A 530,472-nucleotide genomic window follows, 5' to 3' on the forward strand; every position below is an offset into this window, starting at 1 on the left:
CATGGATTCCCGATCCCCTTGCTGTATCTTCCCTCCCTCCCCAGCCCTCAAGTAGGGAAAGATTTCCTCAGACATATGAGGATACTTTGACAGAAAAAATTTCCAATTACTTTTCTAATTAGCACCTAAACATCCATCCATTTGTGTTATTACAATTAAAATTAAATTTTTATAAAACATTTTACAGGGTTAAAAAAAAGTCTGTTATTTTTCATATAGTAAATTTTTGATAATTCATAAGTATACAATTACCTATCAAGGGCTTGTTCTTATTTTCAAATACAGAGTCTGTATGCTTTTGTACATATTCAGTAGCTATTGCATCGGGTCAGGCACATGACAGGGGAAATGTGGTACCGATCTCTGATATAAGAAATAAGGAACAGGTTGAGCGATGTTCCCAATCCCTCTGCAGACCATCAGTTATCAACTGGTAAAGGCTGGGAATTGATGAGGTGGGCTTGAGCAGCAGCATCAACTCTTCAAGTATTTTACAAGCATCTGAGACCATTGACCATGGACTGTCCTCCAGAGAATTAAAGCTAACTTGTGGCCAGGCACAATGGCTCATGCCTGTAATCCCAGCACTTTGGGAGGCCGAGGGGGGTGGATCACTTGAGGTCAGGAGTTCATGACCAGCCTGGCCACCATGGTGAAACCCCACTCTACTAAAAACACAAAAGTTAGCAAGGCATGGTGGCGGGTGCCTGGAATCCCAGCTACTGGGGAAGTTGATGCAGGAGAATTGCTTGAATCCAGGAGGCAGAGGTTTCAGTGAGCCGAGATCATGCCATTGCACTCCAGCCTGGGTGACAGAGTAAGACTCTATCTCAAAAAAAAAAAAAAAAAGCTAACTTGTTTCTTATGTTTGTCTGATACTCCTAACTATTCCCATTACCAATTCACCTTGGTTGTCATAAACTTACTACTCAGATTCAAATCTCATTTGTGAGCTGATACAGTTTGGATATTGTCCCCTCCAAATCTCAGGTTGAATTATAATCTCCAGTGTTGGAGGTGGGGTCTGGTGGGAGGTTTTTGGGTCATGGGGGTGGATCCCTTATGGCTTGGTGCTGTCCTTGTGACAGTGAGTTCCAGAGAGATTGGTTAAGTGTGTGGCATCTCCTCCCTACTCTCTCTCTTGCTCCTGCTCTGGCTATGTGACCCACCCGCTCCCTCTTTTTCTTCCACCATGAGTAAAAGCTCCCTGAGACAGCCCAGAAGACAAGCAGATGACAGCACCATGCTTCCTGTAAAGCCTGCAGAACCATGAGCCAATTAAACCTCTTTTCTTATAAATTACCCAGTCTCAGGTATTTTTTTTATAGCAAGCCAAGAACAACCTAACACCAGAGCTGAGGCGAATCCAAATCTGCCACTTCAATCAATATCTCAGTCATTCTATTTTGGTGAGCAGGAATATAATGCAGATAAGCCAGAGACTGATGTGGCAAGCAAAACACAAAACTCTAGCAACTGAAATGACACAGCAGGGAAGCAAGCAGAGAACAGCAGCAAAGAGTGCAGGAAGGAATGGAGCAGGAGGAGCTGGAATGAAGACTCTAAATTCAGTTGCTGGGAAGGACAGTGAAATGATGAAGAAAAGCACATATTGGGGGGCAGGGTGGGGAAGAGGACAGGAAAGGAAATGTTGAAGGTAGGCAGATGAGGTCACAGAAGCTGGTCATTCATTCACTTGCTAACCTAGTCACTGACCAAATGAGTGCTTATTTAGAATAAAGTGTGGAAGGTTGCCGTGGGACATGACATACAGGGAACAGAAGGGAAAAGAATGTCATGGGTGACTGGTGACTATCCGGGCCAGTGGCACGGGGGTAAGAATTTATCAAGATAGTTGTAGGTAAAGAAAGGCAGGTTTAATAAAGAAAGTATAAAAATATGTTGCAAGAAGGCAACAGGTAGGCCAGCAGAAGAGGAGCTGACTGCCAGGAAACAAAGTCTTGCAGGGCTGGGGATTTTATAGAACTGTGCTTCTGCTGTGTGCTGAAGAGGGCTACGAGCAGTACTGATAACACCAGGGTTACAGGGAGCTCACTTACCCGTGCCTGGTGAGAAGGTGGGTAGAGGACGATTGAGTTATATTCATAGGAGGACTGGTCCTGGTGAAGAAAGGCAAGCCTACATAACTTATCTGCTTCCTCTTTCTGCTTTCCCTCGGTCCCACCAGCCTGACTCCTTTTCCCTAATTAGGACCCCAAAAAGAACAAAGGGATAAGCTGGTTCAAAGAATTATAAGCTCTTTAGACTGGGAAAGTGATTCTGGAGATAACCTCACTCAATTTGTTGATTGCACACACTAGGGAGCTGATGCACAGGTGTGCCCCTCTAGGCAGGATGTAGATAGGAGAGATGGAGCTGTTAGGAGAGGGAGCAATACTGCAGGGCAGGCGGGAATCACAGATGGAAGCAGCACCTGGAATCCAGACCTGTGGGCACTCTGCTGAGCTTCCCAGCCAGGGGATGGGAAGGACCAGGGCAGAGAGGGCCACAAGCCCAGTAAGGCCTTCTATAACCTGGAAGATAGGCAGCCCAAAAGTCGATGGAAGGCACACACCAATGCCATTCCCTAGTGTTTCCACAGGTGAAGGAAAATCGACTCTGTGGATCCTTTACCTACACTGTTTCGGCAGCAGGAAAAGCCCTGACTTTTCTACTCCTCCAAGAGAGCCCAAATCTCAAGGCATGCTAAAGGAACAAGCGAGGAAAATGAGAGGACAGCGAGGAGGAAGGGAAGGAGCAAAGGGAACACTCAAGTGTCTAATTCTTTGCATCTGTAATTAGCTTATTTAATCACCTAATTATGAAATGAAATTGTGCTTTGCCAGTAATTTCGAATTTCGGGACTTAAATGGGAAAAGGTGATATCTTTGCGCCATCTAGTGTTGTGTCTTGAAATGACACACTTCTTGACGTCTCAGCCCAGAGGAGCTGCAGGCAGCCTTACATAACCAGAAATAGCAAGATTAGCCTCTCCTGTTACATAACCGTGAGAAGTGTTTCAAAGCAGAAGATTATGCATTCCTAGCACCAAATGAATCTTCTCGATAGTTAGTAAGATAATCCCTAAATCTAGGGCAAGGCAGCAATTATGATCCTATTATCATCTGGAAGTTCAGGTATAGAAGAGAACTCTAGCAGGGTGCAGTGGCTCATACCTGTGATCCCAGACCTTTGAAAGGCTGAGATGGGAGGATCCCTTGAGCCCAGGAATTCAAGACCACCCTATGCATAGTAAGACCCTATCTCTATAAAAATAAAAAATAAAAATAATTAGCCAGGCATGGTTGTGCATCCCATCTACTCAGGGAGACTGAGCCAGGAGCATCGTTTGAGCCCAGGAGGTCAAGGCTGCAGCGAGCCATGCTCACGCCATTGCACTCCAGGCTGGGCAACAGAGCAAGACCCTATTTCAAAAATAAAAACAAAAAACTTTACTCTTAGTACAATGAGAACTAACATGGCTGAGAATGTAACCTTCTAGAGGTTAACTTTAACAGCAACATGAGATCATTGACAATTACATTATGGACTTAGAAGCTGATGTACAACTAGAGGAAGGAAGGAAAGGAGAGAGAGAAGGAAGGATATTAAATCATGGAATTATATCTGGTGAAAATAAATGAATCATTAAGTAAAATACACTGTCATAGGGCTATTTGATTATAAGAAGCATATTGATCAAATGTATTAAATAGGAAAGTAAAATTATCACTGAAAGTTACTAATTATAACGATCACTCTGTATTTACTATATGCTAGAAGTAGACGCACATTATTCCATTTAATCCTCACAATAGTCCCCTAAGGTAGACACGACCATTATTCAGATATGAAACCTGGGGCTTAAGGAGCTGAATAACCTTGCTCAAGGTCACAGATAGTCACCAAGAGGCAGAACTATGGTGTGAAGCTCGATCTTTCTGATTACAAAACGCTGCTTTTCATTGCTGTGTAATGCTGCCTCTTTCTGTCAGAAATGCTTTAAATTCTTGACCAACTGTAAACCTAAAAGCTGCAGGCCCTCTTTTGGTTTGTAACCTTGAATCTATTTCCTGACATTTTCATTAGAAGAGCGTGATCTATCCAGAGGTAACCATTTAATGCTGCAAAAAGTACAACCTGGCTGAAATGGTCATTTAAAACTCGGAACACACTGGAATCCTGAGGCAAAGGAAGAAAAGTGTGACTTCATGCAGCATTTCCAGATTCCAGGACGCAGAGACCTCCATCTAAGGACCAAGCACCGCTGGCACACGGACCGCGTGAGAAGCAGGTCCCTGCCGATGAGTCTTTCCTGCAGAAACCTCGGCTCCCTGACTTGGTTAAGCAGCAGCCGAACCGCAGCCTCAGCACCAACGTGAGAGGTGCCGAGCCCTCTCCTTCCTTAGCTACTGAGCTGGTTCTTAAGAAGCTTGTTCCTGCTAGTACCTGTCAAGAGCTTCCCAAAACATAAACCAGACGTTGGGGAAAATGTTCTCTCTAGTTGTATTTGGCTTTTCCACAAGCACTCTTTAAACTCAAGCGGCTGAAGTGCTCCCGGCTGAGGAGGATGCTGTTCTGTGCAAACGCCGAGCCATTGATCATGTTCCGGGTTGTCCAACTCTTCAGTTTGAGACAAAAACAAACACGCTTTTACACTAAATAGGCATGAAGGAGGTGGCCAGTGTGGCATTTTTCAGCTCTCCAAAGTATCCCAGGATAGTTTGATTTAGGGCTAACGTGTGTTTTATTGCCACAGTAGTTAAGCTTGCTACCAGAACTCTAATGCAGGGAAATGTTAATTATGTTAATCTACTTCTTTTGGAATTTATAGCTGAATTTATTATGAATTTACTAATAAATTAGTAAATTCAAGTCAGCACAAAAACAAAAGTTTATGTCCTTAATACTCCAGAGCTTATATGGGGGAAGTTGGGGGATGTCGGTGGATATAATTTGCACGTCCAAAAGCTGAAAGTGCAACAGGAGAGGCAGTGCAGTGGCCAGCTTCCCGGGAGCGTTCTTATTGGCATACTGGTGTTTCACTGCACCAGCTGAAGTCAAGAAGGTTTCGGTTTTTATGTTTGTTTGTTTGTTTGTTTGAGACGAAGTCTCGCTCTGTCTCCAGGCTGGAGTGCTGTGGCGCAATCTCGTCTCACTGCAACCTCTGCCTCCCGGATTCAAGCGATTTTCCTGCTTCAGCCTCCTGAGTAGCTGGGACTACAGGTGCCCACCACCACGCCAAGCTAATTTTTGTATTTTTAGTAGAGACGGGGTTTCACCATGTTGGCCAGGATGATCTTGAACTCCTGACCTCGTGATCCACCCGCCTCAGTCTCCCAAAGTGCTGGGATTACAAGCGTGAGCCACCACACTCAGCCTAATTTTTGTATTTTTTTTAGTAGAGACGGGGTTTCACCATGTTGCCCAGGATGGTCTCAATCTCTTAACCTCATGATCTGCCCACCTCGGCCTCCCAAAGTGCTGGGATTACAGGTGTGAGCCACCGCGCCTGGCCCAAGATGGCTTCTTGAAGTGCCCCTGACAGGGTGGCTGTGCGAGAGTCCAGAGACACCGAGTCCCTCTCAGGGCAGAGCACAAGCTGCAGACACCACGTAAGCCAGCCAGAGAGAAAAAAGAGAAGTAACCCAATTTTTAAAAGGAGGAAAGTATTTGAAGATATTTCACAAAGAAAGACATACCAATGATCACATGGAAACATGTTCAATATTAGTCATCAAGGAAATGTACATTAAATCACAATCGACCAGAATGGCTAAACTCTAAAGACCGACAATAACAAGTATGGGCAAAGATGTAGAGTGATTGGAAGGCGCCTACATTTTTGACGGGAGTAAGAAAGGGCATGATTACTTAGCAAAAGGCCTGGCATTCTCTTATACAACTAAAGACGTTCCTACCAGCAATTCCAGTCCTAGGTGTTTACCTAAGAAAATGAAAACCTTTGTTACAAAAAGACTTTCCCAGGAATGTTCACAACAACAACTTTCCTTATAATACACGAAACCTAGAAATAAGACAGGTGATCACTGACAGGAGAGTGGATAACTATAGAATTATACAGGGGAATACTACACAGCAATAGAAAGAAATAAACTGCTGATACAAACGGTAGCATGAACGACTCTCAAAAACATTATGCTGAGTGGAGCCAGGCGCGGTGGCTCACACCTGCAATCCCAGAACTTTGGGAGGCCAAGGTGGGTAGATCGCCTGAGGTCAGGAGTTTGAGACCAGCTTGGCCAGCATGGTGAAACCCCGTCTCTACTGAAAATATAAAAGTTAGCTGGGTGTGGTGGCAGGTGCCTATAATCCCAGCTACTTGGGAGGCTGAGGCAGGAGAATTGCTTGAACCCAGGAGGCAGAGGTTGCAGTGAGCTGAGATCACACCACTGCACTCCAGCCTGGGTGACAGGGGGAGACTCTGTCTAAGAAAAAACAAACAAACAAACAAACAAATACCATTATACTGAGTGAAAGAAGCCACGTAATATATTATTCTATCTATTGGAAATTCCAGAAATAGGCAAAAACTTACCTGTGGTAAAAAAGATATCAGAACAGCAGATGCTTCTGGGAGAAGGTGTCTGGGGAATACTGGCAGGGAATGAGCTAGAGAACTTCCTGGACCAAAGCAATAACGTTTCTATCTCTTCTTTTTTTTTTTTTTTTTGGAGACAGGGTCTCACTCTGTTGTCCATGCTGGAATGCAGTGGTGTGGTCACAGTTCACTGCAGCCTCAACCTCCTGGGTCAAGTGATCCTTCTGCCTCAGTCTCCCAAGTAGCTAGGACCACAAGCATGCACAACCACACCCAGCTAATTTTTGCATTTTTTTGTAGAGACAGGGTTTTGCCATGTTGCCCAGGCTGCGTTCTATATTTTAATGATGTGTTCATTTATCCACATTGATCAAGTGAAAACTTAAGATTTATGCATTTTCATTGCATGTAAATATTATCTAAAAAACACTTTAAACAAATATCCAACTCTACTTAACGATGTGCCTTGGGAAGACTAGGAGTGAAGTATATAGATGTCTGAAATTTACTTTCAAATGCATCAAACAACAAGACGGATTAAGAGAGGGATGGATAGATGGATGATTATGTGGTAAAGCAAATACAGTAAAACGTTAATTGTGCACTTAATCTTAGCCAAACGGCCGAGAAGCGATAAACGTTAATTGTGGAAGCTAAGGAATGGTATGTGGGTGTTCCCTGTACAATTTTTTCAGCTCTTCTATATGGTTGAACTGTTGGAAAATGGTGAATATAAAGAATCTCAGTGAATGTTCTGAAAGAAAGTCAATTTCTTTGTAATTGGATATGTAACTTAGAATGTCATTAATAGAATTTGAAGGACCAAACTCGAAGTTTAAAATAGAGGTGAGATTTTTAAAAAGGAATCGTGAAGTTTATCACCTCATTTATTCTGAGAAGCAGTTTATTATTTCAAGGTTTCACTGACAACCATAAACACTTGCGCAGATCCATGATGGTACCTCCCAGCTGTGAAATACACATATATGAACACACACATACACACAGAATTGATACCATGATGGTACCTCCCACCTGTGAAATATACATATATGAACATACACATGCACACAGAATTCGTACCATGATGGTACCTCCCAGCTGTGAAATACACATATATGAACATACACATGCACACAGAATTCATACCATGACGGTACCCCCCACCTGTGAAATACACATATATGAACATACACATGCACACAGAATTCGTACCATGATGGTACCGCCCACCTGTGAAATACACATATATGAAAATACACATGCACACAGAATTCGTACCATGATGGTACCGCCCACCTGTGAAATACACATATATGAACATACACATGCACACAGAATTCGTACCATGATGGTACCGCCCACCTGTGAAATACACATACATGAACATACACATGCACACAGAATTCGTACCATGATGGTACCTCCCACCTGTGAAATATACATATATGAACATACACATGCACACAGAATTCGTACCATGATGGTACCTCCCACCTGTGAAATACACATATATGAACATACACATGCACACAGAATTCATACCATGATGGTTCCGCCCACCTGTGAAATACACATATATGAACGTACACATGCACACAGAATTCATACCATGATGGTTCCGCCCACCTGTGAAATACACATATATGAACGTACACATGCACACAGAATTCATACTAACATTGCCAAAGTCCAGAACAACATATTTTAATAACTCTTCCGTGTACATCTGCATCTTCTTTCTTCCACAAGATGCTGATTTTCAAGGATGCAGATGATAGAATATTCAATGATTATTTATGTTCTTTATCCCGCATCATGCACAGTGTGCTGACTGTGAATATTTGGGTGTATATGCATATGAATGTCTGCCACATGTGATGTCAGAGGTAGAGACTACTTTACCACTTTCACATTTGGTAAACTCATAGGAAAGATGGCAAAAGGGGCCGGGCGCAGTGGCTCACGCCTGTAATCCCAGCACTTTGGGAGGCTGACGCAGGTGGATCACTTTCATGCGCGTCCGTGTGAAGAGACCACCAAACAGGCTTTGTGTGAGCAACAAGGCTGTTTATTTCACCTGGGTGCAGGCGGGCTGAGTCCGAAAAGAGAGTCAGCGAAGGGAGATAGGGGTGGGGCCATTTTATAGGATTTGGGTAGGTAAAGGAAAAAGGGGGGTTGTTCTCTGACAGGTAGGAGTGGGGGTCACAAGGTGCTCAGTAGGGGAGCTTTTGAGCCAGGATGAGCCAGGAGAAGGAATTTCACAAGACAATATCATCAGTTAAGGCAGGAACAGGCCATTTTCACTTCTTTTGTGGTGGAATGTCATCAGTTAAGGCAGGAACCGGCCATCTGGATGTGTACGTGCAGGTCACAGGGGATATGATGCCTTAGCTTGGGCTCAGAGGCCTGACATTCCTGTCTTCTTATATTAATAAGAAAAATAAAACGAAATAGTGGTAAAGTGTTGGGACTGGAAAATTTTGGGGGATGGTATGGAGAAATAATGGGCAATGTTTCTCAGGGCTGCTTTGAGCGGGATTAGGGGCGGCGTGGGAACTTAGAGTGGGAGAGATTAAGCTGAAGGAAGATTTTGTGGTAAGGGGTGATATTGTGGGGTTGTTAGAAGAAACATTTATCGTGTAGAATTATTGGTGATGGCCTGGATATGGTTTTGTATGAATTGAAAAACTAAACGGAATAAAAGAAGGAGAAAAACAGGTATTAAAGGTCTAAGAATTGGGAGGACCTAGGACATCTAATTAGAGAGTGCCTAAGGAGGTTCAGCATAGCCTTGCCAGCAAAGATTATTTATTTACTTTAAGAGTTAAGAGTGGCGGTTTGGGGATAGCACCAGGAGATATCAGCTGTGATGGCTTGGAGAAACAGTGTAAACCGGCAATGTAATCAAGAGCAGGGCATGTATGAGTAGTTGAGAACAGTGAATAGCTGTATGACTAGAGAGAAGATAGTAAGGATGACAAGTTTTATGGGGCACAGTCCAAGTTGGTCTGGTGTCTGGAATGAGACTGGGGCCTAATAAAAAGGAGCATCCATACAGGAGCTTAAATGGGCTGTACCCTGTAGCATTCCGAGGACAGGCCTGATATCTGAGAAGGGAAAGTGGTAAAAGTATTGTCCAATCCTTTTTAAGTTGGTAGCTGAGCTTGGTGAGGTGTGTTTTTAAAAGACCTTTAGTCTGTTCTACTTTTCCTGAATACTGAGGACCGTAAGGGATATAAAGGTTTCACTGGATACTAAGAGCCTGAAAAACTGTTTGGCTGATTTGACTAATAAAGGCCGGTCTGCTATCGGACTATATAGAGGTGGGAAGGCCAAACTGAGGAATTATGTCTGACAGAAGGGAAGAAATGACCACAGTGACCTTCTCAGACCCTGTGGGAAAGGCCTCTACCCATCCAGTGAAAGTGTCTACCTAGACTAAGAGGTATTTTAGTTATCTGACTCGGGGCATGTTGAGTAAAGCTAATTTGCCAGTCCTGGGCGGGGGCAAATCCTCAAGCTTGATGTGTAGGGAAGGGAGGGGGCCTGAATAGTCCCTGAGGAGTAGTAGAATAGCAGATGGAACACTGAGAAGTTATTTCTTTGAGGATAGATTTCCATGATGGAAAGGAAATGAGAGGTTCTAAGAGGCGGGCTAGTGGCTTGTACTATAGCATAGTCTGCCTTTGCTGGTGTGTGGCGATTAGGCCTGGTGGAACTGCCATCAATAAACTAAGTGTGATCAGGGTGAGGAACAGGAAAGAAGGAAATATGGGGAAATGGGGTGAATGTCAGGTGGATCAGAGAGATACAGTCAGGAGGGTCAGGTGTGGCATCAGGAATGATGTGGGAGGCCAGATTGAGGTCTGGGCCAGGAACAATGGTAATTGTGGGAGACTCAACAAAGAGTGAGTACAGCTGAAGGAGGCAGGCGAGCAGAAAGTATATGCATCAGGTGTGAGGAAGAAAACAGATTTTGGAAGTTATGAGAACTGTAGAGAGTGAGTTGAGCATAGTTTGTGATTTTTAGGGCCCCTGAAAGTATTAGGGTGGTGGTGGCTGCCGCACGCAAACGTGAGGGCTAGGCAAAACAGTAAGGTCAAGTTGTTTGGATAAAAAGGCTACAGGGCGCGGTCCCGGTTCTTGTGTAAGAATTCTGACTGCACAGCCCTACACTTCGGCTGTGGGTAATGAAAAGGGTTAGGATGAGTCAGGGAGAGCTAGGATGGGGGCAGTCTCTAAAGCTGTCTTCAAGGAACAGAAAGAGGAGTGCTGAAAGGATTTAGGGTCTATGGGGTCAGCTAGGTTTCCTTTAGTGAGTTTATATAATGGTTTTGTTAGGATGGCAAAACCAGGTATCTAAAGTCGAAAGTATCTACCCATGCCCAGGAAGGAAAGGAGTTGTTGTTTTGTAGAAGGTGCTAGGGTTTGAGAGATCAGTCAAACATGATCAGCAGGGAGAGCATGTGTGTTTTTATGAGAATTATGCTGAGATACATAACAGATGAGGAAGAAATTTAGGCTTGACTGAAGTAATGGGGTCTGTCTGTGAAGCTTTGTGGCAGTATAGCCCAGGTAATTTGCTGAGCCTGATGGGTGTCAGGGTCAGTCTAAGTGAAGGCAAAGAGAGGCTGGGATGAAGGGTGCAAGGAATAGTAAAGAAAGCATGTTTGAGATCCAGAACAGAATAATGGATTGTGGAGGGATGTATTGAGGATAGGAGAGTATATGGGTTTGGCACCACAGGGTGGATAGGCAAAACAATTTGGTTCATAAGGCACAGATCCTGAACTAACCTGTAAGGCTTGTCTGGTTTTAGGACAGGTAAAATGGGGGAATGGTAAGGGGAGTTTATAGGCTTTAAAAGGCCATGATGTAGCAGGCGAGTGATAACAGACTTTAATCCTTTTAAAGCATGCTGTGGGATGGGATATTGGCATTGAGCAGGGTAAGGGTGATTAGGTTTTAATGAGATGGTAAGGGGTGCACGATTGGTCGCCAAGGAGGGAGTAGAGGTGTCCTATACTTGTGGGCTAAGGTGGGAGATACAAGGGGAGGATGTGAAGGAGGCTTTGAACTGGGAGAAAAGGCGGCAATGAGGTGTGGCTATAGCCTAGGAATAGTCAGGGAAGCAGATAATTTAGTTGAAGTGTCTTGGCCTAATAAGGGAACTGGGCAGGTGGGGATAACTAAAAAGGAGTGCTTAAAAGAGTATTGTCTAAGTTGGCACCAGAGTTGGGGAGTTTTAAGAGGTTTAGAAGCCTGGCCGTCAATACCCACAACACTTATGGAGGCAAGGGAAACGGGCCCTTGAAAAGAAGGTAATGTGGAGTGGGTAGCCTCCGTATTGATTAAGAAGGGGACGGACTTACCTTCCACTGCGAGAGTTACCCAAAGCCCAGCGTCCATGATGGTTTAGGGGTCTTCCGAGGCGATCAGGCAGTGTCAGCCTTCAGCTGCTAAGCCAAGAAGATCTGGGAAGGAGTCAGAGAGCCTTGAGCCAGAGTTCCAGGGGCTCTGGGAGTGGCTGCCAGGTGAGTTGAACAGTCTGATTTTCGGTAGGGTCCTGCACAGATGGGACGTGGCTTAGGAAGAATCCCAGGCTGCAGGCAATCCTTGGCCTGGTGGCCAGATTGTCGGCACTTGTAGCAAGCTCTTGGGGGAGGAGGTTCTGGAGGAATGCCTGGCCACTGTGGTTCAGGCGTTTGGAAGTTTTTGTGGGCTAGAGATGTGGCTGGGGTTTGTCTCACAGTGGAGGCAAGGAATTGCAACTTAGAAATACATTGTTACTTGGCTGCCTCTACTCTATTATTGTACACCTTGAGGGCGAGGTTAATTAAGTCCTGTTGTGGGGTTTGAGGGCCAGAATTTAATTTTTGGAGTTTTATTTAATGTCAGGAGCAGATTGGGTAATAAAATGTATGTTGAGAATAATACGGCCTTTTGACTTTTTAGGGTCTAGAGCTGTAAAGCATCTTAGGGTTGCTGCCGAATGAGCCATGAACTGGGCTGAGTTTTTCATATTTGATGAAAGAGCCTAAACGCTAACTGATTTGGGAGAGGTCGGATAAAGAAAAAGGAGCATTAACCTTGACTATGCCTTTAGCTCCAGCCACCTCTTTAAGAGGAAATTGCTGGGCAAGTGGGGGAGGGCTAGTCGTGGAATGAAACTGTAAGCTGGACCGGGTGTGAGGAGGGGAGGTGATAGAAGGATTATAGGGTGGAGGAGCAGAGGCTGAGGAAGAATTGGGACGTAGCTCAGCCTGGCGAGGAGGGGACAGGTCAGATGGGTCTGTAGAAAAGTAAGGTTAGAAAGACTCAGCAACGCTTGGGGTTGGGACTGAGGGGACAGATGGGAGGGAAAGAAGGAAGATATGGGACGAGTTGCATTGGGAACAGAGACTGGGGAGGGACCGATGTGTAAAAGAATGCCTGGACGTCAGGCACCTCAGACCGTTTGCCCATTTTACGACAAGAATTATCTAGATCTAGTAGGGTAGAAAAAATGAAAGTGCCATTTTCCGGCTATTTGGAACTACTGTCAAGTTTGTATTGGGGTCAAGTGGCATTGTAGAAGAAAATAAGGCATTTAGGTTTTAGGTTGGGTGTGAGTTGAAGAGGTTTTAAGTTCTTGAGAACACAGGCTAAGGGAGAAGGAGGAATTGAGGGTGGAAGGTTGCCTATAGTGAAGGAGGCAAGTTTAAAGAGAAGGGTAGAGACACGGAGAAGGAGGTGGGGAGCAGCCCTGGCTGCAATGTGGGTGACCAGCCAAAGCAGGCGCCCCCACAATTGACTTGCCACCAAGGGAACGTGGGTGAATGACCAAGGCAGGCGTCCCTGCGGAGATCAGACACCAATGGAACGTGGGTGAATAATCAGAGAGGCGTCCCTGCAATGATTAAACACAAAGGGAAGGCTGCCTTCCTGAGTCCATGACCAGCGCCAGAGTTTTGGGTCCACGGATAAAATATGTCTCCTTTGTCTTTACCAGTAAATGAAAGGAATTGAAATTGAGAGAAGAGAGAGATTGAAGTGTGGTGCCAAGATTGAAAGGAGAAAGAGGTTGAGGGATAGTGAGGGAGGTTGGAGAAGACAGTGAAAAGAGGCCGCTTACCGGATTTAAAATTGGTGAGATGTTCCTTGGGCTGGTTGGTCTGAGGACCAGAGGTCATAGGTGGATTTTTCTCATGGAACAAAGAGCAGGAGGACAGGAGATTGATCTCCCAAGGGAGGTCCCCCAATCTGAGTCACGGCACCAAATTTCATGTGTGTCCGTGTGAAGAGACCACCAAACAGGCTTTGTGTGAGCAACAAGGCTGTTTATTTCACCTGGGTGCAGGCGGGCTGAGTCCGAAAAGAGAGCGAAGGGAGATAGGGGTGGGGCCGTTTTATAGGATTTGGGTAGATAAAGGAAAAAGAGGGGTTGTTCTCCGGCAGGCAGGAGTGGGGGTCACAAGGTGCTCAGTAGGGGAGCTTTTGAGCCAGGATGAGCCAGGAGAAGGAATTTCACAAGATAAAATCATCAGTTAAGGCAGAAACAGGCCATTTTCATTTATTTTGTGGTGGAACGTCATCAGTTAAGGCAGGAACCGGCCATCTGGATGTGTACGTGCAGGTCACAGGGGATATGATGGCTTAGCTTGGGCTCAGAGGCCTGACAGTCACGATGTCGGGAGTTCAAGACCAGCCTGGCCAACATGGTGAAACCCCATCTCTACTAAAAATACAAAAATTAACCAGGTGGGGTGTCATGTAGCTGTAGTCCCAGCTACTGGAGAGGCTGAGGCAAGAGAATCGCTTGAACCTGGGAGGCAGAGGTTGCAGTGAGCCGAGATCACGCTACTGCACTCCAGCCTGGGCAACAGAGCGAGACTCCGGCTCAAAAAAAAAAAAAAAAAAAAAGATGTCAAAAGCATTGAAAAGTCCACTCTTCCTTTAGGAGACAGAGGCTAAGAACAGCTCCTTCCCTACCACTCTTAGACCCTACTACGTGGAAATAAGGGACAATATGCCATCTGTCTTCTGGACTGCTCCCATCATCCTGTATGGGGAAAAGAAAGATCAGACTGTTACTGTGTCTGTGTAGAAAGAAGTAGACATAAGAGACTCCATTTTCTTCTGTACTAAGAAAAATTCTTTTGCCTTGAGATGCTGTTAATCTGTAACCTTACCCCCAACCCTGTGCAGAAACATGTGCTGTGTCGACTCAAGGTTTAATGGATTTAGGGCTATGCAGGACGTGCTTTGTTAAACAAATGCTTGAAGGCAGCATGCTTGTTAAAAGTCATCACCACTCCCTAATCTCAAGTACGCAGGGACACAAAACACTGCGGAAGGCCACATGGACCTCTGCCTAGGAAAGTCAGGTATTGTCCAAGGTTTCTCCCCGTGTGGCAGTCTGAAATATGGCCTCGTGGGAAGGGAAAGACCTGACCGTCCCCAAGCCCGACACCCATAAAGGGTCTGTGCTGAGGAGGATTAGTAAAAGAGGAAGGAATACCTCTTTGCAGTTGAGACAAGAGGAAGGCATCTGTCTCCTGCTCGTCCCTGGGCAATGGAATGTCTCGGTGTAAAACCCGATTGTATATTCCATCTACTGAGATAGGAGAAAACCGCCTTAGGGCTGGAGGTGGGACATGCTGCTCTTTAATGCACCGAGATGTTCATGTAAGTGCACATCAAAGCACAGCACATTTTTCTTAGCCTTGTTTATGACACAGAGACATTTGTTCATGTTTTCCTGCTGACCCTCTCCCCACTATTACCCTATTGTCCTGCCACATCCTCCTCTCCGAGATGGTAGAGATAATGATCAATAAATACTGAGGGAACTCAGAGACTGGTGCTGGCAGGGGTCCTCCCTAGGCTGAGCGCCGGTCCCCTGGGCCCACTTTTCTTTCTCTATACTTTGTCTCTGTGTCTGTTTCTTTTCTCAGTCCCTCGTCCCACCCGACAAGAAACGCCCACAGGTGTGGAGAGGCAGACCAACCCTTCAATCCTGTCTTGACCTCATTGGCCTGAGGCTTTCCATACAAATGGAGACAACAGCATCGTCACCACCAACTTAAAGACCTAGGTTTGTATATGATCGCAATAATAATCTATTATCAATGCAAATGTATTCCTCACTTTCTGCAACCAAAAGACAGTGCGGCCAGGAGGAGTGCTCTCTATTACGCGCTGGTGTCTTGGGAGTTATCAGTCCGTTAGCCAACAGATTCTGGAGAAACCAGACCCCGGGGGTGGTGGAGGAGGTGGGAATGCAATATCAGGAAAGTCCCACCCACCGGGTGTCCTCCCCTCCTCTTCCTGTCTTCCCTGCAGCCTGCTTCCCAGAGCGGCAGAAGACGACGAGGCGTGACTGCAAATTGCTCTCCACAGTGTCTGAGGAATATTCCAGCAGTCTATTCAAATACATTTGCATGCAATGATTACATTTACTTTCCTTTTCAACCCATAACTTTTATTTTGAAAATATTAACAGATCATAATTATCAGAGCTTACTTGTCAGTTGTAAATGATCCCAGGTGTATGTCTTGTGGTAGAATTCGAAACAACCGGTGTCCCCAAATATGGGCAAGTGAATTGTATGACCAAAGTTAAGTTATACATTAGTTTTTTAAGGCTCACAATGTATATTTCCAATGAAACTATGCCAAAACAGTAGTTACATTAAAAATGTGCATGGAGGCCAGGCACGGTGGCTCATGCCTGTAATCCCAGCACTTTGGGAGGCCGAGGCAGGTGGATCACCTGAGGTCGGGAGCTCGAGACCAGCCTGACCAACATGGAGAAACCCCATCTCTACAAAAAATACAAAATTAGCCGGGCGTGGTGGCCCATGCCTGCCTGTAATCCCAGCTACTCGGGAGGCTGAGGCAGGAGAATCACTTGAACCTGGGAGGTGGAGGTTGCAGTGAGCCAAGATCACACCACTGCCCTCCAGCCTGGGCAACAGAAGTAAAACTCCATCTCAAAAAACAAAAAACACCTGTGGACTGAACAATTTTAGCTTATGACCAGTAATGCAAATATACGGCTTTCTAATGCACTGTTGGGAATCATTCTGACACCACAAAGCTTACTTTAGAATATTGTTTTCCAGTACTGTATAAGGTGTGAAGAAAACCTGTCATCTGTATCTTGAAAGAGAATAAGGATTGGGAAAAAGAGGCCATTTCAACTCGGTAGCTGCTAATTGGTCTGAACTAGTTGAGGGAGTGTCAGGAGAGCTGAGATGCTGGAAGCATGGACGAGCACACGCATATCCACCAGGGGCTTTTTTTTACCTTTTGGAAATGGATGCACTTCCCAGAATTCATTCATTTAGCTATGTTTCACTACAAATAAAGCAGTTCTTTAAAACAAAAACTAGTGGCTAAAATATTGCAAGGAAAAAAGAGTTTTTATATAAATTTTACTATCCTAGTAATCTTCGATATCTTCCTTGATATAAGAATGATAAGAATATGATGTCTCAGGCTCATTTTGTACATTTCCTGCCCTAGACCTGAAATTATCCATTTCTCTTAGAAGCCTGGTTTCTTTTGCTGGGAAATAGTATATAAAAATCACAATCTGGGACTAAGAGTACTCATTCCTTCTGTCTCTAGGCAGAGTTTATACTAGTATTTTTTTTTTTCCAGACGGCATCTTGCTCTCTAGTCGCCCAGGCTGGAGTACAGTGGTGGGATGTTGGCTCATTGCAACCTCCACCTCCCAGGTTCAAGCGATTCTCCTGCCTTAGCTTCCCAGAGTAGCTGGGATTACAGGCGCCTGCCAGGACCGGCTAATTTTTGTCTTTTAGTAGAGACAGGGTTTCACCATGTTGGCCAGGCTGGTCTCGAACTCCTGATTCCAGGTGATCCACTCGCCTCGGCCTCCCAAAGTCCTGGGATTACAGGTGTGAGCCACCGCACCCAGCCTATACTAGTATTTCTTTTTCTTTCTTTCTTTCTTTTTTTTTTTTTTTTTTTTTTGAGACAGAGTCTTGCTCTGTCACCAGGCTGGAGTGCAGTGGCGTGACCTGGGCTCACTTCAACCTCTGCCTCCCGGGTTCAAGCGATTCTCCTGCCTCAGCCTCCTGAGTAGCTGGGATTACAGGCATCTGCCACCATGCCCGGCTAATTTTTGTATTTTTAGTAGAGACGGGATTTCACCATGTTGGCCAGGATAGTCTGGATCTCTTGACCTTGTGATCTGCCTACCTTGGCCTCCCAATGTGCTGGGATTACAGGCTTGAGCCACTGTGCCCAGCCTACACTAGTACTTCTGATGCAAATTCAGAACTACATAGTTTTACTTTACGCTTCCATATTAAATCTATATTTTCTTTCTTCCACAAGAAAATGCTGGTTTACAAGGATACAAGGGATGATAGAATTGGAATATCCACTAATTACTTATTTGCTTTACCCCACATTCTTTGCAGTAGACGCAGTCTTAAAATAACAATACTAATGCAGGCACACTTTGTTTCATTGCGCTTCATTTTATTGTGCTTTGCAGATATTGCGCTTTTTACAGATTGAAGGTTTGTGGCAATTCTGTGTCAAGCAAATCTGTCGGCATCATTTTTTTTTTAACAGCACATGCTCACTTCATATCTCTATCACATTTTGGTAATTCTCATTATATTTCAAACTTTTTATTATTTCATTTATATATTGTTTATTAAATCTGTTATACGTCACAGTATTTACTATATATTATGTTTTATTATTACATCTGTTATGGTGATCTATGATTAGTGATCTTTGATGTTACTATTGAAATTGTTTTGGGGTGCCACAAACCACACTCAAATAAGGTGGAAAACTTAATTGATAAATGTGTGTTTTCTGATACAAAACACAACAAACCTGGCTAGGCACAGTGGTTCATGCCTGTTATCCCAGCACTTTGGGAGTCTGAGGGAGGTGGGTCACTTGAGCCCAGGAGTTTGAGACCAGCCTGGGCAACATTGTGAAATCTACAAAACAAAACAAAACAAAACAAAACAAAAACAAAAACAAAAATAAACGAAAACAAAAATTAGGCCAGTGGCACGTGCTTGTAGTCCCGGCTACTCAGGAGGCTGAGGTGGGAGAATCTCTTCAGCCTGAGAGGTTAAGGCTGCAGTGAGACGAGGTCACACAATTGCACTCCAGCCTGGGCGACAGAGCGAGACTCCGTCTCAAAAAAAAAAAAAAAAAAAAAAAAAAAAAAAGAAAGCAAGCCTGGGTGACAGAGTGACATTCTGTCTCAAAAAACAAAACAAAAAAACAACAAACCGGACAAAAACAGTAGCCTGTATGACAAAAGACTAATTTTTTTAATATTCAAAAACTTCTTATGAATAAAAATATATACATAAAAATAGTAGAAAAACAAGACAAAAGACAAAAAGACAGAAGCAGGCATTTTGGTGAAAAGAAAATACAAATGAACAAAAATAACATTAAAAATTAAAGTTATAATATATAACAAAAATTAAAAATATAAAAATGTTCAGCTGCAAAGATTTAAAATCAACAAACAGTAAGATATTCTTTTCCATTTATCAGACTGTCAAAGTTTAACTCTCCTTGAGAATATATGAAAGCAGCTATTCTCAAGAACTATTCGGTGGAGTAACATACATCAGGAATGAAATTCGGTAATCTGTGTAACATTTTCTATGAAAATCCAACAATAAGTATCATAACATTAAAAGCATATGCTTATTTTTAAAAACATACATTTTTTAAGTCTCTTAAAACCTTGATACAAAGTCCATGTCAATGGTATCTCTTCGGCCAATCTCCCTTTTGAATGTGTTGGTGGTATGTCCTGGGACGTGCAGCCACCTGGCTGTCACGGTGTCTGAGTGCCACCAGATGGGGATTTTACAGACAAAGTCAGGTGCTGTTTCCCAGCCTGGGCCTATGGATACTCCTTGGGAAACACTACGTTGCTCATGGAATGCAGCTCTGGACATGCTGACAGCTGTTGTACATTTGTTTGTACTTAGAGGTACTGCCTGTCTGGTTTTCTTTTTCTTTTTTTTTTTTGAGACGGAGTCTCGCTCTGCAGCCCAGCCTGGAGTGCAGTGACGCGAACTGGGCTCACTGCAAGCTCTGTCTCCCGGGTTCACGCCATTCTCCTGCCTCAGCCTCCCGAGTAGCTGGGTCTACAGGCGCTCACCACCACGCCTGGCTAATTTTTTGTATTTTTAGTAGAGACAGGGTTTCATCTTGTTAGCCAGGATGGTCTCGATCTCCTGACCTCGTGATCCGCCCGCCTCAGCTTCCCAAAGTGCTGGGATTACAGGCGTGAGCCACCGCGCCCGGCCCCTTGTAACCATTTTTCAGTGCACAATTCAGTGGCATTAGTCACATTCGTATTGTGGCACCATCAGTCTCCAGATGGTGCAACGCTCCGTATCTTCAGAACTATTTTCTTACCCTAAACTGAACTCTGTGCCCAATAAACAGTAACTCCCTGCTACCCTCTGCTTCCTAGCCCCTAGGAACCATTATTCTACTTTTTATCTCTATAAATTTGACTATTCTAATCAAATGGAATCATACAATATCTATCCTTTTGAGTGTGGCTTATTGCATTCAGCATAATGTTTTTAAGTTTCATCCATGTTATAGTGAAGGAAATGGCAGAATTGTATTCCCTTTTAAGGCTGAATAATATTCCACCATAGGTATATACCACATCCTGCTTATGCGTCTACCCATCGACGGCCATGTTTCCCCCTTTCTGTATTGGCAGTAACGCTGCTATGAACATTGGTGTGCACGTACCTGTTCAAGTCTCTGCTTTTGATTCTCATGGGTATACTCCTAGCAGTGGAATTGTAGGATTATATACTAATTCTATGTTTAATTTTTCTGAGGACTCAACATAATGTTTTTCACAGTGCCGTCTCCATTTTACATTCCTATCAGCAACACACAAGGGTTGCAGTAGATCCACATCCTTAACAACACTTATTTTGTTTTATTATTGTTATTATTGTTGCTTTGGGAGTTTTTTTTTTTTTTTTACAAGTCAAGCTCCCAGGCCCAACAATGCCCTCAAATTCTACAAGCAGCTCAGCCTTGTTACAGTACCACAGAGTCACAAAAGCTTGACTCACATTAACCCAAATGGGTATCCACTTGGGAAGGACAGCCTGGTTCCACAAATGGGACACCATCCTAGCTTGCCCCTAAGGAGGATACTGCTCCCTACGTCGAAGACAAGCGCAACCCAATGCTGAAACTACCGCCCCAGTAAAGCCCGCAGGCTGCCTTTCTTAAGGCACTGACAAATTGGACACAGGCTATTTATCACTTTTCTTCCTCTGATATTAGAGAATCTATTACACTTCCTGAGCTTGCCACTTGCCTAGTCCTTGATCCTAGTATGCACCTTGCTCTCTGCCAAAACATACACCTGTACAATCCCATGTCTAAAGGCAAATCATATCATAGTCACCACTGTTTGTGCTATTCTTAAATATTAATGAAAATGTTTGCTTCCCCCAGGAGGCACCTTCCTCGTATCAGTTCACTCTCTGACCCACAGAACAGAGAACCTCCCCCTGTCCATCTCCTTCTGCCTTCCACCCCCAGCTATCCACCCCCAGCTATCCACCTCCCGCCATCCACCTCCCGCCATCCACCTCCCGCCATCCACCCCCCGCCATCCACCCCCCGCCATCCACCCCCCGCCATCCACCTCCCGCCATCCACCTCCCGCCATCCACCTCCCACCTCCCGCCATCCACCTCCCACCTCCCGCCATCCACCTCCCACCTCCCGCCATCCACCCCCAGCCATCCACCCCCAGCCATCCACCTCCCGCCATCCACCCCCAGCCATCCACCCCCAGCCATCCACCTCCCGCCATCCACCCCCAGCCATCCACCCCCAGCCATCCACCTCCCGCCATCCACCTCCCGCCATCCACCCCCCGCCATCCACCCCCCGCCATCCACCCCCAGCCATCCACCTCCCGCCATCCACCTCCCGCCATCCACCTCCCGCCATCCACCTCCCACCTCCCACCATCCACCCCCAGCCATCCACCCCCAGCCATCCACCTCCCGCCATCCACCTCCCGCCATCCACCTCCCGCCATCCACCCCCCGCCATCCACCCCCAGCCATCCACCTCCCGCCATCCACCTCCCGCCATCCACCTCCCACCTCCCGCCATCCACCCCCAGCCATCCACCCCCAGCCATCCACCTCCCGCCATCCACCCCCAGCCATCCACCCCCAGCCATCCACCTCCCGCCATCCACCTCCCGCCATCCACCTCCCGCCATCCACCTCCCGCCATCCACCCCCCGCCATCCACCCCCCGCCATCCACCCCCCGCCATCCACCCCCAGCCATCCACCTCCCGCCATCCACCTCCCACCTCCCGCCATCCACCTCCCACCTCCCGCCATCCACCTCCCACCTCCCGCCATCCACCTCCCACCTCCCGCCATCCACCCCCAGCCATCCACCCCCAGCCATCCACCTCCCGCCATCCACCCCCAGCCATCCACCCCCAGCCATCCACCTCCCGCCATCCACTCCCAGCCATCCACCCCCAGCCATCCACCTCCCGCCATCCACCTCCCGCCATCCACCCCCCGCCATCCACCCCCCGCCATCCACCCCCAGCCATCCACCTCCCGCCATCCACCTCCCGCCATCCACCTCCCACCTCCCGCCATCCACCCCCAGCCATCCACCCCCAGCCATCCACCTCCCGCCATCCACCCCCAGCCATCCACCCCCAGCCATCCACCTCCCGCCATCCACCCCCAGCCATCCACCTCCCGCCATCCACCTCCCGCCATCCACCTCCCGCCATCCACCCCCAGCCATCCACCTCCCGCCACCCACCTCCCGCCACCCACCTCCCGCCATCCACCTCCAGCCACCCACCTCCCGCCATCCACCTCCAGCCACCCACCTCCCGCCACCCACCTCCCACCACCCACCTCCCGCCATCCACCTCCCGCTATCCACCTTCAGTCATCCACCTTCAGTCATCCACCCCCAACCACCCACCTCCAGCTATCCACCTCCCGCCATCCACCTCCAGCCATCCACCTTCAGTCATTCACCTTCAGTCATCCACCTCCAGCCACCCACCTCCAGCCATCCACACCCAGATATCCACCTCCCGCCATCCACCTCCAGCTATCCACCTCCCACCATCCACCACAACCTCCTGCCCTGCGTGTTTGACCGTGACCACCACAGCTACTCCTTTCCTTTGGTTACAAATGCCATTAGTCTTTACTTGTCTCTTACTAAGTGATTAATTCATATTTTCCCCCAACATAACTGCTAGACCTGCCATCTTGACCCAAGAAATACACCAAGGTGTTACGGTCATAAAAATATAACTCATACTTTGAACATATGTTACAACTCCACCAAGATATTGTTAGAGACCCTGGGGATTTCAGGTCTGCGTTCTTGACAATTATGAATAGGGAACTTGGTTATGAGCCAGCCTTCAGGGGCTCTATATACTTTTCCCTGTTTTTCTCTTTTTGACTCTCATAATAAGTTGTTTTCTATGCTGTCTAAGACAACTTATGCCCTACTCTCTGGAAATCTCTATTATTTGGGCTACTCAAGTACCTCCCCCAACACACCCACCAAAAAAAAACTAGGCTTAAAACTGAGATCAAGGCATCAAGGAGTCAACTGTAATACAGCTTTTTAAAAATCTGTCCTGACCCAGTTGTGAGAAGCTGGTCAGAGGCTGGTCAGCTCCCCTCATCGAGGAGGTGATTAAGTCCACAACTGAACCACTTCCCTTACAGGGCTCTCACGCTGCAGGCCACTACACAGCCACCCGAATCACCTTAGGGCCAGTTACCATAGCACAAGGGACAGCCCCTATCCCCCAGAGCCCTCTGAAAGTATTCAAATAGCCAACCCACAGGAAACCCACAGAATCTAGCCAGCTCCACCCAGCTTGCCATACGCACACTGCTTCCCACATCTCCAGGTTGCCGTTAACCCGGCCTAGGCTCAATCCCCTGCGTGGCCCTGCCTGGCAGCCTTCTCTATTTGGAACTGTAAGTAACAAATAATTCTGCTTTTCACCTATCTGGGAGTCATTGTTTTTTGCCCTGTCATCAAAACAATCTTTAAATCATATAAAAGAGTTGAGTATTTGTATCATAAAAGGGTTTTTAACAGGAGCAAATGCTTTTTCTGCATCATATGAGATGATCATGTGTTTTTGTTTTTATTTATTATTATTATTATTGGTAGCATTTTTTTTGAGGCAGAGTCTTGCTCTGTTGCCCAGGCTGGAGTGCAGTGGCACGATCTCAGCTCACTGCAACCTCCACCTCCCGGGTTCAAGCAATTCTCCTGCCTCAGCCTCCCAAGTAGCTGGGACTACAGGCACCCACCAACACACCAGGCTAATTTTTGTATTTTTAGTAGAAACGGGGTTTCACCATGTTGGCCAGGCTGGTCTCAAACACCTGACCTCAGGTGATCCACCCGAGTTGGCCTCTCAAAATGCTGGGATTACAGGCGTGAGCCACCGTGCTGGGCCGATCATGTGGCTTTCTTTCTCATTCTGTCAATGTGGAATATTACCTCGATTAATCTTTGTTTGTTGAACCATCAAGGCATTCCGGGAATAAATCCCACTTGGTCATGATGTATAGTCTGTTAAATATGTTGCTAGCATTTTGTTAAAGATATTTATATCGGTATTTATAAGGGATACTGGCCTATAATTTTCTTTTCTTGTGGTGACTTTGGCTTTGGTAGTAGGGTGATGCTGGCCTCATCAAATAAGTTAGAAGTGTTCCTTTGTCTCCCATTTTTTGGAAAGGTTTGACAAAGGTTGGTGCTAATTTTTCAAACGTGTGGTAGAATTCATCAGTAAGCCATCTAGTTCAGAGATCTTGTTGTTGGAATGCTTTGGTTACTGATTCAAACTCCTTACTAGTTATAGGTCTATTCAGATTTTCTATGGCTTCATGTTTCGGTCTTGGTAGGTTGTGTGTTTCTAAGGATTTGGCCATTTCACTGACATTATCCAATTTGTTGGCATATGGTTCTTCACAGTACTCTTATAATACATTTTTAAAAAATAGAATCCGTTTTAATGCCTCTTTTTCCTTTCTGGTTAGAATTATTCTGGTTAGAATTATCTGGTTAGCTATATTATCAGCAGTTTCTTTGTGGTTATCGTGGGAATTGCATGCAACATTTTAAAGGCATACCAATTTAATTTGAATTGATACCAATTTAACTTTAATTGCACACAAGTGGACTTATAAATATCTCCACCTCCTGTGACTTTATGCTATTTATGTCCAGAGTACGTCTTTATACAACATGTACTCAACTAACATAGATTTATAATTATTTTTATGCATTTATCTTTTAAATTCTCCAGAAAAGAAAAAAGTGAAGTTACAAACCAAAATTATAATAAAACGTTTCTTTTTTAACCATGTGCCTAAGCTTACTGAAGATCTTTATGTCTTTATATGGCTTTGAATTACCATCTAGAATGATTTTATTTTAATCTAAAGGATCCCTAGTCTTTAGCATGTCTTGTAGGGCAGATCTAGTGATAATGAACTCCCTCCACTTTTCCTTATCTGGGAATGTCTTAATTTCTCCTTCATTTTTGAAAGACAGTTTTGCCAGATATAGAATTCATGATTGACAGATTTTTTTTTTTCTTTCAGCACTTTAAATATATCACCTCACTGCATTCTGGCCTCAAAGGTTTTTACTAACAAATCCACCAATAATTTTACTGAGGATCTTTTGTATGTTGTGAGTAACTTCTCTCTTGCCGCTTTCAAGATTATGTGTGTCTTAGACTTTTATTTTGATTATAATGTGTCTCAGTGTGAGTCTCTTTAGGTTCATCTTACCTAAAGTTCATTGGGCTTCTTGGATTTTTAGACTCGTGTATTTCATCACATCTGTGAAATTTGGGACCATACTTCTTCACACCACCTCCTTGCCCCGTTCTGTGTCTCTTCTTTTTCTGAAACTCCCCTAATGCCTATAGTGGCCTGCTTGCCAGTGTTTCATAAGGCCATGAGACTCTATTCCCTTTTGTTTATTCTTTTTTTTCTTTCCTGTTTTGCTCCTCAGACTCAATAATTTTAATTGTCTTGCCTTTAAATTTACTGATTCTTTCTTCTGCTTTCTGAAATCTGCAGTTGAAATCCCTCTAGTAAATTTTTCAATTCAGTTGTATTTTTCAGCTGCATAATATATATATATATATAAAAATATATATATATATATAATTTCAACTTCTCTGCTGACTTTTTTTTTTTTTTGAGACAGAGTTTTGCTCTGTCACCCAGGCTGGAGTGTAGCGGTGCGATCTCGGCTCGCTGCAACCTCTGCCTCCCAGGTTCAAGTGATTCTCCCACCTCAGCCTCCCAAGTAGCTGGGATTACAGGTGCGTGCCACTATGCCCAGCTAATTTTTGTATTTTTAGTAGAGACAGGGTTTCACCATTTTGGCCAGGCTGGTATCAAAGTCCTGACCTCAAGTGATCAGCCCACCTCGGCCTCCCAAAGTGCTGGGATTATAGGCATGGGCCACTGCTGTGGTCTCTGCTGACATTCTTATTTTGTCCGTTCATTGTAGTCCTCATTTTCTTTGGTTCTTTGTGTTTTTCTTTAGGTCTTTGAGCATATTCAAGACAGCTATTTTAAAGTCTTTGTCTAGTAGGTCCAATATACATGCTTTCTAGGGATATTATCTGGAGATTTACATTTTCCTTTGATTGGACCATGTTTTACTGCTTCTTTGTGTACCCTATGATTTTTTGTTGGCACTTAAATACTTGAATAAACAGCCACCTCTCTCAGCTTTTGCAGAGAGGCAAAAAGAGATAACCAGAAGCTGAGCTGCTGCCTCCTCTAGAACATGACCATGCTGAGCCAAGGACGGAGTGGGGCAGGGGTAACGAAAAATGCCATACAATTTCCTACATTTTTAAGGTGAATTTTTTATTAGGTATTTACGTGGTTGTTGTAGACCTTTGTTTTCCAGAGCTACTCTAAGATTTGTTCAGCAATTTTCTGGTCATTTTATGATAGTTCCATGGGGAAATGAGGAATTGAAACTTCCTAGTCTGCCATTTTGCTGATGTCAATCCTTTGAGGAAGTTTTGACTAGTTAAGACTATCACTTTGAAAAACCAAAAGCAAACAATAGATCAAGCAAAATTAGCAACACACTTAGACCAAAGCTAATTTCGGTAATGTCCATAAAACCTCTTACAAATCCATAATAAAAATATAAAAATCAAGTAAATGACATAAACAGCTAATTTAAAGAAAAAGAAATGCTACTTTTTTTTGATGACTTTAAAGTATACACTCACCTCTTAAACAGTCCTATTTCTAGATAAAGAATAAGACTAGGCATTCTATACATGCTGTAAACTATATTAGAGGTTTCTTTTTGAGTTTTGGATTTACCTATTTTATCAACAAATATTTATGATAGTAAGGCTTCCCTCTCCCCAGTTCTTTCCACTTTTACTTCCTACTTTTTAGGGACCAGCTCTCATATTCTTATTATAAGATCATCCCATGATACAGATAAAGGTTACTCTTAGGTGAAAAGCAAGAGGCATGTTCAAAAGCAACAGCATCCCTTCCAACTCTGGGCTTTCTTTTAATTTCTCCTGTTGATTTAAAATTTGCATTATAAAATGGAGGTCAATTTGCATGATCATAAACTCTCCAATAACCAATTCAATCGGATTATGGTAAGTTATGGCTTGCTTTTGATACTTCAGACTTCCTTCTGTGATCACTTAGAAGTTTTGTCAGACATTTGTGTTTCCATTTATTAGAAGCCTAGTGGATTTAATTAGGATATTTTAAATGGAGGATGATAGTGAAGTTGTATCTATAATTTTACTTTTGATTTTAATAAATAAATATTGAATTCAGGGCCTAGGGACTGAACAGCCGTGTCATAACATTGTTAATAAAGGAGAGACCCCATTCACCTAAATCCATTTCATAGATTTATAAGAAACAACAAGATGTTACCACTTTTCTATTTTTGCTTGTGTTGCGTGGGTTTTTGGTGTCATATCCAAAAAAATCACTGGCCAAGGCCAATGTCAAGAAGCTTTTTCCTCTGTGTTTCTTCTAAGAGTTTTACAGTTTCACATCTCATGTTTAGGTATTTAAACTAATTTGAGTGGATTTTTTGTGTATGGTGTAAGACAGGGTTCAATTTTATTCTTTTGCATATGGATACTGAGCTTTCCAACACCATTTACTGGAGAGACTATCCTGTCCTCTGTTGTGTGTTCTTGGCAGCCCTGTCAAAGAACTTGACCATCTATGCATGGGTTTATTTATGGGCTCTCTAGTCTGTTCCATTAGTCTGTTTTTAAGCCAGTACCATACTGTCTCGATTACTGTAGCCTTGTCACATACTTTGAAATCAGGACATTTTATGCCTTCAGCTTTGTTCTTGCTCAAGATTGCTTTGGCTATTTGGGGTCTTTTGTGGTTTCAAATACATTTTAGGAAAATTTTCTATTTCTATAAAAATGCCATTGAGATTTTGATAGAGATTATGTTTGAATGTGTAGGCCACTTTGAGTAGTATGGACATTTTAATAATATTAATTCTTCTAATCCATGAACACAGGATGTCTTTACATTTACTTGTGTCTGTTTTAATGTCTTCCATCAATGTTTTATAGTTTTCAGTGTTCAAGTCTTTCACTTCTTTAAGTTTTTTCTTAAGTATTTTATTCTTTTCAATGCTATTGCCTTCACAATAGCTAAAACATGGAAGCAACCTATATGCCCATTGATGGATGAATGGATAAAGAAAATATGGCATACACATACAATGGAATATTATTCTACCTTACAAAAGGAAGTTCTGCCATTTGTGACGACATGGATGAACCCAGAGAATGTTACGCTGAGTGAAATAAGCCAGATGCAGAAGGACAGAAGGATGCTACATGATATCATTTATATGATGAATCTGGAATAGTCAAACTCATAGAAGGAGGGAGTGACATGGTGGCTGTCAGGGGCTGGGAGGAGGCATAAACAGAGAGGTATTAGTCAAAGGGCACCAAGTCCAGCTTATACAATATGAGTAAGCCCTAGAGATCTACTGTACAGTTTAGTGCCTATAGTTAACAATGCTGTATTATATATTTAAAAATTTGCCAAAAAGGTAATTTCATGTTGTGATATATCACAAAAATAATAATAAATGAATAGAATAAAGGGAAACTTTTGGAAGTGATGGATATGTTTATGGTATGGATTGTGGTGATGGTTTCACAGAAGTATACTTGTCTTCAAGCTCATCAAGTTATATATATTAAATATTCACAGCTTTTTGTATATCGATCATACCTCGATAGAGTGGCTTAAAATGAAGGAATAAAACAGTGCATATCTCATGACATTAAAAAAAAAGTATCACTTTCAACTACCTTGTAAAATTACAAAAAATACAATAAATAAATAAAAGTTTAGGTTAGGCTGGGCGCGGTGGCTCACGCCTGTAATCCCAGCACTTTGAGAGGCCGAGGTGAGTGGATCACAAGATCAGGAGATCGAGACCACCTTGGCTAACATGGTGAAACCCCGTTTCTACTAAAAATACAAAAATTGGCCAGGTGTGGTGGCAGGGACCTGTAGTGCCAGCTACTCAGGAGGCTGAGGCAGGAATTGTTTGAACCGGGAAGGCAGAGGTTGCAGTGAGCTGAGATCGTGCCAGTGCACTCCAGCCTGAGAGACAGAGTGAGACTCCACCTCAAAAAAAAAAAAAAAAAAAAAAAAAAAGTTTAGATTAAACCAGAAGCTCTCTGTGGCAAACATTGGTTTCTTTTTCAGAGGGGAAATTCAACTTCAATACTGCTCAGTGGACATGAGCGAGAGTAGGGAGAGGGACATTTGTTATTTTCTCTCTTAAAGTTGTTGCTGGGGTCTTTGGTTGAGCCTAGTTCAAACTAGCGAAAGCTCAGTGAGCAGAAATAGAAGTGACACTGGTAAGAGGAACTGTATCTTCACTTTAGAGAAAGGATTCAGAAAGAAAAGAAATGCTTCCTAGAATTTCAGCCAATACAGATCAGAACCATGTCCTTTCTGAATGGGGGCTGTGAAGGGACCAGTTGAGTGCAGTTCACAATGACTGTCTATCTGGTGCTCTCAGGGAATTTAACCATTTGTTTAGGTTCATAATATATTCATCGCATTACATACCCATGAGAAGTTTGAATGATGAAAAGGTCTAGCCTTACTTTGGCTTCCTGCCAACCCAGAGAACATTGGTTGGTCCAATCTCCTTGTTCCTATTCTTAAAAAGTAAACTGATACTAATGGCACAATATATGTTATTTGGGTGATGAATACCCTAAAGACCCTGACTCCATCACTATGCAATCTACGCATGGAACAAAATGGCACTAGTACTCCCATAAATCTATACAAATAAAAAAGTAAACTGAGGCACAATACAGTTTTACAGTGCTTCTGAACCAGCAATGATTCATGAACCAGAAGTGGTTGGGGAGCTCCACCAAGGGAACACAAGAGAAGGCTTTTTCAGGACAGAGACAGAAGTAGAGCAAAGACAGCGCTTGACTGTTTACAGTTATACAGCTACCTTATTTGGTCTATCTCATTGGAAAGTCCTTAGTTATATAAGTTTGTTGGCTGCTTCTGATTGGTTGTGTTTACGTTTTCTTTAATATAGGCATTTACAAGATATAGTGCTCAAGTTATTATGTTTGCGTATGTCACTTATGTTTGCAGATCAAGCAAGGTCGAGGTCGCTTATGAGCCCTTGCTGGTTTGGTATGTTCATGGATTCTTCTGGCCTGGTCTCCATTTTAATGTACTTTAACACCATGAATAAAGGTTTACTTCTGAGACTCTAAGAGCCCGTTTAAATTAAACCTATGCATGATATTGCCTCAAATACCCAACAGCTCACTCATAATTGGATATTCATTGCTGGCACAAATGTTAAGTATTACTGAGCAATTAGTTCTCTCTATATTTGGCCCTCACAGAGTGTAATTATTGTATTGTTCAGTACTAATCTGCCTTTTCACATACATGCATTGAGAGGAGAGTCTTCTGTTTGCCCCACAATTTCAATTCTCTATATTTGTGGTTAGAAACTGCGGTGACACAATCCTCATGTCTAAATTCATTCATTCGGGAGATTGTAAAGATGGTTCCGTAAAGCCTCAGTATTGTAGGTGCTGATAATGATGATAATGAAAATGATAAACTTTCCCTTATAAATCTTATAATGAATTGACTAGACTGCCTACAGACTATACACTATCTTTGTCTATAGGTAAAATGGTTGTAATTGGCCGGGCGCAGTGGCTCACGCCTGTAATCACAGCACTTTGGGAGGCCAAGGTGGGTGGATCACGAGGTAAGGAGATCGAGACCATCCTGGCTAACACGGTGAAACCTCGTCTCTACCAAAAATACAAAAAATTAGCCGGGCGTCGTGGCACGTGCCTGTAGTCCCAGCTAGCTACTCTGGAGGCTGAGGCAGGAGAATTACTTGAACCCGGTAGGCGGAGCTTGCAGTGAGCTGAGATCGCGCCACTGAATTACAGCCTGGGTGACAGAGCAAGACTCTGTCTCAGGAAAAAAAAGATTAAAAAAAATAAAAACGGCTGTTTTATTAAGAATTGTTATTAGGAACGGGCAGAGAAGAACAGTGTCTGTGTAGTTCAGCATGTGAGTGGTAATTTGCTAATTATATCTGGCTTGTCACTCCGGTCTCTGTAACTTGCTGTGTTTTGTCAAGTGATTCTTCCAGAAATTTTGTGTATATTATCTTACTAAACTCTCATTAAAGAGGCCCCTCAAATGGAAGAAGGGAACTTAGAGTTTTTAGAATGTGAATAAATTTAAGGGACTTTGGCTTCTAGAATTCTGTAGATCTCTGTTTTGCTGGGAATATACAGCTTCCCATTATTCTGAGATTGGCTGATCTGTAATGCTGTGAAATATCAGTGTTTACTAAATTTGTTATTTTACATTTATGGGCATACATTTTTTTTTAATTCTCTCTCTCTCTTTTTTTGAGACAGGGTCTCCCTCTGTTACCCAGGCTGGAGTGCAGTGGCGCACTCATGACTCAATGCAAACTTGAATTTGCCTGGACTCAAGTGATCCTCCCACCTCAGCCTCCCAAGTAGCTGAGACTATAGGCATGCACCAACATGCCCAGCTAATTTTTGTAATTTTTGTAGAGATGGAGTTTTACCACGTTGCCCAGGTTGGTCTTGAACTCCTAGGCTCAAGCAATCTCCTAAAGTGTTGGGATTACAGGCATGATCCACTGCTCCCAGCCTTAATTCTTTTAAAAAGGGGAAAAATGAGGTTTTTCACTATTGCTCCAATCACCATCATAGCTAAATAAGTTAATGCACATAGTTAAGAAATGTACAGTAGAGAGAAAACAATCTGTGTTGTATTTAGAAACTAGCAAGAATTAAGGACTAATAATATCTGAATATGAACTGGTATTAAGCCCAAACTACTGCATCAGGAGACCATCAATAAAATTTATTTATCGAGAGCCATTCATTAGTCAACCAAAGTCGTGGGAAATTTAATCTGTATAAGGAGTCATAAGGCATAAGGGATAGGTATGAAGGATTGTTGAGATGATGTGTTTTATTTCGCTAATAATGCATATGACACCATTCCAATTTTTTTAAATTTAAAACAACAATCATTTATTTGCTTGCTTCTCAAGCCTGGGTAATCGTGTTTGGCAATGAGACCTTGTTGCATGCTTGCTAATATCCCACTGGTCAAAGCTAGTCAAATGGCCAAGCCTAGAGTCAGCGTGGGAGAAGGCCACACAAGGGTTTGAATTCTGAGGACGAGTCTCTTTCATTGAAGGCCAAAGAAACAGTCTACCTCAGAGGGTTGCTGGGGAGCTATAATGCAAAGAATAAACCTCACCCTGCCTTCAAGGCGCTCACAGAGAAGAAATCTTTTGAATATTAGTGAAGTTTTCCTGGACATCCCAATGGATAGATGTGAGGGACAGTCACGTACTCAGGACATCTGTTTGCTTATGGTGTTATGTTACAGATGTCACAAATGAAAATCAGAGACATGTAGCCCTGAGCCCAGTAACTATAAAGCGGTCTAGCTGAAGCTGGAGCCCACAAGAGGGCACTTTGCACCATGATGCACGCTTGTTTCTTGCCATCAGCTCTGCAATGAGTTCAAGCTAATGCCATGTCCCAGCCGTCCAGTTGTTTTATGACTTGTGTGATTGAAGCATATGGTGGCTTGTGGCATGTTCTTAGGCAAACCACTCACCTCCCTAGGTTTCGTTTTCCTAATTTCTCAAACAAGGGAGTTAGATTAGGTGGTCTATAGTTCCTTCCAATTGTGATATTTCACTATATAACAATATAGTTATAATAGATCATAGCACATCTGTAATGAAAAAAAGTGAGTTCATTTCTTAACAAGTACATTTACTTAACTAGTTGGAGTCATTAAAGCAAATTAAGAACGAAATTCTTAGTTAATCTGAACTTTTCTGGGCATACTGATCTGTTCCCTAACGCGTCTGACCGTGGAAAAGTGGATCAGCAGGAGTGGGACTGGCTCTCAGCTTTGCCATGTTTGGCTCTTTCTCTGCTGTGAAACTCAGTTTCTTCCTGGATCAAGAGGTTAATTTCTGCCGGTGTTATTTTACAGTGTTGCAAAGAGATAAAAGCCAGACGAAAGAAGGGAAAGTACTTCAGCTTTGATTAGGGATTTTTTTTTCTGTCCCTGTGACCATACACTACTCAATTCTGACAGCTTCGCATGAGTCTAGCAGAAAATTGAGGGATTCACTGTTATTCCTTAACTTGCAGAGGTCCAGACCCGCCCACATCAAATGGTGAGGTCCCCACTTTCAACTTTAGCTGTTGCTAAATCTGTGACCCTTTCAATGAAATCCAAGGATCTCAGCTTAAAAAAAGTTAAAATAAAATAAAAACTAGGTGTTTTTCAGAGGCGGTTTGAAACGCCTCTCTGAGGTTGTCAGAGATTGTTTTTGTTTTCTCCCTTTGCCCTTCTTGGAATGCACCAAACATAAAAGCATTTTTTTTCAAGCTTTACTTTCACTTTCGAGAGTGCCGTCTATTTGCCACACACTTCCCTGATGAAATGTCTGGATTTGGACTAAAGAAAAAAGGAAAGGCTAGCAGTCATCCAAGTAAGTGAAGGTGTTCATTTCACGTTCTTACTGGGCAGGGTCTCTCTTGCTGAGTAGAGTTTGCTAGCAGAATGCATGTGGTTTTAGCCTTCTTTGGTCTTTCTTTGATCTGGTGCTTGAAATCTAGTCAGAATTATTCAGGAAGGAAAGTGGAAGAAAAGGGATATGATATGGGCATGGGAGAAGGGTATAACTCAGAACACAAGTAATAGCACCAATATCTAGTTAATGTGATAATGTATTTATGCAGTATTTAATTTTTTTCTCTGTAGCATTCTGTACCTGGAAAAAACACATTAGGGAAGCTATGGAAATCATTTTGCAACAGTCTTTTTAGCAAATCACATCTTTGCCTTAAAGAAACAAAACTCCAAGAGGTTAAAAGAGCGTATCCCCTTTTGTTAGTTTTATTGGCTGGAGGGGAGACAGGAGCTGGCATTGTATGACAATGTCTTAGATAGGAGAGAACATTCAGGTATGCCTAGGAGTAAGTAAATGGCTTTCTTTCACCTAATGAAGGATAATGGAAGAAGTGGAGAAGTGGAAAGTTGTTAAGGTGTATGGGAAGATCAGAAACTGGTATCGGCAATTGTGGGGTACTCGGGTAAAAATGGAGTTGGCTTCAGCAAGTTGATTCCCAGGTTTACAGATGATTACGTGCTGGTATGTGTCTTCATATGGGCGTGCCTGTGTATGAACCTACTACAAAGGTTGCAAAGTTTACAAATCAAACTATGGATAGTGGTTAACTCCAGGTAGTCTGCCTCCAGACCCCATGTCCTAACCATCAGGCAATATTGTCTCTCACTTGGACAAAGAATGTGAATTCCATGTGCCCTCACAAAATATTTCCAAAATTCTAAGGCTGAGTGAGTCTCTTTTTAATTTTTTTTCATTTTCTTTATTTCTGCTAGATCTCATTCAACAGCAACGTTTTCTTCACTCTCATTTCATCCTTTAACTGCATTTTTGCTTGTTTTACTGAAGCATGTCCTAGAATAACCTTTTCATACAGATCGTATGGCTATAAACTTACTGAATTTTTGCATATCTCAAAATACTTATACCTTTTTATTTAGTTATTCAGATGGATGTGAAATTTCCCTATCTTATTTTATTTTATTTTATTTCATTTTATTTCATTTATCGATTTAGAGACAAGGTCTCGCTGTGTTGCCCAGGCTGAAGTACAGTGGCATGATCGTGGCTCACTGCAGCCTTGACCTCCCTGGCTCAAGCAATTCTCACACCTCAGTGTCACGAGTAGCTGGGACCACAGGTGTGAACCACTATGGCCAGCTAATTTAAAAAAAAATTTTGGTGGAGATGAGGTTTCCCTGTGTTGCCCAGGCTGGTCCCAAACTCCTAGGCTCAAGGGATCCTCCAGCCTCAGCTTCCTAAAGTGATGGGATTACAGGCATGAGCCACAGGTAATTTTCTTGGCCTGGTCAAAGGTAATTTTCTTGTTTTTTAGAGGTAAGGTCTTGCTCTGTTGCCCAGGCTGGAGTGCAGTGGTGTGATCATGATTCATTGCAGCCTTAACCTCCTGGGCTCAAGCGATCCTCCTGCCTCAGCCTCCCAAGTAGCTGGAACTACAGGCTTGTGCCACCACACTTGGCTACTTTCTAAAATATTTTTGTAGATACGGGGTCTCACTATGTTGCCCAGGCTGGTGTTGAGCTCCTGATCTCCTTCTGCCTACACCTTCTAAAGTGCCGGGATTGTGGGGATGAGCCACTATGCTTTGCCTGGATATGAAATTTTAAATTCAAAATAATTTTCTCTAAATGTTTGGAAAGCTTATCTCTATTGTTTTCCAGTGGTTCATGTTACTGATGAAAAGTTTTTTATTAATCAAGATCTCTTTTCTTTGGAAATGAAGGTTTTAGGATTTTTGTGTGCATGGTTGCAATTCTGAAATTTCATAGGAGTCTCTCCAAGTTTGTTCCTCTTTCACTCCTCCTGCCTAGCATTTGGTGAGTTTTGCCCACTGATGAAATGTCTTCAGATGGGGCAAGTCCTTAAGTCATTCAGGGATATGCTTTGTAATGGATTAGTCCTTCTCAGCAATTCTGACCTATAGCAGGAGCCCTACCAGAGGGGTACATCTCACCTAAGCAAGGAGAATGTATTGTAGGGACCTTACCTATGAGTTGGTAAATAGAGATAGGAAGTTCTGAAGGAACTGGAAGAGAGGTTTGGGACACTCTCAGAGAGGGGGCAGGTGGGGAGCTGGTCCCCAGCATTTGAGAGGTATCATTGCCAGCCCTGCATCCTTCACGTGCCTGGGCAAGTCAGCAAATGCATCCTTGCTGGCCTAGCTGTGGCATTCCTCATGGCCTGTGGATATAAAGAATGTGCACAGCTTTACAATGATTAGTGCCAGAGTTGTAAAGGCCATGAGATGGGAATATTAGTTTATGGAAGCCAGTTTTTTTTGTTGTTTTTTCTGTTTCTGAGAACTAAATTAGAATATTAGTAAAATCGCTATTTTTAAGTATATTAGAACAATTCTATATACTCACATTAGTTCTGTTTTCCTAGGATTAGTCACCTAAGGTGATTTTATTACCTGACACTTACCTGGAATAATTTTCATGTCATGACTTTTAGATCTTGTGGAATATCTATTTAGATATCATTACCACTGCTTCATCTCCATACCTTGTGGGTGTATTTGATTTTTTAAAATATCTGAAATTTGGTTGTTGATCACACCACAGAGTATCACACTGGGTACACATCCCACCAAAATAAAGTGTGACAATGTATGGAGTTGAGTGGCTTTCCTGAGCTGACTAAATGCCCATGGAAAGCTATTGTATGAGTGCATTCTCACATTGCTCTACAGAAATACCTGAGACTGGTCATTTATAAAGAAAGAGGTTCAATTGGCTGATGGTTCTGCAAGTGGTGCAGGCAGCATAGCAGCCTCTGCTTCTGGAGGAGCCTCAAGGAGCTTTCACCCACCACAGAAGGCAAAGCCAGAGCTGGCACCTTCACATAGCCGGAGCAGGAAGAAGAGAGAAGGGGAAGGTGCCACACACTTTTATTTTTTTATTATTTATTTTGGGGGGAGTGGGGGCGAAGTCTCACTTTGTCACCCAGGCTGGAGTGCATGTGGTGGGATCTCGGCTCACTGCAGCCTCCGCTTCCCTAGTTCAAGCGATTCTCCTGCCTCGGCCTTCCCAGTAGCTGGGATTACAGGCACCCACCACCACACCCAGCTAATTTTTGTATTTAGTAGAGACACGGTTACACCATGTTGGCCAGGCTGGTCTCAAACTCCTGACCTCAGGTGATCTGCCCACCTTGGCCTCCCAAGTGCTGGGGTTACAGGCGTGAGCCACTGCGCCCAACCACCACACACTTTTAAACGACCGAATCTCATAAGAATTCACTCACTCACTATCGGGAGAACAGCACCGAGGGGGTGGTGCTGAACCATCTGTGAGAACTCTGCCCCATGAGCCAGTCACCTCCCACCAGCCCCCACCTCCAACACTGGGAATTACAATTCAACGTGTGGTGTGGGTGGAGACGCAGAGGCAAACCATATCGGCTATGTATTCAACATATATTTATTTCTTCAGAGCCAACAAAGTGCCAGGTCTTGTTCTAGGCACAGACAACACCGTATGGAATAAGAACTATGTCCTCTACTATTATAGCTTCACATTCTAGTGAGAAGCAATAATTAATAATAAATAATACACAATATTGGATAATTTCCATCAACCATAGCAACGGAAAAGGCAATCTAGAAGAAGAGCAAGATGGGAGGTTTCGCTCACTGAACTTCAAGACTTGTTGTAAAGCTAAAGTAATCCGAACAATGTGGTATTGGCCTAAGAACTAACAAATATTTCAGTGGAAGAGAGTAGACAGCCCAGAAATAGACCCTCGCTTAAAACATTTACTCGGTTTCTAAGGAAAGCACAGAACAATCCGGTGGGGGAAAGAAGTCTCTTTAAAAAATGGTCTGACTGGACCAGGCGTGGTGGCTCACCCCTATAATCCCAGCACTTTGGGAGGCCGAGGTGGATGGATTACCTGAGGTCAGGAGTTCAAGACCAGCCTGGCCAACATGGTGAAACCCTGTCTCTACTACAAATATAAAAATTAGCCAGGCATGGTGGCGCGTGCCTGTAGTCCCAGCTACTCGGGAGCCTGAGGCAGGAGAATCACTTGAACCCAGGAGGTGGAGACTGCAGTGAGCCAAGATGGCACCACTGCACTCCAGCCTGGGTGACAGAGTGAGACTCCATCTCAAAAAAAAAACAAAAAACAAGATCTGACTGACTGGATATACACACAAAAAACCATGACTCCTACTTCATGCATACACAACAATTAACTTAGGAGAGGTCACACACCTTCACATAGAAGCTAACACCATAAAGCTTTTTAGAGGAGAGTATCTAAGTAATGGGAGTAGGAAAATTTCTTAGAGGAGACACAGAAATGATAAAAATAAAAGAGAAGATGATAAACTAGATTTCATCATAATTAAGAAGACATCAGTAAGAAAATAAATAGGCAACTCACACACTGGGAATAAATATTTACAAAATAGGAATCTGACGAAGGACTGACACTCAGATACATAAAAAATTCCTACAACACAATAATAAACAGGAAACAATCTAATAGATGAGCAAAATATTTGAACATATAAGGGAAGATAAATGAACAATAAGCACATGAAAATTGTTAAATATCGTTAGTCGGCAGGGAAATGCAAATGAAAACCATAATTAGCTATCACTATATGTTCAGCAGAATGATTAAAAATAATAATAAAAATAGGTACCAAATGTTGTCAGGAAAGTTGGTGGTGCAACACTTTCCCAAAGGATCTGGCAGTTTCCTGTAAAACCAAATGGCCTCACCAAATGGCCCAGGCATTCCAATCCTAGTTATTTACCCCAAAGAAATAGAACACAGTCATGTGGCACTTAATCATGGGGATATGTTCTGAGAAATGCATCGTGAGGGGACTTCATCCTTGTGGGAACGTCACAGGGAGTGCTTACACAGAACTAGGTAGTACAGCCTGTGGCGCCCAGCCTGCAAAACCAGACAGCCGGCGTGTGACTGCACTGAATACTGGAGGCAATTGTAACACAATGGGAAGTACTTGTGTATCTAAACATAGAAAAGGTAAGTGAAAATGTGGTACAAAAGGTTACAAATGGCACTTCCATAGGGCACTTACCACGAGTGGAGCTTGCAGTACTGGGAGTGGCTCTGGGTGAGTCTGTGAGTGAGAAGGGAAGTGGATGTGGAGGCCTCGGACATGACTGTGCACCACTGCAGACTTTATGAACACTGCACACTTAGGTTATACTAAACCTATTTAAAAATTTTACTTTCTTCAGTAATAATTAACTTATTATAACTGTTTTACTTTATAAGAGTTTTAATTTTTCAAAACTTTTTGACTCGTGTAATAATGCTTGGTTTAAAACAAGCACATTGTACACCTATACAAAAATATTTTCTTTGTATTCTTATTTTATAAGCTTTTTTCTATTTTTAATTTTCTTCTTTTTTTTTAACTTTTTAAACGTTTTTGTTAAAAACGAAGACACAAACACACACATTAGCCTAGGCCTGCTCAGAGTCAGGATCATTAATGTCACTGCCTTCCACCACGTCGTGTCCCACTGGAAGCTCTTTAGGGGCCACAACACGCACGGACCTGTCATCTCTTATGACAACAGTGCCTTCTTCTGGAATCCCTCTTGAAGGACCTGCCTGAGGCTGTTTTACAGTTAACTTAAAAAAAAATTAGTAGAAGGAGTACACTCTAAAATTATGATAAAAAGAATAGTATAGTAAATACATAAATCAGTAACATTCATTTATTATCATTATCAACTATTAGGTACTGTAAATAATTATGTGTGCTATATTTTATATAACTAGTAGTGCAGTAGGTTTGTTTACACCAGCATCACTACAAACATGTGAGGAATGCATTGCACCATGATATTATGACGGCTAGATTAGTAGGTGATAAGAATTTTTCAGTTCCATTATGATCTGCAGTGACTATTTATTTATATGATTGTAAAATTGTGATTGAGGCTGGGCACATTGGCTCATGCCTGTAATCCCAGCATTTTAGGAGGCCAAGGCTGGAGGATCACTTGATGTCAAAAGTTTGAGACCAGCCTGGGCAACATAGCAAGACCCTATCTCTCTATAAAATTTAAAAAATAATAAAAAATTAGCCGGGTGTGGTACATGCCTGTAGTCCCAGCTACTTGGGAGGCTGAGGTGGAAGGAACCCTTGAGCCCGAGAGTTGGAAGCTGCAGTGAGCCATGATAGTACCACTGTACTCCAGCCTGGGTGACAGAGTGAGACCCTGTCTCTAAAAATAAATAAATAAATACAAATAATTTTTAAAATTGTAAATAATATTTACTGACTTTAGATTTGCTGAATTAATGTAGGCCAAGGACCTCATATGTAATCATAGTTTCAGGGTAAAATGCTAACATTTCACATCTTGACAATGTCAAGCAATGTTATAGCTGACAGTTTTAGGAAATGTAAGAAAGGAAGAAATGTGAAGAAAAATGTATTTATTTATTTAAAATAAAATAAAAATTAACTGGCTGGGCACGGTGGCTCACGCCTGTAATCCCAGCACTTTGGGAGGCTGAAGTGGGCAGATCATGAAGTCAAGAGATCGAGACCATCCTGGCCAACATGGTGAAACCTCGTCTCTACTAAAAATATAAAAATTAGCCAGGTGTGGTGGCGGGTGCCTGTAATCCCAGCTACTCGGGAGGCTGAGGCAGGAGAATCACTTGAACCCAGAAGGTGAAGGTTGCAGTGAGCCGAGATTGCACCATTGCACTCCAGCCTGGTGACAGAGCCAGATTCCATCTCAAAAACAAAACAGAACAAAATAAAACGAAACAAAAACAAACAAAATTAACTAAAGAAAAGTTGTGAATAGAATGAGAGAAAAATATAATTAAATTCCTTATCTTTATAGTGAAATGAGTAAATGAAGAAATAGAAGATCAAGAATATTAAGTTTATGGAGGTAATCATGAGAATTACAGATAGAACCTATCAAAAGAGAGACATTGCAGCTGCAACTGGCATTAAGGTGAAGGATAGGAAGGAAGTTTGGATGTTTTATTTTTTACCTTTCTGTACTGTTTGACATTTTTCCGTTTGATGTATGACTTGTATAATATGTACTTGTATGGCATAAAACTATGAGTAATAACATCATACATGGTCATATTTTGGTGATATATTTTACAAGGAATATACCAATGCATTTGAAAGCCATCTGCTATTAATGTTGCTCATACTTTTTAATGTTTCTTTTCTACAGCAGAATCATGAGACAGACTTTGCCTTGTATCTACTTTTGGGGGGGCCTTTTGCCCTTTGGGATGCTGTGTGCATCCTCCACCACCAAGTGCACTGTTAGCCATGAAGTTGCTGACTGCAGCCACCTGAAGTTGACTCAGGTACCCGATGATCTACCCACAAACATAACAGTGTTGAACCTTACCCATAATCAACTCAGAAGATTACCAGCCGCCAACTTCACAAGGTATAGCCAGCTAACTAGCTTGGATGTAGGATTTAACACCATCTCAAAACTGGAGCCAGAATTGTGCCAGAAACTTCCCATGTTAAAAGTTTTGAACCTCCAGCACAATGAGCTATCTCAACTTTCTGATAAAACCTTTGCCTTCTGCACGAATTTGACTGAACTCCATCTCATGTCCAACTCAATCCAGAAAATTAAAAATAATCCCTTTGTCAAGCAGAAGGTAAGTTGAAAATGTCTATTGTTACTAATGTTTTTAAGTCAGTTACCCATCCTTAGACTTACTATCTAAATATCAAGGAAATAAAGAGGAAGAAATTTGATCTAATCCAATTTGCCACAAATATTGCCATTATAATAGAAAATGCTTCCAAAAGAGAAAATATACTCTTAAATCAGTTTCATCCTTAATTTTCAATGTTTGCCTCTCTCGCTTTCTCCCATTAGAAATAGAACTTAGACGCAAGAGATAGAAGTAATGAACAGAGAAGAATCAGAATATCCCCTAAGAACATGGAAACTAAACTTTCAATGCTGCTGATTTAGCATGTGAAGTCGTGACAAAAGTCTTGAGTCCAAATTCTGACTTAAATAAAATTAACAAATTGATACAATGATCAAGTGAATTGTTCAACTAAAAATTACCTACTCCTGGTTTCAGAAATCTCCTCAGTGGCTATTTCAATGACTTTTTCAATAGTGGTGTCACTTTTTCAATGATTCCTTTTTCTTTTCAAAACTTTGCTCGAATTTTAGTTTTTTTTCTTTTCTTTTTAGTTGATGTTTAATAATTGCACATATTTATGAGATAGAGAATGATTTTTCAGTATGTGTATATAATGTGTAATGATTAAATCAGGGTAATTATCATATCCATCATCTCAAATGTTTCTCATTTGTGTTGTGAACATTCAAAATACGCTCTTCTAGCTTTTAAAAAATACACAATAAATCGTAGTTAACCATATTCACCCTACAATGCTTTAGAGCACCAGAAAAAAAAAAACGCATGTTATTGTTTCTAAATCTGAGGCAATTATTAAGTGCTTTTCTTTAACCAAAGCGATTTTCAAGTTACTTCATTTTATGGCCTTATAAAAAATTGAACATTGCTCTTCCTCAGATGCCAAGAATAATGTACAAATGTAAATATGCTGTGAAACATAAAGTGATTTGCTCCCTAGCTATTTTAAATCTTTTCTTGGGTCTTCTTAGAGTCTAATGTGGATGAAATATCTTTGAATACAAAGGCCTCAAAATCTGGCTAGAGAAATCATTGCAAAATGTTATTTTTGTAAAGACTTAAATTAAAAAACCTGCTTCTCGTTAACAGCGATTACATTAGACTTTGCCTTAACTGGTATCGCTTTCCCTTACCTTTTGCCTGAATTTGAAGCATACATATTCAAAAATAGCAAAGGGTGATAAAAACATCCCACAGTACTGATAAAGCAAACAAAACTTAATATTCTGTACTAGTCATGACTCAAAATTTATATAATATGACCCTTTCTCAGTATAAAAATCTATTTAAAATTTCATAGATGGCAAAATTCTCATGCTTTTTAAGAAAACATTCTGTTCTTTTTTCTGATACTTATTTTCAAGGTTAAAGCATGACACTGTGTGTTTGATAAGCCATGTGAAAATTTCTTGCATCATAAGTAAAAGGTTATGATAAATAAGTTCATAAATTAGCAATGTTCCTTATATCATAAATAAGCTTAAGTCTTTTTTATTTTGGTAAGAGAAATAAAATGATTCTTGAAGTAAGAAATAAAATCCTTCCTACAATGGTTGCAAGGGTGACCATCACAAAGATTATAACGTAACAAAGATTAATCAGATCAAAGATTTTTTATTATGCTTACTGTTAGTATTCTACAGAATAATAGAGAGGTGTTGATTTTGCTGTTGAAGTATTTTTCAGATGTACTTACATTTAAAAGAACTGTTTTTGACAGCAAGACTCTAACATATGCATATTATTTTTTCCCTTCAGAATTTAATCACATTAGATCTGTCTCATAATGGCTTGTCATCTACAAAATTAGGAACTCAGGTTCAGCTGGAAAATCTCCAAGAGCTTCTATTATCAAACAATAAAATTCAAGCGCTAAAAAGTGAAGAACTGGATATCTTTGCCAATTCATCTTTAAAAAAATTAGAGTTGTCATCGAATCAAATTAAAGAGGTAAGAAGTAAGGTAAAATTATTTTGCATTCTGCCTTTAAGGTGGATAGTCCCTATCTGTGTCACATACACAGGAATGTAATGCTCTCTAGCCTCTGCCTGTCTTCCAGCAATCCTTCCCACCTACTGCTTGGGGGCATTGGTGTCATCCTCCTGAGAGCTCAGGCAGCCCCAGGAGAGGTCGGGAGACGGGACTCTGCCGCCCTGCAGCACTGGGTGGAACCCCTGTGCCGTGACCTTGCGAACATCCTTAACATCTCTGAGTCTGTGTCCTCACTTATAAAGTGGAAATAGTGCTCTCTCACACAAACTCTCTGACAGAGTTATTAATTAAAGAGTACGATGGTCAAGAGCCCCAGGTTCACAGTCGGGTTAGCTGGCTTGGTCTCTGGGCTTTGTCTTTTAACAATCATGTTATCAGGCAAGTTATTCAAGTTCTCCCTCTCTAGCCTCCCAGCTTTCAAATGGGCGTGATAATGACTCTGCTTCATAGGACTGTGTGGTAAAGAATTTAGGACCGTGTCTGGCGTAGGCAGTGCTCAGGAAATGATCAGCAGCAGTATGTGGTTATAAAAACCTTCCTATAATGAAGTCAGCTTAAATAACTGACAGGACTGTCTCTTTTTGGAATCATGATCTTCAAGCTAATCATTTTCTGTCACGGGAGAGCAACAACTATCTGGACCGGTGGCACAGGGGTAAAAGAATTTACCAAGACAGTTGCAGGTGGAGAAAGGCACATTTATTCGTGAAAGTAGGAAACTACATTGCGAGAAGGCAACGGGCATATCAGCAAGAGAAGCTGACTGCAAAGAAACAAAGGCTTGCTGGGGATTTTACAGGGTCTTGTTTATGCTGTGTGCTGAAGAGGGCTTTGAGCTGCACTGACAGCGCCCAGGTTGCAGTGGGCTAACTCGCAGGGGCCTGGTGATAGCTGGGCACAGGAAGATTGTCAGTTATTTGCACAGGAGGGCTACGTGTCCTGGATCATGAAGACAGACTAATAATTTACCTGCTCTTTTGCTTTCTCTCGGTCCCGCCAACTGACTACTTTTCCCTAAATAGGACTCTGCATTTTCACATACAGGTTTGTCTGTATTTTACACTCATTTTGTTCCAGGCTATAAGACTACTGGAAATCCTTAATTACAACTCTATTTTTTTTTTCAGACATAAAAATAAATGGCGTACAAATTTATCCTAAGATATTAAGATGTTTTGTGCAAGCTCTTCATTTTATTTTTTAAACTGCATTTTTCTATGATTAAGACATTTATTGTAGTAATCTTATTAAATATATGAATAAATGAGAAAATAATAATAAGGGGTGATTTTAAAAAATCACTCAAATGTCCATAGTCAGAAACAACCACTGTTAGCATTTGGGTATATTTATCCCTGGCTTTTCTCCAAATAATTATAAGGAAAAACGATAGCTTAAATTCTTACTGTACTGAAATTCACACTGTTAAGGCACTTAACTGTGTGTCAAGTGCTGTGATAAATTTTTAAAAATATTTTATGTATATAGTATTTTTAATCAATATTTTATTTTATTTTATTTTATTTTATTTTTTGAGACTGAGTTTCACTCTTTGTTGCCCAGGCTGGAGTGCAGTGGCACAATCTGGACTCACTGCAACCTCCGACTCCCGGGTTCAAGCGATTCTCCTGTCTCAGCCTCCCGAGTAGCTGGGATTACAAGTGCCTGCCACCACCCCTGGCTAATTTTTGGATTTTTAGTAGAGACAGGATTTCACCGTGTTGGCCAGGCTGGTCTCGAACTCCTGACTTCATGATCCACCTCCACCTCGGCCTCCCAAAGTGCTGGGATTACAGGCGTGAGCCACCGCGCCCAGCCTGGAGGGGGCTCTGATTTGTAATGTGTCACTTGGGGGACAGTAGGGCTAATGCAAAAAAAGAGAGAAGTATAGAAGAAAGGGTGCTTTATCATAAACAAATGAGTTAAAATGCAAAGCAGAAAATTATGAAATTAAGTATGATAAATCTGCATGATAGCATTATTTTACAGGCATTAAAATTAAGCTTTGGAATGCTTCTTAATTGTATGGGAGATGTTCATAATATGATATTAAATCTAAAGAGCAGGAGACATCAATCTTAGCTACTCAGGAGGCTGAGGCAAGAGAATCGCTTGAACCCAGGAGGCAAGGGTTGCAGGGAGCTGAGATCGCACCACTGCACTCCACCCTGGGGGACAGAGCGAAACTCTGTCTCAAAAAAAAAAAAAAAGAAAAAGAAATCAGAGCCCTTTACTCCTCTGGCGGTTTCGACTGCCTGCCGGAACTGGCCTCCATTCTCTCTGGATTCCTCCTCTCCCACCTGCTGTTCTCTTGTCCCCGAAGTGAGTCCCAGAACAGCCAAGGCTCTGGTAAGGGTGTAGGACGGAGCAGAAGGGAGCTGGAAAAACACGATAGTAAAAGAAAGTCAGGAGAAAATCCGGGTGGAAAGACGAGAGGGAGAGCTAGAGCTCAGAGTTCCAGAAAGGAAAGTGTGCCGTCACCGCCTCATCATAAAAGCCATCCACAACTTCCTTCCATGAGGCTCACTGAGAACAGCGGCACCAAGACACAACCAGGAACTGCCCCAGGAGTGACTTCACGAGCAGTTTATTCATTGCAATTGTTCTCATGGTGATAAAGAAAAAGTACCAGGAGATGGATCCTGGACTGGAAGGTCAGAGAAGCCTCCCTGAAAAGGTGGCATCTAAGCTGAGGCTGTGAATGCTGAGCAGAAGTTAGCCCGTGGCCAGGGGAGGTCAGAGGCTGGAGTAAGAGGTGGGCGCTGCAGGAACCGAGTAAGGAAGGACTCGTGCATTACAGGAAGGGGGAGAAATGCTCTGCCCATGGGATGTGGTGAAGGGTGAGCGGAGATGGAGTAAAGAACTGCATCTGGCCGGGTGCAGCGGCTCAGGCCTATAATCCCAGCACTTTGGGAGGCTGAGGCGGGCGGATCATGAGGTCAGGAGTTCAAGACCAGCCTGGCCTACACGGTGAAACCCCGACTCTACTAAAAATACAAAACTTAGCTGGACGTGGTGGCGCATGCCTGTAATCCCAGCTACTCGGGAGGCTGAGGCAGGAGAATTGCTTGAACTGAGGAGGTGGAGTTTGCAGTGAGCTGAGATTGCACTGCTGTACTCCAGCCTGGGCGACAGAGCGAGACTCCGTCTCAAAAAAAAAAAAAAAAAAAAAAAAAAAGGCTTTCAACAGCATTACAGAGTCTGTGTTCTTTTGATTGTTAACCTCTTTTTTTTTCCTACCTTTAGTTTTCTCCAGGGTGTTTTCACGCAATTGGAAGATTATTTGGCCTCTTTCTGAACAATGTCCAGCTGGGTCCCAGCCTTACAGAGAAGCTATGTTTGGAATTAGCAAACACAAGCATTCGGAATCTGTCTCTGAGTAACAGCCAGCTGTCCACCACCAGCAATACAACTTTCTTGGGACTAAAGTGGACAAATCTCACTATGCTCGATCTTTCCTACAACAACTTAAATGTGGTTGGTAACGATTCCTTTGCTTGGCTTCCACAACTAGAATATTTCTTCCTAGAGTATAATAATATACAGCATTTGTTTTCTCACTCTTTGCACGGGCTTTTCAATGTGAGGTACCTGAATTTGAAACGGTCTTTTACTAAACAAAGTATTTCCCTTGCCTCACTCCCCAAGATTGATGATTTTTCTTTTCAGTGGCTAAAATGTTTGGAGCACCTTAACATGGAAGATAATGATATTCCAGGCATAAAAAGCAATATGTTCACAGGATTGATAAACCTGAAATACTTAAGTCTATCCAACTCCTTTACAAGTTTGCGAACTTTGACAAATGAAACATTTGTATCACTTGCTCATTCTCCCTTACACATACTCAACCTAACCAAGAATAAAATCTCAAAAATAGAGAGTGATGCTTTCTCTTGGTTGGGCCACCTAGAAGTACTTGACCTGGGCCTTAATGAAATTGGGCAAGAACTCACAGGCCAGGAATGGAGAGGTCTAGAAAATATTTTCGAAATCTATCTTTCCTACAACAAGTACCTGCAGCTGACTAGGAACTCCTTTGCCTTGGTCCCAAGCCTTCAACGACTGATGCTCCGAAGGGTGGCCCTTAAAAATGTGGATAGCTCTCCTTCACCATTCCAGCCTCTTCGTAACTTGACCATTCTGGATCTAAGCAACAACAACATAGCCAACATAAATGATGACATGTTGGAGGGTCTTGAGAAACTAGAAATTCTCGATTTGCAGCATAACAACTTAGCACGGCTCTGGAAACACGCAAACCCTGGTGGTCCCATTTATTTCCTAAAGGGTCTGTCTCACCTCCACATCCTTAACTTGGAGTCCAACGGCTTTGACGAGATCCCAGTTGAGGTCTTCAAGGATTTATTTGAACTAAAGATCATCGATTTAGGATTGAATAATTTAAACACACTTCCAGCATCTGTCTTTAATAATCAGGTGTCTCTAAAGTCATTGAACCTTCAGAAGAATCTCATAACATCCGTTGAGAAGAAGGTTTTCGGGCCAGCTTTCAGGAACCTGACTGAGTTAGATATGCGCTTTAATCCCTTTGATTGCACGTGTGAAAGTATTGCCTGGTTTGTTAATTGGATTAACGAGACCCATACCAACATCCCTGAGCTGTCAAGCCACTACCTTTGCAACACTCCACCTCACTATCATGGGTTCCCAGTGAGACTTTTTGATACATCATCTTGCAAAGACAGTGCCCCCTTTGAACTCTTTTTCATGATCAATACCAGTATCCTGTTGATTTTTATCTTTATTGTACTTCTCATCCACTTTGAGGGCTGGAGGATATCTTTTTATTGGAATGTTTCAGTACATCGAGTTCTTGGTTTCAAAGAAATAGACAGACAGACAGAACAGTTTGAATATGCAGCATATATAATTCATGCCTATAAAGATAAGGATTGGGTCTGGGAACATTTCTCTTCAATGGAAAAGGAAGACCAATCTCTCAAATTTTGTCTGGAAGAAAGGGACTTTGAGGCGGGTGTTTTTGAACTAGAAGCAATTGTTAACAGCATCAAAAGAAGCAGAAAAATTATTTTTGTTATAACACACCATCTATTAAAAGACCCATTATGCAAAAGGTAGGTAAACATTGTGAAATTTTAAGTGTGTACTTGCTTTTCAATTAAATTTCTTTTTTTTTTTTTGAGATGGAGTCCTGCTCTGTTGCCCAGGCTGGAGTGCAGTGGTGTGATCTCAGCTTACTGCAGCCTCCACCTCCTGGGTTCAAGTAATTCTCCTGCCTCAGCCTCTCAAGTAGTTGGGATTACAGGCACGCGCCACCAAGCCTGGCTAATTTTTGTATTTTTATTAGAGATGGGGTTTCACCGTGTTGGCCAGGCTTATCTTGAACTCCTGGCCTCAGGTGAGCTTCAATTAAACTTTTAAATATTACCAATATTACTCACAACTCAAAGAATTTTTAAAATAAAATTAAGAAAAAAAAAACCTGAGTTTCAGTAACAGTTTAAACTCTACAGAGTATTTTTAAATAGTATTGCTTCTGGCTGTTAAAAACCGTATATTAATTCTTCAATACATTTTTTTACTTAGATTCAAGGTACATCATGCAGTTCAACAAGCTATTGAACAAAATCTGGATTCCATTATATTGGTTTTCCTTGAGGAGATTCCAGATTATAAACTGAACCATGCACTCTGTTTGCGAAGAGGAATGTTTAAATCTCACTGCATCTTGAACTGGCCAGTTCAGAAAGAACGGATAGGTGCCTTTCGTCATAAATTGCAAGTAGCACTTGGATCCAAAAACTCTGTACATTAAATTTATTTAAATATTCAATTAGCAAAGGAGAAACTTTCTCAATTTAAAAAGTTCTATGGCAAATTTAAGTTTTCCATAAAGGTGTTATAATTTGTTTATTCATATTTGTAAATGATTATATTCTATCACAATTACATCTCTTCTAGGAAAATGTGTCTCCTTATTTCAGGCCTATTTTTGACAATTGACTTAATTTTACCCAAAATAAAACATATAAGCACGTAAGAACATTGTCTACTGATTAATATACAATCAGCCACTGAGCCTATGACAGCTTAAGGAGTTTGAAAACATTCCTCATTTTAAGAAAAGTTAGAGGTATATGAGGGTTTGTGATGATCTTTTTGTATTTTGGATGCACTTAGAATGAAAGATAATTGTTTCAATGGGTATAATGCTATTTCCTTTGTAAAAGAGTAAAATATATACCCATATTTTTAACAAGTTTAATTACAGTATTTTTTCAATGGAAAAACTTTGTATTTTAGTAAGTACTTGTCTCAGTGTTGACTTTGTTAAATGTTAAATATTTTTTAATATACATACCCAAGGGCAGAAAACATTTGCAATTCATTTTTATTAGTTAATGAGATGATTATTTGAATGAATATTGACTTGTATTTTCCTGAGATTATGAGTTTCTGCTGTGGGAGGGTGGAAACAATTCTCTTACTAAAAGTATTGTAGGCAGGCTTGCTTTCTGAAGGCTAATCACTATTTGGCTTTGTGGAAACAGAACTTTCCTCCCATGGTCACAGACTCAGGAGATGGCGTTGGCAAAATCACTTGGTCCCACTGGGATTCTTTGACTCCTGATCTTGAAAATTATGATAATAAATGCATCTTAGATATTCCTATGTAATTAGTGATGATGATCGCTGTATAATATATTCAAAGGAATGTATTATTTTACCATAAAATAATGTGCTACGCATAAGGTAGTCCTTATCTAGAAAGACTATTTTTATTTTTGTTTTTTTGTTTGTTTGTTTTTTATTTGTTTGTTTTTGAGACAGAGTCTGGCTCTGTCGCCCAGGCTGGAGTTCAGTGGTCCAACCTCGGCCCACCGCAACCTCCACCTCTGAGTTCAAGCTATTCTCCTGCCTCAGCCACCCGAGTAGCTGGGATTACAGGCACATGCCACCATGCCTGGCTAATTTTTGTATTTTTAGTAGAGATGGGGTTTCACCATGTTGGCCAGGCTGGTCTTGAACTCCTGACCTCAAGTGATCCTCTCGCCTTGGCCTCCCAAAGTGCTAGGATTACAGGTGTGAGCCACCGCGCCCCGCCTTTTTATTTTGTTTTACAATACAACAAAAAATTTTTAGTTTTACAATAAAAGAGAATCTGATTATTGGAAATAGACCTGAATAGCTTTTTGAAATATTTATAGTTCTAGTATTTAAAGAGAAACCTGAAATTATAAAGCTGAGTTAATTTCTATACCTGAAATGTTCATTTGTCTGCTGAATTCAGGGAGCATTTGAGATGTCACATTTTGGAACTTTGATTTAAATAGTTCAGTATTCCCAAGGCTGAGTTCCATGACCCTGGAATGAGAAATATCCACTGTACCTCTGGTTCTGAAGAGTCTATAGTCGGCCAACACTGTGAATGTGTGGAGGACTAATTGTCACTTTCATGTTATTTGCCACCCTGACAGCTGAGACACTGCTTTTCAGCATTTTAGTTAAGATTTGCTTTTTAACTGTGCAATAATCATTTTATTTTGGCATTATAAAATAAAAATCACAACTTCTGCTTTTCTTATATGCTTTGTGTGTTATCACACAAATATTCTCAAATATTCATAAGATATTTTAAATAAATCATTGTGAATTAGTCAATATATCAAGTTGCTTAATATGTCATATATCAATGCTATTTAATATATAATATCTATATTTAATATATTGATATGTTACTGGTGGAGAGTGTCCAGGTTCTTGGTGCTTTGAACAAGGAATTGGACAAAATGCACAAAGAATGAGGCGACAAAAGCAGAGGTTTATTGAAAACGAAAGCACACCCCGCAGGGTGGGAGCGGCCCGAGCAAGCAGCTCAAAAGCCGGGTTACAGGATTTTCTGGGGTTTAAATACTCTCTAGAGGTTTCCATTGGTTACTTGGTTTATGCCCTATGTAAATGAAGAGGCTAAAGTGAAATTACAAAGTTATTTACTTGTTGTGCACCCTACGCAAATGAATAGCTGTCACAGCTGAGGTAGAGTTACAGTGATTTACTTGGTGGTAGAATGTTGGGATTTTTCCATTTGATTGAGTTCTAGGAAGCCTTTAGTTTCCCTGCCTGCAGACCCCATTCTCCTGCCTCAGATATATCAATGACATATTCAATACATCATTAAGTTGCTTAATATTTAAGAGGTTAAGATGCACAGGTAATGACCTCTAAATGAATGCCAATAAAAATAGTAAAAGGTGTAAACTCTGACTCCTATCTGACCTAGGTAGGAAGTAACATCCAGAACTTCTGCAGGCTGTCCTGTGTAATTGTTCTCCGGAGGAACCCTTGTCCCTGGGGTTTGAGAGAAGGGGATCGAGGAAAAGGATGTTTGTCTGAGCTCTTGTTTGATTTGCCCAAGTGACTTGACTTGTTTGAATCCTCTCAGGGTGCCATCATGTAATCTGTCCACTCCAACTTCTTCCTGTTTTTCACATTGCAAAACAAAACCCAACTGAATCGACACTGAGTTTAAAATAAATCTTGGTATTTAGGTTGTACCTAAAAATGATAACTTTTAGACTGTAATCAGAGGTAGATGCTATCAATTTGTTAGTGAGGAGGGGAGGAGTTTTCGATGCCACTTAGTTTACAATGTCTAATTGTTCAAATATACATCTAGGTTGTAAAGGAGACTCAACGGTAAGTTATAGTGACCATTGAAAAATGTAAAGGGGCTTCAAATCAAGAACTTAGAAGGAATTTCTTGCAATCTATTGAGACACAAAGCAGATGAGTGGTTGTCTGGGCCTAGGAACAGGAATGGGGAGTGGCTGCAAATAGGTGGAAGAGACCTTTTTTGGGTGATGAAAGTGCTCTATAATTGGGTTATGGTAATAATTGTACAACTATGTAAATTTACTGAAAGTCATTGAGTTGGACACTTAAAACAGGTGAATTTTATGATATGTAAATTATATATTCACAAAGCCATTAAAAATTGTATTTTTTGAGCAGCTACAGGTGCCTAGCCCTGTGTTAACTACTATGGTGAACAGTAGGATGGGATTTAGAGGTGTGGGCAATACAAGCTGGGTGGAAAGGGATTTCCAAAGATGGACCTGGGCAGGGAGGACTCCACAGAGGAGACCCAGCCCCTTCCAAGGTGGGTGAGATTTCAATGAGTGGAGAAGAAGATGGCAGAATGAACAGCAAGAGAGAAGTTCATGAGGGAGACATGAACTTGGTGTCGGGAGATAGTGGGGTGCCGAAGGGGATGGAACCAGGCTGCAGAGAGCATGGCAGAGATGTTTAGATGCAATGTTTTGAAATTGTGACTTTATGGGTTTAAACTGCCAAACCCAGACATCATGATGAAATTCCCTCCTGGGATCTATGCCTTAGATTTAGGTGTCAGCCAGTTAAACAGAGGAACATAGACTATAACTTCACAGTCCAAAGCCAGGCTGGCTCTCACATAACAAAAGGGGCTTTAAGCACTTTTTTCCCCTATAAACATATACATCTGTGTTAAAATAACAAAGGACAATCACTCATTAGTTACTAATTACACTAGGTGACATATTAGCCACTCTTGGCTCTTGCAACTCTCTAGCCTTGCTCCACTGTCCTGTTTATGGGAGAAAACAGTTGTGCCATGTGGCTATTTTCACAAACCATTCTTTATTCTTTGTGTGCATTGGGCAAGAGTCATCAGACTTTTCAATGGTGGAACTCTTCCACTTTTGTTTGAGGACTTCTGGGTAGACAGGGTTGGCTTATTTAGCTTCCTTTTCTCTTAGGTCAGTTCCCCAGGAAACAGGTTTTGGGATGGAGGTTTGCATGAAGGAAGTTTCAGGGGTGCTCTGATTTATAAGTGAGTGAAATAAGCTGGATCGGGAAGAGAGAGAATAATTAACTCTGATGCAATTCACAATTGCAGCTGAGTTCTTAGCCAGCCCCATGGGGAGCTCTGGAGCTGGAATGACCCTAGAGAATTGGGAGAAATCTAGGCAAAGGGGCTGGACCCCTCTCCATGCCCTCACATCAACCAGTCACAGACACAGGCAGCCCCAGGGAGGAAGTGTGACCTTAAGTAAAATGTTTTGCCAAAAGAAATTCAAGGGCAGGTGCAGTGGCTCAAACCTGTAATCCCAGCACTTTGGGAGGTGGAGGCAGGCAGATCACCTGGGGTTGGGAGTTAGAGACCAGCCTCACCAACATGGAGAAACCCCGTTCTAATAAAAATACAAAATTAGCCGGGCGTGGTGGCGTGTGCCTGTAATCCTAGCTACTTGGGAGGCTGAGGCAGGAGAATGCAGTGAGCCGAGATTGTGCCACTGCACTCCAGCCTGGGCAACAAGAGCAAAACTCTGTCAAAAAAAAAAAAAAGAGAGAAAGAGATAAAGGAAAGGAAGAAAGAAAGAAAGGAAGAAAGAAAGAAAAAAAAGAAAGGAAGATGAAAGAAAGAAAGAAAAGAAAGAAAAATTCAAGGAGAAGGCCACAGTTGTGAACCGTCAGAAGCGAACTCACTGTGCAGCTGGAGGAATAAGTGCCTGGATCCTGAGAGCAGAGCTCCCTGTAAAATGGCCTTTGCAAAAATTGTTAACAGTGAGAAAGTTATGATATTGAAGGGATCTGACCTAATCAACTCCATCTTGCTTCTAGTCTTGTTTATTTCTGGGTGCAGGCAAACTAACTTTGGGAAGAACTTAGTTCATAGTTTAACTTCGAAACAAAGATGGTAACTTCCCTTTCCCAAAACAAACCTCCTTCTTGCCAGGGAACCAGACTGCCTTTGTAGGACCAACAAATTAGCCACAAGGTTTATAACTTCCTTAATTACTCCTGCAGACAACATCACTATTTTAGAATGTAAGATTGGCCTTTCAAGATGTCTTTTCAAGTTTTTGCATTTCCGATAAATAACGGCTCGACCCACCTGCCAACAAGTTCTGTAGCTCCACCTAGGAACCAGCTCAGTGTAAGAGGACAGCTTTGGCTCCCTATGAGTTCATCTCCCACCCAACCAGTCAGCACTTCCCATTCCCCAGCCCCTACCCACCAAACTATCCTTAAAAAACCCTAGTCTCAAGGCCAGGTGTGGTGGCTCATGCCTGTAATCCCAGCACTTTGGGAGGCTGAGGCGGGTGGATCACTTGAGGTCAGGAGTTCGAGACCAGCCTGCCCAACATGGTGAAACCCTGTCTCTACTAAAAACACAAAAAAATTAGCTTGGTGTGGTGGTGGGCTCCTGTAATCCCAGCTACTCAGGAGGCTGAGGCAGGAGAATCGCTTGAACCCAGGAGACGGAGGTTGTAGTGAGCCGAGATTGTGCCACTGCACTCCAGCCTGGGCAACAGAGCAAGACTCCGTCTCAGAAAACAAAAACAAAAAAAAACCCTAGTCTACCAATTTTCGGGGAGACTGATTTGAGTAATAAAACACCAGTCTTCTGTTCAGCTGGGTCTGTATGAATTAAACTTTTCTCTATTGCAAATCCCCTGTCTTGATAAATTAGCTCTGTCTGGGCAGCAGAGAGATACTTGTTGGTGGTTACACCTGTTTCACTACAACACCCACCACGCCTTTTCAGGTACTTAAGAATTAAAAGGGCAGGTGCAATGGCTCATTGTAATTCCAGCATTTTGGGAGGCCAAGGTGAGAGGATTGCTTGAGGCCAGAAGTTTGAGACCAGCCTGGGCAACACAGCAAGACTCTGTCTCTACAAAAAATTTAGAAATTAGTTTGACGAGGTGGTATGAGCCTGTAGTTGCAGCAACTTGGGAAGCTAAGCTGGGAGAATTGCCCGAGGCCAGGAGTTTGAGGCTACAGTGAGCTATGATCATGCCACTGCACTCCAGCCTGGGTAACAGAATGAGACCCTATAACCACCCAATGGGTGTATCTTGCCTGCTGCCCAGATAGAGCTGACTGGAAAATTTAAAGAACAATTTGATGAGGGCGGGCGGTGGCACAGAGAATGGGGAATGCTGATTGGTTGGACGAGAGAGAAAATCATGCGGAGTTGAAGCTGTCCTTTTGGACTGAGTCGGCTCTTGGGTGGGAGCCACAAGACCAAGTGAGCCCGTTTATGGATCTGCGTGGTGCCAGGAGATCCATCAACTGCAGGGTCTGAAAAATACCTCAAACATCAATGTTAGGTTGTATAACGCTGTGTTATTCATAGGAGCAATTGAGGAGGCTAGCGATCTTGTGGCCTCTGGCCGCGTGATTCCAGAGCCGTCACTTCTAATCTTGTGGCTGACTTGTTAGTTTTACAAAGGCAGTCTGGTCCCCAGGCAAGAAGGGGGTTTATCTTAGGAAAGGGCTACCGTCCTTGTCTAAAGTCAGTTCGGCCTATGCCCAGGAGTGAACAAGGGCAGCCTGGAGGTCAGAAGCAAGATGGAGTCGGTTAGGTCAGGTCTCTCTCACTGTCGTAGCTTTCTCTCTGCTATAATTTTTGCAAAGGTGGTTTCAAGGCTCTGCCTCTAAAATTGAAACAAGAATTAAAATATACAGAGCTCGGCTGGTTTGGGCACTAATGCAAGCTTCCAAAGCTTCAAACATTTTTTTCTTTTTTAAATAAGGTCTCCTTCAAAAATTCTGAGAAATAAATGACTTCATGAAGAGCCAATGTTTTGTGTTTTTTTAAACAAACAAGGATGTTTTCACAGTGTTAATGTCCTCCAGTCAAAGACAACGAACACACCCGCAGTTAAAGAAGTTGGGGTTGCGTCGTTGCAGTGAGGAAGGAAACACACCATGGGGTATCTGAGTAAGAAGGGGGTTGAAAAATCCTATTATATAGGATTTGGGCTTAGGATGGGTAAATTCAGGAAGAGGAGACTAGAACAGGGATAAAGCTGTAAAAGAAACAGCGATCACTGGCCAGATGTGGTGGTTCATGCCTGTAATCCCAGCACTTTGGGAGGCCAAGGTGGGTGGATCACTTGAGGTCAGGAGTTGGAGACCAGCCTGGCCAACATAGTAAAAACCCATCTCTACTAAAAATAAAAAATTAGCCGGGCGTAGTGGCACGTGCCTGTAATCCCAGCTACTCGGGAGGCTGAGGCAGGAGAATCGCTTGAACCTGGGAGGTGGAGGTTGCAGTGAGCCGAGATCACGCCATTGCGCTCCAGCTTGGGCAACAAGAGCAGAAATCCGTCTCAAAAAAAAAAAGAAAGAAAGAAAGAAAAAAAAGAAAAGAAAGAAAGAAACAGCAATCACTGAGCTGAGAGAGGAGTGTTTACGGTATTTTGAGGGTGGCACAGTGACCTTATTTTTGTCTGGACTCAGACAAAATTATGACGTGGTGGTGCTTCGTGTCGCTTTCTAGTACAGAGCAGTCTTGCGGAGGCTGGTATGTGGTGAGTGTGTCTGTGTCCCACGGGAGAGGAGCGCACCAGCCCCGTGGGTGGCCGGCTGCTCCCGCACCCGCCCCGTGGGTGCCCGGCTGCTCCTGCGCATCAAGGCCCGCTCCCTTGTTTTCCTTCCCAACTCCCTTCACGTGGAGATCTTCTTGGCTCCTTGCAGAGATCTCTCTCTCTCTCTCTCTCTTTTTTTTTTTTTTTTTTTATCTGAGTGAGTACTTGGTAGAAAGGGACAGAAGCTCAAAGTTGTTTAGGCAAAAAGGAGGCACGTTTGTGGGACAGCCCAACCCGGAAGGGGAGCTGGAAAGGGGCTCTGACATCACCACGCGGTGTGTGCCTCTCTCTGCATGACGGCGGCATCGGTTTGCACGGTTTGCCCAGGATCTCCGAGGCTGCCATTTCCCATCAACAAGGCACTAGACCTCTTTCCTAGTGTGGTTTCCAAAACCTCAGGACAGGCCTCTGCGTGGTCTAGCTGGGGATAGATGTCCACGTTTGTGGCCATGGGAGTAGGGTGCCGGGGTTGGCAGCACCCACTAGAACCACATGGAGAGAATGGCAGGAGGAATGGCCCCCACAAAACAAGTCAATGCTATTTCCCAAAGAGGGGAGCCAGGCAGCAAAGCAGGGTATGTCCACCCTATGAGCCATGAGGAGCTGGTCTGCTGGACAAGCTGGACTCGTAAAGTCCTATCAGAAACCTCCCTTGTTCTTTCTTCCTCAAAACTCTCTTTTTTTTTCATCCTGCCATTTGGCTGAAGCCTCTGGCTTATTAGAGGGCTTATCAGACACACTTAGATAGCACAAAGCATGGCCCAGCATCCTGGTGCAAAACTCCCGTCCTGTAGTAATAAAGCACAAACCCTTTCCCAGTTGGAGATTTCCTCTTCTCTGTCCGAGGCCCACTGCAGCCTGCTGGACGCCCGCATCCGGGACTGGCGTGGTGTTGACTTCCTTTGGCTCCACACTCCCCCTGCTCTTTCACCTGCTACCTGGGGCTCTGAGCATCTCCAGGATCTGAGGGGTTCAGCACGCAGAAGGAGAGAGATAAAAGACAGAGAAGCCTTTACTTGGTGGGCACAGGTACCATCTGGCCCGGGGCCTTTGGCAGCATAATGCTGAGGTGCTGCCTCTTTCTTTCCTGAATGCTTTTGTCATTTCTTCAGAAATCCAGCTTCTTCCCTTGCAGCAGAACTCACAGGCTCTGGTTAGCCACTCCCAGCACAGGTTCATCCATGCTGCTAGGATGGAATAAAATGAATCCAAAGCTTTCCATTGGCCTGTCCCAATCCAGGTTCCAAATTCTCTCCTGCTATGGCTTCATACATCTAAGGCATTGACTGGTGTTCCTCACTAGTGTTGTAAGATAACATCTCGTGAAAGGGGTCCCTGCCAAAGGGATGTGGGAAAGATGGTATACTACCTTCTCCTCTCAGAAATACTCAATGCGTACCAGCATATTGAAAAACTAAGATGCCGGCTATAAAGAAAGCTATTTAACCTTCATTACTGAGTCAGTTGCCAAACCAACTTGATTATAGAACGCTTCTAGTGGTAACTGTTATCAGCATCGTGACAAAGGCATGTTCTGCATAGCACAATTTTGGGAACACTCTAGGTAAACTTAATTATTCTAGTTCTAGCACCTCCTAAGAAATTCTCCTTTTCATACCTTGCCCACCTTAGATGTCACAGTTTGTTTTTTATTGCCTTCTCCTCCACTTTTGCACCCATTTTTTTTTTTTGAGATAGCATCTTGCTCTGTTGCTCAGGCTGGAGTGCAATGGCATGATCTCGGCTCACTGCAATCTTGACCTCCTGGACTCAAGTGATCCTCCCACCTCAGCCTCCCCAGTAGCCAGGACTACAGGTGTACACCACTACACCCGGCTAATTTTTTTGATTTTTAGTAGAGATGAGTTCTCACTATATTGCCCAGGCTGGTCTTGAACTCCTGGCCTCAAGCGATCTTCCCACCTCAGCCTCCCAAAGTGCTGGGATTACAGGTGTGAGCCACTTAACCCACCCTGCACTCATTTTTTTTAAAGCTTCAGTTAAATGCCATTCCTGCTGGTCAATGGCTTTAGCCAGAATTTTGGCAGCACTTTCTTCCCCTCCTTTTCAAGCCTCAGATGTGGATGCCCCAGATTTTGGATGGGCCAGCGCATGAGGTGGGGAAGCTCAAATACCAGACCAAGGAAGTGAGTTAGTGGAAATGAGGAGCCATAAAGATGCTTTTATGGTGGAAGGAGCATGGGTTGAAGAGCTGGGTTTTAGGAAGAGTGAGATAGTGGGATCGATTAGGAACAGACTGAAGTTCTTGAGATGCCCCTATTTACATAGGACAAGTTCAGATTGAGGCAGAAAAATAGGGTCTGGAGGCAGGGAATATAAGCCCAATTCAGACTTCAGCTGTGACAGGAAATATCCTCTCCACAGAGCCTATGTTGTAAATGACTTTGTAACTTTACTTCAAACTCTCCATTTACATAGGGCATACCCCAAGTAACCAGTGGAATCCTCTAGCGGGTATTTAAACTCCCAAAAATTATGTAACAGGGCCTTTGAGCCCCTATGCTCAGGCCGCTCCCACACTGTGGCGTGTACTTTCTTTCTTTCTTTTTTTTTTGAGACGGAGCTTCACTCTTGTTGCTCAGGCTGGAGTGCAGTGGCGCGATCTCGGCTGACTGCAACCTCTGCCTCCCGGGTTCAAGCGATTCTCTTGCCTCAGCCTCCTTAGTAGCTGGGATTACAGGCGCCTACCACCATGCCCAGCTAATTTTTTGTATTTTTAGTAGAGACGGGGTTTCACTATGTTGGCCAGGCTGGTCTCGAACTCCTGATCTCAGGCGATCCACCCACCTCAGCCTCCCAAAGTGCTGGGATTACAGGCATGAGGCACTGCGCCCGGCTCCGTGCTTTCATTTTCAATAAAACCCTTCATTCCTTCCTTGCTTTGTTTGTGTGTTTTTTCCAATTCTTTGTTCAAGACGCGAAGAACCTGGACACCCTCCACCATTAACATATTGAACTAGTGTGACCTTCAAGACCCTTCGCAGCTGGGTCGAGTTTATCTCCCTGCTTGATTTTGTTTGGTTTTGTTTTACCACATCTCCTATGCTTGGTGCCATCACCCCTGACTGCTCTGTGTCCTCGCCCATCACGGTCGTGGCTCTTTGCTCCTCCCTCTGCAAGCAGCGGCCCCTCCTCTCCTCTCCAGTGGGACAGAGCCAACTCTGTGAGAATCCGTCCTTCATAGCGCTGCCCTTTCCGTCTTGCAGGATGAATCGCTTCATTACTCAGGTGTCCATCATACTTTATCCATGCCCTTAGTCTAAAAGCATACTGTGTTGCAGACACTGTTATAGGATCGGACTCTGTCCTGAGCCCTTGGAATAGGATAGAACTTTGAACACAGAGAGCTCCATCATACTCATCTTGGTATCCCCACTATCTAGAAGGGTGACTGGACCATCGTAATTTGTCAAAGAAGAAGCTGTTGGAAAAGTAAATGTTAGATTGAAGTTGTGGCAGGAGGTAAAGAAAGGGAATAGGCACATGAGATTGTGTGGAAATACACTTTTACCACCAGCAAATTTCATCTCCAGTAGCTCTGTTTCTGAGAATGAAAACAAACAAGAGAAACAGGATGCTCCGGCGTTCCCTCCAGCCTCCTCCAGCTCTGCAATCCCTACTCCAAGAACATGCCAGCACTCCAGGAAGAACGGTGTGGGGTTCTAGGTCCCCACTTAAAACCTTAGTTTATATTCTAAGTTTTTTTTGTGATCTTGTTCTCTTTTTTTTCTTGCTTCATGTGTGACCATTCCCTCATACTTACATAGTGCCTGACACAGAGTAGGAATTCACAAACGTTTGCCAATGGAATAATTAAAGGATTATTGAATGAATACACTCTGAACAACATTGTAGCTCTCTATGACAGCAGGGAGAAATCCTCTCAGTTCTCCAAGTGTGCCTCACCCTTTCAAATTTCTATCCATTTGTGGGGTTCTGTTTTCACTGCTCTGTTCTCTCCTTTCCTTGGCTACATCTTGCAGTTGCAGGGTTAGATCTGGTGTCCACTTCTCCTAGAAGCCTTCCTAAACACACCTTGGGATGACTGTTAGCGAGGCCTTTACCCTGTGCGAAGGGCCTTGGTTAGGAAGGACGTAATCTTGTGAACAGAGTGAGTGCCCGTAAGTGTGCGACCTGGAGATCCACCGTGCCAGTGCAAGGATCTGCACACCTCCTGGGGGGAGGCGGGGCTTTGCCTTGGCCACCATGTGACTTTGAAGGGAGTTCTCAGTTGCGGCCTCTTTTCCAGTCTGCTACTTTGCTGAAAATCGCCCTTCTTCAGAGCAAGGGAGTTTAAAGAGCTGTTCTTCTTCAGGTTGTTTTGGTTTCAAGCAATTTCCACTGGGACGAGCACTGGGTCCAGTGAGCTCGTCCTTCCTCAGAGAAACCCTATTACGTACCCAGTGATGAGAAACAGAAGGCCCCTGCAGACTGCCTCGATCACAGTTCAACCCCACTCCTGGCAGCTTAGTGATTCTGCAGCTTCCTCCCATGTCATCCATCTCTGCTGGCTCATGTGTCATGGTCTGGCCTTAAAGTATGTGGTCCTAATATCAGATCCCAGCTTAGAAGAGAGGGGAGGAAACGGCACTGCCCCTCGCCTCACCCTCCCTCCTTAGGGAGCCCCTGGTGATTTCTGAGCAAAATTGTAGAGTGTATAAACTGGGAGGGTGTATTGAAGGGATGGCTCAGGACTGTGGTTAGAAAATTGACCTTCTTTTTAATCTTGGCACAGTGGATTTTGAGTATTGTACTTTCAAATAACTTCCAGGAGGTGTCATAAGGTGTGCTCCAAACTTTAAGGAGAGTCTCCCCAGTTCCATGCTCTGTTGTTCATCTTCCTCCTCTCCCTCTTCTCTCTCTTTTTATCTACCTTCAATCTCCTTTCCCTCCACTTCTGCTCTCCCTGAATTGTGCCCCAGTCTAGAGACATGCTTAGCAGGAGAACACAAACTCTGGGGGAATGGATATGTCTAAAGTCTGTGTGCATCGCTGTTCTTCTTGTGTTTTATGAGCCTCTTACCAAAGCACTCTATGATATAACATTGGCATGTCATCCAGAAATACAAAGGCTGGCTTTGAGAAGGTCTCTCGCCGTCTCTTGAATGATAGCATTTGAAATGGTGAAGGAAGTGCTCCGTGCATGCATTCCATTAACAGAGCATAGAGGTGCTGTAAATCGGTAGCTGCCCTTTTAGTCTAATAACAATGGACAGTCAGACTCTTCACTGGAGCTCCCAACTACAGCAGACACTGCCAGTCACCTGCCCAACAGACACCCACACCTCGCACCCTTTCTTGGTTTAGGGGTGCTAATTTTGTTCGGGGGCAACATATTCGGGGAAAGGGATCCCTTCTAGCCCTAGAAAAATAGCATTATTTCTCTCTCTCTTCCTCTTTCTTTTCTTTCCTTTATTGTTATTATTATTATTATTTTTAGACAGGGTGTCACTCTGTTACCCAGGCTGGAAGAGTGCAGTGACATGATCTCAGCTCACTGCAGCCTCCACCTCTTGGGCTTAAGTGATCCTCCTACCTCAGCCTCTGGAAGAGCTGGGAAGACAGGCGTAAGCCACCATGCCCAGCTAATTTTTTTATATTTGGGCTGGACTTGAACTCCCGGGCTCGACCCATCTGTCAGCCTCGGCCTCCCAAAGTGCTGGGATTAAGGCGGGAGCCACCCTGCTCCGTCTATTTCTCTTTCTGATGGTTAGTTCAGCTGTGGACTTTTGACCTGGTTATAGCCAATGGGACTCAATTGGAGGGGCTTCTGGAAAGCAGTTTGTTCTTTAATGAGAGAGGGTGACCTGAGCCGCCTTCTTACCTGGGATGTAGCTATTTATTTATTTATTTTTGAGACAGAGTCTCGCTCTGTCACCCAGGTGTGCAATGGTGAGATCTCGGCTCACTGCACCCTCCGCTTCCCGAGTTCAAGCGATTCTCTTGCCTCAGCCTCCCGAGTAGCTGGGATTACAGGCATGTGCCACCATGCCCGGCTAATTTTTGTATTTTTAGTAGAGATGGGGTTTCACCATGTTGTCTAGGCTGGTCTCAAACTCCTGACCTCGTGATCCGCCCACCTTGGCCTCCCAAAGTGCTGGGATTACAGGGGTGAGCCACCGCGCCCTGCCAGATATAGCTATTTAAAGAAAGATGGCTGGTGCTGAGGGTGACACCTTGGAAACACCAGGAAACAAGCCATACACCCTGACAATGTGTGACTGAAAGAGAATGAGCTTGAGTGTCTCTGACGTGGGTAATTCACCGCAGCAATCCCAGAAGCAGTGAATTGTGGGCTTCCTACCCTGTGAGCTACTTAAGCATCTTGAATGCTCAAGCTAAGGCCAGCGAGGGATTTCCCTGTTCTCTGCAGCTGAATGTGCCTCACCTGCCTCCGTGGTCTGGTCCTCCGCCTGCATCTGCTATAGTACTCGGGGAACGGGGTCATGGTCCATCAGGAATCGCTGTGATGTAACACTGCCTTTGATCACTTTAAAATTGTTCTTATTGTTATTTTATTTTATTTTTTGAGACAGTTTCCCTCCTGTCCCCCAGGCTGGAGTGCAATGGCATGATCTCGGCTGACTGCAACCTCCGCCTCCCAGGTTCAGGCTTCTCCTGCCTCAGCCTCCCAAGTAGCTGGGATTCCAGGTGTCTGCCACCACATCCAGCCTAAAACTGTTCTTATTGTTATTTTAATAGTTTTCCCTCAGTAGAATCCTGAGCCCGCAATCAAATAGCAAGAAAATTTGCCCGAGGCTTTTTTTTTTAATTATTATACTTTAAGTTTTAGGGTACGTGTGCACAACGTGCAGGTTAGTTACATATGTATACATGTGCCATGTTGGTGTGCTGCACCCATTAACTTGTTATTTAACATTAGGTATATATCCTAATGCTATCCCTCCCCCCTCCACCACCCCACAACAGTCCCCGGTGTGTGATGTTCCCCTTCCTGTGTCCATGTGTTCTCATTGTTCAATTCCCACCTATGAGTGAGAACATGCAGTGTTTGGTTTTCTGTCCTTGCGATAGTTTGCTGAGAATGATGGTTTCCAGCTTCATCCATGTCCCTACAAAGGACATGAACTGAGGCTTTCATTTATTGTGTTTATCACTGAAAACAAATACATATTTGTTGCAAACAAATTTTGTTCACATTATACAAAAAGGAATAAACTTGGAAGCAAATGTAGCTATAATTTCCTTCTAGATATTTTTCTCTAGTTATTCAATGTAACCTGGGGTCATATATAACAAAAACTAACATCTACTGAGAATTTGCCAAGTGCTGTGCTCTGTTCCAGTACTTCACATGTGTTAGTTAATGTAACTCTTACAAGGCACCATTCAGATAATTACAGCCGAGGAAACTATAGAACAGAGAGAAGTCTTGGTGTTGTTTAGTGGCAAAGACAGACCATGAGCCTACATAGTTCAGACCCACAGTCCATTAGTCTGCAATGCCTCCCTCTAGTGCTTAGTAAATGCTTGTTGAATCAACAAATGTTTCTCATTGTTCAGAAGTTTGACATTTTTATAATAAAAATTGACAGTATTTTCTTTGTAAAATACCGATGTCATGCTAATTGAGGCGATTTAACTTCTTAAACAGATTAATCAGGTTGTTTTAACTTTCAGGTTTCCAAAACACATCTTTTCATAGCAACATGGTCATAATTTCCTAATGCTTTCTCCATGATGTAGCCAAGTGTTATTATACACATCAGAAAGACAGTTAATGAAATTGTTAATCAATGTAAGCAGAATAATTTTATCACATAAAGCACTACTCTGACATTTCTTTTCTTTTTGAGATGGAGTTTCACTCTTGTTGCCTAGGTTGGAGTGCAATGGCGTGATCTCCGCTCACTGCAACCTCCGCCTCCCAGGTTCAAGCAATTCTCTGGCCTCAGCCTCCCAAGTAGCTGGGATTACTGGCATGTGCCACCACGCCCTGCTAATTTTGTATTTTTAGTAGAGACAGGGTTTCTACATGTTGGTCAGGCTGGTCTTCAACTCCCAACCTCAGGCAATCCGCCCGCCTCGGCCTCCCGAAGTGCTGAGATTACAGGCATGAGCCATCACGCCTGGCCTTACCCTACATTTCTAATTGTCTATATAAAATCATTAGAAAGAAAGATTAACTATTTACTGTATTTACTTTCATTGCCTGATCCTGCTTGAGCCAGACCACATCACCTGAGGCCCATGTTCTAAGAATGACATGCTGCTGGTAATTAACAGAGAAGCCTGGCCGCATCTACAAAAGGCTGTTGATGGATGAACAATGGGTACAAAGGACTGGACAAGTTGCTAAGAATGGCTTATCACGTTTGCAATTATGGGTCATTTTCAAAGGAAGGCCCTCCAAAGAAAAGGACCCACTATTCTTTCAGTGTGCCTTCTTCATGGGGCTGGCTGGTCAGAATGCTACACCTACTACCGTAACCAAGGATGATACTTCTTCCCCACCACCACCATCTCCTTTTTATGATTCTTGCATTCTCCCTATAGATTTAAAACAATTACGATGACCATTTCAATTTGTAGCCAGTTTTTTAGAGTGAATTTACCCACTAAAGACTTTCATAGAGGTACAAGCAAGATACTATGATCTTGAAGTACCCCAAAATTAATTAATACCCCAATCATGGATCTTTCCTAGGATTGCCATAACAAAGTGCTGGGTGGCTTAAAACAACAGAATTTTTTTTTTTCTCACAGTTCTGGAAATGGGAAGTCCTCACTGAGGTGTTTGTGGGGCCCTGTAGGGGAGGAGTCATCCCTGCCTCTTCTTAGCGTCTGGTAGTGGCCATCAGCCTGGAGCACCCTTCGGCTTGCAGCTGCTTCACTCCAGCCTCTGCCTCTGTCATCCTGTGGTGCTCCCCCTGTGTGTCTGTGCCCACATCTCCCTCTTCTTAAGAGTATACGCATCGTACTGGACAAGGACCCATCCTACTGACCTCAGCTTAACTTGATTACATCTGTGAAGATCCTATTTCCAAATAAGATCACATTCACAAGAACTGGGGGTGGGACTTCAACACATCTTCTGGGGGCACACAACTCAAATGTGCCCACAGCTGGGACACATGCAGACACACCTTAGAGACAGAATGCTTTCAAGGCCAGGATCTGGAAGGGTATGCAGCTGTTCTCTAGCTTTATTTATTATTATTATTATTATTATTATTATTATTATTATTATTATTATTTGAGACGGAGTTTCGCTCTTCTTGCCCAGGCTGGAGTGCAATGGCACGATCTTGACTCACCGCAACATCCGCTTCCTGGGTCCAAGCGATTCCCCTGCCTCAGCCTCCCAAGTAGCTGGGATTACAGGGACCCGGCACCACACCCAGCTAATTTTTGTATTTGTAGTAGAGATGGGGTTTCTCCATGTTGGTCAGGCGGGTCTTGACCTCCCGACTTCAAGTGATCTGCCTGCCTCAGCCTCCCAAAGTGCTTGTCCATAGAAGAGAAGTGGTTATTGAGGGAAACATGGAAAGATCTAGAACCAGAGAGCCCAAGACAGCGGCATGAATGCACCACTGTTCAGGAACAGTTGCTCCTGAAGGAGAAGGGTGCTGGACTCTAATGGTTAATGCCCCCTGTATGTGAACCATATGATTCCTTCCCTTTGCTTTGATTCCACACTCACCTAACAACCATTGGAATTAATTTGGTCCTAAAGGGATTCCTCTTATGGGGAAAGAGCAGAGGATGGAACACTGCATCAGTGCTTTTTTTTTTTTTTTTTTTTTGAGACGGAGTCTCGCATTGTCACCCAGGCTGGAGTGCAGTGGCGAGATCTTGGCTCACTGCAAGCTCCACCTCCCAGGTTCACGCCATTCTCCTGCCTCAGCCTCCCGAGTAGCTGGGACTACAGGCGCCCACCACCACACCCGGCTAATTTTTTGTATTTTTAGTAGAGACAGGGTTTCACCGTGTTAGCCAGGATAGTCTCGATCTCCTGACCTCCTCCGCCCGCTCGGCCTCCCAAAGTGCTGGGATTACAGGCGTGAGCCACCGCACCCGGCCGCATCAGTGCTTTGTGAGTCAGATTAGTGGGGCTCCACACAGAGACACTGGTCAGCTGTGAAGGTGCTGGGCCCATCAGATTTCTGAGTCTGAAATATCAGGAATCCTGAGTTCTGGCAGCAAACAAGTGCTACCCCCAAGGATCTAGGTGAGCTGACTCGAACTTTGCTCCACAATGGCCCTCCCTTGCTGTTATTTCAAGTTCCATATGTTCAGATTCAATGGAGCGACTAGCCCCTTACTCACTGAAAGCACATACTCTAGAAATAACTTCTATTTGCATTGAAAGTGACCTGATATATTAAGGATTTAATTACTCCATGAATCAGAATAAGATCCTTGTAAGATGAACAAAATCTGTGGGAAACTGCTTTGCAGTCCTGAATGAGTGCTACATGAAAACAGTCCAGTGTTCGGAGGGAACGTCCAGACTTCTGAGGCTACCTGGTGAGTGCTGCAGAAGGGGAACAAGGGAGCACGAGAAAAGTTCATGGTTCAACAGCAGCCTGTTCCTGGTGTCTCTGCGTTGTGACGGAGTTGGCACTGCTTCCCTGGTTTGCCCCCAACCCTCTCCCTCTTGTTACCATTGCTGCTCTCAGAGGTGTCTGTTCTTAATTCCCTTTTTCTCTCATTTTGATTCTTCGCTGTGTGCTGGTGCTTCACACGCTGACGACTGCGTGCTCTCGCCTCTCCGAACATCCAAGGGCCTTTAAAATCTCACCCTAGTCACCCATGTCTCTTACTTCCCTTAGGCACACAAATGCTCTGCTGTCCCCAAGCGAATGTTGACCACGATGGCTGCCATCACCTGTGCTTGTCTTCCAGGGCACTCACGGGACACTCAGCATATGACGTGAAGCAGATTATTCCATGCTCTGGGAAGAGAACCGCTCTTTCTTTGCATGTCTGTGCTTAATGCAATCTTGAAGCAGACAAGTGCCCAGTACATGTTGGTGGCAGTTAGATGTAGAAAAGGGATCATGACAGAAGACTTGTTAACTGCCTCCAAATAACGCAAAACTTAGCATTACCTGGAAGTTTACCGTGGCTCAGACTCCAGTTTGATAACTTACAAAAGATTCAAGTATATAAGCATGAATGTCAGTTTATTCACTGCCAGACTTAATTCATCTCTTTTCCCTACCCCACATCAGGAAATGTATCTCCTGAGATCCTCTCCTGAATATTAATGGACAAACTCCATCAATATCTCATTACTATTTTTTTGACACAGGGTCTCACTCTACTGCCCAGGCTGGAATGCAGTGGTGCGATCACGGCTCACTCCAGGCCCAAGCGATCACCTCAGCCTCCCGAGTACCTGGGACTACAGGCATGCGCCACCAGGCCCGGCATTTTTTTTTTTTTTAAATATTTGTAGAGATGGGGTCTCCCTATGTTGTTGCCCAGGCTGGCCTGGAACTCCTGGGCTCAAGCCATCCTCCCACCTCCCAATCCCGGTGCTGGGATTACAGGTATGAGCCACCGAGCCTGGCTGCAGTATCTTATTTTTTAACTCTGTTCAACACTGACCCCACACCCCTTTAGATGCTCGCACCTATACGCTCTACCTTTCACACATATTTTTCAGATTAAGCAAAATACAATTTATTCCACTGAATAGAAAACGTTGCCTTCCATATCTGTCTTTGAATTTGTAGTCGTTCCGATTATAATTTGAGTTCTCAAACATTTGAATTACACAGTCTCTTGGTTCACTCCGACAGGTGTTTAAACAGGTGTGCGTAGGTCTTTCTACTTCAGCTCTCAGAGCCGGTCTTGTTTGCAGGTTAGTGGGTGGCGCACCTCGCGGTTGCTCCCACCCCACCCTTAGTAACAGGGTTTGAGTAGGACCCTGGGGTGGGGGAGTGGATGCTGCTGTTTCAAGCTCGTTCGCCCAAATACATCTTTCTACCCACCTTCCCTATCGTCAGAGAGGTGGCCTGACCCCAGCACGTGCAAGCTTGTCAGGCTGGGTAAGTTCCAGAACCTTCTGGAGCCAGGATTCTCTTTCCCAGCCCTGGGCCCTGAGCTCGGCGGATGGGATCTGCGAGGCTCGGGGCGCAGGGGAAATGGGGGCGTGTTCCTTTAAGGCGGAACCAGGCGGGGAGTGGGACGTCCCCCGCGGGCACAGCCCGAGCCGCACCTGGGGCCCAATTAGCCTGGAGCGCGGCCGGGTGTGTTGAACGTAGCAACCGCGGGCGGCGGGCGGCGGGCGGCGGGCGTCTGGGGCGGGCGGCGGCCGCGCTTCCCGGGGCTCCTGGCCCTTCGGCCCTCGGGGGTCTCACGGCGCTGGGACGAGGCGGGGCTGCTCTCCGCAGCCGGGGCGCTCGGCGGACGGACCCGGGCCGGGGAAGGGCGACCCCAGCGGCGCGGAGCTGAGCGTCCTCGGGGAGGAGAGGGAGCCAGGGGCCTCCGGGGCTCCGGGTGCGGGGACCTCAGGCTCCTCGCCCCGGCCCGGGCCGCCTCGGCCGGATCTCCGCGGTCTGAACTCTCGGGCGGCGGCGAGGACGGCGTGTCCACTGTCGAGGCATGAAGGCTGCTGTGCTGGACCTTGGGTCTCTCTTGGCCAAACTCTTCGAGACCTCGACGGCGCCCCCCGCAGGCCCCTCCTCCAGACCCTCGGGAGGTGCTGCCGCTGCAGGGTCGGGGGGCTCCAGGGCGGGCACCCCGTTGGGTACCGCCCCGACCCTCCTCCGCGCCCTGGCTCCGGACTCCCCCTCCGCCTCGCGGCGGTCGCCCGCCCCGCTGCTCTCCTCCCCCTACTCCCGGGGCTCCGCCGCCAGCCGCGCCGCGGGAGCAGTGGGGACCCTGCTCTCTTGGCCCAGTAGCCCTAGAGCGGGTAAAGCCCCGCCCCAGCCCCCCACTCCCTCCGGCGGGGGCTGCTCCCCTGCTCGCCTGGTGGTCCCAGCGCGGCCGCCCTCGGGCCCCGGCGGGGTCTGGGCCGCGCTCCCCAGGAACCCGCTCCAGCCTGGCCCCGGAGAGCGAGAGCTCGGCGCCTGCGTGGCCCCCGGGGCTGGCCCCAGAACCCTGTTCCTTACGCTGCCTGACATCGGCGAGGAGGGGGCCTCGGACGGCGACTCCGGGGATGGCGAAGCGTGAGTAGCAGCGTGGTCCGGGCGCGTGTACCTTTTGCCGGGACCCCCGACCCCTCCGCCTGCCGCACTCACCTTCGCAGGTGCACTTCAGGAAATGAAATATTTGTAGTAACTTTCATAACCCCCTGGGCACCCTCCTTGCACGTTTCCTGGGTTTTTACTCCTTGGCTTTGCGGGCTTTCAGACATAAGCTGTGACATGCTTTGTCCAGCTTTCTCAGAGTGAATCCTAAGGGGCCTTGAAGGAAGGGACAGAATTTTGTTTCTCTTCTACCAGAAGCATTGCTACTTAGAGTGTTTGTTTGGTTTTCTTAAGGACTTTTTGAAGTCCCTTTCTTTGTCTCAGAATATAGCAGGTGTGCAGGGAAACCGAATACACACGTCTGCAGCAAGTGTTTTAAGAAGTGGTGAGACCTGGTGCTTTCCTAATGTCTAAGGACCAGTCCCTAGTCTTATCCTAAGTGGGATGGGTCTCCTTTGTGTGACATCTAGTTAATTTACATATGCATGACATCATCTGACACAAATGGAGTTGTAATGGCCAGGACACGTCTGATTATTACCCTAGAGCTCCTGAGAGCTTTCCACAGTGCCCTGAGTCACTGCAGAAACGTTGACTTCATGGGAACATTTTCACTGGGAATCGGAGGCCGATTCCCTCAACACACACACACCCACACAACACCCCTTTCACTTCCAAGAGTCGTGATAAAAACATTGCTCTTTTAAAATGTGTTTTAGAACTAGGATGAATTTTAATTTTTAGAGTGGAGCATATCGTTAGCTATTCTTGAGTGGGTAAATTTTCATCCTGAATGCTGCAAAGAAATAGTGAAATGGTCAAAGACAGATGAGCCAATTCACAGACTGAGGTTTCTGCATTGTAATCTAGTGAGGCCATTCCCTACTCCCTCCAAAAAATCCTGAGTAATTTTTGCATTCATACTGATCCTGACTCACTCACAATTTAAATAATTACAGTTTCACAAAATTGAATGATATTCATGTCAATATGAAAACAAGCGGCCGGGCACGGTGGCTCACGCCTGTAATCCCAGCACTTTGGGAGGCCGAGGCGGGCGGATCATGAGGTCAGGAGATCGAGACCATCCTGGCTAACACGATGAAACCCCGTCTCTACTAAAAATACAAAAAATTAGCCGGGCGTGGTGGTACGTGCCTGTAGTCCCAGCTACTCGGAAGGCTGAGGCAAGAGGATGATGGCGTGAACCCGGGAGGCGGAGCTTGCAGTGAGCCAAGATCGCACCATTGCGCTCCAACCTGGGCGACAGAGAGAGAGACTCCGTCTCAAAAAAACAACAACAAAAAAGAAAATAAGCAGTTAAGCAAAAAGTTGTTCCCACTCATTAAAAAATACTATATTATGACATATGTTTATCAACTGATAGTTTTCCCTATCAGTTAATTGCTTTTGGAAAACTCACTGGAATACATATGCCTGAGGAATTAGATCTTTGTTATTGGCAACTGGTCCTTAACATTTATGCAATTAATGTTTTATGAGCAAACAGATCTACACACTGACCTTAAACTCTAGTCTTAGTGCTTTTAACAAATAGGCACTGAAATATGCAGCATGGCCAGTGAAACTGGTGTTAGTTTCAATTCTTGAACATATTAGCTCATGTTTATATTGTGCAAATATTTGGAATAGATACTTTTTGAATAACACTGCATTTGGCATTATTTACATAAGAGATTATTCTGAATTAACAAATGCATTCAATTTTATGGACAGTGAAGAAATTGAATTTTTAAATTATTATTACTTTTTGAGATGAGGTCTCCTTCTGTCACCCAGGTTGGAGTGCAGTGGTATGATCACTGTTCATTGCAGCCTCAACCTCCCAGGCTCAAGCGATCTGATTCTCCCGTCTCAGACTCTCGAGTAGCTGGGACTACAGGTGTGAGCTACTATGCCTGGCCAATTTTAAAAATGTTTCTGTGGAGACGGGGTCTCCCTATGTTGCCCAGGCTGGTCTTGAACTCCTGGCCTCAAGCAATCTTCCCACCTGGGCATTGCTGGGATTACAGGCATGAGCCACTGCATCTGGCCATGAAATTGAATTTTAGGTAAGTGCCATGAGAAGTAATATACACAGCTAGGTGCTTTGCAGAATCCTCCTGAGTTTGTGTGTTCCTACTGTCTGCAGCAGCAGGTAGAGGCACACACAGGCAGGAAGCAGACTGGCCCTCTGAGCATACCATTTTTCCTTTCAGATCCACGACTACTCACATTCCCTTCCTCTCATCATACCCCACTCCTTTTTCAATCACTAAAACATAAGAGACAAAGGGGAAGGAAGAAAGTATTAAGACGGCTTTTCTTTCAATACTGCAGACTTTGCACCTTGAAGGATTCTTTTTCCCTCCTGGATTTCTGTGGTAGTGATTTATAACACCGAATAAACAAACATAAGACAATGAATTTAAATTTGCTCCTACCATCTCATCTGTCACTTGGCAGATAGCTGCTGCTGTTAGCCTGTGTGGTTAATATTAAAATCAGGAATTTAAATTTCAAAAGCCTGGAAACTTGGAAAGGGAGAAATGGGTAATGTCAGAGAAAAAGTTTAAAGAGTGATGAGAATGTGAATACATATAAAGGAAACCGTAAACCTGTCTGCAAGAAATGCGGATCTAATTTTAAAGCTGTGGCCCTGAGTTCTAAAGGAAAACCCTATTAGCAGTTTGTACTTTTTTGACAATAACGCATACATTTTACATTTGCCTGATTCTGTACTTGGCTTTAAAAAAAAAAAACAAAAAACTAAAAGTAGTGAAATTAACTTGAGTAGGAAAATATGCAAACTCTCCTGCAATTTAGAGGCTTTTTTCCAAGCAAAGATGCTGAATAGCAGCAGGGGTTTTTAATCTCTGACCCAAGAATTCCGTAAGTGAAAGGCCCATGGAACAGAGGCTGCCCCTTTTGCTCCACAGGGCGTACTGACTGCACATCTGAGCCAGAGGCAGAGGATACTGATCTCTCTGTCTTCACCTCACTTTCCTGCATCCCTGGATACGTGATCCAACACCTTTGATCTTCACCTTGGCTTCCCTGTCCATTTCATGTATATATTATGCCTCAGTGTTTTTCAGTCTCACTCATCCCTCTTCATTACCTCTTTTCATACTTCTGGTTTGAACCACACAATACACCTTGTAAAGGTCTTATTCTCAATCTCTGGTTTTTTTTTTTTTTTGAGACGGAGTCTTGCTCTGTCGCCCAGGCTGGAGTGCAGTGGCGCGATCTCGGCTCACTGCAAGCTCCGCCTCCTGGGTTCACGCCATTCTCCTGCCTCAGCCTCCCGAGTAGCTGGGACTGCAGGTGCCTGCCACCACGCCCGGCTAATTTTTTGTATTTTTAGTAGAGAAGGGGTTTCACCATGTTAGCCAGGATGGTCTCGATCTCCTGACCTTGTAATTTGCCCGCCTCGGCCTCCCGAAGTGCTGGGATTACAGGCTTGAGCCACCGCGCCCGGCCGGTCTTATTCTCTTATTTGTTCTGCAAATGTAAGAATTCCTAGCAATACGTAAGGTGGATAGATAGATAATTGCTGTGTATGAATGTTGGTAGAGTGTAAACTTCTAGTCAGGAAGTATTTATAGCTTGTATAAGTCATAGTTATTAGCAAGCATATATTCACTCTTTTTTTTTTTGAGTGATTGAGTTCCATTGTTAAAATCACATTACTGTGGAAACATTGCAGTGGCTGCTTGAAGGGCCTGTCAGCATGGCTGGCAGTAAAGTGACTAGAGGGACTTATCTCGATTCCTCTGACACTGAGGCAGCCTCCAGTGTGATGAAGCCTGTAGACCCGGAAACCAGACGAGGTGGATTCCACCTCAAACCGATTGCTAGCTGAGTAATTCTGGGCAGGTCATTCATTTCTTCCCTAGCTGTAGTTTTTCTTTCTTGATAATATGGAGGTGATAATACTTTCTGCATAGAAGTGCTCCAGAAATTAATTGAAATAATAAGTAATATATGGAGAAATGCTAAAAAAGTGTTATCTATGATTACTACCTGCTTCTTGGCACAGAAATGAAAATTGAGAGCCATGTTTTATTGAAAGAAACATTCTAGGTGAAGAAAAAACAGAGAAAAATGATTCATTATATTTACCATGTGGCTGTAATAAATGGTGTCTTTTAGTTCAGTTATTTGGGAGAACAAATTATAGTACATGCCAATCTTTCATCATTACCTTCCCTGCATGACTTACAGAAGATAAGGGTTAGTTTAATTAACATTACCACTGAGTGCTGTGTAACACCCAGAAGGAAATGCATTTACCACTCTGGGATCAAACTTTTAATCTGCAGAATAATCAGTAGCATCACAAATCATACATTTGTGTAGCCCTTGTCTTTTCCTCCACTGAAACCCTGTGATTTATATTCACATCTTATGTCCATTATCAGACTATAAACTCTTTGTCCTGTGACACTTAAGGGAACACATGCCCATAAAAGACATTTAGCAAATATTTATTGAATGGATGAAGAAAATATTTTCTTCCTCATATAATCCACTGTCATGGGTTTCTAATCTTACAACAACCCAGGGGCAGTTTAAATGTCTTTCTTGAAGAATAATTATTGTCTTAGGTCTTTTTGTTTCATCGTCTTGAGTTTTTCCAAAGTTAGTAATGCTTGCTGCTGGGACTTAGCATTTCCTCAGGGATGAACGGTGGCTCAGTGTACAATTGTCATATAAGCGTTACTTTCTTTTTTTTTTTTTATTATACTTTAAGTTTTAGGGTACATGTGCACATTGTGCAGGTTAGTTACATATGTATACATGTGCCATGCTGGTGCGCTGCACCCACTAACTCGTCATCTAGCATTAGGTATATCTCCCAATGCTATCCCTCCCCCCTCCCCCAACCCCACCACAGTCCCCAGAGTGTGATATTCCCCTTCCTGTGTCCATGTGATCTCATTGTTCAATTCCCACCTATGAGTGAGAATATGCGGTGTTTGGTTTTTTGTTCTTGCGATAGTTTACTGAGAATGATGATTTCCAATTTCATCCATGTCCCTACAAAGGACATGAACTCATCATTTTTTATGGCTGCATAGTATTTCATGGTGTATATGTGCCACATTTTCTTAATCCAGTCTATCATTGTTGGACATTTGGGTTGGTTCCAAGTCTTTGCTATTGTGAATAATGCCGCAATAAACCTATGTGTGCATGTGTCTTTATAGCAGCATGATTTATAGTCCTTTGGGTATATACCCAGTAATGGGATGGCTGGGTCAAATGGTATTTCTAGTTCTAGATCCCTGAGGAATCGCCACACTGACTTCCACAATGGTTGAACTAGTTTACAGTCCCACCAACAGTGTAAAAGTGTTCCTATTTCTCCACATCCTCTCCAGCACCTGTTGTTTCCTGACTTTTTAATGATTGCCATTCTAACTGGTGTGAGATGGTATCTCATTGTGGTTTTGATTTGCATTTCTCTGATGGCCAGTGATGATGAGCATTTTTTCATGTGTTTTTTGGCTGCATAAATGTCTTCTTTTGAGAAGTGTCTGTTCATGTCCTTCACCCACTTTTTGATGGGGTTGTTTGTTTTTTTCTTGTAAATTTGTTGGAGTTCATTGTAGATTCCGGATGTTAGTCCTTTGTCAGATGAGTAGGTTGCGAAAATTTTCTCCCATTTTGTAGGTTGCCTGTTCACTCTGATGGTAGTTTCTTTTGCTGTGCAGAAGCTCTTTAGTTTAATTAGATCCCTTTTGTCAATTTTGTCTTTTGTTGCCATTGCTTTTGGTGTTTTGGACATGAAGTCCTTGCCCATGCCAATGTCCTGAATGGTAATACCTAGGTTTTCTTCTAGGGTTTTTATGGTTTTAGGTCTAACGTTTAAGTCTTTAATCCATCTTGAATTGATTTTTGTATAAGGTGTAAGGAAGGGATCCACTTTCAGCTTTCTACATATGGCTAGCCAGTTTTCCCAGCACCATTTATTAAATAGGGAATCCTTTCCCCATTGCTTGTTTTTCTCAGGTTTGTCAAAGATCAGATAGTTGTAGATATGCGGCATTATTTCTGAGGGCTCTGTTCTGTTCCATTGATCTAGATCTCTGTTTTGGTACCAGTACCATGCTGTTTTGGTTACTGTAGCCTTGTAGTATAGTTTGAAGTCAGGTAGTGTGATGCCTCCAGCTTTGTTCTTTTGGCTTAGGATTGCCTTGGCGATGTGGGCTCTTTTTTGCTTCCATATGAACTTTAAAGTAGTTTTTTCCAATTCTGTGAAGAAAGTCATTGGTAGCTTTATGGGGATGGCATTGAATCTGTAAATTACCTTGGGCAGTATGGCCATTTTCATGATATTGATTCTTCCTACCCATGAGCATGGAATGTTCTTCCATTTGTTTGTATCCTCTTTTATTTCCTTGAGCAGTGGTTTGTAGTTCTCCTTGAAGAGGTCCTTCACATCCCTTGTAAGTTGGATTCCTAGGTATTTTATTCTCTTTGAAGCAATTGTGAATGGGAGTTCACTCATGATTTGGCTCTCTGTTTGTCTGTTATTGGTGTATAAGAATGCTTGTGATTTTTGTACGTTGATTTTGTATCCTGAGACTTCGCTGAAGTTGCTTATCAGCTTAAGGAGATTTTGGGCTGAGACAGTGGGGTTTTCTAGATATACAATCATGTCGTCTGCAAACAGGGACAATTTGACTTCCTCTTTTCCTAATTGAATACCCTTTATTTCCTTCTCCTGCCTAATTGCCCTGGCCAGAACTTCCAACACTATGTTGACTAGGAGTGGTGAGAGAGGGCATCCCTGTCTTCTGCCAGTTTTCAAAGGGAATGCTTCCAGTTTTTGCCCATTCAGTATGATATTGGCTGTGGGTTTGTCATAGATAGCTCTTATTATTTTGAAATACGTCCCATGAATACCTAATTTATTGAAAGTTTTTAGCATGAAGGGTTGTTGAATTTTGTCAAAGGCTTTTTCTGCATCTGTTGAGATAATCATGTGGTTTTTGTCTTTGGTTCTGTTTATATGCTGGATTACATTTATTGATTTGCATATATTGAACCAGCCTTGCATCCCAGAGATGAAGCCCACTTGATCATGGTGGATAAGCTTTTTGATGTGCTGCTGGATTCGTTTTGCCAGTATTTTATTGAGGATTTTTGCATCAATGTTCATCAAGGATATTGGTCTAAAATTCTCTTTTTTGGTTGTGTCTCTGCCCGGCTTTGGTATCAGAATGATGCTGGCCTCATAAAATGAGTTAGGGAGGATTCCCTCTTTTTCTATTGATTGGAATAGTTTCAGAAGGCATGGTACCAGTTCCTCCTTGTACCTCTGATAGAATTCGGCTGTGAATCCATCTGGTCCTGGACTCTTTTTGGTTGGTAAACTATTGATTATTGCCACAATTTCAGCTCCTTTTATTGGTCTATTCAGAGATTCAACTTCTTCCTGGTTTAGTCTTGGGAGAGTGTATGTGTCGAGGAATTTATCCATTTCTTCTAGATTTTCTAGTTTATTTGCGTAGAGGTGTTTGTACTATTCTCTGATGGTAGTTTGTATTTCTGTGGGATCAGTGGTGATATCCCCTTTATCATTTTTTATTGTGTCTATTTGATTCTTCTCTCTTTTTTTATTAGTCTTGCTAGGGGTCTATCAATTTTGTTGATCCTTTCAAAAAACCAGCTCCTGGATTCATTAATTTTTTGAAGGGTTTTTTGTGTCTCTATTTCCTTCACTTCTGCTCTGATTTTAGTTATTTCTTGCCTTCTGCTAGCTTTTGAATGTGTTTGCTCTTGCTTTTCTAGTTCTTTTAATTGTGATGTTAGGGTGTCAATTTTGGATCTTTCCTGCTTTCTCTTCTGGGCATTTAGTGCTATAAATTTCCCTCTGCACACTGCTTCGAATGCGTCCCAGAGTTTCTAGTATGTTGTGTCTTTGTTCTCGTTGGTTTCAAAGAACATCTTTATTTCTGCCTTCATTTCGTTATGTATCCAGTAGTCATTCAGGAGCAGGTTGTTCAGTTTCCATGTAGTTGAGCGGTTTTGAGTGAGATTCTTAATCCTGAGTTCTAGTTTGATTGCACTGTGATCTGAGAGATAGTTTGTTATAATCTCTGTTCTTTTACATTTGCTGAGGAGAGCTTTACTTCCAAGTATGTGGTCAATTTTGGAATAGGTGTGGTGTGGTGCTGAAAAAAATGTATATTCTGTTGATTTGGGGTGGAGAGTTCTGTATATGTCTAATAGGTCCACTTGGTGCAGAGCTGAGTTCAATTCCTGGGTATCCTTGTTGACTTTCTGTCTCGTTGATCTGTCTAATGTTGACAGTGGGGTGTTAAAGTCTCCCATTATTATTGTGTGGGAGTCTAAGTCTCTTTGTAGGTCACTCAGGACTTGCTTTATGAATCTGGGTGCTCCTGTATTGGGTGCATATATATTTAGGATAGTTAGCTCTTCTTGTTGAATTGATCCCTTTACCATTATGTAATGGCCTTCTTTGTCTCTTTTGATCTTTGTTGGTTTAAAGTCTGTTTTATCAGAGACTAGGATTGCAACCCCTGCCTTTTTTTGTTTTCCATTGGCTTGGTAGATCTTCCTCCATCCTTTTATTTTGAGCCTATGTGTGTCTCTGCACGTGAGATGGGTTTCCTGAATACAGCACACTGATGGGTCTTGACTCTTTATCCAATTTGCCAGTCTGTGTCTTTTAATTGGAGCATTTAGTCCATTTACATTTAAAGTTAATATTGTTATGTGTGAATTTGATCCTGTCATTATGATGTTAGCTGGTGATTTTGCTCGTTAGTTGATGCAGTTTCTTCCTAGTCTCGATGGTCTTTACATTTTGGCATGACTTTGCAGCGGCTGGTACCGGTTGTTCCTTTCCCTGTTTAGCGCTTCCTTCAGGAGCTCTTTTAGGGCAGGCCTGGTGGTGACAAAATCTCTCAGCATTTGCTTGTCTGTAAAGTATTTTATTTCTCCTTCACTTATGAAGCTTAGTTTGGCTGGATATGAAATTCTGGGTTGAAAATTCTTTTCTTTAAGAATGTTGAATATTGGCCCCCACTCTCTTCTGGCTTGTAGGGTTTCTGCCGAGAGATCCGCTGTTAGTCTGATAGGCTTCCCTTTGAGGTTGACCCGACCTTTCTCTCTGGCTGCCCTTAACATTTTTTCCTTCATTTCAACTTTGGTGAATCTGACAATTATGTGTCTTGGAGTTGCTCTTCTCGAGGAGTATCTTTTTGGTGTTCTCTGTATTTCCTGAATCTGAACGTTGGCCTGCCTTGCTAGATTGGGGAAGTTCTCCTGGATAATATCCTGCAGAGTGTTTTCCAACTTGGTTCCATTCTCCCCATCACTTTCAGGTACACCAATCAGACGTAGATTTGGTCTTTTCACATAGTCCCATATTTCTTGGAGGCTTTGCTCATTTCTTTTTATTCTTTTTTCTCTAAACTTCCCTTCTCGCTTCATTTCATTCATTTCATCTTCCATTGCTGATACCCTTTCTTCCAGTTGATCGCATCGGCTCCTGAGGCGTCTGCATTCTTCACGTAGTTCTCGAGCCTTGGTTTTCAGCTCCATCAGCTCCTTTAAGCACTTCTCTGTATTGGTTATTCTAGTTATGCATTCTTCTAAATTTTTTTCAAAGTTTTCAACTTCTTTGCCTTTGGTTTGAATGTCCTCCCGTAGCTCAGAATAATTTGATCTTCTGAAGCCGCCTTCTCTCAGCTCGTCAAAGTCATTCTCCATCCAGCTTTGTTCCATTGCTGGTGAGGAACTGCGTTCCTTTGGAGGAGGAGAGGCGCTCTGCGTTTTAGAGTTTCCAGTTTTTCTGTTCTGTTTTTTCCCCATCTTTGTGGTTTTATCTACTTTTGGTCTTTGATGATGGTGATGTACAGATGGGTTTTTGGTGTGGATGTCCTTTCTGTTTGTTAGTTTCCCTTCTAACAGACAGGACCCTCAGCTGCAGGTCTGTTGGAATACCCTGCCGTGTGAGGTGTCAGTGTGCCCCTGCTGGGGGGTGCCTCCCAGTTAGGCTGCTCGGGGGTCGGGGTCAGGGACCCACTTGAGGAGGTAGTCTGCCCGTTCTCAGATCTCCAGCTGCGTGCTGGGAGAACCACTGCTCTCTTCAAAGCTGTCAGACAGGGACATTTAAGTCTGCAGAGGTTACTGCTGTCTTTTTGTTTGTCTGTGCCCTGCCCCCAGAGGTGGAGCCTACAGAGGCAGGCAGGCCTCCTTGAGCTGTGGTGGGCTCCACCCAGTTCGAGCTTCCCGGCTGCTTTGTTTACCTAAGTAAGCCTGGGCAATGGCGGGCGCCCCTCCCCCAGCCTCGCTGCCACCTTGCAGTTTGATCTCAGACTGCTGTGCTAGCAATCAGCGAGACTCCGTGGGCGTGGGATCCTGTGAGCCATGTGCGGGATATAATCTCCTGGCGCGCCGTTTTTTAAGCCGGTCCGAAAAGCGCAATATTTGGGTGGGAGTGACCTGATTTTTCAGGTGCGTCCGTCACCCCTTTCTTTGACTCCGCAAGGGAACTCCCTGACCCCTTGCGCTTCCCAAGTGAGGCAATGCCTCGCCCTGCTTCGGCTCGCGCACGGTGCGCGCACCCACTGACCTGCGCCCACTGTCTGGCACTCCCTAGTGAGATGCACCCGGTACCTCAGATGGAAATGCAGAAATCACCCGTCTTCTGTGTCACTCACGCTGGGAGCTGTAGACCGGAGCTGTTCCTATTTGGCCATCTTGGCTCCTCCCTCATGACCGTTACTTTCTATTACAGTCATATGACCATTACTGTCATTAAAGATAATAATGAATTCAACTTGGTTTTCCATATCGAGTATTTGCTTATACCCGAGAAAACAATTTTGTTCTGTCTTATGCGTAGGCTTTTGCTTTAAATTATCCTCTTTCTTTGTTGTTATATTTAAATTTTTTTTTTTTAATTTGAGACAGAGTCTCACTCTGTCACCAGGCTGGCTGGAGGGCAGCGGCACGATCTCGGCTCACTGCAACCTCTGCGTCCTGGGTTAAAGTGATTCTCCTGCCTCAGACTTCTGAGTAGCTGGGATATATTTAAATCTTGAAAATTGTATTTGAGTTAGCAGTTATATGTTTTTTTGCTGTGTGTTTAAAGAACACATGTTGAGTGTTTTCTAAGTTCTTATCCAACAAGCATGGCCCTTGTGCCAAGCTCATAATGATAGTCCTATGGGATTTGAACCCTTCAGCATTGCGTAATCATAACAGCTCATGTAAATTAGTATAGTTTTTAGAGCACAGATTGAAGTCAGATCGAATTTGATTCAAATCTCATTTTGTAACTTTTCTTAGAATGCTAATTAAGCATTCACATTGGCTACCTAACCTCTTTAAGCTTTACCTTCTCATTCATAAAATGGGAATTAATAATAATGCCTATTCAAAGAGACATTGTAAGGATTAAGAGATCATCTATACAAACTTGTCCCTGTGGTGGCTGGTACATAAGCACTTAATAAATATCTATTACATGATATTCACTATTCTAAAGATATTCTTACTACCCACAGCATCTTTTGTACAAAATACAGTTTATTGCTATGATCTGCAGTGTAGGCTAATGTATTCTTTAATTAATTGTCAACCTGTATTTAATGAATATCTATTCCATCTAAGATCCACATGGAGCTAGATTTTTGAGTAATTAGGGAAAGAACTGGAAATGGATCTTATGAAAAAGCAGGAAAAATAAGATAAATGATCCAAGAGTGGTTTCAGACACACTGCTGTGAGCACACAGCTAAGAGAGAAGAGGAGGCGCGGAGATGATGCTGAACGAGGGGCGATGTCAGGGGTCTGAGTTCTAAAGAATGTCCAAAAGTGGGGCACATGGACACCTGGGGCTTGGGAGGGCACTGTCGGAGACCAAAGCAGTGTGAGCAAAGCCGTGGAGGCCCAGAGCCACATGGCGTGAGGCTTTCCATTTGTTAGGAGCACAGCTGTTGTGAAAAGCGTTAAAACTAGGGAGAGCCTGGATACTGGGCTCTCTTTAGTAAACACTGGAAAAGCCAGGATTTAGGTAGAGAAGTGGCAGGAGCAGGCTGCACTTTAGGAGGGTTGAGCTAATGTGCAGGGAGCTAGTAGGAAGCTCTAGGAATAAACGCCTGAGAGGTATGGAGCCTAGGAATGAACACAGTGAAAAGAAAGATATTGAACTGACAAATCTCCCAAGACCGGCAACACATAGGTGAGGCTGAGGAAGCAAGAGGAAGGGCTGAAGATGATGTCAGGTGGCTGGGAGGAGAGTGCCACTCATAAAGGGGGACCACAGAAGATGCGGGTTTGTCATGCAGATGAGGAGTTCACTCTGGGATACACACCTTGAGTTGAGGTCTAGGGAAACATCTAGAGAAGGGCCAGGCACGGGGCTGGACATTCATGGTGGAATATGGCAGGAAGTTAAGGACTGGAAGTATAAACAGGCAACTTTGCACGTACAGGAGTTGGTGAACACACACAGTGATCACAAACTATACAACAGATGACATCACACACCACGCAAGATGGGAGTGCTCTTTACTGTTGCTGTGGGAGTTTCAAGACCCTCTGAAATGAGGAGCGTCTCCTTTCTCTGCTGGAACAGTGCTTCTCAATGTGTGTGCCATTAGCTACCTGCTTGCAGTTACCAGGTAGCTACTTGTTCCCTGTCCATGAAGCGGTAAGTGCAGAAAGGGAGAATAAGCATTTAGAAATTTTATAGCAGTTGGCAGAGGAGCTTTATGTCTGTTGACTCTAATAATTAAACATTTGGATTCACATTTTGAGGATTTTTATCATTTTATTTTTTGATTTTTATTATGTTTTAAAAGTATTTACATACAATAAATTGGAAAAATGATCTGACACTACAGATAGTTTGAAGAACACTGAGGTAGACTTTATTAAGATACCTTTAGACCACACTCAGCAAAACATTTCAGGACACCAAGAAAAAACAAAACAGCCAATGATGACATTATCTTTTACTGTCCTTAAAATACCGGGCTAAGCAATATTCAGATAGTATCCTCTGATTGAAGATGAGATTCTTTAAATTGTTCAGACGATCTGGAGTTGAGGGTGTGCCCGGTTCACGGTGTCTTTGAGCGCTGCGGTCATCGGATGCAGCCTCCAGCCAAGCACCCACTGCCTGGGAGGAGGGAGCTTCCCATTCTTATTCCTGCTTTAATCCAAGCTTGTAAGTTTCAGTTTTGTTTTGTTTTCTTTTGACATAAAAACAATGAGGAGTAGAGTCTATTGCTTTCTCTCAAAATAAACCTTTGGATCATTCAATGTGAGGAGGGCCAAAGGTAAGTGAAAATGCTAGGGAAAAAAATATCAGTTAACATTTACAAATACCATTCCACATATCCTTCACGTACAGGGGACACTCTTCCCTCATGGGTGCAGTCTGGATATTTGTTTCATTTCACGCAGTCAAACCACGCACCTTTTTGGATATGCAGAATTTTACAATTCATAGGCAAAAATTTCAAAAATTACCTCACATTTAATGGTCTCACGAATAGTGTTACACAGACACACATTTAACAGGACATGATTTTCTAGACACCATGTACTACGTAGTACTCGTCAAGCAAATGGATAAATACTATTTATTATGTATTGAAAAAAGAGTTGCCCCTTTTTGAGAGGTAGAAATAATGAAGATGCCATCTTCTGAAAAGCACAGAAACAAAATAAAGGCTTTGTCATGATTAATGATTATGGAACTTTGCAATGATTAAATATCATTCAGAAGCAGATGGTCTTTGGCAGTGACTAGAAAAACAGCCAAGCTAAGACTTTCCCTTCTGTTGTTTAATAAAGAGGTTATTAAGGCAAAGTTGAACTAAATAAAATGTTCTTCTCAAATGCATGTATACCTATATAATCTTAGAATCATTGCCTTCTTTATAACCATAACTTGAAATTATTTTTAAATATTGTGGAACTTCTATATAATGTCAGTCATGAGGATGAGGACACAACTCACCTTGGAAGCTCCTGTTCATATCAGGCTTTTAAAGTTAATAATTCTATTTCAGAGAATGTCGCTCTTTGTATAGAAAGGTAAAGTGGGGATGTATTGTAAAATGCAACATTTAATTCAATTCCCTAGTATCAAACAGTGTGAAGACTTGGAAACCATCCCTGTAGAGATGCAGGACTCTTCATAATCCAGTTGAACTAAGAGCCTACATCAAATAAAATGAACCCCTTCCCTCAAATAGAAGTTTTCTTGCTAAATTAATGCAAAAAATTGAATCCTAAGGAACTACAGTTTGAATATATGAAGCGCAGTTTAAAGAAGCAGGTGATAAATTCCCAAGGGAAGGTCTACCTCAGACCTCTGTTTTACTTGTTTTAACATTTTTATAAGCATGTTTCACAGATGAATGTGATCATTGATCAACTACTTACTATTCCATAAAGCCAGGGTTCTTAGCATTTGAAGTAACGGCTGGTATTTCAGGGTCTACTAGACACCAAATACAGCATGCATGTTTTATGGACATTATCACAAATCCCCAAAGCATACATACAAGGCAGGAATTTTATTTTCATTTTACACATGAAGAAATTGAGGCTCAGAATAAGAAATTGTCTAATTCCACCTAGCTGCTATGTGATAAATGTAAGATTGAATTCCTGGAAATCAATCTATATCTTCCACACATAGGTATAACCAGGTATTTTTAATGAATTAAGATAGTAATGAGGATTAAAATCTACTTCCAAAGTAATTCATGGTATTTCCACCAGAACAAAATAACTCCAAAGAATTATACTCTTTCCAATAAAAATTTAAAAATCACGTTAGTAAGACCGGGCGCGGTGGCTCACACCTGTAATCCCAGCACTTTGGGAGGCCGAGGCAGGTGGATCACGAGATTAGGAGTTTGAGACCAGCCTGGCCAATATGGTGAAACCCTGTCTCTACTAAAAAAACACAAAAATTAGCCAGGCATGGTGGTGCGTGCCTGTAGTCCCAGCTACTCAGGAGGCTGAGGCAGGAGAATCGCTGGAACCAGGGAGGTGGAGCTTGCAGTGAGCCAAGATTGCGCCACTGCACTCCAGCCTGGGCGACAGAGCAAGACTCCATCTCAAAAAAAAAAAAAAAAAGTTAGTAATCTAAAAGTATCTTTCTCAAAATAATATTCTTTTTTTTTTTTTTTTTTCTTTTGAGACGGAGTCTCCCTCTGTTGTCCAGGCTGGAGTGCAGTGGCGCTATCTCGGCTCGCTGCAAGCTCCGCCTCCCGGATTCACGCCATTCTCCTGCCCCAGCCTCCCTAATATTCCTATTAGTACTGATAAAGAGACCATAATAATCCATTTCAAAGTACAAATAAATGTCTTTTGTAATAAAGGCATGACTTATTAAAAATAAAGCATTCATTTTTTCAACTCTTTTCCAGTTTTTTATAATTATGTTTCTTGTAAATTATTTTATGTATGATGATACCAAATATATTTTATTCATACTAGAACGGCAGTAATGAGCAAGCATTGTCTTACTAGAAAAAATGGAGAAGCAATTAGAGATGGCATTGCCAGGGAAAGGCTGTTCCTGCACGTCAGCATTTTCTTAATTAGATGTTTCACTTAAGGGTTTGGAAGAAGCCTTATAATTAAATATTGACAACTGTAATCCTTGCCAGGCACTAATGTTCATGTTTATCTAGTGAGTATATTTGTTTAACATTTAACATTTTGGATCTTTTTTGACTGATTTCTAACATAAATGATACAATCTTGAGGATCTATAAAATATAGTTAAAATATATTTTTAAAATGTATTTTTAAAGATGTATTAAAGTGACAATTTAAAACTTAGTCATTAACTTCAATTCTTTACAGTGAAATTTCTTTAGTAGAGCATGTCAGAATTACATTGAGAAGATCATGGGATCCTATGGAAGATGTACGGAGACATTGATGGCAATTGATATTCTGACGCACACAAACTTACTATGACGGCCCTGACAGCCGCTGCACACGTTGACCCCACCTAACGTGGGACTGAAAACGATGAGTGTGGTGCTGCCATCCTACACCCAGCAGTTGTCTGTCTTCATTCTCTCTTCTGACCCTGTTGAAGTTCTGCTTCTGCTCTTTTGTCTCTGTCTTGCTTTTGTGGTGGAGTTTAACCTTGGACTTGATGAATACATTTGGCTCTTGATATAATCCTCATAGCTCCTGAGAATCTGACTCAAGCGCCCCTGTGATTTATCTGCCTGAATTCTCTGTTAACTGTGCCGACCAACCCAGATCCAGCCCCATGAACTTACCAAGACAGTGACTTCCTGGCTGGCACCATGCTAGGCCTGCCAGGGAGATCAGAATAGCCAATACCTGTCTTCCTTTCACTAGTTTCTCACTTGTCTCAATTATGTCTTTATATTAAGTGAGAAAATTGCTGACAACATATAGATAAAGATGTTATGAAGAAGTCTGAAAGAAGCTATTCGTAAAGAAACCATGAGATGAATGTAGACAGTAGGCTGTTCTAAAAGATAACTGGCCTGCTGTCTTTAAAACTGTCAGTGTCAGGTCTGGGGAAAGGCGGAAGAACCATTTTCTTTCTATATGAAAATAGACTAAAGACATGTAAGAACAATTTAAAGTATGGAATTTGATTGGATGCTAGTTTAAAAATATAGCTATAGAAGACACTTGGGGAAATTAGATTTGAATATTAAAGAGAATATTGGAGTGAGTACTAGTTTTAAGAAACTGTCATTGATTTCCTTAGATATGATAACAGTTTGAGGATTATGTAGGAGAACATCCTTTTAGGAAATGTATGGTAAGGTAGGGATCAGTAGAGTGTCATGATATTTGCAACTTCCTTTCAAATGGTCCGGAATAAAATATGTTTCTGGATTTAATATGGTAAAATATTAACCATGGTTGAATCCAGGTGATAGGTATTTTATTTTTTGGTATAAATCTTTCAACTCTTCCATGTTTTTAAAAAAATGTTATAGTAAGAAGTTGGAAAAACTATTGTATATAAGAATCATTATTATTCTGACCTCAACAGAAATGTTAAATATTTACTTTTCATGGGAATTGTTCATAAATAATGTAAATATTTAGAGGATGAATATCTAAATGATGAAACAAAAGATCGTAAGTAAATTCTTGCCTCCTTTTTTGGAGACTAAGTGGTTCCTTAACATTTGTGAACCCTAATGTTCCAAATTTCATATTTCCACCTTTCTTGAAAGCATCTGGTAATGGTGACTTTCTTTTATAGAATTTCAAGCCTTCAGAGAAGAATCTAAAGTTCTGAAGAAGGAAAAATGGAAATTATGATAGAGCCTAGAAGGAAAGAAATGAATATGTTTAATTTTGTTACAAGGGAATAAGAAATGGTGGGGAAGAGAAGACGGAGGAGATACTTTCATTCATAGGCCATGCCTCTGCATTCAAACACTGGTCATTCTGATGTGGAGTCCAGTGTTAATCCAAGGAACCAGGACAATTTGAAAAGGAAATGTCACATTACTGAGTTTTCAAAGGATGTCCAAATCTTATTTTTGCAAAATATGGCTGTTTGTATAGTTTATTTTTGGCAAAGTATGGTTGTTAGTTTATGTAGTTTATACAGTTAAAAGATTTCTCTAGTCATTGCAAGTTTTCTTGTCTGTACCTTTATGAGATGGGTGAATTTTCGTCTCATGGACATGTGCTGATGTTGGGAGACAGTTCTCCCTGGGCCTTTTGTTCCTGTATGTTCTTGCTGGATATGCAGAAATGCAAGGCCCTTCATGGCTCTTTATTAATAAGGGCCATTTTCCAGGGTTGCATTTTCAATGAGCAGCCTGAAGAGATGAGGGAGAAAGAGCACGTGAGCCACTGGCTGCTATGGAGCAGCTGGTTTGCAAGCTCGGTGTTTTTTGTGACACGACCCACTGCAGGATCAAGGACCAAACACTTTCCCTCTGGGAAGTGGGGTCCAGGAAACAGACATGAATTCTGATACTGTGGCTGCTGCTTTTGCAGCAAGTAAGAAAGTCTTTCATCTCTGGTCTAGGATTCTTATGTTTCCTCTAAGCATCCACAAAATTGTGACAAACTAATGTGCTGGCTTTTCAGCAGAGTAAAATGAAATCCCAGACCCTTCACGGTCCTTGATAGCCAGCATAGAATAGTTAAGCAGCAAATATTTATGTGACAATCACTTTCTTAAAAAAAATAAAACACTTTTTGTACAAAGCAGTGACAGTAGCTGAAATTGCTAAACAAAATTCTATTCTAAAAATTTGCCATCTTAACTAGATAGCTAAAATTTTCTAATGTGTGAAAGAAGGGGCTACACACTCACACAGACAATGAGAAACTTGGTAGTGGGTGGCCACTTTGTTTCTAGGTCATCCACTAGAGGTACATCCCCAAAGAGGTGTATCCTTGGTCAGAAAAGGATGGACTTACGATAAGATACCAAGATACATCTACAGAATAATCCTGTGAGTAGGAAATGCAAAGGCACTATATTCCTCCAGAGTGGAGGCAGAGGGTGGGTTGGCTTTCGGTTTCTTGCCATTTTTGTTTTTTGGGTTAATTTTTCTTTCTTTTTTTTTTATTATACTTTAAGTTTTAGGGTACATGTGTACAACGTGCAGCTTTGTTACATATGTATACATGTGCCATGTTGCTGTGCTGCACCCATTAACTCGTCATTTACATTAGGTATATCTCCTAATGCTATCCCTCCCCGCTCCCCCCCACCCCACAACAGGCCCCGGTGTGTGATGTTCCCCTTCCTGTGTCCATGTGTTCTCATTGTTCAGTTCCCACCTATGAGTGAGAACATGTGGTGTTTGGGTTTCTGTCCTTGTGACAGTTTGCTCAGAATGATGGTTTTCAGCGTCATCCATGTCCCTACAAAGGACATGACCTCATCCTTTTTTATGGCTGCATAGTATTCCATGGTGTATATGTGCCACATTGTCTTAATCCAGTCTATCATTGTTGCACATTTGGGTTGGTTCCAAGTCTTTGCTATTGTGAATAGTGCCACAATAAACATACGTGTGCACGTGTCTTTATAGCAGCATGATTTATAATCCTTTGGGTATATACCCAGTAATGGGATGGCTGGGTCAAATGGTATTTCTAGTTCTAGATCCTTGAGGAATTGCCACACTGTCTTCCACAATGGTTGAACTAGTTTACAGTCCCACCAACAGTGTAAAAGTGTTCCTATTTCTCCACATCCTCTCCAGCACCTGTTGTTTCCTGACTTTTTAATGATCGCCATTCTAACTGGTGTGAGACGGTATCTCGTTGTGGTTTTGATTTGCATTTTTCTGATGGCCAGTGATGATGAGCATTTTTTCATGTGTCTTTTGGCTGCATAAATGTCTTCTTTTGAGAAGTGTCTGTTCATATCCTTTGCCCACTTGTTGATGGGCTTGTCATTTTTATGGAACACAGTGTGGTCATGTGTCCACAGCCATACAAGTCAATGACTGGACTATTGGAAATCCTTGCTGTTGGCATCTCACAAACCTTTTCCTTTCTCTCAGTACTTTTTCTCTAAGTAATGATGCAGTTCAGGCCCTCAGCTTGTTGTTTTGTGATATGTGCCAGCCACCTGCTTCTCGAACCATATCTTTCTCGTTGGATGAACACAGAGCCAGGATGCCTGCTACACCCACATCCCCTGCGGAGGTCTCTTGATGATAGCCACTGCTGAGGGAAGCAGCCCTAGGCAGCCCCACAAACACAGTAATGACGCTGCCTCTCGGGAGCTGATCAGAGCACGCTGGGAAGCCTGAGGAAGATAGTCCGTCCGTCAGCCAGCCAGCAATCAGTGACATGGTACAGGGGTAGCTCTATCCAAGCAGGGATGTCAATGCAGTGAAATAGGTTTCTCACGAGAATTTGCACACGAGGTAAAGGGAGAGTCAACAGCACAGGCTTGTTGTCAGGTTTAAGTGAGATCATTCCCATAAGGCACTCAGCAGAGCGCTTGGCTGAAATATGGGGCTTAATAAATGTTGGGGAATTAACACTACTATTATTGTGAATAGCTGAAGCTGAAGGATACTGAGAGAAGGCAAAGAACAGAGAGGCCGTGGGCAAGCTGGGGCCATGAATACCCAACCGTTTGGAAGGGAGGCCAAAAAGAAATACGAGGTAGGGATGAGATGTTGAAGAAGCAACGTAGAGGAGTGGAATCACACGAACGAGTGTGGCACCCTCTCTGTGTCCTGCAGACTCGCACTGGCAAGAGCGCGAGGTAACAGCCTGTTCTCCAGCTGCCCGGAGGCTGGATGACCTTCACAGGCCCCAAATTCTAACCTCTAGAGCCTGCCATCTCCTTCCTCCCTTATATTCCTGTTTGGGTGGTGTTTCCCAGACTCCTGTGGGATCTGGACGCTTGTTTCCAATATTTGAAAATTATTTCCACAAAATGAAATCCTTTCATTAGTATCATATCACTTGCCCTGTCCATACTACTCATTACTAGGGGTACCTCGAGTAAGCCTCGCGCCTTGTTACCAAAAAGGATACCTTGACATACTTGCCCTTTCCAACTCACATCTTCCCGAGATGCCCCTTTCTTGCTGGCTAGATAGAATTTATTCACTCTCTCAGCTTCTCTACCATATGGTGGTGTGACGGTCAATTTTATGTGTCAACTTGACTGAGCTAAGGGACACCCAGATAGCTGATAAAACGTTGTTTTTGGATGAGTCTGTGAGTGTGTCTCCAGAAGAGATTAACATTTTCATCAGTAGACGCAGTGGAATCTACCCTCACCAATGAGAGTGGGCATCATCTAATCCCTTAAGGGGCCAAATAGAACAAAAAGGCAGAGGAAGGGCGAATTCTCTTCTTCTTGATCTCGGACATCCAACTCTTCTGCCCTCAGACATTGAAGGGTCTGGTGTTTGGGTCTTTAGACTCCAGGACTCCACCCTCGAATTCTCAAGTCTTTGACCTTGGACTGGGGGAAGTCACGCCATCGTCACCCCATTGACCCCCCTGGTTCTCAGATCTTCACACTCGGGCTGGATCACACCACTGGCTTTCCTGGTTCTTCAGCTCGCAGATGGCAGATGATGCGACTTCTTAGCCTCTGTGATTGCGTGAGCCTGTTCCCCTAATAAATCTCCTGGTGTATGTCTCTGTATCTTATTGGTTCTGTTTCTCTGGAGAACCCCAATACAGGGGGAGGAAGAGACACTTGCTCTTTATAAATGGGCGGTGTATCACAATTCTGTGGTGATTTTGAGCTAATTTTCTGCTTTGGAACCACTGAAGAGGCTTATTGAAGACTGGAATGGAATGGAATTTTGTAATGGTAGAGCTGTCGCGTATGCCAATTACAAGTGTTGCGGGCAGGACAGTTACTTCACAGGCAGAAGTAGTGTCTGTGTGATTCTCTGAGAAGCCCTGCCTTCCTGCCAGGCAGAAGGTGCTGGAGCTGACTGCACGGGCCAACAGGAGCAACTGTACACCTCTCGCCAACTCCACCCTGAGTAGCATCACACTGGGAGTTTGAAATCAGCCAAGGAGGAACTATTTTCACCCTGCATGCCCACAAATCTCAACTCAGAGCTTCGGTTTCTTCCGGAGAGTTAGTCTACCAGCACACTGCTGCTAGGAAGTATAAGAAGTAGGTTTACTTCACAGTAAACATCCTTCCAGTCTACCTGGATTCCACAGGTAGATTGAAACAAGGGGATGCTTTTGACAAAAGGCTTTGTGATGACTGCTTCTGTCACAGGAATGCTCAGAAGAGATGTCAAGAGGCTGGCCTCTCCAAAGTCTCACAGCTGGAGTGTGGGTACCAGGTTCTGTCTAGTGGCTTTCAACGTTTGTTTTCTGTCTTACAGCATCCATCAGAGGATGACATGTCCATGCGAGAAGCAGTTTCATGAGTGTTTGTTAATGTGATCACTGCAGTTATATTCCTTACTCTTCAGACAAGCAAGAATAAGGGAATGTGTGTGAAAGAGGTAGTCTGAAATATTCTGGTGGTTTTTGTTTTGTTTTGGAGATAGAGTTATGCTCTTGTCACCCAGGCTGGAGTGCAGTGGCACGATCTCTGCTCCCTGCAACCTCTGCCTTCCAAGTTCAAGCAATTCTCCTGCCTCAGCCTCTCAAGTAGCTGGAACTACAGGCCTGAGCCACCATTCCCAGCTAATTTTTTTGTATTTTTAGTAGAGACAGGGTTTCACCATGTTGGCCAGGCTGGTCTCAAAGTCCTGACTTCAGTTGATCCTCCCCACTCACCTTCCCAAAGTGTTGGGATTACAGGCATGAGCCACCATGCCCGGCCTTTTTTTTTTTTTTTTTTTTGATACGGAGTTTCACTTTTGTTGCCCAGGCTGGAGTGCAATGGTACGATTTCAGCTCACTGCAACCTCCGCCTCCTGAGTTCAAGCAATTCTCCTGCCTCAGCCTCCCGAGTAGTTGTGGTGACAGGTGCATGCCACCATGCCCCACTAATTTTTGTATTTTTAGTAGAGATGGCTTCACCATGTTAGCCAGGCTGGTCTCGAAATCCCAGCCTCAGGTGATCCACCCACCTCTGCCTCCCAAAATTCTGAGATTACCGGCATGAGTCACTGCGCCTGGCCAATATTCTGTTTTTTAATGCAAGTCATTGATAAAATTAGTCCTACATTTTTGTGGTCACAGCTTACGACTGATACTGAGGTTAAGGACCATGAGTTTAGATGATACAAGAGTGAAGGGAAATTGTGCTCTGCAGGGACTCATGTTGCAATTTTCTGTCTTTGGGAGCCACTCAGCTAAATATTATAAAAAAAAAAACCAAAAAGAGCAACGGAACCTTCCCTGGAACACCTTAGCTCACGATGCTTTCTTTCTTCCTTATAAGGACATGTCTTATATGTATTTTTGTTTATTATGGGGAAGGGCTGAGCTCTGCTTAATGGAAATATGTCTAGTATATTTCAGAGCTCATGGTTTTTTGAAATTCAAGGTCCATATTAAATTCAGTTTATTTAGAATTAGAGTGTTCACCTTTATTATTTAATGTACTTCAGTTGTTGGTTTGGTTAATTTTCACACTTTAATATTCACACTTTGAGCTTAGCATTGTATGTCTGTGTGTGTACATATATGTATGTGTGTATGGATGGATGGATGTCTGTGTGTATGTGCATGTGTGTATGGTGTATGCATCTGTATAGGGGTGTGTGTGTATGGGTGTGTATGTGTGTGTGTCTGGGTATGCGTCTTATGTGTTTCTGTGTGTGTGCATCTCTGTGTCTATGAGTATCTGTGTATGTGTGTCTTTTTTGGTGTGTGTGTGTCCACGTATGAGCCTGTATCTGTATGTGTGCCTGCATCTCTGTGTGTGTATGAATGTGTGTCTGTGTGTGTATCTGTCACTTTGTGTCCATGTATGTGTATGGGTGTGTGTCTCTCTGTGTCTGTGTATGAGTGTGTATGTGCCTCTGTGTGTCTGTGTGTGTCTGTGCATGTGTGTATGTGTCTCTGTGTCTGTGTATGAGTGTGCATGTGTGTGTGTGTCTATGTGTGTGTGCTCCGAATACACTTCTAATCTGTACCTTCCTGTCCCTGTTGAGAAGCCTCTGTTTTTGCTCCACACTGACCAATATGGCCAATATTGGTCAAGGATTGACCAAAGGAGAGAGCAAGGATGCAGCTCTCCTTTCCCCATAAGGAATTCATGAACTGTAATTGCATTAAATCACGAGGAAAAACTGTGTATTTCACTAAAGATCCCCTTGAAAGATGAATGTGATTCATATCACACACCGTACAATATCTCACTTCAAAAGTTCTCTTGATTCCGCTTCCAGCAAGGGTGGACTGGATTGTTTCAGACCAACCACCAGCTGAGAGCAACTAGAGAAGCTGAACACTAGGTTAAAGACCACGCAGGAATTAGGGTGACCAGCAAATAGAGCAGCACCGGGGACTGAAACCCAGTTTTAGATCTTCTCAATTGCTGATTGGATTAAGGTGACCTGGGACTGAGAGAGCCCCCAGCACAGTCTGCTATACCAAGCAAATACAATCCTCTTTGAACTTAAGCTGCAAGCAACGACTCTGTATTGTTTACCAGACACCAGTTAAATAGAAGAAGAAAGAAATGTTAAAAATAAATGTACACGTCAAGTGTTTGCATGTGCAAATATTCCAACTAAAAGGAAGCTGATGTATCTTGTATTAGACCAAGTAGACTCCCAAGTAAATAGGAAGCATTGGTAGAAGTACCAAGGGCCAGTTCATGAAGATTAAAGGCCACTCTGTGAGAAGATATAAGAATTCTTAATTTATAGGCACCAATAACATCGTTTCAAAAAATATGTAAAGATGCACCCATTTGACTAACTTGCAGCAGCTAATGTCTGCTGCCAAGGTTTCCTCTCCAGATGCAAGAAAAAAGTGTTTTTTGCCATTCCTGTCCATCAGCCTGTGGTAGCCAAGATTGAATGGAAGAGTATAGGAAATACAGAACACAGATAGGAGGTAACTGTTACAACCCAGACATAAACTTGTAAACGGTGCAAAACCTGTTTTACTCCAAAAAGGAATCTAAAATTGGACTTTATGAAATCTCTCTCTCTCTCTCTCTCTCTCTCTCTCTATATATATATATATATATATAATCTATATCGACAGAACTAAAAGGAGAAATCCAAAATTGTAGTGGAAGATTGTAACAGTAATTGTGTATAATTGTTTGAGACAGAGTCTTACTCTGTCATCCAGACTGGAGTGCACGGGCATGATCTCAGCTCACTGCAGCCTCTACCTGCTCGGGGTCAGGTGATCCTCCCACCTCAGCCTCCCCAGTAGCCACCATGCCTGGCATTTTTTTTTTGTATTTCTGTAGATATGGGGTTTTGCCATGTTGCCCAGGCTGGTCTCAAACTCCTGGACTCAAGCGATCCACCCACCTCAAGTTCCCAAAGTGCTGGGACTACAGGCATGAGCCACCGTGCCTGGCCAATTATGTATAATTTTTTGGAGTCAATTTGTTTCAGAAAAAATACCACCAATTTACCTTAGAAAGATTCAAACAATACAGTAATTCCTCTCATAGATATGAGATGGATTGAAAAGCTACAGTAAATAGTATGTTACTGATGCAAAGGTAGACAAATAGGCCAGGAGAGTACAGTAGACAAGCCAGAAACACCTATTTGTACATGGATGTTTGGTTGCTGCAAAGTTGGTGTTGCAGATATTGGTGAAAAGATGGTTGCTATGAACTGAATGTCTGTGCCTTTCCCCCAAGTTCCTATGTTAAGCCCCTAACTCCTAGTGTGTTGGTATTTGGGGAGTAACTAGGTTTAGATTAGGTCTTGAGGAAAGGCCCCTTGTGACAGGGTTAGTGTCCTTATAAGAAGAGGAAGGGCAGGCGCAGTGGCTCACGCCTGTAATCCCAGCACTTTGGGAGACTGAGGTGGGTGGATCACTTGAGGTCAAGAGTTCGAGACCAGACTGGCTGACATGGTGAAACCCCATCTCTACTAAAAATACAAAAATTAGCCAGGTGTGGGGGCACATGCCTGTAATCCCATTTACTCGGGAGGCTGAGGCAGGAAAATCGCTTGAACCCATGAGGCAGAGGTTGCAGTGAGCTGAGATCATGCCACTGCACTCCAGTCTGGGTGACAGAGCAAGACTCCAACTCAAAAAAAAAAAGAGGAAGACAGTTTCTCACTCTCCCACTCTCCATGTACACACAAAGAAGAAGGCATTTGAGCACACAGGGAGTTGGCAGCCTTCAGCAAGCCAGGACAACACCCTCACAAGAACCAAACCAGCTGGCACCTTGATCTTGGACTTCCAGGCTCCATAACTGTGACAAATAAATGTCTGTTGATTACGCTGCCCAGTCTGTGGTGTCTTGCCATAGCAGCCTGAGCTGAATGAGGCAATGGTCTTTTCAATAAATAGTGCGGAACCAACTGTATATCCTTACAGAAGTGGAAGACACCTGATACCTCAAGTCACACTACACATACAAAACAATTTCATGTGGACTGTAGATCTGAATATGAAAGGTAAAACAATGAAACTTCTAGGAGAGGACATAGATGCCGATTTTCATGCATCTCATCCTCGAGGATAGGTAAGGACCTCTGCTAACAGACAAAATAATTGCTAACCAAAAAGTAAAAGTTACACTGCATTAAAATTAAGAACTTCTGTTAATCAAAACAGACCATTTACTGGAAGGTTTTAAATGACCCCAAACAAGCTTTGTAAGGCCAGCTAGCCCTTTAACTGTAGTTAATTGTTGGGAAAAAATTCTTTTGTATTTCTTTTTGAATGGGTTTAGCTTCTGTTCTAGCTTTCTTATTATCTCCATAAAAGATTGGAACACAAAACACAAAATAGCTCCATATTAAAGCTTAGCAACACAGATAACACGTCATTTCCACAGCAGAGGCTTGGTGATGCTAATCATTTGACAAATTACCTTGGTACGAGATTTTCCAGTTTATGTCACTTTTAATGAAGGGCAGATTTTTAAAGACCTGTTTTCTATATCTGAAAAGTAAGCCATCAGTATTGTCATGAGACAAAATTACAGCAAATTTAGTTCAAAAATCTCAGTGAAATCAATGAAATTGATTTAAAAGCTACAGTAAATAAGACTGTGTTATTGATGCAGAGATAAACAGTGGGCCATGGGAGCCCAGTAGAAAAGCCAGAAACAGACCTATTTGTCTATGGGATTGTTGCAAAGTTGGTGTTGCCGACATTGGTGAAAAGATGATTGTTATGGGCTGAATGTCTGTGTCTTCTAAACCAAAAAATATCTAAGACAGGTCTCAACCGATTTAGAAATTTTGCCAAGGTTAAGAATGTGCCAGGGAGACAGGTCTGTGCCTTTTTCCAAAGATGGTTTTGAGGGCTTCAGTATTTAAAGGGGAAAAGCAGGCTGGAGGGGATAGGAGGGTATGGTCTCACTACTGAATCCACTTGTTCCAAGACAAAAGGAGCAGGGAGGGGAATGGCCAATTCGGTGCTTGTCCAGGCTTAGTACATCTGCTCTTTATGCAAGATAAGGTGAACATAGGCTAGCCACCTGTGAAGATATTGAACCTTTTATCTGTAGCTCTCTGCCTGTCAACAAAAGGAAAGATAGTTTCTTGCATGACTCAACTTTCAGCTTAAGTGTTTCCTTTTGGCATCCTGAACTGGGGTCCCAAGTTTCTGTTTTGCTTTCACAGTCTTTCCCTAAATTCATGTTCATGTTAAGCCCTGAACCCCCAGTGTGATGGTATTTGGAGATGGATTTTTTAAAAGAGACATTGACGCTGTGCTCTGAGACGAGCTCTGCCTATAGAGCTGGCCTGCACTCAGCACTGCTTAGGAATGTGAGTAAAGGCTTCTGACTCAACACTGCCCCCTCCTCCCTAGGCATTCACTGGTGGGTAAAGGTTAGACAGGAGTCATGTATTGTCTCGACTTCTTTCCACCCTACACACTACATTCTGCAAGCTGGGAGGTGATTTTTTAAAAAATGTGATAAATATGCATGAGACAGAATTTATTTTAACAATTTTAAGTGTACCATTTAGTGGCATTAAGTACCACATTCACAGTGTTGTGCAGTCACCACCGCCATCCATCTCCAGAAGTTTTTCATCATCTCAAACAAACTCACTACCTGTTACCAGTAACTCCCCGTTCCTTCCTCTCCTCAGCACCTGGCAACCACCATTCTGCTTTCTGTCTGTATGAATTTGACTACTTTAGGGACCTTATATATATAAGTGGAATCATACAATATTTGGGCTTTTGTGTCTGGCTTATTTCACTTAGCGTAAAGATTTTAAGGTTCATCCATGTTATAGCATGAATCAGATTTTCATTCCCTTTTAAGACAATATTTAATTGTATGTATTAATATATACTACCTTTTGTTTATCCATTCTTCTGTTGATGGACATTTGGGTTGCTTCCCTCTTCAGCTGTGTGAACAATGCTGCTATGAACATTTTTTAGAGATGGGGTCCTGCTCTGTCACTCAGGCTGGAGTACAGTGGCGTGATCATAGCTCACTGCAACCCTGACCTCCTGGGCTCAGGTGATCCTCCTGCCTCAGCCTCCCAGAGTACCAGGGAGGACAGGCATGTGCCACCACACCTACCTACTTTTTAAATTTTCTGTAGAGACAGGATCTCCCTGTATTGCCCAAGGTGGTCTCGAACTCCTGGCTCAAGTGATCAGCCCACCTCAGCCTCCCAAAGTGTTGGGATTACAGGTATGAGCCACTGCACCTGGCCTGTGTCCCTGCTTTTAATTCTTTCAGTGTATACCAAGAAGTGGGATTGCTGGATCCTATGGTAATTTTGTGTTTCACTTTTGAGGAATCACAAACGATTTTTTTATACTAGCTGCACCATTTTACGTTTCCACCGGTGATGCACGAGGATTCCCATTCCTCTACATCTTCACCAAAACTTACTTTCTTTATCTCTTTTTAAACAGCCACTCTAATGAGTTTAAAATGGAGGACTGATCTTTTTTACATTTTTTGGCAAGGGCTTCCAGACAGCATCGTGCGATGCTGTTGAAGATAGACACATCCCAGCCTCAGAGATTAAACCTGAGCAATTATGATCTTTATTTTCTTCTTTTGCAACATTTTAGACTGGTATTTTCCTGGGTCTGAAATAGGAAGAAAGCTGCATGTGAAGCATGTTCATGGCTGACTCTGTACTAGGTGCCGCAGCAAGGACAGGAAGAGCCTTTTGCTTTTTTAGGTGCATGAGAAAGACAGCGAGAACACAGTCATCCTGAGAGTGTCTGGCAGCCTGAGTTCTCCTTTCAGCTTTGGTCAGCTGAGAGCCCTGGATCACCAAGTAAAGAGGAACCTCTGTGCTCTCCCAAATGTCTTCGTTAGTCAGACCTAGGTTTTCCCTGGGTATCCTGCATTGCCCTAGAATCTGACAGTTTTGTTGTTTTACATTTAGAAAGGGTGTTCTGCTGGTGTTCCCACCCAAAGATGGAATAGGATTTACTTACAATTAAAGCTGTTGAGGGAAAGCCTAGCAGCCTCGTGTGCTGCAGGTTTGCAGGAATCTGGATTCTGGTCCCTGGCCTTCACCAAGCAGCAGCAGGCCTGCCCTTCTGAGACCTCGCTTTTTCTTCTCTGGAATACGAAGGCTTTCATTAGTTCCTCTACTCCTTCAAACATTGATTAAAGGTGTGCTGAGGCTAGGGTGACACAATTCAATATGACGCAGTTCCTGGGCTCAAGCAGTTTTTTAGGTGGGAATGCGTTGGGAGGACAGAATGTATAACAGATGAATCAGGGCGGTGGCTCTCGAAGTGCCATCCTGGGCCGCAGTACCAGCAGCACGTGGGATCCTGAGAAATCCACATTCGCACTGCAGACTTGCTGCACCAGAGACCGGGGTGGGGCCCAGCAACCTGGGTTTTTACGAGCTCTCTGGTGATCCTGCTGCATGTTACAATTTGAGAACCACTGAATTCAATTCTGACCTGACAAACTGCAGTGCAGACATAAGACAGCGGGCACCACCCCTTTGCCTCTACTCTCACGTTTTTTACTTTAGATTGTGTATTAAACATAAAATGCATGCAATCTCCCAATTCTAGTGTTCTGAAATTCCATCTGTATGTCTTGAAATTTAGTAAGAGATTTATGAAGACATTGTGTTGTAATGTCATATACATATGAGTGGTGGTAGAGGTAATAATCAGTTCTCATTATCCCTGGTAGTCATGGTCTGTGAAGTCACCGGAAACCATGATGTAGTGAATACTGAACCATAGCTGCAGAGGAAATACAGGGTTCGCGTCCTGTGAGTCTCCAGTCTCAACATTTTTGTCAACTGATCGATACCTGAGCTTGTCTAATGTGTGTTCGTGTTGAAAGACACCTCATTTAATATATAGTAGCGACTTGCTAACATTGAACTCACCGACAGCGCTGTCTATACCTCGTGCCTGAAAGCTGATCAACATACGTATTTCCTTCTCAAGGCACACCACAGCCTTCTGGCGCTTAGGAACACTCGGCAGCTTTAGCACAGCACTCCAAGACCACTTTACACAGCCAGATCACCCACAACAAGCACAACAATTTGGAAGACCTGTGACAGCACTGAATAGACCCACAAAAGTGCACACTTGTTGACAGCGTGAGAGCTGAAACAAGGCAGGGTCGCCTTGTGTGACCGCAGCGGGGAGCACGCAGTTGAAGGGACTCAGGTGTGTCATTGTTCTGCACATGTGCGGAGGGGCATGGAGGCACCACGCGTGTGGAGTTGGGGCTTACAGATGTATTTTAGCAAGTAGGTGAATTTGCAGAGGGTGAACCAGAGAATAATAAGGATCAATTGCATCTTAATATTTCAGTTACATAAAATCTAATGTACAACAGTGGTCTAGCAATTACTACGAAGTCTTTGTTTTCTGCTGTGCTGTTTAAAAGAGTAAATCAAACATTGAAAAACACATTTTAGGAAAATTTGGCCTTATTGATGTTGCAGTTTGCCCAATTGAACTCTTCATAGAATATGTTTGGATAGTTATTTTTATGTTGAAAGACTGTTTAATTATCAGAATTTTTGTAAAACAGTTTTTAGATTATTCTTTTTTCACTTTATACTAAGTATAGTAAACAAATGTGTAAAAGTAAAAAAATTGGATATTAAAGAATGTCATTGGACCCATTTGTTCAATATATTAGGTTGAAACAATGAAATTTCTGTTTCTCTGGTTCAAAGTAGTATAATATGGACAATTTCATATGATTCTGCCTAATAATTACTCTCCGTGATAAATTTTAGCACTTACTTTAAAAAGTTGGGTTTCAGAACTTAGGTATTTCATTTTGAATAATGTACTAATTCTATATTTTTCTATAATTTTCTATAAGCTTGTGGACCTTATTGATTACCTAGGACTTTCTATGCTTTTTATACTCTTCATATTAAAAGTCTAAGTATTTTTCATCCTTTTTTGGATACAACATTTATAGCAATTTCAAAATGTCCTGATAATCTGTGCCATGTATAGGAGCTTTAGCGTCTCTGTATGATTTGTAGGGAGCTGTGGGAGTGTGCCCTGCAGGGCTGCAGGTGGGGTGCTCAACAAGCCAGGCTGCCCACAGCCTAAGAAGGTGGCTCTGCCTTTCCGTCCACCTGTCTGTGCCCGAGTTTTCTCACTGGCAGAATGGCATTAACAGCAGTGCCCCCTTCGAAGAATGATTGTGAAGCTCAAATACACTGATTGATCTCTCTCTCTCTCTCTCTCTCTCTCTTTCTCTCTCTCTTTCTCTCTCTCTCTCTCTCTCTCTCTCTCTCTCTCTCTCTCTCTAAGTGCTTAAAGCAGGGCCTGGTGTGTGGTACATATTCAGGAAATGTTAGTGGATACTATGGTAGAACATATTTGTTGTGTTTAAAATAGACCAATAATGAAAGGAACTTTAACAGAAATCAGCAAATTGGATTTGAGATGAATCTTTGAAAGCTAAACTTTTAAAGCTAGACTGGACTGATCTGGATAAAGCTGTGTACCCTTGGGAATTTACTGGATGTTGCTGACCCTCTTTTTTTTTTTTCTATATAAAAGAGTAGCCACCTTTCAGGTGGCTGAAGGTTTTGTTCATGTGGTGGTGTGAGGTTTACGAGTAAGGTACATTGGTCTCTGGCTCTAAGTGCTGGTCAGAGCGAAAGCATACCCTGTCCCTCATGCACATTCATATCATGTGCATGGTATGATATGTGCATGGTACGCACTTTCTGTCGGCTGTGCGTACCACCTACTGTTCACTGAAATGCTGACTTCTGATTGAGACAGGATTCCCTATCTATTCTGGAATGAAAATTCGGCAAATCCTAAATCTTGCAAAAAAGAAACCATAAAGTATTAAAATCTGGGCAAGGATTTTTTTTTTTATAGTGATGAAAGAGGGGAAATGTTGACATCTGGTGGCTTTCTGGCAATATTGCATGCCACCATTTCAATATTACATGCAGCCTTTCAATCCCAATCTAGAGCTATATCTTGGTTTACACAGGCTATTCCTAGAACATGCTCATAAAAGAAAAATTCTGTTATCATTTAATATCATATTTATTTATTGCAATTTCCTGGACTCATTTAAAACAATGTACTTATAAATTTCACCACTTAGGTAATTTTTAAATATTAAATAATATATTCTATATTTTTCTATAATTTTATATAAGCTATGGACTTCATAGTTTACCTAGCACTTTCCAAGATTTTTATACTCTTCCCATTAAAATAATAAAACATGATATTGTTTTATTAGTCTTCTATGAAGGAAGTTACCAACTTGTAAAATATATTTAAATGTATAGAGGAGGTTAATGCAAGCATTTTTAAAACAGACTTTTTATTTTAGAGCTAGATTTACAGAAAAGCAGCTCCCTATTATTCTGGTACATGTGTCACAACTAATGAACCAGTATCAATCCGTTACCATTAACTAAACTCCACATTTATTCTGATTTCACCAGAGTACTATTCAGGGTTTTTCAGAGAAGCAGATCAGACAGGATGAGTTAGTGAGTGAGTGTGTGTGTGTGTGTGTTTGCATGTGTGAAGAGGGAGAGAGATTTTTTAAAAATAGGCTCACGTGATTGTGGAGGCTTGGTAAGTCCAAAACCTGCAGAGGTGACAGATTATTTTGGGGGTTACAATTATATTTTAGCAAATAGGTGAATTTGCAAATAGTGATCCAGAGAATTGCAGAGATTGGATGAGGTCCACCCCCATGATGGAGGGTCATCTGCTTCACGCAGGGTCCCCTAAACTGTATTAACCGTCACCACCAGTTTTCCCCAGTGCCCTTCCTCTCCTCCAGGGTCCACTTGACATTACATGGAGTTGTCACGTCTCCTCAGTGTCCTCTGATCCGAGACAGTTTCTCAGACTTTCTTGTTTTGATGATCACGACAGTTTAGGGGAGTACTGGTCATGTGTTTTGTAGAAGGCCGCTCCGCTGGGGTTCGCCTTGTGTTTTTATCATGGTGAGACTGGGGTTATGGGTTTGGGGGGGAAGGCCACAGAAGGGAAGTGCCTTTCTCATTGCCTCATTGCAAGGGTGCGTGTCAACATGACACATCACGGATGGTGCCAGCCTTGACCACCTGGCTCCGGGAGTGCTTGTCAGGCTGCTCCCCTGTAAAGTCACCCCCTGCTTCCATACTGCACTCTTGGAGTCAAGCTTCCATACTGCACTCTTGGAGAAGAAGGTATGATGCCCGCCTCCTGGAAGGGGAGACACACACCACTGGGGTAGAGTTCTTCTGTGGGAAATGTGCCTCTTCTCCCCATTTATTTATTTATTTGTTTATTTCTATCAATATGGGCTCATAGAAATGTATTTTGTACTTTAGTTATAATCCGATAGCACATGATGTATTTTGTTACTCAGGTTGTTCTAGCTTTAGCCATTTGGGGCTCTTTCAGGATGGCTCCTGTGACATGCTCTCATTCTTCTGTTGTTTTGGTTTTTGTTTTTTGAGCACTTTCCTACAGTCTGGCAGTACAAGATGCTCCAGGTACATTTTATATTGCCCTGCCTCAGCCCCCAAATCGGCCACTCCTCCATGGAGCCCTGGTCCCTCTATTGGAGAATAGTATTTGGTGTGGTCTGAATGTTTGTATCCCCCAAAATTCATAGGTTGAAATCTCTCTCCAATGAAATGGTACTAAAGGTGGGGCCTTTAGGAGGCGATTAGGTCATGATTGCAAAGCCCTCGTGAGTGGGATTCATGCCTTTATGAAGGAGGCCCTGGGGGCTTCTTCACCCTTTTGGCCATGTGAAGACACAGCTGGAAGGCACCATCTAGGAAGCATGGAGCCGGCACCAGACACTGAATCTGCTACCACCTTGATCTTGGACTTCCCAGCCTTCAGACCTGTGGGAGATAGGTAATGGCAAAAACTGCAGTTACTTTTGCATCCACCTAATACGTTTCTGTTGTTTATAAGTCACCCAGTCTATGGTATTTTGTCATAGCAGCCCAGATGGACTAGGACAGTGTTAGGAACTAAGATCTAGGCACTGGAGGTGCTCATTGCTACTGGAGACAGCTCTATGGTATAGAGAGATGACATAGTTGTATGTATATGTTTGTATTTGCAAAGCAAGGCCACAGTTCTGATATGCACAAGTTTCAGTTTATATGATACCCATGTAAAGCCAGGACTGCTCGTACTGGATAAATGTAAAAAACTGTATGTAACTTTTGTGTATTATATTGCATAATATTAAAATGAACTGGTTTAATACTCCACCTAACAAAAAAAACCACTCTCAATGCTTTAAATGCTGAAAAAAGGAATAATTTACAATTTATTATGTATCTATATGCAGTTTCCAAAATTTGTCTCTAATTCACACAACTCTACAAGGAAGACAGTAATATTAGCCTTGTTTTAGCTAATTTCTGCTCACAGCATTAAGTTATCAGCTCAGGATTGCATGGCTAGGGCAAGACAGAGCCAGCACGTGAAATCAGGTCAATTTTTAGAGGAGTTGCTTATAATTTTTGGAATAACTTTATATCTTATATTACTAATTAATTTTCAGAGGGTGATCACATAATCACATATACCACTTTTTATTTTTATTTTTTGAGACAGTGTCTTGCTTCGTCACCCAGGCTGGAGTACTGCAGCCTCCATCTCCGGGGCTCTAAGTGATCCTCCCACTTCAGTCTCCCAATTAGCTGTGACTACAGATCCATGTGAACACACCTAGCTTTTTTTTTTTTTTTTTTTTTTTTGTAGAGACAACGTCTCATTATGTTGCCCAGGCTTGTTCTGAACTCCTGAGCTCAAGAGATCCTCCTGACTTGGCGTCCCAAGGTGCTGAGCCACTGTGCCCAGCCTATACCATTTTATTTTATCCTAATGAATTCGCCAAACTAGGCTAAGGGAGATCCTATTATTTTAGGAATTGAGGTCTCCCATTTAATGACTCTAATTACTGATCCCAGGGCCCCATGCCATTAAAATGTAAAACACTTAAACAATAAGATAGAAATAGTTATGTACTTTTCAATTCTCAATTAGGGTTTAAATAATCAATGAAAGATGGAAAATCGTATGGACTAAGTACAGGTAACATTGTATTAGGTTCTCCAGAGAAACAGAAGCAATAGGAGATACATGTCTACATCTATATTTGTATATATCTGTATAAAGAGATTTATTACAAGGATTTAGCTCATTGATTATGGAGGCTGACAAGTCACAAGGCCTTCAAGGTGAATGGCCAAGTTGGAGATCCAGGAGAGCCAGTGAAGTAGTTCTGATCCAACTTGCCAGCATCTGGTATTTTTAAGAATAGCCATTCTGACTGATGTGAGATGGTATCTCATTGTGGCTTTGATTTGCATTTCTCTAATGGTAAGTGATGTTGAACTTTGTTTTATGTGATTGTTGGCCACATGTATGTCTTCTTTTGAAAAGTGTCTGTTCATGTCCTCTGCCCACTTGTTTATGGGTTGTTTTTTTCTTGCAAATGTATTTTTAAGTTCCTTATAGATACTGGATATTAGACCTTTGTTGGATGCATGAAATATGTTATTGGTGTAAAATACACACTGGATTTCAAAACTTAGTACAAAAAAATTAAAAATATCTAATTACCAATTTTTATACAGATTACATGTTAAAATGATAATTTATATTAGATTAAAATATATCATTAAAATTAATTGTACCTGTTTCTTTTACTTTATAAATGTGGATACTAGAAAATTTAAAATTGTATGTATTTACATTATATTTCTACTGGGCAGTGGTGGTCTAAACCAATCCAACGTGAAGATTTTATCACTTTAATCTTTAAGCAAGCAGCATAGCTTTAGGTTTTGAAATTTGAGAGAAGAGACAAATGAATTAAGGAACTGTTCAGGTTTTGAACAGAAGTCATAAGAAATATAGAAGTCAAGACTTGCTGGGTTTGTGAAACTTTGACCATCACAGTCTCTCTGGGCAAAACTGAAAAATGGCCTCTGTGCAAAGATCAAATCCTAGGCAGGGGTAAAGGTGAAATCAAAGGTTTGGCTTAACAAGACGTCAGATTTAGGGGTGTCTCATAGATCCCCAAGATAATAGGGCTTTAAAAAATCATAAGAGAATTGGCCCCCGGCAGTCTCAAAGGTGGACCAAGGGCCCATCTCAGGTCAGTGTGGTTTGTAACTAATGGATGGGGTGAACTCTGATAAAATTCAAAGAAACCCACAAGGTATTGGCAGAGTGATGGAAGCGCCACTGGCTTGAACTAAAAGAGGCACAGACTTTTGGACCCCCTTCCCCAGCCTTCCCTGGAGGAAAGCAGGCTGAGAGGCTACTTAGTTGCAAACCTAGGCCATTTCTTTTCCCTGAGGAAGTCTCGGTAGAAGCAACAGCCCAGAGGACAGAGCTAAGGGCTGGGGAGAAGGCAGGAAGCAGAAGTGAGTCCTCCTCAAGGCAAGGCAGCAGGAGCCTGCTGGAACCCGCAGTGGCTGCTGCCTGGCTCCGCCACCTCTCTTGTTGGACAGGTGCCCACTGGGGATGTCCTGGCTCTGTCTCACCATTGTCGGTTGGGTGTGGAGAAGGCTGTTGCCTTGTCTCTCTAGTTCGCAGGTCTTCAGATGTAAAGGAAATACCCAAGCAGAAGCCTCATCTGTACGCGGACATGCTTTAGATGATGAGACTTCTGAGCATCTTGAAAGAGCTGAGTGTATCGTGCATGTGTAAATGACCTGTGGCCAGAGGACGGTTATGGCGGATTAAAGACGGCTGTAGGTTCTTCCCATTGAGAGCTGGGGTCTATTTTCCATCTCTTTCATTCTGGGACTGCTTTGATTATGGAGTACAGTGGAGGTGACACTGCCAGTTGCCACCTTGAATAGAGCTGACGGCTTCTGCCTCGCTTTCTTGGAGCCCTAAGCTGCCACGTAGAAATTCCAACGACTTCACTGGAGGGACCACTCAGAGAAGTGTTGAAGCTGCATGAGAGAAGGCTCAACTGAGCCCAGACTTCCAGCCACCCCCGACTGCATGGTGTAGACACATGAGTGAAGCCTTCTTAGAGCCTCCACACCAGACCACCCTCCACCTGTATGCCACTGAGCAACCCCACGGGGAGCAGAAGAAACACTCAACCTGCCGCAATTCCTGAGTTCTGTGGATTATGAGCATAACAACATGACTGTTGATTTAATCTACATTTGGGGTGGTTTGTTATGGGGTAATAGATATCTGGGACACATTCACACATATACATCCTAGCTGTGTGACCTCGAACATGTTACTTAAGGTCTCTGACATCAGTATTTTTATCAACAAAATTGTAATAATAGTGTCTACCTACTATGGGTGTTAAATATATGTAAGAATATATGTAAAATAATATATATAAAAGTAAAAGCAGCTAGCATATGTTTGGATCTTAAATGACTTTGTGTTCGATTTTTACTTTTTTTTTTTTTTTTTTTTTTTTTGAGACAAGAGTCTTGCTGTCTTGCCCAGGCTGGTCTTGAACTCCTGGGCTCTAGTGATCCTCCCATCTTGGCCTCTCAAAACACTGCGGTTACAGGTGGGAGCCATCACACCAGACTCCTTTCTTTTGTTTCCCTGGCATGCCCATCCTCCCACCCCTGGCAATATAAATAATATCAGCAAGTCTGTGTGGGCTTAAGATACCATAGTTTTCCTGATAGATATGTATACACATACACACACATCACACATATACACATATACATGTATCAGGATTTAAAATCTCATTAATTTTATAATTTATAACCACTTACCACTTTTATAAAAGTGGGGAGGATTCCAGTGTTCTTAGTTCAACAATGGATTACTGTTTTGTTTGTGTTTGTTTTTTTGAGACAGAGTCTCCCTCTGTCGCCCAGCCTGGAGTGGGTGGGGCGATCTCCGCCTCCCAGGTTGAAGTGATTCTCATGCCTCAGCCTCCTGAGTAGCTGGAATTACAGGCACGCACCACCACACCCAGCTAATTTTTGTATTTTTAGTAGAGACTGGGGTTTCACCATGTTGGCCAGGCTGGTCTTGAACTCCTGATCTCAAGTGATCCGCCCACCTCAGCCTTCCAAAGTGCTGGGATTACAGGCGTGAGCCACCCTGGCTGGACTACTGTTTTTGTTATTGGTAGTGATTTCTTGTCACCGTGCTAGGGTGGTGCATCAGAAATAAACTGGGCTTTTTAGTAAAAACTCGGAAATACATGGTTTACCTCTGTAAATACGGGATACTTGGCAGGAGAAATTGTACCTGTTGAAACTTAGATGGCCTCAGCTCTCAAAAGAGACTGGCTACGGCAGGACGGGGATGAGTGTTGTACCGGCACCCAGTGCACTAACTGTCATTACTAAAATCCCTGTCGTGGGAAAGGCATGCCTCGTGCAGTGCCCACCCTCTGAGACTCAAAAATGTAGTTCACCTCCGCGACCTCACCCCTTCTTCCCTTAGCATGTGAAAATGACGGCTTGGCAGTTTCACCAGCTCACAGGAGAGCGTCCAGCTGCTCTGCTCCTGGTATAATCCTGGGCCTCCAAAACTGAAACGAGCACATGGTAACGCAAGCGGCAGGCATGCTCGGGGTGTGCAGGAGATGCACCGGCTTGTGTGAGCCGGTAGGGCAGGACGGGCGTGGAAGGGTCCACGTCTTTAGTATGCATGCTTAGATCTAGCGTTCCTGTTGATGGAGTAATGGTTCTCGCATTGACCAGATCCGGGGCTTCATTTTTTAAACCTCATTCGTCCACTCCCCACCCCAGCCTGGTGTGCGCACCCTTTGATGGGGCGGGGATAGGCGAGATGGTCCTGTGGTTCTCTGCCTTCTTCTGGTGAATTAAAATCCGATTTGGAAGAGAGAAGGGCAGCCAGCACCAGTATGCACAGCCCCCGGCCCCAGAGACCCGGGAAGGAGTAGGGAGGCCGGGCCGTGCGCGGAGGAGTGGCCGCTGGGTTGGAAACCCGGCCCGGCAGGGAGCGGGGAAGGCGCGCTTTCCCGGAGGTCGGCGCGGGGCCGGGGCCGGGGCCGGGGCCCGGAGCGGGGATGGGCGGGCGCAGCCGGGATTAGCTGGCGGGCGAGGGCGCAGCGCAGGGAGGAGGAGGGGAGGCGGCGCCGGCGCGGGCGGGGCGGAGGATCTGGAGAGGGAAGGGGCGTGCGAGCCCCGCGGACCCCGGGCGCGCCCGGGCCGCCTGAGCTGGGCCAGCCGCGCGGCGGGCGCGGGCGCGGGCGCGGGCGCGGGCGCGGGCGGGTGGGGAGCCCCAGCCCCGGGGCCGCGGGGGCGCGTGACCGGCTGTCTGCGTGGGGCCCGCGCGCGGTGCCTCTGCCTGACGGTGCCCGAGCCTAGCGCGGAGCCTGGCGCGGGGGCTGCGAGCACAGGCCCGGGGCTGATCGTAATCGGGTGAGTCTCATCCGGCAGCAGGGCTCGCCTTCTGGCCGCTCTGCAGGCGATGTGCGCGGTGTTCTCCGCCCGCGGGCCGGCTGCGTCTGGCCCGGGCTTCCCTGCAGGCACTCGGGAAGCGTCAGGCCGGCCCCGGGCATGGCTCACGCGGGGAAGCGTTCGCCGCCAAAGGGACTCCTTCGTCACTGCGGTCGCTCCTGGGACTTGCTGGTGTTGGGTCAGGGCGGTGTGAGTGTTCCGTGCTGAGGAGCGGCTTCCCATGGCCACCCTGGAGTGCCCCTGTGTGTCCCCCCATCCAGAAAACCAGCCTGCATTTTAACCCGTTCAGAGTACAGTGCTTATGTCAGACAGTCCTGTCAACTAGGAATAGAAAATTTTGAAAGCTGCTGTCACTGACATTAGAATTTCTACAAAGCAGTGTGGCAGAGGTTTGTGGGCTGTCAAGAAGCAACCTAAAACAGTAACTCTGGATGATGATTTTCCTGACAGCTGGAATGGAGTCATGGAGATTGGAACTCACCCTTAACCTCCATGCGCCAACAAATGAGTGCAGTCTAGTTTAGTGACTGCACTTCAGTCCACCCTACGAAGACCTGTCCCCAAATCAACAGCCTTGCTCTATTTAAACAGTATGGACAGGAACTAGTATAGAACTTGCATGTCTATGTTTAGAAGCTTCATGGACATGCCACCATATTCAAGTTTTAAAATACCTGTGGGATGCATCCTGTAAGTTGTGTACACTTTCTTAGACTGTGTAGGATACAGAACTAGTCCATAGTTTATAGGGGATTAAAGAGGTTCAACATTATGCATGAGGGACCAGTAACCAATCCTTGGTTAGAGAACAGAGAAACCAAAGAACCAAAACAAGATGTGAAAGAGAAAAAAAAAAAGAAAAAGACAAGAAAGGGATTTTGTAGGCTCTGCTGTTAATTCATGATGTTAGTAACTTGTGCCACTGGAGAGACAGGCAGGTCAGTGGCCTGGTTCCTCGAAGAAACTCTGTCCCTATCTTCTTTGTGCTCTTGGGCAATCATTGAGTTACGGACTTAAATTCCTGTTCACCTCGTTTTTTTGTGAATTGTGTGGTCAAGTTTGTATGTTATTACACTGAACTCTGAAGCTCAAGAAATTGCTTAAAAGGAGATACAGAGGGGAAGGTCAGAGAGGAAAAAAGAGGGAGAAATGGCATGGAGTAGGGGAGTTTTAAGGCACCTAATTCGTAATAATTGGTGTGACTGTTACCCAACTTCCCATTTCCCCCTGCCCTGCATCCCAAGACCTCCTGGGCTCAGCTCTGCGTCCAAGACAGTGGGAAGCCTGGTCCTGGAAAGGATGTGGTGTGATGTGAAGAGAGATGAGTTCCTCCGTTTTGTAAATAATTTTCTCCTTAATTTGAAAAGAGCTTCCACCCTTTCCCCTGAAAAAGAGTGAATTTCCTAGAGGAATAAATTATTCATTGAAACAAACTCGCATGCGTCCCATTTTGAATTTGGCTTCAAAGTTGCACAAAAGCAGGAGGAGGAGCTAGAAGCAGGATAGACCGTCTTGAGCAGAGCAGATGCTCCGTTTGGCGGTGAAAACCATTTGGGGGAATATCAGCTGCCCAAAGAAGAGCTGTGACTTTTTAACGAGTAAAACGTTATCCAATAGTGTCTTGAATCTGGGGAATATTTTCATGTCAGGTCACGATGTAATCCTATGTTTCAGGCATAAACATTCAGAGTAATTCTGTAGTGAAAATGAGTTCCGCATTTGAGTTGCTAATTTCGTCTTCGCCGTTTGAGTCTTTCAACCGAGGGCATCTTTTGTGTGACGAGTGTTATTTCAGGTGCTTAGCTTAAAAGATGAATAAGGTGTCAAGGTCACAACAAAAAGTTAAAATGTGAAAAGATCTATATAATACAAAATGCTATGGGAGGTCCAAAGAAACAAGAACACAGCATCTTCGTAGAGTAGCAGGTGATGATGATAATAGCAGTGAGAGGACAGTGCGGTGGCTCATGCCTATAGTCCCAGCAGTTTTGGAGGCCAAGGCAGGAGGATCACTTGAGCCCAAGAGTTCAAGACCAGCTTGGGCAATATAGTGAGACCCCATCTCTACAAAACATTAAAAAGTTAGCCAAGCATGGTGGTAGACACCTGTAGTCCCAGCTACTAGAGAGGCTGAAGGTGGGAGGATAACTTGAGGCCTGGAGGTCGAGCTTACAGTGAGCTGTGATCCTGCCACTGCACTCTAGCCTGTGGAGCAAAGCAAGACCCTGTGTCAAGTAATAATAATAACATAACAATAATAATAGCAGTGAGCAGGTAAACCCGATTTATGTAGCACTGACTGACACTTCATATACTTTATCTACAGATGTGGACACTGAATTCAGGAGAGGAAAAGTTAACTTGCTTAAAGCCTCAGTGGCAGAGCAAATTTGAACCCCCCATTATTATTCTGTAGATATGTATCACAAAAGAACAATGTTTTAGCTAATTCATCATGCTGAGTTTTAAAATTATTTCTCAGTCATATATTAACTCCTATACCAGTATGTTTTTCTTAGTGTTCAAAACAAATCTATTTGATGTAACTTTTAGTTGTTATTTTATGTCATTAGTATTTGTATGTTTACCTAAAAAGTTACTGAGTCACATGTAAACAAGAAATAATTAATGGCTTGAAAGCAACTGAAGAGGGCTAAAGGTAAAGCAGTTTGTCAGCATAAAGCGTGTCCTTTATTCTTTTCTCTGGGGCCCTTTCTTTAACATCTTTATCCTCAGAGTTACCTGGTTGTCCGTAAGATACCTAAGCAACAAAGAGAATAAAAACAATCATATAATTCTATTATTCTCTCTTGCATGAGACGTATCTATGGAAGGTAGATGTTCTCGCCAATCTGTACATGGTAATTACTTTGTTTTAAAAATTCTCTTTGTTGGCTGGGTGTGGTGGCTCATGCCTGTAATCCCAGCACTTTGGGAGGCCGAAGCGGGTAGATCACTTGAGGTTAGGAGTTCGAGACCAGCCTGGCTAACATGGTGAAACCCTGTCTCTACTAAAAATACAAAAATTAGCTGGGCGTGGTGGCAGGCGCCTGTAATCCCAGCTACTCAGGAGGCTGAGGCAGGAGAATTACTTGAACCTAGGAGGTGGAGGTTGCAGTGAGCTGAGATCAATTAGGTAGCCTTATAATCGAAAGCAAAAGCAAACTTTTTAAAAATGCATTTTAGAGTGGTGTTCTAACTAGAAATATTGAAAGTTGAAGTTTTTCCTGATTCATGACCATATCTTATGTTAATATATGTTTTATTTGTAAGGGAAAATAAGATTTCTATTGAAGAACAGAAGTTGTTGATTATTAAACATCAGGAAGATATTTTGACTAGAGGAAGTAAATGTTTTAAGCGGTTCATTGAAAGGACATTTCAATGATTAACAGGAACTGTGCTACACCAGTTAGGCTTAATAGTTTATTTAACATCTAGATATTTCTTCTGTTTTAGTTCTTCATTAAATTTTAATATCTTCTAACTCTTGAAAACTCAGTATACCCACAAACAGCAATGCTAGATTAAAGCAAGTTAGGTGTCTGTGTGGCTTCTGAGTCTAAAGAATTTGATGTTTCTTAATTAATATGGGATTAATGATTTTTTTACTGGAGGAGTGGTTGGGTTTTGTAAGTAAGTCCCTTGTCCCTGGTCAAGGGACAACTGGGACCTGAAATCCCTGAAATACTGTGAACTGTTTGGGGCAACTTTTCCTTCTCTGGCTGAGTCACAAAAAGTTGATGTTGTCTTCAGTTCACATAAAGGTACATATAGGTTAATGGCAACCTTGATTTTAAGAAAAAGAAAAATGATGACATCCTAAGTCTCAGTTTCATCAGGATGGGGTGTGTGTGTGTGTGTGTGTGTGTGTGTGTGTGCGCTCATGCACAGGTGGGTTTGGAGGGATGTGGCAGAACGAGAGGAGCAACTTTGTATAAAAGAGAAATTTTAAAAGTCTTAATGAATAAAACTATATTATTACATTAGGGAGACTCGTCATGTTTTATTTTATTTCCAGAAGAGGACTGTCAGAAGGACGTAGAAGGCACGGTTTTACTGTGAGGAGCAAAGATTCTTTACCTACGCATTTTACAAGAAATGTGCAGAAAGCCATTGATAAATATACCTGGTAAGAATTCACCTTGCTTCAGATTACAAAATCACAAAATGCCCGTAACAAATGTGGGAAGGAAGTTAGTGACTGGCCATGAATTTCTAAAAGTAAGATGCAGTTTTATTTTTAACCTAGTGTAAACATCACACTGTAAAAATATTTCAAAATTAGTATACTGTGAAATTAATAAATATATTTAATGAAAGAAAGAGGAAGCAGGCTCAGAAAAGTGAAGCCACTTAGCCATCCAAGCCCTTCCAGCAAATGTGATTTCTTTGCTCATGTTCATTCCTGCAGCAAATCCTTGTCATCCTTTTCCTCCAGCGGAAGCCATACACCCACGGGAGCCCACACCTCTTGGTCTGGGTCGGCCACACAGAGCTCTACCACCGGCTCATCCACGGAGAGGGGCTCCGTTTATTCCTGGAGAGATGACGTATGTCTCAGAATATTTTGGATAATCTTGTAATTACAGTTTATAGTGAAGAGTTGCTTCCTTATATTCAAAATTATTTTTACCAATTATAAAAGCATGACCTATTGCATACATACATGTACATACATGTAAAAGCATGTACATGTTACATGTGAAAATAATAGATCACGAACCGTGGAGGAAAACAGAACTCCCTCGTGACCTTCTGGCCCCGTCTTAGCTGCCCGCAGTTTTCTTGTTTCCACCCTGCAGCCGGCTCTCCGGGTGTGTGCTCCTTGTGACTTCTTGGATGGTATCCATGGCCGGAAATTCAGGACTTGAATAAGAAAGAAATGCTGGAAAAGTAAAAGCTGTGGCAGCCACTGTGATTAGAGAACTCCCCGCCAGTATTCCCAGTCGGATATTTCACCTTCACCCCCTACCGCTGGGGGCGCTGTTGCCTCTGAACTGCTTTTGTCTGTGTGAGCCTGGGATTCTGGCTGGGCGAGCTCTGCCTCCACTGCTCCAGCTTGCTCAGGAGCTCACTGGCTCCAGTCTCCTCCCTCCCCCTCCCTCCAAGGGTCTCCGTGGATCCCAGGACACAGCCCTCCTTTTTAAGGCCCACCTGGCTGCAGCACCTTGGGTGTTCTGTTTTACCTCGTTTATGCTGGGTGTTTTGTTGTTGTTGTTGTTGTTTTTTGCTTGCTTGCTTTCTCTCTCTCTCTGTCTCTTTTTTTTTTTTTTTTTTTTTTTTGAGACGGAGTCTCGCTCTGTCGCCCAGGCTGGAGTGCAGGGGCGCGATCTCGGCTCACTGCAAGCTCCGCCTCCCGGGTTCACGCCATTCTCCTGCCTCAGCCTCCCGAGTAGCTGGGACCACAGGCGCCCACCACCACGCCCGGCTAATTTTTTGTATTTTTAATAGAGACGGGGTTTCACCGTGTTAGCCAGGATGGTCTCGATCTCCTGACCTCGTGATCCGCCCGTCTCGGCCTCCCAAAGTGCTGGGATTACAGGCGTGAGCCACCGCGTCCGGCCTTTTCTCTCTTTTTTTTTTTTAAGACAGAGTCTTGCTCTGTCACTCAAGCTGAGGTGCAGTGGTGCCATGTCGGCTCACTGCAACCTCCGCCTACCAGGTTCAAGCAATACTCCTGTCTCAGCCTCCCGAGTAGCTGGGATTACAAGTGTGCACCGCCATGCCCAGTTAATTTTTGTATTTTTAGTAGAGACGGTGTTTCACCATGTTGGCCAGGCTGGTTTCGAACTCCTGACGTTGTGATCCGCCTGCCTGGGCCTCCCATGGCATGAGCCACTGCGCCCAGCCTCTTTGCTTTCTTTAAAAGTGGTTCCCCACTCCCACTGCACATGGGAATCCGCTTCTGTCCGCAGCTGTGCAGCTGTGATTCTCAGGGGAGCCGGCAGGGCAGGTGCACCGAGGGGGTCTGAAAGGGACTCAGCTCAGCACTGCTAGGAGGACCTTTCACGCACGCAGCTCCCTTACTTAGGGGCAGCTGCCTCCTTCCTCTCCCTTACGCCCACTCACCACCATCCCTCAAGCCCGCCTTCCTTGGTAGAAGGCTGAGCACCACTGCTTTACTCTGTCCAAATTCTAGGATTCTTTTAGTACAACGTTTAATGGAATTACCAGGGAAATTCGTATAACTTCCATTAATACTCAGGCCTCACCCTAATAACCACACTTCTTAGGATAACTAAGGATTTTTTTTTCCAGTTCATTGATTTAAGGAGATTAATGGCCTTTTCTACAAAAGTAATTTTCTTTTCTGTGGTATCACCAGAAGAAAAAAAAATCTTGTATTTTGCAGGTGTGCTTAGGTGTGTCAGGCACAGCTCTGTGAGGAGCTGCCTGTGTTTGCAGACATACAGATGTGGACGTGTCTGTGTGTCTACGCTGATGTCTGTGGCAGTATGAACACGTCCATCTATACCTCTATCTATGCAAATTCTTGAGTCTCATAACTTCCGTGGCAGAAGTTTTCTCTATTTAACAGTAAAAGAATCCGAGGCTCAGAATGAGATGGCATTTCTCAGAAAGGTAACAGCTAGAGCACAGGTGTGTCTGACTGCAAAGCCACCATCTTTTTACCAAGTGATGCACCCTCCTACATAGTGGGTGACAGTAAATGTATAAGTAGCGTTGATCCAGAAGCCCGCAGTTCTGTAACTTGCAGTGTTGTAACCAAGTGTGCATTTCTGTTTAGGAATTTGACGAAGCCAGTTCACAGTCAGTGCAGCGGTTACTCTGGGAGGTGGAGGAAATGTTATTTGAAGGGAAAGTGAACCCTCAGACCCAGAGTCTGCTGGCCGAATGCGGGGAGTGGACAAGAAGATCCCTCCATTTGAGGTGGGACCTTGGTGGTGGAAGTTCTCTGGGGTGGGTTTTCCAAGCACCCACCCCTGACCTGCCTCGATACATTCAGTACATTTGGTGTGAAAGTGCCTGCCCAGTCAGAATATGGATGCAGAGCGCAGTCCTTCACTGAGAGATCACTTTCCTCTTACGGCGTCTGAGGAAATACTGAGACATTCCAGTACTCAAGCGCCTTTTAATTTGTGAGAAGCAAATTCAGGCCATCCTGAGAAGGGCATGACACATATACGAATGCAAGAATGGTGGAGGCCACCTCTTACCTTCACATTCACTGTGTGTGAGCAGCACATGTCTGTCTTCATCACAGAACACAGCGAGGGTGGGCAGAGATGATTTGCTGAACGGCTGGATAGATGGGTCTTCCCATCTCACCCATTCCTTATGTAGGGAGGAGCATGTGTTACTTTTCATATCAAAGATGGAGAATATGGATTGGGTATGAAGGCAAGCTTTTCTTTTCTTTTTGCTTTTTTTTTTTTTTTTTTTTTTTGAGATGGAGTCTTGCTCTGTCGCCCAGGCTGGAGTGCAGTGGCGCGATCTCAGCTCACTGCAATCTCAGCCTCCTTGGTTCACGCCATCCTCCTGCCTCAGCCTCCCGAGTAGCTGGGACTACAGGCACCTGCCACCACGCCCGGCTAATTTTTTTTATTTTTAGTAGAGACGGGGTTTCACCGTGTTAGCCAGGATGGTCTTGATCTCCTGAACTCGTGATCCGCCCGCCTCAGCCTCCCAAAGTGCTGGGATTACAGGCATGAGCCACCGCGCCCGGCCAAAGGCAAGCTTATCTTTCAGTCACTCAGCCAACGTACTGGGGGACAGTTTATCAAAGTTACCTGAGTTCCTGTGGATTCTGTCTGGGGAGAATGAATCAGAACACTCATGTAAATGTGGCTGGATTTCCTGGTTACATTCACTAGGTAACTTTTACAGAAATCTTGACCAACTAGGGTTGTTTTTTTTTTTCTTTTCAACCCTTAATAAGCCACCTGCCCTAAAGAGTATGATATGTCCACTAGATACTAGTTGTGGATACTCACTTTTCTGGGGATGATCACTCACCAGAAATTCGGGAGCTCACACTTATTCTTGTCACTGCTGTCTTACATCATTGATAGAAATGGAGGGAAGGTGGGAAAAGATTGTCAGGTACATAAGCCAAGTGTGCATATTTATATATTTGTATTCTTGTTATGTTTGTGTTTAACTGTGTATTAGTTAATATGTATGGAGGGCTTCTTTGTGCCCAGTGTTGCCTTAGACACCTGAGTCTGTCATATATGATCTCTAAGCCATTCATCAGCCCTGCAAGGTAACCATTATTATCCTGTTTTGCAAATGAAAGACAAACAAATGAAATTAGCCTGAGAACCTTGCCTGAGACTGAGTCAGTGGAAGAACAGTCTGGCCTAAACTCTCAAAGTCACACTTCTGTGATGCGTGATGCTTCCCACGTTCCCATACACATCTTATCATACACATGCCTTCAAAATCATTGTCTCCTACTTTTAAAATCTCCAAACATTTTCCCTTTGTCTGATCAAAAATGTCAGTAGCTTCTCTTTGACCTCGCAGAGTATTAGGAAGACAGCTGATCCTGCCCACTGACAAAGGCGTCCAGCATTTCCAGGGCAGCACTCCTGCCTCCGCAGTCCACAGACCCCCGCTCAGTGCCTGCGGACACAGCAGCAACATCAGAGAGTATGTTCAGATAAGTGACTCTCAAAAAGTATTGTTAGCTGTATTTTAGTTATACTTTTTCATGTTTATCTCATCTATAAGCCTTGGCTCCACCCATTTTGGAAATTTAGATTCTGATGAAGGGCAGGTACAGAGAACAATTTTTATAAGAAGCTTTTGATTCTGAATTGATGATAGGTGTATATGTGTGTATATAGAGAGATGTGTAATATATATATGGAACACACATGCACACACATGGTAGTTACCTTCCATGTTTGTTCCAAAGGCGCTGTGAAAGGTGGACTGGGTGCAGGATGGAAACCGCCTCACTGTGATGGATTATAAGCCTCCAGGCGGTGGCAGCAGGAGAAATGAAGCTCTGTCCTGTCGTTTCTGTTCACTAGCAGATTTTGATGACTCTATGCCATTCACACATATTTGGTGTGCCGTGACACAATGCAGTCCTTTCACTGCAACCAAAGAGGGTACAAACTCATAGAATAATTTAGGCTTTTAAGAAGCCCTTAAAATGTTTAATGATGCCTGTATTAAAGTGTTTTTAAGGACGTGAGTTTTGTCCAATGTAATATTCAACCGTTTTGGGAGGGGGGGATTCTGTACTTTACAGATAATTGAAAGATCCGCCATGATCGTTTAAGCATTGCGTTCTTGGTGTTCTATAAACTCCCATGTAGAATCTGTTTTTTTCCCATAGGTTGTGCATTTCTGGCTCTCAAATAGTCCCAGCAGCACTCTCAGCCTCTGCCCTGCCAGGCCCTGATGACACAGGGGTTGCTGACCTAACGGCACGTTCATCCCTGGAAGAAGAGGTTTACCATGTGGATGGAAAGATTGAGGAGTATTTCGCTTTTGACAGAAAAGAGGAGTAAATAGAATCTTATTTGACATTGACCTCATAAAATAATATTAATTTATTTGACATTTATTGTTATCGTATGCTCATTAAGTGTTTTGTGTATTTTTTACTCACCCAAAAGATTTCTGTTCTTTTGAGAGTAATGTACTCCCCAGAGCTTTTGGATTCCTAGCCAGCGGTGCACGTGCGGGAGCAGCGAAGAGGGTGTTCAGTGCCCTTGTAAAAGCAGACAAGGCTCCTCGCAGCCCTGGTCCTGGGGGCTCCAGGTTCCCCAGCCCTGGCTGCCCAAAAGGGCCTAAGGGGAGTTCCTGCCTCTGTACTAAATTCGTATTTTGTTCTTTTTTTTTTTTTGAGACGGAGTCTCGCTCTGTCGCCCAGGCTAGAGTGCAGCCGTGCGAGCTCGGCTGACTGCAAACTCCGCCTCCCGGGTTCACGCCATTCTCCTCCCTCAGCCTCCCGAGTAGCTGGAACTGCAGGCGCCCACCACCACGCCCGGATAATTTTTTGAATTTTTTTTTAGTAGAGACGGGGTTTCACCGTGTTAGCCAGGATGGTGTCGATCTCCTGACCTCGTGATCCTTCTGCCTCGGCCTCCCAAAGTGCTGGGATTACAGGCGTGAGCCACTGTGCCCAGCCTTGTATTTTGTTCTTAATCAAAAACTACAACTATTACATGATAAAACTTTGCCCCGTGATTGAAAATTGGCACATTAAAAAGTAACACTGATAAAACAAGTCTTAACACATTTGAGAAGACTGAAATCAAGCATCTTTTCTGATCTCAGTGGTACAAAACTGAAAGTCAATAACAGGAAGAAAACTAGAAAACTCACAAATATGTGTAAACTAAACAACCTGCTCCTCAACAACCAGGCAGTAGGTCAAAGAAGAAACCTAAAGGGAAATCAAAAAATATAATGAGACAAATTAAAATGGAAACACAACATATTAAAACCAAACTTATGGGGTACAGTAGAAGCAGCTCTAAAAGGGAAGCCTATGGCAATAAATGCCTACATTGAGAAAAAAGACATATCTGAAATAAACAACCTAACTTTATACTTGAAGGAATGAGAAAAAGAACAAACTAAGCCCAAACTTAGTAGAAGGAAGGAAATAACAAAGCTCAGAGCCGAAATAAATGAAGAGACTAGAAAAAAAAAGAAAGATCAATGAAACCAGGAGTTGGTTTCTTGTTTTTATTCATGTGTAATGGAAAAAAATTATATATGTTAAAAAAGAACGATGCTGTTTAACAAAGAATGTTTATTAATATATGTATACATGTACATACGTGAATGTGTGTAGATAGAATTATTTTAACTCTAAGCATTGATCTTTTAGTAATTGGAGTGGGTTTTTATTCTTAGTGATGATGAATGTCTTGAACAAAAACCAGCTCAGCCCGGTAGGAAATGGCGCAAACTCGGACTTCCTCCTGTTTCCCCGCGTGACTGTGTCAAAGATGCCGTGGCAGCAGAAGTGTTTGATCACGTCTGGACAAATATGGTAGAACTTTTGGAAGAGCTGATTAGAAAACACTGGGAAACTACACTCACAGGTACTTACATGCAGAATTTAGCTTAATGAAAAGAAAAAGTCCCTGTTCTTCGGCCCTGGGCTCCTGCTCCCCAGCTTGGCCAGACCTAGAACGTGACCAGTGAGAAGACAAGTGGGTGTTCTGACTTTACTCATGAGTGCTCTTTAGTCCCTTCAAAAAGGACGCTATTGTTTTTTGTGTTATAAAAAATAATGCAGGGCTGGCTGGGTGCGGTGGCTCACGCCTGTAATCCCAGCACTTTGGGAGGCCGAGGCAGGTAGATCACCTGAGGTCAGGAGTTCAAGACCAGCCTGGCCAACATGATGAAAGCCTACCTCTACTAAAAATACAAAAATTAGCCGGGCGTGGTGGTATGTGCCTGTAATCCCAGCTACTCGGGAGGCTGAGGCAGGAGAATTGCTTGAACCCAGGAGGTGGAGATTGAGATTGCAGTGAGCAGAGATCACACCACTGCACTCCAGCCTAGGCAACAAGAGTAAAACTCCATCTCAAAAAAAAAGAATGCAGGGCAGGCATGGTGACTCAGAACTTTGGGAGACCAAGGCAGGAGAATTACTTGAACCCAGAGGTTCAAGGCCAGCTCAGCTTGGGCAACATAGTAACACCCTGTCTTTTCAAAAAATACAAATAAAAAGTTAGCCAGGCATGGTGGCACATGCCTGTAGGCCCAGCTACTCAGGAGGCTGAGATGGGAGGACCCCTTGAGCTCAGGAATTCAGTATTGAAAGTGAGCACTCCATCCTGGGCAACAAAGCGAGACCATCTCTCCCCCAAAAATAGCAGTGCATATGCAGTCTGGAAAACACACAGATACACAAGAACAAGGCTAGAAGTCATGTTTTTTGTTATAGTAAAAATAATTTACCTAACTACTCTCTAATAATGAGATATTTGTTTTTCATTGTTCGTGACATTATCTGTAATGTAAAATGTAAACATTGCTAATTGAATCATGCTTTAATCCTCTTACATACAAAATATTCTCTAAACTTAACATTGAACAAAAACAAATCATAAAAATGTCAGTGATGGACATTAATGACCAGTTTTATTAATCAATTTGTACAATAAGGCAATAATCACGTTAACCTAAATCCTGTTCTTTTTCCAGTATTTAAGGAATTAGTTGGGCTTTATCATGTGCTGAGAATCTGTATTGCCCACTGTGTGATCTGCTTCTCCAAGCCCTGCAACCACAGTTCCAGCAGCCAGTTGCTCCACAGGGGTCTCTGCCCTCCGTGGTAACATGTGGAGTGGCCGTAGCATGGGCTCGTGGTAGCTCAAGCACACATATTCTCTTTCAAGAGTGAATTTTAAGTATTTGTATTAGATAATCTGATGTTTCTTGTAATATTGATTCTTCTGTTGACACAGAAGGGAAAAAACAGAGAGAAACATTGAAAGTGGCTGGAAACAGATTTCCGCACGTCCTCGTTCCACACGCTCACGCCGATGGAGCCAGTGGCCCCCCGTCCGGACACGCCGAGGCTCACGGCATCTCCCTGGCTTCTCGTCTGAACCCGCCCCAGGTCGGTGCTTTCACACCCTTCTCCCTCTTGCCTTCACTCTGTGTGTCTGTCACCTCAGTTTGTCGTTCTGTTAAACTGCAGTACTGAGATATTTGGGGCTGCTTTCCACGCTGCCCGCAGAGGGGTCCATGCAGGCTTTCCATGGTAACTTAAAGGGAAACCTTCACAGTGTCACAATGCCTGGAGACCTGGACGTCCTGCCTATGAAGGACGAGGATGTGCTCAAGTTCCTTGCGGTAGGAGCCCACGCAGGCGGCACCACCCTTGGCTTCCAGATGGAGCAGTATATCCACAAAAGGACGGACCAGCGATGGCATCTCTGTCATAAATCTGAAGGGACCTGGGAGAAGCTGCTGCTGGCAGCTCGTGCCATTGTTGCTGTTGAACCCTGCTGAGGTCCCTGTCTTGCTCCAGGAACACTGGCCGGCAGGCTGTGCTGAAGCTCACTGCTGCCACCAGAGCCACTCCAGCTGCTGGCCGCTTCTCTCCTGGAACCTTCACTCGCCAGACCCAGGCAGCCTTCCGGGAGCCATGTCTGCTGGTCCCAGGCGACCACCAGCCTCTCAGAGAGGCGTCTTGGCTAGCCCACCTCCCATTGCTCTGTGGAACACAGATTCTCCTCTGTGCTGTGTGGAAGTCGCCATCCCGTGCAACAAGGGAGCTCACTCAGTGGGCCTGAAGGGGTGGCTGCTGGCTCAGGGAGTTCTGGGCATGCGTGACACCATCCCCCAGGAACACCCATGGGAGTCCACGCCTGACCTCTGCTTCTGCAGAGACCCTGAAGAGATTGAGGTGGAAGAGCAGCCTGCTGCTGATGCAGCTGTGGCCAAGGGGGAGTTTCAGGGGAACAGATTGCTCCAGTGCCTGCTGAGCATTGCCGCCCAGCCCGAGGCTGCAGACCCAGCCCCTGCACACACTGCCGCCCAGGTTGAGGGTGGAGACCCAGCCCCTGCACGCACTGCTGCTCAGCCTGAGGCTGCAGACTGCTCTGAAGGTGCAGGTACCCCCTGTGCCTATTCAGCCGTCCCTACTGCAGACTGGAGCACTCAGCCTGCCAGGCAAGCCTGTTCTGCAGCTCCCAATGCTCAGGCCCCTGAATGAGGAGGATCAACCACTGAGCGGTCTCAAGCTGTTCTTCCACAGGCCACCAGCAAGATGGAAATAAGGCCGATGGAAAATAAACATCAGTTTCTATTTAAAACAATGATATTCGGGTCTGTTTGCAATGTGATTATTTCATGAAGTTTAACAGAATTACCACATGGCACTGCTCTGAGATGTGAAGCTGTTTTCTACATTTTGGGAGATTAAAAAAATGCTTTCCCCTAATATTTCGAGCTAGTTTGAAAATTATAAATGTTCTCCTTTCTTTCCACCAAAGTGATAAAAGAACCAATGAGTATACATTGGGCTTACTCAGCATTTATTGGTTGTAGTTGAGGCGTTTTGAGGAGATACAGAGGTGAATCCTAGTGATACAAAAGCCGTGACACAGGGTCAGGTGCAATACATTCTGTGAGGGTCGCGCAAAAAAAAACAAAAACAAAAAAAACCTTGTAGAAGAATCAAAGAGAGAGTGATTTGTTCTGATTACAGGAGGGGGATTGGTCTTTTACATTGAAGGTAAAATTTGAGCAGGAATGAGCAAGGCTCTTGTGGGAGAGAACTCTGGGTGGGCCATTTCAGGCCAAGCAAAGGCGTGGATGAGTAAAAGATGGGGCCTGTTTGGGGACTGTGACTGGGCTGAGTTTAGGGGATAAGAAACTGGCAACTGCAGCATAGTGGCAAGAACAGGGGATTAGGAATCGAGAGGCCTGAGAGGAGTATTCTTCTGGATATGTTGTTTAGCTTTTCTGAACTTTAGTGTCCTTAGCTTATAATGAGATTATTATCTTGTCCAAGGGATTATTGTGAGGATAAAATCATAGAAATACCCAAGAGCTCCTACTACAGGGTCCAGCACATACTGAGCGCGTAATAAATTTTTCTTGAATTGCATTTTTATTGAGAGATGTGGTCGCAGGTGAGGCTGGAAAGGATACACTTGTTCACGCGAGGCCTGTAGTGGTGCCAAGGAGGTTGTTTCCACTGCCCACCTTGTGGGGGGAGCAGAGAACACGGGTAAGGCAGGAGTCCTAGTCCTGAGCTACACAGAATTTATAGTATAGTTGGAGGGAGCCCAGCCATGTCAAACAACACACACACACACACACCACACACAGACACACACCACACCACTCATACACACACCAAACACACCACACACACACACTGCACACATCCCCCCACACACCCCCCACACAAACACACACCCCACACAAACACACCACATACCATACACCACGCACACACCACACACCAAACACATACCACATACACACTACACACACCACGCACACACACCACACACCAAACACATACCACATACACACACTACACGCACACACACCACACACCAAACACATACCACATACACACACTACACACACACCACTCACCACACACACCACTCACCACACACACCACTCACACACACACTGCACACACCCGACACAAACACACCACACACCAAACACACACCCCACACAAACACACCACACACCAAACACACACCACACACAAACACACCACACACACAGAAAATACATACCACATACACACACACCACTCACACACACACTGCACACACCCCCCACATAAACACACCACACACCAAACATATATCCCACACAAACACACCACACACCATACACCACACACACACCACACACTATACAAACACATACCAAATACACACATACACACACACTACACACCACACGCACACCCCACACATGCACACATACCACACACACCACATATCATACACACACCACACACATACACCACATGCATACACAACCCACAACACACCACACATGTACACACCCCACACCTACACACCCCACACATACACACACACCTTCACACATACCACACACACTACCACACACCACACACACACCTCACCACACCCCACACACACCACACCACACCACACACACACCACATCACACCACACCACACACACACACACACACACATCTCCCCACATGGGAGACAGTCTAGCTGATAGCAGAGTGAAACTTGCGTATATAGACTACTAGTTCTGGGCTTGATGTCTGCATTTAATACTCCGTGATTGTAAATCAGTCCCTGTTTCTCAAAACCTCAATTTCCTGATTTATGAGGTAGGAAGCTGTGAGAATTAAAGGAGATAAAACATTTTGTGTAGTGTCTGGTGTAGAGTGGACGTTCAATAAGTGTTACCTTTTGTTATAATCAGATGCTAATTATATATTAATAGTCTATATAATCCTTTGTAATTAGATTTTTGTGTAATTTTTTAATTAGATGTAATGTTTTGTAATTATATATATTTTATAATGAGATGTGTTTTGGATCATAAGTCCTCTGGGAGTCAGAAGAAAAATATACTTTTCACAGAGTAGGGTAAGATATGAACCAAGCCCTAAATGACAGGTGTGATTCGTTAACATGAGAAAGGAAGGGAGGCTCTTCAAAGCAAAAGCAAAACTGCACCTGGCGTGGGAGCTTCTAAACCCGCGATCTTTGTGAGACTGAAGGGACACAGGCCTGAACAGAACCTGTGCTTCGGGGAGCAGTGGGGAGAACAGAGCGTCTCAGAGGCTTGTTTCACTCTCTAGTGTAAGTCTTCTGTGCCTTTTCTGTTCTAAAGAAACTTTTGGAATTGCTACCTGCTTATTGTATTTTTTTGGTCTCTTTAAACTGCTCTGACAAGTTCAATACAACATTTCCCACTTAAAAAAAATAGGCAGTATGAATATCACACAAAGAGCAGTGGATGAGCCTTTAAATATCAGGCAAAATAAACAGACCAGAAAAATATGGACATTCTAGAAGCTGAGGCATTTTTTAAATAGCTGTTTTGTTTTTATAATTACTTTGTTTGGATAAATGTTAAAAAAAAATAAGTGGACAGCAAAGTTAACAGAATAAAAATAGAGCCTGCTTTGAAATACTCAAGGTGTTCTAGTTCTAATTATGAAAGCTCTTAAGTTATTCCTCTACATATGATTGTGGTTGCCACATGTGCTCATGAACTAGAACAGAATTCCAGTCCCAGAAATCCTGTTCTCCTACATCTAAATATGGTTATTTGAAAAAATTTTTAATTTACTTTAAGTTCTGGGATACATGTGCAGAATGTGCAGGTTTGTTACACAGGTATACATGTGCCATGGTGGTTTGCTGCACCTGTCAGCCTGTCATCTAGGTAAATATTATTTTAAATCCTAGTTGGTCATATTGTGGGACTGAAGAGGGAGTTAAGAATTACTTAGCCCTTAGCTCACGCTTTCTGTCATCTCATTTAATTCTCTCAATAGCTCTGTGAAGTAGGTATGATTTTTCCCCAACATAAAGATGGGGCCATTAAAGCTCCAAGAACAAAGTAAGCTTTCCAGAATTACAAATCAGGAAGCAGTTAGAGCTGGGGTTCAGACTGATGCTTTCGAGGGTCCAGGCCATCTCACCGCTTCTGGGAAGAGAACCCAGGCAAGTGTGGAGAGGAGGAGAGGAGAGGTCCCAGGCAAGCAGGACAATGAGGAGCCATGATGCCCGGCCTGTGCTTCTCCCAGTTCTCTCTCTGCCTTCCTCACCCTGGAGTTACCAGAGGCTGATACACGTTGACCACACCAGTGCTCCCTTGCCCTCCAACCTCCGGGATCTCAGAGCATGGGGGGAGACTGAAGCACGGCTCTGCTTCCCTGCAGCCTCCCTGCCAGGTCACCCTGGGCTGGTGGCGTTCCTACCCCGTGCAGCTACCCTCTCCGGGTGCAGGAACCTCTCTCTCACTTCTGGCCACTTTGGGCCAGGTGTGCTCAATGTCCCCACTGTTAGGAGCCTTGGGGAATTAACCAATTCGTTGTTAATGTCTCAGCCCACATCTTTATAAAATATATCCCCTTTATTAGTTTTTCCTCCAGTTAGCTGGTGAGTGTGCCGGGTGTTTCCTGCTGATTTCGGACAAGCATCAGTCATTGGAACGGCACTGGGCATTTGTAATTCTTTTTTTTTTTTTTTTTTTTTTTACTGTTCTCAGATTCATCACTTCTCCAGCAGTTTTTATAGTGACATGAATGGTGTCATGACAATTCAAGCAAAACCGCTTCAGCGGAGACCTGCCTATTTTGCTGACAGAACGCAGTACGTATCAGAATCAGTAGTAGTTACCCAGCCTCTTCCCTGTGCTGCAAACACTGGAGCACTGAAGACTGCAGGGGACATGAGATCACGAAGGTCCCATTTAATCCCGTGCTTCAGATGTGCCTGAGCACGTCTGGAAGAGCAGAAACAGACCCTTTAGTACCAACCACAAAACAGTTACTATCGTGTATTTGGTAGGGAGAGATGGGGAAAGGGGAATGTAGTCCTGAAATTCTTAATCTTGTGGGCTTGACTGTTTGATTACTGACAGGGAAAACCTTAGCCCTCTGCCTGTGGATGATTCTTCATTGAAACAGAAACAGAAATGATGGGTCTTTTCATTCATTCAACCCGTGCTTAGGAGTATGTTCTAGGTGCCAGACTGTTCTAGGCAGTGCTCAACTAAGCACAGACAGGTGCGTTCCCTGTTATCACAGCACTCGCAGCTGAGTAGCTCACAGGATTTCCTTCCCAGGAATGAGAAGGAGGACAAAGCATCGGGTGGAGGGGCAGGTGCTCTCTCCTCCGCACCGCACAGACTGGGACGGGCCTCAGACACTCATGGATTATCACCTTCTGCAAAGAAAACACCAGTGCCCTGGAGGCTGCCTTCTCTTGCTTCAGATTCACAGAGACTAAAAACTCCCAACATCTATAGTGACGAAGTTCTTCGGGGAACAAAACTGTGAGTCTCATTTCTTTCATAGTAAACTAAAGGCCACGGAGGACCTAGATGCTTCTCAGTTAGGGTTTATGGATCATCCTGGACAAAGCATCCCTACCTAGTTTTACATAGATGCTTTTCTAATGAGTTCATTGAGCATTTAACATTCCGCTTGCTCCAGTGGTCTACTTAGCTGTATCCTAGGACACAAGGTCAGGCAATGTCCCTGTCACACAGGCGGAATGAGCCTCTGATGCTGGGGGACCTTGGGTGGATTTCAGTGGCCTCATCTGTGAAACAAATAATTAGCTAATGCCTTTCAATTACATAATTAATACTTTTCAAGGGGAGGTTTAAATAAAATAATGTATATAAAATGCTATAAAAATAAAAGGACTGTGTCCCTATCGGATTATCTTTAAGGATGCATTTTTCTCTATGTGGGAGTTTCAGCAAAGCTGTTGATTGCAGGATTCACATCCCGTCATGGCCTCGTTAGAAAGGTGCCTGTCTCTTGCCCTCCAGCTAACTTACCAGTATCGGCCAATACTTACATTGATAATAATAGCTAATGTTTATTGATCACTTTCTTTGTTATCAGCGCCAGGTAAATGAATTACATTTATGATCTTATTTATTCCCCACCACAAAACTTTATATTGTTGGGACTCATACTATCCCAAATCTGAGATGAGGGAACAGGCTAAGCCTGCCGGAGATCATCCCCGCCAGGAAGAGGCCCAGCCGGACACACCCACAAGTGCTCTCAGGCTTTAGAGACCACCCACTGGACCCCCGGCCTGCAGGGGAGCTGTTATCAGGAGCCGAGCTCAGGAGCGGGCGGCTGCCAACGCTTACCTGGCACCCAGACTTTTTCCAGATGCAGTCATAACCCCCCTTTCAGCTTTTTAATTGGTGACTGTTTCTTTCACAGTTTGGGACTGATGTTTCCAGCTGTGTTGGGTCTGCTGTGCTGATTCCTTCGAGATCCCTCTCCCTCCTCCGCCTCGCTTCCCCCCATGCCAGTCAGCAGCACACGGTGCCAGTCAGCAACACATGGCAGGCTTTCTCCTCCTGCCCCAGCCTACCTGGGCCCCCTGTCACACCTTCATCAAATAGAAACCCATTTATGTTTCCTACTGAGATACATTCAGATGCCACTAACTGTACAAATCCCTCTGTGTTCTGACCCCTCCCTCCCTGTGGGCTGCTGATTTTTCAGCTTTCTTTTTATTATTGCCACCCTGAGGAGCCCTTTTCGACCATTCTTCCCAATTGCTCTCCCTACACATGGAATTGTAGTCCCACAGACAGCCTGTTTGTCTGTGTGCATAGCTGTGCTCTACACATACGAGGGAAGCTGTGGCTTCAGAGGGGCCAGTGCCCACCCCCTTTGGTGATGCTACCTCACCTGTGTCCCCCGGCTTCTCACCCGCCTGGATTCTCACCTGCCAGCCTCACTTTCCCTCTGACCCCCCCACACACCAGCTCTGCGTCTTCTCACCTCCATCCTCTGTCTTTCACTTGTATTGAGATAACATTTTCCCATAGTTATCAGAGTGCTATAAGTTCCCTGGGGAGCATCCGGATAATACCACACATAGCAGAAATCAAAGACCTCCTGTGTGCCCCTCACGCAGAAACATTGAAATCACAGCTCTTGGCAGATTTCCTGTCACTTGCCAGTTATCCATGTACCTGGGTGCTCAGTGACATGATGATGTGTTGCAGGCCGACTGGCGTGGACCACATGGCTTCCCCACTGGTTCAAACGTCACGGAGCAGGTTCCCCCCGCTAGTCACGGAGACCAGGGGGCAGAATACAGCAGTTCCTGGATGCCGCCTTGTTTCTGTAAGACAGATTTCATTCTATTTCAGTGGACCATTTAGGTTCTGTATTGGAAAACAAACAAAAACAACCTTGGCACTTCCAAGTGAAATTAGTAACATGAGATCTGAGTAGCTGTATTCAAATGCCTTCATAATCTGTTTCCAGAAAGTAAATGAATGGCTTATGAGAATTTACAGGGAGTGAGAGGCTTAATTCACCGTTTTGTGAAATAAAAGCATGTCTTGAACTAAATCAGAAATTCCAGGTGTCAAGGAAATCTCTGATAGGATAGTGGAGCAAAGAAGAGAGCATGAAATTTGGTCAGGAGACAGGCAGGTCCGCGTGGATCCTGCCACAGAAACTCTCTTCTATGACTTGGTGCAAGTCACTTTAATCTCCCTGAGCCTTAGTGTTCTCTGTAAAAGGGGATTAATGATTCTTACCTCTAAAGAATTGTTAGAAGGACAAAATGAACTCATAGGTGTTAAATGATTCCTGACGTGAAATTATGAGCTCAGTAAATTAGGACCCTGGTCATTTCTATCGGTCATTTTTACAGCTAACCTTTGCTATGTCTATTGCAGTGGAGGGCAATACCTTCTGCAGTCAGACTCGCCTCGGCCAGGCAGTCAGGTCTGCGGGGGGTGTGCTGTGGCCAGCATGCATATCCAGGCAGCCCCCAGGTTTACAGCCACCCCTCACTCCACTTCACACAAGTAACTTGTCTCTATTCATTTTATACAACACAGAAGGACCCCTGTTGTAGGAACATAAAGACATAGTGAGAGAAAAACCCTACCTGGGGCCAGGTTCCCTCCTGCATGCCCTGTGCCACCTTGAGCCCAGCACTGGAACCCATTCCCAGAAGGCAAGAGTTGCAAAGTGTTCATGTTTAACCTTAGAATAACATCATTTTACAAAAGGCAGCGGAGTGCAGTGGCTCACGCCTGTAATCCCAGCACTTTGGGAGGCTGAGGTGGGTGGATCACGAGGGCAAGAGTTCGAGACCAGCCTGGCCAACATAGTGAAACCTCATCTCTACTAAAAATACAAAAAAATTACCTGGATGTGGTGGCACGTGCCTGTAATCCTCACTACTCGGGAGACTGAGGCAGGAGAATCGCTTGAACCCTGGAGGCCAAGGTTGCAGTGAGCCGCGATCACGCCATTGCACTCCAGCCTGGGTGACAGAGCGAGACTCTGTTTAAAAAAAAAAAAAAAAAAAAAAAGGCAAACATCACATTAAAAAGTCTGCTACTTCACAAATGCAGAATTACATTTTCTTAAGGTTTTTTTTATCTCTCTTTCCCTATTATGACACTATAATTTTATCAGGCTTAATAGTGCAGTTACATAATCAAAATATATTTCTTCAGGTATTTATCCTTAGGAGACCTGATCCTTAGTAATGTCTAACTAAAAGTTTCCAAATAGATGAGTGAACGATTGAGCATGTCGAGATTTTCTTTTGTGTTTTTAAGGATTGCATTTATTTTAAACAAGAACATACTATCCTTCATTTAGTACAGAGGAAGGCATCTACAAAACCGTGTGTTGAGTGCCATGCCTGACGGTACAGAACGATCGCGTCTTCGAGAAAGAACAGCCACCCTGGAACGGTTGTCAAGGCCCAGCACAACCCACACGTTCCGGGTGGGTTCTCTGTTTCCTGTAACTTTAATTTTGAAAAACATTTGAAAAAAATGAAACTTGTCCCTGATTTTATTTTTCTTCCAGCAGTCGGATACGCCTCGAAAAAGTTCATTGACACAAATGGAATTTGCTGCTCACACATGGACAGGTCAAAGTATTTTGACAGGTCAGCTTTTCTCCATATGTAAATAAAGTGATGTAGTAAGTGAGATTTCAAGTTTCAGACAGTGAAATGGAAGATGATCTACCTTGATAAGCCTATTTTGCTGTAGGAGGGAATAGCAAATGTTTGGGGCCTGTGGCCTGACCTCAGAAACCTCGATCACAGAGCACACCTGCAGAGACTTACTTACCTGCTGTGAGGTCAAGAAGAGGGGAATGTCCAAAAGCTCTCAATGAACTGGGGGCCTCACTCAAAAAAAAAAAAAAAAAAAAATGCTGTCTTAGGAGCAGTGAGTACCTCTGTCTGCTATAGCGTTTTCATGCTCTATTTCTAAGTGAAACTCTACTCTCAGATTCTCTTTGAAAATCTGATGATAAAAATGCTTGAGAAAATTAACACAGATTTGCTAATTACTTTATAACACAAGGTTTTACAGATAAATAGGTATTCTCAGCCTGGTATGCTGTTTGCAGGATATTCTAGTTTGAATACGGGCCAGTGATGTTTCCAGTTCCAGAACAGTCTCCAACACTGTTTTCAAGGCGTTAGTGTGGCCTCTGGAGTCTGACGTTGGATTTCCACCCTCGCTCTGCCACCGGCTGTGCAACCCTAGGAATGTCCCAACCTCTCTGGCCCTCAGCTTCCTCTTTTATAACAAGCAGGGTACATAAAATCATTATTGGAAAACTGTGAAAAGGATCTAGCTAGATACCAGGCATGTATTGCTCAGAAATGATGAATTATGAACCATTTGTATTATAAATAACCTGAAATTTCAGGGATAATTTATTGTTTTACAGGGAATTTTAAACATATAATTCTAAAAATAAATTTCGTAACATGTAAGCATTGCGTAGCACAGATCTGTCGCTGTCCACATCAGCCCTCCTGTCGTCCTGTAGCATAGTGATGTAGCATAGTGATGTCGAGATTCTTCAGCTCTGTAAAGTTCTGCTCCTGCGCTAGTCGCTCTGGGCTGCTGGGCCTTTTTGTTGCTTTTCTTGTATGTTCCTTAGCAGCATTAGCGGTCATTCACATGTCAACAGCTCGTTCTCTAAAAAGCAGCCATGCTACATGGTCAGGTGTTGCTTTTATTTATTTATTTATTTATTTTGAGATGAAGTCTCACTGCGACGCCCAGGCTGGAGTGCAGTGGTGCAATCTCAGCTCACCGCAACCTCCACCTCCCAGGTTCAAGCGATTCTGCTGCCACAGCCCCCCAAGTAGCTGGGATTACAGGCACATGCCACGATGCCTGGCTAATGTTTGTATTTTTAGTGGAGATGAGGTTTCACCATATTGGCCAGGCTGGTCTCAAGCTCCTGACCTCAGGTAATCCACCCATCTTGGCCTCCCAAAGTGCTGGGATTACAGGCATGAGCCACTGCGCCCAGCCCAGGTGTTGCTTGTAACACGATTGTAGGTGCTTGGGGGGAAGTAGGCGCCCAAGTTAGCTTATCAATCATGGATGGGTGTATCAAGTGCTCACTCTGTGCCAAGGTCTATGCCAAAGGCTGGGATTCAAACAGCAGGGGTGTTTCCGTCTGTGCCTCAAGGAGCATTGAGCCTGGCAGGCAAGCTGGAAAAGGCTGTGAGAGGGGTGAGCAGCACCACCTGGATCCCCTGTCAGATGGCTGGAGGGTGCCGAGGCTTCCTAGAGGAGATGACCATCACAAGGGATGTGAGAGAGAGGGAGTGAGGGCTGACAGATGACTCTCTGGATGGCCAGCGGCGGGTGGTGCTGAGCGAGGGAACTGGGGAAATTCTGACGAGTTCACTTTTGGGGATGCTGACTACAGCACGCCGAGTGGAGGTATCTGGGAAGTAGTTGGAGCACACGTAAGTAGAGGTTTGGAGTGGGAATTGGGTTCTGAATTTGTTCTAAATCTCACTGTTAATCATTGACCAAATGCCAAGTCAGTGTATTCTCTTATCAGTAACTTTTTTTCCTTTAAAATATGCTAGTCATTGTTTCTACAATTATAAAAAATAATACATTATCGAAACAGACAACTTACAAAACACAAAAATCCACCAAGGACAACACAGCCAAGGCCCCTGATCTCACGACGTAGAGAGAACGCGGCTCAAAGGCGTGACCTGTGATGTTGGTGCAATGAGGCGCGTGCCCCATGCAGACGTCCCCAGGCCCCAGGTGAGGCACATGTGGCCTCACACACGGATTTGAGCTTGGGAGCGGGAGGCCTAAGTCTTATCCCTCAAAAGTCTTGTCCCTCAAAAATGGAAAGCTCTTTCTTTCCTCCTGAGCACTCTGTCAACGTCAGCCCACCACGCTGCTCACACAGGGAGTCGCCTCTCTGGCCACCAGCTCAGGCAGCACACCACGATCTAATAGGACATTCAGGAATGAATTAAAAACCAGAGTGGATTCATGGTGACACCTTCGGCATATCACTCACTGCTTTCTGGAAGAGGAGGTGGGGGTAGAGCTGGTATCGGGGGACTGCAGTGACCCCCACTGGGGGCGTCCAGAGGAGTTACATTAACACGTGCAATCACATATGGCCACTTAACTCATGTAGGACCCAGGGAACGGTCCATGCCAGTCATCTGCGCCTCACTGCCTCTTAACTACTGACCCAAGACAAAAGAGCTATTAGAAGAGAGAATGCAGCCAACCAAATGCACAGCTCCAAGAGGTTTTGCATCTGTAACAACAAGCTAACATTTAGTTCTTTGGTTCAAAATATTTCCCCTCCTTAACCATTTTTTTAATGCTTCAAAGTTCATCCCCATTTGGGGAGTGGGAAGGGTATGTCCAGGCCCCCTCAGGATCAGGCTGGCTTTTCTTCCTTTCCACCAGGTGCACAGGCAAAACTGGCCACAGGGGACTCCCTGGAGCTCCATGCAGCTCGGCAGGGCCTGTGCAGTCCGGAAGGGAGGGCAGAGATGCCCAGGGCTGTAGGTGCCGGCCTGTGCAATCCGGAGGAGGCCATGCCTGGTGGTCGTGAGAGACACGGGCCTTGGCACGGAAGTCCTAGCTCTGCTGCTGGGTGCTGTGACACCAGGCATTCCCTGTGGGTCTCAGCTTCCATACCTGTAAAATGGGAATAACACCTCACTTAAGGACTCCTGAAATAAAACACGGAGCAGATAACGCAGTGCCTGGTGCATAACAAGCCTCAACATATCCAAGGACTCATCCTGATCACCCATGAGCCTACTTAAGGTCAACCCTGCCTCATTTAAAAAACAAAACAAGACTGTGCCTTCAAGTTCAGGTAGGGGTGGCCCTGTCCGGGGCCAACCCCCGCCTAGAACCAGCCAGGCTTGTGCTGCTGGAGAGGAATGGCCAAGCCAAGGCACTCGGGACCAGCACTGAGCAGCCTGGTGAGCTCTAAGCCCGCAGAGCAGGCAGGGCCCCCGACAGGCAGGTGGTGTGCAGGGGTCCCTGGGGCACCAAGGGACAGGAAACCTCAGGAGAAGGAGGCCCTTTCACCCGCCAAAGTGGAACCTTCCCCACTGAACACCGGATCTCCCAGCACTGTCTGACCTTCAGTCACATTTTAAACACTGAACAGAGGGACAGAGGGACCTGTGTTCCTTGATGTTTCATCTTTGTTCATCCATCGGTCGTCCTCCAAACCAAAGTCCAGAAGCTTCTGCACTAATTTCGAAGTCAGGCTGAACCTTGAGTCATGAACAAAACTCTTTCAATTTTCCTCTAAGTCTTCATGGAGCTCATCATAAGCAGGATCCTCATAAAGGAATTTCTGAATCATTCCAATCAGTGATTCTAAGAACCACATCTTTCTGCGGTCCTTCTGAGTGGCCCAGCTGTGCAAGAGACATCCCCATGCAAAAGCAAAGCCTTGATAGCACCTGATCTCAGGCCGGATGTTGGCTCCGTGCACCCTGCGGTGCTGCCTTCCTTCAGTGACGCCCACGCTCCTGCCTTCCTCCCAGCCTTCCTGATGCCCTTCCCCATGTAACCCCGCATCCGCCTTCATGATGGCATCCAACACGGCCCGGCTCCCAGGGTCAGGCCCAGACGCACCGCTTCAGAGGATGAGCTCTTATCAGGAACTCTGAGACAGCTACTATTGATGGTCAGAGGTCTTTTCTATATCTGCAGAAGTGATCGAGGGTCCATAAGAGGGATCTTCCTGTCTTTCTGAGGGTTTGTTTTCTTTTTCTCTGACAAGCAGGCACATGACCTCCTTGCTACCTTTGCGTCCAGGTCAAAAAGCACTGGGAACTACTAACTTATCAACTTTTATTATTTCTGTGATAGAAAAAAAAAGGAGCCAAAGGGGTATTCCAGGTAGTGGGAAGGATCCCTTAAAGTACCTGGCATTGCACCTGCCCCTGGGAAGCAGGAGAGCTGCCAGGAAGTAGTGCTCCCTCAGCCTCCTGGGCCAGGACCCGCCTCTGCATGGAAGCTTCTCGTGAATCCACCAGCTCGGGAGGACGCGTGGCCTGCACCTCCGCTTGATTTTGGGGGAGCACACTTCCTTTTCCTTAGGACCCTAATAGGCAGTTTTTGCATATGACTATTTCCTAATTTATACAAAAGTGTATTAAAATAAAATATATATTTTAAAGTATTTGCATGGAGTGTACAAAACAATCGTTCTGAGTGGGTGCCTTTGTAACATTTTAATGAGAATTACCTTTTGCTTGGTGTTTCCAGGTTCACAATATGTGCCTAAATCTTTTCAGAGGACAACTTTGACTTTCAAGAGGAGATTCCAAGTGACATCTTGAAACCACCTCACCAGAACCATTGGAGCACCTGTGGCCTCGGCACACTGCTTATCACTTGAAAAATGGAGGAACAAGTGTTATATTTATCTGTGTGTCTGACAGTGTGAGATGTTAGACCGAGAGAAAAGCAAACAAATAAATCACTTAATCTTGAACACTTTGCACTGTAAAGAGAGTGAAAGTCAAACCCACCAAGCTGCCTTGCTGAAAGCATCTCCAAGGTTCTGTAGGCTTTGTTCAGAAGCCCCTGATGTGTGTTTGCAGTCCGTCATTTTATCAATGATACGCAAACATAATTAGCATGTGTATGTACTCACACACTAATTACATGTAAGAATATATTATCTAGGAATATGTCATTTGTAACTTTGTACTCTGACGTATTTTCTAGTCTCACCCTATTAGTAATTCTGTCAAAATCCTAGACGCTAGTAGATATTAGTATTTGAGACAATATGTCAGAGTCTGAATAAGACTCAGCTTGTTCTAGTCATGCTGAGTTTCTCATATATTTTTTAAAAGTGCTTCCGCCATGAACCTCTTTGAGAAATGTCAGTGGCAAAATCTCCCAAGCTAATTTTCTTTTTCTATGTTCCATCTTCAAATTCAGACAGTTCACGTGAAGTACCCCACATTTATTGATCTTAGGGTTGAATATAAACGCAATTAAAAGCTATGGCAGGTGATGTCATCTTTATTGTTTACAGTCGAAGCTCCTCCATGGGAGGGGAGCCTCCCACCCTCCACGTGCCATCAGGAGCTGGCCTTTGCCCAGACGCCACCACTGCAATGACACCTTCCCAGAGCCCTCGTCTCCTCGCGCTCTGTCCTGCTCTGCCTGGCTTTTCTTCAGAGTGTGTTTCCCCATCTGACATTACTGTAGAAAATGGAGCAGAGAACAGGAAGGGGAATTAGCAGAGATGAGGCTCCAGGCATGTCTTCCTCTTGTCCCTCTCCCCACTGTTTCTCTTGATTGTGATTCAAGTCCTTACACTCATTTTTACATTCTCAAATCTCAAATCAGCTAATTTCCTCTTTTCTATCAGATAATTGCATTTCATCAGTCTAATTTTTACTAATCCAAACTGTAACTTTATAAGGCTATATATATGAGCATATTTATAAACTTAGATTTATAAACTATATACACACATATATGTATCATATAAATGCATAATAAATTACTTTCAGACTATTTCTGGCTGTAAGGAGAAGGGATCATTGCCTACTAGTAGATGTCTGAAATTTTAAAAGATGTGTTGAGACTAACATTAATGTTGTCCTTTATCACAGGGTGACAAAAATGACCCAGAGCCTTGCCTCTGTTTGAAAATTTCTCCTTGACTTTGCTGACTCCATTTCTTTTTTCTTTTCTTTTTTTTTGAAACGGAGTCTGGCTCTGTGGCCCCGGCTGGAGTGCAGTGGCACGATCTCGGCTCACTACAACCTCCACCTCCTGGGCTCAAGCGATTCTCCTGCTTCAGCCTCCTGGGTAGCTAGGATTACAGGTGCATGCCACCACACCCAGCTAAATTTTTTTTGTATTTTTAGTAGAGGCAGGGTTTCACCATGTTAGCCAGGCCGGTGTTGAACTCCTGACCTCAGGTGATCTGCCCACCTCGGCCTCCCAAAGTGCTGGGATTATAGGCGTGAGCTTCCGCGCCTGGCCAGCTGACTCCATTTCTATAGCAATGAGACACATTAGGCAGCAGCAGCAGCAGCAGCAGCAGCGACCACCAGGTCCATGCCTCTTTTCCGTGGTCACAGCTCCATGTGTCCGGGGAAGATTGCTAATGCTTAGTTTCCTGCACAAAGCAAACCAAAGCATTTTTGAGAATTTTCTACATTATTCCTAAACATTAGCAATAGAAACTTTTAAGAGCAAATGCCAGTCTTAATTCAGCAGCTCTCCCACTTGAGGAATAGTTAGATATGTGAGTAGCCTGGAGCCCATGTTATAGGGCTGCTGGTTAGGTGCTCTCTGGTGCATCATTACTGCTCAAAGCATGACCCACTTGCTCTTTCAGATCCACTCAGGGTATTTTATGTCCATTTCCAGGAACCATCCAACTCCTTCCCTATTCAGTCCAAACTTCCTTTTTTTTTTTTTTTACTTGAAGTTCAGGGGTACATGTGCAGGTTGTTACATAGGTAAACTTGTGTCGTGGGAGTTTGTTGTACAGATTATCACCCAGGTATTAAGCCTAGTATCCATTAGTTATTTTTCCTGATCCTCTCCCTCCTTCCACCCTCCACCCTTTGATAGGCCCTAGTGTGTGCTGTTCCCCTCTGTGTCCATGTGTTCTCATCATTTAGCTCCCACTTAGAAGTGAGAACGGATGGCATTTGTTTTTCTGTTTCTGCATTAGTTTGCTAAGGATAATGACTTCCAGCTCCAGCCATGCCTCTGCAAAGGACATAATCTCATTCTTTTTTATGAGCTCAAGCTTCGTAGTAGGGAAAACACCGGATATTCAGTCTAAACTAACATTAAGGTAGGGTATCCAAGATAAAATGTTTTTTCTTTGAAAACCACTGAATATACTTTATGGTAGCTTTACCTTGTTTGGCTCCAGAGGTTTGCAAATAAGAATCTATTATTTATATATATATATTGGTAAAAGACAAAATATTTTTTAAAAAGTGATCTTGAGTCTTCTAAACATTAAATTGGAAGATAAAGTGCCATTTTAGAGATTACATAGAGACTTGGCCCTGTCATTGATTTTAAAAATGACCTTCTCATTGCACTGATTTTTACTCCATGTTAAAGTTAGTATTTTATTTATACATTAAATTAGATTTAGAGATTAGTAAATAATGCTTATATCAAGGATGGTGCTTTTTAAGCTAATTAGGTAAAAATTAGGGCAGTGTTTTATAATCTACTTTAATAAATGAGTCTTACCTTAGAATTAATCTATTAAAAATTAAAAAAGAAAAATTGAACTACTTCTGAGATAGATTTTTAAATTCAGATTAGTGAATTTTACACTAATTGAATTACATTAATTAAAATGCCTGTTAGTTTATCCAAAACCAAAGAAAGAATGAAGAAATTTTAAAACAATCTAAGAAAATGTAAAATACCATAGAAAACTGCTAGATTTTGTGAATTTAATATAAAAGGAAGTATCCATATTGATATTATTCTGAACTAGATGGAATTTCTACACCAATTCAGAAGTACGTTTTTATATATCATTTGGATATTATATTTTTTATTGTTTTATTATAACTACAGATCATTGTGTAGGATTTTTGATTCCTTAATTTCTAATAAAATATAAAAGTGTTAAAAGAGTTTTCAAAAATGTGTAACATTTATAAAAGTATTTTTAGATTCCCAATTTTTGTATCATTTGTGCAAATATCTCTCTATTCTGCAGTTTCTAATACATAGGTATTTATTATTTCTAACTACATAGTAAACTTTCCCCAGTAAATTCTAAGTATATGTCCATATATATTTGCAAAGGCTTTACATAATTTATGAATACTCCGTTGTAATGTTTGTTTCAGAAGATTATGCTCCTGTGTGGTAATCATCATGGATTTGATTTCATCAAACATTTATTAAGCACTTTCTTGGTGTAAGATTTTGTTCTAAGCATTATAGTGAACAAGACAGTCTTTGGCCTAAAAGAACTTAGATTGTAGTGGAGGCGACAGACTATAAACAATTAAATAAAAACATGATACAGGTCAGTTAGCAATAAGTGCTATGAAGAAACAAAGCGAGGCAAGGTGACGGAGTGGAAGGAGCTGCAACTTTCCATCGAGCGGCTGGGGAAGGCTGTGTTGCAGAGGTGATATTTGAGCAAACCCCAAAGAAGATGAGAAAAGAAGCCTGGGAGATATCTGGGGAGAAAGAACTGTAGACAGAGCAGAAAGCATGTGCCTAAACAAGAGTCCACCTGGAATGTCTGAAGAACAGCAGAGAGGCCAGTTCATGGGATGCGCTTGGCAAGGGAGTGAATAATGGGAGCTCAGTGAGCTAACAGGAGCTGAGGGACTGAGGTCCCTTTTGGACTATGGGAAATATGAAATAAGAAGCCACTGGAGCAGTTGAGTTTTGGGGATAGAATGATATAATCGACAAGAGATGATCCTGTTTCAGTCAGATGATAGTGGTAAGGCTGATGAGAATCCCAGGACTTTGCATGTGTTTTGAAATTTGAGCCAAAAGATGTGCTGTTGGATGAGAGGTGGAGTGTGTCTACCAAAAGAATCGAGAATGCCTCCAGGCTTTTGGCTTCACACTTGGAAGGATGGTGTTGACACTCACTGAAATTGGAAAGACTGCAAGGGGAACACGTTTGGCAGCATGAGGGGCAAGTTATGTGTGAGATGCCAATTAGATGCCTAAGTGGAGATATTGAGATATTTGGATATCCACACTTGGGTGTGGAGGTGAGGTATAGACTGGATGTATAAATTTGGGGATTGTCAGCACGTAGATGGTATTTAAGAACTGAAATGGATGAGGCAACCAAGAAAATGAGTGTAGAGAAATGGAGGAAAAAGAAGTACTGAGCCTTGTGCCTTTTAACATCTAAAGGCCTGGGATGTGAAGGAAAACCAGCAAAGCAGACTGAGAAAGAATGGCTGGTGAAGGGAAATAAGAGTCAGGAGAATGTGGCGTCCTCAAAGTATGTGTGTGTTTGTGCGGGGGAAGTGTTTCAAGGAAGTGATAGGGACTCAAGTATGTTGAATGCTGTTGATGAGTCAATTACGATGAGGTCTGAGAATCAGACTAAAGGTCTAGCCACATGGAAGTTACTGGTGGCCTTGACAAGATCTGCTAGGTGAATGGACAAGGCGAAAGTAGGCTTGCAGTGGGTTTGGGAGAAAAGAAGAAGAGAGAAATCCAAGACAGTAGTCATGGGCAAGTCTTCCAGGGAATTTTTCTGTACAGGGGAGTAGAGTATGTGTGTGTGTGTGTGTGTGTGTGTGTGTGTGTGCATGCACGTGTGTTTCCTAGTAAGGTTCATCTTGATGAATGTCATTATTCAGTATAAAAATGTTGATCCAAAAAGGAAGATAGCTCTAGTGTTCTCTGGAGGACATGCAGAGTGTATTCCCACTGGAAAATTAAAGAAAAAGCTGACAGAGCTGAGTGAATAGTAAGTTATAACTCAGAAGCAACATTCAGAGAAGGCTACACCTTGTGAAGGATGTCTTCAGAGTTCACAAAAAGAACATTGTGGGGGTGAAAGTTTTAGCTTAGAAGGCAAAAGATTTCAAAAATATACAGAATCAAAATGATGTTAAAAATAAACATGGAGGCATTCCACTACTGTTTATGAAAGAATAGTTCATGAGCAAACTGACCTACTGAGAACAACTATAAAAGCTATAAATGGACAAGAAACAGCTCTTTGGAGGCACGCGTGGACACCCACATCCACACCCACCCAGCCCCCCAAGACAAAGCAGCACAACTTCAGGAAACAAATTGGGAGACAACAGGAATAATACATTGAGATGAACCCCATATTTGCTACTGTTTTCTTTCCCTGTATCAATATATTTTAGATTAGTAATGGGGCATAGAGGCCAAGAAAAAGGGATACCCTCAAAATTTGTGACAAGCTCACTAGGCTGCCAAAAGGAATGATGTTGGGAAATGTCTCAGACTTTGAATTGATAATCTTGAAGGACTACACTCTAGGAGTAAGGGCAAGCTTAATACAGACAAGTCCTCAAAACACTAGAAGCAGAACCTAGAATCAATGAAACCTCTGTTTAGATCCAGGTTATATGCCTGTACTTTATATGACCACCAGAAAAAGTATCCTCTTTAAAGAAATATAGCATCACCTAGAATTTCTATTATTTTTATATACAATGTACAGCATTCAATCTAAAATTAAGAGACAGCCCAGGATATAGGGCCAAGTGACTGAAAGCCAAGAGAGAAAACAAAATTATAATGGACCCACACGTGATTAAAATAGTAGCACTATCAGGTACAAGCTAAGAAACAATTTGATTTGCACATTCAAAAATATATTGAAAAACAATTTCAAGAGAGAACTGTAATCTGAAAAATAATCAAACTGATATCCTAGAAATGAATAATACAATGACTCAATAATTCACTAGCTGTGTTGAACTGCAGATTACACATAGCAGACAAGAGGCTTAGTAAACTGGAAGGCAGGTCAATACACAGTATTCACTTTGAACAAGCATAAAAAATAGATATTCCTTAAAAATTGTGAGGCCATGTGAAAAAATCTCATATCCGTGTAATGATAGTCATAGAGGAGAAAGAGAATAGAACAATGCAGTATTGAACAGATACCATGAAAGAATCTTCCAAAAATAGATAGAAGACATCGATGCAGTCATTTAAGAAGCTATAAGAAACACAAGATAGAAAGCAAAACATACTCAGGTCCATCACAAACTGCTAGAAACCCCAAATCAAAAAGAACCAAACAGCAGTCAGAGGGAGGGGGGAAAGACTCATTATCTTCAAAGAAGCAACAATAAGACTAATATTTGACTTTTCAACACAAGTGATGGAAGCTGAAAGACAATATAAAAAGCATCTTTAAAGTGCTGAAAAAAATAATTGCCAACCCAGAATTTTATACGTAGTAAACATATACCTCAAAAATGAGGGCAAAAGAGCAGTATTTTCAGATAAACCAAAATTGGGAATTTATCACCGGCAAATCTGTACTAAAGGAAATACAAACGAGAGCTCTTCACAGAGTAGGAAAATTATCCCAGAAGGAAGTACAATGATAAAAGAAGAAGTAATAAAGATCAGAATGTATACATACGTGGGAAAATAGAAAAGAATACTTACTGTATAAAATAATGAGTAATACAGAATTCAGTATATATTTGGGATTAAAATATTATAGAAATAGCTTAAAATTGGGAAGGGTTTATTTGCTGTTAAAGTGTTATAGATTCATCATTGTCCAGGATTACTGTTCTAAGGTAGAGTTTTATAAAGCAGTGCGTGTGATATAGCGAGATGAAGGCACAAAATACTATCAGGAATGAAAATAGGCATACCACTGCTGATTCTATAGATGTGAAAAAAGATAAGCATTATACTATGAATAACTTGATTTGGTAATTTAGATGAAAATTAAAACTTTGAAAAAATCACATCACTCAAGAAGAAATAGAAAATTTGAAAAGGGTTATGTCTATTATAAGACTTAAATGTATTATTAAAAGCCTTCTCACAAAGACAACTCCAAGTCCTGCTGACTTCATTGGTTAATCCTTCCAAATATTTAAGGAAAAACTAATACCACTAGTAGCAATATCAAAAAGCTCTTCAGGCCTGGGCATAGTGGCTCATGCCTATAATCCCAGCACTTTGGGAGGCTGAAGCAGGAGGATTGCTTGAGCCCAGAGGCTCGAGGTTACAGTGAGTTATGATCACGCCACTGCACTCCAGCCTGGGTAACAGAGTGAGACTTTGTCTCTCTAAAAAACTAACAAAAAAGTTATTCAAGATGATTGTCATTTTGTAAGGCTACCACAACCCTGATACAAAACCTAACAAGGACATTACAAAAAAAAAAAGTAAATTACAATAAAGTAACTGAGAATTATAAAAAAAAAAAAAAAAGCGAATTATAGGCCAATATCATCCCTGAACTCCCAAGCAAAATCAAATCAGTAATATATGAAATAGATAATACGTACCATCCAAATTAAATTTATTTCAGAAATGCAAGTTTGATGTACCATGTGAAAATCATTCAGTGCAACAAATGATGTAAGGAAACAAGCATGGGATCTTCTCGAAAGATGAAGAAAATGTCTTTATAAAAATTCTTAGTCAACCAGGAAGATAAGAATATCACTGTTATCTCTTCATGAGTATCTAGGGGAAAAAAACAACTGCAAACTGCATACTTAGTGGTAATTTTATTCTGATTTTACTTACTGAAGAAGCTATACTTCCTGAGATCAGATAATACGAAGTGTCAGCTACCGCCACTGTTATTCATGATACAGAATATATTTTCCACCCCAGCAGGGCAAGATTAAATTATTAAAGGGTCTTAAGATTTAGGAAGAAAGAAACAATTTGGTTTTTCACAGAAAACATGATTGTGTACATAGAAAATCCAAAATAATTACAAACACACTTAAAAATGTGATTTAACAACATCATTGAAAACAGTCAATATAAAAATTACGTGCATTTCTATATAACAACAGATAATACAATTTATAAAAATACAATATAATAGATTCAAAAATCAAATACCTAGGAATAAATTTAATAAAAATGAGTATATTAGAGTTCTTCAGAGCAACAAAATTATTAGGAGATATTAGATTATGTAATATAATGTATATCTGGAGGGAGAGAGTTTTTCTTTTTTTTGATTTGAGTGTATTTTATTTTATTTTATTTTTTATTATACTAAGTTCTAGGGTACATGTGCACAATGTGCAGGTTTGTTACATATGTATACATGTGCCATGTTGGTGTGCTGCACCCATTAATTCGTCATTTACATTAGGTATATCTCCTAATGCTATCCCTCCCCTCTCCCCACACCCTATGACAGGCCCTGGTGTGTGATGTTCCCCATCCTGTGTCCAAGTGTTCTTATTGTTCAATTCCCACCTATGAGTGAGAACATGTGGTGTTTGGGTTTCTGTCCTTGCGACAGTTTGCTCAGAATGATGGTTTCCAGCTTCATCCATGTCCCTACAAAGGACATGACCTCATCCTTTTTTATGGCTACATAGTATTCCATGGTGTATATGTGCCACATTGTCTTAATCCAGTCTATCATTGATGGACATTTGGGTTGGTTCCAAGTCTTTGCTATTGTGAATAGTGCCGCAGTAAACATACGTGTGCATGTGTCTTTATAGCAGCATGATTTATAATCCTTTGGGTATATACCCAGTAATGGGATGGCTGGGTCAAATGGTATTTCTAGTTCTAGATCCTTGAGGAATTGCCACACTGTCTTCCACAATGGTTGAACTAGTTTACAGTCCCACCAACAGTGTAAAAGTGTTCCTATTTCTCCACATCCTCTCCAGCACCTGTTGTTTCCTGACTTTTTAATGATCGCCATTCTAACTGCTGTGAGATGGTATCTCATTGTGGTTTTGATTTGCATTTCTCTGATGGCCAGTGATGATGAGCATTTTTTCATGTGTCTGTTGGCTGCATAAATGTCTTCTTTTGAGAAGTGTCTGTTCATATCCTTCGCCCACTTGTTGATGGGGTTGTTTGATTTTTTTCTTGTAAATTAGTTTAAGTTCTTTGTAGATTCTGGATATTAGCCCTTTGTCAGATGGGTAGATTGCAAAAATTTTCTCCCATTTTGTAGGTTGTCTGTTCACTCTGATGGTAGTTTCTTTTGCTGTGCAGAAGCTCTTTAGTTTAATTAGATCCCATTTGTCAATTTTGGCTTTTGTTGCCATTGCTTTTGGTGTTTTAGACATGAAGTCCTTGTCCATGCCTATGTCCTGAATGGTATTGCCAAGGTTTTCTTCTAGGGTTTTTATGGTTTTAGGTCTAACATTTAAGTCTTTAATCCATCTTGAATTAATTTTTTATAAGGTGTAAGGAAGGGATCCAGTTCCAGCCTTCTGCATATGGGCTAGCCAGTTTTCCCAGCACCATTTATTAAATAGGGAATCCTTTCCCCATTTCTTGTTTTTGTCAGGTTTGTCAAAGATCAGATGGTTGTAGATGTGTGGTATTATTTCTGAGGGCTCTGTTTTGTTCCATTGGTCTATATCTTTGTTTTGGTACCAGTACCATGCTGTTTTGGTTACTGTAGGCTTGTAGTATAGGTTGAAGTCAGGTAGCGTGATGCCTCCAGCTTTGTTCTTTTGGCTTAGGATTGACTTGGCAATGCGGGCTCTTTTTTGGTTCCATATGAACTTTAAAGTAGTTTTTTCCAATTCTGTAAAGAAAGTCATTGGTAGCTTGATGGGGATGGCATTGAATCTATAAATTACCTTGGGCAGTATGGCCATTTTCACAATATTGGTTCTTCCTATCCATGAGCATGGAATGCTCTTCCATTTGTTTGTGTCCTCTTTTATTTGGTTCAGCAGTGGTTTGTAATTCTCTTTGAAGAGGTTATTCACATCCCTTGTAAGTTGGATTCCTAGGTATTTTATTCTGTTTGTAGCAATTGTGAATGGGAGTTCACTAATGATTTGGCTCTCTGTTTGTCTGTTATTGGTGTATAGGAAAGCTTGTGATTTTTGCATATTGATTTTGTATCCTGAGACCTTGCTGAAGTTGCTTATCAGCTTAAGGAGATTTTGGGCTGAGATGATGGGTTTTCTAAATATACAGTCATGTCATCTGCAAACAGGGACAATTTGACTTCCTCTTTTCCTAATTGAATACCCTTTATTTCTTTCTCCTGCCTGATTGCCCTGGCCAGAACTTCCAACACTATGTTGAATAGGAGTGGTGAGAGAGGGCATCCCTGTCTTGTGCCAGTTTTCAAAGGGAATGCTTCCAGTTTTTGCCCATTCAGTATGATATTGGCTGTGGGCTTGTCATAAATAGTTCTTATTATTTTGAGATATGTCCCATCAATACCTAATTTATTGAGAGTTTTTAGCATGAAGGGTTGTTGAATTTTGTCAAAGGCCTTTTCTGCATCTATTGAGATAATCATGTGGTTTTTGTCTTTGGTTCTATTTATATGCTGGATTACATTTATTGATTTGCATATGTTGAACCATCCTTGCATCCCAGGGGTGAAGCCCACTTGATCATGGTGGATAAGCTTTTTGATGTGCTGCTGGATTTGGTTTGCCAGTATTTTATTGAGGATTTTTGCATCGATATTCATCAGGGATATTGGTCTAAAATTCTCTTTTTTGTATGTGTCTCTGCCAGGCTTCGGTATCAGGATGATGCTGGCCTCATAAAATGAGTTAGGGAGGATTCCCTCTTTTTCTATTGATTGGAATAGTTTCAGAAGGAACGGTACCAGCTCCTCTTTGTACCTCTGGTGGAATTCGGCTGTGAATCCATCTGGTCCTGGACTTTTTTTGGTTGGTAGGCTCTTAATTATTGCCTCGATTTCAGAGCCTGTTATTGGTCTATTCAGGGATTCAACTTCTTCCTAGCTTAGTCTTGGGAGGGTGTATGTGTCCAGGAATTTATCCATTTCTTCTAGATTTTCTAGTTTATTTGCATAGAAGTGTTTATAGTATTCTCTGAGGTAGTTTGTATTTCTGTGGGATCGGTGGTGATATCCCCTTTATCATTTTTTATTGCGTCTATTTGATTCTTCTCTGTTTTCTTCTTTATTAGTCTTGCTAGCGGTCTATCAATTTTGTTGATCTTTTCAAAAAACCACATCCTGGATTCATTGATTTTTTGAAGGGTTTTTTGTGTCTCTATCTCCTTCGGTTCTGCTCTGATCTTAGTTATTTCTTGCCTTCTGCTAGCTTTTGAATGTGTTTGCTCTTGCTTCTCTAGTTCTTTTAATTGTGATGTTAGGGTATCAATTTTAGATCTTTCCTGCTTTCTCTTGTGGGCATTTAGTGCTATAAATTTCCCTCTACACACTGCTTTAAATGTTTCCCAGAGATTCTGGTATGTTGTGTCTTTGTTCTCATCGGTTTCAGAGAACATCTTTATTTCTGCCTTCATTTCATTATGTACCCAGTAGTCATTCAAGAGCAGGCTGTTCAGTTTCCATGTAGTTGAGCGGTTTTGAGTGAGTTTCTTAATCCTGAGTTCTAGTTTGATTGCACTGTGGTCTGAGAGACAGTTCGTTATAATTTCTGTTCTTTTACATTTGCTGGGGAGTGCTTTACTTCCAACTATGTGGTCAATTTTGGAATAAGTGCGATGTGGTGCTGAGAAGGATGTATATTCTGTTGATTTATGGTGTAGAGTTCTGTAGATGTCTATTAGGTCTGTTTGGTGCAGAGCTGAGTTCAATTCCTGGATATCCTTCTTAACTTTCTGTCTCGTGGATCTGTCTAATGTTGACAGTGGGGTGTTAAAGTCTCCCATTATTATTGTGTGGGAGTCTAAGTCTCTTTATAAGTCTCTAAGGACTTGCTTTATGAATCTCAGTGCTCCTGTATTGAGTGCATATATATTTAGGATAGTTAGCTCTTCTTGTTGAATTGATCCCTTTACCATTATGTAATGGCCTTCTTTGTCTCTTCCGATCTTTGTTGGTTTAAAGTCTGTTTTATCAGAGACTAGGATTGCAACCCCTGCTTTTTTTTTTTGTTTTCCATTTGCTTGGTAGATCTTCCTCCATCCCTTTATTTTGAGCCTATATGTGTCTCTGCACGTGAGATGGGTCTCCTGAATACAGCACACTGATGGATCTTGACTCTTTATCCAGTTTGCCAGTCTGTGTCTTTTAATCGGCACATTTAGCCCATTTACATTTAAGGTTAATATTGTTATGTGTGAATTTGATCCTGTCATTATGATGTTAGCTGGTTATTTTGCTCGTTAGTTGATGCAGTTTCTTCCTAGCCTGATGGTCTTTACAATTTGGCATGTTTTTGCAGTGGCTGGTACCAGTTGTTCTTTTCCATGTTTGGTGCTTCCTTCAGGAGCTCTTGTAAGGCAGGCCTGGTGGTGACAAAATCTCTCAGCATTTGCTTGTCTGTAAAGGATTTTATTTCTCCTTCAATTATGAAGCTTAGTTTGGCTGGATATGAAATTCTGGGTTGAAAATTCTGTCCTTTAAGAATGTTGAATATTGGCCCCCACTCTCTTCTGGCTTGTAGAGTTTCTGCTGAGAGATCAGCTGTTAGTCTGATGGGCTTCCCTTTGTGGGTAACCTGACCTTTCTCTCTGGCTGCCCTGAACATTTTTTCCTTCATTTTGACTTTGGTGACTCTGACAATTATGTGTCTTGGAGTTGCTCTTCTCGAGGAGTATCTTTTTGGCGTTCTCTGTGTTTCCTGAATTTGAATGTTGGCTTGCCTTGCTAGGTTGGGGAAGTTCTCCTGGATAATATCCTGAAGAGTGTTTTCCAACTTGGTTCCATTCTCCCCATCACTTTCAGGTACACCAATCAGACATAGATTTGGTCTTTTCACATAGTCCCATATTTCTTGGAGGCTTTGTTCGTTTCTTTTTAATCTTTTTTCTCTAGACTTCTCTTCTCACTTCATTTCATTCATTTACTCTTCAATCACTGATACCTATTCTTCCAGTTGATCGAATTGGCTACTGAAGCTTGTGCATGCATTACATAGTTCTCGTGCCATGATTTTCAGCTCCATCAGGTCATTTAAGTTCTTCTCTACGCTGTTTATTCCAGTTAGCCATTCGTCTACTCTTTTTTCAAGGTTTTTAGCTTCTCTGCGATGGGTTCCAACATCCTCCTTTAGCTCCGAGAAGTTTGTCATTACCGATCGTCTGAAGCCTTCTCCTCTCAACTCATCATAGTCATTCTCCGTCCAGCTTTGTTCCATTGCTGGTGAGGAGCTGCATTCCTTTGGAGGATATGAGGCACTCTGATTTTTAGAATTTTCAGCTTTTCTGCTCTGGTTTCTCCCCATCTTTGTGGTTTTTATCTACCTTTGGTCTTTGATGATGGTGACGTACAGATGGGGTTTTGGTGTGTATGTCCTTTCTGTTTGTTAGTTTTCCTTCTAACAGTCAGGACCCTCAACTCCAGGTCTGTTGGAGTTTGCTGGAGGTCCACTCCAGACCCTGTTTGCCTGGGTATCACCAGTGGAGGCTGCAGAACCACAGATATTGCAGAATGGCAAATGTTGCTGCCTGATCATTCCTCTGGAAGCTTCCTATCAGAGGGGTGCCCAGCTGTATGAGGTGTCAGTCAGCCCCTACTGGGGGGTGCCTCCCAGTTAGGCTACTCAGGGGTCAGGGACCCACTTGAGGAGGCAGTCTGTCTGTTCTCAGATCTCAAACTCCGTGCTGGGAGAAGCACTACTCTCTTCAAAGCTCAGTTGGAAATGCAGAAATCACCCGTCTTCTGAGTCCCTCATGCTGGGAGCTGTACATTGGAGCTGTTCCTATTTGGCCATCTTGGAACCTCGATTTTCGAGAGTTATTTCTTTTAAGGGAAAAGGGAGCTGGCAAGTTTGAAATCGGTAAGGCAAGCTGGAAGGCTGGAAATTCAGGTAAGAGTTCAGTATTGAGTCTGAAATCTACAGGACAAGGCAAGTAGGCTGGAAATTGTGGTAGGGTCTCTGTGTTGCCATCTTGAGGCCAGATTCTTTATTCTTCAAAAAACCTCAGTCTTTTTTTTTTTCTTTTTTCAGACGGAGTTTTGCTCTTGTCACCCAGATTGGTGTGCAATGGTGCAATCTCAGCTCACTGCAAACTCCGCCTCCTGGGTTCAAATGATTCTCCTGCTTCAGCCTCCCAAGTAGCTAGGATTACAGGCATGTGCCACCACACTCGGCTAATTTTGCATTTTTAGTAGAGACGGGGTTTCACCATGTTGGCCAGGCTAGTCTCGAACTCCTGACCTCAGCTGATCCACCCACTTCGGCCTCCCAAAATGCTGGGATTACAGGCGTGAGCCACTGAGCCTGGCCAAAACCTCAGTCTTTATTCTTGAGGTCTTCACTAGTTGGACAAGGCCCACTCACATTCTGGAGGGCAATCTGCTTTACCCTAAGTCTACTGATTTAAACGTTAACCACTTCTTAAAAATACCTTGACAGCAATATCCAGATTGGTGTTTGACCACATAACCTGGCCCCATAACCAAATAGGCACATAAAATCCATTATAGTAGGTAAGACTTCGTCAAAGAGGTCTAGAAAACATTTCTGGGAGAAATTAACGAAGACCCAAATAAATGAAGCGATATATCATGTTCATGGATTGGAAGACTCAGTGCAAGTATTATAAAGATGTCAGTTCTCTTCAAATTGATTTTTATATTTAATTCAATCACAAAATACCATCAGGGAGTGTGTGTGTGTGTGTGTGTGTGTGTGTTGATATTATTCTAAAATTTATAGGGAAATACAAAGCACCCAAAATAGCAAGATAGTCTTGATGAATTTGAAAAACAAGTTAAATAACTTATACCAAGAAATATCAAGACTTATAAAATTATTAATTAAAATTATCTGTTATTGGCACACAAATGGACAAATAGCAGTAGAACAGAACAGATCATATGCATGTGTGCAATCCCCTGATTTATGACAAGGTGACATTCCATGCATTGATTAAAAGACGGTCTTTTCATTAAATTGTATTGAATCCATTGAATATTCATATTTTTATTTAGAAGGGTGTCAAACTCCACTACCACATACATACACAAATACATTACAGATGCAAGTTCTTGGATCTAAATTAGAAAGGGAAGATTATGAAGCTTTTAGAAGGTTAATGTAAGAGAGAATATCTGTTTTAGCTTGTGGTAGGCAAAGATTTTCTAAACAAGATGCATAAAACATTAACTATAATGAAAAAGATAAATAACTGGACTTCATTAAACTTTAAAACATTCTTATTCATTCAAATACATCAGCGATGGTTTGACTGTGTGCCCCAAAGTTCATGTGTTGGAAACTAATCCCCAATGCAACAGTGGTGAGAGGTGGGACCATTAAGAGGTGTTTAGGCCATGAGGGCTCTGCCCTCACAAATGGATTAATGCTACTATTGTGGGAGTGGGTTCCTAATTAAAGGATGAATTCAGCCCCCTTCTTCTTGCTGTCTCTCGTTTACTCTTGTGCCTTTCACCTTCTGCCATGGGATGATGCAGCAGAAGGCCCTCATCAAATGTGACTCCTCTTTCTCGGACTTCCCAGCCTCCAGAACCGTACCAGTCTGTGATATTTGGTTATAGGAGCACAAAGTGAACTATGACAACATCATTAAGAGGGTGATAAGGCAAACTACAGAGAGGAAGAAACTTGGCAATACATAGCTGGCAAAGGATTTGTATTCATATATAATTTATTATGTAATAATTGCTCATTAATTATTTATAATTCCTACAAATCACTAAAAATCCAGACAACTACAACGTTCAACACGGAAAATGATTTAATAGGTGCTCTCTGAAATAGCCAACAATCTTCTGAAATGATGCTGACTATCCTAGGTCACTAGGAAAATTCATACTAAACTTTCAACGCTCAGCCTAGGCAACATGGCGAAACCCTGTCTCTACTAAAAATACAAAAATTAGCCTGGTGTGGTGGCATGCCCCCGTAGTCCCAGCTACTCAGACGGCTGAAGCGGGAGGATTGCTTGAGCCTGGGAAGTTGAGGCTGCAGTGAGCTGAGATCATGCCACTGCACTACAGTCTGGGTGAGAGAGTGAGATCCTGTCTCACATAATAAATAAATAAATAAATAAATAAATAAATAAATACTCAATGCAGTTTTAGTACAAGACCCAACTGAATGGCTTTGCAAAAAAAAAAAAAAAAAAAAGACAATACCAAACATTGGCAAGTATATGGAGCCACTGGAACTATCAGAGATTGCTCATGAGTGTGTAAATTGGTACAAATGTGGAAAACTGGCAAGAAGTACTAAGTCTAAATGTATGCATGCCTTATGACCTAGCAATTCCATTCCTGGGCATATTTACAGGAAGGAGAAATATGTACATATGTGTATCAAAAGACATCTACAACAATGATCATACAAAATTCTTCACAACATAGGAAAACTGGAAACAACTGAAACATCCATTGGCAGTAAAATGAATAATAAATTATAATATATTCCAACAATGGAATAATAAACAGCTGTGAAAAATAAGGGAAAATATTACACATGGCAATATAGTCAATATAGATTGTCATAAATCAGGTGATTGTACACATACATATGATCTGTTTTATTGCTGTTTTCCATTTGTGTGCCAATTACATGATTTTAATTAATAATGTTATAAGTCTTGATATTTCTTGGTATAAGTTATCTAACTTGTTTTTCAAATTCATCTAAACTCAGGGTTGAGTTTAGGAAGCCAGATACGAAAAAGTGCATGCTGTATGATTTCACGTTGTATCGCATGATCTGGGTTGTGGTTACATGGAAGTGATGGTTTGTTCATGAAACTGGACGTTTGAGTGTTGTATACTTTATTTGATCCTTGTACTTGTGATTCAAAATTTCATAACAACTTCCTGCTACCCTTTATGATTTGATGTGTGTAAGTAGAGTTTGCAGATAATGTAGTTCTATACTGAGCTATGAATTTATTTTTATAATGTACATTGTTTTGTATTAAGAATCATTCCAAGTGACAGAAAATTTGCGAAATCAAAGTATTAACATTTATAAAACCCTTCTGTTGTTTATACTATTCTGGCCATGACTTTCAAAAGCACTGATTTTTAGGGGGACAGAGTATCAAAGAAAGACCTTGGCTAAAGAAAGCTCTTTCAAGTGGGAAGGGCATCATAGAGAATGGATCTTGAGGAGTGAAAGTCAGGAGATGCCTTCCTACTCAGCTGCATAGCTCATGAAGCTGACAACCCGCAGAGTTATAAATGTTGTGGGTAGATTGCCTTCACACTGGCCTTGCAATCATCTGCTACACTGAGCACCATTACATTTCATGGTGGACATTCTAAGGTGTGACACTGTGTACTCTGCTGTCAGGAGGCTTTCCGGGGAGAAGGGTCTTGCCAAGGATTTCTTGCACTCCCAGCCACCTGACTGGTTTAGTCTGAAATTTCAGTATTCCAGGGTAGTATGAGAAAGGCCCTATCTGGTAACAAAGAAAGCATAAGAAAGATGGCTAAGGGAACAAAGGGACAAGGCTTTTATTTTGTTCTTTACCCACAGATTGCCTTCAAAATAAAGATAAAGCGTCTAAGCCTGGCAGTGCAGGTCTCTTTAAGCTGGCTCCATACCCACCCACCTCATCCTGCACCTGTCACTGCGTGGGACCCTGTGCTCCAGGCAGGGGCACCTCACTGCCCCCTGAGCTCATTTTACCCCTCCTGGCTCTGCAGCATTTCTGACCATTTCTGCCCAGGCCGAGACTCACTGCTGCCCAGAGCAATCTCCCTTCTCTCCTTCTGGAGGGGAGGGGTTGTATGTTACCCGCCTGGTTTTATCCACAGAGGTTAGCAGAGACTGATACAGACAAACCCTTTTTCTTTCTAATTTTAGATTCAAGAGCACATGTGCAGGTTTGTTAAATTTGCCTGACGCTGAGGTTTGAGTTTCTATTGATCCCCTCACCTGAATAGGGAACACAGTACCCAATACACAGTTTTTCAACCATTACTCCCCTTCCTTCCTCCCCCTATTTTAGAATCCCCAGTATGTAGACAAATTGTTTACTTTTATAGCTGTAATTAACCTTATTATAGCTCAGCCTCAACCCTTTAGAGAGGAGGAAACTAAAGCCCATGAGACTTGCTTAAAGATACTAAGTGAACATATTTATTTTTTAAAGTGTTAAAGTGATTAAACAATGTAGACGTGAATGAAATAAAAAGCGTAAGTTCCCCATCTTCATTCCCACTCCATAGAGCTGATCAGTATTTTTACTTGCAGACATTAGTGGAGCCGTAGAGAAAGAAACCTTTTCTCCAAAAGAAGGCATTACTTTACACACTCCGTTCTGCAACTTGTTTTGTTCACTTGCTATTTCACGTCAGCCCATGCAGATGACTTAAAACAAATTCAAATGGAGAAAAGCCTTAGGCATGTTTTTCTCTGCACTAAAGAGGCCCTGCAGGTGGCTGTGGCCAACTTATGCAGTGGCTTCGAGTGAACGAACGTAATTAGTAATTAAGCAAAGCGGGCATCCAGGACATTCAGTTTCATCTTCCTGGCACTTTAGTGTTTAGGAAGGGCCTGGCCTCTCGGGGAGCGACACTCCTCGCCCGGCCACTTTGTAAGAAGCATCGAGCGTGGAAAAGGGGCTGGGGTCAGCACTGGGGCCCTCTGCCGGGAAGAGAGACTGGCGGCCAGCACACGCGTCTCCCCAGGCTGAAATGGGGCACCCTCTCGCGGCCCTTCCCTCCCTTCCCGGGCTGGGTGGCAGGTCTTGGCTCTTCTGCGAGTACCCCGCGGCTGCGGTCTCCCGGCACCCGCTGAGCAGCCTCGCCCGCCTTCCTCTCCCACCCGCCCCTGCGTGCTCTCCGGGGCTCCGGCTTCCTCGGTCTGGTGCCTGGTGCGTATTTTGGAAAATACCTGGCTCATAACCACCTCATTGAGCTCCCAGTGTCCCAGTGGGCCAGCGGACACACACGGGTAGCTGACTTCCCTAACGTGTCCCCAAAGCCTCCCTGGATTACAGCGCCCGCTGCTCCATGTGACCCCGCGGGAGCCAGGACGCGCCCCGCCTCCCGGGGCTGCAAGTTGCGCAGGGAGCGAGCGATGCGCAGCAGAGCTGGGCTCCGAGCCGGATGCGCCTTCCTTTCCTCTCCAGAGCAGGCTGCCCGCCCGCGGAATCCCGCACGTAGAGCAACCTCGCAGCACCCTCAGAACAGCCCCGCTGGGGCGCGCCGGGCTGCCGCGGTGACCTTTCCGACGCCCCTGACCCCGCATCCGGAGGCGGCCGGAAGTGTCGCCGGCCTCCTCCCGGCGCAGCCTCCGGGCCTCCAGTGCAATCACTACGCCCTGGGGCCCGGAAACCGTTTTCCGGTCTTTCGCTTTCGGCTGGGGCGTGGAGGCCGCGGTGCTGCGTAGGCCGGGCCGGGCGCAGGAACAGCCCCGTGGCGCCCTCTCTGGCCGCCGCCCGGGCGGGAAACGTCGTTCCGGGGACCGGGCGACCCCGCAGCGGGGAGCGCGCCAGGTCCGCGCGGGGAAGTGGGCGGTGTGCGGCCGGCACCGCCTCGCACCACGCCCCCGCGGGCCCGCACTTTCCCGGAGTGCACCCCGCGGCCGCCAGCCGGGGCGATGGCGGGGCTCTGGCTGGGGCTCGTGTGGCAGAAGCTGCTGCTGTGGGGCGCGGCGAGTGCCCTTTCCCTGGCCGGCGCCAGTCTGGTCCTGAGCCTGCTGCAGAGGGTGGCGAGCTACGCGCGGAAATGGCAGCAGATGCGGCCCATCCCCACGGTGGCCCGCGCCTACCCACTGGTGGGCCACGCGCTGCTGATGAAGCCGGACGGGCGAGGTAAGGGCCGGCGCTCCTCCTGGAGCGCAACGGGGTCCGCAGCCCCGTTCCCACCCTCCGATCAGCCAGGAACCCGCTGCTTGTGGCGCTGGCCGCAGGAGAGAGGAGCCTGTCACCCTGTGGAGAATGCACTCCCAGTTCTAGTCGTTGCCCCTTGGCACCCGCCGACACTGCTAGTGCCCCATCCCAAAGTGAGCATTTTCTTTGTGTGTAGCACAGGATGCGGTATTTCCAAACCCCTGCCCTCGGTCTTTTCCCACCTCACCGCTGCTCAGCTCTCAAAGCCCTGCCGTTTCCTCCTGCCTTGGCTTGGGAAGCCTTAGGAACAGAAGCTCCCTGGGAGCACAGAGCGGTTTTAAACTGGCCAACACCTTAACGCCCAGAGCCGCCCTCCTCTCGCTGCCACTTTGGAAAATAAGAGACTAGAGATTCACTGGACGCTTCCTCCCGGCATCACAAGACTTGACTGCTGCTTCAGTTCCCGCTTGACCTTCATACTTTAGCCCTTTAAAGGATGTTACATAATAACAATTAAGAGACGGCAGGGCCTTCAGGCAGACTTCTTTGGAGGGTGTCAAACGCCTTGTTTATTAAAGAGTGAATTTTTTAATTAAAATCATGTTTTAAAACAGAGATGGACATTTTATTGATGGAAAAAAATCACGTTAAGTTAGAAAGCTCTCAAAAGTACCTGGTATTTACAACTCCCTGTCAGGGAGGGCGAACTCGATCTCAGAGTTTTATTTTCATCAGGGATTACGTTGAGGTACCCAGAAATGAGAAGATTTGCCCAAAATGGCATATTTTAAAATTGGCCCAGACCAGAACCCAGTTTCCTCTGGGATTATTTGTTAGTAATCGTTTTACAGGCTGAGCATTAACTAACTCCAAAGCTTGAAGGACTTTTTCTCATTTTCACTTGTTTTCTCTAATAAAAATAATGCTGTAATTTCAACTTCACAAGATGAGGCCTCATGGAAGAGTGTTTACCAAAATATTAAAAATACTTTGACAGAAAAAAATCAAGCGAACTCTTTGCCAACCAAATATCATCATGACTGATGTAACAAGTAATCCAACACAGATATGAAAATCACACTGGTAAAAATCATCTCAGTTAATTCTAAAAGCAGAGCTAACCACCCCTTTTGTCCTAAGGCTTTATGGTATTAAAAAATAAACTGTACAAAAATATAGATTTTCCCCTATCCCCTACCCCTGGAAAGTAATATACTGAAGTCTCATCATACTGTTTTGGGGATTCCAGTAATTAAAATCTCTAGTGAATAAAGACCTGTTTCAAAACAACCTGTGAGCTGACTGGACTATTTAAAGTAATTCTCCTTGTAGTCACTTTCAGAGTGAAGACAATGACGAATACTGTCTTTTACAAAGGGACTTTTTATTCCACCAACAAATTCTGGATTTTGGCATCAGGAAAACCACTGTTCAATTTCCAACACTATATCCAAGTTGTTTGAGAAATTATTTAAAACTCTTTAACTTAGAGGGTTTTCTTTCTCCTTTACTTGTTAAAGTGACTATATTACAGAGTCACTTTAAGGATTAAATTTATTGCATGCAAAGTTTCTAGATCACTGTCTAGAAGTCAGTTAGAGTAAGTTCTTTAGTTGTCAATCAAGCATTTAGTAAGGCCCTGCTTTGTGCCCAGTGTTGACCTCAACAAAGTTGGGGATATCAGAATATTCTAAGATACAGTCGTTGTTCCCAAGAATCTTGTCTTTCACATACAAGAGGTGTTGCGTTTCATTTTGCGGCTAATGTCCAAACGCTGGCCTCAGCCATTTCACCTTGAAGATTGCAGTTGGCTTCCAACTGGCCTCTAAACTCTAATCTAGCATTTTCCAGTCCATTGTGACAAAGTCTGCCTTCCCCAGCTACTCCCAGCTGTTGGACCTGCTGCCTTAGAACCACAGATTGAGACCTCCCTGTCCCCTCTGTCAGACCAGACCAGGGCAGGCAGTATATTTGCATGACGCAGGATGATTGACACTGGTGATTTCACCCAGCTCCCTTCATAGCAATTTTGACAACTGCTTCATCTGAGAGACATTTGGAAGCAGCATAGTTTATGGTGAAGTTCTGGAGTCTCGCTCGGTACAAGCCAGTTTCCACCATTTACTAGCTCTGTGATACTGGGCAGTCGTTAGAAAGAATGCCCGTTCTGGGACATCAAAACCTAATAATTATTATTCTCTAATAGCTAACATGCATTATGTGTGTTTATTTGCTGTGGCAAATACTATGTTGAAAAAAACTTTAGACTTACAGAAAAGTTGCAGTATTACAGGCAGTTCACACATGCTCTCTACCTGGCTTCCTCTAACAGTAACATATTACAGAATTAGTATATTCATCAAAATGAGAAAACAAACCTTTGTCCAATACTGGTCACAACTTTCTCATCTTGATTGAATTTCAAATTTGATGTTTTTCCCCAGAATTTTTTCAGCAGATCATTGAGTACACAGAGGAATACCGCCACATGCCGCTGCTGAAGCTCTGGGTCGGGCCAGTGCCCATGGTGGCCCTTTATAATGCAGAAAATGTGGAGGTGGGTACATGTGAATATGATCAGTATTGTACTGTGTATCTGACAGTGTGAGAATCTCACCAGAATCAATATAACGTGTCCTTATATTTCAGCCATTTCAGCACAAAAAACATTCCACTAAGTATTTTAGACTATATAGGTGCAATTTAATGCTTTCCAGGTATAGCCCGAATCCTGGGAGATTAACATTCTCCAGATATAAGTGCACAACTGCTATCAGGTCCCTTTATATTTATTCTTTTTTTGAAAGGATATCGTTTTTTAGAAACACAAATAAATTATTCCGCAAGGCAAGCACTTGTTATCCACCAGACGCTATTTTAAGACTTCAAAAATATATGACTAATAAAATATGTTTCCCTCAAGTTGCTCAGGGTCTCATATCAATGATAAACTTAGTCCAAATTTAAAAGACAATGCAAATTTGATATTTATGGGATAAATATTACAAACCCATGCTGTTGAAATTAGTCCTCCAAAAAGCTGTAGTCTTTTTACTTGTTGAAAGGTCTGGGGAAATCATCTTGTAGTATGGTGAGAAAAGGATTTGGGTCAGGAAACAAAGATGGGGTAAACAGAGCTTCTCTTCATCGACCAAAATTAAAGACTGAATTTCCTAGGAAGTAGTGCCAGGACATGTCTTTCTAATTATGGTGAAAATGTTGGAGTTTCTCTTGCTTCTCCAGAATCCTGGCTCAGAGAAGAGAGCAAGAAGGGCAGACAGGATTTCTGCCGCTGTTGGCCTAGTGTTAATAGAAGTTGGTGTGGTGGATGCAGATGGAGATCTGTCCAGAGTAGGGGACTTGAGCAAGAAGCCTGGTGGGCACCCTGTGCTCAGCCCTAGACCCCATCCCTCCTCCCACTTCACGTGGACTCTGGGTGATCCGATCACGTTCATGGCTTCCATTGCTGCCTCTATGCTGGGGACACTCCGAACAGGCATCTCCAGCTCAGGCCTTATCTTGGCTGTCTCACTTGCTTTCAGACCACAGCAACCTGAAGGCCTCAAAGTTACCATCACCTGAAAATACACCTATGATTTCCATCTCCCCACATGTGCCCACCCTCCAGATTCGCCTCCTCCCACCTCACTGTCCCCCTCCCCACATTAAATAACTCCACTTGGTTCCTGGTTTATGGCGGGAACCAGAGAATCATCTGGGACATCTTTCTTCCCCCCAACTCCATTGAGTCCCCAAGACTGAATGCCAGTTTTATGTTCAAAACTCTAACTGAATGTCTTTGAGGCACAGGACTGAAAATGAACGACGGAGAAAATAAATGTTGTGAATGCCCTAAAAACTAGCTGTATTCTAGCCAGTATTCCTATAATTACAGGAAGGTTGTTTGATGTCTGTATGTCTCTAAAGTATGTTTTTCTCTTCCTAAGGTAATTTTAACTAGTTCAAAGCAAATTGACAAATCCTCTATGTACAAGTTTTTAGAACCATGGCTTGGCCTAGGACTTCTTACAAGGTATGCCAGTGTACCTTTGTAAAGCTGTCTATAGAAATGGTTACTTCTACGTGCAACTTGTTATTTCAAGAATTAACACAGGGTAGCTTTTTCTGTAGCAGGACTGTTCTCTCAGAAAGGAGGAGAAAGGCTGGAAAGGAAGGTCCAGCTGGCAGCTGGCCTTTGCCCGTCAAGAGGCCAAGAGTCCAGGTGAACAGTTATCTTCAGCTGTGGTATTCAATAGCGACTGTCGCCAGTGTTCAGGAAGACTCAGGAGGTCCTGATGGACGGGAGTGGACGGGATGGAGGACACAGTAAAGCAAAGGAGTGTCTGGAGCAGGGAAATCTTGAAAATCCAATCAAAAAGATGGTCAGCCCCAGAGAAGTACAGTGAGCTGGTATCTAGAAACAGGGCTCCATCCTCTGAGAGAGGGCCCCACAAGAGCAAGGCAGGAGCCTAGCAGGGACTTTGGAGAACTGGAGAGGGGAGAGATCAAGGTAGAACCATGGAGTGTGAGGATCATCTGAGGACTGAGGTATTGATGGAAGGAGAAATAAATTTATTATTAGAAACTCGGAACTTAGAAATTGAGAAAAATTCTTAAATTTTTCAATTTTATGAATGCTATTTTAAACATGTATAGAACAATGTCCAAAATACTCATATTTTGTAACTATAGATGAATATTTTATAGATATGTGTATATCTTTGTCATTCTGCCAAAAGCATTTGAGAACCTGTAGATGAAGCTGTTTCAGGAGAATTTTGTTGACTTGCTATATTTATGCTTTAATCGTTTTGGATGTTACTTTTCTCTTTCTCTCTCTCTCTCTGTAGATATATTTTTTGTAACCACATATTTTATTTCTAGTACTGGAAACAAATGGCGCTCCAGGAGAAAGATGTTAACACCCACTTTCCATTTTACCATTCTGGAAGATTTCTTAGATATCATGAATGAACAAGCAAATATATTGGTTAAGAAACTTGAAAAACACATTAACCAAGAAGCATTTAACTGCTTTTTTTACATCACTCTTTGTGCCTTAGATATCATCTGTGGTGAGTCTCATCGATCTGTTTCTAAATTTATGGCATAAAGAGAAAATGGCCCAAACAGGAAATCACACTCCACCGGGAAGGCAAATGGGGGGACGGGAAAGGGTGACGGGCTCTTCAGCGCGGTTCTACGACCGCACTGGCCTTCTGAGGAGCAGCAGCCACGCCCAGGGCTGTGAGTGGGGCAGGCATGGAGCAACTGCCCAGGGAGGCGAAGGGAAGGAAGAACAGGAACAGGGAGTAGAAGTGGACCGTACAAGAGAAGAGGGTAAAGGGAGGAAGAAGAATTCTGAAATATACAAGGACAAAGCAGGATGTACGTCTTTAGTGTCTGCCGCTGCAAAATAAACACGAGATAACTAACGTGCGTGAATTGAATGGTTGCTTCTCACCCATATTTTATAGAAACAGCTATGGGGAAGAATATTGGTGCTCAAAGTAATGATGATTCCGAGTATGTCCGTGCAGTTTATAGGTAAATGGAGTCCTTTCAGTTATTTTAACAATTATTATTGATTTAGGCTTTAAAAATTATTGCTAACAATTTCTGCGTTGTATCTTTTTATGGTTTCAAAATTAAACATTAAACTAGAAGTTAACCTCATCATGTAAGCATGTGTTTAAGCAGTAAAGGTTATGTAAATTATGGCACATCTAGATTATGTAGTAATTTAAAATGATTATTCTCTAACATTGAGATTACATTATATTGTACATAATGATGCTTACATTATGATGCTGAGAAAAGAAAGATATAAACAGTTTTCTGTACCATGATAATTGTTATATTTAAAAATTATTCATAGAAAAAAACTAGCAGATATTATAACAGAATGTTAGCAGTGTTTCTCATTGTCTCGTGTATGTGTTTCTCATTCTTGTGCTTTCCTTTTGTTGTTATTCTTCTTCCCATATTTTCTGCACCAAGTAGGTATTGTTTTAGTCATCGAAACAGTCAATTTTACTCTAAAATTGCTTGCAATTATTCACCTGTTAAAAGGCAGGGCAAGGACTTGATGAAGTACAGAGAAGTGCATTGAGCTGAGTATATTTAAGTCTCCTGCTCATTTCACTTCATTTTAACCAATATTTATTAGGCATCTGTGATTTTCCAATCACTGCACAGGGTACTGACTGGTTTTGTAGTAGTACACAAAACAGAATAACACAGGAGGCAGGCAACGGACAAAGAAATTCATGAACTGTAATAATTGCTCAGGAAGAAAAGATCAAATTGATACCAGAGAGCAAAACAAGAAAGTGTCCTACAGAGTGAGAGGCCAGGAAAGGTCTTTCTGAAGAACCGGCACCTAAGCTGGTCCTGCAGGAGATCACATAGGGGTCTTTCTGCTCTATGGCTGGACATGAAAGGGAGGTGCTGGGACAGCCAAGTGACAGATGGGTACTTAGAGAGCCCTCGCTTGTAGAAGAGGGCAGCCAGTTGTCTTCTGTCACTCCAGAGGAGTGGTCAGACCAATGATGGACCTTAAAAAGAGGCCGATTTCATCTCAAACCCTGGTGCAGAGGTCCTAGGCAGAGTGGGAAACTTGCCCTGGAGAAGCAGAAGCAGAGACCAAATGGCTATCTAGTAAGGATGTTTTATAATGAATCCTTCATTCCTTTAAAGAGCCCATTATTTTCTGAGGCTTCATGGGATGCGTAATAGCCCATGCCTTCACTGCTAAGCATAAAACATGGAGCTCTTAGTAGCCTCTAAGACAATCATCGTCATTCCCACGATTGCCTTCATCAAGGCCAGGTACTAAAGAAGTGCTCAAGAAATACACATTTCTGATACAACAGCTGATGTATTTTTATCCCATTTATAGAATGAGTGAGATGATATTTCGAAGAATAAAGATGCCCTGGCTTTGGCTTGATCTCTGGTACCTTATGTTTAAAGAAGGATGGGAACACAAAAAGAGCCTTCAGATCCTACATACTTTTACCAACAGTGTAAGTCCCTGACTTTTACAATTGTGGTAAAATAGACATAACATAAAATTTCCCTTTATAACCATTTTAACTGTACAGTTTGGTGGTATTAAGTGCATTCACGATGTTGTGCAACCATCCCCACCGTTCATTTCCAGAACTTTTGGTAAGTCCATGATGTTGATGTTTTGTTAACATACCCGGTGTAGGACTATGGAGCCTATGTCTCAGAAAATAAAACTTGAATAATAATAGAAAACAATTTTTCATATAAAAAATTATACTTAAGTATAAAAATGTATACTTCAATTATGTAGTCAACAAATATTAATTAAGTACTCGCTAAGTGCTAACCACCATACCAAATGTTGGAAATGTAGTAATGAGTAGGACATGTGTATATGGTCCGTACCTGAAAGGAAGTTATTCTAGTAGGAGAGGTGATCTATCAACACATAATTACAACATGTGATATGAGCTGTGAACACTTATGAACAAACAGGGTGCTGTGTAAAAGAATAAAGGAACAAAGATCTATGTATAGGAGTTTTCTGGAAAATGTTTGGATTCGGCAGTCATTTTCAAAGGCAGAGGGCATTGATAGCAGTATCTTAACATGGAAAACATTAAAACTAACTAGATATTAGTATTCTATTTCCAATTCAAAAATAACCAGAAGATAGTGATGTTGTTTTGAATATAGGATGTCAATCTTTGTGTTAATAATGTGTTTTGAAAAAGCAAGACTTAATTGAAAATATACATCAAATTATAATTTCAGTGTATTAAAAAACTGCCTGTTTAAATATGTCCTTTCTTTGCTGTAAATTTTGGTTAAAATCTATTGGAGTTATGTCCTTGTGGTGAAGTACACCCTACCCCCAAGAGAGCAAATGATGAATAAATCAGTAGATGTTCCATGAATGCAATGTTGGCTGAGCTGGCCACAGTGGAGTGTGATCACCTGGTTATAGGAGAATAGCCAGCAGGTTATATTTCATAATTATATTTTTCCTTAAATTTTGTGCATTAATATTTAATAGCAATAATTAAATGAATTCCAGACTGAATAGACAATTTTATTCATTGAATAAACATTGAGAATTGCCTACTGAGGCCTGGGCTCTAGGAATTCCACCAAGAATAAAAAAAGACATGGTGTTTTGCCCTCAAATTGCTTAGAATCTATTCAGGCCACTTAGTAGCAGGTTTGGTCAATTACCTGGTAGGAAAAGAAGGTTGAAATGTACAACCAAATTAAGTGTATTGGCCTTCATTCTTTTATCCATCCAAGAAATATCTAGTGAGTATTTGTTAAATGCCAAGCAGTGCTCTAGAGGTTGGAAATGTATCAATGAACAAAGACATGCACAAGCATGGCAGTGTTTGAGTTGTAAGAGAAAGATGCTAAATAATAAGTATAACGTAAGTATAATATCACATTATAATAATAAGTATGACAGAAGTATCACATAATGTCAGGTGGCAAGGGAAATGGAGAAAAAGCATTGTTAGGAGGCGTCGCAGTGCTAGGGACAGGGGTAGCAGGGATGAGGGAGGTCTCTCTGATCGTGTGACAATGAGCAGAGATCTGGAAGAAGGGAGGGGGCAGCCGTGCAGGCCTCTGAGGAAAGCATTTCAGGCAGCAGAAATCGCAAGCATAGAGGGTGAATTCACTAATCTGCTTGCTGTTTCTTTTCTCCTCTACAACATGTAATTAAGTCTATAATTAGACTGTTGTATAATGATTGCATTCACTCTACCACTTAAACTTTTTCTCATTAGCGCAATCCAATCTCTAGGGTACTATCTAGTAGACTATGATTCTATTCTTGTGTTGGAAAGACTGCAAAAATAGCACTTGAAAATTAGGAATTTGCGTGACATTAAATTTGTTTTTAAAAGTTTCACCAGATAATCCCCAAAATATTAATGAGGCTTTACTGTATTTTCACAAGAGCCTATGTTGTCGAAATGTTGAAATAGGCTTAGAAAAATAAATGAAAGAAACTAGCATATTTTATAAGAAAATGTGTTAACTAGGGTGCATCCAAGTCCAAACAGAAGCATGTGATTATCATTCAAATCATACAGGTCATCGCTGAACGGGCCAATGAAATGAACGCCAATGAAGACTGTAGAGGTGATGGCAGGGGCTCTGCCCCCTCCAAAAATAAACGCAGGGCCTTTCTTGACTTGCTTTTAAGTGTGACTGATGACGAAGGGAACAGGCTAAGTCATGAAGATATTCGAGAAGAAGTTGACACCTTCATGTTTGAGGTATTGTATATTGTTAGGTTCAGATATCATTAAACAAATTTCAGTTATTGTTAGAATCTTTAGCATTATTTTTTAAAACAATCAAATTTTAAAGTAGTTTAACTAAAGAAGATTCATTATATTTTAATTAGAAATTACAAAATTTAAGAAACTGATTAAGTACCAGCTCAACTTCTTCAGAAAACGATTTTGACTAGTGCTGGGCACAGCAGTAGACACATTTGTTTTTCCTCAAGAAAACCTAAGATTTGTCAGAGTTTTCCCAAGCAGAAGAGCAGCCAGAGATTGCTCTCAGTTCTCCATGTGGCTTCAGGCTTCCTTCTAACCTCCCAGACATGCAAGTCCACTTCCTCACCACCTGCTTTCTGAGGTTCCAGCAGATGAGCACTTAGCTGCTGCCATGAGCTACTCTACCTAGAGGACAGTTAAGAGCCCTCCAACAGAGAATCAGCCAGTTCATGATTCTAAAAAGATCTCTGATCTCAAATTTATACATACATATGTGAAGTACATTTTAGCAAGATAGCCTAAATATTAAATCCTACAAAGAGGGACTTTCTCTATATGTGGATTGCAAAATAAATAAAACATGGTTTTTAGAAGCCATGTAGTAATATCGTCCACATGGGGCAGAGTGAAAGGCACCTGAGTTTTTAATGGCTCTGCCTGCCACCCACGTGTGAGCTGCTCTGCGGCAGCCTCTGGCGGCAGTGCCAGTGTCCTGCACTCTGGTGTGAGGCTCCACGACACGGTAGAAGAAGGTTGTGTGATGGGTCTTTCGATCCGAGTTCCAGTTCAGGCTCTGTGCTGATTAGCCAAATAAGATAGTTCTGATCATTCCAGAGTTCTGTCACAATTTTCCTATGTGTAAAGCGAGAGATGGACTACGTTGGTGGTTTTAAACTTTTTTAAGCAGAAAACTTTACTGAAAATAAATCTTAAGCAGAAAATGGACATCTAAATTAGCTGAAAAGTAGAGAGGTGTTAAGTGTGTGGGCTCTAAGATCAAATCCCAGCTAACATGCTGGGACCATGACCTCAAGCACCTCACCTAGCCGTTCTGGGCCTGAATATTCTTATTTTAATAGCACAAGCCTCATGGAATAGTTATGATGATTAGATTTGTAAAGGTGCTCTGAGAATCGTGATTGGCCCATAAGTATGCGGCACATACCGGGTGTTATTATTGCATGTCGGAGTAGAGAGATCTCACATCTTCACCTTGCCCATGTACTACACACACACACGCATACACTCATGTAAACCCATGCACACACATGCACACACTTACACACACACATATGCTCATGCACATACACATGCACAGACACATGTATATACCAACATACACACATTCACATATACACACATACACAAACACATGCACACACCTACATACACTCATGCACATACATGCACACACAAACATATGTATATCCACATGCGCACACACGTGCATACACTCACACACAAATATACACACACACCCAGATACTCATGCACATACACACACATGCACACATATACCCACATGCACACATGCATGCATACACATGCATGCACACATATACCCACATGCACACATGCATGCATACACATACATGCACACACCACCCCCCACAGAGGCACACATTCATGTACATTTATGCAATCATACAAAAACACATGTACACACCTACATACACACATGCGCATATACACATACATAGATGCACATATATACACACATGCACACATAAATGCACACAGCTATGTACACTCGTGTACATAAGCACAAAGGCACACACAAATACATGTACATATCCACGTACACACATTCATATATGTGCACAACCCCATACACATATGTACACACATGTGCACACACACATCCATCTCCTACCAGGAACCTCTCAATCTCACGTAAACAATCAGAACCAGACTAATGATTTTTCTTCCAACTCTAACATTCCTTGACATTCTAATTGTTTTCTTCTTTGCATTGAAAGGGAGGCAGCATACCAGGTGTGAGTGTGATACTGTGGCCTCCTCCACAGGTCGGTGCAGGCTGTGAGTGACACTGTGGCCTCCTCCACAGGCCGGTGCAGGCTGTGAGTGTGATACTGTGGCCTCCTCCACAGGCTGGTGCAGGCTGCAACTGCCCAGGTTCCAGCTGTGAGCTAAAAGTGGGCGTCCTCCCCTGCTCCACCAGTGTGCCTCGGTGCTTTACGTTTGCCTTATCATGCTTTCTGCAGTTGGCAGATGAAATGAAATCGGAAGTTCAGCAGACTCCTCTTATGCATTTGGATCAGGCTTCCGCTCATAAATTCAAGGAAAGCTATTAAAATTGTTTAGCCAGAATACTTCCTTCCGTACTTAGACAACTGAGCACAACGGGCCGGAGCTCATCTGGAGTTCCGAGTAGGTTTTGTAACTGCAAGTGCTAGGAAAATGCAGAGGCGCCGACCTCAGGACCTGTAGGCTGTGTCTTTTAAGAATTGCAGAATAAGCCCCGAGCAATTCATTTTAGGAGCTGTTTTATAAAACAAGTACTTTGAAGATTTCTGCACAGAGAATGAAATATTACAAAAATCACTTGTGCCACATAGGAAAAATGGAAAAGTGAGATCTTTTATAGAGGAAATAATTTGTTTTTTCTTTTTGTCCTCAAAGTTTCAGAGAGGTAGATTACTGTTATTGACTTTCCAGATACATTTTTTTTTTTTCTGAAGAACTCACCACTTTTGCATATGGAAATGTGCTAGGGAGATGAGGAGGTAGATAAGAAGCCAGGTCCTGAAATATCAAATGGGTGGGAAAGAAGGTTGCCCGAGACATTACACTAGCTTAAGAGGTGGAGGCGGAGACGTTACGCTACCGCTAAGAGGTGGAGGTGGAGACGTTACGCTGGCGTAAGAGGTGGCGGTGGAGACGCTACGCTGGCGTAAGACGCGGCGGTGGAGACGCTACGCTGGCGTAAGAGGCGGCGGTGGAGACGCTACGCTGGCGTAAGAGGCGGCGGTGGAGGCGCTACGCTGGCGTAAGAGGCGGCGGTGGAGGCGCTACGCTGGCGTAAGAGGTGGCGGTGGAGACGTTTCGCTGGCGTAAGAGGTGGAGGTGGAGACGTTACGCTGGCGTAAGAGGTGGAGGTGGAGCGTCCTTACTGCACAGGGTGTGGAGGGAATGGCGTGGGCTCAGCTGGCTTTGTCATCGGACACGCCGCAGGCTCAGTTTCTGCCTCTGTTTCCCACTAAGCTGTTTAGCACAGAAGAAGTTATTTAACCACATCTTTGGCCTCAGTTTTTAATCTCTGAATTGTAAAGAACAGTAATGAGTCTTTCATGGAGTTTTTGTGCAGATTAATTCAGTTTCTGCAAAGTGCTTAGTATTTTGCCTAAAACTCAGCAAGTATGAAATGAGGTTGTTGTCAATTTTTACTGCAGAGGATATGACTTAGAACCACACCTCTACCCCCTGGTGCCCGTCATCAACAGGTGAGGCCCACCTGACAGATGGGGGAAGGCAGAGAAGTACAGCCCTGACAAGCAGGCTCGTGAAAATCAGACTTTGTTCTGTTCACAAAGGCGCAGCTCACCTCGTGCCCATGGAACGCCGCCTTTATTAACACAGCACAGGCACGTCCCACCAGCGTGCAACACCGTGCGGCGTGGAACTGCCATCTCTAGGCATGAACCTCCGCTTTGCAGGCTTGTTTCCTTGTTTGTCACCGAGGCAAGGTGCTGCACAGAATTCATTTCTTATGTTTGCAGTCACAGTGCAGTCATCAAATCCAGAGACAATTCAAAAGAGGTTTCTGGTCACTCCTAATCATCGCAGCATAACTCTGCTTTTTAAGCTATTGTTTTCTGCATTTGTAGGGGCACGATACAACTGCAGCTGCAATAAACTGGTCCTTATACCTGTTGGGTTCTAACCCAGAAGTCCAGAAAAAAGTGGATCATGAATTGGATGACGTGTTTGGTATGTTTGGCCCCTTCACTGGTTATATTGTGGTACTAAGTCTGCTGCAGAGATGTCACTGTGTTGTAAACACAGTGTAATGAGCAGGAAGGCTCCCCCACGGGATCCTTTCCAGTACCATCCCCTTTGCAAGGCCTCGTCCATTCACTCACAGGCCTCTGCCAGTCGCCTGGCAAGTGACTGTACTAGGCCGGATGCTGGGGTGCACTGATGCGTGCTGCTGTCCTCAAGGGTCTCACTGCTACCCAGGCGAAACAGAGGCTTTGAGTCATGGGTCGTGCATTTGAGTGAAGAAGGTGCTATTTGGGAGAAAGGAGGAGCTGGTGAAACTATTTAGAAAGGTACAGGAAAGCTGTTTCGCAGATTGCCTCTCACCACAAAGGAGAGAAAATGTGGATTAAAAAGGTGGATTAAGCTTCGAGGAGATACATTTCTATTACACAGCAAGCAGCCCGGAGGAAAAGTCCTGCCAGTAGGATGTCCAGGGTCCCAGACTTGCCCTTTTGCTCCCAGCCATCCCTACCATCTTGGCTTTTGTCCTCATGATTGACGTTCCAAGCATCACGTTCATCTTCAAGGCAGGAAGACAGGGGAGGTGGGGGTACCGGGTGTGTTGGTGTCCTGTGGCTGCTGCTGTGACAAATCCACAGACAGGGAGGTTCACAGCAGCGACGTCTGTTCCCTCACAGTTCTGGACACCCGAGTCAAAGATCAGTGTCATTGAGCCCACATCACCATGTGGGCAGGGCTGTGGCCCACTGGGAAAATATCCACTCCTTGTCTCTTCAGCTTCCGGTGGCTGCCAGCATTTCTTGGCTGACAGCCGCATCACTGCTATCTCTGCCAGTCTCTGCATCGCCTTCTCTTTTCTCTGGGTGTGAGTGTGTGCACGCACGTGCATGCATGTGTGGTGTGTGTGTGTGTGCATGTGTGTGCTTGTGTGTCTTTCACAAGCATACTTGTGACATACTTGTGATGGCGTTCAGGGCTCACCTGGATAATCTACCCACTGTAAGATCTTTAATTTAATCAAATCTGCCAAGAGTTCTCTTCTTCCAAATAGGGTAACATTTACAGATTGCAGGGATTAAGACCTGATATTTTGGGGCCCATTATCAGTCTGCCACAAAGAGGCTTCCATAGATTTTATCCTTGTTAAAAATCACGTGTCATATGGCCCCCAATAGCTGCAAGGTGAAAAGGAATAAAGTTGAGTTAGCCAAGCAACAAGTGGTATCTGATGCAGTTTTACAGTGAGAAGCAGGGAAAGAAAACTAAAGGAATAAAGCTGGAGAGAGAAGGCATTCTAGAAAGAGAGGAAGCAGATGAGCAACGGCACAGAAGTGGAAAGGTTTCTGGCATGGAGGGCAATAGTGGAGAGTGAGAGACCGCGAGAACTCATCTCTCATTCACTGGGAGATGAGGATGGAAAAGCAGTTTTGTGTGCAGATTGTGCTGGGACTGGAATTTCATATTAAGAGGCAAGCTTTTATTTTGCAGAATGGACACCATCTAACACTTTTGGCAACATTTTTGTCATCATTTTATCTTTTTAACACTGATTTTAGTTTTGCTTAGATTGCCTTGAGTGGATAAATTTGGTCTTCCAAAAGCTCACAAGTTCTTTTGGAATAGGCTTCAATCTTTTGTATCCCCTACAAAGTTTAGCTCATTACCAGTTTCACAAAGCTTTGTGGTCCTGCAGAATGAGTGACACAGTCATCATTACTAGAAGCTTTGCTCTGTGATTCTTGTGTTTTCTGCTCATTGTGCCTCACTTTTTCTTCTACCCCCAATCCTAGTTCTAGAATTTTTGAGCAACTAAGCTGGGCTCGGTGGCTCACGCCTGTAATCCCAGCACTTTGGGAGGCCGAGGTGGGCGGATCACGAGGTCAGGAGATCGAGACCATCCTGGCTAACACAGTGAAACCCTGTCTCTATTAAAAATACAAAAAAATTAGCCGGGCATGGTGGCAGGTGCCTGTAGTCCCAGCTACTCGGGAGGCTGAGGCAGGAGAATGACATGAACCCCTCAGGGGGCGGAGCTTACAGTGAGCAGAGATTGCACCACTGCATTCCAGCCTGGGCAGCAGAGCAAGACTCTGTCTCCAAAAAAAAAAAAAGAAAGAAAGAAAGAAAAAAACATTTGAGCAACTATTCTTTGTGTAGTGAGTTATTACTTTGCATTATTAATTAATAATTAATTATTAAATTATATTTATATTAAAAATTATATAATATATAAAATATATTAAAATATATAAAAATATTAAATAATTAATAATTAATACTTTGCAAGTATTAATTCCTTAAATGTTATTTTTTTTTTTACTGAGGTAAATGTCACATAACATAAAATCTACCATTTTAAAATGTACATTTCAGCAGCATTTAGTACCTTCACCATGTTGTACGATAGTTATGTCTACCTAATTCCGGAACATTTTCAGCACCTCGAAAGGAAACCTGGTAGGATTAAGCAGTCCCTCTTGATTCCTCCTTCCCCTGGCCCTGGAAGCCTGTGATTTACTTTCTGTCTCTCTGGATTTACCTATTCCGAGTACTTCCTATATATGGATTCGTACAATATGTGACCTTTAGTGTCTGTTTATTTTACTTGGCACATTGTCCATTTTATTTTGATAATGCATAATGTTAGAAATTCTGCTTTAGCTGTGGCTATTTAGCATCCCCTGCCTTGATCCACATGTTCTTCTTTGATGGGTATTTAGCATCCCCTGCCTTGATCCACGTGTTCTTCTTTGAAGGGTATTTGATGGATATTTAGCATCCAGTACCTTGATCCACGTGTTCTTCTTTGAAGGGTATTTGATGGGTATTTAGCATCCAGTACCTTGATCCACATGTTCTTCTTTGATGGGTATTTGATGGGTATTTAGCATCCCCTGCCTTGATCCACATGTTCTTCTTTGAAGGGTATTTGATGCGTATTTGATGGGTATTTAGCATCCCCTGCCTTGATCCACGTGTTCTTCTTTGAAGGGTATTTGATGGGTATTTAGCATCCAGTACCTTGATCCACGTGTTCTTCTTTGAAGGGTATTTGATGGGTATTTAGCATCCAGTACCTTGATCCAAGTGTTCTTCTTTGATGGGCATTTGATGGGTATTTAGCATCCCCTGCCTTGATCCACATGTTCTTCTTTGAAGGGTATTTGATGCGTATTTAGCATCTAGTACCTTGATCCACGTGTTCTTTGATGGGTATTTGATGGGTATTTAGCATCCAGTACCTTGATCCACATGTTCTTCTTTGAAGGGTATTTGATGGGTATTTAGCATCCCCTGCCTTGGTCCACGTGTTTTTCTTTGAAGGGTATTTGATGGGTATTTAGCATCCAGTACCTTGATCCACATGTTCTTCTTTGATGGGCATTTGATGGGTATTTAGCATCCCCTGCCTTGATCCACGTGTTCTTCTTTGTTGGGTATTTGATGGGTATTTAGCATGCCATGCCTTGATCCACCTGTTCTTTTTAGATGTCTGCACCCCCAGCCCCCACTGCTCTTTCAGGTCATCTTATCTACTTGCTTTCATCAGGGAAGTCTGACCGTCCCGCTACAGTAGAAGACCTGAAGAAACTTCGGTATCTGGAATGTGTTATTAAGGAGACCCTTCGCCTTTTTCCTTCTGTTCCTTTATTTGCCCGTAGTGTTAGTGAAGATTGTGAAGTGGGTAAGTATGCTATACCTAAAGTAGAAGGGAGAGGGAAACTTTCTAATGTCTACCTTGCTCCGGTCTCATAATGTATTGACTACTTCTTGACAGCAGGTTACAGAGTTCTAAAAGGCACTGAAGCCGTCATCATTCCCTATGCATTGCACAGAGATCCGAGATACTTCCCCAACCCCGAGGAGTTCCAGCCTGAGCGGTTCTTCCCCGAGAATGCACAAGGGCGCCATCCATATGCCTACGTGCCCTTCTCTGCTGGCCCCAGGAACTGTATAGGTTTGTATCCATCTGAATTGGTTTGACCTTTCAGGCCCACTTGATGGTGGGTTTCTCACAGTGATTTCTTTGAGATGTGATGTGACATTGCCCATATGCAACAGCCTTAAAAAAAAAATAGGTGGTTTCTTTTTTCCCTCACTGTGCTTTGTAGTTTTAAAATATTACGGTCAAAAGGTATATTAGTATATTCGCCTGCATGGGCTTCCATAGCAAAATACCACAGACTGGGTGGCTTAAACAGCAGAAATTTATTTTCTCACAGTTCTGGAGGCTGGAAGTTCAAGAACAAGGTGTTGGCAGGGCTGGTTTCTCCTGAGGCCTCTCTCCGTGGCTTGTAGATGCCATTTTCTCCTTATGTCTTCACTTGGTCTTTCCTCTGTGTGGGTCTGTGTCCTGATCTTCTCTCCAGTCAGACTACACTAGGGCCTACCCCAATGACCTCACTTATACTTACTGACCTCTTTCGATTACCTGTCTCCAAATACAGTCATATTCTAAGGTATGGGGGGGGCTTAGAATTTGGAGAGAGACACAATTACCCATAACATAAAACATAATTAGCTTCATGGTAGAGTTTCAAAATGTTGTAGAGTTTTAATTACAGTAGAATATAACTTATTGTGGTAAAAACTTTATTAATGATTACTTATGGTTAACCTAATTTTTGTGTTTATTGCTTTTAAGAATTTCATTTTGCAAATCAAAACAGCAAATGCTTGCCATATGGCCAGCTAGTACTTAAGCAAAATGAATGCACATCACCACCCTGCATTATAAACCCTTTTGGTTTTAGTATCTCTAGCATTTTGTCATTTATGTAAATGCAGACATCGGTAAAATGAGGCCAGAGTGAAACGGGTGAATCTGAAGCTTTTTTGGTGAATCCATAGTAAATGAAAGACCCACTAAGACATAATCTAGGGTAGTGAGTCTCAAGCTTGAAGGAGCTCAGGATTTATCTGGATCAGCTGGAGTACAAATTCTCTGATCCTCCCCAGCTATAGATGTGCAAGGTGGGATCAGGGAGGGAAACTCAAGACTCTTCATCTTTAACAGGTGTTCCAAGCCATTCTGGTTCTCCTTCCACCTACTGCGAAAATGTAAAGTGGCTCGCTTCCTATGACAGGACCTCTTGTTTCTCACATTTGGGGTAAATCTATAACTAAAGCGATGGTATCTACATTAATTTGAAGGTCAAAAGTTTGCTGTGATGGAAGAAAAGACCATTCTTTCGTGCATCCTGAGGCACTTTTGGATAGAATCCAACCAGAAAAGAGAAGAGCTTGGTCTAGAAGGACAGTTGATTCTTCGTCCAAGTAATGGCATCTGGATCAAGTTGAAGAGGAGAAATGCAGATGAACGCTAACTATATTATTGGGTTGTGCCTTTATCATGAGAAAGGTCTTTATTTTAAGAGATCCTTGTCATTTACAATTTACAGATCATGAGTTCAATATGCTTGAATCCCCTAGACCTAATTTTTCCTTGATCCCACTGATCTTGACATCAAGTCTAACAAAGAAAAAGTTTTGAGTTTTGTATTTTCTTTTTTCTTTTTTCTTTATTTTTTTTTTTTGAAACCGTGTCTCACTCTGTCGCCCAGGCTGGAGGAGTGCAGTGGTGTGATCTCAGCTCACTGCAACCTCCACCTCCCAGGTTCAAGCAATTCTTCTGCCTCAGCCTCCCAAGTAGCTGGGATTACAGGTGCCTGCCACCATGCCTGGCTAATTTTTTTGTATTTTTAGTAGAAACAGGGTGTCACCATGTTGGCCAGACTGGTCTCAAACTCCTGACCTCAAGTGATCCACCTGCCTCAGCCTCCCAAAGTGCTGGGATTATAGTCGTGAGCCACCACGCCTGGCCAGAGTTTTTTATTTTTATCACCACCATAGATGTTACAGTTGGCTGTGGTCACAAAAGTAGTTAATTGTGTCAGCACCCAAATAAACATCTAACAGGTTTCTCAACAGAGGAATCCACAGTCCAATTCCACTTCAATTGATAGACCCAAAAAATATAATTTAATCAAAGTTCTAGAGTTTTTGTTTGTTTGTTTGAGATGGAGTCTTGCTCTGTCGCCCAGGCTGGAACGCAGTGGTGACATCTCGGCTCACTGCAACCTCCACCTCCCAGGTTCAAGTGATTCTCCTGCCTCAGCCTCCTGAGTAGCTGGGACTACAGGCGCCTGCCACCACGCCCAGCTAATTTTTGTATTTTTAGTAGAGATGGGGTTTCACCATGTTGGCCAGGATGGTCTTGATCTCTTGACCTCGTGATCTGCCTGCCTCGGCCTCCCAAAGTGCTGGCATTACAGGCATGAGCCACCATGCCTGGCCCAAAGTTCTAGAATTTTTTAAAGGTATTCATGGTGACTCAGGAATACACACATACACACACACACACACACACACACACACACACATACACACATATAATTTGAAAGAGGTGAGTATGTACTCTGACTTCAGCTCTCAGGTTTTAAAAATTATATTAGTGGGACCAGTTATGACAAGAATAATCATTATAGTACTTTTCAGATTTTATAACCTGGAGCAGATTATTTTAAGTTGATTAGTAGGTTCTGTTACAGTTTTTCTTTTGATCGTGCACTTATAGTCTTCATTTAATTCCTCATAGAATCCCAGTCACCTTTATATATCATATTATTGGAAGAGATTCATCTTCATAATCTCCAGTTTTTTCACAGTGCCTCACAGAGTTAATCATGCCTTTTGGAGCTAGAAGGACTTTAGAACTTATCTAGTTATGCTCCTTTATATTATAAGTAAGGGAATAGAATCAATAAGACAGTTTCTGCCCAAAGTCATGTTACCAGTTGGTGACAGAGCTGGAAATACGTAGAGATCTATACCCTTAAATCTCTCCACTCACATGCTGATATACTTTCTACTACAATATGCTATAGCTTTATGGAACTCAGGGTGATGATCAGACGTGTCATTAGAACATGAGTCCTCTGCTTCTGATTCAGGCATACTTTTGGGATTCTTCCATCTTTAAAGGAAAAAGGAAGCCATTCATCTATATTTAGTAACCCAGTAATATCTCACTTAGTTTAGGGTTAGATCTTTAGTTAATTCAACCTTATAGATCATACTTATGAAGGTGATAACTGACACGTGTTCACTGAATTTTAATTTGATAGGCAATACATCTACCCACTCCATTATTTTTTAAAACTTCATTTAATAGTTTAAACAAGATTGGTTTTGTTTTCAATTTTTATTCACTCTTCATAGAATCACAATTACCTTTATATATCATATGTTATTGGAAGAGATTCCTCAGTAATCTCCAATCTCTCATAGTGCCTCACAGGGTTGGTCAATGGCTTTTGGAACTGGAAGGACCTTAGAACTTATCTGTTATGCTCCTGATAGCCAATAGCAGATAGAAGCTTGCAATCAAGAGGGTAGGACATGTGTTCTTCAATGGATATCAAAGGAAGAGGTTGCAAACCAAAGCCATTTGGCAAGCCCTGTAGCCTGGGCCATTTAAGACAGGGGCGGTCTCAGCCAAATTGCACCCATTTAACTATCCCAAAGAGCCACAGTGCCTACAACCCAGGCCCTAAGTTGATGAAGAAAAAGTCAAGGAAGGAGGTGATACAATTGGAAATATTCCCATCAAATGGTTAATCTTATTTAGAAAATGGGCATATTAGAAAAAGTCCTTCCAAGATGATTTTGGATAATAAAAGTTGTATTTGTGGAAATTGGTATTATCTCTGTTTTATGCACTTACATTTATCCCTTACATTTTGTTTTTAGTGACCCTACATGACATTAAATTTAAAGTAAAACATTGTTTAATGTTACCTTTTGGCTTGAGAATGTCTTTCAGCTCCAGAATTATTGTTACTCATATTTTAATCAGTAAGTCATTTAAGCTATGACAGAGTAGGAATTGAGAAATTATTTCATATGCTACAGTATTGAAATGTGGATGCTGCCTTGTTTTATAAGAAGATGATCAAGGTTTGTGTGCCCATTACCTTTCCTCTGCCTGAAAGACGTGTCTCAAGAAAAATAAATTCTATTTTAGATGCAGGTACTGCATTTTATTCTAAGAATTGATATCAATTCAAAACATAGAAAACTGTAAAAGATAAATCAGGAGATGGCTGATTCATAATGGGTAATAAAATAAATAGCACTTTCGAGCTGATGTCGTCAGTGACTCTTGGATTTTCTAACAAAAGGTTCCTTTACTGTTGTCATAGAGAGATTGTGAATTTCTCTGACTCTGAAGAATCAACTAGAAGAAGTAGAATCACCAGAACATTTTGCTCAGCTGAAAGCACAAAGTAAACTCAGTTACTGGGAATCAGCAAAAACCACAGGCATCACTGGTCCCAGGGATTTAGAGTCCAGAAACCTCTCCAGGTGATGGACTGTTGATTTGGGGCTCTATGCATTGTCACAGACAGCTGGGGATATCAGTTTCTGGACCAAATGACCCAATAAGAGATGCTGGTCGTAAAAATCCATTTTTATCTGGAATGTTTCTAGAAGATCAAAACCTTTTTCCTTCCAGCATCTAATGCCTGAGTGATACATTTAAAAATTTTTAGTCTGCGTGGGCACCCTCTTTTTCTAGGAGCAGCACTTTTTATTTTTGAAATTATCCTACAATGAATTACCGGCTTTTCTTCTGTTCTCATCTTTTTCCTTCCCCAGCATACACACACTGTAAATATGTGCCATATTCTTAGGCAATCCCACTTTCTCAACCTTTGTTGAGTGACCCAAGCAAGGTTAAATTCGAGTTCTCCCCAACGAGTTTTCCCAGCTGCAATTGAAGAAGAGATACAGTCCATCTCTGTGGTGGAAACTCCAGGTTGTGAAACTCAAGATCAATCAGCAATAGAACCTCTGGAGCAGCTGCTGGGTGATGAGAAGAAGCAGGCAGAAGAAATGGACAGAATCCTGGAGGAACCTGAGTCCCACATGGCAGGTGATGCTGAGGCTCACTGCATGTCTGCCCTGCTCACTCTTCAGTGGGTCCACCCTACTTGGGAACCCAAGAGCCAGTATATTGCCGTTTGCTTAAAAGGACTGTCTTTCATTTATGACCAAAAGCGAGTTAGTGTGTGTCAGGTCAGCCGAAGGATGAAGGAAGGGCCCCCATTCTCTGGATATGATCTTAGGTCTTCACCCTATTTTCTTTGTGCTGTTCAATAATTCTCTGTATTGGATCATCAGCATATATGCCCACCAGTCCTTTAAATGCAATACCATTTAAGAAAATGCAGAGTTTTCTCTTTTCTAGATAGTAGGAAAGTTAAAGTTACACTGCATTGTTTTAGAAGACAGCTAGGCTTAACCTAACACATCAGTCTAGTTTTTTGGTTCTGCCATGATGACTTTCTGGACTAATTAGTCATTTTTCTCCTCTAATTAAACCAGGTTCATTTTCCTGCTGGCTAGCTGTATGCCACATTTCAGGGATAAATCTCTCATCTCTAATTACTAAAATGGACTCGTTGCATCCTTGCCTCAGTTTCTTGTCCAGAAGTTCACCAAATGGTTATTTCCTTGGGCTGAATTCAGTTTTGGAATTAACTCCAGCATTTAGCTGTTGATCTTGTTCTCTTTATCCTAGTAGATAAGTTTTTGGCACGTTCTTTCTCCTTCCCATCATTATCTCTCCTCTTTACCCGTCACTTTCTTTCTGTTGTGGTTTGCATTTATTGATCTCTGCCTTTCCTGATACTACTCAATTTATGTTTCACAGAAATAACGGCTGTACTTAAATGAAACTCAGATTCCTATATAAAAATGTTGGGATAACTTTGTTCCTTCAGTAAGGGTCATACAGACATTATAGATCTTATCGGGAAGAAAAATTATCACAATATTTAGACATGACTGTCTTATTTTAAAAATGTTTTCAGTTTACTTTCAGATTCCATATATAGTTTTAAAATACATGTTTTAGCTGAATAGTAAAAAAAAAAAAAAATATGTAGGCACAGGAGTATCTATTGGGCACTCCTGGGAAGGAGAGTAGCCTTTCTTTCTCTTTCTTTCTCTTTCTTTCTCTTTCTTTCCTTCTTTCTTTCCTTCCTTCCTTCCTTCCTTCTTTCCTTGCTTTCTTCTTTCTTTCCTTGCTTTCTCTCTTGCTTTCTCTCTCTCTCTCCTTGCTTGCTTGCTTTCCTTTTTTTTTTTCTATATTCTACCTCTAGGCTTTGCGTCCTTGCTTGCGCAAGTCAAGCCCAAGTTTTAAGTTTTATGCTTATGGAAATACAGTAAATTAAGACATTTATTTATTTATTTATTTATTTATCTATCTATCTATTTTTTGAGACAGGGTCACCTAGGCCGGAGTGCAGTGGCGCAATTGTGGCTCACTGCAACCTTCACCTACTGCGCTCAAGGGATCATCCCACCTCAGTCTGCTGAGTAGCTAGGACTACAGGTGCATGCCACCGTGCCTGGCTAATTTTTGTAATTTTTCTTGTACAGTTGGGGTTTGGCCATGTTTCCCAGGCTAAATTAAGACATTTAAATCACTCAGGCACAACTAATTTTTTCATATTGCCACATCTTCCTAGGAGTGGGATTGTGCTTCAGTTTTTTCAGCTGTCTATGCCTTAATTTTGACTCCCATCAATAATGCTTGATGTTGTAGCCAGTGTTGGTTTATTATTACCAAAAGCAATGCTGTTCTGGAAAGGCAAGGACTGCAGTGTCTCATATGATGCAATTGGACGGAACCTCAAGACGACATTTGCTCCCAGCAAAGGGCATTCAGCAGAACAAGGACCAATCAGAATTCATCCAACAATCATTTTCAGTGTCATCTAAGACTGGCAGGTAATAGCTTACATGTGCGATTGTGACTTTCATGTGAGGATGAGATGGTCCACAACTGCGGGGAAAGCAACCTTCCTGTCCTCAATCTCTTGTTTTTAAAAGATATTTCATTCCTTATTCATGTGCTTATTTATTTATCGTTTTACTCTTTCATTCATAAAAGTCTGCCAAGTTCTATTGAGGGAGCTGGGGAAAGACAGCAAGCAAGCCCCAGTCCTACCAGCAAGGTGTTACAGACAGTGGGCGTCTGAAAAACAACAGAGAAATGGACAAGGAGGTAACAGAATGGCAGGGAGTGAGAAGCGTTACGCAGAAAGACAAAGAATGGTGAAGAGACAGGAGGTGGAAGAGATGGAAGGTGCCTTTTCAGATGAGATGCTTGCTGGAGGATGGTATCCTGAGGAGATGATGTTTGAGCAGTGGTCTGATTGAAGTGAGTCACGTGGGGATCTGGGACAAGGGGAGGTGGAGAGGGCTCCATCCTGGCACGTGTCTAAGGGGAGGTTCTGGAGAAAAATCCTCTTTCAAGCACGTGCAGTTTGTTGGAATATTCAGTGCTTTGGGATGGTAGGGGTGAAATCCCCATGTTCTTTTTGGCTCTTGTCCAGAGATGACTCTCAGGTCCTTCCCCGTGACCCATCTCAAAGCCAGCGCTGGAGCACTTCCCTGCTGTCAATCCCTCTTAACGCTCTGAATCTCTCTGACATCTCCTTATGCTGACCGCAGAGGAAAACTCTGCTTTTAATGGGCTCATGTAATAAGATTTGGCCCACTCTGATTGACTCCATTTTGATTGGCACAAAGCCAAGTGTTTAGTAATCTTAACCCCATCTGCAGAATTGCTTTTCTCATGTAACATAATCATGGGCAGATGTGATATCTCGTTTTATTCACTGTCCCCAGGATTTGAGTGGGAGATTTGGGAGAATGTTTTAGAATTCTACTTACCACGCCTCTTTTCAATTTAGTTCTGATTTGGTTCACCTGAATCTACAGAGGTTTTTTTAGTTTTATTGTGCTACTAGAATGTAACATGTTTCACTGTAAGAAAACTCCAACTAAACCTAGAAGCATATTTAAATAGGTTAAAAGTCTGTAATCTCACCTTTTAGAAAAACAAACCCTGAGGGTTTCTGCTGTGATGTGAAGGCAGGGTGCTTTTGTCCCAGTTGTTTTGTTGTTGTTGTTGTTGTTCTTGTTTTCTGCTGAGCCTGGTAGCTGATGAAATCTAAAATATAAACTCTTTTCTACTGCACAAAGTGGAGAGATTTGTTGACTACTGCTGCACCACTTGATATCCTAAAAGACAGCACAACATGCATATTTAAAATATGCTACTTCCTTCTCACCAGAAAATATTTTATTGGCAACATTATCCTACATTTCTAATAAATGTAGTTCTGCATTCCAGTAATATACATAAAATATTTATTTAAGAATCGACTCCAAAAACTCTAATGTACTAATCAAGATGATATACTGTAATTTCAAAGAATAGAAAACAAAGGAGATTTAGTGGGCAGGTCATTGTGGTCTTTAAATATTTTAAAAGCAGAAAAAGGAGAATCAGTTGTTTTGTGTGGGTCTAGTACGTAAATCTAGGACTGAAGGATAGAAGTTTGCAAGGAGGTGTATTTCAGTATACAGGAAGTTTTTTTCTTTTCTTAAAAATAAAATTAAAATAGAGCTCCCTGAGCTCTGAAATAAAATAAAATTAAAATAGAGCTCCCTGAGTTGGAGCAGGCTGCTTAGGAAACCAGTTTCTCCTCAGTCGAAGTATTTTGACAGGAAGGTCTAAAGTCTATGTCAGAAGTGTTATCCAGCAGATTTCAGCCAACCTTATCTGTAGAGTCAGATAGTAAATCTTCTTGGCTTTTGAGGCCATGCTGCCTCTGTAGCAACTTCTTAACTCTGCCATTGTAAGGTGAAAGCAGGCATAGACAGCAAGTGAATGAATGGCCATGGCTGTGTTTCAATAAAACTTTATTTACAAAAACAGGTGCAAAGCCAAATGTGGTCTGTGAACTGTGGTTTGTCAAGCCTGATATATTGCATTTCCTGAATTGGGTGGGAATAGGACCTAAACATCAAGCCAGTCCCTTCCAAATCTAAGATTTCAGTGTTATATGATTCTTTGGTAGGGTGTAGGAAGGCATAGATATCATTTGCTAAAATATCCCTCTAGGAGGAGCTATCCATACCCATCCATTATTCACTGTGCCTGCAAGCAACTCTAATAAAAAAAAGTTCTGTTAGATGAGGTTTCAACTACATGCCACTAAATACTGGGAATGTTATAAGCATTTTTTAAAATGGAAACCTGTGCATAAACTGTGTGACCCTAAAATGAAATTAGGGTCCTTTTGAGTGCAGCATTTTTCTACCTTTTTTTATGTATCATTTACAAATAAAAATTATATATATCTACTGTGTACAAGATAGTGTTTTGATATACATGTACATTGTGAAATGATTACCATAGTCAAGCTAATTAACATGTCCATTATTTTACATAGTGTGTGTGTGTGTGTGTGTGTGCGCATGTGTGTGTGCTGAGAACCCATCAGATCTATTCTCTAGTGAAGTTCATGTATACGATACAGTATTATGAACTATAGTCACCATGTTTGCATTAGTCAGGGTTCTCTAGAAGGACAGAACTAATAGGATAGATGTACATATAAAGGGGAGTTTATTAAAGAGTATTGACTCACACGATCACAAGGTGAAGTCCCACAATAGTCTGCCTGCAGGCTGAGGAGCAAGGAAGCCAGTCTAAGTCCCAAAACCTCAAAAGCAAGAAAGTCAACAGTGCAGCCTTCAGTCTGTGGTCAAAGGTCCAAGAGCCCTTGGCAAACCACTGGTGTAACTCCAAGAGTCCAAAAGCTGAAGAACTTGGAGTACAATGTTCAAGGGCAGGAAACATCCAGCACAGGAGAAAGATGAGGGCCAGAAGACTTAGCCAGTCTAGTCCTTCCACGTTCCTCTGCCTGCTTTTATCCTAGCCCGGCTGGCAGCTGAGATGGTGCCCACCCAGATTGAGGGTGGGTCTGCCTCTCCCAGTCAACTGACTCAAATATTAATCTCCTTTGGCAACACCCTCACAGACACATCCAGGAACAATACTTGGCATCCTTCAATCCAGTCAAGCCGACACTCAATATTAACCATCACAAGTCCACCCCTTGTCTACTTGAACCCATACGCATCTCCTGAAATCATATATAATCTTCAAATAAAGATAATAATAAGGTCATAATTATGTTAGGTAATACATAATACAGCTATCCTTCGTACAACCAGAAGTGTACCAATCCCCAACCCAAATGCTGTTACATAAAGTTAACAACATTTAAATGCTGATTTGAAGTAAATAAATCTTATGTCACATGATAAAGGAAAAAGAAAGGAAATAAAATGAAGATATTTTCTTAGTACAAGTGTATACATACACAAACATGTTCCTAACAAAATAAGGAGGAAATATGACAATTACAGTCCTCATTTCTGCAGCTGGTCACGTGGGCATAGCCGGTATTGATGACTACCTTCTTCTACTACCCATTCTGTATTCCTTTTGCCTTCAGCAAGCATCTCAGCAGGTTGTGGTTTTTTACCTGGTGGAGTGACCCAAACATTCATTCCTAAGGGGTCTGGGCCTTATGTAGCACTGCCTGGATTGGGCTGTTGTAGTTTCCCATTGACCTTAATCACAGGGCATGGTAATACTAAGAGTTGCCTGAAGGGATCTCCTGTATTCCTTGCATACTCTTCCTTACCTCCACTGTGGAGTAATAGACTAACTTCATCTTGATAGTCCAGGTCAATCACCACAGCCAACACTGCAACTCCCTTCTGAGCCTGTTGACTTAGAGGTAAAAGGATCTCAAAGTGTCCAGGTGGCAAGCTTAACTTCCAGTTTAATGGAATCCTTGTTGTGTCTTCTGGTGGCAGCATTTTTCCCTCTGAAACTAACACAACTAAGCAAGCAGAAGGTAATGTATTGGGAACAGGAAGCAAAAATTTTGCTAGTGGATAGCTAGGGGTGATGGTGAGTGGTGCCACTTCCACTTCTGCCCCTTGATTCCTAGACCTGTGAATCCTGGCTATGGGAGAAACGGTGCCATATATTGGATGTTGATTCAGAGCATACATAGCCTTCTGGAGAATTTTGCCCCAGCCCTGCAAAGTATTGTCCCCTAGTTGGCATTGTAATTGTGACTTCAAAAGGCCATTCCACCGTTCTATCAATACAGCTGCTTCAGGATGACGGGAAACAATGTTGTACATTAGATCCTCCAACTTATTCACACTGCATAATTGGAACTTTGGACCTTTTGACCAAAACCACCCCATAGCTGGCACTCCCCATACTCTGGCTACCACCATTCTACTCTCTGTTAGCATGACTTTGACTTTTTTAGATTCTGCATGTAGTTGTAAGTGCCTCTCTTCAGATGATCATATGATTTTTATCCTTCATTTTGTGAATGTGGTATATAGCATTTATTGAGTTGCATATGTTGAACCATCCTTGCATCCTAGGCTCAGTTGATCATGATCCTTTTAATGTGTTGTTGAATTTAGTCTGGCTAATATTTTCTTCAGGATTTCTGGATCTATGTTCATCAGGAATATTGATCTATAATTTTAATTTTATTTTATTGTGATGTCCTTGTTTGGCTCTGCTATCAAAGTAATGCTGGCCTCATTAAATGAGATTGGAAGTGTTTCCTCCTTTTCAATTATTTGAAAGAGTTTGAGAAGGATTGGTGTTAATTCTTTAAATGTTTATAGACTTCACCAATGAAGACATCAGGTGCTGAGCTTTTCTTAGTTGAGAGTTTTTATTTCTGATTCAACCTCCTTACTCATTATTGGTTTGTTCAGATTTTCTATTTCTTCCTGATTCAGTCTTGGTAGGTTGTATGTTCCTAGGAATTTATCTATTTCTTCTACATTATTTAATTAGTTGATGTACTGTTTTTCATAGTAGTCTCATGATTTTCTGTATTTCTGTGGTATCCATTGTAATCTTTCCTCCTTCATTTATAATTTTATTTGAGTTTTTTTTCTTTTTCTCCTAATTAGGCTAAAGATTTCTTGATTTATCTTTTTAAAAACAATAACAGTGTCATTGACCTTTTCTGTTGTTTTTCTAGTCTCTATTTCATTTATCTCTGCTCTGATCTTTATTATTTTCTTTCTTCCTCTGTCTTTGGGCTTAGTTTTTTTTTTTTACTTTCTTATTGCTTCAGGTGTAAAGTTAGGATATTTCAGATCTTTCCATTTTCTTAAGGTAGGTATTTATCGCTATAAACTTCCTTCTTAGAACTGCTTTTGCTGCATCCCATAAATTTTCAATGCCACAAATTTTGTTTCTCTTTTCATTTTTCTCAAGACATTTTTTGATTTTCCTTTTGATTTCTTCTTTGACTCATTGGTTGTTCAGGAGTATGTTAATTTTCATGTATTTGTGAATTTTCCATTTTTCCTTCTGTTACTGAGTTCTACTTTTATGCCATTATGGTTGGAAAAGATACTTGATATGATTTCAATCCTTAAATTTGTTAAGATGTTTTCCATGGCCTAACATATAACCTATCCTGGAGAGTGTTCTGTGTGCACTTAAAAAGAATGTGCATTCTGCTGCTTTTGAAAGGAATGTTCTGCACATGTCCGTTAGGTCTATTGGTTTATAGCATTTTGAAATCCACAGTTTCCTTGTTGATTTTCTGTCCAGGTGATCTATTCATTGTTGAAAGCATGTTGCTATTTATTTCTCCTTTAGTTATGTTAATATTTGCTTTATAGATTTAGATGCACTGATTTTGGGTACATGTGTATTTACAATTGTTATATCCTCTTAATGAATTCACCCTTTTACCATTATATAATGACCTTCTCTGTCTCTTGTGACAGTATTTGACTTAAACTCTATCTCATCTGTTATAAGGATAGCCACCTCTGCTTTCGTTTGGTTATCATGTGAATGCAATCTCTTTTTCATCCCTTCACTTCCAGCTTATGTCTGTCCTTAAAGCTAAAGTTAGTCTCTTACAGGCAGCATATAGTTAGATCTTGTTTTTTATTCACTCATCCACTCTCTCTTTTGATTGGATAATTTAATACATTTACATCTAAAGTAATTATTGGTAGGTAAAGGCTTACTACTATCATGTTGTTAATTGTTTTCTGATTGTTTTGTAGTTCCTTTGTTGCTTCTTTTTGTCTCACTGTCTTCCTTTGTGACTTAATAACTTTTTTGGAGCAATTTGCTTTGGTTCCTTTCTCTTTATGTTTTGTATATCTACTACAGACTTTTTCTTTGTGGTTATCATGAGGTTTACATAAAATATTTCATAGTTATAACCATCCATTTTAATCTGGTAACAACTTTGACTGCATTTAAAAATACTGTATTTTAACTTCTCCTCCTCCCACATTTTATTATTCATGCCATAGTTTATATCTTTTGTATGTTGTGTATTCATTAGCAAATTGTTGTAGTTATAGTTATTTGTTAATACTTTTGTTTTTTAACTTTTATACTAGAGTTAAAAGTGACTGTTGCACAATAACAGTATTGGAGTATTCTGTATTTGACTGTATAAGAATACCTTTAATAGAGTTTTATTCTTTCATTTGTTTTCATGTTAGTTAGTGTCCTTTTGTTTAAACTTGAGAATTCCCTTTAGCATTTTTTGTAAGGCAGGTTTAATGGTGTTGAAATCCCACAGCTTTTATTTGTCTGGTGATATGATTTGTTCCTGAACTTCCACCCAAATCTCATCTCGAATTGCAATCCCCAGGTGTCAAAGGAGGGACCTGTTGGGAGATGATTGGATCACGAGGTGTTTTCCCCCATTATGTTCTCATGATAGTGAGGGTGTTCTCATGAGATCTGATGGTTTAAAAGTGGTGGTTACCCGTGCGCACATGCTCTCTCTCTCTCCTGCTGCCTTGTGAAGAAGGTACCTGCTTCCCCTTCACCTTCCACCATAATTGTAAGTTTCCTGAGGCCTCCCCAGCCATGAGGAACTGTGAGTCATTTAGACCTCTTTTGTTTATAAATTACCCAGTCTCAGGTGATATCTTTTAGCAGTGTGAAAATAAACAATACAGAGAATTGGTACTGGCAGAGTGAGGTACTGCTATAAAGACAACCTGAAAATGTGAAGGCAACTTTGAAACTGGGTAACAGGCAGAGGTTGGAACAGTTTGGAGGGCTTAGAAGATAGGAAGATGTGGGAAAGTTTGAAACTTCCTAGAGACTTGTTGAATGGTTTTGACCAAAATGCTGATAGTCGTATTGACAATGAAGTCCAGGCTGAGATGGTCTCAGATGGAGACGAGAAACTATTGGGAACTGGAGCAAAGGCCATTCTTGCTATGCTTTAGCAGAGACTGGCAGCATTTTGCCCCTGCCCTAGAGATCTGTGGAGCTTTGAACTTGAGAGAGATGATTTAGGGTATCTGTCAGAATAAATTTCTAAGCAGAAAAGCATTCAAATATAACCTGGCTTTTTCTGAAAGCATACAGTCAAGTCATATGCGTTCACAAAGAGATGGTATGAAATTGGAACTTATGTTTAAAAGGGAAGCAAAGCATAAAAGTTTGGAAATTTTGCAGCCTGACCATGTGGTAGAAAAGAAAAACCAATTTTCTGAGGAGGAATTCAAGCCGGCTGCAGAAATTTACATAAGTAATCAGGAGCTGAATGTTAATTGCCAAACAATGGGGAAATGTCTCCAGGGCATTTCAGAGGTCTTCAAGGCAGCCCCTCCCATTACAAGCCCAGAGGCCTAGGAGGGAAAAATGGTTTCATGGGCCCTGCTGCTCTGTGCAGCCTTGGGACTTGGTGCCCTGTGCCCCAGCCACTCCAGCTCCAGCTGTGACTAAAAGGGTCCATAGCTCAGGCTGTCGCTTCAAGGGTGCAAGCCCCAAGCCTTGGTGGCTTCCACGTGCTCTTGGGTCTGCGAGTTCACAGAAAACAAGAGCTGAGCTTTGAGAGCCTCTGCCTAGATTTCACAGGATGTGTGGAAACACCTGGCTGTCCAGGCAGAAGCCTGCTGCAGGGACCCAGCCCTCATGGAGAACCTCTATTAGGGCAGTGCAGAGGTGAACTGTGGGGTTGGAGCCCACACACAGAGACCCCACTGGAGCACTGCCCAGTGGAGCTGTGAAAAGAGTTCCCCCATCTTCCAGATGCCAGAATGGTAGATCCACTGACTGGAAAGTTGCAGGCACTCAGTGCCGGCCCATGAAGGCAGCCGTAGGGGCTGTACCCTGCAAAGCCACAGGGACAGAGCTGCCCAAGGCCTTAACAGCCCACACCTTGCATCAGCATGCCCTGGGTGTGAGACAGGGGCTCCAAGGAGATTATTTTGGAGCTTTAAAATTTAATGACTTCCCTGCTAGGTTTTGCATATGCTTGGGACCTGTGGCCCCTTTATTTTGGCCAATTTCTCCCATTTGGAATGGGAACATTTACCCAATTCCTGTACCCACATTGTGTTTTGGAAGTAACTAACTTGTTTTTTATTTTAAAGGCTCATTGAGGGAAGGGACTTGCCTTGTCTCAAATGAGACTTTGGACTCGGACTTTTGGGTTACTGTGGAATGAGTTAAGACTTTGGGGGACTGTTGGAAAGACATCATTGGTTTTGAAATCTGAAAAGGACATGAGATTTGGGAAAGGCCAGGGGAAGAATGATATGGTTTGGCTCTGTGTCCTCATCCAAATCTCGTCTTGAATTGTAATCCCCACATGGGATTACATGGGAGGGGCCTGGTGAGAGGTGATTGGATCATGGAGGTGGTTTCCCCTGTGCTGTGATCTCATGATAGTGAGGGATTTAAAAGTGACAGTTTCCCCTGCACATACACACTCTCTCTCTCGTATCACCTTGTGAAGAAGGTGTCTGCTTCCCCTCTGCCTTCCATCGTGATTATAAGTTTCCTGAGGCCTCCCCAGCCATGGGTAACTGTGAGTCAGTTAAACCTCTTTTGTTTATAAATTACCCAGTCTCAGGTAGTATCTTTACAGCAGTGTGAAACTGGACTAATACATCTGGGAAATTCTTTTTGTCTCCTTCCTTTCTGAAGGACAGCTTTGCCTGATATTATATTCTTGGTTGCCAGGTTTTGTACTTTCAATACTTTGAATATATCATCCCACTCTCTCTTGGCCTACATGATTTCTGCTGAGAAATCCACCAATAATCTTATGAAGCTTCCCTTGTATGTGAAGAATTGCTTTTCTCTTGCTTCTTTGAAAATTCTCTCTTTGTCATGGTGAGGATTTCTTTTTTTTTTTTTTTTTTTTAGATGGAGTCTAGCTCTGTTGTCCAGGCTGGAGTGCAGTGTGCAGTGGCGCAATCTCGGCTCACTGCAAGCTCCGTCTCCTGGGTTCACACCATTTTCCTGTCTCAGCCTCTGGAGTAGCTGAGACTACAGGTGCCCACCACCACGCCTGGCTAAATTTTTTTTGTATTTTTAGTAGAGATGGGGTTTCACTGTGTTAGCCAGGATGGTCTCGATCTCCTGACCTCATGATCCACCCATCTTGGCCTCCCAAAGTGCTGGGATTACAGGCATGAGCCACTGCACCTGGCCGAGGATCTCTTTATATTTAATCTATTTGGAGTTCTTTTGGGCTTCATAAATCTGGATGTTTATTTCATTTATGTCTCCAAATTTTGAGAGTTTTCTATTCTTATTTTTTTAAATAAGTTTCTGCAACTTTCTCTTTCTCTACTTCTTCTGGAACTCTTCTAATGCATATTAATTTTCTTAACAGTGTCCTATAAGTCTTGTCAGCTTTCTGCAATTTTTATCATTCCTTTTATTACTCTGACTGGGTAATTTCAAATGACCTGTATCTGAGCATGCTGATTCTTTCTCCTGCTTGATCTAGTCTGCTGCTGAAGCTGTTTGTGAATTTTTTCAATTCAGTCATTTTGTTCTTTAGCTCCAGAATTTCTGTTTCATTCTTTTTTATGGTTCCTATCTATCTTTTTGTTGAACTTCTAATTTTGCTCATGTATTGTTTTCCTGATTTTGTTTACTGTCTATCTATATTGTTTTGTAGCTTATTGAGCTTTCTTAAGGCAATTATTTTTAGCTCTTGTCATGCAGTAAAGATCTCCATTTCTTTAGGGTCACCTCCTGCTGCTTTATTTCCTTCCTTTGGTGGTTTCTTGTTTCCCCGATTATTTGTGATCAGTGTGGCCTTGCACTGAAGTAGGCACCTATTTCAGTCTTTACATACTAGCTTCAGCAGAGAAAGCCATTCACTAGTCAGATTGACCAGAGATTGTTGGTGGGCTGTCTGTTGGGGTCTATGCACAGGATTTCTGCTGGAGTTCTAAGGTGGGAAGGGCTGGATTCTGGGTTCATTCACTGTGGTTGTCTGTATTCTGTGCACAAGGACTGGCTTGAAGCATGGATCCTTGGGGGCTGACTTGGCACTGAAATGAGCCTTAAGCCTGCGTCTGCAGGGGCCAGCCTAACATGGGGATCACCTGGCACCTGAGTTCATGGGGATAGGCCTGTTCCTGAGTTTATTCAGGCTGTCCTGGGAACAAGGTCCACTGGGGTGAGCCCAGCATCTGGGTCCACATGGCCCAGCATGGAGCCAAGATCTCTGGAGGCTGACCTGGTGCTGGATCTGCAGGGGATGGCCTGGATTCTAGGCCCATGGGTGCCAACTTGGAGCCTGGGGTTGCTGGGGCTAACGTGGAGGCTAGATAGAGTCTTGGGGGCCAGGCTAGAGCTGGAGCAGGCCTGAAGTCTAGGTTTTGTGTGGCCATCTTGGAGCCTGAAGCCCCAGGGGCTGACCTGGTCTGGGGTGAGCATGGGGCTGAGGCCACAGAGGCTGGTCTGGCCTGTGGCAGGCCTGAATCCTGGTGCTGGGGTTTACTGGAGTGGGCTTGGTGCTTGGGATCTGTGGTGAAGTTAGGTTCTATCTTAACTGTCCCTCCTCCATGCAAGAGGGCATCTCTCTCCATACTGTGCTGCCCAGGCTTGAAGGTGAGATGACACCGGTAATGTGAAATTGTCCTTCCTATACACTTCTATGTGTCTTTTCTTATTTCTGTGCTGCAACCAGGTGGCATAACCTCTCACCTGATTCCTTAGCTCTAGTGAAGTTATTTTCGTGCATGGATACTTGTTCGAATTGATGTTTCTGCAAGGGATGAGCGCTAGAAACTCCTGTTCTGACAAACTCCTATTCCTATTCTTGCTGACATCACTCCCTGAAATAGTTAATATACTTAACAGCTGAACACGGATAGGATGTTCATGGAATATGTTGACAGGACAAAAAGTTGAAACTGTTGGCAGAAACCCAAAGTCAATATTGAAGCCAAGCAAAATATTGCCTGCAGTGCCACATTAGAACAGCTTGAAGACCGTTCATTTTTAAGTGACAAGAGACTCACCTCCAAGAAGCAATTGTGTTTTCAGGTAGCAAATTTTTATTATTCTGATTGTTTCCAAATAAACTATAATTTTTAAGTATAATTTTTTACTTTATGAGAAAATTAATCATTTATATTCTAATTTCCTGAGTATGTAGAGAGTATAGATAATGTTCCTTTATGTAGAAATATTTAAATGTAAGATGATTTTAAATCAGAAAGAATATTTGATTGATTTAAAATTTTTAAATGGGCTTTAATATTTTCAGAGGTTTTCTTTACTTAGGGATTTTTGGACTGACATTATTGCCATTATTTATTAATTTTGTTTTTGCCCAAATCAAGAGGTTTCATAATTGTTTACTCTCTCTCTACCAATTCCCTTTCCAACATTACTAGCCACAGAGTTGGCCAATGAACAATAAACACAACAGTAGTCTGGAGGTCTCAATTTGTATCTTGGGAAGCATTATAAATTTTCCAACTCCCTAGACACAAATGTACCAAAAAAAAACCCTTGTTTTCTATACCAGTAATTGTGTGCTTTGTCTTGCAATTCAGACATTTACAAGAAAATCTAAATCACCTTAAATTAAGATTTATGTTAAATGTGGTCTAAAACCAGCAGAGTTATGTATTGTTTTCTTTTTTAGAATGATTTTATTCAAGCAAGCAACTTATTTCATTTCCTTGTTTGCTACAGTTTCCTGTGGTAAGTGAATTATCTATAAAACATGGAATTCAGGCTAAGACAGGAGTAGCCAAGCAAGTGGCACCACCCCTGGAGAAAGCTATTGAACATACAGCTTCGGGGGTGGAGATTGTCCCTGATGATTCAGGACACGTGTCTATTTAATGTTCCACAACAAGGACCACTTGTCAGGTATATTGCTGTAGACATATGTTGCAGACCAGAGGAAGGAGCTCAGAAGTAGGAATGTCTTGGGACTTGTGTTAACAAAAACTTCTGTTCGCAGATGACACTCTGCAAAGCAAAACTTGAAACAAAAAAAAATTAGTCCTCTATTTTTATTATCAACAGTAAAAAATTAAACTTTATCTGAAAATTCAAAAGAGTGCTAGGCATTTTATAGTGTCTGGGTCCAATCCAAGTATCTGTTAGGAACACCATACATAGTTTTACTCTGGACCGCTAGGGAACCATTTCAAAAATGAAAGTAACTGGTTTAAATTTAACTTAGCAAACCATGCATTTGGATAGTTCTAGGTGAATAGCTTTCAACACCAGATTTAGATCTCATTTCTCTATTAATTTCATTAATTTTTGGAGAATAAAAATGATTCTGGACATTTCATTAATCATTACAGAGGGAGTTTTCTCTGTGTCCCCACAAGGCATGATTCTGGGTCTATGGTGACTTAAGAGGGCCACACAACAATGAGTATTTAATTTTCCTCAGATGTATGGCTACAATAAACATCTATAGGTAAGGTTTACATTCATAAAGAGACCTTTTTTTTTCCAGGAAAAAAGACTTTTATTCCCCCTAAATCACAACTCCCCTGTGTCTGTCCCTCAACCCTGATTTCTCTTCTAAACCGTAATTTACAAACCCATGTGCAAACCCACTGAAAGGTGAGAAGGAGCATAAGCCAGAGACACTGGGAACCACAGCCAACTACAGGGGGTTTTTCATTTTTTTGTTTTGTTTTGTTTTTTGGCAAAATAAATCATGATTATGGCTAGGAAAATCAGGGATGTAAGTAAGCAAAAATTTAGAAACTACATATTGCATGTAGTCCCCAAATTCAGAAACAGTCATCGTTAAACATCTTTTATTTAGTCTTTCAGATATTTTTCTACATATACCTATTTGCACATTTCACAAAAAAGAGTTATTAACTGTGGACACTCTTTGACTTGCATTTTCCACTTATAGCTATCTTTTGGTGCAAATAAGTAATATATTTTGGAGCTTGCTATTCTTCTCTTTTTATGGTATTTTTGTGTGCACATTCTTATGCTCTTATTCAGTTATTTCTGTAGAATACAATTTTTGAAATAAAAATACTAGATTCAAAGGTGTGAATATTTTTGAAGGTTTTGTGGTGTGGTATCATGAAATTAGGTTTCAGAAAGTTTACTCCATAGTTGACTTTTTCTACCAGCTAATAAGAGTGCTCATTTACCCCACTTAGGCCAACTCTAACAGGCTTCTGTTGCTTTGCATCCTGACATATTTATCTTTCTGGAAACAGTGTCCTAATTTATTTCTGCAGAGCTACTGCCTCTCAGTTTTGGTCCATGTGGTTCTGGTGACCCTGATTCTTCTGCTGAACCAGAAAGTGCACACATCCTCCTGGCTGTGGTGACCCAATCAGAGCCAACGTCTTGCAATGAAGCTTTTCTTTAGACATCTAGAAATAAGACTCTTATGTTTTTTTTTTCCAATTTGACTTGAAACTTAAGACAATACACAGGCCTGAGTTGTTGGTACTATTTTGCTACTACGTGGAGCTTGAGAGTAATGGTAACACCAAGACTGGAGCAAGTGGAAGGAGACATATTGTCCACTGATGCTATCAGTTGAGCACAATGTGCAGTTACTTTTTAAGCCAGATTCACCATGGGCTTTTTGGCTCCTGAACCAATAGATTTCATTTGTTTTCAAGCCACTTTGTACTAGGTTTTCCATCATTTGCAATCAAAACCAGTATACAAACACTGGTTATTTAATTTTTCATTTTTGCTAATCTCAGGGATAAAATGGCTTCTAGTTGTTTTAACTTGGCTATATTTGTGATTCTTCCCATTTTCATATACTTACTAATCACTTCTATTTCTTTTGTAAATTATCTTTTCATATTTGTTATCTAATTCTTTAAAATTTGAGTACTTTAATTCTCATTATTGTTTGTGGAATTGTTAAACAAGACTGAATAATCTGCCCAAAGTCCATGGACATGGGGGCCCATGTAAAAGCTTTGAAAGCCACCATCATTATGAGATAAATTATATAATAGTACTTTACATAGGCTCCAAAATACAGCACAGACACAGCTATCATTGTCATGGTCATCATTATCATCATGATCACCAACTTATGAGGATAAGCAAGAACACCTACTAGAAGTTTCTTTCCATTCAGCAACAAAATTGGTGTCTTTCTAGTCACTCCCTTCCCTGACTGTCACATAGCAGTTCACAGAGGCTCAGTTGCAGAATGAGAAGCTCTGGGCCAGGACCTGCCATTGTATGCATCCTTGCATGGGAACTGGGGGCTGGAAGAGGAGTGACTGCTTGATAATTATGAGTCAGTCAAAACCACCAACTGTCTGAAAAAAATAGGCCTTTTTGTAACTAGTATTGTCACTAAACCAACTCCTCCATGTTTTGTGCATACATGAAATCTAGGCAATACACTTGTATTCCCAAAAGCTTCCACTTGAAGAGATCTGTGCTCTTTCCAAATATAAACCTTACCCGAGAGGTGGTCATCTTGGCCACACCTCAGAGAGGGAGAGAGGCAGTCTTGTTGGGTTGGGTGGTCATAATGGGGCTCAGGGCCAAATCCCCAGGGGGTAGGATAGTGCAGAGAAGATGGCACTCTCCAGTGCTTAATAAAATGCACGTGGTCTAAGCTGCCCACTCCCTCAAAGGCAATAAAAAATAGGTACTATTTAAATTGAAGAGTAACTACTGCCCCAGGGAATGGACAGGTTGTCATTGGAATAGCCATGGTTAATGGTCCCAGTTGACAACTGAAATGAATGTGCTACCTGAACAGGAAAGCTTATTAACCAGATTTCAAAGACAGTCTTTCCCGGTAAATCCAAATTTACAAATTAAAGCCAGTAAAGACACCGAATTCTCTAATAATATGTGGGGTGCAGTATATTTTAGAGCTGGGAATAATTCCAAACAGCAAATAGTTCAAAATTTATTTTCAATTTAGCATATGCATGCATTTGCTTAAACTGTCTTAAAAATGAGTAAAAAATACTGTCAGTTTGTTTCAATCATACTGAGATGAGGAACAATGTTTAGCATTGCATGCTAGAAAAGGACACAGGATTGGGAGTCAGGGCTGGGTGACCGTCACAGGACTTTCACTAACTGTGTGGATCTTGGGCAAGTCTGTGTGCCCTGAGACTCAGTTATTTAACTTTCTTTTAAAAAACATAGTCCAGATGCAGATAACAAAGCCTGCCTCTAATTTCCCTTACAGAATTGTGAGAAGCTGGTGGAGATGTTTGTTACAAAAGTGTTTTGAAAATAGAGCAAATATTATTCTTTTTAAGGCATGATGTTTTCATAGCATGTCAGGCAACAGGAAAAAACTAAGTTAGGATTTTATTTTATTGTGGGGAATTTATGTGCAAATTATTGTGCAATTTAATGAAAATAAGCCAATGTTTTATACAGAAGTACCCAGAAAATTAAATAACACTATACATTGTTCAAATAGTTGCCTTAATATATTTTATTTTCTCAGCATAATTAGAGTTGTATTATACAGGTCTTTGAGTAGTCAGTCAGTGGGAGAAGTTAAGACAACAGATATCTTTTTATTAAAATTATTATATGAATTATCGCAAATTAATTTTTATGGTTCTGTCACAGGATGTCTGACTCAACTCTATGAAAACGCCTTCTTCAGAGGTGGGGATGTAGCTTCCATGTACACCCCAAATGCCCAATACTGCCAGATGAGGTGCACATTCCACCCAAGGTGTTTGCTATTCAGTTTTCTTCCAGCAAGTTCAATCAATGACATGGAGAAAAGGTAAAAGTTGGTATTTCATTATTGGAGAAGCTGTTTTTCAAAACTGAATCAGTTTTGTGCAGAAAGGTGTAGTATAACTGAGAGTTCTTCCTCACACGGGGTTCAAGGACCAGCTTCAGCAAAATCCCGTCAAGTGGTTCTTACAAATGCAGATTCCTAGGCCACAACCCAGATCTGCTGAACCAAAGTTTCTTGTGACCAGGAATCTGCATTTTAAACAATCACTGTGTTTCTTTAAAGTAGTAGAAGCTAGTCATTTTCTATTCAAAGCCTCAAAATGCTTGAATATCATTGGGCTAAGGGATTGTCTCAAGAAAGAGTCTAACAGGTGCACATTTCATCTGAATAAAGAAACAGATTTAACTGTGTGACCCATGATCACATTAGCGGATAGCACAGTCCAAAGAAAATAACATAAGACAAGCATTTTGCTGAGAATGTAATTGAGAAAGATCTAGAACTTGTGATTTTGGGACAGGGCAGTTCTAAATGGGGCCTATAGTGAGCCAGTTTGGGCACCTGTGGCATGATGCTATGTATGGTGTGTGTGTGTATGTGTGCTTGTGCTTGTGTGAATATGTATTATTAACTGGAAATTTGTAAAAGTATTGGAAAAATAGTACTTACGATTTTGTGTGTGTGTGTGATGGAGTCTCGCTTTGTAGCCCAGGCTGGAGTGCAGTGGCGTGATCTCGGCTCACTGCAACTTCCACCTCCCAGGTTCAAGCGATTCTCCTGCCTCAGCCTCCCAAGTAGCTGGGATTACAGGCACGCACCACCACGTCCAGCTAATTTTTGTAGTTTTAGTAGAGACGGGGTTTCACCACATTGGCCAGGCTGGCCTTGAACTCCTGACCTCGTGATCCACCTGCCTCTACCTCCTAATGTGCTGGGATTACAGGCATGAGCCACCGCACCCAGCGGTAATTACAATTTTTATTAGGTCAGAGAGATGCTTATTAATCACGAGCCACAGTTTCATCTTAATGATTTTTCCTTTTGATTAATATCCAGAGTAAGCTTTTCTTTGTTGTTCCCATTTCCATGTTCATAACTCTTTACTCATCTTCACTCTATGTGAGTTTACCAACTAGAAATTGGATAGTCATTCTCTGATCCCACATGTTAAACTTGTAGAGAAAACTCAGATTGTATGTGAGGATCATCATATTAAAAGTGGAGGAAGGTTCTAGAATTCTTATAAATAATGAAATTAACATGAAGGTGGACATCTAAGACAGAGGGAAGTCTTCCATTAAGTGCAGACTACAAGGAGTTAATAAGCAAGATGAACACGATATACAAATCCAGCTCTTATCACTAAGTTAACTTTTTAAGTAAATGAAAGTATTTGCAAAAATAATTACCAATTGAGAACATAGTTGCCTGAAAGTTTAAGAACACAGGAAAAATCATTAACTCTTTAATATGGTTGATTTCCTGTACTTAAAAAATGTGAGTGTAAAGAAAACGCAGTGATGGAGTTAGATATTATGGGGTGTTATAAAATTAGCTCTAAGAGTGTTCTTTCCAGCAAGTATTGGGGAAGCTATATTATTTTCCTTATTCCTGGTTTTATTTGTTAGTGTGTAGAAAATGCTAGACATTTCCTCAATGTATGTTTATTATTCTACTTCCTAAGTAAAGCTACTTTTAAAATAGGTTTGGTTGCTTCTTGAAAGATAGTGTTACAGGAACCCTGCCAAAAGTACATCGAACAGGTGCAGTTTCTGGACATTCCTTGAAGCAATGTGGTCATCAAATAAGTGGTAAGTTGTGAATTTCTTAGCTACATTTGAGTTAATATTGGATCTCGCTTAGAACAGCTTTTGCTCAAAGTTTGTACTGCTACAGCTTTTTGGAAGGCATCACTCATAAAGATAGGAGATGGGGCAGTATTCTGGACACAAAAGAGGGACCCATATTCATCTGGACACTTCTATTGTCTTTATAAATCAACACATACTTAATGAGCCTCTATTATTTATGAGGTTAGCGCTCAAGTGTAAGATTTGCAGAAAATGAATCCAAATAATTGTGTCTCGTTTCCAGATAAGAATTTTTAAGAAAACACAAGGGAACATCTCTCTCAAGTTCACTTGAGGGTAATTTTTACATCAGTGATTCTCAACCAGCAGTGATTTTGTCTCTTCCACTGGGGACATTTGACAATGTCTGGAGACATTTTTGGTGGCTACAACTAGGGAGGATGCTATTAGCATTTACTAAGTAGAGGCCAGAATGTTTGAATGCTGACCAACATTCTACAAGGCACAGGGCAGTCGTCCACAGCAAATAATTTTCTGGCCCAAAACGTCAACAGTGCTGACATCAAGAAACTCTGTGATATACCACTAGGCCCAAATTGAAGAACTGAGTTCTGCAAATCTTGCTAAGAATAATACTTCCTAAAGGAAACTTGAGGACTAGGATGCTAGAGAACTTTGATTCTGACATCTGAAGCTACTGATGTCTTGGGAAACAGTTTCCAATGCTATCCTAATAAATTTAAGACAAATGAACTATTTCTCAAACATGACTGGGACTGATAAGAAAGTGAAAAGTGCTGAAAAGATTCAACTGATGGGTTGTCAGAATCTTAAAATAACTGCTGTTATTCTATGTATGACTATATATCATTACTATTTTATTTTCATTATGCACAATTAATTTTGTAGGTTCAAATTTCAGATGTTTTTAAATTTGTCATCCTTTCCTCCCTCATTGATATCACCTCTTCAATACGTACACACTTTGAGCCTGCTGTTTGCATTTTAACCAGTTATCAAAGGATGGCAATGCCTTCATTATAAATGTGGGCCTGACTTAGCCAGTATAATAGGTGTAGTCTACGTGAGGTGGAGTACATTTCCTATTTTAAAAGATCAATTTTTATGTTAATCCAATTTGGTATAAATTATTCGAGTAAGTGCTATTTCTGATTGTTGTATCTTGTAGCAAAATTTAAAGAAAAAGTAATTTGTGCCTTTCTCAATATTCCTGTTATTGTTCATGTATTCTAAAACTCACTGTTACTCACTTAGCTTGCTTTTAATGTTTTTTAAAGTGAAAAATTGTTCCCAAGTACATAAAATCTCTACACTCAAGAACAATTCTAGTCAAAAGCATTTAGAGCTTCCGTATGAACACTTAAAGAGTTTTTATTTGTAAGAGTCGCATCCCAACTCTTAGCCTGTTCTTTTCTCACATGCAGAAAAATAGGAAAGAGACTTCGTTTCCACAGTCTGCAAATTCCTGTGTTTAAGAACCACAGTGAATAATCCACCTCCCTGCCCAACTCATCGTACTGTCATATAGTTTTCCTGACAGTTTGTGTATTTTCTGTCTTTCCCACCCTTAAATTTAGTTTTATGACTTCAACCATACTTCTTAGGAGTGGAAAGGTATCTGTAGTAGATTATGGTTTATTCCACATAATCTTGGGGAATAAAACTTTAAAAAAGTATACAGTTTATACTTCTGGTTACATTACTTCCTTAACCAAAAGTCTAACCAAGAAATTTGAATCTTTAAAAAAAAAAGAGGCCGGGCGCGGTGGCTCACGCCTGTAATCCCAGCACTTTGGGAGGCCGAGACGGGCGGATCACGAGGTCAGGAGATCGAGACCATCCTGGCTGACACGGTGAAACCCCGTCTCTACTAAAAATACAAAAATTAGCCGGGCGTGGTGGCGCGCGCCTGTAGTCCCAGCTACTCGGGAGGCTGAGGCAGGAGAATGGCGTGAACCCGGGAGGCGGAGCTTGCAGTGAGTCGAGATCGCGCCACTGCGCTCCAGCCTGGGCGACAGAGCGAGACTCCGTCTCAAAAAAAAAAAAAAAAAAAAGAGCCTAATTTTGCTTCACTGTCTGTGAAAAGAATTATCTGTATCTTTTGCATGTAAGACAAATCTCAATGAAAAGGGTGCTTAAATAGAAGTTAACACTATTTTAAAGCAAGAATGGAAGTGGTTTCATCATGCGTAAACAACAACTCTCCACATTTTGTAATGATTGATCTGGATGCAATTTGTCATCAGACAGGAGAAGTCGAAAGCAAAGAAATAACACTGGGAGATAGAGAAGCTCTTTCATTCAATGCGAAAGGTCAAAGGCACATCAGTTTCTTTAATAATGCAAACCTCAGCACACATTATCAGTGTCCTCATTATTATTGCCTTGTTTATTTCCCACTGCTCATTGATAATTTCAACGTGAAATTTACCTGTATTGCTGCATGCATCTTGCAGTTTAAGAAGTGAAGTAACCCAATTTCAAAGCTAGTGCTTTAGGGAAAATATTGGATTGTATTTACTTCAAGCAGAGTTCGATAATTTATGTACATAATAAAAATTTTAAATCCCTTAGTTAATATAGCAGTTGCCAAAACTGGGCTATTATCATTCTAAACTACCAACCCAAATGGTAGTGGGTATCTAATCTACCTCTAGAAAGAAAATGGACTGTATTTGCTCTATGTATTTTTCTTGTACAGCTTGCCATCGAGACATTTATAAAGGAGTTGATATGAGAGGAGTCAATTTTAATGTGTCTAAGGTTAGCAGTGTTGAAGAATGCCAAAAAAGGTGCACCAGTAACATTCGCTGCCAGTTTTTTTCATATGCCACGCAAACATTTCACAAGGCAGAGTACCGGTGAGTACAATTCAAGGTGTGTGTTCTTTGTATTGGTGCCTCCAGGATTTCACTGTATTCTTCTTAACCTCTTTTGTTCCCAAACTAAAAACCAAACAGGGCTTTTATTCTAACCACTTTCCTCATTTACTTACTCTATTTTATTTTTTTATCTTTTATTTATTTATTTATTTATTGAGATGGAGTCGCGCTCTGTCGCCCAGGCTAGAGTGCAGTGGCGTAATCTCGACTCACTACAACCTCCGCTTCCCGGGTTCAAGCGATTCTCCTGCCTCAGCCTCCCGAGTAGCTGGGATTACAGGCGTCCGCCACCATGCCTGGCTAATTTTTGTATTTTTAGTAGAGTCGGGGTTTTACTATGTTGGTCAGGCTGGTCTCGAACTCCTGATCTTGTGATCCACCCACCTCAGCCTCCCAAAGCGCTGGGATTACAGGCATGAGCCACTGCGCCTCGCCCTTCATTTTTTAATTAAATAATTCATTTAATTTCATTTGTTTCTCTACTCTTTTCCCCTGGCATGTAATTGTACCGCATCTTCAAAGCCTGACATCCTCTTCCCCTACTTCTCCAAAGCTGATTCTTGCAGGTCTTTCCTCAAATACCGTCCCCTCCAAAAGCCCATTTCTGAGCATTCTCTTTTAAGTCACACTCAGCTCTGTTTATTTCATTCATAGAGCTAATCACAATTTGATATTAACTTGTGATTTTTTTCCTTATTTTTAAATCTTATTTTTATTTGCATAGATGTATGGGGTACAAGTGTAATTTTGTTACTTTGATGTATTTTACAGTGGTAAAGTCTGGGCTTTTGGTATATCCATCACTGGAGTCATGTACATTGTACCCACTAAGCTATTTTTCAACGCCCGCCCCCTTCCCACCTCTCTGTCACCTTCCCAGTCTCTACTGTCTATCGCTCCATGCTCTACTCAATTTTGGTGTCATTTTTTCCTGAAGCAAAATTTTGGTGTCATTTTTTCTGAAGTCATTTTCTGAAGTCTGTGTCATTTTTCGCTTTCCTGAAGCGAATTTTGGTGTCATTTTTCCTGAAGTTCCGTTTGCCCCACACATAGGCCTTGCTTATAGAATGAGGGTTTAGTGTCACGGAGTCTCCTGCCTCATTCTCACCCTAACTTTTCCTTTACCCCTTTGCGAGGGGAAGGATGTCCATTAGGTTAATAATGCAGACCCCTAACCCACTCATTATCAGGGTCATTGTTTTTCCACTGTGCATTTTAATACTAACTGTTACCTGCACTGCTCCCTGCCCCTCAAAGTGCAGAAAGCAAAGTAACCTCTTTTCTTCCCATTCAGGAACAATTGCCTATTAAAGTACAGTCCCGGAGGAACACCTACCGCTATAAAGGTGCTGAGTAACGTGGAATCTGGATTCTCACTGAAGCCCTGTGCCCTTTCAGAAATTGGTAATTGTAGGACTACTTCACTTTGTGATTGTGGTAGGTGGAATAGGAGCCCCCAGAGACGTCCCTGTGCTGAGCCCTGGGACCTGTGCGTGTGTTCCCATAGCTGGCAAAAGCGTTTCTGTCAATGGCATGCAGTTACGGGCTTCGAGATGGGGAGTTTACTCTGGATTTTCTGAATGGGCCCAATGTACTCACAGGGTTGAGTGCTCACAAGGCTCATAAGAAAAAGAGAGAGGCGGAAGGCTCAGAGCCAGAGAGAGAGGTTTGAAGGTATTACACTGCTGGCTTTGAAGATGAAGGTCCGTGAGCCAAGGAATGCAGGCGGCCTCTAGAAGTTGAAAAGGGCGAGGAAAGAGTTTCCCTGTGGAGCGTCCTGGAGGAAGAAGCCCTGCTGATGTCTTGATTTTAGCCCAGTAAGACCCAATCTCTAGAACAGTAAGATAATTAATTTGTGTTGTTTTTAACCACTAAGTTTGTGGTTATGCCCCTAGAGCAGCAGTTATAGGAAACTAGTACAGTGATACTGTTAGAGTTATAGGACAGTGATATAGGACAGTGATACTGTTATAGTTATAGGAAACTAGTACAGTGATACTGTTAGAGTTATAGGACAGTGATATAGGACAGTGATATTGTTATAGTTATAGGAAACTAGTACAGTGATACTGTTAGAGTTATAGGTACAGTGATATTGTTATAGTTATAGGAAACTAGTACAGTGATACTGTTACAGGTACAGTGATATAGGACAGTGATACTGTTATAGGAAACTAGTACAGTGATACTGTTAGAGTTATAGGTACAGTGACATAGGACAGTGATACTGTTATAGTTATAGGAAACTAGTACAGTGATACTGTTAGAGTTATAGGTAGAGTGATATAGGACAGTGATACTGTTATAGTTATAGAAAACTAGTACAGTGATACTGTTATAGTTATAGGACAGTGATATAGGACAGTGATATTGTTATAGTTATAGGAAACTAGTACAGTGATACTGTTAGAGTTATAGGTACAGTGATATAGGACAGTGATATTGTTATAGTTATAGGAAACTAGTACAGTGATACTGTTAGAGTTATAGGTACAGTGATATTGTTATAGTTATAGGAAACTAGTACAGTGATACTGTTATAGGTACAGTGATATAGGACAGTGATACTGTTATAGGAAACTAGTACAGTGATACTGTTAGAGTTATAGGTACAGTGACATAGGACAGTGATACTGTTATAGTTATAGGAAACTAGTACAGTGATACTGTTAGAGTTATAGGTACAGTGATATAGGACAGTGATACTGTTATAGTTATAGGAAACTAGTACAGTGATACTGTTATAGTTATAGGACAGTGATATTGTTATAGTTATAGGAAACTAGTACAGTGATACTGTTAGAGTTATAGGTACAGTGATATAGGACAGTGATATTGTTATAGTTATAGGAAACTAGTACAGTGATACTGTTATAGTTATAGGACAGTGATATAGGACAGTGATATTGTTATAGTTATAGGAAACTAGTACGGTGATACTGTTATAGTTATAGGTACAGTGATATTGTTATAGTTATAGGAAACTAGTACAGTGATACTGTTAGAGTTATAGGTACAGTGATATAGGACAGTGATATTGTTATAGTTATAGGAAACTAGTACAGTGATACTGTTATAGTTGTAGGACAGTGATATTGTTATAGTTATAGGAAACTAGTACAGTGATACTGTTAGAGTTATAGGTACAGTGATATAGGACAGTGATACTGTTATAGTTATAGGACAGTGATATTCTTATAGTTACCGTGGTATAGTTATAGTTAAAGGTACAGTGATATTGTTATAGTTATAGGACAGTGATATTGTTATAGTTATAGGACAGTGATGTAGTTACAGTGATATAGGTACAGTGATATTGTTATAGTTATAGGACAGTGATATAGTTATAGGACAGTGATATTGTTACAGTTATAGGTACAGTGACGTTGTAATAGTTATAGGACAGTGATATTGTTATAGTTATAGGTACAGTGATGTTGTAGCAAAACTGTAAGGTCATTCCTTGGTTGTGTCCCTATCTAGTGAAATGACTCTACCAGGGGTAGGGAAATAAAACTCTGTCGTTTCACACATAAAGGTAATTTCAATGGAATTATCCAGAAAATTGCCATGACATTCCACCTCATTTAGCATGTCAGGATGTTAATGACAAGATGTTACTAAAAGCAAATCCCTTACGGCCAGTTTTCCGCAGTACTGGGTGCTGGCTCTGTGCCTGGCCCTGTATTGGGTGCTGGGCTAGGATTTCCCTGTGGAAGATTGGGAAGGTTGGTTACAAGGTGGCTATTTTCCTGTCTCCTCTTTGCGACAGCACACCTTCTCCATGGTGTGTGCCAGGTTCACGTGTACTGGTGATTTAATTTTAACGTTCATATTATTTTTTTCTGGGAGAGTTTTTGAAGGCTGCCAGGAGGCAGGACTCGATGCAAACATGCTCCATTCTGTACCCAGCCCTGTTGCTGGAAGGATTTGCTGCACTTACCCAGGGAACAGGCAAGCTCGTGCTGTGGCTCTGGGCTGTCACAGCTGCTGTCCACACCTGGGAGAGCACCCTGGATGGCTCATCTGTGTACTTGCTTTCTTGTTAAATTGCAGTGAGTTCACATGTGATTTAATCGGATCAAATGGCCTTTACAGACTGATAAAAATATGGCTGTTTCAGGTGGTGTTTTGAGCTGCTAAGGGCGTGGCTTTTCACTGAGTACGTGGTCCCCGTTCCTCAGGGAACACCCAGTAGCCACATGCCTCCTAAACCTAGAGTAGGGCTGTCTCCTGGCCTAACTGCCCAAATGAGATTCATAAGTTAGGGATGATCTGTAGTTATCACTACAGATTTGTCCTTGGTTTCACCAAGGATTTTCCTAATTTTACAAACAAAACCCCTAAGGCTCCTGGAAGGAGGGTAGAAGTGAAGGTGCTCCGGGGGCAACACAGCTGATGAGCTGAACCAGAACTCGACCCTTGGGTCACACACATTTCACAGTGCTCACTCCACCTTTTGTTTTTTTAATGGATTTAATGGTGTTTTAAAGCCTCCTGCCTCTCAACACATATGAATTCATTATATTTACAGATTTCCTTCTCTTGTGGTCCATCTTCCTGCATAGATCTTGAGAGATGTCAGGCTAACCACGTTTCCTCAGTTAATTTAACAAAACCATTTGCAACTCTGACATGGAAAATTCCTACCATGTGACTTATTAATTTATCAATTGAGATGGTACACATATTTTCAAGCCAAAAGGAGGAAAACATAAATTGGAAAAAAAAGGTTTTTTTATTTTTATCACCTCTGGGGAAGAAAGTCTGATAAACGAAGCTGGTTGATAAAATTGCAATTAGGGGAAGCAACATCATGGTTTCTGTTCGGAGGCTAACCAGATGGCATACTTGAAATAGAGAATGTCCTAGAAATCAACTGGTTGCTTGGCCAAAATATCTATAAATAGTGCCCAACATATTAGATAGGAAAAGCAAAGTAAAAACAATTTTAACAGGTTAGGACATTGGGCTGAAGTATTGCATATATTTAATGTCATGTGCGTCCGTGTGAAGAGACCACTAAACAGGCTTTGTGTGAGCAAGAAAGCTTTTTAATCACCTGGGTGCAGGCAGGCTGAGTCCGAAAAGAGAGTCAGTGAAGGGAGATGGGGTGGGGACGTTTTATAGGATTTGGGTAGGTAGTGGAAAATTACAGTCAAAGGGGGTTGTTCTCTGGCGGGCAGCGGTGGGGGGTCACAAGGTGCTCAGTGGGGGAGCTTCTGAGCCAGGAGAAGGAATTTCACAAGGTAACGTCATCAGTTAAGGCAGGAACCGGCCATTTTCACTTCTTTTGTCTTTCTTCAGTTACTTCAGGTCATCTAGATGTATACGTGCAGGCCTGGGCCCAGAGGCCTGACATTCCTGTCTTCTTATATTAATAAGAAAAAGAAAACGAAATAGTGGTAAAGTGTTGGGGTGGCGAAAGTTTTTGGGGGTGGTATGGAGAGATAATGGGCGATGTTTCTCAGGGCTGCTTCGAGCGGGATTAGGGGCGGCGTGGGAACCTACAGTGGGAGAGATGAAGCTGAAGGAATATTTTATGGTAAGGGGTGATATTGTGGGGTTGTTAGAAGCAGCATTTGTCATATAGAATGATTGGTGATGGCCTGGATATGGTTTTGTGTGAAATGAGAAACTAAATGGAAGACACAAGGTCTGAATAAGAGAAGGAGAAAAACAGGTGTTAAAGGACTAAGAATTGGGAGGACCCAGGACATCTAATTAGAGAGTGCCTAAGGGGGTTCAGTGTAATTACTTGCTTGGTTGGTGAGTTTTTGGGCTCTATCCTTGACAGAGTCCTCCTTTTTAAGTTGGAGGCTGAGCTTGGTGAGGTGTGTTTTTAAAAGACCATTAGTCTGTTCTACCTTTCCTGAAGATTGAGGATGGTGAGGGGTATGAAGGTTTTACTGAATACCAAGAGCCTGAGAAACTGCTTGGGTGATTTGACTAATAAAGGCCGGTCTGTTATCGGATTGTATAGAGATGGAAAGGCCAAACTGAGGAATTATGTCTGACAGAAGGGAAGAAATGACCACGGTGGCCTTCTCAGACCCTGTGGGAAAGGCCTCTACCCATCCAGTGAAAGTGTCTACCCAGACCAAGAGGTATTTTAGTTTCCTGACTCCGGGTATGTGAGTAAAGTCAATCTGCCAGTCCTGGGCGGGGGCAAATCCCCGAGCTTGATGTGTAGGGAAGGGAGGGGGCCTGAGCAATCCCTGAGGAGGAGTGGAGTAGCAGATGGAACACTGAGCAGTTATTTTTTGAGGATAGATTTTTACGACGGAAAGGAAAAGTGAGGTTTTAAGAGGTGGGTTAGTGGCTTGTAACTTACATGGAAGAGTTTATGAAATGATGACAGAATAGAATGGGCCTGTGAGGCTGGAGGAGATATTTTCCTTGGTCCAAGAATTATTTGCCTTGTGTGGGAAGAGATTGATAGGTGGAAGTTTCAATGGGGGAGTAGATGGGAGTGACAGATGAGGAAGAAAAAAACTGGCTGTGAGGGATAGAAGTTGGAATGCTCGCTGCTTTTTTAGCTACCTTATCAGCATAGGCATTGTCCTGAGCAGTGGGATCTGATGCCTTTTGGTGGCCCTTGCAGTGAATGGCTTCAGCTTCCTTTGGAAGTAAAGTGGCCTTGAGAGGAGTTTTTATTAAAGAGGCATTAAGATGGAGAACCCTTGTGTAGTGAGGAAACCTCCTTCAGCCCATATAACCGCATGGTGGTGCAGAATATGGAAGGCATATTTAGAGTCAGTATAAATATTGACACGTAGTCCCTTTGCAAGAGTGAGGGCCTGAGTTAAGGCAATGAGTTCAGCTTGCTGAGAGGTAGTGGAGCGGGGCAGAGCAGTAGCCTCAGTGATAGATGTGGAAGATACTACAGCATAGCCTGCCTTTGCTGGTGAGTGGTGATTAGGCCTGGTGGAACTGCCATCAATAAACCAAGTGTGATCAGGGTAAGGAACAGGAAAGAAGGAAATATGGGGAAATGGAGTGGATGTCAGGTGGATCAGAGAGATACAGTCATGGGGGTGGGGGCCAGCCTAAAACAGTAAGGTCAAGTTGTTTGAACAGAAAGGCTACAGGGCGTGGTCCTGGCTCTTGTGTAAGAATTTTGACTGCGCAGCCCTGCACTTCGGCTGTGTGTAATGAAAAGGGTTGGGATGAGTTAGGGAGAGCTAGTGTGGGAGCAGTTTCTAGGGCTGTTTTTAAGGAATGGCAAGAGGAGTGGCTAAAGGATTTAGGATCTTTGGGGTCAGCTAGCTTTGCTTTTGTGAGTTTATATAATGGTTTAGTCAGGATGGTAAAACTTAGTATCCAAAGGCGGAAGTACTTAACCATACCTAGGAAGAAAAGGAGTTGTTTTGTAGAAGGGGTTGGGGTTTGGGAGATGAGCCAGACACAATCAGCAGGGAGAGCACATGTGTTTTCATGAAGAATTATGCCGAGATAGGTAATGGATGAGGAAGAAATTTGGGCTTGACTGAAGTAATGGGGGCTGTCCTCGAAGCCTTGTGGCAGTACAGCCCAAGTAAGTTGCTGAGGCTGACGGGTGTCAGGGTCAGTCCAAGTGAAAGCGAAGAGAGGCTGGGATGAAGGGTGCAAAGGAATAGTAAAGAAAGCATGTTTGAGATCCAGAACAGAATAATGGGTTGTGGAGGGAGGTATTGAGGATAGGAGAGTATATGGCTTTGGTACCATGGGGTGAATAGGCAAGACAATTTGGTTAATGAGGCACAGATCCTGAACTAACCTGTAAGGCTTGTCCGGTTTTTGGACAGGTAAAATGGGGGAATTGTAAGGAGAGTTTATAGGCTTCAAAAGGCCACGCTGTAACAGGTGAGTGATAACAGGCTTTAATCCTTTTAAAGCATGCTGTGGGATGGGATATTGGCATTGAGCGGGGTAAGTGTGATTAGGTTTTAATGGGATGGTAAGGGGTGCACGATAGGTTGCCAAGGAGGGAGCAGAGGTGTCCTATACTTGTGGATTAAGGTGGGGACACACAAGGGGAGGATGTGAAGGAGGCTTTGAACTGGGGAAAGGGTGGCATTGAGGTGTGGCTGTGGCCTAAGAACAGTCAGGGAAGCGGATAATTGAGTTAAAATGCCTCGACCTAGTAAGGGAGCTGGGCAGGTGGTGATAACTAAAAAGGAGTGCATAAAAGAATGTTGTCCAAGTTGGCACCAGAGTTGGGGAGTTTTAAGAGGTTTAGAAGCCTGGCGGTCAATACCTACAACAGTTATGGAGGCAAGGGAAACAGGCCCTTGAAAAGAACGTAATGTGGAGTGGGTAGCCTCTGTATTAATTAAGAAGGGGATGGATTTACCCTCCACTGTAAGAGTTACCTAAAGCATCTGTGATGGTCCAGGAGGCTTCTAAGGTGATCGGGCAGCGTCAGTCTTCAGCCGCTAAGCCAAGAAGATCTGGGAAGCAGTCAGTCAGAGAGCCTTGGGCCAGAGTTCCAGGGGCTCTGGGAGTGGCAGCCAGGCCAGTTAGACAGTCCGATTTCTAGTGGGGTCCCACACAGATGAGACACAGCTTAGGAGGAATCCCAGGCTGCGGGCATTCCTTGGCCCATTGGCCAGATTTCTGGCACTTGAAACAAGATCCTGATGGAGGAGGTCCTGTAGGAATGCTTGACCACTGCAGTTTAGGCATTTTGAAGTTTTTGTGTGTGCTGGAGATGTGGCTGGGTTTTGTCTCACAGCAGAGGCAAGGAATCGCAACTCAGAAATACATTGCTACTTGGCTGCCTCTATTATTGTACATCTTGAAGGCGAGGTTAATTAAGTCCTCTTGTGGGGTTTGAGGGCTGGAATCTAATTTTTGGAGTTTTTTTTTGTTTGTTTTTTGGTTTTTTTTTTTTAATGTCAGGAGCTGACTGGGTGATAAAATGCATATTGAGAATAAGAGGCCTTCTGACCCTTCTGGGTCTAGGGCTGTAAAGCGTCTCAGGGTTGCTGCCAAACGGGCCATGAACTGGGCTGGGTTTTTCATATTTGATGAAAAAGAGCCTAAACGCTAACTGATTTGGGAGAGGTCGGATAAATAAAAAGGAACATTAATCTTGACTATGCCTTTAGCTCCAACCACCTCTTTAAGAGGAAATTGTTGGGCAGGTGGGGGAGGGCTAGTCGTGGAATGAAACTGTAAGCTGGACCGGGTGTGAGGAGGGGAGGTGATAGAAGGATTATAGGGTGGAGGAGCAGAGGCTGAGGAAGAATTGGGATCTGGCTTGGCCTGGCAAGGAGCAGCCTGGGGAGGAGGGGAGAGGTCAGATGGGTCCATAGAAAAGGAGGATTGGAAAGACTCAGCAACACTTGGGGTTGGGATTGAGAGGACAGATGGGTTGGGATTGAGGGGACAGATGGGAGGGAAAGAAGGAAGATTTGGGACAAGTTGCATTGGGAACAGAGACTAGGGAGGGACCAATGTGTAAAAGAATGCCTGGACGTCAGGCACCTCAGACCGTTTGCCCATTTTATGACAAGAATTATCTAGATCTTGTAGGATGGAAAAATCGAAAGTGCCGTTTTCTGGCTATTTGGAACCATTGTCGAGTTTGTATTGGGGTTAAGCAGCATTGCAGAAGAAAATAAGGCATTTAGGTTTTAGGTCAGGTGTGAGTTGAAGAGGTTTTAAGTTCTTGAGAACATAGGCTAAGGGAGAAGAAGGAGGAATGGAGGGTGGAAAGTTGCCTATAGTGAAGGAGGCAAGCCCAGAGAAAAGAGAGGGTAGAGACATGGAGAGAAGGGGTGGGGGGGTGCTTGCCCCCAGGAAAGTGGTTCTTGCCACTAAGGGTGAAGGATCAAGGCAGGCATTCGCGCGGTGATCAGATACCTCTGAAACGTGGGTGAATAATCAAGCAGGTGTCCCTGCAGTGATTAAACAGCAAGGAAAGACTATCTTCCCAAGTCCATGACCAGTGCCAGAGTTTTGGGTTCATGGATAAAACGCGTCTCCTCTGTCTCTACCAGAAAATGAAAGGAATTGAAATTAAGAGAAGGGAGAGATTGAAGGATGGCGCCAAGATTGAAAGGAAAAAGAGGTTGAGGGATAGGGAGAGAGGTTGGATAAGAGAGTAAAAAGAGGCTGCTTACCCAATTTAAAATCGGTGAGATGTTCCTTGGGCTTGTTGGTCTGAGGACCAGAGGTCATGGGTGGATCTTTCTCATGGAGCAAAGAGCAGGGGGACAGGGGATTGATTTCCCAAGGGAGGTCCCCTGATCTGAGTCACAGCACCAAATATCACGTGTGTCCATGCGAAGAGACCACCAAACAGGCTTTGTGTGAGCAAGAAAGCTTTTTAATCACCTGGGTGCAGGCGGGCTGAGTCCAAAAAGAGAGTCAGTGAAGGGAGATAGGGGTGGGGACGTTTTATAGGATTTGGGTAGGTAGTGGAAAATTACAGTCAAAGGGGGTTGTTCTCTGGCGGGCAGGGGTGGGGGGTCACAAGGTGCTCAGTGGGGGAGCTTCTGAGCCAGGAGAAGGAATTTCACAAGGTAACGTCATCAGTTAAGGCAGGAACCGGCCATTTTCACTTCTTTTGTCATTCTTCAGTTACTTCAGGCCATCTGGATGTATGCATGTAGGCTTGGGCCCAGAGGCCTGACATTTAACATGGATAAATGTAAAGTTCTTAGAATCATACATACACTTTGGAAAAGATGGGGCTTAATCGCACTTTATAAGACTTGAAGGATGTTTGAGAATCACTATGAAACTGCTGAAAATACCAAGAAAATTTAATTCTTATGTATATAAATAATGTGTCTGTTTTACATGAATCCCTTCTACAAGCTTGGTATTTAATATGGCATATATTGTTTTTTCATAGTAGATTTAAAATTTTTGATATCTAATTTAGATAACATAAAATTAACCCTTTGAAAGTGTACAACTCCGTGGTTTTTAGTATATCCACCTGATTGCACAACGATCACCACTGTCTAGTTCCAGAACATTTTTATCACCACAAAAGAAAGGCTGTATCCAGGCCGGGCACGGTGGCTCACGCCTGTAATCCCAGCACTTTGGGAGGCCGAGGCGGGCGGATCACGGGGTCAGGAGATTGAAACCATCCTGGGTAACACGGTGAAGCCCTATCTGTACTAAAGATACAAAAAAATTAGCTGGGCATGATGGCAGATGCCTGTAGTCCCAGCTACTCAGGAGGCTGAGGCAGGAGAATGGCCTGAACCCAGGAAGCGGAGCTTGCAGTGAGCCAAGATTGCGCCACTGCACTCCAGCCTGGGCGACAGAGCAAGACTCCATCTCACAAAAAAATAATAAAAATAAAATAAAAAAAAAAAAGAAAGGCTGTCTTTCTCCTTTCCCATTGGCCGTCTTTCTCCATTCCCTACTCCTCCAATCCCCTGGCAACCACTAAATCTACTTTCCATGTCTGTGGACTTGACTCTTCGGGACATTTTACATAAATGGAATCATGCAATGCAGCACATTTTGCATCTGGCTTTTTTCACCTGGCGTGTTTTCAAGGCTCATTCGTATTCTAGCATATATCAATACTTTGTTCCTATTTAGGACTAAATAAGATTCTATTGTATGAATAAAACATATTTTGTTTATATACTTAGTTTGATGAACATTTGAGTTGTTTCTGGATTTTTTTTTTTTTTTTTTTGCCTCTTATGAATAATGCTGCTATGGACAACAGTTTTTGGGTAGGCATGCATTTTAAATTCTCTTATGTATATACTTAGGATTAAAATTGCTGGATCACAGAGTAACTCCATGTTTAACTTTTTGATGAATTGCCAAACTGTTTTTGAGAGCAGCTACACAATGTTACATTCTTACCAGCAACAATTGAGGGCTTCAGTCTCTCTACAACCTTAACAACACTTGTTATTGTCTTTGTAATTATTGCCTTTCTAGGCAGTGTGAAGTGGTGTCTCACTGTGGTTTTGATATGCATTTCCCTAATGACTAACAATGTTGTGTATCTTTTCGTGTGCTCATTTTCAATTTGAATACATTCTTTGGGAAAATCTCTGTTTAAATCTTTTGGCCATTAAAAATAATTGGGTTATTTTCATTGTTGAGTTGTATGAACTCTTTATATACTCTGGATACTACACTCTTATGACATATATTATTTTCAAAAATTTTCTGTGCATCTGCAGGTCATCTTTTCACTTTACTGATGGTGTTCTTTGAAGCACCAAAGTTTTTAAACTTGATGAAATCCAGTCTGGCTTTATTCTTGCACGTGCTTTACCTAAAACGCCAAAACCTAATTCATGGTTTTGAAGATTTTTGCTTATGATTTGTTCTTAGAGGTTTATAGTTTTAGCTCTTACATTTAGGCATTTGATGCATTTTAAATTAAATTTTGTATATGGTGTAAAGTAGCAATCCAACTTAATTCTTGCATGTGGGTATTCAGTTATTCCATTGTCTTGAAACCCTTTTCAAAATCAATTGTCTATAAATGTAAGAGTTTATTTTTGGACCATCAGTTCTATCCTGTTGACCTATATATGCCTATCCTAATGCCAGTTACACACAGTCTTGATTACCATAACTTTGCAGTAAGTTTTGAACTCAGACAGTCTGAGTGCTTTTATTTTGTCCTTTTTCAAGATTAATTTGGTTATTCCGGATCTTTTGCATTTCCATATGAATTTTAGGATGGTTGTCAATTTCTGCAATAGAAAAGCAGCAGGATTTTGATAGAGAGTGCATTGAATCTGTAGACCAATGAGTATCAATGGAATTATGTGTTATCAAATTTAGTAAACTACATAAACGATATGTACACAACTAAAACAAAACTAAGATATAAGATCATATTAATGTAATGATAATAAAAGTGGATTGTCTCCTGTTCTAATTTTAATAGGCACAAGGCATTTTTGTTAATCACTTCTTATTAAAGAATTTTTTATAATATTCAGGAAAATACAACAAAAAAACCCTTACATTCCTAAGGCCTCAGAGTCAGAGTAATATAAAGGAAATGTAAACACATGCTGAGTAATGCAAGCATTTGGCAATGGTGGTGACTGGAGCTGGGAGCACAGCTTTTATTTCTCTGAAATAGGAATTTGCCCCTTAGAGTTAGACCAATTTTGCCTTCCTCTAAATGGCAAACAGTTTGGAGATACTTTAAAGGACATTTTTTCACTTAGGATGTTTAGTACTATGAATAATAAATAGTCACAATTTCCTTAACTATGGTGACAAAATACAAGCAAATTTAGCCTCATGTCATTTCCTAAGGAACATCTTCTCTCTGTGAGTTCACAGGTTGCCACATGAACATCTTCCAGCATCTTGCGTTCTCAGATGTGGATGTTGCCAGGGTTCTCACTCCAGATGCTTTTGTGTGTCGGACCATCTGCACCTATCACCCCAACTGCCTCTTCTTTACATTCTATACAAATGTATGGAAAATCGAGTCACAAAGGCGAGTATGCATGGAAAATCGCATCACAAAGGCGAGTATGCATGGGGAGCACTTGCTGCTGTACTTTCATCACTTTTATAGTCTGAGTTCTTAAAAGTTTCGTTCATTTCCCTCAAAACACTTGAACCTGCAGTTTCAGTAGGTACTGTTCTGCCAGGTGCAGATTAGTTAAGAGATTAGCAGACTTCTCTGCCTATCTTCTCTTACTTTAAAACAAATGTTACCATTGAATCAAGGAAGCAATAGCCATGAGAAAAAAGAAGGATCTGACGCCTTTGAATGAAGATTCAAAACATGATCTTCATGTTTTGTATTAGCTTGGAGTAAAATCCACTTGCTGGCAATATAGCCCTTAAGCTTGTTGCCTCTTCTCTTTGTTTCAGAAACTAGAGCCCTGTTTATTCTGATCAAGGCTCTGGCCCACTGTCTTTATCTCAGATAACCCACCCTCTTCTGCACACAGCATGGAGCTAAGAGAAGGGTGTCTAGTTATGTAATATCATCGGCAGCATAAATTCCCAGAATTTGTTCTTTGATTTTTTTGTTTGTTTTTCCAGTTAGAAGGTGGAACTTCATCATTGTCCTCTTTTCAGGTTGTCTGTGCCTATTAGTTTTCTCCAGAGGGAGAGGTGGCTTGATTTACATTTAATCTCTGCAATTTATTAGAGTCCTGTAGTTGGATTTACTTTGAAGAGAGTTTCCCAGAAGAATAAAATTTGCTGCGTTGCTTTTTGGGTGTGAGCTGCTTTTGTATTTGCCTAATGCCTTTAATGCAAATTTCTTTCTTTCTCTCTTGCTTTTTTTTAAAAAAAATAGAAATGTTTGTCTTCTTAAAACATCTGAAAGTGGCACACCAAGTTCCTCTACTCCTCAAGAAAACACCATATCTGGATATAGCCTTTTAACCTGCAAAAGAACTTTACCTGGTAATGTGATTTGATAATAATATTACATAAAATGTAACCTATTTCATGACTTTTAACAGCAACAGTGATGAAACAATCCTCAAGGTAACAGAAACTTGTGTAAATGTCGTTCATTGCTTTTCCCATCTGATATCTTTTTGTGTTTATAATTGACACAGAACCCTGCCATTCTAAAATTTACCCGGGAGTTGACTTTGGAGGAGAAGAATTGAATGTGACTTTTGTTAAAGGAGTGAATGTTTGCCAAGAGACTTGCACAAAGATGATTCGCTGTCAGTTTTTCACTTATTCTTTACTCCCAGAAGACTGTAAGGAAGAGAAGTAAAGGAAATTTTATTTTTCAAAGACAGTTGACATGACCATTTCATATTCTCTTTCCCCCTGTGAAGGCTTACTCTTTCTACTGTTCATTTCATCTAGGTGTAAGTGTTTCTTAAGATTATCTATGGATGGTTCTCCAACTAGGATTGCGTATGGGACACAAGGGAGCTCTGGTTACTCTTTGAGATTGTGTAACACTGGGGACAACTCTGGTGAGTAACCTCACTTTTTCGTGGACCTGTCAGGGATGTCTGTCATGTTGATAGTTTGCTTAGTCTTAAGGAATTATGTGTCTTGTTCTCCTTGGTTAGAAGGGACTTTGATTCACTTCTAATTCCAACCATTAGCGTCAACGCTCTCTTTTCAGTCTGCACAACAAAAACAAGCACACGCATTGTTGGAGGAACAAACTCTTCTTGGGGAGAGTGGCCCTGGCAGGTGAGCCTGCAGGTGAAGCTGACAGCTCAGAGGCACCTGTGTGGAGGGTCACTCATAGGACACCAGTGGGTCCTCACTGCTGCCCACTGCTTTGATGGGTAAGTGTTGGATGCATCTCATCCAGAGTCTTATCTTGGCTTTTCATTTTGAAGGATCTATGATCAGCTGCTTCACCGCCATGTGACTTTATGAATAGAGACGTGTTAAAGCGGGGATGGTATTCACAACATTTAACTTATAGGGTCCAAGCACTGACCAACCTGACCATTAGAACAGAGTGTGGTCTCTGTACAGGGCAGATGGCGCTGAGTGGGTATTCTCCACAGAAAGAGAAACGAAGACAGTACCCCACTCCTCCAACCCACCACCCACCACCAATCCCACCACCAATTCCACCACCAATCCTGCCACCCACCACCAATCTCACCACCAATCCCACCACCAATCCTACCACCCACCATCAATCTCAGCACCAATCCCACCACCAATCCCACCACCAATCCCACCACCTACCCCACCACCAATCCCGCCACCCACGACCAATCCCACCACCGATCCCGCCACCAATCCCACCACCAATCCCACCACCTACCCCACCACCAATCCCGCCACCCACGACCAATCCCACCACCGATCCCGCCACCAACCACCAATCCCACCACCAATCCCACCACCAATCCCTGATGTGTTCTTCAAAGACTTATTTGTCAGGCCCATAGAAATGTTACTTCTTGCTCTTTGATTCATAAATATACTAAGTCATAATAATTTTTAAAAGTGAGAGTTTCGTACTCTGTATATTTCAATGTATATAATTTGATCTATTTCAATTTATTGGTCAAATAGTAGACATGTTAGGTAAGTCTTAAAATACTGAGGCTTTGGAGTTAGACAGAACATGGCTTAAGTGACAGCTTTGCTGCTTATTAGAGGTGTGGCCCTAGAAGATTTGTAAATCCCTCTGAGCTTTATTTGATCTAAAATATGAATAGTAATAGTCCCGAATTTGTAACGTTGTTGGGAAGATTAAGTGACACATTTAAAATGCTTAGTACTGTGTGTAGAACATAAACACTTCAAAAAATGTAAACTGTGATTTCTATATTCAATAAGAAATGTAGAAATGGACAAAGCATATAAAAAGCAAAAGAAATACTAGAAGACACTTGATTTTTCTCAAAAATAAACACACCAAGTATTTTTGTTTTAGTGAAATTCATGCTTACATGCTGTATACTAGGATTGAACATACTGCCACCAAAATATAGCAGTCGGTGGTACATGTGGGTGGAGCAAGACCCCTCCACCTTGTCATCGTGTGAAGGGGCTCTGCCATACATGACCTTGCATGTGACTTTAAGGTGGTTGGCCTGGAAGAAAAGTCCCAAGATGGGAAATAGTAGGTGTCTTTTTTACTAAATGCACTCCAATTTGGGACCAAAAATTTTCATTCTTGAAGGCTCAGTATTGTGAGTTTATAAGAGATAATAGACATAAAAGTGTAATGATTTCATTGCAAATAAAAAAAGGCCCCTTTGCACCTGATATCTCCATCATTTTTCTAGAATTTTGTGCACACATGCCTTGCACTACTTGGTGATGATAAAGATTTCCAGATCTTTGCACAGAATAAGGCTTTGCTTTAGATCAGAATTTTGGATGTACTTAGTATACATTCATCTTTTAAATAATCTATTTACATTTTCATACTTTCCAAAATACAGATATATTTTATTTTATTTATATATTTATTTAATTTATTTTTTGAGATGGAGTCTCTCTCTGTTGCCCAGAGTAGAGTGCAGTGGCACAATCTTGGTTCACTGCAGCCTCTGCCTCCCGGGTTCAAGCGATTCTCCTGCCTCAGCCTCCTGAGTAGCTGGGATTACAGGCGCGCGCCACACCTGGCTAATTTTTGTATTTTTAGTAGAGACGAGGTTTCATCATGTTGGTCAGGCTGGTCTCGAACTCCTGGCCTCAAGGGATCCACCCACCTCGGCCTCCCGAAGTGCTGGGATTACAGGTGTGGGCCACTGTGCCCAGCTGTATAGAGATATTTTAAACAACACTAAAGTCCTCCTACTTTGACTAATTAGAAGAGCATTAGAAGATCAGCCTGACTTCTTGACAGTTCTGAATTTAGTGGAGCAATGAGGTTCAGCTTTGGTGAATGAGCTTAATTTTTCCATGATAAACTGCTAGTTTCTTCCCACTACAGTGTCTCTCAAAAATGGGACAGCAACATTCTTTTTGTTTTCACTTGCAGTAAGCATGATGCAATTACATAAATGTACACTTTTCAATTTGTTAAATAGAATCTTCAGAGATTCACTACTGCCGCTATTGGTGATGAAAAATTACCAGAAGGAGGAATTAGGTAGGAGAAAATGTGTCCTATGTATTTCCTTCCCAGTTCTTTGAAAGAGAGTGATAGGAAAAAGGAACACTATTGAAGGAAGGACTGCCCAGTTTCAAACAGGTATTTATTTTTCTCTCCTAGGCTTCCCCTGCAGGATGTTTGGCGCATCTATAGTGGCATTTTAAATCTGTCAGACATTACAAAAGATACACCTTTCTCACAAATAAAAGAGATTATTATTCACCAAAACTATAAAGTCTCAGAAGGGAATCATGATATCGCCTTGATAAAACTCCAGGCTCCTTTGAATTACACTGGTATGTAGCATATGTAAGAAGGTGGAGAGCAGAATTGCGCTGGTTGATATTTTCATATCAGTTTGAACAAGAGGGCAGACCTAGAGAGACTGTCGTCGTTTTCTGACTGGTGGAGTTGAGGGAAACGTGAGGGTTGCTGGGAAGTGAAGACCCCGCGACTTGCCGTGAAATCTCTTCTACTTAAAGAGCAAGACATGTGAATTAATTCTTTCAGGGAGGGATACAACTGCATGCAGGTGATGGAAATAATGGGCGTGGGAAATGTCTGTGCCGTCTGAGAGGCACTGGGCTTGCTTTGACAAGAGTAGCAGAACTGTCATTGCTTTGGGCTTAGGGATATTCGAATGTGTGAGGGCAAGTGGGATCAGATATCTACTTCCAGGTATAATTTGGGTAGGAAAGAGACTCATGCAGAAAGAAGCCCTGGAAGGCCAGAGCATCGTGGTCAGAGGTGTTGCCTTTGGAGGGTCATTGCTGCCAGGAGCCGAATACCCACTGTATCCAATAACATTCATGGTCAGGAATGGTGGCTCACACCTGTAATCCCAACACTTTGGGATGCCCAGGTGGGAGGATTGCTTGAGGCCAGGAGTTTGAGACCAGCCTGGGCAACACAGTGAGACCCCGTCTCTACATAAAATTAGAAAAAAACAATTAACTGGGTGTGGTGGTGTGCACCTGTAGTCCCAGCTAGTCAAGAGGCTGAGACAAGAGGATCTCTTGAGCCCAGGAGCTCAAGGCTGTAGTGAGCCAAGATCGTGCCACTGCACACAAACAATTATGTGACCTCGGGCAAGTTGCTTTACCTCTTTACACCTCTTAATTTCCTTATCTGTAAAATGAGGATGATAATTTCTTCCTGGGTCTGTTGTAATAATTAATACATCAAAGCACTTCATGTCTGGAACAGTGAAGATACCCTGCTATGACTATTAAGGATAGTATACATGGAATAAGACACAGGAACTTCTAAATGCTTTTGACCATAGATTTAGGTTCTGAGTTTTAAGAATTTAACTCAGGAAATTGTAACACCAAAAATGTCATGTGAAAAATGGTGGTGACAAATTTTCTTGAATCATTAGCCTTAGAGGTTGGGCAGAAAGCAAAAAATTATTCTTGATGCTACTCTATAGAAAGAGAAGACAGAAAAAGAGAAAGATGTATTTTTAAAGTCTATATCCATAACTTTATTTGACCAAACTCTAATTTAAAAATTATGTTTCAGAATTCCAAAAACCAATATGCCTACCTTCCAAAGGTGACACAAGCACAATTTATACCAACTGTTGGGTAACCGGATGGGGCTTCTCGAAGGAGAAAGGTAAGCATGACGCTTTAAATATTGCTTCTAGAGTAAGTCTCACATGTTGAAATACATGGAGTGGGTCGTTTTAATCGGTTTCTGTCTGAAATTATATCTAAACTCTTTATCTTTCCTATCTATTTATTCCCAAATATTTATTCAGTTATTCTTAAAAAATGTATTTTTGCTTTGGCTTGAAAAAAAATTTTAGGGAGACTTTTAAGCATCTTACTTCATTATAAAGATCAGTTGCTTGACTTTGCATGAAGCAGATTGGGCCCTTCTAGGGCTGACAAGCCCGTGCAAGACCACCCGCTCCTCAGTGTTAGTAGCGTTCCCGTCTCCCAAAACCATGTTCTCCCTTGATGCTAATGGCCGGGAGCACAGGCAGGTGTGTCGTCTCACTATGGAGAATAATATTTGTGTCATTCTTTACAGAAGAAGGTAGCTTGCCAAACTGTCTCCATCTTTCCCGATTCAGTCTTTTGTTCAAGTAATTCACATTTTTAGATTTTTTATTGGTAATCTGAGACAAGAAGAAATTTAAAGTAATCTTCACTAAGCCATGAAAGCTCCCAACATTGTTCTCCATGAGAGATGCTGGCCTGCATTTATTCAAAAACAAAAGACCCCTCTGTTGCCAAAGCTCGGAGGGCTTTTCAGAAACGATATAGTTGTAAATTATAATTTTGAATATATAAAGCAAAAAAATGAAAAGTGAGAACTTCCAGGCTTTGGATTGTTGTAGGTGATAAATATAAAATGGGATTTCTGGGGGGCTGCTACTGAGATGAGGGGATGGCAGAAAACATGGAAGCAAGGTCTCTGGTCAGCCCAGGGTGCTGGGCTTGTCCCAACACCACGTAGGCAATAAGAGGACAGTACAGGGTGCCGTCTCTCTCCCTCTTCCTCTCTCTGTCTCTCTCTCTCTGTGTGTGTGTGTGTGTGTGTGTGTAACACTACCTTCCCAATTTTTACTGTCTATTTGTATTCAAAGATAAGGTCCTTATGAAAAATACACTGCTCTGATTCACTTTAAAACTTATTTCCATATTTATTATTTATTGTGGGAATAATAATATTCCCAATATTATTATTTATTATTTAAGTTATTATTATTAACTTCCCTCTGAGGTTATATATTGGTTACTCACAGGTGAAATCCAAAATATTCTACAAAAGGTAAATATTCCTTTGGTAACAAATGAAGAATGCCAGAAAAGATATCAAGATTATAAAATAACCCAACGGATGGTCTGTGCTGGCTATAAAGAAGGGGGAAAAGATGCTTGTAAGGTAACTCATGAGATTATGAAAAACACAATAGGCTGCTTGAGAAAATTCATTTCAAAATATATTTTCCAATAGCATAATTCAATCATAGTTTTTAAAAAAATTCAGAGACAAATGATCTGATAAATTGATAAGCAACTTTTAACAAATTGAATATACATAATATATATTTATATTATTTATGATATATGTCACAATCTATGCATGTGCTATTTAAGAGGGGCAAATATACATGCAATAATTGTGCTAGAATATAAAAACATTAGACTTCATCATTGGGATGATGATATCAAGATTTCTTTGTTAGATTTATTTCAGATAGAAAAGGGGATACGAAAAATGCAGGCACATGAGATACTTGGAGAACTTTAAGAAAGAGTGAGTGTGTGTGTGTGTGTGTGTGTGTGTGTGTGTGTGTCTGGCAAGCAAGGTCTTGCACACACACAGCACTTTGGGAGGCCAATGCAGGTGGATCACTTGAGCCTAGGAATTTGAGACCAGTCTGGGCAATGTGATGAAACCCATCTCTACAAAAAAATATGAAAGTATCTGTGTGTGTGTGTTGCTGTGTAGTGGACTACAGAACTTTAGAGGCAGTCACTTATTTGAATCCCATTGTCGTAACTTTCTACTATTTTATTTTTCCACTGTGACTCAGGGAGATTCAGGTGGTCCCTTAGTTTGCAAACACAATGGAATGTGGCGTTTGGTGGGCATCACCAGCTGGGGTGAAGGCTGTGCCCGCAGGGAGCAACCTGGTGTCTACACCAAAGTCGCTGAGTACATGGACTGGATTTTAGAGAAAACACAGAGCAGTGATGGAAAAGCTCAGATGCAGTCACCAGCATGAGAAGCAGTCCAGAGTCTAGGCAATTTTTACAACCTGAGTTCAAGTCAAATTCTGAGCCTGGGGGGTCCTCATCTGCAAAGCATGGAGAGTGGCATCTTCTTTGCATCCTAAGGACGAAAAACACAGTGCACTCAGAGCTGCTGAGGACAATGTCTGGCTGAAGCCCGCTTTCAGCACGCCGTAACCAGGGGCTGACAATGCGAGGTCGCAACTGAGATCTCCATGACTGTGTGTTGTGAAATAAAATGGTGAAAGATCACGATTAGCAAGTGTTTTCTTCTGGTTGTGAAACAGAACTGAAAGTAAGTGGTTGAGGTTCCAGCACAGTTCCTGGGATCCCTCTAATTGCACTGCTTCCTCTGGAACTCAGTATATCTCAAAGATGTAATTTCCTCTCCGTGCTGCACCTGGTCGGCCACTGAAACCCACTATTGCCTGCTTCACGTGTGGCAAAGAGCTAGCGGGCTTGGGTTTTGTTCTGCCGAGAGGAAGGGAGAACACCCACTTTTATAAGAAAGAGATGGGTTACCTGAACCCATGGGCACCTTTGCCTCTTGGCCTCCTAACTTTGCTACCAGGGCATGGCTAGGAGGGTCCAGGCTGCGCGTGCTGAGGAGCTCGAGGGGCTGCAGCATTGCACAGCCTTCATGGCAGGCAAGGAATCTGCTTTGCAAGGGGCATTAGCCCTGGAGGCTCAGTGGATATGGGCTATTGCAATAGTAATTCAAGGAGCATTTTTAGGCCTGGCGTGGTGGCTCACGCCTGTAATTCCAACAGTTTAGGAGATCAAGGCAGGTGGATCACTTGAGCATAGGAGTTCGAGACTAGCCTGGCCAATGTGACGAAACCCCATCTCCACAAAAATTAGCTGGGCATGGTGGTGCGCACCTGTAATCCCAGCTCCCCCAGAAGCTGAGGCAGGAGGACCGCTTGAGCCCGGGGATGTCGTGGCTGCAGTGAGCTGAGATGGCACCACTGCATCACTGCATTCCAGCCTGGGCAACAGAGTGAGACTGTCTCAAAAAAAGGAAGCATTGTTAGGTATAAATTATTATTATTATTATTATTAGTAGTAGTAGTAGTAGTAGTAGTACTGAGACGGAGTCTTGCTCTGTTGCCCAGGCTGGAGTGCAGTGGTGCAATCTTGGCTCACTGCAATCTCTGCCTCCCGGGTTCACGCCATTCTCCTGCCTCAGCCTCCGGAGTAGCTGGGACTACAGGCACCCGCCACTGTGCTTGGCTAATTTTTTGTATTTTTAGTAGAGACGGGTTTCACCATGTTAGCCAGAATGGTCTCGATCTGCTGACCTTGTGATCCACCCGCCTCGGCCTCCCAAAGTGCTGGGATTACAGGCTTGAGCCACCACACCCAGCCCTGTTAGGTATAAATTATTTCATAAAATTCAGACTTGTAAATTTATGGTAGCCTTTGGAATGGGTGATAGATGTCCTATGCCACACAAATTCCTCACATGCCGAGGCTCACCGTAACTGATACCAGCTCGCTTGATTCAGTTCAGTTAAACTGAACAACATTTACACAGAATTGGCGATTTACAAAATCTTATGTAAGTTAAGTAGAAAAACAGAAAAAAGTTTTCTGAAAGAGTTTGGGTTTTTCCTTCAATGCTCAAGACAGAGGTCCCCAACCTTTTTGGCACCAGGGACCAGTTTTGTGGAAGACAGTTTTTCCATGGACCAGCATGGTGGTGGGGGATGATTCTGGAATGATTCAAGTGCATGACATTTATTATGCACTTTATTTCTATTATTACTACATTGTAATATATAATGAAATAATTATGCAACTCACCATAATGTAGAATCAGTGGGAGCTCTGAGCTTGTTTTCCTGCAACTAGACAGTCCCATCTGAGGGTGATGGGAGACAGTGACAGATCATCAGGCATTAGATTCTCATAAGGAGCCTAGATCCCTCACATGTGCAGTTCATAACAGGGTTTGAGCTCCTATGAGAGTCTCATGCTGCTGCGGATCTGGCAGGAGGCAGAGCTCAGGCGGTTATGCTTGCTGGCCTGCCACTCACCTCCTGCTGTGCGGCCTGGCTGCTAACAGGCCATGGACCAGGTACTGTTCTGGGCCCCGGGGGTTGGGAACCCCTGCTCAGAGACACACCGGGTGGTAGGAGGAGCTAAAGGTGGAGAGGGTGAAGGAAAATATGAGGTCTGGGCTATCCACAAACCAGATAGCAGGAAACTGAAGAGTTAAACATTTACTTCAGAATTGAATGGCTTTTGTAAAATCTGGCTAGATTCCATGAAACGATTTTAAAAATGCACTATTTAAATTTTGCCTTTGCATGCGATGAAGACATTAGTCTTTGTTCATGTGGATGTTTTTTTATGTTTAAAAGGGAAAAAATGGTTTGCAATGAAACTTTTATCTCAGTCTTTGAGTATTGATCATGGGGTGTTGGAACAGGACTTTGGAATGCTTGCAGGGTAAACCTTTGGCCTCTGTTAGTCAGGGAATGACCTAGTTTGGCAAAACAGAGGAGAGTTTTGAAATATGGAACTTTCCCGAGGCATACATTGTCATTTTAAAGTGGTCAATCAAAGCCCAGTAGGACTGGGCTGGTGTCTTGGTGACTCACTGTGTGCTCATATACAGGGGTAACTGAGGAGCCCTTCACACAGGTCTAGCCTCGTGGGACTAAAAAGTGTGACATGGGCTAGGAAAATGCGAGGCTGGGATGCCTTCACTCCCATGAGGAAGCGTGACGGGAGGAGGCGTGGGCCACTGGCAGTTCTACTTCACAAAGGCTGCTGGCAGTGTCAATCCTGCAAGCTGGCCTTGCCCTCCTGTGGCGGCAGTGTACACGTGGCATGCAAGCACATGCACAAGCCACCTGGCTCCAAGGTCAGCCAAGGGCTCCAACATCTGTCTCAGTCCCTGCCAAGGCATGGGAACCCCCCACGTAAACTTGGAACTTTTCCTTTCAATTGTTGCTTATGTCTGTCACTTTACTTGACTGTGAGCAGCTTCTAGGGAGGCTCTCTCATTCATAGTGCATATCATGGGCATCCAGTAAACGGCTAATGATGATGATACACCTTTATTACAAAAATAAAGGCAATGGAGACTGAAGAGGTGAAATGATTAGCTCAAGGTCACTGGCAAGGACAGAGCTGGAACAAAGCTCAGCATTCCTATGCCAGGCAATGTCCTCTCACTGATATCCGGTTGCTTCTCACTAGGAGAAGGATGAAAGATGACAGAGCATTTATAACCACCATTTGTTATTTTCATTATCAACTGACACTGGTGTTTCTCTGCCCGGAGCGATTTTGTCCTCCCTTCACCTCAGGAAACATTCGGCAACGTCTAGAGACACTTTTGGTTGTCCTAATGGGAGAGGGTATGCAACTGGCTGTAGTGGGTAGAGGCCAGGGATGCAGCTAAACATCCTGCAGTGTGTGGGACAGCCCCTCGCAAGAGAGAGTTATCCTGCCCCAATATCAATAATGCCAGGGTTGGGAAAGCCTGATCTCATGTCAGCATTAAAACCTTGTAATGAAAAGAGGACATTTCGGCCGGGCGCGGTGGCTCACGCCTGGAATCCCAGCACTTTGGGAGGCTGAGGTGGGCGGATCGCGAGATCAGGAGATCGAGACTATCCTGGCTAACACGGTGAAACCCCGTCTCTACTTAAAATACAAAAAAAAAAAATTAGCCGGGCGTGGTGGCAGGCACCTGCAGTCCCAGCTACTCGGGAGGTTGAGGCAGGAGAATGGCGTGAACCCGGGAGGTGGAGCTTGCAGTGAGCCGAGATCACACCACTGCACTCCAGCCTGGGCGACAGAGCGAGACTCCGTCTCAAAAAAAAAAAAAAAAAAAAAGAAAAAGAAAAACAAAAGAGGACATTTCAGGAACAGCAAGAAAGGGGTTGTAGGACATGGCGGGCTGTGCCCTTTCTCTTCCTTTATTTTTTACTTTTTGATACATTCTATTTGTACATATTTGTGGGGCACATGTGAAATTGTGTTATGTGCATAGAATGTGTAATGATCAAGTCAGGATGTTGGCATACCCATCACCCAACCATTTCTATGTGTTGAGTACATTTCAAGTCCTTTTCTAGCTATTTAGAAAACTATAATACCTTGTTGTTGACTGCAGTCACCCTACTCTTCTGTCAAACATTAGAAAGCATTCCTTCTATCTAACTCTGTGGTTGTACCCCTTCACCAACCTCTCTTCGTCCTCACCACCACCCCCCCACACACACCCTTCCCAGCCTCTCGTAACCACCATATACTCTCTACGGCCATGAAATCATCTTTCGTGGGATCATGCAATGTTTGTCTTTCTGTGCTTGGCTTACTTTACTTAACATAATGACCTCCAGTTCCATCCACATTGCTGCAAATGGAATGATTTCCTTCTTTTTTATTGTGTCCATTTTCAAAGCAAGTTCTGAAAGACAAGAGAAGGAGCTCTGAGAGTTGATTATGGCCATGCCTGAGAAGGGGTCTCAGTCAACTAATGCCGTTGTGGACATTCCTGTCCCAAGCAGAAGGCTTTAGGTCACAATATGTCCAAATGTCCAATACATCTCCCACCTATGATCCATTGGAAAGAAAACAAACCTCGGGACCCCCAAAATCACTAAGCCACATGGAAAAGTAAAGCTGGGAACTGCATTGGGCAAACCTTCCTCCCATTCTATTCCTAAATAAAATAGCTTTCTTAAGCTATAAAAAACCTTTTTTAAGCTTTAAAAAGGTTTTAAAAAGCTACATTCCTCACAATTTGCCCATGAGGAAATTCCTTGTGGAAAAAGGACAGGCAGAAGTCAGAGTCACCCCTCTGCTGACATGAGACAGGTGCGTATCTGATTGCCTCGTTTGCCATATTGTTTCACTGGGCCACACTAAGGCATGAGTGACTATTCTTGTAAATTGCGTATTTGGTGAAAGGCTAATTGGAAACTCGAAAAAATGCTTCTGTTTGTCTCTTATCTACCTATGACCTGGAAGCCCCCTTCCCTTCTTCGAGTTGTCCCACCTTTTAGGACCAAACCAATGTACATCTTGCATAGATTGATTGATGTCTTATATCTCCCTAAAATGTACAAAATCAGCTTGGGCCCTGACCACCTTGGACACATGTCATCAGGACCTCATGAGGCTGTGTCATAGGTACATCCTTATCCTTGGCAAAATAAACTTTCTAAATTGATTGGGACCTGTCTCAGATACTTTTTGATTTAGAATCCTAACTTCTGACTTGTACTTGGGTCTCTGCAGACTAACTTCTATATTCTTCCTAAGACTTTGTCTAGTTATTCCTCATTTTCATCAGTCTTCGAATATTCAAAAACATTTCATTTCATTGAAAAAAAATTGAAAAAAGTAGTTGATATCAGAATTTTAAACTGCAATGCATTAGTTGAAAATAATTTTTTAAGGATATCTATGGTCAGTTTAAAAGAAAGGTCTATTTAATCTCAAAGAGTTTCTATGTAGTCAAGACTTTTATTCTAGGCTGGGCACGGTGGCTCATGCCTGTAATTCCAGCACTTGGGAGGCCAAGGCAGGTGGATCGCTTGTGCCCAGGCATTCCAGACCAGCTTGGGGAACACAGCAAAACCCTGTCTCTACAAAAAATACAACAATTAGCCATGCGGAGTGACATGCGGCTGTATTCCTAGCTATTCAGGAGGCTGAGGTGGGAGGATCACCTGGTGGCTGCGTTGAGTGGAGATCACACCACTGTACTCTCGTCTGGGCGACAGGAGTGAGACCTTGTCTGAAAAAAAATTATTCTACTTTTATTTGAATAGACAAAATTTTTTTGAATCCTGATACTATTTCAAAGACCTTAAAGATTTCACTAACTAGCTAAATCAAACTTAGGAAAATATTATTTGGTTTTCCAGTGAAGCATTTCTCTTATTTAGAGCCTTTCTGTTTCTCTCAATAGGGTTGGAGAGTTATCCTTATCTTCTTTTTATTGGGGCTTAAGAAGAGAGATGAGGTTCCATGGAGTAAACAATACAAGGATATAAGGACCTCATATAATCTCACGTATCCATTTTCCATGAAAGCCATTCTTGGCACGAATTTGCCATTCTATGTTTGAGCCTCATAAAAGGCAATGCATCATAAATATGCACTTTTTGGGTAGCTGGAATGTACTTTAAACGGGAAACTCAAGAAAACAGCTAGGAACTCTTTATGCCAGGATAAGTCAAATGCACTGGCAATAGATCAAATAAAAATATCTGAGTAAATGCCTTCCAGATAGAACATCACCCTAGTTCTTCAGCACTTTACAAAAAGATCTGTTCTCAGTTCACATTCTCTTAATTCCCTGTCATTTCTCCCCGGTCTTCCAAATATGTTTTTTAAATTATGATTCCATGTATAAACACAAGATCGTATTTTGCTTTTCTATGAAAAATTGAGAGCCTTCTCTGAACCATAAACGTATCTTTCTCCAAAATGTATTCAAATCAGGCATATTGAAAACTGTTTTGTGTTCGTGTTGTGAGGTTTTTTAGGGGACCGCACAGAAACCCTCAGCACTAGTTAGTGCCTTGTGTTCTAAATGAGGAAACGGAAGCCAAGGACCTGCAGGTGGCTGGGGACTGTGCACAGGCTGGTTCCGCTCAAGTCACATGACTCGTCAGCCAGTGAGTAGGTCTGGGTAGCAGTTGGCATGGATGAACATGCCCTCCATAGGCTTTCAGACCTTCTTCAAGGCCAAAGGGAAGGCCTTCATGGAAATATAATTATGTGAAACACCCCAGAATTTTTTCACAAACTTTCCTGCCTATAAACGCCAGGTCCTACCACTGTCCAGTGTCCCACTTCCCACTGTCCAGTGGGAAGACTCCCTCCAGGACAAAACCACCCTTTCCTTCAGGGATGTGACGTGCTGTGCTTTCGTTGACAGTCATGCAGCTGCTAGACATGTCACTTCCTAGCTCTCCATTCGGGTCTGTGTCCCAGGACCTAAAGAAAGCTAAAAGAAGCCGGGCGTGGTGGCTCATGCCTGTCATCCCAGCATTTTGGGAGGCTGAGGCTGGCGGATCACTGGAGATCAGGAGTTTGAGACCAGTCTGACCAGCATGGTGAAACCCTGTCTCTACTAAAAATACAAAAAAAGAAAAGAAAAAAGAAAAAAAAATAAGCTGGGCGTGGTGGCGCGGGCCTGTAGTCCCAGCTACTCCGGAGGCGGAGGCAGGACAATCACTTGAACCTGGAAGGCGGAGGTTGCAGTGAGCTGAGATCGCGTCATTGCACTCCAGCCTGTGCGACGAGAGACTCTGTCTCAAAAGAAAGAAAGAAAGAGAGAAAGAAAGAAAGAAAGAAAAGAAAGAAAGAAAGAAGAAAGAAAGAAAAGAAAGAAAGTAAGAAGCAAGCAAGCTGAAATAGCTTATTTTTCTGTTTTAAAAAATAGACTTTTAGTGTTCACAAGTAAGAATAAAAAAAAAAAAAGCTTGGCCTTAGGAGGAATCCTATCTGCTTAGGCCTCTGAGAGGCAGCGTCACCTGAAGGGAAACTGACTGGGCAAGAGCCAGGCTCTTAGGAGCTGTCTGTACTTTGCTTCCCATCCGTCCGCTCTCCCCCAGCAGCCAAAGTCTCCTCCCTCCATTATATTGCAAATCAATGAATCCATTAGACTTTCCATGTTTTCTTTTTAGACTTTGAGATTCAAGGTCAGCTAGAATTAATGGTTAACAGCTGACAGGTGAAAGTGTGGTTAAATGCAGCTTTGGCTAGCAGGCACACAGGCAAAATCAAGTTCTACATCTGTCCCTGTGTATGTCACTTGTTTGAATACGAAATAAAATTAAAAAAATAAATTCAGTGTATTGAGAAAGCAAGCAATTCTCTCAAGGTATATTTCTGACATACTAAGATTTTAACGACTTTCACAAATATGCTGTACTGAGAGAGAATGTTACATAACATTGAGAACTAGTACAAGTAAATATTAAAGTGAAGTGACCATTTCCTACACAAGCTCATTCAGAGGAGGATGAAGACCATTTTGGAGGAAGAAAAGCACCCTTATTAAGAATTGCAGCAAGTAAGCCAACAAGGTCTTTTCAGGTACAGTTTCAGAACTTACTATTTAACATTCCTCTCAAGCAAATACGCCTTGAAATGCTTTTTTTAAATCATAGGAATTTAAAAACACTTTACAATAGAGAATGATTGATTTTTAAAATGTGTCTGATTTAGCTTTGTAGAGATGTTCCGCTAATATCCATAACTAATCTGAGAGGAAATGTGGAACAACAGAAGAGTAACAGTGTCTACTCAGTAACAAGCGTTTTACGAGTTAAAAAGACATCCAAATGCAGTACTGAAAAATCAGAAGTCTTGATTTGTCTCACTGATGACTCCGTTTTTCCTAGAGCAGTCTGTTTAATGCTTACTGGAGATAAATAGATTTATAGGTGACCAAGACAATCGATTAATGTATCAGCCACAGACTTTTTTAAATAGAAAATTTTCTAAGTAGGAAATCATTCATAGCTCTTTGAAAGATATAGGGAGAGGCCTCAAGGAAAGAAAGAAAGGAAAAAAATTGGGAAAGGAAACAAAGATGAAAAATTGGGGTGGGGAGAGCGGTCAGATGGTGGCCATGAGAAGGATCTGAACACAGAGAGCGGCGGGGCCGGCGGGGAAGGAGGGAGGAGGGGAGAGCGCTGCTTCCCTGTGGGTTCCGGCTTCTGCAGAGCTGTAAGAGTTGAATGCCACACACAGTCACACTAAGGAATGCTCCAGGATTGGGAAAGAAAATTCAACATTATAATGAGAACACTGTGAATGCTATTGAATTAACTACTCCCCTCTCTCCCTATTTCTTGTAAGTCTTAGTGTCAGTAAACTAATTATAAATTTACATTTTATGTTCTAAAAGCATGCACCTTTTTCTCATTGTAGGATGATTTTCTTATATCAAGTGGTACATTTCATTTTATTTACTTCAGTTTCTGGTGGTAAGTAGAGTGTTATCTTAACTATGGGCTGGGAGAGGGAAATCACACTGCAATCTCCACACATGTGGGAGAATCCCACACCATTTATGCCGGGAAGGAAATAAAATGTTTTTATTAACTTCCTGCCTGAGGCTCCAGAGGTTTTCAAAGCAGGGTAGGAATTGAGGTGAAAAAATTGTTTGTACTGGTAGGAATCTGTGTCTATATGTGTACCATATCTACATCCATGCCTACATACATCATTCATTTAAATGATATTTAAAAGCAATATTAAAAAGAAGAAATCTTGATTTGCCTCACTAATTAGTTGGTTTTTCATAAAGCAGTCAGTTCAATGGAACATACACACACACATAAAATAGGAATTTTGTACTGAAAAATGTTATGTAACTATTCATACACAGTTTATGCATTTCAATAATTTAACTACCCTGTTAATTCTCCACCCTATGTCACATCTGCTAAATTTGTTTATAAATTACTTAGCCAATATTAAGTAGGATATATCAGTACAGGTATTGTTTAGTTCCATGACCATTCTTTATTTAAAATGAAAGCTGAAGCATTCCTTTAGAAAAATAGCTTATGTCTACATGTTATATTTAATTTCTGATACTATTGCTAGCATTTTAAGCATAGTAAATTCTTTTTGCTGGCCTATGTGAAAAAAGGCAAACCTAGGTGAAGATATTAAAAGTAAATTCCACTTAATATATTAAATTACACAGCTCATAATTTCAATTTTCTCTGTGACAAGACTACTGCTCAGGTTATAATATTCCTTTGTTATAATTATCTGGAAATTGTATTGTTATTTCATTGATAAATATGTCAGCGCTAAATAATTTGATATATTTTGAACACTGGACCCAATAACTACATAAACAATTGACCCTGAATCAGGGGTTCCACATCCATGGATTTAAACAACATTGAAGTGAAATTTTTTAAAAAAAATTATATCTGCACTCAACATGTGCAGAGTTTTTTCTTGTCATTATTCCCGAAACAACACAGTATAACAACAATTTGCATAGTATTTACATTGTACTAGGTATTATAAGTAATCTAGAGATGATTTAAAGTACACAGGAGGCTGTGAGTAGGTTATATGTAAATACTATGCCATTTTCTATCAGGGACTTGAGCGTTCATGGATTTTGGTATCTGCAGGAGGTCTGGCAGCCAATCCCTCATAGATATCAAGGAATGATAGTGTACATATTTAGGTCCTTTATACATGCACATGGAACATTTACAAATATTGACCACACACAAGCCTCTGAAACAAGGCTCAACAAATTTTAAGGGGTTAAAATTATACTGATCATGTTATTCAATCACCGTGAATGGGAGCTAGAATAATAATAAAAAGGGAATTGAAAATCTGCAAACGTTTGAAAATTGAGTATTTATAATCACCGTGAATGGGAGCTAGAATAATAATAAAAAGGGAATTGAAAATCTGCAAATGTTTGAAAATTGAGTATTTATACCTTTTTAGATTAAGATGAATCAGAGATGAAATCACAATGGTAATTAGAAAAGGAATTGTACAATAATGAAAGTACAGTATATCAAAACTTTGAGATGTAACCGAATCAGTGTTGAGATCAAATGTATAGATTTACATGTATACATTAGAATACAGAAAAGGGAAAAATTAATGATATAAGATGACAAGAAGATAGAGAATAGCAACTTAAGTGCTAAGAAATTAGAAGGCAGAAAGAAGAAATCGCAGAAATTAATTAAATGGAAGACACACATATTTGAGAGGTCAACATAACCCCTTTCTAGCCCATTTTATAAGGTCAGGGTAATCTTGACACCAAAATCTGATAGGAAAATTCTGAGGAAAAAAAGTCACAGGTCTTTTATCTTATGAACATATGTACAAATGTCCTAAACAAAATATTATCCAACTTAACCCAGTAGATTGTTAAAAAAATTAAAGGATGATTACATTGTGATATTGTGACAAAGTTGGGTTTATTCCAGGAATGAAAAGTTGATTTAACATTCAAAAATCAATAGATGTGTGACTTCGGGGTACATACCGAAAAAAAAGAAGGGAAAGCAGGAACTCACACAGATATACTTGTACACCCATCTCATAGCAGCATTATTCACACTAACCCAAAGGTGGAAGCAGCCCATGTGTTTATCAACAGGTGACTGGATAAAGTGTGGTACATACATACAAAGGAATATTACTCAACCCTAAAAAGAAAGGAAATTCTGACACATGCTATGACATGGATGAACCTTGAGGACATTACGCTAAGTGAAATAAGCCAGTCACAAAAGAACAAATACTGTGGGATCTCACTGATAGGAGGTACTTAGGGTAGTCAATTTCATCAAGACGGAAATTAGAACAGAGGTTGCCAGGGGCCGAGGGGCCAGGGGAAGGGCTGAGGGTTGGTGTTTAATGGGCACAGAGCATCAGCTGGCGAAGTTGAAAAGTTCTGGAGGTGGATGGTGCTGATGGTTGCACAGCAATGTAAATACCCTTAGTGCCACAGAACTGTACACTCAAGATGGCTACATGGCACATGGTATGCTATCTGTCATAATAAAAAATAAAAATAATTTTAAATGTTAATATGTGCCGAAAAATGCTTGCTAAAATTCTATTAATGATCAAAACTTTAAATAAACTGGAAATGGAAGAGAACTTTCATCAGCTATTAAACGATATTTTAAACAAAAGCAAACAAAAATCCAAACCAAAAATCTTCAAGAAACATAATACGTAATAGCGGAATATTGAAAGCTTTCCCAAGGGATTGAGAATAGGACAAGAATACTTCCCATTATTTCCATTTACTCTTGACTGGAGGTACTCGTTGGTGCGGTAAGGAAGGGAAATAAAAGGAAAACGATTAGGAGGAACATAAGCTCTCGTTTTTCACAGATGATGTGATTGAGTACCTAGAAAAATCCAAAATTAACCATCACATAAATTATTTGAGCCAATTAATTAAATGAGTAAGAAGTCTCGATACAACGTCAATATACAACAGCAAGCACTTGCTCGTTCGCAAAAGCAGATGAACTAGTTTTTACTGACACTAGAAGCAGCATGTGTTCCATGTGTTCCACATCCATGCACTCAAACAACCTTGACGTGAAATATTTTTTAAAAAATTGTATCTGTACTCAACGTGTGCAGAGTTTTTTTCCAAAATTGTTTTCCAAAAATTTTTAAATGTTTATATGTTTAGGGGGTGTAAGTGCAGATTTCTTACATACATATATTATGCGGCGGTGAAGTGCCGGCTTTTGGTGTACCCATCACCCAAGTAGTGAACACAGCCTCCAACAGGTAATTTTTCAACGCTCACCCCACTCCCATCCTCCCATCTAGTGGCATATTGAAAATCAATTTGTCTTGTAAAATTAAATAATCCAATTAGGAGGGGGATATATTCTAAGGAAATTAGTGCATGATGCACACACACACACACACACAGAACACGTGTGTGCGCATGTGCACATGAGAGAGAGTGAGAGAGAAACTGGGTCTTGCTCTGTCGCCCAGGCTGGATTGCAGTGGTAAAATCACAGCTCACTGCAGCCTCAAACTCCCAGGCTCAGGAGATCCTCCTACCTCAGCCTCCCGAGTAGCTGGGATTACAGGTGGAAACAACCATGCCCAGCTAGTATTTTTTTTTTTTTTTGTATTTTTTATAGAGACAGGGTCTTGCCATGTTGCCCAGGCTGGTCTTGAACTCCTCAGCTCAAGCAATCTACCTACCTTAGCCTCCCAAAGTGCTGGGATTACACGCATGAGCCACTGCGCCCACTCCGCATTATTAAATATAGAACATTTATTTGATTCATCAGTTAATATTCTTCTTAAAAGTACTATTTTAATGTAGCAAGATTGCTTTCCACCAAAAGGTGGGGTTTCCACGGTGGGGTTTCCAAATTATTCTCAATGGGGTGAGGATGTGTGTTATCACACCCCCGAGCCATCAGATGCTGTCAGAAAGTGATCACTCTGAAGTCTTTGTTTCAAATAAGCACAGGGTTTGGATAAAGAGACGCAATTAGGAAAGGAAAAAGCAGAAGGCTCGTTCCAGACCTGGATGAGATCCTAAAAAGCAGCAGCTTTTGCCAGTAAAGATCCTTGAAATGATTCAATTACCCTCAAAGCACTCCTTGTCTCCAAGACAATCACTCATAAGCACAATTCCATTGAAGCCAACGTACCATTTTGTGATTTTCGTTTCCACCTGAGGCTGTTCATTCAATAAACTCACATAAAAGTGTTTATTGCCTTGATTTCCAAATTCAGGCGTATTTCCTGGTAAGTAGAGCTACTTGCCTTGCCTTTATGAGATTACCACCTAACTAGATGTATGCCCAGTAAAATCCAACATAACGCATGCCATGTACTACATCACAGAATGTGTGACTCAGTTGTTGAAGGACACCTGCTTTGAAGGAGGGGACATTACTACGGTCTTCACACCAAGCGCCAAGTACTGCCAGGTAGTCTGCACTTACCACCCAAGATGTTTACTCTTCACTTTCACGGCGGAATCACCATCTGAGGATCCCACCCGATGGTAAATGCTTATGTTTCTACATCGAGGAGACAGATTTTTAAAGGGAGATTGCTATTCTTAACACATTTCCATCTAACATTTTATAAAATTTAACATTAACAACTGGAAGATAAATTGTCTTTCAGTTGAAATATTGTTACAGAAAGAAGTGATGGTGTTTACGCAATTTAGAAAAGAATAAATATGCCTCCAAGTGTAGACTTTCCAGCCTCTCCTATAGTCTCATATTAATGGTATGTTTCTTCTGTTTGTCTCAATTTTTACACTTCTTAAACATTTCACACTTTGCTTTTCTATCGATTATTAATTTTTGTCGTGCTTCTCAACAAACTGGAACTTCTCCCAACTATTTTATTAGAAAAAAATAAAATATTTAAAAAGAAAATTTGAAAAAAAGTACAGTACAGTGATCCCCCTGCCACCACCAAAACCGCAATGTTTGCTATATTTGTACAGCAATATACAATATACAATACCTATATTTGTATACATGTTTAACCGTTTGAAATAATTTTAAAACATGACACTTTACCCCTAAATACTTCAGCATGCACTATCCTACACAAAAGACATACGAAATTTAACAAGAATTCCTTTATATTATTTCAGTTTTCCCTCAAATATAATTTATAGTAATTAACCAGAATCTTACCAAGAGTCACTCACTGCATTGGGTGGTTTGTCAGGTTTAAAACATTTTAAACAGTCCACCAACCATTTGTATTCCCATCCTGAGCTTGAAAATTTAATAATAAGCCTTTCTGTAGAATTAAGTTTTCAACATCTTTATTATTGCTACATTCACAGGCATTTATGTAGCACCCAGAACTTATAAAATTTACTATTCCAGAACCTAGAGCAGGGATTGGCAAATGTCTTCTTAATAACGCAGAGTAAATATGTTAGGCTTTGTGGGCAAAACCCACAGTAAAGCCAAGGATATTATTTAAGTATTTATGTCACCACTTAAAATGTAACAATTTGAAAATATAAAAATCATTTTGTATAGCTAACAGGCTAAACAGAAACACACAGATTTTTGGTTGCATTTTACCAACAGGTCCTAGTTGACACATTCCTGTTTGTTCCTATTAGAAAGGAGTATTACATGCAGTCTCTTAAGTGTAGGGATATTGAAGTAAAAAACAAACTCAGAATCTTGCTAAGAAAATATTTGTTTTGGCATGAGATAAAGTAGTTTGTTTCCTTCTTTTTGGCTTTCTGTGTGCTGACTTTTAAGATCCATTATTTTAAAAACATAAATTCCTATTCATTAATATGTATTTTTTAAAAAAACAGGTTTACTTGTGTCCTGAAAGACAGTGTTACAGAAACACTGCCAAGAGTGAATAGGACAGCAGCGATTTCTGGGTATTCTTTCAAGCAATGCTCACACCAAATAAGCGGTAAGATATGTTCTCAGAATCAACAAATACCAGCTGTGATGTACACATATCGCCACATCGGATGTGGTTTTAAGGCTATGAAATGAAACACTGCTATGTGGAAATAAACCCCCTTAATGAAGTTCTTTCAGTGTAGAGTATAAACTAGTATACATACATGCCTGCCCTCCAACACACTGTAAAAACCTCTTTACCTCATAGAAAGACATATCTTACTACCTCACTTCCCATCATTTATTTATATTCTTTCTATTTCCCAGCCTAAAATCTTAAATGAAAGTCTTTTTTTTTTTGAGACAGGGTCTCACTCTGTTGTCCAGGCTGGAGTGCAGTGGTGCAATCACAGCTCACTCCAGCCTCAACCTCCTGGGTTCAAGTGATCTTCCTGCCTTAGCCTCTGGAGTAGCTGGGACCAGAGGCATGCACCAACATTCCCAGCTAATTTGTTCATTTTTCCTAGAGACAGGGTCTCACTGTATTGCCCAGGCTGGTCTCAAACTCTTGGCCTCAAGTGATCTGCCCGCCTCGGCCTTCCAGAGTGCCGGGATTCCATGGTGCCCAGTCGAAATTCTTTATTAAACGTATTAATCCAAATTGAAAGGAGCAAATATAAAGGTTGAAGTGACACTTGTCTTAATAGTGAATAGATACTTGAATCAGTTAATTAGCGAAATAATCAGTGCAGTTAGGGAGAAGAGAGGCTAGGTCAGAAAATCAAAATGTGAATTTACAAGTCTAAAATTGTTACAGTGTAAGAAGGACATTGGCATTCTTTTACTGCTTCCATTCAAGAATAAGAATTTTGCAGATTAATATAACGAAAGACCTCTGAGGAAAGGTGGGTGAAAAAGTTGAAAGGATGAGTCAGGAGGGACAGTTGCTTAGGTCATTGCCCCTAGAATCTGGAAGGTACTCATGTCTTCTGCTTTTATTTCCAGCTTGCAACAAAGACATTTATGTGGACCTAGACATGAAGGGCATAAACTATAACAGCTCAGTTGCCAAGAGTGCTCAAGAATGCCAAGAAAGATGCACGGATGACGTCCACTGCCACTTTTTCACGTACGCCACAAGGCAGTTTCCCAGCCTGGAGCATCGGTGAGTGAGTCCCAGGACATTCGAGTGGTCGATGAAAAACAGAATCGTGATTTACTAAAAAGCTTTTGCCATCAACTTTATGCCAGAATTTATTTTGAACCCCTAAAAGACATTTCTATAATAGTACTCCTAGTTTTCTTCATGAAAAATACACTTAAAGCCTAATTTGGATGCATTTCATTTATGGTAAGGAGTCTATCTTTTAATAACACTGTCAGAAAAATATATATACTTGGCTAATTTCAAAAGCGCTACACTTTTAAATTGGCACTTTTGAAACAGCTGCAATTGGTATGATTGTCAGTGCCCTTCCCAGTCTAAAAAATGTTACAGTCTAACAGAATAAAAATAAAAACCTACTCTCTCTCTCTCTAAATAACAGTTCCTTACCTAAGACAAAATACTCATGTAAAAAGTCTTATCCTGCTCCATACTGGATTTTGAAATATTTCAAGGATAAATCTATCACATAAGGATTTAAAAATTATCTGATCTCTAATAACCAAATCTGTGTTCTCATCTTTAAAAATTTACTAGGGAAATAGATTATTAATTTGTATATTCAGAAATATTTGAGATGATTTAGATTTTCATAGTAAACTGCATTTATCTGGAATCAACAGAAAAGTGAAAAACATTCAAATTACTAATACTTGCGTTTTAACATTGGATTTTAACATTCTGCTCTCCACATTCACAAAGAGGAGTGAACAGAAAGCAAACAAAGCATCAACGAGTTATTTCAAAAACAACAGTGGTGAAAAACACACACACCAAACCCCTAAATTCATGATTTGACTTGTAAGGCTTATCTTTAGCTCAGCTCAGACGACAGCTTTTATGTCTAAGACTTAACAGAATGTGAACTGCAAGACAAGAAATTGGAGGTTTCTAAGCAAGATAAAGTTAAGTCATTAAAAGTAAGAAGGACTTAGCCAGGCGCGGTGGCTCACACCTGTAATCCCAGCACTTTGGGAGGCCGAGGCGGGCAGATCACCTGAGGTCAGGAGTTCGACACCAGCCTGACCAATATGGTGAAACCCCGTCTCTACTAAAAAAGAATACAAAAATTAGCCAGGCGCGGTGGTGGGCGCTTGTAATCCCAGCTACTTGGGAGGCTGAGACAAGAGAATCGCTTGAACCCAGGAGGCGGAGGTTGCAGTGAGCCAAGATCGTGCCATTGCACTCCAACCTGGGCAACAGAGTGAGACTCCGTCTCAAATAAAAAAAAACAAAAAATGAGAAGGGCTTGAGAAGTCATTCATTCATGCACTCTCCTTCTTCATGTGGTCACTCTCTCAAGCTGTCATTATACTGAAGAAGAAATAAACTTACACAATTCACAGGTGCTTAGCAACACTGCTGGGACCATGCCCAGCCATTCAGCCTCCCAGATGGATGCTTCGGGGTCTCGCAGGTCCTCTCTCCAAAGGGGACTTTCTTAATATCTCATGTTTTTTCCTCCTTGCAGTTGGAAGAATAAGACACTTTTCCTTTTTCTTTTTATTCAGTAACATTTGTCTACTGAAGCACACCCAAACAGGGACACCAACCAGAATAACGAAGCTCGATAAAGTGGTGTCTGGATTTTCACTGAAATCCTGTGCACTTTCTAATCTGGGTAATTATCGACTTCTTGATGATGTAATTCAACCATTAAATATGCTGATGATTACAGTAGATCTCACTCAGGATACCAGCTTATGCTCACGATGAAACGGACCCAAAGATCTTTACCTTCTTCATGTGATAGATTTCATCATGTCCTATACAGTTAGATCCTCTATTTAAATTTCCAGTTTAAAATAATCATGCCATTTTCTTCTAAATAAAAAAAAATTAAAAGATCTTGGGATACACTTAAATTTTTTAATATGGAATTTACACATACTGTGACCGGAATTTTCCTGATAGCTGGTGAATTGAGTCCCTGACATAGTTCTTCCGTCGCGCAGCTTGTATTAGGGACATTTTCCCTAATACGGTGTTTGCAGACAGCAACATCGACAGTGTCATGGCTCCCGATGCTTTTGTCTGTGGCCGAATCTGCACTCATCATCCCGGTTGCTTGTTTTTTACCTTCTTTTCCCAGGAATGGCCCAAAGAATCTCAAAGGTAAGGAGTTAACAAGTAAGGATAATTTGTTATCTTCTAAAAATAGCTGATCAAAATCCATCATTAAAAATTCCAAGTAACTAAAAATTTACTCTAAATGTCAGTATAGGATAAAAGTTGCAAAGAATTTCTAGCCCCTCTCCCTTTCTATTCCCCACCTACTTACCACAAACCCAACATTACCGAGGACTCTTTTTTTTTTTTTTTTTTTTTTGAGATGGAGTCTCGCTCTGCTGCCCAGGCTGGAGTGCGGTGGCATGATTTCAGCTCACTGCAACCTTCGCCTCCCAGGTCCAAGCGATTCTCCTGCCTCAGCCTCCTGAGTAGCTGGGACTACAGGCATGGGACACCACGCCCAGTAATTTTTTTTGTATTTTTAGTAGAGATGGGGTTTCACCATGTTGGCCAGGCTGGTCTCAAACTCCTGACTTCAGGTGATCCACCTGCCTCGGCCTCCCAAAGTGCTGAGATTACAGGGTTGGGCCACCGTGCCCGGCCAGTAAATTTTAAAATAAATATAAATATTACTTCACCTAAATAAATTTTAGGTACAGGTACAGTTGTGTTACATGGATATACTGTGTAGTGGTGAAGTCTGGGCTTTCAGTGTAGCCAAATAGTATACATTATTCCCATTAGATAATTTCTCCTGCCTCACCCTCCTCTATCCTCCCAACTCTCTGAGTCTCCAATAGCTTTCATTCCACTGTCTCTGTGCCTGTGTACACTTTATTTAGCTCCCACTTAAAAGTGAGAATCTACAATATTTGACTTTCTGTTTCTGAGTTGTTTCACTTGAGATAATAGCCTCCAGTTCTATCCATGTTGCTGCAAAAGATATGATTTTATGATTTTTTTATGGCTAAGTAACATTCTATAGTATATTCTATACACCACATTTTCTTTATCCATTCATTTGCTGATAGACTCTTAGGTTGATCCATATCTTTGTTATTGTGAATAGTGCTGCAGTAAACATGTGAGTGTAGGTATCTTTGTGACATGATTTTTTTTTCTTTCTTTTCCTTTGGCTATGTACCCAGTAGTGGGATTGCTGGAGGTCTCCACCTTGGCAAAGGGGCAGTTGTCTAGTTCTAAATGAAATGAAGAGATTCCATTTCCATTTCATGACAACTAAAAGACAATTCAGTCCAATGCTTTGTTTAAAATAATTGAACCAGGAACAGAAAGAGCTGAAAATGTCAGTGAAATGTCAAACCCAAAGTGGAGAGAGAGAGAGAGGTGGAAATGAATGTCTCCATCAAGTGGGTTAGGGTGGTGGTGGAGGGAGGTTTGAGAATTGAGTCCCTGTTTCCTTACCAATGGAAATTAACATAGGACATCAGAAACAGCATGGAAAATTTCTTTGATTATCAAAAGTACACTAGCTAAGGTTGCTGTCCCTCTTTTATTTATTTATTTATTTGAGACAGGGTCTTGCTCTGTCACTCAGATTTGGTTGCACTGGGTGTGATCTCAGCCCACTGCAGCCTCCACTTCCTAGGCTCAAGCAATCCACCCGTCTCATCCTCCCAAGTTGCTGGGACCACAGGTGTGCACCACCACCCCCAGCTAATGTTTGTTTTTTTGTAGAGACAGAGTTTCGCCATGTTGGCCAGGCTGGTCTAGAACTCCTGGCCTCAAGCAATCCACCTGCCTTGGTCTCCCACAGTGCAGGGATTACAAGCCTGAGCCACTATGCCCAGCTTGCTATTCCTCATTGACAACATTCACTTAAACAAGCAAACAAATATCCGTAAAATTAAGTCAGCTTTAAAACCTGGCTTGTATATATCTCTGAATTGGAACTCTCAGAGCCCTCAGCACTTGCCTGATTGGCCTCCTGTTGATGAAAAGTTGTCCTCCAGACAACTCAGCCAAGGGAGGCCCTGTGTGCCTTGCCTATCACATGAGCCTCACTTTCCACTGAGTGAGGCTGTCATTTCAGAAGCACCGGGTCTGTCACATGAAAATATATCTGTTACCATCACTTACTAAACAAATTTAGTAGAATTTGTTTGGTGCTTATTATGTATCAGGCATTGTTCTGAAGGCTGGGGATACCATTTAGTGAACTAAATCGACAAAAACTTTGCCTATTGGACCAGAGTGGAGATGAGAGAGAAGTGACCAGATCGATCTGTGTTATCAGCAGACAGCCAATAAGATTTGCTGATAGGTTGGACCACGGATTGTGAAGGAGTCAGTGATAGCACCAAGACTTTTGGCCCAAGGAACTGGAAAGATGGAAATGTCAATGACAGAATGTGGAGGATTTCGCAAGCAGCAGAGTGTAGGAGAAGCAATGCCCTTGGCTCATCTAGGGCAAAGGGTTGAATTGGCAACTGGAAATAGAAGTCAAATTCAGAAGAGAGGTTTATGTGGACATCTGTGTTTAGGTGTCACCAATATACAGCTGATACTTTTTAAAAATCTAGTGAAATTATCAAAGGGTTAAATGCAGAGAGGGAAGAAAGTAGGTCCAAAGATCAAGCCTTGGGACATTGGAAGTTTAGAAATAAGAAAGATGTCATTGTCACTTGTAATTTTGTGCTAGTCACTGCTCTTTTTCTTTGTCTTATTACCTTACTGACCAATTCCTAGAATAGGAATAACACATTTGATCTTTAATACAGTATGTGATAGGAACATGGCTTCTATAAGCCCAAACTTGGCAATTTAAATTTAAATTTATTAAAATTAAATAAAACTGGCTGGGTGCAGTGGCTCACGCCTGTAATCCCAGCACTTTGGGAGGCCGAGGCGGTGAATCACGAGGTCAGGAGTACGAGACCATCCTGGCCAACATGGTGAAACCCCGTCTCTACTAAAAATACAAAAGTTAGCCAGGTGTGGTGGCATGTGCCTGTAATCCCAGCTACTCAAGAGGCTGAGGCAGGAGAATCACTTGAACCCGGGAGGCGGAGGTTGCAGTGAGCCAAGATCGCGACACTGCACTCCAGCCTGGGTGACAAGAGAAAGACTATGTCTCAAAAAAAAAAAAAATTTTAAATAAAACTAAAAATTCACCTTCCCAGCTGTGTTAGCCACATTTCAAGTGCCCAATAGCCACATGTAGTTGGCAGTTACTGTATTGGATGGCACAGGCATAGAATATTTCCATCACTGCAGAAAGATCTATGGACAGTCTTGCTCTAGACTGTGATTTTGTCTACTTAGGAAAAGTCACTCTTTTCCAGGAAGATGCTTCCAGGGTGTGGAGTAAACGACGGACTTCACCCATCTCCTTATAAACCTATTGCAACCCTGGATAGGAGGTTTCTAGGTAGCATGAAGACTCTTGAATCTTTAAGATAGGCTGGGAGTGTTGAAAGGAAGGAAATGAAAAGGGAAGATACTAGGAAGACTGACAATAGAGCAAGCTCAGAAAATTTTTATGGAGGTGATTTAGTTAGAAAATTTGTCTGCAACCTAAGGGCCATGGAGTGTGACTCCATGGTTTATGGGTGTAACTCCGTGGTTTATGAAGAGTACTTTCAAAATAGGAAAATCTTCACAACTAAGTGCTAGCATGAGCTGACTTTACTTTCTCTAGGTGCTGTAAAAATGTTTTTATGTGTTTGATATGATATATTTCTACTTCCCTTTTGTTTTTGTTAGAAATCTTTGTCTCCTTAAAACATCTGAGAGTGGATTGCCCAGTACACGCATTAAAAAGAGCAAAGCTCTTTCTGGTTTCAGTCTACAAAGCTGCAGGCACAGCATCCCAGGTAAACTGAGAGTTCTGCATTCTGGCTGAGAGTGACCAGCCCCGAGGAGGCTGATACATGCTGAGGGAGGGTCTCACTCTGACATGTGGTCTGCTGTCTAGTGTTCTGCCATTCTTCATTTTACCATGACACTGATTTCTTGGGAGAAGAACTGGATATTGTTGCTGCAAAAAGTCACGAGGCCTGCCAGAAACTGTGCACCAATGCCGTCCGCTGCCAGTTTTTTACCTATACCCCAGCCCAAGCATCCTGCAACGAAGGGAAGTAAGCCATATGAAGGGTTATGCAGACACCCTTGTCCCGTCTGCCTGTGAGGTGCATTATGTTTATACCGTTTTGTTTCCAACTGCAGGGGCAAGTGTTACTTAAAGCTTTCTTCAAACGGATCTCCAACTAAAATACTTCACGGGAGAGGAGGCATCTCTGGATACACATTAAGGTTGTGTAAAATGGATAATGGTGAGTATAATGTCACTTGAAAAAATATAGCTGAAGGAATTATTCCATGCTTCATACATCACAATCAAGACTGTCAGTTATAGCCACAGAAGGGAGAACATTCAGGAAATAACAAATTTTGCAATTTTCTATTATTTTCACTCCTGTCACTCAAGCTGACCATGTTTTAAAGGTAAATATTGAGGCTTGACTAAACTGTACATTGCCTAGTATTAACTAAATATATGCTTTAATTTGACACATTTATACACCTGGCATTTCTGTTTTCTTTCTTTCTTTTTTTTTTTTTTTTTTTTGAGACACAGTCTCACTCTGTTGCCCAGGCTGGAGTGCAGTGATGTGGTCAGTGTTCACTGCAGCCTCTGGCTTGAACTCCTGGACTCGAACAATCCTCCCACCTTAGCTCCCTGAGTAGCTGGGGCTACAGGCGTGCACCACAACACTCGGCTAATTTGTTGTAGAGATGGGATCTTGCCATGTTGCCCAGGCTGGTCTTGAACTCCTGGGCTCAAGCAATCCTCCCGCTTTGGCCTCCCAAAGTTCTGGGATTACAGGCTTCAGCCACTGCACCCAGCCACAACTGGCATTTCCTAATGAGACCCAGACTCTGCCAACACTCCTGTTATCAAGGCCAGTAATCTTTCCTATTATCCTTTGTAAGGGAATTATCGATCAGCACTTTGGTTAGTCAAATTACTAATTTTCTTCCAAAAATTGTGTATCTATTCAAGAAATACTGGAGCACCTCCTTTTTAGGGTCTTTATTCAGATTCCATGCAGGGTTCTGGAGACTTAGGGATTGGCAAAGGTTAAGGTAAAACTTTACTAGTAACAATGAGTGTGGTAGGATGGAAATAAGTGTTTAGATTACACGAGACCTGTAATAACATAAAAGTTACAATAAAAATCCAACCAGCAGTGTTTCCATCCCAGTGGCCAATTTCTGAGCATAGTCACGAGAGATGCTTTGTAGGCAAACAGAATTGTTCTAAGGGACAAAATCCCCAACAGGAAAGAACACACCACAAACACTCCTGCTTAAATTACCATAGTAACTTAGGATGGCTTTACTATATATTGATTTACATAAAGCTGCATGTTCTTATACTGTTTATTGCCAAATGTCCAATATTACAATACACTATAAGGTGCAACTGAGATTTAATGAATAAAATGGAAGTAACAATCCTGCCTCGTGATAGTTTTAGAAGCACAAAAACATTCTGTGTCAGATTATCTGCTGTACCGAGAAGGCGAATCAATCCTTAATTTCTGAGAACTTGTTTTGTAGAACATAAAGACGTTATATTGCCTCCAACACTGGTATCCTAACTAACAGACTATGCCTTCCTAGAGCTTAGAGGCGCTCCGATGAAAATCTCTGGATGGCTCAAGACTTCTTAAAAAGCAAGTCAATTACGTCGTATCTCATACATTCTGTTTTCCTCACAATAAATTTCCCTAAGACAAGAAGGAGCATTCGGCACCATTCTGTTGTCTTTCTTCTACTTCTAAGCGTTAGAAGGGACACTTAGCAAATGTTGCTGTTAAGTAATGTTGACATGGTTTAATAAAATGGGAATGAGCACGTATACCTCAATACATTGCAGACTGCATTTTCCCCCTTCCTTCTTCATTATGGTTTTCTCTGTTGGATTTATAGACTCTGGCCTGTAGAAGTTACAGAATATGCCAGGTATAGATTGATAGCTACAGGAGAAAATGTAAGATAAAGGAAAATAAAGTCTTACGTCTTTTCAGTGCAACTTTGGAGGGAGTGAATTAGATAACTAGGTTTTTACTGCGCTGTATTTGATGAAATAACCCCCTAATGTGAAAGGGAATAGCTGCGTGAGATATTTATGGTGCCTTGTCTGTCACTGGTCTACAATGTAACTTAACTTTCTGAAGATAGATAGCAGCACCATTAAAATAAACATTTCTTACCACAAAATATGATTCTAAACACATATTTTCAGCATTTCGTTTAAACTGAGAAACAGCATAGGATGAACCTCAAGGCCTCTCACCTGGACCTTGAGTTATTTCTAAAATATCTTAGTTACTATTTACCTATTAATTTTCCTAAAATTTACCTTTATGACGCTTCCCACCTTGCAGAAATTCCAGAATAGATGGCCCTCCAAAATGAATGTTCACCCTTCCGGCTCTAAAATGAGAGCCTCTGTTCAGGCTTCCGAAGTCACATCGTGCTCGTTCTCACCTCAGTTGCTGTTAGCTGCTGTTTCCTTCCGAACTCCTTCTCTCATCCTCTCCTCCTATTTGAAATCTGCCCCAGAATTATACACTCATTTTCCTACCAAGGAAAAAAAGGCCTAGAAAGGTTGTTTTACACCCACAAAACTAGTGAATGGACCTTCTAGGACCCGGCTTCTCATCAGTGATTCTTCTGTTAACTTAGACTCCTCCCTTAGCTCAGGACGCGGAGCCTTCTGAGCACCTGAGCCTGGTTATTCTAAATGTGATCTGGGCACAGCACATTGACATCACCTGGGAGCTTGTTAGAAAGAATTTCAGGACCCACACAGATGTTACTGAGTCAGAATCTGCATTTTGAAAGCTACACAGGCAACCCACAGGCACATAAATTTTGAGTCGCATAGGTGTGTGCGTGTGTGTGCGCATGTATGTGTGCGTGTGTTTGTGTGCACGTGTGTGTGTGTGTGTCTAGAATACTGCTGTCTACGAACACCCTATTCCCATCCATCTGTGTTCCATGGCTCCAACCGGGAGGGTGGGTTCTTGTGTCGGGCATCCAGTAAGTAGAAATAGAGGGCACTGTCCTGTCTAGGCAGCCCCAAGAGAAAAGAAACAGAGGGATGAGCCTGAGTCAAAGTCCCTGAAAAGTACCAAGGACCCCAGAGAATCCCAAACTGTCAACAAGGCCAAAGGTCAGAGGAAGTTCATAGCAGATCAGTCTTACTTTGGACGTGGGTGGAGCAGGAGTGACTGGGATCATGGTCAGCAGAGTCACTGGGACAGGGCAGGAACTGGACAATGGCTGCAGCCTGCGGGCAAGGTGCTTGCCTTTTCTTTCTAAGAGCAGTTCTCAAACGCCAGCAGGGCTGGTTCAAACACAGATGGCTGAGCTTCCAGGCTGGAGTTTCTCATTCACTGGATCTGAGGTTGGGCTGAAGAATGTGCATTTCTAACACGTTCCCAGGTGACGCTGTTGGTCTGGAGACTGCACTTGACAACCACTGGTTTAAAAACACCATTCACGTTATCATTTGAAGGAGGGTAAGACAGCCTTGTAGTACCACACAAGGAGGGCTACATTCTTAGGGGTGTGTAATTACAAGATGACTTAGTCAATTCCATTTTTCATGTGCATGTTTTGCTTTGGCAGCTTGATTATAAAGTCTCTGTAACTCAGGGTCATGATAAACTATTGACTTGAGGAAAGGTTTTCTTCTTGTTCCTGAAGGAGCATAATTACTGATGGAAAGGAAGATGTAGGAAGCTGCTCATCACAATGCTTCTGTTGCAGAGTGTACCACCAAAATCAAGCCCAGGATCGTTGGAGGAACTGCGTCTGTTCGTGGTGAGTGGCCGTGGCAGGTGACCCTGCACACAACCTCACCCACTCAGAGACACCTGTGTGGAGGCTCCATCATTGGAAACCAGTGGATATTAACAGCCGCTCACTGTTTCTATGGGTCAGTACCACGGCTGTTTTTATTAGTTCATCTTCTTCACACATTTATAAAAAATATTACTAGCATGTTAGGAAATAAATACTTTAACCAATTAGATTGTCTTATTTGCAAAATTAATTAATTGCTTCAGTGGTAAAAAACGCAAAAAGGAAGAGCTCATGGTCTCCCAGCATCAGAACAGGTGCAGGTACAAGGCTGCTTGACTGCCTGCTATTCCGCTTCCCATTTAACCGCATTCACATCCCCAAGGGCCTTCATGTTATTCCCTGCAAGAGCATACCTCCCTCTGTGCCTCGCTCTGTGCACTGTGCCCGGAACTAAACTCACAGAGGATTTACCATTGTCTGAATCAAATTTCTAATATGTGTGTGTGTGTGTGTGCGTGTGTGTTTAAATACAGAAAGTGGCCAGGTGTGGTGGTTCACGCCTGTCATCTCAGCACTTTGGGTGGCTGAGGTGGGAGGATTGCTCAATGCCAGGAGTCTGAGGTCAGCCTGGGCAACATAGTGAGACCTCGTCTCTAAAAAATATTTAAAAACTAGCCTGGCATGGTGTTTTGTGTGCCTGTAGCACCAGCTGCTCAGAAGTCTGAGGTAGGAGGATTGCTTGAGCCCAAGAGTTCAAGGGTGCAGTGAGTTACTACAGTGCCACTGTGCTCCAGCCTGAGCAACAGAGCAAGACCCTATCTCTAAGTAAATAAATAAAATACAGAACGAGTTCGGTATGCATCCTCACATTGGATTCCTTACTTAGGTCACTTTCAGCGTTGGCCAAACAAAAAGGCTCCAGCTGGGGGTATATATATTCCAGGGAAGTTAAGTTGGCCAAACTTTCCGTTTGCTACTTCAGTATCCTCCGAGTTGTTTCCAGACACAGTTTTGTGTGCTTTTTAGTTTTGGTTTTCTTTTTTAATCAATCTGCAGCACACTCATGTTAAACTCAAGAACACATGTGAGGCCAAGAGTTCCCGTTACCTGTCACATATGGGAATGGAGTAGCAGAAAGCCTAGTTTCTGTCACAGCTAGTTACTGGCGAGATTGAGACTGAGTCCAGCGGTCTTCGTGTGTGTGTGTGCGTGTGTGTCTGTGCAGTGTGCGTGTGTGTGCGTGTCTGTGTGTGCGTGTGCGGGTGTGTGCGTGTGTGTGTGTTGGAGCACGGAGGGAGTGCTCATTCATTTTTTGTGTATAATGGATTTTCTTTATAGGGTGAATATGTTTTTTATCCCGAAAAATCTTAGGATAAAATCACTTTTTTCTACCTAAATGTCCATCATTGGCAGAAAATATTAGTAATAATTAAACAGCCACACACTTCACAATGTCTGGGAATTATTTTTAGTAAAGGAAATTTCTTTCCCTCTGTTGTTTGCTCCTTAGGGTAGAGTCACCTAAGATTTTGCGTGTCTACAGTGGCATTTTAAATCAATCTGAAATAAAAGAGGACACATCTTTCTTTGGGGTTCAAGAAATAATAATCCATGATCAGTATAAAATGGCAGAAAGCGGGTATGATATTGCCTTGTTGAAACTGGAAACCACAGTGAATTACACAGGTACGGAGAATTTTATCCGGAAAGTTGTCTCCAATGGTGAACTGGATAAAATGTTTAACACTACTAGACTTACGGCCTGACCCTGCCAATCTCTCCATGCGTTATCATCATGAAAGGGAGAGGGCCTGGAATGCTAGTCATTCACTCTGCTAAGGCTGACACACTTTCCTGGCTATTGAAACTTATTTTGGGAATGTGGGTAAAGAGATACGTTTTCCTGAGTCTTCTTCAGGTGCATAGAATGACATAATTTCATAATACTTTGGAATAGTAAAGATAATTTAGTCTAAAGATAATTTATTAAAGATAATTTAGGGATGAAGGATTGAAGGTTAGAACAATTAAGCAACTTGTGCAGGATCAAAGTGAGTTGGATGAGGAGTTAGCGGTGAGGGTGAGGCTTGTCTCTCTCTCGCCCTCTCATCCTGGCACATGTGCGATATCGTGCTGAACCTGAGGGAGGAAAATACACGACAACAAGGCAAAAAATGAATATAGTAAACAAAGAAAACACAGATAATGTACAGTGGAAGAAGAGTCTCTTCTGGAAAAGAGGATATATTTTGCGTCTCATATTTAAACCACGATTTTTTAAATTTAGATTCTCAACGACCCATATGCCTGCCTTCCAAAGGAGATAGAAATGTAATATACACTGATTGCTGGGTGACTGGATGGGGGTACAGAAAACTAAGAGGTAAAAATGATGTTGTTATATGTGCTCCATCCTAGAAATGAAGAGCGGAACCTTTTCTGCCCTGTCAAGTCATGTAGCTGAAGCACAACTCGAGTCACACTACTCAGTTGCAGGAAGCGGATTAATAAAGATGGAGAGGCAAAAATCACCCAAGTGAGGCTGGTGCCTCATATGTTTGATTGGAAATTTTAAATGTGACTAAATCTCTTTAAAGACTAATTATATTTAATGAAGTTTAATGTGAAGCCTAGCACTTTTCAGTAAATGTTCTAGCCTGCTATCCAATTACTTTCTTGGGAAGTCATTCCAGTTAGAGTCATAATTAATTTTTGAACTTAATTAACATTAACAAAATGGTACACGCAATAGTGGGAATAATGTCTTCTTCATACTTGTAATTATAAAAGGTCTGTGAAGTAAATCTAACATTTTTTCCTTCTAGATTTTTATATAGACATGAGTTTTGTGTTGTTGTTGTTTTGAGATGGACTCTCGCTCTGTCGCCCAGGCTGGAGTGCAGTGGCACGATCTCGGCTCACTGTTACCTCCACCTCCCGGGTTCAAGTGATTCTCCTGCCTCAGCCTCCCGAGTAGCTGGGATTATAGGTACCCAACCACCACCCCAAGCTAATTTTTTGTATTTTTAGTAGAGACGGGGTTTCATCATGTTAGCCAGGATGGTCTCAATCTCCTGACCTCGTGATCCACCTGCCTCGGCCTTCCAAAGTGCTGGAATTACAGGCGTGAGCCCCCACACCCGTCCATGATTTTTATTTTAAATATATGTGGCCCAGCACCACTGGTGGCTCACGCCTGTAATCCCAGCACTTTGGGAGGCCAAGATGGGTGGATCACTTGAGGTCAGGAGTTCAAGACTGGCCTGGCCAACATGGTGAAACCCTGTCTCTACTAAAAATACAAAAATTAGCTGGGCATGGTGGTGTGTGCCTGTAATCCCAGCTACTCGGGAGGCTGAGGCAAGATAATCGCTTGAACTTGGGAGGTGGAGGTAGCAGTGAGCTGAGATTGCACCACTGCACTCCAGCCTGGGCGACAGAAAGAGACTCCGTCTCAATTAAAAATATATATATATATATATTTATATGTATGCATATATGTTTATGTGTATTGTGTATGGTTATTCTACAAACGAACCAAAAAAATTTTTTTCAGACAAAATACAAAATACTCTCCAGAAAGCCAAGATACCCTTAGTGACCAACGAAGAGTGCCAGAAGAGATACAGAGGACATAAAATAACCCATAAGATGATCTGTGCCGGCTACAGGGAAGGAGGGAAGGACGCTTGCAAGGTAACAGAGTGTTCTTAGCCAATGGAATATATGCAAATTGGAATGCTTAATGCGTTGGGGTTTTTTTGTTTGTTTTGTTTTTTTTGTTTGTTTTTTTTTGAGACAGAGTCTCGCTCTGTTGCCCAGGCTGGAGTGCAGTGGCTCGATCTCAGCTCACTGCAAGCTCTGCCTCCCAGGTTCACGCCATTCTCCTGCCTCAGCCTCCCAAATAGCTGGGACTACAGGCGCCAGCTACCAAGCCCAGCTAGCGTCTTTTTTTTTTTTAGTTTTAGTAGAGACGGGGTTTCACCATGTTGGCCAGGATGGTCTCGATCTCCTGACCTCATGATCTGCCTGCCTGGGCCTCCCAAAGTGCTGGGATTACAGGCGTGAGCCACCGCGCCGGGCCGCTTAATGCATTTTAAAAAGCAGTCTTCTGCCAATGAGCAGGGAACACAGTGTATTTGTTTGACTTAGACTGAAATCAAAAGCAAGGAGATTGACTGGATGAACGCAAGCACCCAGGTTCTCTGCAGTATATTAAGGGGCCAAGACAACATTTTAGGCAAAATCAGCCTGAGCAAGATGTGCTGAAGATGGGAAGCGTCTGAGTTGATCTGTGCACCTTTTCTTGTCTCCCCTCGTTCTAGGGAGATTCGGGAGGCCCTCTGTCCTGCAAACACAATGAGGTCTGGCATCTGGTAGGCATCACGAGCTGGGGCGAAGGCTGTGCTCAAAGGGAGCGGCCAGGTGTTTACACCAACGTGGTCGAGTACGTGGACTGGATTCTGGAGAAAACTCAAGCAGTGTGAATGGGTTCCCAGGGGCCATTGGAGTCCCTGAAGGACCCAGGATTTGCTGGGAGAGGGTGTTGAGTTCACTGTGCCAGCATGCTTCCTCCACAGTAACACGCTGAAGGGGCTTGGTGTTTGTAAGAAAATGCTAGAAGAAAACAAACTGTCACAAGTTGTTATGTCCAAAACTCCCGTTCTATGATCGTTGTAGTTTGTTTGAGCATTCAGTCTCTTTGTTTTTGATCACGCTTCTATGGAGTCCAAGAATTACCATAAGGCAATATTTCTGAAGATTACTATATAGGCAGATATAGCAGAAAATAACCAAGTAGTGGCAGTGGGGATCAGGCAGAAGAACTGGTAAAAGAAGCCACCATAAATAGATTTGTTCGATGAAAGATGAAAACTGGAAGAAAGGAGAACAAAGACAGTCTTCACCATTTTGCAGGAATCTACACTCTGCCTATGTGAACACATTTCTTTTGTAAAGAAAGAAATTGATTGCATTTAATGGCAGATTTTCAGAATAGTCAGGAATTCTTGTCATTTCCATTTTAAAATATATATTAAAAAAAATCAGTTCGAGTAGACACGAGCTAAGAGTGAATGTGAAGATAACAGAATTTCTGTGTGGAAGAGGATTACAAGCAGCAATTTACCTGGAAGTGATACCTTAGGGGCAATCTTGAAGATACACTTTCCTGAAAAATGATTTGTGATGGATTGTATATTTATTTAAAATATCTTGGGAGGGGAGGCTGATGGAGATAGGGAGCATGCTCAAACCTCCCTAAGACAAGCTGCTGCTGTGACTATGGGCTCCCAAAGAGCTAGATCGTATATTTATTTGACAAAAATCACCATAGACTGCATCCATACTACAGAGAAAAAACAATTAGGGCGCAAATGGATAGTTACAGTAAAGTCTTCAGCAAGCAGCTGCCTGTATTCTAAGCACTGGGATTTTCTGTTTCGTGCAAATATTTATCTCATTATTGTTGTGATCTAGTTCAATAACCTAGAATTTGAATTGTCACCACATAGCTTTCAATCTGTGCCAACAACTATACAATTCATCAAGTGTGATTTTTTTTTTTTTTTTTTGAGATGAAGTCTCACCCTGTTGCCCAAGCTGGAGTGCAGTGGTGTGATCTCGGCTCACTGTAAACTCTACCTCCTGGATTCAAGCGATTGTCCTGCCTCAGTCTCCCAAGTAGCTGAGATTACAGGCACATGCCACCATGCCCGGCTAATTTTTGTATTTTTAGTAGAGACGGGGTTTCACTATGTTGGCCAGGCTGGTCTTGAACTCCTGACCTCGTGATCTGCCCACCTCGGCCTCTCAAAGTGCTGGGATTACAGGTGTGAGTCACTGCGTCTGGCCATGGAAAATATTTATTGAGCACAATTATGTGAGAGCATCATGCTGAGCTTTGAAGATACAGTGGTGAGCAAACATATATCCTGGCTTCATGAAGATTATACTCTAGTTAACATGAGCAACAAAATAAAATAATCACACAAAATATATAGGTTCAAGCTGAAATGAGTGGCTGCACCAGATTCTATGAGATAAGAAAGGAAGAAGGACATTTTTCACCAAGTTCAAAGACTGGGATACAAAGGAATTTGTCCTGACAAAGGCAAAACAAAAACAACAACAAACAAAAAACCCAAAAGAGCAAAATGACAGTAGAACATAACGGGGCCAGATCAAAAATGCTGACAGGTTCCCAAAAGAATAAAATGACGGTAGGACATGACGGGGCCAGATCCAAAATGCTGACAGGTTCAAACAAAATTGGAATTGAAAATCAGAGTGCGTTCAAGAGTATCAAACAATACTATCTTGTTACTTGCTTATTACCTTAGTAGACTGGAAGCAACACTTCACACAAAAAAAGGGTTTGGATGTAATTTCGGATAAGAAGAGATGTTTCTGTAAAGTCTTTCCTGAGAAGCATATTATTTGAGAAAAACACATATTTCTGTTTTTAGTATTTCACTTTGTATAATGTCTTAATTTTTGAAGAGCTGGTATATTCCTATGATTCATTAATGAAAGTTCTATAAGATATAAAATATACAATGAGGAGATCTCCTCTTCTGTACCAGAAGAGTGCACATTCTACACACTGCGTAGCACCTTTCTCACTTACGTTCTGTCTGGGCACACTTCTGATTGACACGCAGAGGGCTCTCTCTGTCTGGGGATATTTCTGATGGGTACCGAGAGAGCTTCCTCTATCTTGGGTTATTTCTGATGCGTAGAGAAGGGCTGCCTCTGTCCATTATGGAAGGCTGGTGTTCACTGCAGGGATTCCACACTTCATTTAACCAGAGTCCCCGTGGACGGACACTTGGGTTGTTTTCAATCTTTCCCTCTTTCATACACACGCAGGAACATTTGTAGGATAAAGTCCAGATGTAGAATTGCTGAAGACAAAACAAAACGAAAACAGCAGATGCATTTGTAATTTTGAATATTGCCAAATTTCTCTTCAAAAATCTGTAGCCATTTTTTCTCCCACCAGCAATGTAAGAGAGGGCCACGTTCCAGCTACCATAACACCACAATTAGGAATTTTTGACAATCTGACAGGTGGAAAAAGGTAGCTCACTGTAGATTATTTTGCAGTTCTCTTACTATGACAAATTAATATAAATGACGTGATGTTAATGTGGTGTATAAGATCACCAAATTGTTCACCGCTTCATTGTTTACTTAAATGCTAATTTGGTGGTTATGACGTAGACAAACATAGAGTATGCTCCTTGCAGTCATGTAAACATGGTAAGAGTTCTTGCCAAAGGACGAAGCAAACGTTCCAGAGCTTATGTTGTTCAAGCTTGGTAGTGGCTCAGTGTGGCAGACATACTGGCTGTCCAGCCTTCTCCCTGTGTGTTATGGACATAAATTTGGGGTACAAGTGGCCTCATCTCCAGTTCCAGGGGTGGATCCTGATTCCTACACATTCCCTGATGGAATCGCATCCTCGTTGCCCTGGGAATCAGTTCCTGGCAGTGCAGGCCAAGGCAGTGGGCACACGCCTTCACCCCACCAGAGTGACTGGCTCAGAGTCAGCAACCTGAGCAAAGGTTGAGAATTTGGATGTTGTGTCGGAATAAATGCTTTCTCTTTCCCTTCCATGTGAATGAGGAAGTGTTGGCCCTGGAAGTGGTGGCACTTATCATGAGAAGCTGCCGGAGGTCACTGATGCCCAGGTAGAGGGGCTGAGGTCTGCACCAACTCTGGGCTTCCCTCTTCCACAGCAATGGCCCCTTTCATTTTAAGCCATGCATTTCCTACCACCTGCAGTGGAACGTCCTGTGTGCCAGGACTCGGGTTATTGATCACAACCCTGAGTCAATGAAATGTAATTGACTTTTATTAGGCATGCATTTTACCATAGTGTTCTATGGGACACAGTTTTGTGTTTTCCAATTTTAAAAGTTGGAAATGTTCTTGAATAGTTTTGATCCTAAAGCCTCAGAGAAAGTCTGTCTGTGACCCGCTCCAGAGCTGCCTCACTTTCTGACATGAGCGGTGCTCTTGGACAGCCGGCAACGAAGCCACGCTTGTGAAGGACGCAGCGGTTCTCACCTGTGGCACCCGGGGCACCAGTGGCTGGCCACTGCCCTACACTCTAAAGAGGGAAACTAAACTTTGGACTGAGAATTATATATTTAAGAAAGCCTTCAGAAATAATACATTTACATTATACATGACTCATTTATGGCCTTACCTGTGGTCCTGCCTCATGAAAGCATCAGAGGAAACGTTCCCCATTTGCTAAGGGGCATGTCTCCATCTCGCCTGTTCGGGTCCACTTCTCCCTTCATCCTCGCTTTGTTCTGTGATTTTCCGCTCCCTTCACAGGTCTCACTCAGAATGGGTCTTTCCCAGGCCGGGTGCGGTGGTTCACGCCTGTAATCCCAGCACTTTGGGAAGCCGAGGCGGGCGGATCACGAGGTCAGGAGATCGAGACCATCCTGGCCAACATAGTGAAACGCCGTCTCTACTAAAACACACAAAATTAACCAGGCGTGGTGGTGGCACCTGTAGTCCCAGCTGCTCAAGAGGCTGAGCACGGGAATCGCTTGAACCCGGGAGGCCGAGGTTGCAGTGAGCCGAGATCGTGCCACTGCACTCCAGCCTGGGCCACTGCACTCCAGCCTGGGCAACAGAGTGAGACTCCATCTCAAAAAAAAAAAAAAAAAAAAAAAAAGGAAAAAATAGAATGCATCTTTCCCTTTGCTCGTGTGAGAGGATTTTCAACATCCCAGCCCGCAGCATCCCAGAGCTCAGGTGTAGGGAATTTCCCGACTGCACGGACGCTCTGCCGGCCCCATGTGGTCAGGGCAATCCTCTCTTTGAATGTCCTTTCCACAAGATGTCTGTGAGGCCACCTGTCACCTGGGAGGGCTTCCCTTTGTCCAGGCAGAGGTGGTGGCCACAGCATCACGGCTTCCCAGTGCGCCCTGTGAGCCCCACCCCAACTCTCCCGCCTGCTTCCCGCCTGTTGTATGCACGCGTGTTCATTAACCACAGCAGGCCAAGCTTCTTTCAGGAGAACATTTCTTCCTTTTCCAAGGCAATCCCACAAACTAAAAATAACTGTTTAGAGCAATTCTTCAATGAGGAATGTCCGTGTGTGTGTGTGTGTCTGTGTGTGTCCGTGTGTGTGTGTGTGTGTGTGTGTTTGAGAGAAAGAGAGAGAGAGAATGAAAATGAAAACAGGCCGGGCACGGTGGCTCACGCCTGTAATCCCAGCACTTTGGGAGGCTGAGGCGGGCGGATCACAAGGTCAGGAGATCGAGACCACCCTGGCTAACATGGTGAAACCCCATCTCTACTAAAAATACAAAAAATTAGCCAGGCGTGGTGGCGGGTGCCTGTAGTCCCAGCTACTCGGGAGGCTGAGGCAGGAGAATGGTGTGAACCCGGGAGTCAGAGCCTGGGCGACAGAGCAAGACTCCGTCTCAAAAAAAAAAAAAAAAAGAAAGAAAATGAAAACGACCATTTCTGATACCTGTAATGCTTACGCACTCCAGCTTCACTGCCTGTCTGGTCCCTGGGTTTCCTCATCTTCAGATGCTGTGTTACTTTCCTCTGGATTCTGTAACAAATTACCACAACCCACCAGGGTGGCTGAATAGCCCAGATTTCTCCCCGTGGCTCTGGAGGCTGTAATGCTGGAATCTCGGTGTTGGCAGAACTCGGCTCCCTTCGAGGCCTTAGGAAGGACCCTGCCTTGCCTCTTCCTCGTTCCTCGGCTGCCTCCTTCTCCACGTGGGCCTCTCCCACATTTCTTATCCCTTTCTTGTAAGTAAACTAGTAATATTGGTTAAGAACCCAAACTGCTGTATACGGTATGTACTATATGCGGCACACAGTACATAGCTTACTGTCATTTTCCATTTAATTCTAACTTTCAGAGAAAAGACTATATTCAAAATGCCTCCCACAGTAACGGGCACACATAGTGCTCAACAAACTAGTTCCCTCTCTTTTGCCTTGGGGTATCCGGCAACTGTCTTACAAATGTAACAGTGTATGGTGGACCTACTGATGGAGAGACTTGTTCGTGTATGTGTTTGTCTTACCTCATCTACCCAGAGAGGTGTCAAAATGTATCTTATATGTACGGATGCAGCTTTTCTGCTGCACCCAGCACTCCCCAGGAAACATGAGCACGCTTTGTAACCACCGGTAACTTTCAAATGCTGTGCACAGGTAGAGATTTTCACAGGCTGTGGTGACTGCGTGGGTTCCTTCCATGCTCAGACACTGTCAAAACGGCAGTCAGAATGACTCCCATGAGCTTGGTTGGGAAGGCACCTTTACAAACAATACAGACTAGAAAACCTTTGTCATCCCACGGAAAACACTATCAAACACAACACAGAAGTATGGGTTTTGCGGTTTAGAGGGTTTTTCGATAAGTTTCTGCTGCCACCAACGGAAATAATTATCTTCACTATTAGAACGAGAAAGCAGTAAAGAAAGAATCAAGACAAAAAGTGACTTTCTCAGAAATATTTATATACTTGAGCAAATTAATATTTGATTTGGGTGAATCTGAATGTATTTCTCCGGTAATCGCTTCATTAAAAATAAAACTGTGGGCTGGGCATGGTGGCTCACGCCTGTAATCTCAGCACTTTGGGAGGCCGAGACGGGTGGATCATGAGGTCAAGAGATCAAGACCATCCTGGCCAATATGGTGAAACCCCGTCTCTACTAAAATACAAAAAATTAGCGGGGCGTGGTGGTGTGTGCCTGTAGTCGCAGCTACTTGGGAGGCTGAGACAGGAGAATCGCTTGAACCCAGGAGGCAGAGGTAGCAGTGAGCCGAGATCGCACCACTGCACTCCAGCCTGGCAACAGAGTGAGATTCTGTCTCAAAAATAAATAAATAAATAAATAAATAAATAAATAAATAAATAAGCTGTTTCGCAGAAACAGAAAACGAAATGCCGCATGTTCTCACTTCTAAGTGGGAGCTGAACGTTGGGTACTCATGGACATCAAGACGGGAACGTCGTCTCATCTCCAGCAGCTTCCAGCCCAGCACTGGGGATTCTAAAAGGGAAGAGGAAGGGAGGGGCCAAAGGCTGAAAAGCTACCTATTGCGTGTTATGTTCTCTGCCTGGGCAGTGGGATCAGCAGAAGGTCAAACCTCAGTGTTACACAATGCAATGAACCTGCATGCGCACGCCCAGAATCTAAAATAAAAATAAAATAAATAAATAGAAAAAATAAAGGCATTAAAAATAATTTTTCAGCTATATATATATATATATATTTCATCGTGTTTGTGATTTGGCAAGAAAAATCAAGAGAGGTCTATTTTTCAGATTTGAAAGTTAGTTTTTCTTTATTCAGATTCCGTTTTATAAATGAGTAATTTGTGATGTGATGGGCAGCCTTTAACATTTTAACTGACAATCAGTAGATGGATTTATCATCATGTTTATGGCTGTGCTGGTGTCTGTAAAAATAGTATACAGATAATTTTTTTTTTGAGACAGAGTCTCACTCTGTCACCCAGGCTGGAGTGCGGTGGCACAATCTAGGCTCACTGCAACTTCCACCTCCCGGGTTCAAGCGATTCTCCTGCCTCAGCTTCTCAGGTAGCTAGGATTACAGGTGCACTCCACCATGCCCAGCTAATTATTTTTTTGTATTTTTAGTAGAAACGGGGTTTCACCGTGTTAGCCAGGATGGTCGGCTTCCGGTGTTGTTTCAGCATATGGCTAAATTAAAGGCTTAGATTCTCAGTTTGCTCATTCTAATTTAGCTGAATTCTGAGTATTATGCATTTGTATCTGAGGTTCCAGGCCTCTCCCTCCTCCTTCTCGGGGTATTAAAACTCATGTTGCCAGGTGCATGACTGTAGTCCCAGCTACTCAACAGGCTGAAGCAGGAGGATGGCTGGGGCCAGGAGTTTGAGACCAGCCTAGGCAACATATTGAGACCCCATCTCAAAACAACAACAACCAACAAAATAAAAATTAAAAAAACACCTCATGTGAAGAGAGATCTCTCTGCTACCCTTGAAGATCAGAATAACATAAGTTCAAAGTTTCTCTGGTATCCAGTGAAATCTGCTCCTTCGGTTTTTTTGCATTGACCAAATTGCTAATGGTGAGGAAGTAACGAGACCAATGGAAGATGTTATTTGGCACATTAATTATTGGGGACCCATAAGCTGTTAGAGGTGAAAGAGACTTCAGCAATCATTCCATAGAAATGAAGCTCCAGGCGGGGCTGTGACCTCTCCCCGCTCACACGGCCTGTGAGGGTGGACGCTGAGCCCAGGAAATGTAGGTCTCCTGTGCCTCAGTCCTTCAGGGGCCAATTTAAATGAGAAGGGAAGTTGGATGGTAGAGTTCATGGAATAGCAGTTCCTCTGTCAGGCCTGTGTTTCTCTTTGCTGCCACTAACATATAAGAAAGAAACATGTTTCTGAGATGCCACAGTTATCACTTAAAGGCACTTTTCATTGTATTGCTGTCGGTCTGTGCTCACTGCTGACAGCAATGGCAGGCTGCCATCCTTGGAGTGAGGACCTGTGCTTCTACTTCCTGCTTCCTCTGAACCCCAGCAGCTGCCAGCACAGCGTCTAGGAGTAGTGGCTGTGGACATAATTAGGAGTTTCTTGAGCAGCCTAGTTAACAGCCCCACAGAGGGCATGATCATATAAGAACGTCACTCATGTCATTATCATTTAATTCTATCCGAAAAGAGTTAAAATCAACATTCTGGAGTTAAGTGAACAGCTTGTTAAATGAATAACATAGACATAAAATCCAGTGGGTCCAACAAGCAGTGATTACTATAGTTAATAATAATAATATCATCTTGATGAACAAGAACAGGAAAGAGAATACAGATAAGACTATCGCCATATTCACGTCTTTTGGGATCTTGCTATGTGCTCTGCATCATGCAGTGGGCTTTCCTTCTCACCAGCACTGTGCAAGTAGGATATTATTATTATTCCCTTTATAACATAATCCACGTGTTTTACAAGTGGAAAAGAAAGACAAGACAAACCTGCTGGTAAATATTTTGAACCCAATTCTCCATTTCCCCACTAGATGGCACTTTTATACCTCTCTTTGTTCCATTTTAAACTCACAGCAGATGGGCAGAGCGCACTTAATTTATGGTAAGTTTAAACAAATCCTATGTATATATAATATCTGGGAACTTTAAATCAAATAAACGGCTTCCATTCAAATATGCTTTCCTTTTCAAATATAACACTTGTAAATATCTGGTCCCCGGACAGCAGGTTCGCCTGTCCACCAGATGCTCCAGGACGGCGCTGGGCCCTTGCTCCTGCGCTGACCGCCCAGCCCGAGCCCCGGGGCCAGGTCCACGGTGCCCACGCGCGCTGTGTTCTGCTGGGGTCCGGCTTAGGGCTGCTTCGGCCCTCGGCGGCTTCCTCTGCGCTGTTGCTGCCCTCCCCACACCCCTACCCCTGCTCACTCAGCTCCTTCACCTCTTCCCTGATGAACTGGGGAACAGTATCCCCAACCTTGATCCCGCAATGTATTGTTAAGGCTGTGTTGTATTTTTAAAACAAACAAACATAAACATTTGAATGCTGAAGGCTTAGTGATAATAAAAATAGTCTACCCACCCCCCCACATCACATCACAACACACACACGACACATGCACATATAAAACACACATTCACACACGAAACACACATAAAACACATTCACACACATGAAACACACAAAACACACACAAAAAACATGCACACAACACATAAAATACACACAAAACACACATGAAACAAGCACACAGCACACAAAATACACACATGAAACGCACATACATATGAAACACGCAAACACACACATGAACTACACACATAAAACACACAGAGATACATGAAACACGCACGCAACGCACAAAATACATAAAACACAGATGCACACACACATACACATGGAACACGCACACAAAACACACACATGAAATACACACAGAACACACACATGAAAGACACAGGAAACACACACACACACACGGAAGGCACACACACATCGGGAAGCGGCGATGGTCACGCTCACTCCAAGACCCCAGCTCCCCGCGGAGGCCTCCCGGGCCGGTGTTCGCTGCCAGCCAAACCTAAGCCCGCTCCTCGCGGGGCCCGCGGGGCACCCCCAGGTTCTGTGCAGCTGAAGCTTGTACCATTTTGTGACTGTGACACAGGAAGCCTCCTAGGGACAAACTTCGGTCAGCATTTGAATCAGCCCTGACTCGGTGACAGTGTCTCATAAACGGGTCAGCTGGTTAGGGACTTGGAAAGAGAGCGGGGAAACGGGTGAGCAGAAAGCCTGGGGAACGGAGCCCAGCGGCGCCAAGTCGCCCCGGCGTCCACCTGCGCCCACCAGAGAGCGCCGGGCCCCCGCGAGCGGAACCTCGAACCGCAGCCTCCGGAGGGCTGGGCCCGGCCTGAAGCTTACACGCACTCCCTTCTCAGTCCCACTTTTGCCCTGTCTTCACCTTGGAGCCCCCGAGTTTCCAAAAGATACTGGAATCCAGTCTCAGCCTGAGCACCCTATAGCAAAGTTAGGAGTCAGCCCCACTAACTGGAGGTAAGTGGATCATGTGGGAGGCCCAGGTGTGCAGAGCCCCTGAAAAGTTACAGCGTCTCCACCTGGGCGTGGAGATCTGGGCCACCCCAGCCCCGCTGGGCATCGCAGGAATGGGCTTCCAGTGGCTCCTCAGTGTGGCCATTACACCATCAAACGAAAACCACCTCCCATGGAACATATCTATATAAAAAACAACAAAACAGACCCCTTCAGAAAGTGAGCTCAGATGACTCCCCTCTGCTAAGAGGTGCCTCCTGGGCAGGTATTTCTGTGGGTGCCACATACTTTTGGGGAAAATGAGCCCTTAGCAACTCATATTTTTATTCACAAATAAGCCATTAAACTGTTTATTGAAGGAAGAGGGTATGGTCTCTATTAGAAAATACAGAACAAACATTTACAAAAAAGTATTATTTTGGAATGAATTTCAGTTCAAGAGCTCCCTTTTAAAGTCACCCTAAGCATACCGGTTGCTACACAGGCAGGATTCAAAAATGCAAATATCAAAAATACTCAAAACTCTCAGAAACAAACCAGTGAAATTCATTGTCCTACTCATTATCCAATTTATCCAACAGTAATCATTACGATTGATTTCCAGGCCTGTAACTGCCTATTTTCATGGCCTGTAGAGAGGGGAGTATAGGGTGCAGGCAGGAGTGTCTGAAGGCATGGAAGTCTCTGCCTGGGCATTAACAAAATGAGTGGAAAAAGCAGACAATTGCATCTGCGGGCATTGATATCTCTTATCTGCACGTTAGACTTAGTTTTATGAGTAACTAAATTGAGTTGAGACTCTTAACTGATGTTCAGATTCACTGCCAGCACTCCCCACACATACCAGGAAACACCCTGTGTTCCAGTGGGCAGACCCATGCAAGCCCACCCCCAAAGCCTGGGGGTGCAGAGAGGCCGAGGAAAGAGGCTGACAAATCCAGACTCTCAGAAAGGAGCGTTGAATAGGGACTTATCCCACAGCTGCCCTCCAGAAAGCTTGCTTGCTTTTTCTTTCTTTCTTTTCTTTCTTTCTTTCTTTCTTTCTTTCTTTCTTTCTTTCTTTCTTTCTTTCTTTCTTTCTTTCTTTCTTTCTTTCTTTCTTTCTTTCATCTTTCTTTCTTTCTTTCTTCCTATCTTTCTTTTCTTTCTTTTTTGATATGGAGTCTCGCTCTGTCACCAGGCTAGACTGCAGTGACGCGATCTCAGCTCACTGCAACCTCCGCCTCCCGGGTTCAAGTGATTTGCACCAGCCTCCCGAGTAGCTGAGGCTATAGGCGCCCACCACCACACCCAGGTAATTCTTGTATTTTTAGTAGAGACGGGGTTTCACCATGTTGACCAGGATGGTCTCAATCTTTTGACCTCGTGATCCACCTACCTCGGCCTCCCAAAGTGCTAGGACTACAGGCATGAGCCACCGCACCTGGCCCAGAAAACGTTCTTTCTATAGCAAGCTTTTATAAGACTGATGCACCAGACCCTCTTGCAAAACTGCTGACCAGTGGGGAGGTTGAATAAGCATCTTTATAGGGGTCATCTATGCCCCAGGCACTGTTTGTTTATAGGGGTCGTCTATGCCCCAGGCATTGTTTGTTTGAAGGGGTTGTCTATGTCACAGGCATTGTTTCTGAGGAACTAATTGGTGAGCAGGGGTCCGACAGTCACTTCAAGATGGCCTTACTCTTGCCGTGCACTGATCTCGCCACTCAGAAAATGCTCAAAGGCCACTTTTTGGTGCACACAGGAAAGGTCTCTTCTATTCAGCTGAATCAAAACATTTGAAATTGGCTGTGTTTGTTTTCAGATCTGTTCAGGTCAATTTAACAATTATTGTAAAGAAGTAACTTACTTATAATTACATAAGCCCCAACCTGAAAGAATTCCCAATAACCAAAACTGGAATAACTTGAGTGACAGAATGAATAATCTAGCATTGGATTACATCTTAAAGTAAAAAATAAATATCCATGAGTTCATACTGATACAAAATGATTGAATGAACAAAATAATGAGAGAGAAGAGAGAAATCCGCTGTACAGGATTCCGGGTAAGTTACACCATTTCTCCTCTCTCAAGGATGTGGAGCTTAACCCTCTATCCCTTGCTTAGGGAGTAGAGCATGGATAGGAGTGAAAAGGTAATTTACAGAGGAGAAACAGGCTAGTTGATGAGGTAACATCATCAGTGGTAAGTCATCTTGATAGTGTGCACTGTTTAACAAGCAGATTTATTGATACATAATTCATATATACCCAAACTTCCATTTAAAATGACGATTCGGTGATTTTTAGTATATTCTCAGAGTAGTGTGATCATTAATCTAATTTTCTATCATCTTCATCACTCCCCCAAAGAAACCTCATACCTATGTGTAGATTTGCCTCTTCTGAACATTTTACATAAATGCAATCATACAACATGGGGTGTTTTGTGACCTGTTTCTTTCACTTTCACCTTGTTTTCAAGGAGGAACCATGTTCTAAAGCCTGTACTTCATTCCTTTTTATTGCCATATAATAAAAAGGAATTGCCCTTGTATAATTATACACATTTTATTTACCCATTCATCGATGGAAATGTGGGTTTTCTCACTTTTTGGCCATCATGAATAATGCTGCTATAAATATTCATGTATGAGTTTTTGTGTAGACACGTTTATCTTTCTGTTGAGTGTGTAGTACCCAGGAGCAGAATTTCTGGGTCATATGGGAACACTATGTTTCATATTTTGAAGAATGATGTTTTTGAAAGCAGCTACACCATTTTACATTCCCACCAGCAATGTCTGAAGCCTCCAATGTCACCACATCCTGGCTAACATCGATGATTCCGTCTTTTTGATTCTAAGCCCACCTTAGTGGGTGTGAAGTGGTATCTTATTGTGGTTTTGATTTGCATTTCCCCAAGGATTAATGATGTTGAGAACATCTTTATGTGTTTATCAGCCATTAGTACATCTTCTTTGGAGAAATATTTATTTACTTATTTTCTCCATTTTTAATTGGGGTATTTTCTTTTTATTACAAAGTTGTGAGTTCTTTACATATTCTGGATACTAGTCCTTGTTAGATACATGATTTGCAAATATTTTATGCCATACTATGGGTTATCTTTTCACTTTCTTGATGGTATTTTGTGAAATACAGAAGTATTTATTTTTGATGATGTCCAGTATATCTTATTTTTTCTTTTGTTGATTATAATCTTGAAGTTGTGTCTAAGGAACCACTGCCTAATCCAAGGGCACAAAGATTTAGTCCTGTGATTTCATCTAGGAGTTTTATAGATTTAGCAGTTACATCTAGCTGCATGACCCACTTTGAGTTAATTTTTGTGAGTGATGTGATACATGGGAGTCCAAATCCATCTTTTCCATGTGAATTCCAGTTGTCCCAGCACTGGAACCCTTGTCAAAACTCAATTGACCATAAATATGAGGGTTTGTATCTGGACTGTCAATGTTATTTCATTGCTCTATATGCCTGTCATCATGCCAGCTCCACACAATGTTGACTGCTGGAGATTTGCACTAAAGTTTGAAACTGGGCAACATGAGTCCTCCAAATGAATTATTCTTTTTTTAAATATTATTTTGGCTATTTTGAGTCCCTTGCATTTCTACATGAATTTTTGGATCAGCTAGGCTACTTCTGCAATAAAAGACAGCTGAGATTTTGATAAAGATCCATTTGTGGAGAGTAGCCATCTTAAAAATATTAAGTCTCCTGATCCATGAATGTAGAATATCTTTCCATTTATTTAGATTTTTAATTTGTTTCATATCTTTAGCATATAAATTTTGTACTTCTTTTGTTAAATGCATGCCTAGACATTTTATTTTTATGCTATTAAAATGCATTTTGTCCTTAACTTTCATTTTCGTATTATTTATTGATAGTGTATATAAATAAAATTATTTTTGTATATTGACCTTGTATGCTGCCTCATGCTGAAGTGGTTTGTTAGCTGTAGTGGTTTTTCTGTGGATTCCTTAGGATTTGTTTATATATATGATCATGTCATCTGAAAATGGAGATCGTTTTAACTGTTCCCTTTTTCTTTTTCTTTTATAATAGCCCTGGCTATAACATCTAGTGTGATGTTGAATAGAAGTGGCTAGAGTAGGCATTATTGTCTCGTTCTTGATATTAGGGAGAAAGCATTAGTTTCACTCCAGTAAATATGATGTTAGTTGTGGATTTTTCGTAGATGCTTCTAACCAAGACGTGAAAGTTTCCTCCTATGTCCAGTTTGCTAAAATTTTAATCAAGTTGAGGAAGTTTCCTCGTATGTATAGTTTGTTAAGCATTTTTATCATGAAAAGGTTTTAGATTTTGTAGATTACTTTCTTCCATCTATTGAGATGATGGCCATGATTTGTGCTGTATTCTGTGAATAGGATGCATTACACTGATAAGCTCTTGGATGTTAAACCGACCTTCCATCACCGTAATACATTCCACTTGGTCACAGTGTCTGATCTTTTAATATGTGATGCAATTAAGGTTGCTAATAATTTGTCAAGGATTTTTTTAGGCTATAAGGGTTATCACTGTGTGATTTTTTTTCTTGCTATGTCTTTGGTTTTAGTGTTAGGGTGACACTAGCTTTACAGCATGAGTGGGGAAGTGTGCTCTTCTGTTGTATGTTTTGGAAGAGTTTCTGAAGAATCAGTATTCATTCTTTGAATGTTTTGTAGAATTCACAGTGAACCCCTCTGGGCCTGGGATTTTCTCTGTTGAAGTCTTAAAATTCACAATTCAAGCATATCCATTTCTTCTTCAGTCAGTGTCAGTAGTTTGGGTTTTTCTGGGAATGTGTCCATTTCATCTGAGTAATTTGTGGCATGCACAATTCATAGTATTCCACTATAATGTTTTATAATTGTTCATAGTATTCCATTATAATCTTTTTTATTTCCATAAGGTCAATGCTGATGTCCTCTCTTCCATTCTGGATTTTATTAATTTGATTGTTCTCTCTCTCTTTTTCCTGGTAAGTGTCACTAAAGGTTTGTCGATTTTATTAATCTTTTCAAAGAATTCACATGTTTTTATTGATTTTTCTATTTACTCTTTCCTTTATGGCTACTGTAATCTCGTTTCCCTTTTAATGAACTTTTTTGACTATGCAACGACCAGTTCCGGTGGGTATATGACAGGGGAGCCCTGTCACAGCGCTACCCAGGACCCAGTTCCGGTGGGTATGACAGGGGAGGCCTGCCACAGTGTTGTCCAGGGCTTTGCAGATGGTTTGGAATTTCCCTATCAGTGCACTTGAACACCTTTATGGAGGTCTGTCCTGTGGCATAATTCAGATTCCAGAGCCACAGTAGAAGAGGTTTCACCAGATTTGTATTCACGTTGCTGAATCTCAGTCCACCCATCTCTAGCTGGAAATAGACTACAAAGTCCCTTTGTGATACTAACAGTGTATAGGCACTTACACTTTTGAAATTAGGCAATGTGAGTTCTCCAACTTAATTCTCTTTTTCCATATAATTTTGGCTATTCTTATTCTTATTTTACAGAGGAGAAGACTGAGGCACATAGAGGTTAAAAATTAGAGGAGAAGCGAGTAAGAAGTAGGCTAGAAAATCAAATCCATAGCATCTGCTCCTGAATCTACACCTTTCCCCACCACCTGAGGAATCAGCTAATAATGGCTTCCGAACTAAATCTGGCCTGCTGTCTTTGTAAATAAAGTTTTATTGGAACACAGCCATAACCATTCATTGACACATCACATATGGTGCTTTTGCTCTATAACAACAGAGTTGAGTAATCGAAGGGGCGATCCTGTGGTTCACAAAGCCTAAAATATTTACTACCTGGTGCTTTCCCAGAAAAGTGTGCTGATCCCAGCACTGCGCTGTACTGACTGCCATTATAATCATACATGCCTCAAGGCCATTTTGAAAACAAATAATGCAACTGATTATGCCTAGAAGAGTGTCTAGCACACACATAGACACATGTACACATAGACACATACACATGTATACACACACTTGTGTGTATATATAATATATATTAATATTATATATATAATATATATATGTGTGTGTGGGTGTGTGTGTATCAAGGTCCTTTTTCTGACAGTCTGCCTATCAGTAATTAATTGTATCCTAAATTATTTCTCTATTTTGGTTTTAGAGATTAGGTCATACCCGCTAGTCTGCTTTCCTTTCTCATTTTGGGTCTCATTTGAGCCCCATTCAGCTGTTCTCCATCACTAACATACAAGAAATGTCTGCCGAGGTTGTGAAGGATGAGGTCATGATTCACACTCGAAGGAGAAGAAAGGAAAGGCTGATTTCCGGAGTGAGACTCTGGTTTTTGGCAGAGCCAGTGACCTGAGCAGAATGAAATGACACTGTGAATTTTCATTCCAACAAAGAAGAAAGAAATCCAATTGAAAACTAGCTTTGACTAGATTTTGCTGCAAAATAGAAGATGATATTGAGCTAAATAATTCAAATTCTTATTCAGAACATAGAGAATGGGGGGGCATTCACTCTCTACCGTCAAGAGCCTGCTAAGGCGATTTCAGCTGCTCCACGCTCCCCTTGCTTCCAGCCTCCCACGTGGCCAGGCTGGAAAACTGCCACCACCTCCACATCCTACCCAGATCTCACCTGCTAGAGCACGGGCGGCAGGGATCCGCTCCCCAGCACATCAGTTTTGGTCCATCAGAAACAGAACATTAGAGAAGACTCTCAATATTGCTCATGTTAGAATAAAGCCAGCTTCTTTTCTATTAAAAAAATGCTTGTCCAACTCGCGTGAGGTTTGTCAGCGACGCAGAGGAGGGGCTTTTGTTGTTGCAGGGGTCATACTTTTCCATTTGTTTTTCCTCGTGGAATTTTCTCCAGCTCTCCCATTTAACACTGCGTGCCCCGCCCCAGCCTGGCCCCATGCAATGCTTTGGTGCTCCAGGGTTGCCGGTGGTCCTGCAGGGTCTGCAGTCACACAGGTCTCTCTCCTGGAGGCAGAGTCCCTGTGGGTCTCAGCCATGTTCTTGGTCAAATGCAGAAGTGAAAACAAAGCATTTCAATATTTATTGAATTACCCTATTTGCTAGCCTGCATTTTCATTTTCAATTTATTTTTACACATATTTGATACCTATCATGGGTTGGGTACAGAGCTAGGTTCCAAGAGGAAAACAGTAAGGAAAAAGCATTCCTGTTCCTGATAAGTAGTAATCTCTATTAAGAAAGTTCAATGAGGACAGAAAGAAATATCACAAATAATTGTAGTGCAAGCAGAATCATGTCGTTCCCAACTCTGCCCACGGAAGGGTCGCTGGGCTTCTCAAGGGCCTCTGGCCAGGATGTGGGATGTTACTGGAATAGACGTGCACCATTCTTTGATTCATTCATTCACTCACTCCCCACTTCACTTGCTTCTTATGCCCCGCCCAGCCAAGTTAAATCTCCTTCTGTCTCTCAAAAGTGTCAAACTGCTTCAATCTCTGGGGCACAGCATTTGTCATTGCTTCTGCCTGCCCCTTAATAACCATATCCACCTGCTTGTGTCTTTTAACTGAGTTATCAGTCACCTCCTCCATGAAGCTGTTGCAAGCTTTCTCAGGATGACGCCCCTCTTGCTGCATTGTTGCCTGGTCTGTGCCTCTGTGTAGAACTTGCCACATTGCATTATGGCCAGAGGCTTGTGTGTGTCCCCACTAACCCTGAGCTCATTGTTCTACCTACTCCCTGCACTTAACACAGTGTTTGGCTCCCTATAAATGCTGAATAAAGGTTGCTGATTATTGCATACAAGAATGTATTCAAAAATCTGCAGCATCAGATATTAATGCAACCAAAACAATAAGATCTTGGCTATTTTGCAGAGTCCATAGCTCTGAGAGCCAGGGGGAAAACAACATACATTGAATTCCTGTGTATTCTATTTGTTTTATGTATTGAGGCAGGTGTTTACATGTTCCAGAGAATAGTGGGGGTATAAAATTAGACATACCCTCAGCCAGCCTGTAGGAAGCTAACTATCAGCTAGGCGATTCCGTAAGATGAAACCACCTCTTGGGCAAATGTATATGGCCTTTGATTTAGAGGCTTCTAGAAATTCATTTGGCACTCCATAGACTAGACATTAGCACCAACTCTCAACATTTTATCTTATCTCAGACAATATTGCTTTAATTACTGCTAGAGCGGCATTGTCCAGTAGAACTTTCTGCAGTTATGGAAATATTATTTAATTGTGCTGTCCAGCGTCACTAGCCTCATGTGGCAGTTGAACACTTGTAAAGCGACTACTGCAACCAAGGAACTGAATTTGCTTTAATGAAATTTAAATTTAAATGGCCTCCCGTGTCTAGCGGCTATCGAATGAATGGCCTCCCGTGTCTAGCGGCTATCGTGTTGCACGGCACAGCTCTAGAGGCTTGGGCATATTATACCATCCTATCTATGTACACTAAACTTCGTGACTGTGGATGCTTGTGATGTAATAAGCTGGGCCCTGCAAGTTAAAATTATTTTTGACATGGAGGTAGCGTGTGATGAAGTGCATTGATGGTAGCTAGGGCTGCATTCAAACTTGTAGAGGCACTGAAACCCTCATGGTGCTCCTTTGGCCACTCCCTGCCTCTATGCTGTATGGAATTAAATAGATTTTTTAAATTTTACACACATACACACACACCCCCCCACACACACACGTTTAACAACAGCCTACAAAGAATAACAAAATCCAATAAAGTTTTAGTTTTTCCTGTGTTTTAGCTTTTTCCTCTTCAATGCATTTTTAAATTATCAAATATAAAATTCTTTAAGAGGCGAAGTGTTCCAGCTTTGCTAGTGCTCAAATCACCTGTGCCTGCCAGGCTAGACTGGCACTCTGGCACTGATACTGCTCAAGGCTGAGCAGAGAGCTGTGGAGTGAGGTTCACCAGACCGGGAAAGACTTCATCTCAAAATGCCTCTGGGGCCAGGGGTGGCGCGAGGAAAGAGGTTATAGAAAGCCAAGGTTCTGATTAAAATGGAAGTGGTTTCTAGAGAGGCTAATACAAACATCCATTTGTCATCTCTCAAACCCACAAAACTCCAAGGAACCATAGCTGTTCTCTCAAGTGGATTTCTTGTTTGCCAAAACTGTTTTTGGACAAACTTTACATGGAAGCCTGCCATAGAAATGAGAGGAAGGCAGGCTGCTGGGGAGGGCTGGAAGGAAGATTCAGCTTCATGCATTTACCTGGAAACAGAGGCCCTCTGAGGAGCCCCTGAGCACTTAGGAAATAAATTTAAAACCAGTGAAATTCACTACTTGTAGGAAAACAAATTCAGAAAGTTCCCTGAGTCAGCTATGGCAGGGCTTGGCTAAGAATGAGGTACTTGTGGCTTCAGTGTTAAGTGGACCTCCTGCTGCAGCCAAGCCTTCAGTACTGCAGTGTTCCAGCCCTGAGACTGGCCTGGACAGTGTCTAGCCGGGGCCTGAGGAGCCCACCCCGATAGGTCAGTGTGCAATGCTGGGGGCAAAGAAAAAAGAGCTCAGTGGCAGTCACAGCCCAACATAAAGCACAGCTTCAATTCTTCGTGAAATGTGACAGGGATGAGGGCACCTTGCTCCAACAAAGTCAGCCTATTGAGGGTAGGGAAGAGAGGGAGGGTTCAGAGAAAGAGGGGAGATGAGAGGAGAAAGAAACACTTCATTACATAATTTAACTATGTTCTGTGCAAATATCCAAAATATGAGTTAAAATATTTAAATCTGTTGTAGCCAAATCTGAGTTATTCGTCATTGCTATAGAAGATCATTTGCACAAAGCTTATGTTTCATGGATTCCAGTTTAAGGTTAGTCCAATCCTGTCCCCGACCTCATCCCAGCCCACTGTATCAGTTATAGTAAAAATCATTTTAAACTTTATCCCCAGGTCAGGTTCCCCAGACACACTGTAAGATGGAGACTTGCATGCAGGAGATTTGGGGACATGCAGTGGGGACCAATGCCTGCAAAGACGTTGTGCTGCAAGAGAGGGACTTGGGGACAGAGCCCCAGCCAACCCCAAAGGGTGCTCTGGAACTGGAGGGATCCAAGCGAGTTGTCCCAAACTAAAACAGGAGGTCTACCCTATTGCCCACTCCTGGCAAGGGAAGGAGGCGTGACCTTGGCTTGATCCTATCTGCTGAGGACCATTCCTGAAGAGAAACCCAGCTAGAAGCCATTGTCAGTCACTACAGCAGGAGAGATTCTGGCCTCAGTTCTGAGGGGGATCTGGGCAGTGCCACACAGTATCCACCATTTTTGGCTTCACGTGCCCCTGTGGGTATCTGACTCTGGCCACAGAACCAGCTGCTCACAATGGAAGAAATGTTGAGATACTTGGTTCCACACGCTCTCCTAACAGAAACCCAGGCTCAGAACAATGAAGCGAGTTGTCCTTGGGCGTGCCAATGGTTGTCAGACGTTCTTTTCCATCGGAATCACCTGGAGGGTTTGTTACTACTGGGCTCCATCCCTGGAGTTTCTGACTGGGTAGATTTGGGATGGAGAATTGGTGTCTCCAACAATTTCCCAGGCGCCTCTGCTGCTGCTGGTTCAGGAGCCACACTCTGAGAAGCACGGGGAAGCAGGTGAATGTTGGGAAGACATTCTGCAAGACAGGAGTGGCAGAGGCGACATTCTCATGGTGGAGAAAAGGAACAAAGCACCCGAGACAGTCCTGGAACTGCTTCCTGCCAGTCCACTTGCTGTAGAATCAGCCGCTGTGGGAGGAGTGAAGGCATGGGGCCAGGAGCTTGACGTTCTGAATTGGAATCTTCCCTCTACCATTTACTGACTGGGTCATCTTGGGCAACTTACTGACCCATTCCGTGACGCAGTTCCCATAAGACGGGGATGGTGATGACAATAGTTACCTAAGTCACTGTGAGGGTTAAACGAGTCGTAGAAAGTACATTTTGAGGAGTGCTTGGCATATTTTAGGTGTACAAAGTATCCTATTAGAGATAAATCAGCTGCTCTTTTCGTTCTTCTGATGGATTGCTAATGAACAAATATCCATGAAGGAAGAAAACCAGTTGTAGCTTTTTGTGGTTCAGGAGAAGGGCTGCCATGTCTCTTTGGACAAAATTTGTATCTACTCTAAGGCATACAAAACAGTGCCAAGAGAATACATTTTAAAATGAGCTTTAAAAAAAAAAAAAACTTAGGCCAGGCGCGGTGGCTCATGCTTGTAATCCCAGCACTTTGGGAGGCTGTGGAGGGCGGATCGCCTGAGGTCGGGAGTTCGAGACCAGGCTGGCGAACATGGTGAAACCCCGTCTCTACTAAAAATACAAAAAGTAGCCACGTGTGGTGGTAGGCACCTGTAATCCTAGCTACTCTGGAGACTGAGGCAGGAGAATCCCTTGAACCCAGGAGGCAGAGGTTGTAGTGAGCTGAGATTGCGCGCCTGCACTCCAGCCTGGGCGACAACAGCGAAACTCCATCTCAAAAAAAAAAAAAAAAATTTAGCCATTTTAATAGGTCTACAGTGGTATCTCATTCTTTTTAAATGTGTATTTCCATAAGAACATATGATGTTGAGCATCTTTCTTATGCTCATTTGCTGGTGAAGTGTCTGTTCAGACCTTTGCCCATTTTTTTAATGGGGTTGTTTGTCCTCTTATTATTTAGTTTTATACATTCTTTATATATATTGGATTCAAGCCCTTTATCAGATATGTGTTCTGCAAAATTTTCTTCCAGTCTTTGGCTTGTCTTTTCATCCTCCAGCAGTGTCTTTTTGTTTCCAATTCTAATTTGATTTTATTTTTTAACTTCTATTTTAGTTTCAGGGGTACAGGTGCAGGTTTGTTATACAGGTAAATTGCATGTTGCAGGGCTTGGGTGTACAGATTATTTAATCACCCAGGTAATAAGCATGGTGTGCCGTAGGTAGATTTTTGATCCTCCCCCTCCTCCCGCCCCCCAGTCTCAAGTAGACCCTGGTGTCTAATGTTCCCTTCTTTGTGTCCCTGTGTACTCAATGTTTAGCTCCCACTTATAAGTGAGAACATGCAGTATTTGGTTTTCTGTTCCTGCGTTAGTTTGCTTAGGATAACTGCCTCCAGCTTCATCCATGTTGCTGCAAAGGACACGATTTTATTCTTTTTATGGTTGAATACTATTCCATGGTGTATATGTGCCATATTTTCTTATCCAGTCTACCATGGATGGGCATCTAGGTTGATGCCATGTCTTTGCTATTGTGAATAGTGCTGCAATGAACACATGCATGCATGTGTCTTTATGGTAGAATGATTGTGTATTCCTTTGGGTATATACTCAGGAATGGGATCGCTGAGTCGAATGGTAGTTCTGTTTTAAGTTTTTTGAGAAATTGCTAAACTTCTTTCCACAGTGGCTGAACTAATTTACATTCCCACCAGCTGTATATAAGCGTTCCATTTTCTCTGCAACCTCACCAGCATCTCTTAACAGTGTCTTGTGCAAAGTAGGAGTTTTTAATTTTAATGCAGTCTAACTTACTTTTTTTTGTTTCATGAATTGTATTTTTGATGTTGTATCCAAAAATTCATCACCAAAATCAAGGTCATATAAATTATTGTATGTTTTCTTCTGGAAGTTTTACAGGTTTGCATTTTAAAATTAGGCCTATGATTCACTTTGAGTTAATCTTTGTGAAAGACATAAATTCTATGTCTAGGTTCAAAGCCATGACCCAGTTATTACCCTGTGAGGACAGGTTTGGCTGGCATGGCTCTGAGGAGCCAGAAGACAGCATGAGGACCTGTGGCAAGAAGGAAAGAAGAAGGAAAGGACACCGGAAACTGTAGCTGGAAAAGACACAAGGCAAACTTTGTAATTGGTCTCAGGCTAGTTCTGTAAGAGTGGAAACACATTCACTAATTTTTAATAATGTAAAATTTGGACCATTGAAAGATTCAAATAATGGCTGTAGGTGGTCAAAAAGGAGGATTCTGACACTTTTGTTAGTGAAACATTATCCGTATCTTAGTTGTTGCATCAAAGGACACATTGAATTGGGCTGTGGCAACTGCAGCCTCCCTGTGTGCCCAACCCCCACTCCACATGCGTGGTCGGCTCCAGAGGTGGGATTGTTCCACCGTGGAAGGTGCTCACATGTGGGGAGCCCAGCACCTCTCTTGGCCTGCCTTTGTGTTCTCCTAACTCTATCAGTAATAGAATAAATAAAGTAGAACTTTAACCTTCAGACTGCTAAAACAAATGTCTTCTGTGTTGCCGTTTCTTTAAATGTGAATAAAAGCCTCCTTCCTTCCTTCCTTCTCTCCTTCCTTCCTTCTCTCCTTCCTTCCTTCCTCCTCCTCCTCCTCTTTCTCCTCCTCCTCCTCCTTCTTCTTCCTCTTCTCCTTCTTCCCCTTCTTCTTCTTCCTCTTCTCCTTCCTCTTCTTCTTCTTCCTTCTTCTTTTCAATTTTATATGGCACTAAGACAATATCCCAGGACCACCCTATTCGTAAACTGCCATCACCCAAACTTGTCATAGGATTGCTTTAGATCTGGATTGTGATGATGTAATAGCAATGTTTATCATGCTTTTATTGTGAGCCTGGTGCTATACTAATTTATATAAAGATGATCTCGTTTAAAATTCCCAATAACATGCAAGAGCTGATGGTATTTTCCCTGTTTTATGAATGAAGAAGCCGAGACTCTGACGGGTTAGGTGGCTTGTCTGTGGACACTCCCTCAATAAGGAGCAGGGCTGGCTGGCAGGCTTGCTCTGACCCCATCAGCAATACTCTCCACTCCCCTGCCACGGTGCCTGCTGCCGGAGGGATCTCCAATCACTCAGCTGAATTTTAATTTTATCTTATGGATGAAGAGTCACGTTTGAGAGTATACTGAATGGAATTTTTCCACGTACCGTTGGTACTATGAATTGTAACTACGTAAGATTGAATTGAGAGCTGGCAGGGGAGCTTTGCTTGGCAAAAATCAGAAGTGGGGAAATTAAGGCTGGGCTGGAGCTAATGTACAGTAGCGGAGACTTCTAAGGCTCATTCATATTTCAGCCTCCTCTCCATCTGGGCTTCTCCCACCCCCCGATTCTGCTGCAATTAGGCAGAGCCATGCTACTATTTCTGATGAATGAATTGTGGTGAAAAATAATGTAGCTTAAATATAGCTTAATAGGCAGGAACATGTATTTACTTGTTGGTATAAAATGTGTAGAAATAGGCCAGGTACGGTAGCTTATGCCGTAATCCCAGCACTTTGGGAGGCCGACACGGGCGGATCAGCAGAGGTCGCGAGTTCAAGACCATCCTGACCAACGTGGAGAAACCCCATCTCTACTAAAAATACATAATTAGCCGGGCATGGTGGCGTGCGCCTGTAATCCCAGCTACTCGGGAGGCTGAAGCAGGAGAATCACTTGGACCCAGAAGGCGGAGGTTGCGGTGACCTGAGATGACACCATTGCACTCCAGCCTGGGCAACAAGAGTGAAACTCCATCTAAAAAAAATAAAAAGGTCAAGAAATGTTGCCTCCTGTTGTGACGATCACTTGGATTCATGGGGAGAAATCTCACTTGGGATTACCCGGGGGTCAGTCAACTACAAAGTTGCCCAGACACACAGAGGACTTTGCACAAGTGAGAAGTCAACTCGTTGGGTTTTAACCACAGACTTGAGCGTTGGTGGTTCACATGGCATCGCCTGGCCTTCCCGGCAAATGGGCTCTCCGTTAGCCCGTTACCTCCAGTTTAGGTGATAGGCACACTGACATGCTCCCTCCCCGCCATGCTCACAATTTATCTTCTATAATTTTGAAATAATTCAGACTTCTTTGGAAAAGCTTCTGTCATTTACTTCAGTCTGGAGGTTGAGGATCCTCCGTAGAGTAGGCGCCAGCCACAATTTTAAAAGGTGTTCCTATGATCTCTTATTTCCTGCAGACGGAAGGAGTCGGGTTTCTGTGCTGTGCCTACTGCAGGGAAGGGGCTGGAAATGGATTCTCTCATCGGAGTTATTGAGGACCTGGACCGAGGCTCAGGTGTTTCTGGGCACTTTAGAAATGATTCTTACTTTTCTTCCGTATTGAAAATCAAAAAAAAGGAAGATGTTATTTCAGCTCATACACTGTAACAAAATTGGTGATATTTAGCTTTCCTATTTACCCCATTTTTTGAGGCAGCAGAAATTCAAGCTATAACACCATCAACACCTGTGAAGGGATTTATTGGTAGAGATGGAGTTTCTTATCCACTGAATCCTTGTGTTGAGTGGAGTGGGCTCACATTCAACAGCTACTATAGCAGTCATAGAGGTCACATTTCACTAAATCATAAGTATTCTAGTAAAACAAATGCAAGGCTGGGTGCAGTGGCTCACGCCTGTAATCCCAGTATTTCAGCAGGCTGAAGCAGGAGCATCGCTGGAGCCCAGTTAAAGACCAGCCTGAGCAACATAGTGAGACCTTGTCTCTACAAAAGCAAAAAATTAGCTGGGTGTGGTGGCACTCACCTGTAGTCTCAGCTACTCAGGAAGCTGAGGCAAGAGAGCTGCTTGAGCCCAGGAGGTCAAGGCTACAGAGAGTTATCATCATCGCACCACTGCACTCCAGCTTGGGCAACAGAGCAAGATGCTGTTTCAAAAATAAATAGATGCATATATTTGCATATGTACATGCATCTAAGTTATAGATGCATCTATTTTATATATATGAATCTATTAATATAGATGCACCTATTATATATAAAAATAGATGCATCTATTATATATATATAATATATATGCATCTATTATACATATATAATATATGCATCTAATTATATATTATATATTATATAAATTATATAAAATATATTAAAATATATATTATAAATTATATAAATATATATTATTATATATAATAGATGCATATATATTTTCTATATATATATGCAAATATATATTTTGGAGCTATTTGGGTAAAAGTAAAATTATAGAATTGATTCTCAATGAAATACCATTTATTTAATAAAATGGTAGAATTAGTCACTTTTCTGTATTACATCATTATTTTTACATTTTGAAGCATTTTACTTTCAGCAATTATTTGCACAGTTGGAATCTTTAGAGGAAACGCAGAGAATTTGGGATGCCATGCTGGCCTGAAATTTCAATCCCAAGAGCACTGACTGCCAGATAATCAGTGTGAATGAGAAGGAAGACTTCGACTCAAATCTAGGACTAGATTAAAATTATAGATAGATAGATAGATAGATAGATAGATAGATAGATAGAATTAGCTTAGTTTATATGCATAATATGTATATATAATTATACATTAAATGTGGTTATTACATATTAGAATAAAGTTAAATTGTACACTTGTGCATATACACACGTACACATATATATACACATATGTGCCATAACAAGCATTTTGAATATATAGGTAGGTGAAAAGAAAGAAATGAGTAAGAGAAGGAGGGAGAGAGGGAAGGAAGGAAAATTAGATTGTACTAGAATGAAATACATGAAAATATTAACAATGATTATTGATGAATGGTGAAATTATATGGACTATTTTAAAAAAATACCACATGATATTTTATTTAATAACAATACATTGTTCTAATAATCACTAAAGTAAAACAACAATGAATGCAAATTAAAAGAAGCAATATGAATGGTACTAAGTTCATACCTAAGCATACTTTAAAGAAAAAGTTATTTTATTTTTTAAAATAAGCTTTATTATTTCATTGAGAAATGCCTCTCATTTGCAAAAGTGTACTCTGAACTTCTGATTTGCAGTCCAGCACATAAAGAGCTTGACATCATCCCTCACATCCTAACAACAGGAACAAAGCTGAATGAACTGGACACCAGCAACTTTTCTTGGATCCGTCAGAGAATTGAGGTCACTGGACATGCCACCGCCTTAAAATTGGAGAGGCAGACAGACAAACCCAGAGAATTATAGCTTAATTCAAACACAGCCCAGGAGCAGCAATCGCCACTGGAGCCAGTACTGGGGTAGGAAAACTTAGACTGCAATTGACAAATTTCTGAAGGCTCTTGTAGATAAGCTTGAGCATTAAAAATGCCAGAAGGGGGCCTGGTCTGGGGTGGGGGCACACTTTTGTGAGTTTTACCTCCAGAAGCCCTGCGGTTCTCATGGTGAGAAAAGAGAAAAATCCCCTCTTGCTTCCCAAAGGGAGCCGTTTTGAGATATGCCCAGAGCATTTTGTGCTCCTTAACAAGACCCATCTTCTAAATTTACAAGGAAAGGCAAAAGATCCAGATGACTAGACACAATATTAAAGGAAAAGAACCAAGTTGAAGAGTTGACATTACCTAACTTCAAGACTTATCGTAAAGCTATAGTAATCAAGACAATGTGGTATTGGTGAAAGAATAGAAAAATCGACCAGCGGAACAGAGTAGACAGCCCACACCCGCACAGATCCCATCAAGCAATCTTTGAAATAGACAAATCGAGCAGCGGAACGGAGTAGACAGCCCACACCCGCACAGATCCCATCAAGCAATCTTTGAAAAGGGCGCAAAGACGTTTCAGTGGAGAATGGATAGTCTTTTCAGGAAATGGCTCTGGAATATCTGCATGCGTAAGAAATGAATTAGACAGAGTTTACATATTTCTTACATATTTCACAAATAATTAACTGAAGATGAATCAAAAGTCTAAATGTAAAATGTAAAACTATGAAACTCCTAGAAGATAATAGGAGAAAATCCAGGTGGCCTCGGGTATGACGATGACTGTTCAGATACAACACCAAAAGTATGGTCCATGAAAGAAAAAAATTATGTCAGACTTCATTAAAATCAAAAACTTCTGCTCTGCAAAAAACTCTGTTAAGAGAATGAACAGACATGCCACAGACATGCAAAAACACACACTTGATAAAGGATTTGAATCCAAAATACACTAAGAACTCTATTTTTTTTTTTTTTTTGAGACAGAGTCTCCCTCTGTCGCCCAGGCTGGAGTGCGGTGGTGCGATCTCAGCTCACTACAACCTCCACCTCCCCAGTTCAAGTGATTCTCCTGCCTCAGCCTCCTGAGTAGCTGGGACTACAGGCATGTGCCACCATGCTGGGCTAATTTTTTTGTATTTTTAGTAGAGACGGGATTTCACTGTGTTAGCCAGGATGGTCTCGATCCCCTGACCTCGTGATCCTCCCGCCTTGGCCTCCCAAAGTGCTGGGATTACAAACAAAGAACTTTTAAAACTCAACAATAAGAAAACAAACAACCCAATTACAAAATGAGCCAAAGATCTGAACAGATACCTCATCCAAGATATACAGGTAGCAAATAAGCATATGGAAAGATGCTCAACATCATGTTATTAGAGAAATGCAAACTAAAGCAACAATAAGACACCACTACATACCTATTAGAATGGCTAAAATCCAAAATGCTGACACCACCAAATGCTAGAGAGGATGTGAAGCAACAGGAGCTCTCATTCATTGTTTTGTCCTTACAAAACTAAATAAACTCTTACTATATAACATGGAAAATGCATGTCTTGGTATTTATCCGAAAGGGCTGAAAAACTATGCACACATAAAAGCCTGAATGTAGATTGTATATGCTTTACTCATAATTGCCAAAACTAGAAAGCACCTAAGATGTTATCCAATAGGAGAATAAATAAACAAACTGTAGGACAAGGTTGTAATGGAATATTATTTAGCAATAAAAAGAAACAAGCTATCAAGCCATTAAAAGACATGGGGGAATCTTAAAGGCATATTGCTAAGAGAAAGAAGCCAATCTAAGCCCGGCACTCACACCTGTAATCCCAGCACTTTCGGAGGCAGAGGTGGGCGGATCACAAGGTCAGGAGATAGAGACCATCCTGGCTAACATGGTGAAACCCCGTCTCTACTAAAAATACAAAAATTAGCTGGGCATGGTGGCATGCACCTGTAATCCCAGGTACCCAGGAGGCTGAGGCAGGGGAAACACTTGAACCTGGGAGGCAGAGATTGCAGTGAGTCGAGATCGCACCATTGCACTCCAGCCTGGGTGACAGAGTGAGACTCTGTCTCAAAAAAAAAAAAAAAAAAAAAAAAGAAAAAGAAAAAAAAAGAGAAAGAAGCCAATCTGAAAAGGCTGCATGCTGCGTCAATCCAACTATGACATTCTGGAAAAACCAAAAGTATGGAAATAGTAAAAAAAAAATCAGTGGCCAGGCGCGGTGGCTCATGCCTGTAATCCCAGCACTTTGGGAGGCTGAGGCAGGCAGATCACCTGAGGTCGGGAGTTCGAGACTAGCCTGACCAACACGGAGAAACCCTGTCTCTACTAAAAATACAAAAAAATCAGCTGGATGTGGTGATGCATGCCTGTAATCACAGCTACTCGGGAGGCTGAGGCAGGAGAATCGCTTGAACTCAGGAGGCAGAGGTTGTGGTGAGCTGAGATCGTGCTATTGCACTCCAGCCTGGGCAACAAGAGTGAAACTCCGTCTAAAAAAAAAAAAATCAGTGATTGTCTAGGATTTGTGAGGTGGAAGGAAAGGATGGATGGGTGGAACACGAGGTTTTTAGGGCTGTGAAATTATTCAGCATGATGCTATAATGACGGTTGTATGTCATTATACATTTGTCAAAACCCATAACATCTACATGTAACCAAGAGTTAGCCCTAATGTAAACTACAGATTTTAGCTAAGAATCATGTAACAATATGTTCATCAGTTTTAACAAATGTCCTCCGCTAATGCAAGATGTTAGGAGAACCTGGAAGGGTAGGAGAAGAATACATAAGAACCCTCTGTATTTTATGCTTAATTTTTCTGCAAATCTAAAACTGCTCTATAAAATAAAGTCTACTAATTTTTAAAAGTGTACACCGATTTGGAAATAAGTCCTACTACACAAAACGTGATGGGTAAGCCTGAACTCCGGGTCCAGACTGCTTGAGTGAGCTGGGACAAATGACGTGTGGAAAATAGCAGGAACAGTGCCTGGCCATAGGGCTGGTTTGAAAGGGCAGATGAAAATCTATGGGGAGCAGATGGCCAAGTGCCTCCAGATGGTTATAACATTAGATAGAGTTCTCATAAGATAATTTCTACTAGTAAGAACCACTCACAATGGGACTCGGCTCTCTTCTGAAATAGTTTCATGTCGCTCAAGTATCCAAGCACAGACTGATGGATGAATTCAGTATTCAGTATTGGTTTTGAAAAGAAACACGGCATTATAAGGATGATCAAATAGTACGTTCTGTAATGTGCTGGAATTTTGGGATCGTCTGAAAGAAGGTGACATGTAAAACCACTTAGGAGATTGTAAAAGCCAAACATTCAAGACGTTGTTTGTGAGGATCGTCTTTTTTTTTTACTGCACATTTCAGCTCATTGTCAAACAAATTTCTACAGAGCCTTGGAATTATATAGTATCAGCATTGGAGAAAACATCAGTGCTCATAAAATCAGCCGCACTTTACAGATGTGGAGTAAGAGGTGCTCAAAGATTGAGTTTCCCTGGTCACAAAGCTAATCAGTGATAAAGTTGAGTTCAAGCTGTGGCTCTAAACCTCACTTCAGGACTCATTTTATTATATATGCTGCCACTGTTATTATTAGTCACAGTAACGGTTTCAAAATCCTAAAGACCCCACATTTGCATTGAAACCAAGATAATTTGGTTTTTCTTTCCGGAGTCCCTCCTCAATGCTCCACGGTCATCAGTCAGCGCCTTTTTGGGAGAAAATGTTTCCAGCTGCCACTCTTTGTAGAAGTTGCTCCCATTTGCTGTTCTATGTCTACAACGCTGCATATCAAAATTTTACAACACGTGGGCGATGACATTTACTTACTAACATAATAGCACCTTCACACTAAACAATTTTCAAATCACTATTATATTACCTCTTTGTAATAGGCTTATAAAGTTGACAGGACAGAATTTTATTTTAATCTTCATGTTATAGATGGCAAACTGGGGTTCAGAGAAGTTGCATGACTCACCTACATTCACAGAGCCAATCCGTGTGTGAAGTGGGTTTTGACACAAGTCTCCTGGCTTCTTTATCTGGTGCGGCCTCATTTGCTGTTGCTATTTGGAAATAAGGTGTTACAGAAGCTACTTAATATGCTTGATTCAAAGTCATTTGTTTGGCTAAAGAAATAATGTCTTAATAATAATTCTTTAAAAGTATTTTATAATATTTGATATAGGCAAAAGAACATAAGTAAGCTATATGTTACCTATTATGAAGCACAATAATAAAATAAACACCTGTGAACTCATCCTCTCAAAATACCTTGAAGCTACCTGTGTGTCTTCTTCATATTATTACTTTGTCTTTCCCCCAGAGGTAATGCTTATCATTATCTCTTTTAAAAATGTTTATTTTTTAAAAGCTAGCCCAACATTATCTGTATCTCTAACATTATGTTGTTTAGCTTTGTTTGTTTTTAAGTTACACTAAATATTTTTCCAGGCTGTATGCTGTCTTCAGCAAATTGCTCTTTTCATTCAATATTTGATTTTTAAGATATTTTATTTTCTGTAACAGTTTATCCATGTTCTGCTAAATCATATTCCATCATGTGAAATAGCACAAAATATTTATGCATTTGTTTTGCATCAGTGGACATTTGGGTTGTTGAGAACTTTTTTCTGTTGTGAACAACGATAAATGGAATTTTCATGTTTGTCTCCTGTGCACCCATGTAAGTATTTACAACTGGGTATGAAATTGGTGGGTTAAGGACGAGACAAGTATTCAAACTCATGAAATGCTGCCATACTGGTTTCCAAAGCTGTTGTGACAATTTGAGTTATCAGATCTTAGTTTTTTCCAGTCTACTGTTGATAAAATAATACGTCATTGAGATCTCAGGACGTATTTCCTGAGAAGCTAATGAGGGTAAATTACTTTTTGTGGTTATTTGTAATTTGGGCTTTCTTCTCTGAAATAATTCTTCATGTCTTTTGCCCATTGTTTTTTGTTTTCTTTGCTAGGTAGGGATTTTTTGGTCAAATGTAGTGTATGTATGTATCCTCTCCCAGTTTATGGCTTTCCTTTTCATCTCCTTTCTATTTTCTTTTCCTTTTTTTTTTTTTTTTTTTGAGATAGAGTCTTGCTCTCGTCACCAGGCTGGAGCGCAGTGGCGCGATCTTGGCTCACTGCAACCTCCGCCTCCCAGGTTCAAGCGATTCTCCTGCCTCAGCCTCCCGAGTAACTGGGACTACAGGCGCCCACCACCACGCCCAGCTAATTTTTGTATCTTTAGTAGAGACGTGGTTTTGCCATGTTGCCCAGGCTGGTCTGGAACTCCTGACCTCAGGTGATCCACTAATCTCGGCCTCCCAAAGTGCTGGGATTACAGGCGTGAGCCACTGCACCCGGCCTAAAGCATTTTCATGTACTCAAATATTTCATATAGTGAACAGTCTTTTATGGTTAATACTTTTAGGTCATATGAAAAATCCTTCTTCACTATTAAGTTTATAAAATTGTTTTTCTAAAACATGTAAAGAGGGTTTTGTTTTCCATTTAAGTCTTTAACCCATCAGGAATTTACTTTAGTGTATGGTAATAGTAGGGATCCAGCTTTTCCTCACATGGATGACCAACTGTCCCCACCTGATCTTTTGGAAACCTGATCTTTTCCTCAGTTACAGGCAATGTCACCACTGCTGTCTTATTTCAGTTTTCTCTATCTGTGAGGGTCTATTTCTCGACTTGTGATTTCGTTCCTCTGTTCAGTTTGTGGATCCTACTGCCCGTGCCTTAACTAACATTGCTTTACAGCCTGTGTTGATATCCGCCAAGAACTGCTCTCAGAGTCTCAACAGAGTCCTGTCTATTATATGTTTGTTATTCCATGTTAACTTTAGAATCATATTTTTGTCATGTTTGTCAAAAGTGGCAGAAGAAAGAAAAGAATCTATGGGGGTTTGACTGGAATTGGATTGAGTCTAGCCTATACTATTGATTGTACTGTCGCAAACTTGGTAATATTGATTCTTTCCATCCATGAACATATTACAGAATCTTTTCATTTCTTTTGTCTTTATCATTATCTTTCAGTATAGTTTTTTTTTTTTTTTTTGTTCTCCATAGTGGTTTCAAACATCTCTCACTAATTGTATTTCTGGATGTCTTGTTTTTTTTAATATGTTTTACTTGTAAAGCCACCCGGGCCTGCTGATTTCTCTGTACAAACAATTTTGACTATAGATTCAATCATTTTAATGGCAAAAATACTTGTCTTAATAGAATGTCTAAAGACACTAAGCGGTTAAAAATACTTTTCTGCAGAGAGGAATTGAATTTTCTTCTGCTGGGAGCCAGGGAGCACGTCTGAGCTAGAGCCACTTCAGCGCCTTTGTGGGGTCCCCCTCCCCTGCCCACGGCCCTGCTGCCTCTGGATTGCTGCTGGCATATGGCCCTCAGAGAAACCAAGCTTTCCTGTGAATAATACCTAGTGAATGATATTTTATGTGAATAATACCTAGTGAATGATACTTTTCTGTGAATAATACCTAGTGATTGATAGATACTTTTATGTGAATAATACCTACTGAATAATAGTTTATGTGACTAATACTTAGTACTTAGGGCCCTGATTTTAATTCAAGTTATTACAATAAAAATTTATTTTCTTTATTTTGTAATTGCCCCTTTTGATATTTCTCTGATTTCCGGTGAGCTCAGAAATGCACAAAAGAAAAAAAAAACATGTTGTATGGAGGACGTAGATGTTTTTCAGGGAAAGGACTCTTTAGAATATCCAGCCTGAACTTCTGCCAAAAATAAACATCTCCAGACTGGCTCTTAGGTAGGCACTTGGCATTATTCACGGCTCCCAATTCCTAACAACAACAACAAATTTTGCAATGCTGAGTGTGATGAAGGGTAGCTGAGAAGCGTTCCCTTTCATTTAGAGATAATCACAGTCTTAAAAAAGAAAGATCTTTATTTAAGATAGGCAGTGATTAAGCCACCCCTTGCAATGCCACTGCCCCCCAAGTTTTCTACACATCTACCACTCAGAATGGCACAATGGAAATATCTCAATGCAACAGCAATACTATGGAATGCTTACCACATGTAGGCACCATATACAGTCACACGATTCCTATTTATGTATATGCTTACTTGCGTTCACTGGAAGGATTGCCTTGCTTATCATTATTGAATTCCAGTGAGGCCTGCATGCGGCAGGTGTGCCCAGCTTGGACTGGCCAAGCTGCAGTTTGTGATCGTGCTCCCACCTTTCCAAGCCGTCTGCTCACCCTTATTGATGTGGACTTGAATATCTGGGCATGACTCTCAAGCATGTTTCCAAGGGCTCCTGTCACTCACCACTCTTGAATGTGAGAACTGTGCCTCGTGCATCACTATGTCAACCAGCTAGCCTGGTACATGTTTGCTGTACCGAACTCTTCAGAGGGGGCTGGGAGTAAAGGATACAACTTATCCCCTTTCTGCGTAAGCTTGGCTATTTATGATGTTTCAAATAAAAAATAACATGGTTCTATCTACTAATTTGTAGCTTGGTTTACATTAACACACACATACATTCACACACACACACTCAGAGTCCATCAAATAAGTGGAAATATCCAAAGTTTATCTGGGGGAGTATCACTCATAGGAAATACATAGACGCAGCCTAATGAACACGCAGGCTTGTGTTTGCCCTGATTTTATATTTCATGCACGTAGAATCTGGATTCCATTCTATCTGGTTTGTGAAAAAGTTTTCACCATTTACTCTTTTTCAAATAACAAACATTTCTTGTGAACTTACAAATGTATACTATGCTGTAATGTTCAGCAACACAACTAAAAGAAAGGGACTAGGTACCAGCCCTACAGGAACTCTGATTCTCCTATACGAATTAGATAAACAGGCTGGGCACAGTGACTCACGCCTGTAATCTCAACACTTTGGGAGGCCGAAGCAGGGGGATCACAAGGTCAGGAGTTCGAGACCAGCCTGACCAACATAGTGAAACCCCGTCTCTACTAAAATACAAAAATTAGCCAGGTGTGGTGGTGGGCACCTGTAATCCGAGATACTTGGGAGGCTGAGGCAAGACAATTACTTGAACGTGGCGGGTGGAGGTTTCAGTGAGCCAAGACTGCACCACTGCACTCCAGCCTGGGCAACAGGGCAAGACTCTGTCTCCAAAAACAAAAACAAAAACAAAACAAAGAATTAGATAAACAGTTGCAGGAGGGTAAAAAGTGCTTTGAAATATGTACATACAAAGAATCAGGACAGTAACCAAGAGTGATTACTTCTGCCTCAGTTAGGAAAGAATTAACAGGAGTAATTACAGTTGAGCCAGATAGGAGTTTTCCAGGAGGAGCACAACATCAACATGTCATACAGAGGGAACAGCATGATGTAGTGAAATTGCAATGAGAAAAGCATGAGTTTACATTCTGGACTCATCACTCTCCAGTTTTTGGTTAACAATCACTTTCCTTTGAGAGAATCATTTCTTCTTTGCAAATTAGGCACAATTACTTATCTCAGACATAGCACAGGATTGACTGAGATAAATTATGAAGTGCTTAGCACAGCACAGCACTCCTAAAAGTCAGTCAAGTGGTGGTAGTTATACTTTGCAAAGACAAATAAGTCATATGCAGGAGGCTGAGGCAGGAGGACCAGCCTGGGCAACATAGCAAGACCCTGTCTCTACAAAAAATAAAAAAAGTAGCCTGGCATTGAGAGGTGACAGCGTGCTGGCAGTCCTCACAGCCCTGGCTCGCTCCTGGCGCCTCCTCTGCCTGGGCTCCCACTTTGGCGGCACTTGAGGAGCCCTTCAGCCCACCGCTGCACTGTGGGAGCCCCTTTCTGGGCTGGCCAAGGCCGGAGCCCGCTCCCTCAGCTTGCGGGGAGGTGTGGAGGGAGAGGCGCGAGCGGGAACCGGGGCTGCGTGCGGCGCTTGCGGGCCAGCTGGAGTTCCGGGTGGGCGTGGGCTTGGCGGCCCCACACTCGGAGCAGCCGGCCGGCCCTGCCGGCCCCGGGCAATGAGGGGCTTAGCATCCAGGCCAGTGGCTGCGGAGGGTGTACTGGGTCCCCCAGCAGTGCCGGCCCACCGGCGCTGCGCTTGATTTCTCACCGGGCCTTAGCTGCCTTCCCGCCGGGCAGGGCTCGGGACCTGCAGCCCGCCATGCCTGAGCCTCCCACCCGCTTCACGGGCTCCTGTGCGGCCCGAGCCTCTCCGATGAGCGCCGCCCCCTGCTCCACGGCGCCCAGTCCCATCGACCACCCAAGGGCTGAGGAGTGCGGGCGCACGGCGCGGGACTGGGTGAAGCCAGCTGGGCTCCTGAGTCTGGTGGGGACGTGGAGAACGTTTATGTCTAGCTCAGGGATTGTAAATACACCAATCGGCACCCTGTGTCTAGCTCAGGGTTTGTGAATGCACCAGTCAACACTCTGTATCTAGCTACTCTGGTGGGGCCTTGGAGAACCTGTGTGTCCACACTCTGTATCTAACTAATCTGGTGGGGACGTGGAGAACCTTTGTATCTAGCGCAGGGATTGTAAACGCACCAATCAGCGCCGTCAAAACAGACCATTCAGCTCTACCAATCAGCAGGATGTGGGTGGGGCCGGATAAGAGAATAAAAGCAGGCTGCGGAGCCAGCAGTGGCAACCCGCTGGGGTCCCCTTCCACAGTGTGGAAGCTTTGTTCTTTCATTCTTTGCAATAAATCTTGCTGCTGCTCACTCTTTGGGTCCACGCTGCTTTTATGAGCTGTAACACTCACCGCGAAGGTCTGCAGCTTCTCTCCTGAGCCAGTGAGACCACGAACCCACCAGAAGGAAGAAACTCCGAACACATCCGAATATCAGAAGGAACAGACTCCAGACGCGCCACCTTAAGAGCTTTAACACTCACCGCGAGGGTCCGCGGCTTCATTCTTGAAGTCAGTGAGACCAAGAACCCACCAATTCCGGACACAGCATGGTGGCTCACGCCTGTAATCCCAGCACTTCAAGAGGCTGAGGAAACACTGCCTGAGCCCAGGAGATCGAGGCTGCCATAAGCTGCGATCGCATCACAGCTCTCCAGCCGGGGTGAGGGAACAAGAACCTGTCTCTTAAAAAATAAAACATAAATTAGTCCTGAGCAAGAAATAAAATGTTGGTTGAAAATTTTTAAAGTATTTTCCAAAGTGTCCAGAGTCTCATTCCCCATTGTCTATTTCCCATCTGTATTTGATCTGACTTTGAAAAGGTCTTTGAATAAATTGAAGAGCTTGAAGATGGTGAAGAGAAAAATGTTTTGCCCAACTTTACTGTTGTTTAATTAAACTTTTTGTTTTGAGATATTGGTAAGTTCACATGTAGTTTTAAGAAACAATACAGGGAGATCCCAGGTACTCTGGTAAGTTTTCCCCAGTGGTAACACTGGGCAAAGCTACAGTAGAATAGCACAACCAGGATACTAACATGGATGCAGTGGAGACACAACATTCCCAAGACCACAAGCATCTCTCATGTGGCCCGGTTATAGCCTACCCCACTGTCCACCTGCCCCCACCCCTCCCGAACCCTGACAACCATTAATCTAGCCTGCTTTTCTATTATTTTGTCATTTCAAGAATGTTATGTAAATGGAATCATCTAGCACGGGAACCTTTTGGGATTGGCGTCCCCCTCCCTCACTCGTGGTTCCCTGAAGATTCAGCCAGGTTCTTTAATGTATTGGTGGTTCATTCCTTTTGATTGCTGGATAGTGTTCTGTGATATGGATGTAACACAGTTTAACCATTCACTTGCTGAAGGACAACTGGGTTATTTCCAGTTTTTGTCTCTTATGAATCAAGTTGCTATAAACATCCTTGTATAGGTTGCTGTATAAACAGTCTTCATCTCTCTGGGATCAGTGCCCAAAACAGTAATTGCTAGGTCATATGATTGTGTGTGTGTGTGTGTGTGTGTGTGTGTCTGTGTTTAAGAAACTGCCAAACGTTTCAAACTGTTTTCCGAGTGGCTGTAGCAGCTTACATTCCCACCAGCTCTGCGTGAGTGGTCCCACCAAATCCTTGCCAGCTTTTGGTGTCCTTTTTTTTTTTTTTTGGTAGCCATTTTAATAGGTATATAGCGATGCGAAGTGATTTTACTTTACACTTCTCTAATGACTAACTTATTGAGGATCTTTTCATATACTTATTTGCCATCAGTAAAATGTCTGTTTGTGTCTTTTGCCAATTTTCTAATTGGATTTTTGGTTTTTACTGTGGGGTTTTCAGAGTTCCTTTTATGTTCTAGATATTATTTCTTTGCCGTACATGTGTTTTGCAAATATTTTCTCCCACTCTCTAATTTGCTTTTTCCCCGTCTTTTCAGGATCACTGGCAAAGCAAGCAAAAGTTTTAGTTTTGATGAAGTTCAGTTTTCAATGTTTCATGTCATGTCCTGTGTTTTTGGTATCGTCTAACTCTTTGCTTAGTCCTAGATCTTGAAGATTTCCTTAATTTATTTTTTCTAAAAATTTGCACATCTACATTTTACATTCAAGTCTATGATTCATTAATTTTGTATAATATGTGAGAATAGATCAAGGTACATTGTTTTTGCCTACGGATATCCAATTGCTCCAAAAATCAGTTGGGCATATTTATGGGGGTCTTATTTTTTTAGTTCACCATTCTGTTCTGCTTATTTACACATCTATCCCTTTGCCAATACCACAGCCTTGATTACTGTAGCTATATAAAGTCTTGAAATTGGGTAGACTGATTCTTCTCACTTTATTCTTCATTTTAAAAACTGTTTTTGTTATTTCTGTTTTTTGCTTTTTCATAGAAATTTTACAGTGATCTTACCTGTATGAATAAAAATTGCTCCGGGCTTTTGATAGGAATCTTAACAAACCTGCGCATCAATTTGTGGAGAATAAATATCTTTACTCTGTTGAGTCTTTCAGTCTGTGAACACAGAATGTCTTTCCATTTATCTGGATCTTGATTTCTTCATCAGCATTCTGTAGTTGTCAGCACATATAAATGTTTTCTAGATTTACACCTAAGTATTTCATTTTTTTGAGTGGTTGTAAATGGTGCTTTCTATCTTAATTTTTGGTGTCCATGTATTCATTGCCAGTGTATGGAAATACAAATTATTCTTTATCTTGTTGAATTCACTTATTCACCCAAATATCACATCTTATAGAAAATTAACTCAAAATGAGTCACGAACTTATATGTAAAAGGTAGATGTGTAAATTTTTAGAAAAAGAAAATTACGGAAATCTTCAGAATTTAGGGCTAAGCCTAAAGAGTTCTTTGACTTGATACCAAAAGCACAGTACATACAAGGAAAATGGAAAAATCGCAATTCAACAAAACTAAAACTTTTGCTTTGCAAAAGATCCTGAAAAGAGAAAAAAAATTATGGCATGGAAGAAAATATTTGCAAACACATATACAAAAACTATGAAGGTTTTTTGGTAATGTTTTTTGTTTTTGCTTTTAAATTACTTGAAATTTTCTTTGTAGAAAGTCACGTCACCTGTAAATAAGGGCAGGTTTATTGCTTCCTTTTCAATCTGTTTGTCTTCTTTTCTACTTTATGTCTTATTCTCCTGACTGGAACTTCTTGTACTGTGTTGAGGAAGAGTGATGAGAGTAGGTATGCTTGTTTTGTTTCTCGTCTTGGGGGAAAATTCAGCCTTTCAACATTGACTACAATATTTACTGTAGGTGTTTTGTAGATGTCCTTTAATCAAGTTAAGGAAGTTCTGTATATGTTCTGAAAATTTTCTTTTTTATTTTAGATATTTTTATTTCTCCTAATTTGTTATTTATCAGGAGTGACTGAAATAAAAAATATAATTGAGCCCTGTCATCATTATCATGGAAATGGCTTTAAGAGAAAACTGATCAGATGAATACTATTGCCTCCCATTTTCAACCACGAAACAGTTGCCACTGATAAATTGACAGTCAGGAGTCTGTCAAGAATGCTCAAGATATGTTATATAATACAACATGCCTGTTCACAGGGGGAAGCATCCTAGGAAATAACTTATGTGTACTTCTGATTTCATCATACAAGACAAGCACAAACGCACCACCCATGCCTCTGAGAACATTGGACCATGCACCCTTGAAAAAAGCTCTGCCTCCTTCATCAGGAGCAATCTTCCTCCAGCAGTGAAGCCTGCCTGTGTACATGATGTCAGCTGCACCCTGACTGCATCATCATTCCGTGGCGAACAGCGTCAAATGGATAGGAAGTCAACCCAGCAACGGCAGTGACGGACTGCGCGATCATACGGCTGATGACATGTGAGTGTTCCTGGAATCTGGAAGCATTCTCCTTGCAGTGTCATAGACACCGAAGCAGGCAGCTCGGTAGATGATAATACCCTGCACAGACCTGTTAGAGCCTTGGTACAGGCCTTTAATCCCATCAGATTTGTAGATCTTAACCAGGCGGTCACCAAGGCCTTGGAATTCCCTTTCAGCTCCAGCTTTACCCACATCAGCTGCTAGATGGGTACGGTCAAAATCAAGAGGGTATACAAAACATAAGGATGTGGCCCCAGGGGCACCACCTGATGCCAGACTCCCTGCAAACTTGTGCCAAAACTGGATCCTCTTGTCACACCCCCCGGGAAGATCTGCTTGTTTTTATCTTTGAAGGCAAAGTTGAGAGCGTGGGTAGGGAAGTATCTGATGACATTGGCCAGGTTACCGTGCCAGAGGGACAGGACTCCTGCTCCTTGGGAATGCGGACCATGCAGTCTACAACGCCCGTGTATTGCTTATCTGCGGTGATCTGCTTGCTGGCACTCTGCACCTGCAGCAGCAGCTTGACCCCTCCGTGGGTGCCACCGCCATCTTGGAGATGGCCGCGGTCACTCCACCTGCCAGGAAGTCCTTGGCAAGGACACAGCGGCATCTGTCATGTTGAAAGGAAGAGGAGGCAGGCGGCTGCGGGATGGGACTGGGCGGGAACCGGCTTTGACTCTGGGGCTGCAGGGCGGAAATTTTCATTATGAATAAGTATACAAATATTATAAACTGTTTATTCTGCCTTGATTTGATGTAATGTTATTTTTCTTTTTTAGTCTATATTAATATGGTGGATAATTACTGATTGACTTTTGAATATTGAACCAGCCTTGCATCCCTGGAATAAACCCTTTTTGATAATAGCCTATAATTTGTTTCATATACATTTTTTTCTTTTTCTTTTATTTTCGAGACAGAATCTCACTCTGTCGCCCAGGCTGGAGTGCAGTGGCGCGATCTCAGCTCAGTGCAACCTCCACCTCCCGGGTTCAAGCAATTCTCCTGCCTCAGCCTACAAAGTAGCTAGGATTACAGGCCCGCACCAGCACACCCCGCTAATTTATTTTTATTTTTATTTTTAATAGAGACAGGGTTTCACCATGTTGGCCGGGCTGGTCTCGAACACCTGACCTCAAGTGATCTGCTCGCCTCCACCTCCCGAAGTGTTGGGATTACAGGCGTGAGCCACAGCACCCGGCCTGTTCCCTATATTGTTGAATTCTAATTGCTAATATTTTGTTAAGGATTTTTGCTTGTATACTTATGAGGAATATTCATCTGTAGTTTTCTTTTTTCTCTGTCTTCATCTGGTTTTGGTATCACAGTAATACTCATTTCATAAAATAAATGGAAAAGTATTCCTTCTTGTCTTATTTGCTGAAAAAGATTGTGTAGAATTTTTGGTAATTCTCTTTTAATGTTTGATAGAATTTTCCAGTGCAACCCTCTGTGCCTGGGAATTTCTTTTTTGTAATTTTTTAAAAGTATGAATTCAATTTTCTTAATAGTTGCATTTTGTTTTATATTGGGTGTTGGGGTCGTGTGGGTTTTTTTTTGTGGAATTAGTCCATTTTTGTCTACGTTGTCAAATTTATGTAAATAGAGCTATTTGTAATGGCCTTTTATTATCTTTTTGATGTCTCAAGAGTCTGTAGTGGTAGTACATGTTTCCTTCTTAATAGTAATATTTTGCCTCCCCTCTCTTTTTGTCTTTGTCTATTTTGCTGGAGGTTTATCGGTTGTGTTGGTCTTTTCAAATAACCAGTTCTTTGATTAATTTCTCCATTTTTTTATGTTTTCAATTTTACTGATTTTTCTTTTTATTATTTGATTCCTTCAGCTTGCTTTACTAATTTGAGACTTTTTCTCTTTACTAATATATTAATATTATTAGGTTGGCACAAAAATATTTGTGGTTTTTGCCATTGAAAGTAATGTTAAATTTTTTTTTTCTCAGCATTCCTTTAGCAATGTCCCACAAATTTTGGTCTGTTGTATTTTCATTTAGTTCTATCTATTTTTAAATTTTGCTATAAGACTTTCTCTTTAACCCACAAATTATTTAGAAGTGTATTGTTTCGTTTCCAAGTGTTTGGACAGCTTCCTTTATCTCTCTGTTTTTTATTTCTAGTGATTGCATTGTGGTCAGAGAACATCCTCTGCATAATCCAAATTATTTAAAATTTGTTGAGTTTTTTCTTATGGCCAAAGATATGGTCTATCCTTGTGTATGCTCCATGGTCTCTTGGGAAGAATGTTTATACTGCTGTCATTGGGTGCAGTGTTCTACACATGTAAATTAGACCCTGTTGGTTGGTGATATGGTTAAATTCTTTTATATTCCCACTGATTTTCTGTCTAGTTGTTCTCCCAACTGTTGAGAGAAGGGAATTGAAGTCTCCAGCTAGAATTGTGGATACTTCTATTTCTTCTTTCAGTTCTGTCAGTTTTTGCATCACACATTTTACAGCTTTATTGTTTGGTGCATTCAAAGTTAGTATTGCTGTATCTTCTTGCTGAAAGACATTTATAATTTATCATTATAAAATGTCCTTCTTTGTCTCTGGTAATTTTCTTTGCTCTGAGGTTTGTTTCATCTAATATTAGTATAGCCAATCCTTTTTTCCCTTTGATTAATGTTTGTTTGATATATCTTTCTCCATCCTTTTACTTTCAACCTGCTTGTACCATATTTGAAATGAGTTTCTTGAAGAACACATGTATTTGGGCCATGTTTCTTAATATATGCTACCAATCTCTATATTTTAATTGTTGTATTTAGATCATTTATATTTAATGTCATGATTGATATGTTAGGGTTTAAAACTGCCAGTTTATATTTTGTTTTCCCCTTGTTCTGTTTTTATGTTTTGTTTTGTTTCGCACTCTGCTTTTTCATGATTTTTTGTGAGTGTTTGAACATTTTTTAGAATTCCATTTTGATTTATCTATTTTTTTTAGTGTTTCTCTTTGTATAGCCTATTTAGTGGTTGTTTTAGGTATTACAATATATACATAACATTAGAATCTACTGATGTGATTATTTCATCAGTTTGAGCGAAGTATAAAAACCTTATCTTCCTTTATGTCCCTGTATTCCCCCAATTTTTTATTTTTGTTTATTATTTATACTTATTTTTTGGGATGCAGTCTCACTCTGTCACCCAGGCTAGTGTGTAGTGGTGCAGTCTCGGCTCACTGCAACCTCTACCTCCTGGGTTTAAGCAATTCTCCTGCCTCAGCCTCCTGAGTAGCCGGGACTACAGGTGCACACCACTATGCCCGGCTAATTTTTGTATTTTTAGTAGAGATGGGGTTTTACCATATTAGTTAGGCTGGTCTTAAACTCTTGACCTCATGATCCACCCACCTTGGCCTCCCAAAGTGCTGGGATTACTGGTGTGAGCCACCGTGCCCGGCCTCCCCTGGTTTTTTAATACAGTTTTAAACATTTTCTCTATGTATATTTAGAGCCATATCAAAGTAGTTCTATATTTTTTTGTTGTTATTGAGATGGAGTCTCACTCTGTCTCCCAGGCTGGAGTGCAGTGGCACAATCTTGGCTCACTGCAACCTCCCCCTACTGGGTTCAAGTGATTGTCCTACTTCAGCCTCCTGAGTAGCTAGGGTTAAAGGCATGTGCCACCATACCAAACTAATTTTTGTATTTTTAGTAGAGACAGAGTTATGCCATGTTGGCCAGGCTGGTCGTTTCAAACTCCTGACCTCAGGTGACCTGCCCACCTTGGCCTCCCAAAGTGCTGGGATTACAGGCGTGAGTCACCATGCCCAGCCAGTTCTATAATTTTTGTTTCAGCTGTCAAACATAATTTAGGCAACTCAAGAGTAGAAGGAAAGCCTATTGTATTTCCCCATATATTTGCTTCCAGTGTCCTTTTTTCCTTTCTGATGTTCCATGGTCTTTTTTTGTTGTTTTGTTTTGGCTTTTTTTGGCTTTTCCTTTTGTCTAAGAGAAGTTCTTTTAGCTGTTCTTTAAAAATTGATATACTAGCAACAAATTCTTTTTATTTTAATTTACCTGAGATTGTCTTGATTTCAGTTTATTGCTGAAGGATATTTTGATTGGGTATAAGATTCTGGGTTGACAATTCTCTTCTTCCAGCAGTTGAAAAATATTATGCCACTTCTTTCTGCCTTCTATGGTTTCTGATAAGAAACCTTTTTAATGTGATAATTTCCCTATAAGTAATGTGTTGTTTTTCTCTGACTGCTTTTTAGATGTCTCCTTTTCTTCATATTTTAAAATTTTAATTACAGTTTGACTTGGTGTGGATTTGTTTAGGGTTTTTTCATCTTCTTGAACTGATAGCTTTATGTCTTTTGCAAAATTTAGAAAGCTTTTCGCCACTATTTCTTCAAATATTTTTCAGCTCTTCCCTATTTCTCCTCTCTTCTATGACTCAAATAACAATTATGTTAGTTCTTTTGTTACAGGCCTCTCTTGGAGGCTGTTTGCATTTTCTTTTCAGTCACTTTCTCCCTGTTGTTCAGATTGAGTAATTTCTATCATCTTATTTACCAGTTTACTGATGTATTTTCTCTGTTCCCTCCATTCTGCTACTGGGCGCATCCACTGAGCTTCATATTTTGGTTATTGTATTTTTCAGTTCTAATATTCTCATTTGATGCTTCTTTATATCTTCAACTTATTTGCTAAGATTTTATAATTTTGCTAAATACCTCTATTTTATTTCAAGTGTGTTTGCAATTGCTTGTTGAAGTATATTTATCATGCTGCATTAAAATTTTTGTCAGATAATTTTAACATCTCTGTCACCTTGGTGTTGGCATCTATAGGGTCTCTTTTTTCATTTAGTTTGAGATCCCCCTAGTCCTTCACATGACAAGTTACTTTCAATTAAAATGTGGACATTTTTGTATTATGCTATGAGCTTCTGGATTTTGTTTAAGCCTTCTGTCTTAACTGGCTTTTCCTGACACTATTCCGGCAGAAAAAAATGTGGAGGGTGCTGTCTAGTTACTGCCAAGTGGAGGTAGAAGTCCCAGGTTCCTCACTTGGTCTTCACTGGCATCTGAGAGGTGGTTTCTTGTAATTCTGAGTGGGGCTAGAAGTTCTAGCTCTATGCCTGATCTCCACTGACATCACAGTGATCTCATTACACTGGGATGATGGGTAAAGTCCTGACTTTCCACTAGTCTTCCTCTGATGCCACCCAAGTGTGGGGGTTCTTAGGGGAGTGAGGAATCTTATGATTGCCGAGTACGGGTGGAAGTCAGTTTGCTTGCATGGTCTCCATTGACACTGGGAGGAAGGGTGGAATGAGGTAACACTGCTGTTACTGACTAGTTATTATGAAAGTCTTAGCTCCCTACTTGGCCTTCTCTGATGCCACCCTGGCATTCTGTTGTACCTTGGTGCAGTTTCACAAAGGTGGAAGCCTAGGTGCCCCTAAGCAGCCTTTGCTGGCCTAGGTGGGGATAAGGCCAATTTTTTTTTCTGTGATGTCTGCTTTGAGTTGAGGCTTTAGAGGCTCACCTCATTTTATCAAAGTGCTTTCAGTGCTTTGTCTTATTGCACTTTGCAGATTTTTTTTTTTATTTTTACAAATTGAAGGTTTGTGGCAGTCCTAGGTTGAGCAAGTCCATCAGCACTATTTTCCAACAGCATGTGCTCACTTTGTGTCTTTGTTACATTTGGGTAATTCTTGCAGTATTTCAAACCCTTTGATTAATATTATAACTGTTATGTTGATCTGTTGTCAGTGATTTTTGATGATACTATTGTAATTGTTTGGGAGCAACATGAACCATGCCCATATAAGACAGCAAAATTAATAGATAAATGTTGTGCATCTTCTGACATCTCCACTGACCAGCCCTTCTCCCATCTCTCTCCCTTTTCTCAGGCCTTCCTATTTCCTGTTAATAATCTTACAGTGACCTCTAAATGTTCAAGCGAAAGAAAGAGTCACACATCTCTCACTTTAAATCAAAAGCAAGAAATAATTAAGCTTACTGAGGACGGCATGTCAAAAGCTGACATTGGCTTAACGCTAGGTCACTTGCACCAAACAGTCAGCCAAGTTGTGAATGCAAAGGAAAAGTTCTTGACAGAAATGAAAGTGCTATTCCAGTGAACACATGAATGATAAAACAGTCTGGATAAAAGATCAAACCAGCCACAACATTCCCTTAAGCCAAAGCCTAATCCAGAGAAAGGCTGTAACTCTCTTTGATTCTGTGAAGGCTGAGAGAGAGCTGAGGAAGCTGCAGAAGAAAAATTTGAAGTTAGCAGAGGTTGGATCATGAGGTTTAAGGAAAGAAGTGATCTCCATAACGTAAAAGTGCAGGTAAAGCTGCAAGTGCTGATGGTGAAGCTGCAGCAAGTTATCCAGAAGATCTAGTTAAGATACTTGATTAAGGTGGCCACACTAAACAACATATATTTAGGGTTGATGAAACAGACTTCTACTGGAGGAAGATGCCATCAGGACTTTCATAGCTGGAGAGAAGTCAATGACTGACTTCAAAGACATGAACTTCAAAGGACATGTAACTCTTGTTACAGGCTAATGTGGCTGGTGACTTTAAGTTGAAGCCAATGCTCATTTAACCATTCCAAAAATCCTTAAGAATTATGCTGACTCTACTCTGCTTGCGCTCTAGATATGGATTACAGCCTGCATAACAGCACATCTTTTTACAGCATGGTTTACTGAATATTTTAAGCCCCCTTTTGAGAACTATTGCTCAGAAAAAACCCAAGATTATTTTTGTAATATTTGCGCTCTTTGACAATGCAATGGTCACTCAAAAGCTCTGGTGGAGACATACAAAAAGATTAATGTTGTTTTACTGCTAACACAACATCCATTATGCACCCTGATGAAGGAGTAATTTCACCTTTCAAGTCTTATTATTTAAGAAATCTATCTTGTTAGGCTGTAGCTACCATAGACAGTGATTCTTCTGATAGATTAGGGAAAATTAAATTTAACAATTTCTGGGAAGGATTCACCATTCCTTTTAATGCCATTAAAAGCACTTATGATTCTTGGAAGGAGGTCAGAATATAAACACTAATGAAAATTTGAAAGAAGTTGATTCCAATCTTCATGAATGACTTTGAGGGGTTTAAGACTTCAGTGCAGGACGTCACTGCAGATGTGGTAGAAATAGCAAGAGAACTAGAGTTAGAAGTGCAGCCTGAAGTTCTGACTGAATTGCTGCAATCTCATGATAAATCTTGAACGAATGAGAACTTGCTTCTTACACATGAACAAAGAAAGTGGTTTCTTGAGATGGAAGTTACTCCTGGTGAAGATGCTGTGAACATTGTTGAAATGACAACAAGGAATTTAGAATATTGCACAAGTTTAGTTGGTAAAGCAGGAGCGGAGTTTGCGAGGATTGACTCAATTTTGAGAGAATCTTTACTCTGGGTAAAAAGCTATAAATACCAACTCATGCTACAGAGAAATCTTTCATGAAAAGAAGAGCTAATCAGTGAGGCAAACTTCATCGCTGTTTTATTTTTGAAAATTGCCACAGTCACCCCAATCTTTAGCAACTATCACACTGATCAGCCAGCAGCCATCAACATTGAGGCAAGACCCTCCACCAGCAAAAAGATTACGACTCACTGAGGACTCAGATGATCATTGGCATTTTTCAGCAATAAAATGTTTTTAAAATTATGGCCTGTACATAGTTTTTTTTAGACATAATGCTATTGCACACTTAATAGACTATGGTATTGTGTAAACATAACTTTTAAATACACTAGAAACAAAGAAATGTATGTGACTGTCTTTATTGTGATACTTGCTTTCGTGTGGTTGTCTAGAACTGAACCCACAACATCTCCGAGGTACGCATGTATCATTTCAAAATATCGTCTTGTTGGTTTGTTCGTTTTTCTTTGGCTAGAAGAGCATTTTTGTCCGAGTTTTTCCCCCCTACGCATGTCCAGTTTGCCAGCTTCTTCAATACCACAGCTGAAATACCTGAGGCAAAAGGAAACACCAGGAGCTCACCACCATGTCAGTTCTGTTTTTGTCTGGCTTTATTTTTATTTAGTAGTTGAAAAATGTAATCAATGTCTATTCCTAGAAATACTCTCTTCACTTGGTTTCTTAAAACACATATGCCGCTGGTTTTCCCCCTACCTCACTGGCTGATTCTCTTCTTCATTTTGTTTCTTTCTTTTCTTCCAGACTCGTAAGTACTGACATGTTCCTGTATTCAGAGCTTGATCCTCTTTTCTTCGTGTTTTTCTCCACTCTAAAGCTGGCTGCATATTAAAATCATGGGAACGTGGCCGGGCGCGATGGCTCAAGCCTGTAATCCCAGCACTTTGGGAGGCCGAGGCGGGCGGATCACGAGGTCAGGAGATCGAGACCATCCTGGCTAACACGGTGAAACCCCGTCTCTACTAAAAATACAAAAAATTAGCCAGGGGTGGTGGCGGGCGCCTGTAGTCCCAACTACTCGGAGGGCTGAGGCAAGAGAATGGCGTGAACCCGGGAGGCGGAGGTTGCAGTGAGCTGAGATCGCGCCGCTGCACTCCAGCCTGGGAGACAGAGCGGGACACCATCTCAAAAAATAAAAAATAAAAAATAAAAAATAAAAATCACGGGAACGTAAGATGCAAACATGTATGTCTCTAATTTTAGGCGGTCCTAGTTAATTCTCATATGTTCCCAGGGCTAAAAACAACTATTAGCAACAGGTTTTTCTAATTTTTAAAGAAACTATTTATTTCTTTTTCTGTTTTTTAAAAGCTTTTATGTTTATCCAGATTATATATGAACCCACTTTAAAGAATTGGTTCTTTAAGTTTTGTTAATTAAAGAAAAATATATATTCTGGATAGTAACTGCTCTCTATGTACATAGTTTCCAAGTATTTCCTCCTATTCTGTAGGTTCTCTTTACTCTGTTGTTTATTTCTTTTGCTGGACAGAAGCATTTTAATTTCGTATAACCCTGTTTGTCTATTTTTGCTTTGGTTTTGGTTGCTTGTGCTTTTGAGGTCTTCTCCAAAATAATCCATGCCCAGACCCAGGTTATGAAGCATTTCCCCTATTTTTTTCCTGAGTAGTTTTATAGCTTCTAATCTCACATTTAATTCTTTAATCCATTTTGAGTTGACTTTTGTAAATTGTGAGAGATAAGGGGTCTATTTCATTCTTCTTCTTGTGGATATCTAATAAAAGGATAAAAGATACCCTTTTATTAAAGATACTGCTCTTTCCCCAGTGTGTGTTCTTGGCACCTTTGTCAAAAATCAGTTGGCTGTCAATGTGTGGGTTCATGTCTAGGTTCTCTATTCTGTTCCATTGGCCTACGTGTGTGTTTTTATGTTAATACCATGTTGTTTTGGTTATGAATGCTCTGTAGTATATTTTGAAGTCAGGTAGTGTGAAGCCTCCAGCGTTCTTCTTTTCACTCAGGATTGCCTTGGCTATTCTGGGTCTTTTGTAGCTCCATATGAATTTTAGGATTGTTTTTTCCATTTCTGTGAAGAAGGTCATTGGCATTTTGATAGGGATTGCATTAAATCTATTGATTGCTTTGGGTAATGTGGTCATTTTAACAATATGAATTCTTTCTATTCATGAACATGGATGTCTTTCCATTATACCTCTTCAATTTTTTTGATCACTGTTTTATAGTTTTCCTTGTAAAGCTCTTTCACCACCTTGGTTAAATTTATTTCTAGGTATTTTATTTTATGTTTTGTAGTTATTGTAAATGGAACTGCCTTTTAACTTTTCTGTCATCTTTTGGAATTCCTCTTATTCAGATGATATATCTTCTGCTCTGACCCTTTAATTTTTATATCACTTCTGTTTCTTATTATTATTCTTTCTACTCTATTTAATGAGACTTTTTTTAATCAATTTTACTTTTCAAGCCTATTGTACTTTTATTTATGCCATAATCTTAAGTTCTAAGAGATCTTTTTAATTTCCACATTTCCTCCTTTTCATCTCATTCTGCTCTTGATTCATGAATGCAACATCTTATCACTACAAATATATAAATAACAACGTATTTTTAGAATAGTTTATTATTTAGATTTACTTTTTTTCTGCATAATTTCTGTTACTTTTTATCCCAGGTTTCTTTTTAGCTGTTAATTTGCTTTGTTTGGTGTTTATCTTTGCTGTTAAAGGCCTTCTTCAGATGTCAGTAATCTTGGGTTATCTGATCACATATGAGTGAGAAATGAACAATGTGACTTGAAGTTCTTGTCAGTGCAATTGTATGGTGTTGGAAACATGTTTTGGGGATATCCTGGTGTTGGAAATAATCAGATGGGTTTTTTCCCCCTTTTGTGCTAGTCATGTTCCCTGGAGAAGATTCCCTGCATATTCTACTGGAGGTGAAACGTGGAAGCTGAGTGGCAAGAGGGGCTGGAGGGAGCACTGGCATTCAGGGTGCATGTGTGTCCTCACTTCGCCCTTTAGTTTTTGCCTCAGTCCTTAGGCCTCCACTGTGCCTTTTGTACTTTAAGGAGAAACCTTTAAGGAGAGACCTCCCCCCCTCTTCTTTCATGCTCCCATGGAGTATAAGCTTCCTCTTTTATAGCCATGGAGTGAGGAAGTTGCTAAGTGATGTTAAATGGGGAATATGAGCTACATTTCTAGCTAAAGAGCTTTACAAATCCGTCTCCTCCCTGTCTCTACTAAAATACAAAAAATTAGCCGGGCATGCTGGCACGCACCTGTAATCACAGCTAATTCAGGAGGCTGAGGCAGGAGAATCGCTTGAACCCAGGAGGTGGAGCTTGCAGTGAGCTGAGATCGTGCCACTGCACTCCAGCCTGGGTAACAGCGAGACTGTCAAAAAAAAAAAAAAAATCCATTTCCTGTATGTTAGCTTGCTTCCTTGCTTCCTTTTACTTTTACTTCAGAGATACTTGGTGCCACCCATTTCTGAGTCTCTTGGAAATTCTGGGGTTTAAATGAGACTAGTTTTTAGCTTTCTCCTGATAGTTTAGAATTTGGATTCCGGAGTTTCCTAAGTAGGATTGTCTCAGGCCTACTTGTCACCTACATAAATGTGCCATTTTTCTCTTCTCTTACTCTCTCCATCCTCCTGGCTTCATTTTTAAAAATTACTTTTACTGACATTTGATAGAGTTTCAGTGTTGCAAGGGAGCAAAGTTAGTTGCTTGAGTTCAATCTGCCGTAGCTGTGGAATTCTACATTCTAAATCTTTTCTTTGGTGGGACACGGGCTCGGTTGAAGAGTAGAAAAGAGAGAGAACAGGTGATGCTGACTGAGTTTTGGGTTTGGGGGAATGTGAGAGAGTGAGACTGGAGAGGAAGAGGAGATGCTGAAAGTTACATGGAGAAAGATGGGTGGATGTTTCCATGACCTCCACTTAGGAGTCTGCACTTCCTTATTAGTCTCTGATATTTCAGTCCTGCTTAGTGACCTTTAAGATTGCCCTATTTTTTCACTGGAAGTTGAGTGAGGACAGAGGTAGCTGCCAGCAATATCCACTGTGGCCCCACCTAAGCTTACCGCCTGGGTCACTGTACCCACCTCCATTTCATCACTAGAAGAGTTCTGAGAACAGGACGTGAAGACAGCCTTCCAGGCCAGAAGCAGGCCAACCAGGTTTCACCCTCACGCTCAGGTGTGCCAAGGGCTTTGATTCCTGCTGTTCATCCCTTTGGAAAAATATTGCCCAAGCCTCCTGATAACCGCCTGTGCTCCTGAATAGGTATTTGTTTGGAGAAGGGTAGGACTTCAGCTAAAGCCTTTAAAATGTGCTATTTGCTTGACTTAAGATAATCAATAGACACTATCTATGGCTAACTTCATATTCTTATGATGTGGGTGTTTTTTTTTCCTTTGTAAGTCACCTCAAATCCTAATGGAACAGGAGGTATATTAAGTACTGAAATGAATTAAACATAATCGATTTCCTCAGTTTAGATTATTTGCTGTTTTTGGTTCATTGATTTTCTTGGGACTGGAATTCAAATGACTGCTAGGTAAATCATCTTTCACCTTATATTATCTATTGATAAGTAATGATTAGGTTGGCATATGTCACTACACCAAGATACATACTGGAAGTAATCTGTTACTTGCAAAATGTGAAAGCAAGCTAATTTCAGGTCATTATTTGTATTGAAAGTCCACATTTCGTGTCCACATTTGGTGAGTTAAATACAAATTAATTAGGAACATATGGACAAAATTCCTCTTGTAACAGGGACAGACTTAAAAATGAGAATATATGTGCTTGATAAGAGATTGAGTTTAGAAAATACATAATTTAATAGTTTAAATTATTTAATAAAAGCCACAATATCACTGAATGCACCCACATGAATTCCTATAAGTTAATATTGAGAATAGGGATCATATATTTTACTAAATATATGTTAGTAAACCATGCACTGAACATCAAAACTTCCATAAGAGTAGGAGAAAAGGGCAACATCAAGTTTAACATAAACAGAATACTTGAGTAAGGTGCCATCCTTCAAGCCAACATCAATAGCACTCAGAGCACAAGATGCAGAAAGGTGGGAGATGAGAGAGAGAAGAGGCTCTGCAAACTGAGTTTTGAGATTCTGGAATCTTCAAAAGAGGGAGCCTAGAGATAGAGGGAAAAGCTAAAGTTTGTTAGCACTGTGGAGAAAGCTAGAGTGCAAGGTTCTGCACCCATTGCCTAGGAGTTTGCATTTTCTTATTATAATCCAAATTTGGGGTCTTTGATACCTCTGTCAACAAGGATGTGATGTCCTGTGAAGGTACAGAGACCTGCCAGAGGTGATTTACATCGGGCCAGATCTGTTGCTGGCCCTTTAAATGAAGACGGCCATCTTAGTCATCTCTGGCTGCTATAACAAAAATAACACCGACTGGGTGGCTTAAACAACAGACACTTATTTCTCACGATTCTGGATTCTGGAAGTCTGAGATCAGGGTGCCAGCATGGTCAAGTTCTATGAGGGCCCTCTTCTGGGTTGCAGACTGCTGACTTCCTATGGTATTGTCACATGGCAGAAAGAGAGCCGGTTAGCTTGTAAGGGCACTAATCCCATTCAAGAGGTCTCCACCCTCATGGCCTCATTACTTCCCAAAGACCCCACTCTAAGTACCATCATACTGGGGATTAAATTTCCACATATGAATTTGGGGGAGACACATTCAGTCCTAACAGCCACCTTCCTGGGAGGGTGAGCACTAAGGCCGGGTGAGAGCCCAGCATGTGAGGCCGGGTGAGAGCCCAGCATGGGCCCAACTATGCACCCAGAACTGTCTTCTCATGGGTCTCTCACCCGCTTGTGCCTGCTTTGTGTGTCTCTGGCATTTTATTCCTGGGCTCTCAATACCCATCCATTCTGGAGAGCCATTTGATGTGGTGAATTCACCAACTTCAGCTTCTATGTAAGCTCTTCACCCCGTACTGGATCAGTTTGGTGGATTCAAACCCAATGAGGTCACAAAGCTTGCCAAAAGTTCGCTTTTATTGCAGCAAAATATGTAGCTATTACTTGTGGCATGCAGATCAGCTACACTGGGTAGGCAGAGGAATTCCCAGGGTTCTAAACCCTATTCAGGAACACTTCTGGGCACTCAGCAGTAACAGACAGGACCCACCGAAAAGGACGGGTCATCTTGCCTAGGCAGCTGCCCATGTTCAGTCCTCTAGAGCTGCTACTCTGATACCAGGCTATTTATTACTCTTATAAGGTAAAAAGAAACAGCTAAAACCATACACACACACAAACACAATCATGATTATATGACTCATATACACAGGTATTCAGCCATTTGAGTTGGCTCCTCCTTAAACACTCATCTTTAGGCTGGGCACGGTGGCTCATGCCTGTCATCCCAGCACTTTGGGAGGCTGTGGTGGGAGGATCACTTGAAGCCAGGAGCTCAAGACCAGCCTGGGCAACATGGTGAGACCCCGTCTCTGCAAAAAAATAGAAAACTCAGCTGCGTGTGGTGGCATGCCCCTGTAGTATGAGCTACTTAGGGGGCTGAGGTGGGAGGGTCGCTTGAGCCTAGGAGATCAAGGCTGCGGTGAAGTAGGATTGAACCACTGCTCTCTAGCCTGGGCAACAGAGCAAGATCCTATCTATCTCCAAAAAAAAAAAAACAATAATCTTTAGTTGTCCCTAATTTATATCTCATTATAGCCCCTTGATTTTAGCATCACTAAACTATGAGAAAGAGACACTTCCTCCGCCACTCCCTTGTCTTATGAATATTTCATTGCCTCCCCACGATACCCTCCTGATTGGTGAGAACAATTTAAACAAGCAGGCTTGCAAGCTGCCAGGATGCGAAACTCCCAAAATCCTTCCCAGACAAGGTCCAGGGGAGAGAGGCTGCCTGGCACTTCAGATATTTGTGTCATTGCATTGCTCTTTTAAAATAACTTCCTTTGAGCTGGAGCTCCAAGACAAAGATAATAATAACAAAATAACTAATTTTTTGATTGACAAATAAAAATTGTATGTATTTATGGTTTCTCTTCTACATATAATACTATTCCCTACCCTTCTGTGTTTTTTTTTGTTTTGTTTTGTTTTTTGTTTTTTTTTTGAGATGGAGTCTCGCTCTGTCACCCAGGCTGGAGTGCAGTGGCGCGATCTTGGCTCACTGCAACCTCCGCCTCCTGGGTTCATGGCATTCTCCTGCCTCAGCCTCCTGAGTAGCTGGGACTACAGGCGCCCGCCACCACGCCCAGCTAATTTTTTGTATTATTAGTAGAGACAGGGTTTCACCCTGTTAGCCGGGATGGTCTCGATCTCCTGACCTCGTGATCTGCCCGCCTCGGCCTCCCAAAGTGCTGGGATTACAGGCGTGAGCCACTGCGCCCGGCCCCTTCTGTTTATGTTTGTGAAACTCCTAAGCACCATTCTAAACTCAGCACAAATCTTAACCACTTCGGTTACAATTTCCTCTGGGCACAATTATGCACTCACTTCTCTGTCTTCCTGTAGCATTTCCTCATTCTATAGTGCAGGATTTACTGGCTTATCCTTACCTTTTTAGATATTTAACTTCCCTTCCAGATGATGGGACCTCATAGGGAAGTTACTTTGGTCCTCCCTTTACACTCAGCAGCAAACACATAAAAGGCCCTTTAAAATGTTGAATGAATAAACATGGGACACATTGTTGATCCTTTATGTTTCCCCAGCATCCCACCCAAAAACAGATTCAAAGTACAAGGAAGGTAACAGTCAGATTCCTCAAATTCACCAAAAGAAAGTACGTATCTAGAACAGTCAACTTAGGAAGGTGTCTGGCCTGAGGGTTTGGTTGAGTGTTTGCAGCACATTATGTATCTCCAGCCCTGGCTTGGTAGTCAGTTTGGTTTTTTGTTTTGTTTTTTGTTTTTGTTTTTTGAGACAGAGTCTCGGTCTGTCGCCCGGGCTGGAGTGCAATGGCGCAATCTCGGCTCACTGCAACCTCCACCTTGCAGGTTCAAGTGATTCTCCTGCCTCAGCCTCCCGAGTAGCTGGGATGACAGGCACCCACCACCACACCCAGCTAATTTTTGTTTTTTTGGTAGAGATGGGGGTTTCACCAGGTTGGCCAGGCTGGTCTCGAACTCTTGACCTCAGGTGATCCACCTGCCTCGGCCTCCCAAAGTGCTGGGATTACAGGCATGAGCCACCTCACCTGGCCGCCAGTTTGTTTTTTTGTTTTCTGTTTTATTCCTGGAAACTGGAGAAAGAAAACTGGAGAAGTCGAATGATCTAATGTGAATCCTGTGTCCCTAACACTTAAGACACCTTGGGCCTAAGCACACAATAAAGAATAAGAAAAATAATGAAAATGAAAAGTCATATTCATTTCTTCTTACCCCCAATATTTAATTTTTTATTACTATAAAATGGAATATTGTTCTGGTTAGATGAGATTTTCATACACTGTAACCAAATTTCTTACAAGTGTATGTCAATTTTAAGATTACAGTAGTATTTAATAATATTGCATTTTACCCAATGAACAGGTAAAATAAAGGAACTTTATTATAGTTCTCATATGAGAACTATGACTAACCACACTGTCCTTTCGGATATTTACATCTGAAGTATACTCTTTGAGGGGATTCAAATATTACAAAACCCTTTGTAATGGGTTGTATTTTATACGAAATGTTTGTTTTCTTCTGAGAGCAGTCAGGTTGAATTTAAAAAGGATTACAGTACAAGAAAATGTAACTTTTTTTTTCTTACAGAACTATCATGAAGACTTACTTAAATTGACCTTATTTGTAGTTTATCCTGATCTCGAGCAATGGTGGTTTTAATACTTTGCTGCGTTCAGGTCAAAACAGGTGGACCTTAAACAGTTGACTCATGATGGCATTTGTGCTCTGATAGTAACAGCTGGTTGCTTTGTATTTCAAATGAATTTTACAACCCAGCTAATGGCTCTTTGTTCTCAGATAGGAAAAGGTCTGTAACCCTTTTCTCCCTCCTTGGGAACACCTGAAGCAAGCTTGACCCTAAGCAGACCTCCTTGCAAACATCCACTGCTAAACTGGGGTCTTTCAGGGGTTTCCTGTACCAATTACTCATCGAGAAATGCTTTTAGCAAGCAAGATATTCCTGGTCTGTCTGGCACAGATAGTTTATTGTCAACAAACCTGTGATTTGTTGCAGCTGCGTTGAAGAATGAATGTTGGAAATCTCACCAGAAAGAGCTCTGTGACATGGAAGATGAACAAGCTGAGAGACCCCCAAGCTCAGTGGCAGCTTTGTACTATCCTATCCCCAACACCACACTCTCCCTCGGAAGCCAAAACTCCTCCTGGCAGAGAAGGGCACTCAGGAAGCCACGTCGGATGGGCTGGGGAACTCCTAGATATGGATGCTGCACATGCTATTACTTTATCATATATAATCTACTAATTATCAATAACAGTGTGTAACATATACAATCCACTAGTTATTAGTAACTGTAGTCTGTTAATAATAACATCATCGTTGTCATCATGGCTGTGACAATGGGGCAGTCTGCCCTCTCCCTCCCCATCTCCACGATCATCTATATTTATGGAACATACATCTAAATGCATTATTATTTTCATTCTGAACATCAGTATGAGGGGTATGTATTCCATTGCCTCCCTATCTATGTACCAGGTGCTGGGCATTGAGGGGTATACAGACCTTGGTTCTACCCTTTATGATCTAAAACAGCTGAAAGTATTGACATAAGGATACTAAAAACTAAATAGAGGCTGGGTGTGGTGGCTCACGCCTGTAATCCCAGCACTTTGGGAGGCCGAGACAGACGGATCACCTGAGGTCAGGAGTTCAAGACCAGCCTGGCCAACATGGCAAAACTCCATCTCTACTGAAAATACAAATATTAGCCAGGCGTGGTGGCGGGTGCCTTTAGTCCCAGCTACTCTGGAGGCTGAGGCATGAGAATTGCTTGAACCCGGGAGTCGGAGGCTTCAGTGAGCCAAGATTGTGCCACTGCACTCCAGCCTGGGTGACAGAGTGAGATTCCGTCTCAAAAAAAAGAAAAAGGAAAAGAAAAAAAACTAAATAATTTATTGACATTACAGATATAATTTAATTTTAACTACTAAGAGCACAATCAGAACAATTCTGTTTTCCATATCCATTTCATGTCCCTCCTGGCACCCTGAAAGATTGCATGTTCCAGTTATGTGGGGCCATGCACCCAGTTTGTAGTCAGTGGAATGAGGACAGAAATAGCACTACACTGTAGAGAAGGCAAGCCTCGCCTCTGTTGAGGCTATTCTGAGATCTCAGGGTGCCCAGCTCTGAAGTGGAGCAGGGATAAATCCATGGTTCTGGACATGACATGTATTTCATGTAAGTCTGATTGACAATTAAGGATTTTGTGTTCATTTGATTTAAAAGTCACAGAAAAATCCAACCTTCAATTGTCTTCACACAAAGGAATGACTCTAATTGCACATCTGACTGGAAAACTGTAAAGCTGGGATATGGCACTCTTGCCGCTGTGTGGACGCGGGCACCCTGGAGCTGGTTCTCCACTCTGCGATTACCTGGCTCTCTTCGGATTCTACTAAGCGTGGAAGAAGTTACTTAGAGCGAATACTTTACATTTACTAGTAAGATAGCTGCACAGGCTGGGACTTTTCTGACAACAGTAATGATTATCATTAGTTATTTTAATAGTTTAAATAGTGCCTTGGAGAGTAAGAAGATCTACTGTTAAGGGAAGAAAAAACACAGCTGAGTTGTCTTATTAATGAATTGAGCTGCTCATTAGCTAATTTTTTCCACAGTCTTTAATGATCTCCTGGTTAATGGCTGCTAGAAATACAGAAGCACTTTAATAAGGGCTCTCAGTCTAAAACATTTGCAGCTGTAACATTGACTACTCTGCACATAATAATAACTCAGCCAACTTTTCCTGTGTGCTTACCATGTGTCAGGCACATGTGGGAACAGAGAATACCTTTATCTGAAAAGACAAACAGCCTTAATTCATTTGGCTACCTAACGGGTTTCTAACTCAAGTTACACATAAATTTATTAAATCGGGTCAACTGATGTAATTAGCCAACTGTTAAAAATTGTGCAGACGGAGAGAGCCGGTGGATCCCGATGGTCATGACTTATGAGAAGGCATACATCACACCTTGCCTCTATGGGGAAGAAAATTCATTTTTCACAGAGAGTGTAAGTCTCCATCCTGAGGTAATAGAGAAGAGAGTTTGTGGGTGTCTTGTTGTTATTGTTGTTTCTGTCCTTAATCTTCCCACCTTGCATTTAAAAACTCAATAAAAAAAAAAACAGTGACTATAAGTCACCATGTTCTTTGTTATGGAAGAGACAATGTCTTACAAGCCCTTAAAGTTGAAGTCTCTGATGCCCTCCAGCAGTTGACTGGGGATACCTGGTTACTTGTCAGCTCCTAACCGGGACACAGAGTAGGTCAGAGAAGTCGACCCGGGAGTGTTGGGTAGCAGCCAAGCGTGCAGACGCGGGAGGTCAGCCAGCCTGCACTGAAATGCCGCCTTTCCTTGTGAGAAACTGCGACTTTGCTCAGGTGAATACGTTTTCAACATTTCACTTTCCTCATCTCTGAAAATGGAGCCCTAGTAACCTCCTCACTGGACTGCTGTAAGGACTCAATTCCAACGCGATGATACATACGATGTACTGGTGTGCAACGGGTATCCAGTGGATGGCAGCTATGATTTTTGTGTTTATTATTAATAATGGGAGTACAACTTGGGCAGGTTCATCTCGGTGATATGAAGCTTCGGTTTCCTCTGCCTAAGATTTGTTGACCCTCCTGCCAACCAGGACTTGAACCTTGCCCAAATTTCTGTGTATCTTTTTTAAGCTTTGCCAAACTCCCCCCACACCCCCTACTCCCATCCAGAGGCTGGATCTGCCTTTTACCCCTGTCAACAATACCGTTGCCCACTCCCCTCTTCCCACCTGCCCCCCCTCCCCAGCCACTGGTTGTATTTCTGTCATGGACAAAATCATCAAAATGATGCTGATGCCACTTGCTTTTTAGAATCAGCGGACACAGTGACTTCCTTCCGTATCCCTGCCCCACTTATCAGCTGAGCACCTCGGATCTCAGAAATTGCCTCAGCGGGGCACTAGGCTTGACTGTTGTACAATGAAGCACTGAGCTGCCACAGCTGGGGCACCATTGTACTACGACGGTGTGTTTCCCAGGCTCCCTCCCCAGCTTCTGTCTCCTTCCTGTTGGCTTCGGTCCTGGCGTGCCTCACATATGAGCACTTTGTGTTAGGCTACGCAAAGAAATAAGAACAGCAACCGCATCAAAGGAGGTTACAATTTACCTTTCAACACAATCATCATCTACTCCTAATTTCCCCACTTGGGCGATTAGTATAAAACTTATTATTTTACTACTTTTTATGTATCAGTAGAATTCTATTAATAAATGCCAGTAAAGCATACAATTCAGTAATACAAACCTTGTTTTATCCTATCTTATGTTGGCTGGCTGGTGTAGATCACACCACTGAACTCCAGCCTGAGCTCACTGTAACCTCTGCCTTCCGATTCAAGAGATTCTCATGCCTCAGCCTCACAAGTAGCTGGGACTACAGGCATGCACCACTGTACCTGGTTATTTTTTCTGCATTTTCTGTAGAGATGGGGTCTTGCTATGTTGCCCAGGCTGGTCTCAAACTCCTGGGCTCAAGCAATCCTCCCACCTCAGCCTCCCAAATTGTTGTGATTGCAGGTGTGAGCCATCACACCAAGTCTCACAGCGATTGTTAATCATAATTTGTAATTATTAATTAGATAACTCCAGAAATATACATGAACTTGGTGATAATTTACTCTGATAATACATCATACAAAGATAATATAAATTCTGCCAGAATACTCTGTGGCTTCTTCTGCTTCCCAAATGTCCTACATAAAACTATTAATACTTGTAAAAGACTTCAGTGAAGAATGAATTTCCCCCAGCTGAGCAAGCGTAATTTGGCTATGGCCAGATGAAGGAGCGTTCTGAAGCAATTCTTGGCATGGAAGCAAATGGAAAGGCCTTATGCATAGGCAACCAAGAAAAAAAAATCTAAACAATTTAAGATGCAGTGACTTCCCAGGTGCAGGTGCATCAGTCACATACTCCATCTACCATCGGCATGTCTTGCTTTTGTAACAAGAGTCTCTTTCTATAATACGGGCAGTTGGTCTTGTACTCAGCTGGGCATTCAGCATGGCTCCTGTCTCAGCAAACGGAGTCGGAGGGGTTAGCTCTGGTGTAGGATGCCTGCCTGGGTGGCAATCCCTATTGGACAGGTGAAAATAGATCATTATTTTAAAGTCTTGATCCGGCCTTAGAGGTTCCCCTGTGTTTCCTGTTCTGCTAGAGCTGACAGCTAGGACTCCTCAAGCTGTGCACGATTGCTTTCTGCACTGTGTGTGGCTGGAGCCTCTAGGTTAGCAATGTATCTACTCACTCCAGAACGGTCTTTTCATAAAGAAAACCTGGGCTGGGCGTGGTGGCTCACGCCTGTAATCCCAGCACTTTGGGAGGCCGAGGCAGGTGGATCACGAGGTCAGGAGATCGAGGTAATCCTGGCCACCATGGTGAAACCCCGTCTTTACTAAAAATACAAAAATTAGCCAGGCATGGTGATGGGCGCCTGTAGTCCCAGCTACTCGGGAGGCTGAGGCAGGAGAATCAGGTGAACCCAGGAAGTGGAGGCTGCAGTAAGCTGAGATCGCACCACTGCACTCCAGCCTGGGCAACAGAGCGAGACGCCATCACAAAACAAAAACAAAAACAAAACAAAACCTGATATGTTAAATCACTTTAAATCAAGTTTGTCCAACTGCGGCCCATGGGCTGCATCTGGCCCAGGACAGCTTTGAATGTGGCCCAACACAAATTTGTAAACTTTCTTAAAAGATTATAAGATTATTTTTGGCAGGTTTTCTTTTTAGCTCATCAGCTATCGTTAGTGTTCGTGTATTTTATGTGTGGCCCAAGACAATTCTTCTTCCAATGTGGCCCAGGGAAGCCAAAAGACGGGACACCCCTGCTTTCAATGCTTCTCGGTGCTCTTAGGATAAAGACCCAGGTTCTTCCCATGGACTCTGCACCCGATACAGCCTGGCCCGCACTCCCTCTCCAGCCCCTCTCCTACCGCATGCCGCTGCCCCCGGCCTTGTGTCCTCCAGCATGGTGACCTCCTCTCAGTGTCCAGGGTTCCCTACCCCCACAAGGCCTTTACCATCTCTTCTAGAACTCCGCTCTGCCTTCCAGTTGTGCCTCCACTGTCACTTCATCTGGAAGCTGTTTCTGCCCTTTCAGACCAACTGGGTGAAATTGCTATGTGTGCTTTCTTATGCCATGTGTCACTCCTCCATGCCACTGGCCACATTTTTTTTTTTTTGAGACAAGGTCTCACTCTGTCAAGCCATCCTCCAGCCTCAGTCTCCCAAGTAGCTGGGACTATAGGCACACACCACCATGCCAGTCTAATTTTTGTATTTTCAGTAGAGACGGGTTTCACCATGTTGGCCAGGCTGGTCTTGAGCTCCTGGGCTCAAGCAATCTACCCACCTTGGCCTCCCAAAGTTTTGGGATTGCAGATGTGAGCCACCGTGCCTGGCCCACTCAGCACGTTTCAATATGACACGTATCTGTGCAATGACGCCGTTCATATGTGCCTCATCTCACAAACTCGAAGCGTCATCAAGCCAGAGACAATGTTGACTTTGTTCTTCATAGCATTTCCAGGGCAAGCATGGCTCCTAGGATAAAGCAAGTCCCCACTGACACATTTCATTAAAAGCAGAGAAGGGTTAGAAGTTCATCAGCCTTGGCTGGTGCAGTGGCTCACATCTGGATTCCCAGCACTTTGGGAGGCCGAGGCGGGCAGATCACCTGAGGTCAGGAGTTTGCGACCAGCCTGGCCAACGTGTCCAAACCCTGTCTCTACTAAAAATACAAAAATTAGCCTGGCATGGTGGCACATGCCTGTAATCCCAGCTACTTGGGAGGCTGAGGCAGGAGAATCGCTTAAATCCGGGAGGCGGAGGTTGCAGTGAGCCCCAGAGGAGCCAGGTCATCCCCAGTCAGCACCTCCCAGGTCAGGTCCTATTTCTCCAATTGCTCAGCTTTCTACAGCTGCGCCCACTGTGGGCTGCTCACCCTCAGAGCCCAGGACAGGTCCTATTCCTCGAATGGCTCCCCGAATGGCTCAGCTTTCTACAGCTGCGCCTGCCGTGAGCCGCTCACCCTCAGAGCCCTCATGTCTGCAGCTGATTTTTGTTTGCAGTTGGCCCACTTCTGTTCCTTATTCTGCCTGGAACCCTGCAAGTCATTGATCCCTCATTCAACCTGCTCCTGGGTGCTCAGCACAGGCTCAGTGGGGGGCCTGGCTCCAGTCCAGGTCACCCTGTGTAAGCACCAACCTTGACACTTCATAATTAATGTTGTTGCCAGGAAGCTCTGATAAAGCCATTCACAAGCCCAGGTGATGGTGGAGGAAATGTCATTCTTCCTATAAATGCTTCCCACATCTCACTTATTTTCATGACAGGGAGCTTTTTGCTGTCAGGTTTTTGCCTCAGACAGAAATTCATCGCTTTCAGCGCATTATCCCTATATCAACCCTTCTGTCACTGTTGCTTTGCATTGCTGCATTAATAATAATAAAAAGGAACTCATGTTTATCAAGAAAAAACTTCAGAGGGATACATTGAAAAAAACATAAAAAATGCTCAGAGATTGAGATTGCTTCTTCAAAGCTCTGGACAGACGAAAAACACATTGGTTATTTACATATCGACAGGTTCTTCGGTAAGGTCAAGAGTACATCATTTCCAACTAAATGTTCTAAGATATTAACTGTCTTTTTTACCCATGTGAATATCATAGGACCGCCAAGTGAGGCCCAAAGCTATCCGTTTTTAGAAATGTATTTGTAGTGATAGTCCTGGCACAGCTCAAATATATCCTGAACTTGACCTGAATTGTAAATTAATTCTTAACGCTTTTTGCAAAACAATCCCCTGCCTTTGGGAGATGGGAGAATGGGTGCTCCTAAATCACTCGATCATCACGAGATTTGCTGTTTGCAAACCGGGGCAGACTGCCATCTTTACAGACTACCGAGGAAGAAACCCAGGAAAGGGCTTATTGTTTTTGAGATTTATTTCAATCAAGATCTGAACCCCTGAGGCCTTTGTTAATTTTCCTCTGACTCTTCATGTATTTCACCCTTGCCTTCTTTTTGATTTCCCATCTGTCTTGCTCTTTTTAGTTTCCTATCGAATTTTGTTTGTTTTGTACACTAATTCTTTCTTCTATATGTGTCTTTGATTTGTCCCCTAAGTCCTGACCTGTTTCAGGCTGTATTCTCTATTACTTTCATCCTGGGACACTTTCCTTTGAGTTGCCCTGATGGGTGAACTCAGACCACAGAAGGTCAAGCTCAGACACATCTTGTGGTAGATAATCTACTGGTTACAATTTTTTTTTTTAATGGTTCCTACTTAGAAACTCAGTCCTCCAGCACTCATACACATAAACTCTCAGTTACTTTTTCAACAAAAGTTTTCTTAGTGGTGAATTCATTTTACCAAGAAGTATTCAGTATGTCACATAAATTTGCAGATGTAATATTTTATATATATATATCCAATAGTACAACATAAATTCAATAGTACTATAAATCACATTTCAACTTAATACTATTCTGATGGGTATAGATCGCCATTATTGATGAGTAGATTATCTAACTCAACACTTCTCATAGGTGTTGTCATGAAATGCTGGTGAGTGAGTCATAGTACAAAAATATAATTTTAATACAAACAGATACTTTTGAGGATAAAAGAGACTCTATTAACAATTACACTGGGACAAGCAGCATACAACATGAACTGCTGTGGGCCAACCGGCATGTGTGGTCACCTTAGCGACAACCATCCTGAAGTGCGCTACAGATCACTTGAAAAATAACCACAAAACTGACATGCAAATGAGGCGGGTTCGACGAGATTGCTCATTTACAACCCAGCATGCTTTCCTGAGTGAAGGAAAATTATTACAAATATTTTTGGGGTTTTTTGTTTGTTTGTTTTGAGACTGAATCTTGCTCTGTTGCCCAGGCTGGAGTGCAGTGGCACAATCTTGGCTCACTGCAAGCTCTGCCTCCCGGGTTCATGCCATTCTCCCACCTCAGCCTCCCGAGTAGCTGGGATTACAGGCGCCCGCCACCACGCCTGGCTAATTTTTTTGTATTTTTAGTAGAGATGGGTTTTCACTGTGTTAGCCAGGATGGCCTTGATCCCTGACCTCATGATCTGCCTGCCTCAGCCTCCCAAAGTGCTGGGATTACAGGCTTGAGCCACCATGCCTGGCCAATATGTTTGGTTTTTAAGTTATAAATATTCCTCGGTAGCTTTATATGAACCTTCTTACAAAGTGCCAGCATTATGGGGGCCAATACCTTAAAGTTAAGAGCAGATGAGCTAGACAAAGTTAACCGGAATTTAATTTTTAGGAAATTCAAAGTGAATGTCTGTGAAAACTAGGGTTTATAATTTGCACTAGTTCACAAGTTCTCTTTCCTGAATTCCCAGGGAAGCCAGACTCCCACTTACCACCTTTTGAATCTTGAAACACCCTCTTCCTCCTCATCCAGGACCAAGGTTTCCTAGAAAGCTCTATCATTTTTCCAGATTAACTTGAAATAGACAATGTCCATCTGAGATCATTTCAATCTTAAAACTCTGGCTTCAAACTAAGGTTCAGGTAATAGTCTTGCACCTGAGTCACTTCTAATTCATTTGGTCCCCAGTTCTGATAGGTAAGAACTGGATGGAAGGTGCCCTCTGTTGGGCCAGCCCTATGCGATCTTCCTCTCCCTCAAACTCCCTTCACGTGGTCTCCACCGCCCAGTTCCATGAGCAGAACCCAGGAGCAGAGCATGGGGTTCTTTAGATATGTCACCAAGGGACGTGCCACTTGGGGTTAGGAAGTGACAAATCTGTAAGCAGCAGGAATTTCTTTTCCCTCCAATTTTTCACGCAGTATCTGGAGAAGCAAAGATCTAGATCTGGGCCCAGGGCAAAATAATATGTCTAGTTTTGGGAGTTGTGTCCTACCTTTCTCAAAAAAGAAGTGCAAGGATTTGACTGGTCCTAGGCTTCCAGAGGGAATTTACAACAAACCCAGAGAGAAGCAGGGCCTTGGGGCCTGAAGGAGAATTATCGGCAGCACACAATCTATAGGAGTAAAGAAAGTGTGACACATGCATCTAGGTATAATTTTCTGGCAAATGATTTCTTTCTGGTATGAAATTGTTGTAAATTATGAATATTGTTAAAAGGGGGAATCATAATGCACTTATGCTGGCTCTATTCCCAGAAATAGTATAATATATAATATATGTTGTGGAAGGGTTCAGAAACACCAGTGTTATATTTCTAGTTATATACTTCCACGTATTATTCTAGTAGTTTCATGCATTTTGATTTTTTTAACCTACAAGTGGATCAGAGCCCCTGGGAGGAGGAACCACATTTCATTCACCACTGGGCAACAAAGAAAAGCCAGACTGAGACTCTGCACATGCACATGGTCACTGCCCTTCCATAGCTTTCAGTCCGGTCATTTCATAGAGTTGTCTACTATGCAAATAATCATCTACTATAAGACTATACATTGAGGATATGCTAAAGAATATCAGGTAACTGTCTAAAAAGATATATATGCAATTTTTTAGTGCAATGAGTATTCTAAGATTCAGCAGTGTATGCTGTTCACAATGTTCATGGCAAAAGTTAGAGAGTGTGATAATTCCCTACAGCACTCATACTAAAGTGCCAGGCATCAAAATAAAAAGGTAAAGGAAATGTATTATCCCACAGTTCTAGAAATCCAAAATCAAGGTGGCAGCTGGGCTGCTCTACCTCTGAAACTTGTAGGAGAAAGGCCATTCCTTACTCTTCCAGCTTCTAGTTGTTTGCCAGAAATCTCTGGTGTTCCTTAGCTTGTGGCAGCACAATTTTTATTTTCGCCTCCTTGTTCACGTGATGTTTTCCTTCTGTTTCTTTGCAGCATCTTCCCTCTGTGCTTGCTTGTGTGCTAATCTCCTCTTCTTATAAAGACACCAGTTATTTTGGATTAGGGCCCACCCTAATGATCTCACATTCATTTGCTTATATCTGCAAAGACCCTGTTTCTAAATAAGGTCACATTCTGAGGCAGCAGGAACTAGGACCTCAACATATTTCTTTGGGGGAGGACACAATTCAACCTGTGACAGATGGTGTTGCTCTTCCGTTAGTTGACATCCTGGGAACCATCGCCTTCTCCCATTTATCTTAATATTCTGGTCCAAGATCAAGAAATGGCTGAACAACAGGAAAATATGAAAAAAATGGTAGCTAAACTAGGAAAAGAAATTTTAGTAAATAATAATCATCCTGGAAATGAAGGTAAACTGTAAGTTGCTCAAAAGAGAATTAAATATTGCTCAAATTCACCACAGGACCAAGAAAACTAGATCAAAATAAAGAAGTTAAGAAGTATAATAGAAAAAATAATAGGTATAGAAGATAGGCAAAGAAGATGGAACATATATATAACTGGAATCTGCAAAGAAAAAAACCAATAGAATGTAACTAATATTTAAATTATAATTCAAAACAAATATTCCTGAAGGAAAAATAAGACCTAATTCTATGAAGCTGAGCCACAGGAAGTTGCTGGCATTCATTTTCTCACCTGTACCAAGGGTAGCTTCATTGGACTAAATCCAATATACATTTAAAGGGCCCACTGGCTGTCTGGGTAAGAAATTACCCACAGTGCTTAACTCTGGAAACTATGCCAATAAAATGATTAACGTTTAGAGATTAAGAAAAAACTTCTGTGGCTTTAAAAAAAACTAAAACCATTTACAAAGGAAAGAAATATTTTTTGGTTTACAGCAGACTTCTCGAAAACATATACAAAGCAACACAACAATGGGGCGATATTTTCAAGAAACTCAAGGAAAGAAAGTATGAGTCAATGATGTTCTATCCAGCCAAGTTTCACTTCAAATATGAAGGCTCTGGAAAAACAATTTTAAACATACAGAAACACTTTGAATGTTGTAACCACAAATCTTTCCTGAGAAATCAACTACGAAACAAACTTCCTCCACAGATGTGACGATGGGAGAAACTTTGAACATAGTACTGGTAATGAGTATTAATTATATTTACATGAAACCTAAGATTTAAACAAAGATTATGATAAGGATGGAAGAATAGTGTGTAGATGTTAAAAACCCTGAGAAAGTAAAAATAATTTCACTTTAAAAATGAGAAAAGGAGAGAGAAAGCAGACTAAGCTCATTGTATGCTGCATGGATAATAGAGGTGTGTGAACAATATCTTCATACTCAGGAGGCTGAGGCAGGAGAATTGAGTGAACCTGAGAGGCGGAGGTTGCAGTGAGCCAAGATCGCACCGTTTCACTCCAGACCAGGCGACAGTGCGAGACTCCGTCTCAAAGAAATTAAAAAAAAAATACATATATATATATATATATATATAATCAAAGCCAATAAACCAAGCAGTGGGAACCTAAGTAGGGAAAAGGAAATTAAGAATTTTATTCAAGGTATTAACAGGAAGGTTACCATCAAAAAGTGAATACAAAACACACCTACTATAATTTTATTTTGAACAGAAAGAGTAACGGGTGGTTGCCAGAGGTTATGAGTGAGATGAGAGCTTCAATATAAAGCCTCATTCCTTAGCACAAAGGAATGTTCTGGGATGATGGAGCGGTGGTGCATCCCGATTGTGGCAACCTATGCATGTGTTAGAATTTATAGAACTGTACACCAAACACAAAGTCAATGTTACTGTTGTATTTGTCTATTATAAATATTATTTGAAAACACAACAAAAGCATACTTGTCAAGTAACTGAATAAATAAATGAATAGACAACCCTCCTCCAACCTCTACCAGAAAGAGCAAAGGCAATAAATGACAAGGTGAAAAACACATTATAAATATCATGTAATACATACAGTAAATATAAAATAATGACAAAACAAACACATGAGTCATATTAATATATGTAAACTGGCTTAACTCACATGTGGTAGGCAAAAAAATTAGCCCCTCAAAGATGTCTACCTCACAATCCCCAAAACCTGGGAATACGTCACATTACAAGGCAAAAGGTACTTTGCAGATGTGATTAAGGTAAAGGCTTTGAGATGGGGAGAGGCTCCTGGTCATCCAGGCAGGCCCAATGCAGTCTCAAGAGTGCTTAGAAGAGAGGCAGGTGTGCCAGGGAGAGAGAGAAACAGAGGTCCAAGCGATGTGGGACCCTGAGTCAAGGAATGCCAGCAGCCTCTAGAAGCTGGAAAAGCTGAGGGAACAGATTGTTCCCAGGAGCCTCCAGAAGGAAGGAGGCCTGCTGACCCATTGTGTACTTCTGACCTCCAGGACTGTGTTGTTCTAAGCCACAAAGTCTTTGGTAATTTGTTATAGAAGCAATAGGAAACTAGTACATCATCATTTTAGATTAAAATTATAGATTGGGTCACAAAATAAAATCCAATGGTCTGCTATATAGAACAAGCACACCTACATAAGCTTTAGAAAGGCTGAAAAATAAAGGTATAGGGACAGGTACACAGGCAAATGTGCACACACAGCACAGCGCTGTGATTTTGATACCAGCAAAGGTAGAACCCAGCCCTAAAGTGTTAAGTGATGCAAAGCAACAGGCAGAAAGCAAGGAGTTCCAACAACTAATGGGGTGGGTCAAAAGGTCAACGTAAAGGAGTTCTCATTGGCCAAATCTGGGGCAATTCGAGCTTTGAGAAGGAATGATTGATAGCAGTATATTAAATGAGTAACATTCCACCAGTGTATAAATGACATCAGAAAAGAGAAACCCGAGAAATTTAACTCGTTTGCCACTATTAGAGGGAACTGTAATATCAACTCTTTGCTCTAAAGTTGGTAATTTAAAAGAAAGAATCACGCATTTTACTGTACCTTTTTAGAGAAAATTATAGTTCCTTTCCAGCTAATAGGTGAAAGGTCTTCTTTACAGAATAATGCCAGCTAATTAATCTAGAAAGAATGATAGGATGAAAAAACAACCATGCTACAAACCCCAGTGAGATAATCCATTCAGGCCAAGATCATGACGGACGCTAAAGCCTTTAGGTGAAAGCTTTTTGGGACATAATATTCAGAAGGTGTCAAAGCATCAGCCCTCTGGAAGGGAAAAAACAGCCTTTGTAATGGAAGTATCTGAAAGTCACCCCTTATCCAAAGGATCCAACTTAATACCACTGATAGTGAAACACCCTGACATTATGTGACCAAGAAGTAATGCACTATGAGGCCGAGTGCGGTGACTCACGCCTGTAATCCCAGCACTTTCGGAGGCCAAGGCAGGCAGATCGCTTGAGGCCAGGAGTTCAAGACCAGCCTGGCCAACATGGTGAAACCCTGCCTTTACCGAAAATACAAAAACTAGCCTGGTGTGTGTTCTGCGAGGGAAATGCTTGAGGGGAGAAGAAAAGACACACACACAATACCTTTAAGGGTAAACAACCTTTATCCCATGTGAATGACAATGCAGATATAATAAGCAAATGATATAATAAGCAAATTGATATAATAAGCAAACTGATATAATAAGCAAACTGATATAATAAGCAAATTGTAATGAGAAGGGCAGAAGGGAATATATATATATACACATACTCACCAGGCTATGAAGGATTCACCACCAGACCGGGAAGCAACAGTCTGGGCTCCAGAGTTGGACACTCGTTTGTGCATAGACAAGGAGAGGTCTCGTGATGCTTCGGCACGGTCTGGGACCCTAGCTCTTTTTGTAATGAGTTGTTTGGCATGAGGCCCAGTCACGCGGGCCCTTTGAGACTGGGCTCAAGGAACACAAAAAGGTCGACTTGTTTTTGGGATTGTCTATTATTTTTCAATAAGTAACGTATAGGAATAAATTGAAATAGAGATTTCTCCAAAACAGCACTGGATGAACACCTCAAGGGGCTCACACGACCTGCCCCGGGACTTGGTGACCATTGTTTGTGTCCATGTTCAATTGAGTTCAAATTTAATATTTAACTTTTCCTCCACATTCGGCCTCAATTTTGATACTCAATTGTAGGAAATTGCCCTTACAGATACATGGGGAAGACATAGTTGATACAGATTACAGATACAGGGTTAGCACAGGAGAATTAAAAGCACAGTTAATAAAAACCATACCCATGGCTTTGCAAGGGGAGTCATATTGTGAGAATTACCAACAATATACACACAACATTCAGTATGCAGTAAGGTGCAGACCCCTCCTTGGACTGCAGTAAGCATATCTAATGCCATTCGATTTTACAACACAACAGTACAAAGCTGAGCAAATACATCTGATAACAACATAAGTCCAGTGCTACACACAGTGTATGTGTATGTATATAGAGAGATGGTGGAAGGAAGGGGAAATGAGGAGGAGATGAAACAAAAGAGGTACTTTGATAAAAATTATTGTTGGTAAAAAATATAAACAGAGCTCAGCCTCTCTCTCTTACGGTTCCCTGTGCACACATACTGTGGGTCGGCGTCTGGGGATGAATCTCCAGTTTGCACCTCGTTGGCTTGTGCTGCCCCAGGTCTGAAAGGACGGTCTTCAGCTCTCTAGGTGGGGCTCTGCATTCCCCTTCTTGTCCTGGGTGTTTCTGTACCTCCACTCTGCAACTGCCCCAGGGCTTTGAGAATTGGCTCTCATCTCTGGATCCTTCATGAGAAAGGACATTTCTTTCCTAGAATGCCCAAAATTCGATCTTCCAGATGTCTTCTTCATTCTTCATTTCTTCTACAAGTCTCTCTAATACCATCTCCTAAAGCTCCTGCTTTTGCTCCTGATTCATGAATATCCAGCCTTAAATGTTGCTAGAAATATATCCATTGTCCAGTGTTCATCACTGAATCTACCCATTGATGAGGTTTCACTTTCTTCTATTTGAATCCTGAAACTGTCGAATCGCCAAACAAATAATGAAGAGCAACTTTAACTGAGGCGGGAAGGGTGGGGCTTTAAACCCTACCCTGTGTGGCCTCCCTTGAGTGGCCTGTGGTGTTTGTGAGGCATCTTCAGGAACCACAGGCACTGTGAAAACACAATTTTCAAAACACTGGTCTCCATCATAATCTGAATGTGGCCTCTATCATTCCTGGCTGCTGTCTTCTTGCATTATGCTAATGTTTCTAACAGTCCGCAGCAACACATTCATGCCCTTCACTGAAAAGCTACACCTCACGTGGCTAATCCCATTAAGTCCCTATTTCTGGTCTGAGGAACATACCTGATTATCAGTTCATTCGGTCATTTTGTTTAGTTCCTTCTTTTGCATTAAAAAAAAAATGCCTAGTGGAAAACAGTGGTTTTTATTAGTTGGCAAGCTTCATTTTTACTAACTTTTCCAATTGTTTCCTAATGACTATATTTGTCTTTTAAGGTTGCTATGACAAAATACCTCAGACAGGGTAACTAACCTACAGAAACACATTTTCTCACAATTCTGAAGTTTGTCAGTCTGAGATCAAGGTGCCATCAGGGTTGGCTCCCAGTGAGGCCTCTCTGCCTGGCTTGCAGACTGCCGCCTTCTCACTGTGTCCTCACACGGCTTTTCCCAGTGGAGACAGAGCAAGATCTCAGGTGTCTCTTCCTCTTTTTATGGGGACACTCACCAATCCTATCAGATTAGGACCTCACCCTATGACCTAGTTTAACCTTAATTACTTCCCTAAAAACCCAGTCTCCAAACACAATCACACAGGGGGTTAGTTAGGGCTTCACCATAAGAATTTTGGGATGACACAGTTCAGTCTATAACAAAGACCTTTATTAAAAGCAAGATCTTGGATCTTTCTTCCCAAGTAGACAGTGAAATACGTTAACACACGTAAGCCTAGAGCCTGGAGTTCTGGAAGTGACTGAGGTTCTATCCAGTGGATGACCAAAGAGAGTTAGATTTGGAATTCAGTCAAGTGGGGAAAAAACATAACTCCGTTTTGCTAACATGGGTCCTGGTAGAGGGGGCATGATGCCGGAGCTAGTAGCAGCTCCCTGATTTGGCAGGCGGCTTCCCAACTCAGCAGCTTCCTGCAGCACTTATGGTAGCTTTCCTGGTCCTGGCCAAGGTGACATGGTTCTCAAACCAGTGACACTTGGTGGAAGCATTTATTCTTATTCATTCATTTGTTTATTCACTCGGTGTCACATATTTGTTGAAAGAATGAACAGAGGAATGAATGAGTGGCCTATATCAGAACGTAGAAAGCTCCCAAAGCAGGAGCTTCCTGATTTCTTGGTTTCCTGTGCCGGTAGTAAAAGCTATTCTCCTAATCAGGGCAGAGGCAGAGTGACTTTGGGAGCTGGGAGTTGTTTCAAGAGCCAAGTCTGGATCTTGCATTTTCAGCCCTTCCACACTGTTGCAAGCACTGAGGACCAACACTAGCTGAGGTGACTCTAGTTGCCTGTCACTGAATACAGTTAGCTTCTTGCAGAGGGAGGTAAGAAAGAGGTTTTTGGCTAGAGCCCAACTAAGAAGACTGTTCCCTAGAAATCATGTGTTGTATATTATAATTTAATAATCATTCAAATTCAAAAGATAGTAGCACTCTGAATTTGATCATTTACAACCAGACAACATCCTCGCTGTAAGCCTTTTTTTTAGATGTAAGAGTCCCCAGGATATGGACTGAATGCATGTCTCACCTTCTCCAAACTTCATATGTTGAATCACTAACCCTCAGTGTGGCTACATTTGGAGGTGGGACCTTGAGGGGGTAATTAAGGTTAAATGATGTAATCAGGGTGGGGCTCTAATCCAATAGGATTAGTGTCCTTATAAGAAGGAACACCAGCCCTCCCTGGCATCCCCCTGTCCCATGCATGCACTGAGGAAAGGCCATGTGAGCACACAGGAGGACAGCGCCATCTGCAACCCAACAGGAGAGCCAGACACCAAGCCTGCTGGTACTTGATCTAGGATTTCCAGTCTCCAGAACTAAATTTCTGTCACTTAAGCCACCCAGTCTATGATGTTTTGTATGGCAGCCTGAGCAGACTGATGTATGCCACCACTGTTTGACCCCCAGAGCCGATGGAATCATCTTCTTAAGCATCTCATTCCCATTTTTGGGGCTTCCTTGCTTTCCTTGAGATGCAGCAGCTAGAATGGCATATCCTGTCTCTAGTGTGACCTCACCAAACAGGAACAGCTGGATAGGTATTTAATAAGACTGTTAAGCAGAAGGCAGCTTTCTGGAGAAGCTTGTTGTCTATATACTTCATTATTTAATGTTGCTTAATCAGTAATGATACCCAGCATTGCCTCTCAATTTTCCTGTGGGCGGCAAGCCACCCAGGTACCGAGGCAAGAGACCGAGGACACGAGCTGTTCCAGTATAATAAAATATAAAATAAGAATAGTTATACCAGATATAGATCTTAGATATGATTATATATGAATATCGTTAATCATTAGTTTGTAGCAATTACTCTTATTCCAATATTATAATAATCCTTGCTCTATAATCATAACCTAGGAAAAACCAGGCCATACAGAGACAGGAGCTGAGGAGACATAGTGAGAAGTGACCAGAAGACAAGAGTGTGAGCCTTCTGTTATGCCTGGACAGGGCCACCAGAGGGCTCCTTGGTCTAGTGGTAACATCAGCATCTGGGAAGACGCCCGTTGCCAAGAGGACTGTGGTCTAGCGGTAGCGTTAGTGTCAAGGAAAAACACCTGCTACTTAGCAGACTGGGAAAGGGAGTCTCCCTTTCCCCGGGGGAGTTTAGAGAAGACTCTACTCCTCCACCTCTTGTGGAAGGCCTGACATGAGTCAGGCCCACCTGCAGTTATCTGGAGGCCTAACCGTCTCCCTGTGATGCTGTGCTTCAGTGGTCAAGCTCCTAGTCCGCCTTCATGTTCCATCTTGTACACCTGGCTCTGCCTTTTAGTTAGCAGTAGCAAATTAGTGAAAGTACTAAAAGTCTCTGATAAGCAGAAATAATAGTGTAAGCTGTTTCTCTCCTTCTCCTCTCTCTCTTTGCCTCAGCTGCCAGGCAGGAAAGGGTCCAGTGGACACATGACCCATGTGGCCTCACCTATCACTGGAGATGGCTCACACTCCTTATCCTGCCCCTTTGTCTTGTATCCAATAAATATCAGCGCAGCCTGGCATTCGGGGCCACTACCGGTCTCCACGCCTTGGTGGTAGTGGTCTGCCAGGTCCAGCTGTCTTTTCTTTTATCTCTTTGTCTTGTGTCTTTATTTCTATGCTCTCTCGTCTCTGCACATGAGGAGAAAACCCACCAACCCTGTGGGGCTGGACCCTACATTTTCCATTCATTTCTGAGTTACTAGAGCCCTCGGCTAAGGGCTGAGACTGCAGCACTCTGAAGAAGAAAGAGCAAACCAGCCTCACCTGCCATCTGCTTTGTTCTGGGCTTTGTGCTGTGTGCTCTATTTTTGTATGCATTGCCCATTTAACTGTCCCAGCTGCTCAGTGAGGTGGGATATGTATGGATGGTGTTGGGAAAAAAGCTCAGTGTTGGGAGAGAAGCTGAGGCAGGGCTTGCATGTCTGCTACACTTGCTGGCTCCTTGCTTCTAGCACTTCCATTATCTCAGGCAGCCATATGTTTCTCATTCACTTGATATACTGTTTCCTTTCAACACCCCCCTCCCCCATCCTCACCACCTGTTTGTTTGAGCACCAATAAATAGCGTGGGCTCCCAGAGCTCCAGGCCTTTGCAGCCTCCATACTCGCGATAGCCCCCTGGTCCCACTTTTTCTCATTCCTTTGACTCCTCTGGACTTCATCACCCCAGTGACCTGGTGTTGGGTCTGATAACCCCAACAGATGGGAAAATGAAGAATTTCAATATCAAGTTTTCTGTGCTCTGCCTAGCACTTCTGCTTCCCAGCTTGCTCTCTCTAACACCCTGCTCAGAGTTTTCCTCTGTGATGATGATTGTGTGTCCTGTGACCACAACATTCCCTGTTCCCGTTGCCTTCAGGAATGCACTGCTCTCCACCTCTGAATTTGATGCTATGGCTCTCATAATAATCATCTTTTGTGCAGGCCTCAACACTATTGCCTTTTCTTCCTGTTATTTTAATATGCCCACCGAGGGGTAGATCCAGTTCACTGCCTGCTCCATCCCAGTACCCAGACAGCTGACTATCTATCACAATGGCCACACAGTAAATTCATGACCCTGTACCTCAAGGGAACCATGTGTACTACCAGGAGGCATTTCTGCACTTCCTTAGTCCTCTCACTCTCCCAACTGCCCACCTTCATCCTCCTCAAATCCCCCAAATGCCTCCACAATTCTCGCAGTTGCTTTTTATTTCAATGAGAAAACAAAAGTTATCCTCAGAAGATGGTGTCCTCACTCTCTCACCATCACAATTCTAACCTGGCTACCCAAATACGCAAATGGTCTGCCTTAGGTAACAGTCATGAATCATGTCGACTTCTCTACTTGTTCATTACCTCAACCTCTCTTCCCTACTGAAGGACGACACGCCAGCAATTGTCCCCTCTCTCCTCCATCACCACGTCTTCAATATCCACTGAGTCACCCCATCAGCACATAAATATGTTGTTATTTCTTCTGTTTAAAACACCTTCCCTTGCACTCAATTCCATCGCATTTAATACTCCATTTCTTTGTCATCCTTTGTAGCAAAGCTTCTCAAAGTTATTTCCAATTTTCTCATCCCACTCTCCCTCAAGTCCACTTCAATCTGTCTTTCACTTCCTCTACTCCTCCAAAACCGCACTTGTCAAGGTCGCCAACAACCTTACATGGACAATAAATATTTGGTGCATAAATTAATAAAATAAATACAAATAAAATTACAAAGTGGTAAATGGATCTAAACAATCTTTGCCTAAGTCGTGATTTTTCTGGAGGCCAGGCTTGATGAAATATTAATGATTACTATCATTAGCACAATAAAAATTACCAAATAAACTACTATTTTGCTTAGCAGAAAGGAATTACACTAAAAATAAAATCAAATTTCTAGGAAGTCAATCACTCCAGTGATTTTTGCCAATCATCTTAATGAGTCTATTGATGTGCTAACGAACTCATTCTTAATTTCCGACAGCTTCCAAAACATTTTTAATCACTGAAAAAGTGATTCATAGGTTAGTCTGCAAAGAGATGCATCAATATCAATCACCACAATACAGGATTTTTAAACAAATTACTGCTGAGGCAGCTGGCAGACAGCCCATGGGAGAAATGTTTGCACTAGCCAGGTGTATGATAACTTACATTCATCGCAGCCCAAGTCTGTTGCCTCTATTGTCTTTCTTCTGGGATCTCAGTAGGACTGGTAGTGATATCAAAACAGGAAGAAATTGTAAACTTTCACACATCTAACTTTTAAAAGTTGGAGATTACTCTGAAATAATGACCTCTGACACTAAGGTCAGGATCAATACACGTTTTTAAAGTATGTTAAGATGGCTACTTGTCTTATTTTTTGTTGCTGTTACTTTATCCTTATTGACATAACAACCAGTACTGAAGTGATGTTTGTGAGCAAATGATATGGATTTTAGCATTTCAATTCCGTTGAGTTGGAGACAGCAGTCCCTCCTTCCTCCCGCAGGCCTGCAGGGGAGTACAGGATGATGTTACGAGGTCACCTAGGTCGATTCAGACCGTCAGCATCAATACACCCTGCCTGCTGCAGACACGCTCCCACTGTGTGAAGAGCTCTGCCCAGGGTCATTGCACAGGGTCAGCAAACGGCAAGTCCTGTTGGTTCATCCTTGAATGGCTTTATAAGATGAGAAGATTCTATATTCACAAAATTCTGAATCCCCATAAGTATGTCAAAGACGAAGTTACTCTCACTCTAAATTTAGTTATAGATCAAATTGGCTTTTATTCATGATTAATGAATCTGGGCTGTCTCCATTCTACAAATTAGAATGAGCGCCCCCACTGGGCAATGCCGGAAAAGTAGGTTTTGCAAGATAGGGACAAGGAAACAGAACAGTAGAGAAAAACTGACTGGTTAACTTGTTTACTTCTATTGTAAGAGTTAAAGCAGAAGGGGTTTCCTTATTAGTGGACTCAGGTAGACTGGACTCCTGACTTCAGGGGAAACCGGTTTGTTCAGGGACCCATTTGCTTCCTTAAAGTTTCCATTTTATTGTGTGCGTTTAGCATGAGTGCCTATATTTTGGCTTGGCCTGGTTTCTTGGGCCTAGTGCATAGGCCCAACATAGGCATTTCTTCACCAGGGGTTCTCAAACTTGGAATTGTACCAGTGAGCCATGGGCCCTAGTCTCTTTAAAGATTAAATGATAAAAAAGGGAGCATCTTTCGTGTCTCAGCTGCCTGTATTGAGATAATCAAGATAAAAGAAAAATAATTAAGGATAAAAGAAGATGCATAGTATGTCCCACAGGCCGGCGAGTCCACACCTGTTCATTTGAATACTTTATTCAAACTCCCCTAAGTGAAAATGTCTCCCATCTGTTTAGCATTCTTTAGCTTCAGAATTCTCCCAAATTATTTCCTTTTTTATGAGGCTAAAGTTTTGCCTGTTGACTGTCTGGTGTGAATTACATCCCAATCAATGGAAGGAAGAAGAAACAGAAGACGCTTCCATTTGCTAGTAAACATCTGTGCTGAAAAATAGCATATTTATTTCTTCCAAGTGAAGCAAATAATCTATTTTGTGGTTGAAGTGTTTTATTATTTTCATACACTTTCTACATTGCCTTGTTTTCTCATTAGGGTTGGATGCTCAAAAGATTTTTGTAATATTCAAATTTTGTATGGACCTTGAGTGATAAGCAATATTAGACATGGCAAATAAATAATTTCATTTCTAGTTTTTTGACTTCTTATCCAATTTTATTAAGTACCTGTTATGAACAGAGACACTATTTTTTTTAAATCGAAAGAGGATTTTATAAATGAAGTAGATGATATAACCCCTGCGTTTAAGGAGTTACGATCTATTTACATTCACTAAAGAAGAAAATCATAATGCTCAGTGGGTATGCCAACAAGATAAATAATGTTCTATAATGTTCTATTGTCTTTTAAATAAAGAAAATCACTGGCTCAGTTGACTTTAAGGTCTACACAGCAATCAACTGAGATTTCTTGGAGCTGAGTCCACACTCAGTGTGGAAATTTCCTACAAGAAAGATGAGCACTTCTCCAAGTCCTGGATGGATTATAAGTTACAAAGCTAAGCATTGCAACTGATAAAACCTAAGAGAAAATAATATTATTTGAGGACTTACTATGGGCCAAATGCTATGCTGAAGAGCTTCACGTGTATCCACATATTTAATCATCCCACCCTCCCTATGAGGTAAGTACTCGTATTCTGCCCATTTTGCAGATGAGAAGACTGATTCATAGAATAATTAGGTAACTTGCTCAAGAACATTCAGCTACTAAGTGGCAGAACAAGGATTTAAACTGTCTGTCTGACTCCAAGCCTGATGCGATTACTATATTCATTGACAGATGGACAAGTAAGGGCATCCAGTCCACGTTAAAATGTTCACTTTGCTTAGTTTGGAACGCAGGGCGATACTGGTTAAGTGGGACTACTGTTCCTATACGGGCTGAACAGAAAAAAGGCCTCCAAGTTATTCCATTCTATCCTCTATACACTATGTGAAAAGAAAGATCCATTTTAATTGCATCTGCAGCCGCTACCAGCAAACCTGTGCCTGATGGTGGGTCTGCACCTTACACTGTATACATACATATAAAAGCATGTTGTTTCTTTGGTCAATTAAGCCAAAATACCAGTTCCCTCAGAAAATAACATTCAGTCTGGCTGTTTGGCGTTACGTAGACACAATGTCTCAAGCAGTTTGTGTTAACATGATGTGACTTGCCGGCTGTCTTGAGTAGCATTGTATAATTGCTCCTCTTCACCTGCCAATACGTGCAGGAACATGACAACAGCCTAGCCCAGATTCCAGTGGGTGAACAAAGATCAAACAAGATTGGACATAAATTGATCATTGTTGAAGCTGCATGATGCATGCATGTAGGTCAATTATACCATTTTCCACCTTGCATTGCCCATAATAAAATATTTTTAAAGTTTTCAAATTTAAAACTTTATATCTAGAGAGTTTCAGGATATTTAACAAATGTCCCTGATTCTATAATGCAATTGTTTCTATCATTATAACTCTTTACACTTCCCTAGGAAAAGTGTTATATTAATGCTATGGTTAGCAGTTTGTATTAGTAACTATAATATTACAGGTAAGTTAAATATTAAATTAACTATGTGCTTTAAGAAGCACTGTAGATATATATGGCAAATCACTCTCAACAAAACTAGTGATGACCTGTAAAATTGTTTCCTCCTGTAAAACTGTTTCCATTCACCTTTCTACTTTCTTGGCCTCTTTTCTTTGGTTTAAATGTCTTGCTTATGTCTGCTACATAAACTTTGAAGGTTAAGAGAAAATTTGTCAAAGTGGAAATTTAAAAACAAGCAAAACCTGCTATTGTTCAATGATCCTCAAAACAAAACTCAATTGAATATTTCATATTTTTCGGAGGAGCTTGGCTCACAAAACACTAATTTATTTTAAAAACTCTCAGTCATCATATTCTCTGATGAAGGTGATGATGGTGGGGGGAGATGGCAGAACTGTAGATTGTTTTATTGCTGCATTTACTCAATATCTTCTTAAAAAACAAAACAAGACAAAAACATGTAAATGTCAATAAACTTAAAGGAGAAGTTTACTAGAAATAACTTTAGAAAGGATAACGCAGTGAACTGTGGCTAATGGTTTGAACAACATTTTGTAGTTTTAGTTTGAGAGAGCCACTAAAATATAGCATCTTCTATTGAAATAGTAATTCAATTAGATCTGGATAAGATGATTCAAATGACATTTAAAAAATAATGTATTCGGCCGGGCACGGTGGCTTATGCCTGTAATCCCAGCACTTTGGGAGGCGGAAGCAGGCAGATCACAAGGTCAGGAGTTCGAGACCAGCCTGGCCAACATGGTGAAACCCCGTCTCTACTAAAAATACAAAAATTAGCCAGGCCTGGTACCGGGTGCCTGTAGTCCCAGCTACTCGGAAGGCTGAGGCAGGAGAATCGCTTGAACCCGGGAGGCAGAGGTTGCCATGAGCCGAGATCACGCCACTGCACTCCAGCCTGGGCAACCGAGCAAGATTCCATTTCAAAATGATGATGATGATGATAATAATAATAATAATAATAATAATAATAATAATAATAATGTATTTGTTGGAGTAAAACTCATAATTCCATTGCTTTTGCAAGATAGTTCTGTCAGAGTCACAGTTTTATTATAGTCAGGCTAGAAGGGAGAAGGCCTTCTCATCATTGACCTGTAGTTATTTAATTAATCATTTTTAAAAATGAGATGAAAAACCACAATGAGATACCATCTCACACCAGTTAGAATGGCGATCATTAAAAAGTCAGGAAACAGATGCTGGAGAGGATGTGGAGAAATAGGAATGCTTTTACACTGTTGGTGGGAGTGTAAATTAGTTCAACCATTGTGGAAGACAGTGTGGCAATTCCTCAAGGATCTAGAACCAGAAATACCACTTGACCCAGCAATCCCCTTACTGGGTATATACCCAAAGGATTATAAATCATCCTACTATAAAGACACATGCACACGTATGTTTACTGCAGCACTGTTCACAATAGCAAAGACTTGGAACCAAACCAAATGCCTATCAATGATAGACTGGATAAAGCAAATATGGCACATATACACCATGGAATACTATGCAGCCATAAAAAGGATGAATTCATGTCCTTTACAGGGACATGGATGAAGCTGGAAACCATCATTTTCAGCAAACTAACACAGGAACAGAAAACCAAACACTGCATGTTTTCATTCACAAGTGTTCATAAGTGGGAGTTGAACAACAAGAACACATGGACACAGGGAGGGGAACATCACACACCAGGGCCTGTCAGGGGGTGGGGGACTAAGGGAGGGATAGCATTAGGAGAAACACCTAATGTAGATGACAGGTGGATGGGTGCAGCAAAACACCATTGCACAGGTACACCTATGTAACAAGCCTGCACGTTCTGCACATGTATCCCAGAAGTTAAAGTATAATATAAATAAATAAACAAATAAAATGAGCATTAAGGAACTTACAGCTCAAAACAAAATGTAGGTCCCTTACAACGACTTATGTCAAAATGTATGATACCCCTATCAACCCACTCAAGGTAACCAACATCCTAATCCTAGATTCATAATTCCCCGGCTTTTCTTTTGAGTTTTATCTATGCATGTGCATAAGTAAATTCTCTTGAAATCTTGATTGTTTGTAAGTTTTATTAAAGTGCCAAATGCAATTTTTTGGAACTTCACTTTTCTCTTTAAATATAGTATTGTTAAAATTCATCCTGTTGTTGTTTCTGTGGTTCATTTGCTTGTATAGTAATATGACATTCATCATGTGAACAGACCATGAATTATTCACCCACACTTCTTTAATGGGCAATGAGTTGTTTACAAGAATTTGCTCATTGTGAATGGAGCTGCTTTAAACACTCTTGGCCAGGTCTCCTGTTGCATGAGCAGTCTGTACCTGAAACGTTGCTGGTCACCATGTCAGAAGGAAAGAGAGCATGTGAATAACACACCGGCCAGTACACAGCCTCCACTCGGGAGTGACGCGCATGTGAATAACACACCGGCCAGTACACAGCATCCACTCGGGAGTGACGCGCATGGTGAATAACACACCGGCCAGTACACAGCATCCACTCGGGAGTGACGCGCATGGTGAATAACACACCGGCCAGTACACAGCATCCACTCGGGAGTGACGCGCATGGTGAATAACACACCGGCCAGTACACAGCATCCACTCGGGAGTGACGCGCATGGTGAATAACACACCGGCCAGTACACAGCATCCACTCGGGAGTGACGCGCATGGTGAATAACACACCGGCCAGTACACAGCATCCACTCGGGAGTGACGCGCATGGTGAATAACACACCGGCCAGTACACAGCATCCACTCGGGAGTGACGCGCATGGTGAATAACACACCGGCCAGTACACAGCATCCACTCGGGAGTGACGCGCATGGTGAATAACACACCGGCCAGTACACAGCATCCACTCGGGAGTGAGGCGCATGGTGAATAACACACCGGCCAGTACACAGCATCCACTCGGGAGTGAGGCGCATGGTGAATAACACACCGGCCAGTACACAGCATCCACTCGGGAGTGACGCGCATGGTGAATAACACACCGGCCAGTACACAGCATCCACTCGGGAGTGACGTGCATGGTGAATAACACACGGGCCAGTACACAGCATCCACTCGGGAGTGACGCGCGTGTGAATAACACACCGGCCAGTACACAGCATCCACTCAGGACTGACGCGCGTGGTGAATAACACACCGGCCAGTACACAGCATCCACTCAGGAGTGACGTGCATGTGAATAACACACGGGCCAGTACACAGCATCCACTCAGGAGTGACGCGCATGTGAATAACACACCGGCCAGTACACAGCATCCACTCAGGACTGACGCGCGTGGTGAATAACACACCGGCCAGTACACAGCATCCACTCAGGAGTGACGCGCATGTGAATAACACACCAGCCAGTACACAGCAACCACTCAGGACTGACGCGCGTGGTGAATAACACACCGGCCAGTACACAGCATCCACTCAGGAGTGACGCGCATGTGAATAACACACTGGCCAGTACACAGCATCCACTCGGGAGTGACGCGCATGGTGAATAGCACACTGGCCAGTACACAGCATCCACTCGGGAGTGACGCGCGTGTGAATAACACACGGGCCAGTACACAGCATCCACTCAGGAGTGACGCAAGTCACTTTTGCTTATAGAGCAAGTCACAGGCTAGACCTCAATTCAAGGAGAGTGTGTGTGGAAGTGTAGTCTCTTCATGAGCTTAATGGTAGAAATGGAAATAGTTGGTGGACAGCAGTCATACCGCCACAGCATCTATTAAGCTCCAGCCTCTGTGCCAGACCCTGTTATAGGTGCTGAGAATACAGGGTGAATACAATAGACAAAGTATTTATCTTCACGAAGATGATATTCTCACTGGGGAGAGACAGCAAATAAGCATTGCAGAACGGCCTGAAGTTTCAGAATGGGTTGTAACCTTAGAACATTGCCTGCTATCCAAATCTCCTTGGAACAAATCCACCTAGCACCAGGAATCAATTTAATCGTGGCTCTAGAATTCACAACAAAATCGAATAATACAGTTGAAGTGACTTCGTTTGGATTTTACAGACCAACTTCATGGCAGAGTTGACTGAAATAAATGTCCAGAACGTTTTTAATTGGACTTCGAGTTCATATACATGGTGCATACAGGGGCAACATATTCTCCCTTTGTTTAGAGCAGAGTTTCCTGCATGAACCAGCATGCAGGAAACTATCACTTGTGAATCTATCACTCTACATGGGTTTCTGATCTGAGTTCTTTGGGAAAGCAATAGCTGTCACTTCTTGTAAAGTGCTGCCGATACAGGTGGGAATTGTATTTCACTGCATCTCATTTGAATCAGAAGTACAAGGGCAAAAATCACGGGATCTTTATTCATTGACAGTACCGTCAATCCCAATTAATCAACACCTGGAGGATTCTCCAATAACACAAGTGTGCTGAATTCAGTTCCTATGTACTCTAATAATAGTCTCATTTATATTCTGAGTGCATGATTAGTGATTCTGCATTGCTAGATTTCATTAAGAGATACATGGGAGGGAGTTTTTGAAAAAAAGATCATCTGTTTGTTGCAAAATAAAAAAAAATATAACTTGAATTGAGTATATTCTCATTAATCGTTAGCAATCAAATGACCTGAGCTTTCCCCTAAACTACACAAGCTAATAACTGACATTACCATGGACATAAGCAGAAACATAACAGCATGGTGCCAGCCATGACTGTTTCTGTTAAAGCATAAACACCAAAATAACAGAAAGCCTCTGTAACCTAATAACTAGACATGGTATCCTTAGAACTCTCATAAATAATATATAAAAGTCTAGTGATTCATGAATTTGGGAAACAAAGCTCTATGCGGGCCAGCTTCCCATCTAGCCGGAGACCACTGCCTCATCAGAGTTAGGATGGAATACTGCCTAGCTTGGCAGCTGGCTCTAAATGACTGTGCGATGCGTTAGACTCCTTACATAATTAAAAATTATGTAAGGAGTCTAAATTCTGCTTAGTTCTTATATAAGCAGAATCTGTACGGCAAAAGAGAAGAACAAATTTTTTTTTTGAGACGAACAAATTTTTTTTCCTACATAATTAAAAACTATGTAGGAGTCTAAATTCTGCTTAGCTCTTACATAAGCAGAATCTGTATGGCAAAAGAGAAGAACAAATTTTTTTTTTGAGACGGAGTTTTGCTCTTGTGGCCCAGGCTGGAGTGCAATGGTGTGATCTTGGCTCACTGCAACCTCCACCTCCTGGGCTCAAGCGATTCTCCTGCCTCATCCTCCTGAGTAGCTTGGATTACAGGCATGCACCACCATGCCTGGCTAATTTTGTATTTTTAGTAGAGATGGAGTTTCTCCATGTTAGTCAGGCTGGTCTCGAACTCCCAACCTCAGGTGATCCGCCTACCTTGGCCTCCCAAAGTGCTGGGATTACAGGCGTAAGCCACTGCGTCTGGCCAAAACTTTTTAAAAATAATTAGTCTGAATTAAATATACCAAGAAGCAAATGCTGGCAATTTTTTTGGCTTTCGGGGATAGTTTATTTCTATTCATTTTTAACAATCTTTAACAGGCTTCACTACCTTCTAGCTCCAGGCACTTATTCTTTGATCTCTTCAGCAACATCCTAATGAGTCTCCTGGCTTCCTCACTTAACTCACAACCCAACCCATTCTCCACAGAGCAGCCAGAGTAAACTCTTTAAAAATATGTAAATCATATTAAATCAATCCCTCCCTAAAATCTTTCATGCCTTTGTCATCAGAGAGATCAAAAACCTCAATCTCCTTTCCATAACTGACAAGTCCCTGCAAACAGCGGACTGCATATCCCATCTCATCTCTATGCTTTTCCTCTCACTCGTCTCTCTGCTTTTCCTCTCACTCCTCTTTATTCTTTTCCTCTCACCGCATACTGTTTTGGGTAGCAGTGGTTCATTCATTTTCAAGCTATAAGTTGGTTCATTTTATAAACACACAAAACATGAATGAGCTGTTCAACTGCTGATGGACATTTCAGGTGTTTCCAATGTTGGCAACCATGAATAATGCTGCTGCACACATTCTCGTATGTAGGTACACATATTTGTGCATTTCTTTTGGGAATATAGCAAGGAGTAAAATTGCTAGCTTAAAGGGAAAGTTTTTATTCAGCTTTATTAGACAGTACTGAATAGTTTTGCAAAATGGTTGTACCAGTTGACACCCAAACAAGAGAGAATGAGAGTTAACTGTACGTTCTCTCCAGCATTAACTGTTGTTAGTCTTGGGGTTTTAAGCGGGCTGTTGTTGTAGCTCATTGCCGCTCTCTCCCTACGGGAATTTGCTGTTATTGTTGTTGTTGATGTATAATTATATTCAGTTTGTGGCTTGCTTTTTTATTGTGTGTTCCTTGAAAGAAGTTTTAATTTTGATTAAATGTAGTTGTTTTTTTCTTTCATGATTTGTTCTGAGTTCTCTCTAGGAAAACTTCGCATAACCACAGGTTGCAAAGATATTCTGTATTTTTCCAGGAGCTTTGTAGTTTCAGCTTTTCAATTTAAAAATGTAACATGTTTCAAGTAAATTTTTATACATGGCATAATATATGGACCAATTTTCAATCATTTTAATATAGATATTTAATTGACTATGTGCTTTCGGCTGAAAGTTTTCCTCAACTTATTGAATTATTTTGTCGCAGCCGAGCACAGCGGCTCGCACATAAAACTGCAGCACTTTGGGAGGCAAAGGCAAGAGCATCACTTTAGCTCAGAAGTTCAAAACCAGTTCTGGCAACTTGGCAAAACCTTGTCTCTACAAAAAATACCAAAATTAACTGGGTGTGGTGGCATGCACCTGTAGTCCCAGCTACTCAGGAGGCTGAGGTGGGAGGATCACCTGAGCCAGGGAGGTTGAGGCTGCAGTGAGCCACGATCATGCCACCACACTCCAGCCTAGGTAATAGAGTGAGACTCTGTCTCGAAAAATAAAAATTAAAAAATAAATTATTTTGTTGCATTTTTTTGAAAGTTGATTGACCATGTATTGTGGAGCTATATCTGAAATCTCCATTCTGCTCTGTTGATCAGTCTGTCTATCCACATGTTGATTTCACATCTCATGACAGCTCTATAATGTGCTTTAAAGTCAGGTGGAGTATGCTATCCAATTTTGTTATTCTTTTTGAAATTGTTTTGCCTATTCTGAGTCCTTTACATTCCATATATATGTCAGAATCAACTTATCAATATATACTCCCCCTCAAAAAAAATTCTAACCTTGCTGCAACTTTGAAATTCAATTGCATTTATGGACGAATTGGGAAAAATTAATGACTTTACAACTATGAGGATTATATATCTCTCCACGTACTTAGGTCTTTCTTGTTTTCTATTTTTTGATATTTATTTTATTGGAACTGATCTCTATAAATTTGTCTGTATATAGAAATACAGAAAATTTATATATATATATATACCTCATATCCTGAAGTCATGTTGATTTCAACTTATCCAATTTAGTATAAATGCAGATTTTTTTCTTAGATTTCTGTGAGTTTTCTATATAAAATCATGTTATTTGCAAATATAGTTTTACTTCTTCATTTCCAATATTTCTTCTCTTTTATTTTTGTCTTTTTTTTCCTTATTGCATTGGATTAGATATTTAGTAGAATAATTAATGCAAGTGGTGAGAGGGGACATATTCGCTTTGATTCTCATTTCGGGGGAAATGAGTTCAGTATTTTACCATTAAGTGTAATGTTAGTTGTAAGATTTGCACAGATACCCTCTTTTTTTTGTCATCATGAATGAATGTTGGATTTTGTTAAATGTTTTTTCTGAATCTTGAGATGATCATCTGAGTTTTCTTCTTTAAATTATATTGATTTTTTTTCAAACTTTAACATAATAGTTTCGGGATAAACCTCACTTTGTGATGATACATTATTTTTCTATAACATTAGATTTAATTTACCAAAATTTTGTTCTAGATTTTTGCATTCATGTTAATGAGGGATGCTGGTGCGTGTGTTCTTGTCAGAAGCTCTTGTCAGAGGTTTGTATTAGGGTTTTCTAAAAGCTTTTTTATGATTTGAATTATTTCTTCCTTAAATGTTTCATAAGAATTCATCCATGAAGCAGTCTGGGATGATGTCGACCAGGGATAGAAAGGAAAACTGTGCCTGTTTTTAAATGAGCCTCCTTATTGCCAAACAGCCAGCTCCTGTGCTTTCTCCACAGCCTGGCTCAGTTCCACAGACCACCCTGGGCCACCTCTGCCTTCAGGGCCTCTTTGACTTCCTCCAGTCCTCATGTGAAATATGTATTTGTTGCCATCGTTCCTCCTTTTGTTTGCCATTTTCCTCATAATTTATTGTGTGGTTTATGTTTTATTAGTATTCTCCCCCTTCCCACGTACATCAGTGTGTCCTAGAACAGGTTCTACCCTATAAGCTTCCATGTTTCTAACTCTCGGTGGGGTAACATACACACAGGTAGTCTCAGAAAATGACTTTGGAAGAGGTTAAGAGTGACGGAGATTATAACCAGTAATATGAGTTCATATTACCAGTTTACAGCACAAATGCAGAGAAAACTTATTTTTGCTTGTTTCTGATTCCAGCTCCCAAATACTACATACACACACACACACACACACACACACACACACACACACGCACACATATGCTCTTCCTCTCCGAAGCCTTACTCTTAACCACACAAATTGTTCAATAGCCCCTAAGGGTTATTTAGGCCTAAAATATCAATGCTGAGTTTCAATGCTAGACAGAGAGAAAAACAGATAAATCTGATTTGTCTAATTGCACAGTTACTTTTTTTAACTTTTATTTCCAGTTCAGGGATACACGTGCAGGTTTGTTACACAGGTAAACTTGTGTCATGGGGGTTTGTTGTACAGATTATTTCATCACCCAGGTATTAAGCCTAGTACCCATTAGTTATTTTTCATGATCCTCTCCCTCCTCCCTCCCTCCACCCTCCAAAAGGCCCCAATGTGTGTTGTTCCCCTCTGTGTCCATGTGTTCTCATCATTTAGTTCCCCCTTATAAATGAGAATATGCAGCATTTGGTTTTCTATTCCTGTAATTGCACAGTTACTTGGTTGCTTTAATTGTTAAGAGAACCGCCTTAGCGTCAGATGGACACATCTCCATTTCCCTGGTCCTTGCTGGCCTGGCTCCCCCCAGCATTGCAGTCATGCCCCATGGTTGGCTTCAAAGTCAGGGCTCATGTGCTCACATGCCCAGCATTTGTTCCTCATACATAGTGTTTATGGCAGCATCTGAGAGAGCTTCCTGTCTCAGCGCAGGCTGTGCCAGAACTAGACCTCCCACAGAACCCTCGACCTATGCTAAGGCCAACAAACTCTTCCCTCCTCGTATGTTCCCTTTAGGCTTTGCTGAACCTGATGTCCTTTTTTTAATTTTTATTTATTTTTTGAGACAGAGTCTCACTCTGCTGCTCAGGCTGGAGTGCGGTGGTGCAGTTATGGCTCACTGCAACCTCAACCTCCTGGGCTCAAGCGATTCTCCCACCTCGGCCTTCCAAGTAGCTGGGGCTATAGCCATTTGTGTAGAGACGGAGTCTTGCTATGTTGTCAAGCTGGTCTCGAACTCCTGGCCTCAAGCAATCCTCCAGCCTCAGCCTCCCAAAGCACTGGGATTACAGGAGTGAGCCACCATGATGTTCTTTTCTCTGAGCCGATCTTGGCAAATGCCTCTGTGATTCACGTAGATTTTTCTAACTTTCACTCTCAGGGTTACGTATTTCACTCTCCCTCCAGCTCCCAGTACAGATATACAAAATCACTGTTGAAAAGAAATAAAATGAATCTGTAAAGCCAAGACTTCAGCGTAAGTTGAAAGAAAAAAATGTGTCAATCAAGGGAGCGCATGTGTAAATAACAGCCAGAACATCTGCCCTGCTCCAATAAAACAAGGCCATTCGCAGGTTTATTTCTAGACTGGCGACAGATGTCGAAAACTGTTGCGGTGCCGTGGTGCCAGCCGAAGACCCACCTAACAAACCAGCTCCTGTGCTCCGCTAAGAAAATTCACATAATAACTAAGAGCTCCACTGTATCTTTTTCTCCAGGGAAAGAAAACATTGATCAGTGATCACAAGTCCCCTGTTGACCTGGGGGTTGTACTTCTCATTGGAGTGGAAGGAACCACCTTTCTGATTTTCATATCTCAATTCTATGAGGTGATTATATCCACTGAGTACAGCTCTGATCTCTGTGCTGTCAGATCAGGTTCTCGATCCTGCATTCTGGAAAACCCAAACCTGGTCTGGGTTGAATTTGCCAAGGTAAAGCCAATCAGCTTTTTCCAAGTGATATTTAGCTTTCTTACAAGCACCCTTTCTTCAGACTGCAACACACACACACACAGCACACACACACACCACACATTGGTCACAATTGGAGAATGCAAAACTCAATATTTTGAAAACTTATAAATAAAAGAAAACATTCAAGCATTTATTATGTCATTTTTTACCAACAATTTTAGGGAGTAACCAAATACGAGATGAGAAGAATATATGAAAACAAACAATAAAATTGAATATAGTAATTTAGCAACTTCTCATGAATTAATGAATGACACTGATATTTAGATGGCTACTGACACAATTTTAAAAAAGATAACCAGAAATACATGATTCCTGATGAGAAATACATAACTTCAGAAATAGTCTTGTCCTCCCAAAATTAAATAAACCAATCAAGCAAAATCATATCAAGCCTTTATATTCAACTACCAATTTATTTAAAAAATACCGAAGATGGAGGAAGACATTGTAAAGCAGACCAGGATGTAATCTGGAAAATCCACACTGTGATTGTCAAAAGTTCTATAGAAAAGATAATCCATTTTCTTCAATAAATAAATTGTAAGAGAAAAAGAAGATGGATGAGAATCTAGAGAGCAAAATAAATGTAAACCAAGTCTTTTTTTTTTTTTTTTTTTTTAGACGGAGTCTCGCTCTGTCACCAGACTGGAGTGCAGTGGCAAGATCTTGGCTCACTGCAGCCTCCACCTCCCAGGTTCAAGCAATTCCCCTGCCTCAGCCTCCCAAGCAGCTAGGACTACAGGCGCGTGACACCACGCCTGGCTAATTTTTTGTATTTTAGTAGAGATGGGGTTTCACCGTGTTGGCCAGGATGGTCTCAATCTCCTGACCTCACGATCTGCCAGCCTCAGCCCCCGAAAGTGCTGGGATTACAGGCATGAGCCACCACGCCAAGTCCAATGTTAGCTGTGTCTTAACCAATCATACCAGGAGACACATTGGATCCTGATTGGAACAAATTATTTTTTAAATGACATTTATAAGATGACAGAAAATTTTAATATGCACATGATATTTTATAAGTTAAGAAATTGCTAAATTTTTATATGAGATAGTCATTTGGTGGTTGTTTTATTTAGAGTTCTTAGCTTCTCGAGATATCCTAAAAATTTTCAGGATAAAACTACATAATGTCCACGGCTTGCTTACTATGGGGGCCAGGAACTGGTGGGATGTAGATGAAGCAGGATCATCTTCAACTGATGATTTTGGAACCTGGGTGATGGAAACACAGGTGTTGGTACACTATGAAGTCAAATTTACACATATTCGAAATGATTATTCAATATGAAAATTGAAAATGCTATTTTTCATAATAAAAAGCTTATAAGTTCACAATAATAGCAGCAATCTGGAAATCCTCAGGTGATATTTGTCACAGAATAATTGATTCAAGGTAGAACTTGTCGGACCCCGTGCTGTGCTGTGTATGAACAAAAGCAGAGTTCATTTTGTAGTTGTCAGATTCTTTTTATAACCTCAGGAAAAAAAAAGTAGATAACAGGACTGAAATATAGTGGTGTTACACTGAGAACCATTGAATTTTAAAGGTAGTAAAGAAAATATTAATGACAGTTTTAAGAAATTCTATACACCATATGCTAATAAGTTGTTTTTATGCGTTTTCTAGGGTGGTAATTCAAGCAAAATTTGTTAACATGAATGAAGACTATAATTTTTGCCATGTACGCACAAACATCTTACATATCAAGGAGAAATATAGCAATAAGAAGACATTAAAACAGCACAGAAAAGCTTTCAAATTTATTGTTTATTGGGTACAAAGAGGTATAATTTAAAATATATTTCCAGATTCCCGAAATACATCACCATAACTGAGTTAACTAATACACTCTCCTTTGGCCAATGATATGTATTACCCGAAAAGATCATAGAAAGGAGACTTTTAAGAGACAGATCATCATGGCGGACGGGAGGCAGGACTACATTGCAGCTCCCTCAGGGCAGCGTGCGGGGCTCGCATTGTGACTTTTAGCTCCAGATGGACTGCAGGAAGAAACCAGCAGTCCCGAGAGGACCCGCAGACCCTCTGAAGGAAGTGGGCTGCTCCTGCAGGACCCGGGAGACCCCCGCAAAAGTGTGAGTGCCCCAACTGCAGAAGTGGGAGAGGGAGACCCTCCTCTCCCAAACACACACCCCCACTGGGGAAGCTGAAGGTCTGTTTGCGGGAGAATTTCCAACTTTACCTGGAGCTGAGTCCGTCTGGGGAGCCCAGTGAGGTACAGGGGTAGAGGAAGCAGCGGAAAGGCCCGCGGAGCTCGCTGGGTCCCCGAGCAGCCCATTCCTGCTGGCACCACAGGGATCCATCGGGAGAGGAGGGGGTAAAACTCCACAGGGAGAAGGAAATCTCTAGCTGAGCGTTGTAACAATTTGAACTGGGTGAGAATCCTCCTGGCCAGAACTAGGGCAGGGCACGAATCCGGGGTGCAGACTCCACAGGCGGGGGAAGAACCAAGCCTTTTTCTCTCGCAGCTGGGAGGCGGGTAGCCTGGGGCAGGTTTTCAGGCCTGTATCCCTCTCCGCCTGGAAACGGACTGGGGGCTGTTGGGGGGTGCACGGTGGGAGTGAGACCGGCCCTTTGGTTTGGGTGGGAGCTGGGCGAGCCCTGTGACTGCCGGCTTTCCCCCACTTCCCTGACAACCTGCATGACTCAGCAGAGGCAGACATAATCCTCCCAGGTACATAACTCCAGTGACCTGGGAATCTCACCCCCAGCCCCCACAGCAGCCGCAGCAAGGACCGCCCAAGGAGAGCCTGAGCTCAGAGGTGCCTACCCCACCCTCACCTGAGGGTCCTTCCCTACCCACCCTGGTAGCAGAAGACAAAGGGCATATCATCTTGGAGTTCTAGGGCCCCGCCCACCGCCGGTTCCTCGCCACACCACCACAGCTGATGCTCTCTGGAAAGTGCCACTTCCCGGCAGGAGGCCAAACAGCACAAAAATAGAGCGCTAAACCCTCACAGAGTCCATTGCACTCTCCCTGCCTCCCATCGCCACCTCCACCAGAACAGGTGCTGGCATCCATGGCTGAGAGACCCATAGACGGTTCACATCACAGGACTCTGTGCAGACAACCCCCAGTACCAGCCTAGAGCCGGGTAGACTCACTGGGCGGCTAGACCCAGAAGAGAGACAACAATCACTGCAGTTTGGCTCACAGGAAGCCAGATCCATAGGAAAAGGGGGAGAGTATTACATCAAAGGAAAACCTCGTGGGACAAAAGAATCTGAACAACAGCCAAATGAGAAGGAACCAGAAAACCAATTCTGGTAATTTGACAAAACAAGGCTCTTCAACACTCCCAAAATCACACCAGTTCACCAGCAATAGATCCAAACCAAGAAGAAATCCCTAATTTACCTGAAAAAGCATTCAAAAGGTTAGTTATTAACCGAATCAGGGAGGGACCAGAGACAGGCAAAGCCCAACGCAAGGAAATCAAAAATATGACACAAGAAGTGAAGGGAGAAATATTCAAGGAAATAGATGGCTTAAAGAAAAAACTAAATCAAAAATTCAAGAAACTTTGGACACACTTTTAGAAATGTGAAATGCTCTGGAAAGTCTCAGCAATAGAATTGAACAAGTAGAAGAAAGAAATTCAGAGTTCAAAGACAAGGTCTTTGAATTAACCCAATCCAACAAAGACAAAGAAAAAAAGAATAAGAAAATATGAACAAAGCCTCCAAGAAGTCTGGGATTATGTTAAACAACCAAATCTAAGAATAATCTCTGTTCCTGAGGAAAAAAATTCTAAAAGCTTGCAAAACATATTTGGAGGAAGAGTCGAGGAAAACTTCCCCAGCCTTGCTATACACCTAGACATCCAAATCCAAGAAGCACAAAGAACACCTGGGTAATTCATCGCAAAAAGATCTTTGCCTAGGCGCATCGTCATCAGGTTATCCAAAGTTAAGATGAAGGAAAGATTCTTAGGAGCTGTGAGACAGAAGCACCAGGTAACCTATAAAGGAAAACCTATCAGATTTCTCAGCAGAGATCCTACAAGCTAGAAGGGTCTGGGGCCCTATCTTCGGCCTCCTCAAACAAAGCAATTAATAGCCAAGAATTTTGTATCCAGCGAAACTAAGCATCATATATGAAGGAAAGAAACAGTCTTTTTCAGACAAACAAATGCTGAGAAAATTCACCATTACCAAGCCACCACTACAAGAACTGCTAAAAGGAGCTCTAAATCTTGAAACAAATCCTGGAAACACATCAAAATGAACCTCTTTAAAGCATACATCACACAGGACCTATAAAACAAAAATAAAAGTTAAAAAACAAAAACAAAAAAACCCTAAGTACACAGGCAACAAAGAGCATGATGAATGCAATGGTACTTCACATTTCAATACTAACATTGCATGTAAATGGCCTAAATGCTCCACTTAAAACATACAGAACCGCAGAATGCGTAAGAACTAACCAACCAACTAGCTGCTGCTTTCAGGAGACTCACCTAACACATAAGGACTCACATACACTTGAAGTAAAGGGGTGGGAAAAGGCATTTTATGCAAATGGACACCAAAGACGAGCAGGGGTGGCTATTCTTATATCAGACAAAACAAACATTAAAGCAACAGCAGTTAAAAGAGACAAAGAGGGACATTATATAATGATAAAAGGTCTCGTCCAAAAGAAAAAGATCACAATCCTACACATATATGCACCTAATGCTGGAGCTCCCAAATTTATAAAATAATTACTACTAGACCTAAGAATGAGATAGACAGCAACACAATAGTAGTGGGGAACTTCAGTACTCCACTGACAGCACTAGACAGGTCATCAAGACAGAATGTTAACAAAGAAACAAGGGATTTAAACTATACCTTGGAACAAATGGACTTGACATATATATACAGAACATTTCATCCAACAACCACAGAATACGCATTCTATTTAACAGCACATGGAACTTTCTCCAAGATAGACCACATGATAGGCCACAAAACGAGCCAAAATAAATTTAAGAAAATTGAAATTATATCAAACACTCTCTCAGACCACAGTGGAATAAAACTGGAAATCAACTCTAATAGGAACCTTCAAAACCATGCAAATACCTGAAAATTAAATAACCTGCTCCTGAATGAGCATTGGATCAAAAATGAAATTGACATGGAAATTAAAAAATCGTTTGAACCAAACAACAATGACACAACTTATCAAAACCTTTGGCATACAGCAAAGGTGGTGCTAAGAGGAAAGTTCATAGCCCTAAACACCTACATCAAAAAGACTGAAAGAGCACAAACTGACACTCTCAGGTCACACCTCAAGGAACTAGAGAAACAAGAGCAAGCTAAACCCAAACACAGCAGAAGGAAGGAAGTAACCAAGATCAGAGCAGAACTAAATGAAACTGAAACAAACAACAAACAATACAAAAGATAAATGAAACAAGAAGCTGGTTCTTTGAAAAGATAAATAAAATTGATAGACCTTTAGAAAGATTAACCAAGAAAAGAAGAGAAAAAATCTAAATAACCTCACTAAGAAACGAAACAGGAGATATTACAACTGACACCACTGAAATACAAAAGATCATTCAAGGCTACTATGAACACCTTTACATACATAAACTGGAAAACCTAGAAGAGATGGATAAATTCCTGGAAAAGAATACAACCCTCCTAGCTTAAAATCAGGAATATTAGATACCTAAACAGATCAATAACAAACAGTGAGATTGAAATGGTAATTTACAAATTACCAACGAAGAAGGTCCAGGACCAGAGTCACAGCAGAATTCTACCAGACATTCAAAGAAGAATTGATACCAATCCTTTTGACACTATTCCACGAGATAGAGAAAGAAGGAACCCTCCCTAATTCATTCTATGAAACCAGCATCACCCTAATAGCAAAACCAGGAAAGGACATAACCAAAAATGAAAACTACAGACCAATATTTTTGATGAACATAGATGCTAAAATCCTTAACAAAATACTAGCTAACCAAATCCAACAACATATCAAAAAAAATAATCCACCATGGTCAGGTAGGTTTCATATCAGGGATGCAGGGATGGTTTAACATATACAAGTCAATAAATGTGATACACTACATAAACAGAATTAAAAACAAAAATCACATAATCATCTCAACAGAGGCAGAAAAAAGCATTTGACAAAATCCAACATACATTTATGATAAAAACTCTCAGTAAAATCAGCATACAAGGAACATACCTTAATGTAATAGAAGCCATCTATAACAAACCCACAGCCAACATAATACTGAATGGGGAAAAGTTGAAAGCATTCCCTTTGAGAACTGGAACAAGACAAGGATGCCCACTCTCACCACTCCTCTTCCTCACAGTATTGGAAGTCCTATCCAGAGCAGTCAGACAAGAGAAAGAAATAAAGGGCATCTAAATCGGTAAAGAGGAAGTCAAACTGTCACTGTTTGCTGACGACTTTATCATTGACCTCAAAAACCCTCAAGGCTCCTCCAGAAAGCTCCTAGAACTGATAAAAGAATTCAGCAAAGTTTCCAGATAGGAGATTAATGTACACAAATCAGTAGCTCTTCTATACACCAACAGCGACCAAGTGGAGAATCAAATCAAGAACTCAACCCCTTTTACAATAGCTGCAAAAAAGTTAAAATACTTAGGAATATACCTAACCAAGGAGTTGAAAGACATCTACAAGGAAAACTACAAAACACTGCTGAAAGAAATCATAGATGACACAAACAAATGGAAACACATCCCATGTTCATGGATGGGTAGAATCAATATTGTGAAAATGACCATACTGCCAAAAGCAACCTACAAATTCAATGCAACCCCCATCAAATACCACCATCATTCTTCACAGAATTAGAAAAAACAATTCCAAAATTCATATGGAACCATAAAAGAGCCCACATAGCCAAAGCAAGACTAAGCAAAAAGAATAAATCTGGAGGCATCACACTACCTGATTTCAAACTATACTATAAGGCCATAGTCAACAAAACAGCATGGTAGTGGTATAAAAATAGGCACATACACTAATGGAACAGAATAGAGAACCCAGAAATAAACTGAAATACTTACAGCCAACTGATCTTTGACAAAGCAAACAAAAACGTAAAGTGGGAAAGGACACCCTTTTCAAAAAATGGTGCTGGCATAATTGGCTAGCCACATGTAGGAGAAAGAAACTGGATCCTCATCTCTCACTTTACACTAAAATCAACTCAAGATGGATTATGGATTAAGGACTTAAACCTAAGACCTGAAACTGTAAAAATTCTAGAAGATAACATTGGAAAAACCCTTCTAGACGTTGGCCTAGGCAAGGATTTCATGACCAAGAACCCAAAAGCAAATGCAATAAAAACAAAGATAAATAGCTGGAACCTAATTAAACTAAGGTGCTTTTGTATGGCAAAAGGAACAGTCAGCAGAGTAAACAGACAACCCACAGAGTGGGAGAAAATCTTCATAGTCTATACATCTGACAAAGAACTAATATCCAGAATCTACAATGAACTCAAACAAATCAGTAAGAAACAAACAAACAATCTCATCAAAAAGTGGGCTAAGGACATGAATAGACAATTCTCAAAAGAAGATATACGAATGGCCAACGAACATAGGAAAAAATGCTCAACAACTAATAATCAGGGAAATGCGAATCAAAACCACAATGTGATACCACCTTACTCCTGCAAGAATGGCCATAATCAAAAAATAAAAAAACAGTAGATGTTGATGTGGATGCAGTTAACAGGGAACACTTCTACACTGCTGGTGGGAATGCAAACAGCCACTATGGAAAACAGTGTGGAGATTCCTTAAAGAACTAAAAGTAGAACTACCATTGGATCCAGCAATTCCACTACTGGGTATCTACCCAAAGGAAAAGAAGTCATTATACGAAAAAGATACTTGCACATGCATGTTTATAGTGGCACAATTCACAATCGCAAAATCGTGAAACCAACCCAAATGCCCATTGATCAATGACTGGATAAAGAAACTGTGAGATAGATATATATATGTGTATATATATATATATGATGGAATACTATGCAGCCATAAAAGGGAATGAATTAACAGCATTTGCAGTGACCTGGATGAGATTGGAGACTATTATTCTAAGTGATGTAACTCAGGAATGGAAAACCAAACATTGTGTGTTCTCACTGATATGTGGGAGCTAAGATATGAGGATGCAAAGGCATAAAAATGATACAATGGACTTTGGGGACTTGGGGGGAAGAGAGGGAGGGGGGTAAGGGATAAAAGCCTACAAATATGGTGCAGTGTATACTGCTGAGGTGATGGGTGCACCAGGATCTCACAAATCATCACTAAAGAACTTACCCATGTAACCAAATACCACCTGTACCCCAATAACTTATGGAAAAATATAAAAAAAGAAAGGAGATCTTTATATTTAAGTATGTGTAGTGTATATATCTATATCTGCATATATATATATATCTGCCTCTTTATCTATATATATTTAGCCATATATATATATATATAAATAAATAGATCATAAAAGTAAAGGGTATATATTTACTTGCACTTTCTATGATTTTAGCAAAATATATAACATTGATATATGATTAGGCTGATGCTATTATTTTAAAAGAATCATGGAGGAAGTAAAAGTAAAACCAAAAACTATATAATCATCTCAATAGATGCAGAAAAAGCTTTTGATAAAATCCAACATCCCTTCATGATAAAAACCCTCAACAGACTAGGCATTGAAGGAACGTACCTCAAAATAATAAGCACCATCTGTGACAAAACCACAGCCAACATCATACTGAGTGGGCAAAAGCTGGAAGCATTTCCCTTGAGAACCAGAACAAGACAAGGATGCCTGCTCTCACCAGTCCTATTCGGCACAGTACTGGAAGTCCTAGCAAGAGCAATCAGGCAAGAGAAAGAAATGAAGGGCATCAGAAAGGAAGAAATCAAACTATTTCTCTTTGCTGATGATATGATTCTATACCTGGAAAATCCTAAATACTCTGCCAAAAGGCTCCTGGAACAATCAGCAACTTCAGTAAAGTTTCAGGATACAAAATCAGTGTGCAAAAATCAGTAGTATTTCTATTCACCAATAACATTCAAGCTGGGAGCCAAATGAAAAACACAATCCAATTTACAATAGTAGCATAAAAAATTAAATACCTAGGGATACAGCTAACCAAGGAGGTGAAAGAGCTGTACAAGGAGAACTACAAAACACTGCTGAAAAAAATCAGAGATGACACAAATGAAAAAATATTCCATGCTCATGGATTGGAATCATTAATATCATTAAAATGGCCATCCTGCCCAAAGCAATGTACAGATTAAACACTATTCCTAACAAACTACCAACATCATTTTTTCACAGAATTAGAAAAAACTATTCTAAAATTCATATGGAACCAAAAAGAGCCCAAATAAACAAGCGATCCTAAGCAAAAAGAACAAAGCCAGAAACATCTTATTACCCAGCTTCAAAATAGACTACAAGCCTACAGCAACCAAAAAAGCGTGATACTAGTACAAAAAAGACATGTAGATCATTGGAACAGAGCAGAGAATCCAGAAATAAAGCCAAACACCTACAACCGTCTGATCTTTGACAAACTTGACAAAAATAAGCAATGGGGAAAAGACTCTCTATTCAATAAATAGTGTTGGGGTAGCTGGCTAGCCATATGCAAAAGATTGAAACTGGAGCCCTACCTATCAGCACATAGAAACATTAACTCAAGATGGAATAGAGACTTAAATGTTAGACCTCAAGCTATAAAAATCCTAGAAAAAAATCCAGGAAAAACCCTTCTTGAAATCGGCCTTGGCAAATAATTTATGGCTAAGCCTTGAAGACCTATCCCAACAAAAACAAAAATTGATAATCGGGACTTAATTACACTAAAGAGCTTCTGCATAGCAAGAGAAACTATCAAGTGATTAAACAGACAACCTGTGGGAGAAAATATTCGCAAACTATGCATGTGACAAAGGTCAAATATCCCAAATCTATAAGGAATGTAAATCAACAACCAAAAAAAACAAATAACCCCATTAAAAAGTGGGCAAAGGACATGAACAGACACTTCTCAAAAGAAGACATACAAGCAGCCAACAAACATGAAAAAATGCTGAACATCACTGATCATCAGAAAAATGCAAATCAAAACCACAGTAAGACACCATCTCACACCAGTCAGAATGGCTTTTGTTAAAAACTCAAAAAATAACAGACGTTGGCAAGGCTGCAGAAAAAAGGATACATTTATACACTGTTGGTGGGAGTGTAAATTAGTCCAGCCACTGGTAGAGAGCAGTTTGGAGATTTCTCAAAGAACTAACAGCTGAACTACCATTTGACCTGGCCATCTCATTCCTGGGTATATGCAAAGAAAAATCAATCATTCTACCATAAGGACACATGTGTGTTCATCACAGTGCTATTCACAATGGCAAAAACACGAAATCAACCTATGTGCCTATCGACAGTGGACTGGATAAGGAAAATGTGGAGCATATCCACCATAGAATGCTGTGCAGCCATAACAATGAGGAAATCATGTCCTTTGCAGCATCATGGATGCAGCTGGAGGCCATTATCCTAAGCAAACTAACTCAGGAACAGAAAGCAAATACCGCATGTTCCCACTTACAGGTGGGAGCTAAACACTGAATCCACACGGACACAAGGATGGCAACAATTGACACTGGAGGCTACTGGGGCTGGAGGCGAGTAAGGGCTAAACTACCTACTGGGGACGATGTCCACTACCTGGGTGATGGATTCAGTCATACCCCAAACCTCAGCATAATGCAAGATACCTTTGTAACAAACCTGCCCATGTTCCTCCTTTTTCTAAAATAAAAGTTTTCAAAAAATAAAATTATGAGGCCAGGCATGGTGGCACATGGCTGTAGTCCCAGCTACTCCAGAGGCTGAAGAAGGATTTGGAGTCCAGCCTGGGCAACACAGCAAAATCCTGTGTCTAAAAACATAATAACAATACTATAAAATAAATAATTAAAATAAAAATAATTTTGGGTAAATCTTCACTCGGATTTAACCCTTGTGTGTTTATGTGGCTAGGCATCTGGAAAGCAGGAAACACAGGCAAGCGTTGATGCTGCAGTCTCGTGTCTGAGATCTGCAGGGTAGGCCGGACCAGCTGCAAACTCAGGCAGGATTTCTATGTTACTATCTTGAGGTAGAATTCCTTCTACTCCCAGAAATTTCAGTTTTTGCTCTTAGGGTCTTCAGCTTATTAGAGTAGGCCCACCTACATTATTGAGGGCAACCTGTTTCACTTTTTACCAAGTCAACTTATTGTAAATGTTAATCCCATTCACAAAATACCTTCACAGCAACATCTATAATGATGTTTGACCAAAGTGGGCACTTGAGCCTTGCCAAGTTATACATAAAATTAAACATCACAGGCATATTTTTTCAACCATAAGATTTTTGATTGACAGAGACATTTGGGATCAAAGATTATTTGTGCTATATAATTGAAATAGGTTAATAAACATTTTTCATTTTTTAGCAATAAGGAACCATATTTCTACTATGCTATAGAAACTTTGATTACATGAAATGTAATCTTACATGAAATTACTTACTGAGCACCTACCACATGCCAGAGACTATGGTAAGTGCTGATCACATGGCAGTGATCAAGTTCAATGCTGCTCTGAGAAGCCTGTTAGGGGGGAATTTAACCTGGCTGCAGCTGCTGGCTTGCAGGTCGATGGGTGGCCTTTTGATGAGGTGACATTTCAGCTAAGACTAGAATAAGTAAGACTTTGTCAGGTGAAGATGGAGATGGATAAGAACATTCCAGGCAAAGGAAAGAGCATAAACCAAAAGCTAGGAGTTAAGGAAATCGTGGAGTGTTTAGAGAGCTGAATGGAATCCCGTTTAGTACATACAGCAAAGAGAAAGAGGTAGAAAATCAAGCTGGAAAGATGAGCTGAGGCCAGACCCTTACAAGCTACACTAAGGACTTTTCAGTTTTATCTTAAGGGCAGTAACAAATACATGCACTAATCTATCCTGTTATTTTCTATTATGTCAAAGAATGAAACAGTGTAACTTATTAGAGAGGGAATGAATGCAGTGTAGAACATTACTTGCTGTCATCCTCATTGTTTCAAAACAGAGCATGTGATTAAACAAATCAATGAAGTATCACTTTATCTTTAAAAAGATGATTCCATTAAAATACAACTTCAGTCTAAAGAAACAGATCCATGTCTAATGTGGTCCCGGTTATGACATTTTTGTTTGTGATTCTGATCACTTCAAGAACCCTGCAGTACGTGCACTTTGTTTTGTGAATGAAAATTATGTGGTTGGCTATTCTAATCTAAAAAACAAAAACTCCTGGAGCACCATGAGTGGGAGCTGGGGTTCAGCTATGTCTTCCTGCTAAAATGACCTGATCACTCCCATCCTGGTGCTTAAATCCATTTATTTTTATAAGGGTTCAGAAGGCTTCTGAGAAAAGAATTCGTGGTAGGTACAAGATTGGGGTTCAGATATACAAGCAAGTCTTATAAAGAAGGGCTGGGAGTGGAGAAACAAAAGGCCAATTACAAGGAAGTCCTGTGTGGCCCAGAAGTGTCTTCAACCCAGTGGAAAAACAAGTGTGACAGTGACTCTGCGGGAGTCGCCAGACTTCAGACAGCAGCGATCGTGGCTGTTGAGGAACTGGACTCAACCCCGCCATGCTGGCAGCATGCAAGCTTGGAAATGAGCCTAGCAGAAGTGTGGCCTTTGTGGCGGGATCAAAGCAATGGGCTCAGGGCCCGAACTCAGAAGAGGCTGCAGAAGAAAGGGGAGCCTCTGCAGCCCTGTCCTGCAGCAGCAGCAGCAGCAGCAGCATCTTGGAAGTGACCCGGACAACACAGCTGCAGCTGCGGCATGGAGAGCAGGTCAGCAAGAGCAGGTACTGGCCTCCAAGGGCAATAGGAGGATCGTCCGGAATGTGCAGCGATGCTGTGATTTGCCCGAGAAGGGCCTGTGTGCTTGAAGCAGGCTAGTGGTGTGGGTTATTTGTCCAGGCCTGCCTTGCCCTGAGGCTTTTAATCAGAGTGCGGAAAAGAGAGCAGCGAAGCTGTTCTGGGAGAAACGTCATGACTGGCAGTTTGAAACATCTCCTGGGTTGTCACTGTCCCAAGCACAAAGCTCAAGCGTTTGTGGCAAGGCCCTATACTTTATGAGAGCTGGAGCAAATGATAGCAACCCAAACCTTAAAGGAGGCTTCACTCCCCAATATTTTACTCACCTCGGATGCTCCACATCAAAGCAGGCCTGTGCTATCGCTGTGAAGACCTGCCTGCGAAGCCAGGATGGTGAGTTGAGGAGGGATCCAGCCTCGGCAGGCCACTGTGCCAGAAACAGCCTCTCCCCATAACCATCAGCCATGATCTAATCATTGGAACCCCAAAGGAAAACTGGAAGAGAAATCCCAGAGGGTTCCTGGGAGCTCCCCCTTCTCAGCAACTTCTAAACTCCATTTTGCTTATAATCCAGAAACCCAGAGGCTTATCAAGGCAAAAAAAAAAAAAAAAAAAAAAAAAAAAAAAAAAAATTGTCTATCTATGCCATTGCCTACAAGAGTGGATGGAACCTTCCTTATATTCACATCACTGCAGTGCCATTCTAGTAATTTGCCGAGGGAACTGGACTTCTATAAAGAATGGCTAAACTACTAATCTAAGAGGGAAACTCTCAGTAGCCCACAGTGGTTGCATTCTTATTTAGCTGATAATTGGAATATATGTCCCTTTTCACCAGGCTCCTATGATAGACCATGTGAAGATCTGAACGTTATATACAGTTTCTTACTGTGAGTTTATCATTATGCTCAGCAGAAAAAGAAGAACCCCCCCTAAGGGTTGAGCTGTGGGCACATGACATATTCACAATTGTGGGGAATAAAAAAATTAGTGGATTGAAAATATTAAAATACAGTGGTCAAGAAATTCAACACATTAAAAGAATCAGGAAGAAACTTCAGAAACTTCCCCATCACAATTGTCATATTTAATTTAAAATAAAAACTTCAAATTGACTGCCACTAATTCATCTTTTTGGATAAATTGTGAGGAACTTTTTGGTGGAAAAATTACTTAAACCTGGCCTGATGATTATGAAAAAAAATTAATAGAGAAATTTTCTTTCTTATGTTACCCTATTGTAATCATGTTAATTTCAATTGTACTTATTTCTGCTTAAGATCATATTTCATTTGCATAAATGAAAAACAAAATCCAATAACTTTAAATGAATTTGCTAATCTTAAGGAAATAACCAGCTCCTTTAAACATGAATTAGACAATGGTTTCACACTATCATATTGCTAGACAGATAAGACTTAGAAAAAGAAAGAAAGCCGGTTGCAAAAGACTGTATTTTCTAAATATCTAATTCCTCACGGCATAATGTGCTTCTGAAAGCAAGTTTTTAATTATTAAAAAAAAATCAAACAATATCAGACCTTGACTTTGTAAATTAGACTATTGATGAAGTGCCTTTCCACTTCACTACTGTGAAGAGAATGAGTGTGATAAGGCCCCAGAAGTGTTACTTCTCTTTTGTTAGATTTATTCCTTCTAAATCAATTCCCTGGCCTTCTCACGTGTGTTTTCACCTCCCTGAGTGGCCAAAACAAACTTTTTTAAAGTTCTGTTCAGAAAAGCAATTACGAGTAATAAGTTACAGTCATAAGCATCAAGGTACAGATGGTTTAAATCTAGAGAGTATTACTAACAGGGCTATGAAAAGAAAATGTTGGGATGATTTTAAAAATTGAAGATCACAACCTGCTATGAATTTGTAGAAATGATTTCAGTGCCACCCATTATATCCTATAGGGAAGAAAACAGAGCACACACATGAAGCTTAATATTTAAAATGATATTGTAGCATGCATGTAGAGAAGTACACGTATCTTAATTGAATGGGTCAATAAATTTTTACATATGCACTATACATATATACATTTCCATATTGCTAGCACCCAGGTCAAAATATTGAACACTGTATTAGATCCTAGAGCTGACATAAAGCACCACACGCTAGGGGTGTAAGCAACAGAAACTTATGCCTCACAGTTCTGGAGGCTGGAAGTCCAGGATCAAGATGTTGGCAGGGTTGGTTCCTTCTGAGGCTCAGAGGGAGAATCTGTTCCATGCCTCTCCCAGCTTCCGGTGGTTGTTGAGAGTCTTTGGCTCTCCACAGCTCAGAGATTTGTCACCCCAATCTCGCCCTTCATCGTCACGTGGACTTCTCCTGTCTCTCTTCACACAGTCTTCTCTCTTTGCATGTCTGTCTGTGTCCAACTTTCTCATTTTTATCAAAACAGCAGTCATACTGGATCAGGGCCCACCCTAGTGATAACGTTTTAACTTGATTAGTTCTGTAAATATAAGGTCCCATTCTGAGGCACTGGGGGTTAGGAATTGACATATCTTTTTAGCAGGACACAATTCAACCCATGACAAATGCCTACAACACCTCATATGGATCCTTCCTACTTCTCAGCATAGACCAAACCCTCCCCGCAGAGAAGACCAGCGTTCTGACTTGTATCACATAGATTAATTTTGCCTGTTCTTTAACTTCATGGAATCATACACCATGTACTCTTTTTTGGGGGCTTCTTTTGCTCAACTTATCTATGATATTCATCCATGTTTCTGTAACAGCGATCACTTATTATTTTACAGCTGTGTAGTATTTGTTCTCTTGAAAATTTTGGTCGTTTCCAGTTCTTGGCTATTACAAATGATGCTGCCACTGGCTGTGGCACACATTGCCATTTCTCTTGAGCATATAACTGCAGAATAGACGTGCTTTAGTAGATACTGCCATACATTTTTAAAGGATGTTGTACCAAACTATGCTCCCATAGACATTTAAAGCTATACCTAACATTACACTTGTTTTTCTTTTATGGTTGATGTATTTCTTGGTCCTATTTTAAAAATTTTCTGCCTACACTATATCATGAAAAAAGTTTATGTATTTTTCCTAGAAGTGTTATTGTTCTTCTTTTCATATCATTCTTCTTTTCATATCTTAAATTGTTTTTTGTGAATGGCAAGAGGTAGGGGATTAAAGACTAAGGTTCATTTTTTGCTTTACGAATATTCAATTGCTCCTGCACTATTTAGTGAAAATACCATTTTCCCTTATTAAATTGCATTGGCAACTTTGTTGTAAACTAAATGACTTTACTTATGGAGGGGTGTATTTCTAGACCCCCTGTTCTGTTTCAATTGTTTCGTTATTTTTGCACCAATACCATATTGTTTTAATTACTGAAACTTTATAATAAATCTTGAAATATAGTAATGTAATTCCATCAACTTTGATCTTATTTTTCAAGATTATCATGCCTATTCTAGGTCTTTTATATTTCCATGCAAATTTTAGAATCAGTACTCAATTTACATAAGAATTAGTACTCAATTTACACAACTTAGACAAAACCTTAATGGGATTTTTCTTTGTATTTCATGTAATGCATAGATTGACTTAGAAATAGTTGACATGTTAAAAATATTGAGTCTTCCTATCCATGAACATGGAATTTCTCTGTTTATTTAGGTTTCTGTAACTACTGTTAAAATATAAACCATTAATGCTGTAGCTGCTTTGGCTGAAATAAAACGAGGATTCTTTGTAATGAGGGAGAGAGGGTAAAACGTGAAATCCGTTGATTGCTTCATTCAAAGGCCAATGAATGCATTACATAGGTTGAAGCCAGAAGATATTAAATTGTTATACTTTATGTAAGATATCATTAACGTGGTTAGCTTTATTAAACATGAATGTATTCAAAATACATGAGAATTATTATATGGAACCATAAAATACTTTAATACAAAAGGCTCCCTATTTATCTTGAGGCAAGTATATTTAAAAGAGAATTTTTCTTGTATAAAAAGACAAGTGTTCCAAATTTGCTGTCTTCTTCTATGAGGACAAGTAGCCAGTAGCATGCTGCCTAGCGTAACGTTCTCAAACTCAAAGTGTGCATCAGAAGCACCTGGACAGCTTGCAAGATACAGATTGCTGGGCCCTACCCCTGCAGTTTCTGATTGAGTAGGTCTGGAGTGTGGCCAAGAGTTTGCATTTATTACAGTTTCCCATGTGAGGTCTATGCTGCTGATCCACGTAGGGTACTTTGAGAGCCATTAACTTAGAACTTAGGGATATTTACACACACACACACACTTAATCTGTACCTTTTAGACAAGTGTAACCGCTTAAGAATAAATGAAAATGTAACTTTTTTTATTGTCGTGAAACATATGCAAAATTTACAATTGTTAAGCTTACAGTTGAGTGGCACTGAGTGCATTGACACTGCTGTGCGACCATCACTACCATCCACTGAACACCTTGTATTATCCCATACTAAATTTCTCCCCACTAAATAATAACTGTCCACTCCCGTTTACTGCCTCCCCTGGTAATCACCATTCTTTCTGTCTCTATGTATTTGACTACTCTAGGGACTTCATATAAGCAGAATGATTCAACGTTTGTCATTTTGCCTGACTTATTTCACTTAGTGTAATGTTTTTAAGATTCTTCCATGTTGTAGCATGTATCAGAATGGTACTCCATTTTATGGCTGAATAACATAGAAGTCTTTTTTAAAGCATGTGTTACATAGAGGATATTTTGAATGAATGTGTTTTTATAATGTAATTTGAGTGCGTTGGAAACAATGTGAGTCACCTATAGATACTCTTTTATCTTCTCCTTAAAAGTTGAAAACATAATTTAGAAACTTGTTTTAAAATCTGTCAAATGAAAGTCTTAAGTAGATTTTAAAATCATTTGTCAAAAATACATCAGCTGCCTTATAGTCTGCAAGAAGAATTGATTAACATCAGGCAAAACTGAAAATTTCTAAAATCCTCTCCCAATTATTGAATGGAATTGCAAAATGAATGTCAGCGTTTTTAAAAGGAACCAGTTTTGTTTTGTTTTGTTTTCAAGTTAATTTTTTTATTATACTTTAAGTTTTAGGGTACATGTGCACAACGTGCAGGTTTGTTACATATATATACATGTGCCATGTTGGTGTACTGCACCCATTAACTCGTCATTTAACATTAGGTATATCTCCTAATGCTATCCCTCCCCCTTCCCCCCACCCCACAACAGGCCCCAGTGTGTAGTGTTCCCCACTCTGTGTCCAAGTGTTCTCATTGTTCAATTCCCACCTATGAGTGAGAACATGCAGTGTTTGGTTTTTTGTCTTTGTGATAGTTTGCTGAGAATGATGGTTTCCAGCTTCATCCATGTCCCTACAAAGGACATGAATTCATCATTTTTTATGGCTGCATAGTATTCCATGGGGTATATGTGCCACATTTTCTTAATCCAGTCTATCATTTTTGCACATTTGGGTTGGTTCCAAGTCTTTGCTATTGTGAATGGTGCCATAATAAACATACGTGTGTATGTCTTTATAGCAGCATGATTTATAATCCTTTGGGTATATACCCAGTAATGGCATGGCTGGGTCAAATGGTATTTCTAGTTCTAGATCCCTGAGGAATTGCCACACTGTCTTCCACAATGGTTGAACTAGTTTACAGTCCCACCAACAGTGTAAAAGTGTTCCTATTTCTCCACATCCTCTCCAGTACCTGTTGTTTCCTGACTTTTTAATGATCGCCATTCTAACTGGTGTGAGATGGTATCTCATTGTGGTTTTGATTTGCATTTCTCTGATGGCCAGTGATGATGAGCATTTTTTCATGTGTCTTTTGGCTGCATAAATGTCTTCTTTTGAGAAGTGTCTGTTCATGTCCTTCGCCCACTTGTTGATGGGGTTGTTTGTTTTTTTCTTGTAAATTTGTTTGAGTTTATTGTAGATTCTGGATATTAGCCCTTTGTCAGATGAGTAGATTGCAAAAATTTTCTCCCATTCTGTAGGTTGCCTGTTCACTCTGATGGTAGTTTCTTTTGCTATGCAGAAGCTCTTTAGTTTAATTAGATCCCATTTGTCAATTTTGGCTTTTGTTGCCATTGCTTTTGGTGTTTTAGACATGAAGTCCTTGTCCATGCCTATGTCCTGAATGATATTCCCTAGGTTTTCTTCTAGGGTTTTTATGGTTTTAGGTCTAACATTTAAATCTTTAATCCATCTTGAATTAATTTTAGTATAAGGTGTAAGGAAGGGATCCAGTTTCAGCTTTCTACATATGGCTAGCCAGTTTTCCCAGCACCATTTATTAAATAGGGAATCCTTTCCCCATTTCTTGTTTTTGTCAGGTTTGTCAAAGATCAGATAGTTGTAGATATGTGGCATTATTTCTGAGGGCTCTGTTCTGTTCCATTTGGTCTATATCTCTGTTTTGGTACCAGTACCATGCTGTTTTGGTTACTGTAGCCTTGTAGTATAGTTTGAAGTCAGGTAGTGTGATGCCTCCAGCTTTGTTCTTTTGGCTTAGGATTGACTTGGCAATGTGGGCTTTTTTTGGTTCCATATGAACTTTAAAGTAGTTTTTCCAATTCTGTGAAGAAAGTCATTGGTAGCTTGATGGGGATGGCATTGAATCTATAAATTACCTTGGGCAGTATGGCCATTTTCACGATATTGATTCTTCCTACCCATGAGCATGGAATGTTCTTCCATTTGTTTGTATCCTGTTATTTCATTGAGCAGTGGTTTGTAGTTCTCCTTGAAGAAGTCCTTCACATCCCTTGTAAGTTGGATTCCTAGGTATTTTATTCTCTTTGAAGCAATTGTGAATGGGAGTTCACTCATGATTTGGCTCTCTGTTTGTCTGTTATTGGTGTATAAGAATGCTTGTGATTTTTGCACATTGATTTTGTATCCTGAGACTTTGCTGAAGTTGCTTATCAGCTTAAGGAGATTTGGGGCTGAAACAATAGGGTTTTCTAGATATACAGTCATGTCATCTGCAAACAGGGACAATTTGACTTCCTCTTTTCCTAATTGAATACCCTTTCTTTCTTTCTCCTGCCTGATTGCCCTGGCCAGAACTTCCAACACTATGTTGAATAGGAGTGGTGAGAGAGGGCATCCCTGTGTTGTGCCAGTTTTCAAAGGGAATGCTTCCAGTTTTTGCCCATTCAGTATGATATTGGCTGTGGGTTTGTCATAGATAGCTCTTATTATTTTGAGATACATCCCATCAATACCTAATTTATTGAGAGTTTTTAGCATGAAGGGTTGTTGAATTTTGTCAAAGGCCTTTTCTGCATCTATTGAGATAATCATGTGGTTTTTGTCGTTAAGGAACCAGTTTTGATTTCTTTTTGTTAAAGCTCTTCATAAATGATCTTTCTCAGGTACAAAAACTACTAAAATTGAGTAATGATTTTATCAAATAAAGTGAACGTAGGTCTAATTCTTTACATTGCTGTGTGCAGAATATTAAGCCAAGATTTTTTTAAATAAGGTATTTTCTAACATACTGTTCTTTCTAAATTATTGATCATATTTTTGTGAAAGCAAAAAGTATTTGCTATTATTTGATAACAAATATTTTAAAAATATAATTTCACCTTCATTTCATACTTTTCAAATTTTTATTTTTGCATGTTTTAGATAATAAATAATACATTAGTAGAGTAATACTGTAAAATCCCCACAAGTAAATAAATATGTATATGTCAAAGATACAGACTCAAACATTCTTATTAATAAATGTGTACAATCAAAAATATATGGACAGAGATGTCTGTGTGTCCCTGCGTATTTCCCTGCTCTAGTATTTAAGGTGTCAAAAGTTGTCTTGGTTTCACTTAAGATGATAACTTTGAGGCACAGAAAATACTTTTCTCCTGAGGGTTAAGGGTAGAGTCTTGAGGCCGTGAGGTCACCTACCCTGAGAGTAGCTTTTATCTTTTGTTCTCTAAAGTGTTCAGAATTCAGATACCACCTCCCTCTCCCAGGAAGCAAGTCAAGGAGAACTGTCAGACTGGGTATGTGAAGTGCTGGAGACAGGAGCCATTTCTGCACCAATATTTGAGGTCACATTCTCAATGGGAACAATTATCTAGTGACTCGAAAGTTTTCAAGTAACTACTTGAGCATGTGAAGAGCTAGCTAACAGCATTTCAGCATGCTGATGCTTCCAGTAAACCCATAAAAATAAGTATACATATTTATTTTATCCTTCTGACCTTATGCAGAGACATTTTCACTAGCTACAATAGTTACAGTGGGACTGGAAATATGAGAACAGGTAATGTCTATATGCTACCTGGAGAGGCCTGGCCTCCAGCCTCCTTTTAACGTGAAACCAGTGAGAGGAAGTGTCAGTGAGGAAGCTGGGCTCTGGGACCTGGGCCTGGGGTAAATGAGGAGCACACACAATGGGAGAAGGCCTAAGAGTAGCTTCACAGACTTTGGAAACAGAAGTTATGTACATTTTCACACAGGCTTCCTGAGAGTAGCCAGCCGAGATAAGGACATTCAGAAATCCGGTGGCAGAGGTGAGGCTCTGTGTGAACCAATTCTATGATGTTCTCTCATAGGCCTGGGACTTAGACTATTCTGTCCCCGCCCTCTGGATGTGACTGAATTCTGGCCAAGAAGATAGTGGCAGGAGTGATGGCCATGACTTAATAGCCTGCCACAAAACTTCTGCATCGCTGCCCACAGTTTTTCTTCCTTGTCTGCGTGGAAGGCCATGGGATTAGAACAGCAGCTCCAGGAAATGAAAGCAGCCTGGAGTCATCGCTTTCTGGAAAGTTGCCAGGGAAAAACCTAAGGAGGACCTAAATGAGACCATCTTATGAGTTTATTTTGTTAAACTGTTGAGATCTGGAGGATTTTTGAAAATTATTATTACTGAAGTACAGCTTAGTTGTTCTGATTCAAACAACACTCCCCTTAATAAGTGATCAGTGTGGCAGCTCCACAGCACACAAAAGGGAGTATGAGCAAAAAAAAAAAAAAAAAAAAAAAAAAAGAGTTTGCCTTTACTGTCTCAGAATTCAAAGTGCAGGTGAGAAACTTCAAAGGGACCCTGGACATGAGACATTCCCGGGACTTGCCAGAATAGACTCAACTCAAGCCACTCCACTACTTATCACATGCCAGGACTAACGTCACCCTAGGTGCTGACAATAAGGACACAAGAGGTTTGGAAATGGACAAGTAAAAAGAGTGGGCGGGAAGTTGCCCGAGTTTTGGCATCCTTCTATGACACATCTTAGCCATCGACCATTATGAGAATTGAATGAATAAGGTCTGTCGGATTCAAGTATCGGCATCCACCCCTACTTCTGTTATGTGATTACTGAACTTGAGGAAGTAAAGGGAGGAGAGGGCCAGTGGTTAAGGCCTCTGTATGTAACCCGGTATTGCATGCCCCATATGCATACAAAGTATCCATGTTCTGCCTGCAGAAAATCCTGGAAGATAGTAGCAAAATGGGGATAAATGGCATTACTCTATGGTTCTTTGCCTGGGATAGTTTTATCTGGAGATCCTTACCCAACTCCACCCTCATTTAAATCCTTAGAGCTTTATTTTTATTTTTTCTCATGCAAATTTATAGTATATATGAGAAAACTTGTGACATGTATATAACGCATAGTGATCAATTCAGGGTATTCAGGGTGCCCATCACCCAAGGACAATACATCTTTGTTAACTTATAGTCCCCCTACTCTGCTATCACACGTGGAATTTATTTTCTTCTATCTAATTATACGTTTGTGCCTCTAACCACTTCCCTTTATCCTCCCCCTTCCCCCTGCCCTACTCTCCCAGTCTGTTACCTATTTTTCCACTCTCCACTTTCACGTGTTCCAATTTTTTAGCTCTCACATGTAAGTGTGAACACATGATATTTGTCTTTCTGTGCCTGACTTATTTCACTTAATGACCTTAGGTTTCATGCATGTTGCTGCAGAACACATGATTTCATTCTTTTTCTATGGTCAAATAGTATTTCAGTGTGTGTATGTACATTTTCTTTCTTTCTTTCTTTTTTTGAGATGGAGTCTCGCTCTGTCACCCAGGCTGGAGTGCAGTGGCACAATCTCGGCTCACTGCAACCTCCACCTCCTGGGTTCAAGCGATTCTCCTGCCCCAGCCTCCCAAGTAGCTGGGATTACAGGCGCCTGCCACCACGCCCAGCTAATTTTGTGTTTTTAGGAGAGACGGGGTTTCTCCATGTTGGTCAGGCTGGTCTCGAACTCCCAACCTCAGGTGATCTGCCCGCCTTGGCCTCCCAAAGTGCTGGGATTAAGGCGTGAGCCACTGTGCCTGGCCATACCACATTTTCTTAATCCAATCATCCACTGACAGCTACTTAGGTTGATTCCATATCTTTGCTATTGTGAATGGAGTTGCAATAAATATGCAATGCTGGTATCCCTTTGAAATACTGATTTTTTTTGTTTTGTTTTGTTTTTTGAGACGGAGTCTCCCTCTGTCACCCAGGCTAGAGTGCAGTGGCGAGATCTCAGCTCACTGCAAGCTCCGCCTCCCAGGTTCACGCCATTCTCCTGCCTCAGCCTCCTGAGTGGCTGGGACTACAGGTGCCTGCCACCATGCCCAGCTAATTTTTTGTATTTTTAGTAGAGACGGGGTTTCACTGTGTTAGCCAGGATGGTCTCGATCTCCTGACCTCATGAGCTGCCCACCTCGGCCTCCCAAAGTGCTGGGATTACAGGCATAAGCCACCATGCCCGGCCTGAAATACTGATTTCTTTTCCTTTGGGTGGATACCCAGTAGTGGAATTGCTTAATCAAATGGTAGTTCTGTTTTTAGTTTTTTGGGGAAATCTCCATACTGTTTTCCATAGCAGCTGTACTAGTTTACATTCCCACCAACAGTGTGTAAGAATTTCCTTTTCTCCACATCCTCACCAGCATCTGTTATTTTTGTCTTTTTTATCATAGCCATTTGGACTGAAGGAAGATGATATCCACTGTAGTTTTGATTTGCATTTTTCTGATGATTAGTGTATTAGTCTGTTTTCATGCTGCTAATAAAGACATATCTGAGACTGGGCAATTTACAAAAGAAAGAAATTTATTGGACTTACAGTTCCATGTGGCTGGGGAGGCCTCACAATCATGGCAGAAGGCAAGGAGGAACAAGTCACGTCTTACATGGATGGCAGCAGGCAAAGAGAGAGCTTGTGCAGGAAAACTCCCATTTTTTAAAACTATCGGATCTTGCAAGACTTATTCACTATCATTAGAACAGCACAGGAAAGACCCACCCCCATGATTCAATTACCTCCCACCAGGTTCCTCCCATGACACATTGGAATTGTGGGAGTTACAATTCAAGATGAGATTTGGGTGGGGACACAGACAAACCATATCATTCCGCCCTGGCCCCTCCCAAATCTCATGTCCTCACATTTCAAAACCAATCATGCCTTCCCAATAGTCCCTCAAAGTCTTAACTGATTTCAGCATTAACTCAATAATCCACAGTCCAAGATCTCATCTGATTCAAGGCAAGCCACTTCCACTTATGAGTCTGTAAAATCAAAAGCAAGTCAGTTACTTCCTAGATACAATGGGGGTACATACATTGGATAAATACAGCCATTCCAAATGGGAGAAATTGGCCAAAACAAAGGGGCTACAGGCCTCATGCAAGTCAGAAATCCAGTGGGGCAGTCAGATCTTAAAGCTCCAAAATGATCTCCTTTGACTCCATGTCTCACATCCAGGTCATGCTGATGCAAGAGGTGGGTTCCCATGGTGTTGGGCAGCTACGCCCCTGTGGCTCTGCAGGGTACAGCCTCTCCCCTGGCTGCCTTCATGGGCTGGCGTTGAGCGTCTGCGGCTTTTCCAGGCCCACAGTACAAGTTGTCGGTGGATCTACCATTCTGGGGTCTGGAGGACGGTGGCCCTCTTCTCACAGCTCCACTAGGCAGTGACCCAGTAGGGACTCTTTGTGTCAACTCCAACCCCACATTTCCTCTCTGCACTGCCCTAGCAGAGGTTCTCCATGAGACATGCTAGCCCAGCCCCTGCAACCAACTTCTGCCTGGATATCCAGGCATTTCCATACAACTCATGATGTAACATTGCTTCCCAATATTTTTGAAAGTTCTTCCAGTAGTAGAGGAGATGAAGCATGTAGTTCTGACAGGGTTAGGGTTAGAGCCAAAGGCAGCCCAATACTTCAAAGATAAAAGTCTAACTTAAGTAACATGATTCAGTTTAAAGATTAATGTGAATTTTTCAATCTATTCCATCTCTTTTTCCTAAGAAAAAAAAATCGCTGTTTTAAGTAATGCTTTAGCCATAAGTAAAATCATGCTCCAGGAGGATGCGTTGCATGTATATGTGGTTTCTTGTACCATTCTAAGTATGAGGAAAGACGTGGTCCTGTTAGACCATTAGGCATGGGCCTAAATGATGAAACCCAAATGTCTTTGTGTGATGTGTGTGAATTCGTGACTCTGCAGTATGTCTCCAATCTCTCTGACCAGTCCTAACTTGTGCTGTGTCCTGTGCTCCAGCCTTTGACACTTTGACCCTGTTCTGAATGCCAAGTTCTTTCATTCCTCCATGCCTCTGTACACATTGCTTCCTCGGCCTGGGTTTTCTTTTCTTTGCTTATCCAATTATTAACTTGGTATTTGGTCTTCAAGATTCATTCACATTTCACCTTCTCAACAAAGCCCTTTTCCACCCTAGACACTCCCTCCTTTTCGCATTCTCTCCATTCCTCTCTGTTCTCATGTTACGCACCGTATTTCTTTCTATTTCCCCTCATCATACTGGACTTCTTGAGGACAGGGCAGTATCTCATTCATCTTGTACCCTCAGTGCAGAGGAAGATGCCTGGCATATATTGCCTGATCAATAACCAGCTGAATGAGTGACATTTGTTTCTTTTATTCATATAGTCCCCATGCAGGTGTTTTTATCTTTCACTTTATTCTAGTATTATTTTTCCAATTTTTTTTACATCATATTTCTCACAAGCCTACTAAGATATTCATTAACTATATGAAAAGTTTGTTCTTGTGGCAGTTATGTAATGATTCAATGCTGCACACGTATAAACGGCCCACGCTGAGACATACGATCTCCTTAAGAATTGTTTTCTGCTGCTGATTTGATCTGTATCTCTCAAGACTGTGTTTTCACTTACTTAAATTGAGTGGTTATCCCAGACAGATGGCCCTTACCAATCACAGAAACCAAGTTATTATAAACAAAATCTAATTGCAAAGACAATTTTTGCTCTTTTATTGCGTTTTTTAATATCTTTGTGTTATCCATCTTTCAAAACGCTGGTGGAAAATCACATGGTTCAACTATTTCAACTATCTCATTGTCTGTGTCCAAGAGATTTAAGGTAGGAAAAAAAACATTTTGTGATTTCCATTTGGAGAAAACTGTTCTGTTTTCATTATGTACTAGTACGGAAAACATAGCTTCAGAATATTTAGTTATAAATTTCCTATTTAATAAGCTCATTTTGCTATCAATTTTTTTTCTAGTTACTTAGCATAATATTTTTCACATTTAGATCTAACTGTGTTATTCCCCTGCTGAAATCCTTCCTTGGATGGCCTTGAGAATGACAGTCAAACTCCTGAGCACGGTCTCAAGGTCTTTTCAGCCAGGCCTCATCTGTCCCCCAGCTCTGGGTGCACACAGCACTATCACCACTCAGACCAGACCACTCATGCATCCCCACATATTCTCACATCTCTCTACGTTTACACGTGTCACTTCCTCCACCTATGTTACACACACACGTGCACACAGTCTCACACACCCATACTCATTCACACCCACACACTCATGCCCACACGCACACTCACACCCACTCACACGCACACACACATGCACTCACACCCACACGCGTGCACACACACCCACACTCACACCCACAGGCACACAGTCATGCCCACATACACACTCACACCCACATGCACACACTTATGCCCACATGCACACACCTACACGCACACACTCATGCCCCCCCACACACACCCACGCACACCCATGTGCACACACGCCCACACACTCACACCCACACAAGCTCACGCACACACGTGCACACACACCCCACATGCTCGCACACACACCCCCACATGCTCACACACACACGCCCACACTCACACACACACTCATGCCCACAGTCACACACTCACACCCACACTCTCACACACACACACTGTTACCCTTGCCCCGTTTATGGCCTATTCCTTCTCAGCTCACTCTAAGGGTGGCCTCTTTCTGGAAGCCTTGTCTTTTTTTGGATTGTCAGTGTAACATACAGAGAAATAGATGTATATGGTCAATCCTGAAATTGGTTATTACTGTCTGTTAGTTAAGTCAGCAAATGAAAATATACATTTAGAAATATGCTTATTTGGCCGGGCACGATGGCTCGTGCCTGTAATCCCAGCACTTTGGGAGGCCAAGGTGGGCAGATTACCTGAGGTCAGGAGTTCAAGACCAGACTGGCCAACATGGTGAAACCCCGTTTCTACTAAAAATACAGAAATTAGCTGGGTGTGGTGGCAGACGCCTGTAGTCCCAGCTACTCTGAAGGCTGAGGCAGGAGAATTGTTTGAACCCGGGAGGCCGAGGTTGCAGTGAGCCAAGATCACACCACTGCACTCCAGCCTGGGCAACAGAGTGAGATTTCGTCTCTCAAAAAAAAAAAAAAAGAAAAGAAATATGCTTATTTGAATGATTTCCCTTGGCTACCACACAAAGCCTAAAGTCATCAGAATCCCATGTGCTCCATTCCTCTCATTATTCTGTTAGCTAGGGCCTTACATTCACCATCTGTCAGACACCAGGTAAAACTAACCCTAGATCATTTTTTCAATATGAAAGAATTAAAAATAGTGTCGTTTTCACCCACAGCTTAGTTGTTACTATTCCTTCCTGAATAGGGCCATTTGCAGACAGGACTGCTCTACTGAAGACACTTATGACTTGGTGAGAAAGTAAGTCTCAAACACGTGTAAGGAAAGGCGAGCTATGCACATGTGTGTGCATGCATGTAATCACGGCATCAGTGAAGGTGCACCCACAGCGGGGCTGAGGGATTGTCTGTGCAGCTGTGAGTAGCCATCAATACTAGTGTGAAGGAAGGAACGAGGTGGAGTGGATGAGGCAGTTAGAAACTTTTCAGTGGCATGTCTTGAAAGCCCAGTTAAAGAAGAAAAATACCCAAAGAGATGGGACATCTGTGAAAGGCTTGTTAATTTCCAGATAATAAATCTGCTGTAGTAGATGAAATATGCTGGATAAGGGGAAGGTGGAAAGGGGAATCTAAGGTCGGGCCCAGGTGGTCTGTGTGTGGGGGAAAGGGAAGGACACAGGGCTGCCCCCCACTGAGGAAGTGGTGTCAGGCTCTGCACATTCTTTGACCAGCCCGATAAATATGGCGGGGAGGGTAGGCCACACTTGTGCTCAAAGCCAGCCATTCAATGACATCCCTTCCAGCACAGAATGAGATCAAAATCCATGGTGTGGCATGTAAGGCCCTACAGGCTCTGGCCTTTACCTACCATGTAGCCTACTGCTAAGTCTGCTTCAGCTACAGGGACCTCCGGTTTTTCCTGGATCATGTCGAGCTCTGTCCTGCCACAGGGATTTTGCACTTGCTTTTACCTCCGCCTGGCACTCTTTCTCAGCTACTCATGGCTGGCCCTCTCAACCCTTCATGTGGCCGCCCAGTATCACCTTGTCAGCAAGTCCTTCTTCACCATTCTAATTCATCCAGCACTTGCCCATCTCCATCCACTTCTAGCCACGGAGATACATTTATTTTCCTATATAGCACTTGTTGCTGCCTGACATTATAACAAACGTGTTTTGGCTTACTTGTTTACTGTCTTTCTCTCTACCTATAATGCAAGCCTTCTGAGGGCAAAGACTCCCTTCTGTTGACTGATGTATGACCAGAACCTAGACAAATGCCAGCCTCTGAGTGGGTGCTCAGCAGATCCATTCTGGAAAATGGCCAGGGCAGTGAATGAGCAGAATGAGCATGGGAGGGGAAGTTGTAAGAATTAAGAAAAGTTAAACCCAGAGGACTGTAAACAAGGCACAGAAATAAGCTTTGGGGGACAGAGGCATCTGGTCTAAGATTAAGATTGGAGAAGTCACCTCTGTAAGTCAAGATGAGACTGAAATCTGTCTGCTTTTATTCTCAGCTTCTAGCTTCTTCACTCAACAGCAATTTATTCATTTTTTTTTCCAACACTGTGTGAAGACAGGACTGTCTCCGCCTTATTTCCATTGAATTGTCCACGTGATAGATATCAGATACCAAAGTGGGTTTGAGGCAGACCTCCATGTGCCAATTCCAAAACGAAATTGTGAAAAACAGGGACCTCTCAGCCAGATTCGAGATATAAAAATGACCAGGATACAGGAGTTCGACACCAGGCTGGCCAACATGGTGAAACCCCATCTCTACTAAAAATACAAAAATTAGCCAGGCGTGGTGGCAGGTGCCTATAATCTCAGCTACTTGGGAGGCCGAGGCAGGAGAATCACTTGAACCAGGGAGGCGGAGGTTGCAGTGAGCCAAGATCGCACCATTGCACTCCAGCCTGGGCGACAAGAGCGAAATTTCATCTCAAAAAACCACAAAAACAAACAAACAAAAAACCCAGGATATGGAGAGAACAGAAATGTTTGGAAATATATTTCTTTGCCAGGAGTCGCCTTCTTCATCTCAAGGCTAGTGAAGAGAATCTTCCACGTGAACACCAGAGAGCTCTGAAATGTGTTCTCCACAGTCGGGAGGTGCAAAAGATTAGTGTCTGACTCCCATATTGGGTACACAGATGGTGAAAAATGTGCCCACTCCACACAGCTCCGTGGACATTTTCCTCTCCCAGGACTTACTGATCCAAGACATACGTCTGGGGACCAAATATGAATGACAACAAAACTAGAGAGATGGAGCATTCTGGGTTTTTCCCAAGGGAATTTCTGCAAAGAGCGAGAAGACCCCAATACTGAGATTCTGTTAAGGGTAGGATGCTGCAGGAGTTGAACTGAGGGTGCTGGAGGTAATGCAAAGAAAGGACTGTCCCCAGTGTCATAGGAATTGCCATTGGAGGGAACACATGAGGAATCTTCTAACCATCCCCAACACATCTGTGGGAGAGAAGATTTAACCATCTACCAGCCGCAAGGATGATGAAGACACAGACAGATAAAGAAATGTCTTATCATCTTCTCTCTTCCTCACCACCTTGCCTTCCCCACTTCGATGTAGGCAGCCATAAAACCACTAGATAGTGATAGGGGAGGAAATGAGGGAGGAGGGATGGTGTAAGCCAACAGGCTTCCTTTCTCTTCCCTCTCTGTCTTAACCAGAGGCCGGTGACCACCCATTTCCAGCCTGAGCATAGACGAAAGGGAAGTTGTACTTTAAATGGAGATGCAAGGATGTAGAATTCCTCTTTCTCTTCTCATCACTTTCCTTCCTGAACAATTCAGTGCAGGAGGTGAGAGATTGATTATATACAGGAGAATTGATCAAATAAGCAAACCTATTTTTAATGATTCTTAATACAAGGATTGTTGTATTACAATAGAGGGAGTTACAAATATGGAAAAGAAGATGACTCGAATAAACTGATGATGTTGGATTGGAACTGGAGATATCAGTGTGAACTCAAGCCTCAGATGGACAGATACACATAGATGTAACTGTCTGTATACTTATAGATATTTTCTAGATCCCTGCATTGAGAGCATCTGGGAGCAGTGTCACCCCAACATCAGCGAGCACGCCTAACATCCAGGTCTTGCTTCTAAATAATATTCTCAACTAACAGAAACCAGACCTTCTTGGAGAAATGGCTGATTCCAAGAATGGAGCAAGGAAGTCCAAGATGAGGCTGGAATTCTTTGTGTCAGAAGATAAAGAAGTTCTCAAAAAATGTCAGAGACATGTTAAAAAAAAAAAAAAAGAGAAGCCAGCTTTAATGCACTCCTACCTGGCAAATTGGAGATAATTTGATCATTAAAATAAATAATAGTAGTAATAAACCATAATCCATTGAATAAAATAGGAAACTAAGAGTTATTTAAATAAAAAATTATTTTAAATAAAAATAAATTAATACATTGAAAATTTGGTGAGGAATGGGGTATTTATACAATCTTGATGTACTGTACTACAGAATACATATTAATTACAAAGGGCAGTTAATCAAGTGATGAAATGACTCTCGTTAGTTCTGTGCCAACCGACAGGATGCACACATGAGAACACAGCATCCAGGCAGAGACCAGAGCCAGAACCTAATCACGCAGAAACATCAGAGAAGACAAACGGGGGGATACAGTGAAATAACTGTAATCTTCAAATGTGAAAGTCAAGAAACAAGACGGGGGAATTACTCCAAACTTAAAGGCTAAAGAGACATGAAGCATGCTTCTGATCTGGATTACTTTGCTAAAGCAGAAGCTAAAAGTTTCAGTGTTAATTTCCTGATTTTGATGGTTGTATTGGCATTTTTAGGTACAGAGGAGAATATGCTTGTTTTTAGGAAATACAGACTGAAGTGTTGAGCGCTGATGGGTCATGAGGTCAGCAATTTGCTCCCAAATGGTTCAGGAAAAATTTTCTCTGTGCTGTATTTGCAATAATTCTGTAAATTTGTTATTGTTCTTTAAGAATGAGAACATCATATAACTTTCCTCAAGTATCAAAGTTTTCTTTAACCCATCCTAACCCCAAATAAAAGATCTAGAACCTCTGGACAGCCAAGTTACTAAACCCAGCCAGTCTATTACATTAAAATAGAGAATTCATGGGGCCTGCCATGAGATTTCATCCAGCAGCAAAGGAGTTGTGTCTCCTTTTAGATAACGCTTATCAAAGTAAAAGAACAAATGTATAATAAAGCTGAAATTTGATTACAATTCATGCATTGTCTGCATACCAGTTGCAAAACCATTTATCCTTTCATTTAATATAAATTCTGGTGGATGTTCCATGCCCCAAGTTTGCTAGTTACTGAAGTTAAATAGGCAAATAATAACCTTGAGTTGATCATAGCATAGTGGAGAAGACTCACATGTAAAAAAAGCAACATGGCATATGCGTTGTTATAGAAATATAAAAATATATGCATTGTATATGGCAGTTGAAAGCCAAGGGAAGGAATAATGAACTCTAAATGGGTAATCAGGAAAGGTTTCACCAAAGAGATGAGATTTTGATCTGGGTCTCCTAATTTGAAAAGAAGTAGGCCAGCAAGGCAAGACAATGGCAGAGGGACGTTGGCGGTGGGAGGGATTCTCAGCACTTGTGGCCTCTTGAAAGGGCTTTGGATGTCTGGGAAACAGAGAAGAGTTCAGCATGAGCGGAAGGCAGTTTACAACAAATGGAATAGGGTGAGAAAGAGATTAGGGTGGGGAGGTCTGATTTGTAAGGATACCCCATCCCTGATTCCACTTCTTTCCAAGATACGTATTTTCACGTTAGAAAAACACACCAGTGAAGAATCCATCTCACAGCCGTGTTTTCCCTAAGGGTTGGCGGGCTGATAAAGGAAGGTGTTGAGTTGAGGGTGGAGCTTGTCCTCCCTGACTTCAAATGGGACTTCTGGGACTGCGGTTGGAGGTCTTGATGAATTGCCATTTACTCTGCCAAATCACCGCTTGGGTAAAAATTCAGATTGTTTTCCAGAAATTATTAAATGCTGTCTTAAACTCATATTGCAAATTGTCATAGAGAAAAAAAGAATTATATTCTCCAAACTGGGAATTTATTCAAAAAATTCCATTTTCTCATGTTGTTTGGTTACATATCTCCGAAAGCAGATTTAGCTTTCTCTTTGCTTTTCCTGAACTGTAGCTAAGATTATATTTTATGTAGAAATTTAAAATTTCTATATGATCTGAACCAAACAGCTTCCAACTTTGGGGGTTTTGGGTTTTGTTTTTGTTTTGGTCTGAGAGGGTTGAATCATCTAAGTGTTTCCTTTGTCAAACATGCACATGTAGACAAAGAATAAGAGAAAATTAAAAGTAGAAAGATTTATTACAACCTAGATTTCTTCCATTCTACTTCCTCTAGTTAGCATCACCCACATAGTAACTTACTTATCTAAGAGTCCTGAAGATCAGCTGAACATTATAAGCATTATTTAAAATATTAAACATTGTGAAAACATAGATATAGAAGTTTATTGAAGATAATGTTTTCAAACAGTTACATAATAATTTGAATATAGGAATCCTAGGAATTTAATTTTTTCTGACATCAAATACTTTAACAACACCAGGGTTTTGGGGTAATCATAGTCCCTCAGGGCTTTCAAATATGCACATTTAGTGAAGTATAGATTGGAAAAACTACAGTGAACACATTGACATTAATCAGTGTATTCAAATATGTTTCCTACTATTGCTGTAATTTGTGGTGCTTTGCTTTTGAGGTGACATGCTGCTCTTGGATTGGAGCACCTTTAAGTTCTAGAAATAGATCTAATGATTGATACATCCAACTGAACTGAAATATGATGTTCGTGCTTGCCCGAGCCTCATAAAAGGTGGCTGAGGATCTCTGGAGTGGTTACCCTTTCAGCTTGTGAAGCACCTGCCATGTGACTCTCTAAGAGGCTTCTTTATTTGACACAACTGAACATCAGGCTAAAGTGCTAAAACAAGCTACTCATTTCTCCTTCTTTTCTCTTGTGCATTTCATTCTCCCTTTGAAGATGACTGTGCACTCACAAATTCTTTTTTTTTTTTTTTTGACAGAGTCTTGCTCTGTCTCCCAGGCTGGAGTGCAGTGGCGCGATCTCGGCTCACTGCAACCTCTGCCGTCCAGGTTCATGCCATTCTCCTCCCTCAGCCTCCCGAGTAGCTGGGATTACAGGCGCCCGCCACCATGCCTAGCTAATTTTTTTTTTTTTTTGTATTTTTTAGTAGAGACGGGGTTTCACCATGTTAGCCACACAAATTTTTAAATAGTAGAAGGGGCACTACTTGAATAGGCAGAAGGGAGTGTCCTGTAAGTGTCTCTCTCCCTGGGCAACTGGTGTGATTGAGGGAAGAAGTCCAGCATCTGATTAACTTCGCAGGGAGGTTTGCTCAGCACAGAAACTCTAAAGGAAACTGGGGAAGAGACGGCAAATGGCTTCATTATTTCCCACATACAATATCCTGTCATAGTAATAGTGTAATAATGGATTTATGAAAGAATATTGTCATGATTTTCTTCTTTTGGGATCAAAAGGAAAGAAAAAAATTGTGTTATACAACATCGTTCTCAGGAGACGTGAATTGGTTTTTAAACGTTTCAGATTTAGTGCTTTCTTGAGCGCTACGTCAGGATCAACCAGATCTCCAATGATAAAGCTATGGAGCGAAGAAATCCACTGGGAATGATCACACTTTGTATAGAGGAGCTCTGGGCTCTATGAAGCCATCTGAAGAGAAACGTGGGAGGATGGGACTGTGAAAACAGGGACCCCTGCGGCACTTGGGAGCCATGGCCCTTTGCAGTCTGCATATTTCTGTCTGGGCACCCAGCGCCATCTCTCCCAACCTACCTGTCCCCCTACTCAGAATATGATGATTAACCCAGGGCCCTAACCAGGGAAGCTGTGTTCAAGGAGAAGCCAGTGCCTCCACATCCATCCTGGAAGACACACCACTGGGTATAGACAGGGACATGGCTTCCTTCCATTCCAGGACCTTCAGAGCCGGGATGTGTGTTCAGCTGGTTTGTCCCCCGAGGGGAGAGGGAGAAGGGAGAACAAATGAGCTGTTGTAAACACACATACAGTGTGGTCTTTCTGTGAACCTGATAAGTAACATCTAACTTCATGCATAGGACGTGTTAGGATGGACAAGGCCACAGTCCCTTGAGCCTGACCTGTAGAAAGTAACCATGGAAGGGCATGGTTGACCAGTGCTGATGAGTATGGCTTGTGGGGGAGGGCAGTGGTGTAGATCTTGGTGAGACAAGCATGGAGAGACTCAAAGGTGAGTAAAATTACATCTTCGAAAGAAGGATTGCTTTCTCTCATCTCAAGTTAGGAAATTAAAGCTATTGCATCTGCACCCAGCGTTAAGCCTAAATTCACAAGAAGTGACTTTAAATATACAATTTTACAGCAGGCATATAGAATGGGTCTCGATGGTCATTAATGAACCAAAATATAAGTAACTTAATTTAAATGCTTGAAAAGTGACCTGGAGGAAATCTGCTGCCTGCTACAGCTCAGAGCAAGTGCTAATCATCTGAGATACTAAGGTACACACCTTTGTAAAAGGAAGCAGGTGCAATCTGGTGTGCGCTTAACTTAAAATTCCCACTTTGAAGAGGGCAAAGTACAGATCATTCTGGATTTATATAAAGTAGTAAGAGTTTGGTTGGGATGGGGGGGCAATGACTGAGAAATAAAGTTAGAAAGAGTCCTTGTATAATCTGCTGCTGCTGATATGCCATAGACCTAGTGCTGTGATAGATTAACTGAGCCCTTTGACCCTAAGGAAAGGAAGGGAGGGAGGTGGGAGGCAGGGAAGGGAGAAGACATGCTTCACCCATGTGAATTCTGAACCAGCTGAGGGATTCACAAAAGATTCCAGCCAGTGGAGATAAGTTCAGCTTTTATCACTGACAGGGCTGTTGAGACTGTGGCTTGATTCTAGGGCACAGTAACTCCCTATCCCTGAATTCTGGGGTAAGACAGGCTTGCCCACCATTCAGAGGCAATGCTGACCAACCATAGGTCTGCGACCCTAAGTTAGAGAGCTGGGAGAGCAAAGCAGAAAACCAGGGTGCTCTCAGCAGGAAAGAAGGGGCTTTCCCCCGTGACAGGGTTTGGGTTTGTGTCCCCACCCAAATCTCGTCTCTGTAAAATAGAAAACTCTCATGTCTCAGTGTTGGAGGAGGGGCCTGGTGGGGGGTGACTGGTTCATGGGGGTGGATTTTCCCCTCACTGTTCTTGTGACAGTGAGTGAGTTCTCACAAGATCTGGTTGTTTAAAAGTGTAGCACTTCCTCCGTCTCTCTTCCCCCTCCTCTCTTCCAGCCATGTGAAGATGTGCTTGCTTCCCCTTCATCTTCCACCATGATCGTAAGTTTCCTGAGGCCTCCCCAGCCATGCTTCCTGTACAGCCTGCAGAGCTGTAATCCAGTTAAACCTCCTTTCTTTAAACATTACTCAGTCTCAGGCATTTCTTTATAGCAGTGTGAGAACAGACTAATACATTCCCCAAATCCAATATCAAATAAGTTACACCCTCAACCTGGGCAAAATAAACAGGATGCTTTAGGGGAAAACCCTCCTCCTATAAACTAAAAGATCAGGGAATAAAGGCGCTTCTTCTCCCTTTCCCCAGTAGTTCTGTTGGGTTCCTTCAATTAATATTTCTTGATTTAGGCTGGGTGCGGTGGCTCACACCTATAATCCCAGCATTTTGGGAGGCCAAGGCTGGCCAATCTCTTGAGGCCAGGAGTTGGAGACCAGCCTGGCCAACATAGTGAAACCCCCTCTATTAAAAATACAAAAATTAGCTGGTCATGGTGGCATGCCTGTAATCCCAGCTACTTGGGAGTCTGAGGCAGGAGAAACACTTGAAACTGGGAGGCAGAGGTTGCAGCGAGCTGCGGTGGCACCACTGCACTCCAGCCTGGGCAACAGAGTGAGAATCTGTCTAAAAAATAACAATACTTCTAGATTTAGTATTTAGCGGTTTGAGAGCCCAAGCAGCCTATAATAATATTACAATCACCTGTAGAGGAGAAGTGAGACTCTACCTCTGCCTTCTTAGTTCCTGGCTGGATCTGAGAGTGAAGTTGACATAGGTAGGTTATCAGGAGAAAATCATACAAATTTAATAGAGGTTTTACATGGCACAGGAGCCTGAATAAGAAAATGAAGACCCAAAGAAATGGCAATACCTAACTGCTTTGATATTAGGTTGAGCAAAAAGAAGCAGCTGTGGAAAAGTAACTAAATTACGTGGGGAGGCTGCAGGAAGATAGGCATTATTTTACCACGGTCTGTTTCTACAGAATTATCTTCGCTATGGCTCCTGGTCGCAGAATGCTTCTTTTCTCCCGGTGCAGGGAAGGGCATCTTTCACAGGAATGTTTTTATCTCCTGTTTTTGAGGAGAAAAGGGGAGAATGACATGCACTTCTTCTATCTGCTGTTTTTCAAGTGTTTCTAACTCAAAATAATCCTTATGCCAAAGTGACATATTTTGGGGTGCACATTCTGGCACCCTTTGCCCGTAAATGGATTATTTATTCCAGTGGTTTTCAAATTTTTACAGAACCTTGGCATCAGTGTGAAGTGACTGTAATAGCACTCAGGTGTTTGAGCTTCACTCAGTATTACTAAATCAAAATCTGCCAGCAGGAAACCCAGGCACTGAGGGCCAGCCCATAATGCCAAAGGCTTTGCAGAGTCCTTGCTGTGCCCTCGGGATGCAGAATTAAGCTGGAAGCAAGCCCTGTCCACAGTCTTGAAGAGGAAACACACAAGTAGGCAAATAAATTCTAGCACAGTGGGAGGCTGTGACAGCAGGAGGATGGGAAATGGGCAGAAGAAGCCAATCGCCAATCACCACAGTTTCACAGGGGCTGGTTCTGACAGTCACGTCTCAGACCCGGAGGATCCTGGAGGGACTGCATTGATTAATGGGCTCCTTCACTTTCTGGCTTTGAGTTCTGTTCAGCCAGCAGGGCACCCCCACAGGAGACAGAGAAGGAAGCTGGGTGTTCTCCCCCTGGCTCCTGCCACAGGGTGGCATGCATCAAGGGGGGCTGGGTAGGGAAGCTCCTGACAATGGGACTCTTTCCTGGTGGTGGCACCACCAGGACAGGGGGAGGCCCCAGCTTCCCTGTGGACCCTTCAGGCTAGCAGTGGTAGGGGCTTCCCACCACCTGAGCTAGTGAACTCTATACCCTGTCCATACCTATGCAAATAGCTCCCTTATGAAACTCTCCTAACATTACCCCATCCACATGTGCCAATGATTCGCTGATTTGCACAGGAATCAATGGCTTGGAAGAAGATTCTGAAATCAATCATGGAAGGCTTAGGAAATGCTGCCCTGCCCATGCTCCTGATGGCACAGAGGCCGACATCATGCTGCCCGTGCTCCTGATGGCACAGAGGCCGACATCATGCTGCCCATGCTCCTGGTGGCACAGAGGCCGACATCATGCTGCCCATGCTCCTGGTGGCACAGAGGCCGACATCATGCTGCCCGTGCTCCTGGTGGCACAGAGGCCGACATCATGCTGCCCGTGCTCCTGATGGCACAGAGGCCGACATCATGCTGCCCGTGCTCCTGATGGCACAGAGGCCGACATCATGCTGCCCGTGCTCCTGGTGGCACAGAGGCCGACATCATGCTGCCCGTGCTCCTGGTGGCACAGAGGCCGACATCATGCTGCCCGTGCTCCTGATGGCACAGAGGCCGACATCATGCTGCCCGTGCTCCTGGTGGCACAGAGGCTGACATCATGCAGAAAATTATGGACATTAATGAATTTGAGTTAACAATAGATTCAAATGAACTGTCACTGGAGAATTTCTGGAAGCCATAAACCAATGTGTTTTACTGATATATTCCTCTTCATGAATGTACAATAGTGATACATCATTTTTTAAAATCTTTGTCTTAATAAGTCTACCTATCTCAGTAAGTATAAAGTAAAAATCCTGGGTGATAAAGCACTTTATCACAATTTAGCTGACCACCTACATTGTTTTAATGAAACAAAGTAATGATAAATCATACAATCAATGGTATTTTAGATTCAATAAAAAATGACAGTGGCTTTTGGCATGAGTTCTGCCTAGGCTGGTGGTAATACTGTGTTCCCTGCTTTCCTTCTGCAGAGCCATGCATAGCCTTAGCTATCTTTTCATTTTCAACATTTCTGAATTACTTTATTTTAGAAGTCTCTCTTTTACATAGCTCAGGGTTTTGCTTTATGAGTGACATTTGTTTGTCTTATTTCTACCAAGAATATATTTAATGATTTTCACAAATCCTTTTGTCATAGTTCCCTTTGTCGTCTCTTGGTTGGCTGAAATTTATTCTCCAATAGTTTCCTAAAGGAAGAGCCCATGAGAACAGTATTTTCTATCTTAATGCATGTTTAATGGTTTAATGGTGTTTTACTGACTTTTTTTTTTTTTTTTTTTTTTTGAGACGGAGTTTCACTCTTATTGCCCAGGCTGGAATGCAATGGCGCAATCTCAGCTCACTGCAACCTCCGTCTCCCAGGTTCAAGCGATTCTCCTGCCTCAGCCTTCCTAGTAGCTGGGATTACAGGCACCTGCCACCACGCCCAACTAATTTTTTTTGTATTTTTAGTAGAGACGGGGTTTCACCATGTTGGTCAGGCTGGTCTTAAACTCCTGACCTCAGGTGATCTAGCCGCCTCAACCTTCCAAAGTGCTGGGATTACAGGTGTGAGCCACCGTGCCCAGTGTTTTACTGACATTTTTACACAAAAGGACAGTTTGCCTTCAACTTTCCTCTTTTCAGTATTTTGCTGGTGTTGCTTTGCTACCTTTTAGTTAAATTTTGCCAAGAGGAAACTAGAGGCTAATCTTTTACCTGCCTTGCAAGTAATTTTCTTTTCTTTTTTTTTCATTTTTTTATGTTGTTGTCGCTTTGGTCGTGCTGACTTCGAAATTCTTTATCTTCAAAGCACAATGATTGTACTAGAATCCATTTCAGCGTTTACGATTCTAGTTCTATTTTCCTAGGGCATAGTATGCCTTTCAGTATGTTGCTTGTTTTTAATTTCAGGAACATTTTTTGAATTAACATGTAAATAATCGTTGTTATTTTTTTCTGTAGGATTTTAATTTTTTGTGTATCACAACTCTCATCTGATTTCTGATCATCTTTTCTCCCTAGTCCTTTTAATTTTTCCTTTGTTCCCATTTCATTGAATTTACTTTTCTCATCTGGCGTCTCTATCCATTTGTGCGTCTTCAATTTCTGTTCTTCCTAGTGCTCCTTTTGATTTCATTTTCTTTTCCTTTTTTCTTAAATAATAATTCTGAGTTCTCTAAGCTCATGTTTTCTCTACTGTTATTTAGTCATCATTTCCTTAAGTTCTCAAATATCTGATTTGTGATTCTCCTGCATAGAGGTTATTTATTAAGTTTTTTTTTATCATAGAGAAACAGTCACTTTAAAAATCTGTGCTGTGGCAACGTGTTTCTGGTGAGTGTTATTCCTCTATTGAAATTTTGTTGCTTTTCTTCAAAATTTGTCATGTAGTATCTTATATCAGTGATGCCCCAGCTCCTTCCTACCTGCTATTGCTTTTTTTCCCCATCATTGAATGACTTAGAATTTGTGGAAATTTCGTATATAAAGGAGGGGTCAAGGGAACCCTCAGATTTTTACTGTAAAAGATTCTGCCCTCTGCTGCCATAGAAACAGTTAGATTCCTGCAAGTGTGGCCAGTTATTGTATTTCCCTCTCTCTCCTTCTTTTTTGATATCTCATTTCCTCTAACACTTTGAGCTAAGCCAAGTTCAAGAAGCCTTCTCCCTTATACTCTGTTTCTCCATCCATTGTTACTAACAAGGAATTTAGCTGTATGTTTCAGTTCAGCTGTATGTTTCCATCATTTTCGGGAAATGTGTTTTTCTGAACTTTTCCAAAGATCTGCTACAATTTAGCTCACCTTCAGCTCTTCATTATTTTACTCTTCAATCTTGCTTGCATGCTTCTGCAGGATCTTAGCTGTTTCTAGTATCCTGTGCATGCATTTTGTACTAGAGGGAATACATCTATCTCCTAGTTTTGCTCAAAATGGAGGTTTTCCTTTTACGATTTCCAAGAGGAGAAAGGGAGAGATGATGATTTATGCAGCAATGCTCATAGTGTAAATCCACTTCGAAATGTTTTAATTTGACTTATTGGAAATATTTTCTGTGGGAATCAGCTTTTGGTTAATATACTATACAGAGATGCTCCTCGACTTACAATGGGGTTACATCCCAAGAAATCCATTGTAGGTTGAAAATACGATAAGTTGAAAATGCCTTTAAAGGATAAGATGGTCAAGATGGTGAAATGCAGAAGTCCTGACTCATGTGCAATGGCCATTACTGTTTGCAGCTTCATGCCGGGAAGTTATCTTGAGTTTCATCTCAAGAATAATTGTCTTCTTCTCATCAGAAGCAGGAAACACAGAGGAGTGTCTGTAGAAATGAAGAGATGGGAAAACACGATATCCAAAAAACTGCAGGCAATACAGTCCACTGTGCAGTATTGGCTGTTACCCCGATGGTCATGGGGCTGCCTGGAAGCTGCGGCTCGCTGCCCCTGCCCAGCAGCAGGAGGGAGTATTGGACAGCACGTCCCCAGCCCCGGAAAAGATCAAAAGTCAAAAGTGGAAGTATGGTTTCTACTGAATGTGTATCACTTTGGCAGCACCGTAAAGTCAAAAAATTAAGTCAAACCACGGTAAGTCAGGGAACATCTGTCTAGCTGTAGGACAATTCTTGAAGAACTAATTGCAGTGCTCCCAGCATGGTGCAAATATGAGGGTAACATTCAGTTTAATTAAATGTCAAATCATAGGATGGAAAATGACAGTATCTTTGTCCAAAAAGCAGATGCAGAAGCAGCATAATCCACAGAAATTTTCAATTTCATTTGCTACCCAGCGGCTCAAATCCATTATATGTTAAGTATTGTTCCAGGGCTTCAGCCTCCCCGGCAGATTTCTCCTGTTTTTGCTGTTGCTGCAGGGACTGGCCCCGTCTTCTGAGGACCAGGCCTCCACGGTGGCTGCACACCTCTGCTTTAAATACTTTTAAAGTTGCAGAAAAGGACCTTCTTGAAGCAAAAAAGACACCGTCCTCTTCTGCATGGGCCAATGCTCAACATACACATGCATGGAAAAAAATTTCCAGGAAGTGATAAACTAAGCATGGGGCAAATAAAACAACACATGACCTGATTTCATCTCCAAGTTTGCTCTTGTGTAGGAAAAGATAAGCATTTCTTTCAATGTTAAGTTGGGGTGGTATCTAATAAATCAGAATGAAAACTCAGGTTTCATAAAAGCAGTGATTTCTCTTCCAGAGAGGGCTCTGAATACATTGTTACTTACTTGAACATGCTGTCCTTCAAGGTAGGAGCTGAGGCAGGGCCTACACCTGTAATCCCAGCACTTTGGGAGGCCAAGGTGGGAGGATTGCTTGAGCCCAGGAGTTTGAGGCCAGCCTGGGCAACATAGTGAGACCCAGCCTCTACCAAAAAAAAAAAAAAAAAAGAAAAAGAAAAATTAGCCAGACATGGTGATGCTTGCCTGTAGTCCCAGCTACCGGAGAAGCTGAGGTGGGAGGATCACTGGAGTCCAGAAGGCAGAGATTGCAGTGAGCCGGGATCACGCCACTGCACTCTAGCCTGGGCAACAGAGCGAGACCCTGTCTCAAACAAATAAAACAAAGTAGAAGATGATATCCAAGCCATTTGTGATTTGTTCTGACCTTCCAATCTATGATTTAGGTATTGATTTAGAATGCATTTTATTCATCCTATAAAAATCTCTGCCAATTATTCTTTTTTTTTTTTTTTTTTTTTTGAGATGGAGTCTGGCTTTGTCATCCAGGCTGGAGGGCAGTGATGTGATCTTGGCTCACTGCAACCTCCGCCTCCTGGGTTCAAGTGATTCTCCTGCCTCAGCCTCCCGCGTAGCTAGCTGGGATTACAGGTGCCCACCACTACGCCTGGCTATTTTGTGTATTTTAGTAGAGACACAGTTTCGCCATGTTGGCTAGGCTGGTCTTGAACTCCTGACCTCAAGTGATCCTCCTGCCTTGGCCTCCCAAAGTGCTGGGATTACAGGTGTGAGCCACCACGCCCTCACAGAACAATGTATTCCTTAACTTTTTATATGCTTTTTTTAGATTGAAAAATTTCAAAATTATAAGCAAATTTAATGCTTGAAATTGGACATCAGCATTGAGCTGGAGAAAAATCAATGGTTCCTTCTGATGTGAAAGGAAGCAACAATATATAAATACAGGTCTATGTCTTCATTTCTCCTTGTAACAAAAATGGGGTATTCAGTGTTGAAAATTTCCTTAGGCAATTCCCCAAACAACTACTTAAAAATACCCAGAGTTGGCCACTTGTTCTGTGCCTACATCAGACTCCAAAAAAGGAACAAACACTTTCAGCAATGGTGATTGACCCTCCTATAAGTTTCTCTCATTTTAAAACATGGGAAAATCATCACTTCTCACTCAATAGAAGAGGTTAGGTTTAGGGCCGTGCTATGTTTATTTTATTGCTACTATGTAAGCCAACTTTGATTCTGGCCAGAACGATCAGCTTATGTTTATATCAGCTTTAACAAGATCCATAACTGTTTTCCCTCTTCACTAGCCTGGCTATATGTGGGATACAAACTTCTGTGCTTCTCACAAGGAAAAAAAAATCCAATTTCAAAGACTCAGGTCTAACCACTCAGGTGACTTTAAAATCAAATTATTCTATAGAATTTTACAGGGTGACAGCATATTTGTTGAATGATATGATATTGATGTGTACATGAATTTTTAGTTGGAGACTAAAATCTGTTTTAGAAATAGATCCAGTGCTTTTTAGAAAATACTTAAATTTTTCCCATTGATCATATAGTTCCCTAAAGTTTTAGCTTTTTAAAAAATCTAAATGGCATTATGCTTTTAAAGAAAGGAAAGTGGAACGTTTGATTATGAAATGTAGGGAATGCTAATGTTTTATAGTTTATGTCTTCAAGAATCAGTTTTTAAGTTTTTTTTTTGTTTTTGTTTTTTTTTTTAAGACACAGTCTCGTTCTGTCGCCCAGGCTGGAGTGCAGTGGCGCAATCTCGGCTCACTGCAAGCTCCGCCTCCCGGGTTCAAGCGATTCTCCTGCCTCAGCCTCCTGAGTAGCTGGGACTACAGGTGTCCACCACTACGTCCGGCTAATTTTTGTATTTTTAGTAGAGACAGGGTTTCACCATGTTGGCCAGGATGGTCTTGAACTCCTGATCTCGTGATCTGCCCACCTAGGCCTCCCAAAGTGTTGAGATTACAGGCGTGAGCCACCGTGCCTGCCCCAGTTTCTAACATTTTTTATAACCATCATACAATTGAAACAAGGTGCAACTGGACTCACGAGGTCATGGGTCAATTTCCTGTGAGTGTGGGCTTAGACCGTCCAGCTTGTTCTCCTGCCACCCACTCTTAGCATGGAAGGACGAAGCGGGTGACAATCAGCCAACATGTGCTCAAATAGCTAGATGTTCGATACTGAGTAGAAAAATCCTTACACATCAGCTGAGTTTTTCCATGTTTACCCATATATTTTGGCATAGAATGAACTAAATCTGTGATTTTTCAGCATGTTATGGTTGTAGAGTTCATGAACTATTATTCCATCTTGGGAATACTTTGAGAAGTAAAAGTAAATTTTATTATTGCAAAAGATGCAGTAATATTTAGTATTTTGTTTTAAAAGTCAAAACTTACTCAGCAAATGCACGGCATACAGATGGTGAAGAGGTGATTCAGTAAAGTTTTGGTTTCAAGAAATCCTGGCCCACCTAAGTAATCTCCAGCATAGCAAGGTTTATCTTAAAGATAAAAAAGGATCAAAAGGCCCTTGAGAATTAGGCAGCTACCCCCTCTGTCTCCCTCTCCCTCGTGCAAGATTATCTGCTCCCCACCTATGACTGCTCTCTCCCTTTCCTCAGAGTGGATTCTTCCCCACAGCCACTTGTACTGGCCTCACATGGTCACCTGTGCCCCACTTTATCATGGCTCACTGGCCCCTCTTATCATTTTCTCCCTCCCAGATTATTGACAGATGAATGGGATTTTCACAGTTTACCTTTTCAATGTGGCTCTGTATCCTTAGCAAACCTATGGATTCTCTGCCAGTGGCAGAATAGAGACAGTTGCAAACTCTTTTCTTCTCCCATCGAAAGATGAAGTCTGATTTCCCTCTCCTTAACACTGGCTTTGCCTTTGAGATTTGCTTGATGCATAGAATACAAGAGAAGTAACTCAGAAGAAGAACTTCCAAGGTTAGGTCAGAAGGAGCCTCGCAACTTCTATCTGGGTCTCTGGTAGAACCACACTCTTGCCCTTGGAACCATGAGCTGCCACTTTGCTAGAAAGACCTTGTGAAAAGGCTCTTGGACAACACAGATAGGAGAGGAGTCCAGCTGAGTCTTGCCTTCCTATGCCCCCGCCAAGGTGCCAGCTACAGGAGTGAAGCTATCTTGGACCCTTCAGACCAGATCAGCTATCAGCTGAATACCATCCACCATCCTGAGTCAATGCCACGTGCAACAGCATCACCCACAGGAGCACTACCCAAATCTCTGACCCACAGAATGATGAAATTTAATACAATGGTTGTTTTAAGCCACTAAGTTTTAGGGTAGTTTGCGATGCAGCAGCAGATGCAACGCCTCTGTTCACAGCGGCTAAGACTCAAAGGGACGCAAACCAAGCAACCTACGTCTACCCCAGCAAGGACAGTGGGTAGAAATTTCCTTACAGAAAAGACTGCATGTCATCAGGAATCATAACTGAAATCTCTCAGTTAATTCCTATCCTAAATTTCCCTCGAGGATATAACAAGGAGAAACAGTATTAAGTTACAGCTAGACTCTGGTGGGATTTAGATTAAAAATATAAAAGTACATCTAGATGCTAGATGAGACTAGTGACGTCACGAACCAGACTGAAACTTAATCACATTAAGAAGCAGGTAATCATATTCAAACGAGATTTGTACTTGGTAACTTAAGGATAATTACATCTCAAAGCCAAGGACTATCTTTGTCAATCTCATGTTTTCATGATCAGCTGAAGCAGAGAAATTAATACATTTTAATGATGAAACTTAGCCTACATGTATTTTGTAGATATTCACTTAGAAGTGAAAAATATGATGTAAAATCAGTTATGTGTAGATATTTTTGGAGAAAAAACCTTAAAACTTAGAAACCAGTTACATAGTCATTATTAACTTAAAACAGATCATACTGATATATTTCTCATATTTCATGCCCTTCCTTAAAGACAATGATTTTTTCTCAAACATCAAACATTTCAGCCTTTACATATTTCTCCAGAAACCACCACAAGCATCCATATAGTGTGTTTACTGTCAGGTTTATTCTGACTTGCCTTCACAACAGTTGACTCTCAGTTTAGCTTGTTGATTCACAGAAAAAAAAACCTGAATGCCACCAAGAAATTTCCAAGAATTGTTAAAAAAAATTAAATGTGAAAAGAAGAACCTCTGATCCTTACTCAATGTGTTCTCTATTTTTCCCTCGGACTAATTAAGAAAAGCATGTTAATTATAATGGATTCCAAATGTGCTAACCTCCAGTTAGTATTTTTTAAAGTATTGACTATTTTGGCCAGTCCAAGATTGCCTATTAGATTATAAGCTCCTCTGAGACCCAGAGGCCATGCCTTTGTTGTCATTGACCAGAAAGGGAGAAAGAGTAAATCTCTGTTCATTTTGGGGGGTGTGATAACTCCCATTTCAGGTGTGCTGAAGGTGGCAGTGATGGACATTTGCTGTTTTTACCATCTAGCATCTGTTTATTGCTTTTTTCTCTCTTTTTTTTTTTTTTTTTTTTGAGACACAGTCTCACTCTGTCACTCAGGCTGGAGTGCAGTGGCCTGATCTCGGCTCACTGCAAGCTCTGCTTCCTGGGTTCACGCCATTCTCCTGCCTCAGCCTCCTGAGAGGCTGGGACTATAGGCACCTGCCACCAAGCCTGGCTAATTTTTTTGTATTTTTTTAGTAGAGACGGGGTTTCACTGTGTTAGCCAGGACGGTCTCGACCTCCTGACCTCGTGATCTGCCTGCCTCGGCCCCACAAAGTGCTGGGATTATAGGCGTGAGCCACTGTGCCTAGCCTGCTTATTGCTTTTTTCAAACTAGCTTCTCCTTGAGGAGAACAGCCTTCCCTATTTCATCCATCTGATTTGGGTGGACAGAAGACCTACCTCCAACTGCAAGGATGAGACGTCACGGGCTTCAGTTGATCAACACAGCTCAGCACCTTTGCAGACAGATTTGCTTAGAAATGTCCAAATAGTCTATAGCCAAGGTGGTATGTTTTAGGGCTTCTGAATAAATAAGAGCTTTTATTCTCCGGCTTGCAGGAGCTCCTGAAAAGCAATCTCCTTCTTCTCCTGAGTGTGATGTTGAAGATCTGTAACTACAGTCACCAGTTTGCCGCCAGGTGGGAACACCAGTTGGGAACAACACGGGCCTGCGAGGGATGCCGCTGAAAGCAGGAAAGATTAGTGACACAGACAGAAGCTGGACGAAGTCTCACCTCAGGTGCACATCTGGGCTTCGCAATTTTATGAACCTGTAAGTTCTCTGATTCCAAAGGTGAGTTGTATTTTGGCTTATGTTTTGCAGCTGAAAGATTTCTAACTTCTTTTCCACCACAGAATCTTTGAATGATTTAGATATAAACTTCAAGCTCCATTTAGGTCAGTGATTTTTGTCTGTATTGTTCACTGATGAATCCCACTGCCTTGAGCACAGCCTGGCAATATTAGGTGCTCAGTGAATATCTGTTGATAAAACGCGCAAAGTTGGTTCAGCCTTTAAGAAGATGAATGTTGTTAATAACACATGCCTAATGAAAGAATCTGAGTACATATTCCTAGAATACACACATAAAATTTAAAACACCTAAAAATGCTTAAATACATTTAAAAAAACAAAAAACAAAACTATAACGATTGGTGAGATTCAGCCAGTAGTGTGTTGGAGCTGGCTTGTCCTGGCTTTGGAGACTGAGCTGTATACATCTCCTCCTGATTCCGCATCCAGTGTCTTCATGTTGGCAGCCTGAAATTGACCAGAGGGGGCATTTATACCATGGTAATCGGCAAACACTGCAAATGAGGGGTTTATTTCCTCTCCTCTGCCCTACCCTCCCAGAGAGCCAGTTCAGCATTATTTTTCCTAGAAAAACCTTTTAGTGAGGTGAACACTTTCTTTTAAAAAAATAAAATCTTCCCATTTCAGAGCTGGAAGGAAACTCTGAAGTTTTCGACTTCGGTATCCTAAGTTGACAGGCGAGGAATCTCTCCATGAGCTAAGTTACGGAGGTGACAGCACACCCCGGACCCTCAATTTGCAAGATCCAAATCACACAGCCACTCCGCAAGAAAAAGCGTGGGAAATAATCCAAACACATGCGTCTCTAGCGAGATGCCAGGCATTTGTTGGGGAAAATATGTCCCTCCAATTATATGATGTCAGGGATCACTCTAGATGGGGTTTGTGTGGGTCAAATGTGGTACCAGGACCCCTAGATCTGGCCAGGCCTATCCCAGGCTCACTGTCCTGCAGGGACTAAATACCCAGCCGCAGCCTAGTGTGCTATCTCTGTAGGTTGTGTGAAATGACTCAACATTTCCTGCTCTTTCTCAAAGGTAAACTCACACCAGCCCTTGCGCGGCAGGCCAATTCTCCCTGACGATCACACAGACAGGCCTGCATGACGGTCACACAGACAGGCCTCCTGACGATCACACAGACAGGCCTCCTGACGGTCACACAGACAGGCCTCCTGATGGTCACATAGACAGGCCTGCATGACGGTCACACAGACAGGCCTCCTGACGGTCACACAGACAGGCCTGCATGACGGTCACACAGACAGGCCTCCTGACGGTCACACAGACAGGCCTCCTGATGGTCACACAGACAGGCCTGCATGACGGTCACACAGACAGGCCTCCTGATGGTCGAACAGACAGGCCTCCTGACAGTCACACAGACAGGCCTGCATGACGGTCACACAGACAGGCCTGCATGACGGTCACACAGACAGGCCTCCTGACGGTCACACAGACAGGCCTCCTGACGATCACACAGACAGGCCTCCTGACGATCACACAGACAGGCCTCCTGACGGTCGCACAGACAGGCCTGCATGACGGTCACACAGACAGGCCTCCTGATGGTCGAACAGACAGGCCTCCTGACGGTCACACAGACAGGCCTCCTGACGGTCACACAGACAGGCCTCCTGATGGTCGAACAGACAGGCCTCCTGACGGTCACACAGACAGGCCTCCTGACGGTCACACAGACAGGCCTGCATGACGGTCACACAGACAGGCCTCCTGATGGTCACACAGACAGGCCTGCATGACGGTCACACAGACAGGCCTCCTGACGATCACACAGACAGGCCTCCTGACGATCACACAGACAGGCCTCCTGACGGTCGCACAGACAGGCCTGCATGACGGTCACACAGACAGGCCTCCTGATGGTCACACAGACAGGCCTGCAGAGCGCTCCAGTTACACAGATAGATTTCCACAGCACGGCCGTCACATGGAACGAATAGTTAAACCTAGGGAAATCAGTGCCCAGACGTCAAAGCTAGAAATGAAACATAAGACGGTCAGTAGGAGCCTTACATGGCCTTCTCCCTAACCTGGAGCAAGCTGAAATAATAGACAGTTTTACATTCCTAGTGCCAGGACCCGTCTCGGGTCGACAAAATCTGAGACGAGTCAAGGTAACAGAGGCAGCTGTTTGAATAGATTCATTGGAGGGTCTAAGGTAGCTCTCTGGGCCAAGCTGTAAAGGAGATGAAGTAGAAATGATCACTCCGGTGCCACAGTAGACGGGCCTTGAAGGTACTGGGGCCTCACAGCTCAATCGAACTTAGGAAGCATTTCTTTGCCTCTGACCTTCTAGTTGAAACAAAATTCGTTACCAATAGACTTAGGCAATGCTATACTGCACGCAGGCGCATAACCTCAACCTATATTAGCACTAAGAAAATTGTAACACTTTGAGTTGGTCTGGTGGAATTCTCTCTGGCCTTCTCCCTGCATCCGGTTACAGCAATAAATTCCCTTCTTTCCTAGTTTGTCTGCTTCTTATTATTGGGCCCCAAGAAAACGCAGCGAGACCCAGCTTGGTTCTGCGAACACTTGTGCACCAGAATCGAAGGTAAGGCAATAAAAGACCTTGATCTTTATTATATCCTGCGAGCCAAGAATAATGACTGTCTTTTTCTGGGAAATAAAATAAATAAATAAACACACATAAGAAGAGATGGAGAAAATTATCTCAAATTTCCAAAAAAAAAAAAAAAAAATCTCGTTTTCCCTCACCTGAAGATGATAAAACAAGGCATTAAAGTAGCACAGACTGATGATCCTGGTGTAATGCAGGCTGTGTATCTTGGTTTTCCCTGTAAGGTACCCTGCCAGCTCCCAGCTAGGACTCTAGGCATCCTCCACACTCCTCCCTGCCCCAGGCACGTTTCCTTGATGCTGCGAGGAGCACGTGGAAGGAATAAGGGCATTGCGGTTCACTGCCGTCCCAGAAAAGCTGCTGTCCCTGTCGCTGATGTCTAAGAGTAGTCTGGCACTGGCTGGGAGTGGTGGCTCACTCCTGTAATCCTAGCACTTTGGGAGGCCGAGGCGTGTGGATTGCCTGAGCTCAGGAGTTCAATACCAGCCTAGGTAAAACGGTGAAACCCCATCTCTATTAAAATACAAAAAAAAAAAATAGCTGGGTGTGGCGGCGTGTGCCTGTAATCCCAGTTACTTGGGAGGCTGAGGCAGGAGAATTGCTTGAACCTGGGAGGCAAATATTGCAGTGAGTCGAGATCAAGCCATTGCACATTGCACTCTAGCAGCCTGGGCAACAGAGTGAGACTCCATCTCAAAAAAAAAAAAAAAAAAAAAAAAAGAGTAGTCTGGCACAACTGTAAAAGCAGTGTAACCCTGATTATGTCAACTTTGTGTGGATAAATCAGGTGTTATTTTCTTTATGGGATTTTTTTTTTTTGAGGCGGAGTCTCGCTCTGTTGCCCAGGCTGGAGTGCAGTGACACGATCTCAGCTCACTGCAAGCTCCGCCTCCTGGGTTCATGCCATTCTCCTGCCTTAGCCTCCTGAGTGGCTGGGACTACAGGTGCCCACCACAATGCCCAGCTAATTTTTTTATATTTTAGTAGAGACGGGGTTTCACCGTGTTAGCCAGGATGGTCTTGATCTCCTGACCTCATGATCCGCCCTTTTACCCATACTTAGTTTTTGTTTTCCTTCCAGAGGAAAGAAGAAACAAATGCCAATCTAAAAACATATGGAGTTTCTATAGTCAGTCTATTTTTTCTTGGCCGATCGTTTGATCAGTAATAACTTTGCACTTAGCATGACCTAGGTAATGACATTATTTCTATCATTATTGCATTTTCCCTATTTGGATAATCAATTAAGTCAACAGTATTTAGAATTTTGCTGCTCAGACTGAGTCACTGGAAAAAAAAAAATAAGCCAGTGAAAATATAGACCCCAGATTAGAGGCCCAGTCGGGATCAGGCCGTGGCTGACGAAGTGGAGTGGAAGCCGCAAGAACAGGGAGAGGCTCCTGCGCTGACCCAGGGAAGTGTGCTCCGGCAGGCGCTGCATCTCTCCTTTGCTCAGACACCCAATGCTTGAATGCTTGGAACAACTGTCTTCTTCTTTTTCTTTTCTTTTTTTTTTTTTTTTTTAGAAGGAATTTCACTCCTGTTACCCAGGCTGGAGTGCAATGGCGCGATCTTAGCTCACTGCAACCTCCGCCTCCCGGGTACAAGTGATTCTCTAGCCTCACTCTCCCCAGTAGCTGGGATTACAGGCATGCGCCACCATGCTCGGCTAATTTTGAATCTTTTTTTTTTTCAATGGAGATGCGGTTTCTCCATGTTGGTCAGGCTGGTCTCGAACACCTGACCTCAGGTGATCCACCCATCTCGGCCTCCCAAAGTGCTGGGATTACAGGTGTGAGCCACCACGCACGGCTTTTTTTTTTTTTTTTTTAGATGGAGTTTTGCTCTTGTCACCCAGGATGGAGTGCAGTGACACAATCTCTGCTCACCGCAACCTCCACCTCCCAGGTTCAAGTGATTCTCCTGCCTCAGCCTCCTGAGTAGCTGGGATTACAGGTGCCACCATGCCCAGCTAATTTATTTACTTAATTATTGTATTTTTAGTAGAGATGGGGTTTCACCATGTTGGCAAGGCTTGAACTCCTGTCCACAGGTTATCCACCTGCCTTGATATTTAAAAAATATCTACTGTAAAAATGTGCTTAGTGAGGAACACGTATGCACGCTGGCTAGAGAGAATCAAAATAGGCTCTGCATCAATTACTCAAATTAGTCCAGAAACTGTTCTACAAACGAGCACTGGACTTGGAGAAGCCCACGCCAGCCCTTGACATCCGGGTTACTACAGGAAAACTGCCTGCCTCCCAGGGCTCTTGTTTTCTAATCTTGAAATGAGGAATTGGAGTAAGAAACTCTAGTACCCATTCGTATTTTAACATTTATTGGTTCTGAATGTTCTTACCTCCTTGTAGTGCTGAGCCAGTTTCTGCAGATAATCTAATATGCATATTTCCATCAGCCCCAAAAGGCAGGTCTGCTGGAAGAGTGGAGGAAGGACAGGCGCTCATCGAGTAATCGCCAAGGAGAGGCATTTAGATATTCCGGCTACTTAACTTAGAAAATTAATATTAAGTATCATTAGCATTGGCATGATTGTTCAAATGACATTATCAATTTCTAATAAATAGATCAAAAACTCATGCATGGATTCAGCAGTTATTCAGTAGGTGTCAAATGGTCTGTGTTCAAATATTTGAAGTCTAGCGGTGGGGGTACTATTTAAGACATCACAAGACAGTACTGTATCAACAGCAAATAAGCTGGTTAGTTCAGGGAAGAGGAGAGTTCATCTGGATGTGTGTATTTCATAAGGTCCCGATGGGGACAGCGGCACTCATACGTGGTCTTAGAGAATGTATGTGGCTTGAATAAGTGGGGGAGCGTTCACAGGACATTCCCTGGGGGCTGAGATAGCGAAGGGGGACAAACCTTCTCGAGGAAGAGTGCCTGCCCATCTGAACACAACAGAAGCTTCCTCTGGGCCAGTGGAATGGCAGTGGGAAGGGAGCCTCGGCACCCACTTCTGGAGACAGGACATGTCAAGCTCAACTGTCAGTAATGACCCACGCATAACTATCATACTTCCCAACGCTGTGCACACACGGCATTACCCACCCGTAACCATCATACTTCCTAACACGGCACACACGACATTACCCACCCATAACCATCATACTTCCTAACACCGCACACACGACATTACCCACCCATAACCATCATACTTCCTAACGCCCCACACACGACATTACCCACCCATAACCATCATACTTCCTAACGCCCCACACACGACATTACCCACTCGTAACCATCATACTTCCTAACACCGCACACACGACATTACCCACCCATAACCATCATACTTCCTAACGCCCCACACACGACATTACCCACTCGTAACCATCATACTTCCCACCCATAACCATCATACTTCCTAACGCCCCACACACGACATTACCCACTCGTAACCATCATACTTCCTAACACCGCACACACGACATTACCCACCCATAACCATCATACTTCCTAACGCCCCACACACGACATTACCCACCCATAACCATCATACTTCCTAACGCCGCACACACGACATTACCCACCCATAACCATCATACTTCCTAACGCCCCACACACGACATTACCCACCCATAACCATCATACTTCCTAACGCCCCACACACGACATTACCCACTCGTAACCATCATACTTCCTAACACCACACACACGACATTACCCACCCATAACCATCATACTTCCTAACGCCCCACACACAACATTACCCACCCATAACCATCATACTTCCTAACGCCCCACACACGGCATTACCCACTCATAACCATCATACTTCCTAACGCCCCACACACGGCATTACCCACTCATAACCATCATACTTCCTAACGCCGCACACACGGCATTACCCACCCGTAACCATCATACTTCCTAACACCGCACACACGACATTACCCACTCGTAACCATCATACTTCCTAACGCCCCACACACGACATTACCCACCCATAACCATCATACTTCCTAACGCCCCACACACGGCATTACCCACTCATAACCATCATACTTCCTAACGCCCCACACACGGCATTACCCACTCATAACCATCATACTTCCTAACGCCGCACACACGGCATTACCCACCCGTAACCATCATACTTCCTAACACCCCACACACGACATTACCCACCCATAACCATCATACTTCCTAACGCCCCACACACGGCATTACCCACCCATAACCATCATACTTCCTAACGCCCCACACACGGCATTACCCACCCATAACCATCATACTTCCTAACGCCCCACACACGACATTACCCACCCATAACCATCATACTTCCTAACGCCGCACACACGGCATTACCCACCCGTAACCATCATACTTCCTAACACCACACACACGACATTACCCACTCGTAACCATCATACTTCCTAACGCCCCACACATGACATTACCCACCCATAACCATCATACTTCCTAACGCCCCACACACGACATTACCCACCCATAACCATCATACTTCCTAACGCCGCACACACGACATTACCCACCCATAACCATCATACTTCCTAACGCCCCACACACGACATTACCCACCCATAACCATCATACTTCCTAACGCCCCACACACGACATTACCCACTCGTAACCATCATACTTCCTAACGCCCCACACACGACATTACCCACTCGTAACCATCATACTTCCTAAGGCCCCACACACGACATTACCCACCCATAACCATCATACTTCCTAACGCCCCACACACAACATTACCCACCCGTAACCATCATACTTCCTAACGCCGCACACACGGCATTACCCACCCATAACCATCATACTTCCTAACGCCGCACACACATTACCCACCCATAACCATCATACTTCCTAACGCCCCACACACGACATTACCCACCCATAACCATCATACTTCCTAACGCCGCACACACGACATTACCCACCCATAACCATCATACTTCCTAACGCCCCACACACGACATTACCCACCCATAACCATCATACTTCCTAACGCCCCACACACGACATTACCCACTCGTAACCATCATACTTCCTAACGCCCCACACACGACATTAACCACTCGTAACCATCATACTTCCTAAGGCCCCACACACGACATTACCCACCCATAACCATCATACTTCCTAACGCCCCACACACAACATTACCCACCCGTAGCCATCATACTTCCTAACGCCGCACACACGACATTACCCACCCATAACCATCATACTTCCTAACGCCCCACACACAACATTACCCACCCGTAACCATCATACTTCCTAACGCCGCACACACGGCATTACCCAGCTCATAACCCATCATACTGTCCTAACGCCGCACACACATTACCCACCCATAACCATGCATACTTCCTAACGCCCCACACACGACATTACCCACCCATAACCATCATACTTCCTAACGCCGCACACACGACATTACCCACCCATAACCATCATACTTCCTAACGCCCCACACACGACATTACCCACCCATAACCATCATACTTCCTAACGCCCCACACACGACATTACCCACTCGTAACCATCATACTTCCTAACGCCCCACACACGACATTAACCACTCGTAACCATCATACTTCCTAAGGCCCCACACACGACATTACCCACCCATAACCATCATACTTCCTAACGCCCCACACACAACATTACCCACCCGTAGCCATCATACTTCCTAACGCCGCACACACGGCATTACCCACCCATAACCATCATACTTCCTAACGCCCCACACACAACATTACCCACCCGTAACCATCATACTTCCTAATGCCCCACACACAACATTACCCACTCATAACCATCATACTTCCTAACGCCCCACACACGACATTACCCACTCGTAACCATCATACTTCCTAACACCCCACACATGACATTACCCACCCATAACCATCATACTTCCTAACGCCGCACACACGGCATTACCCACCCATAACCATCATACTTCCTAACGCCCCACACACGACATTACCCACCCATAACCATCATACTTCCTAACGCCGCACACACGACATTACCCACCCGTAACCATCATACTTCCTAACGCCGCACACACGGCATTACCCACCCGTAACCATCATACTTCCTAACACCGCACACACGACATTACCCACTCGTAACCATCATACTTCCTAACGCCGCACACACGGCATTACCCACCCATAACCATCATACTTCCTAACGCACCAAACACGACATTACCCACCCATAACCATCATACTTCCTAACGCCCCACACACAACATTACCCACTCATAACCATCATACTTCCTAACGCCCCACACACGACATTACCCACTCGTAACCATCATACTTCCTAAGGCCGCACACACGGCATTACCCACCCATAACCATCATACTTCCTAATGCACCAAACACGACATTACCCACTCGTAACCATCATACTTCCTAACGCCCCACACACGACATTACCCACTCATAACCATCATACTTCCTAACGCCCCACACACGACATTACCCACCCATAACCATCATACTTCCTAACGCCCCACACACGGCATTACCCACTCATAACCATCATACTTCCTAACGCCCCACACACGACATTACCCACCCGTAACCATCATACTTCCTAACGCCGCACACACGGCATTACCCACCCATAACCATCATACTTCCTAACGCCCCACACACGGCATTACCCACTCGTAACCATCATACTTCCTAACGCCCCACACACGGCATTACCCACTCATAACCATCATACTTCCTAACGCCGCACACACGGCATTACCCACTCATAACCATCATACTTCCTAACGCCGCACACACGGCATTACCCACCCGTAACCATCATACTTCCTAACACTGCACACAGGGCATTACCCACCCATAAGTATCATACTTCCTAACGCCCCACACACGGCATTACCCACCCTTAACCATCATACTTCTTAACGCCCCACACACGACATTGCCCACTCATAACCATCATACTTCCTAACGCCCCACACACGACATTACCCACTCATAACCATCATACTTCCTAACGCCCCACACACGACATTACCCACCCATAACCATCATACTTCCTAACACCGCACACACGACATTACCCACCCATAACCATCATACTTCCTAACACCCCACACACGACATTACCCACCCATAACCATCATACTTCCTAACGCCCCACACACGACATTACCCACCCATAACCATCATACTTCCTAACGCCCCACACATGACATTACCCACCCATAACCATCATACTTCCTAATGCCCCACACACGACATTAGCCACCCATAACCATCATACTTCCTAACGCCGTGCACACATGGCATTACCCACCCATAACCACCGTACTTCTTAACGATGTGAACACATGGCATTACCCACCCATAACCACCATACTTCCTAACGATGTGAACACATGGCATTACCCACCCATAATCATCATACTTCCCAATGAACTGCACACACGGCACAACTGCAAGTGTTCCTACCTAGTTTCAGTATCATTTTAAACATTTTCTAGTTCGACTTGGTCATAAAAATAAAGTTTAGAAATTACTTTGTGCCCTTTTTGTAGAAAAGAAATAAAGCATTTTGAAATGTTAACACAGTGGGCTGGGTCCAATATATTAAACACAGAAACTTTAATGAATAGTAGATACACAGCAATCTTCCCAGCTGTGATTCCTGGAGATTTTTTGGACTGTATTCATACCTGGCATTCTAGACAAAGGAGGGGAAAGAAAGTATGAATGGACAAAAGGCCAAGCTAAGAAGGCAGCAAAGCTTTTTTAATTCAAATTGTAAGAAATAGTTTGTTTCAACAGAATGAAGGATAAAAACCATATGATCATTTCAATTGATGCTGAAAAAACGTTTGATAAAATTCAACATCACAACAAGATAAAAACCCTCAAAGAACTGAGTATAGAAGGAACATAACTCAACATAATAAAGGCCATATACAACAGACCCACATTAGTATCATACTGAATGGGGAAAAACTGAAAGCCTTTCCTCTAAGATCTGGAACATGACAAGGATGACCACTTTCACCACTGTTATTCAACATAGTACTAGAAGTCCTAGCTAGCGCAATCAGAGTAGAGGAAGATGTAAAGGACATCCAAATTGGAAAGGAAGAAGTCAAATTATCCTTGTTTGCTGATACTGTAATTTTATATTTAGAAAAACCTAAAGACCCACAAGACTATTAGAACTGATAAATTCAGTAAAGTTGCAGGATACAAAATCAACATATAAAAATCAGTAGCATTTCTATATGCCAACAGTGAATAATGTGAAAAAGAAATGTAGAAAGTGATCCCATTTACAATAGCCACACATACAATTAAATACTTAGGAATTAACCAAAGAAGCGAAAGATCTCTGTAATGAAAACAGTAAAACACTGATGAAGGAAATTGAAGAGGACACCAAAAAATAGAAAAATATTCCATGTACATGGATTGGAAGAATTAAAATTGTTAAAAATGTTCATACTATCCAAAGGAATCTACAGATTCAATGCAATCCCTATCAAAATACCAGTGATGTTCTTCACAGAAATAGAAAAAACAATCCTAAAATTTATATGGAAACACAAAAGGTCTAGAATAGCCAAAGCTATCCTAAGCAAAAAGAACAAAACTAGAGAAAATCACATTACCTCACTTCAAATTATACTACAGAGCTATAGTAACCAAAACAGCATGGTACTGACATAAAAATGGACACATAGACCAATGGAACAGAAGAGAGAACCCAGAAACAAATCCACACACCTACAGTGAACTCATTTTTTACAAAGGTGCCAAGAACATACACTGGGGAAAAGACAGTCTCTTCAATAAATGGTGCCAGGAAAACTGGATGTCAATATGTGAAAGAATGAAACTAGACCCATATCTCTCACCAAACACAAAAATCAAATAAAAAGAAATTAAATAATTAAATATAAGACCTCAAACTATGAAACTATTACAAGAAACACTGGGGGAAAATCTCCAGGACATTGAATCTCCAGGTCTGAGCAAAGACTTCTTGGGTAATACCCCACAAACACAGTCAACCAAAGCAAAAATGGACAAATGGAATCACATGAAGTTAAAAGACTTCTGCACAGCAAAGGATATAATCAACAAAGTAAAGAGACGATCCACAGAATGGGAGAAAATATTAGCAAACAACCCCTCTGACAAGTGATTAATGACCAGAATATATAAAGAGCTCAAAAAACTCTACAGGAAAAAAATCTAATAATCCAATCAAAAACTGGGCAAAAGATTTGAATAGACATTTCTGAAAAGAAGACATACAAGTGGCAAACAAGCATATGAAAAGGTGCTCAACATCATTGATCATTAGAGAAGAGCAAATCAAAACTACAATGAGATGTCATCAAATCCCAGTTAAAATGGCTTATATCCGAAAGACAGGTAATAATAAATGCTGATAAGGTTGTGGAGAAAAGGGAACCCTTGTACACTGTTGGTGGGAAAGTAAATTAATACAATCACTATGCAGAACAGTTTGGAGGTTCCTCAAAAAACTAAAAGTTGAGCTATCATATGAGCCTGCAATCCCACTGCTGGGAATGTGCCCAAAACAAAGGAAATCAGTATTGTAGAGATATCTGTACTCCTATGTTCGTTGCAGCACAGTTTGCAATAGCTAAGATTTGGAAGCAACCTATGTGTCCATCAACAGATGAATGGATAAAGAAAATGTGGTACGTATACACAATGGGGTACTATTCAGCCATAAAAAAGGAATGAGATCCAGTCATTTGCAACACCATAGATGTAACTGGAGATCATTGTGTTAAGTGAAATAAGCCAGGAATAGAAAGACAGACATCACATGTTCTCACTTATTTGTGGGATCTAAAAATCAAATCAATTCACCTTATGGACCTAGAGAATAGAAGGATGGTTACCAGACACTGGGAAAGGTAATGGAGGATTGAGCAGACATAGGGATGGTTAACGGGTACAAAAAAATAGAAAGAATGAATAAGACCTACTATTTGATAGCATAATAGGGTGACTATAGTTAATAATAACAATTATATATTTTAAAATAACTTAAAGAATGTAATTAGATTGCTTGTAAATCAAAGGATAAATGCTTAAGAAGATAAATACCCCTTCTCCATGATATGCTGATTTCACATTGCATGGCTGTATCACAAGATCTCATGCACCCCATAAATATATACACCTACTATGTATCCACAAATTTAAAAAAATAGTTTGTGGATTAAAAACAAAATGGAACCCTAGAAATGTGTAACAGTAGTTGTTTTACAGACAGGAATACTAAAGTAGAATACCTCTGCAGTAGGTAGAATACCCAAAAATGTTGAAGTTAATGAGAAAAGCAATGGGGAAACAGCAGACACTACCTCTTCCCCAGCTCCTGGGCTAGAAGTAGAATTCTCCATTGCTTTTATGATCGTGAACTACGTTTGTAGAGTGCTTTGTAGCCTAAAACTTACCTATAATGTGAATTAATTCTTGCAACAAGAATATGTGGTCTGATTCTCACTTTATAAGTGAAAAAACTTAATCTGGTCAGAAAGTGGTAGCGGAAGCAAGACTTGAACCAAGCTTTCCGGAAGGGATGGAACATGCAGCACAGAGCATTGCTGTTTCCCTCTCATTTCGCAAGCTCTTGTGGGCTATTCTGCTCTGTGGAATTCCACTGTGGGACACAGGGAGGGTGAATCTGACGTTCTGGAGTAGTGTGGCTCTCAACTGGTTTTGGTGTAAGGACACCTAAAACCAAATGATTTCGAAGACCTTCTAGTTAAAGATAGTGCAGAAAGAGGCTGTTTCCTTTTTAAAAATCTTTGTATCCCCAACCATTAAAGAAAGAATGGATGAAAGGCAAACTCATCAATGAAAACGGACTAATGCAATCCTGAACCCACCTTTTGAAGGCTACCCTTCATAGGCTCAGAAATCTGAATGCAGGGGGATGCTGAGAGTCAACATAATTTCTTCAGAGCTCAGTAAACACATTTCCCCAAAGCCCATTGCTGAAAGTGATCTCCAAGGGGGAAGCAGGGTGAAATAATGAGGGAATCAGTGATCTTCAGATCTCAGCATTAAGGAGGTGTGGCTAAGAGCTATTATAGCAAAGCACATACACCTCCTGAGTGTTGAAAGGGAGAGGAAGGCTGGACACAGTGGCTCATGACAGTAATCTCAGCACTTTGGGAGGCTGAGGCAGGAGGATCACTTGAGCCCAGGAAGTTGAGGCTGCAGTGAGCTGAGATTACACCACTGTACTCCAACCTGGGCAACAAAGTAAGACCCTGTCTCTAAAAACAAAAACATAAATGAAAACAAACAACAACCAGAAAAAAGAAAGAAAGAAAAGGAGAAATAAGTTACCAATGGAAAAAAAATGACAGATTTACTAAAAGTATTTTGGAGATGGCAAATCCAAACAGAACTGCTTCACATCACTTCCTCTCCCTAACTCCCCTCCCCTCTGTCCCTGCCTTTGTTATTCCCATTTTTGTTTACTTACTAATTTATCCAATACCTGCATGATAAATAATTAAAATGAATAATGAAAATGAACCAACATGGAATCTACTGCAGAGGTTTTAATTGGAAAAAGAATAAAAGCAAAAGGCTGATGAAAAAAAATACCATGCAAGATAAATTAACCAAGGAAACGGAAGAATTCTAACAGCCCTTTCCTTTCAGAGACAACTCTTCCCCTCCAACCCTATGAATTCACAAAGCCAAGGGCTTAAATATATATTAAAATATAGTAGAAGATTATCTAGCAGGGCCTTTGGAAACAAAGATAATAGAAGATTTTAAAAAATAATAGAAGATTAAATGAACTGAAAGAACTCCAATAACAAAGGAAAGCAAAATATAAAAACTTTATAAAGATAAAAAGCAACATAAAAAACAGAATTTAAAAACTAAAATACGAGGAAACAGTTAACAGCTGTAATGAAGTCATACAGAATAAAATGTAAAAGAAAAACTATAAAAATAATTAGTAATAAATATGAAACAAAGAGTTCAAATACATTTTAAGTGACGTTCCTGAAAAATAAAGCTTTTTTTTTTTTTCAAAAATAGAGTAAAAACAAGGATTACATAAGCTTCCAGATACAGAAAACGAGTCAGGTTCTTGAGGGAAAAGATCTGGGTAGCCTCAAAAACGTGCACAGTAAGACTAAGTGCCAGAAGGCAGGTCAGCAATGTCTAGAGTTTATAACCATGAATTTTATAGTCAGTTTAGCTTCCTTACAGTTACAAAGAGATCAGGCATTTTTAAACATTAAAAGCTGAAGGAAGATAATGATAGTTATTGCTGTATAACTAAACATCCTAAATGTAGTGTCCTTAGAAACCCCAACTTTTATCTTGCTCATGAATCAGACCTGGCTGGCTGGGATAACTCATTCTGCTTTACTCAGCATCAGCTGAAGAAGCCTGGAGCTAGGGGCTGGGTCATCGGGGGGTTCCCTTACTCATGTGTCCGATGTCTGGGCAGGAAAGTTTCAAACATCTGTGAGCTGGAACTGCTGGGGCTCATCTATTCTCTCTCCATGGTTGCTCCAATATGGTGGCTTCAGAATAGCCTGACTTCCTACATGTCAACCCAGGGCTTCAAGTTGCAGGCCACGAAGGAGAACATCTGGAGGAAGCTGCGTCAGCCCTTGTTGTCTACCACGCCATCCTTCCATCAGTCACAGAAGACCACCCTGACTCAAGGGAATAGGAAATAGATTCTGCTGGATAGGGAATGCCAAGGTTCTGAAAGAACATGTAGGGCTTCAAATATGGATGCAACTTACCAGAATAATATTGAAAATTCTCAACTGTACAGTGAAATTCAACCAAGAATCAAACTGAGTAAAAAATCCACAGTATAAAAAATGCTAATGTTAATTTTTAATGCATTAGAGATTGGATCGATGGTCCAACATCTGGCTCTTCTACCATCCTACTTCGTCTGAGTCTTCTGTCCTTGATTCATCTTTCATCCAGTCGGGACTCCAGGGTCAACCACTCCATGAATCTCTTAAAATATCCTCAATTCCTTTTTTCCCTTCTTTTCCAGATGTCACACAAAATCTCGACCCTGGGTCAATTTAACTTTCCCATTCTCCACTCCTCCCCCCAGGATATTAAGAACTGTTGGTAAAAATCATGTATTTTGGGCCAGGCATGGTGGATCACTCCTGTAATCCCAGAACTTTGGGAGGCTGAGGCGGACGGATCACTTGAGGCCAGGAGTTCAAGACCACCCTGGGCAACATGGCGAAACCCCATCTCTACTAAAAATACAAAAATTAGCTGGGCATGGTGGCACGTGCCTGTAATTCCAGGTGCTCGGGAAGCTGAGGTGGAAGAATTGCTTAAATCTGGGAGGCAGAGGTTGCAGTGAGCCGAGATCGCACCACTGCACTCCAGCCTGGGCAACAGAGCGAGACTCTGTCTCAAAAAAAAAAAATAAATAAAATAATGAATTTTATAGCCAGTTTAGTTTCCTTACATTGTTTTATGTTTACCATAAAACAATGCAGAATATAGTCACTATAAATTCATAGTCTTCGACCTTGAATAAGACTTCAAAGCTGCCTACAATTCCTATTTATTCTCTTTCTCCATGACAATTATATCAATGCTTTTTTTTTTTTTTTTTTTGAGACGGAGTTTCACTCTTGCTGCCCAGGCTGGAGTGCAATGGTGCGATCTCGGCTCACTGCAACCTATGCTTCCTGGGTTCAAATGATTCTCCCACCTCAGCCTCCCAAGTAGCTGGGATTTACAGGTGCACACCACCACGCCCAGCTAATTTTGTATTTTTAGTAGAGATGGGGTTTCTCCATGTTGGTCGGGCTGGTCTTGAACTCCTGACCTCAGGTGATCCACCCACCTCGGCCTCCCAAAGTGCTGGGATTACAGGCATAAGCCACCGCACCTGGCCTATCAAGCCTTTTATACTATACTTACACCTTCTAGCCCACACCCACTCTCAGTGGACATCACACTCAAATGCACAGAGAAAATAGAGACCCTCAAATAGATGCACCCTCAACGCTCCTCCATTATATTTACAATCTTGGCTGAAAGTGGCAATGATGAGGGTGAGGAACAAAGGTCCATGCCTCCTCCAGACCATGCTGTAAACCACCTCTGCTGCTTCTCAGAGTGGGTGCTATTGGCATTTTGGATACAGCGATTTTCTTGTTAGATTTTCCCACATATTGTAATACTTTTAGCATCTCTATCCCTAGAACAACATAAACCATTAGCAAGTCAAGTCACTGAAATAGGCAATACATATCCTGAGATATTCATAAAAGCCCCTCAAGGATTGGGACTTGGTTGAGATTTTCAGACCGGTAAACCCTTTGTGTTACAGATGAAGAAACCGAGGTCCAGAGCACCCAAATCAGTTTCCCAAGAGCATGGTTTAATAGCACTGGGACCGGCAGCCAGGTGTACTGGCGTTATGCCCCAGGCTCCTTCTACTAGGCGACAGGTTCTGCTCAACTCCACAGCTGAAACTGTTTATGTTAAAAATAACACTTAAGCTGTAATGGATGTCAAAATAATACCTGATCCAATGAAAATGAGCAAACCTTTATAATAATAAGCAAATAAATAAATATGTCTGCAAGGAGAGGTGTGCATGAATTAAATATTAATTTCAAACAAATATTAATTCTAAAAATGTCTATATTAATGTTTTCTCAAATAGAAAAACTTATACCAGTTAATAAGCACACTATATCCACTCTGATGCTTTTAAGTGTTAAAAAATATCATATTCAGTAAAAAATGTTTTCTTTAAAGAATTCCTTATTCTCTTTCTGCACCACTTATCAAATATCTTATTTTTTTGTATTTCATTTTAAGATATAGTCGAGTTATTTATTTGACTATATAAAGTAATATTGAATCTTCTACTCTCATTAGTAACCTAATTCTTCAATTTCTCTGATTTTTCTTGAACGGTATGTCATCAAAGTGACTATCATTTTAGCTAAATACATTGTCATATATGAGCAAAATTGCATATTGATAGAATTTCTGAAATTTCTTTTACTTTATTTGACATATTTTACACTAAAAAAAATCAATGTAACTGATAGGACTTCTTAAATTGCCTATTTTAAAAAAATGTATTACCCCTACAATTGTAAGTAATTTGGAAGCCCTGGTACAACCTATACAGTGTTTTTGAATTTGATTCTGAGTGGACAGCTGTAGGAGGGAGAATTACTGAGTCACAAAATGAAACAGATCACAGCACTGATTGGGCCCTACTTCTTATCAAAAGAGGCTCTTCATACACTTAACTCAGCAAGTCACTGTTGAGCACTGGAAATCGTGGAGCTAGGTCCATCCTCACTCCCCTCCCTGTCCAAATGAGAGGAGGAAATGCCCAAACTATTATCTTTCCAAACCTGAGCCGTCTTTTTGTCGCCTCCATCACATGATCAGATTTTTTGTGTGCTCACTGTACTCATTCTTCCCCCTTTTTCTATCATGGATACATCCCAGCCTTTTACATCAGAAATGTGCTCAGTTTTTTTCCCTCCCCAATCTTCTACCACCCTTTGCTTTCATTTATTCCTTAAACGACTATCCCTTTTCTTTTCCCTCGTTCATCAACAACGTTTTGAGAAAGTCCAACGTGAACTTCAAAGCCCAACTGATTATAAATGCTTCCCTCTCTCAATGCTTCCCTGGCCACCATTCAGAATCGGTGCGCCACCTAGGAAACTATCTTTTAGACAGTCGTTACTGAGGGATTGTTTTTGAAGTTAGTAAAATAAAATACACTCCCTGGTTCTCCTGATAATCACGGAAATCGTTTGCTATAAAGCTATTTCAATAAAGCAATAATAGAAAAACAAACATCAGGAAGGAACAATGAGCTCTGAGAGGACCTAGGAACATTAGGGGTAGGAAGATGAATTTAAACTATGCCTCGAGGACAAATAAGGATGTTGCTGACGGTGCCAAAGGTGGGGAGAAAAGGACAATAAGACAAACAGCATGAGCAAAGGCATTAAAATACGACATCCATGACTCACTCAGTGTATTTAAAGATAAAATGTTTAAATGTATTTTCCAGGTGTTACATGGTCCTTAATGATTTTTCAAATCCTTCAGTATATAACATGCAGGCTCATTTGGTTTTCATTTACACACTGTCTCTGTAATTCTGTCATACTTGCCTCAAGTGACTTTACCGTGGAAGAGGACCTGCAGGGAAGCACATAGCACAGGTTGCAGGACAGCTTCGTGGCTCTTGGCTAATTCGAGAATGTATGAGTGGCAGAATTCCATATAGTTATTCTCATCCTAACATACTACATGGAAGCAAGATTGTAAAGAAGGAACACTTGCCTACCTTTAAATACAAAAGGTGACCAATATTTACCAAAAAGAATCTTGCAGTTGTTGTGAACAACCAAATTCATGTAGAACAGTTTGCAATAACAGCTATTAAGAAAACAAATGGTCTGTTATTCAGACCAGAACTCCTGTTGCTCTTTAGATGACAAATGCATGACGCTTTAAATGTATGTACGAAAAATAAATCTTTTAGAAGACTTTCAAAAATACTTCTAATTTAGAGTTTCTGACTCAGCCTCTCAACTTTCATTCCTTCATAATTCACTCATCCATAATAATATTTATTAGAATCTACCTCTGTATAAGGCCCTTTCTAGGAGTCAGGGATGAAGTGGGGAATAAGGTAGACCAGGTCCCTGCCCTCATAGCAACCATATTCTAGGGAAGCAAAAAAGATTTGCTTTTCAAGCACTCCAAGGTTGCTAATTATTTTCCTGGTTTCCCACATGGTTGTTGAGAAACCAAACAAAACTTGTCTTTGGCGTATATTCTTTCTATTCTTTGAAAATTTTGTACATTAGCAAAACACATTCACTAAAGCAAATAATTTTTCTTGGTTAAGTAATTTGGTTATTCTTACCAAAGATATAGAGACCTTCCTTCAATAAACTATAAACATTTTCAGCAAATAACTAATCAGAGTTTATGTGAGTTTTTTCCAAATATGCACAACTTATAGTAGCAAAATATTTGCAAACTCAGTAATCATAAGTTAAACCATAATGATGATGACATATTTTGAAACATTTCTTTGTTTAGTACCTTGAATATGCCACACACTATCCTAAAAGAAAAAAAGTGAAGATTCAAAAGCAGTGAGAGAAAATTTCCCTGTACAGTACACAAAGTTGTATGTACTTCAGTGGGGTTGGTGTTTTTCTCCAGGAGCGTCTACCAGCACAGCTTTGATCCCTTCATCAACAATATCCTAAAATTCAACGCTTTTATGGTTACAATACTGCCTTTCCAAAGGCATGTCAGCTAGATCTAGCATACAGTTTTTGGCACAATTTATTTCCTTCCTTCCTTCCTTCCTTCCTTCCTTCCTTCCTTCCTTCCTTCCTTCCTTCCGCCTGCCCTCCCTCCCTCCCTCTCTCTCCCTTTCTTTCTTTTCTTTTCTTTTCTTTCTTTCTCTTTCTCTCTCTCTCTTTCTTTCTTTCTTTTCTAGGATGGAGTTTTGCTCTTGTTGGCCAGGCTGGAGTGCAATAGTGTGATCTTGGCTCACCGAAACCTCCACCTCCCAGGTTCAAGCGATTCTCCTGCCTCAGCCTCCCGAGTAGCTGGGATTACAGGCATGCATCACCACGCCCAGCTAATTTTGTATTTTTAGTAAAGACGGGGTTTCTCCACGTTGGCCAGGCTGGTCTCGAACTTCCGACCTCAGGTGATCTGCCCACCTTGGCCTCCCAAAGTGCTGGGATTACAGGTGTGAGCTACCGCACCTGGCCTCTCTATTTTTAACTGTGCAACAAAAGATATTCCACAAGAAGGTAACTTCAGTTCCAATTGTTTGTTCTGTGAGAACTTGGTTTAGAGATAGGGTTGGTAAATTGTTAAAGGTGTGTGGTATTTTTAGTCATTTCCCAATTTGCTAAATTACAAAGGACTAGCTTTTTGATAGATTACTGGGTGGCCAATCTGATTGATAGGAAGCTCAAAGACAAGTCTGATCCTCAATTACACATTTTTAATCCTCGAAGCCAGAGGGTTAGTCTTTTCTTTAACTTCCTTTTTAATTAATTTTATTAATCTGTTGCAGATGTTCTTCTGATATATCCATGTTCGTCAAGGAAGATGGACATGAAAGCTAATGTCTTGGCACAAGATTACGTCTAAAGCCCACAACTTAAAATGAGATGGGCTAAACTTCACATAAACTGCATACACCTTGGTATCACTCCTCCTCAAACTACCGTCTCACTACTTACAGACATTCCAGCTTCAGAATCCACGCCTTATATAAGGTGACTGCCACCTCCTGCTCTCTCAAAATACTTCCCTACTTTTAGGTGTCAAAGGAGCAGTAAAGGGTCTAATCCTATAAAAATTCATTTCTGCCAATATGCTAGCCCCTCAGGAAACAGTCTTAAATCATTATACAATTTGCATTTCTTAACATTTTAGGTGCCATTTAGGTCAGTGGGGGGAAATCTCTTTGGGCCAGCCTTTCGATTTTGGTGTCACAGATTGTTTAACAAAGATGACAGCAGTTCCAACCACCAGCGCCAAGGGGCTACTTCCCTCAACACGTCAGAATGCACAGGATTAAAAGAAGAGTTTCCCAAAAACATTGTATCTGGTGAACTTAGATTAGGTCGAATCTTCTAACCCAAGCAAAAAGGCATTATCTTGCTTCCATCCTTATTAAAATCTTGGTGTTTGTTTTACAGTTTTGGTCTTTAAGCTCACAAAACCCAAAGGATTTTTGAATAATTCCCAGTAGTTTTACCATGTATAAAAACTGCCTTCAATTTTATAAGCTTCTTTGATCTCTGCTAGGCCAACATGCTGGGGGGATAAATATCAAAATTTAAAAAGAAATTCTCAGCCAGTAAGAAAAGATAAAGATTAATTCACTATGTTACTGTACATTCAACAATTCACACAGCTCTATTATCACTTTAAGATACCATCCGCTGACCATCATTCTTCCTTCTAGAGAGGCTTTAGTGGTAAGAAATTAACTAAAAGAGAAAAGGAACTTTTAACCTGTCCTCACAGAGATGATGGGTGGGAAAGAAGATAAAGAAATTTATTACTGAAAAATATAAATTGGATCAACATTAGTCACACTAAACAGATTAATGCTTGTTTTCCCAAAGTATTTTTTGGTATTTAGAGTTGCATCCCTGTTCTCTGCTCACCCTGAGGTAGGCCCAGCCTCTGGGGTTGTGGTTTGAGCAGGATCAGCGCTCCACTAGCCACCTAGTTTCTTTGAGTCTTGAGCATCCTGTTTTTCCCAGGCAGCCAGAGTCCCCTGATTTCTTTTCTGCTTTTTTTTGTTGTTGTTGTTTTCTAATTTAGAAACAGGGTTGCACTGTGTCACCCAGGCTGGAGCACAGTGGCACAATCATGGCTCACTGCAGCCTGGACTTCCTGTGCTCAAACAGTCCTCCTGCCTCAGCCTTCTGAGGAGCTAGGACTACAGGTGCACACCACCATGCCTGGCTAATTTACTAACTTTTTGTGGAGATGGGGTCTTGCTTTGTTGCCCAGGCTGGTCTCAAGCTCCTGGCACAAGTGATCCACCTGCCTCAGCCTCCCAAAGCTCTAGGATTACAGGTGTGAGCCACCACACCGGGCCCAGAGTCCCTGATTTCTGGGGCTTCTTTTCAAGTCGCAATAACAGATGACTGTGACAAGATGGATATGTAATCACCTGATTTATCCCTTAACCCTGCTCCCTGGAGCAGAGTCAGCTGGAGAATTCAGAGCCGCAGCGCCCAGGTTTCTTAGGTAGGCAGGCTCAGCTTCCCCCTTTGTATGTGGTTGTTCTTTTCCCTCATGGCATGATTCCTTGCTTGTGGTAAGCTCCTAAACTAATATAAGGTTTTAGAAATCATTTCACCAAAGTGGTTGCTTTGGTAGAGGAGAGAGAGGGATATATCTGGAAGAGACACGAGAGTGCTGAAAATGTGCTATTTCTTAGCCTTCTTAGGCCAAGAGTTACACTGTAACATCGTAGTTACAATGATGTGCCTACTTTGTGACAGATTCATAGAAATGTGCAGTTATGATTTGTGTGCTTCTGTGTCTTATTTCCATTTTAAAATCTTAACAGTAAAAGAGTGGCATGCCCCTGTAATCCCAGCTACTAGGGAGGCTGAGGCAGGAGAATCACTTGAACCTGGGAGGCGGAGGTTGCAATGAGCCGAGATCATGCCGCTACACTCCAGCCTGGGCAACAGAGCGAGACTTCACCTCAAAAATAAATAAATAAATAAAAATAAATAAGAGAAAGCTACAGAATGGTATCTCTGTGTTATCCTCTGTGATTTGCAAAATGTTTTCTCTGTATACTTTTAAACATACAGAATATTTCTGGAAAAACAAACAAGAACTTAGTATTAATGGTCATCAATAGTGGGAGGTCAGGGAATAATCATGGGATCTTAGTAGAAACCTAACATTTTTTGTGTAAACTTTTATGTACTCTTTAAATTTCTCAACATTTGTATGTGTATATTTTCAAATAAATCAACATTTACAAAATAAATAAACTAGAACCGAACTGAACTGAAAAAAGTGGGCACTGTATTAAGGGACAGTTTGTTTGGTGTGGACGAAATATTCAGAAATGTAGTGATGGACGTATGCAGCAAAGCAAGGAGCAGATTGCAGGAGGTCCAGCACGCCCAACAAAGGACTAGACTGTATATTTCCCAAACTGACACTGAGCCTGTCTTTCCCCGCCAGACTCCTTCTCCAGTCTTCCCCTTCTCAGTATTTTTCATCACAAACCACCCAGTTGTATAGACTGCACATGGATTACGCAACCACAACCTCTCCTTCTTCCCCGCCATCATAGTCGTCACTAAATCCTTTGCAGTCTAACTCGAATGTCTATTTTTAATACTAATTTTTCTATTTTTTTTTTACTAATTTACTACCTTCCTTGATGTCCACAGATCCTACCCTCGGCCAAATCACCACCTCCTCTCCCTGACATATTATAGTATTCTTCTGACTTGCTTTCTACTTGCCCCGTTCTGTGCCTAAAGAAAGCACTTCAGTGGGTTTACACTGCGTGTTGATACCCCCTGAACCTAAAATAAAAGTTGAAAAAAAAATGAAGCTGTGATTGTCGTGGTCAACAACACCCCAGGGGATGTAGTCCTGCCTCCCTCTCAGCCTCACTTGGAAGCAGTCCTTCGCTCTTCCGTGTTCCAGCCGCTCTGCTCTTCTCAGTACCTTGAACTTAACTCACTCTTTCCTGACTTGGAACCTTTGAGATGTTCCGTCTGCCTGGAACTCAATTCCAAACCATCCTTGTGTGGTTGGCTCCTTCTGTTTCTTTAAGTCTTGATTTAAAAGTTCCTTCCAAAAAAGAGACTTGCTCTGATTACATTCAGTGTTCCTGCCTCCCAATCGTCTGTACCACGGCTCCATGGTCACGGCATTCCTCTTCCTTCTGTCTCACATATTACAGGCTGCTGCGGGGGTGCAGGGGGGAAGCTACTGCAAAATCCATGGGATCAGCTGGGCGTGGTGGCGGTGGCTCATGCCTGTAATCCCAGCACTTTGGGAGGCCGAGGAGGGTGGATCACGAGGTCAGGGTGGATCAAGAGGTCAGGAGATCGAGACCATCCTGGCCAACACAGTGAAACCCCGTCTCTACTAAAAATACAAAAAATTAGCCAGGCGTGGTGGTGGGCACCTGTAGTCCCAGCTACTTGGGAGGGCTGAGGCAGGAGAATGGCACGAACTCGGGCGGCAGTACTTCTAGTTAAATCTGGTAAATTTAACACATATCTTCCTCTGCATTCTCTGCTCACTAAAATAATGAAAAAACAATTTTTAAAGGCATAGTGAAAGACATCAACAACATTTTTGAAGTTGGAAAGTGAATGGACTTATTAAGGCAGAGACATGACTCTGCAAGAAGGAAAGTAACAAGAAGTAAGCCAACATGTGACAGAACCCTAAAAAGTTAAAACATTTGGGGCACAATGAATTTCTGGAGGATGGTGTGTGGAGTGGGGCTGGGACAAAGTTTATAAACTAAGTGCAGGCACCTTATATCCCAAACACAAGCCAAAAAAGAGTGGCTTAATTTCTGAAGAGGCTCAACCATAGTAGGTCTGGCCTTGGAGGGATACCAGTCTCCGCTGAGGGTCTGTTAAAATGATGTCCTGAAAACAGGGATGTTAGGTAGACATCTGCATACCAAATGGAGAGGTCTTCCACCCCCAGCTCACTTCTCCTACTTGGCTCTTAGAATACTGGTCTTAGGCTTCTAACATACCTCCACCCACCCCACCTCTGCAACAGCAACAGGAAACTGGGAGACTCCTCTTGAGAAAACTGAGGAGCTCAAGAAAAAAAGACATTTAGATGCTCCCAATGGAAAAGTCAGCATGCCAGATTTCCAGTGTTCCCCTAAATTCATTCTCTCTTCTGCACCCTCTTCTCTGCCCTAGGAATCTGAGCTGTAAAGGCTACATAAGTGATCCTCATTGCCCTCTGGCTTTTTACTTGGTTCAACTACTAGGGAGCCCAGCAATAGATGTAAGGGTAGAAGGAGAATATGTCATGAGCACTTATGCACTGGTTCCCCTACATACAGGATTGCTTTCTGCTGACTGAGCTGTTGATCAGGCATCTTGGTTTCTCTTCCAAGACTCTCATTTTCTAAGCTCTGGTAATCACTTCTTCCCTCCATCCCTTTGAGCCCAGGAGTGGCAATAAACTCAGAGTAATTCCCAATTCCTTGCGTGTTTTCAACACTCTATAAATGCCCAACAGGTTCTTTTTGCCTGCTGCACAGAAAAAGCCAACTCACTGAGACAACAGTATTGCAGTAGAGAAAGAGCTTAATGCTCACAGGGCTAGACAAGTGGTATGATGGGAGTTAACTACCCAAGTCAGCCTCCCTGAGAACTCAGAGACTAGGATTTTTATGGATACTTTGGCAGGCAGGGAGCTAGGGAATGGGTGCTGCTGATTGGTTGGGGAGGAAACCATAGGGGTGTAGAAAATGCTCCTCGTGGGCAGAGTCAGCCTCCAGGTGGGGGTCACAGGACCAGCTGAGTCATGAGTCATGGGTCTGGTTGGGGTCAGTCTGTTACCAGAATGCAAAAGTCTAAAAAACATCTCAAAACACCAATTGTAGGTTCTACAATAGTGATGTTATTTACAGGAGTAACTGGAGAAGTCACAAATCTTGTGACCTCTGGCCACATGACTACTGAGCAGCAAGATATCATAGGAAAGAAATCTAGGGGACAATGGCTGGATATCATTTAACTACACCTACATCTTAGAAGAGTTCAGGCCCCTCCCATCATCCTAATCTTGTGGCCATTCCTTTATCTTACAATGGTGGCTTCAGTTCTCAGACAGTGGCCTTTCATTAGTCTTACAAAGGCAGTTTCAGTCCCCAAATAAGGAGGGAGTCAGTTTTAGGGGGGAACTGTTATCATCCTTGCTTTAAAGTTAAACCAGAAACTAAATTCCTCCCATAGTTATTGTATTAGTCCATTTGCATGCTGCTGATAAAGACATACCCAAGACTGGGCAATTTACAAAAGAAAGAGGTTTAATTGGACTCACAGTTCCACAGGGCTGGGGAGGCCTCACAATCATGGCAGAAGGTAAGGAGGGACAAGTCACATCTTATGTGGATGGCGGCAGGCAAAGAGAGCTTGTGCAGGGAAACTCTCCCTTAAAATACTGTCAGATCTCGTGAGATTTTATTTGCTATCACAAGAACAGCAGGGGAAAGATCTGCCCCCGTGATTCAATCATCTCACATCAGACCCTCCCACAACACGTGGGAATCATGGGAGCTACAAGATGAGATTTGAGTAGGGACACAGAGCTAAACCATATCAGTTATCTTGGCCCATGCCTAGGAATAAGTGAGGACAGCCAGCCTGTGGGGCTAGAAGCAAGATGGAATCAGCCATGCTAGACTTACCTTGCTGTCATAATCCTTGCAAAGGTAGTTTCAATTCTGTCTACATCATTGTAAGTTGTCATTTCACTCAATTTTCCTAAAAATTGTCCTAATTTAAACACTGCCTTTTTTTCCCCCAGGACTCTGACACTACCAGTTCACTATATTGTGGCCTTCTCAATGAAATCCTCAAGCCCTCAAATTCAGCTCTTACCTACAGAGCATCCAACCAGCTTTTTAGTGGTTCATTTTCAACCATGAATGGACAGCCAAGGATCAATCACCAGACACGTGAAAAATCTTCCAGCATGAAAGATAGACCAAAACGAAGAGGAAAAAGATACAATGAGATCACATGAGAAGAAAAGAAGAAGACAGCCAATATCTCTCCAATAGGAAATTTAAAGATAAGAAAAGGGAAGAAAAAATAATCAAAGAAAAAGTTCAAGAAAAAGTTCCCAAAGTGAAGGACCTCATTGTAAAAACGTAAAAATAGAGAGATGCTGCTAAAAACTTCCATAAAGAAAAACAAGTCACATCACAAATCAGGAGGATGGCCACCTTCTCAACAACTTTGGAGAAATTCCTTACATTTATGAAGAAAAATGACTTGCAACCTAGAATTTTATAATTAACCCAACTATTAATCCAATGTGAGAATGGGATTATAACATTCATAGACAGGTAAATACTCAAAAATCTACTGCAGTAGACAGCTTCTAAGATGACCCCAAATGTCCCGACCTCCTAGCATTGATGCCCTTATAGGATCTCCTCCCACTGAGTATGAGTTGGACTTAGTGACTTACGTCTAATGAATGGAGTATTGGAGGAGTTATGGGACACTGCTCTAATGTTAGGCTATAAGAAGACTGTGGCCTCCATCGCGGGCACTCTCTGATGTTCTCTTTTGGTCTCCTTCCTGTGGGGGAGGTCGGCAGCCACGCCATGAGGCAGTTTCTCTGAAGAGACCCACAGAGAAAGGGCTCGATGCTTGCCAACAACCGTGTGAGTATGCTTGGAGGAGTCCTAGTATATATGTTTAACATGACATAGTTTCTCAGTTTATTATAACACTTGTAACCATAATAGGTCTGTTGCCCAACTCACACAGCAAGTCAACATACTGAGATATGGGGCTGCAGCAGAGAAAGGGGTTTCATCATAGGGCTGCTGAATGAGGAGATGAGAGGAAACCCCAAATTCATCTCCCTGGGGAGTAGGAGGGTGGGGTTTTTAAAGAATTTTGGAGTAGGCTGAAGTGTGAAGATCATGGATTGGTCAAAGAGTGCAGGGTGAAATACTGGGACAAGAAGATGAAGAAACAGCATTCCCACGTTGATTTGGCTCCTCTGTGGGGTCTTCAAACTGGTGGCATCAACTATTCTCCTGGAATTCAGAATCTGCTTAAGCACTTCTTAAACACAAGCCTTATGATTCTAAGGTCAGAAATCCTCCCTATAGGAACAGTGCGGACGTGAGTGCTCAGTGCCGGGTGCAACAGCCCTTTCAGTTACAAGGAAGTGGGTCAAAGCGCAGCCTGATTATTGCTTAATTACAACAACATTTCTGTCCAGAATTCTTGTTAACACTGTCAGGACAGCCTTATTGTATTAAGTATAATAATCACATTGAAAATTATTTAGGCTTTCCTCAAAAAGACAAACCACAGATCAGCAGACCATTTGCAAAGCATCTAATTAATAGAGGGATAATGTTCAGGATTTGTAAGAGTTTGAAAAATATATTAAAAAGATAACTGAACAGAAAAATTCTCAAAGAAAACAAATAGGCAAATCACAGAAAAAAAACACAAGTGGCCAGTGAAGAGATACCAAAACTTCACTAATAACCCGGGAAATAAAAAGTTAAACTAAAGCTGACACCATTTTCACCCATCCATTTTGTACACATTATGAAACCTGTTTTCACCAACCTGATGCTAAAAAAGAAAAAAATTATAAAGTCTAACATTATCAAGTATTGTGAAAATTTTGAAAAATGGAAATACTCATCCGTCATTAGTGTGGGTATAAACTTGAAAAACCATCCTGAAAGTATTTTGATTATGTCTATGAAAGCTACCCCCCAAAAGTACAAGTTCTACAAAAGAGCAATTTTACTTGTTACGTGCATTATATTAATACCTTACACATCTGCAGTGAGACATGTAAAATAATATTTTAAGGACAAATAAAGATTAAAAGTGGGCCTGGCACAGTGGTTCACGCCTGTAATCCCAGCACTTTGGGAGGCCGAGGCGGGCAGATCATGAGGTCAGCAGTTCGAGACCAGCCTGGCCAACATGGTGAAACTCTGTCTCTACTAAAAATACAAAAATTAGCCAGGCGTGGTGGTGGGTGCCTGTAATTCCAGCTACTTGGGAGGCTGAGGCAGGAGAATTGCTTGAACCTGGCAGGCGGAGGTTGCAGTGAGCTGAGACCACGCCATTGCACTCCAGCCTGGGTGACAGAGCAAGATTCCATCTCAAAAAAAATAAAATAAAATAAAATAAAATAAAAAATAAAAATAAAAATAAAAAAGATTAAAAATGATAGCCGAATTCTTCCGTTTGAAAATAAGGTAAGAAACTTCTCCCTCTCTCTTTTCTTAGAACATTTACTTTAGAAGATTTGTAATTGTAAGTTCCTTTTCTGTCTCTAAATCTTTTTCCAAGCCCAATAAGCCTCTTGCCAGCTTTACGACCCAGGAATGGCTTTCTCAAGCACCTGGAAATCACCTCTTTGTAAACATCGAGTGAGACAGTGCCTCTGTGGCCCAGTTTCTGGGGGAGAGTAAGAGCCTGTCTTTGGGGGATGCCTTGCTCCTAGTTGCAAAACTACCTCTTGTCATAAAAATAAATGTTTATTTTTCCCTCATTTAAAAGTGATTACCAGGTGAATTTAGGATGAACTGTGTGTAATAAATGGTGCTATCACATTCTCTCACTTGAGGACTAGTTATTATATACCTTGAGAGCATGTATGTAATGAATTGTATCTGCTTGGTTATACGAAGGGGTGAGATTTCTTTCTGTCTTTGCAATCTCTTTGTGGGTTGTCTGTGATATATAGCACATTCTGATTTAATGCCTATTCAATTTTTAAAAACTGTTTTCTTTCTCTGCTACCTTTGTGAAGAGGTTTTCTAGGTTGGGAGAAGATTTTGGTTTAAATTAAATTTCCCCAGCAATGTTCATTATAGCATTGTTTGTAATAGTGAAAAATATAAGTACTTTAAATATCCATTTGTAGAAGAATGAATTATCATAAAATAATACAATGCACTAATATACAGCAGTTAAATAAATAAATTAGCACACTATGTGTCAAAATGAGTAATCTCAAAAACATAATATTCAATGAAAACATAGTTGCAGATAATAGAAGTATGATTTTGTTTTCATAAAATTGAAGATACTAAATATATTATGTATGGTTATATGTAAAAATAGTAAATATATAAAAATAACAATAGGGCCAGCATGATGGCTCATGTCTGTAATCCCAGTGCTTTAGGACACTAAGGTGGGAGGATCACTTGAGTCCAGGAGTTCGAGACCAGCCTGAGAAATGCACGGAGACCTTGTCCCTAAAAAAAAAAAAAAAAAAAAAAATAGCTGATTGTGTGTGCCTGATGTCTCAGCTACTCAGGAAGCTGAGGTGGGAAGATCCCAGGAGTTCAAGACTGCAGTGAGCTGTGATTGCCCCACTGAACTCTAGCTGGAGCAACAGAGTGACACTCCATCTCTAAAAAAAAAAAAATAAAAATAAAAACAAATAACAATAGGAAGCATATCCACCAGTGTGCAATTACCATTACCTGTGGTGCAGAAGGGAAGGTAATCATTTTGGGAATAAGAAAAAGGAGAGTTTGACTGTATCTGTAATATTTTATTTATATGAAGCAACATATAGCTAGATTGCAACATATAGGTAGTAATCTGGCTTTTAGATACAGAAAATAATATGACTTAGATTGGTGGGTGTTCATCATATTATTCTCTCTACGTTTTAAAGTTTTCATGACAATAATATTCTCATAAACAAAAACAGAGTTCCTGGATCAAAGAAAAACCATTTTAGAAGACGTTTTCTTCCAAAAGTTTGACCAGTGAGTGGAAAGTATTTCAAACATATTCTCTACACACAAAATCTGCAGACCTAACTCTCTTTACCGAGGAGGAAAGCTATCTCTCATTCTCAGTTTGGCAGGGCAATCTCGTGATGGGAAACATTTCCTGTGGGTTTTCAGGGGCCAGTGAAGAAGTAGAACAAAGTACTTGCTACCTGGGTTACCTGTTAAGACCACAGATCCCGCCAGAGCATATCCTGGTCCCTGTGACGCCATGGAACCCAGTAGTCAGCCTGGGGCACCATTCCTGTTACCGGAAGGGGGTCCCGAGCCAGACTCCAAGAGAGGGTTCTTAGACCTTGCCCAGGAAAGAATTGGGAGTGAGTCCATAGAGGAAAGTGAATGTAAGTTTGTTAGGAAAGTAAAGGAATAAAGAGACCAAGGTGGGCAGATCATCGGGTCAGGAGTTCGAGACCAGCCTGACCAACATAGCGAAACCCCATCTCTACTAAAAATACAAAAATTAGCTGGGCGTGGCAGCGCACGCCTGTAATCCCAGCTACTCGAGAGGCTGAGGCACGAGAATGGCTTGAACCTGGGAGGCAGAGGTTGTAGTGAGCCGAGATTGTACCACTGCACTCCAGCCTGGGAGACAGAGTGAGACTCCGTCTCAAAAAAAAAAAAAAAAAAAAAGAATGAAGAACGTCTCCTTCATAGGCAGAGCAGCAGCATGCGCAGCTCCACTGGGTATACTTACAGTTATTTCTTGACCATATGCTAAACAAGAGGTGGATTATTCATGAGTTTTCCTGGAAATAGGTGGGGATTTGCCCCAGAACTGAGGGTCCCTCCCCTCTTTGACCTTATAAGGTAACTTCCAGACATTGCCATGGCATTTGTAAACAGTCTGGCGCCGGTGGCAATGTCTTTTAGCATGCTAACTCATTACAATTAGCATATACTGAGGATGACTGAGATGACTTTCTTGGTTTTTAGTTTTCATTGTAGGTTTGGGGGTACATGTGAAGGTTTGTTACACAGATAAGCACGTGACATGGGGGTCTGTTGTGCATAATATTACATCACTCAGGTATTAAGCTGAGTGCCCAGTAGTTACCTTTTCCGCTCCGCTCCCTCGTCCCTCCCTCCCCCCACAAGTAGATCCTGGTGTCTGCTGTTTCCTTCTGTGTGTTCATAAGTTCTTTTTTTTATTATTATTACATAAGTTCTTATCACTTAGCTCCATTTACAAGTGACAACATGCAGTGTTTGGTTTCTGTTCCTGTGTTAGTTTGCTAAGAATGATAGCCTCCAGTTCCAAAGACATCATCTCAATCCGGAGGTCACTTTCATTGCCATCTTGGTTTTGGTGGGTTGTGGCTGGCTTCTTTACTGTGTCCTGTTTTATCAGCTGGATCTTTGTAACCTGTATCTTGTGTCGACCTCCCCTCTCATCCTGTGACTATTCCTCCTGGGAATGCAGCCCAGAAGATCTCAGCCTTATTTTACCCAGCTCCTGTTCAAGATGGAGTCGCTCTGGTTCCAATGCTTCTGACATTCCCATCTTTGTTATTACTGTGAATACTTTTTTCAAAGTATAATATATTTATGATATCAGTTATTAAGGAGCCCTGACACTGAGATAAACCTTGTTAGCATCTGCTGCTCACTCTGGATGCCTGCCCTAGTGGGAGAGCCCTTATGACTCCCATCCTACTCTGCTTTTCTATTGTTCTGCAACACATTGAGGAATCCAAAGAGATCCTAGAGATAACCCATCCTCAGTCAACACATTTTCCTCTCTCCTTTTCTTCTCTTCTCTTCTTTCTTTCTCTCTCTCTCTCTCTCTCTCTCTCTCTCTCTCTTTCTTTCTGACAGGGTCTCACTCCGTCACCCTGGCTAAAGTGCAGTGGTACAATCTCAGCTCACTGCAGCCTCAACCTCTTGGGCTCAAGTGCTCCTCCCACCTCTGCCTCCCAGGTAGCTGGGACTACAGGTGTGCACCACCACGTCTGGCTAATTTTTTTGTATTTGCAGAGACAAGGTTTTGCCATGTTGCCCAGGCTGGTCTTGAACTCCTGGGCTCAAGCGATCCACATACCTCAGATTCCCAAAGTGCTGGGACTACAGGCATGAGCCACTACAGCCAGACTCCTCTTTTCAAAGGTTGTCCTGAAATGTTCTCGAAAATAAAATAGCTATCAACAGCTGCAGTCTTAACCCCTATTTCTTGCAGCTGGAAGGTATCAGAATATGCCATCCCAAAATATGCCTCATTGGCATGTGGATGATATTGAGCCAAAGGCAACTGAGAACCAACAGAGGAAGGAAAGGCCCTTTACCTTCTCCCAACTGCCTGAAAACAGAGTATACATTTCCCCCTTTTGTAACAGAAATTTCCATTTATAAAGGACATTTTTGTCTCTAAAAGTGTCGCTGTATCAGGAAGAGAGTTTCTTCCTATTACCTGGAAACAACACTTATCTGCACAGCAAGACCGCACTAATTTACCATGAATTTCCTCTCTTTACCTTCCAGAATTCCTCCTCCCACCCCTCCAAAGCCCCATATTCTTTTTTTAAGCCTAAAATGGTATAGAAACCTCAGTCATCTGACCACTTCCTTAAGTGTCAATTTTTTGTGAAACTCCCGTGCCCACATATATAATTAAACCTTTTTTCTCTTGTTGATATGTCATTTTTCAGTTTAATTTCCTGGGCCCCAGCCAGAGTACCTAGGAGAGCAGAGGGAAATGGTTTGCTCCTCCCCTACACTGCCCCAAGATATTAACAGGACGTAAAAGCATATTCTCAAGCCCTCATGATATAGGATTTTTCTTCTCGGTCACTTTGCCAGCCGAGGATCCCCAGCAGGCAACGCTCCAGCTCACCTGTGTTATAGCTTGTACCTGCGTTTGGCAGTTCCCGAGCTCTTGTATTGTGCTCGAGAAAAATGAGGATATGCTGGACACTGAAGTGCAAGGAGGGCGGAGAAGAATTTTATTGAGTGATGGAGCAGCTCTCAGCAGAGAGGGGACGCGGGAGTCGTCCCCGACCCCCACAGTCGGGTAGTTCTTCTGTGGCTGGGTCCAGAGCTTTGTATGGACTCAGAATAGGGGAGTGCATGCTGATTGGTTTGTGAGTATGCAAAAAAGGTTAAAGCAAAGACATCACTCAAAGGTGGGCGTGACAGTGCAGAGAACCAATTAGGAAAGGGTAGGTATATGTAAAATAGGTAAAGGGTGGGGATTAATCAGAGGAAAGTATGCCAAATGGGAAGACAAGTTCTCAGTCCGGTTTGAAGATTGAACTTGTGCTTGGCTTTTAGGCTTTAAACTGTCTTCAGCTTGGAGGTGAGGTTTCACCGGGACCTGCCCCTATTGGCTAGGCATGTGACTGCCTCCTGCTGCTATCACTCATATGGAACTATTTTCTTCAATGTTTAAATGTTTTTCATTTCTACTTGGCAGCTTTTCCTTTATCTGGTGTTTATTGTTTTAGTAGTTCTTTCAAAACAAATTGATTGTGACCAACTTTTAGAAACATTAGGGGAAGAGTGGGGCATATCTTTGTCTATGGTCCTTAATATAATACTGTTTGTGTAAGGGCTTCATGGAAACTGAAAAACGAAGATATTTATCATGAATTTAGATATAAAAGTTCATCAAAACTTTGTCCTAATGAGTACAGTACTTCTGAAAAACATTCTCCATTCTTCAAGCAAGCTTGTACTGGGCATGCACTGTTCTCAGGGCTGCCAGTATAAAGTGTAGGGGAGAAAAACATTCTCTGACTTTCTACCCATCTTAGTTTCATGGGTTAGGGACTGCCAATTAGACAGACAAAAGATAGATTAGCAAGAGATAAACAAACAGAAATTCATTAACGAGTGCATTGCCCATACACACAGGAGTACTCGGTAACGAATAGGTCAAACAGGTGGCTAGAACCTGGGTTTATATTTTACCATCTTAACAAAAGAACAAGAATTTTGTAGAGAAGTAGCAACACAAGGGAAAGGGGCCTTCAGTTCTAAGGCCAGCAAATTGTGGAAAGGTAAATCGATGAAGGAAAACAAGGGAAGACAAGGGCTATTAGTATGGTTCATTCTGTAGATTCCTCTCTTACACAGATTCTCTGGGCTGGGAAGGGTCTCTAGAGAGTTACCTCTGGCCATTGAGAGTTATCCTGCCCTTCCCGGTAGAGAGGGGGAGGTCAGAGAGTTTTTCTTGCATCTGTTCTTTTTAATTGCTTTCAGCTCAAAATAATCCTATTTCAAAGTGGCATATTTTGGGGTGGCACATTCTGAACTCCTTCAAAGCAAGGGAGAAAAACATAATCCCTGACTCCGGGTGTAAAGTACAATGAAATAATTCATATTCAAAAGGAATTTGATCCCTTTGATAATCAGACTTGGGTTTCCACCAGAAACTGATACAGCTATTTGTCAAGAACTGGTTGCCTGGACTTATAGGAAATGACTCTTGAATACTCAGGCAAGAAATTTCAGATTCTCTGAAAAGGTGACTACCACAATGTTCCATTTAGAGTTCAACCATTTGGAGATGTACATGACTGACTTCTGTGCACTCTCAATTTTTGCAAATATATGAAGAACCACCCCCCACTGAGTTTTTCCTCTGTAGAGTGTGAAGGTAAACCCTCACCCCAAAATATGGCTCCCTGATATCACAAGTATTTTGAATTAAAGGCCCTCAGAGATCAACAGACATTGGAAGAGGCTTTTCTCCCATCTATATCAAGACCAGATGAACCTACCAACAAGAGCATTTTTTTTTAACCTCTCCTCCTGCTATCTCATTATCTATCGCAGAAAAGATTAAGAATGAAACCACACCTGAACTGACTCCATAAGCTATTATCTGTCTCTTGGGTTTATTCAGCTTCCAAAGGGAACCATTTACAGGTTAATCTCCATTGCCCAATCCATTCATTCTTCCAGGTAATCATTTATTGCCCCTCAACAGTCACGTATATTCCCTATCCACCCGTCCCCTGAAATGAGGCCATACAGGTATCTGGACTCCAGTGGGATATTGGGCAGTCATCCTGTGAATCTCCCCTGTGCACATGTTAATAAACTGGTATGCCATTTTTCCAGTTAATCTTCCCTTTGTCAATTGATTTTCCAGGGAACCTTAAGAGGACAAAGGGGAAATTTTGTCTTATCCCCTGCAAGTGGGAAGGGTGAATATTCACAGCCAGCTAACTTAATGAAAAATCTCACAGAAAACATGACTGGCTGAAGCCTAAAGCAAAATAAAATCTTCAAGGGGTCTCAGAGCTACAGAAAGTAGTAGGAACATGGTGATCTCTCTCCTGACAAGCGTACGGCCTCATCATTTTTCTATGAGGATGTCACAAGAGGCTCCCTGAGGATTTGATCAGCACTGTTGTCGGGCACCAAGTTCAACTGAGTGTTCCTGATGAATTAACATGTTAATAAAGTTAATATAAGGGTGGCATTAATAAAAGGGTGCTTGCCGGGCGCGGTGGCTCACGCCCATAATCCCAGGCGGGTGGATCATCTGAGGTCAGAAGTTGGAGACCAGCCTGGCCAATGTGGTGAAACCCTGTCTCTACTAAAAATACAAAAATTAGCCAAGCATGGTGGTGGGCACCTGTAATCCCAGCTTGGGAGGCTGAGGTAGGATAATTGCTTGAACCCAGGAGGCGGAGGTTGCAGTGAGCTGAGATTGTGCCATTGCACTCCAGCCTGGGCGACAAGAGTGAAACTCTGTCTCAAAAAATAAATAAAAAAAATTAAAAAAAAGTTAAAAGGGTGCTCTTACCTAAAGGCAACTCTCATTAGCATAGACAGACACCAAAAATAGTTCTATATGGTCAAGAGATGTTTATATTTGCCTGTTATCTATATAATTGTTGGTCTACTTAGACATAAATTTCCCCTTCATTTAGGTGCATTAAAATTATAAAGAAAAATTTATCTTGGAGATTTCCATTGAAAGGGAGAAAAAAACCTTTATTCCTCTACTCCCCTAAATTCTCTGGCTGGACCTGCAAATCAAACTGACAGATTAATAAAAGAAAAACAAAGTTTTAGTTACACACATATGTATGGATGTTTCACAAAGAAATGAACTCAAGGAGGTGGTCAGATAATTGAGGCTTACGTACACTTTAGGCCAAACAAAGCAAAAGAGGTTTGGGGCTTCTGAGTGAGGGAAGGCAAGTTATGGAAAAGAGAATGAGGAAATGCAGGTAAATGCGGCCTGTCTTGCTATGCAGGTGAGAGTCTGAGGTGGAAAGAGTTGTCTCTGTGGCCAGGTGCAGTGGCTATGCCAGTAATCCAGCCTTTGGGAGGCCAAGGCGGGAGGACTGCTTGAGCCTAGGAGTGCAAGACCAGCCTGGATAACAGTGACAAACTGTCGCTACAAGAAAGAAAAAAATTAGCCAGATGTGGTGGTGTGTGCCTGTAGTCCCAGCTACTCAGGAGGCTAAGGCAGGAAGACCACCAGAGACCAGGAATTGGAGGTTACAGTGAGCTAGGAGGGTGCCACTCCTCTCCACTCTTTAGTAACAGAGGAAGATCTTCTCACTAAAAATAAAAATATAAATAAATAAAAATTATTTGTAATTCCAGCACTTTAGGAGGCTGAAGCAGGAAGATTACTTGAGCCTAGGAATTTGAGACCAGCCTGGGCAACATAAACAGATTCTGTCTCTACAAAAATTAAAATTAAAAAATTAGCCAGGCGTGGTGACGTGCTCCTGTAGTCTCAGCTACTCCAGAGGCTGAGGTGGGAGGATCACTTGATCCCAGGAGGCCAAAGCTGCAGTGAGCTGAGATTGCACCACTACACTCCAGACTGGGCAACAGAGCAAGACCCTGTCTTTAAGAAAAAGGAGGGGGGTTTTCTCCAGGAGTAGCTGTCTTCCAGGTACAGAGGCCCCTCTCCCAATGGAAGTTACCTTCGTAAGTGTAAATTTCCTTTATAAAAGGGGAGGTTGATTTTTCACGCAGACAGGGAAGGTAAAGAGCTTTTCCTTCATCTGCTGGCTCTCAATTACTTAGTCAAAAGAATCCCTATGCCTAAGAAGTGTATTTTGGGGTGGCATATTCTGGTACCTTTCTCCACCCTCCCTTTCAGAGCCCCATATCCCTTTGGGCAACAGCTCTTGACCATTAGGATCTGCTCTTGGTTCCTTACTTGAGACCAGTCAGTCATTCGCTATTATGAATGTTTCATGGGGAACCTTTTCTCTAATGATGGAATGAAAGACAAGTTATAGAATTCTAAATGTTAACAGGCAGCTTTGTCTTGGTACCACGGAGATGCTACACAATCCAGTGTGTGGCTTACTGATATCCAATTCATTCATTTGGTAAAAATCAATTATCTTAATTAACACTCCATAAGTATTGCCAGTATCTACTAAATCTAACTTAGGTTTTATTTATGAGTTTGAATGGAAGTAATTCACCTCAACATGTCCCAGAATTTCAATTTTTCTGCATGACATCAGAGAGAGTATGATAGAATTTATTCTTTATTGCATTAAGTCTGGCAGAACATCATTGGAAAGTCATTCCTCCAGAAATATTTATTGAAGATTCTCGATATGCCAAAATTTTTATGCATGGAAGATAGGAGAAAAGCTGCATGAGGGTCTATAAAATCTTTTGAAAGTTAGTTATTTCACTGGGAAATGAACCATGGGACCATGTTAATTAGCTCAGATGACATTCTTTAATGGTAGAGTCAGTGCTGATAAAAAGCAAAAGACTGGAAAATGTAAACACAGCATTTAAAATCTAATTCCATGTCAGTGCTTTGGGACTCCTTTTCGTTAGGCTCTCTCTCTAGGGGAAGTCTTTAATAAGTCTTTATCAAGTGCATTCTGAGGGGCCACATTTTCTACATTTGCATTAGGAGATTGAAAGCAGGTTTATAACTTTTAAAGATCAAATTACTTCTATGCATTTTATGTGCCCCAATTTCAAGTGTAAAGGGCACATACAAAACTATGAAGAGGGACAGATGGCAACTGGACTTTACATAATGCTTGAAATAGACACACTGATGATCCTAAACACATTTTTAGATATCTAAAGACAAAAATCATCATTGAAATAGAATTTAAGTGAAACAAGAAAATTTTAAATTAAATATATATTATATATATTTAGTACACATATATTTAAAATCATCTTGTTTCACTTAAATTCTATTTCAATGATGATTTTTGTCTTTAGATATCTAAAAATGTGTTTAGGATCATCGGTGTGTCTATTTCAAGCATTATGTAAAGTCCAGTTGCCATCTGTCCCTCTTCATAGTTTTGTATGTGCCCTTTACACTTGAAATTGGGGCACATAAAATGCATAGAAGTAATTTGATCTTTAAAAGTTATAAACCTACTTTCAGTCTCCTAATGCAAATGTAGAAAATGTGGCCCCTCAGAATGTACTTGATAAAGACTTATTAAAGACTTCCCCTAGAGAGAGAGGAATATATATATGTAGGTGTTTTGGTAGAGACAGGGCCTTGTTTTGTTGCCCAGGCTGGTCTTGAACTCCTGGGCTCAGGCGATCCTCTTGCCTCAGCCTCCGAAAGTGCTGGGATTATAGGTATGAGCCACTGTGCCTAGCCAGACAGTTTTTTTAAAAGAAATTCATCTTCACATTGTGACTATCAATGTATCATACTAATATCTGAAAAGCTCATACAGATTCAGAGTTCAACCACCTCACTCCCCTAACCGCACCCCCCTCCCCCCACCCGCCAAAAAAAAGAATAAAAAAAGAACAGTGGTCTCTTCTGTTAAAGAAAAGAAAAACAAACCTAGGAGAAACCAAGTTTGGAGACAACAGATGATCTGTTGCTACTGGAGGCCATCTCTTCATAAGGAAAGAGAGCATCGCCACTGCCTCGGGCTCCAGTCATGCAGGTGGCCCTATGTATAAGTCACTCAGTCTACCTGAAGCAAACTGCTCCTCCCAGAACAGTGAGAAGAGGGCCTGGTAACCAAATTACACCTTGCTGCTTTTTCTGCTCTCACTCTTTTCTTCTGGTTCACATGAGAAGAGGGGATTCTGAATCATAAACTAGATCTAGAAGACATACTGGCTATAGTTTTTGGTTAGTGAAACATAAACAGAAATCTATTTTGATTTGTATTCTCATTCTTAAATCAACTTTCTCAGACATATCAACACCTTTTTTTTGGCCAAAGTACAATATGGCAAATATAATTTACTATTTCTTATCAAATTAAGATTGTGATCTATCTCAAGGTCACAATTAAACATGACGTGTGCTTTTTAAAGAATAATTTTAGTTACAAATATATAAATAAGGCCACCTGTAATCCCAGAACTTTGGGAGGCCAAGGCTGGCAGATCACTTGAGGTCAGGAGTTCGAGACTAGCCTGGGCAACATGGCAAAACCCCATCTCTATTAAAAATACAAAAATTAGCCAGGCACGGTGGCACGTGCCTGTAATTCCAGCTACTCAGGAGGCTGAGGCAGGAGGATCACTTGAACCTGGGAGGTGGAAGTTGCAGTGAACCAAGATGGTGCCACTGCACTCCAGCCTGAGTGACAGAGTAAGCCTCCATCTCAAAAACAAACAAACAAAAAAAGAAATTACAAATATATAAATAAAAGAAACAGAACTAGTGAAGCTCAGCTCGTTTCCTAAAAAGTAACAGTGAAACTGGAAAAGGGAATCCCAGATTCACCCCAAGCACTCATTCCCACAGCTGCTGGGAGGGTCAACGGGTTCAGTTCTGCTTCCTCCAGCCTCTCTCAGGTGCAAGAGAGGAAAAATATCTTCCATCTACCCTTGTAAGTTCTCAGCTGGGAACCCCTTCACAAAAGACAGATTAATAAGAGAAAAAGCATAGAAATTTAATTAATATAAGTTTTACATGGCATGGAGATGTCCATGAGAAAATGAAGACACAAAGAAAGGGTTAAACTGGGGTGTGTTTCTGCTGTTTGATGAAGAGTGGAAAGTCCTGGGGAAATGTGACAGGACAGAATATGGGCTAAGAGCACGGGCTAAGAGTATGGGCTAAGAGGGGTAAACGGGGGGACACTTGGCAGGGCTCATTTGTTCTAATTACTCTCAATACCCCTCTGTCTTTGGAGATAAGAATGTTGTCCTCCAGGTCTAGGAAGGCACCTCTCACATGAGGGTCTTATCGCCTGCTTCAGGAAAGAAGGACAGAGGCAGGTTGGAGAGACCTTCTTGCCATTTCTCGAATTCCTTCAGCTTAACATATTCACTATGCCAAGGTGCCATATTTTGGGGTTGCCCTGAACCCCATCAAAGGCATTGATTTCTAGCGCACTCTCCCATAAACTTTCTGTACCCAAATCTCAGTCTCCAAGACTGCTTTCTAAGAAAACTGTTTTGTGTCTGTGTACATGTAAGTCAGTAAATATAAACATCAGTGAAGGGCAACGCATCACAATGCTGAAACATCTTTCAAAGAAGTAAGATTAAGGCGATGAACTTGAAAATGATTTTGTAATTGTCTTACAAAATACACATCCATGTTATCCTTGCAATTTTGTTTTCCATGTAAAACATGTCACATGACTGAAAAGGTTCTCATTAACCTATTAAGAACTAAAAACCACCATTGAGCTCAACCAGGTGTTCTTATTCTCATGGTCTGACATGTCTTCCTCTCCTTCCCCACTCTCCTTCTTCCCCAATAGTCTTCAGACATTCAGTTAACTATGGTATGTGCTCTTTTTCTCAAGGCCAAGTATTTCCAAGTCTCCTCTTATATGATGTCTTATATAAATAAATGTTTAAAGTATATCAATATAAAATTGAGATAATGGAAATATTTACTGTTCCTATCACTTCATCTTTTCAAAGCCAACTTTAACAGCAAACACTATTGGCCTCGCAAGGCAGGAGATCTGAAGACGGATATATTAAATAAATAATTTTGATATGTACCTTGAGCCAAGATAATAATATAAGATTGTGAACACTCGCTGGGAAAAATAACGATCTGGTGTAGAAAATGACAGGATATTTGAGAAAATATAGGTATTTTTCTGGACAAAAGTAAACATTAATGTATTTATGAGATGTTTCTCACTGAGAAGTAAACTCTGACCTTTTTTCTCTCTTGCCCATATTCCTATCTAAGGGGCCTGCGGAGTCACGACTACAAACCACGACTACAAACCAAAACATCTCATCAGGTGGGCTTTATTTCACCCTATATAATGTGGCTCACTTTCCAACCCAACACTGGCATAACATCACATGAAAGATAAAGAAAGAAATCAAAATATTTTACCCCAAAAAATATGTAGGGCTTTTCGCCATATTTTAAAATGGCCCTGCAGAGTCTTTTGTGGGGGAAATTTTTGTCCGTGAAGAATCTCTGTTAACACAACTAAATCTTCCCCTTCCAGGCCCTCCCAATCCTGAAGAGATTAATTGAGAATCTATTTCTATTTCTATTTTTTATTTTTATTTTTATGTTTGTGTTTTTTGAGACAGGATCTCACTCTGTCACTCCACAGGCTGGAGTCCAGTGGAGGGATCTCAGCTCACTGCAACCTGTGCATCCTGGGCTCAAGCAATCAAGAGTCCAGCACCTTTTAAAGGTTTGAAGAGGAGACATTCACCATCTATTGTATCTAAGGGCAGCCACCTATAAGATTTCATAAGAACCTCAGTGTCCACAGCCCCTTATGTTAACCCAGACACTCCTTTCTATTGCCTCTATTATTCTATTTAGATAATAACTCTTTTAACCAATTGCCAATCAGAAAATCCTTGACTCCATCTACAACCTGGAAGCTCCCTCTTGGAGTTGTTCTGCCTTTTCGGACTAAACCTCATGTGTATTGTATATGTCTCCCCAAAACATATAAAACCAAGCTGCAGCCCAACCACCTTGGACACACGTTCTCAGGATCTCTTGAGGCCACGCCTCCGGCCATGGTCACTCATATTTGGCTCAAAATAAAACTCTTCAAATACAGAGTTTGGCTGTTTTTGTTGACACTGTAGGGATAAAAAAGCTATTACATAATATTTGACTGTACTGACTGAGTTATAATTTACAAAGGACAGAATTCAAATAAATAAGAAGGAAATTCTAGAGAGGCAGCCTTGTTGACTGACCATCTTGCTATCTGAAATGTTCAATTGTGGGAAGTGGAAATGGACTCTTTTCCTACACCATAGACGAGGCTAAGAGTAGGCAACAACCGGCCATGTACTACACGCAGATGGATGGCAGAGACAGCCAGGACCTGGATAACCTTGATACCCTAGAAAGAGACACACTACCTGTGAAGTATATGTACCCAAAAGACAAAAATTATCTGAATCTAATCAAGGACTTGGATCTAATAACTGGTTTCAAAAAATACCAATGAGAGCTGGGTGCAGTAGCCCATGTCTGTAGTCTCAGCTACTCTGGAAGCTGAGGTGGGAAGATGGCTACAATCACGCCTGTGTACAGTCACTGCACTCCAGCCTGGGCAACACAGTGAGAGCTCGTCTGGTAAAAAATACACATGTAGGTGATGAAGGAAAATGATGCCATGGGGACATAATCAACAAAATCTAGAATTGGAAATTTCTAGATGTAAATTATTAGGTTTCTTCAACAAATAGCAAGGAAAAAAGAAGACGGAGGGAAATCACAGATTAAAGAAAGGTGATACATATGAAGCCAATGTGATATGTGGTCCTTGTTTAGATCCCAATGCAAACAAACCAAATATAAAACAAACATTTCTGAGAATTGAGAAAATCTGCACACTCACCAGATACTGGATTATATTAACATTATTGTCGATTTTAGGGCTATTAATAATATTGTGTTTATGTTAAAGAAAGAATCCTTATGTTTTAGAAATATATGTTGGAGTGTTTCTGGATGAAATGATATGATGTCTGGAATTTCCTTTAAATAATTTGGGAGGTGGGAGGGTGGGTGGAAAAGAAACAGATGAAATAACAGCAGACAAACGGCAGTGATTGTTGAAGGTGGGTGATGGCTGTGCAGGGTGGGTGAACTGAAGAAAATGATGGAGGTGATTTTTTTTTTCTTTTTTTTTTTTTTGAGACGGAGTCTCTCTCTGTTGCCCAGGCTGGAGTATAGTGGCCTGATCTTGGCTTACTGCAACCTCTGCCTCTGGGTTCAAGTGATTCTCCTGCCTTGGCCTCCTGAGTAGTTGGGACTACAGGCGTGTGCCACCACGTCCAGCTAATTTTTGTATTTTTAGTAGAGACAGGGTTTCACCATGTTGGCCAAGATGAATCTCTTGACCTCATGATCTGCCCACCTCAGCCTCTCAAAGTGCTGGGATTACAGGCGTGAGCCACCGCGCCTGGCCTGACGGAGGTGATTTTAATCCATTTAGAGGTTTATTTTGCCAAGGTTGAGGAAGCACCTGGCAAACAGAGACACAAGCCACTGTAGGATCTGTGGCACCCCCTTTTTCTGAAGAGGATTTTGAGGGCTACAATATGAAAAGGGGAAAAGGAGGCAGGAGGGGAAAAGAAGGAAAAGGAGAGGGAGGGCTGGTCACGTTCTTTAGAATCCACATGAAAAGGAGCGGGTAGATGAACCGTCAATTCTGCATTCATCTCCTGCTCAGTACATCTGTACTCTACATAAGATAAGGTGAACTTCAGTAGAGGAAGCAACTGAATATGCATTCGTCTCAGGGTGCGCAGCGGGACAATTTCTAGGCTCCTCTCGTCCCGTACTCTTGAAGATAAACTGTTAATTTACATGGTCAGAGTGAGGGAGGCCCCTGTGGAAACATGTGGCCTTCTATCTGTAGCTATTAGTTTAGGAGCAAAAGGAAAGGCAGGGTTTTTTGGTTTTTTCATGACTCAGTTTTCAAGCTTAACTTTTCCATTTTGGCATAGCGAATTTGGGCTCCCAAGATTTTGTCTTCCTTTCATAGGAGAAAAAATAATTTCTTTTCTCAATCCTTGTAAGTTCATTAGTGGGACAGATTCCTGTTAGCAGAAGACAGATTAACAAGAGAGAGAAAAAAAAGCATTTTTATTTACGTGTGTGTCTATCCCATGGGGAGAAAGCTGAGTTCAAAAGTAAGGTGGCTTAGGGCCCTGGCTTACATAGCACATCTAGCAAAGAACAATATATTCAGAAGTGACAGGACAAAGGACCAAGCAGCTCCAGGCTCCCAAAAGTGGGACAACTATGGAAAGGTAATAAAGCCTGCTCCCAGATTCCTCTGGCCCTGCTGGCGCCAGCCCCTGCACTGATAAGTGAACCACTACTTACATCTCTGTCTTCAGGCAGATAGGGGAGGCAGAAGCTTCTCCGCATTTTTTCACAGCAATTTTTATGGCCTGCCTTAGGTAAGAAAGGGCAGCTCAGACAGCCCTTTCCTGTAACTTTACTTTCCACTTGCCAAAGAAGCATATTTCGGGGTGAAATATTCTGGTGTTCTTCAGATGTATGGGGATTCATAAGATTATTTTCTCTCCTGCTGTCTAAAATTCCACAATGAAGAAGTTAAAAAATCTCTACTGTAATTAAAAGTAAACTGAAAAATATTACAGTTATAGTGAATTAAATAATTGAAGTTTTCATATAAAAATGCAAGTTTTTAGAATCTATGCATCTGAAGGATTTTTTTAATCTAAAAATTGAATATAAAATATGTAAATTATGTTCTTTTCTAACCTAGGATGCTACTTATTAAAAACCTAAATTATTGCTATAAAGAAAATAATAGAGATATTTTAGTTCATCTTAATTATATATTTTATAGTTTGGTTTTTTGTTTTGGGGTGTTTTGGTTTTTATTCATTTTATTTATTTATTTATTTATTTATTTTGAGACAGGGTCTTGCTCTGTCTAGAGTGCAGTGGTGCAATCATGGCTCTCTGCAGCCTCAACCTCCTGGGCTCAAGTGATCCTCCCACCTCGGCCCTCAAGTAGCTAGAACTACAGGTGCTCGCCACCACACCTGGCTAGTTTTTGTGTGTTTGTTTTTTTTGTTTTTTTGGTAGAGATGTGGTTTTGCCATGTTGCCCAGGCTTTAATTATATATTACATAGGGACTATCAAAGACACTGTCAGTGTAAACATGCTAGAAGCCAATATAAGCCACTCCAAACAAGCAGTGTACCTACATGACAGCTTTTCAATCTAAGTCGTGAGGCTTGGTCAGAGTTGTGCCTGAAATTATTGAATTTTATTTCATTTCTTATGCACTGTTATAGCATTAGTAAATGTATTATGCACTATTACAGCATTATAATTCTTATGAAATAAAACATACTCTGTATGATAAAACAGATGCTGAGTTCTACAGAAACTCTTCAATTTATATTACCCCAGCAAAATATCAGCAATAATGGCTAACAAGTATGGAGTACTTTCCGTAGTGTCTAATATATTACTGCATTACATCAGTGGAGTGGTATTATTAGTGCTTCTCTTTCTTCTCAGGCTGAGGAACCAGCAGATGAGAGGGTTCATGAAGGAACCACTAGTTCCAGAAGTGCTGGATCCTGCCTTAATCATCATTCCAAAGACTCTCCTTATGATGATAACAATTAGTTGAACTCACTTTCTAGAATCCAAAATTGCAATGGTTCTCCAAATTAATACATTGTATCATGAAGTAAATTCACCTTATTTATTACTGTTTTGCTTTCATCCACCAGTAGAGGGAGTACAAATTCACCTATAACTGAGTCCAAATCCCAAAAACAGATTTAGGGAATGACAGGATCAGGCAGGAGTTTAACTCCTGTATTTTTATGCGTTAAGGAATCCGAGGTGACAGAGGTTGGGTGAGTTAATGCAGTTACATGGTTGGCCAATGGTGGGGCCAGATGAACAATTCGCACCCCCTGGCTTCCAGAACAGGCTGGTTTTACCACCGGTGAGGCTGGTCCTTTCAGTGGATATCAGGTTTCCTTCCTAGCCCACTGGGTGGTCATGTGGAATATTTCAGAAAGCCAAGCTCAGTTTCCCTCAAGAAACGTTAGTGACCACTAGTTTAAGATAAATTTTTATTTGGCTATGGTGAAACAGCTGATCATATAATTCCCCCAAATGAACATTAATTTAGCAAATTAATATACTGCACAAATAAGTATACAAAAGCAAAATTGAGAGCTAAATGAAGACAAAATTCCTCTCTGGGTCTTTCAAAAACACAATTTATCAGTTGAGAACTAATTGACTGTTTACAACTGGAGGTGAGAAGGGTGTATTCACAGATGTCTGCCTGAGACCATTGGATAAAGGGGATGAGTTCCAGTTAAATTTTGAAAAAAAAAAAAGGGGAAATAGCAGGGCACGGTGGCTCACATCTGTAATCCCAGCCCTCTGGGAGGCCGGGACAGGCAGATCGCTTGAGGTCAGGAGTTTGAGACCAGCCTGGCCAACATGGCAAAACCCCTTCTCTACTAAAAATACAAAAATTAGCCAGGCATGGGCAGCTGTAGTCCCAGCTACTCGGGAGGCTGAGGCAGGAGAATTGCTTGAACCTGGGAGGCGGAGTTTGCAGTGAGCGGAGATCGTGCCACTGCACTCCAGCCTGGGCGACAGAGTGAGACCCCGTCTCAAAAAAAAAAAAAGGTGTGTGTGGGGGAGGAGGGGAACAAAACAAAAAGCTGACCCTGAAAGTCTCCTTACTACTCAGTTTGAGAGACAAAAACTCCAGCTCGCCTGTTGTTTATGCTCATGCCTGGCTCTCCTTCCACTGCCTGCCGTACACTTTGCTGGGGCGGGGCTGACTCTGTCTCCTTAGGGGCAGGACTGTCTATAACACTGTCTTAAGTTCCACCTCTTCTATGCCTGGGAGGACACACCTGTTTCGTGTTCATTTGCATTCCCAACTTATCTTTCTTCTTCTCCTGGTGGCCACAGGAGGTGCTTTGTCGGCTGGCAGGTCCATTTTGGGTATTCTAATCCAGGCTTCTGACTAGGTTTGGTAGCTATTCTCATTCTCATTTTACTTCTTATTCATTCTAACTCTCATTCTACTATTTTTTACTTAGACGTAGTTTTCTTGGTAAGAAAGGCCATGGTAAGCAGACGTAGTGTGCACAGAAATATGCAGCCCTTCTGGGTGCCTGGACCCCAGTAGCACCATAGTCACCCGTAATAGCCACATAATAGCCACGCCTAGTTCTAAGAGTGAGTAGAGTTGGACCAAGTTGTGAAACTTCAAGTTTGCTTTTGTTTTTAGTCGAGGCCTAACCTAGGCTTGGCTGGGCACTTTTTTCAGGGTGCTAGTGTTGTAGAACCTCTGAGAGCAGCGAAAGGTTTATAAGATTTGGCCAAGGCCAGAGGGCGGGAGACAAAATCTCGCAATTCTGACCTGCCTTTGGACATAATTGAGGCTTTATGAGGAAGGTGGGGATGCGGGAGTGGCGATCCCATGACCAAAGCTGCTTGCCTCCCTCGGTCCCTTGGCCAGATGAAACTTCTGGATGCCTTCAAGGATGTCTATCTGACCAAAGGATCTTGTTCTTTAAAGATAAACAAAGCCGGGCGTGGTGGCTTATGCCTGTAATCCCAACATTTCGGGAGGCCAAGGCAGGCAGATCACTTGAAGTCAGGAGATTGAGACCAGCCTGGCTAACATAGAGAAACCCCATCTCTACTAAAAATACAAAAATTAGCCAGGTGCGGTGGCATGCGCCTGTAATTTCAGCTACTTGGGAGGCTGCGGCAGGAGAATCGCTTGAACCCGGGAGGCAGAGGTTGCAGTGAGCTGGGATTGCGCCACTGCACTCCAGCCTTGGCCACAGAGTGAGACTCCAAAAAAAAGAAAGAAAGAAAGAAGGAAGGAAGGAAGGAAGGAAGGAAGGAAGGAAGGAAGGAAGGAAGGAAGGAAGGAAAAGAGAGAGAAAAGAAAGGAAGAAAGAAAGAAGGAAGGAAGGAAGGAAAAGAAAGAGAGAGAGAAAGAAAGCAAGCAAGCAAGCAAGAAAGAAAGAAAGGAAAAAGAAAGAAAGAAAAAGAAAGAAAGAAAGAAAGAAAGGAAGGAAGGAAGGAAGGAAGGAAGGAAGGAAAACAAGTTCATCAATCTCGCAGGCAGACCCTGGAGGGTTAGGATATGAAGGTAATCAATTATTAGCAACTCCCCTCCACCAGAATGACTTCATGCCAGCAAGTGTGCACAGGGAGAGGAGAGGACAAAGAGAGAGGAAAATAAGCAAAACAGAGAGAGGAAAATAAGCAAAGCAAACACCTTAGGGTTTTTGTTTGTTTGTTTGTTTTTGTTTTTTTGAGACGGAGCTTCACTCTTGTTGCCCAGGCTGGAGTGCAATGGTGCGATCTTGGCTCACTGCAACCTCCGCCCGCGCCCTCCCCACCCCACCCCCAGGTTCAAGTGATTCTCCTGTCTCAGCCTCCTGAGTAGCTGGGATTACAGGCATGCACCACCACGCCCAGCTAATTTTGTATTTTTGGTAGAGACAGGGTTTCTACATGTTGGTCAGGCTGGTCTTGAACTCCCAACCTCAGGTGATCCGTCCACCTTGGCCTCCCAAAGTGCTGGGATTACAGGCTTGAGCCACCGCGCCCGGCCTAGGGTTTTTATACTATAGGCTCAGTCGCACTAGCCTGGTCTCCTTTTGCCTCCAGGAAGCCGTGTGCACCACCTACATGCTGTAAAGATCAAAGAATGCACTTATCTAGGCCACTGCTGTCATGTCTCCATTTCTTTTTTGTTTTTTGCTTTTTCTTTTTTTTTTTTTTTGAGATGGAGTCTCGCTGGAGTGCAGTGGTGCAATCTCGGCTCACGGCAACCTCTGCCTCCTGGGTTTAAGCAATTCTCTTGTCTCAGCCTCTGGAGTAGCTGGGACTACAGGCGCATGCCACCACACCCAGCTAATTTTTTGTATTTTTAGTAAAGAAGGGGTTTTACTTCATTAGCCAGGAAGGTCTCAATCTCCTGACCTCGTGATCTGCCTGCCTCGGCCTCCCAAAGTGCTGGGATTACAGGCATGAGCCACAGCGCCCTGTGCCATGTCTTCATTTCTGCAACCAACACCTCCATGCTCAGGTCTTCCAGTCTTCCAGCTGTGATCTTTCTCAAAACTGACACTGGGAGTGAAGCAAGCCTTGGAAGGAGTGACAAATACACCCATCCCCTGCAGCCCCCGCAGACCCCATTCATCGATCACAGCTCTCCTTCCACCACTCATTGATCACAGCTCTCCTTCCACCACTCATCGATCACAGCTCTCCTTCCACCATTCATCGATCACAGCTCTCCTTCCACCATTCAGTGATCACAGCTCTCCTTCCACCATTCAGTGATCACAGCTCTCCTTCCACCATTCAGTGATCACAGCTCTCCTTCCACCATTCAGTGATCACAGCTCTCCTTCCACCATTCAGTGATCACAGCTCTCCTTCCCCCATTCAGTGATCACAGCTCTCCTTCTTCCATTCATTGATCACAGCTCTCCTTCTCCCATTCATCGATCACAGCTCTCCTTCCACCATTCATCGATCACAGCTCTCCTTCCCCCATTCATCGATCAAAGCTCTCCTTCCACCATTCATTGATCACAGCTCTCCTTCCACCATGCAGTGATCACAGCTCTCCTTCCCCCATGCAGTGATCACAGCTCTCCTTCCCCCATTCATCGATCACAGCTCTCCTTCCACCACTCATTGATCACAGCTCTCCTTCCACCACTCATTGATCACAGCTCTCCTTCCACCATTCAGTGATCACAGCTCTCCTTCCCCCACTCATTGATCACAGCTCTCCTTCCACCATTCAGTGATCACAGCTCTCCTTCCACCATTCAGTGATCACAGCTCTCCTTCCACCATTCAGTGATCACAGCTCTCCTTCCCCCATTCATTGATCACAGCTCTCCTTCCACCATTCAGTGATCACAGCTCTCCTTCCCCCATTCATTGATCACAGCTCTCCTTCCACCACTCAGTGATCACAGCTCTCCTTCCACCATTCAGTGATCACAGCTCTCCTTCCCCCATTCAGTGATCACAGCTCTCCTTCCACCATTCAGTGATCACAGCTCTCCTTCCCCCATTCATTGATCACAGCTCTCCTTCCACCATTCATTGATCACAGCTCTCCTTCCACCATTCATTGATCACAGCTCTCCTTCCCCCATTCATTGATCACAGCTCTCCTTCCACCATTCAGTGATCACAGCTCTCCTTCCCCCATTCATCGATCACAGCTCTCCTTCCACCATTCAGTGATCACAGCTCTCCTTCCACCATTCAGTGATCACAGCTCTCCTTCCACCATGCAGTGATCACAGCTCTCCTTCCACCATTCAGTGATCACAGCTCTCCTTCCCCCATTCATTGATCACAGCTCTCCTTCCCCCATTCATCGATCACAGCTCTCCTTCCACCATTCAGTGATCACAGCTCTCCTTCCCCCATTCATCGATCACAGCTCTCCTTCCACCATTCAGTGATCACAGCTCTCCTTCCACCATTCAGTGATCACAGCTCTCCTTCCACCATTCAGTGATCACAGCTCTCCTTCCACCATTCAGTGATCACAGCTCTCCTTCCCCCATTCATTGATCACAGCTCTCCTTCTTCCATTCATTGATCACAGCTCTCCTTCTCCCATTCATTGATCACAGCTCTCCTTCCCCCATTCATCGATCACAGCTGTCCTTCCCCCATTCATCGATCACAGCTCTCCTTCCACCATTCATTGATCACAGCTCTCCTTCCACCATGCAGTGATCACAGCTCTCCTTCCCCCATTCATTGATCACAGCTCTCCTTCCACCATTCATCGATCACAGCTGTCCTTCCCCCATTCATTGATCACAGCTCTCCTTCCACCATTCATCGATCACAGCTCTCCTTCCACCATTCATCGATCACAGCTGTCCTTCCCCCATTCATTGATCACAGCTCTCCTTCCACCATTCAGTGATCACAGCTCTCCTTCCCCCATTCATCGATCACAGCTCTCCTTCCACCATTCAGTGATCACAGCTCTCCTTCCACCATTCAGTGATCACAGCTCTCCTTCCCCCATTCATCGATCACAGCTCTCCTTCCACCATTCAGTGATCACAGCTCTCCTTCCACCATTCATTGATCACAGCTCTCCTTCCACCATTCATTGATCACAGCTCTCCTTCCACCATTCAGTGATCACAGCTCTCCTTCCACCATTCAGTGATCACAGCTCTCATTCCACCATTCATCGATCACAGCTCTCCTTCCACCATTCAGTGATCACAGCTCTCCTTCCACCATTCAGTGATCACAGCTCTCCTTCCCCCATTCAGTGATCACAGCTCTCCTTCTCCCATTCATTGATCACAGCTCTCCTTCCACCATTCATTGATCACAGCTCTCCTTCCCCCATTCATTGATCACAGCTCTCCTTCCACCATTCAGTGATCACAGCTCTCCTTCCACCGTTCATCGATTACAGTTCTCCTTCCACCATTCATTGATCACAGCTCTCCTTCCACCATTCATTGATCACAGCTCTCCTTCCTGCTGAGCTTGGGTGTAGTCTCAGAGTCCTTCTCAACATAGCATTCCAGACAACCACCACCAAATGTGGCTTGACACTCAAGTAACACACATTTACCATTACTGCCTGTCAATGAGAATTAGAACTGGACACCAGTTAAAGTGGTGGAGCTGAATTTTAGGGAGAAACTAAACTGCTGTAATAGGGGAAAAGAGACTTCAGCACAGAACTGAGCTCAATTTGAATACAAGGATAAGTGGGAATTTATCACTAAACAGCAGGATGGGGGCATCAGTGGGTGGACAGTCACTAAGAGGAAACATCAAGGGTAGTAGGTTCTTGAGAAACTGACTCAACAGGGTCCTTGCTGAGAGCAGGCCGGCAGGATGGGATATCAAGAGTTGGGAATTCTTTTGTAGGGGAGGAAAAATATCTTTTCTCCTACCCTTCAGAGTTTGTGGCTGGGGACCCCGTAATAAAAGACAGATTAACAAGAGAAAAGCATAGAAATGTATTTAATATAAGTTTCACAAGACACAGGAGCCTTCATAAGAAAACAAAGATCCAAAGAAACGGTTAAACCTTAGTGTTTTTATGCTAGAATGGATGAAGAGTGGAGAGTTCTGAAAAAATGTCTGAGGACAGAGCGGGAGCTCCATATAGTCAACTGGGGAAAATTTAGCAAGTCTCATTCACTCAGATTCCTCTCAGCATCCCTCCATCTTTTTTTTTGAGATGGAGTTTCACTCATGTTGCCCAGGCTGGAGTGCAATGGCATGATCTTGGCTCACTGCAACCTCCAACTACTGGGTTCAAGCGATTCTCCTGCCTCAGCCTCCCAAGTAGCTGGGATTACAGGCATGCACCACCACGCCCGGCTAATTTTGTATTTTTAGTAGAGACGGGGTTTTTCCATGTTGGTCAGGCTGGTCTCGAACTCCTGACCTCAGGTGGTCTACCCGCCTCGGCCTCCCAAAGTGTTGGGATTGCAAGTGCGAGGTACTGCACCTGACCCCCTCCATCTTTAAAGTCAAGGACACTCCTTCCCTCTGGGTATAAAGAGATCACCCCTTACATAAGGGTTGGATAATCCGCTTCAGGGGAAGGTCAGAAAATCATTTCACCAATTCCTTCAGCTAAAATATTCAATATACCAAGTCAGTGTGTCCTGAACTCCACCACTCTAAACTGACATAGCAGAATTTGTGATAAAACTGAACTCAGCAAAGATGAACACGGAAGACCACGGAGGACACCTGATGAAGAAGAGGGCTCAGAGGAGCATGGCCACAGTCCAGTTAAGGAGAAAGTCTTTGTCACGCCCCAGAGTTAGAGTACACAGCCCTCCCTAGCTAAGAAACTGTAAATAACTCTACAGCAATCCATCTGCAGCTCCAGGTAGACAACGTCACCTGCACCATCAGCCGCTTTTGACACCAGGCAATTCTAGGCACCTCGGCATGCTGAGTGTTTTGAGCAGAAGGAGGTTGAGAGGGTCACAGAAGCAGGTTGAGAGGGTCACAGAAGCAAGAAGGTCTCTCCAATCTTCTCCTGCCCTCCTTTCTCCTAATCCCCTTTGCCCTCTAAAGCAGGTTGTAGAATCTAGAATTCACCTCCCCTGAAGCAAGCCATCAAACTCAGGAACATCACTCTCTGAGCTCCTCACTACTCCACTGAAGACCCTCATGTGGCAGGTATTGTGTCCTACACCTGGGGCGGGGGAATGAATTCATAGACACAAAAAGAATCGGAACAAACAGGCCTAAAGGAGTTCCCCCAAGTTTATTATCATTAGATCACACTCCCTTTCATCCAGTCATGATTCTCTACAACTATCTACTTTTTTTCATCAGACTTAGCATAAAAATACACAGTTTTCCCTGGTTCTTGGGCCTTCATTCCTGAAGGCTCTTGTGACATGTGAAGCTTTCATTAAATATATTTGTTCAGGTTTTCTCCTGTTAATCTGTCCCATGTTACGGAAGTGTCAGCCACGAACTGAATGGGTGAAAAAAAGAGATTACTTTTTCTCCTCTACAGGGCTCAAGGCTCAGAAAGGTATTTTTCAAAAAAGAACTTGAGTCGTATAGCTCTATTTCATTTTTTCCTCAGAGACTATATACACAAAATTGAACAAGCATTTTATAACTTGTTCAAGAAGGCAAAAATATAGGTCACTGAAAACATAGTCTTCTTGAATTACTTTTTTTTCCAAACTTTAATTTAATCCTTGTAATAGTCACATCAAGAAAAGCTTTTTCTATCCATTTTCTTACCAGTTGAACACTCTTTTGAAAGTGGACTTTCAGTCACACAGCTCTGTGTTTCAGCTAATAACCTACTTTGCAGCTGACATACAGGAATACAACGGCTATACAAGAAAGAAATGTTATTTTTCTTTTCTATGGAATTGGGTCCAGAAAAATGCCTGTGAGAAAGGCTTTTTGCATGGACATTTGTCCTGGCACTTTTTCCTTATTAAAAATTTAATGGCGTGGGCCACATATTCATATTCAGATCAACTCTGGGTACTTATCCCAGTAGCTATGATAATTAAGATTTTACTTTTATGACAGTCTAGCAGAGCACAGGTTTTATATTCAATATTCTGCCACTTGACAATTCTTTAGCCAGCTTTTCCCAACTTCCCTTCTCATAAGACCCCACTCCAGATACTGATTCAACACGGCTGACATGCAGGCTGGAGTCCTGGTATTTACAAAGAACCAAAGAACCGCAAGTGATGTTTATAACCAGAAAGGTTTGGAAAGCACCACTCCAGGCAAATAGTCAGTTTTAGGGGTTTTAAAAGATTTTCAAAACAAAGCTAAAGATTTTAGTTCATTTTTATTTTTATTTTTTCAAGACAGGGTCCGGCCCTGTCACCCAGGCTGGAGGGTGGTAGCATGATCATAGCTCACTGCAACCTCAAACTCCTGGGCTTAAGCCATCCTCTCTCCTCAGCCTCCCAAGTAGATGGGACTATAGGCGCATACCACTACGCCCAGCTAGTTTTGTTTTCAAATTTTTTGTAGAGATGGGGTCTTGCTGTGTTGCCCAGCCTGGTCTTGAACTCCTGCTCTCAAAGGATCTTCCTGCCTCAGCCTCCCAAAGTACTGGGATTGCAGGTGTGAGCCTCTGTGCCTCACCAAAACTCAAGACTTTTCAATACAGCACACACACCACAAAGGACAGCCATGACAGTCACCCTGGTGAAGAGGTGAAAGCACCTGCCAGCTGCCGCTGCCTCAGCCTGCCCCAACCCCGTGCAGCCCTGCTCCTTCTCTCATTAGAAGTGGCAAGGGAAGGCACGGCGGGGAGAGGGGTAGGGACGCTGTGAGCATCCTCAGAAACCATCGCAGTGCCTCCTGCCCAGCTGCAGTGGAACTGCTGCACTCCACCAAGGCAGCCGAGGGCTCTGAGGACCAGAACAGAATACACTTCCATATGCATTTCTTCCACAATTCTTTGAGTGAAGCACCACCCTCTGTACAGAATCATTATAATTATTCTTGGATCACTCTTTTGTCTCTCTACAGTGGCTTTGGTAACAGCAGGGATTCCAGAAACAAGGACAAAAGCATCTGGCTTGAGCAAGGAGGCTGCTGGCAAGACTGAGGGTGGCAGAGCTAGGAGGATGAATGTGTGAGGAGTGGACAGGCGACAGGAAGAGAAGGGAAGAGAGAAGGAACAGACCGGGGAGAGCCCCTCAGTGGCCAGTAGTGAACTTTCCCCAAATCTGTCCTCCTGGCAGAACCCTCTCTCCCAGCTCCTGGAGGCGGAGCCAACCCCAGGCAGGAGGCTACAGCAAGCAGATGTCCTGGTCACTGCCTGCACCTCCCATGGTGGCTTTCACAGCTTCCTGCCAGCTCCAAGCCGACCCTAAACCTCCGAAAAGCATCTGAGGAGGCAGCTTACATTTGGGATTAAAACACCAGTGTTACCCCTGTCAGAAAAATTTGCATTATTCGTGTGGCGAACGAAAAATAAAATCTTAAGGCCCCCACTGATCAGACCCCCTCTTGGCCAAGGGAACTCCAGAGAAAGCCTAAAACTGAGTTCCAGGCCATCACTGGAAGGGAGGTCAGGCACGTCTCCTCATACCCGCTTTCTTTTGGAGCTTAGACACGACAACTGACCAGCATTCCTGTAAAAACAAAGATCAGGAGGCTAACAAAACAGACTCTCTGTCGTAACAGGAAGCCAAATTCTAGGCCGGGAGCGGTGGCTCATGCCTGTAATCCCAGCACTTTGGGAAGCTGAGGTGGGTGGATCACAAAGTCAGGAGATCGAGACCATCCTGGCCAACATGGTGAAACCCCATCTCTACTAAAAATACAAAAAATTAGCTGGGCGTGGTGGTGGGTGCTTGTAGTCCCAGCTACTTGGGAAGCTGAGGCAGGAGGATTGCTTGAACCCGGGAGGCGGAGGCTGCAGTGAGCCGAGATCACACCATTGCACTCCAGCCTGGGCAACAGCGCGAGACTCCATCTCAAAAAAAAAAAAAAAAAAAAAAAGACAGATCTTAAACAGGATGTAAAGCCGGCAGTCTTGCTGAACAGGTCATATTGTGGCTGACTCTGACACAGCATCCTTATCTTTTTTTCCTTTTTTTATGCTCCACAGGGCAAGTCCTAAGCATCCCTATCTTAACTTCAACAGTCCATTCTGCTAACTCCAAATTTTTAGACAAAGTTTTGTTCCTTTCACCAACTACACATTAAAGAATCTCGGAATCCACCTGTGACCTGTAAGCCCCCATTTCAAGATGTCCTGCGCTTCCTGGCCGGGCCAATGCATACCTTCCAGGTACGGATTTGTGTTTTGCCTTCTCAAAATGTGTAAGACCACACTGTGACCCAGCCACCTCAGCAGCACTAAGACCACACTGTGACCCGGCCACGTCAGGAGCACTAAGACCACCCCGTAACGCGGCCACCTCAGGAGCACTAGGACCACCCCGTAACCGAGTCACCTCAGCAGCACTAAGAACACCACGTAACGCGGCCACCTCAGGAGCACTAGGACCACCCCGTAACGCGGCCACCTCAGGAGCACTAGGACCACCCAGTAACGCGGCCACCTCAGGAGCACTAGGACCACAACGTAATCCAGCCACCTGAGGAGCACTTGCTCAGGACCCCTTGAGACTGTTTCCCTGGGCTGTGGTCACTCATATTGGCTCAGAATAAACTCTTTAAAATATTTTACAGAGTTTGGTTTTTCCCACTAGCAATGTCAACCTAAAAGGAAGAAGCTGAAACAAAATTAATGTAGTAGAGAGTTTATTTGGGCTAAGCTTGAGGACTGCAATCTGGGAGCATAGATTCAAGTTGCCCTGAATATACATCCCAATTAGCAGATGTTGTAAGTGGATTTTTTTTTTTTTTGACAGAATCTCGCTCTGTTGCCAGGGTGGAGTGCAATGGCACAATCTCAGCTCACTGCAACCTCCGCCTCCCGGGTTCAAGCAATTCTCCTGCCTCAGCCTCCCAAGTAGCTGGGATTACAGGCATGCGCCACCACAGTTGGCTAATTTTTGTAATTTTAGTAGAGATGGGGTTTCACCATGTTGGCCAGGATGGTCTAGATCTCCTGACCTCATGATCCACCTGCCTTGGCCTCCCAAAGTGCAAGGATTACAGATGTGAGCCACCGCGCCCAGTTGATTTTTTCTTTTTTTTTTACAGGGTCTGGCTCTGTCCCCCAGGCTGGAGTGCAGCCTCAAACTCCTAAGCTTAAGTGATCCTCCTGCCTCAGCCTCACGGGTAGCTAGGACCACAGACACATGCCACCGTGCCTAGCTGATTTTTTGTATTTTTTTATGTTTTTGTAGAGACAGGGTATCACTATTTTGCCCAGGGTGGTCTCAAACGCCTGGCCTTAAGTGATACTCCTCAGCCTCCCAAAGTGTCGGGATTATAAGCATGAGCCACTGTGCCCTGCATAGGTGGATTTTTTTTTTTCGAAGTCTCGTTCTGCTGCCAGGCTGGAGTGTAGTGGTGCCATCTTGGCTCACTGCAACCTCCGACTTCCTGGTTCAAGTGATTCTCCTGCCTCAGCCTCCCAAGTAGCTGGGATTATAGGCACACACCACCACGCCCAGCTAATTTTTGTATTTTTAGTAGAGACGGGGTTTCACCATGTTGGCCAGGATGGTCTCGATCTCCTGACTTTGTGATCCACCCACCTCAGCTTCCCAAAGTGCTGGGATTACAGGCGTGAGCCACCGCGCCCGGCCGGGTGGATTTTTAAAGGTGATAAAGGGGGACGGAGAGCGTGCTGACAGGGGGACGGAGAGCGTGCTGACACGAAGTGGCTCCTCAGGAATCCTCACTGGTCTACAGAAATAACATTGATTATGGTGGGTCATAGTGTCCGGGCATGGCATCCTTAGGTACATGTATAGCTTCTGTGGCAACAGCAAGCAGTTTCGAGAGATGAATTGCGAGATCAAAAGGGGCAGCAGGCTGCAGTTGCCATCTCATTTTACCATCTCTCTGAGTCTGACAATTCAAAGGACTTGCATTCCTCAGACAAAAGTTCCCCTCCCCTCCCCTCCCTTCCCCCCGTTCCCTCCCCCTCCCCTCTTTTCTTTTCTCCCTTCCCCTCCATTCCCCTCCCCTCCCATCTGTCTTCTCCCCTCCCCTCCCCTCCTCTCCCTTCTCCTTCCCTTCCGCTTCCTTTCCTTTCTTCCCCTTTCCCCTTTCCCCTTTCCTTTCTTTTCTTTTCTTGAGGAGACTCCGGGAAAGCGAAAGACAGAATTGTGGCAACTTTCTGGAGCAGAAAGTTCTGAGGCAAGGAAAAGCCCTTATGTGCGATGCGAGGGAGGCTGCACAGACCTGGGTGGCTGCCCACAGCTTCTGGAGCCTGGCCGCAGCGCCTCTGAAGGCAATGTCACATAGGGAACGAGTCACGAGGAAGCCAGACAGGCACAAGCACATGGACGCTTTCCACCTTGAAGATCCAGGGCCACCTTCCTGCCCCCTGGGGGCACAGCGGTCTCCAGTCCCTGGAGAAGCTCCAGCTGGGGATACTGTCAACCCGGTAACCAGCACGGCGCTCCTGGGCAGCCCGGGACCAGCTGTAAAGTGGTGATGGCAGGAGAAACCCTACAGGGACTGGCTCACACACACACAGGGACTGGCTCACACACACACACACACACACACACACACAGGGACTGGCTCACACACACACACACACACACACACACACAGGGACTGGCTCACACACACACACACACACACACAGGGACTGGCTCACAGGTTTTAAGTGAAAGGAAGAAATCAGGAGTTCTTTCCTTTTTTAGCAATTTGAAACTCTAAGAAAAAGGCTACAGTGTTGTATTAATGTCTCACCACTCCCACCCCCTTTTCAAGTGAAATAAAGAATACAAGGGAAGCCAGAAAAATGCTGAAGATTTTGGCAATGAAGGGTCTGACCACAAAGAAAGCCAATGTGCCACTTGTGTGGATTTTTGCAGAAAGAGTAAACAGCCTTCCTGCAAGACACAGGCTGCAGAGGGTTCCGTTTTCATGGCTGGCTGCCACAGAATTGGCTTAGGCTGGATGGACTGAGCAGAGCATGGGGTCTGAGCCGAGTGGCGTGAGCCAGGGGTCCAGAGCAGACACGGGGGGCGTGCACGCCATCTCCAGAGTCGCACAGGGCTGTGCGTAGGCGGCCACTAGGGTAGGTCACGCATAAAAGTTGCTTTGTATCTGCAGCACGAACAAGACTTAAAGAAAGATCTGTTTTATAAAGACGAAGCAGTGCTCAGTATGTCATTTAGGATGAAGAAGAAGGCAGGGAAAGCGTTCATTTTAGAAGTGCTGTGAGGATGGTGCAGGACGCAGTGGGGCGGGGGGAGGGTGCATTCCGCCCGGATCTTCCCTCCCCTCACTTCTGTGCTGCCCTGCCTGCATGCCCTCACGCCCAGGCTAGTTTCCACTCTGCCACAGGCAGTGAAGATTGGATCCGCTGATGGCAGCATCTTGGAAACAGGAAACTGACAGGCCTCTGAATATGCCATCCTAAAATATGACTGTCTGAGACCAGACTATACCACCCCAAAATATGACTGTCTGAGACCACACTATACCACCCCAAAATACGACTCAGAGATCAGACTATATCACCCCAAAATGCGACTGTCAGAGACCAGATTATACCACCCCAAAATATGACTGTCAGAGACCAGACTATACTACCCCAAAATACGACTCAGAGACCAGACTATATCACCCCAAAATATGACTGTCAGAGACTAGACTATAACACCCCAAAATATGACTCAGAGACCAGACTATATCACCCCAAAATATGACTGTCAGAGACCAGATTATACCACCCCAAAATATGACTGTCAGAGACCAGACTATAACACCCCAAAATACGACTCAGAGACCAGACTATATCACCCCAAAATACGACTGTCAGAGACCAGATTATACCACCCCAAAATATGACTGCCAGAGACCAGACTATATCACCCCAAAATATGACTGTCAGAGACCAGACTATACCACCCCAAAATACGACTGTCAGAGACCAGACTATACCACCCCAAAATATGACTCAGAGACCAGACTATATCACCCCAAAATATGACTGTCAGAGACTAACCAGACCATGCCTCCCACACATGCCTCTTTGTCTTAAGGATCATTTGGAGCTGGTTATTTTGAGAAACTGCAGATGCAGGAGAACCTTTAAAAACAGAAACTTACCATTTTGTAAAGGAAATGTCCGTCAATAAAGGAACTGTCCATTTGTAAGGGTGCCTTCCTCTCTGCACCAGAGAGAGAAGAACGACTAGATCTCTAGACTCCTGAACCATGGAGAAGGTTTCTAAGCCTGAAGTTTAAACTACCTGTTTGAGATCAACTCCAGAGACATACTCAGTTCTCTGGGTGCCTCCCAAGTGCACACGAGCTACACATACTAATAAACTTCTGTTTGTTTTTCTCTTCTTACTCGGTCTTTGTTACAGGGAGTCTCAGCTAAGAAGGTTGGAGGGCAGAGAGAAAACTCGTGTTCTGCCCCTACCGGAGCAAGTGTGTGTTCCTCTGCACTGATGAATGTGCCTGTCTCCAGAAAGGGCAGCCCGTAGGTACTGAGAGCAGAGGTGGAGCTTCTAAGAGAGCAGTGACAGCCTCACTCCTCCTCCCTGGCCCACCCTCACCCCGTCCCCTGCACCTGGAGCCACTGGAAGACGGAGGAGCCATCCTTTAAGAATCTCCTGGAGGACTCATCGACCCCACGGGGACATGGTACAAGGCTGGAGAGCAGCTCTGTGTTGAAGGGGAGGAGAGAAGATAATCTCATTTCCTCCCAGTCTAAAGAATGAGCATTCCCAGTGGAAGGAGAAAGCAGATCCTTGGCCACACACAATCCTCGGAGAAGAGTCAACAGGATTGTGACTAGAAGTGGCTTCTACATCAGCCCAAAGTTGACTTTCAGCAAAAGGTAGGTTTTTGCAATTTAAAGCAGTGACAATTGATTTAGACAAGGTTAGCCTTAAGTGATTTAAAAAATGCTTTTATGTAAGATCTCATTTAATCTTCATTGCGGTTCTTGTAGAAAGGAATCAGAATTTAAGGCACCAGCGCGAGGTTGGAGAGCTATTATATTATGGAGCTAGGATTCTGACCTAGTTGGCTTAACAAGGAGGGGCTTAATAAAGACAAGTGATCTCCAAGCCCAAATACAAGCAAAGCCAGCTCATAAAAGATCTGCTTTCAGATTTTAATCCTTGATGAAGGGAAATGTTTAAAAATTTCCTAAAAGCAAAATTGACAAGACAAATCCAAAGAAAACCCTGTCTTATCCAGTGTGGCCTCAAGGCCCAACCGCATCCCCTGAACAGAAAACCCTGTCTTACCCAGTGTGGCCTTGAGGTCCAACCGCATCCCCTGAACCTGGTACATTCGCCTTTGGGTACGTTCAGTAAAGAAGCCAGGGTCTCAGAATATATGGAGTGGTATTTTTGTTGGGAGCAGGGGTGGAGAAGTTGCCTTGAAATATATACAGATTAAAAATGTATATATTTCAAATGTATTTAACAAAATTTATAGCTAAGCAAATATTCCCTACGATCTACCAAAAAAATGTAGAAATTATCCACAAAGAATTTAGGGCTTCATCTATTTTTAGAGGAAGAAGCTGTTAGCATGCTGTGTTCAGAATAAATACATTCAATTAAGTTAATAAATTAATCATGTAATCTTTGATTAAGATTATCACCAATGAAATATAGCTACACAAACAGTAATGATTCAACTATAGCTTTGCTTATTGCAATGAAAAGGATGATCTGGACATCTAGATACCCTCCCGAAAACCTTGTGAAACCTGTGACTACCTCTTCATGTAAGTCCCTCTCCCCACCCCCGACTGGGGAAGTCAATGATTTACCAAACACAGCACACAGCTGGTCCATGGCAAAGGCAGCAGGAACCCAGCACTATCTGCCTAAAGATGGTGACCTGCTTATGGGTGGCCGTGGTCCGCAAGTCATTAGTAGCTTTGGCACACGGGTCTATCTTCTGGAATGACCAGGCCTCCCTACGTAGGCCAGAGTCTTCCTGCACAGGCCCTGGGCCCTAAGGCTGCACAGGTGCCCGAGGTCCAGTCAGCAGATATGTTGGGATCAAGGCATCGCGTGTCCTTCTGCTAAGGCAGTGTTTCCCATACCACTGGCAGGCATCAAGATCACTTAGAGAGCTTGTAATTCCTCAGGAAATGACCTTCAGGCCTCTCACAAAAAGTGTCAAAGAACTGAAACTAGATCACCACACCAGATGCCTGACCCCTCATTCACCATGATCGCTTCCTTGCCCCAGGCTGGAGTGCAGTGGTGCGATCTCAGCTCACTGCGACCTCTGCCTCCCGGGTTCAAGTGATGCTTCTGTCTCAGCCTCGTGAGTAGCTGGGACTACAGGTGCACGCCACCACGCCCAGCTAATTTTTGTATTTTTAGTAGAGACGGGATTTCTTAGCCAGACTGGTCTCAAACTCCTGACCTTGTTATCTGCCCACCTCTGCCTCCCAAAATGCTGAGATTACAGGTGTAAGCCACCGCAACCAGCCTGAGCCACCGCGCCTGGCCCTGTTTTCTTATACATTGTTATATTTCTTGCCTGCTATATAAACTCCTGGTTTTGATCAGTCAGGGAGATGGATTTGAGACTCAGCTGCAGCACCCTATTAAAGCCTTCTTCCTTGGCAATACTCATCATCTCAGCGATTGGCTTTCTGTGCGGTGAGCAGCAGGACTGAGATCAAACCCCTGGTGTTTCAGTAACCATTTTCCTACTGTTTTTCTTTTCTTTTTTTTTTTCTGTAGAGCCAATGTCGTGCCATGTTGCCCAGGCTGGTTTCAAACTCCTGGGATCAGGTGATCCCCCTACCTCAGCCTCCCAAAGTGCTGGGATTACAGGTATGAACCACCACGCCTGGCCCCCTAGTGAAATCTAAAATTGCAACGCTCTTTTTTCTCACAGTTTTCTCATGTCATTAATTCTCTCTTCTACTTCTCTAAAAACTTTAATCTACTCCACTGTCCCTGACATTTTAGTTTTTGTCTGACTACACTGTCTTGCCTACCCCATATTTGAACCACTTTTTCACTACTGCCCCCAGCCCCTATTGCCCTAACAGGCCTCCCAGGCTTCTCAGACCCGCGCAATGGAGATGAAGCCTGGAGTTACTGACTGTGCTGCGCAAAGCAGGCCAGGAGCCCACAGCTGTCCTGAAAGCCCTTCTGTTTGTGGTGTTCACCTTGGACAGGCCTTCGCCCCCGACTTCGTTCATCTGTTCTTGCTCAGCTTATATCTTCTCTTAACCCACCGCAACATTCATGGCTGAGACCCCCTAACAAAAGACTGATTAGCAAAAGAAAATCATGCAAATTTATCTAACGAAAGTTTTACATGACCCAGGAGCCTTCAGACATGAAGGCCCAAAGAAACAGGGAACACTGTATTTTTATGCTTAGGATGGATAAAGAGTGGACAGTCCTGTAGGATGGTTGGACAAAGGGAAGATGAGCTAATGAGAATAACCTGGGGAGAACTTAGCAAGGCCAATTTGTTCAGATTCCGCTTGGCATCGCTGGGTCTTCATTCCTCTTCTCTAGGTACAGGGAGGAGGAACCTCTGGAATGAGCGTCTAATGACCTACTTTAGAGGGAGGCCAAATAATTATTTTAGGACCTGCTTTGGAGGAGAACACTGGGAGAAGGTCAGAGAGATCTTCCCGCTGCTGCCCTGCGTTCTCCTTCCCCTCCTTTGTCTCCACGGTCCCCGCCCTTGTTTACCCTCCCGTGCTCTTACCACCCTCCAGGATCATACTCAATGCATTAACCCTTTCCCTCGTCTCTTCTGGCTTGTTCGCCCCAGGCCTCCCCATAAACCTTTCTTAATAAATCCTTCTTTCTCCATCCTGTGTCTACGTCTACTTCCAACCATTTTTTCTCCTTAAATATTTAATTCACCATCTTTACCTACATGCTTATTTTATGCATTATCACAAAATTATATTTTCAGCCCCCATATTTTCCTGAAGCTCTTTTGCAACTGTTGTAAATAATCTTCTGGCAGCCAAACCCCTTTTTCGTTCCCTCATTAAGGAGGGTTTATACTTAGGAAGCAGCCACCACTTCCACCACTGAGCTGGCATTGGCGATACGACAATGAACAAGATACAAATGGCCTTTACCCTTATGGAGCACGCAGTCCGTGGTAAAGAAAGCAAGAAGATAATCAATTACAGACCAACCTGGATAACACAGGGAGATCTCATCGCTGCAAAATAAAAAAAATTAGCCAGGCGTGGTGGCGCATGCCTGTGGTCCAGCTATTTGGGAGGCTTAAACAGGAGGATCATTTGAGCTGGGGAGTTTGAGGTTGCAGTGAGCCATGATCACGCTACTGCACTCCAGCCTGGGCGACAGAGTGAGACCTGCAGTGAGCCATGATCACGCTACTGCACTCCAGCCTGGGCGACAGAGTGAGACCTTGTCTATAAAATGATAATAATAAGAATAACCAATTGAATTACAGCATAACAAATGCCAGGATGGAGAAATAATGGGAAACTGGGTGCAGAGGAGGGAGGTCTTTAAGGCAGATCAACTCTCCTTGGCATTTAGTTCTAAATACTGTCCTCCCATGTGGCTTGTAGGACCCACACTCCCCTGAGACTCCTCCTGCCACTCCTACTTGGTTTTATTCTTTGTCACTCCTCCATTTCCCCAACTATCTTTGAAATATTCGTGTTCCACAGGACTTTGTCATTTACACACTCTTCCCTTCTCTTTCTAGAGGCTTCCTTGAGCATGCTCACTGCTTGAAAACCTGATGAAACTGACATCCGTCTCTAGCCTGGAGACGTTCTCTTGCACACTCAGCTCTATGACGGGCTCCTCAAACTCAAAAGGCTCGGGAACTGAGCTCATTATGTTTCCTCCCAGTCCTTCTCCTATTATCTGTCCTACTCTAGTTAATGAAATTTTCACCTCCCTATTTGGAGCAAGTCCAAAAACTGAGAGTCAACCTATATTTCTCCATTTTACTTATTCTCTGCCTTCACTGGAGGCTGTACCACTTACAAGCACATACTCTAAAGCCAGATGGTGTGGACTGAATCACAATTCTACTATTTGCTAGAAGAGTGCCTTAGGTAAATTACTGCATAGCTCTGTGACTCCATTTCCTCATCTGGGAAGTGTATTATTAAGAATGTGGCTGGCCTTTGTCCCCAGGTTTTGGGAAGTAACCTCTAAACCCCTGCCATTTCCCGTGCTCTAGGGGTATCTTTGTTATTCACAGGGGGCTCCTTGGACCACACTTGGTAGTCTATGTGAACATATGACTTGGAATGGAGGCTGGTCAAGACGGAAAGACCCACCATGTGATTAGGGAGTCGAGGGCTTTGAACCATATTTTAGTGGCCTGACTCTGAGGAGGAGAGGGGCCAAAGACTGAGACACATGGGCAATGATTCGATGAATCATGCCTATGTAATGAAACCCCAATAAAACTCACAAGGACTCAGGGGAGCTTCCCTGGTTGGCAATTTCCTCTGTGCGTTGCCATACACTGAAGTGCCGGAAGGGTAGCACGTCCTGAGGACAAGGGCAGCTTCGCAGCTAGAACCCTCATAGATCCCCTTCTGTGCATCTCTCCCTTTCACTGCTTCTGAATTACATCCTTTTACTGCAATAAAACTGCCATCATAAGTATAGTGCCTTCCTGAGTTCTGTGAGCTGTTCTAGAAAATTGTTGAACCTCAGGGAGTCTGTAGGGACCCCTGAATTGGTAGCCAGCTGGTTAGAAGTTAGGGTGGCTCCGGAGGCCTCCAAACTTGCAGCTGGTGTCTGCCGTGAAGGAAGTCTTGTAAAGAACTGTGCCCTTAACCTGCGGTTTGGCCTAAATCCAGACAGGGAATTGAAGACAATAACGCCTAATCCATATGGTTACTGTGAGAATTAAATGAGCTAATACAGATAAAGCCTTTGAATAGTAACTATCATAAGTACAAAATGAATATCACCTATTTTTATTTGTATTGATTTATTTTTATAGACAGGGTCTTGCTCTGTTGCCCAGGCTGGAATGCAGTGGCACCATCGATCATTGCTCATTGCAGCCTCAACCTCCTGGGCTCAAGTGATCCTCCCACTTCAGCCTCCCAAGTAGCTAGGACTACAGGTGCACACCATCATGCCCAACTAACCTGTTTAATTTTGTAGAGACGAGGTCTCACTCTGTTGCAGGCTGGCCTCAAGCTCCTGACGTCAAACAATCCTCTTCAGCTTCCCAAAGTGCTGGGGTTGATGTTACCCACCTTTAGAATTGTTGCCTTGCATTAGTGTGAACAGAGCCCATATACATGAGGAGTCTGCATTCCCAGGGTCTTCCCAATGGGCCTCCACTGGATGCCCATAGAGAAGAATGGTACACAGCAGAAAAGCAGAGAGAGAGAGCTTCATGTGGCAGCACACAGACATAGATCCCCACCTCCTTTCTGGGCCTTTCCTTCACACAACACAAAAGCATGAGGCCACTGTGGATGGGCAGGTAATCCTTTTGTCCCCCAAGGCTTGTGGAAAGATCTTCTGTTGTTTGTTTGTTTGTTAGTGGTAGGGTGGTTAAAAGCAAAAGCCATCTGCCCCTGGATCATGCCCCATATAAAACCGAGGTCTGCTACCAGTGAGCCAGGAGCAGGAAGCTTTCTCCAAAGAACCCCACAGATACAAGCAGAGTTTGACTATGAGACAAAGGCAGAAATACTGAGAAAACCCCATACATGAGGTCCAGGCTAACAGGGATAGCCTAAGATTGAGGCTGGACCAGGAGAATTAAAAAATGCCCCTTCCACACCTTAAGTCTTTCATGGGAAAATAAGCAACAACAGTTGTTTACTCTTGGGAGGGAGGAATCAAATGAAAAGAGAGACATCTTTTGTGTACAGGCATTCAGGGTCTACCAAAAGATGAAGGTGAAACAGTAACATTGACAAAAACTCTCCAGCACACCAGGTCCTTCACTAATACAAGGTATCAGAGCCCACGACTGGAAGAACTTAAAGTTTGAACTAACTGTGATTATAGCAGCAACAAAACCCAAACCCAACTCAAACCAGACTTCCACACAAGTGGCCTGGCAGAAGAAGTATGCCCATTTCTGGACATAAAATATTTTAAAAGTCCCTTTATTACTATTGTTCTTCTACACACAATGTCTGATGGTCAATTTTTAGAAATACATATACGTATGATGTGTAAAGCAAGAAAACATCCAACTTACTATCAAGGGATAAAGCAATCAACAGAATAAGGCCCAGAGATGAACAAGATGCTAAAACAATCAAACAGGAATTTTAAAATAACCATGATTAGCACAGGACAAAAAGATCAACTCTCATCACTTCTATGTAAAATGTATTTAAAATCTTAAACAGTGAAATAAGGCAAGAGCCAGAAAAAAAAAGGCACACAGACTTAAAAAAACAAAACTACATTCATTACCTGACTGCATAAAAATTCCAAATAATCTTTTTTAAATGCTATTGGAGTAAGTGAATCTAACAAGGTTGTGGAAGTTAAGGCCAATATATAAAAATCAAATGTCTTTTTATATACTAGCAATGAACAATTGGAAATTCAAATTTTAGGAAACATCATTTACCCTAGTATCAAAAGCATGAAATATTTGGAGATAAATCTAACAAAAATGTGTAAGAAATACTGTGAAAATTACAGAATATTGATGATGGAAATTAAAGCACACATAAAAAATAAAGCAAACTACCATGTCATGAATAGGAAGACTCAGTATGGTTAAACTTTTAATTCTTCCCAAAGTGAGCTATAGGTTCAATGGAAATCCAATGAAAATCCAAGTAAGGCTTTTTTTGGTAGAAAATAGCAAAGGTGATTCCAAAGTCTACACGGACTTTACCTGCACTATATCCAAAATTTAGTTCAAAATAGACGCCAGGCATAATATCACACCTAAAACTATAAAATCTTCTAGAATGAAAAAAGAAAAATCTTTGTTAAGCAAAACGAGGTGTAAAATGATGTAATAATTTGGGGGAGCAAAATAAGCAGTTTATTATTAGGTTAAAAATACTCTTACCACACAAGCCAGATAGATACTCCTTTTCTAAGTATTTCCCCCCCCCAACCCAAAATGAAAACATATCCATAAAACTAAACTGCAAATGAATGACACAAGATTTACCTGCACAGTGTCATGGCACTATGGGGCTGGCAAGGTAGTAGCATAGCCATGGTGCCAAGGCAAACTTCTCAAATCTCTCTGTGCTTCAGTCCCTAGAAGGAACTCAGCTACAGGCGATGCCCGATCAGGTTGAGGTTTGGAATGGGCCCTGGATACTGGCATTTTTAAAACTCTTCCCAGGTGGCCGGGCATGGTGGCTCTTGTAATCCCAGCACTTTGGGAGGCTGAAATGGGAGGATGGCTGGAGGCCAGGAGTTTGAGAACAGCCTGAGCAACATAGCAAGATCTCGTCTCAATAAATAAATAAATATTCTTCCAAGGCAATTTTGCTGTGCTGCTGGGTTTAAAGCACTAGCAGGACAAGACAGTCATTGTTTCTAGTATATATGTGAACACATTGCAGGAGGGAATAACATATACAAATTAGCGCTTAAAAACATTCAGGAAGGAACATACAAAGGAGCAAAGAATTATATATTCAACACATGTTTTGTGCTCTAGAAGAAATTAAACAGAACATGGAATCAAACAAAAATTAAAGATAAAATAGGTCAAAAGAGAAATTGGAGAGAAAATAAAGCAAAGGAAGGACAAAACACCATTAGAAACACCCAGGAACAGAATGATCAGCTGCCAGCAAGTCAGTGTCAGCAAGGGAAGATCTGAAATGCTAGCAAAGAGGAAGAAGAAAAAGATTAAAGACATTGAAAGGAAAAGATATGGAGGACAGACAAGATACAAAATAAAGCAAAACATAACATTGCTCTCAAATTTGAAACACGTGACAGGAAAGTGTTAATTTAGAGAGGTAAAATTCAACAGAAAATTAAAAGGCATGAAAATGGCTAATTAATATGTGGAAGGATTCTGTGTAAATTTAGAAAAATGAAAACAATGTATTCAGTTGGTGCAAAAGTAATTGTGGTTTTTGCCGTTAAAACCTCTTTGCAGATCACATCATCGAAAACTGAAAAGATTGATGTGTGGGCAAAGGTGTAAAACTAGAAACTTGAATATAATGTTGAATAAAACTATCATTTTCAATTCAAATACCACTTTACTTCAGCACATTTATCTTACATATACACTCGCAACTAGGAAAGGAATATGGACAAGCAAAGTCACTGTGTCATTTTTAGTCATTGTAAAAACCAGAAAAAATCTAAAGTTTTGTTTGTAAAGGATTGGTTTAAAATCATGGAATATCCATACAATGAAAAAGGTAGGTGTTCACTGGGAAATACAGTAGCTGTCTATGTTGATAGGGAAAGACCTTCAAGATTGCTCAAGTGACACAACGGATATCTAACAATACGTATGAATGCATACCCTCCTGTTAGGGAAACAGGAGCCTAGGAGAGTCAGGGTGACACCACTTTAAAATCAACTCCATCTTAAACCTAATGAGGCACATTCCTTGCCAGTTACCACCTGTATTAGCCTCTTCTCATGCTGTTAATAAAGACATATTCTAGACTGGATAATTCATAAAAGAAAGAGGTTTAATTGACTCCCAGTTCCGCAGGGATGGGGAGGGCTCAGAAAATGTAGAATCATGGCAGAAGGGGAAGCAAACACGTCCTTCTGCACATGGTGGCAGCAAGGAGAAGTACAGCAAGGAGAAGTGTGAAGTGGGGGAAAACCCCTTATAAAGCCATCAGATCTCGTGAGAACTCACGCATTATCACAAGGATAGCATGGAGGTTACCGCCCCCACGATTCGATTACCTCCCACTGGGTCTCTCCCATGACACGTGGTGATTATGGGAACTACAGTTCAAGATGAGATTTGGGTGGGGGATACATGGGTGGGACACAGCCAAACCATGTCACCACCCATGGTCATAGAATGTTAATAGCTGAGAAAAACGCCTAATGCCTGCAAGGACAAACTCTTATGACAGCAAAATGTCCCAATGTCCCAATATCACATAGCAATATATGCTTTTAAAGATAATTATAGTCATGCTGTGGTGTGTTTGTGCACTAAAGTGCCAAGGACAGCTTTCTTTAAACCAACGAGGAATAAATTTTGTCACACCGTCAGCCCACTGGCGTGTAGACATAATGTAGCTTAGCTTTTACATAGATAAGACCCCTATATAAGAAAAACTTAAGACAAAGATGAGGGGTTCCTCCTCTTGCTTTCTGAGGATGCCCTACTTTGTATCTGGGTAGGTTTCAGTAAACTCTCTCTCCTCACTGCACTCTGCAACTCACCTTGAATTCTTTCCTGCACAAGATCCAAGAACTCTTACTTGGGGTCTGGATTGGAACACCTTTTCCTGGCAACACTCCTATTACACTTGAAATTTCAATCGTATGCCTGTATTTCTTCTGTTTCAAATGTTAAAAATTTATATGTTTTCCGTGAAAAAAGAGTTGGAATTTTTTTTAAGTTTTAGCTTTTTATGGAGAAAAATTATTAACTAGAAAATTAGACTATCAGAGAGACTTATAGTTTCACCTCGCTAAGATTTCATTCTCAAACATGGGCCATTACTTTTACTGGAAGTAAAAAATTATATAATTATATTGGAACTAGTGTTGAATAATTTTATTTTTGTTCACATAAAGCAACATGAATAAAATACACAATAACTATAACTTAAATCTGAAATAAGCACTAAAATTATGTGCACAGCATTCATTTTGCTATTCTGCTGCAAACAGAATATTTTCTTTTCATAGCACCTGCAGTGAAGGTCTCAAAGGAGTCTTGCATGGAAGGGCATTGAAGGGGACATGAAATTTTAACTAATACCACGAGCTCACATGCTTCAAACCCAAACTTGCTTATAACCAACCAATGTCACTTCTTAGAGAACAATATTACAGGTTTTTAGTATTGTGCTATTGTTTTTCCTTAAATTATGTTTTGTTATCTGAAATCCCAATTAATGGTTTTAGTTTTTTTTTAATTTTTGTAAGACAGGGTCTTGAACTCCTGGGCTCAAGTGATCCTCCCGCCTCAGCCTCCCAAAGTGCTGGGATTACCGGTGTGAGCCGCCGCACCTGGCTAATGTTTGCTCTGGACACCATAAGACTTGTTAGCATAATCGTAAGGAGACCCTGAAAATACATATTTTAGCTGCTCCCAGAGTCTCTCTGTGTTTCTACAGGACAGTGGGAAACTGATGTAAATAATTAAGAAGCAAATTAATTATTTGTCAGTTACGTACCCATCCTGACTTCCAGCATGGAGACTTAAATGAAAAGCAGAGGCAGCCAGGTGCCAATTACTTTTACAAGCTTCATTCTTAAGTTGAATTAGGAAAGACTAAGATGTAACCAGATGTATGTATTATCAAGTGATGAAAGTTATCTGCTTTTTAAAACACTTTTTGATTTAGTCCTCCTAATTTTCCTATGATTGCAACTCCCAAAAAGAATCATAACATAAAACCTACACCTAAGAAAATTCTGTTCTGATGCAGGGGAAATTCATCTACTTGCAAAAGCACACTGCAGGATTGCAATTCAGATGTCAAGTTAACCTGATGAGTGATTTGAACACACACACACACACACACACACACACACACACACACACTTGCTTTGTAAATTAAAAATCTGGAGCAAGCCACAGAACATGGTCCCTTTCAGAAGGGAGTGTCTTTGTTCTGCATAGCTCCTGTCCTGATGGTGTGGGCACCTCTGAGTGGTCTCTCCATTGTGCTGGACCTGGTTGCTGTAACTAACAATGGGTGGCTCTCCTGGTCTGAAATCTAAAGAGCATGTTAGTCACCTGCAAGCCTGCTCTTATTTAAAAGAGCTGGTTCACCTCCTTTTTTACATCGTCAAATTAGATCCCCTCAGAGAAATGCCAGAATGTTCAGTTGACACATTAACGCTGAATTAAAACTAGCTACAATTTCCAACTTGCAGATGGTGGTGAGACCAAAGGTAATAACAATGAATTTGTCATTCAGCCACAAGGGATTGATGCAGCCAATTAAGGCTACTCTCTGCCCATGAGATTCTGCTCAGGTTTTCTACTCCATCGTGACTAGGGGAGATCACCGGAAGGGATGATTTCTTCCACTTACATCACACAGAACTCCTGCAAAGGGGTTTTCACTCCACAAACACTTGTGATGGCTCTTATTATGTTCCAGACACTGCTTGAAGCCCTCTACAACTATTAACTCATCTAATCCTCCCAACAACGCTTAATGGTGAGTTCTATTACTCCGATCACTTAAGAGGAAACCTGGATGCTAAGTAACTTGTCCAAGGTCACACAGCTAGTGAATGGCACAGCTGGGATGTGAACACAAGCGCTGTGACTTCAGAATCCAGGCTCGCCCTGACTTTGCTACACCACTCCTGTGCCCGAGATAAAGCTGGGTTTCCAATCTCCGCATCGTTCACATTTAGGGCCAAGTAATTATTTGTTGTTGGAGGCTATTCTATACATTGTAGTGTCCCTGGCCTCTACCCACTGGGTCCCTGGAGTAACCCTCCCTCCCCTGAGCTGTGAAAACCAAAAATGTCTTCAGATACTGCCAAATATCTCTTTGGGGACAAAATCATCTCGTTGAGATATCATTCTCTATGTCTATCATAGAAATAGAATGACTAAAAAGAAGAAATAATAGAAAAATGTGGCATTACTAAAAACAATCGTAGTATGTCCGTCTCTGTACATTTTGAGATAGAATTATTAGGAAATATCTCAAAACAGTCCTCTCTTTTTTTGAGACGGAGTCTCTCTCTGCTGCCCAGACTGGAGTGCAATGGCACCATCTCGCCTCACCGCAACCTCCCCCTCCTGGGTTCAAGCGATTCTCGTGCCTCAGCCTCCCGAGTCGCTGGTATTACAGGCACCCACCACCACGCCCGGCTAATTTTTTGTATTTTTTAGTAGAGATGGGGTTTCGCCAAGTTGGCCAGGCTGGTCTTGAACTCCTGACCTCAGGTGATCCACCTGCCTTGGCCTCCCAAAGTGCTGGGATTACAGGCGTGAGCCACTGCGCCCAGGCTCAAAATAGTCCTTCTTTTAGCTTTTATGTTATCTCTCCTTCCTAGCTTTTTTTTTTTTTTTTTTTTTTTTTTTTGGCTTAGGCAGCTAGGAAGCCCAGAGCTCTATCTTCACCTGAAGCCACGAGCATTTGAGGAATTATGTGCTCAATATTGTTAGATGCCGCATATGCACAGAAATAGAGGAAGTTACACGGGTTTCAGCCTCGTTGAAGAAAAGCATCGACAGGGAAATTAGAATCAGTCAAGCAGCCAGAACATATGTAAATGTTACCTTATGCGGCCTGTGGGAATGAAGCACAACAGGACACGTGGGCGCGGTAGTGAGCAGGGCCGGCTCTACTGAGGAGGTCGGTGAGCAGAGTCCGCAGCGGAAAAGGCGAAGGCGACGTGACGTCCAGCAAGCTCGCCATGTTGAGAAGGTAACACGGCGAAGCCCCGCCCAGCTGGGATGGAAGGCGCCGTTGGAAGGAACGTGAGGCACAGTTGGAAGCAGGCAACGGTGGGCGTTGCAGGCTCGTGAACAAGAACAGGAAGCGTGCTCGCTTCGGCAGCGCATGGACTAACATTGGAACGGTACAGGGAAGATCAGCAGGGCCCCTGTGCCAGGACGGCACGCGAATTCCTGAAGTGTTCCAAATAAATAAATGAGTAAGAACAGGAAGTGGTACTGGGCGTTTCAGGAATAATAACGAGCAGCGGGGAACCAGGGCTCTGCGGGGCTCATGGCGAGTTATGGAAGCTGTTACGAATCTGCCTTATGGTGAGGAAGACAGAGATCGAGGTGTTGGCAGTGAAATGGAAAGTAAGGGGTGATTAAGGGAAAATATTTGAAATTGAAGAATTGACAGGGATCCATGGTTTGTTAGACATTGAAAATAATAACAAATGTGGTAGGCTGCTTCTCAGTGAGCTCCCACTATCCCCTTTCTCCTGGGAGCCACACTGCAGTGGAAGCTCTTCCCCCAGTGTGGGCTAGACCTAGTGACTCATTTCTAATGAACAGAATATGGCAGAGTAAGGGGTCACTCTTACAAAAGAATGTGGCTTCCATCTTGGGTGTGAGTGGCCTCCGGGGAGACCCGCATAACAATGAAATGATGTCCCTGGACCAGCCAGAGAGGACCAGAGGACTGTCAGCAGTCCCATGAGCGAGCCTGGATGTGAATGCGTCCCCTGATCCCCGACGTTCAGCTGTGAGATGGCCGCAGCACTGGCCACAGCCTTGACTGCAGCCTTGTAGAGAACCTGGGCCAGAGGATGCTGCTAAGCCACGCCTGGACTCCTGAGCCACAGGGACTGTGAATGGATCAAAGTGTGCTGTTTGAAGCCACTAAATCCAGGGGGCATTAGTTACACAGCAATGGAGAAAAAGTACAACAAGCTTACAAGACAAAAAATAACTTTTATCTCAAACATAGGACACCAGTTTATTCAGTTTACATATTTGGAGATATGGTTTTTCTGAAAATTAACCAAAGGGGGAATGAATAAAGAAAAAGAAACATCAAGGCAAGGAAAGGAAGAGAGCCCACATCTAATAGAGGAAATGTCGTTGCCCTTTTAGTACAGAAGACAGAGATCTCTCTTCCATGGGTAATGGCTCTCCTGTGTTAGCCATCTACTTGCTGTCCCCAGCATTATGCAGCGACATATAACTGGACTATGTTCAGAAAATTAAAATGACATATTCAAGGTAAATATCTAGGAACATTTCAGCCCTTAGGAAGTAGAAGAAATACCTCCTGTTACAATCTCCATATTTTCTAATAGATAATGCAACTCATTCTGCTACACATCAGCTAGTTAACTAGCAACACTTTTTCCAGTGCTGACCAGTGCAGGAGTTCTTTGAAAGAATTACTTGTTTCAAAGAGGTCGAAGTGCAGAGTACAATGGTGATTGCCAGGAGTTGGAGGCATGGGGCATGGGGAGAGGTTGGTCAAAGGGAGGATAGTCTCAGTCAGATAAGATGAGTGTGTTCTGAAGATCTATGTATGAGACGGTGCTGTCAATAATAATGTATTATTGTATACTTGAAATTGTTAAGAGACAAATGTTCTCACCACAAGAAAAACCAATAACTATGTAGGTGATGGATGTTAATTACTTTGACTGTGGTAACCGTTTCACAGTGCGTGCATATATCAAAACTTCCCATTGTGCGCTGTAAATATACACAATCTTTATATCTCGATAAAGCTAGGATGGGAGAAGGAAACACTTATAAATCACAGCACACTTGAAGGAAAGAGGAACAGACACCTATTTCAACATGTAAGATCACAACAGAAAGAAGAATGTGAGTTCCATGAAGGCAGGCATTTGCCTTGTTCTCGTCATAGTCCCAGGCCCTGGCGCGTGTTAGATGGTCCCTAGTGATGAGGTGAGTATAATTAATAATGGAGACTAATACCCAGGGTCCTTAACTATATGCACAAAGCAAACACACTTTATCCTCTATGTAATTCTATATTAATTAGCACTCTTAGTTTATAAGCTTACTAACCATGTCTTGATGAGTGATTCTGTTATCCAAACTTTCAAGCCCATTGCCAGAAACCAAAGCTATTGGTCAGTGTGTTAGTGGTCTCCAGGGAAACAGGAGCAATGGGATGCACGTGGTGGGTAATTTCACATGTCAGCTTGGCTGCACCAGGATGCTCAGATATTTGGTCAAATGTTATTCTGGATATTCCTGTGAGGGTGTTTTTGGATGAGACTGACGTTTCAATGGGTGAACATTGAGTAAAGCAGACTTCCCTCCATAATGTTGGGGGGGCTCATCTGAGCAGCTGAAGGCCTGAATGAAACAAAGGCTGATATCCCCCAAACAAGACGTGCTTCCGTAGCAGATGGCTGCCAGCGTTAACTGCAGCAGTGCCTCTTGGTCTCCAGCCTGCTGGCCCATTCTAGATGCTGGACTTGCTAGCCTCCACAGTCTTGTGAGCAAATTCCTCAAAATAGATCTCTCTCTCTCTCTGTACATTGTATTGCTTCTGTTTCTCTGGAGAGCCTTAACACAATGTGTGTGTGTGTGTGTGTGTGTGTGTGCACATGCACATATAGAGAGTTTTTTGAAATAATTTTTAATTATTTTTTAATACTTTTATTTTAGAGATGGGGTCTCACTGTGTTGCCCAGACGGGTCTCAGATGGGCTCAAGCAATCCTCCCACCATGGCTTCCCAAAGTGCTGGGATTACAGGCATGAGCCACTGTGCCCAGCCTAAAGAGATGTATTTTAAGGGAAGATCTGGTTCTGCAGTTCAAGTCTGAAGGCCACCTGCTGACAGAATCCCCTTTTCTCAGAGGGCGGTCGATTTTCTCTTAAGCCCTTCTTCAACTGACTGGATGAAGGCTGCCCACATAATGGAGGGGAATTGGCTTCCTCAAAGCCTACTGATTTAAATGTTAGTCTCATTTTAAATATATCCTTACAGAAACATCTGGAATAACGTCTGACCAAATATCTGGGTACAGTGATCCAGCCAAGTTGAGACATGAAATTAATCACCATGGCCTACATTTTTATCTGTTTGGCTGCAATTCTGTCAAAGGCTTCTGCTCTTCATAACATTTCACTCACTAGCTCCATGAAGCCATATGATACAAACCTTGCCTGTGTAGCCTTCACTTTTTTCCAAAAGAAGTCTATTAAATGCCAATCAAGTATCTTCTCCTCCAAGCTCAGTAGCTCGGGCCTTCAACAGCTGTTCCCCATTCCGATCCATCTCCCTGAGCTACCCTGGCATTCTTATCAGGACACTGGAGGAATCTATGTATGTGCCTCTAAAGATTCAGCACCCAAACATGATAGAAATCACTGTGTTCACACTGTATCTCTATATCTGCCCATCCCTTTAAATCAGTCCAATAAACCAGATTAGAATCAGTAATAGGACTCAGCTGCTTTCTTTATACCGTTGATGGTTCTGGTTTAAGGACCATCAATGGTATAAAGAAGGCAGCTGAGTCCTATTACTCAGCTGCTGTGTATAAAGAAGGGAGAATGGTTTGAGGATGCTAGACATCCAGCTGACATCCAGCTAACATCCTCAAACCATTTTCCTTTAACTTCTAACCAAAATGCCAAGAAAATCAGGGGGGCAAGGTTAACATTAACAACATACGACAGACCACCTAGTGTCAGACTGTGCATGGTGTTCGCGATAATAATAACAAAGATGAAGCTTGCCTGAGAAAAATCTTGGCCAGAATTCAGCACATCCTACCTAAGGACAGTCCATCAGAAACAGACCACTTGGAAAAGCTGAAAGTGTTTGTTTTCTGAAACCGAAGTACCTGTAGCAACCGGCCCAAGGTTCTGGAGAACAGAATTAATAAAAGGAATCAAACTTATGCTATTTTAGAAGGTTTCTTTAAGAACCCCATAGTGTGGCCGGGCACAGTGGCTCATGCCTGTAATCCCAGCATTTTGGGAAGCGAAGGCGGGCGGATCACGAGGTCAGGAGTTTGAGACCAGCCTGGCCAATATGGTGAAATCCCGTCTCTACTAAAACTACAAAAATTAGCTGGGCATGGTGGTGTGTGCCTGTAGTCCCAGTTACTTGGGAGGCTGAGGCAGGAGAACTGCTTGAACCCGGGAGGTGGAGATTGCAGTGAGCCGAGATCACGCCGCTGCACTCCAGCCTGGGAGACAGAGGGAGACTCTGTCCCCACCCCCCGAAGAAAAGAACCCCATAGTGCAATTATATGTATCCAGGACCCAACCCAGAAATGAGAGGAGGAGGTGCCTGCCCACTGGGAGTGTCAGCAGAGGGCTTTGCTTCATTCTACTCTCCAAGACCCTTACATCTAACCTGCTCCCCCTGACATCCAGGCCTCTTCATCTGAGGCCAAATCACTATTGCCATGCAGCTTAGGCTTGCATGCAATAATGACTTGCTTATACATTTTTGTAAATGTGCACTTAGGTCTAATTAACGATTTTCCTGTGGACAGGTGATAGACCTGTGCAGATTCTTTTTTTTTTTAAGATGGAGTCTCACTCTATCGCCCAGGCTGGAGTGCAGTGGTGCGATCTTGGCTCACTGCAAGCTCCGCCTCCCGGGTTCATGCCATTCTCCTGCCTCAGCCTCCCAAGTAGCTGGGACTACAGGCACCCATTACCACATCCAGCTGATTTTTTGTATTTTTAGTAGAGACAGGGTTTCACCATGTTAGCCAGGATGGTCTCGATCTCCTGACCTCGTGATCCGCCCGCCTCAGCCTCCCAAAGTGCTGGGATTACAGGCGTGAGCCCCCTCGCCCGGCCCCTGTGCAGATTCTTTTGGTCATTTTTGTTTGGTCCATGGTTCATTCTGTAACATTCTAAACTCTTGCCAAGCTGCAGTGAGCAGGTTCTCTATTTGCCTTCTATCTGCTAGTCATCTTTCAGTGCTGTCTATCTCTTATAGGATGGCACAGAATAACTTCCCTCAGCCACAGTTGAAGCACCTCTACACTTATGCATAAATCAGCTATATATTAGCCAGGTGTAGTGGTGTGTACCAGTAGTTCTAGCTATCTGGAAGGCTGAGACAGGAGGATTGCTTCAGCCCAGGAGGTCAAGTCTGCAATGAGCTATGATTATGCCACTGCATTCTAGCCTGGGCAACAGAATGAGACCCCATCTCTTAAAAAAAAAAAAGTCAGCTGTATGTCTGTATCCCCTTCCTCAATCCATGCCCCTATTATTGCCCTTTCCACACCAATTCTATTCCTGCCCTCCCTCCATCAGCCTCAAATTTTTAGAGCTTGCACAGACCAAATAGTAGAGTTATCTCTCTCTACTGTATTGCTATGTGAAAATGACAGACGGTGGTTTCTTTCTCCCATTTCCAGTCCCATCTTTTCAACACCTAGACAGCACCTACAAATCCTAGGATAGAAAAGTGGAGAGTAACCTACATGGAATCCATGGAAAAGCTAGTATTTCAGAAAAAAATAAATGGGGGATCATCTAGGAATCTCTAAAAAAGAGCATATCTCTGAAAGTTATCTCTGTCAAGATCCAGAAGAATATATCAACAATTTCTTGGTATCCTAAAGATATTTTATCCTCTATTAATGTATTGGGTATCCATTGCTCCATAACAAATTGCTCCCAGCTTCACGGCTTAAAGCAACACCCATCTACTCCCTTGCATTTTGCAAGCATCAGGAATCAGGCTTAGCTGGGTCCTCTGCTTCAGCTCTCACAAGACAGCAATCATGATGTCAGCCGGCGGCATTCTCACTTGAGGCGCAAATGGGGAAGCATTTGCTCCGACACTCAGGTTGTTAGTGGCATTCGTTTTCCTGTGGTTGCAGAATGGAGGTCCCTGTGTTCATCCAACTGTGTGCCTGAGGCCACTTTCAGCTCCTAGAGGCTGCCTGTGGCTCTTGAGGACGCCTACAGTTCCTAGATGCTGCCCACAGCTGTTCGCCACACAGGGCACCTACTTCATCAAGCCAGCAAGAAGAGTTTCTAGAGCGAGTGGACTAGCCAGCCAGAGTCTTCTAGAACATAGCATATCATGGAGCAAAACCCCAGCCCCTTTGCCATACTCTGTTGGCTATACAAAAGACATAGGTCCCACCCACACTCAAGGAGAGGGAATCATACAAGAATGTGACTATCAGAGTGTGGGGATTGGGACTCCACCCTAGAGCAGGCCATTACCATGAAAGAAGAGAAGAAAAATCATAAGGAGAGAAGCAACTTAAACGAAAACTTGCCAGTATTAGATTGAAAAAAGGAATTATGCTGCAAAAAATCAAATCAGTCATGTGAAAAATAAAATTTCTGAAGAATGCATATGAAATGACTGAAAAGATGAAAACAAGTCAGAAAATGACAGATGATGTACAGAAAAGAGAGCCAATGTTTGGAAAAAACTGGTGTTCCTTCAGAAAGCTGAGAACAAATGTGACAGAAGCAATAAGCAAAAAAGATGTATATAATATGTATGAAATTATATATGGATGTAAATCAAGATATCTAGATATTAGAAGAACACTTTCCACATAGGAAGCTACACCACTATGCCTCAGTTAAAATGGTGCACCATATGCAAAGGAAAAATTGTGTAAAGATAGACATCCATCCTGGAAGAGTCTGAATGAGAATGATAAGGATTGCACCCTGAGAAAGTAAGGCAGAAAACGAGCAGTTTCTTTTAGAGGATTAAGCTGGCCTCATATTCCTCCTCCTGTAGCAATAAATGCCAAGGCACAGAGAATCTTTTCTATAGACTTTTAGAGAGGAAAAGACTCATAGGCCATGAATTTCATAACTAACTGTCTTCTGTGCAAATGTTGGAGACAAAGTTAAACAAGAATTATGAAACAATGCTTACGTCTCCCTTAAAAACTGTCTTGAGAACCAAACTGAACAATTAGCAGCAGGAAACATATGAAAGAAGAAAGGCAATCTGTGGAATGAAAAATGTATACACTAATATATAATTATTGTAACTAGTACTAAAAGAAAAGGTAAATATTAAATCTTTAAAGAAGGCACACAATTTTTAAAATAATTTGGACCTAAAACTACAGATTAAATTACAAAACCCAAAACATCATATTCAAGTATTGACATATTACAAACCCATAATATTAGCCAGTTTGTGGGTAGCCCAAAACACACTGGAATGGAATAGAAAACCATCAACAGATTCGTGTTTCCATAAGACAAAGGAACCAAGCATTTATGTGGAGAAATCTAAGTAAACAGGTTACCAAAATTGTCTCAAGTATAGAAAACTTCAGTAGATCAAAGGCCTTGAAAAAATTTTAAAAATCTCCAGGAAGAGATGAGCAAATTCTACCAAAACCTCATGGGATAGACATTTTTGTTAAGATACAATTCACATAACATAACATTCACCGTCTTAACCATTTGAAAGTGTACAAGTCAGTGTTCTCACATATATCCACAATGTTCTACAACCATCACCATCAATTTCGGAACATTTTCATCACCCCAGAAACAATTAAGCATTAAACAGTCACTCCCCATTCCCTGTCCCACTAATCTATTTTCTGTCTCTATGTGTTTGCCCATTCTGAACATTTCACAGAAATACAATCATATGCAGCTGACCCTTGAACAACACGGGGTTAGGGAAGCCAACCTTTCGCACAGTTGAAAATCTTCATATAACTTTGGACTCTCCAAAGACTTAACTACTAATAGCCTACTGTTGACTGGAAGCCTTACGGATAACATAAACAGTTGATTAACATGTATTTGGAATGTTGTATATATTAGATACTGTATTATAAAATAAACCAGAGAAAAGAAAATGCTATTAAGAAACTCATCAGGAAGAGAAAATACATTTACCATTCATAAGTGAAAGTGAGTAGGCTGAGGAGGAGGAGGAAGAGGAGGGGCTGGTCTTGCTGTCTCACGGGTGGCAGAGGCAGGAGAGTAGAGGAGGAGAGGCAGGAGAGGCAGCATACTCAGTGCAACTCGTATAGAAAAAAACTCCACTTATCAGTGGACATGCACATTTCAAACCCTTGAACAACCCTGAGTTGTTCAAGACTCAGCTGTAATATGTGGTCTTTTGTGTCTGGCTTCTTTCACTGATCATATTTAGTATCCATCTGTAAATTGGCATGATAAGGCCCAAGAACTATGGGCAGGCATCGATGTCCTCTGCTACACCTCTGGCATCACTTCAGTCCATTCACACACCCTCCAGTATGTGAACCGCTCCAGTAAGTTCATTTTGCCTCATCCTTAGTTTTTCAAAGTGATTTGTTGGAAGGAAGAAGGAAGGGAGGGAGGGAGGAAGGAAGGAAAGGAGGGAGGGAGGAAGGGAGGGAGGGAGGAGGGAGGGAGAAAGGAAGGAGGAGAAAGGAAGGAGGGAGGGAGGGAAGGAAGGAGAGAGGAGGGAAAGAAGGAGAGAGGGAAGGAGAGAGGGAGGGAAGGAAGGAAAGAGGGAGGGAGAGAGGGAGGGAAGGAAGGAAAGAGGGAAGGAGAGAGGGAGGGAAGGAAGGGAAGGAAGGAAGAAGGGAAGGAAGGAGGGAGGGAAGGAGAGAAGGATGGAAGGAAGGAAGAAAGGAAGGGAGGGTGGGTGGGTGGGTTAGTGGGACTAGCTATAGTCCCTACTGTGGCGATTGGTCTTAAAGCCAGAGGTGATACTCATCATTTCCGCCCTCCACCACTCATCCTAAATCCCCTCACCTTTGGTCAGCATTGGTGCTGATTTACGTTGCTTACTTGGCAGAAAAACCCAATATTCACCCCTGATGACCAGGTCCTTGTGAGACTAAGGTTGCTGCAGTTGCACATTTATGGTTATTAATGAACATTCAGCAATAACAGGTTCCCTGGTGAATATACTAACTTCCCGATATACTCCTTCCAGCCCAGTTTTGTACCGGTGACTTTTTTTTCCATATGATAATCAGAGTCAATAAGACCCTACATGTATAGGAAGTCATTTTGTTGCCCAATGGTCTACTGGTATGAGGAGCTCCAAATGACCAGAGAGCAGCCATAGCTTCAAGTTTGGCAGAACCTCTACCTCTTTCTGGGGCAAGCATCTCCCTCCTGGGCTATAGTGCAGCTGAGCCTGAAGTTTCAGCATGGGGAGCACCAATTCCCTGAGTCGGTCTCTGGATCTAACCATGAGAAGGAACATCCCTGCTTCCACTGCTGGGTCCTGTGCCTTGCCTGCTACCTACTGAACATCCAACCCCAAATCCTGACTATTGGTTCTATGTACAGTCCCCACCTCGAAGGTCAGAGTCCCAGCTCCACTGGATATCATTCCAAGCCTGTGTATCAGCAGCACTTTTAAGAGGCTGTATTAGTGTGTTAGGGCTGTTATAACAAAATACCACAGACTGGATGGCTTAAACAATGGAAGTTAATTTTCTCAGCATATGGAGGCTGGAGTCCAACCTCAGGGTGTCAGCAGGGTTCGTTTCTTCTGGCGCCTCTCTCCTTGGCTTGCAGGTGGCTGCCTTCTCACTGTGTCCTCACATGGTCACCTTCCATCTAGGAGTGTTATCTGTACCCTAATTTCCTCCTTATAAGAACACCAATCATTTGGGATTAGGGCCCAAATGACCTCATTTTACCTTAATTACCTCTTTAAAGGCCCTATCTCCAAATATAGTCACATTTTGAGTTACTGGAGATTAGGACTTAACATATTACTCTTGGAAGGACACAATTCACCCATAGCAGAGGTCATTCCAACATTCTGTCTTGGCAGCAGGGTCCGGGTGATGTGACAATGTTATTCCCCCTGTCACACATCCTTGGGCATAAGGAGAATTCCTTGATGCAAAGAGATCTCACTCAGTGTCCCATGATGATAACTCTGGCACTCGATGAAAACTGGGTAGTGCTGGCAAAGGCACCACAGTAGGGAAGGCATGTCTGGAATACATGTCAATACCCCCTCTCAGTTAAAAGTGTCCAATGTAATCAGCTCGACACGGCATGGTGGTTTGGTCTCCTTGGGGGCTGGTACACAGTGAAGATTCAGTATCCATCTCTGCTGCTGACGACGCAAGCATTCTGCAGTGGCAGTCGCTAGATCAGCCTGGAGGGCAGGGAACCCATGCTGTAAGGCCCACGCAGAGACCCTCTTCCCACCGCTACAGATACTCACGCCATACGCTCCCCCACACAGAGACCCTCTTCCCACCGCTACAGATACTCATGCCATACGCTCCCCCACACAGAGACCCTCTTCCCACCGCTACAGATACTCACGCCATACGCTCCCTGTGCAACCACGAGGGTCGGCTGGAGGAGAAGCAGGATGCCTCCTCTGAACAAGTCATCCAATCCACCAGATGGTTTGGGTCTTCCTTGCTTTTTGTGTTCCTACTCTCATGGGTCCAACCATATGTCTGCTTCCTGGACATCCTTGCCTTTTTTTTCCAATTTTAATTCTTCCAGGCCCTTAACTAACCAGCTAAACTATTTGAAATTGCCCAATACCCTGTTTATCCTTGTTTCAGGCCCCTTTTCCTTTCCCATGATGTTGGCGATCAGGGGCACTGTTTGAATTCTGCTTACCAGGAGCGTTTCTCTTCACCGTTGCCCTTCAGTGTGCCCTGAGTGGGGCTGTGACGCAGCAGTAATCTGCTCCTGCCAGCTTCCTTCTTCCAAACATCTAGGAACCACGCCCAAGTTTTCACCTCCTTGTTCATACAACATGGGTGAAAGAAACAAGACACAAAAGGGTGCGTACTGCATGGCTCCGTGTCAATCTAGCCAATAACAGGTGAAACCAATCCCTGCTGATGGAAGTAACGAGACTGATTACATGTGTGGGAAATGGTAGGGATGACTGCAGAGACACAAGAAGGCTTCTGGATGTTAAGGAATGTTCTATTTCTTGATGTGCATGCCAATTACACAGCAGGGTCACTCTGGGAAAGTCACCAAACACTACACTTATGAGTGGTACATGTTCCTATATGATTGTTAAACTTTAATAAATTTTACAAAACCAAGCAAACAAAAACAACCACAGAGTTCAGTCAGCTTACTGGATGCAAAATTAACATACAGAGATCAATTTTAATTTCCTGATGAGGCCAACAGTAAAAAAATTAAATGTTAAATAGACACACTCAAGAGCAGCAAAAACAAAGGCATGTAATTAGAAATAATCTAATAGAAGATAGGGAGGAAATTATACTTTATTGAGTGACATTAAAGAAAAGTTCATAAATCAAGAGACATGCTTCTTCATGGACTTAGAGACTCAATATTGCAAAGATGCAAATTGTGTACAGATTCAATTAAAATTTAATTAAAATTGTTACAGTTTTTTGAGGGGGGAGGGGACTTGACAAGTTTATTCTATGCAAAGAACCAAGACTTACCAAGACACTCTTGAAGGTAGAGAAATTATTTCTTGCAGCCATCAAGACTTATTAACTACAAGAATTAAGATAGAGTGGAATTAGCACAAGACTAAAACAGAATTGAAATCCCAGTCACAGCCTCACACTTGACATCAGAACATCTGATCTGTGATAAGGTGGTGCTGGGAAAAAGGGGGAAGGACAGTCCTGTGAATAATTGGCACTATGACGGGTAGGTATCCATACCAAAAAAGACAGTGGGTCTTTATACAAAAAGCAACCTCAGAATTACATACATAAATGCAACAGGCAAATAATAAAGCTGTTACATGAAAATAACATAGGAAATTATAATCTTATTGTAGGGAAATTTTTTTTCTTTAACAAGGTACCAAAGTCACTAACCATAAAGAAAAAAATTAACATGTTTGACCATATTAAATTGAGAACATCTGTTCACAGCATAAAGAGAGTACAAAGATAAGGAACAGACCCATCACAGTAGGTCATATCTATAACCTTTGGGAGGCCAAGGCAGGAGGATCACTTGCACCCAAGAGTTTGAGACTGGCCTGGGCAAGACGGCAAGACCCCATCTCTTAAAAAATAAAAATAACATAAATAAAATAAAGACAAGGCACAAAATAGAGAAGCTATTTGCAACAAATACAACTGACAAATGACTCATGTAGAAACAACTGCAACAAATCAATGAGAAAAGGCAAGTGACCCATTAGAAAAATGGGACAAACCCCTGGGCAGGCATTTCACAAATGAGGAAATCCCAATTACCGGTAAATATTTGAAAAGCATACTGTTAATCGGACTAGACGAGCAAGAAGTGGCAAGTACATTGGATGATTTGATCGTACACATGCATGCCAGAGCACCAGGTCAGTGAAGATTTCAGCGGTCCAGCGGCCTGAGACACGCTGGGCCATCTGTGCCACAGAGGACACATTTATATCTTGCAACTCTCCCCTCTAGGAAGGAAACACAATTCCTGGCAGATCTCTTCAGATTCTGGAGGCAGCTTACCTTATACTAATGCTACTCTAACTCATACATTCGTTGATTAAAAACCAACCAACCAACCTGCCACCTTTGTGTGGTTTCTAGAGCAGAAATGGGCTGGTGGCAGCTGCAGACTTTAGTGTAAGTGGTTCTGCTTCCAGGGCCATACAACCCCGCTTGCACCACTATGGCAATATCTCTGGTGTGATGGGAAGTATGTAGAGTTTATGGCAAGTCCCAGTAGGAGAATCACACATAGACCCCAAGGGTTTAGGGCACACCCATGCTGTCTGCAGTGTAGAGCTATATGCTTTTTTCAAAAGAACTCCTAACATGTTAGTGGCCCCTGACAAACACGGAGAACTGGCCATGAGACAATGACAGTGCTCCCAGAATTGCTTGTAGAAGCTGGCTCCTGCCAGATTCACTGAGTCATAGGTCAGGTGGGCCTAGGAGCATTCCACCACGACATGGAAGTGATACCTCCAGGATCGGGCATCAACAGGTCACAAGGCACAAGGAAACTCTCAGAGCAGATAGCCCAGAGCTCTGTGTTATTCATGACTGTTGCAATCAGGGTGCCACCCTTTCAGCTCACACCTATGGCTGCTTGAGGCCACCAGCTCATGGAGGAGAACAAAGACTGATCTTGGTTCATACATGATTGGCTTGATATGTGGGTGCAAGCAGAAAATGGATTGCAGCTGCCCTACAGCCCGCCCATCACAGGTAGTCCCGAACAGTAACTGATCCAGGTTGTCAGTATTAGGAGGTTTATTGAAGGAAATGACAGACAGAAGTGTAATCTTGGGTGGCCACAAGACAGGTACATCTTCACACCTCAACCCCCCAGATCCAGGACTTATATCTTGGGGAAAACTGTATGCGCCATAGAAGGAATATGTAGGTGGCTATGGCATCATGACACTTACAACGAAGAGGTGTTCCTACCTAAAGAGTCACACGTTGACTAGACATTCTGGAGGCATTCCCAGACTCAGGGTTAGTCACGTGGATTACCATTTAAAATAAAGTCATTCTTGTCCCCACTGTAGCAATAAAGAGAAATCTTCCCAATATGAGTCATCCACTTTGTGTGGATAGAGAAGGGACTGGAATTTGGAATATACGTAGGCTCATGGGCTATCTGTGTGGCAAATGGTTTGGTTGGTTGATTGGGCTGGAAGAAAATAAGCACCAGACTGAGAATAAGGAGATCTGGGAAAGAGACAAATGGATGGCCCTCAGAGTGGGCACAAAGTGTGCAGATCTTTGCACCACATATTAATCACCAGCAGAGAGCCAACCTGGGAAGAGGTTCCAAACTACCAATGAGAATCACTTGGCCGGTTGACACCAGCCAGCCTCTGCCATCTGCTATTCATGTTCAGGAGTAACAGGCACATGAATGGGCAGCCGTGGTGGCAAGGTGGGAGGCTATGCCTGGACCTGCTGGCATGAGCTCCCGTGCACCAAGGCTAATCTAGCTACTGCTGCTGCTGAACATCCAGCCTGCTTTCAAGAGAGACAGATACTGAGACCCTGATATGGCGCCATCCCTTGAGGACTCTAACCTGCCACTTGATGGTCTTTTGAGCTTGGAAGGCACAATTCATCTTGACTAAAATTGGTACATGCTCAAGATACACCCTTTCTTGCCTAAGGGCAATTAGCTGGCACTAACATCTGAGGACTTTCCGGAATGCTTGATCCCACTGACACAGGGTCTGGAATAATATTGCCCCACTTTACAGCAAAAAACCATACTTTACAGTAAAAAGGTGCCAGTATATGACCATGAAATCCACTGGTCCTGTTGCATACCTGCCACCCAGAAACCCCTAGCCTGAGAGAGTAATGGAATGGCTTATTGAAGACGCCACTGATTCACCAGTGTGGAGATCGGTGACCTGAATGGATACGGTATCATTCCCTGAGACACGGTATCCTCTTAAACAATTGATTATTTATTAGATTTGGGTTAGTAAATTACATACATGGGTCCAGAAACCAAAGGGTGGAAGTAGAATGACAACACTTACCATTATGTCTGAAAACTTGAGGAATACGTAGTTTCTGTACCTGCAACTCTAGGATCTGCAGATGTACTAGTTCCCAAATGGGAAACTTCTGCCAGAGGACACAGACAGGGTCCCACCTGTGTCCCTTTAGACTCCGGGGTCAAGAGCCCACCAAGAAAATACAAATGCTGTATGATTCCACTTACATAAAATACGTAGAGTAGTCAAACTCACAGAGATGGAAAGCAGGATGGAGATTTCCAAGGGTTGTGGGGTGCCAGGAAGGGGTGGTAAGTGTTTAATGGGTACAGAGTTTCAGCTGGGGAAGACAAAAATGTTCTGGAGATGGATGGTGGTGATGGTCCCACAATACTGGAATGTTCTTAATGCTACAGAGCTGTGCCTTATAAATGGTTAAAATGGTCAATCCTAGGTTGTGTTTACCTTACCGCAATAATACAACTATACATACACATGCAGACATACATCTAGATGAGACGACCAGGGAAGGAGAGGGGTTTGCAGGGGCAATTGTTTCTGATCAACAGGTAGACATAGGGCCACTGTTACACTGCAGGCAGGTAAAATAGAGTTGACACAGAGATGATCCACCTGGGCATATTTTTATACATCCTCGTTCAATTTTTACAGTAAATGAACAAGTGCAGCAGCTATGGTTCAAGAAGGCCATGGTGACCAGAGGCTCAGACCCTTCAGGGAGGAGGCTCAGGGTCACCTTATCAGGTAATTACTGCAACAAAAAGAAGTGCCAGCTGAGGGTAAGGAGGGTCTGAAATGGCTCTTGGAAGAGGGAGTTGGTGAATTATTGCCTGAAAACCAGCTCCAGTGGTTGTCAATGCATTTCATCCCGCTATCCTGGAGTTCTCCTCAGAAAGGAAGCCCAGCAGAATTCTGTAGGAGCTGCTTCCAGAGCCTGTCGGTGGCAGACAGATCTGCATGGAGCAAGGGGTGGACTGCAGGGGGTATTGTGTTACGCTCTGGAGAGAGGCCCTCCTCTAAGACCAAGGCACTCACCCCCTAGCTTCTGGGAGTATCCACAGCTCACACTTCCTAGCTGAGTCCTTTTCTAGGCCATGCCCTAGCTTAAGGAGAGCTGCACCACCTGAGATCATGCCTTCTTCCCGAGAGAGCACCCCATGTCCCATGACTGCTGGGTTATAAAGGCCTGGACCCCTTGGCACAATTTGAGACAACTCTAAATATCTGTTTCTGCTCCAGAACTCCCTGTGGGGTCAATGAAGGCCTTTGTGTGATGTCATTGCAACTGAATTCAATGCACAGTCCCCTGATGTGTTTAGCCTGAGCACACTTCTAGGAAGATTTCTTGCACACTAGACTTTCTCTCTTGGGGAACTCAATCTGCAGCATAGATCGCGCTGCAGTGTAGCTCCAAGGTGCTGTTTCCTGACTCCTTCATCTGTGCGAGAATCTTTGAATTCGTGTATAATTTTGGCTGTGGGTTTGTCATAGACGGCTTTTATTACCTTAAAATATGTCCCCTCTATGTTGATTTTGCTGAGGGTTTTAATCATAAAGAGATGCTCGATTTTGTCAAATGCTTATTCTGCATCTACTGAGATGATCATGTGATTTTTGTTTTTAATTCTATTATATGGTGTATCACATTTATTGACTTACGCTGTGTTAAGCCATCCCTGCATCCCTGGCATGAAACCTATTTGATCATGGTGGGTTGTCTTTTTGATATGCCATTGGATTCGATTTACTAGTATTTTGCTGAGGATTTTTGCTTCTATGTTCATCAGGAATATTTGTCTGTAGTTTTCTTTTTTTGTCATGTCCTTCCCTGGTTTCAGTATTAGGGTGATACTGGCTTCACAGAATGATTTAGGGAGGACTCCCTCTTTCTCTATCTTTTGGAATAGTGTCAATAGGATTGGTACCAATTCTTCTTTAAATGTCTGATAAAATTCAGTTGTGAATCCATCTGGTCCTAGACTTTTTTTGGTGGTAATTTTTTTATTACCATTTCAATCTTGCTGCTTGTTAGTGGTCTGTTCAGAGTTTCTATTTATTCCTGGTTTAATCTGGGAGGGTTGCATATTTCCAGGAATTTTTCTATCTCTTGTAGGTTTTCTAGTTTATGTGCATAAAGGTGTTCATGGTAGCGTTGAATGATCTTTTGTATTTCTGTGGTATCGGTTGTAATATTTCCTGTTTTATTTCTAATTTAACTTATATGGATCTTCCCTCTTCTTTTCTTGGTTAATCTCACTAATGGTCTATCAATTTTATTTATCTTTTCAAGGAACCAGCTTTTTATTTCATTTATCTTTTGTAGTTTTTTGTTTCAATTTTGTTTTGTTCTGCTCTGATCTTGCTTATTTCTTTTCTACTGCTGGATTTTGGTTTGGATTGTTCCTGTTTCTCCAGTTCCAAGAGGTATGACCTTAGATTGTCTGTTTATGCTCTTTCAGCCCTTTTGATGTAGGCATTTAATGTTACGAACTTTCCTCTTAGCACTGCTTTTGCTGTATCCCAGAGGTTTTGATAGGTTGTGTCACTATTATCGTTTGGATCAAAGAAGTTTTCAATTTCCATCTTGATTTCATTGTTGACCCAACAATCATTTAGGAGCAGGTCATTTAATTTCCATGTATTTCATGCTTTTGAGCACTCTTTTTGGAGTTCATTTCCAGTTTTATTCCACTGTGGTCTCAGAGAGTACTTGACATAATTTTGATTTTCTTAAATTTACTGAGCCTTGTTTTGTGGCCTATCATATGGTCTATCTTGGAGAATGTTCCATATACTGATGAATAGAACGTCTATCTGCGGTTGTTGGGTAGAATGTTCTGTAAATATCTGTGAAGTCCATTTTCTCTAGGGTACAGTTTAAGTCCATTGTTTCTTTGTTGACTTTCTGTCTTGATGACCTGTCTAGTGCTGTCAGTGGAGTATTGAAGTCCCCCACTATTATTGTGTTGCTGTCTATCTCATTTCTTAGGTCTAGTAGTAAATGTTTTATAAAGTTGGGAGCTCCAGTGTTAGGTAAATATATGTTTGGTATTGTGATATTTTACTGTTGGACTAATCCTTTTATTATATAATGTCCCTCTTTGTCTTTTTTAACTGCTGTCGCTTTAAAGTTTGTTTTGTCTGATATAAGAATAGCTATTCCTGCTTGCTTTTGATGTCCATTTGCGTGGAATATCTTTTTCCACCCCATTCACCTTAAGTTTATGTGAGTCCTTATGTGTTAGATGAGTCTACTGAAGGCAGCAGAAACTTGGTTGGTGAATTCTTACCCATTCTGCCATTCTGCATCTTTTAAGTGGAGCATTTAGGCCATTCATATTCAATGTTAGTATTGAGGTGTGAGGTACTATTCTATTCATTTTGCTATTTGTTGCCTAAATACCTTGTTTTTTTTTTCATTGTGTTATCATTATATATGTTCTGTGAGATTTATGCCTTAAGGAGGTTCTATTTTGGTTTATTTTGAGGATTTGTTTTGAGATTTAGAGCTCCTTTTAGCATTCCTGTAGTGCTGGCTTGGTAGTGGCAAATCCTCTCAGCATTTGTTTGTCTAAAAAAGGCCATTATCTTTCCTTCATTTATGAAGCTCAGTTTCACTGGATACAAAATTCTTGGCTGATAATTGTTTTGTTTAAGGAGGCTAAAAATAGGACCCCAATCCTTGCTAGCTTGTAGAGTTTCTGCTGAGAAATCTGCTGTTAATCTGATAAGATTTCCTTTATAGGTTACCTGATGCTTTTGCCTCTCAGCTCTTAAGATTCTTTCCTTTGTCTTGACTTTAGATAATCTGACGACAATGTGCCTAGGCAATGATCTTTTTGCGATGAATTTTGCCCAGGTGTTCTTTGAGTTTCTTGTATTGGGATGTCTAGGTCTCTAGCAAGGCCAGGGAAGTTTTCCTTGATTATTCCCCGAAATATGTTTTCCAAACTTTTAGACTTCTCTTTTTCCTTGGGAACATCAATTATTCTTAGGTTTGGACATTTAACTTAGTCTTAAACTTCTTGAAGGCGTTGTTCATTTTTTATTCTTTTTTCATTGTCTTTGACAAATTGGGTTAATTCGAAGCCTTGTCTTTGAGCTCTTAAGTTCTTTCTTCTGCTTGTTTAATTCTATTACTGGGACTCTCCAGTGCATTTTGCATTTCTCTAAGTGTGTCCTTGAATTCCAGAAGTTGTGATTTTTTTTTTTTTAAGACAGAGTCTCACTCTGTCACCCAGGATGGAGTGCAGTGGCACAATCTTGGCTCACTGCAACCTCTGCTTCCCAGGCTCAAGAGATTCTCCTGCCTCAGCCTCCTGAGTAGCTGGAACTACAGGTGTGTGCCACCACATCCAGCTAATTTTTGTATTTTTAGTAGAGATGGGGTTTCATCATATTGGTCAGGCTGGTCTCGAACTCCTGACCTCCTGATCTGCCTGCCTTGGCCTCACAAAGTGCTGAGATCACAGGTGTGAGCCACCATGCTCAGCCGTGATTGTTTTTTATGTATGCTATCTCTCTCACTGAAGAATTGTCCTTTCATATCCTTTATAGTGTTTTTGATTTCTTTAAGTTGGACTTCACCTTTCTCTGGTGCCTCCTTGATTAGCTTAATAATCGACCTTCTGAATTATCTTTCTGGCAATTCAGAGGTTTTGTCTTGTTTCGGTCCATCACTGGTGAGCCGATGTGATCTTTTGGGGGTGTTAAAGAACCTCGTTTTGTCATATTACCAGAATTGTTTTTCTGGTTCCTTCTCGTTTGGATAGACTATGTCAGAGGGAAGATCTGGGATTCAAGGGCTGCTGTTGAGATTCTTTTGTCCCATGGGGGACTCCCTTGATGTGGTTTTCTCCCCCTTCCCCTAGGAATGGGGCTTCCTGAGAGCTGAACTGTAGGGACTGTGCTTGCTCTTCTGGGTCTAGCCACGCAGCGGAGCTACCAGGCTCCAGTCTGGTACTTGGGAGTGTCTGCAAAGAGCCCCGTGACTCTTCCATCCATCTTGTCATCCATCTTCGGGTCTTGCAGCCGCAGATACCAGCACCTGCTCTGGTGGAGGTAGCAAAGGAGTGACGAGGACTCCGTGAGGCTCCTTGGTTGTGTTTCTGTTGAGTGCGCTGGTTTTGTGTTGGTTGTGCTTCTGTTGAGTGCACTGGTTTTGTGTTGGTTGGCCTCCAGCCAGGAGGTGGTGCTTTCAAGAGCACATCAGCTGCAGTCTTATAGGGAGGATGCGGACCTGCCCTAGGGGGACCTGGCTAAGTATTCAGGTTTCCCATGCAGTGGGCAGGGCCATAGACCTCCTAAGAGAGGATGACCTTTGTCTTAGTAACCAGAGCGGGTAGAGAAAGACCAACAGGTGAGGGCAGGGATAGGCGTGTTTGAGCTCAGCCTCTCCTTGGGTGGGGCTTGCTGCCGCTACTGTGGGGGATGAGAGTGTGGTTCCCAGTCCAATGGAGTTATAGTCCCAGGGGGATTATGGCTACCTTTGCTGAGTCATACAAGTCGCCAGGGAAGTTGGGGAAAGCCAGCAGTCACGGGCCTCACCTCACACCCACGCAGCTGGCAGTCCTAAAGGCTGGTCTCACTTCCATCGTGAACCCCCAACAGCACCACGTCTACTTCTGGGCAGCTGGTAGCCAGGACTGAGAACCTGTCCCAGACCACCAGCCTCCCCTCTTGGAAAGCAAGCAGACTCACAGTTTTTCAGTGTCTCAGGGAGCCTGTAGTGGAGATCCACCTTCTTCATATAGTCTGTGGATGATCTTGGCTTTCCTGGTATATTCCTGTGCTAGTTCTGGGTGTGGTGGCATGTGTCTATAGTCCCACCTACTTGGGGGGCTGAGGCAGGAGGATCACTTTAGCCCGGAAGGTTGACACTGCAGTTAGCAATGATCGTGCCACTGCACTCCCCTGGGTGACCTGCTCTAGTAGGTTTGGAGAGAGCTCACCTGAGTGTTGGTTGTTAAAAAAGAGTCTAGCACCTCCCCACATACCCCGCTTCTCTGCCCATGTGATCTGCACACACCAGCTCCCCTTCCACCATGAATAGAGGAGGCCTGAGGCCCTCACCAGATGCACATGCTGGCGCCATGCTGCTTTTACAGCCTGCAGAATCATGAGACGCCTAAGCCTCTTTTCTTTATAAATTACCCAGTCTCAGATATTTCTTTACAGTAACGCAACAACAAATGAAGACAATGAATGACTCTAATTTTAAAAATGCTCTCTGAAATGGACCTATGTCAACAATTAAAAGGAACTCAGTATTTCTAAATTTAAGTTTAAACCAGGATAAGTGCATCACTTTAAGGAGGTAAAATGTATATATCCTTAATCTTAATTTTATAGGGTCCCATCGTCTCCAGGCGATCCCTAAACTAGATTTGTGTCCACAGTTCTTTTTCCAATAAACCTTGTTAAGCTGAAATAAAATAAAGAGCTAACATAAAGGATAATCACAATAAAGGCATCATTCCTCAGAAGGTCACCAGATCGCTCCTGCTTGGAGTCTTGGCTTACATGTTACCCTTTCTGAAAACTTCCTTTTCATGTTCGCCTACATACTTCATACTGTGAACAAAATGCAATTTCAGTCAAATGAATTCCTTATTCTATTTCTGTCATCTCACTAAACTATAAACTCCTGGAACATGGAGAAAATGTCTTCTTTGCTTCTATGTCTCTAGCACCTAGCTCAGCCTGGTTATAAATCATTCATATTTCTTAAAATTTTGCTAAATGTGTAGATTTAAACCCAATACAGTTCTTATGTTTATTTTTTAAAGTCTGATTAAAAACGTTAAATGATATCATAGATTCAAGTACACTTACCTCTGAAAAGATTCAAAACACGATGCTAAATGAGTAGCAAAAATGAAGAGGTTTTCAAGGGATAAAATAATTTTTCTAAATCAAATTATGCACTTTTTTGCATTTCTTTCCTCAAAAGTGAAGATGCTTTTAAATGTTTATTATCAATAATTCTCAGAAAGAAAATTTTTTCTTGTCTTGCATTCTTATTAGCTTATTCATCAATGTTTATTCCACCAATATGAGCACACGTGGTTTTTAAATTTCTTTATCATCAGAAAAGGTTATATTGAGATAATGAGTCTTGGTAGGAAAGAGTCCTCCTGAAATGCCAGCAGCCCATTAGGATTTCTTACTTAATAACCTTAGCAACCACCAATACTTTCAACAGTCCTTCATGACCTTTCAGTTTCTATGGACAGTTTTGGAGTAGGGCAGATGCTTATGATATGGTTATCACAAGAAAATTTGTGTATTTTTAAGATGCTGGGAGAAAATTTTCTGACAGAAGACATTTCTTTCAAGAGCCTCTGAAGAGCACCTATTTTTGTGTGAGCCATTATGGTACTTAATAATTGAGTTCCCAGATTCTCACCTTTAAAGGAGGTAATACCTTTGTTGAAATTATTATTTATTTTGCTCCGTTTTTTTTCTCTCATTTGTAATCAGGAAAAAGACTGGGTAGGTGGATTAAAAGTTACAGCAGTCTACACACATTTCTGAAAACTTCATCAACTCATAGCCAAATATTTTTTCCAGTTTTCAGGAATGGCATTTCTCCTTAGAATCCAAATAACAATAAAACGCCGATTCTGTAGGCAACAGACAGGTCATTTTACAGCCCAGGAAACTTCCAAACATAATTCCCGTGAATTCTGAAGGCTGCCTATGTCACGTACAAATCCATCCTCTTGACTATCTTTCCTACGGTGCGCGTTTCTTAAAACTCAGTTCGGGAGCTTGGTCGGCCCCTTCGTGTCTGATTGGTGAGCACTTATGGCTTGACCAAAAGTGCTCAAAGCAGAACAAGAATTTCTGTTTTCATTTCCCCCTACTTTTTTCCCTACTGATTTGGATTGAATGAATTTCCGTTATTTCTTTGGCTGTTATTGCTGTTGTTTTATTATGCTATTTTTTTTTTGTCTAGTAGTTACCATCAAATTTTCTAATATACATTTTATATTTTCTATTGGTTTATAGAATTCAGGTCCAAAAAAGTAAGAGGAAAACTTTAACATGTTTACATTAAAATAATCTGAAATTTTCATTGATGATTATTAATTTTAAAAGTATGCATCAGCAATTATTTAGACACTATTATGTTGATTGGTCTTTTTATGTTACAAAGAGTCTAGCGCCTCCACGCATCCCCCCACCCCTCACCTCCATTCTCTCCCCTTGTGATCTGCCCACACCAGCTCCCCTTCCACCATGAATGGAGGAGGCTTGAGGCCCTCACCAGATGCACATGCTGGCACCATGCCGCTTTTACAGCCTGCAGAATCGTGAGCCACGTAAGCCTCTTTTCTTTAAAATTACCCAGTCTCAGATTTTTTTTTTTTAATTATACTTGAAGTTCTAGGGTACATGTGTACAACGTGCAGGTTTGTTACATATGTATACATGTGCCATGTTGGTGTGCTGCACCCGTTATCTCATCATTTACATTAGGCATATCTCCTAATGCTATCCCTCCCCCCTCCCCCCATCCCACAACAGGCCCTGGTGTGTGATGTTCCCCTTCCTGCGTCCAAGTGTTCTCATTGTTCAGTTCCTACCTATGAATGAGAACATGCGGTGTTTGGTTTTTTGTCCTTGTGATAGTTTGCTGAGAATGATGGTTTCCAGCTTCATCCATGTCCCTACAAAGGACAGGAACTCATCATTTTTCATGGCTGCATAGTATTCCATGGTGTATATGTGCCACATTTTCTTAATCCAGTCTATCATTGTTGGACATTTGAGTTGGTTCCAAGTCTTTACTATTGTGAGTAGTGCTGCAATAAACATACGTGTGCACGTGTCTTTATAGCAGCATGATTTATATTCCTTTGGGTAAAACACCAAAAGCAATGGCAACAAAAGCCAACGTTGACAAATGGGGTCTAATTAAACTAAAGAGTCTCAGATATTTCTTTATAGTAACACAACAACAGACGAAGACAATGAATGACTCTAATCTGATTCAGTCTTGGTAGGTCATATGTTTCCAGAAATGTGAACACTTCATCTAGGCCATTCAATTTGTTGATGCACAATTTTTCACAGTACTCTCCTATAAGCCCTTTTAATTTTGTTAAATTGGTTATAATATCCCCTCTTTCACTTTCAATTTTAGTTACTTGAGTCTTCTCTCTTTGTATCTTAGTCATTCTAGCTAAAAGTTTTCAATTTTGTTGATCTTTTTGAAAAATCAACTCAGTTTCATTGACTTTTCTCTATTGTTTTCTATTCCCTAGCTTATTTCTGATCTAATCTTTATTATTTCCCTCTTCTGCTAGCTTTGAGTTTAGTTTGTTTGTTTTCTATTCCTTCGAGGTGTGAGTTTAGGTTGTTCATCTGAGATCTTTCTTCTTTTTTACTGTAGGTATGTACAGCTACAAATTTCCTTCTCAGCACCGTTTTCACAGCATCCCAGAAGTTTTGGTAGGTTGTTTTCATTTTTATTTTGTCTCAAACTATTTTCTAATTTTCCTGTGATTTCTTCTCTGACCTACTGTTTAACAGTGTGCTAATTTCCACATATTTGCGTATTTTCCAGTGTTCCTTTGCCACTGATTTCTAGTTTCATTCCACTGTGGTTGGAAAGGATACTTTGTATTATTATTTTAACCTTTTTAAATTTATTAAGACTTGTTTTATGGCCGAATGTGTGGTTTATCCTGGAGAATGTTCCATGTGGACTTGAGAAAACTGTTTATCTGCTGTTGCTGAGTTCCATGTGTTTCTTAAATAGAGGAGACTGTCCTATCAATGTCGTTAATATATCTTCACAGATTTATGTCTTTAATCCATCTCTATTTTGTATGTGGTCAGAAGAAGGAATCCAACTTAATTTTTTAGAGTTAGTCAGTTTTACCCACATTATCCAAAAAAATAAATGACACTTATCTTCAATCATTAAAATGAAGTCCCACCTGTAACCTACACCGAGTTCCTTTTCATACATGTATTTGCATTTTTCCTCTGTACTATATAATTTCTAAAAGCACAGTTGTCTTAAACAAACCCATTCATTACAAAGTAATTGATATGTCTCTTAATCTTTGCTCCCTCCTCTATCTTTTTTTCTTTCAAATACTTGTTAGAGTGGTTTCTTTGTACTAAAGATTTGGGTAGAGTTTGGATTTTGCTGATTGTCTCCTGCGATGTTGTCTAGTATGCTTTCTTGCTCCCTGCATTTCCTGAAAATTTCTAGTTAAATCAGATTCAGGTTTGAGTTTTAGGAAGAGGAGACTACTTCCTAGACGGTGGTGTGTATTTGCATCTAGTTGTCTCTTTTGCTGATGTTAGCAGCTGCACTACATTCTCATTAGGTGTGTTCTGTCCCCTTCCTGCTACATGGGAAGCACTTGGGATAATACATGCTGTGTTCATCACTTTCTCCCCATCACCGAGCACCGTTTCTGGAAAACCAAGGGATCCAATATTATCTAAATTTTTAGTGAATACAGGAGCTCATGGTTCAGACTTATCTCTTCTACTAACTCTAATAGATCATGGACAAGATGCTTAATTTTTGTGAATCTTATTTTCACAGTCTGTAAAATGAAGGGATTGGCATTACCATGCCCCCTAATGTTCCTTGAATGATTCTACAACATGGCCATGCAAAGGTCAAGAAGATAGGCTGTCTTTTTCCTCCAGAAGTTGCAAGAAATAAAGAATTCCATCCCATGCATATATACTGACCAAGAAATGTTTTCTGGGGGGACTTTTTTGTTTTTCTTTTTGCAGAAACACATTTGATTTGGGCAATAAATTTATACTTAGAATAGAACAGCGTTTGTTGGTTACATATATCAAAATGAAGCAATGTTCAATTATGTTCAGTTCCATTCCATGATGGACTAGAATATAACAATATAATACACATATTATAACGTAGGTATGCACATGAACACATATGAATAACTAATTTAAATTCTGCTGAGAAAAATGCCAAAACCAAAGAGACAGGCCTATTGTCTATAAACAAATGCATATATTAAGTAATTATAAAACCACCCTCCATCTTTCTTGTTGTTGCCATTGTTTTAGAAAAACGGTCTTGCTCTCCGGCCCAGGCTGGAGTGCAGTGGTGCAATCATAGCTCACTGCAGCTCAAACTCCTGGGCTCAAGCAGTCCTCCGACCTTAGTCTCCTAAGTAGCCAGGACTGTAGGTACATCTCATCTTTACTGGCTAATTTTCTGCTTTTTAAGAGACAGGGTCTCGTTGTCATCCAGGCTGGTCTCAAATTCCTGGCCTCAAGAGATCCTTCCACCTGAGCCTCCTGGGTCATTGGGATTACAGGTATGAGCCACCACACCCAGCAACCTTCCATTCTTAACCAACTTTTGTTTAATTTCCAACAAATAACAGGAAAAACAAACTGTCCACCTTGAAAATAATGACATAAAATCATATTCATCTTTTTCCATATATACACATGTGTACACATATAACTTTTATTAAAACAAATATACACAAGCAAAGATCCCATTAAAGTTCATCCTTGGCAGTAACAAGGTGCAGATATGAGTAAAAAGTAGTAAAAACATGCAAGTTTACTACATCATGGGCTATGTTTTCAAAAATACAAAATCAAGTCATCTTTTGGAAAAACAAGCTTCCTCAACTTTTATTAAAATTTATATCCAGACTAAAAGAAAATAGTTACCAGTATAAAACAATATCAGAACTCAAGTTAACATCTTATATTTAACTACTTTGAGTTTCCTAAACATTGTCTAAGCAAACACTTATTCTCTAGCACAATGGTCAGAGAGTTAATGAAGATACAATTTTTCTAGGCAGAAATCAGTTATGTTCTACTATGCAAACCAAACAGTTGAATTGATTCTTATCCTTGTATCGTAAGCATTGAGGCTCATCCAGTATTTATTAGAATGGTGCTTGGTGGATAATCACTAGTCCCTTTGTGCACCAAAACTCAAGAGTTCTTAGAGGCTTGTTCCACATCATCATAGAAAGAGAAGGTACCACTCATTTTTTTATTCTAAGCAATTTTCTCTACTTCTCCTTAGCAAACTAGACACATCTGCTTCACACACTGCAACATAACAGTTCTATCAGAAATTAGAGCACCAGATTATCACAATAAAAGGACAAAGACAAGTGTCTCCTTTCTAAAAGCAGTGGTAATCAGTTGGTTTTAAAACAGCCACGTTCATCATATTCTCCTGTAATCGGAACACAGAAATGTGTCCTCATAATCAAGGTACTCTTTTCTAGGAACATAGCATTACTTCATTATTACTAACAACACAGCACAGCACCTAAATAATCTTTTTATCTCTTCAAAGCTGTAGAGGCTGTTCATATTGCCTAAGATCAACAACATTACAATTGAAAAAAAAAAGCAGCTAGCTGGCTAAAACACACACAATGCACACACACGCACACAGACACACAACCATACACAAACTTGGTCTCTCACATTAAACTCTGTAACAGTAAAAAACACTCCTAAATAGTTGTTTCTATTAAACTGTTTCTGTTCCAGAGAAGAAAAATACAATAATATATATGATTAGGGGTCATGATTCTAAAATCATTAACTTTATTTTTTTTTTATGATTGTGGTCCCATCAATTTAAATTTTCCTTTACACTTTCAAACAAGGTGGCCACACACTCGACTCCATTGTTCTTCTGGGGTTAGACAAGTGTGAGGTGACCCCAGTTAGGGATGCCCCAACAGGCATTAAGTTGACAGCACAAGAGCTTCCATCGCAACCCTCTAGACACTGCAACCGCCACAACAGTCTCTTGGTACTCATTTAGTGTCTTACTAAACGTTTACCTTGTCAATGATCATTACATTATGTGGATACTAAGACTTTGGTTAGATATCTCTACCTTTTGGCCTTTGTCTGTATTTTACAAATTTAGTTTACATTCAATCTTTGGTCTTCTAAAAGACCTTTGGTAAAATAAGTACACGCTTATCAGCAACATAAATACTGGACACAACTAAAATCACTTTCATTTATTCCCTAAATTCTCCCCCTACAAGTTCTGGAGATTTCCAAAAACTTGTAATCAACATAGCAAAGTGGGTGCTACCATTGCAAAGATTAGAGCACTTTTTTTTTTTTTTTTTTTTTTGAGACGGAGTTTCGCTCTTGTTGCCCGGGCTGGAGTGTAGTGGTTCGATCTCGGCTCACTGCAACCTCCACCTCCTGGGTTCAAGCGATTCTCCTGCCTCAGCCTCCTGAGTAGCTGGGATTACATGTGCCTGCCACCACTCTCAGCTAATTTTTGTATTTTTAGTAGAGACGGGGTTTCTCCATGTTGGTCAAGCTAGTCTCAAACTCCCGACCTCAGGTGATCTGCCTGCCTTGACCTCCCAAAGTGCTGGTATTACAGGCGTGAGCCACTGCACCCGGCCTAGAGCATTTTTATACTGTACACAATAACTTTTTAAAATAGAGATGCTTTATTTTCTAGCATAAAAGTAGAAAAAAGTAAAAGGAAGAATGGAACAAGAAATTTTGAAAATTATGTTTTCAAAAGAAAAAGCTGCTTATAGATCATGCTCACGTAATTCTCCAATATAATAATTCAGTCCTTTAAGATGACTTAAAAACATATTCCAAATGTGTTTGCTTATTCACAGTGAAATATTTGGTGATGAATCAGAGGTAGTCCAAAAAATGATCAAAATTCATTACCTAACATTCATGTTGAATGTGTTTAATCACTAAGCAATTATGGATTTAATATCTAAGATTGATTATCCAGTCAAATCGCCTCCCAGAATATTTAAAATCAAGTTGCTCTGCTGCTTTGTCAGAAAAATATGTGATTGCTTATGCATGTCAATGATTTACACATACACACATTTGGTAATGAGACATACAATAGAGCAAACTGAAGTTATTCCTTTCCCCAATCTATAGTATCTATTAACTCTTTAGTTTTAAACAAAGAAAAACCATATTTTATTTTATTTATTTTTTATTGTACTTTAAGTTCTAGGGTACATGTGCACAACGTGCAGGTCTGTTACATACGTATACATATATTGTACCAACATACATATGTTGGTGTGCTGCACCCATTAACTCATCATTTAACATTAGGTATATCTCCTAATGCTATCCCTCCCTCCTCCCCCCACCCCACAACAGGCCCTGGTGTGTGATGTTTCCCTTCCTGTGTCCATGTGTTCTCATTGTTCAATTCCCACCTATGAGTGAGAACATGCGGTGTTTGGTTTTTTGTCCTTGCGATAGTTTGCTGAGAATGATGGAAAAACCATATTTTATAAGACTATGAAGCTTACAGAATATAGTATATGTAGTACGTCCCAAACTAATCTGTTCCAACAGGTATAAGAAAAATACAACAATATATGTTTAAAAGTTACATTCACTAAAGGCAAAAAAGATAATCCTACATGGTTTAGATTTTCCATAGGAGAATACAGTTGAAGCAAGCTCTGCAGTGATAATATTCAAATAATTTATGTAAATTAGAATGGTCAAATGTTTCTGTCTATGCAATCCAACTGGATGTTAGTGTAGGTACTTAAGTTATAGAATGCTTATAATTGCACAGCATTCCAGTAACTGATAGAAGAAAAGACAATGATAGATGCTGATCCTTATTCCACGTCAAATGGCCTTGTATAGACTTTGCCTAACCAGAGTCTCAGATCCCACTGAGTGCTTTTCAAAAGGGGCATTTTTCCCTGTTATAACACAGGTACTATTTTTGGCCTCACAAAGCCTTCAGCCTAGACAGTGAAATCCCAGCTATAGACACATGCAAATAATCCTAGAATTTGCAAATATGCTACAGAAAATATCATTCTCTCTTTTATGTCAACCCTCACATCACCACTAGTACTCCCATAGGCAAGGGGAGACTGGCAAAGATTCTTTACACTGGAAACAAGTGATTCTGATAGACTGCAGATACTTACCTCAATACAGGTTGATAGCTCATTAACACAGCTTAGATTTCATGAAAAAGTCTGCTTCCTGGCCGGCGCGGTGGCTCATGCCTGTAATCTCAGCACTTTGGGAGGCCGAGGTGGATAGATCACGAGGTCAAGAGATCGAGACCATCCTGGCCAACATGGTAAAACACCATCTCTACTAAAAATACAAAAAAAAATTAGCTGGGCATGGTGGCACAAACCTGTAGTCCCAGCTACTCAGGAGGCTGAGGCAGGAGAATTGCTTGAACCCAGAAGGCAGAGATTGCAGTCAGCCAAGACTGTGCCACTGCACTCCAGCCTGGTGACAGAGCAAGACTCTATTTCCAAAAAAAAAGAAAAAGTCTGCTTTCTTGACTAAGGAGCACATGTCCAGTGATGCTACACGATACTACCCAGGTGCCCATTAGCAGTATGCAACAGTCATTTGATAAGTCCTAATCTAATGGTCTTGAAAGAGTTAATCTTCCAAACAGACTACAAAATAGTTTGTACACTGAAAATATCAAGCACAACTGATTACATATCTGAGTTTTTCAAGAGGAAAAAAACACAGAGCTAAGGGCGATCTACTTATTGATATCACAGTGAAGAACCGGAGAAAACACCTCGAATGATTATGAGACTTCTACATGGGGATTCTGGTAGGGGAAACCTGGGTATTTTACTTTGATCTTTATGAGTAGCTGTTTCATTGGCAATATTCTAACTATCTGATGGTAGTGGAAAATCATTTCAATATTTGAAAGTTACATACTTGATTTTCAGGTGAGCTACTCATGGCAATTTTTTAAAGGGCACAGTTTTCTATTCACTATGTTTGCTGACATACAATTCAAATATAGTACAATACAGAAATAAAGACATAAAATTCCATAAAGAACAAAGGAATCATACTGTGTACACTTAGCAACATAGTAATTCATACCAAGCATCAAGAAAAGAGTGTAAAATAAACTGCAAAAAGCGCTCAGTTGAGCATGGTTGATTTTTTAAGTTTCGGTTATCTGAAATTTGGAACACTGGCCTAAATGTTATCTTTACTATTTAAATGTGATTTTGATAAGAACTCAGAACTTTTACACATAAATGACTTGGGTAACGTTTTGGAGACAATTTACACACACACACATACACCAACAATGACAAACATAATTTGGTGTTTTCCAAATATGCTTAATGAAAAGAATCATTAGCAAATATATCCAGATAACTTTTTGTCTTACGTATATAGTTGCAAATCAGCAATTTATTCTAGTATGTGACACTTTGCTACAGACTTTTAAAATACAAGAAAACATGGTTATCATCTGTAGCAAAACACTTGATACGACATACCTCACAGTAGTCTCAAATAACAATTTGGGGTAAACTGCTGCCAAAGTTTATGAAACCATAGTTTTGTGATGCATTTTTTCTCTCTCAGACTTTCAGTACTATTAGGGCAGTGAAATTCTAAAATGAATTACTGAAGAATATTGTTTTGCAGTATCTATAATAGAAAAGCTATCTGGTTTCATTATTTACTTGCACAACTGAAGTGTCCATCTAGAACACAGTCAGCACCGCATCAAACAGTCTACAGCAACTTGATCCTTTGTCATTTTTAACTGAGCTCGTTCGACAAATTAATGAATTAACAGAGATCAATTCAAAAGAGCTGCTCAGTGACACAATAATAACAAGCCCAATGTCTAATAAAGTTAAATAAAATTTTATACATAACTGCTGCTTTAAAATCCCAGGGTAATTGACACCTGAATAAGAGCTCTGTAATATAATTTAGTTCTTTTTATTATTATTATTATTATTGTACTTTAAGTTGTAGGGTACATGTGCACAATGTGCAGGTTTGTTACACATGTATACATGTGCCATGTTGGTGTGCTGCACCCATTAACTGGTCATTTAGCATTAGGTATATCTCCTAATGCTATCCCTCCCCCCTCCCCCCTCCCCCCACCCCACAACAGTCCCCAGAGTGTGATGTTCCCCTTCCTGTGTCCATGTGTTCTCATTGTTCAATTCCCACCTATGAGTGAGAACATGCAGTGTTTGGTTTTTTGTCCTCGGAATAGTTTGCTGAGAATGATGGTTTCCAGTTTCATCCATGTCCCTACAAAGGACATGAACTCATCATTTTTTATGACTGCATAGTATTCCATGGTGTATATGTGCCACCGTTTCTTAATCCAGTCTATCGTTGTTGGACATTTGGGTTGGTTCCAACTCTTTGCTATTGTGAATAGTGCCGCAATAAACATATGTGTGCATGTGTCTTTATAGCAGCATGATTTATAATCCTTTGGGTATATACCCAGTAAGGGGATGGCTGGGTCAAATGGTTTTTTTTTTTTTTTTTTTTTTTGAGGCAGAGTCTCATTCTGTAGCCTAAGTTGGAATGTACTGGCGCGATCTCGGCTCACCACAACCTCTGCCTCTGGGGCTCAAGGGATTCTCCTAACTCAGTCTCCTGAGTAGCTGGGATTACAGGCGTGTGCCACCATGCCCAGATAATTTTTTGTATTTTTTTAGAGATGGGATTTCATCATGTTGCCCAGGGTGGTCTCAAACTCCTGAACTCAGTTGATCTGCCCACCTCAGCCTCCCAAAGTGCTGAGATTACAGGTGTGAGCGACTGTGCCCGGCCTATGATTTAGTTCTTTATCTGGTTGCATGCACAACTTGTAATATAGAGCAGCAAACATTTATGACCATGAGTATAGCTACCCAATGCTAACTCTGCCAGCTGAAAGGTTTGTGGTGTTGGTTGTGGTTGTGATTGTTGATGAGCCATTAACTGATTTATGTTCAGCCTTTCCCTCTGTAATAAGAGGCACTCACCCCACTTTCATTGTTTGTTCCATTTACAGAAAAAAAATTGTTCCATTTGCTCATTTATAAATAAAATTCTCTTTCATTTTTCTGCTAGAAGTCTTCAAAAAGTGAAGAAGAATGCAATTACCCCTTTTGTGGCACTCATTTACAATAAAAGTTTGCACACTCCTTCCCCTGAATGCATTCAGCAGCTTACTCTCACCCCAGCCCTGAACCGCATTCCTCAGTTAACATGTAACTCTCCATACATTCTGTACTTCTCTTGACTAGTAGAATTGGAGGGGTTTATAATGCTGACAGCACGTTAGCTCAGAAACTATGGCAGCAGCCAGGTAAAAGTTGGAAGTTTCCTCCACCACTCTGCTTTCCCAGACATCTGTCAAGAGCGAGGCCTTGCGCAGCGTGTCCATCTCACCCGGAACGTGGTGCTTTTTTAAACGGAGTCCACCTTTACTACATTATTGTTGGTCATCAGTGGAGACGGTTTCCATTTAACCCTATCGGCCACGTCGTTAGAGCTGTCCACAAAGAACACCCTGGCTGTACAGAGCGAGACTATAATTCTCCTGTATTCCTTCCTGAAATTTTGGTTCAGTAGCCCGTATATAATGGCATTGAGGCAGCTGTTGAAATACGCCATGTAGTAACTGGCCACAAACAGCCACTCTGGGATCCTAGGCACCATGCTGGCGGGGTCAGAGGCCACGGCCAGGCCAATGAAGTTCAGAGGAGCCCAGCAAATGGCAAAAAGGACAAAAACCACAAACATGGTGACAAAATTCCTGAAGTCCTGTGGTTTCAGTTTGGGTTTGCGGTCAGGTTTCACCCTCTGTCTGACCTGGAGAACCAGGATCCATATTCTCAGGTAACAGAAGATGACTATGATCATGGGGACGAGGAAGTGGAAAACCACCACGGCGATGGTGTAGGCGGAGCTGACGGACTGGGCGAAGGTGCACGAGTAGATCCTCGGGTCGTACTGGAGAGTCCCTGCACGGAGGTTGGGCAGGACGGCCGCCAGCGTCAGGAGCCATATGAGGAGCACGTAGCAGAGGGAGTTCTTGCTGCTGTACAGTTTGTCGTACTTGAGACTGTGGCAGATGTAGCAGTAGCGGTTGATGGCGATGCCGGTGATGTTGAATATGGAGCCGATGACGCTCAGGCCCATCAGGAACCCACTGACTTGGCAGTGCAGATAGCCCAGGTTCCACCCGTTGTTAAATATCGACATCAGCACCAACGGGTACGGATAAATGGCCACCACCAGGTCTGCCACCGCTAAGCTCACCACAAAGATGTTTCCTGAAAGAGAATCGTTTAGAAAATACAGTGAATACCAGTTCACAGTGGGTTTTCTGTTACAATTGTTAAAGAAGGAGCTGCTTCTGCAGCTCCGATGACCTGACGTCACAGCGGCGGCCGCACTGCAAATGAAGTGGAGGCCGTTTCCCAGGAGGGCCAGTCCACTGCCGCTCCTGACACATCGAATCCGCTGTTCACACATTCCCACCTCCCCAGAACAGGGCCTGTTCCATGTTCAAAACTGCTGTCTTTCAAACCGTTCGGCTTCTCATCTCTTAAAAAGTCCTGAGATCAGAATGCTTGCACACCATCTGTTGTTCTGGAGCCTTCTACATCACCTGAGAAATCTCATATGATGTCAAGCCAGCCACAACTTCCTTAAGTTCAAGTCTTCATTCCCTCTGTAGTGCTTCAGCAGCTCTCAGGGGGCCTCTAGCTTCTGTTCTTGCTGATCCCATAGAGAGGGAGTTAAGGGCAAGAGGGATCTGTCGTCAGCCGTCTGGATGAGAACATGGCTTCACTCCTTACTAACTGTCCAACCGGGGCAAGTTACTTGATCTCCCCAAGCACCTGCCTCCTCCCCTGGATGATGGGATAATGAGCAGCTTCCTCTTAGGGCTGTGGTGAGCACGAGATGAGACTATCTGTGGTGAGCGCCATGTACCGTGTCTTACACCATAGAAATGTTCTTATTCTACGACTCCCTCACCTTGAACCAAAGGAAAATGCAGAAATTCTCTTAGATCTTATAAAGAACTTACGTTACAAAACTTAAACCCTAAATAGTCTGTTAATTTTCTCAATTAATATAACAACACATATTTAATTACAGAAAAAAAAAACTCTAGTCACTTTTTTATTTTTATTTTTTTGAGACAGAGTCTTGTTCTGTCACCCAGTCTGGAGTGCAATGGTCCGACCTTGGCTCACTGCAACCTCCGCCTGCAGGGCTCAAGCAATCCTCCTACCTCAGCCTCCCAAGCAGCAGGGACCACAGGTGCACACCACCACACCCGGCTCGTTTTTGTATTTTTGTAGAGACGGGGTTTTGCCATTTTGTCTAGGCTGCTCTCAAACTCCTGGGCTCCAGCCATCCACTTGCCTCGGCCTCCCAAAGTGCTGGGATGGCAGGTGTGAGCCATTGCTCCCAGCTACATTAGTCAAATATTATGAGATGTTCTGCAAATATGTTTTTTTTCTTTTGCGGCTCTTCTGCCTCTGTTTCTTACTATTCCTTCTGCCTCGAATGGCTCCTCACATCAACTTTCTAAATCCTGCCCATTCTCCCAAGTCTATCTCAAATAGAAATGCCAGAAGCCTTTGCTCATTTGCCCACCTAGTGGTAAGAGCTTCCTCCTTTGAAGGGTCTTAAAGCACTTTATACTGCTTTTTACTCAGATTAAATTATAATAAATTCAATTCAGTTTACATATTAAATGCATATATTTGGTGCAGGGGGAAACAGGAATTGAGAGACAGGAAAAGTCAAAAAGATTACACTAGAGTGGTTGGGCGCAGTGGCTCACACCTGTAATCCCAGCACTTTGGGAGGCCAAGGTGGGTGGATCAACTGAAGTCAGGAGTTCAGGACCAGCCTGGCCAACATGGTGACACCCCGTCTCTACTAAAAATACAAAAATTCGCTGGGCGTGGTGGCGGGCACCTGTAATCCCAACTACTTGGAAGGCTGAGCCAGGAGAATTGCTTGAACCTGGGAGGCAGAGGTTGCAGTGAGCAGAGATCGCGCCATTGCACTCCAGCCTGGGTGACAAGAGCAAAACTCCGTATCAAAAAAAAAAAAGAAAAAAAAGAAAAAGAAAATTACACTAGAGTAAGCAGCAGCACCAGAGCACGCACAGACCAGAAGCTGTGAGGAAAGGGGTGCGCTGGACAGGGACAGAGGGAGCCCCAGGTGGACGGACAGAAGATTTCGCCTTCTATTCTATTGACCTGTAGGCCAGGCTTCCCTGCGTCTCCAGATGGTGGCCCTCGTGAGTACATTTCCTCATATTTGCGTCCTAGACCACACCCAATAAATACAGTGACTTTTGCTCATACACTCAATGAGTTCATTAAACTGTCACTTCCCAATATTTGAAATGAGACAGCCCATAGCAGTCAAGATGAGAGAAAGGCAAAATTTGTGCCATTTATTTAGGAATTTCAGATAAATTGTCATAAAAGCAAATACTTTAAAAATTGGTTGTATTCATCCAAATTAAAGTTACAAAGGCAAATTTATTTTCCCACAGATCACTTTCAATTAGCGTTGAAACATTTAAATTCCTAAGAGGTGTATTTTAATAAATTATTTAGCTCAAAATGTTTAATGCTTTAAAAGCATCTATAATATGTGAAATTCTGTTCCAAATCAAACTGTCATTGTAACAGCACATTTGTTCCCAGAGTGTCATGATGACAAACTGGCCTAATATGGATTTATTTTTAAAAGAGCTTAAAAATGAAATCACAAATGATGTCATAAATTTCTTTCATGGCTCGAATACCCTGCTTCATTTATTTTATAGTAATTATGTTGCATTACAATTCAAGCAATTACATTAATTAGATCATTGATTCTTTGAATTAATCCCATTTTACAAATCTTGGTGAAAATTAATTAAGCCACAGACTCCCCACAGGTGCGGCTGTCAGGTAGCTCACATAAAGCTTTAGCACCAGTGTTCATGTGTGCCTGGGGGGTGTGTGGTGTCTGGGCGGAGAAGGAAAAAGGGAATTTCCTTTTTTCTTTTATGAACTTCACCAGATAAGAGTCATTAAATCATCTAATTATAATTATACACATTATAAGTTCATCTATTCCATTCTCAAATCTATGTAACTCCAGACATATGGACAATCTACCCATTTTTACAGATATCCAGGACTGTATGCAACAAGCTTAATAATGCATTCTGAAATGTAAAATAATGTCTGTTCATGGGTAAGAATTTCTTCTCTGTTGAATATAGTTCCAATCCTTACTGTGGCAGAATCATAGAATCATAGGATGTTAAAATTGAGAGATGGGTTAATGATCTCCCTGGATAATTCCTACTTTTTAAAGATGAGAAAACAAAAATATAGAGTTAAATTGGATGAAGTCGTACGACTACTTAGTGAAAGAGTCAGGATTATACCAATGCTATGAACTGGTGAGTGTTGTTCAATGTTATTTCCCTGAGAAAGCTCCTGTGCTCCTACAGATACGAGACTCAGAAACTGGGCCCTGTGGCTACGTCCTGGCTTACAGCCTCTCCAGGCACAATTCTGAAGAAGCGTATTTGAACTAGAACATTCTAAAGAGAAGATGGGGGAGGAAAACACCTAAGTCAGTATGCTGGCAACAAGACGAACAGCGATCAGCCTTGTGGTGATTAAAGGCACCAACTATAAAATGCACAGTCAATATTTGTTCCCAGGAATAAAACCTTAAAGTGGAAGTGAAATATGGCACAGATATGAATAAAATAAGGTAACAGACAACTAAAATGTCAGCTTGCTGGGAGTACCTTCCTCAGAACTAGTCCTGTGAGTCCCTTCTGGGAATGACACAGCAGCACGACGTTGCTTTTCTGTTTATCGCGATTATGTCTCTACTTCTCCCCATCTCCCACAGCCCCAGCTATCACCTCGGTGAGGACACTGCCTGTCTTAGATATCTTCTCCCTCCACCTTGAACAGTACCTGGCCGAGGGTTAATCGATGCACAGTGGGTTTATATTGTGTCAACTTCGCGAAGCTGAAAAGACTTTTCCTTGCACCGCTCCGGGTTAGTGTTCCCCACAAGAGGCAATTGCGTGAGATTTTGAAGGCGGAAGTGCAGCAGTAGCTTGCTCTCTGCCCTCAGTATGTCTGTGTCAAGTGCCAGACGCCACCACAAGCTCGGCACTCCGAGTCTCATCTGCTGCCCTGCAGGGGGTGGGTGACGGCAGTGTGCTCACAGCTTCTCCAGCTCCTGCTCACCTCCTCCTGGCTTGAGATTCGACCATCCTCCAGAGCTCCAGTCCCTCCTCCCAGGTTCTAGCTTCCCCTGCGTCCCCTCCTAACATCCAGCTTTCCTTCTTAAATCCGTGGACTTTAGACAGCAGCACCAGACACAGAAGCGAAAACCTCAAATACGCTATTTAATCAGCTCACACAACTGCTCTAGCAATTTTACTTCTTGGATTGATTGAACCCAGACTGATACAGAATTTGGTTCTGGAAGTGGACCAAGGAGAACCTTCAGGATGGTTTCTCTGTATTGGTTTTGGGTTACCTGCAGTCGATTCTGTAATAGGACTAGCTTTAAAGTATTAGAAATCCTATTTCCAGTAGTTAAGGGACACTGGTAGTCACGGCCTGCAGGGGCAAAAGAATTCCTTAAAAGACCACCTGGGCTGGGTGTGGCAGCTCACGCCTGTAATCCCAGCACTTTGGGAGGCCGAGGCGGGGGATCACGAGGTCACGAGATCAAGACCATCCTGGCCAACATGGTGAAACCCCATCTCTACTAAAAATACAAAAATTAGCTGGGCGTGGTGGTGCGCACCTGTAGTCCCAGCTACTAGGGAGGCTGAGGCAGGAGAATCGCTTGAACCCAGAAGGCGAAGGTTGCAGTGAGCTGAGATCGTGCCACTGCACTCCAGCCTGGCAACAGAGCAAGACTCCATTAAAAAAAAAAAAAAAAAAAAAGGCCACCTGTATTCACCTTCCAAGGTGAAAACAATGTCATTGCATCACCCTCCAACCACTAAGATGAAAAACAAAATATACCAACCATACAAAGGGTTGGACGTATTAAACCAACCCATTTCCTGAGTGACTCAAAAAGCTGTCAGTGTTGACTGGAGCCCAGAACAAGGCCCTGAAGGCTGCTCAGCCACCTGATCCATCTGATCCAATGGCTATGGTCTAAATGTGTCTCCCCCAAAATTTATGTGTTGACACTTAATCGCCAATGTGATAGTATTGAGAGGTGGGGCCTTTAGGAAGCCATTAAATCATGAGGGTGGAGCCCTTACAGATAAGATTAGTGCCTTTATAAAAGAGGTGCCAGGGAGTTGTTCATCTCTCCACCATGTGAGGACTCAGCATTCATCTGCTCCAGAAGACACAGCAAGAAGGCACCATCCTGGAAGCAGACAGCAGCCCTCACCAGACTCCAAATCTGCCAGTGCCTAGATTTTGGGCTTCCCAGCCTCCAGAACTGTGAGAAACACATTTCAGTTATTTACAACTTCCCAGTCTACATTGTTATAACAGCAGGAACAGATTAAGACACCAATGGGGCTTGAATTGTTTATAGGGTTGTCCCTTGGTATCAGCAGGGACTGACTCCAGGATCTCCATAGACACCCAAATTCATGGATGCTTGTATTAGTCCATTCTCATGCTGCTGATAAAGACATACTCGAGACTGGGCAATTACAAAAGAAAGAGGCTTAATGGACTTACAGTTCCACGTGGCTGGGGAAGCCTCACAATCATGGTGGAAGGCAAAGAAGAGCAAGTCACATCTTACGTGGATGGCAGCAGGCAAAGAGAGAGCTTGTGCAGGGAAACTCCCCCTTATAGAACCATCAGATCTTGTGAGGCTTATTCACTATCTCGAGAACAGCATGGGAAAGACCTGCCCCTGTGATTCAATTACCTCCCACCAGGTCCCTGACAACCCATGGTAATTCAAAATGAGATTTGAGTAGGGACACAGCCAAACCGCATCAATGCTCAAGTCCCACAGTTGGCCCTGCAGACCCTGTGAATATGTGAAGTTGGCCCTCTATGTCTTTGAGTTCCACATCCCTCAAATATTGTATTTTCAATCCATGATTGGTTGAATCCCTGGATGTGGAACCCATGGATATGGAGGGACCACTGCATGTTAATAGGAAGGCTGTAAGGAGGCCTTAGCAGGCACATTCAGATGACTCATAACACAGACCCTTAGTACTTTGCAGCAAATCTGTGCTCTCCTTTGCAGATACCGTTTTTTACTTCCTACTTGGCCTTGGTAGAGTCTGAATGCTCGAACATGGACCCCCAAGTGACCATGTGATCTGAAAGCTGTCTGAAGGACCAGGTGCTGTCTATCTGAAGGACCAGGTGCTGTCTGTCTGAAGGACCAGGTGCTGTCTGACTGACTGAAGGACCAGGTGCTGTCTGTCTGAAGGACCAGGTGCTGTCTGACTGACTGAAGGACCAGGTGCTGTCTGTCTGAAGGACCAGGTGCTGTCTGACTGAAGGAAGGACCAGGTGCTGTCTGACTGAAGGACCAGGTGCTGTCTGACTGAAGGACCAGGTGCTGTCTGACTGAAGGACCAGGTGCTGTCTGACTGAAGGACCAGGTGCTGTCTGTCTGAAGGACCAGGTGCTGTCTGACCCACCAAATCACCAAATCACAAAGTTGCCCATCACAGCATCAAACAGAAGCCGCACATCCAAGATCTGGCTCCGGCAGCTCCTGAAGGCACAGGGAAGATGCAAGAGCAAGTGGCTCAGAGGCCACAGCCTGCGTTCCCACCACCCTGCCTCCATTCCCTCAGCATGCTCCTATGGCCTCATGAGGACGTGCCCCTGACCAGCTGAATAAGAAAGAAAAAAACCTTCTTGCCTGGTTTCCACATGGCTTTTCATGACCTACTGACACTACCTGAAATTGGATGGTTGCAGCACTACAGACCCAATTCAGTACAGCCCTGAAAAACAAGGATGGAGGAAGACCCTCCCAGGAAACAGAACTTTGAGCAATGCTTCAAACTGGTTGTTCATTTTTCCTGGAAGGAGAGAGGGCCACAGGTTTAGATCTGCACTGATTAATGGGCAGTGGCTAATGGTCAGCTAGACCAGGGGTCCCCAACCTGATGGGGACAGTAGCTAATGGTCAGCTAGATTCATGGGCAGTGGCTAATGGTCAGCTCGATCAGGTTGGAGACGGCTGATCTAGCTGACCATTAGCCACTGATCTAGCTGACCATTAGCCACTGCTCTAGCTGACCATTAGCCACAGACTGGGTCCGTGACCTGTTAGGAACCAGGCTGCACAGCAGGAGGTGAGCAGCATATGAGCAAGCATTACCGCCTAAGCTCCCCCTCCTGTCAGCTCAGCTGTGGTATCACATTCTCATAGGAGTGCAAACCCTATCGTGAACTCCATGTGAGGGATCTAGGCTACACCCTCCTTATGAGAATCTAACTAATGCCTGATGATTTGAGGTGGGACAGTTTCATCCCGAAACCATTCCCCCACCCTGTCCTGTGGAAAAATTGTCTTCCATGAAACCAGTCCCTGGTGCCAAAAAGGTTAGGGACCACTGAGCTAGATGGGCAACGATTTGGAAGAAACATAATTAGAAAACCGGTTATGGGGCTCTGGGGAAGACGTAGCACACAGACCTCTCAGAATGGACACTTGGTGTGAAGATATTTGTGTCTTGATGATGCAACCTGTGTATATCAGTTAATCTGTCTTTGGCCACCAGTCCTTGACCAATGGGCTCACAAAGTTGTCATGGCAGCAAGGATAGAAGTTATTCATGAGCTCAGCATCAGATTACTCCTCATGAAAACTGATCTGGATGCAGCCACTGCTGCACTGCTGAATGTCCAGCCTGCCAAGAGTGGAGATAACACCAGCGGAGCACCATTCCCTGGGAAAATCAGCCAGACGCTGCTGGTAGGTGGATTACATACCACTTCCATCATCAAAGGGAGCAGTGGTTTGTTCTGGCTGGAACAGAGGCATACTCTGAATATGGATGTGCCTTTCCTACCTTTTCAGGCCCTTAAATCTTCCAGCAACCTAACACCCACGGACGTACAGGACGCCTTCTCCACCGTGATGGTATTCCTCATGGCGTTGCTTTTGACTAAGGAATTCCTCTGACAGCAAATGAAGTATAGCAATGGGGCCATGTCCTGGGAATTCACTGCCCTTACCAGGTTTCCCATCTCAAAACAGCTGACCTGATATGTTGGTGGAATGGCTTTTGAAGGTTCAGTTTCAGCACCAGGCGGGTGAGCCTAGGGTACAGATCCCTATCATGTGGCACCTGCTCTAAATCAGTGATTAACATAGAATGTTGTTCATCCCATGGCCAGGATTCATGGATCAGAAAATCAAGGGTGAAAATGGCAGCTCATCCTCTCATATTACCCTGGTGATACCCTAGCAAAATGTTTGCTTCCTTTCTGTGAAACTTTAGGTTCTGTTGGTCTAAAGTCTTAGTTCCCAAGGGAGCAATGCTTCCACCAGGAGATACCCCTTTGGTTTCATTAAACTGGAAATTGAGGCTAGGCACAGATCCTGGCACTTTGGGAGGCTGGAGTGAGTGGATCACTTGAGCCCAGGGGTTCAAGACCTGCCTGAGCAACATGGTGAAACTCCATCTCTACAAAAAATAAATTAGCCAGGCGTGCAGGTGCATGTCTGTATTCCCAGTTACTCGGGAGGCTAAGGTGGGAGAATCACTTGAGCCCAAGAGTTCAAGGCTGCAGGGAGCCATGATGGCACCACTGAACTCCAGCTCAGGCGACAGAGCAAGATCCTGTCTCAAAGAAAAGAAAACCAGAAAACTGGAGGTTGAGAGTGCCACCTGCTATTTGGGGCTCCTCATTCTAGTGAATCCATAGACAAGGAGGGGGGTTACTGTGCTTACCGTGTTTAGTCCTGATCATCAAGGGGAAACTGGGTTATGATTGCACAGTAAGAGCAAGGAAGTATAGATCTGGCATGCCAGAAATCCCTCGCGTGTCTCAGTACTCCCATGCCCTGGGATTGAAGCCAATGGGAAACCAAAATAACCCAATACAGGCAGGAATGCCAGTGTCCCAGAGTGTTAGGAATGAAGGCTTCAGCCACCAGAACATGCAAAGAGCCAGAGGGCAGAGGAAATGAGGAGGGAATGGTAGTTCCAAATACCCACTGTGGCCACCTGGCCAACTGCAGAAGTGAGGGCTAAAATAATTATGAGTATTTCCTGCTTGCTTTAGCATGAACAATTTGTGAATATAGTAATAACTTTGTGTCTCTTTCCCTCTGCTATTCCCCTACCATCTCATATAAGATGTGTTAATAGTGAACCTTGTATCTCAGAATGTAAGTTATAGGATATCAAATGGGGAATGTGACTCAACTAGAATAATAAAAATGATGTAAAGTTGCATAAAGAGACTGTATTTTCTTTTACAAAGAGGGTTAATGTATTTTCAATTTTACACGGGATAGTTGCTTTGTTAGATGGAAGCATAATTTTGATGTTTCCTTTATTTCGAAGTTAAATATGGTTAAAAGATATAGCTAGAACCCAAGTTGTCAAGGGGTGGACTGTGTTGAATTAGTATTGTGTCAACTTAGCTAAATTGGAACTATGCTCCCTAGAATTCTGTTTTCTGCATAATTATAGGATAGCCTCACCCACAAAAGAATTTTGTATAAGATTTGGAAGGTGGAAATGAAGCAGCAGCTATTTTTTTCATTTTTTCTTCTTGAGATGGAGTCTGGCTCTGTCACCAGGCTGGAATGCAGTGGTGTTATCTTGGCTCCCTGCAACCTCTGCCGTCCCCCACCCCCACTGGGTTCAAGCAATTCTCCTGGCTCAGCCTCCTGAGTAGCTGGGACTACAGGTGCACGCCACCATGCCCAGCTAATTTTTGTATTTTTAGTTGAGATGGGATTTCACCATATTGGCCAGGATAGTCTCGATCTCTTGACCTCATGATCCACCCACCTCGGCCTCCCAAAGTACTGGGATTACAGGCGTGAGCCACCATGCCCGGCCTGCAGCAGCCATTTGTGTAATGCTTTTTTATGCTAGATATGCCGTTATTAACTAGTAAAAGCCTTAACTAAGTAAATCTACAGGATCTTCCTATCCTGGGCCAGACTCTTACCTTTTATCAGTCATTTCTGCTCTTTTTTAGAAATCCCACACTGCAATCCTCAGGCTGATTTGCATTTGAATGAATACTTCTGCATCACTTTGCTTTTTTGTGAATTACACAGAAATCTATCAACCTATCTGACACTGTGCAAAGTGTGGACCCTGTGTCTGAAGTTTTCATGAACAATGAAAATGTGTATTTCTGAAAAACGTCTGTTTCTACAGCTCTAGCCATCTTTTTCCTCATTTGATAATCTCCAAATCTGTGCAATGATTAACCCTGCGGACACTTTCTTTCCTTCTGCGTGTGGGTTAGCAGGGCCCATTACCACAGCAAGCCTGGGCTCCAGGCGGCTTCTGCTCATCCTCTGTCTTTCAGAGGTGTTGTCGTAGACGCTGCTGGCGCATTTCTCCCCAAAGTGTCTGTGAGTTCTGGGAGCCTTCATTTGGCAAGGACTGGATCCTTCCCCAGAGACTGCCTTCACTGATCACAGAGCCACTGAATGGGGTACAAACGACCAGTCCCTTTGCCTCAAGTAATGGCAACTCCACTGGATTTACGCCCAGAGGCCCCAACTTATGGATGAGGCCAAGTCTCAGCTTTCCCTGAGACCCCATCCCTCCCTGACCCTTTCCCCTGCCCTGATCTGCTCTCCTCTCTTTCTTACAAGCTCCCCCTGAGAGTGCTCCCTCAGCAAAGCACGAGTACCAAGCCTCTGTCTCAGGTTCTGTTTCTAGCAAACCTGAAATAGACCTTCAGCTCTATGATGAGGTTGGGTGGTTTCCTAAAGAGGTCACTGGCTTCTAGATAGAAAAAAAGAGCTACTTACTATGGTGTCTTACAGACACGAGCCAACCATACCGGGTAGGAGTTACAGGCTGTAGCTGCCCACCGGCACTGCTCTTCCATGCTTCCAACCTCACTACGTGTGCATCTGCTTCCAATATTGAGGCAACATGAAAACACACACATTCGCACAGCCGTCTGTCTCCCTCTGAGACTCAGGTCCTCACTGTGGACATGAACCTTCACATTCTCACGGTGAGCACAGAGCCTGGCCCATATTAGGTGCTCGGAAATAATTTGCTGATTGAATTAACGCACCCTTTGGCCTCTGAACTACTCCCTCAGAAAAGCAGAAATTACTTGCTCTTCCTGCTCATATCCACTAAGATGTTGGTTTTTCCCAGCAGGTCAATATTCACTCCTTCTTTCATTTCAGCCTGGACTTTAACCACGTGGAAAGCAAGATTAGAGGCCCCCTGAATAGTACTGTTCACGAAGACTAAAAGGAACTGAGTGTGCCTGAGCTTAAGCATCACGAAGACCAGTAATAAAGAACTATTTACAAACTTGGTTTGTATTTTTTAAAATTGCACGTGCATACATGTTACCTGTATGATAAGAGAAAGCTGAGCTACCGCAGGTGTGTAGGGAATATTCTCTGGCAGTACAAGGGAAAGGGAAGGGCTTTACTTCGAGGCATCAAAGCACACAGTCCATGTTTTAGATTCTTAAATGTAAAGAGACTATACCTTAGAAAAGTGTCTTTTCAGATTACTAGAGGCAGTGTGCACCATGAGTGTGGAAACAAAAGCCGGATTCAGATCCCAGCCACGCCACTTGCTAACGTGACCTCAGGTAAGTCACAGCTTCCCACAGCCTCAGTCTCTTAATATGCAATAAATCAAGCTGCTTAGGGCCGTGGTGAGGATTTGAGGGCGTGTGGCCCATCTTCCTTTGCAGGATTATTCACTCATGTCTTATTTCTGTTCCCCTGTGATGGAAACCACACGTCTTGCTTCACGGAAGGTTCCTCCCTGGCACACAGTCCTGGCTAGGGAGGATCCTCCCTGATCCCTGCAATGGAACAGGGGTCTCTCCATAGCCGATGAGCCTCCTCTCATCCCCCACCCCTCCTGCCGTCGGCCTCACTGCTCCCCTCCCCCTTCCACACACGGCTCTCCACAGCACACATGACAGTGCATCACCCCGCAATGCCCAGGCTTCAATAGCCCTGCAGTATTCAGTGACATACTTGGTGACTCCTTCTCCCAGCCTTTAACTCCTTAAACTCCCCAAACTATAATACCCTCTTCATGTGACACGCCATCCACATCACACCCCATTAACGGGATATGCTGTCCACACCACACCCTGTTCATGAGACACGCTGCTCACCTTGCACCCTGTTCATACAACAACACACCATCCGCCTCGCTCCCTGTTCATGCCACCCACATCACACCCTGTTCATGCCACCCACACCACACCTGTTCATACAACACACCATCCACACCACACCCTGTTCATACAACACACCATCCGCCTCGCTCCCTGTTCATGCCATCCACACCACACCCTGTTCATGGGACACACCGTCCACACCACACCCTGTTCGTGGGACACACCGTCCACACCACACCCTGTTCGTGGGACACACCGTCCACACCACACCCTGTTCGTGGGACACACCGTCCACACCACACCCTGTTCCTGGGACACACCGTCCACACCACACCCTGTTCCTGGGACACACCGTCCACACCACACCCTGTTCCTGGGACACACCGTCCACACCACACCCTGTTCCTGGGACACACCGTCCACACCACACCCTGTTCGTGGGACACACCGTCCACACCACACCCTGTTCGTGGGACACACCGTCCTCACACCCTGTTCCTGGGACACACCGTCCTCACACCCTGTTCCTGGGACACACCGTCCTCCTCACACCCTGTTCCTGGGACACACCATCCACACCACACCCTGTTCATGGGACACACCGTCCACACCACACCCTGTTCATGGGACACACCGTCCACACCACACCCTGTTCATGGGACACACCGTCCACGCCACACCCTGTTCATGGGACACACCGTCCACACCACACCCTGTTCGTGGGACACACCGTCCTCCTCACACCCTGTTCGTGGGACACACTGTCCACACCACACCCTGTTCGTGGGACACACTGTCCTCACACCCTGTTCATGGGACACACTGTCCTCCTCACACCCTGTTCCTGGGACATGCTGTACCCATCACACCCTGTTCCTGGGACACACCGTCGTCCCACACCTGGTTCATGGTACTCGCGGTTGTCTGAACACCCTGTTCCATCTGAGCACCTCAGGGCTCCGTTGCCTCCTGGATTCCACGTGTCCTCCTGGCTCATTCCTCTCTCTCTCTATCCCACTCTGTCTCTAGTTCCCCACCTGTTCTCTAACTTGACTGTTGACTGCTGCTGTAGAGAAAACTAGTAGACCTTGGCACTGCTTTCTATTATACACGGTATTGTACACTGTACACTTTACATTGTACACTGTATTGCATATACACTGTATATACAATACGAGAGACCAAAGGCACCTGAGGTGTCTTTAAGAAATCATACACATTCCTGCTTGTTCCCATCTGGATTTCAGTCAGTGTTAAAGGTGTAACATCCTGCAAATAATCCTGCTCATTTTCTATGCCCAGTGACTGTCTTCTGAGAAGGGTGGTTTAGTGAGGCATTTGTAACTTGTAAAACATCCACAGTACAGCCTGACTGGTTCAGCCTTTCACCCTTAAATGGAAGACGAATTACTGATACTGTACCTTTATTCGTCTTAGAGAATTTAGGATGAAACTTTAACAAAAACAAAATCATAATCCTTCAGCGACATTAACAGGCAATCAAAAAAAAACTATATGAACTCTCTTTAGGGTAGGAGTCTTTTTTCCCTTAGGCACTTTTCCGAACCTTGAAGGACTCAGTGAAAACCCCATCTTAAATAAACAGATTAACTGCACTAAATAATAACTCTAAATTGCTAAATCCAAAAGAGAGTTTTATTAAAAATGGTATAATCATAATAGAACCCTATTTATATATGAAAGTTAAATCAATGACAGGAAAATATGTTAACACTACAAAAGTATAAAATAATATTCTCATAAAAGTAACTTTTTAAAAGTTAAAACTTTGACTCTATTTTTATGTACTTACAGAGTATTTAAAGACCTGTAAGTGTGAAATATTGCATTCTGCCTTAAAAATAAAAATATGTTTACACATCAGAACTCTACACCAAGAATACTAACTAACAAAAGGAATTTATTCTGCTGCTGGGAATGTTATATTTAATTCATAATGCACTTTAAGTATACAGCAAGCCATTTAGTCCTTACAATATTAGTATTGTCCCAAATTAACAAGTGAGGAAACTGAGCAAATTAGGTCACTTGCCCTATGTCACACGCATGAGATGGCAAAGCCCGGGTTTTACTCCAGGCATCTGGTTCCAGAGGCCATGTGTTTCAGAGGGACACATCCCAAAAAAAATGACCTATAATAGCACTAATCTTCCATAGATAAGGAATGCTTAATCTATAAAGATATATATATATATATATATATATATATATATATATACACTATATATGTAAAACAATCTTTTAAAAAAAGTACATGGTAAAAGACTATATGATACCTACACAGACATATACACAAATGAGAACAGTTGGAAGTATTCCAAATTCAGAGGGAACAACGAAAGGAGCTAAAAAAGATAAGTAAATAATAAAAGGAAAAAATGGAATGAAAACTAACTGGCAAAAAATCTTAAAAGTAAAAATTGCAATTTAAACCACATCTTAAAATAAAAATGAGTGAACCAGAATTTTCTCTTGAAACAAAATCGTGTCCTAAGCTCCTATAGATGGATATAGGAGGCATCCAGCAAGCATTTAAATAAAGGAGGAGGGAATGAATGCAGGAAGGATGAAAGCACAATATCCCTTCCAAGAACATATTCCTAAATATGTTCAGAAAATCATCAAAGAGGAAATACTAATTACTGATTACACATTTTTATAATCCACCACTTAATAACTATTTGAGAAAACAAGTATAAATGTAAGTTAGCAGGCTAGTTCTCCAGCAGGCGTTTCTTCGAAAGACCTGAAGCCAGTGTGTTCTTCACTAATAGTTATGCCGTGTCTCTACCACTGATCAGTTTCTTTGAAATTCTCTCACTAATTCCGTCTCAATCTGCTGCTATTTCACATGTGAACTAGTTTTCACATCTCCCAGTTATTACATTGTTCTCTCCTCGTAAGATAACAACTTTAAAAAATTCTCATGATTGCTTTAAGCTCCAGCTACCATCTACCAGCCAACTTTCGCATTTCTCTTGAAAAAGTTTTCTGCTGTATAAATATGCTCCTATTTTCATACTTTTGTACCCCAAGTCTTCTCTTTGTTTGAAAATAAGAAGAACACACATTTCTAAAGTGCCTCGATAGAAAGTAATCTCTTTGAAAGTCGGAGCCGCGTTTGACCCACGCTTAGAACAGGACCTTGAATTTTGACAAACCTGCAAAAATTTACCAACCATTTACATTCTGCCTTATACTCTAGGAATGCAGTAAGTATTTATCCAGGTAAATGTTCAGCTCAATAAGCACCAAAACTACTCAGTATCAAAGCAAGTGAGCACGCTTTTAAACCGTGCACCCTAACAACTCAAATTCACCTCCATTAACTTAAATAATATTCAGCACCGTGCAAATGCATTTTCTCTCCCGTCTCTTCTTCTGAGACTGATTCCTTCAATGGCATTGCCGAAAGTGTATACAGCTCTGTAGAAAGACAAGTGTTTGAGTACTTCATCCAGAGAATCCAGCAGTTTATTTCTTATCTGCAGCATTATTTAACTGCACTAAAAATCACAGAGATATCACATACAGCGCTCAGGTTCCTGGTCACCTTGATTATTTGAGAGGGGCAGAAGTGAGGCTGCTGATCATCTTCATGAAGAGGCAGAGATGGCACCAATGATACCGTGCAGAGTTCTGTGCATTCATAAAAACGCTTCTTTAACAACAATCCACTAATTGCCTTTTTGGTACTAGAAAACTCTAAAGGAGTATGTGAGTTTCCTTTTTAGAAGAAAGGGTATTTCTGTCAGCGAGGCAACTTACAAATATGTAGAAAAAAGGGAAAGCTTAAGGCACCTTGTAAAGATCTTACCATTCATTTCAGTTATTCTGTTGATTATTTTTAAAAGGTGCTAAGGAAGAATGGGCAGAATGAGCTCCAAAGACTCTGTGGAGATTTAAAGTGACTTCCAAGGCATGATAGTTTTCAGTGTAGATGCTTTTTAAAACAGAACCATCAAATGGCAGTAAATATTAATAGAAGGAGGTCTAATCTAGGACTATTTTATCCTAGGTTAACTCCCAAAATTGCCAAGAGAAAAATGATGCTGAAGGCAAGCAAAAGTAAGCTCTATCTTATCTGTGATTAATTTAACACTGAAAATTCCTGCCAGAAATACTTTCTTACGAAATGAATAGCTGGAGGAACGAAAGATCAGACAAATTCAATCATGTATTTGAGAGTCTGAAACTACTGTCATAAGATTTACAGGGGATTCTGGGAATTACTTTGACATATTTGTAAAAACTTAGGGTTCATAACAATGTACTATACAAACCAAGATAGAAAGTCATAGAAAACTGAACAACAGCTAAGAATACAAGGGGGAAAAATCAATAAAATGTCTCTAAAGTAAAAAATTGCCTTGAATCAGTAATTTCAAATATTGTGGAAAGCAACAGGAGGGAAACTACAGCAGCGCCAACAAGAAACCTCTCGGCTTGGAGATCGCATGAAGTGGGGTTAGCTTGAAATCATTTTCCAAGTCTGTACAGTACAAGTTACGTCGTAGGTTTTTGAATGGTAGCCTGCTTGCCCAAGGAAGCTACTGTAGCTTCTAGAGCTGATTCACTTAAAATTAGAGAACAGCTGAATATCGAAATAATCAGTCTTTAAATCTCAGGCCTTCTTGCTGCAGAGAGATAATGGTTGTTACAAAAGGGAAAACTCAGACAATGGAGATTTTGTGTATTTTGCATAATGTCACAAATGGGAATTAGATTCTAAACCTTCCATTTCTGGTTGATTTCACTGTTTTCCAGTTCATATTGTCTACTTGTTTTTTTTTTTAAACATACACTTAAAAAATAAAAACAATCTAAAAAGAACTAATCACCAGATGCGTACTAGCATTAACATCATAATACTATTATTTGTACCTCATAATGATAGATAGGTGGGTAGGTAGGTGGATGGATGGATAGATGGATGGATGGACGGACGATGGGTGGCTGGATGGATGAATGGGTGGTTGGACGTATAGGTGGGTGGATGGGTAGGTAAGTGGACTGATAGGCAGAATCTAAGTTTATCCTTCTAGTATCCCTGTAAGAAAAGTGGCATCTTAAACAGCCGTGGTACATCCGAGACTTGAACCAGATCTCTGAGGCCCAAAGTCCACATTCACTCCGTACTCTATGCATCCTCTCTGAGTGGTAATGCAGAATGAATAAATATAACATTCTATAGAGACCTGAAAGCAACAAGTGCAAGAGAGGCTTCACACAGAGTCAGCCATCCAGCCATAGAGCCATTCTGGGAAACCATTTTTAAAAACATATACTGACAAGTTTACCCTACTGTGCACACAGATTAAATAATAATAATAATAAACTGCTTTTGACAGGTATCTTTCTAAAATGTATCATATCCCTGTCTTCTTAAGTAGAACACACCACTCATGATGACATCTCTCGCTGATGAATCAGGTGATGATAATACATATGTTGCTGCACTGTGCTGCTTTCAGGAGCCGTGAATGGTGAGCAGGGCTGTTCACATCTTCACAATGTAAGCACAAAAGGTTGTGCTTGTTCTGTTTCTCAGATCTGCATTTAATGAGTCTATTTCAACCCATACTGCTTGCTATTATGTGCTATTTCTTTAAATGTGTCAATCTTCCTCCTAATTTCCTGCTCATAATCTACAGGGACCTAGACACCAGTATCACAGTTTTGTGGCACTCTAAGTTAGAACAAATCCGCTGTAGGTGAGAGCCTGTCATTTTTGCTAATTTCCATTTATTGGCTGTACTCTACCTCAGTTAGATTGCCAGATAATTGAATTTTGAATAGGCAAGATAGTATTGTATTCTTGCCTGATATTTTGTAAAATAAGTTTTATTTAAGTATAATGTACATATAGAAAAATGCACGAATCATAGGTCTATAGTGCAATGATTTCCAGCAAACAGAGCACGCCCTTGTTAGGTGTACCCAGAAAACAAACAAGCCAACACAGTATTACGTGTTTTATCCTTTTCAAAGTATTCTCATATGCGCCACTTCACTACAGTCATTGCAACACTCTTATGAGGCTAAGCGGTTGGGTATTACCTGCAATTCAACAAATGTGGAAAATGAAGTTTGGTATTTAGCTTCACTGATTTCTGAAATCAGAAGGAGCACAGCAAGGATCTAATCCTAGCGTTCCATTGCGGGAATCGTCCCTTATGCTATCAAATTTACTCAGAAGATATGATATGGTAGCTTCACTTCTATTATCAAATTGTGGACAAGAGTAGAGCGAATATTCTGTTGGCACCACAGATACCAGTGGTTGTCTGCAGCCTGCGTCGGCTGTGGCTGTCCACTGTCCCCGCCATGCAGATTGTTAGCCATTTTTAATTTATTCCCTGGGAAGTCAAATGTCAACACAGTCCCTTGAGGAGAGGAAGGTGGCATAAATCACCACAATTATACCAAGCTTTCCAAAGGAAAGTGATGGTTCAAAGCCTAGATGCCTTCACATTGTCATTTCTTCCATTCTCTTCTTCCCAACATTTCATCCTTAAAGCCAACAAAATTAATTTAGCTGAAATGAGAGGTCTGAAGATCATCAAAACTTTTAATAAGCATACCAAAACTTATATTTGAATCAGCTATCCTTATCACTGTTTCAAATTACCATCCATTCCAGAAATCCTCAAATGGCTTGAACCGCACATATAAACAAAAAATCCCTATTAGAAAAATATGGAACTTCTAAAGCTGTGCGGATTAAAGGTCACTAAGGGTCTCCCATGCAGCTACAGGAATATCCTCTTAAGAGCACGTCTTAGCAAATAAAATACAAAGTGAGTGTAAGGAGTTCTTAAGTTCTTCTTCAGAAAACACAAGAAGTAAAATTGTTCAGGCGTGATCATTTTTTACTTTTTATTTTATTTTATTTTTTTGAGATGGAGTTTCACTCTTGTTGCCCAGGCTAGAGTGCAATGGCACAATCTCTGTTCACTGCAACTTCCGCCTCCCGGGTTCAAGCGATTCTCCTGCCTCAGGCTTCCAAGTAGTTGGGATTACAGCTGTGGGCCACCACATCCAGCTAATTTTTTGTATTTTTAGTAGAGACGGGGTTTCACCATGTTGGCCAGCTGGTCTCGAACTCCTGACCTCAGGCGATCCACCCACCTCGGCCTCCCAAAGTGCTGGGATTACAGGCTTGAGCCATCGCGCCCAGCCGTGAACACTTTTTAAAGGTTCTGCAGGATTCAAACTTCCCAAATGCTGCAGGTGTTGACAGCAAGGAAGCAGGGCGAGCTCTGGAGGCCAGCTCTGGGAATTCAACCGGGCTCACACCTACAGTCCCTGGGAACAATCTGCAGCCCCAGTTTCTCCTCTGTAAGGCGAGTTGACCACGGCGCCACAGCACAAGGCTGCACTAGGATTCAATTAACCCAGTGCTCACAACCTGTTTGGTCCAGAGAAAGTCGTTTTTATTGCTAGGAAGGAAAGAGCCTCTTCTCGAAGGCAGAATTCCTCCAGTTTATATCAATCACCTACGAAGTGAGCTTATTCAATTTACTGACTCAAACTCAATTCATATTACTAAGTGCTTAACTAACTAATTCTCAAACTACAAACCGTAAAAGCACTACTGGGGGCGGGTGGGGGAGGCAGGGCAGGGGTGAGCCTCCCCAAAAGGAGCTAAGCAAAATTAGAGCTTTTCTTAACCACCTGGTTAAAACGAAAATATTGATCTTGGCAGACATGTTAAGTGCACGTTTCGTTCCCCGCCCCTTCTCCCAAAAGTGCCTCCAAATAAAAAACTAGTTTCTTCAGAGAACCAAGCATCTAATCATCACTCAGAGGTCTGAACATCCAGCATCCTAAGAACAAAGTGTCCACAGGTTCCCACCAGAACAAACCAGTTCAATGCATTGCTCGGAGGAAAAAGCAAGTTAACTCAAGCACACAATTACCTGTAGTTGCATATTATACGTAAGTGTACTCTTTCCTGCTCACGCCTGGCTACCTGCCTACTCTAACACAACAACTTCCGTTTTTAAAGTGTCAACTTGTTTACTTGGAGGAGCCGCCGCCTGCCGGACACAGCACGTTTGGGAGCCTCTCTTTCCACTGTAGGCTCGTAACTGCAGACTACTCCCGAACAACAAGACCACGGCGGCTGCTCCATCATTTTGCCAGCTTCTATGTTTCCATATTTTAACAATGTTGGGAAAACTAAATCACATGTTAAGACCAAGCAATTGATCAGTTCGTTGCAGAGGCTGCTTGAGGAACTTTCTGCAGCCTGGACCTGAGGCTTCTCAATCTAATAAACCTCAGACAGGACAACCAGACGGGGGTGTCCCCATAGGAAAGAGAACCCGACTCTGGTGGAGTGTCCCACCTCTTAGGGGCTGTGACTCCGCGCCTTATGAAAAGGCACTTTCAACGGGCAGGCTGGAGAAGAGTCCTCTCTAACAGGAAAAATAACTCCAAGTCCGCAGTGTTTAGGAAAAAGAACCAAGTGCTTGGGGAAGGCTGGCTGCCCGCGGAGAGGCGCTGCGTCCGGAGCGCTGGCCCAGGGGAGGCGGCGCGGGCCCTACCTGCGTTCCTGAGCTTCTTGTTCCGATACACCGACAGGATGACCAGGAGGTTGCCCAGGATGTCCACCACGATGGTGAAGATGAGGACGCAGGCCAGGGCGGACGCCAGCCACGAGGGCCGCGCGCCGTCCCCGCGGAGCACGGGCTGGGAGGCGTTGGGCAGCGCGCTGCCGTTGCCCTGCATGGTCCCTGTGCGCGTCCCGGCCGCGGGGCCATCGCCCGCCTCGTCCGCCCGCCCGACCACTTGTTAAGGCTCCGCCCGGCGCTCCCCGCGCCCACGCCCCATCCCGCGCGCTCCTCCACGCCGCGCCCCCGGACGCCCACGCCGCGCCGGACGCCACGGCCAGGTGACACCTGGTGTCCGCCGCGAGCCCGCTTGGATTCCCCGCCCGCAGCTCGAACCCCGCACCACGGGCCGACAGCGCCCCGGTGCGGGAAGCCGGGCCCAGCCGCCGCGCCCTGGGGACGGTGTCCCAGAGGCCTCTCCTCGTGGGCGCACGGCGAGGCCGTTCATTGTGTTTCCTCTCTGGGATGGGACTTTTCACCCAGCAGGGCCAGGCTGCCTGGGATCAAATGCGAAATGGGATTGGGGCGAGTTCACCAGCTGTGTGCCCCACCGCCCTTATCTTCCTTATCTGCAAAATGGGAATAAGATACTATCTCACCTGTTAGCCTCATAATTAGTAAAATGTGAAAAAACCAAGGACTGTCTTCCGTTGTGTATTGCACCGCTTAAGATGGTGCTAGATGTTTCCGATAATGAAATGACATTTTCAAAGAAAAAAGTAAAACTCAATATTTGCAGATGATAAAAATGTATGTACTTCTGTAAGTACCAGTAAAAATGAGAAAGAAAGCACACTTAGGTGGATCGGATACATGGCAGCAATGTAAAAGTGCTAGGAAATGGCCTAACCAGTTGTGTGCAGTGAGGAAAAAACTTTATGAAAACCATGAAAGGAAATTTAAATAAACGGAGAGACAAACAGTGTTCCTAGCTTCGAAGCCTGAAATTTTCATTTTCCTCATATACTTTATGCCAGACCAAGAAAAATATCAAATAACCTAAAGTTTCTTTGAAAGAGTAAAAAGAAAGTGTAGGAAAAGGATTTGAATAAGATGAATAGGAGAGAAGTATGACCTACCAGTATCAAAATGTTCATTAAAAATTACAATTAAGTGGCGCCTGGGATTACAGGCACGGTGGCTCACGCCTGCAATCCCAGCACTTTGGGAGGCCGAGGTGGGCGGATTACCTGAGGTCAGGAGTTCAAGACCAGCCTAGCCAACATGGTGAAACCCCGTCTCTACTAAAAATACAAAAATTAGCCGGGCGTGGTGGCACAGGCCTATAATCCCAGCTATTCGGGAGGCTGAGGCAGGAGAATTGCTTGAGCCCGGGAGGCGGAGATTGCAGTGAGCCGAGATCGTGCCACTGCACTCCAGTCTGGCAGACAGAGCAAGACTCTGTCTCAAAAAAAAAAAAAAAAAAATTACAATAAGTATGCCAGGCACGGCTGCTCACACCTGTAACCCCAGCACTTTGGAAGGCTGAGGCAGGTGGATCACCTGAGGTCAGGAGTTTGAGGCTGGCCTGGCCAACATGGTGAAACCTCGTCTCTACTAAAAACACAAAAATTAGCCAAGTATTGTGGTGGGCGCCTGTAATCTCAGGAGCCTGAGGCAGGAGAATCGCTTGAACCCGGGAGGCAGAGATTGTAGTGAGCTGAGATCACGCCACTGCGCTCCAGCCTGGGCCAAAAAGAATGAGACTCCGTTTCAAAAAAAAAAAAAAAACTAAAACAGTATTGAGCTCATAAACAATTTGAAAAAGCATATAAAATAAAGATTTTATAAAGTGAACAGTTCAAATCAGTAGGGCTGGGATAGATCACGAAAACAAAAATGCATTTAAAGAAAATGTAGGTAAATATACATATCACTTGAGGTAGAGAAGCACTCTGTAAGCCTGGAAAAAAGACAGACAGGAAATAATCCTAACCATAGAAAAGGTAGCAGCTGCCATGGACAGCGTGTGTCACTTCCCATCTCTGGCATCGGTATCTTACAACCATTGTTTGCACAATGTGTTAACAATTCCAGAAGGTCTGGCACTGCTGCGACCATTTTATGGACGAGAAACCTCTGGTGCTGAGAGGTTAAGCAATGTACCAAAGTCACACAGCTGGTAACAAGTAGAGGCAGGATTGGAACTCAGGTCTCTCTGACTGCCAAGCAAGGAGCCTCATTACTAAGTGATAGTGTTTCTCGGTCGTGATAGATTTGACTACGGAAAAGTTAAAAGTCCTATATTCAAAAAATACCACACACAAGTGAAAGCTAGAGAAACTGGGGAAATGATTTGTGACATAGCTAAGAGACGAAGCATTAATGGTCTTCATTATTGTTATGGTTTCAGCATGTCCCCAGAATTTGTGTGTGGAAAATTTGGTCCCCAGGGGAAGGCGGGGCCTTCAAGAGGCGATCAGGTCAAGAGGGTTATACCACTCTGTCTGACTGGGTTAATTCTGCAGGCATGAGTCAGTTCTTGCTCTCCTGGGACTGGATTAGTTACAGTGAGAGTGGGTTTTAAAAAATTACCACTCCAGCCTGGGAGACAGAGAGAGACTCTGCTTCAGAAAAAAAAAAAAAAAATTATCCAGTCCCAGGTATTGCTGTATTCTGTAATAGTGATGGAAAACAGACTAAGACAATTATATAAAGAGCTAAGGAAAAAAAATAGAAATATATTTAAAGGTCATAATTAGACAAAAACTAAAAATGTATGTGTAACCTCTTTTAGCAAAAAAGTTAAAAAAAAGAGAAAGCTTCCATTCCAGCGATCACTTTAGAAAACATTATATTGGTAGTGCCAAGTGTGGTTTGAAACACGTGGAGAAAAAGCATTCCTGTGCACCAGATATGGACGTCTTCAAACTGCATACATGGTGCTAGTCGTTTTACTAATAGAAAACAATTGAACAGTGTCCACATGTGTCAGGACACACCGTTATTTCTCCCTGCATTGTTTGTCACAGGTAAAACTCCTATACTTGGGGTTTTGATACACAAATTTGTGAAATCAACAGATGAAATACAAAGGCATAGATGGCTAACTCTCCCCCAAAAGGGGTGGCATACATAATGCTGGGGTGCACATAACAACATTCATGATCTTTCTTCCCTGGGGAATGAGAAAGGTGAAGCTGGGAAACCACGAGCACTGAAAATGATGGTGAAATCCTGGAAAACAAAGACCCAGAGAGGGAATGCCCAGACTCTGACTGCCAGCATCCCTGAACCCAGCACGTGAGGAATAGACCCAAAGGAAGCAACTGGAGCAAAAGGCCTGAACTGAGGCTGGAGCTGCCACACAAGAAAACAGTTCCAGTTCCAGCCTAGCCAAGAACACTGCCTACTGAGACAAAGAAAACTCAACAGAGAAAAATAATAGCATCTAGAATACCCACAGTGTAAGATTCGTATGTCCATGGTACATTCAAAATTATTTAACGTATGAAAACATTGTCTGTCTATCTATCTATCTATCTATCTATCTATCTATCTATCTATCTATCTACCTATCTATCTATCATCTATCTAAACACATTCTTTAAGATACAATAAGATCAATCAAATCCAGTCCCTAAATGAGCAAAATGTTGTAACTAACAATCTCAGCAAAGAAATAGGAACTCCCATGAAAGAAATAAAAACAGTAAAAAAGAACGAAGGGGAAATTCTAGAACTGAAAAATACAATTTCTGAAATTAATTCTTTACTCAATGGACTTACTAGCCAAATGGACATGACAGAGTAAGTATACTTAAAGATAAACCAACAGAAATTGTCCAACACAGAGAAAAGATATATTTTAAAATGAACAAAGCTTACAATTCTTATAGATTATATTAATTAGAATACTAGCTGTAGAAATAAAATGGTGCAGAAAAAATATTAGAAGACATCATGATTGAAATTTTCCTGAATTTTAGGAAAGACGTAAATTTGTACATGCAAAATGAATACTAAGCAGAATAAACAAAAACAAGCATACTAAGGCACAGCATAGTCAAACTGCTAAAAGCCAAAGATAAAAAGCAATTAAAGTCAAGTTACATATTACGTACTGGTTAGCAATTAATCCAACTAACAGCTGATTTCTCATCAGAAACTGTGCTAATTTTCTATTACTGTCATAACAAATTACCTTAATTAAATTAATTTGGAGACTTAAAACAACATCCATGTATTATGTCACAGTTAAACAGACCAGAAGTCCAGGTACAAAGTGGCTCAGCTGAGCCCTCTGCTTAGGGTCTTATGAGGATAAAACCACAAAGAAGTAGAGCTGTTTCTTTCTGGAGGTTCTCAGGGTAAATCCACTTCTGAGCTCATTCAAGTTGCTGGCAGAATCCAGTTTCATATGGTTGTAAGGTTGAGGTCATTCTCAGCTTCTAGAGGTTGGCTGCATTCCTTGACTCATGGTCCCTTCTCTCATCTTTGAAGCCAACAATGGTGGGCAGAGTCCCACTCACACTTCAAATTTCTCTAACTTTATCTTCTGCTTTATCTCCTCTGCTGTTAGCTGGAGAAAGTTCTCTATTTTAAGGGCATGTGGATTTAGACTGGGCCCAACTAGACAACCCAGGCTAATTTTTCTATCTGAAAGTCCATAGCCTTAATTATATCTGAAAGTCCCTTTTGCCATTGGTCTTACCCCTCATTGTGTTGCTATAACAGAAGACCACAGACTGGGTAATTTACAAAGAAAAGGAATGTATTTCTTACAGCTCTGGAGGCTGGGCAATCCAAGATCAAGGGGCTGCACCTTGTGAAAGCCTTCTCGTTGTGTAATCCCATGGTGGATGAAATACCCAAGACCGAGTAATTTATAAGGAAAAGAGGTTGAATTGGCTCACGGTTTCACAGGCTGTACAGGAGGCATGGCTGCTTCTGCTCGACTTCTAGGTAAGTCTTGGGAGACTTACAATCAGGGTGGAAAGCGAAAGGAAGCAGGAATATCTTACATGGCCAGAGCAAGAGGAAGAGAGAGAGGAGGGAGGTGCTACACACTTATAAACAACCAGATCTTGTGACAACTCTATCACAATAACAAAACCAAAGGGAGAAATCCACCTCCATGATCCAATGACCTCCCTCCAAGACCACCTCCAACACTGGGGATTACAATTCGACATGAAATTTGGGCAGCGACACAAAAGCCAACCATATGAAAGACACATAAAGCAAACAGTAAGCACAAAAAGGCCAGAGTGGCTATATCAGTATCAGATTTAAAATGGATCTTGATGTAAAATAGATTTTAAATCAAAATGTATTACCAGAGATAAAGAGAGACACATCATAACGATGAAAGGGTCAATTCAACAGGAAACAACAATAATTTTAAAAATTGTATGTACTCAACAACATAGCTTTCAAATACATAAAGCAAAGATGGCCAGAATATAAGGTAGAAATAGACAATTTCACAATCATAAATGGAAATTATAACATCCCTGCCCTAGCAATGATAGAAAACTAGACAAAAAGTCAGTAGACATAGAAGATCTGAGCAATGCTATCAACAAGCGTGACTTTTCAATTGTACATGGAATATTTACCAGGAAGAAACATATGCCGGGCTATAAAAAAAAAATGCCTCAATAAAAATTTTTAAATGGGCCAGATATGTTGGTTCATGCCCATAAGCCCAGTACTTTGGGAGGCCAATGTTAGAGGATTGCTTGAGGCTAGGAGTTTAAGAGCAGCCTGGGCAACATGACATAGTGAGACCCTGTCTCTACAAAAAATAAAAATAAAAAATTTTCAATAGAAATCAGGCTAGACACGGTGGATCATATCTGTAATTCCAACACCTTGAGAGGCCAAGGTGGGAGGATTGCTTGAGCCCAGGGGTTCAAGATTAGCCTGGGCAACATAGGGAGACCCATCCCCGTCTCTACAAAAAAAATTTAAAAATTAGCCAGGCAGTGTGTTTTGCACCTGTAGTCCTGGGTACTCAGGAGGTTGAGGGAGGATTGCTTGAGCCCAGGAGGTTGAGGCTGTGTGAGCTAGGATTGCACCACTGCACTCCAGCCTGGGTGACAGAGTGAGACCCTGTCTGAAGAAAAAAGAAAAGAAAAGAAAAGAAAAGAAAGAAATTATAATAGAGAATATAGTCTCTGACTACATGGAATTAAATTAGAAATAATAAAGATGTGATAACCAGAAAAATCCAAACCATTTGGAAATTAAACAACACACTTCTAAATAATTGTTGTGTCAGAGAATAAATGCAACAGATATTAGAAAATATCTTGATAATATTCTGTTATTGAAATGATAATGATAGTAATCATGGAACGATAATGAAAATGCCGCATGTCCAACTGTGCAGGATGCAATCTCTCTCTCTCTCTCTCCCTCCCTCTCCATGTTTGTGCCCACAGTGTGGCTGAGGGGCTGATGCTGGCAGAACGAGTGTTAAGAGGTCATACAGAAGTGGCCTTTAAAATTTGCTTTAGGGGGTAAAAATAATGGAGAGTCTGTTGGATTTTTCTTGGTTTTTAAATTTGCAGCCAAAACTGTAAGACAAGAGATCATATTTAACATCCCCGAGGAACATGATCTAGGAAGTACATTATTATCTGTAATTAATTAGAGATCATTTTGTCACTGTAAGGAATCTATAAGAGCATGAGTTAATTATTTCACCAAAATGTTCTGCTTCCCAGGGAGTTGGTAATGGTTGGCTAACCTGGAACAACCCTGTTTATGCTTCAGCCCAGGTTTCCTATCCCCTTGGCCTGATGTGTAATACCTATTATCCTTGGTTCTTTGCACTTCCAAATAACTTCTTTTTAAATTCAGCCTGTCAAGTTTCATAAAACCCCCATTTGGAATTTTGATTGATATTGCATAACACATAAATTAATTTGACATGTTCAAAATAATGAGTTAAAATGTCAATTTTGAATGTAGATTCTTAATTTTCTTGTAATTCTTTTGGTGTTTGTTTCACATAAGACAATGTTATGGAGTAAAAATAAATTTAGAATTATTATGTCTTCCGGTGATTTTAAACATATCATTTTGTAGCATCCCTCTTTATTTGTAATAAGACTTTTTGTCTTACAGTCTATTTTGTCAGAGGCATAAATGTAGCTGCATCAGTCTTCCTCTTTTTTTTTTTTTTTTTTTTTTTGAGACAGAGTTTTGCTCTTGTTGCCCAAGCTGGAGTACAGTGGCGCCATCTCAGCTCACTGCAACCTCCGCCTCTTGGGTTCAAGGATTCTCCTGCCCCAGCCTTCTGAGTAGCTGGGATTACAAGCTCCTGCCACCACGCCTGGCTAATTTTTGTATTTTTAGTAGAGAGTGGGTTTCACCATGTTAGCCAGGCTGGTCTCGAACCCCTGACCTCAGGTGATCTGCCCACCTCGGCCTCCCAAAGTGCTGGGATTACAGGCATGAACCACCACGCCCGGCCTCTTCCTTTTGCTTTATATTTGTCTGATTATCTCTCCTTCCTACTTTTTATTCCCAAATGTCTGTCTCTAATGTTTTGGGTGAGTTTCATGTAAATAGCATACAGCTTCTTTATCTCTACTTTATCTGAATATCTTTTAACTAGAGACTTTAGCTCCTTTACATTTTTTGTGACTACTAAGGTACTGAAACTTATTTCTAACATCTAATTTTGGGCTTTTTATTGATCCCTTTATTGTGTTTCCCTCCTCCTCATCCTTCATGTTTTTCTTCTTAATTCATTGTTTTTCTGTACATTTCACTTTTCCTTTTACCTAAAGTATCATCACAGTGCATCTATTGATAATAAACTCTTTAAAAAATTTCTATGTGAATGAATACATATTGATTTCACCCATGTTTTTGAATGACAGCTTAGCTGAGTATAGAATTCTAAATTGCTCGGTGTGGCGGCTCATGCCTGTAATACCAGCACTTTGGGAGGCTGAGGCGGGCAGATTACTTGAGGTCAGGAGTTCGAGACCAGCCTGGCCAACATGGTGAAACCCCGTCTCTACTAAAAATACAAAAATTAGCTGGGCGTGATGGTGGGGGCCTGTAATCCCAGGTACTGGGGAGGCTGAGGCAGGAGAATTGCTTGAACCCTGGAGGCGGAGTTTGCAGTAAACCAAGACCTTCCCACTGTGCCCCAGCCTGAGCAACAGAACGAGACTCCATCTCAAAAAAAAAAAAAAAAGAATTCTGAGTTGACAGTTACTATTTTCTCAGCACTTACAGAATATTATTGGATTACTCCCTCAGGGATTCTATTGCTCTATGGAAAATCAGCTGACAGTCTGATTGTCATGGCTTCAAAGGTGATCCGGTTTTCCCTCTTGTTACTTGCAAGATTTTTTTTCTTATTCTTTAGTGTCCTATTGTTTCACAAGCCTCTAAGTGTACATTTTGTCTTTTATTTATGTGCTGCTTCTACAAAACACTCCATACTATCACCTAGCAGGGATTATTTTTATGTAAATGTCTTGGGTTGAAGGTTCCTCAGCATGCAAATAAAATAAATGTGGAACTCTTGCCACTCAGAAATTCAGAGAAGACGTTTCTGAGTTTTTTATTTACCTCCGTTCAAAACTGAAACAAGCAAATTTCCTTGGCTAGGCAGATTTCCCCCACTAACCAAGCCCCCCTCACCAGGTCCATTTTTTCACTGTGTGTGGCTATTTGAGGATGCTGGCCTTGGGAACGCGGCAGAGGGCGAGGACTTGGTTCCAGCTGTCTGCATCACCGTGGACTGACTCACCCCCTAGTTGCACACGGGCACTAAAACTCAGGTCCCTTGCTTCCTTTGAGGGACAAGCTCCTCAGGCTTATCACAGGCTCAGCTCTCGTATTTCAATTTATTCTTTGTTTTAGGCTCCTGGAAAATGTTCTTTTTATTTTATTTTTTTTTTTGAGGCGGAGTCTCGCTCTGCCGCCCAGGCTGGAGTGCAGTGGCGCGATCTCGGCTCTCTGCAAGCTCCGCCTCCCGGGTTCACGCCATTCTCCTGCCTCAGCCTCCCGAGTAGCTGGGACTGCAGGTGCCCGCCACCACGCCCGGCTAAATTTTTTGCATTTTTAGTAGAGACGGGGTTTCACCGTGTTAGCCAGGATGGTCTCGATCTCCTGACCTTGTGATCCACCCATCTCAGCCTCCCAAAGTGCTGGGATTACAGGCGTGAGCCACCGCGCCCGGCCAAAATGTTCTTACTTTCTTGTGCGTGCAGGTGTGCATTCCTCACCCCAGTACTTCCGACAATGTTATAGGATGAGAATTTGCAGTCTATAAAATCCAGCTTTTGCTAGAGACAGGATTAACATTTTAAAAACTTATTATAAAACTCTATAATCGTAAATATTTGCTAACTTACTAAAATCTCACTACCCTACTGTTTAAGTACTTTTAATTTTTTTATTTTTTTAGAGACAGGGTCTCACTCTATCGCCTAGGCTGGAGTGCAGTGGTGGGATCACAGCTCACTGCAGCCTCGGACTCCCAGGCTCAAGCGATTCTCCTGCCTCAGCCTCGCAAGTAGCTGTAAGTACCTGCTTTTAATCATAAACTTCGAAGGTGTGAAGGTCATACTGTCTCTTGTTGCTATCTTTATATAGTTTCTCTATCTCTAAATATTGATAGTAAATCTATTAATTTATTTTTACTTTTCTTTTCTTTTTTATTGAGACGGAGTTTCTCATCACCCAGGCTGGAATGCAGTGGTGCGATCTCAGCTCACAGCAACCTCCGCCTCCTGGGTTCAAGCGATTCTCCTGCCTCAGCCTCCTGAGTAGCTGAGATTACAGGCGCCCACCACCATGCCTGGCTAATTTTCGTATTTTTAGTAGAGATGGGGTTTCACCATGTTGGCCAGGCTGGTCTTGAACTCCTGACCTCAGGCGATCCGCCCACCTCTGCCTCCCAAAGTGCTAGGATTACAGGCGTACGCCACTGTGCCCGGTCTACTTTTTTTTTTTCTTTTCTTTTCTATTTTTGAGACAGGGTCTTGCTCTGTCACTCAGGCTGAAGTGTGGTCGTGTAATCACAGCTCACTGCAGCCTCAACCTCCTGGGCTCAAGTGATCCTCCTGCCTCAGCCTCCCAAGTACCTGAGGGTACACATATGCATCACCATCCCCAGCTAATTTGTGTATTTTTTTGCAGAGATAGGGCTTTGCCATCTTGCCCGGGCTAGGCTCAAACTCCGGGGCTCAAGTGATCTGCTCACCTCAGCCTCCCAAAGTGCTGGGATTACAGGTGTGAGCCACCGTGCCCGGCCATAATCTACTCATTTTATTAGTACATTCCTGACGTTCATTTAGAGAGTGTGTGTCCCAAAGTGTAAAATTAATAATATATGAAGCTATTAAGTTATCCATACCACCTCACAGCCATTAGGATGGCTGTCATCAAAAACATAAGAGTTAACAAGTGCCGGTGAGAGTGTGGAGAAAAGAAAACCCTTGTACACCATTGGTGGGAATATAGACTGGTCCAGCCATCATGGAAAACGATGTGGAGGTTTCTAAAGAAATTAAACATAGAACTACTCCGTGACCCAGCAATCCCTCTTCTGGGTCTATACCCAAAGGAAATAAAATCACCAACTCCTAAAGATATCTGCACACTCATGTTTATCACTGTATTATTCCCAACAACCAAGATAGGGAAGCAAAATAAGTGTGACCAACAGACAAATGGGTGAAGAAACTGTGACATA

At 42.3% G+C, this 530,472-nt stretch overlaps 6 protein-coding genes, 6 long non-coding RNA genes and 4 pseudogenes across 44 annotated transcripts, besides 26 other annotated features; 10 read left to right on the forward strand and 6 right to left on the reverse strand.

Moving 5' to 3' along the window:
- Window positions 33,709–52,626, forward strand: TLR3 (toll like receptor 3). The gene is made up of 5 exons (NM_003265.3): window positions 33,709–33,801; window positions 41,166–41,613; window positions 43,393–43,584; window positions 46,873–48,725; window positions 49,198–52,626. Exons 2-5 carry the CDS (start codon window positions 41,173–41,175, stop codon window positions 49,424–49,426), a joined length of 2,715 nt encoding a protein of 904 aa, NP_003256.1. The 5' UTR covers window positions 33,709–33,801; window positions 41,166–41,172; the 3' UTR covers window positions 49,427–52,626.
- Window positions 69,177–69,236: a silencer, noted in NCBI's record as "silent region_15857". NCBI's record gives its function as "represses an Ori minimal core promoter by ATAC-STARR-seq in GM12878 lymphoblastoid cells {active_cell/tissue: GM12878}" and the evidence as "EXISTENCE:reporter gene assay evidence [ECO:0000049][PMID:35858748]".
- Window positions 69,257–139,890, forward strand: FAM149A (family with sequence similarity 149 member A). Of its 6 annotated transcripts, none has more exons than NM_001395294.1 (14): window positions 69,257–70,195; window positions 113,726–113,836; window positions 114,119–114,257; window positions 116,456–116,598; window positions 118,198–118,323; window positions 119,021–119,191; window positions 120,553–120,743; window positions 122,118–122,272; window positions 127,398–127,501; window positions 127,977–128,186; window positions 129,897–130,017; window positions 131,521–131,649; window positions 131,737–131,815; window positions 136,467–139,890. In NM_001395294.1, the coding sequence occupies exons 1-14, from the start codon at window positions 69,630–69,632 to the stop codon at window positions 136,538–136,540; spliced, it is 2,319 nt and encodes a 772-aa protein (NP_001382223.1). In that variant the 5' UTR covers window positions 69,257–69,629; the 3' UTR covers window positions 136,541–139,890. The 6 variants fall into 6 exon arrangements, with proteins under 6 accessions (NP_001382223.1, NP_001354697.1, NP_001006656.1 ...); NM_001367768.3 differs by having other exon boundaries at window positions 114,146–114,257; NM_001006655.3 differs by lacking the exon at window positions 69,257–70,195 and adding an exon at window positions 108,840–109,143 and having other exon boundaries at window positions 114,146–114,257; window positions 131,734–131,815; window positions 136,467–137,216.
- On the forward strand, window positions 72,247–93,050 carry LOC124900171 (uncharacterized). Its single transcript, XR_007058421.1, has 2 exons — window positions 72,247–72,288; window positions 87,501–93,050. It is a non-coding gene; the product is annotated as an uncharacterized LOC124900171 (long non-coding RNA).
- Window positions 98,736–98,895: an enhancer, noted in NCBI's record as "active region_22266". NCBI's record gives its function as "activates an Ori minimal core promoter by ATAC-STARR-seq in GM12878 lymphoblastoid cells {active_cell/tissue: GM12878}" and the evidence as "EXISTENCE:reporter gene assay evidence [ECO:0000049][PMID:35858748]".
- Window positions 108,305–108,805: an enhancer, noted in NCBI's record as "H3K4me1 hESC enhancer chr4:187064906-187065406 (GRCh37/hg19 assembly coordinates)". NCBI's record gives its function as "activates a minimal SCP1, AML or CMV promoter by ChIP-STARR-seq in naive H9 embryonic stem cells {active_cell/tissue: H9 hESC(naive)}" and the evidence as "EXISTENCE:reporter gene assay evidence [ECO:0000049][PMID:30033119]".
- Window positions 108,806–109,306: an enhancer, noted in NCBI's record as "H3K4me1 hESC enhancer chr4:187065407-187065907 (GRCh37/hg19 assembly coordinates)". NCBI's record gives its function as "activates a minimal SCP1, AML or CMV promoter by ChIP-STARR-seq in naive H9 embryonic stem cells {active_cell/tissue: H9 hESC(naive)}" and the evidence as "EXISTENCE:reporter gene assay evidence [ECO:0000049][PMID:30033119]".
- Window positions 113,273–114,472: an enhancer, noted in NCBI's record as "MED14-independent group 3 enhancer chr4:187069874-187071073 (GRCh37/hg19 assembly coordinates)". NCBI's record gives its function as "activates an origin of replication core promoter dependent on BRD2, BRD4, P300/CBP and CDK7 cofactors, and independent of MED14, by STARR-seq in HCT116 cells {active_cell/tissue: HCT116}" and the evidence as "EXISTENCE:reporter gene assay evidence [ECO:0000049][PMID:35650434]".
- Window positions 114,491–114,686: a silencer, noted in NCBI's record as "fragment chr4:187071092-187071287 (GRCh37/hg19 assembly coordinates)". NCBI's record gives its function as "represses an EF-1alpha promoter that drives an FKBP-Casp9 reporter gene in an ReSE screen in K562 erythroleukemia cells {active_cell/tissue: K562}" and the evidence as "EXISTENCE:reporter gene assay evidence [ECO:0000049][PMID:32094911]".
- Window positions 122,375–123,466, forward strand: RPSAP70 (ribosomal protein SA pseudogene 70; annotated as a pseudogene).
- Window positions 123,036–123,535: an enhancer, noted in NCBI's record as "H3K4me1 hESC enhancer chr4:187079637-187080136 (GRCh37/hg19 assembly coordinates)". NCBI's record gives its function as "activates a minimal SCP1, AML or CMV promoter by ChIP-STARR-seq in naive H9 embryonic stem cells {active_cell/tissue: H9 hESC(naive)}" and the evidence as "EXISTENCE:reporter gene assay evidence [ECO:0000049][PMID:30033119]".
- Window positions 134,662–135,163: an enhancer, noted in NCBI's record as "H3K4me1 hESC enhancer chr4:187091263-187091764 (GRCh37/hg19 assembly coordinates)". NCBI's record gives its function as "activates a minimal SCP1, AML or CMV promoter by ChIP-STARR-seq in primed H9 embryonic stem cells {active_cell/tissue: H9 hESC(primed)}" and the evidence as "EXISTENCE:reporter gene assay evidence [ECO:0000049][PMID:30033119]".
- Window positions 134,662–135,940: a biological region, named in NCBI's record as "MED14-independent group 3 enhancer GRCh37_chr4:187091342-187092541".
- Window positions 134,741–135,940: an enhancer, noted in NCBI's record as "MED14-independent group 3 enhancer chr4:187091342-187092541 (GRCh37/hg19 assembly coordinates)". NCBI's record gives its function as "activates an origin of replication core promoter dependent on BRD2, BRD4, P300/CBP and CDK7 cofactors, and independent of MED14, by STARR-seq in HCT116 cells {active_cell/tissue: HCT116}" and the evidence as "EXISTENCE:reporter gene assay evidence [ECO:0000049][PMID:35650434]".
- Window positions 135,164–135,663: an enhancer, noted in NCBI's record as "H3K4me1 hESC enhancer chr4:187091765-187092264 (GRCh37/hg19 assembly coordinates)". NCBI's record gives its function as "activates a minimal SCP1, AML or CMV promoter by ChIP-STARR-seq in primed H9 embryonic stem cells {active_cell/tissue: H9 hESC(primed)}" and the evidence as "EXISTENCE:reporter gene assay evidence [ECO:0000049][PMID:30033119]".
- LTO1P1 (LTO1 pseudogene 1) lies at window positions 135,416–135,810 on the reverse strand (annotated as a pseudogene).
- On the reverse strand, window positions 153,585–156,043 carry FLJ38576 (uncharacterized LOC651430). Its single transcript, NR_046264.1, has one exon. It is a non-coding gene; the product is annotated as an uncharacterized LOC651430 (long non-coding RNA).
- Window positions 155,917–156,446: a silencer, noted in NCBI's record as "silent region_15858". NCBI's record gives its function as "represses an Ori minimal core promoter by ATAC-STARR-seq in GM12878 lymphoblastoid cells {active_cell/tissue: GM12878}" and the evidence as "EXISTENCE:reporter gene assay evidence [ECO:0000049][PMID:35858748]".
- On the forward strand, window positions 156,120–178,016 carry CYP4V2 (cytochrome P450 family 4 subfamily V member 2). 3 transcript variants are annotated; one of them, NM_207352.4, is made up of 11 exons: window positions 156,120–156,590; window positions 159,053–159,165; window positions 160,556–160,641; window positions 161,493–161,683; window positions 162,086–162,155; window positions 163,510–163,636; window positions 165,710–165,895; window positions 169,753–169,855; window positions 173,418–173,552; window positions 173,646–173,825; window positions 175,022–178,016. In NM_207352.4, exons 1-11 carry the CDS (start codon window positions 156,377–156,379, stop codon window positions 175,192–175,194), a joined length of 1,578 nt encoding a protein of 525 aa, NP_997235.3. In that variant the 5' UTR covers window positions 156,120–156,376; the 3' UTR covers window positions 175,195–178,016. The 3 variants fall into 3 exon arrangements, with proteins under 3 accessions (NP_997235.3, XP_005262992.1, XP_047306033.1); XM_005262935.5 differs by having other exon boundaries at window positions 173,649–173,825; XM_047450077.1 differs by lacking the exons at window positions 156,120–156,590; window positions 160,556–160,641 and having other exon boundaries at window positions 157,801–159,165.
- Window positions 166,450–166,499: an enhancer, noted in NCBI's record as "active region_22267". NCBI's record gives its function as "activates an Ori minimal core promoter by ATAC-STARR-seq in GM12878 lymphoblastoid cells {active_cell/tissue: GM12878}" and the evidence as "EXISTENCE:reporter gene assay evidence [ECO:0000049][PMID:35858748]".
- On the forward strand, window positions 175,406–223,024 carry KLKB1 (kallikrein B1). Of its 9 annotated transcripts, XM_047415661.1 has the most exons (17): window positions 175,406–178,805; window positions 180,483–180,667; window positions 180,831–181,100; window positions 192,748–192,806; window positions 196,680–196,842; window positions 198,505–198,611; window positions 201,334–201,493; window positions 202,809–202,918; window positions 214,796–214,955; window positions 215,772–215,881; window positions 216,040–216,202; window positions 216,302–216,414; window positions 216,570–216,738; window positions 219,141–219,316; window positions 220,545–220,640; window positions 221,779–221,918; window positions 222,574–223,024. In XM_047415661.1, the coding sequence occupies exons 4-17, from the start codon at window positions 192,749–192,751 to the stop codon at window positions 222,763–222,765; spliced, it is 1,917 nt and encodes a 638-aa protein (XP_047271617.1). In that variant the 5' UTR covers window positions 175,406–178,805; window positions 180,483–180,667; window positions 180,831–181,100; window position 192,748; the 3' UTR covers window positions 222,766–223,024. The 9 variants fall into 9 exon arrangements, with proteins under 9 accessions (XP_047271617.1, XP_016863670.1, XP_011530232.1 ...); XM_017008181.2 differs by lacking the exon at window positions 175,406–178,805 and having other exon boundaries at window positions 180,267–181,100; window positions 202,809–202,951; XM_011531930.3 differs by lacking the exons at window positions 175,406–178,805; window positions 180,483–180,667; window positions 180,831–181,100 and adding an exon at window positions 192,060–192,140 and having other exon boundaries at window positions 202,809–202,951.
- Window positions 190,567–191,237: an enhancer, noted in NCBI's record as "NANOG-H3K27ac-H3K4me1 hESC enhancer chr4:187147168-187147838 (GRCh37/hg19 assembly coordinates)". NCBI's record gives its function as "activates a minimal SCP1, AML or CMV promoter by ChIP-STARR-seq in naive H9 embryonic stem cells {active_cell/tissue: H9 hESC(naive)}" and the evidence as "EXISTENCE:reporter gene assay evidence [ECO:0000049][PMID:30033119]".
- On the forward strand, window positions 202,958–205,047 carry LOC124900873 (uncharacterized). The gene is made up of 2 exons (XR_007058497.1): window positions 202,958–203,598; window positions 203,718–205,047. It is a non-coding gene; the product is annotated as an uncharacterized LOC124900873 (long non-coding RNA).
- Window positions 205,658–206,263: an enhancer, noted in NCBI's record as "NANOG-H3K27ac hESC enhancer chr4:187162259-187162864 (GRCh37/hg19 assembly coordinates)". NCBI's record gives its function as "activates a minimal SCP1, AML or CMV promoter by ChIP-STARR-seq in naive H9 embryonic stem cells {active_cell/tissue: H9 hESC(naive)}" and the evidence as "EXISTENCE:reporter gene assay evidence [ECO:0000049][PMID:30033119]".
- Window positions 207,852–208,380: an enhancer, noted in NCBI's record as "NANOG-H3K27ac hESC enhancer chr4:187164453-187164981 (GRCh37/hg19 assembly coordinates)". NCBI's record gives its function as "activates a minimal SCP1, AML or CMV promoter by ChIP-STARR-seq in naive H9 embryonic stem cells {active_cell/tissue: H9 hESC(naive)}" and the evidence as "EXISTENCE:reporter gene assay evidence [ECO:0000049][PMID:30033119]".
- Window positions 208,381–208,908: an enhancer, noted in NCBI's record as "H3K27ac hESC enhancer chr4:187164982-187165509 (GRCh37/hg19 assembly coordinates)". NCBI's record gives its function as "activates a minimal SCP1, AML or CMV promoter by ChIP-STARR-seq in naive H9 embryonic stem cells {active_cell/tissue: H9 hESC(naive)}" and the evidence as "EXISTENCE:reporter gene assay evidence [ECO:0000049][PMID:30033119]".
- Window positions 214,363–215,107: an enhancer, noted in NCBI's record as "OCT4-NANOG-H3K27ac hESC enhancer chr4:187170964-187171708 (GRCh37/hg19 assembly coordinates)". NCBI's record gives its function as "activates a minimal SCP1, AML or CMV promoter by ChIP-STARR-seq in naive H9 embryonic stem cells {active_cell/tissue: H9 hESC(naive)}" and the evidence as "EXISTENCE:reporter gene assay evidence [ECO:0000049][PMID:30033119]".
- Window positions 229,101–229,872: an enhancer, noted in NCBI's record as "H3K27ac-H3K4me1 hESC enhancer chr4:187185702-187186473 (GRCh37/hg19 assembly coordinates)". NCBI's record gives its function as "activates a minimal SCP1, AML or CMV promoter by ChIP-STARR-seq in primed H9 embryonic stem cells {active_cell/tissue: H9 hESC(primed)}" and the evidence as "EXISTENCE:reporter gene assay evidence [ECO:0000049][PMID:30033119]".
- Window positions 230,742–255,263, forward strand: F11 (coagulation factor XI). Of its 16 annotated transcripts, none has more exons than NM_001440590.1 (15): window positions 230,742–230,848; window positions 231,689–231,744; window positions 236,162–236,324; window positions 237,624–237,730; window positions 238,669–238,828; window positions 240,340–240,449; window positions 240,784–240,943; window positions 244,565–244,674; window positions 244,824–244,938; window positions 245,027–245,133; window positions 248,645–248,813; window positions 250,191–250,366; window positions 250,968–251,063; window positions 252,237–252,376; window positions 253,006–255,263. In NM_001440590.1, exons 2-15 carry the CDS (start codon window positions 231,690–231,692, stop codon window positions 253,165–253,167), a joined length of 1,830 nt encoding a protein of 609 aa, NP_001427519.1. In that variant the 5' UTR covers window positions 230,742–230,848; window position 231,689; the 3' UTR covers window positions 253,168–255,263. The 16 variants fall into 16 exon arrangements, with proteins under 16 accessions (NP_001427519.1, XP_005262878.1, NP_000119.1 ...); XM_005262821.5 differs by having other exon boundaries at window positions 244,776–244,938; window positions 245,024–245,133; window positions 253,006–254,234; NM_000128.4 differs by having other exon boundaries at window positions 244,776–244,938; window positions 253,006–254,234.
- Window positions 250,651–465,611, reverse strand: F11-AS1 (F11 antisense RNA 1). 2 transcript variants are annotated; one of them, NR_033901.2, is made up of 7 exons: window positions 465,398–465,611; window positions 396,698–396,791; window positions 396,171–396,321; window positions 390,790–391,651; window positions 388,643–388,789; window positions 388,282–388,385; window positions 380,601–380,889 (listed from the first exon to the last, which is right to left on the reverse strand). It is a non-coding gene; the product is annotated as a F11 antisense RNA 1 (long non-coding RNA). The 2 variants fall into 2 exon arrangements; NR_033900.1 differs by lacking the exons at window positions 380,601–380,889; window positions 388,282–388,385; window positions 388,643–388,789; ... (1 more) ...; window positions 396,171–396,321; window positions 396,698–396,791 and adding exons at window positions 250,651–250,819; window positions 252,981–253,555; window positions 255,309–255,585.
- Window positions 288,884–289,385: an enhancer, noted in NCBI's record as "H3K4me1 hESC enhancer chr4:187245485-187245986 (GRCh37/hg19 assembly coordinates)". NCBI's record gives its function as "activates a minimal SCP1, AML or CMV promoter by ChIP-STARR-seq in naive H9 embryonic stem cells {active_cell/tissue: H9 hESC(naive)}" and the evidence as "EXISTENCE:reporter gene assay evidence [ECO:0000049][PMID:30033119]".
- Window positions 293,008–294,229, reverse strand: SLC25A5P6 (solute carrier family 25 member 5 pseudogene 6; annotated as a pseudogene).
- Window positions 335,661–336,860: an enhancer, noted in NCBI's record as "CDK7 strongly-dependent group 2 enhancer chr4:187292262-187293461 (GRCh37/hg19 assembly coordinates)". NCBI's record gives its function as "activates an origin of replication core promoter dependent on BRD2, BRD4, P300/CBP, MED14 and CDK7 cofactors, with strong dependence on CDK7, by STARR-seq in HCT116 cells {active_cell/tissue: HCT116}" and the evidence as "EXISTENCE:reporter gene assay evidence [ECO:0000049][PMID:35650434]".
- LOC124900874 (uncharacterized) lies at window positions 344,800–346,570 on the reverse strand. Its single transcript, XR_007058499.1, has 2 exons — window positions 345,968–346,570; window positions 344,800–344,975 (listed from the first exon to the last, which is right to left on the reverse strand). It is a non-coding gene; the product is annotated as an uncharacterized LOC124900874 (long non-coding RNA).
- Window positions 370,710–371,210: an enhancer, noted in NCBI's record as "H3K4me1 hESC enhancer chr4:187327311-187327811 (GRCh37/hg19 assembly coordinates)". NCBI's record gives its function as "activates a minimal SCP1, AML or CMV promoter by ChIP-STARR-seq in primed H9 embryonic stem cells {active_cell/tissue: H9 hESC(primed)}" and the evidence as "EXISTENCE:reporter gene assay evidence [ECO:0000049][PMID:30033119]".
- Window positions 392,387–392,926: an enhancer, noted in NCBI's record as "H3K27ac-H3K4me1 hESC enhancer chr4:187348988-187349527 (GRCh37/hg19 assembly coordinates)". NCBI's record gives its function as "activates a minimal SCP1, AML or CMV promoter by ChIP-STARR-seq in naive H9 embryonic stem cells {active_cell/tissue: H9 hESC(naive)}" and the evidence as "EXISTENCE:reporter gene assay evidence [ECO:0000049][PMID:30033119]".
- Window positions 436,068–436,362: a silencer, noted in NCBI's record as "tiled region #13116; HepG2 Repressive non-DNase unmatched - State 22:ReprW". NCBI's record gives its function as "represses a minimal TATA promoter and a strong SV40 promoter by Sharpr-MPRA in HepG2 cells {active_cell/tissue: HepG2}" and the evidence as "EXISTENCE:reporter gene assay evidence [ECO:0000049][PMID:27701403]".
- On the forward strand, window positions 465,662–465,764 carry RNU6-1055P (RNA, U6 small nuclear 1055, pseudogene; annotated as a pseudogene).
- On the forward strand, window positions 488,233–510,326 carry LOC105377596 (uncharacterized). Its single transcript, XR_007058498.1, has 3 exons — window positions 488,233–488,316; window positions 489,390–489,448; window positions 510,197–510,326. It is a non-coding gene; the product is annotated as an uncharacterized LOC105377596 (long non-coding RNA).
- MTNR1A (melatonin receptor 1A) lies at window positions 498,208–520,120 on the reverse strand. 2 transcript variants are annotated; one of them, NM_005958.4, is made up of 2 exons: window positions 519,735–520,120; window positions 498,208–499,110 (listed from the first exon to the last, which is right to left on the reverse strand). In NM_005958.4, the coding sequence occupies exons 1-2, from the start codon at window positions 519,916–519,918 to the stop codon at window positions 498,242–498,244; spliced, it is 1,053 nt and encodes a 350-aa protein (NP_005949.1). In that variant the 5' UTR covers window positions 519,919–520,120; the 3' UTR covers window positions 498,208–498,241. The 2 variants fall into 2 exon arrangements, with proteins under 2 accessions (NP_005949.1, XP_011530304.1); XM_011532002.4 differs by lacking the exon at window positions 519,735–520,120 and adding an exon at window positions 502,798–503,264.
- Window positions 502,514–503,015: an enhancer, noted in NCBI's record as "H3K4me1 hESC enhancer chr4:187459115-187459616 (GRCh37/hg19 assembly coordinates)". NCBI's record gives its function as "activates a minimal SCP1, AML or CMV promoter by ChIP-STARR-seq in naive H9 embryonic stem cells {active_cell/tissue: H9 hESC(naive)}" and the evidence as "EXISTENCE:reporter gene assay evidence [ECO:0000049][PMID:30033119]".
- Window positions 503,016–503,515: an enhancer, noted in NCBI's record as "H3K4me1 hESC enhancer chr4:187459617-187460116 (GRCh37/hg19 assembly coordinates)". NCBI's record gives its function as "activates a minimal SCP1, AML or CMV promoter by ChIP-STARR-seq in naive H9 embryonic stem cells {active_cell/tissue: H9 hESC(naive)}" and the evidence as "EXISTENCE:reporter gene assay evidence [ECO:0000049][PMID:30033119]".
- Window positions 520,121–530,472: the final 10,352 nt, after the last annotated feature.

Source organism: Homo sapiens, chromosome 4, assembly GCF_000001405.40.
Source record: "Homo sapiens chromosome 4, GRCh38.p14 Primary Assembly".
Classification (NCBI taxonomy): domain Eukaryota; kingdom Metazoa; phylum Chordata; class Mammalia; order Primates; family Hominidae; genus Homo; species Homo sapiens.

What these genes read in the sequence shown, in the direction of transcription:
- TLR3 (NM_003265.3), top strand. Translation starts at nt 41,173, where the DNA reads ATGAGACAGACTTTGCCTTGTATCTACTTTTGGGGGGGCCTTTTGCCC. An exon ending in ATCCCTTTGTCAAGCAGAAG is followed by an intron (nt 41,614 to 43,392) that starts GTAAGTTGAAAA and finishes TTTTCCCTTCAG; the next exon opens with AATTTAATCACATTAGATCT. An exon ending in AAAGACCCATTATGCAAAAG is followed by an intron (nt 48,726 to 49,197) that starts GTAGGTAAACAT and finishes TTTTTTACTTAG; the next exon opens with ATTCAAGGTACATCATGCAG.
- FAM149A (NM_001395294.1), top strand. Translation starts at nt 69,630, where the DNA reads ATGAAGGCTGCTGTGCTGGACCTTGGGTCTCTCTTGGCCAAACTCTTC. An exon ending in GCTTTTGACAGAAAAGAGGA is followed by an intron (nt 119,192 to 120,552) that starts GTAAATAGAATC and finishes TTTTATTCTTAG; the next exon opens with TGATGATGAATGTCTTGAAC. An exon ending in CTGGATGCCGCCTTGTTTCT is followed by an intron (nt 130,018 to 131,520) that starts GTAAGACAGATT and finishes TCCTTCATTTAG; the next exon opens with TACAGAGGAAGGCATCTACA.
- CYP4V2 (NM_207352.4), top strand. Translation starts at nt 156,377, where the DNA reads ATGGCGGGGCTCTGGCTGGGGCTCGTGTGGCAGAAGCTGCTGCTGTGG. An exon ending in TAGTGAAGATTGTGAAGTGG is followed by an intron (nt 173,553 to 173,645) that starts GTAAGTATGCTA and finishes ACTTCTTGACAG; the next exon opens with CAGGTTACAGAGTTCTAAAA. An exon ending in TGGCCCCAGGAACTGTATAG is followed by an intron (nt 173,826 to 175,021) that starts GTTTGTATCCAT and finishes ATTAATTTGAAG; the next exon opens with GTCAAAAGTTTGCTGTGATG.
- KLKB1 (XM_017008181.2), top strand. Translation starts at nt 192,749, where the DNA reads ATGATTTTATTCAAGCAAGCAACTTATTTCATTTCCTTGTTTGCTACA. An exon ending in TAACACTGGGGACAACTCTG is followed by an intron (nt 216,415 to 216,569) that starts GTGAGTAACCTC and finishes CTCTCTTTTCAG; the next exon opens with TCTGCACAACAAAAACAAGC. An exon ending in GGGGAAAAGATGCTTGTAAG is followed by an intron (nt 221,919 to 222,573) that starts GTAACTCATGAG and finishes ACTGTGACTCAG; the next exon opens with GGAGATTCAGGTGGTCCCTT.
- F11 (XM_005262821.5), top strand. Translation starts at nt 231,690, where the DNA reads ATGATTTTCTTATATCAAGTGGTACATTTCATTTTATTTACTTCAGTT. An exon ending in CTGCAGGCACAGCATCCCAG is followed by an intron (nt 244,675 to 244,775) that starts GTAAACTGAGAG and finishes TCTGCTGTCTAG; the next exon opens with TGTTCTGCCATTCTTCATTT. An exon ending in GCCGCTCACTGTTTCTATGG is followed by an intron (nt 248,814 to 250,190) that starts GTCAGTACCACG and finishes TTTGCTCCTTAG; the next exon opens with GGTAGAGTCACCTAAGATTT.
- MTNR1A (NM_005958.4), bottom strand. Translation starts at nt 519,918, where the DNA reads ATGCAGGGCAACGGCAGCGCGCTGCCCAACGCCTCCCAGCCCGTGCTC. An exon ending in CAAGAAGCTCAGGAACGCAG is followed by an intron (nt 499,111 to 519,734) that starts GTAGGGCCCGCG and finishes ATTCTCTTTCAG; the next exon opens with GAAACATCTTTGTGGTGAGC.